Here is a 576,716-nt window from a genome sequence, read left to right on the forward strand (position 1 = left end):
CTACCCAACACTTTCCCTACTGTTGCACTCTCTGGAGTGCGAAGAGTACATTTTCCCTCTACACTATCCAACACTTTTCCTACTTTTGGACTCACTGGAGTGGGAATAGTAATTTTTACCCCTTCGCTTTCCAACACTTTCCCTACTGTTGCACTTATTGGAGTGGGAATAGTATTTTATAACCCTACGCTATCAAACACTTTCCCTACTTTGCACTCGCTGGATTGGGAATAGTAATTTGTACACCTACGCTATCCAACACTTTCCCTACTGTTGCACTCTCTGGAGTAGGAATAGTAAATTTTACCCCTATGCTATCCAACACTTTCCCTACTGTTGCACTCTCTGGAGTGCGAAGAGTACATTTTACCCCTACGCTATCCAACACTTTCCCTACTATTGGACTCACTGGAGTGGGAATAGTAATTGTCACTCCTACGCTATACAACACTTTAACTACTGTTGCACTCTCTAGTTTGGGAATAGTGCATTTTACCCCTTCGCTATCCAACACTTTCCCTACTGTTGCACTCTCTAGTTTGGGAATAGTGCATTTTACCCCCTACGCTATCCAACACTTTCCCTACTGTTTCACTCACAGGAGTGGGAATAGTAATTCTCTCCCGCATTCTATCCATCACTTTCCCCACTGTTGCACTCTCTGGCGAGGGGATAGTAATGTTTACCCCTATACTATCTATCACTTTCCCTACTGTTGCAGTCTATGGAGTGGGAATAGTAATTTTTACCCCTAGGCTATCAAACACGTTCCCTACTGTTGCACTCTCTAGTTTGGGAATAATGCATTTTACCACTAAACTATCCAACACTTTCCCTACTGTTGGACTCACTGGAGTGGGAATAGTATATTTTACCCCTACGCTATCCAACACTTTCTCTACTGTTGCACTCACAGGAGTGGGAATAGTAATTTTCTCCCGCACTCTATCCATCACTTTTCCCACTGTTGCACTCTCTGGAGTGGGGATAGTAAATTTTACCCCTAAGCTATCCAACAATTTCCCTACTGTTGTATTCACTGGCGTGGGAATAGTAAGTTTTACCCCTTCGCTTTCCAACACTTTTCCTACTGTTGCACTCACTGGAGGGGTAATAGTAATTTTTATCCCTACGCTATCCAACACATTCCCGACTGTTGCACTCTCTGGAGTGGGAATAGTAAATTTTACCCCTATGCTACCCAACACTTTCCCTACTGTTGCACTCTCTGGAGTGCGAAGAGTACATTTTCCCTCTACACTATCCAACACTTTCCCTACTTTTGGACTCACTGGAGTGGGAATAGTAATTTTTACCGCTTCGCTTTCCAACACTTTCCCTACTGTTGCACTTATTGGAGTGGGAATAGTATTTTATAACCCTACGCTATCAAACACTTTCCCTACTTTGCACTCGCTGGAGTGGGAATAGTAATTTGTACACCTACGCTATCCAACACTTTCCCTACTGTTGCACTCTCTGGAGTAGGAATAGTAAATTTTACCCCTATGCCATCCAACACTTTCCCTACTGTTGCACTCTCTGGAGTGCGAAGAGTACATTTTACCCCTACGCTATCCAACACTTTCCCTACTATTGGACTCACTGGAGTGGGAATAGTAATTTTCACTCCTATGCTATACAACACTTTAACTACTGTTGCACTCTCTAGTTTGGGAATAGTGCATTTTACCCCTTCGCTATCCAACACTTTCCCTACTGTTGCACTCTCTAGTTTGGGAATAGTGCATTTTACCCCCTACGCTATCCAACACTTTCCCTACTGTTTCACTCACAGGAGTGGGAATAGTAATTCTCTCCCGCATTCTATCCATCACTTTCCCCACTGTTGCACTCTCTGGCGAGGGGATAGTAATGTTTACCCCTATACTATCTATCACTTTCCCTACTGTTGCAGTCTATGGAGTGGGAATAGTAATTTTTACCCCTAGGCTATCAAACACGTTCCCTACTGTTCCAGTCTCTGGAGTGAGAATAGTAATTTTTACCCCTTCACTTTCCAATATTTTCCCTACTGTTGCACTCACTGGAGTGGGAATAGTAATTTATACGCCTACGCAGTCCAACACTTTCCCTACTGTTGCACTCTCTGGAGTAGGAATAGTACATTTTACCCCTATGCCATCCAACACTTTCCCTACTGTTGCACTCCATGGAGTGCGAATAGTACATTTTACCCCTACACTATCCAACACTTTCCCTACTTTTGGACTCTCTGGAGTGGGAATAGTAATTTTCTCCCGCACTCTATCCATCACTTTTCCCACTGTTGCACTCTCTGGAGTGGGGATAGTAAATTTTACCCCTAAGCTATCCAACAATTTCCCTACTGGTTTATTCACTGGCGTGGGAATAGTAAGTTTTACCCCTTCGCTTTCCAACACTTTTCCTACTGTTGCACTCACTGGAGGGGTAATAGTAATTTTTATCCCTACGCTATCCAACACATTCCCGACTGTTGCACTCTCTGGAGTGGGAATAGTAAATTTTACCCCTATGCTACCCAACACTTTCCCTACTAGTGCACTCTCTGGAGTGCGAAGAGTACATTTTCCCTCTACACTATCCAACACTTTCCCTACTTTTGGACTCACTGGAGTGGGAATAGTAATTTTTACCGCTTCGCTTTCCAACACTTTCCCTACTGTTGCACTTATTGGAGTGGGAATAGTATTTTATAACCCTACGCTATCAAACACTTTCCCTACTTTGCACTCGCTGGAGTGGGAATAGTAATTTGTACACCTACGCTATCCAACACTTTCCCTACTGTTGCACTCTCTGGAGTAGGAATAGTAAATTTTACCCCTATGCCATCCAACACTTTCCCTACTGTTGCACTCTCTGGAGTGCGAAGAGTACATTTTACCCCTACGCTATGCAACACTTTCCCTACTATTGGACTCACTGGAGTGGGAATAGTAATTTTCACTCCTATGCTATACAACACTTTAACTACTGTTGCACTCTCTAGTTTGGGAATAGTGCATTTTACCCCTTCGCTATCCAACACTTTCCCTACTGTTGCACTCTCTAGTTTGGGAATAGTGCATTTTACCCCCTACGCTATCCAACACTTTCCCTACTGTTTCACTCACAGGAGTGGGAATAGTAATTCTCTCCCGCATTCTATCCATCACTTTCCCCACTGTTGCACTCTCTGGCGAGGGGATAGTAATGTTTACCCCTATACTATCTATCACTTTCCCTACTGTTGCAGTCTATGGAGTGGGAATAGTAATTTTTACCCCTAGGCTATCAAACACGTTCCCTACTGTTCCAGTCTCTGGAGTGAGAATAGTAATTTTTACCCCTTCACTTTCCAATATTTTCCCTACTGTTGCACTCACTGGAGTGGGAATAGTAATTTATACGCCTACGCAGTCCAACACTTTCCCTACTGTTGCACTCTCTGGAGTAGGAATAGTACATTTTACCCCTATGCCATCCAACACTTTCCCTACTGTTGCACTCCATGGAGTGCGAATAGTACATTTTACCCCTACACTATCCAACACTTTCCCTACTTTTAGACTCTCTGGAGTGGGAATCGTAATTTTTACCCATTCGCTTTCCAACACTTTCCCTACTTTTGCACTTATTGGAGTGAGAATAGTATTTTTTAACCCTACGCTATCAAACACTTTCCCTACTTTGCACTCGCTGGAGTGGGAATAGTAATTTGTACACCTACGATATCCAACACTTTCCCTACTGTTACACTCTCTGGAGTGGGAATAGTAAATTTTACACCTATGCTACCCCATACTTTCCCTACTGTTGCGCTCTCTGGAGTGCGAAGAGTACATTTAACGTCTACGCTATCCAACACTTTCCCTACTTTTGGACTCACTGGAGTGGGAATAGTAATTTTCACTCCTACGCTATCCAACACTTTCCCTACTGTTGCACTCTCTAGTTTGGGAATAATGCATTTTACCACTACACTTTCCAACACTTTCCCTACTGTTGGACTCACTGGAGTGGGAATAGTATATTTTACCCCTACGCTATCCAACACTTTCCCTACTGTTGCACTCACAGGAGTGGGAATAGTAATTTTCTCCCGCACTCTATCCATCACTTTTCCCACTGTTGCACTCTCTGGAGTGGGGATAGTAAATTTTACCCCTAAGCTATCCAACAATTTCCCTACTGTTGTATTCACTGGCGTGGGAATAGTAAGTTTTACCCCTTCGCTTTCCAACACTTTCCCTACTGTTGCACTCACTGGAGGGGTAATAGTAATTTTTATCCCTACGCTATCCAACACATTCCCTACTGTTGCACTCTCTGGAGTGGGAATAGTAAATTTTACCCCTATGCTACCCAACACTTTCCCTACTGTTGCACTCTCTGTTGTGCGAAGAGTACATTTTCCCTCTACACTATCCAACACTTTCCCTACTTTTGGACTCACTGGAGTGGGAATAGTAATTTTCACTCCTACGCTATCCAACACTTTCCCTACTGTTGCACACTCTAGTTTGGGAATAGTGCATTTTACCCCTACACTATCCAACACTTTCCCTACTGTTGGATTCACTGGAGTGGGAATAGTATATTTTACCCCTACGCTATCTAACACTTTCCCTACTGTTGCACTCACAGGAGTGGGAATAGTAATTTTCTCCCACACTCTATCCATCACTTTCCCCACTGTTGCATTCTCTGGAGTGGGGATAGTAAATTTTACCCCTAAGCTATCCAACAATTTCCCTACTGTTGTATTCACTGGCGTGGGAATAGTAAGTTTTACCCATTCGCTTTCCAACACATTCCCTACTGTTGCACTCTCTTGAATGGGAATTGTAATTTTTACCCCTACGCTTTCCAACACTTTGCCTACTGTTGTGCTCACTGGTTTAGGAATAGTCATTTTTGTTGCTATGCTACCCAACACTTTCCCTTCTGTTGCATTCACTGGAGTGGGAATAGTAATTGTTACCCCAACACCATCCACCACTTTCCCTACTGTTGCACTCACTGGAGTGGGAATAGTAATTTGTATGCCTACGCTATCCAACACTTTCCCTACTGTTGCACTCTCTAAAGCGGGAATAGTACATTTTGCCCCTATGCTAACCAACACTTTCCCTACTGTTGCACTCTCTGGTTTGGGAATAGTACATTTTACCCCTACGCTATCCAACACTTTCCCTACTGTTACACTCACAGGAGTGGGAATAGTAATTTTCTCCTGCACTCTATCCATCACTTTCCCTACTGTTGCACTCTCTGGAGTGGGGTTAGTAATTTTTACCCCTTCGCTTTCCAACACTTTCCCTACTGTTGCACTCACTGGAGTGGGAATAGTAATTTGTACGCCTACGCTATCCAACAATTTCCCTACTGTTGAACTCTCTGGAGTAGGAATAGTACATTTTACCCCTATGCTATCCAACACTTTTCCTACTGTTGCACTCACTGGAGGGGTAATAGTAATTTATATCCCTACGCTATCCAACACTTTCCCTACTGTTGCACTCTCTTGAGTGGGAATAGTAATTCTTACCCCTATGCTTTCCAACACTTTGCCTACTGTTGCACTCACTGGAGTAGGAATATTATTGTTTGCTGCTTTCCCTCCATTGTGGTCGCTCACCCTGCACTCGGCTTGCACTTCGGAGGCTTCTCTCCCAGCTGCCTGCCTGTCCTGGGACCTGCTGCCTGCCTGCCCTGACACAGCGCACTGTGCAATCCATAGCGCTTGGTATCGTTATAATCAATTTCATAGCGCTGTCTATATTACTTTGCATGCGCGCGCTATCGTTCTCCTTAGCATATAATTTACTTGCATTCCTGGCATTGTAGTGCGGCTAAGAAGCGTGTCTATTTACTTTATTAGGGAACCTCACTCGAACTCGATATCCAGCTCTGCCCCAGTTTCGATTTGGATAGCGAGCGGCCATCTTACTGTATATCTTTTTTTTGCCCGTGGCTCCTCCCCGCTCCCCGCCTCCCAGCTGACCCTCCCATGCTCCGCCCCCTCCACTATCCATTTATAGCAGATGTTCCAACGCCAGCGTCCACGCGCTACGGCCGCGCCGAAGGTGCGCCAAAGGTAAGCCCGTCTTCGCCCGTCCGCGCCTGGACCGCGCCCAGCGCCATAGCCCCTGGTTCCCGGACTGCCCAGCCCACTCGCATCACCTACGATGCCACCACCCTCCTAGCCCTTAACGCCGCCCGCTCCCCCAACTGCATCCAAGCCGCTCCTGGACACACCCATGGACCCTTCACATGCAACTCCTGCAAGTTCGACGGCACCAAAAGCAACTCCTCATCCACCAACCCCAATCAAAGACCTGACACCAACCACTTACAATGCATCCTGCTCAACACCCGCTCGGTCCACAGACACGCCATCGACCTCTGGAATCTACTAGACACCATCTCACCGGATGTCGCCTTCCTAACAGAAACATGGATGAATGCTACTTCAGCCCCAGACATCACCATTGCCATCCCGGAAGGATACAAGATCATCCGCAAGGACCGCATCAAGCATACAGGAGGAGGCATCGCTATCGTCCATAAGAACTCCAACCGCATCTCAACCAGCTCAGACGTCAACCTTGCCAGTGCCGAACACCTTCACTTCCAGATCCACACCGACCCCAAGACCACACTCAGAGGCACCCTCCTCTACCGGCCTCCAGGACCCCGTGCACAAATTTAGTGATGACATCACTGACTTTATCACCCCACACGCCCTCCCCTCCGAGGAATACATTCTATTGGGAGACCTCAATTTTCACCTGGAAAAGAGCAACGACAGTAGCGCCATCACCCTTCTGGACAATCTTGGCAACCTCGGACTCAAACAACTTGTCACTACCCCACCCACATTGCAGGTCACACACTCGACCCCATCTTCACCTCGAGCAAACATGTCTCATTCAGCCACACCACAGCTCTCCATTGGACGGACCACAGCTGCGTTCACTTTACTTACAATAAGACCACAATCCACAACCATCCTCAATCCACCCTGCGAAGAAACTGGAACAAAATCACCATCGACCAGATCTCCTCATCGCTTCTTCTCAACCCCCCCGCCCACTCCTCTAACCCCGACCAAGCAGCCATTAACCTCACCCAATGGTTATCCAACAGCGCCGACATCCTGGCACCGTTTAAAAAACGACAAAGCAAACTTGGCAGCAAAAACGCCTCCTGGTTCAACGATGATCTCAAGAAATCGAAGAAACTCTGTCGCTCCCTCGAGAAGGCCTGGAAAAAAAGCCCAAACACCACCACCAGGGACGCCTTCAAAAACGCCACCCGCATACACCACCAACTAATCCGGTCTGCCAAGAAAGCCGCATTCAAAGACCGACTAGATAACAACGCCCACAACAGCAAGGAACTATTCAACATCGTCAAAGAATTTACCAACCCATCAGCCAACTCCAACGACATCACCCCCTCCCAAGCCCTCTGCGACTCCCTAGCTTCCTTCTTCTACAACAAAATCGCAGACATCCACAACAGCTTCGACAACCGACCCGGAGACCAACCCACCCAACCTTCTGCAGGACATTCACCCCCCTTGAACATCCTTAACGACTGGAACCCAATCTCCACTGAGGACACCATCCGCCTGATGAACTCCATCCACTCAGGATCCCCAACGGACCCATGCCCTCACCACATCTTCAACAAAGCAGTCTCCATCATAGCACCACACCTCCGAGACGTCATCAACTGCTCCCTCAACACCGCCACCTTTACTGAAAGCTGGAAACACGCAGAACTCAGTGCCCTTCTGAAAAAACCCACTGCTGACCCCACCGAACTCAAAAACTACCGCCCCATCTCGCTTCTTCCATTTCCGGCCAAAGTCATCGAGAAAGCCGTCAACAACCAGCTCGCCGCCTTCCTCGAAACCAACAAATCCCTCGACTCCTCACAGTCCGGCTTCCGAGCCAAACACAGCACGGAGACCGCCCTCATCGCCGCAACAGACGACATTCGAACTCTTCTGGACAATGGAGACACAGTCGCCCTCATCCTCCTCGACCTCTCCGCAGCCTTCGACACAGTCTGCCACAACACCCTTCTACAGCGCCTCAGAAACATCGGTGTCCAAGGAAAAGCACTGGAATGGATCACCTCGTTCCTCACCTGAAGAACCCAGAGAGTCCGCCTCCCACCATTCAAGTCAGAGGCCACTGAAGTCATCTGCGGCGTGCCACAAGGATCGTCACTCAGCCCCACCCTCTTCAACGTATACATGAGCCCCCTTGCGACCATCGCTCGCCAACACAATCTGAACATCATCTCCTACGCTGACGACACGCAACTGATCCTCTCACTCACCAAAGACCCTAACACCGCCAAAACCAACCTACACGAAGGAATGAAAGAAGTAGCCGAGTGGATGAAGCACAGCCGCCTGAAACTGAACTCAGACAAAACAGAAGTCCTCATCTTAGGCACCTCCCCTTCCGCCTGGGATGACTCTTGGTGGCCAGAGGCCCTTGGAAAAGCACCCATCCCGACGGACCACGCACGGAACCTGGGGGTCATCCTGGACTCCTCACTCTCGATGACCAGACAAGTCAACGCCGTTTCATCATCTTGCTTCAACATTCTACGCATGCTCAAAAAAACATTTCGCTGGATCCCCACCGATACTAGAAAAACGGTTACCCACGCACTGGTCACGAGCCGCCTGGACTACAGAAACACCCTATACGCCGGTACCACCGCAAAACTCCAGAAAAAACTCCAACGCATCCAGAACGCCTCAGCCAGGCTTATACTAGACATCCCGCGTAAAGAACACATCTCTGGTCACCTGAAAAACCTCCACTGGCTCCCCGTAAATAAGAGGATTACTTTCCGCCTCCTAACCCACGCACACAAAGCACTTTACGAACTTGGACCCGAATGCCTCAACTCACGACTGTCCTTCTACACCCCCTCCCGTCAGCTACGATCCTCCAACCAAGCCCTTGCCACTGTACCTCGCATCAATAAAACCACCATGGGAGGTAGATCCTTTTCCTACCTTGCAGCCAAAACCTGGAACTCACTTCCCACTAACCTTCGCCTTACTCAGTACCACGTAGCATTCAGAAAACAACTTAAAACTTGGATATTCGACAGGTAATTCTCCACCCTCCATCAAGCGCCTTGAGACCCTATGGGTATGTAGCGCGCTATACAAATCTCTTGACTTGACTTGACTTGGTATCCAACACTTTCCCTACTGTTGCACTCACTGGAGTGGGAATAGTAATTTTTACCCCACGCTATCCAACACTTTCCCGACTGTTTCACTCACTGGAGTGGGAATAGTAATTTTATGCCTACGCTATACAACACTTTCCTTACAGTTGCACTCTCTGGAGTGGGAATAGTACATTTTACCCCTATGCCATCCAACACTTTCCTTACTGTTGCACTCTCTGGAGTGGGAATAGTACATTTTACCCATATGCTATCCAACACTATTCCTACTGTGGCACTCACTGGAGTGGGAATAGTCATTTTCACCCCTACGCTATCTATCACTTTCCCTACTGTTGCACTCACTGTAGTAGGAATAGAAATTTTTGTTGCAACGCTATCCAACACTTTCCCTACTGTTGCACTCACTGGAGTGGGAATAGTTATTTTTACCCCTACCCTATCCAACACTTTCCCTACTGTTGCACTCACGGGAGTGGGAATAGTAATGTTTACCCGTATACTATCTATCACTTTCCCTACTGTTGCAGTCTATGGAGTGGGAATAGTAATTTTTACCCCTAGGTTATCAAACACGTTTCCTACTGTTTCAGTCTCTGGAGAGGGAATAGTAATTTTTACCCCTTCACTTTCCAATAATTTCCCTACTGTTGCACTCACTGGAGGGGTAATAGTAATTTTTATCCCTACGCTATCAAACACTTTCCCTACTGTTGCACTCACTGGAGTGGGCATAGTAATTTTTAACCCTACGCTATCCAACACTTTCCATACTGTTGCAGTCTCTGGAGTGGGAATAGTAATTTTTACCACTACGCTATCCACCACATTACCTACTGTTGCACTCACTGGAGTGGGAATAGTAATTTTTACCCCCCCCTATCTATCACTTTGCCTCCTGTTGCACTTACTGTAGTAGGAATAGAAATTTGTGTTGCAACGCTATCCAACACTTTCCCTACTGTTGCACTCTCTAGTTTGGGAATAGTGCATTTTACCCCTACGCTATCCAACACTTTCCCTACTGTTGCACTCTCTAGTTTGGGAATAGTGCATTTTACCCCTACGCTATCCAACACTTTCCCTACTGTTTCACTCACAGGAGTGGGAATAGTAATTTTCTCCCGCACTCTATCCATCACTTTCCCCACTGTTGCACTCTCTGGAGTGGGGATAGTAAATTTTACCCCTAAGCTATCCAACAATTTCCCTACTGTTGAACTCACTGGCGTGGGAATAGTAATTTTTACCCCTTCGCTTTCCAACACTTTCCCTACTGTTGCACTCACTGGAGGGGTAATAGTAATTTTTATCCCTATGCTATCCAACACATTCCCTACTGTTGCACTCTCTTGAATGGGAATTGTAATGTTTACCCCTACGCTTTCCAACACTTTCCCTACTGTTGCATTCACTGGAGTGGGAATAGTAATTGTTACCCCAACACTATCCACCACTTTCCCTACTGTTGCACTCACTGGAGTGGGAATAGTAATTTGTACGCCTACGCTATCCAACACTTTCCCTACTCTTGCACTCTCTAAAGTGGGAATAGTACATTTTGCCCCTATGCTAACCAACACTTTCCCTACTGTTGCCTTCTCTAGTTTGGGAATAGTACATTTTACCCCTACGCTATCCATCACTTTCCCTAGTGTTGCATTCACAGGAGTGGGAATACTAATTTTCTCCCGCACTCTATCCATCACTTTCCCTACTGTTGCACTCTCTGGAGTGGGGATAGTAATTTTTACACATTCGCTTTCCAACACTTTCCCTACTGTTGCACTCACTGGAGTGGGAATAGTAATTTGTACGCCTACGCTACCCAACACTTTCCCTATTGTTGCACTTTCTGGAGTTGGAATAGTAATTTTTACCCCTTTGCTTTCCAACACTTTCCCTACAGTTGCACTCGTTGGAGGGGTAATAGTAATTTTTATCCCTCTACGCTATCCAACACTTTCCCTACTGTTGCACTCTCTTGAGTGGGAATAGTAATTTTTACCCTTATGCTTTCCAAAACTTTGCCTACTGTTGCACTCACTGGAGGCGGAATAGTAATTTTTGTTGCTACGCTATCCAACACTTTCCCTACTGCTGCACTCACTGGAGTGGGAATAGTCATTTTTACCCCACGCTATCCAACACTTTCCCTACTGTTGCACTCACTGGAGTGGGAATAGTAATTTTATGCTTACGCTATCCAACACTTTCCTTACTGTTGCACTCTCTGGAGTGGGAATAGTACATTTTACCCCTATGCTATCCAACACTTTCCTTACTGTTGCACTCTCTGGAGTAGGAATAGTACATTTACCCATATGCTATCCAACACTTTCCCTACTGTGGCACTCACTGGAGTAGGAATAGTATTTTTTACCCCTACTCTATCTATCACTTTCCCTACTGTTGCACTCACTGGAGTGGGAATAGTAATTTTTACCCCTAAGCTATCCAACACTTTCCCTACTGTTGCACTCACTGGAGTTGGAATAGTGATTTTTACCCCTATGCTATCTATCACTTTCCCTACTGTTGCACTCACTGGAGTTGGAATAGTGATTTTTACCCCTATGCTATCTATCACTTTCCCTACTGTTGCACTCACTGGAGTGGGAATAGTATTCTTTTTCCCTACGCTATCAAACGTTTTTCCTGCTGTTGCACTCACTGGAGTGGGAATAGTAATTTTTACCCCTACACTATCCAACACTTTCCCTACTGTTGCAGTCTCTGGAGTGGGAATAGTAATTTTTACCCCTTCGCTTTCCAACAATTTCCCTACTGTTGCACTCACAGGAGGGGTAATAGTAATTTTTATCCCTACGCTATCCAACACTTTCCCTACTGTTGCAGTCTCTGGAGTGGGAATAGTAATTTTTACCACTACGCTATCCACCACTTTCCCTACTGTTGCACTCACTGGAGTGGGAATAGTAATTCTTACCCTCACACTATCTATCACTTTGCCTACTGTTGCACTCACTGTAGTAGGAATAGAAATTTGTGTTGCAACGCTATCCAACACTTTCCCTACTGTTTTACTCACTGGAGTGGGAATAGTCATTTTACCCCTACCCTATCCAACACTTTCCCTACTGTTGCACTCACTGGAGTGGGAATAGTAATGTTTACCCCTACACTATCTATCACTTTCCCTACTGTTGCAGTCTCTGGAGTGGGAATAGTCATTTTTACCACTACGCTATCCAACACTTTCCCTACTGTTGCACTCACTGGAGTGGGAATAGTAATTTTTACCCCCACACTATCTATCACTTTGCCTACTGTTGCACTCACTGTAGTAGGAATAGAAATTGTTGTTACAACGCTATCCAACAATTTCCCTACTGTTGCACTCACTGGAGTGGGAATAGTAATTTTTACCCCTACCTTATCCAACACTTTCCCTACTGTTGCACTCTCTGGAGTGGGGATAGTAAATTTTACCCCTAAGCTATCCAACAATTTCCCTACTGTTGAACTCACTGGCGTGGGAATAGTAATTTTTACCCCTTCGCTTTCCAACACTTTCCCTACTGTTGCACTCACTGGAGGGGTAATAGTAATTTTTATCCCTATGCTATCCAACACATTCCCTACTGTTGCACTCTCTTGAATGGGAATTGTAATGTTTACCCCTACGCTTTCCAACACTTTCCCTACTGTTGCATTCACTGGAGTGGGAATAGTAATTGTTACCCCAACACTATCCACCACTTTCCCTACTGTTGCACTCACTGGAGTGGGAATAGTTTTTTGTACGCCTACGCTATCCAACACTTTCCCTACTCTTGCACTCTCTAAAGTGGGAATAGTACATTTTGCCCCTATGCTAACCAACACTTTCCCTACTGTTGCACTCTCTAGTTTGGGAATAGTAAATTTTACCCCTACGCTATCCATCACTTTCCCTAGTGTTGCATTCACAGGAGTGGGAATACTAATTTTCTCCCGCACTCTATCCATCACTTTCCCTACTGTTGCACTCTCTGGAGTGGGGATAGTAATTTTTACACATTCGCTTTCCAACACTTTCCCTACTGTTGCACTCACTGGAGTGGGAATAGTAATTTGTACGCCTACGCTACCCAACACTTTCCCTATTGTTGCACTTTCTGGAGTTGGAATAGTAATTTTTACCCCTTTGCTTTCCAACACTTTCCCTACAGTTGCACTCGTTGGAGGGGTAATAGTAATTTTTATCCCTGTACGCTATCCAACACTTTCCCTGCTGTTGCACTCTCTTGAGTGGGAATAGTAATTTTTACCCTTATGCTTTCCAAAACTTTGCCTACTGTTGCACTCACTGGAGGCGGAATAGTAATTTTTGTTGCTACGCTATCCAACACTTTCCCTACTGCTGCACTCACTGGAGTGGGAATAGTCATTTTTACCCCACGCTATCCAACACTTTCCCTACTGTTGCACTCACTGGAGTGGGAATAGTAATTTTATGCTTACGCTATCCAACACTTTCCTTACTGTTGCACTCTCTGGATTGGGAATAGTACATTTCACCCCTATGCTATCCAACACTTTCCTTACTGTTGCACTCTCTGGAGTAGGAATAGTACATTTACCCATATGCTATCCAACACTATCCCTACTGTGGCACTCACTGGAGTAGGAATAGTATTTTTTACCCCTACTCTATCTATCACTTTCCCTACTGTTGCACTCACTGGAGTGGGAATAGTAATTTTTACCCCTAAGCTATCCAACACTTTCCCTACTGTTGCACTCACTGGAGTTGGAATAGTGATTTTTACCCCTATGCTATCTATCACTTTCCCTACTGTTGCACTCACTGGAGTTGGAATAGTGATTTTTACCCCTATGCTATCTATCACTTTCCCTACTGTTGCACTCACTGGAGTGGGAATAGTATTCTTTTTCCCTACGCTATCAAACGTTTTTCCTACTGTTGCACTCACTGGAGTGGGAATAGTAATTTTTACCCCTACACTATCCAACACTTTCCCTACTGTTGCAGTCTCTGGAGTGGGAATAGTAATTTTTACCCCTTCGCTTTCCAACAATTTCCCTACTGTTGCACTCACTGGAGGGGTAATAGTAATTTTTATCCCTACGCTATCCAACACTTTCCCTACTGTTTCAGTCTCTGGAGTGGGAATAGTAATTTTTACCACTACGCTATCCACCACTTTCCCTACTGTTGCACTCACTGGAGTGGGAATAGTAATTTTTACCCTCACACTATCTATCACTTTGCCTACTGTTGCACTCACTGTAGTAGGAATAGAAATTTGTGTTGCAACGCTATCCAACACTTTCCCTACTGTTTTACTCACTGGAGTGGGAATAGTCATTTTACCCCTACCCTATCCAACACTTTCCCTACTGTTGCACTCACTGGAGTGGGAATAGTAATGTTTACCCCTACACTATCTATCACTTTCCCTACTGTTGCAGTCTCTGGAGTGGGAATAGTCATTTTTACCACTATGCTATCCAACACTTTCCCTACTGTTGCACTCACTGGAGTGGGAATAGTAATTTTTACCCCCACACTATCTATCACTTTGCCTACTGTTGCACTCACTATAGTAGGAATAGAAATTGTTGTTGCAACGCTATCCAACAATTTCCCTACTGTTGCACTCACTGGAGTGGGAATAGTAATTTTTACCCCTACCTTATCCAACACTTTCCCTACTGTTGCACTCACTGGAGTGGGAATAGTAATGTTTACCCTTACACTATCTACCACTTTCCCTACTGTTGCAGTCTATGAAGTGGGAATAGAAATTTTTAACCAATCGCTATCAAACTCTTTCCCTACAGTTGCACTCACTGGAGTGTGAATAGCAATTTTTACCCCTACGCTATCCAACACGTTCCCTACTGTTGCAGTCTCTGGAGTGGGAATAGTAATTTTTACCCCTTCACTTTCCAATACTTTCCCTACTGTTGCACTCACTGGAGGGGTAATAGTAATTTTTATCCCTACGTTATCAAACACTTTTCCTACAGTTGCACTCTCTGGAGTGCGAAGAGTACATTTTACCCCTACGCTATCCAACACTTTCCCTACTTTTGGACTCACTGGAGTGGGAATAGTAATTTTCACTCCTACACTATCCAACACTTTCCCTACTGTTGCACTCTCTAGTTTGGGTATTGTGCATTTTACCCCTACGCTATCCAACACTTTCCCTACTGTTGGACTCACTGGAGTGGGAATAGTACATTTTATCCCTACGCTATCCAACGCGTTCCCTACTGTTGCACTCACAGGAGTGGGAATAGTAATTTTCTCCTGTACTCTATCCATCACTTTCCCCACTGTTGCACTCTCTGTAGTGGGGATAGTAAATTTTACCCCTAAGCCATCCAACAATTTCCCTACTGTTGCACTCACTGTCATGGGAATAGTAATCTTTACCCCTTCGCTTTCCAACACTTTCCCTACTGTTGCACTCACTGTAGGGGTAATAGTAATTTGTATCCCTACGCTATCCAACACGTTCCCTAATGTTGCAGTCTCTGGAGTGGGAATAGTAATTTTTACCCCTTCACTTTCCAATACTTTCCCTACTGTTGCACTCACTGGAAGGGTAATAGTAATTTTTATCCCTACGTTATCAAACACTTTCCCTACTGTTGCACTCAATGGAGTGGGAATAGTAATTTGTACGCCTACGCTATCCAACACTTTCCCTACTGTTGCACTCTCTGGAGTAGGAATAGCACATTTTACCCCTATGCTATCCAACACTTTCCCTACTGTTGTACTCACTGGATCGGGAATAGTAATTTTTACCCCTTTGCTTTCCAACACTTTCCCTACTGTTGCACTCACTGGAGGGGTAATAGTAATTTTTATCCCTACGCTATCCAACACTTTCCCTACTGTTGCACTCTCTTGAGTGCGAATAGTAATTTTTACCCCTACGCTTTCCAACACTTTGACTACTGTTGCATTCACTGGAGTAGGAATAGTAATTTTTGTTGGTACGCTATCCAACACTTTCCCTACTGTTGTACTCACTGGCGTGGGAATAGTCATTTTTACCCCACGCTATCCAACACTTTCCCTACTGTTGCACTCACTGGAGGGGTAATAGTAATTTTTATCCCTACGCTATCCAACACTTTCCCTACTGTTGCACTCACTGAGTGGGAATAGTAATTTTTACCCCACGCTATCCAACACTTTCCCGACTGTTGCACTCTCTGGAATGGGAATAGTACATTTTACCCATATGCTATCCAACACTATCCCTACTGTGGCACTCACTGGAGTGGGAATAGTAATGTTTACCCCTACACTATCTATCACTTTCCCTACTGTTGCAGTCTATGGAGTGAGAATGGAAATTTTTAACCCTTCATTATCAAACACTTTCCCTACTGTTGCACTCACTGGAGTGGGAATAGTAATGTTTACCCCTACACTATCTATCACTTTCCCTACTGTTGCAGTCTATGGAGTGAGAATTGAAATTTTTAAACCTTTGCTATCAAACACTTTCCCTACTGTTGCACTCACTGGAGTGTGAATAGTAATTTTTACCCCTATGCTATCCAACACGTTCCCTACTGTTGCAGTCTCTGGAGTGGGAATAGTAATTTTTACCCCTTCACTTTCCAACACTTTCCCTACTGTTGCACTTATTGAGGTGGGAATAGTATTTTTTAACCCTACGCTATCAAACACTTTCCCTACTGTTGCACTCGCTGTAGTGGGAATAGTAATTTGTACGCCTACGCTATCCAACACTTTCCCTACTGTTGCACTCTCTGGAGTAGGAATAGTAAATTTTACCCCTATGCTATCCAACACTTTCTCTACTGTTGCACTCTCTGGAGTGTGAAGAGTACATTTTACCCCTACGCTATCCAACACTTTCCCTACTTTTGGACTCACTGGAGTGGGAATAGTAATTTTCACTCCTACGCTATCGAACACTTTCCCTGCTGTTGCACTCTCTAGTTTGGGAATAGTGCATTTTACCCCTACGCTATCCAACACTTTCCCTACTGTTGGACTCACTGGAGTGGGAATAGTACATTTTATCCCTACGCTATCCAACACTTTCCCTACTGTTCCACTCACAGGAGTGGGAATAGTAATTTTCTCCCTACTCTATCCAACACTTTCCCTACTGTTGCAGTCTCTGGAGTGGGAATAGTAATTTTTACCACTACGCTATCCACCACTTTCCCTACTGTTGCACTCACTGGAGTGGGAATAGTAATTTTTACCCCCACACTATCTATCACTTTGCCTACTGTTGCACTCACTGTAGTGGGAATAGAAATTTGTGTTGCAACGCTATCCAACACTTTCCCTACTGTTTCACTCACTGGAGTGGGAATAGTAATTTTACCCCTACCCTATCCAACACTTTCCCTACTGTTGCACTAACTGGAGTGGGAATAGTAATGTTTACCCCTACACTATCTATCACTTTCCCTACTGTTGCAGTCTCTGGAGTGGGAATAGTCATTTTTACCACTACGCTATCCAACACTTTCCCTACTGTTGCACTCACTGGAGTGGGAATAGTAATTTTACCCCCACACTATCTATCACTTTGCCTACTGTTGCACTCACTGTAGTAGGAATAGAAATTGTTGTTGCAACGCTATCCAACACTTTCCCTACTGTTGCACTCACTGGATTGGGAATAGTAATTTTTACCCCTACCTTATCCAACACTTTCCCTACTGTTGCACTCACTGGAGTGGGAATAGTAATGTTTACCCTTACACTATCTATCACTTTCCCTACTGTTGCAGTCTATGAAGTGGGAATAGAAATTTTTAACCAATCGCTATCAAACTCTTTGCCTACAGTTGCACTCACTGGAGTGTGAATAGTAATTTTTACCCCTAAGCTATCCAACACGTTCCCTACTGTTGCAGTCTCTGGAGTGGGAATAGTAATTTTTACCCCTTCACTTTCCAATACTTTCCCTACTGTTGCACTCACTGGAGGGGTAATAGTAATTTTTATCCCTATGTTATCAAACACTTTTCCTACTGTTGCACTCACTGGAGTGGGAATAGTAATTTGCACGCTTACGCTATCCAACACTTTCCCTACTGTTGCACTCTCTGGAGTAGGAATAGTAAATTTTACCCCTATGCTATCCAACACTTTCCCTACTGTTGCACTCTCTGGAGTGCGAATAGTATATTTTTCCCCTACACTATCCAACACTTTCCCAACTTTTGGACTCTCTGGAGTGGGAATAGTAATTTTTACCCCTTCGCTTTCCAACACTTTCCCTACTGCTGCACTTATTGAGGTGGGAATAGTATTTTTTAACCCTATGCTATCAAACACTTTCCCTACTGTTGCACTCGCTGGAGTGGGAATAGTAATTTGTACACCTACGCTATCCAACACTTTCCCTACTGTTGCACTCTCTGGAGTAGGAATAGTAAATTTTACCCCTATGCTATCCAACACTTTCCGTACTGTTGCACTCTCTGGAGTGCGAAGAGTACATTTTACCCCTACGCAATCCAACACTTTCCCTACTTTTGGACTCACTGGAGTGGGAATAGTAATTTTTACTCCTACACTATCCAACACTTTCCCTACTGTTGCACTCTCTAGTTTGGGAATTGTGCATTTTACCCCTACGCTATACAACACTTTCCCTACTGTTGGACTCACTGGAGTGGGAATAGTACATTTTATCCCTACGCTATCCAACGCTTTCCCTACTGTTGCACTCACAGGAGTGGGAATAGTAATTTTCTCCCGTACTCTATCCATCACTTTCCCCACTGTTGCACTCTCTGTAGTGGGGATAGTAAATTTTACCCCTCAGCTATCCAACAATTTCCCTACTGTTGCACTCACTGTCATGGGAATAGTAATTTTTACCCCTTCGCTTTCCAACACTTTCCCTACTGTTGCACTCACTGTAAGGGTAATAGTAATTTTTATCCCTACGCTATCCAACACGTTCCCTACTGTTGCAGTCTCTGGAGTGGGAATAGTAATTTTTACCCCTTCACTTTCCAATACTTTCCCTACTGTTGCACTCACTGGAGGGGTTAAATTAATTTTTATCCCTACGTTATCAAACACTTTTCCTACTGTTGCACTCACTGGAGTGGGAATAGTAATTTGCACGCTTACGCTATCCAACACTTTCCCTACTGTTGCACTCTCTGGAGTAGGAATAGTAAATTTTACCCCTATGCTATCCAACACTTTCCCTACTGTTGCACTCTCTGGAGTGCGAATAGTATATTTTACCCTACACTATCCAACACTTTCCCAACGTTTGGACTCTCAGGAGTGGGAATAGTAATTTTTACCCCTTCGCTTTCCAACACTTTCCCTACTGCTGCACTTATTGAGTTGGGAAAAGTATTTTTTTACCCTACGCTATCAAACACTTTCCCTACTGTTGCACTCGCTGGAGTGGGAATAGTAATTTGTACACCTACGCTATCCAACACTTTCCCTACTGTTGCACTCTCTGGAGTAGGAATAGTAAATTTCACCCCTATGCTATCCAACACTTTCCCTACTGTTGCACTCTCTGGAGTGCGAAGAGTACATTTTACCCCTACGCTATCCAACACTTTCCCTACTTTTGGACTCACTGGAGTGGGAATAGTAATTTTCACTCCTACACTATCCAACACTTTCCCTACTGTTGCACTCTCTAGTTTGGGAATAGTGCATTTTACCCCTACGCTATCCAACACTTTCCCTACTGTTGGACTCACTGGAGTGGGAATAGTACATTTTATCCCTACGCTATCCAACGCTTTCCCTACTGTTGCACTCACAGGAGTGGGAATAGTAATTTTCTGCCGCACTCTATCCATCACTTTCCCCACTGTTGCACTCTCTGTAGTGGGGATAGTAAATTTTACCCCTACGCTATCCAACAATTTCCCTACTGTTGCACTCACTGTCATGGGAATAGTAATTTTTACCCCTTCGCTTTCCAACACTTTCCCTACTGTTGCATTCACTGGAGTGGGAATAGTAATTGTTACCCCAACACTATCCACCACTTTCCCTACTGTTGCACTCACTGGAGTGGGAATAGTAATTTGTACGCCTATGCTATCAACACTTTCCCTACTGTTGCACTCTCTAAAGTAGGAATAGTACATTTTGCCCTTATGCTATCCAACACTTTCCCTACTGTTGCACTCGCTAGTTTGGGAATAGTACATTTTACCCCTACGCTATCCAACACTTTCCCTACTGTTGCACTCACAGGAGTGGGAATAGTAATTTTCTCCCGCACTCTATCCATCACTTTCCCTACTGTTGCACTCTCTGGAGTGGGGATAGTAATTTTTACCCGTTCGCTTTCCAACACTTTCCCTACTGTTGCACTCACTGGAGTGGGAATAGTAATTTGTACGCCTACGCTTTCCCTACTGTTGCACTCTCTGGAGTAGGAATTGTACATTTTACCCCTATGCTATCCAACACTTTCCCTACTGTTGTACTCACTGGAGTGGGAATAGGAATTTTTACCCCTTTGCTTTACAACACTTTCCCTACTGTTGCACTCACTGGATCGGTAATCGTAATTTTTGTAACTGCGCTATCCAACACTTTCTCTACTGTTGCACTCTCTTGAGTGGGAATAGTAATTTTTACCCCTATGCTTTCCAACACTTTGCCTACTGTTGCACTCACAGGAGTAGGAATAGTAATTTTTGTTGGTACGCTATCCAACACTTTCCCTACTGTTGCACTCTCTGGAGTAGGAATAGTACATTTTACCCCTATGCTTTCCAACACTTTCCCTACTGGTGTACCCACTGATGTGGGAATAGTAATTTTTACCCCTTTGCTTTACAGCACTTTCCCTACTGTTGCACTCACTGGAGGGGTAATAGTAATTTTTATCCCTACGCTATCCAACACTTTCCCTACTGTTGCACTCTCTTGAGTGGGAATAGTAATTTTTACCCCTACGCTTTCCAACACTTTGCCTACTGTTGCACTCACTGGAGTAGGAATAGTAATTTTTGTTGCTACGCTATCCAACACTTTCCCTACTGTTGCACGCTCTGGAGTAGGAATAGTAAATGTTATCCTATGCTATCCAACACTTTCCCTACTGTTGTACCCACTTGAGTGGAAATAGTAATTTTTACCCCTTTGCTTTCCAACACTTTCCCTACTGTTGCACTCACTGGAGGGGTAATAGTAATTTTTATCCCTACGCTATCCAACACTTTCCCTACTGTTGCACTCTCTTGGGTGGGAATAGTAATTTTTACCCCTATGCTTTCCAACACTTTTCCTCCTGTTGCACTCACTGGAGTAGGAATAGTAATTTTTGTTGCTACGCTATCCAACACTTTCCCTACTGTTGCACTCACAGAGTGGGAATAGTAATTTTTACCCCAGGCTATCCAACACTTTCCCGACTGTTGCACTGACTGGAGTGGGAATAGTAATTTTATGCCTATGCTATCCAACCCTTTCCTTACTGTTGCACTCTCTGGAGTGGGAATAGTACATTTTACCCATATGCTATCCAACACTATCCCTACTGTGGCACTCACTGGAGTGGGAATAGTAATGTTTACCCCTACACTATCTATCACTTTCCCTACTGTTGCAGTCTATGGAGTAAGATTGGAAATTTTTAACCCTTCGTTATCAAACACTTTCCCTACTGTTGCACTCACTGGAGTGGGAATAGTAATGTTTACCCCTACACTATCTATCACTTTCCCTACTGTTGCAGTCTATGGAGTGAGAATTGAAATTTTTAAACATTCGCTATCAAACACTTTCCCTACTGTTGCACTCACTGGAGTGTGAATAGTAATTTTTACCCCTACGCTATCCAACACGTTCCCTACTGTTGCAGTCTCTGGAGTGGGAATAGTAATTTTTACCCCTTCACTTTCCAACACTTTCCCTACTGTTGCACTTATTGAGGTGGGAATAGTAATTTTCTCCCGTACTCTATCCATCACTTTCCCCACTGTTGCACTCTCTGTAGTGGGGATAGTAAATTTTACCCCTCAGCTATCCAACAATTTCCCTACTGTTGCACTCACTGTCATGGGAATAGTAATTTTTACAGCTTCGCTTTCCAATACTTTCCCTACTGTTGCACTCACTGGAGGGGTAATAGTAATTGTTATCCCTACGTTATCAAACACTTTTCCTACTGTTGCACTCTCTGGAGTAGGAATAGTAAATTTTAACACTATGATATCCAACACTTTCCCTACGGTTGCACTCTCTGGAGTAGGAATAGTAAATTTTACCCCTATGCTATCCAACACTTTCCCTACTGTTGCACTCTCTGGAGTGCGAATAGTATATTTTACCCCTACACTATCCAACACTTTCCCAACATTTGGACTCTCAGGAGTGGGAATAGTAATTTTTACCCCTTCGCTTTCCAACACTTTCCCTACTGCTGCACTTATTGAGGTGGGAAAAGTATTTTTTAACCCTACGCTATCAAACACTTTCCCTACTGTTGCACTCGCTGGAGTGGGAATAGTAATTTGTACACCTACGCTATCCAACACTTTCCCTACTGTTGCACTCTCTGGAGTAGGAATAGTAAATTTTACCCCTATGCTATCCAACACTGTCCCTACTGTTGCACTCTCTGGAGTGCGAAGAGTACATTTTACCCCTACGCTATCCAACACTTTCCCTACTTTTGGACTCACTGGAGTGGGAAGAGTAATTTTCACTCCTACACTATCCAACACTTTCCCTACTGTTGCACTCTCTAGTTTGGGAATAGTGCATTTTACCCCTACGCTATCCAACACTTTCCCTACTGTTGGACTCACTGGAGTGGGAATAGTACATGTTATCCCTACGCTATCCAACGCTTTCCCTACTGTTGCACTCACAGGAGTGGGAATAGTAATTTTCTCCCGCACTCTATCCATCACTTTCCCCACTGTTGCACTCTCTGTAGTAGGGATGGTAAATTTTACCCCTACGCTATCCAACAATTTCCCTACTGTTGCACTCACTGTCATGGGAATAGTAATTTTTACCCCTTCGCTTTCCAACACTTTCCCTACTGTAGGGGTAATAGTAATTTGTATCCCTACGCTATCCAACACATTCCCTACTGTTGCACTCTCTTGAATGGGAATTGTAATTTTTACCCCTACGCTTTCCAACACTTTGCCTACTGTTGTACTCACTGGAGTAGGAATATTAATTTTTGTTGCTACACTATCCAACACTTTCCCTACTGTTGCATTCACTGGAGTGGGAATAGTAATTGTTACCCCAACACTATCCACCACTTTCCCTACTGTTGCACTCACTGGAGTGGGAATAGTAATTTGTACGCCTACGCTATCAACACTTTCCCTACTGTTGCACTCTCTAAAGTAGGAATAGTACATTTTGCCCTTATGCTATCCAACACTTTCCCTACTGTTGCACTCGCTAGTTTGGGAATAGTACATTTTACCCCTACGCTATCCAACACTTTCCCTACTGTTGCACTCACAGGAGTGGGAATAGTAATTTTCTCCCGCACTCTATCCATCACTTTCCCTACTGTTGCACTCTCTGGAGTTGGGATAGTAATTTTTACCCCTTCGCTTTCCAACACTTTCCCTACTGTAGGGGTAATAGTAATTTTTATCCCTACGCTATCCAACACATTCCCTACTGTTGCACTCTCTTGAATGGAAATTGTAATTTTTACCCCTACGCTTTCCAACACTTTGCCTACTGTTGTACTCACTGGAGTAGGAATAGTAATTTTTGTTGCTACACTATCCAACACTTTCCCTACTGTTGCATTCACTGGAGTGGGAATAGTAATTGTTACCCCAACACTATCCACCACTTTCCCTACTGTTGCACTCACTGGAGTGGGAATAGTAATTTGTACGCCTATGCTATCAACACTTTCCCTACTGTTGCACTCTCTAAAGTAGGAATAGTACATTTTGCCCTTATGCTATCCAACACTTTCCCTACTGTTGCACTCGTTAGTTTGGGAATAGTACATTTTACCCCTACGCTATCCAACACTTTCCCTACTGTTGCACTCACAGGAGTGGGAATAGTATTTTCTCCCGCACTCTATCCATCACTTTCCCTACTGTTGCACTCTCTGGAGTGGGGATAGTAATTTTTACCCGTTCGCTTTCCAACACTTTCCCTACTGTTGCACTCACTGGAGTGGGAATAGTAATTTGTACGCCTACGCTTTCCCTACTGTTGCACTTTCTGGAGTAGGAATTGTACATTTTACCCCTATGCTATCCAACACTTTCCCTACTGTTGTACTCACTGGAGTGGGAATAGGAATTTTTACCCCTTTGCTTTACAACACTTTCCCTACTGTTGCACTCACTGGATCGGTAATCGTAATTTTTGTAACTGCGCTATCCAACACTTTCTCTACTGTTGCACTCTCTTGAGTGGGAATAGTAATTTTTACCCCTATGCTTTCCAACACTTTGCCTACTGTTGCACTCACAGGAGTAGGAATAGTAATTTTTGTTGGTACGCTATCCAACACTTTCCCTACTGTTGCACTCTCTGGAGTAGGAATAGTACATTTTACCCCTATGCTTTCCAACACTTTCCCTACTGGTGTACCCACTGATGTGGGAATAGTAATTTTTACCCCTTTGCTTTACAGCACTTTCCCTACTGTTGCACTCACTGGAGGGGTAATAGTAATTTTTATCCCTACGCTATCCAACACTTTCCCTACTGTTGCACTCTCTTGAGTGGGAATAGTAATTTTTACCCCTACGCTTTCCAACACTTTGCCTACTGTTGCACTCACTGGAGTAGGAATAGTAATTTTTGTTGCTATGCTATCCAACACTTTCCCTACTGTTGCACGCTCTGGAGTAGGAATAGTAAATGTTATCCTATGCTATCCAACACTTTCCCTACTGTTGTACCCACTTGAGTGGAAATAGTAATTTTTACCCCTTTGCTTTCCAACACTTTCCCTACTGTTGCACTCACTGGAGGGGTAATAGTAATTTTTATCCCTACGCTATCCAACACTTTCCCTACTGTTGCACTCTCTTGGGTGGGAATAGTAATTTTTACCCCTATGCTTTCCAGCACTTTTCCTCCTGTTGCACTCACTGGAGTAGGAATAGTAATTTTTGTTGCTACGCTATCCAACACTTTCCCTACTGTTGCACTCACAGAGTGGGAATAGTAATTTTTACCCCAGGCTATCCAACACTTTCCCGACTGTTGCACTGACTGGAGTGGGAATAGTAATTTTATGCCTATGCTATCCAACCCTTTCCTTACTGTTGCACTCTCTGGAGTGGGAATAGTACATTTTACCCATATGCTATCCAACACTATCCCTACTGTGGCACTCACTGGAGTGGGAATAGTAATGTTTACCCCTACACTATCTATCACTTTCCCTACTGTTGCAGTCTATGGAGTAAGAATGGAAATTTTTAACCCTTCGTTATCAAACACTTTCCCTACTGTTGCACTCACTGGAGTGGGAATAGTAATGTTTACCCCTACACTATCTATCACTTTCCCTACTGTTGCAGTCTATGGAGTGAGAATTGAAATTTTTAAACATTCGCTATCAAACACTTTCCCTACTGTTGCACTCACTGGAGTGTGAATAGTAATTTTTACCCCTACGCTATCCAACACGTTCCCTACTGTTGCAGTCTCTGGAGTGGGAATAGTAATTTTTACCCCTTCACTTTCCAACACTTTCCCTACTGTTGCACTTATTGAGGTGGGAATAGTAATTTTCTCCCGTACTCTATCCATCACTTTCCCCACGGTTGCACTCTCTGTAGTGGGGATAGTAAATTTTACCCCTCAGCTATCCAACAATTTCCCTACTGTTGCACTCACTGTCATGGGAATAGTAATTTTTACCCCTTCGCTTTCCAACACTTTCCCTACTGTTGCACTCACTGTAGGGGTAATAGTAAATTTTATCCCTACGCTATCCAACACGTTCCCTACTGTTGCAGTCTCTGGAGTGGGAATAGTAATTTTTACCCCTTCACTTTCCAATACTTTCCCTACTGTTGCACTCACTGGAGGGGTAATAGTAATTTTTATCCCTACGCTATCCAACACTTTCCCTACTGTTGCACTCTCTGGAGTAGGAATAGTAAATTTTAACACTATGATATCCAACACTTTCCCTACGGTTGCACTCTCTGGAGTAGGAATAGTAAATTTTACCCCTATGCTATCCAACACTTTCCCTACTGTTGCACTCTCTGGAGTGCAAATAGTATATTTTACCCCTACACTATCCAACACTTTCCCAATGTTTGGACTCTCAGGAGTGGGAATAGTAATTTTTACCCCTTCGCTTTCCAACACTTTCCCTACTGCTGCACTTATTGAGGTGGGAAAAGTATTTTTTAACCCTACGCTATCATACACTTTCCCTACTGTTGCACTCGCTGGAGTGGGAATATTAATTTGTACACCTACGCTATCCAACACTTTCCCTACTGTTGCACTCTCTGGAGTAGGAATAGTAAATTTTACCCCAATGCTATCCAACACTTTCCCTACTGTTGCACTCTCTGGAGTGCGAAGAGTACATTTTACCCCTACGCTATCCCACACTTTCCCTACTTTTGGACTCACTGGAGTGGGAATAGTAATTTTCACTCCTACACTATCCAACACTTTCCCTACTGTTGCACTCTCTAGTTTGGGAATAGTGCATTTTACCCCTACGCTATCCAACACTTTCCCTACTGTTGGACTCACTGGAGTGGGAATAGTACATGTTATCCCTACGCTATCCAACGCTTTCCCTACTGTTGCACTCACAGGAGTGGGAATAGTAATTTTCTCCCGCACTCTATCCATCACTTTCCCCACTGTTGCACTCTCTGTAGTGGGGATGGTAAATTTTACCCCTACGCTATCCAACAATTTCCCTACTGTTGCACTCACTGTCATGGGAATAGTAATTTTTACCCCTTCGCTTTCCAACACTTTCCCTACTGTAGGGGTAATAGTAATTTTTATCCCTACGCTATCCAACACATTCCCTACTGTTGCACTCTCTTGAATGGGAATTGTAATTTTTACCCCTACGCTTTCCAACACTTTGCCTACTGTTGTACTCACTGGAGTAGGAATATTAATTTTTGTTGCTACACTATCCAACACTTTCCCTACTGTTGCATTCACTGGAGTGGGAATAGTAATTGTTACCCCAACACTATCCACCACTTTCCCTACTGTTGCACTCACTGGAGTGGGAATAGTAATTTGTACGCCTACGCTATCAACACTTTCCCTACTGTTGCACTCTCTAAAGTAGGAATAGTACATTTTGCCCTTATGCTATCCAACACTTTCCCTACTGTTGCACTCGCTAGTTTGGGAATAGTACATTTTACCCCTACGCTATCCAACACTTTCCCCTGTTGCACTCACAGGAGTGGGAATAGTAATTTTCTCCCGCACTCTATCCATCACTTTCCCTACTGTTGCACTCTCTGGAGTGGGGATAGTAATTTTTACCCCTTCGCTTTCCAACACTTTCCCTACTGTAGGGGTAATAGTAATTTTTATCCCTACGCTATCCAACACATTCCCTACTGTTGCACTCTCTTGAATGGAAATTGTAATTTTTACCCCTACGCTTTCCAACACTTTGCCTACTGTTGTACTCACTGGAGTAGGAATAGTAATTTTTGTTGCTACACTATCCAACACTTTCCCTACTGTTGCATTCACTGGAGTGGGAATAGTAATTGTTACCCCAACACTATCCACCACTTTCCCTACTGTTGCACTCACTGGAGTGGGAATAGTAATTTGTACGCCTATGCTATCAACACTTTCCCTACTGTTGCACTCTCTAAAGTAGGAATAGTACATTTTGCCCTTATGCTATCCAACACTTTCCCTACTGTTGCACTCGCTAGTTTGGGAATAGTACATTTTACCCCTACGCTATCCAACACTTTCACTACTGTTGCACTCACAGGAGTGGGAATAGTAATTTTCTCCCGCACTCTATCCATCACTTTCCCTACTGTTGCACTCTCTGGAGTGGGGATAGTAATTTTTACCCGTTCGCTTTCCAACACTTTCCCTACTGTTGCACTCACTGGAGTGGGAATAGTAATTTGTACGCCTACGCTTTCCCTACTGTTGCACTCTCTGGAGTAGGAATTGTACATTTTACCCCTATGCTATCCAACACTTTCCCTACTGTTGTACTCACTGGAGTGGGAATAGGAATTTTTACCCCTTTGCTTTACAACACTTTCCCTACTGTTGCACTCACTGGATCGGTAATCGTAATTTTTGTAACTGCGCTATCCAACACTTTCCCTACTGTTGCACTCTCTGGAGTAGGAATAGTACATTTTACCCCTATGCTTTCCAACACTTTCCCTACTGGTGTACCCACTGATGTGGGAATAGTAATTTTTACCCCTTTGCTTTACAGCACTTTCCCTACTGTTGCACTCACTGGAGGGGTAATAGTAATTTTTATCCCTACGCTATCCAACACTTTCCCTACTGTTGCACTCTCTTGAGTGGGAATAGTAATTTTTACCCCTACGCTTTCCAACACTTTGCCTACTGTTGCACTCACTGGAGTAGGAATAGTAATTTTTGTTGCTACGCTATCCAACACTTTCCCTACTGTTGCACGCTCTGGAGTAGGAATAGTAAATTTTATCCTATGCTATCCAACACTTTCCCTACTGTTGTACCCACTTGAGTGGAAATAGTAATTTTTACCCCTTTGCTTTCCAACACTTTCCCTACTGTTGCACTCACTGGAGGGGTAATAGTAATTTTTATCCCTACGCTATCCAACACTTTCCCTACTGTTGCACTCTCTTGGGTGGGAATAGTAATTTTTTCCCCTATGCTTTCCAGCACTTTTCCTCCTGTTGCACTCACTGGAGTAGGAATAGTAATTTTTGTTGCTACGCTATCCAACACTTTCCCTACTGTTGCACTCACAGAGTGGGAATAGTAATTTTTACCCCAGGCTATCCAACACTTTCCCGACTGTTGCACTGACTGGAGTGGGAATAGTAATTTTATGCGTATGCTATCCAACCCTTTCCTTACTGTTGCACTCTCTGGAGTGGGAATAGTACATTTTACCCATATGCTATCCAACACTATCCCTACTGTGGCACTCACTGGAGTGGGAATAGTAATGTTTACCCCTACACTATCTATCACTTTCCCTACTGTTGCAGTCTATGGAGTAAGAATGGAAATTTTTAACCCTTCGTTATCAAACACTTTCCCTACTGTTGCACTCACTGGGGTGGGAATAGTAATGTTTACCCCTACACTATCTATCACTTTCCCTACTGTTGCAGTCTATGGAGTGAGAATTGAAATTTTTAAACATTCGCTATCAAACACTTTCCCTACTGTTGCACTCACTGGAGTGTGAATAGTAATTTTTACCCCTACGCTATCCAACACGTTCCCTACTGTTGCAGTCTCTGGAGTGGGAATAGTAATTTTTACCCCTTCACTTTCCAACACTTTCCCTACTGTTGCACTTATTGAGGTGGGAATAGTAATTTTCTCCCGTACTCTATCCATCACTTTCCCCACGGTTGCACTCTCTGTAGTGGGGATAGTAAATTTTACCCCTCAGCTATCCAACAATGTCCCTACTGTTGCACTCACTGTCATGGGAATAGTAATTTTTACCCCTTCGCTTTCCAACACTTTCCCTACTGTTGCACTCACTGTAGGGGTAATAGTAAATGTTATCCCTACGCTATCCAACACGTTCCCTACTGTTGCAGTCTCTGGAGTGGGAATAGTAATTTTTACCCCTTCACTTTCCAATACTTTCCCTACTGTTGCACTCACTGGAGGGGTAATAGTAATTTTTATCCCTACGTTATCAAACACTTTTCCTACTGTTGCACTCACTGGAGTGGGAATAGTAATTTGCACGCTTACGCTATCCAACACTTTCCCTACTGTTGCACTCTCTGGAGTAGGAATAGTAAATTTTAACACTATGATATCCAACACTTTCCCTACGGTTGCACTCTCTGGAGTAGGAATAGTAAATTTTACCCCTATGCTATCCAACACTTTCCCTACTGTTGCACTCTCTGGAGTGCAAATAGTATATTTTACCCCTACACTATCCAACACTTTCCCAACGTTTGGACTCTCAGGAGTGGGAATAGTAATTTTTACCCCTTCGCTTTCCAACACTTTCCCTACTGCTGCACTTATTGAGGTGGGAAAAGTATTTTTTAACCCTACGCTATCAAACACTTTCCCTACTGTTGCACTCGCTGGAGTGGGAATAGTAATTTGTACACCTACGCTATCCAACACTTTCCCTACTGTTGCACTCTCTGGAGTAGGAATAGTAAATTTTACCCCTATGCTATCCAACACTTTCCCTACTGTTGCACTCTCTGGAGTGCGAAGAGTACATTTTACCCCTACGCTATCCCACACTTTCCCTACTTTTGGACTCACTGGAGTGGGAATAGTAATTTTCACTCCTACACTATCCAACACTTTCCCTACTGTTGCACTCTCTAGTTTGGGAATAGTGCATTTTACCCCTACGCTATCCAACACTTTCCCTACTGTTAGACTCACTGGAGTGGGAATAGTACATGTTATCCCTACGCTATCCAACGCTTTCCCTACTGTTGCACTCACAGGAGTGGGAATAGTAATTTTCTCCCGCACTCTATCCATCACTTTCCCCACTGTTGCACTCTCTGTAGTGGGGATGGTACATTTTACCCCTACGCTATCCAACAATTTCCCTACTGTTGCACTCACTGTCATGGGAATAGTAATTTTTACCCCTTCGCTTTCCAACACTTTCCCTACTGTAGGGGTAATAGTAATTTTTATCCCTACGCTATCCAACACATTCCCTACTGTTGCACTCTCTTGAATGGGAATTGTAATTTTTACCCCTACGCTTTCCAACACTTTGCCTACTGTTGTACTCACTGGAGTAGGAATATTAATTTTTGTTGCTACACTATCCAACACTTTCCCTACTGTTGCATTCACTGGAGTGGGAATAGTAATTGTTACCCCAACACTATCCACCACTTTCCCTACTGTTGCACTCACTGGAGTGGGAATAGTAATTTGTACGCCTACGCTATCAACACTTTCCCTACTGTTGCACTCTCTAAAGTAGGAATAGTACATTTTGCCCTTATGCTATCCAACACTTTCCCTACTGTTGCACTCGCTAGTTTGGGAATAGTACATTTTACCCCTACGCTATCCAACACTTTCCCTACTGTTGCACTCACAGGAGTGGGAATAGTAATTTTCTCCCGCACTCTATCCATCACTTTCCCTACTGTTGCACTCTCTGGAGTGGTGATAGTAATTTTTACCCCTTCGCTTTCCAACACTTTCCCTACTGTTGCACTCACTGGAGTGGGAATAGTAATTTGTACGCCTACGCTTTCCCTACTGTTGCACTCACTGGAGGGGTAATAGTAATTTTTATCCCTACGTTATCAAACACTTTTCCTACTGTTGCACTCACTGGAGTGGGAATAGTAATTTGCACGCTTACGCTATCCAACACTTTCCCTACTGTTGCACTCTCTGGAGTAGGAATAGTAAATTTTAACACTATGATATCCAACACTTTCCCTACGGTTGCACTCTCTGGAGTAGGAATAGTAAATTTTACCCCTATGCTATCCAACACTTTCCCTACTGTTGCACTCTCTGGAGTGCAAATAGTATATTTTACCCCTACACTATCCAACACTTTCCCAACGTTTGGACTCTCAGGAGTGGGAATAGTAATTTTTACCCCTTCGCTTTCCAACACTTTCCCTACTGCTGCACTTATTGAGGTGGGAAAAGTATTTTTTAACCCTACGCTATCAAACACTTTCCCTACTGTTGCACTCGCTGGAGTGGGAATAGTAATTTGTACACCTACGCTATCCAACACTTTCCCTACTGTTGCACTCTCTGGAGTAGGAATAGTACATTTTACCCCTATGCTATCCAACACTTTCCCTACTGTTGCACTCTCTGGAGTGCGAAGAGTACATTTTACCCCTACGCTATCCCACACTTTCCCTACTTTTGGACTCACTGGAGTGGGAATAGTAATTTTCACTCCTACACTATCCAACACTTTACCTACTGTTGCACTCTCTAGTTTGGGAATAGTGCATTTTACCCCTACGCTATCCAACACTTTCCCTACTGTTAGACTCACTGGAGTGGGAATAGTACATGTTATCCCTACGCTATCCAACGCTTTCCCTACTGTTGCACTCACAGGAGTGGGAATAGTAATTTTCTCCCGCACTCTATCCATCACTTTCCCCACTGTTGCACTCTCTGTAGTGGGGATGGTACATTTTACCCCTACGCTATCCAACAATTTCCCTACTGTTGCACTCACTGTCATGGGAATAGTAATTTTTACCCCTTCGCTTTCCAACACTTTCCCTACTGTAGGGGTAATAGTAATTTTTATCCCTACGCTATCCAACACATTCCCTACTGTTGCACTCTCTTGAATGGGAATTGTAATTTTTACCCCTACGCTTTCCAACACTTTGCCTACTGTTGTACTCACTGGAGTAGGAATATTAATTTTTGTTGCTACACTATCCAACACTTTCCCTACTGTTGCATTCACTGGAGTGGGAATAGTAATTGTTACCCCAACACTATCCACCACTTTCCCTACTGTTGCACTCACTGGAGTGGGAATAGTAATTTGTACGCCTACGCTATCAACACTTTCCCTACTGTTGCACTCTCTAAAGTAGGAATAGTACATTTTGCCCTTATGCTATCCAACACTTTCCCTACTGTTGCACTCGCTAGTTTGGGAATAGTACATTTTACCCCTACGCTATCCAACACTTTCCCTACTGTTGCACTCACAGGAGTGGGAATAGTAATTTTCTCCCGCACTCTATCCATCACTTTCCCTACTGTTGCACTCTCTGGAGTGGGGATAGTAATTTTTACCCCTTCGCTTTCCAACACTTTCCCTACTGTTGCACTCACTGGAGTGGGAATAGTAATTTGTACGCCTACGCTTTCCCTACTGTTGCACTCTCTGGAGTAGGAATTGTACATTTTACCCCTATGCTATCCAACACTTTCCCTACTGTTGTACTCACTGGAGTGGGAATAGGAATTTTTACCCCTTTGCTTTACAACACTTTCCCTACTGTTGCACTCACTGGATCGGTAATCGTAATTTTTGTAACTGCGCTATCCAACACTTTCTCTACTGTTGCACTCTCTTGAGTGGGAATAGTAATTTTTACCCCTATGCTTTCCAACACTTTGCCTACTGTTGCACTCACAGGAGTAGGAATAGTAATTTTTGTTGGTACGCTATCCAACACTTTCCCTACTGTTGCACTCTCTGGAGTAGGAATAGTACATTTTACCCCTATGCTTTCCAACACTTTCCCTACTGGTGTACCCACTGATGTGGGAATAGTAATTTTTACCCCTTTGCTTTACAGCACTTTCCCTACTGTTGCACTCACTGGAGGGGTAATAGTAATTTTTATCCCTACGCTATCCAACACTTTCCCTACTGTTGCACTCACAGGAGTGGGAATAGTAATTTTCTCCCGCACTCTATCCATCACTTTCCCTACTGTTGCACTCTCTGGAGTGGGGATAGTAATTTTTACCCCTTCGCTTTCCAACACTTTTCCTACTGTTGCACTCACTGGAGTGGGAATAGTAATTTGTACGCCTACGCTTTCCCTACTGTTGCACTCTCTGGAGTAGGAATTGTACATTTTACCCCTATGCTATCCAACACTTTCCCTACTGTTGTACTCACTGGAGTGGGAATAGGAATTTTTACCCCTTTGCTTTACAACACTTTCCCTACTGTTGCACTCACTGGATCGGTAATCGTAATTTTTGTAACTGCGCTATCCAACACTTTCTCTACTGTTGCACTCTCTTGAGTGGGAATAGTAATTTTTACCCCTATGCTTTCCAACACTTTGCCTACTGTTGCACTCACAGGAGTAGGAATAGTAATTTTTGTTGGTACGCTATCCAACACTTTCCCTACTGTTGCACTCTCTGGAGTAGGAATAGTACATTTTACCCCTATGCTTTCCAACACTTTCCCTACTGGTGTACCCACTGATGTGGGAATAGTAATTTTTACCCCTTTGCTTTACAGCACTTTCCCTACTGTTGCACTCACTGGAGGGGTAATAGTAATTTTTATCCCTACGCTATCCAACACTTTCCCTACTGTTGCACTCTCTTGAGTGGGAATAGTAATTTTTACCCCTACGCTTTCCAACACTTTCCCTACTGTTGCACTTATTGAGGAGGGAATAGTATTTTTTAACCCTACGCTATCAAACACTTTCCCTACTGTTGCACTCGCTGGAGTGGGAATAGTAATTTGTACGCCTACGCTATCCAACACTTTCCCTACTGTTGTACTCTCTGGAGTAGGAATAGCACATTTTACCCCTATGCTATCCAACACTTTCTCTACTGTTGTACTCACTGGAGCGGGAATAGTAATTTTTACCCCTTTGCTTTCCAACACTTTCCCTACTGTTGCACTCACTGGAGGGGTAATAGTAATTTTTATCCCTACGCTATCCAACACTTTCCCTACTGTTGCACTCTCTTGAGTGCGAATAGTAATTTTTACCCCTACGCTTTCCAACACTTTGACTACTGTTGCATTCACTGGAATAGGAATAGTAATTTTTGTTGCTACGCTATCCAACACTTTCCCTACTGTTGCACTCACTGGCGTGGGAATAGTCATTTTTACCCCACGCTATCCAACACTTTCCCTACTGTTGCACTCACTGGAGTGGGAATAGTAATTTGTATGCCTACGCTATCCAACACTTTCCTTACTGTTGCAGTCTCTGGCGTGGGAATAGTACATTTTACCCCTATGCTATCAAACACTTTCTCTACTGTTGCACTCACTGGAGTTTGAATAGTAAATTTTTACCCCTACGCTATCCAACACTTTCCCTACTGTTGCAGTCTCTGGAGTGGGAATAGTAATTTTTACCCCTTCACTTTCCAATACTTTCCCTACTGTTGCACTCACTGGAGGGGTAATAGTAATTTTTATCCATACGTTATCAAACACTTTCCCTACTGTTGCACTCACTGGAGTGGGAATAGTAATTTGCACGCCTACGCTATCCACCACTTTCCCTACTGTTGCACTCTCTGGAGTAGGATAAGTACATTTTACCCCTATGCTATCCAACACTTTCCCTGCTGTTGTACTCTCTGGAGTGCGAATAGTACATTTTACCCCTACACTATCCAACAGTTTCCCTACTTTTGGACTCTCTGGAGTGGGAATAGTAATTTTTACCCCTTCGCTTTCCAACACTTTTCCTACTGTTGCACTTATTGAGGTGGGAATAGTATTTTTTAACCCTACGCTATCAAACACTTTCCCTACTGTTGCACTCGCTGGAGTGGGAATAGTAATTTGTACGCCTACGCTATCCAACACTTTCCCTACTGTTGCACTATCTCGAGTAGGAATAGTAAATTTTACCCCTATGCTATCCAACACTTTCTCTACTGTTGCACTCTCTGGAGTGCGAAGAGTACATTTTACCCCTACGCTATCCAACACTTTCCCTACTTTTGGACTCACTGGAGTGGGAATAGTAATTTTCCTCGTACGCTATCCAACACTTTCCCTACTGTTGCACTCTCTAGTTTGGGAATAGTGCATTTTACCCCTACGCTATCCAACACTTTCCCTACTGTTGGATTCACTGGAGTGGGAATAGTACATTTTATCCCTACGCTATCCAACACTTTTCCTACTGTTGTACTCACCGGAGTGGGAATAGTAATTTTCTCCCGCACTCTATCCATCACTTTCCCCACTGTTGCACTCTCTGGAGTGGGGATAGTAAATTTTACCCCTAAGCTATCCAACAATTTCCCTACTGTTATACTCACTGGCGTGGTAATAGTAATTTTTACCCCTTCGCTTTCCAACACTTTCCCTACTGTTGCACTCACTGGAGGGGTAATAGTAATTTTTATCCCTACGCTATCCAATACATTCCCTACTGTTGCACTCTCTTGAATGGGAATTGTAAGTTTTACCCCTACGCTTTCCAACACTTTGTCTACTGTTGTACTCACTGAAGTAGGAATAGTAATTTTTGTTGCTACGCTATCCAACACTTTCCCTACTGTTGCATTCACTGGAGTGGGAATAGTAATTGTTACCCCACCACTATCCACCACTTTCCCTACTGTTGCACTCACTAGAGTGAGAATAGTAATTTGTACGCCTATGCTATCCAACACTCTCCCTACTGTTGCACTCTTTAAAGTGGGAATAGTACATTTTGCCCCTATGCTATCCAACACTTTCCCTGCTGTTGCACTCTCTAGTTTGGGAATAGTACATTTTACCCCTACGCTATCCAACACTTTCCCTACTGTTACACTCACAGGAATGGGAATAGTAATTTTCTCCTGCACTCTATCCATCACTTTCCCTACTGTTGCACTCTCTGGAGTGGGGATTGTAATGTTTACCCCTTCGCTTTCCAACACTTTCCCTACTGTTGCACTCACTGGAGTGGGAATAGTAATTTGTACGCCTACGCTATCCAACACTTTCCCTACTGTTGCACTCTCTGGAGTAGGAATAGCACATTTTACCCCTATGCTATCCAACACTTTCCCTACTGTTGTACTCACTGGAGCGGGAATAGTAATTTTTACCCCTTTGCTTTCCAACACTTTCCCTACTGTTGCACTCACTGGAGGGGTAATAGTAATTTTTATCCCTACGCTATCCAACACTTTCCCTACTGTTGCACTCCCTTGAGTGCGAATAGTAATTTTTACCCCTAGGCTTTCCAACACTTTGCCTACTGTTGCATTCACTGGAGTAGTAATAGTAATTTTTGTTGCTACCCTATCCAACACTTTCTCTACTGTTGCACTCACTGGAGTGGGAATAGTCATTTTTACCCCACGCTATCCAACACTTTCCCTACTGTTGCACTTACTGGAGTGGTAATAGTAATTTGTATGCCTACGCTATCCAACACTTTCCTTACTGTTGCACTCTCTGGAGTGGGAATAGTACATTTTACCCCTATGCTATCCAACACTTTCCTTACTGTTGCACTCTCTGGAGTGGGAATAGTACATTTTACCCATATGCTATCCAACACTATCCCTACTGTGGCACTCACTGGAGTAGGAATAGTAATTTTTACCCCTATGCTATCTATCACTTTCCCTACTGTTGCACTCACTGGAGTTCAAGTTCGAAACTTGTATAGCGCACTACTCACCCAGAGGGTCTCAAGGCGCTTGGGGGAGGGGGGGGGGTACTTTATTAATTTGTTTGCCTATGCTATCAAACACTTGGCCTACTGTTGCACTCACCGGAGTGGGAATAATAATTTGTAATCTTCGCTATCCAACACTTTCCCGACTGTTGCACTCACTGGAGTGGGAATAGTAATTTTACGCCTACGCTATCCAACACTTTCCTTACTGTTGCACTCTCTGGAGTGGGAATAGTACATTTTACCCATATGCTATCCAACACTATCCCTACTGTGGCACTCACTGGAGTGGGAATAGTAATGTTTACCCCTACACAATCTATCACTTTCCCTACTGTTGCAGTCTATGCAGTGAGAATGGAAATTTTTAACCCTTCGTTATCAAACACTTTCCCTACTGTTGCACTCACTGGAGTGTGAATAGTAATTTTTACCCCTACGCTATCCAACACGTTCCCTACTGTTGCAGTCTCTGGAGTGGAAATAGTAATTTTTACCCCTTCACTTTCCAACACTTTCCCTACTGTTGCACTTATTGAGGTGGGAATAGTATTTTTTAACCCTACGTTATCAAACACTTTCCCTACTGTTGCACTCGCTGGAGTGGGAATAGTAATTTGTACTCCTACGCTATCCAACACTTTCCCTACTGTTGCACTCTCTGGAGTAGGAATTGTAAATTTTACCCCTATGCTATCCAACACTTTCTCTACTGTTGCACTCTCTGGAGTGCGAAGAGTACATTTTACCCGTACGCTATCCAACACTTTCCCTACTTTTGGACTCACTGGAGTGGGAATAGTAATTTTCACTCCTACGCTATTGAACACTTTCCCTGCTGTTGCACTCTCTAGTTTGGGAATAGTGCATTTTACCCCTACGCTATCCAACACTTTCCCTACTGTTGGACTCACTGGAGTGGGAATAGTACATTTTATCGCTACGCTATCCAACACTTTCCCTACTGTTGCACTCACAGGAGTGGGAATAGTAATTTTCTCCCGCACTCTATCCATCACTTTTCCCACTGTTGCACTCTCTGGAGTGGGGATAGTAAATCTCACCCCTAAGCTATCCAACAATTTCCCTACTGTTGTACTAACTGGCCTGGGAATAGTAATTTTTACCCCTTCGCTTTCCAACACTTTCCCTACTGTTGCACCCACTGGAGGGGTAATAGTAATTTTTATCCCTACTCTATCCAACACATTCCCTACAGTTGCACTCTCTTGAATGGGAATTGTAAGTTTTACCCCTACGCTTTCCAACACTTTGCCTACTGTTGTACTCACTGGAGTAGGAATAGTAATTTTTGTTGCTACGCTATCCAACACTCTCCCTACTGTTGCATTCACTGGAGTGGGAATAGTGATTGTTACCCCACCACTATCCACCACTTTCCCTACTGTTGCACTCACTGGAGTGAGAATAGTAATATGTACGCCTATGCTATCCAACACTTTCCCTACTGTTGCACTCTCTAAAGTGGGAATAGTACATTTTGCCCCTATGCTATCCAACACTTTCCCTGCTGTTGCACTCTCTAGTTTGGAAATAGTAAATTTTAGCCCTACGCTATCCAACACTTTCCCTACTGTTGCACTCACAGGATTGGGAATAGTAATTTTCTCCTGCACTCTATCCATCACTTTCCCTACTGTTGCACTCTCTGGAGTGGGGATTGTAATTTTTACCCCTTCGCTTTCCAACACTTTCCCTACTGTTGCACTCACTGGAGTGGGAATAGTAATTTGTACGCCTACGCTATCCAACACTTTCTCTACTGTTGCACTCTCTGAAGTAGGAATAGCACATTTTACCCCTATGCTATCCAACACTTTCCTTACTGTTGTACTCACTGGAGCGGGAATAGTAATTTTTACCCCTTTGCTTTCCAACACTTTCCCTACTGTTGCACTCACTGGAGGGGTAACAGTAATTTTTATCCCTACGCTATCCAACACTTTCCCTACTGTTGCACTCTCTTGAGTGCGAATAGTAATTTTTACCCCTACGCTTTCCAACACTTTGACTACTGTTGCATTCACTGGAGTAGGAATAGTAATTTTTGTTGCTACACTATCCAACACTTTCCCTACTGTTGCACTCACTGGAGTGGGAATAGTAATTTGTATGCCTACGCTACCCAACACTTTCCTTACTGTTGCACTCTCTGGAGTGGGAATAGTACATTTTACCGCTATGCTATCAAACACGTTCTCTACTGTTGCAGTCTCTGGAGTGGGAATAGTCATTTTTACCCCTTCACTTTCCAATACTTTCCCTACTGTTGCACTCACTGGAGGAGTAATAGTAATTTTTATCCCTACGTTATCAAACACTTTCCCTACTGTTGCACTCACTGGAGTGGGAATAGTAATTTGCATGCCTACGCTATCCACCACTTTCCCTACTGTTGCACTCTCTGGAGTAGGAATAGTAAATTTTACCCCAATGCTATCCAACACTTTCCCTGCTGTTGTACTCTTTGGAGTGCGTATAGTACATTTTAGCACTACACTATCCAACACTTTCCCTACTTTTGGACTCTCTGGAGTGGAAATAGTAATTTTTACCCCTTCGCTTTCCAACACTTTCCCTACTGTTGCACTTATTGAGGTGTGAATAGTATTTTTTAACCCTACGCTATCAAACACTTTCCCTACTGTTGCACTCGCTGGAGTGGGAATAGTAATTTGTACGCCTACGCTATCAACACTTTCCCTACTGTTGCACTCTCTAAAGTAGGAATAGTACATTTTGCCCTTATGCTATCCAACACTTTCCCTACTGTTGCACTCGCTAGTTTGGGAATAGTACATTTTACCCCTACGCTATCCAACACTTTCCCTACTGTTGCACTCACAGGAGTGGGAATAGTAATTTTCTCCCGCACTCTATCCATCACTTTCCCTACTGTTGCACTCTGTGGAGTGGGGATAGTAATTTTTACCCCTTCGCTTTCCAACACTTTCCCTACTGTTGCACTCACTGGAGTGGGAATAGTAATTTGTACGCCTACGCTTTCCCTACTGTTGCACTCTCTGGAGTAGGAATTGTACATTTTACTCCTATGCTATCCAACACTTTCCCTACTGTTGTACTCACTGGAGTGGGAATAGGAATTTTTACCCCTTTGCTTTACAACACTTTCCCTACTGTTGCACTCACTGGATCGGTAATTGTAATTTTTGTAACTGCGCTATCCAACACTTTCTCTACTGTTGCACTCTCTTGAGTGGGAATAGTAATTTTTACCCCTATGCTTTCCAACACTTTGTCTACTGTTGCACTCACAGGAGTAGGAATAGTAATTTTTGTTGGTACGCTATCCAACACTGTCCCTACTGTTGCACTCTCTGGAGTAGGAATAGTACATTTTACCCCTATGCTTTCCAACACTTTCCCTACTGGTGTACCCACTGATGTGGGAATAGTAATTTTTACCCCTTTGCTTTCCAGCACTTTCCCTACTGTTGCACTCACTGGAGGGGTAATAGTAATTTTTACCCCTACGCTATCCAACACTTTACCTACTGTTGCACGCTCTGGAGTAGGAATAGTAAATTTTATCCTATGCTATCCAACACTTTCCCTACTGTTGTACCCACTGGAGTGGAAATAGTAATTTTTACCCCTTTGCTTTCCAACACTTTCCCTACTGTTGCACTCACTGGAGGGGTAATAGTAATTTTTATCCCTACGCTATCCAACACTTTCCCTACTGTTGCACTCTCTTGGGTGGGAATAGTAATTTTTACCCCTATGCTTTCCAACACTTTTCCTCCTGTTGCACTCACTGGAGTAGGAATAGTAATTTTTGTTGCTACGCTATCCAACACTTTCCCTACTGTTGCACTCACAGAGTGGGAATAGTAATTTTTACCCCAGGCTATCCAACACTTTCCCGACTGTTGCACTCACTGGAGTGGGAATAGTAATTTTATGCCTACGCTATCCAACACTTTCCTTACTGTTGCACTCTCTGGAGTGGGAATAGTACATTTTACCCATATGCTATCCAACACTATCCCTACTGTGGCACTCACTGGAGTGGGAATAGTAATGTTTACCCCTACACTATCTATCACTTTCCCTACTGTTGCAGTCTATGGAGTGAGAATGGAAATTTTTAACCCTTCGTTATCAAACACTTTCCCTACTGTTGCACTCACTGGAGTGGGAATAGTAATGTTTACCCCTACACTATCTATCACTTTCCCTACTGTTGCAGTCTATGGAGTGAGAATTGAAATTTTTAAACCTTCGCTATCAAACACTTTCCCTACTGTTGCACTCACTGGAGTGTGAATAGTAATTTTTACCCCTACGCTATCCAACACGTTCCCTACTGTTGCAGTCTCTGGAGTGGGAATAGTAATTTTTACCCCTTCACTTTCCAACACTTTCCCTACTGTTGCACTTATTGAGGAGGGAATAGTATTTTTTAACCCTACGCTATCAAACACTTTCCCTACTGTTGCACTCGCTGGAGTGGGAATAGTAATTTGTACGCCTACGCTATCCAACACTTTCCCTACTGTTGCACTCTCTGGAGTAGGAATAGTACATTTTACCCCAATGCTATCCAACACTTTCCCTACTTTTGGACTCACTGGAGTGGGAATAGTAATTTTCACTCCTACGCTATCGAACACTTTCCCTGCTGTTGCACTCTCTAGTTTGGGAATAGTGCATTTTACCCCTACGCTATCCAACACTTTCCCTACTGTTGGACTCACTGGAGTGGGAATAGTAAATTTTATCCCTACGCTATCCAACACTTTCCCTACTGTTGCACTCACAGGAGTTGGAATAGTAATTTTCTCCCGCACTCTATCCATCACTTTCCCCACTGTTGCACTCTCTGGAGTGGGGATAGTAAATCTCACCCCTAAGCTATCCAACAATTTCCCTACTGTTGTACTAACTGGCGTGGGAATAGTTATTTTTACCCCTTCGCTTTCCAACACTTTCCCTACTGTTGCACCCACTGGAGGGGTAATAGTAATTTTTATCCCTACTCTATCCAACACATTCCCTACTGTTGCACTCTCTTGAATGGGAATTGTAAGTTTTACCCCTACGCTTTCCAACACTTTGCCTACTGTTGTACTCACTGGAGTAGGAATAGTAATTTTTGTTGCTACGCTATCCAACACTTTCCCTACTGTTGCATTCACTGGAGTGGGAATAGTAATTGTTACCCCACCACTATCCACCACTTTCCCTACTGTTGCACTCACTGGAGTGAGAATAGTAATATGTACGCCTATGCTATCCAACACTTTCCCTACTGTTGCACTCTCTAAAGTGGGAATAGTACATTTTGCCCCTATGCTATCCAACACTTTCCCTGCTGTTGCACTCTCTAGTTTGGGAATAGTACATTTTACCCCTACGCTATCCAACACTTTCCCTACTGTTGCACTCACAGGAGTGGGAATAGTAATTTTCTCCTGCACTCTATCCATCACTTTCCCTACTTTTGCACTCTCTGGAGTGGGGATTGTAATTTTTACCCCTTCGCTTTCCAACACTTTCCCTACTGTTGCACTCACTGGAGTGGGAATAGTAATTTGTACGCCTACGCTATCCAACACTTTCCCTACTGTTGTACTCTCTGGAGTAGGAATAGCACATTTTACCCCTATGCTATCCAACACTTTCCCTACTGTTGTACTCACTGGAGCGGGAATAGTAATTTTTACCCCTTTGCTTTCCAACACTTTCCCTACTGTTGCACTCACTGGAGGGGTAATAGTAATTTTTATCCCTACGCTATCCAACACTTTCCCTACTGTTGCACTCTCTTGAGTGCGAATAGTAATTTTTACCCCTACGCTTTCCAACACTTTGACTACTGTTGCATTCACTGGAATAGTAATAGTAATTTTTGTTGCTACGCTATCCAACACTTTCCCTACTGTTGCACTCACTGGCGTGGGAATAGTCATTTTTACCCCACGCTATCCAACACTTTCCCTACTGTTGCACTCACTGGAGTGGGAATAGTAATTTGTATGCCTACGCTATCCAACACTTTCCTTACTGTTGCACTCTCTGGAGTGGGAATAGTACATTTTACCCCTATGCTATCAAACACTTTCTCTACTGTTGCACTCACTGGAGTGTGAATAGTAAATTTTTACCCCTACGCTATCCAACACTTTCCCTACTGTTGCAGTCTCTGGAGTGGGAATAGTAATTTTTACCCCTTCACTTTCCAATACTTTCCCTACTGTTGCACTCACTGGAGGGGTAATAGTAATTTTTATCCATACGTTATCAAACACTTTCCCTACTGTTGCACTCACTGGAGTGGGAATAGTAATTTGCACGCCTACGCTATCCACCACTTTCCCTACTGTTGCACTCTCTGGAGTAGGATAAGTAAATTTTACCCCTATGCTATCCAACACTTTCCCTGCTGTTGTACTCTCTGGAGTGCGAATAGTACATTTTACCCCTACACTATCCAACACTTTCCCTACTTTTGGACTCTCTTGAGTGGGAATAGTAATTTTTACCCCTTCGCTTTCCAACACTTTTCCTACTGTTGCACTTATTGAGGTGGGAATAGTATTTTTTAACCCTACGCTATCAAACACTTTCCCTACTGTTGCACTCGCTGGAGTGGGAATAGTAATTTGTACGCCTACGCTATCCAACACTTTCCCTACTGTTGCACTATCTCGAGTAGGAATAGTAAATTTTACCCCTATGCTATCCAACACTTTCTCTACTGTTGCACTCTCTGGAGTGCGAAGAGTACATTTTACCCCTACGCTATCCAACACTTTCCCTACTTTTGGACTCACTGGAGTGGGAATAGTAATTTTCACTCCTACGCTATCCAACACTTTCCCTACTGTTGCACTCTCTAGTTTGGGAATAGTGCATTTTACCCCTACGCTATCCAACACTTTCCCTACTGTTGGATTCACTGGAGTGGGAATAGTACATTTTATCCCTACGCTATCCAACACTTTTCCTACTGTTGTACTCACCGGAGTGGGAATAGTAATTTTCTCCCGCACTCTATCCATCACTTTCCCCACTGTTGCACTCTCTGGAGTGGGGATAGTAAATTTTACCCCTAAGCTATCCAACAATTTCCCTACTGTTATACTCACTGGCGTGGTAATAGTAATTTTTACCCCTTCGCTTTCCAACACTTTCCCTACTGTTGCACTCACTGGAGGGGTAATAGTAATTTTTATCCCTACGCTATCCAATACATTCCCTACTGTTGCACTCTCTTGAATGGGAATTGTAAGTTTTACCCCTACGCTTTCCAACACTTTGTCTACTGTTGTACTCACTGAAGTAGGAATAGTAATTTTTGTTGCTACGCTATCCAACACTTTCCCTACTGTTGCATTCACTGGAGTGGGAATAGTAATTGTTACCCCACCACTATCCACCACTTTCCCTACTGTTGCACTCACTGGAGTGAGAATAGTAATTTGTAAGCCTATGCTATCCAACACTCTCCCTACTGTTGCACTCTTTAAAGTGGGAATAGTACATTTTGCCCCTATGCTATCCAACACTTTCCCTGATGTTGCACTCTCTAGTTTGGGAATAGTACATTTTACCCCTACGCTATCCAACACTTTCCCTACTGTTACACTCACAGGAATGGGAAAAGTAATTTTCTCCTGCACTCTATACATCACTTTCCCTACTGTTGCACTCTCTGGAGTGGGGATTGTAATGTTTATCCCTTCGCTTTCCAACACTTTCCCTACTGTTGCACTCACTGGAGTGGGAATAGTAATTTGTACGCCTACGCTATCCAACACTTTCCCTACTGTTGCACTCTCCGGAGTAGGAATAGCACATTTTACCCCTATGCTATCCAACACTTTCCCTACTGTTGTACTCACTGGAGCGGGAATAGTAATTTTTACCCCTTTGCTTTCCAACACTTTCCCTACTGTTGCACTTACTGGAGGGGTAATAGTAATTTTTATCCCTACGCTATCCAACACTTTCCCTACTGTTGCACTCCCTTGAGTGCGAATAGTAATTTTTACCCCTAGGCTTTCCAACACTTTGCCTACTGTTGCATTCACTGGAGTAGTAATAGTAATTTTTGTTGCTACCCTATCCAACACTTTCTCTACTGTTGCACTCACTGGAGTGGGAATAGTCATTTTTACCCCACGCTATCCAACACTTTCCCTACTGTTGCACTTACTGGAGTGGGAATAGTAATTTGTATGCCTACGCTATCCAACACTTTCCTTACTGTTGCACTCTCTGGAGTGGGAATAGTACATTTTACCCCTATGCTATCCATCACTTTCCTTACTGTTGCACTCTCTGGAGTGGGAATAGTACATTTTACCCATATGCTATCCAACACTATCCCTACTGTGGCACTCACTGGAGTAGGAATAGTAATTTTTACCCCTATGCTATCTATCACTTTCCCTACTGTTGCACTCACTGGAGTTCAAGTTCGAAATTTGTATAGCGCACTACTCACCCAGAGGGTCTCAAGGCGCTTGGAGGAGGGGGGGGTACTTTATTAATTTTTTTGCCTATGCTATCAAACACTTGGCCTACTGTTGCACTCACCGGAGTGGGAATAATAATTTTTAATCTTCGCTATCCATTACTTTCCTACTTTGGCGCTCACTGGAATGGGAATAGTAATCTTTACCCTTAAGCTATCCAACACTTTCCCTACTGTTGCACTCACTGGATTTGGAATAGTGATTTTTACCCCTATGCTATCTATCACTTTCCCTACTGTTGCACTCACTGGAGTTCAAGTTCGAAATTTGTATAGCGCACTACTCACCCAGAGGGTCTCAAGGCGCTTGGGGGAGGGGGGGGGTACTTTATTAATTTTTTTGCCTATGCTATCAAACACTTGGCCTACTGTTGCACTCACTGGAGTGGGAATAGTAATTTTTACCCCTACACTATCCAACACTTTCCCTACTTTTGCACTCACTGAGTGGGAATAGTAATTTTTACCCCACGCTATCCAACACTTTCCCGACTGTTGCACTCTCTGGAGTGGGGATTGTAATGTTTACCCCTTCGCTTTCCAACACTTTCCCTACTGTTGCACTCACTGGAGTGGGAATAGTAATTTGTACGCCTACGCTATCCAACACTTTCCCTACTGTTGCACTCTCTGGAGTAGGAATAGCACATTTTACCCCTATGCTATCCAACACTTTCCCTACTGTTGTACTCACTGGAGCGGGAATAGTAATTTTTACCCCTTTGCTTTCCAACACTTTCCCTACTGTTGCACTCACTGGAGGGGTAATAGTAATTTTTATCCCTACGCTATCCAACACTTTCCCTACTGTTGCACTCCCTTGAGTGCGAATAGTAATTTTTACCCCTAGGCTTTCCAACACTTTGCCTACTGTTGCATTCACTGGAGTAGTAATAGTAATTTTTGTTGCTACCCTATCCAACACTTTCTCTACTGTTGCACTCACTGGAGTGGGAATAGTCATTTTTACCCCACGCTATCCAACACTTTCCCTACTGTTGCACTTACTGGAGTGGGAATAGTAATTTGTATGCCTACGCTATCCAACACTTTCCTTACTGTTGCACTCTCTGGAGTGGGAATAGTACATTTTACCCCTATGCTATCCAACACTTTCCTTACTGTTGCACTCTCTGGAGTGGGAATAGTACATTTTACCCATATGCTCTGCAACACTATCCCTACTGTGGCACTCACTGGAGTAGGAATAGTAATTTTTACCCCTATGCTATCTATCACTTTCCCTACTGTTGCACTCACTGGAGTTCAAGTTCGAAATTTGTATAGCGCACTACTCACCCAGAGGGTCTCAAGGCGCTTGGGGGAGGGGGGGGGGTACTTTATTAATTGTTTTGCCTATGCTATCAAACACTTGGCCTACTGTTGCACTCATCGGAGTGGGAATAATAATTTTTATTCTTCGCTATCCATTACTTTCCTACTTTGGCGCTCACTGGAATGGGAATAGTAATCTTTACCCTTAAGCTATCCAACACTTTCCCTACTGTTGCACTCACTTGAGTGCGAATAGTAATTTTTACCCCTAGGCTTTCCAACACTTTGCCTACTGTTGCATTCACTGGAGTAGTAATAGTAATTTTTGTTGCTACCCTATCCAACACTTTCTCTACTGTTGCACTCACTGGAGTGGGAATAGTCATTTTTACCCCACGCTATCCAACACTTTCCCTACTGTTGCACTTACTGGAGTGGGAATAGTAATTTGTATGCCTACGCTATCCAACACTTTCCTTACTGTTGCACTCTCTGGAGTGGGAATAGTACATTTTACCCCTATGCTATCCAACACTTTCCTTACTGTTGCACTCTCTGGAGTGGGAATAGTACATTTTACCCATATGCTCTGCAACACTATCCCTACTGTGGCACTCACTGGAGTAGGAATAGTAATTTTTACCCCTATGCTATCTATCACTTTCCCTACTGTTGCACTCACTGGAGTTCAAGTTCGAAATTTGTATAGCGCACTACTCACCCAGAGGGTCTCAAGGCGCTTGGAGGAGGGGGGGGTACTTTATTAATTTTTTTGCCTATGCTATCAAACACTTGGCCTACTGTTGCACTCACCGGAGTGGGAATAATAATTTTTAATCTTCGCTATCCATTACTTTCCTACTTTGGCGCTCACTGGAATGGGAATAGTAATCTTTACCCTTAAGCTATCCAACACTTTCCCTACTGTTGCACTCACTGGATTTGGAATAGTGATTTTTACCCCTATGCTATCTATCACTTTCCCTACTGTTGCACTCACTGGAGTTCAAGTTCGAAATTTGTATAGTGCACTACTCACCCAGAGGGTCTCAAGGCGCTTGGGGGAGGGGGGGGGGTACTTTATTAATTTTTTTGCCTATGCTATCAAACACTTGGCCTACTGTTGCACTCACTGGAGTGGGAATAGTAATTTTTACCCCTACACTATCCAACACTTTCCCTACTTTTGCACTCACTGAGTGGGAATAGTAATTTTTACCCCACGCTATCCAACACTTTCCCGACTGTTGCACTCTCTGGAGTGGGGATTGTAATGTTTACCCCTTCGCTTTCCAACACTTTCCCTACTGTTGCACTCACTGGAGTGGGAATAGTAATTTGTACGCCTACGCTATCCAACACTTTCCCTACTGTTGCACTCTCTGGAGTAGGAATAGCACATTTTACCCCTATGCTATCCAACACTTTCCCTACTGTTGTACTCACTGGAGCGGGAATAGTAATTTTTACCCCTTTGCTTTCCAACACTTTCCCTACTGTTGCACTCACTGGAGGGGTAATAGTAATTTTTATCCCTACGCTATCCAACACTTTCCCTACTGTTGCACTCCCTTGAGTGCGAATAGTAATTTTTACCCCTAGGCTTTCCAACACTTTGCCTACTGTTGCATTCACTGGAGTAGTAATAGTAATTTTTGTTGCTACCCTATCCAACACTTTCTCTACTGTTGCACTCACTGGAGTGGGAATAGTCATTTTTACCCCACGCTATCCAACACTTTCCCTACTGTTGCACTTACTGGAGTGGGAATAGTAATTTGTATGCCTACGCTATCCAACACTTTCCTTACTGTTGCACTCTCTGGAGTGGGAATAGTACATTTTACCCCTATGCTATCCAACACTTTCCTTACTGTTGCACTCTCTGGAGTGGGAATAGTACATTTTACCCATATGCTCTGCAACACTATCCCTACTGTGGCACTCACTGGAGTAGGAATAGTAATTTTTACCCCTATGCTATCTATCACTTTCCCTACTGTTGCACTCACTGGAGTTCAAGTTCGAAATTTGTATAGCGCACTACTCACCCAGAGGGTCTCAAGGCGCTTGGGGGAGGGGGGGGGGGTACTTTATTAATTGTTTTGCCTATGCTATCAAACACTTGGCCTACTGTTGCACTCATCGGAGTGGGAATAATAATTTTTATTCTTCGCTATCCATTACTTTCCTACTTTGGCGCTCACTGGAATGGGAATAGTAATCTTTACCCTTAAGCTATCCAACACTTTCCCTACTGTTGCACTCACTGGATTTGGAATAGTGATTTTTACCCCTATGCTATCTATCACTTTCCCTACTGTTGCACTCACTGGAGTTCAAGTTCGAAATTTGTATAGCGCACTACTCACCCAGAGGGTCTCAAGGTGCTTGGGGGAGGGGGGGGGGTACTTTATTAATTTTTTTGCCTATGCTATCAAACACTTGGCCTACTGTTGCACTCACTGGAGTGGGAATAGTAATTTTTACCCCTACACTATCCAACACTTTCCCTACTGTTGCACTCACTGAGTGGGAATAGTAATTTTTACCCCACGCTATCCAACACTTTCCCGACTGTTGCACTCACTGGAGTGGGAATAGTAATTTTACGCCTACGCTATCCAACACTTTCCTTACTGTTGCACTCTCTGGAGTGGGAATAGTACATTTTACCCATATGCTATCCAACACTATCCCTACTGTGGCACTCACTGGAGTGGGAATAGTAATGTTTACCCCTACACAATCTATCACTTTCCCTACTGTTGCAGTCTATGGAGTGAGAATGGAAATTTTTAACCCTTCGTTATCAAACACTTTCCCTACTGTTGCACTCACTGGAGTGTGAATAGTAATTTTTACCCCTACGCTATCCAACACGTTCCCTACTGTTGCAGTCTCTGGAGTGGAAATAGTAATTTTTACCCCTTCACTTTCCAACACTTTCCCTACTGTTGCACTTATTGAGGTGGGAATAGTATTTTTTAACCCTACGCTATCAAACACTTTTCCTACTGTTGCACTCGCTGGAGTGGGAATAGTAATTTGTACTCCTACGCTATCCAACACTTTCCCTACTGTTGCACTCTCTGGAGTAGGAATTGTAAATTTTACCCCTATGCTATCCAACACTTTCTCTACTGTTGCACTCTCTGGAGTGCGTAGAGTACATTTTACCCCTACGCTATCCAACACTTTCCCTACTTTTGGACTCACTGGAGTGGGAATAGTAATTTTCACTCCTACGCTATTGAACACTTTCCCTGCTGTTGCACTCTCTAGTTTGGGAATAGTGCATTTTACCCCTACGCTATCCAACACTTTCCCTACTGTTGGACTCACTGGAGTGGGAATAGTACATTTTATCCCTACGCTATCCAACACTTTCCCTACTGTTGCACTCACAGGAGTGGGAATAGTAATTTTCTCCCGCACTCTATCCATCACTTTTCCCACTGTTGCACTCTCTGGAGTGGGGATAGTAAATCTCACCCCTAAGCTATCCAACAATTTCCCTACTGTTGTACTAACTGGCCTGGGAATAGTAATTTTTACCCCTTCGCTTTCCAACACTTTCCCTACTGTTGCACCCACTGGAGGGGTAATAGTAATTTTTATCCCTACTCTATCCAACACATTCCCTACAGTTGCACTCTCTTGAATGGGAATTGTAAGTTTTACCCCTACGCTTTCCAACACTTTGCCTACTGTTGTACTCACTGGAGTAGGAATAGTAATTTTTGTTGCTACGCTATCCAACACTCTCCCTACTGTTGCATTCACTGGAGTGGGAATAGTGATTGTTACCCCACCACTATCCACCACTTTCCCTACTGTTGCACTCACTGGAGTGAGAATAGTAATATGTACGCCTATGCTATCCAACACTTTCCCTACTGTTGCACTCTCTAAAGTGGGAATAGTACATTTTGCCCCTATGCTATCCAACACTTTCCCTGCTGTTGCACTCTCTAGTTTGGAAATAGTAAATTTTAGCCCTACGCTATCCAACACTTTCCCTACTGTTGCACTCACAGGATTGGGAATAGTAATTTTCTCCTGCACTCTATCCATCACTTTCCCTACTGTTGCACTCTCTGGAGTGGGGATTGTAATTTTTACCCCTTCGCTTTCCAACACTTTCCCTACTGTTGCACTCACTGGAGTGGGAATAGTAATTTGTACGCCTACGCTATCCAACACTTTCTCTACTGTTGCACTCTCTGAAGTAGGAATAGCACATTTTACCCCTATGCTATCCAACACTTTCCTTACTGTTGTACTCACTGGAGCGGGAATAGTAATTTTTACCCCTTTGCTTTCCAACACTTTCCCTACTGTTGCACTCACTGGAGGGGTAACAGTAATTTTTATCCCTACGCTATCCAACACTTTCCCTACTGTTGCACTCTCTTGAGTGCGAATAGTAATTTTTACCCCTACGCTTTCCAACACTTTGACTACTGTTGCATTCACTGGAGTAGGAATAGTAATTTTTGTTGCTACACTATCCAACACTTTCCCTACTGTTGCACTCACTGGAGTGGGAATAGTAATTTGTATGCCTACGCTACCCAACACTTTCCTTACTGTTGCACTCTCTGGAGTGGGAATAGTACATTTTACCGCTATGCTATCAAACACGTTCCCTACTGTTGCAGTCTCTGGAGTGGGAATAGTAATTTTTACCCCTTCACTTTCCAATACTTTCCCTACTGTTGCACTCACTGGAGGAGTAATAGTAATTTTTATCCCTACATTATCAAACACTTTCCCTACTGTTGCACTCACTGGAGTGGGAATAGTAATTTGCACGCCTACGCTATCCACCACTTTCCCTACTGTTGCACTCTCTGGAGTAGGAATAGTAAATTTTACCCCTATGCTATCCAACACTTTCCCTGCTGTTGTACTCTTTGGAGTGCGAATAGTTCATTTTACCCCTACACTATCCAACACTTTCCCTACTTTTGGACTCTCTGGAGTGGAAATAGTAATTTTTACCCCTTCGCTTTCCAACACTTTCCCTACTGTTGCACTTATTGAGGTGGGAATAGTATTTTTTAACCCTACGCTATCAAACACTTTCCCTACTGTTGCACTCGCTGGAGTGGGAATAGTAATTTGTACGCCTACACTATCCAACACTTTCCCTACTGTTGCACTATCTTGAGTAGGAATAGTAAATTTTACCCCTATGCTATCCAACACTTTCTCTACTGTTGCACTCTCTGGAGTGCGAAGAGTACATTTTACCCCTACGCTGTCCAACACTTTCCCTACTTTTGGACCCACTGGAGTGGCAATAGTAATTTTCACTCCTACGCTATCCAACCCTTTCCCTACTGTTGCACTCTCTAGTTTGGGAATAGTGCATTTTACCCCTACGCTATCCAACACTTTCCCTACTGTTGGACTCACTGGAGTGGGAATAGTACATTTTATCCCTACGCTATCCAACACTTTTCCTACTGTTGTACTCACCGGAGTGGGAATAGTCATTTTCTCCCGCACTCTATCCACCACTTTCCCCACTGTTGCACTCTCTGGAGTGGGGATAGTAAATTTTGCCCCTAAGCTATCCAACAATTTCCCTACTGTTATACTCACTGGAGTGGGAATAGTAATTTTTACCCCTTCGCTTTCCAACACTTTCCCTACTGTTGCACTCACTGGAGGGGTAATAGTAATTTTTATCCCTACGCTATCCAATACATTCCCTACTGTTGCACTCTCTTGAATGGGAATTGTTTTACCCCTACGCTTTCCAACACTTTGTCTACTGTTGTACTCACTGAAGTAGGAATAGTAATTTTTGTTGCTACGCTATCCAACACTTTCCCTACTGTTGCATTCACTGGAGTGGGAATAGTAATTGTTACCCCACCACTATCCACCACTTTCCCTACTGTTGCACTCACTGGAGTGAGGATAGTAATTTGTACGCCTATGCTATCCAACACTTTCCCTACTGTTGCACTCTTTAAAGTGGGAATAGTACATTTTGCCCCTATGCTATCCAACACGTTCCCTGCTGTTGCACTCTCTAGTTTGGGAATAGTACATTTTACCCCTACGCTATCCAACACTTTCCCTACTGTTACACTCACAGGAATGGGAATAGTAATTTTCTCCTGCACTCTATCCATCACTTTCCCTACTGTTGCACTCTCTGGAGTGGGGATTGTAATTTTTACCCCTTCGCTTTCCAACACTTTCCCTACTGTTGCACTCACTGGAGTGGGAATAGTAATTTGTACGCCTACGCTATCCAACACTTTCCCTACTGTTGCACTCTCTGGAGTAGGAATAGCACATTTTACCCCTATGCTATCCAAAACTTTCCCTACTGTTGTACTCACTGGAGCGGGAATAGTAATTTTTACCCCTTTGCTTTCCAACACTTTCCCTACTGTTGCACTCACTGGAGGGGTAATAGTAATGTTTATCCCTACGCTATCCAACACTTTCCCTACTGTTGCACTCTCTTGAGTGCGAATAGTAATTTCTACCCCTACGCTTTCCAACACTTTGCCTACTGTTGCATTCACTGGAGTAGTAATAGTAATTTTCGTTGCTACGCTATCCAACACTTTCCCTACTGTTGCACTCACTGGAGTGGGAATAGTCATTTTTACCCCACGCTATCCAACACTTTCCCTACTGTTGCACTTACTGGAGTGGGAATAGTAATTTGTATGCCTACGCTATCCAACACTTTCCTTACTGTTGCACTCTCTGGAGTGGGAATAGTACATTTTACCCCTATGCTATCCAACACTTTCCTTACTGTTGCACTCTCTGGAGTGGGAATAGTACATTTTACCCATATGCTATCCAACACTATCCCTACTGTGGAACTCACTGAAGTAGGAATAGTAATTTTTACCCCTACGCTATCTATCACTTTCCCAACTGTTTCACTCACCGGAGTGGGAATAATAATTTTTAATCTTCGCTATCCATTACTTTCCTACTTTGGCGCTCACTGGAATGGGAATAGTAATCTTTACCCCTAAGCTATCCAACACTTTCCCTACTGCTGCACTCACTGGATTTGGAATAGTGATTTTTACCCCTAAGCTATCCAACACTTTCCCTACTGCTGCACTCACTGGATTTGGAATAGTGATTTTTACCCCTATGCTATCTATCACTTTCCCTACTGTTGCACTCACTGGAGTTCAAGTTCAAGTTCGAAATTTGTATAGCGCACTACTCACCCAGAGGGTCTCAAGGCGCTTGGGGGAGGGGGGGGGTACTTTATTAATATTTTTTGCCTATGCTATCAAACACTTGCCCTACTGTTGCACTCACTGGAGTGGGAATAGTAATTTTTACCCCTACACTATCCAACACTTTCCCTACTGTTGCAGTCTCTGGAGTGGGAATTGTAATTTTTATCCCTACTCTATCCAACACTTTCCCTACTGTTGCAGTCTCTGGAGTGGGAATAGTCATTTTTACCCCTATGCTATCCAACACTTTCCCTACTGTTGCACTCTCTGGAGTGGGAATAGTAATTTTAAACCCTCCACTTTCCAACATTTTCTCTCCTATTTCAGTTAATGTAGTGTAAAATGTATTTTAAAAAGATTACAATTATTTTAGTATTTTAATTTATTATATAAATATTTTATTGTTTTATTATTAGTGTATATCTTTATGTATTGATAATTGTTAATATGTTTCTAACACTTTGGGGCCGATTCCGATTCGGGAAAATCCAGTTTGAATCGTAGTACTCAGCCTTTTTCCCGTAGGAATTGTACGGAGAACCGTACCCTTACGTACTATGTAGTACGATGTGTACACAATTCAGTTCTCCATACGATTCATACCAAAGCCTGTACAAACCATTAATCTGTATGAATCATATTTGGAACACGCAGTATGCGACCTCCGTACGGTTCTTAGCCTCATTTTCCGACCCAACGAGTACGATTCATGTCTATGACACTCCGTATGACTCTTTTGCTATGCGAGTTTTAAACGTCCGTAAAACCAGATTTTGAGTCGAATGTGTACAAAACGGACCCCAGTGTATAGTGCGTGCACCCCATCATTGCAGGGGTACGGTGCATACGCGTATGGCACATACACCCCTGGAATATAGGGGTACGGTGTATAGGGGTCGGTTTATACCCCCCTGACTGCAAGTGTATGGTGCGTAAGGGTACGGTTCATACCCCCCAAGGTCGTACGGTTACGGCGCGTACCCCCCTTGAATTTAGGGGTACGGTGCATCTGCTATTGTGTGACTCTCCATATGATTTGCCTATACGCGACGTTTACCGTACGAATAGCATGCAAGGTCCCCGGTCCGGATCGTACTTGGCGGGTCATACGACATGTTTACGATTCGTATGGTTTACCGTGCGGGTCTATGTCGTACCGATTTACACTTGACTTTCGTAAAGGTAAGCGACGATTCGTGTGTATTTCACTCCTACGCATAGTACTACGCGATTCGGACAGAGTTGTACGATTCGTACAGAAACGGCTACGAATACGAATCGTCATACGGTCACGTTTCCCGAATCAGATTCGACCCTTTTATAATTTATTAAAATAATTAATTAGCAATATTATTAAGTAAATATATATATATATTTTATATCTTATATATATATATATATATGTGTATGATTCATTTATTTTTACATTATGGGGCTGATTCCGATCTTGGTCGGAAAGCACTTTGACCGAGCCAGATCTGGGGTGATTTCCGACCGATGCGGACTCCTGCAGTCCGACTGAGCGAGTACGATGGAGCCGAATGCTGTCGGACTCGGTTCGGTCGGACTCCCATAGCAGTCAATGGGAGCCAGACGTACAACGCATACATGGGCTCCCATTGAAGGAATTGGTATGTCGCGGACAAGAGCTCCCCCTACAGTGTGTACGCATTGGTGCCATCCGCACCGTATATGCCTGTGTTGGGGAGACCAAGGGGTCTACCCCTGTGTCTGAGTCGTAAGGCTGCGGGTAACTGGGGGTCCGGTGTGGACCCCCAAAATCCACCTCTGGGAGATTTTTGAGCCGGACGCTCCGACTCGATTGGCTGTCCGAAATGAGCATCGTACTGGCTTGGTCGTGAAACGTCTCCATTGCACGCCACGATTACTTGCGGCCGAGACGTATAGAACGGTTCGGACTCGGAAATGATTCGGACGGAGATTCTGCGCTTCTTCGCATCGTACTTCGTGGTCCGGACCCGTGTACGAACCGGACGGAAATTCAGCCTCCGGATGGGATCCGCTGAATTTCAGCAATTGCGAACGCTATTTTGGCTGCGAGCAATGTAGGTGAGTTTAAACTTACTAGCAAAATAAGGACTCTCAAAATTGCGATTCCTTATTTTGCTCTTGCATTTAAGGAATCGGAAGTTCCGATTCCTTAAATGCAATGCAGCACAAAAGAAAGTGCACTTTAGCCTTAAGGAATCGCTAATTACCACCAACTTCAAGTTGGTGGTAATTAGCTATATCCTTTAAAAAAGCACTTTTTTGCTTTTTTTAAAGTCCCATGTGTCACACATTCATCCCCTTAGGGCATGTATGCGCGCCACATGTGCACACATGCACATTTCAGGGGTGCAACAGGGTGTCCTTTTGACACCCTGACACCCTTGAAATAGCTCTTGCTATTTGCGATTAACTTATAGCGAATCACAAATAGAGAATATCTTCCCATTCATTCCTATGGGCCTCCAAGCCCATAGGAATGAATGGGTAGGTATTCCTTATTAGCGAATCTCAATTAGCGCTTCGTTATTAAGGAATATTAAGGATGCGCTAATATTTTAGCGATTCCTACCTATATTCAGTTTTGCGAGTCCTTAATAGCGAATCGGTAAAATTCGCTATTAAGGATTCGCAAATTTGATTTTACCTACATCTGGCCCTATGTTTTTAAAAATAATATGTAATATTTCCTTTATATTACATTATTTTTTAAACATTTTTAAAAAACGATATTTTGAACAACGATATTTTTAACAAGAATATTTCTTTCTCTATATTTTTGTACTGACCATTATGTAGATAGGACTTCCATATTCTGGAAAATTATATTTTTGTTCCGATATTTTTGTTCTTCAATATTTTCGTTGTTGATATTCTGTCACTGATCCGCAAGATACAGCATCACGAATCAATGGAAATGCAAATTAATAACAAAAAGCATAAACCAACATTAAACAGGGTACAGAGAACTTTCTTCAATGGTATGGACAATCATGCCCATAGTGGGCTACATTGAATACAATTGCTTTTACAATTCATGCAGTGATTCAAGACATGTTCATCGTTTTGCGATCGCTAATATTGAGCAGCAATCCGCATCATATTTCAACCTCCCAGTGCTATATACCGTTTAAATATATTGTAGTGAATAAGGTCCTTACAGTATAATATGCAGAATACTACATATATCTATGTGAGGGTTCCAGTCCCCGTCTAGGAGATATTCCAGTAAGTAGCTCTTCAGTGGTTGCCAAATGTCACGCGGACGTGAAGTTGGTGGTAGTAATGTGAAGCATATAACACTCACAGTGTCACAGTGAATCAGGTCACAGAGCCAGAACCTTACTGGCGGCGTCTGTGCTCTGCCCCAGTTTAGACAGACCTGTTGCTTCACGATTTGCAGAGCGATTGCTGTAAATCATCTAATACTCTTCTTCAAGGGTTGAAAATACCAGCAATGTTGTCAATTGGTATGGGTTGTATGGTCTATTCAATCATGAGAGATAAATGTCAGAAGACCTCCCCACAGTATGCCTGAATCGGCCAACAATTCCATGCAAGGTGTGAGAAATCGGCGTTAGGAGCAGCTCATCTAGCGCACGCTTGTGGGGTGCTGGGATTCATCTTGGCTAACAATTGTGGAGTTATATAAGCTTGATGTATATATTTAAACTGTAATAGTTTGTGGTGATGATTATTCGAAATGTAATGCGTTTGTGCGCAGCAGTATTGCCATATTTTGTCAGTTATTGGTGTACCCAGATCCCGTTCCCAGGCTGCATGCGCCTTGACGCCAACCGTAAGTCAGAGAGATAAAGAGAGATGATATAGACGTGAAACCAAGTGGGTTCAATCCGGTGAAGCTATACCTAGCACGAGGGGGGAAAAGGCCACCGGCTCCATCGCAGCATCCGGAACTGCCTCAATCAGGGACCCTTGGACCCTATGAAGAAGGGATCTGTCCATGTAAGGAGCAACCCATGGGAAAGGAGGTCTTCCCTGGTGCACAGTCATGTATCATTGAACAGGTCCCCAACCTTCTGGAGTCCATGCCTAGTTAATGTACGTTTGGTAGTGGTTTCAGTTTTCTGCTAGCAGTATATGCGCTGAGTATAAAAATGTGGTTTGTGAATACCATTGCAGTTTTGTCCATGCCCAGCCCGTAGTAGGTATTGTCGGAATTTCAGAGGAACTTTGGGGCAGGCCCTGCGGTAATATAACAGATAGTGAATGAGGATATATCTGGGATTGCTTCGACTTAAGATACTGTAGTCGGGCATCAGGATGGTACCAGTAATATATAAAATTGACCTGAGCAACGAGATAATATAAATAAAAATCAGGGACTCCAAACCCCCCCGTTTATAAGGCATAGTTAGAGTGTTCCAGCCTATTACAGCTGTTTACCAGCCCAAACAAGGCGAAGGAGTAAGGTTCGGAGTGTACCAACATTTTTTGTGGTGCTAGCGATGGGAACATTCAGGAAGAGATATAAAACATGTTGGAGAACCACCATGGAAAGAGAAAGTCTGATCCACCGTTTGACCTGTGTTGTGAGTCTGTTCATTGCCAGACCATAGTTAAGCCACATCACCTCAGATGCACTGCAGTGCAGGAAAATGCAGAGATATTTTGGGTGTTGAGTACACAACTTCAGAGGGAATTCAAAATCTTCTTGGGTAGGGACCGGTGTCAAGGGGAAATTTTCTGATTTGGTCCAGTTAATGACCAGCCCTGAGTATACTCCAAATCAGACCACCTCACGCAATAATGGGTACAAGTTTGTTGCAGGTTTCCGCAGAAGAAGCATAACATTATCGGCATAAAATGAGGTGGCGAGGGGCCCCGTGTGGAATTGTAAGTCTTGATGGCGATGTCTCTCTTGTATGTGCCTTGCCAGGGGATTCATAGCTACAATAAATAATAGGGGTGAGAGAGGGCATCCTTGTCTGGTGCCACCTGTCAATGGGAATTGAGATGCTATTTTACCATTTAACTTCAGGCAGACAAGACAACTGGGCCAGAGTATAAAAGACGTACCTAATTTAGAAATCCGATTGGAATCCAGAGTTTCTGCATCACTGCGTACAGAAAAGGCCACTCCAGTGAATTGAAGGCCTTCTTGGCATCAAGGTGTACAGCCGCAGCTGGTAATGTAGATTCTATTTGGTTCATCACTGAAAAAATAGTGCGTAAATTAAGTGCAGTGGATCTACTGGGGACAAAGCCCGTTTCAAAGGGGCACAACACAGTATCAACTAGTAATGACAGACGGGTAGCCAATATCTTGGCAAGACTTTTATAGTCACGGTTAAGTAAGGGTAATGGATGTACAGTGGTGTGGTGATTTCCCTGGCTTGAGCAATAGCGTGACTATGGCAAGGTTAGGGAAAGAGATCCTTTCTGCAGAGCCTCGTCATACACTTATAACTGTTTTGGAGCAAGTTCATGTTGATAGACTTTATAAAACTCTCTTGATAGACCATCAGAACCCAGAGCACGGCTACGGGCCAGTTCTCTTACTGCCTGTTTGGTTTTGTCTTCGACTATTGGGGAGGCCAAAAAATCACGCTGTCCTTCTTCTATCCAGACCATAGCTGCAGCTGGACTGACCATTTTATCCTTGAGTTTAACACTCCCTATCCTGTAACCACCATCCTTGAACCTACCAACATTCCTAAAGTACGGCGGCAATGGCACAAAGTTAATGAGACCACCTTTGCAGGGAAATTTGTTCAACCCTTCTCTACGGTTCCTGAAGATATTGACAATGCAGTTGATATGTTTACTAAAGCTACCAAAACGGTCATAGATGAGATAGCCCCCTTAAAACAATTTAGACCTCGACCAGCCAAAAAACAAGAGATCTGGTTCTCTGAAGAGCTCAGGAATCTAAAGCAAATAGCCAGAAAATTAGAAAAGAAATGGAGGTCCACCCATCTTGTTACTGACAGGAGACATTACTGTGATGCATTAAGCATATATCATAAAGCAATCAGAACTGCGCGAAAAGCCCATATTACCACCCTTATCACGGCTGCAGACAATTCCCCTAGAGTTTTATACCAGGTCTTGCAGTCCTTTACCAATCCTGCAGCATGTGAGAGTCCTGACACTTCCTCACAATTACTTTGTGACAAAATATCTCTATTTTTTTCTAACAAAATAGATATCATTTATGCGAAAATAGTCAACTCTAACAATACGTTGACTACCAATGCAGCATCTATCTTTCAAGATTCAGAGTTTAATAGCGGCCCCCACACCTTAGACATCTTCCCCCCTATTACTCCTAAAGATGTGTCTCTACTTACTATGCAGATTAAAAGCGGAAGTCCTGATGACATCATCCCAGCAAGACTCATGCCCACCTTGTTGGAAATTCTATCCCCCACTTTTGAAAAACTTATCAACTTATCTCTGAGTACAGGCTCCGTTCCCAAACAGTGGAAACAGGCCTTAGTTAGGCCTATTAGGAAAAACACTGCAATTCCCTGGACTGATCTATCAAATCTCAGACCTATCTCCCTGTTACCATTCTTAGGAAAGCTTACTGAGAAATATGTCAATCGTCACTTATCCAGCTACATTGAGATAGCTGGCGGCCTAGACTACTCTCAATCTGGGTTTAGGCCGAAACACAGTACAGAGTCCACCCTCCTGTCTGTTACTGACGACCTGCATATGTTTCAGGACAAAGGCTACTCGGTAATTTTGGTGTTATTAGACCTGTCGGCAGCGTTTGACACCGTGTCACACAACATCCATATTGACCGGTTGTCGAACATAGGGATTAAGAACAAGGCCCTTGCCTGGCTAAGGAGTTTTCTTACCGATCGCACCCGGACTGTCACCATGGGTGAATACCGATGAACAGAGGTAGAGATTACGAAAGGGGTGCCACAGGGCTCCTGTTTGAGCCCAACACTTTTTAACATCTACGTGGCACCCCTGGCAAGAGTGATGCGCAAATTTGGTTTCATTCCCGTGTCATATGCGGATGACACACAGCTCCTCTTCCCCTTTCAAAAACTCACCACTGAAATAAGAAACTCCTTCTCCGCTGGCATGAAAGCCGTCGCACAGTGGATGTCCACCAACTACCTACAGTGCAATGTCAACAAGACGGAAGTAATGCTGTTTGGAGATGCCAAATTACTGTGGACCCCAGACTGGTGGCCGTCTGATCTTGGTACTGTCCCAGAGCCCAAACAGATCGTTAAAAATCTGGGGATTCGTCTTGACCACGACCTTTCACTCAAACAGCATAGTAACATGGTAGCTGGCTCATGCTTTCACACCATCAGCATGATGCGCAGAATCTTTCCCCTGTTACCAGATTCTTTCAGAAAAACCCTAGTGCAAGCCCTTATACTGAGTCGCATTGACTATTGCAACGGATTGCTCCTCTCCGCTAATGAAGGAGTCCTGGATAGACTCCAGGTGGTCCAGAATACGGCAGCTCGCCTTGTCCTAAATGCCCCTCCCAGAACAGCATCAAAACCTCTCCTTGACAAACTGCATTGGTTAAGTATTCGACAAAGGGCCAAATTTAAGATATGTTGCATTATCCACAAATGCTTAAACAGACAGGGCCCGACCAACCTGGTACAGAAATTCACCCCCTACACTCCCTCCAGATCACTGAGATCTAGCGAAAAAATTTTGTTGGCAGTACCTCGTGTTAAAAAAACCAGACACGGAGGGAAAGCACTATCTGTTGCAGGGCCCACACTGTGGAACAAACTTCCTTTGGCCCTTAAGCTATGCACAGATCATTTAAAATTCAGGAAACAACTAAAAACTCTGCTGTTTACCGATAAAATCTAGTCCCATGCCTCTTCCTCTGCCTATCTATTGAAATCTTATTTGGCATCAAAGCGCAGAGATACTCCAGTTGGAGTCGATTCTAGCGCTATATAAACTCATAAATAAATAAATAAATAAATAGCCACTTCTTGTAAATAGTCCGCCAGGGCTTGTCCTATAGGGGGATTGCGCATTCTATATAAGTGGGTATAGTAAGAAAGAAAAGCAGCAGTGATGTCTGTCCCCTTTGTCAATACTTTATCAGTGTCCGTGTCAAGATGTGTGATGAATGCCAACTGATATTGAGGCCGAAGCAGCCGAGCGAGTGTCCAGACGGGCCTCTCACCATCCCCGTATGCACGGGCCATTGCGTATTTGCTGAGATATTTAACTTCTTGGGTGGCTAATTCAGTGAATTTGGCCAATAATGTGGCTCTGCCATGCAGCGACTGGGGCAAAGCGGTAGTCTGTGCAGCTATGTCCATATCTTTTAGTTTTCCCTCTTCAACTTCCAAATCTCTCCATATAGAGAGCAACACATGAACGTGCTTAGTGATACAGACCCCCCGTATATACGCCTTAAAGGTGTCCCACAATATTGATTGTGAAGTCACTGTTCCCTCGTTTATCAGGAAGTATTCCCTAATGGCGTCACCCACCTCTGTGTAAAAAACTGGGTCGAGCAGGGCCGAGGCAGGAAACCTCCATAAAGGTTGCTGTTTTGGGATCATGGGGAATTAAATCGCGAGAAAAATCAGAGCATGATCGGACAATGTAGGGCAGATAATCAATTGTCTGGACTTCCAATAGAAGCCACGGTGTAAGGTACCCATGGTCAATCCGGGACCAGGATCTGTGAAGGGCCAAAAAGAATGAATAGTCCTGGACTGTTCTATTTTTTTTGTGCGCCAGGGATCTGCTAACAATGCGGACTTCAATAGTGTGGTATGACCATGTGTTGCATGAGGTTTCTTTATACACCCTAGACCAGTAATGTTTGCTATGGGGTCTAATGTGAGATTGAAGTCCCCACCCATGAGTATATTGCCAGCGTCAAGAGGTTCAATCTGTGCAGTAAGTTTGGGAAAAAATTCAGTAGTGTCTACGCTTGGCACATATACGTTAATTAAAAGAACTGATTAACCTCCCACCGAACCCAGCACTAAAATATACCTGCCCTCATAGTCTGCCACCACCTCTGAGACCTGAAAAGGGAGAGATCGATGTACCAATAGACATACTCCATGTGAATAGGAGCTATAGCTGGAAAAGAAAGGGTGGCTGCCCTATGACGATGCAAACCATGCACCGGGAACGGTGCATAGTATGTCTCTTGGAGAAAGGCCAATTGAGTAGCTTGCCTGGACAAATAAGCTAGGACATGGCATTCCTTCCTCAGGTTAGAAATCCCTCTCGCATTCCAGGATAGACATTTAAGGCGCAGACCAAAGCTGTGCTCATCAGGGGAAGTCATCTTAATTGTGCAAAACATTTCACTGCATCATGCAAGTAAGTAAGAGTCATACCATCAGCAATGTAAAAAACCATTGCTCTGCACCAAAAGCTAAGAGAACAATTAACAATAAAAACAATCCCATCCTAACACCCCAAGCCCCCCACCCTCATTGGATACACAAAAGAAGGCACCCAGTGAATCCCAATCAAGGTTTGACAGAGAGAATAGGGAGGAAAGAAAAAAGGAGAGGGAAGGAAAAGAAGAGAGCAGGAGAATATCCCGAGGGGGTTAGGCAACACTCCAAGGGAGTTGTCTGGGCAGGGAAGGCAGAAAGGGCTAGGTCAGTTCCTCACGATATATGTCTGTTCTGCAGCTAAGAATGTTCAGAGGAGGGCAGTTCTACATAGTATATTTATGACTTGCAGACCACGTACAATCTCTCTCTGTTGACTCAGATATAGTTCATAGATTTCCCAGTAGTTCCATGTCGAGCAGCAAGGATGTTCCAGACACACCACGGGTCATAAGGCAGCCATCAGCTGCTAAGAGTTGGGGTCTTGGTCTCCACCATGTCTATGTAACTTATTTGTGCTCTGGTGCTGTTTCCAGAACTTTGCAGCATCTGCAGGGATGTTGAAGATATGTGCTCTACCACCGATCTCGGTTTGGAGTCTGGCCCGATAAAGCATTGCATACTCAATATTTGCTTTTTGGAGGGTAGGCTTTATGTCCATGTATTTACGATGCACCTCTTGCCCAACTGGTGTAAACTGAGCGAGCTGCGCTCCTGTGATATCCGAAGCACAGTGTCTCGGTCTTGATAATTAAGAATCCTGGTAATGATCAATCTTGGAGTCATGCGGGCCCCTAATGTCTGGTGTGCTCGTTCCACAGCAAATGTGCTACAAAAGACCTCTCTTCCGAAGAAATCCAAGAGGACATTCTCCACGAATTTAGTCGCAGGGCCCGTATTTGTGGATTCAGCTATACCCCCATTGCGGATATTATTTCTGCGTAAGCGTGCTTCCATATCCTTTTCCCAGTCACTTCTGAACCGTGGGTTGAGCATCTTCCAAATCAGAGTTTCGGTGCTCGGCACTCCCAATTCGGGTATCCTGTGCTTCCTGGCAAACATGGATGTTGTTCAGTCTAGTGGTGAGGATGTCCAAGCGGGTGTCAAGGGCTTGAAAGCCGGCCCGCAATCCAGCCATGATTATGGTGGTGCTTTCCAGCTGATGCGGCTCCATTTCAGTGGCACCCTCAGTCTCATCGTACCTAGGGATCTTTCCAGCCTCGAAGTTTAACTGGCATTGTTTGGGGTCAGTGCATCCCATTTTGTTCATTCGAGGTAGGTACTATAGCACCCAGGATGGACCACAATGAATAAGGCACCCCGATGTACTGCCTCAATTCACCCCCAACACTCAGAAAGGCCATACAAAGTTCCACTGTTGCAAGACGGTATTATGGTGGTAGTGTTTCTCAAAAATGAGAAAACGTCAGCACATTTAAGTAATACAAATCTCTAAACACGTATACGTGTATTGTCACTCATAAACAGTTCTTAGTGTGAGGTGCACTGTTAACCTGTCAAACACCCACCACCAGGAGTGTTAAATTAGCAAAAAGGGATTTTTCGCTAATGTTAAGTATCAAGCAGAAAACAGGCATTAATCAAGCACCCTCACGAGTTGTGTAATGATACAAGTAATAATCATAAGTTTGTAGAATATAGTTCATTAATAAGAGATATATTTTCCAAAATATGGATCCAGAGTCAGGCGTTAGACTACAAATCTTTTATTTCATAATCATTTAAAATTATTTCCAGCTTGTCCTGCCGACACGTGTTTCGTCTCTTTTGAGACTTTTTCAAGGCCAAAAAGATGAGAAGAGTGCAGTGGTATTGAGCATCACGAGTTTTGTTCTCAAAGGTCGAGGAAGCCAAGTTCTACGGTCACACCAGAAATGTCAGTCCTATAGGAGATATTTCCTAGGGACACAATCTTTATAATCCGGTACACTGACAGCAGTGGAGGTGGTGCGGTGACGCTGCGACTGATGAGTGACTTATCATGGTCTTCTGTCAAAGTTAAGAATATTTGAACTCACCTGCACGAAGCATGATTTCTAATTAACTAAGTTTATCCTTCCTTACGCACTACTATTGCTCTGGTTGCCAGTCCATGTCCATTAAGAATATATTTATTTATTTATTATTTATTTATTACTGGCATTTATAGAGCGCAACCAAATACCCTTGGGTGTCTCGGCGCTAGACTGCAGTAATGTCTCTCCTTAGAAGTAGGTACAGTGGGCTGAATGATTATGTTACTGGTCGAATAACCACGTTTTCAGTTTTTTCCTAAACTGTAGGAGTGAGGGGCTGGATTTAACGTAGTGAGGTAGGGTGTTCCAGATCTTGGAAGCTGCGGCAAGGAAGCGACGGTCGCCCCATGTAACTGTTCTACTACGTGGTGTGATTAGTTGATTCAGTGCAGAGGAGCGGAGTGCTCTGACTGGTTTGTAAGGTTTTAATTGCTCTTTAAGGAAACGAGGCCCCTGATCCTGCATTACCTTGTAGACTATACACATGGCTTTAAACTTTATCCTATTTTGGATAGAAAGCCAGTGATAAGTTCTCAGAGTGTCTGAGATGGGGGCAAATTTGGGTATTTTGGATAGCAGGCGTGCGGCCGCGTTTTGTACCGTCTGAAGCTTTTTTGTGACTCTTTTTTGAGCGTTTAGAAAGAGTCCATTGCAATAGTCTAGGGAGGTAAGGGCCAGTGATGTGACCAGGGTCTTAGCGGCGGTGTCAGGTAGAAAAGGCAGGATTTTCCTAATCATCCTGAGTTTAAAATGGGCCGTGGAAGCTACCTTGTTGGCATGGGCCATAAAGTTGAGCTGGTCATCAAACATAACTCCCAGATTTCTGACCTTGGAGGTAGGACAAGGTGGGGTGCCAAAAGTTGATGGCCACCAGGATGTCGGCCAGGATGGTGAAAGATTGCCGAAGATGACTACCTCCGCTTTGTCGGAGTTTAGCTTCAGGCAGTTACCTGCCATCCACTCACCTATGGCTGTCATGCCTGATTGGAACCGTTCGGCCACCTCCTGACCGTCACCCTTAATGGCCAGCACCAGCTGCGTGTCGTCAGCGTAAGAGGTTAGGCTCATCCCATGTGCTTTGATGACACTAGCAAGGTCCGACACATAGATGTTGAAAAGTGTCGGACTTAGGGATGAGCCTTGAGGAACCCCGCAAGGTAACGACCGACTGGCAGATTGGAATGGGCCTAGTGTGACAGCCTGGGTTCTGTTAGCCAGGAAGGAGGCCAGCAGATTTCTCGCAGTGGACTGGATACCCATTTTTTCGACACGGTTGACTAAGGTCTTGTGGTCAACCGTGTCGAATGCTGCGGAGAGATCTAAGAGTACCAGCAGGGCTGTCCCTCCTTGGTCCCGGATGGCTCTTATATCATCCGCTGCTTTAATAAGAGCGGTTTCCGTCCCGTGATATTTACGGAACCCAAACTGGGTGTCATCGAGCAGGTTATATCTCTCTATGTGATCAGACAGCTGTTGGTTCATAGCTTTCTCCGTAATTTTCGCTAAAAATGGGAGACTTGCTATAGGTCGATAATTTTTCAGCTCTTGTCTGTCGAGGTTGGCTTTTTTTAATAAAGGTTTGATCAGAGTGTTTTTCAAGGAATCCGGGTTGGACCCAGAGCACAAGATGGTGTTGCAGACTAGGGTGAGAATAGGAATAATAGTGTCTGAGACCGTGGTCAACACCGACGTAGGGCATGGGTCCAAGGCTGATCCTGATTTAACCGAACTCAGTAAGATCTTAGTTTGATCAGTAGTTAAGGGATTAAAACTCGTCAGGGGATTGCTCAGGACAGACAGAGGAGGGGGGGTAGGGGTGGTAGTTGATTCTGAGGTGAAAGCTTGATATATGTTGTTTACCTTCGCAAAGAGAACTCAGATAAGGCATCGCATAATGATTGCCGGGGGGGGGGTTAAATCAGGTGTATTACCCAATAGTGTTTTAGCGATATTGTATAGCTGTTTGCTGGAGTTTTTGGCTTGTTCTATATGTTTAGAGAAAAAGAGCTTTTTTGCTGCCGTTATCATGGATTTGTAGGTGGCTAGAGCATCTTTATATTTGTCCTTACTTTCGCTGTCATAAGCTTGTCGCCAGTGCCTTTCCCTATTCCTTGTTAGTTGTTTTTGTGTTTTTAGCTCTTTTGTGTACCATTGGGCAGTCGGGGTACTCCTGTTTCTAGAATGAGACTTAGTGGGTACTAGTTGCGAAGTGGCACACTCAGCCATTCATGGAATTGGTGTGTAGCAACACTAGGATCGTTGGATAGATCCGGTCTGAGTTTCTTTAATAGTGTGTTTAAGCTATCATAATTTAAATCCTTCCAAGCTTTAAAAGGACCTGGCTTAAGGTGAGAGATCTTTTTGCTCAGTGGTTCTTTAATGGTCATGTTAATGAATATGGCCGAGTGGTCCGTCCAGGTCATAGGGAGAATGTCGGTGACATGTAGGTCTTCGATGTTAGTGAATATGCCATCTAGCGTATGTCCTGCTTGATGGGTTGGGGCGTTAACCAATTGCCTAAGGCCGATTAGTTCTAGGTCTGATGTAAGGGAGATAGTGTCCTTATCGTGGTTTTGTTCGAGATAGAAATTGAAATCGCCCATGACGGTGGTGGACTCATCTGTGGCTATGGATTCAGTTATAATCCCCAGATTGGTTAGGAACGCTGCTCTGGACCCAGGAGGTCGGTATAGGAGCACTCCCTTAAAACTGAAGGAAGGGGTGAATTTTATAATGAAATGTATGGCTTCACATGATATGGCTGGAATGGGGGAGGTGCGGATTTCAAATTGATCTTTAATTATGATGGCCAGTCCTCCACCTCTGTTTTTCACCCTGTGCTGCCTGTGGACAGTGTATCCATGTGGAACTGCCGTAACCAGGTCTGGGGCGGAAGCATCATCCGTCCATGTTTCTGTTACGTACAGTGCATCTAGATTATAGTCAATAATAAGGTCAGCGATCTCTTGGCAGTGTTTAGCTAAGGATCGTGCGTTGATAAGGGCCATATTTATATGCTTCTCCTTGATGTGCTTGGTGGAAGTAATGGCGGTGGTGCTGTCAGTAAAGGGAATGATGGCATTACAATGGGGACATTTTAAGTCAATACCTGTGGGCATATGTGCCAGGTCGATGAAAGAGCAGCGGGAGGTGGGCATTGGGCGAAGCCGCAGCAAAGTGCTCCGTTGATATGGTAAGGGCCGGGCAGGGGTCGTGGCCCTGGGCCCGGTCCCGGCGCGGACGGGCGCAGACGGGCTTGCCTCTGGCGCGCCTCCGGCACGCCGTCGGCGCGCCCGCTGCGCTCGTCCGCTGCGCGGACGGAAGGCCGTCTTCTTATATCCGGTGTGAGGAGGGTGGGAAGCATCCTGCATCTGCAGCGCCACCCCTCCCTCACCCAAGATGGCCGAACCCTTCTCTCCAGGCGCCCCGGATACAAATGCGCTCTGGGAGTCGGTTCGAGTGGCCAGGGACCTGAGATAGTTTTCAATCAACTACTCTGTCAATTCGATTATTTTAAAAAGTATCAACAACGTGTGCAGCAAGTATTTAAAATCACTTTACAACACAGTAAAAATACAGAATATGGAAAGTGCAAGGTGCAGGAGTAAAATTAGAGCACAGCGCCCCCGGCTTCCGCCTCAGGGGAAAGACATCGGTTGAGTACCGGATTATAAAGATCGTGCTTGAAAGTTCCACCGTTATTTGTGTTACTTAATTCGGGGGGAAACACGCCGCCAGAGCGGCCGCTAATCAATGCAGCAAATGGTGGTTTCCAGGCCCCAACAAGCCAATAGAAGAGGAGAGGCACTGGGCCTAAGCTATCAGTAGGTGCATGTTTCTATAGGTTGCAGATGAGCAAAATATTTCTGTTACTCCCCAATCCATCAGTATGATGAAGCTAGTCCTCAAGGAGACCCATTCAGGTATTTGGCTCTGATGTAGAAAATCAAGTTTTGACCACCGTGTGAGAGGTGGTGGACGAAAAGTCGGCCGATGGCTCTGGATCTTGGTCGCATCTTGGTCGCTAGTTCGGCCACGCCCTATCAAGTGAATGTTTAATAATGCCAGTGGGGCCATGTACCCTGGCCCAGATGTTATATTCTTTAAATCCCATATAAAGACTTGACTCACTTTGTTTCTCTGCTTGTCTTAATTTAGCAGATTGTCTGCTTTCCCTCTCTGCATTTCCTTTTTATCTGTCTAAGTCTTTCCTTCCTTTCTTTCTCTCTCTCCAATTCTTTATTCCTTGTTCTTTGTGTTCCTCACCTTAGGTTTCTCCGCTTCTTTTGTATCCTACTGTCGTAAATGTGTTCCTCTTTCACTTCTCTCTTCCACTGAAATCAATTTACACAATCTGCCTTTATTTCCCTTTCACATATCAATGTTCTTGAAGTACACATGGGCCGTGTAAATAGCGTGTATCTTGTGTACGTTGTGAGACATACATTTTTGTTTTTCTGCTGCCTCAGTCACTATGGGCATTGCCATATCTGGCCTGTAGACACACATAGGATATTTAGACCTGTAATTCGAACAAAACTGCAGGTACAAGCACGGTGCATCCCTAAAAACACCTGTTGATGCACACATGACAAACACTAATACACATACATCCTTTTAAATGCTATAGTTTATAAAGCACCTCAAAGCCTAAAGACAGCAGACCTCATACAGTTGGTTGAAGATAAAATTAAAAATAGTAGAAAAAAATTAAAAATACACCAACAAGTGAAATGCTAAATCCATAAATAATTGCCTTGATGCATGAACATTTACCCTTCCACCTCCATTCATATTCCCTTTTTATGACTGATTTGTGTTATCTTTAGTCATACATTCTCCTCTTGGCCACACTGTGTGATCCTGGGCAAGTCACTTTACCTCACTGGGTTTCGATTCCCATATCATGGAACGTACAAGTTCCGCAACATAAACTATCACATACATTAGGAGCTATATTTGACAGGAATATATATATATAAGTTTACTTTTCCCACAGAAGTGAGCTGAGTCTGACCCCAGTAGGAGGTTCTAGAACCTTCTCATAGTATACTGTGTGTCTGAACCCGAGTGACAATAGTCAGGATTGGGATCTCCTCCGGGTCAGATACATTAACAGAATAGTATATGTTCTTTCTGCTGTGGAAGATGACTTTGATGCAGGTCTGGACTGACGTCAGCAGCACTAGCACCAACTTAACAACAACCATTTTATTTTGGACATTGCACTAATATATCCATCTCTCTGTCTGTCTACCCCAAGCAAAAAAACCTGCAGAAAAAGTCTCAGTTCTTTTCAGCCACCACATTCTTCACTTAATTTTGAAAATCCTAAACTTTACTGTGAACAAGGCTTCTAGAAGGAAATACATAAGAATGCATGTTTGTGTTACATAGAAGCTTTTATAATGAGAAAAACCACCATTCCGAAGAAAAATCTGACATCTCACTACAGCATTCAGACATGAAAACATGTCACTTCGCATGTTTTTAGAAATTACTCATACTGCTTTTCCATTCTGAACGTTGAAACCTTTGCAGTTTAAATAAAAGGAAAGCTGTAGAGTTATTTAAAATTAATGCGGGACACTTTACCAGCTCGCTTAAATTAATGCCAGAATGTTGATGAAGAAGTACTTATCAGCCATCGGCTACATAAAAAGTGCATGCGATGTAAATCCATCACTGCGTGGCAACACGAATAAAGAAGAGCGTCCGCGCATGCGCGCACCTTAGAGGGAACTGTGGTTGGGACTCATCCGTACGGTACAGCTTGTTTCCAGTGGTATATCATTTATCCTCAGTCTGATTATCTTCTCCTCTACTTCTCTGTCTCTGTCTCACATACACACACAGACATACACACACAGTCCACGGTGCCACATGGCTCATGAGGCATATTATTTATCCTCAGTCTGGTTATCTTCTGCACTCCTTCTCTCTCTCTATCACACATACTCATTCACATACTGGCCATTGCGACACATAGCTTTTAATGCATACCATTTATCCTCAGTATGATCATCTTCCCCTTTCCTTCTCTCTGTCACACACACTCACTTACACACCCACACTCACACAGACATAGACACATACACACACTCACACACAGTCGACGGTGAAACATGGCTTATGAGGCATATAATTTATCCTCAGTATGATCATCTTCTCCTTTCCTTCTCTCAGTTACACACACTCACTAACACACCCACACGCACACAGACATAGACTCATACACCCTTTCACACACAGTCAACAGTGACACATGCCTTATGAGGCATATCATTTATCCTCAGTATGATCATCTTCTCTCTTTCTCTCTCTCTGTCACCCAAACACGCACACATACAGACACACACACACATTTGTCCTCACACATAGTTCATGGTGACACATGGCAAATGAGGCATATCATTTATCCACACTCTGATCATCTTCTCCTGCCTTTCTGTCTCTCTGACACACAGACACACACACATACACACACACTCATACTCACACACAGTCCACGGTAACACATGGCTTAGGAGGCACATAATTTATTATCAAACTGATCATCTGCTCCTCTCTTTCTCTCTCTCTGTCACACAAACACACACACATACAGACACACAGACATATTTGCACTCACACATAGTTTATGGTGACACATGGCAAATGAGGCATATTATTTATCCTCAGTATGATCATCTTCTCCTCTCTTTCTCTCTCTCTGTCACACACACACTCACGCACACCCATACATACACACATACACACACAGTACATGGTGATACATGGAATAGGAAGCATATAATTTATCCTCAGTCTGATCATCTTCTCCTCTCTTTCTTTCTCTCTGTCACACGCACACACACACACACACACACACACACACACACACACACACACACACACACACACACGCGCACACACACACACACACACACACACACACACACACACACACCACACACCACACACCACACACCACACACACACACACACACACACACACACGCACACGCCTACACACACACACACACAAACACACAGTCCACAGTGACACAAGGCAAATGAAAAGAGCTGGAGACAAGCAAGGGCTCCCCTGCAATGGTCTACCTCCAAACAGCTATAAAGTCCCTTGTACTAAAAGACCTCTGGGACTCGCTGTACTCACAAATGGTTTAAGCGCCTTGTCAACAAAACCGTGAAAATAATTTCCTTGGAAGAAGACACAGCAGCACTAACCAGGAGGTCCCACGGGTGGTTTGTGATCCAAGGCTATACCAGCGCCTTACCTCAGTCATACCTCAGTACCTGCTTCTCAAGGAAGGCGAAGGAAAACTTTCTGCGGTTGAGGTTGGGGGTAATTCCATCAAAACAACATCTCCCCCCATGGAAACGCCTGGAGTCCAACCCTAAGTGTAGGCTCTGTGACAACCCAAAGGAGGATGTCCTGCACTTGTTATGTAGCTGCAAAGCTTTAGATAGAGCCCAAAGGGGCCAACTAACACAGCTCTGGAATCAAAGTGGTGTGCGAACTCGCAGACAAGCTCTGCTGACTAGCTTTAAGGGAGAAGACATCCAACTAGCCTGTAGACTAGTGCGCTTCATGAAAACAGTTAACGTGACCCTAAACCCAGCGGCTAGTGATTGAGCTTGATTTAAAAAGATCTGCTGTCGCACTTTAAGATAATTCTCTTTTAATTACCAAAGACTCAGTAAATGTTAATAGTTTTTTTAAAAACAAATCCACTGTATTATACCTGTTTGTACGGTTCATTCTTTTTCATTTTTAACTTTTCTACTGCTTTTACCCGTCTTTGTATAACTCTTGATCATGCATCTCCTTCATTTTTTTAAAGAGAAAATTGCAAAGATTTTTATTAATCGTGTAATAAAGTTCATTATTATTATTATTACAAGGCAAATGAGGCATACCATTTATCCTCAATCTGACCATCTTGTCCTGTCTTTTTCTCTCTCTGTCACACAAACATACATACACACTCGCACTCACACGCAGTCCACAGTGACACTTGGATTATGTCAGGGGTGATGTCTGGAGTTTCATAAGTGAGATATGGAGGTTATTCTGAGCTGTTTTCTGCACACTCATCATTCCCCCCACACAGATTGTACAATGCCACCATCAGTTTTTTCTAGGTGCAGTTTCCTGTATCTGTGCCTGTTTTATAGATCCCTCCCAGAGGCTGCTCATCAGATTCTGCTCAGATCCGAATACCTCTCGCTGTTTACCCCACCGCTGAGTATCGTGCGCAGTAGTGGAGGCTCTGACAGCACTGAGGAGGGATCACAGAATGAATCAAACTTCATCTACAGGTAATTCTGATGCATTCTCAGGACAGAGGTGAGTACATCTGATATGAAGGCAATGGTTAGGGATAGGCAGTCTGGGCAGGGGAGCTGAAGACCAACTCTCTTATCTAGTTGTGTGTCAGGCGCTGTCTGGCCAGCATAAACAAAGTTTAATCTGTACAGGGTCATTGCAGGGTAGCTGATGGAAACACACCTAATAGCAGCACACGCAACGTAGCAGGCGGATTTGCTGCACTGTGTAACGCAGGGGGGACTTAAAGAGTTTGTAGGGCCATATCAGCTAAGATTGACCTGCTGTTGCTGCTGTCCTCACCTGTGCTGGTGCTCTAAATAGGATGCCTTGCGACACACAAAATATGGTACTATGGTGCAGAGCTGAGCTTGTGTTGTATAGTGTAGGATATGTACTGGAAGCAGACCTGTCCAGTACACATTCCTGCACCTACACAAACTCAAAAGGATGCCACGCATTTGGAGTTGTTCAGTATCCTACAACACACATTCAATCTGTAGATTTTATGTGCAAAAACAAATATCCTCCTTGTTAATGCCTGCTTCAAGGAGGTATTAGTTTATACACAAATAAAAAATTGTGTTGATCCACCCAAGAAAATCCCCAAGGACTCCCACTTGGTGCAAAGTGACACAAAGAGCTTCATGGCCTAGAGAAATGGCTTTGCATGGTTGGACTTAGCGTGGCTCTGTGTGGTTTAGTAAATACAAAATAGCACAAGGCAGCGCATTGTGCTGCCTGCTGTCACTTTGCTTTGTGTAGGAGTTATCTGGGGGAGAATGGTCGTTCCCATTCATCCATCCATGTATTTTGATACAAATCCAGGTTTACAAATATTTGTAAACCAGGGTTTACGCCAAAAGGGTACGCCCACTTGACAGAGGCAAAACTGCTACAAATAGCTTTATTTCTCCTTATTTCCTCTTTCTAAGTGTGCAACATCCTGCAGCACACATAGAAATAGGAATATGCCACTACAGATTGTTTTTTGTTCAGAAAGGTGTCCCCTCCTGCACAAAAACAACCCTACCAGTAATGCAGGCACCCTTGCACCATAGAGCAAAGGTGTCTGCATTGGTGGTGGGAAGCACGCAGTGCACCAGTGTACAAAGAGAGTAGAAATGTGCAATTTCTGTGTAAATATGGAGCATTTCTGTCCTCTCCCTTTCACACAATCAAAGTTGTATTGGGTGAACAAAAAGTAAATGTGCTCCATGGTTTTTAGTGGTGAACTGCACGAATATCGACTCTACAATATTGTCTAAAAAAATATTGACATGGTAAGCAGTTGTGGGGTTAGAGCAGAAATATATACCTCTTTATGTATGCCCACATTGATGATAAGGTGGTAGCTGATCAGTGATAACACTTGACATTCAACGATACAGCAGTCCATTCTTGGTGCACATTGAGAGGCAATAGCAAGTCTTGGCACTCACTGAGAGGCTATGGTCAGCACTGATACACACCGAGAGGCTATGGTCTGCACTGACACACACCGAGAGGCTATGGTCAGCACTGACACACACCGAGAGGCTATGGTCAGCACTGATACACACCGAGAGGCTATGGTCTGCACTGACACACACCGAGAGGCTATGGTCAGCACTGACACACACACTGAGAGGCTATGGTCAGCACTGACACACACCGAAAGGATATGGTCAGCACTGACATGCACCGATATGTTATGGTCAGCACTGACACAAACCAAAAGACTATGGTCAGCACTGACCCACACTGAGAGTCTATGGTCAGCACTGACACACATGGAGAGGCTATGGTCAGCACTGCCACACTCCAAGAGGCTATGGTATGCACTGACGTGCACCAATATATTATGGTCAGCACTGACACACACTGAGAGGCTATGGTCAGCACTGACACACACCAAGAGGCAATGGTCAGCACTGAGACACACCGAGAGGCAATGGTCTGCACTGACACACACCAAGAGGCAACATCAGCACTGACACACACTGAGAGGCAATAGTCAGCACTGCCACGCACCAATAGGCTATAGTCAGTACTGACACACACTGAGAGGCTGTAGTCAGCACTGACACACACCCAGAGGCTATGGTCAGCACTGACACACACTGAGAGGCTATACCCAGCACTGACACACACCAAGAGGCTATGGTCAGCATTGACACACACTGAGAGGCTATGGTCCGCACTGACACACATCAAGAGGCTATAGTCAGCACTGACATGCACCAAGAGGCTATAGTCAGCACCGACACACACTGAGAGGCTATAGTCTGCACTGACACACACCGAGAAGCTATGGTCAGCTAGTTTTGTCACACACTGAGACTCAGTGACCAGTTTTCGCACACACAGAGACTCAGTGACCAGTCTTCGCACACACCAAGACTCAGTGACCAATCTTGGCATACACTGAGACTCAGTGACCAGTCTTTGTTACACACTGAGACTCAGTGACCAGTCTTTGTTACACACTGAGACTCGGTGACCAGTCTTAGCATACATGTAAACTCAGTGGCTAGTTTTGTCACACACTGAGACTCAGTGACTAGTCTTGGAACACACCAAGACTCAATGACTAGTCCTGGTACACACCGAGACTCACTGACTAGTCTTGTTACACACAGAAACTCAGTGACCAGTCTTGGCACACACCGAGACTCAGTGACCAGTCTTGGCACACACTGAGTCTCAGTGACCAGTCTTGGCACACACCGAGACTCAGTGACCAGTCTTGGCACACACCGAGACTCAGTGACCAGTCTTGTAACACACAGAGACTCAGTGATCAGCCTTGGCACACACAGAGACTCAGTGACTAGTCTTGGTACACACTGAGACACAGTGACCTGTCTTGGCACACACAGAGACTCAGTGACCAATCTTGGTACACACTGAGACTCAGTGATCAGTTTTGGCACATATGGAGACTCAGTGACTAGTTTTGTCACACACTGAGACTCAGTGACTAGTCTTGGCACACACCGAGACTCAGTGACCAATCTTGGCACACACCGAGACTCAGTGACTAGACTTGGTACACACTGAGACTCATTGGCCAGCCTTGGCACACACTGAGACTCAGTGGCCAGCCTTGGCACACACTGAGACTCAGTGACCAGCTTTGGCACACACAGAGACTCAGTGACCAGCCTTCCACACACCAAGACTCACTGACCAATCTTGGTACACACTGAGACTCAGTGACCAGTCTTGGCACACATGGAGACTCAGTGACTAGTCTTGGAACACACTGAGACTCAGTGACCAGTCTTGGCACACATTGAGACTCAGTAACTAGTCTTGGTACACACTGCGACTCTGTGACCAGTCTTGGCACACACTGAGACTCAGTTACCATTCTTGGCACACACTGATTTTCATTGGAGTGACTTGTCACACATTAACTGAGGGTATTACAGGCTGTTCTGTGATATTGTACTCCAGCTACAGGCTGGTGATCCACTCCCACATGTGAAGTTAAACACTGGATTCTGTGATTTCCTCTCCAGGTGGCCAGGAGATCCCTCGTCTAAGGAGGCAGGCGATAACCCTGGGAGTGTTGGTTGCAGTCAACGTACTCATAAACATCGTACTCTACCGTCTGGGTAAGATGTGTGGAGTTGACTTTCAGACACCATAAGACCCCCCGTGGCAGGGCCCTCTCTGCCTCAGACATGATTAGAAAAACTTCAGATAAAAAGAAATAGAGGCTCCTGACTCTACATTGTAACCACAGAATTACAGTTAGGAGGAGACTGGCTGATGACAGCTGATTAGCCAGAAACAGGACCGAGGATTCCTACACTTTTCCTATCACGCAGTGCAGTACAGTGCATTCTCGCCCTTTCTCTGTCACGCAGCGCAGTACGGTGCATTCCTGTCTTTTCCCTGTCACGCAACGCAATACGGTGCATTCCTGCCCTTTCCCTGTCACGCAGCACAGTACGGGGCATTCTGCCCTTTCCCTGTCATGCAATGCGCTACAGTGCATTCCGTCCCTTTTCCTGTCACGCACCACAGAACGGTGCATTCCTGCCCTTTCCCTGTCACGCAGCACAGTACGGGGCATTCTGCCCTTTCCCTGTCATGCAGCGCAGTACAGTGCATTCCTGCCCTTTCCCTGTCACGCAGCGCAGTATGGTGCATTCCTGCCCTTTCCCTGTCACGCAGCAAAGTATGGTGCATTCTGCCTTTTCCCTGTCATGCAGCGCAGTACGGTGCATTCCATCCCTTTCCCTGTCACGCAGTGCAGTACGGTGCATTCCTGCCCTTTCCCCGTCACACAGCGCAGGACGGTGCATTCCCGCCCTTTCAGTGTCATGCAGTGCAGTACAGTGCATTCTGTCCCTTTCCCTGTAACGCAGCGCAGCGCAGTATGGTGCATTCCTACATGGTCCCTGTCACGCAGCGCAGTACGGTGCATTCCTGCCCTTTCTCTGTCATGCAGTGCAGTATGGTGCATTCCTACACTTTCCCTGTCACACAGCACAGTACAGTGCATTTCATCCCTTTCCCTGTCACGCAGTACAGTACGGTGCATTCCTGCTCTTTCCCTGTCACGCAGTGCAGTACGGTGCATTCCTGCCCTTTCCCTGTCACGCAGCGCAGTACTGTGCATTCCTGCCCTTTCCCCGTCATGCAGCAAAGTACGGTGCATTCTTGCCCTAGTCCGTCATGCAGCAAAGTACGGTGCATTCCTGCCCATTCCCTGTCAACCAGCTCAGCACGGTGCATTCCCGCCCTTTCCCTGTCATGCAGCGCAGTACGGTGCATTCTTGCCCTTTCCCTGTCACGCAGCTCAGTACGGTGCGTTCCCGCCCTTTCCCTGTCATGCAGCACAGTACGCTGCATTCTGTCCCTTTCACTGTCACGCAGTGCAGTACGGTGCATTCCTGCCCTTTCCCTGTCATGCAGCGCGGTATGGTGCATTCCTATCCTTTCCCTATCACGCAGCACAGTATGGTGCATTCCTACCCTTCCCCTGTCACGCAGCGCAGTACAGTGCATTCTGTCCCTTTCCCTGTCACTCAGCGCAGTATGGTGCATTCCTGCCATTTCCCTGCCACGCAGCGCAGTACGGTGCATTCCTGCCCTTTCCCTGTCACGCAGCGCAGTACTGTACATTCCTGCCCTTTCCCCGTCATGCAGCGAAGTACGGTGCATTCTTGCCCTTTCCCCGTCATGCAGCAAAGTACGGTGCATTCCTGCCCTTTCCCTGTCAACCATCTCAGTACAATGCATTGTCGCCCTTTCCCTGTCATGCAGTGCAGTACGGTGCATTCTTGCCCTTTCCCTGTCACGCAGTACTGTGCATTCCTGCCCTTTCCCTGTCACGCAGCCCAGTACGGTGCATTCCCGCCCTTTCTCTGTCACACAACGCACTATGGTGCATTCCCACCCTTTCCCTGTCACGCAGTGCAGCACGCTGCATTTCCGCCCTTTCCCTGTCATGCAGCGCAGTACGGTGCATTCATGCCTTTTCCCTGTCAAGCAGCGCAGTACAGTGCATTCCGTCCCTTTCCCTGTCAGGCAGCGCAGTACAGTGCATTCCTGCCCTTTCCCTTTCATGCAGCGCAGTACGGTGCATTCCTGCCCTTTCCCTGTCACGCAGCGCAGTACGGTGATTCCCGCCCTTTCGCTGTCACACAGCAATGTACGGTGCATTCCTGCCCTATTTCTGCCCTTTCCCTGTCACACAGCGCAGTACGGTGCATTCCTGCTCTTTCCCTGTCATGCAGCGCAGTATGGTGCATTCCTGCCCTATTCCTGCCCTTTCCCTGTCACGCAGCGCAGTACGGTGCATTCCTGCCCTTTCCCTGTCACGCAACGCAGTACGGGTGTGACAATTTTGGGTGTGACAATTTTAATAATAAACTGCATGATTACTTAAAATCTTTACAGTATAAGATAAAAAAAGAAAAAAAAACTTGATGAACCTCCCGTCTCCCCCCCTCACTTGTCTCATCCACTCATAAAAGTGAATTTCACTTTAAGTTAAAATACTAACATGTTAGTCCTGTTTAGCCCGCCAATACAGAGTTCTTTTAAAGGAGTGCTGTATAGGTTGCACCAGTGTTCCCAACTGAAAAGGGGAGGCACATGAATGTTCGGTAGAGTCAATTCATGCACCAAGGGCAGTTGACGATAGATGGATTCCTCATGGATCTTTAAACCAGCCCAGGTTGGATGACTGGGGCAGAAGGCTTCCGGTTGCTTTGCAGACAATGCCGTTAAGTGGGAGTCGAGTGCCATTTTTACCTGGTATATAAATTTCTCAACTCTGGCTATCAAACAGGTCGTGGAGACTGAGAGGCACCAGTCCGAGGCCTCTCTACACGTTCTATGGGCCGTGTTCCTTAAAATCGGAAGCAGCAGGCGATGGCGGTCATTGGCCAGCTTTGTGCAGCAGCACAACAAGTGTAGCCAGGATTCTCTACGGTAGTTGCATAGACGACAGGCTAAGGTGCCATCCGTACGGGCCCATTTAGGATTGAAGTCCATGATCCTGAGGGCCAAAAGGCGAAAGTACAAAATTTTCTTTCTCGCATGAGTAGATATTGGGTCTTGCAGGTAAGGTTGGGGTTTGCCTGGAATATATGATTTGTCCAGGGCCTGAGTTAGTGGATTTTGCTGAAGAGATTCAAGGTCAAGTCCAAAGGAAATGATCCGGACTTGGCACTTAACAGCTTGGGCCCAGGCTGAGAATGGAATTTCGTGCAGGGGCAAACTCTTTCTTTCGATTTTCAATGCTACAATAGCTTGTCCTACCTTTGAGTGCCAGGGAGAGCCAACCTCATCAAAGATTGATTTTAGGGAGTGCTTTAGGGAATGTTCTGTCGCTTTCAATACTCTAATATAGAGTTTTAAAAGGTACCCCAGTAATGCCAGCTCAGGTCGCTTAAGTCCTATTTCTAGCCTTAATCTGTTATTCCTTGCGTATCTAGGGGCCTGTAGCACCATCTTATAAGCTTTCGCCTGGGCCGCGTTGACCACTTTGTCAAATGCGCCTGGGTAGGCTATGTGCCCATATGCAATGGCAGGGATCAGTTTTGCCCTGAGCACTGTCAACATTGGTTCTGCTGAGGGACTGTCCAAGCGATGGCTTAGGCGTCTTAGCGACAGAATGGTTTTGTCAATTTTTGGTTTAAGCTCCTTCAGATGTTTAACGGCAGAGGCACTCTCAGAGACCCAGGTGCCCAGATAGTTGTAGGATGGGGCAATGATGATACGGTGCTCCCCCAGAGACCATGAAGCTTCTTTTCTGTGGGGGTATTTGCCAAAGATGACGATTTTGGTCTTGCCCACGTTGATCCGTAAGTCATTTGACTTATTGTATAAGGCCAAACTGCTTAAGGCTCTTTGGAGCCCCACCCTGGTGTGGTCCATGATCACCGTGTCGTCTGCATACTGGAGTATTCCCAAGACGAGCTTCCCCAGTTTTGGAGGTGCTAAGTTGGCATCTTTCAGAGCTGTCCCCATGTCTGCAGTATACAAGTTGAAAAGCATGGGGGCCAAGACGCACCCCTGCTTGAGGCCCGAGTTGGTGTCAATTCTTGCAGTTGTTATTGTAGGACTTAGCTTCACCTTGACCCAGGTGCCCTCATAAAGCGCTTTAATGGCTTTTAGCAGAGCCTGTGGTAGCCCCCAGGATTCAAGTTTTGCCCAGAGCCGGCCCCTGTTCACTCGGTCAAAGGCTGTGGAGTAGTCTATGAAACAGCAGAACAGGGGCGGCTTGTTCCTCGTATTGGCCTTCTTCGCAAGGTAGGAAAGGGCTAACATGTTGTCGAGAGTGGAGCTATGATCCCTAAAGCCGGTCTGTGTGGGTGGGAGAATGTCGTTCTTGTCCACCCAGTCCTCCAAATCCCTGAGAAGAAGGCGGGCATATAGCTTTGCTTTTATGTCGGGAGGGCTATGAGCCTGTAATTGGCCGGGTTCGCGTGGTCCCCTTTTTTATGGATAGGGAATAGAATAGAACCTTTCCAAGAGGATGGCAAAATTGCTGTGGCAAAAGAATGGTTATATAAAGGGGTGAGTCTAGATGCGAAAAAGGCTGGGTCCGTTTTCAGAACCTGGGGCGGAATACCATTTGGGCCTGGAGCGCCATCAGTTCTAATGGCCTTGATGCACTTTAGTACCTCCATCTCTGTGAACGATCCAGTGCAGGTCGAGTTTACGCCTTCAGACGTGGCGCTTTCGGGTTCGATAATTTCCGCCGCCACCTTGGACCACGCAAGGCTTCCGGGGTTGGGCTGATTTGACTCGCAGGTATACAGCCCCTTGGCATACTGTTCCCACACTTTCCCTGCAACACTGTTTTCCTTTTGTGCTCCTCTGGGGGTCAGACTGTTAATGAAACGCCAAAGCTTACTGTTGTCATTTCCTTTAATTAAGGAAAACACGGTCAACCAATTCTGTTCGGTCTGCAGTTTTTTGTGGGCCCAGACTTTCTTTTTATAGTCAGTTCGCAGAGCAGCAATGGAGTATCTCCCTGACAAATGAGTGCCTTTCTTTTGTGCCCTGATTGCCTTATTTAGAGCACACTTACTCTGTGACAGGCACCCTGATTTTGCACGGCGAGGATCAGAGTGGAATTGGTGACTTCTTGAATGGTGGTTATTGCCCAGACATTCCAATAAGTCGGAGGTCAGAGTTTCCCAGAGGTAGATGATGTTCTTAGTTTGAACTGGGTTAGGTTCTTCCTCCCTTCTAGCTACATAATCTAGAAGGCTATGACTGAGATTGGTTGACCATTTTATTCTTTTAAGCACTTTGTGATGTTCCTCCCCCGTGGTGGTTCCAATAACTACTTGTAATTCTGCTTGTACCCGTGCCAGATTGAATGTGGCGCGGAAGGGCCTATGATCGCTTTCCTCTCTGTCGTCCACTGTAAAGTTGCAAAGGTTGTGGGCAAGCCCTTCGTTGATAAAGATGTAGTCTATAGTAGAGACATTTCTAAAGGTCGGGTTGGTGTTCCATTCAGGTTGGGTCTTTTTTTGTATTCTGTGGGTGGAGTGCAGCTTAAAATTTGCGAGAAATTCAGTAAGTAGGGCTGACTTCTTGCTTGATGGTGCCTCCGAGACTAAACCCAAACCTCAATTGAAGTCGCCCGCGATTATTACGTCTTGGTCCTTCCAATTTATTAAAAGATCTTCCAAAATTGAAATAAGAGATTCCATGGCCTGGGCGGATTGATACTTAATTGGGTTGAAATAACAATTAATTAGTAGAAGGGGGAGAGATTTTTGACCCGATGACAGCCCACTGATTAGGATGGCTTGAAGATCAGGAGATCCCAGATTTAGTTCAGTTGTGTTAATTTTGCACGCATGACTTTCGTAGATGGAGAGACCCCCTGACGGGCGACCAAAGATTGTCCTTTTGGTTGCTGGTTTAAAATGTTCGTGAAAGCCTCCAATGGCGGTCGTTGCCCTTGCCCAGGTTTCCTGAATACACAATATGTCCCCCTGTGCGAGGAATTCAGGTGTAGTTATGTCCCTAAAGATGTTGCTCAACCTAGCAATATTCCATGAGATAATGGATAACTTGCAGACTAGGCCCCTGTGTGGATTTGAACGGGCGTTATTTTCATGGCTGTTTATTAGGTTAGGAACACTGTCTCCATGTGGCCTCCAGGTGATCTGATGTCTGGTAATGTCGCTGCACGCTCCGTTGCCCGTCGTTTTGCTGGATTTTGATTTTTAGCTGAGTTTTTGCCCTCCCTGATTTCGCCCCTATATCTGGGCGGGTGTGCCTTATGCCTTTAAGAATGGATGATGGTTCGTATGGGTCCTGTTGCGGCAACAGGACGTGTGGATATTTCAGTGTCCTAGGCGCAACGACTTCAATGCCCCATTCAGCGAACAGAGTTGCTTCCTTAAGGACAGCCTGTTGGACTTGCTGGCTCGCAAGTCCGATTATGGTGGAATCGTCGTGGGTGTCTGTCTCCAGTCTCTTGAATATCACCCACTCAATATTTTCAGAGGTGATTTGGGCCAGCGAAGCAATATGGCCAAAGAGGCGGACAATATTAGACCTGTTCAAGATGTCGAATGAACCTTTTACTGTGTACCTTGGGGTTAACTGCAGCTCATAGGTGGATTGTTTGTTTTTTTGAGTGATGAAGCACGAACTCACCCTTTCTCCCTGGAGCTTTGGCCTCTGGTTGCTGAAATTTAAAGGGTTTTTTGGAGTGGGTTCTGGCTGCTGCCCATTGGGCCCCATGCTTGATTGGCCTTCTGTAATCGGAAATCCCTGCCACTCCCCCTGGTCTGATGTCAAATTTAGGTAATTTTTGAGTGTGACTCCTGGTTGCTGATTCCCTTGCCCCTCAGTTGGTAGACCTACCACTCTAGTCTGACTGGCTGTGCGCCCTGTTGTAGTTTGGGATTGGTTACAGACTCATATTGCAAAACCCAACCGGAAGGGCTGGGGGCACTTAAAGGTGCGGAGACGGCCACCTGTGAAGGCCTTTGTTGGAGAGCCTCATTGGTTTGACCCTCCATAAGAGGGATTTGTTGACTTTGGGCCTCACCGTGAACAAGAGGTGCGTCGCATGACTTGCCCAATTTAGACACCTGCTTGGGTATGAAAATGGGGAAGGTTTGGGCATACGTTTAGATTCAGTGTCGCCCAGGGTTGGTACCACCAAGGGTGTGTTTCTGCTTCTAGCTTTGGACTTCTTAAGTTGTTCTTTAAGTCTTTTTTTGGCTCTCCTTGATAACGGAGATTTGGCACTTGCTAATGCTCCTTCGACCCTCTCCACTTGAGAGGTAGTAACAGACAGGTCGTCACTTACGATCTCGAGATCCGAGTCCTCGGGGTCACCATTCCCTTTATTAGCCAAAGTAAAGTTAATGCGGGCCCTACTAGGGAAACCTTTGTGGCACTATTGCCCGTTGTGCTAAGGGATGCTGTTTTGGCATGCTCTGTGGTGGTAGCTTTTGTGCGGCTTGTTCTTGCGTGGTTATCTCGCCCTGTCCCTTAGCTAATGCAAGCATCTCTTTTAAGACTTCAGGTAGACTTCAATTAAGGCGTCACAGGAATTGGTGCTGGCGGCGTGAGCTTGTTGGACGTTAAGTTGGACTTCCAGCTTTGCCAGCTTATCATCTTGGCACACCAAATGCTGGGCTATCGACTGCAAAAGATCGATTTGGAGTTCCATCTTTGCGGACTGCCATAGCAGTGCTCTAGCCATTGTGTCCTGGACTTCTCTTATTGCTGACAAGTTGAGGTCTTTAAAAGTGGGTTCATCAATTGGGTCGGTTAAGTCTTGGTGATGAGTTAAGCTCAGCGGACTCCAACCCTCCGTTTGTACAGTTCTCGGGGCCTTAGCTCTACCTAAATTATTAGGTGTAGTTTCAAGTGTACGTTCAATAGTCTGTTCCAATTTTAATAAGAACGAGGTTGTTGGAATCTCTGTACCCTAGGGGATTGGCCTCTCTGTTTCCCTAGGTGTCACAGTTGCATTCAGACCCTTGCCTGTGCTCTTTGGGGAGGAGGGTGCGGCAGCCTCGCTTGTCCTCCTAGTATCTAAGTCCACGTTCGCCCCCAAAGTTGGCCTATCATGAATGTAGGCAGTGATCCTAATCGGGCTCTTAGTCCTGGCCTCAGGCTGAAAGCAAGCTTCAAGGCTTCCAGGTGACTCGAAGTTAGCAGACTCACAAGAGTAGTGGTCCCCTAGGGCCAGGTGGATCTTTGGGATCCCCGGTATGGCACTGCTCGCGGGATCTTGTGACGTTTCTTCCAAAGGTGAAGGGCAGTTTGAGGCCTGAAAGAATTGAGTGATAAGGCCTTGGGGGAGGGAATTGCCAGTGCCAGTGACCAGGTCCTGGGATCCTTGGGTACTTATGCTTCTGGTTACCCTTCTTTGTGCTAGACTCTCAGGGTTCACTTCCACCTCATCCTCCGTGCAGGATTTAGTCTTCCTCAGCGTCATCTCTTTTTGCGCCGTTTGCTGGGGCTAGGCTTGTTTGTGCCTATTCGTGCTGGGGAGAGGGGATACCAGTACTAGTGCTGAAGTGGGCCCCTGTGTTGAGCTGTGTTTTTTGTTTTGAGGGCACGGAGGGGTGGGGGGGAGGGAGGGGTTAGCAAGCGGTGCACACGAGGGCGGCTGCAAGCTAGAGACCTAGTCTACCAGCCCCACAGACCGCACCCTCCGGCTCTTACTTAGCGGCGACCTCTAACGGCTGCCACGCTTGCCTCCACCTCTTACCTCTTGTCACCCACGTCGACAGATGCACTTGACACTGCACGCCAGGTGCTCAAGGTGCTCCGGATGCTATTCGAGGTGTCCGCGTCTTGCTGCAAAGGGTGACGTTCAAGTGACGTTCAGGTGATTTCGGCTCTGCTCGATGCTCCCTCCAGAATTCAAGTTTTTAAAGGACTCCCACACCGAGCTAAACAGTGAAAAGTCAAACGTGAAGCAAACCATAAAGGGCTGCACGTGCAGTGTGGAAATACTTGTGGTGCTCCTGTCGCACACCAAGGGAGAAGCAGTAAATCGGGCTCAGCTGCTGCTGCAGACTGTCTGTTGTGTGTTGTGTTTTGAGGGAGTGCCCACAGAGTTTGCTCCTGCAATGTCTATGGGGGTGGAGGGGAGGTGCTCCCGCCGCGCACCGAGGGAGATAGATGCACCGGGGGGTAGGAGCTCACCTCTGCCCACTGCTCCCACCGCTGCTCTCCTCTGCTCTCCTCTGCTCATTTCTGCTAGCTGCACACCGCGGCTGCGGCTGCACTCCTCCGGTCGCGGGACCCACCGCCACTCTCCTCGGCACACAGCTGCTCCTCCGGTCGCGGGACCTGCTGCCACTCTCCTCGGCTTGCAACTCCCACGAGCTCCTCCGGCCGCGGGACTCACCGCTCGTAGCTCCAGCAGCCGCTTTCCTCAGCTCCTCTACTCTGTTACTGCAACAGCTCGTCACTTCCGGAAAGGTTCTGCATGTCCACTGTGGTGATTGGGTGTGACTAGCGCAGCACGGTGCATTCCTGCACTATCCCTGTCATGCAGCGCAGTACGGTGCATTCCCACCCTTTCTCTGTCATGCATAGTATGGTGCATTCCTGCCCTTTCTCTGTCATTCAGCGCAGTACTGTGCATTCCCGCCCTTTCTCTGTCAGGCAGAGCAGTACGCTGCATTCCTGCCCTTTCCCTGTCGCGCAGCTCAGTACAGTGCATTCCTGCCATTTCCCAGTCACGCAGTGCAGTACGGTGCATTCCTGCCCTTTCCCTGTCACGCAGCGCAGTACGGTGCATTCCTGCCATTTCCCTGTCACGCAGCGCAGTACGGTGCATTCCTGCCCTTTCCCTGTCACACAGCGCAGTACTGTGTATTCCTGCCCTTTCCCTGTCACGCAGCGCAGTACCGTGCATTCCATCCCTTTCCCTGTCACACAGCGCAGTATGGTGCATTCCTGCCCTTTCCCTGTCATGCAGCACAGTACGGTGCTTTCCTGCCCTTTCCCTGCCATGCAGTGCAGTACAGTGCATTCCTGCCCTTTCCCTGTCATGCAGCGAAGTACAGTGCATTCCTGCCCTTTCCCTGTCATGCAGAGCAGTACGGTGCATTCCTGCCCTTTCCCCGTCATGCAGCGCAGTACGGTGCATTACTGCCCTTTCCCTGTCACGCAGCGCAGTACAGTGCATTCCATCCCTTTCCCTGTCACGTAGCGCAGTATGGTGCATTCCTGCCCTTTCCCTGTCATGCAGCACAGTACGGTGCATTCCTTCCCTTTCCCTGTCATTCAGTGCAGGACAGTGCATTCCTGCCCTTTCCCTGCCATGCAGCAAAGTACAGTGCATTCCTGCCCTTTCCCTGTCACGCAGCGCAGTATGGTGCATTCCTGCCCTTTCCCAGTCACGCAGCGCAGTCCGGTGCATTCCTGTCCTTTCCCTGTCATGCAACGCAGTACGGTGCATTCCTGCCCTTTCCCTGTCATGCAATGTAGTACGGTTCATTCCTGCCCTTTACCTGTCATGCAGCACAGTACGGTGCATTCTGCCCTTTCCCTTTCATGCAGCACGGTACAGTGCATTCCGTCCCTTTTCCTGTCACGCAGCGCAGTACGGTGCATTCCTGCCCTTTCCCTGTCATGCAGCGCAGTACGGTGCATGCCAGCCCTTTCCCTGTCACGCAGCGCAGCACGGTGCATTCCGTCCATTTCCCTGTCACGCAGCACAGTACGGTGCATTCCTGCCCTTTCCCTGTCACGCAGCACAGTACAGTGCATTTTGCCCTTTCCCTGTCATGTAGCGCAGTACGGTGCATTCCGTCCCTTTCCCTGTCACGCAGTGCAGTACGGTGCATTCCTGGCTTTACCCTGTCATGCAGCGCAGTATGGTGTATTCCTGTCCTTTCCCTATCATGCAGCGCAGTACGGTGCATTCCTACCCTTTCCCTGTCACGCAGCGCAGTACAGTGCATTCTGTCCCTTTCCCTGTCACGCTGCGCAGTACGGTGCATTCCTGCCCTTCCCCTGTTATGCAGCGCAGTATGGTGCATTCCTGCCCTTTCCCTGTCACGCTGCGCAGTACGGTGCATTCCTGCCCTTTCCCTGTCATGCAGCGCAGTACTGTACATTCCTGCCCTTTCCCCATCATGCAGCGAAGTTCAGTGCATTCTTGCCCTTTCCCCGTCATGCAGCGAAGTACGGTGCATTCCTGCCCTTTCCCTGTCAACTAGCTCAGTACGATGCATTGTCGTCCTTTCCCTGTCATGCAGTACGGTGCATTCTTGCCCTTTCCCTGTCACGCAATGTAGTACAGTTCATTCCTGCCCTTTACCTGTCACGCAGCGCAGTATGGTGCATTCTGCCCTTTCCAAGTCACGCAGCGCAGTCTGGTGCATTCCTGTCCTTTCCCTGTCATGCAACGCAGTACGGTGCATTCCTGCCCTTTCCCTGTCATGCAATGTAGTACGGTTCATTCCTGCCCTTTACCTGTCACACAGCACAGTACGGTGCATTCTGCCCTTTCCCTTTCATGCAGCGCGGTACAGTGCATTCCGTCCCTTTCCCTGTCACGCAGCGCAGTACGGTACATTCCTGCCCTTTCCCTGTCATGCAGCGCAGTACGGTGCATTCCTGCCCTTTCCCTGTCACGCAGCGCAGCACGGTGCATTCCGTCCCTTTCCCTGTCACGCAGCACAGTACGGTGCATTCCTGCCCTTTCCCTGTCACGCAGCACAGTACAGTGCATTTTGCCCTTTCCCTGTCATGTAGCGCAGTACGGTGCATTCCGTCCCTTTCCCTGTCACGCAGTGCAGTACGGTGCATTCCTGCCCTTTCCCTGTCATGCAGCGCAGTATGGTGCATTCCTGTCCTTTCCCTATCATGCAGCGCAGTACGGTGCATTCCTACCCTTTCCCTGTCACGCAGCGCAGTACAGTGCATTCTGTCCCTTTCCCTGTCACACACCGCAGTACGGTGCATTCCTGCCCTTCCCCTGTCATGCAGCGCAGTATGGTGCATTCCTGCCCTTTCCCTGTCACGCAGCGCAGTACAGTGCATTCTGTCCCTTTCCCTGTCACACACCGCAGTACGGTGCATTCCTGCCCTTCCCCTGTCATGCAGCGCAGTATGGTGCATTCCTGCCCTTTCCCTGTCACGCTGGGCAGTACGGTGCATTCCTGCCCTTTCCCTGTCACGCAGCGCAGTACTGTACATTCCTGCCCTTTCCCCGTCATGCAGCGAAGTTCGGTGCATTCTTGCCCTTTCCCCGTCATGCAGCGAAGTACGGTGCATTCCTGCCCTTTCCCTGTCAACCAGCTCAGTACGATGCATTGTTGCCCTTTCCCTATCATGCAGTGCAGTACGGTGCATTCTTGCCCTTTGCCTGTCACGCAGCTCAGTACGGTGCATTCCCGCCCTTTGCCTGTCATGCAGCGCAGTACGGTGCATTCCTTCCCTTTCCCTGTCGTGCAGTACTGTGCATTCCTGCCCTTTCCCTGTCATGCAGGGCATTAAAGTTGAATTCCTGCCCTTTCCCTGTCATGCAGCGCAGTACGGTGCATTCCTGCCCTTTTCCTGTCACGCAGCGCAGTACGGTGCATTCCTGTCCTTTCCCCGTCATGCAGTGCAGTACGGTGCGTTCCTGCCCTTTCCCTGTCATGCAGCGCAGTGCAGTGCATTCCTGCCCTTTCCATGTCACGCAGTGCAGTACTGTGCATTCCAGCCTTTTCCTTGTCACGCAGCGCAGTACGGTGCATTCCTGACCTCTCCCTGTCACGCAGTACAGTACGGTGCATTCCTGCTCTTTCCCCGTCATGCAGCAAAGTACGGTGCATTCCTGCTCTTTCCCTGTCACGCAGCGCAGTACAGTGCATTCCGTCCCTTTATTTATTTATTTATTTATTTATTCATTTTTGATATTTGTAAAGCGCGTGCAATGGCCCGTGGGCGTCTCGGCGCTAAGTATCTGAATATTTACCCTGAGGAAACTATGGATGATTTATTGATTAAAGAGCCAGGTCTTAAGTTGTTTACGAAAAGACCATAGAGATGGACTGGCTTTAATCATTGGTGGCAGAGTGTTCCACAGCTTGGGGGCTGATACCAGGAATCTTCTATCGCCCCATGAGACCGTTTTTGTGCGGGGTATAACAAGATCTCCTGAGCAAGATGAACGTAGTGTTCTGAGCGGACGATAAGGAGTCAGATTGCGGATGAGATGTGCTGGTCCTTGGTTGTGCAACGCTTTATACACAATGCACAGGGTCTTGAACTTTATCCTGTTTTTAATGGATAACCAATGCAGCTCTTTGATGGTTTTAGAGGCCGAGTGATGTTTAGGGATATTTCCCAAAAGCCTCGCAGCAGAGTTTTGTATTGTTTGCAATTTATTCAAGACTCCTTCCTGTGCATTGAGGAACAGGGCATTGCAATAGTCCAAGGTGGACAGCACAAGAGAGGTGACAAGAGTTTTACCAGCTTTATCAGGTAGAAAAGGGAGGATTTTTTTGATAAGCTTCAGTTTGTAAAAAGCTGAAGAGGTAATCTGGTTGGCATGTGGGTGGAACGTGAGGCGGTCATCAAAGATGACTCCCAGATTCCTCACTTTGCTGACAGGTTCAGGGGGAGAGCCTAAGGAGGAAGGCCACCAATTGGATGACCACTCAGGTGTTAGTTGTCCAAAGATGACTACCTCTGTTTTATCAGAGTTTAACTTTAAGCAATTGGAGGCCATCCAACTCCCTATAGCCATCATGCCAGCCCTGAGGTCATCTGCCACTTTATAGCCATTGTTCTTGATGGCTAGAACCAGCTGGGTGTCATCTGCGTAGGACGTAAGGCTCATCCCATAAGCCCGAATGACATTGGCTAAGCCCGACACGTAGATGTTAAAAAGTGTCGGGCTTAGGGATGAGCCTTGAGGTACTCCACATGGCAGTGACATGGTGGACGAATGAAATGGTCCCGTTGTAACTACCTGAGTTCTATCAGCCAAAAAGGAGGCCAGAAGTTTGCTGGCAGTCCCTTGTACACCCAGGCCCTCGACACGGTCAATCAGGGTGGTATGATCGACCGTGTCGAAGGCTGCAGATAGATCAAGTAGTATCAGAACTGCTGTACCCCCAGTGTCACGGATGAGTCTGATGTCATCAGCTGCTTTAATCAGGGCTGTCTCCGTCCCATGATACTGGCGGAACCCAAACTGAGTTTCATCAAGTAGCTGGTGTTGTTCCAAAAAAGCGGAAAGTTGTTTATTCATAGCTTTTTCGGCTATTTTGGCCAGAACCGGTAAGTTGGCTATAGGTCGGTAGCTTTTAGGATCGTCCTTATCCAAATGTGATTTCTTTAACAGAGGTTTTATAATGTTTTTTTTTAAACTTTCAGGGTAGATACCTGTTTTAAACATGGTATTGCATATGGAGGATATGGCCGGGGTAATCTCATCTAAGACTGGCAGTAGGACTTTGAAAGGACAAGGGTCAAGTGCTGAACCTGATCTGATGGTAGTAATTATGTCCATAGCCTGAGCTTCTGAAATTTCAGCAAATTGAGTGAGCGTGGGACCAATAAGTGTATTAAGTGTGCTCTCAGAAGAGTTTTTAATTTTGGTGGCAAATGCAGAATATATATCATTTACTTTGCTAAAGAAAAAATTGGCCAGTGTGTCACAGAGAAGTTGAGATGGGGGTGGGGTCAGATTGGGGGAGTGACCGGCTAGCTGTTTTGCAGTCTCATACAAAATTTTATGAGAATTTTTTGCAGTTTCTATTTTGTGACTAAAAAATGATTTCTTGGCTTCATCAATCATCTGTTTGTATTTGGCTACTGTTTCCTTATATTTGGTTTTAGCCTCTTCGGCATAATCTTTCCGCCAAAGCCTTTCTTTCTGCCTGCATTGTTGTTTCTGCTGTCTTAAGGCAGCTGAGTACCAAGGGGCTGAAGGAGTAGATCTATTACGGGATATTTGCTTAGTGGGAACCAGCGAGGATGCAGCTGCATCCACCCAGTCATAGAATTGAGAGGTGGCTGTGTTTGGGTCTTGTGAAAAGGAAGGCATGGAGGCTGCTAAAGAGGTTTTAAAGTTGGAGCTGTCTATATCGTTCCATGCCTTGAAAGTTTGATTTGTATTGATGGGTTTCGGGGGGACAGCTGATTGGTGAGGGTTGAGTGATGCCATGATGACATAATGGTCTGACCAAGTGACCGGAAAGGTTTGTGTTACATGGAGGTCATTGGAATTGGAAAAGATGCCATCCAGAGTGTGGCCCCTATCATGCGTAGGAGATTTGACCATAAGAGATAGACCAAAAGTAGACATATCCCCAAGGAACATAGCAGTGTCCTTATCTTCAGGTTTATCAAAATGGAAATTAAAATCTCCAAGGACAGTAAAAGAGCTGTCAAGAGCGCATGATTCCAAGATGGATCTTAGCTCAGTGATAAATCCTGTTCTTGATCCCGGGGGACGGTACAGAAGGATCCCTTTGAAATTATCAGAGGGGGTCAATTTGACAGAGAATTGCAAAGCTTCACACGATGGCAAGGGGATAGTATTGGTTCTAACCGTGAAGGAATCACGTACAACAAAAGCAATCCCCCCACCTCTCCCACGTGGTCTATCCAATCTGTGGATAGAAAATCCCTTAGGTACCGCAATGACAATATCTGGGTCGGATGAATTGTCCATCCACGTTTCTGTCATGAACAGCATGTCTAGGTTGTTATCTTCCATTAGGTCGGATATGTCCTGGCGATGTTTTCCCAGCGAGCGGACATTTATAAGTGCAAATTGAAAAGGTTTGGGGGGACAAGTCTTGGGTTTGTTTGGATAGGATTTGTGAGGGATAGGTATCTGCAGTTGGCAGCAAGGGCAGATTTCGGGAGAGGCCACTTCAAGGTGTATCGGGTCTAATAAAATACAAGACTGCTGTATTGGAGGCCGTAGACCCCTAAGCATATTCGGCGTATATGGACCTGGGCGATCTGGGTCATACGGGTCAAAAAGACCAGGGGGACTGGCCCTCGGCCCGGGCCAGGCGCGGACGGGCACAGACGGGCCCGCCTTTGGCGCGCCCGCTGCGCCCGCCCGCTGCGCGGACGGGAGAGCCTGTTGTTTATATCCGCCATTACAGTGGGAGGAGAGAGGGCGGAACCAGCGAGCAGCTAGACCGCCAGCCTTCCCCAGTCCAAGATGGCACCTGAAATGCGCCTGGAATCGGCGTCGCGATGTCCAGAAGGCGATAGTGAAGGAGCCTTGGGCGACGCTAATCTCAAACCAAGGTGGGGGCCAATGTTAGCTAATTTAAGTATTAAAATACTGATGTATTAAAAGTTCGTTATTATTGCCTTCAATAACGAAATGCTCTGCTAAATTATTTAAAAAGCGCGCAGGTAGCGCAGAGAACCCCCGGCTTCTGCCTCAAGGGTGAAAATTCGGTAAAGAGACAAATACCTCGAGGGTGGAGGCAAGCACCTTTCCCTGTCATGCAGAGCAGTACAGTGCATTCCCGCCCTTTCCCTGTCACGCAGTGCAATACGGTGGATTCCTGCCATATCCCTGTCACGCAGCGCAGCACAGTGCATTCCCGCCCTTTCCCAGTCACGCAATGCAGTACGGTGCATTCCCGCCCTTTACGTGTCATGCAGCACAGTACGGTGCATTCCCGCCCTTTCCGTGTCATGCAGCGCAGTTCGGTGCATTTCATCCCTTTCCCTGTCACGCAGCGCAGTACGGTGCATTCCCGCCCTTTCCCTGTCACGCAGCGCAGTACGGTGCATTCCTGCCCTTTCCGTGTCATGCAGCGCAGTACGGTGCATTCCCGCCCTTTCCGTGTCATGCAGCGCAGTACGGTGCATTTCATCCCTTTGCCTGTCACGCAGCGCAGTACGGTGCATTCCCGCCCTTTCCCTGTCACGCAGCGCAGTACGGTGCATTCCTGCCCTTTCCGTGTCATGCAGCGCAGTACGATGCATTCCCGCCCTTTCCCTGTCACGCAGTGCAGTACGGTTCATTCCTGCCCTTTCCCTGTCATGCAGCCCAGTACGGTGCATTCCCGCCCTTTCTCTGTCATGCAGCGCACTACCGTGCATTCCCGCCCTTTCCCTGTCACGCAGATCAGTACAGTGCATTTCCGCCCTTTCCCTGTCATGCAGTGCAGTACAGTGCATTCCCACCCTTTCCCTGTCAAGAGGTGCAGTACGGTGCATTTCCGCCCTTTCCCTGTCATGCAGTGCAGTACAGTGCATTCCCACCCTTTCCCTGTCAAGAGGTGCAGTACGGTGCATTCCTGCACTTTAATTGTAACTCATCTCTTTCTCTCTCTCTCTCCCCTCTCTCTCGCTCCCCCCTTTCTCTCCCCCTCTCTCCCTCTCTCTCTCTCTCTCTCCCTCTCTCTCTCTCTCTCCCCCTCTCTCTCTCCCCCTCTCTCCCTCTCTCTCCCCCTCTCTCTCTCCCCCTCTCTCTCTCCCCCTCTCTCTCTCTCTCTCTCTCTCTCTTCCTCTCTCTCTCCCTCCTCTCTATCTCTCTCTCCCTCTCTCTCTCTCTCCATCTCCCTCTCTCCCCCTCTCTCCTCTCTCCCTATCTATCTCCCCTCTCTCCTCCCTCTCTCTCTCTCCCTCTCTCTCCCTCTCTCTCTCCCCCCTCTCCCTCTCTCTCTATCTCTCTCTCTCACTCCCTCTCCCTCTCTCTCCACTCTCCTCCCTCTCTCCCCTCTCCCTTCCTCTCTATCTCTCTCTCCCTCTCGCTCTCTCCGTCTCCCTCTCTCTCCTCTCTCTCTCTCCCCCTCTCTCCTCTCTCTCCTCTCTCTCTCTCCCCTCTCTCCTCTCTCTCTCTCTATCTCCCCTCTCTCCTCCCTCTCTCTCTCCTCTGTCTCCCTCTACCTCTCTCTCTCCCCTCTCCCTCTCTCTCTCTCTCTCTCCTTCTCTCTCCCTCTCCCTCTGTCTCTCCCCTCTCCCTCTCTCTCTCCCTCTCTCTCTCCCCCTCGTCCTCCCCCTCTCTCTCTCTCTCTCCCCCTCTGTCTCTCCCCCTCTCTCCCTCTCTCTCCCCTCTCTCTCTCCCCCCTCTCTCTCTCTCTCTCTCTCTCTCCCTATCTCTCTCCTCTCTCTCTCTTTCCCTTCCTCTCTATATCTCTCTATCTCTCTCTCTCACTCCCTCTCCCTCTCTCTCCACTCTCCCTCCCTCTATCCCCTCTCCCTTCCTCTCTATCTCTCTCCCTCTCGCTCTCTCCGTCTCCTCTCTCTCCTCTCTCTCTCCCCCCTCTCTCCTCTCTCTCCTCTCTCTCTCACCCCTCTCTCCTCTCTCTCTCTCTCTATCTCCCCTCTCTCCTCCCTCTCTCTCTCCCTCTCTCTCCCTCTCCCTCTCTCTCTCCCCTCTCCCTCTCTCCCTCTCTCTCTCCTTCTCTCTCTCTCTCTCTCTCTCTCACCTCTCCCTCTCTCCCTCTCCCTCTCCCTCTCTCTCTCTCCGCCTCTCTCTCTCCCCTCCCCTCTCTCTCTCCCTCTCTCTCCCTATCTCTCTGTCTCTCTCTTCCTCTTATCTCTCTCTCCCTCTCTCTCGCCCTCTCTCTCTCTGTCTCCCTCTCCCTCCTCTCTCTCTCTCTCCCCCTCTCTCTCTATATCTCCCCTCTCCCCCTCTCTCTCTTTCCCTCTCTCTCTCTTTCCCTCTCTCTCTCTCCCTCCCTCTCTCTCTCTCTCTCTCTCTCTCTCTCTCTCTCTCCCCCCCCTCTCCCTCTCCCTCTCCTTTCTCTCTCTCTCTCCCCCTCTCCCCCTCTATCTCTCTCTCTCCCCTCCTCTCTCTCTCTCTCTCCCTCTCCCTCTCCCCCTCTCCTCTCTCTCTCTCTCTCCCTCTGACTCTCTCTCTCTCCCTCTCCCCTCTCCCTCTCTCTCTCTCTCCCTCTCCCTCTCTCTCTCTCTCGCCCCCTCATCTCTCTCTTCCTCTCTCTCTCTCCCCTCTCCCTCCCTCCCTCCCTCTCTCTCTCTCTCTCTCTCTCCCTCTCCCTCACTCTCTCTCTCACTCTCTCTCCCCCTTTCTCTCTCCCTCTCCTCTCTCTCTCTCTCTCTCTCTCTCTCCCTTCTCTCTCTCTCCCTCTCTCTCTCTCTCTCTCTCCCTCTCTTTCCTCTCTGTCTCCCTCTCTCTCTCTCTCTCTCCCTCCCTCTCTCTCCCTCTCTCTCTCTCTCTCTCTCTCTCACTCTCTCCTCTCTCTCTCCCTCTCTCTCCTCTCTCTCTCCCTCCCTCTCCTTCCTCTCTGCCTCTCTCCCCCTCTCTCTCTCTCTCTCTCTCTCTCTCTCCCTCTCTCTCTCCTTCCCCCCCCCTGCAGTGGAGAGAGCAGTCTTCTACAGCCCCAGGGTGCAGAGCTGTGCTGGTCTCCCAGACGAGGCTGGAGATGGTGCAGCGTCTTCCCAGAATCCTCCGCGCTCTCTTCTGAAAACCTCTCTGTGCCTCCGTCCAGGTAAGCACCCTTTTGTCTCTTGTTTCTGCATGTTGTGGTGCATGCCATGTTCATGTGTGTTAGGGTTCAGTCATGTTAGTGATGTCAGTCTCGGACAATAGATTCTGAAAGTGAGGGCGGGGGTTGATGACGCAGGAATGACGCAGTCTGGGGTAGTAGTGGTAAATGTAGGCTTCTTACTACTACTGAGTGCAGCTCGATGAACATATCTGCCTCACACCAGTGGTGCAGCAAGGATGCCAAGAGCTCTGAAGCAGCTACAATAGCAGTGCAGAGGGCCCCTCACAGCCCTGGGGCCCCTCACAGACCTGGGGCCCCTGACAGCCCTAGGGCCCCTCAGAGCCCTGGGCCCCTCACAGCCCTGGACCCCTCACAGCCCTGGGGCCCCTCAGACCCCTGGGATCCCTCACAGACCTGGGGCCCCTCACAGCCCTGGGACCCCTCACAGCCCTGGGGCCCCACACAGCCCTGGGGCCCCACACAACCCTGGGGCGCCTCATTGCACTGGGGCCTCTCACAGTCCTGGGGCTCAGTGCCACTGGACCTTCTGCATGCTTGGTGGGTACGACCCTGCCTCACACCCTTCCACCTCACACTCTGACATGTAAGTATGTTCCTAACATGTCGTGTTGTATGTACTCGACTGTTCAAGCTCACATCCCTCACAGTCTGTTGCATTCAGTAAAATAAAGATGATGGGTCCTAGTTGTAATGTTCAAGTAGTATATTTATTCTTGGGATTAGATCGTCAGGTACAGCATTTAAGTAGGAATGTAATATGGTAAGAAACCCCACCGGGAGCAGATAACTTCCTGCTCAGCCTCCAGGTAACTGATAAATCCCTTGAATAGCAACAGGTAGAATCATAGATGACATCACAGAGACATGACATAGACAAGCAGACACTAACACTAAGGAGGGACAAAGAGAGAGGAAGAGCAGGATATAAAACAGTCCTTCCTCCCTGGTCTGTGGTACCTCCACCACTGCTGATGCTCTTGTGTTACTGTGGACAGCACTTCTATCTACAGCTGTGCAAAGACACACAAACACACAGAGAGGGTTGTGTGTCAGTGCCATTGACTAAAATAATGACTGACTTTAAGATAGTGTCTAAAATATCATTTACAAAAAGTTAATCTCTTTGAGTGTAGATTTTCTGACTCTAATGTGTGATTCTTAAGGCACAATATCTTTGTCAGACAATATTTATTCCACAATATTCTGCTGCCAGACCCACAAAGAGGAGTCACTCTCAGATCACAACAAACATTTCAACACTTTGTTGCATGAACCACTTCATCGGGTTGATCTGGACTCTTCTCGGTATCTCTTTCTCTTCCTCTCTGACACTCATTCTCCCTCGTTTCCACTGTCTCTCTCCCAACTCTCTCCCTCTTCTTTTTTCCTTTATCTATTTCACTGTCTCTCTTTTTCTCTTACTGTTTCTCTCCCTTTCTTTTTTCTTTAACTGCTTTTCCCTCCCTTTATCTCACTGCACCTGTCTACCCCTCCCTCCCTTCCTCTATCTCTCTGAACCTGTCTCTCCCTCATCCCTCCTCCATCTCTCTGTACCTGTCTCTCCCTACTCCCTTCCTCTATCTCCCTGTGCCTGTCTGTCTCTCTCTTCCGCCCTTCCTCTATCTCTTTGTACCTGTCTCTCCCTCCCACACTCTGTCTCTCTGTAACTGTCTCTCCCTCTATCTCTCTGTACCTGCCACTCCCTCCCTCTATCTCTCTGTACCTGTACATCCCTCCTCCCTGGAACCTCTCTGACCTGCCTCTCTCTGACTCCCCCCTTCATCTCTCTGTACCTGTCACTCACTCCCTCTCTCTATCTTACTGTACCTGTCTCTCTCTATCTCCATCTCTCTGTACCTGTACCTCCCTCCTCCTCTCTCTGTACCTGTCTCACCCTCCCTCTCGCTGTCTCCCCCTCCTCTCTCTGTCTCTTTGTACCTGTCTCTTCCTCCATCTCTCTCTCTGTCTGTCTGTACCTGTCTCTCCCTCCCACCTCTCTCTGTCTCTCTCTCCCTGTCCCTCTCTCTCCGTCTCTCTGTTTCTCTGTACCTGTCTCTCCCTCCTCTGTACCAGTTTCCCAGTACAACCTTCATGACAGACAAGGACGTCTCTCTGGACAGAGCGGCTCCAGGGTGAGGAATGAGCCTGGAACAGAAGATTCCTCTCCATGGAGAGATTTACAGCCTCATCTGAGACAGACTCTGTGTCTCCACAAAGGTGAGAGAAATTTACCTTTTAACTTTCAACACACACATTTGTTTTTGAATAAATATACATGTTGTTCTTGATATTTACATGTTAAATACAAGACTGGCACAGAACACTATTTGTTTTGAATGCACTTTTTGCAGGTCACTGCCTTTCATACATTGAAACCACCTGTGCTCTTGGACAGCCCTGAGCAAATACTCTGCATATACTTCAGGTTTACCTTTGCTGGCCCTTTTTGTAAACACTTACATCCATTAGATGGACACAGGATAAAAAAAATTAGGTATAGAAGTATTATGGTAATTATCTGTCATTATGTAAACTATGCAACGCACTATCACACTATAGTTAGGGTTGTCTGGCAAGCGAGCTAGAAGGAGTGTGTTTGGAGGTGCGTTGCTTACAATATTTTGAAAAAAGTTTGATTATTTTTAATTTAACGGTATAACTATAACTTTGTAATTTCTAATTGTGCAATTTGATTAATTTTTATAGGAAAAATAAAGATTCCCTAACTATAACTAAGCTTTAATGTTTTTTTTAAATTTATTTTTACATTTCAATGATATTTTAACATTTTTAAAACAGTAGTATGAAATAACACTGTAAGAGCATTGTATGGTTTCTAAGCCATATAAAATAACAATCATAAATACATAGACTAAAAATACTCAACTGGTGCTTCTAAAATACGCCTACCTCAATGTACCTAACCAGTCTAGTACGAGGGAAGAAGTAAGTATTGTGTAGCATAGGTTTAGTTTTCTTTTGCCAAGAATCTATCCAAGAGTTCTCTAGGTTCTAATCAGCTCCATACCTTAGTTAGAATGAAGGAGGTCTGGTATCTCTGTCTCGGGACTCGATTTCCCAACACCCCGCAAGGGGAGCTTGGAAACACTGGAGCTGGATTCTTGGCAGGAGAAGAGCAGCCTCTGAAGAGTGCATTAGCTGGAGGGTCGGCTTCCTTCGGCACTTGCTGTAGCGAGTTGCATCAGGCAAGTGGCTAGTCGAATTGCTCCGCACCACTGTGTGTTTGCTAAGTCAATTGAAGGTATATTTATACCTTGAAAGTGTTTAGGAATGCCATAGTTTGACGTAAAGCCAGGCATAAGAACGTCACAATGAATCCCTTGGGAAAAGTTGTTCATTGTAAAGCATGCTGAGTTCTTGGAGAAATCAATCTTCAAGTAAGCGGAAGTCCCTGACTGCTTAAGCCGATTTCCAAGAAACCGTTGTGAAGTTTGATACTGGTGGAAGTAGCCATGCCTGTATTTGGATTGCATGGGCTATGCCTAAATAAGGGAATGATTTCTATGCCTATATTAGGGCAACGTGATTTGTACCTATATAAGGGCATGAATCAGGAAAATTCACTACGGAGCCTAAAACGCCACACAACAGAATATAGTACAATGTAGTATTGAAGAGTGGTGAGTAGCCAAAATATTAAAACAAATTATATCGACCTACTATAATATCGATGTATTAATATCGAAGGGACAGAATATCAATGTTAAGGTAACTAATATCTATGTTTTTAATATTGAAGTTAGTAATATCGATATCAAATATATCAATGTTATTAATATCACTGTAAGTAATATCAAAGTTAGTAATATTGATATCAAATATATTGATATTACTAATATAGATTTTAATTTTATTGTTATGTATTTTATTAATTATTCAATATGTATATGTTATATGTTTTTGTTAAGTGTTCTACTAGTTTTAAAACATATGTATACAATTTTTATATGTTAATAATGTTTTTTTTAAGTTAACTTTGTGTTTTAGTACAGTAGTTGTGGGTTTATAGGGGAATAGGGTGGGAAGTAATGTAATTATACTAAATTAATTATTAATTTTTAGGAATCATAAATGCATTTTAATAAATGTTTGTGTTTAAGTTCTGTAGCGGGTTGTGGGTTTATAGGGGAATAGGGTGGGAAGTAATTTAAATGTAATTAAGTAATAATGTATTTTCATTAATTGGTATCAATAATTATATTATTGTAAATTAATTATTATTTGGTAATTCATTTTTAATTGAAATGTAATTAAGTAATTATTAAATTAATTGTTGGTAATTAATTTATTGCACGTTAATTATTAATTGGTAATTGTGAGAAGTTGGCCTGGTATGTGATGCTCACTAATTCTAGTGATCACCCTGTACCATGCCAAGCAACCTTTATGATGATCGGTTGTAAGTCAACCTTATAGACCAGTTATCCTAGTGGTAACGTGGACAAAGCAGTCTTAGGCTAAACTCTGAAAGGCATGTGAAGCCAGCTGTAATACCATACACAACCCCCTTGAATACCACATGAAAGGACACCACACAGATATATATTGAAAATATATATATATATATTTATTAACTACAAATATCCCCTGAACTCTTTATGAGCACAGAAGCACAAGCGTTAAACAAAACACAGTTTAAAATACACAAAAGTTGCACAGTATGGATGAGCCCTAGGGGCCACCTAAACCATATACCAAGAAAGTGGTATAAGAGATACCAATCGAAAGGGAAATAGGCCTAGGGCCTTGGGAATCGCTGGAACTGTTTGGGACTAGCAGTGACTAAGGGGCCGATCAGGATAGCGGTTTTTCCGCATCCTCGGGGCCGGCGGAAGCCACCGCCGGCCCCGAGGATGCGGAAAAACCGCAGCGGACTGACCAAGGACCCACCGCCACATTAGGATGGCTGGTGGGTCCTGGTTTCCGTCCGCAGCTTTTCCGCCGCGGTTGGCTTACAACCGCGGCGGAAAAGCTCTAATATGGTGACGGTGTCTCTCAGACACCGTCCACCATATTAGGATGGGCAGTGAATTATGCTTTTCCGCGGCGCGTTTCCCGCCGTGGAAAAGCATACGGAACTTCACTGCGGGGGCCCGTTGCGGGCCCCCTAGGTGAAGGGGGGGTGGGGGGTGCACATGGGGGGTACCTATGGTACCCCCCTGCATTTGCATGCAGAAAGCGGCAGGCACCGCACGGTGCCTGCCTCTTTCTGCATGCAAAAGCAATGCGTGCATTTTTAACATTGCCGCGGGTGCAGCTTGAAGCTGCACCCGCCGCAATGTTAAAAATAGAGGATGTGACCGCCAGGGTGGCGGTCACATCCTAATTGCACAGGAGGGAACTCCGCATGCCCATGCGGAGGTTCCCTCCTGCTCTGGGGTCGCGGACGGACGCAAGTCCGTCCGCGATCCTGATCGGCCCCTATGTCTGGAAAGGCCTGCGGGACTCGGGTGCAGTGTTTAAAGTGCACGCACTCACCAATGCAAAGTCTATGGTGCGTAAAAGTTAGAAAGTTAGTTAGTTAGGAACCTTCCGAGTGACCTAGAAAGCTGAAACTTGAGACACAGGCCCTATAGGTGTGTACCAGTGTGGGAACACCGGCGTTGCTGAGTTACCTCACCCACAGGAAGCGGGTGCATATGGTCGAAGTAGTGTCGGTTTCGTCACACTGGTCGATGGTGCTTGGAGCTGAAGATGCTGCAGGCGGCTCGATGTGAAGAGTTCCGGTGGATCCAAGGGTGGATCTGAAGTTGAGAAGACCTGAAAGCAGAGGGGACAATGTTCAAAGTCACTAGCCAGTGACTACCGTGGAACCAGATTGGAACCAGGCAATGTCGGGTGCAAACAGGCATTGAGGTGTAGCTTCTCTCTGCAGCCACGTGGACACCGGGGGTCGAGGACGTCCAGGAGTCGGTCACGAGCTGTCGCACGCAGGCTTCTTGCTGTTGGCGGTGTCGGCAACTTGATTGGAGCAAACAGGCTTTGGCTAATGCAAGCCATGCAGGAGTCAAAAAAGGCTTATCACTCGGACCAGCAAGGTCAGAGCGGGTGCTCCTTTTTACAGGAGCGAGGGCATGTCTGGAGCAACCAGACCTGTAGTGTAGTTCTTCGGACTCGTTGCCAATATGGCCGCTGACCACGTGGCTAGTGGCCGGGATGGCACATCGAGTGGCACAATGCAAAAGGGCCCCACGCAGATCGTGGAGATGCTGGGGGGCTGATCTTCGGTGCAGAAGCTGCTCGGTGGTGAGGGTTCTCAGTCCCCAAAGCACAACATCGAGGATGCCTCTGATGCTGCGCAGTCAGCTCTTCGGGTGTCTTCCAAGATGTCCGGTCCCACGTCTCTCGGTGCCTCCACGGGTCCCTTCTTTGCAGGGACTGTGGATCGGGCTGTGAGAAGTCTGGGAGTCTGGATCTTGTCAGGCTCTGGGCTCCGGCTCCGGCGGGAGGCGGCGGCAAAGCAGACGTTGATTCGCTGGTTGGTGCCTGTGTTCACAGGGTGGCCACTCCTAGGCCACAAGGGAGATGCTCTTCAGTCTTCTGTGCAGCAGAATGTCGAAGTCCAGTCATCTTCTTAGTTTCAAGTTGATTCAGGATGATCTGAGGTGCTCTGGCACTGCTCCCACTCTTATTCCCAATCTGAGGGGTGGATCACCTGCTATGTCCCTCCTCTGGGTGGGACCAGGAAGGGGGGCAATTACACCCCCTTTCCTTTGTCCAGCTCCTCGCCAGGCCTGGGTCTGGAAAGTCCCAGGACCGGTTTGGACTGGCTTATGCACGGGGACACCCTGTGTGCCCCGGGCATGTCTCAATCTATCAACACAAAATCCTGTCTGGGGTGGTGCTCGCACCTCCCAAGGCAGGAAACCCTTTGTCCAAGCCTCCCTCGCTGGAAGGACTCCCAGCAGCAGGAGGTCAGACTTGTGTCTGTGGTGGCAGCATCCATTTTGTGATGCTGAGGCGCTGGTTAACTTTAACCGGGGTTAAGGCTACACACATGTCGTGTCCCTCTAGAAGGGTGGAATGCCATCCCCGTCGACAGAACTGTTGAGGGGATAGTATTCCAAATCGTATGACACCTTACTCGACATGTTTTGATAAAGCCAAACCAAAGTTAGCATATAACCGCGAGGATTATAATGCACTTAAGAGTATATGGTATGGCAATATCCCGGAACAGCTAAGGGAGTTGTTCCCGACAGCTGCAGACAGGCTCAGCTCATGCTAGAGCACCATCTCACATGTAACCACGCACTCTGCCCCCAGGATTGCAGGGGCCTTCCATAGGAATGGCTTACAGGTTAACATGTGTCCAGTTAAGGTTAGATATAGGGATACTATATCTAAGCAAGAGGTGATTACACCAACTTACCCCAGCTGAGTGATCAGCCAGTTGTGTCAAATATGGAGGCCAGGGGTGGCACAATACATGCTGCAGCCCCTGGTAGGCCTTGGAAACACCTATGCCCTGGGTACCTAGGGTACACTGTTATAGGGGCCAATAAGGTGAACCAGTTACAATTCGTAATGCACCTAGAGTGCATTGGAAGTAATTTAGAGAGAGAACATCAGGCTGTGGGTCTGATTAGCAGGCCCACAGCCACATTAAGTCATAAACCAGAGAAGCAAAAAGCAAACATTTGGGGTTACCAAAGGATAGCAGACCCTACTCTCCTACACAACCCCCCCCCCAAACGCAGGGACATTAGACTAACCTTGACCAGTTGTGTCTTCATGTTCTAAGTGGAAGTACCTGGAGAGACCATCTGCATTGCCATGGTCAGTCCCTGGGCGGTGCTCCACTGTAAAGTCCATCCCCTGTAGGGAAATGGACCAACTGAGTAGTTTGGGGTTTTCACCCTTCATCTGATTGAGCCATAAGAGGGGCTTATGGTCGGTCTGAATCTTGAAGTGAGTGCCAAACAAGTATGGTCTCAACTTCTTCAGGGCCCACACCACAGCAAAGGCCTCCCTCTCAATGGCTGACCAACATTTTTCTCTGGGGGTCAGCCTTCTGCTAATAAAAGCAATGGGCTGGTCCTCGCCATCTACATTAAGCTGTGAAAGCACTGCTCCCACTCCCAACTCAGAAGCATCTGTTTGGACAATGAACTATCTTGAGTAGTCAGGACTCTTCAGGCTAGGTGCAGAGCACATGGCCTTCTTCAGGTCATCAAATGCCTTTTGACAGTTTACTGTCCACTGAACCTTTTTGGGCATCTTCTTGGATGTCAGATCATTAAGAGGAGTCACAATGGACCAATATTTCTTAACAAACTTCCTGTAGTATCCAGTCAGGCCCACGAATGCTCTGACCTGAGTCTGGGTAGTTGGAGGGGACCAGTCCTTGATGGTCTGGATCTTACTCTCCAGTGGTTGAACTTGGCCTCCACCTACAAGGTGGCCCAGGTATACAACCTTACTCTGCCCTATCTGGCACTTTGTTGCCTTGATAGTGAAGCCTGCCTTTTGCAGAGCCTCAAGCACTTCCTTCAGGTGGACCAGGTGATTCTCCCAGGTGGAGCTAAAGACAGCAATATCATCCAGATATGCTGCGCAAAAGTCATCCAACCCAGTAAGGACTTGATTCACCAACCTTTGGAAGGTGGCAGGTGCATTTTTCAAACCAAAGGGCATCACCACAAATTGATAATGCCCACTAGGGGTAGAAAATGCTGTCTTGGCTTTAGACTCCTCAGCTAACCTGATTTGCCAGTAGCCAGCTGTCAAGTCAAATGTGCTCAAATATTTGGCAGAAGCCAACTTGTCAATGAGCTCATCTGCCCTTGGAATAGGGTGTGCATCTGTTCTGGTGACAGCATTGAGTCCTCTGTAATCCACACAGAACCTCATCTCTCTCTTGCAATCTTTGGTGTGAGGTTTGGGGACCAGAACCACTGGGCTAGCCCAGGGGCTCTCTGAAGGCTCAATGACACCTAATTCCTGCATCTTTTGCACCTCAGTCTTTATACAGTCCCTGACATGATCAGGTTGCCTGTAAATCTTGCTCTTTACAAGAAGACTGTCACCAGTGTTCACCACATGGGTACACCAGTTAGTCTGACTGGGTGTCAAGGAGAACATATGCCTGAATGCCTGCAAAACTTGTCTACATTCATTTTGCTGATGTTCAGTGAGGCTGCCATCTAAGGCAACCATCAACTGAGCCATCCTCAGGGTTCTGAGTGAGCAGGTCTGGGAGAGGGTCACTCCTCTGTAGCCATGAGCAAGCCCATGTCTTCCCTGTTGACATATGCCTTCAGTCTGTTGACATGGAGCACTCTGTGGGGGCTCCTGGGAGTTCCTAGGTCCACCAAGTAGGTAACCTCTCCCTTCTTCTCCAGAATTGTATGGGGTCCAGACCATTTGTCTTGGAGTGCTGCTGGGGCCACTGGATCCAACACCCATACCTTCTGTCCTGGCTGAAACTTAACCAAGACAGCCTTTTGGTCATGCCAAGCTTTCTGTATTTCTTGGCTAGCCTCCAGGTTTTTGGATGCCTTTTCCATGTACTCAGTCATCCTGGAGCGGAGACCAAGTACATAGTCCACTATGACCTGTTTAGGCTTTTTGAGAGGTAACTCCCATCCTTCCTTCACTAGACATAGAGGTCCTCTTACAGGGTGCCCAAACAACAATTCAAAGGGGCTGAAGCCAACCCCCTTTTGAGGGACCTCTCTGTAAGCAAACAAAAGGCAGGGTAGAAGCATGTCCCATCTGCGCCTGAGCTTTTCAGGTAAACCTTTGATCATACCCTTTAGGGTCTCATTAAACCTTTCAACAAGCCCATTACACTGTGGATGGTAAGGAGTGGTGAACTTGTAGTTGACACCACATTCCTTCCACATAGCTGTCAAATATCCTGACATGAAGTTTTATTTATTTATTTATTTTCTGAATTTGTAAAGCGCATGGTTACACTTACAGTGTGTCCCCGCGCTGTCAGAAGAGCCATCTGCTCCGTCAGACAACGAGACGGGCTAATCTTTGGGAAAGAGGAGTGTTTTGAGCTTGCTACGGAAGATGAGCTCTGATGTTTCCACTCTTAAGCTCAGGGGGAGAGAGTTCCATTTCTGTGCTGCCAAAGTGCGAAAGGATCTTCCTCCCATTCTGGCTTTCTTGTGTCTGGGGACAGCGAGGAGGCCTGCTCCTAACGAGCGGAGATGTCGAGTGGGCGTATAGGGGCAGAGAAGGTTCCGGAGGAAGGCCGGGCCCTTGCCATGTACGATCCTGTGACCGATACAAAGGACTTTGAAATCAATTCTTTCATTGATCGGAAGCCAGTGAAGAGTTTGTAGGGATTTTTTTGAGGGGGCTCTTCTGGGCAGCCGGAGGACCAGGCGGGCGGCAGCATTCTGAATTGTCTGCAGTCGCCGGCGGCTAGAGGCATTGGCCCCCAGATAAAGGGCGTTGCCGTAGTCCAGTCTTGATGTGACAAGGGCGTGGACCAGGGTCTTCCTAGATGATTCTGGGAGCAGGTCGATGGTTTTGCGGAGTTTCCGCAAAATCGAAAAGCACGTACCGGCTACCCGTCTAGTATGGTAGTTGTAGTCCAGTTTTGAGTCCACCCATACTCCCAGATTCTTGACCTGATCACTAGGGGTAGGAAGGGGCCCCAGGGTCTGTGGCCACCAGGCAGATGACCAGACTGAGGGGGGTTTTCCAACAATCAGCACCTCAGTCTTGTCACCGTTAAGACGGAGGCAGTTCTTCGCCATCCATCCCGCCATATCCTGGAGGCATGCTGAGAAATTAGCGGCAGCTTGTTCAGCAGGTTGGGTCAGAGCGACCACCAACTGTGTGTCGTCTGCGTATGTCACTACTTCTACCCCATATCGTTCCGCAGTAGAAGCCACGGGGGTGACATATAAATTAAAAAGGGTTGGACTGAGACTTGAGCCCTGCGGCACTCCTTGACCGAGGTCAAAGGTGTCGGAACGTGCTCCTCCTTGCTCTACCGAGAAGCTACGGTTGGTGAGAAAGGATTCCAGCCATAACCAGGCCCTGCCTGTCACCCCTCCTTTCTTCAGACACTGCAGCAACGTATGGTGTGCTACAGTGTCGAAGGCTGCACTGAGGTCCAGAAGCACTAGTGCTGCCACATGTCCCGCATCTACGTGCCTCCTCAGTGCCTCAGTCGAAAAAAGGAGGGCTGATTCTGTGGAGTGGCGTGCTCGGAAGCCCGATTGGTTGGTGTGCAGGAGGCCTCTGGACTCTATGTGCGCGGATAGTTGTTGGTTAACCAGCTTTTCCGCCAGTTTAGAGAAGAAGGGTAAGAGCGAAATGGGGCCGAGGTTACTGAGCTGGGATGCACTGATGTTGGGTTTTTTCTTCAGAGGCAGTACGACTGCCTGTTTCCACCGGTGAGGGACCTTTCCAGTGTTAAAAGAGGTTGGTATCTCTGTCAGATATTACCTCCTTAGGAAACCCCACTCTGGAGAAAACTCCAAGTAAGGCCCTGGCCACAACAGGAGCTGTTGTGGTCCTAAGTGGAATTGCCTCTGGGTACCTGGTGGCATGGTCCACCACCACCAGTATGAATCTGTGCCCAGATGCTGTAGGGGGATCCATTGGACCTACAATATCAATCCCCACTCTTTCAAAGGGAACCCCCACCACAGGTAGTGGTATCAGGGGGGGCCTTTGAGGTGCCACCTGCTTTACCACTGGCTTGGCAGGTTACACCGGAGCGACAAAACTCCTTGGTGTCTTCAGACATGTGAGGCCAGTGAAAGTGAGGGACAAGCCTGTCCCAAGTCTTATTCTGGCCTAAGTGTCCTGCTAAAGGAATATCATGGGCCAAGGTGAGAAGGAAACCCCTAAATTGAGAGTTATAACCAACCTCCTGGTTCTACCAGGCTTGGGGTCTCTACCCTCTGTATAAAGGAGTCCATCATCCCATTAAACTTTATGGGCACCTTGTGCATTCCCAGCAGCCTCAGCAGCAGCCTGCTGTCTGAGGGGTTCAAGAGAAGGACAGGTTAACTGAGCCTGCCCCAAGTCTGCCCTAGAAGGTCCCCCTGTCCCCAGAAACTCAACCTGGTCAGGTTCAAGTTCTTCAGAGACAGTTCCTTCAGGGGTCTCAAGACCAGCATCCTGTGAAGCCTGATCCTCACTTGTAGGCAGTTGGGAAGGCACAGCCTTTACCCTCCTGTTCTTCTTCTTGGAAGGTGCTTGGTCCATTGCTCCAGGATCCAAGACCTGAGGTTCAGAGAGGCACTTTTTGGCCTGTGACCTGGTCACAGCAAGGACATGTGATGATATCCCTAACATCTCTGCATGAGTCCTGTACTCAACTTCTGACCATGGAGAGCTCTCCAGGTCATTGCCCAACAGAAATTCAACTGGGAGATCAGCACTAACCACAACTCTTTTTAAGCCAGTTACCCCTCCCCAGGAAAAGTTAACAATTGCCACACTATGGGTAGTGGTGACATTGCTGGCATTGGTCACCAGGTAATTATCACCTGGCATGTATTGTCCAGGGTCCACAAAGTTAGGTGTCACCATAGTGACACTGGCACATGTGTCCCTGTATGCTTGAGCCACTTTGTCATTAATCAGAAGTGTCTGTCTGAATTTGCCCAGATTACTGGGATTTATGGTAGGGGCCAAATCTATGTCCCCCTCACAAATCAGAACAGCCTGTGTAAGGGTTCTGACTAGGTCAGAATCCCCTTCAGTTCCCAAGGTGATACCCACTACCCCCTTGGTTTGTGGACCAGCACTGCTAGCTGTACTAGTGGGTGCTGGTTCCTTAGGGGCTGCAGTGCTGGGGGCTCCACCCTTTTTATACTCACTTGTCCAGTGAGAGGTATTTTTACAAGTACTACACCAGGGCTTTCGTTGACCTTTTTTCTTCTTCTTTTTAGAAGTTTGGGACCCTCCCTCTGCATTAGTTTGGGGCCCTGTTGAAGACTTCTGGTCTTTAGCTTTCTGCTCCCCACCCTTCTGGTCTGTTTTCTTCTGGTCACCACCCTGTTTCTGGTTCTGGTTCTTTTGCTTAACTCTGGTTCTAACCCATTTATCTGCCCTCTTTCCCAATTCTTGGGGAGAGGTCAAATCTGAGTCAACCAAATGTTGATGCAACTCCTGGTTCTGACAATTATTTAAAATTTGTTCTCTCATCAGCAAATTATACAATCCTTCATAGTCTGTAACCTTGCTTCCCAGCAACCATCCCTCCAGAGCTTTAGTAGCACACTCAACAAATTCAGACCAGTCCTGAGTCTGTGTCTTCTGGGTGTCTCTGAACATTAACCTGTACTGTTCAGTGGTTAAGCCTAACCCATCAATCAGAGCACTCTTCAGGACCAGGTAGTTTCTAGAATCCCCATCACTAACTGTGAGGAGTCTGTCTCGGCCTCTACCTTCAAAGGAGAGCCACAAGATTGCTGCCCACTGCTCCTGAGGGATCTGCTGTACCTTGCGGGCTCGACCAAGTGCAGTCATCCATTTGTGGATATCATCCCCAGCTTTGTAGGGGGGCACAATCTTACTCAGGTTTCTGTTATCAAAAGAGCTGTCTTTATCCTTGTGGATATTGCTGCCACCAGTGGGTTCTATTACCCCACTCTCTCTAGGCTGTCTTGCTCTAGCAAGTTTCTCTTGGGCCAGGACAACTTCTAATTCTTGTCTCTGGATCCATAGTTCAGCCTCTCTCATTTTGGCCTCATGCTCCCTTATCTGAGGGCTAGTCATCTCCCTTCTGGAGTGACCATGAGAGCCTCTAGAAGCCTGGGAGGTATTGGAGTCACCTGAGTGGTTCCTCCTCCTCCTACGCTCCTGCTTGAGTCCACTTGGGTGTCTGGGCAAGGTCAGCCTTGCTTCAGTCCCAAATACACTTAAGTTAGCCTGGTTAAGCCTACTGACTAGCACCTGGCTATTTCTACCATCATCAGAATCACTGCTCCCCCCCTTCTGTCTCTTCTTCCTCTTCCTCCTCTGGATCTACCTGAGGGCTCCAGTGATGTGGACATACTCATCTACCAGGACTATAGGGACAGGGGCATCAGCATTGTTATCCTTAGAAGGAGAGCTCCTTCAGCAGTCCCTGTGGGGTCTGCTTTAGAGGTCTTTAGAGTCTCAGACTGGTCTAAGATCTCTCTAAGGTGGTCTGTAGTAGGGAAAGGCCCTGTCTTGAGACCCCTTAAGGCACAAAGCGGCCTTCATTCCTTAAAGGAAAAGATAGCAAATTTGGATGGTGCCCTTGGAGGGTCACTCTCAACAGGAGTAAGTCCATTGGACCCCTCTGCTCCAGACATTGCTCTAGTGTGGGTGGATATGTTGCAATCTACCTACACTGGTGTTTACCTACTAAACCTATCTAGTAGTTGTAGTCAGGGTGTGCTACTCCCTATCCTCTACAACAACTAAGTTCAGTAGAACTTATGTATACTAGTCTTGTTTTATATGTACCTAACAGGTACCTGTATGATCTTTCAAATGATAATCTCAAAGATTGTAATGGTAAAACAACAGCAAGCTCAGATCCCAATCCGCTGCTCACCAATGTGAGAAGTTGGCCTGGTATGTGATGCTCACTAATTCTAGTGATCACCCTGTACCATGCCAAGCAACCCTTATGGTGATTGGTTGTAAGTCAACCTTATAGACCAGTTATCCTAGTGGTAACGTGGACAAAGCAGTCTTAGGCTAAACTCTGAAAGGCATGTGAAGCCAGCTGTATTACCATACACAACCCCCTTAAATACCACATGAAAGGACACCACACAGATATATATTGAAAAAATATATATATATATTTATTAACTACAAATATCCCCTGAACTCTTTATGAGCACAGAAGCACAAGTGTTAAACAAAACACAGTTTAAAATACACAAACGTTGCACAATATGGATGAGCCCTAGGGGCCACCTAAACCATATACTAAGAAAGTGGTATAAGAGATACCAATCGAAAGGGAAACAGGCCTAGGGCCTTGGGAATCGCTGGAGCTGTTTGGGACTAGCAGTGACTAAGTCGGGAAAGGCCCGCGGAACTCGGGTGCAGTGTTTAAAGTGCACGCACTCACCAATGCAAAGTCTATGGTGCGTAAAAGTTAGAAAGTTAGTCAGTTAGGAACCTTCCGAGTGACCTAGAAAGCTGAAACTTGAGACACAGGCCCTAGAGGTGTGTACCAGTGTGGGAACACCGGCGTTGCTGAGTTACCTCACAGGAAGTGGGTGCATAGGGTCGAAGTAGTGTCGGTTTCGTCACGCTGGTCGATGGTGCTTGGAGCTGAAGATGCTGCAGGCGGCTCGATGTGAAGAGTTCCGGTGGATCCAAGGGTGGTTATGAAGTTGAGAAGACCTAAAAGCAGAGGGGACAATGTTCAAAGTCACTAGCCAGTGACTACCGTGGAACCAGGCGATGTCGGTGCAAACAGGCGTTGAGGTGTAGCTTCTCTCTGCAGCCACGTGGACACCGGGGGTCGAGGACGTCCAGGAGTCAGTCATGAGCTGTCCCACGCAGGCTTCTCGCTGTTGGCAGTGTAGGCAATTTGATTGGAGCAAACAGGCCTTGGCTAATGCAAGCCACGCAGGAGTCGAAAAAGGCTTATCACTCGGACCAGCAAGGTCAGAGCGGGTGCTCCTTTTTACAGGAGCGAGGGCAAGTCTCGAGCAACCAGACCCGCAGTGTAGTTCTTCGGATTCGTCGCCAAGATGGCCGCTGACCACGTGGCTAGTGGCCGGGATGGCGCGTCGAGTGGCACAATGCAAAAGGGCCCCACGCAGATCGTGGAGATGCTGGGGGGCTGATCTTCGGTGCAGGGGCTGCTCGGTGGTGGGGGTTCTCAGACCCTAAAGCACAATGTCGAGGGTGCCTCTGATGCTGCTCAGCCAGTTTTTTGGGTGTCTTCCAAGATGTCCAGTCCCACGTCTCTCGGTGCCTCCATGGGTCCCTTCTTTGCAGGGACTGTGGATCGGGCTGTGAGAAGTCTGGGAGTCTGGGTCTTGTCAGGCTCTGGGCTTGGGCTCCGGCGGCGGCAAAGCAGACGTCGATTCGCTGTTTGGTGCCTGTGTTCACAGGGTGGCCACTCCTAGGCCACAAGGGAGATGCTCTTCAGTCTTCTGTGTAGCAGAATGTCGAAGTCCAGTCGTCTTCTTCGGTTAAAGTTGATTCAGGATGATCTGAGGTGCTGTGGCACTGCTCCCACTCTTATTCCCAATCTGAAGGGTGGATCACCTGCTAGGTCCCTCCTCTGGAAGGGACCAGGAAGGGGGGCGGTTACACCCCCTTTCCTTTGTCCAGCTCCTCGCCAGGCCTGGGTCTGGAAAGTCCCAGGACCGGTTTGGACTGGCTTATGCACGGGGACATCTTGTGTGCCCCGGGCATGTCTAAATCTATTCAGCCCTGTCCTACCCAATACACAAAATCCTGTCTGGGGTGGTGCTCGCACCTTCAAGGTTGGAAACCCTTTGTCCAAGCCTCCCTAGCTGGAAGGACTCCCAGGAGCAGGAGGTCAGACTTGTGTCTGTGGTGGCAGCATCCATTTTGTGATGCTGAGGCTCTGGTTAACTTTAACCGGGGTTAAGGCTATGTACATGTCGTGTCCCTCTAGAAGGGTGGAATGCTATCCCCGTCGACAGAACTGTAGAGGGGATAGTATTCCAAATCGTATGACACCTTACTCGACATGTTTTGATAAAGTCAAACCAAAGTTAGCATATAACAGTGAGGATTATCATGCACTTAAGAGTATATGGTATGGCAATATCCCGGAACAGCTAAGGGAGTGGTTCCCGACAGCTGCAGACAGGCTCAGCTCATGCTAGAGCACCATCTCACATATTTCCAAGCACTCTGCCTCCAGGATTGATGAGGCCTTCCATAGGAGTGGCTGATAGGAACATATGTGTCCAGTTAAGGTTAGATATAGGGATACTATATCTAAGTAAGAGGTGATTACACCAACTTACCCCAGATGAGTGATCAGCCAGTTGTGTCAAATATGGAGGCCAGGCCAGGGGTGGCACAATACATGCTGCAGCCCCTGGTAGGCCTTGGAAACACCTATGACCTGGGTACCTAGGGTACACTGTTACAGGGGCCAATAAGGTGAACCAGTTTCAATTGTGTATGCACCTAAGGTACATGGAGTCCATTTTAAGGAGAGAGCAATCAGCCTGGGGCCCTGAATAGCAGGATCCCAGGCCAACTATGTCAAAAACACCAGGCAAAAGGTTTGGGGGTAACCATAGTCAGATGTCCACCTTCCTACAGTCAGCACCTGGGGTGGAGGGAGCATGAGCACCATAGATGGAGGGAGCATCAGCACCTGGGGTGGAGGGAGCATCAGCACCAGGGGTGGAGGGAGCATCTGCACCTTGGGAGTAGAGAGCATCAGCACCTGGAGTGGAGGGAGCATCAGCACCTGGCGAGGAGGGAGAATCAGCACCTGGGGAGGATCGAGCATCAGCACCTGGGGAAGAGAGATCACCAGCACCTGGGGTGGAGGGAACATCAGCACCTGGGGTGGAGGGAACATCAGCACCTGGGTTGGAGGGAGCATCAGCCCCTTAGATGGAGGAAGCATCAGCACCCGGGGTGGAGGTAGCATCTGCACCTGGGGTGGAGGGAGCATCAGCACCTCTGATGGAGTAACAGTCAGCACCTGGGGTGCAGGGAACATCAGCACCTGGTTAGTAGAGAGCATCAGCACCTGGGGTGGAGGGAGCATCAGCACCTGGGGAGGAGGGAGAATCAGCACCTGGGGTGGATCGAGCATCAGCACCTGGTTAGTAGAGAGCATCAGCACCTGGGGTGGAGGGAGCATCAGCACCTGGGGAGGAGGGAGAATCAGCACCTGGGGTAGAGGGAGCATCAGCACCTGGGGTGGAGGGAGCATCAGCACCTGGGGAGGAGGGAGCATCAGCGTCTGGGGAAGAGGGAGCATCTGCACCAAAGGTGGAGGGAGCATAAGCACCTTAGATGGAGGGAGCATCAGCATCCGGGGTGGAGTGAGCATCAGTACCTTAGGTGGAGGAAGCATCAGCACCGAGGATGGAGGGAGTATCAGCACCTGGGTTGGAGGGAACATCAGCACCCGGGGTGGAGGTAGCATCAGCACCCGGGGTGGAGGAAGCATCAGCACCCAGGGTGGAGGTAGCATCTGCACCTGGGGTGGAGGGAGCATCAGCACCTCTGATGGAGGGAACATCAGCACCCGGGGTGGAGGTAGCATCAGCAATCGGGGTGGAGGAAGCATCAGCACCCAGGGTGGAGGTAGCATCTGCACCTGGGGTGTAGGGAGCATCAGCACCTCTGATGGAGTGAGAGTCAGCACCTGGGGTGCAGGGAACATCAGCACCTGGTTAGTAGAGAGCATCAGCACCTGGGGTGGAGGGAGCATCAGCACCTAGGGAGGAGGGAGAATCAGCACCTGGGGTGGATCGAGCATTAGCACCTGGTTAGTAGAGAGCATCAGCACCTGGAGTGGAGGGAGCATCAGCACCTGGGGAGGAGGGAGAATCAGCACCTGGGGTGGATCGAGCATCAGCACCTGGAGGAGAGAGAGCATCAGCACCTGGGGTGGAGGGAGCATCAGCACCTGGGTTGTTAGGAGTATTAGCACCTGGGGTGGAGGAAGCATGAGCACCTTAAATGGAGGGAGCATCAGCACCTGGGGTGGAGGGAGCATCAGCAACTGGGGTGGAGGGAGCATCAGCACCTGGGGAGGAGGGAGCATCAGCACCTGGGGAAGAGGGAGCATCTGTACCGAAGGTGGAGGGAGCATAAGCACCTTAGATGGAAGGAGCATCAGCATCCGGGTGGAGTGAGCATCAGCACCTTAGGTGGAGGAATCATCAGCATCGAGGGTGCAGGGAGTATCAGCACCTGGGAAAGAGAGAGCACCAGCACCCGGGGTGGAGGGATCATCAGCACCTGGGGTGGAGGGAACATCAGCACCTGGGGTAAAGGGAGCATCAGCCCCTTAGATGGAGGGAGCATCAGCACCCGGGGTGGAGGGAACATCAGCACCCGGGGTGGAGGTAGCATCAGCAACCGGGGTGGAGGAAGCATCAGCACCCAGGGTGGAGTTAGCATCTGCACCTGGGGTGGAGGGAGCATCAGCACCTCTGATGGAGGGAGCATCAGCAACTGGGGTGGTGGGAGCATGAGCACCTTAGATGGAGGGAGCATCAGCACCTAGGGTGGAAGGAGCATCAGCACCCAGGGTGGAGGGAGCATCAGCACCTGGGGTGGAGGGAGCATCAGCACCCAGGGTGGTGTGAGCATCAGCACCTGGGGTGGAGGGAGCATCAGCACCTGGGGAGGAGGGAAAATCAGCACCTTGGGTGAATCGGGCATCAGCACCTGGGGAAGAGAGAGCATCACCACCCAGGGTGGAGGGAGCATCAGCACCTGGGTTTTGGGGAGTATCAGCACCTGGGGTGGAGGGAGCATGAGCACCTTAAATGGAGGAAGCATCAGCAACTGGGGTGGTGGGAACATGAGCACCTTAGATGGAGGGACCATCAGCACCTGGGGTGGAGGGGCATCAGCACCCGGGGTGGAGGGAGCATCAGCACCTGGAGTGGAGGGAGCATCAGCACCGAGGGTGGAGGGAGCATCAGCACCTGGGGTGGAGGGAGCATCAGCACCAGTGATGGAGAGAGCATCAGCACCTGGGGTGGATCGAGCAACAGCACCTGGAGAAGAGAGAGCATCAGCACCCGGGGTGGAGGGAGCATCAGCACCTGGGTTGGAAGGAGTATCAGCACCTGGGGTGGAGGGAGCATGAGCACCTTAAATGGAGGGAGCATCACCAACTGGGGTGGAGGGAGCATGAGCACCATAGATGGAGGGACCATCAGCACCTGGGGTGGAGGGAGCACCAGCACCCGGGGTGGAGGGAGCATCAGCACCTGGGGTTGAGGGAGCATCAGCATCCAGGGTGGAGGTAGCATCTGCACCTGGGGTGGAGGGAGCATCAGCACCTCTGATGAAGGGAACATCAGCACCCGGGGTGGAGGTAGCATCAGCAATCGGGGTGGAGGAAGCATCAGCACCCAGGGTGGAGGTAGCATCTGCACCTGGGGTGTAGGGAGCATCAGCATCTTTGATGGAGTGAGAGTCAGCACCTGGGGTGCAGGGAACATCAGCACCTGGTTAGTAGAGAGCATCAGCACCTGGGGTGGAGGGAGCATCAGCACTTAGGGAGGAGGGAGAATCAGCACCTGGGGTGGATCGAGCATCAGCACCTGGTTAGTAGAGCATCAGCACCTGGAGTGGAGGGAGCATCAGCACATGGGGAGGAGGGAGAATCAGCACCTGGGGTGGATCGAGCATCAGCACCTGGAGAAGAGAGAGCATCAGCACCTGGGGTGGAGGGAGCATCAGCACCTGGGTTGTTAGGAGTATTAGCACCTGGGGTGGAGGAAGCATGAGCACCTTAAATGGAGGGAGCACCAGCACCTGGGGTGGAGGGAGCATCAGCACCTGGGGTGGAGGGAGCATCAGCACCTGGGGAGGAGGGAGCATCAGCACCTGGGGAAGAGGGAGCATCTGCACCGAAGGTGGAGGGAACATAAGCACCTTAGATGAAAGGAGCATCAGCATCCGGGGTGGAGTGAGCATCAGCACCTTAGGTGGAGGAATCATCAGCATCGAGGGTGGAGGGTGTATCAGCACCTGGGAAAGAGAGAGCGCCAGCACCCGGGGTGGAGGGAACATCAGCATCTGGGGTGGAGGGAACATCAGCACCTGAGGTAGAGGGAGCATCAGCCCCTTAGATGGAGGGAGCATCAGCACCCGGGGGTGGAGGGAACATCAGCAACCGGGGTGGAGGTAGCATCAGCAATCGGGGTGGAGGAAGCATCAGCACCCAGGGTGGAGTTAGCATCTGCACCTGGGGTGGAGGGAGCATCAGCACCTGTGATGGAGGGAGCATCAGCAACTGGGGTGTAAGGAGCATGAGCACCTTAGATGGAGGGAGCATCAGCACCTGGGGTGGAAGGAGCATCAGCACCCAGGGTGGAGGGAGCATCAGCACCTGGGGTGGAGGGATCATCAGCACCCGGGGTGGGGTGAGCATCAGCACCTGGGGTGGTGGGAGCATCAGCACCTAGGGAGGAGGGAAAATCAGCACCTGGGGTGAATCGGGCATCAGCACCTGGGGAAGAGAGAGCATCACCTCCCAGGGTGGAGGGAGCATCAGCACCTGGGTTTTAGGGAGTATCAGCCCCTGGGGTGGAGGGAGCATGAGCACCTTAAATGGAGGAAGCATCAGCAACTGGGGTGGAGGGAGCATGAGCACCTTAGATGGAGGGACCATCAGCACCTGGGGTGGAGGGGCATCAGCACCCGGGGTGGAGGGAGCATCAGCACCTGGGGTAGATGGAGCATCAGCACCGAGGGTGGAGGGAGCGTCAGCACCTGGAGTGGAGAGAGCATCAGCACCTGGGGTGGATCGAGCAACAGCACCTGGAGAAGAGAGAGCATCAGCACCCGGGGTGGAGGGAGCATCAGCACCTGGGTTGGAAGGAGAATCAGCACCTGGGGTGGAGGGAGCATGAGCACCTTAAATGGGGGGCGCATCACCAACTGGGGTGGAGGGAGCATGAGCACCATAGATGGAGGGACCATCAGCACCTGGGGTGGAGGGAGCACCAGCACCCAGGGTGGAGGGAGCATCAGCACCTGGGGTTGAGGGAGCATCAGCACCCAGGGTGGAGGGAGCATGACCACCTGGGGTGAAGGGAGCATCAGCACCTGGGGTGGAGGGAGCATCAGCACCAGTGATGGAGAGAGCATCAGCACCCGGGGTGGAGGGAGCATCAGCAACTGGGGTGTAAGGAGCATGAGCACCTTAGATGGAGGGAGCATCAGCACCTGGGGTGGAAGGAGCATCAGCACCCAGGGTGGAGGGAGCATCAGCACCTGGGGTGGAGGGATCATCAGCACCCGGGGTGGGGTGAGCATCAGCACCTGGGGTGGTGGGAGCATCAGCACCTAGGGAGGAGGGAAAATCAGCACCTGGGGTGAATCGGGCATCAGCACCTGGGGAAGAGAGAGCATCACCACCCAGGGTGGAGGGAGCATCAGCACCTGGGTTTTAGGGAGTATCAGCCCCTGGGGTGGAGGGAGCATGAGCACCTTAAATGGAGGAAGCATCAGCAACTGGGGTGGAGGGAGCATGAGCACCTTAGATGGAGGGACCATCAGCACCTGGGGTGGAGGGGCATCAGCACCCGGGGTGGAGGGAGCATCAGCACCTGGGGTAGATGGAGCATCAGCACCGAGGGTGGAGGGAGCGTCAGCACCTGGAGTGGAGAGAGCATCAGCACCTGGGGTGGATCGAGCAACAGCACCTGGAGAAGAGAGAGCATCAGCACCCGGGGTGGAGGGAGCATCAGCACCTGGGTTGGAAGGAGAATCAGCACCTGGGGTGGAGGGAGCATGAGCACCTTAAATGGGGGGAGCATCACCAACTGGGGTGGAGGGAGCATGAGCACCATAGATGGAGGGACCATCAGCACCTGGGGTGGAGGGAGCACCAGCACCCAGGGTGGAGGGAGCATCAGCACCTGGGGTTGAGGGAGCATCAGCACCCAGGGTGGAGGGAGCATGACCACCTGGGGTGAAGGGAGCATCAGCACCTGGGGTGGAGGGAGCATCAGCACCAGTGATGGAGAGAGCATCAGCACCCGGGGTGGAGGGAGCATCAGCACCTGGGTTGGAGGGAGTATCAGCACCTGGGGTGGAGGGAGCATTAGCACCTTAGATGGAGGGACCATCAGCACCTGGGTTGGAATGAGCACCAGCACCCGGGGTGGAGGGAGCATCAGCACCTGGGGTGGAGGGAGCATCAGCACCCAGGGTGGAGGGAGCTTGATCACCTGGGGTGGAGGGAGCATCAGCACCTGTGGTGGAGGGAGCATCAGCACCAGTGATGGAGAGAGCATTGGTACCTGGGGTGGAGGGAGCATCAGCACCTGCGTTGGAGGGAGTATCAGCACCTGGGGTGGAGGGAGCATGAGCACCTTAAATGGAGGGAGCATCACCAACTGGGGTAGAGGGAGCATCAGCACACGGGGTGTAGGGAGCATCAGCACCTGGGGTGGAGGTAGCATCAGCACCTGGGGTGGAGGGAGCATCAGCACCTGGGGAGGAGGGAGCATCAGCACCTGGGGAGGAGGGAGCATCTGCACTGAAAGTGGAGGGAGCTTAAGCACCTTAGATGGAGGGAGCATCAGCATCCGGTGTGAAGTGAAAATAAGCACCTGAGGTGGCTGAAGCATCAGCACCGAGGGTGGAGGGAGTATCAGCACCTGGGGTGGATCGAGCATCAGCACCTGGTAAGTAGAGAGCATCAGCACCTGGGGTGAAGGGAGCATCAGCACCTGGGGAGGAGGGAGAATCAGCACCTGGGGTGGATCGAGCATCAGCACCTGGAGAAGAGAGAGCATCAGTACATGGGGTGGAGGGAGCATCAGCACCTGGGTTGGAAGGAGTATCAGCACCTGGGGTGGAGGGAGCATGAGCACCTTAAATGGAGGGAGCATCAGCAACTGGGGTGGAGGGAGCATGAGCACCATAGATGGAGGGACCATCAGCACCTGGGGTGGAGGGAGCACCAGCACCCGGGGTGGAGGAAGCATCAGCACCTGGGGTGAAGGGAGCATCAGCACCCAGGGTGGAGGGAGCATGACCACCTGGGGTGGAGGGAGCATCAGCACCTGGGGTGGAGGGAGCATCAGCACCAGTGATGGAGAGAGCATCAGTACCCGGGGTGCGGGGAGCATCAGCACCTGGGTTGGAGAGAGTATCAGCACCTGGGGCGCAGGGAGCATGAGCACCTTAGATGGAGGGACCATCAGCACCTGGGGTGGAGTGAGCACCAGCACCCGGGGTGGAGGGTGCATCAGCACCTGGGGTGGAGGGAGCATCAGCACCCAGGGTGGAGGGAGCATGAGCACCTTAAATTGAGGGAGCATCAGCAACTGGGCTGGAGGGAGCATCAGCACCTGGGGTGGATGTAGAATCAGCACCTGGGGTGGACGGAGCATGAGCACCTGGGGAGGAGGGAGCATGAGCACCTGGGGAAGAGGGAGCATCTGCACCGAAGGTGGAGGGAGCATCAGCACCTTAGGTGGAGGAAGCATCAGTACCGAGGGTGGAGGGAGTATTAGCACCTGGGGTGGAGGGAACATCAGCACCCGGGGCGGAGGTAGCATCAGCACCCGGGGTGGAGGAAGCATCAGCACCCAGGGTGGAGGTAGCATCTGCAACTGGGGTGGAGGGAGCATCAGCACCTCTGATGGAGGGAGCATCAGCAACTCGGGTGGAGGGAGCATGAGCACCTTAGATGGAGATAGCATCAGCACCTGGGGTGGAAGGAGCATCAGCACCCAGTGTGGAGGGAGCATCAGCACCTGGGGTGGAGGGAGCATCAGCACCCAGGCTGGAGTGAGCATCAGCACCTGGGGTGGAGGGAGCATCAGCACCTGTGGAGGAGGGAAAATCAGCACCTGGGGTGGATCGAGCATCAGCACCTGGGGAAAAGAGAGACTCACCACCCAGGACAGAGGGAACATCAGCACCTGGGTTTTAGGGAGTATCAGCACCTGGGGTGGAGGGAGCATGAGCACCTTAGATGGAGCGACCATCAGCACCTGGGGTGGAGGGGCATCAGCACCCGGGGTGGAGGGAGCATCAGCACCGAGGGTGGAGGGAGCATCAGCACCGAGGGTGGAGGGAGCATCAGCACCTGGGGTGGAGAGAGCATCAGCACCTGGGGTGGAGGGAGCATCAGCACCAGTGATGGAGAGAGCATCAGCACCTGGGGTGGATCAAGCATCAGCACCTGGAGAAGAGAGAGCATCAGCACCCGGGGTGGAGGGAGCATCAGCACCTGGGTTGGAAGGAGAATCAGCACCTGGGGTGGAGGGAGCTTAAGCACCTTAAATGGAGGGAGCATCACCAACTGGGGTGGAGGGAGCATGAGCCCCATGGATGGAGGGACCGTCAGCACCATGGATGGAGGGACCGTCAGCACCTGGGGTGGAGGGAGCACCAGCACCCGGAGTGGAGGGAGCATCAGCACCCAGGGTGGAGGGAGCATGACCACCTGGGGTGGAGGGAGCATCAGCACCTGGGGTGGAGGGAGCATCAGCACTAGTGATGGAGAGAGCATCAGCACCCGGGGTGGAGGGAGCATCAGCACCTGGGTTGGAGGGAGAATCAGCACCTGGGGTGGAGGGAGCATGAGCACCTCAGATGGAGGGACCATCAGCACCTGGGGTGGAGGGGCATCAGCACCCAGGGTGGAGGGAGCATCAGCACCTGGGGCGGAGGGAGCATCAGCACCGAGGGTGGAGGGAGCATCAGTGTTGGACAGGCCACATGAAGGGCCGCTCCCCCCTCGGCCCGACCAGGCCCGAGCCCGGTCACACAAGTGCCACACACCACCACTGCTCGTCTTCCGTCCCCTCCGGGACCCCGGCCCCTGAACATATCGACCTCGTGGGCCCGACCCACTACTGGCCCGCGCGCCCAGCCTGGGCGCCATCTTGGACACTCCACCACGAGGCCGCCTGGCCCCCGATCGACCTCAACCCTGGGCCTAGCCAGGCCTCAGACATCCCGGCACCACCATCCACCCAGGAGGTGAGCGGGCTATTTGGCAAGTCAATGGGAGAAAGAGGCGTCGATGGCTCTCCCCCGCCAGGTGCCGCTCGCCCATCGCCTCCCCGGACGCTGGCTCCACCCCCCTGCTGGGTGTCTGGACTCCCTCATCCCGGACCTCCCGACCTCCAAGTGCGAGGGTCCGGACATCAAAGGGCACCAGCCCTATAACTGGGGCAGCTCCAGAGCAGGAAGGCAGTTGTATCCTGGAGTCGAGAGACGCAGAGAAGAACTCATCCTTGACGGACTATTGGCGCTGCCGTAGCTCTGCCTTGCGCATCATCGTCCTGCCTGCTGGCGCTGCCGCAACCTTCGTAACCTTCGTAAACCTTCATCGTCGTCGGGACCTGCTGGCGTGGCCGCGGACCGTTTGTAATCACCACCTTCATCGGGACCTGCTGGCTCCGCCGCGGACCGTCGCTTCCTTCGTCCATCTCGGGACCTGCTGGCTCCGCCGCGGCCCGATCATCTAGAACGCCGAGCTCGAGGATTGAGAGCTATTCCTATCTTTTGGTAACAAGACTGTCCCGCTACCCCTTTTCCCAAAACAGAGACTAGAATCGAGGGGACCCCTGAGTCCAGACCTCCTTGTACCATCCATCGTACTTAAAGATTTGCCTATAAAGTATCGTTGAACTTTACCCTTGTGTGGTGTCCGTCTGTGGGGGGGAAGTTACTTGTCTGTACGATCGTCGGAGACGGCTCTCCCCGGAGACCTCTCCCCTTATCCTCGGCCGACCCTCCCGGTCCGTCTAACATTGGTGGCCAGCGGCGCGATCCGAATCACCGCATTATCGTACAGAGAGTAGCTCACCCCACGACGAAATCACGATGTCAAACAAAGAAAGCGGATCCACCGAGAAATTTCAGATGGAGAAATTGGACGAGTACAGCCATCGTGAATTAAAACAATTCTGCATCGAACTAGGTATCGCTACCACCGGTCTAAGTACCAAGGACGATTTCAAGCATGCCCTAGAGTCTTGGGCAGAAACCGGGGCTGCCGGAACCCCCGATCAAAACATCGCAGCAATAGAAAAACAAACCACAGCCCCTGAAGAGCGAAGAACGGGTCTCTCGCAGGACGAGATCCAGGAACGAGAAAAACCCCGACTACACGAGCTGGAAATGGCCCGGCTCAAAATGGATGTTGAACTTAAGTTGGCCGAACAAAAAATAAACTTAGAGCACCTGCGTCTCCGAGAAGAAAGAGAGGAAAAACAGAGACAAAGGGAGCTCGAGGAGAAGAAATTGGCATATGAACACGAGCGAAAATTAGCGGAGATCGACCTACGCAAGCAGAATAAAGAAGTAGGGGTGCCCGAGCAACCCTACACCCCAGGGGCAACAGAGAAAAAGGTACACATCCCCAAGGATGTCGTTCGAGAGTACTTCCGAGAGGACGACATCCAGCAATGGTTTAAGGCCTACGAAATCGCTATGACCGCCCACCGGATCGATAGAAGCGACTGGGGAGCCGGTCTATGGGGGAGATTCCTCAACGAGGGCCGCGACGCCCTGCTACAGCTCCCGGACCACCAGATGACCTCCTATGACCATATGAAAGCTGCACTCCTCACCCGCTATGGCCTCACACCCGAGATGTACCGTCAGAGGTTCCGAGACTGCACCCGCATCCCGGGTACAACTTGGGTGGACTATGTAAACTATTTTAGCCGAGCCTTCGAGGGCTGGATCAAAGGAAGCAAGGTCACAACTTACGAACAACTCTTCAACCTCATGGTATGGGAGCATCTATCGAACAATTGCTTCATTGAGCTCCGCCAGCACCTCCTCGATAGCAAATTGACCGATCCCCGGCAGCTCGCAGCCGAAGCTGACCGGTGGGAAATCACCAGAGTGGGCCGGAATGGGTCCTACGAACAGAGCCGGAACAACAACGGTCAGCACCGTCCCCGAGGAGGAGGAGGAGGCCAAGGACGTGGAAGAGACAACGCTCCGGTCGCCCCCGCTAGCAGCACCACCCCCCCGGCCAACCGGGGCAGCACCCCGGCGCGACCGGGATATCGAGCCAATGTTACGTGCCATCGATGCCAACGAGTCGGCCACTATGCGAACGACCCAAACTGCCCCCAGTATCAGAGCCCAAGACCCCGCCAAGTAGCCGCTGCTGCTCTGGGGGAGGAACAGATCTCAGAGGAACAAGAAGAATATGAGCAAGAGCATCAAGAATGGGAGCCAGCCGCCATGGCTCTAGCCTGCTTAGGGGGGAAAGACATGGTCCCGCGGGTCCCCCTACCCGCTAACACCCAGAAGTACAGCCAATGGGTGAGCATCAATGGACGCCGGGCCCAAGCCCTCCGTGACACCGGGGCCAGTGTGACAGCCGTCCGCTGTCACCTGGTGGCCCCAGAACAGTTCCTACCAAACATTCTCTGCCCTGTCCGTTCAGCCGATAACTCAGAGAGTCTGTGTCGGATGGCCTGCGTCCCTTTCGAATGGGGAGGGGTCTCCGGTATGTTGAAAGTAACGGTCCGAGACGATGCCCCCGTAGACTGCCTCCTGGGGAATGACCTTGAAAGCTCTCCGTGGGCAGCCGTAGAACGACGAGAACACCTGGGGATGTTAGGCATCCCGGACTGGGCATGCGTCACCACCCGGTCCATGGCCGCCCGTGCCAAACCCCGACCCGAGGAACCCGAATGGCCGGCACCTCCGCCTCCGGTCGCACCAGCCGAAACCACCGACCGTGACGTCCCCCCAGAACCAGCTCAACCTCCAGACCTCGCTAACCTCGACCAGTGGCCTCAAGAGGGGGGGCCCACGCAAGAACAGTTTCGCCAAGAACAGAAGACCTGTCCCTCCCTCGAGGGACTCCGCCAACAAGCCCTCGCCCAAAGCGCAGGGGATACCTCCGGAAAACATTGGATCTACTGGGACAATGATCTGCTATACAGTGAACAAAGAATCGCGGAGTTGGGGGCCAGCCGAGTGCTAGTGGTGCCCCTCCGTTTTAGAGGCTTTCTGCTAAACCTGGCCCACGATGTCCCCCTGGCTGGACACCTGGGTCAAGATAAAACCTACAGCTGCCTGGTGACCCACTTCTTCTGGCCCAAAATGAGGGACGATGTACACCAGCATTGCCGATCTTGCCCCACGTGCCAAGCCAGTGGAAAGAGCGGCCGCAAACTAAAAGCCCCCCTGCAACCTTTTCCCGTGGTCACCACCCCGTTCGAGAGGGTCGGAATAGACATTGTGGGGCCCCTGGACCCGCGTACAAAACAAGGCCATCGGTTCATCCTGGTGCTAGTGGACCACGCCACCCGCTACCCCGAGGCTGTTCCCCTGCGGACTGTGACAGCCCCGGTAGTCGGCCGGGCTCTGATGGGAATCTTCTCCCGTGTGGGCTTCCCCCGAGAAGTCGTCAGCGACAGAGGCACGAACTTTATTTCCAAATATATGAAGTCCCTCTGGCAACAATGTGGGGTTACCTACCGATTCACGACCCCCTATCACCCTCAAGGAAACGGACTCGTTGAGCGGTTCAACCGCACGCTCAAAGGGATGATTGGGGGGTTGGAAGAGCCCCTCCGTCGCCAGTGGGATGTGCTGCTGCCGTGCCTCCTCTTCGCCTATCGGGAGGTCCCCCAGAAGTCCCTCGGCTTCAGCCCGTTCGAACTGCTGTATGGACATCCAGTACGGGGGCCACTCAGCCTAGTCAAGGAAGGCTGGGAGATGCCCCCTCTAAAGAACCCCCCAGATGTTTTCCGCTACCTCCTAACCCTCCGCAACCAGACCCGGCGGTTCCGAGAGCTGGCAAAAGCCAACCTAGAGGCCAGTCAAGAGGACATGAAAAAGTGGTATGACCGGAATGCCTCCTCCATCGAATTTGAACCTGGGCAACAGGTATGGGTGATGTCCCCCACCGAACCCTGCGCCCTGCAAGACAAATGGACGGGGCCCTTCAAAGTAGTCGAGCGCAAGGGCCCTGCCACCTATCTCATCGACATGGAATCTGCCCGGAACCCCCTCCGGGTCCTCCACGCTAATAGACTGAAACCCCACTTTGTGCGTTCAGAACTCAGCCTCCTGATGGCCACAGACAATGGGGCCGAAGAAGACTCCGAGCCCCTCCCTGACCTCCTACGGACTCGGGAGAAAGACGGCTCCGTGGATGGGGTCCGACTCTCGGAGGCCCTCACCCGGGAGCAACGCCAGGAGTGTCGAGACCTTCTGTTGCAGTTCGCCAGCCTGTTTTCCCTCACCCCAGGTGTCACTTCCTGGTGTGTGCACGACGTGGACACGGGGGACAACCCCCCTATCCGCCACCGGGCCTACCGCGTGCCAGATCGGGTACGGGCCTGCATCCAGGAAGAAGTGACCAGAATGCTCACGCTCGGGGTCATCGAGCCCTCAGACAGCCCCTGGGCCAGCCCTGTAGTCCTGGTCCCCAAAGCAGCCGCTCCCGGCACCACACCAGAACTCCGGTTCTGCGTCGACTACCGGGGCTTGAATGCGGTCACCCGAACAGACGCACATCCCATCCCCCGGGCAGACGAACTAATCGACCGCATGGGAGCTGCCCGCTACCTCAGTATTTTCGACCTGACGGCGGGCTACTGGCAGATCGGCCTCACACCCCGGGCCCAAGAACGTTCTGCCTTTTCCACCCCTGATGGCCATTACCATTTCAAGGTCATGCCCTTTGGCATGAAGAATGCTCCAGCAACATTTCAGCGGCTCGTCAACCAGGTCCTGGCAGGGCTCGAAGGATTCAGCGCCGCCTACCTAGACGACATCGCTGTATACAGCCACCATTGGCCCGAGCACCTCCACCACCTCCAAGCGGTGCTACAGGCCCTCCAGCGGGCTGGCCTCATGATTAAGGCCAGTAAATGCCAAATTGGTCAGGGGTCCGTAACCTACCTCGGACACCAGGTGGGAAGCGGTCTGGTGGCCCCTCTGCAGCTCAAGATTGCCGCCATCCAGTCCTGGCAGCCCCCCATCACCCAGACCGAGGTACGCGCCTTCCTGGGCCTCACGGGCTATTACCGAAGGTTCGTGAAAGACTATGGTACCATAGTGGGGCCCCTCACAGAACTCACGTCCAAAAATCAACCCAAGAAAGTCAGCTGGACCCCGGATTGTCAAACAGCCTTCGAACAATTGAAGGCCGCCATGTGCTCCGCCCCTGTGCTCCAGGCCCCCGACTACAGCCGGGAGTTCGTCGTCCAGACGGATGCCTCCGACCATGGCATTGGGGCAGTCCTGTCTCAAGTGAACACCGAAGGCCTTGATCAGCCAGTGGCCTTCATCAGCAGGCGACTCCTACCCCGAGAACAACGCTGGAGCACCATAGAGAGGGAGGCCTTCGCTGTGGTATGGGCCCTCAAAAAGCTCCGGCCCTACCTCTTTGGCACGCACTTTCGGGTGCAGACCGACCATCGACCCCTGCAGTGGCTGATGCAGATGCGGGGGGAAAACCCGAAACTACTACGTTGGTCCATCTCCCTACAAGGGATGGACTTCACTGTGGAGCACCGGCCTGGGCCAGATCACGCCAACGCGGATGGCCTGTCCCGGTTTTTCCGCCTCGACGAGGAGAGTCCCCAAGAGGATGGGTGACTCTCCCCGCCTTCAGCTGGGGGGACGCATGTTGGACAGGCCACATGAAGGGCCGCTCCCCCCTCGGCCCGACCAGGCCCGAGCCCGGTCACACAAGTGCCACACACCACCACTGCTCGTCTTCCGTCCCCTCCGGGACCCCGGCCCCTGAACATATCGACCTCGTGGGCCCGACCCACTACTGGCCCGCGCGCCCAGCCTGGGCGCCATCTTGGACACTCCACCACGAGGCTGCCTGGCCCCCGATCGACCTCAACCCTGGGCCTAGCCAGGCCTCAGACATCCCGGCACCACCATCCACCCAGGAGGTGAGCGGGCTATTTGGCAAGTCAATGGGAGAAAGAGGCGTCGATGGCTCTCCCCCGCCAGGTGCCGCTCGCCCATCGCCTCCCCGGGCGCTGGCTCCACCCCCCTGCTGGGTGTCTGGACTCCCTCATCCCGGACCTCCCGACCTCCAAGTGCGAGGGTCCGGACATCAAAGGGCACCAGCCCTATAACTGGGGCAGCTCCAGAGCAGGAAGGCAGTTGTATCCTGGAGTCGAGAGACGCAGAGAAGAACTCATCCTTGACGGACTATTGGCGCTGCCGTAGCTCTGCCTTGCGCATCATCGTCCTGCCTGCTGGCGCTGCCGCAACCTTCGTAACCTTCGTAAACCTTCATTGTCGTCGGGACCTGCTGGCGTGGCCGCGGACCGTTTGTAATCACCACCTTCATCGGGACCTGCTGGCTCCGCCGCGGACCGTCGCTTCCTTCGTCCATCTCGGGACCTGCTGGCTCCGCCGCGGCCCGATCATCTAGAACGCCGAGCTCGAGGATTGAGAGCTATTCCTATCTTTTGGTAACAAGACTGTCCCGCTACCCCTTTTCCCAAAACAGAGACTAGAATCGAGGGGACCCCTGAGTACAGACCTCCTTGTACCATCCATCGTACTTAAAGATTTGCCTATAAAGTATCGTTGAACTTTACCCTTGTGTGGTGTCCGTCTGTGGGGGGGGGAAGTTACTTGTCTGTACGATCGTCGGAGACGGCTCTCCCCGGAGACCTCTCCCCTTATCCTCGGCCGACCCTCCCGGTCCGTCTAACAATCAGCACCTGGGGTGGAGGGAGCATCAGCACCTGGGGTGGAGGGAGCATCAGCACCAGTGATGGAGAGAGCATCAGCACCTGGGGTGGAAGGAGCATCAGCACCCAGGGTGGAGGGAGCATCAGCACCTGGGGTGGAGGGAGCATCAGCACCCAGGGTGGAGTGAGCATCAGCACCTGGGGTGGAGGGAGCATCAGCACCTGGGGAGGAGGGAAAATCAGCACCTGGGGTGAATCGGGCATCAGCACCTGGGGAAGAGAGAGCATCACCACCCAGGGTGGAGGGAGCATCAGCACCTGGGTGTTAGGGAGTATCAGCACCTGGGGTGGAGGGAGCATGAGCACCTTAAATGGAGGAAGCATCAGCAACTGGGGTGGAGGGAGCATGAGCACCTTAGATGGAGGGACCATCAGCACCTGGGGTGGAGGGACATCAGCACCCGGGGTGGAGGGAGCATCAGCACCTGGGGTGGAGGGAGCATCAGCACCGAGGGTGGAGGGAGCATCAGCACCTGGGGTGGAGGGAGCATCAGCTCCTGGGGTGGAGGGAGCATCAGCACCTGGGGAGGAGGGAGCATCAGCACCTGGGGAAGAGGGAGCATCTGCACCGAAGGTGGAGGGAACATAAGCACCTTAGATGGAAGGAGCATCAGCATCCGGGGTGGAGTGAGCATCAGCACCTTAGGTGGAGGAATCATCAGCATCGAGGGTGGAGGGAGTATCAGCACCTGGGAAAGAGAGAGCACCAGCACCCGGGGTGGGGGGAACATCAGCATCTGGGGTGGAGGGAACATCAGCACCTGAGGTAGAGGGAGCATCAGCCCCTTAGATGGAGGGAGCATCAGCACCCGGGGGTGGAGGGAACATCAGCACCCGGGGTGGAGGTAGCATCAGCAATCGGGGTGGAGGAAGCATCAGCACCCAGGGTGGAGTTAGCATCTGCACCTGGGGTGGAGGGAGCATCAGCACCTGTGATGAAGGGAGCATCAGCAACTGGGGTGTAAGGAGCATGAGCACCTTAGATGGAGGGAGCATCAGCACCTGGGGTGGAAGGAGCATCAGCACCCAGGGTGGAGGGAGCATCAGCACCTGGGGTGGAGGGAGCATCAGCACCCGGGGTGGAGTGAGCATCAGCACCTGGGGTGGTGGGAGCATCAGCACCTAGGGAGGAGGGAAAATCAGCACCTGGGGTGAATCGGGCATCAGCACCTGGGGAAGAGAGAGCATCACCACCCAGGGTGGAGGGAGCATCAGCACCTGGGTTTTAGGGAGTATCAGCACCTGGGGTGGAGGGAGCATGAGCACCTTAAATGGAGGAAGCATCAGCAACTGGGGTGGAGGGAGCATGAGCACCTTAGATGGAGTGACCATCAGCACCTGGGGTGGAGGGGCATCAGCACCCGGGGTGGAGGGAGCATCAGCACCTGGGGTAGATGGAGCATCAGCACCGAGGGTGGAGGGAGCGTCAGCACCTGGGGTGGAGAGAGCATCAGCACCTGGGGTGGATCGAGCAACAGCACCTGGAGAAGAGAGAGCATCAGCACCCGGGGTGGAGGGAGCATCAGCACCTGGGTTGGAAGGAGAATCAGCACCTGGGGTGGAGGGAGCATGAGCACCTTAAATGGAGGGAGCATCACCAACTGGGGTGGAGGGAGCATGAGCACCATAGATGGAGGGACCATCAGCACCTGGGGTGGAGGGAGCACCAGCACCCAGGGTGGAGGGAGCATCAGCACCTGGGGTTGAGGGAGCATCAGCACCCAGGGTGGAGGGAGCTTGATCACCTGGGATGGAGGGAGCATCAGCACCTGTGATGGAGAGAGCATCAGCACCCGGGGTGGAGGGAGCATCAGCACCTGGGTTGGAGGGAGTATCAGCACCTGGGGTGGAGGGAGCATTAGCACCTTAGATGGAGGGACCATCAGCACCTGGGTTGGAATGAGCACCAGCACCCGGGGTGGAGGGAGCATCAGCACCTGGGGTGGAGGGAGCATCAGCACCCAGGGTGGAGGGAGCTTGATCACCTGGGATGGAGGGAGCATCAGCACCTGTGGTGGAGGGAGCATCAGCACCAGTGATGGAGAGAGCATTGGTACCTGGGGTGGAGGGAGCATCAGCACCTGGGTTGGAGGGAGTATCAGCACCTGGGGTGGAGGGAGCATGAGCACCTTAAATGGAGGGAGCATCACCAACTGGGGTAGAGGGAGCATCAGCACACGGGGTGTAGGGAGCATCAGCACCTGGGGTGGAGGGAGCATCAGCACCTGGGGTGGAGGGAGCATCAGCACCTGGGGAGGAGGGAGCATCAGCACCTGGGGAGGAGGGAGCATCTGCACTGAAAGTGGAGGGAGCTTAAGCACCTTAGATGGAGGGAGCATCAGCATCCGGTGTGAAGTGAGAATAACCACCTGAGGTGGCTGAAGCATCAGCACCGAGGGTGGAGGGAATATCAGCACCTGAGGTGGATCGAGCATCAGCACCTGGTAAGTAGAGAGCATCAGCACCTGGGATGAAGGGAGCATCAGCACCTGGGGAGGAGGGAGAATCAGCACCTGGGGTGGATCGAGCATCAGCACCTGGAGAAGAGAGAGCATCAGTACATGGGGTGGAGGGAGCATCAGCACCTGGGTTGGAAGGAGTATCAGCACCTGGGGTGGAGGGAGCATGAGCACCTCAAATGGAGGGAGCATCAGCAACTGGGGTGGAGGGAGCATGAGCACCATAGATGGAGGGACCATCAGCACCTGGGGTGAAGGGAGCACCAGCACCCGGGGTGGAGGGAGCATGACCACCTGGGGTGGAGGGAGCATCAGCAACTGGGGTGGAGGGAGCATCGGCACCTGGGGTGGATGCAGAATCAGCACCTGGGGTGGACGGAGCATGAGCACCTGGGGAGGAGGGAGCATGAGCACCTGGGAAAGAGGGAGCATCTGCACCGAAGGTGGAGGGAGCATCAGCACCTGGGTTGGAGAGAGTATCAGCACCTGGGGTGGAGGGAGCATGAGCACCTTAGATGGAGGGACCATCAGCACCTGGGGTGGAGTGAGCACCAGCACCCGGGGTGGAGGGTCCATCAGCACCTGGGGTGGAGGGAGCATCAGCACCCAGGGTGGAGGGAGCATGAGCACCTTAAATTGAGGGAGCATCAGCAACTGGGGTGGAGGGAGCATCGGCACCTGGGGTGGATGCAGAATCAGCACCTGGGGTGGACGGAGCATGAGCACCTGGGGAGGAGGGAGCATGAGCACCTGGGAAAGAGGGAGCATCTGCACCGAAGGTGGAGGGAGCATCAGCACCTTAGGTGGAGGAAGCATCAGTACCGAGGGTGGAGGGAGTATCAGCACCTGGGGTGGAGGGAACATCAGCACCCGGGGCGGAGGTAGCATCAGCACCCGGGGTGGAGGAAGCATCAGCACCCAGGGTGGAGGTAGCATCTGCAACTGGGGTGGAGGGAGCATCAGCACCTCTGATGGAGGGAGCATCAGCAACTCGGGTGGAGGGAGCATGAGCACCTTAGATGGAGGGAGCATCAGCACCTGGGGTGGAAGGAGCATCAGCACCCAGTGTGGAGGGAGCATCAGCACCTGGGGTGGAGGGAGCATCAGCACCCAGGCTGGAGTGAGCATCAGCACCTGGGGTGGAGGAAGCATCAGCACCTGGGGAGGAGGGAAAATCAGCACCTGGGGTGGATCGAGCATCAGCACCTGGGGAAGAGAGAGACTCACCACCCAGGATAGAGGGAGCATCAGCACCTGGGTTTTAGGGAGTATCAGCACCTGGGGTGGAGGGAGCATGAGCACCTTAAATGGACGGAGCATCAGCAACTGGGGTGGAGGGAGCATGAGCACCTTAGATGGAGCGACCATCAGCACCTGGGGTGGAGGGGCATCAGCACCCGGGGTGGAGGGAGCATCAGCACCTCGGGTGGAGGGAGCATCAGCACCGAGGGTGGAGGGAGCATCAGCACCTGGAGAAGAGAGAGCATCAGCACCCGGGGTGGAGGGAGCATCAGCACCTGGGTTGGAAGGAGAATCAGCACCTGGGGTGGAGGGAGCTTACGCACCTTAGATGGAGGGAGCATCACCAATTGGGGTGGAGGGAGCATGAGCACCATGGATGGAGGGACCGTCAGCACCATGGATGGAGGGACCGTCAGCACCTGGGGTGGAGGGAGCACCAGCACCCGGGGTGGAGGGAGCATCGGCACCCAGGGTGGAGGGAGCATGACCACCTGGGGTGGAGGGAGCATCAGCACCTGGGGTGGAGGGAGCATCAGCACTAGTGATGGAGAGAGCATCAGCGCCCGGGGTGGAGGGAGCATCAGCACCTGGGTTGGAGGGAGAATCAGCACCTGGGGTGGAGGGAGCATGAGCACCTCAGATGGAAGGACCATCAGCACCTGGGGTGGAGGGGCATCAGCACCCAGGGTGGAGGGAGCATCAGCACCTGGGGTGGAGGGAGCATCAGCACCGAGGGTGGAGGGAGCATCAGCACCTGGGGTGGAGGGAGCATCAGCACCTGGGGTGGAGGGAGCATCAGCACCAGTGATGGAGAGAGCATCAGCACCTGGGGTGGAAGGAGCATCAGCACCCAGGGTAGAGGGAGCATCAGCACCTGGGGTGGAGGGAGCATCAGCACCCAGGGTGGAGTGAGCATCAGCACCTGGGGTGGAGGGAGCATCAGCACCTGGGGAGGAGGGAAAATCAGCACCTGGGGTGAATCGGGCATCAGCACCTGGGGAAGAGAGAGCATCACCACCCAGGGTGGAGGGAGCATCAGCACCTGGGTGTTAGGGAGTATCAGCACCTGGGGTGGAGGGAGCATGAGCACCTTAAATGGAGGAAGCATCAGCAACTGGGGTGGAGGGAGCATGAGCACCTTAGATGGAGGGACCATCAGCACCTGGGGTGGAGGGGCATCAGCACCCGGGGTGGAGGGAGCATCAGCACCTGGGGTGGAGGGAGCATCAGCACCGAGGGTGGAGGGAGCATCAGCACTTGGGGTGGAGGGAGCATCAGCACCTGGGGTGGAGGGAGCATCAGCACCAGTGATGGAGAGAGCATCAGCACTTGGGGTGGATCGAGCAACAGCACCTGGAGAAGAGAGAGCATCAGCACCCGGGGTGGAGGGAGCATCAGCACCTGGGTTGGAAGGAGTATCAGCACCTGGGGTGGAGGGAGCATGAGCACCTTAAATGGAGGGAGCATCACCAACTGGGGTGGAGGGAGCATGAGCACCATAGATGGAGGGACCATCAGCACCTGGGGTGGAGGGAGCACCAGCACCCGGGGTGGAGGGAGCATCAGCACCTGGGGTTGAGGGAGCATCAGCACCCAGGGTGGAGGTAGCATCTGCACCTGGGGTGGAGGGAGCATCAGCACCTCTGATGAAGGGAACATCAGCACCCGGGTTGGAGGTAGCATCAGCAATCGGGTTGGAGGAAGCATCAGCACCCAGGGTGGAGGTAGCATCTGCACCTGGGGTGTGGGGAGCATCAGCACCTCTGATGGAGTGAGAGTCAGCACCTGGGGTGCAGGGAACATCAGCACCTGGTTAGTAGAGAGCATCAGCACCTGGGGTGGAGGGAGCATCAGCACCTAGGGAGGAGGGAGAATCAGCACCTGGGGTGGATCGAGCATCAGCACCTGGTTAGTAGAGAGCATCAGCACCTGGAGTGGAGGGAGCATCAGCACCTGGGGAGGAGGGAGACTCAGCACCTGGGGTGGATCGAGCATCAGCACCTGGAGAAGAGAGAGCATCAGCACCCGGGGTGGAGGGAGCATCAGCACCTGGGTTGTTAGGAGTATTAGCACCTGGGGTGGAGGAAGCATGGGCACCTTAAATGGAGGGAGCATCAGCACCTGGGGTGGAGGGAGCATCAGCACCTGGGGTGGAGGGAGCATCAGCACCTGGGGAGGAGGGAGCATCAGCACCTGGGGAGGAGGGAGCATCAGCACCTGGGGAAGAGGGAGCACCTGCACCGAAGGTGGAGGGAGCATAAGCACCTTAGATGGAAGGAGCATCAGCATCCGGGGTGGAGTGAGCATCAGCACCTTAGGTGGAGGAATCATCAGCATCGAGGGTGGAGGGAGTATCAGCACCTGGGAAAGAGAGAGCACCAGCACCCGGGGTGGAGGGAACATCAGCACCTGGGGTGGAGGGAACATCAGCACCTGGGGTAGAGGGTGCATCAGCCCCTTAGATGGAGGGAGCATCAGCACCCGGGGGTGGAGGGAACATCAGCACCCGGGATGGAGGTAGTATCAGTATTCGGGGTGGAGGAAGCATCAGCACCCAGGGTGGAGTTAGCATCTGCACCTGGGGTGGAGGGAGCATCAGCATCTCTGATGGAGGGAGCATCAGCAACTGGGGTGGAGGGAGCATGAGCACCTTAGATGGAATGAGCATCAGCACCTGGGGTGGAAGGAGCATCAGCACCCAGGGTGGAGGGAGCATCAGCACCTGGGGTGGAGGGAGCATCAGCACCCAGGGTGGAGTGAGCATCAGCACCTGGGGTGGAGGGAGCATCAGCACCTGGGGAGGAGGGAAAATCAGCACCTGGGGTGAATCGGGCATCAGCGCCTGGGGAAGAGAGAGCATCACCACCCAGGGTGGAGGGAGCATCAGCAGCTGGGTTTTAGGGAGTATCAGCACCTGGGGTGGAGGGAGCATGATCACCTTAAATGGAGGAAGCATCAGCAACTGGGGTGGAGGGAGCATCAGCACCTGGGTTTTAGGGAGTATCAGCACCTGGGGTGGAGGGAGCATGAGCACCTTAAATGGAGGAAGCATCAGCAACTGGGGTGGAGGGAGCATGAGCAACTTAGATGGAGGGACCATCAGCACCTGGGGTGGAGGGGCATCAGCACCCGGGGTGGAGGGAGCATCAGCACCTGGGGTGGAGGGAGCATCAGCACCTGGGGTGGAGAGAGCATCAGCACCTGGGGTGGATCGAGCAACAGCACCTGGAGAAGAGAGAGCATCAGCACCCGGGGTGGAGGGAGCATCAGCACCTGGGTTGGAAGGAGTATCAGCACCTGGGGTGGAGGGAGCATGAGCACCTTAAATGGAGGGAGCATCACCAACTGGGGTGGAGGGAGCATGAGCACCATAGATGGAGGGACCATCAGCACCTGGGGTGGAGGGAGCACCAGCACCCGGGGTGGAGGGAGCATCAGCACCTGGGGTTGAGGGAGCATCAGCACCCAGGGTGGAGGGAGCATGACCACCTGGGGTGGAGGGAGCATCAGCACCTGGGGTGGAGGTAGCATCGGCACCAGTGATGGAGAGAGCATCAGCACCCGGGGTGGAGGGAGCATCAGCACCTGGGTTGGAGAGAGTATCAGCACCTGGGGTGGAGGGAGCATTAGCACCTTAGATGGAGGGACCATCAGCAACTGGGTTGGAATGAGCACCAGCACCCAGGGTGGAGGGAGCATCAGCACCTGGGGTGGAGGGAGCATCAGCACCCAGGGTGGAGGGAGCTTGATCACCTGGGGTGGAGGGAGCATCAGCACCTGTGGTGGAGGGGGCATCAGCACCAGTGAAGGAGAGAGCATTGGTACCTGGGGTGGAGGGAGCATCAGCAACTGGGTTGGAGGGAGTATCAGCACCTGGGGTGGAGGGAGCATGAGCACCTTAAATGGAGGGAGCATCACCAACTGGGGTAGAGGGAGCATCAGCACCCGGGGTGTAGGGAGCATCAGCACCTGGGGTGGAGGGAGCATCAGCACCTGGGGTGGAGGGAGCATCAGCACCTGGGGAGGAGGGAGCATCAGCACCTGGGGAGGAGGGAGCATCTGCACTGAAAGTGGAGGGAGCATAAGCACCTTAGATGGAGGGAGCATCAGCATCCGGGGTGGAGTGAGAATAAGCCCCTGAGGTGGCTGAAGCATCAGCACCGAGGGTGGAGGGAGTATCAGCACCTGGGGTGGATCGAGCATCAGCACCTGGTTAGTAGAGAGCATCAGCACCTGGGGTGGAGGGAGCATCAGCACCTGGGGAGGAGGGAGAATCAGCACCTGGGGTGGATCGAGCATCAGCACCTGGAGAAGAGAGAGCATCAGCACATGGGGTGGAGGGAGCATCAGCACCTGGGTTGGAAGGAGTATCAGCACCTGGGGTGGAGGGAGCATGAGCACCTCAAATGGAGGGAGCATCAGCAACTGGGGTGGAGGGAGCATGAGCACCATAGATGGAGGGACCATCAGCACCTGGGGTGGAGGGAGCACCAGCACCCGGGGTGGAGGGAGCATCAGCACCTGGGGTGGAGGGACCATCAGCACCAGGGATGGAGTGAGCACCAGCACCCGGGGTGGAGGGAGCATCAGCACCTGGGGTGGAGGGAGCATCAGCACCCAGGGTGTAGGGAGCATGATCACCTGGGGTGGAGGGAGCATCAACCTCCTGGGGTGGATGGAGCATCAGCACCAGTGATGGAGAGAGCATCAGCACCCGCGATGGAGGGAGCATCAGCACCTGGGTTGGAGGGTGTATCAGCACCTGCGGTGGAGGGAGCATGAGCACCTTAAATTGAGGGAGCATCAGCAACTGGGGTGGAGGGAGCATCAGCACCTGGGGTGGATGCAGCATCAGCACCTGGGGTGGACAGAGCATGAGCACCTGGGGAGGAGGGAGCATGAGCACCTGGGGAAGAGGGAGCATCTGCACCGAAGGTGGAGGGAGCATCAGCACCTTAGGTGGAGGAAGCATCACTACCGAGGCTGGAGGGAGTATCAGCACCTGTGGTGGAGGGAACATCAGCACCCGGGGGTGGAGGAAGCATCAGCACCCAGGGTGGAGGTAGCATCTGCCACTGGGGTGGAGGGAGCATCAGCACCTCTGATAGAGGGAGCATCAGCAACTCAGGTCGAGGGAGGATGAGCTCCTTAGATGGAGGGAGCATCAGCACCTGGGATGGAAGGAGCATCAGCACCCAGTGTGGAGGGAGCATCAGCACCTGGGGTGGAGGGAGCATCAGCACCTGGGGTGGAGGGAGCATCAGCACCTGGGGAGGAGGGAAAATCAGCACCTGGGGTGGATCGGCCATCAGCACCTGGGGAAGAGAGAGACTCACCACCCAGGATAGAGGGAGCATCAGCACCTGGGTTTTAGGGAGTATCAGCACCTGGGGTGGAGGGAGCATGAGCACCTTAAATGGACGGAGCATCAGCAACTGGGGTGGAGGGAGCATGAGCACCTTAGATGGATCGACTATCAGCACCTGGGTGGAGGGGCATCAGCACCTGGGGTGGAGGGAGCATCAGCACCTCGGGTGGAGGGAGCATCAGCACCGAGGGTGGAGGGAGCATCAGCAACTGGGGTGGAGAGAGCATCAGCACCTGGGGTGGAGGGAGCATCAGCACCAGGGATGGAGAGAGCATCAGCACCTGGGGTGGATCAAGCATCAGCACCTGGAGAAGAGAGAGCATCAGCACCCGGGGTGGAGGGAGCATCAGCACCTGGGTTGGAAGGAGAATCAGCACCTGGGGTGGAGGGAGCTTGAGCACCTTAAATGGAGGGAGCATCACCAACTGGGGTGGAGGGAGCATGAGCACCATGGATGGAGGGACCGTCAGCACCATGGATGGAGGGACCGTCAGCACCTGGGGTGGAGGGAGCACCAGCACCCGGGGTGGAGGGAGCATCAGCACCCAGGGTGGAGGGAGCATGACCACCTGGGGTGGAGGGAGCATCAGCACCTGGGGTGGAGGGAGCATCAGCACTAGTGATGGAGAGAGCATCAGCACCCGGGGTGGAGGGAGCATCAGCACCTAGGTTGGAGGGAGAATCAGCACTTGGGGTGAAGGGAGCATGAGCACCTCAGATGGAGGGACCATCAGTCCCTGCGGTGGAGGGAGCACCAGCACCCAGGGTGAAGGGAGCATCAGCACCTGGGGTGGAGGGAGCATCAGCACCCAGGGTGGAGGGAGCATGATCACCTGTGGTGGTGGTGGAGCATCAGCACCTGTGGTGGAGGGAGCATCAGCACTAGTGATGGAGAGAGCATCAGCACCTGGGTTGGAGGGAGTATCAGCACCTCGGGTGGAGGGAGCATGAGCACCTTAAATGGAGGGAGCATCAGCAACTGGGGAGGAGGGAGCATCTGCACTGAAAGTGGAGGGAGCATAAGCACCTTAGATGGAGGGAGCATCAGCATCCGGGGTGGAGTGAGAATAAGCCCCTGAGGTGGCTGAAGCATCAGCACCGAGGGTGGAGGGAGTATCAGCACCTGGGGTGGATCGAGCATCAGCACCTGGTTAGTAGAGAGCATCAGCACCTGGGGTGGAGGGAGCATCAGCACCTGGGGAGGAGGGAGAATCAGCACCTGGGGTGGATCGAGCATCAGCACCTGGAGAAGAGAGAGCATCAGCACATGGGGTGGAGGGAGCATCAGCACCTGGGTTGGAAGGAGTATCAGCACCTGGGGTGGAGGGAGCATGAGCACCTCAAATGGAGGGAGCATCAGCAACTGGGGTGGAGGGAGCATGAGCACCATAGATGGAGGGACCATCAGCACCTGGGGTGGAGGGAGCACCAGCACCCGGGGTGGAGGGAGCATCAGCACCTGGGGTGGAGGGACCATCAGCACCAGGGATGGAGTGAGCACCAGCACCCGGGGTGGAGGGAGCATCAGCACCTGGGGTGGAGGGAGCATCAGCACCCAGGGTGTAGGGAGCATGATCACCTGGGGTGGAGGGAGCATCAACCTCCTGGGGTGGATGGAGCATCAGCACCAGTGATGGAGAGAGCATCAGCACCCGCGATGGAGGGAGCATCAGCACCTGGGTTGGAGGGTGTATCAGCACCTGCGGTGGAGGGAGCATGAGCACCTTAAATTGAGGGAGCATCAGCAACTGGGGTGGAGGGAGCATCAGCACCTGGGGTGGATGCAGCATCAGCACCTGGGGTGGACAGAGCATGAGCACCTGGGGAGGAGGGAGCATGAGCACCTGGGGAAGAGGGAGCATCTGCACCGAAGGTGGAGGGAGCATCAGCACCTTAGGTGGAGGAAGCATCACTACCGAGGCTGGAGGGAGTATCAGCACCTGTGGTGGAGGGAACATCAGCACCCGGGGGTGGAGGAAGCATCAGCACCCAGGGTGGAGGTAGCATCTGCCACTGGGGTGGAGGGAGCATCAGCACCTCTGATAGAGGGAGCATCAGCAACTCAGGTCGAGGGAGGATGAGCTCCTTAGATGGAGGGAGCATCAGCACCTGGGATGGAAGGAGCATCAGCACCCAGTGTGGAGGGAGCATCAGCACCTGGGGTGGAGGGAGCATCAGCACCTGGGGTGGAGGGAGCATCAGCACCTGGGGAGGAGGGAAAATCAGCACCTGGGGTGGATCGGCCATCAGCACCTGGGGAAGAGAGAGACTCACCACCCAGGATAGAGGGAGCATCAGCACCTGGGTTTTAGGGAGTATCAGCACCTGGGGTGGAGGGAGCATGAGCACCTTAAATGGACGGAGCATCAGCAACTGGGGTGGAGGGAGCATGAGCACCTTAGATGGATCGACTATCAGCACCTGGGTGGAGGGGCATCAGCACCTGGGGTGGAGGGAGCATCAGCACCTCGGGTGGAGGGAGCATCAGCACCGAGGGTGGAGGGAGCATCAGCAACTGGGGTGGAGAGAGCATCAGCACCTGGGGTGGAGGGAGCATCAGCACCAGGGATGGAGAGAGCATCAGCACCTGGGGTGGATCAAGCATCAGCACCTGGAGAAGAGAGAGCATCAGCACCCGGGGTGGAGGGAGCATCAGCACCTGGGTTGGAAGGAGAATCAGCACCTGGGGTGGAGGGAGCTTGAGCACCTTAAATGGAGGGAGCATCACCAACTGGGGTGGAGGGAGCATGAGCACCATGGATGGAGGGACCGTCAGCACCATGGATGGAGGGACCGTCAGCACCTGGGGTGGAGGGAGCACCAGCACCCGGGGTGGAGGGAGCATCAGCACCCAGGGTGGAGGGAGCATGACCACCTGGGGTGGAGGGAGCATCAGCACCTGGGGTGGAGGGAGCATCAGCACTAGTGATGGAGAGAGCATCAGCACCCGGGGTGGAGGGAGCATCAGCACCTAGGTTGGAGGGAGAATCAGCACTTGGGGTGAAGGGAGCATGAGCACCTCAGATGGAGGGACCATCAGTCCCTGCGGTGGAGGGAGCACCAGCACCCAGGGTGAAGGGAGCATCAGCACCTGGGGTGGAGGGAGCATCAGCACCCAGGGTGGAGGGAGCATGATCACCTGTGGTGGTGGTGGAGCATCAGCACCTGTGGTGGAGGGAGCATCAGCACTAGTGATGGAGAGAGCATCAGCACCTGGGTTGGAGGGAGTATCAGCACCTCGGGTGGAGGGAGCATGAGCACCTTAAATGGAGGGAGCATCAGCAACTGGGGAGGAGGGAGCATCTGCACTGAAAGTGGAGGGAGCATAAGCACCTTAGATGGAGGGAGCATCAGCATCCGGGGTGGAGTGAGAATAAGCCCCTGAGGTGGCTGAAGCATCAGCACCGAGGGTGGAGGGAGTATCAGCACCTGGGGTGGATCGAGCATCAGCACCTGGTTAGTAGAGAGCATCAGCACCTGGGGTGGAGGGAGCATCAGCACCTGGGGAGGAGGGAGAATCAGCACCTGGGGTGGATCGAGCATCAGCACCTGGAGAAGAGAGAGCATCAGCACATGGGGTGGAGGGAGCATCAGCACCTGGGTTGGAAGGAGTATCAGCACCTGGGGTGGAGGGAGCATGAGCACCTCAAATGGAGGGAGCATCAGCAACTGGGGTGGAGGGAGCATGAGCACCATAGATGGAGGGACCATCAGCACCTGGGGTGGAGGGAGCACCAGCACCCGGGGTGGAGGGAGCATCAGCACCTGGGGTGGAGGGACCATCAGCACCAGGGATGGAGTGAGCACCAGCACCCGGGGTGGAGGGAGCATCAGCACCTGGGGTGGAGGGAGCATCAGCACCCAGGGTGTAGGGAGCATGATCACCTGGGGTGGAGGGAGCATCAACCTCCTGGGGTGGATGGAGCATCAGCACCAGTGATGGAGAGAGCATCAGCACCCGCGATGGAGGGAGCATCAGCACCTGGGTTGGAGGGTGTATCAGCACCTGCGGTGGAGGGAGCATGAGCACCTTAAATTGAGGGAGCATCAGCAACTGGGGTGGAGGGAGCATCAGCACCTGGGGTGGATGCAGCATCAGCACCTGGGGTGGACAGAGCATGAGCACCTGGGGAGGAGGGAGCATGAGCACCTGGGGAAGAGGGAGCATCTGCACCGAAGGTGGAGGGAGCATCAGCACCTTAGGTGGAGGAAGCATCACTACCGAGGCTGGAGGGAGTATCAGCACCTGTGGTGGAGGGAACATCAGCACCCGGGGGTGGAGGAAGCATCAGCACCCAGGGTGGAGGTAGCATCTGCCACTGGGGTGGAGGGAGCATCAGCACCTCTGATAGAGGGAGCATCAGCAACTCAGGTCGAGGGAGGATGAGCTCCTTAGATGGAGGGAGCATCAGCACCTGGGATGGAAGGAGCATCAGCACCCAGTGTGGAGGGAGCATCAGCACCTGGGGTGGAGGGAGCATCAGCACCTGGGGTGGAGGGAGCATCAGCACCTGGGGAGGAGGGAAAATCAGCACCTGGGGTGGATCGGCCATCAGCACCTGGGGAAGAGAGAGACTCACCACCCAGGATAGAGGGAGCATCAGCACCTGGGTTTTAGGGAGTATCAGCACCTGGGGTGGAGGGAGCATGAGCACCTTAAATGGACGGAGCATCAGCAACTGGGGTGGAGGGAGCATGAGCACCTTAGATGGATCGACTATCAGCACCTGGGTGGAGGGGCATCAGCACCTGGGGTGGAGGGAGCATCAGCACCTCGGGTGGAGGGAGCATCAGCACCGAGGGTGGAGGGAGCATCAGCAACTGGGGTGGAGAGAGCATCAGCACCTGGGGTGGAGGGAGCATCAGCACCAGGGATGGAGAGAGCATCAGCACCTGGGGTGGATCAAGCATCAGCACCTGGAGAAGAGAGAGCATCAGCACCCGGGGTGGAGGGAGCATCAGCACCTGGGTTGGAAGGAGAATCAGCACCTGGGGTGGAGGGAGCTTGAGCACCTTAAATGGAGGGAGCATCACCAACTGGGGTGGAGGGAGCATGAGCACCATGGATGGAGGGACCGTCAGCACCATGGATGGAGGGACCGTCAGCACCTGGGGTGGAGGGAGCACCAGCACCCGGGGTGGAGGGAGCATCAGCACCCAGGGTGGAGGGAGCATGACCACCTGGGGTGGAGGGAGCATCAGCACCTGGGGTGGAGGGAGCATCAGCACTAGTGATGGAGAGAGCATCAGCACCCGGGGTGGAGGGAGCATCAGCACCTAGGTTGGAGGGAGAATCAGCACTTGGGGTGAAGGGAGCATGAGCACCTCAGATGGAGGGACCATCAGTCCCTGCGGTGGAGGGAGCACCAGCACCCAGGGTGAAGGGAGCATCAGCACCTGGGGTGGAGGGAGCATCAGCACCCAGGGTGGAGGGAGCATGATCACCTGTGGTGGTGGTGGAGCATCAGCACCTGTGGTGGAGGGAGCATCAGCACTAGTGATGGAGAGAGCATCAGCACCTGGGTTGGAGGGAGTATCAGCACCTCGGGTGGAGGGAGCATGAGCACCTTAAATGGAGGGAGCATCAGCAACTGGGGTGGAGGGAGCATCAGCACCTTAGATGGAGGGACCATCAGCACCTGGGGTGGAGGGAGCATCAGCACCTGGGGTGGAGGGAGCATCAGCACCTGGGGTGGAGGGAGCATCAGCACCTGGGGAGGAGGGAGCATCAGCACCTGGGGTGGAGGGAGCATCAGCACCTGGGGAGGAGGGAGCATCAGCACCTGGGGAGGAGGGAGCATCTGCACCGAAGGTGGAGGGAGCATAAGCACCTTAGGTGGAGGAAGCATCAGCACCAAGGGTGGAGGGAGTATCAGCACCTGGGGTGGAGGGAACATCAACACCCGGGGCAGAGGTAGCATCAGCACCCGGGGTGGAGGAAGCTTCAGCACCAAGGGTGGAGGTAGCATCTGCACCTGGGGTGGAGGGAGCATCAGCACCTCTGATGGAGGGAGCATCAGCAACTGGGGTGGAGGGAGCATGAGCACCTTAGATGGAGGGAGCATCAGCACCTGGGGTGGAAGGAGCATCAGCACCCAGGGTGGAGGGAGCATCAGCACCTGGGGTGGAGGGAGCATCAGCAACTGGGGTGGAGGGAGCATGAGTGTAGGAGAGTAGGGTCTGCTATCCTATGGTCACCCCAAATTTTTGCTTTTTGCTTCACTGGTTTATGACTTAATGTGGCTGTGGGCCTGCTAATCAGACCCACAGCCTGCTGTTCTCTCTCTAAATTACTGTCAATGCACTCTAGGTGCATTACGAATTGGATACTGGTTCACCTTATAGGCCCCTGTAACAGTGTACCGTAGGTACCCAGGGCATAGGTGCATCCAAGGCCTACCAGGGGCTGCAGCATGTATTGTGCCACCCCTGGCCTGGCCTCCATATTTGACACAACTGGCTGATCACTCAGCTGGGGTAAGTCGGTGTAATCACCTCTTACTTAGGTATAGTATCCCTATGCCTGACCCTAAACTGGACACATATGTTCCTATCAGCCACTCCTATGGAAGGCCTCTTCAATCCTGGAGGCAGAGTGCTTGGAAATATGTGCGATGGTGCTCTAGCATGAGCTGAGCCTGTCTGCAGCTGTCGGGAACCACTCCCTAAGCTGTTCCGGGATATTGCCATACCATATACTCTTAAGTGCATTATAATCCTCGCGGTTATATGCTATCTTTGGTTTGGCTTTATCAAAACATGTCGAGTAAGGTGTCATACGAATTGGAATACTATCCCCTCGACAGTTCTGTCGACGGGGATAGCATTCCACCCTTCTAGAGGGACACGACATGTGTGTAGCCTTAACCCCGGTTAAAGTTAACCAGAGCCTCAGCATCACAAAATGGATGCTGCCACCACAGACACAAGTCTGACCTCCTGCTGCTGGGAGTCCTTCCAGCGAGGGAGGCTTGGACAAAGGGTTTCCTGCCTTGGGGAGGTGCGAGCACCACCCCAGACAGGGTTTTGTGTATTGGATAGGACAGGGCTGAATAGAATCAGACATGCCCGGAGCACACAAGGTGTCCCCGTGCATAAGCCAGTCCAAACCGGTCCTGGGACTTTCCAGACCCAGGCCTGGCGAGGAGCTGGACAAAGGAAAGGGGGTGTAACCGCCCCCCTTCCTGGTTCCTCCCAGAGGAGGGACCTAGTAGGTGATCCACCCCTCAGATTGGGAATAAGAGTGGGAGCAGTGCCATTGCACGGCAGATCATCCTGAATCAACTTAAAATAAAGAAGAAGACTGGACTTCGACATTCTGCTGCTCAGAAGACTGAAGAGAATCTCCCTTGTGGCCTAGGAGTGGCCACCCTGTGAACACAGGCACCAACCAGCAACTCGACGTCTGCTTTGCCGCCGCCTCCCGCCAAAGCCCGAGCCCAGAGCCTGACAAGACCCAGACTCCCAGACCTCTCACAGCCTGATCCACAGTCCCTGGAAAGAAGGGACCCGTGGAGGCACCGAGTGACGTGGGACCGGACCTCTTGGAAGACACTCGAAAAGCTGACTGCGAAGCAACCGAGGCATCCTCGCCATTGTGCTTTGGGGACTGAGAACCCCCACCACCGAGCAGCGCTTGCACTGAAGAAGAGCCCTCCAGCATCTCCACAATCTGCGTGGGGCCCTTTTGCATTGTGCCACTCGACGCGCCATCCCGGCCACTAGCCACGTGGTCAGCGGCCATCTTGGCAACGAAACCAACAAACTACACAGCGGGACTGGTTGCTCCAGACTTGCCCAAGCTCCTGTGAAAAGGAGCACTCGCTCTGACCTTGCTGGTCCGAGTGTTAAGCATCTTTCGATTCCTGCGTGGCATGCATTAGCCAAGGCCTGTTTGCTCCGATCAAGTTGCCAACACCGCCAACAGCGAGAAGCCTGCGTGGGACAGCTCGTGACCGACTTCTGGACGTCCTCAACCCCCGGTGTCCACGTGGCTGCAGAGAGAAGCTACACCTCAACGCCTGTTTGCACCCGACATCGCCTGGTTCCAATCTGGTTCCACGGTAGTCACTGGCTAGTGACTTTGAACATTGTGCCCTCTGCTTTCAGGTCTTCACATCTTCAGATCCACCCTTGGATCCACCAGAACTCTTCACATCGAGCCGCCTGCAGCATCTTCAGCTCCAAGCACTATCGACCAGCGTGACGAAACACGACACTACTTCGACCCTGTGCACCCGCTTCCTGTGGGTGAGGTAACTCAGCTCCGCCGGTGTTCCTACACTGGTACACATCTCAAGGGCATGTGTCTTAAGTTTCAGCGTTCTAGGTCACTCGGAAGGTTCCAAATTATCTAACTTTGTACTTTTTACGCACCATAGACTTTCTATTGGTGAGTGCGTGCACTTTAAACACTGCAACCGAGTCCCGTGGGCCTTTCCCGACTTAGTCACTGCTAGTCTCGAATAGCTCCAGCGATTCCCAAGGCCCTAGGCCTGTTTCCGTTCTGATTGGTATCTCTTATACCACTTTCTTAGTATATGGTTTAGGTGGCCCCTAGGGCTCATCCATATTGTGCAACTTTTGTGTATTTTAAACTGTCTTGTGATTTAACGCTTGTGCTTCTGTGCCCATAAAGAGTCCAGGGGATTTTATAGTTAATACATCAATATATATTTTCAATATATATCTGTGTGGTGTCCCTTTCATTTGGTATTCAAGGGGGTTGTGTATGGTAATACAGCTGGCTTCACATGCCTTTCAGAGTTTAGCCTAAGACTGCTTTGTCCACGTTACCAGTAGGATAACTGGTCTACAAGGTTGAATTACAACCAATCATCATAAGGGTTGCTTGGCATGGTACAAAGTGATCACTAGAATTAGTGAGCATTATATACCAGGCCAACTTCTCACAATGAGCACCTTAGATGGAGGGACCATCAGCACGTGGGGTAGAGGGAGCATCAGCACCCGGGGTGGAGGGAGCATCAGCTCCTGGGGTGGAGGGAGCATCAGCACCGAGGGTGAAGGGAGCATCAGCACCTGGGGTAGAGGGCACATCAGCACCTGGGGTGGAGAGAGCATCAGCACCTGGGGAGGAGAGAGCATCAGCACCTCAGGAGGAGTGAGCATCAGCACCTGTGGTGGAGGGAGCATCAGCACCTGGAGGGGAGGGAGCATCAGCACCTGGGGAGGAGTGAGCATCTGCACTGAGGGTGGAGGGAGCATAAGCACCTTAGGTGGAGGAAGCATCAGCACTGAGGATGGAGGGAGCATCATCACCTGGGGTGGAGGGAACATCACCACCCTGGGTGGAGGTAGCATCAGCACCCGGGGTTTAGGAAGCATCAGCACCCAGGGTGGAGGTAGCATCTGCACCTGGGGTGGAGGGAGCATCAGCACCTCTGATGGAGGGAGCATCAGCACCTGGGGTGGAGGGAGCATGAGCACCTTAGATGGAGGTAGCATCAGCACCTAGGGTGGAGGGAACATCAGCACCTAGGGTGGAGGGAGCATCAGCCCCTGGGGTAGAGGTAGCATCAGCACCTGGGGTGGAGGGAGCATCAGCACCCAGGGTGGAGGGAGCATCAGCACCTGGGGTGGAGGGAGTATCAACACCTGGGGAGGAGGGAGCATCAGCACCTGGGAAGGACGGAGCATCTGCACCGAGGGTGGAGGAAGCATCAGCACCAAGGGTGGAGGGAGTATCAGCACCTGGGGTGGAGGGAACATCAGCACCCGGGGCAGAGGTAGCATCATCACCCTTGGTGGAGGAAGCATCAGCACCCAGGGTGGAGGTAGCATCTGCACCTGGGGTGGAGGGAGCATCATCACCTCTGATGGAGGGAGCATCAGCAACTGGGGTGGAGGGAGCATGAGCACCTTATATGGAGGGAGCATCAGCACCTGGAGTGGAAGGAGCATCAGCACCCAGGGTGGAGGGAGCATCAGCACCTAGGGTGGAGGGAGCATCAGCACCCAGGGTGGAGGGAGCATCAGCACCTGGGGTGGAGGGAGCATCAGCACCTGGGGTAGAGGGAGCATCAGCACCAGTGATGGAGAGAGCATCAGCACCTGGGGAGGAGAGAGCATCAGCACCTCAGGAGGAGTGAGCATCAGCACCTGGGGTGGAGGGAGCATCAGCACCTGGGGAGGAGGGAGCATCAGCACCTGGGGAGGAGGGAGCATCTGCACCGAGGGTAGAGGTAGCATAAGCACCTTAGATGGAGGGAGCATCAGCACCTGGGGTGGAGTGAGCATCAGCACCTTAGGTGGAGGAAGCATCAGCACCCGGGGAAGAGAGCGCATCAGCACCAGTGGTAGATGGAGCATCAGCACACTGGGGTGGAGGGAGCATCAGCACCTTAGGTGGAGGGACCATCAGCACCTTAGGTGGAGGGAGCATCAGCACCTTAGGTTGAGGGAGCATCAGCACCAAAGATGGAGGGAGCATCAGCACCTGGGGTGGGGAGAGCATCAGCACCCAGGGTGGAGTTAGCATCAGCTCCTGGGGTAGAGGAAGCATCAGCACCTGGGGTGGAGGGAGTATCAGCACCTGAGGTGGAGGGAGCATGAGCACCTTAGATGGAGGGAGCATCAGCAACGGGGGTGGAGGGAGCATCAGCACATTAGATGGAGGGAGCATCAGCACCTGGGGTAGAGGTAGCATCAGCACCTGGGGTGGAGGGAGCATCAGCACCCAGGGTGGAGGGAGCATCAGCACCTGGGAAGGAGGGAGCATCTGCACCGAGGGTGGAGGAAGCATCAGCACCGAGGGTGGAGGGAGTATCAGCACATGGGGTGGAGGGAACATCAGCACCCGGGGCAGAGGTAGCATCATCACCCTTGGTGGAGGAAGCATCAGCACCCAGGGTGGAGGTAGCATCTGCACCTGGGGTGGAGGGAGCATCAGCACCTCTGATGGAGGGAGCATCAGCAACTGGGGTGGAGGGAGCATGAGCACCTTAGATGGAGGGAGCATCAGCACCTGGAGAGGAAGGAGCATCAGCACCCAGGGTGGAGGGAGCATCAGCACCTGGGGTGGAGGGAGCATCAGCACCCAGGGTGGAGGGAGCATCAGCACCTGGGGTGGAGGGAGCATCAGCACCTGGGGTAGAGGGAGCATCAGCACCAGTGATGGAGAGAGCATCAGCACCTGGGGAGGAGAGAGCATCAGCACCTCAGGAGGAGTGAGCATCAGCACCTGGGGTGGAGGGAGCATCAGCACCTGGGGAGGAGGGAGCATCAGCACCTGGGGAGGAGGGAGCATCTGCACCGAGGGTGGAGGTAGCATAAGCACCTTAGATGGAGGGAGCATCAGCACCTTGGGGTGGAGGGAGCATCAGCACCCGGGGTGGAGGTAGCATCTGCACCTGGGGTGGAGGTAGCATCAGCACCTGTAGAGAAGTGTGGCTCAATGGTTGGAGCGGCAGACCCTGATGCAGTAGTCTGGCCGGAACCAGGGTTCAATTCCCACCTCATCGGGTCTCGGGCTTAATTTCCTCGGACCTGATAATTCTCGCTTTGGTGCCTATTTTAATCATGAGTCCCACTCAGCACCTCTGAGCAATAGCTTGCTTGATCTCTACAACGGTCCCAACAACGCTGAGGATGCCTGACTTCACCTTTGGGGTGCCCAGGAGTGGGCTCCTCACAGGGAAAGGCCAGGAAGGGTTCCTCGGCAGTATTCTCACAAGTGCAGAGATGCTTACAGGTAGTCTTGCGCTATACAAGTGCGTATTCATTTCATCATTTCATTTCACCTCTGATGGAGGGAGCATCAGCACCTGGAGTGCATGGAACATCAGCACCTGGTTAGTAAAGAGCATCAGCACCTGGGGTGGAGGGAGCATCAGCACCTGGGGAGGAGGGAGCATCCGCACCCGGGGTGGAGGGAGCATCAGCACCTGGGTTGGAGGGAGTATCAGCACCTGGGGTCGAGGGAGCATGAGCACCTTAAATGGAGGGAGCATCAGCAACTGGGGTGGAGGGAGCATGAGCACCTTAGATGGAGGGAACATCAGCACCTGGGGTGGAGGGAGCGAATGTCTGACATAATATCGACAGACAGAATATCGAAATACAAAAATATCGGCACAAAAATATCGACATCAAAAATATCGGAGTCATATCTTCATAAAGGTAAGTACAAAAATATCGAAAAAATAATATCGTAGTACAAAAATATTGAAAATAAAAATATCGTTTTTTTAAATGTATTAATAATAATGTAAAAATAATTTTAAAATACATATAATTTTACAAATATTAAATAAAAATATTAAAACAAAATTAAAACTAATACATATACATTTAAAATAAATAAAACACTTAATAATTTAATGTAATTTTCTTTTTTTTAATTTCATTTAATTGATTTAATGTAATTTTTTTTAATTTTTACCCTGTACGCCTGTACCCCAAAAACCCCAAACTGACCCTGAACCCTAAAAATATCCCTGTACCCTAAAAACCCAAAACTGACCCTGAACCCTAAAAATATCCCTGTACCCCAAAAACCCAAAACTGACCCTGAACCCTAAAAATATCCCTGTACCCCAAAAACCCAAAACTGACCCTGAACCCTAAAAATACCCCTTTACCCAAAAACTGAAAAACTGACCCTGAACCCTAAAAATACCCCTTTACCCAAGAACTGAAAACTGACCCTGAACCTTAAAAATACCCCTTTACCCAAAAACTGAAAACTGACCCTGAACCCTAAAAATACCCCTTTACCCAAAAACTGAAAACTGACCCTGAACCCTAAAAATACCCCTTTACCCAAGAACTGAAAACTGACCCTGAACCCAAAAAATACCCCTTTACCCAAAAACTGAAACCTGACCCTGAACCCTAAAAATACCCCTTTACCCAAAAACTGAAAACTGACCCTGAACCCTAAAAATACCCCTTTACCCAAGAACTGAAAACTGACCCTGAACCCTAAAAATACCCCTTTACCCAAAAACTGAAAACTGACCATGAACCCTAAAAATACTCCTTTACCCAAAATTAATTAATATTATTTAACTACCAATTAATTATTAATTAACAATAACAATAAAGTAAATATATTAGCACATTAGCTGTAATTAATTTAATTTAATAAGTAATATTTTTTTCCCAATTAATTAATTAGGAATAACAAAAAATCATATATAAAAAAGATTACTCTAATTAATGTAATTAACTAATTAATATTAATTAATTACCAACTAATTAATAATTACAAATATGTACAAAATTATATTAATTAATTAACTAATTAATATAAATTAATTACCAGTTAATTATTAATTAAAATATGTACAAACATATATTAATTAATTAATTATTATTAAATTACTTCCCACCCTATTCCCCTATAAACCCATAACCCGCTACAGAACATATTTATCAATTAATCAATTAATTAAAAATTAATTCTCAATTAATTAATTAATAATTCCTACTAATTAATAATTAATTTAACATAATTAAATTACTTCCCACCCTATTCCCCTATAAACCCCCAACCCGCTACAGTAGTAAAAGACAATATTTAATTAAATTACATTAAAAATAAATAATAAAACATAATAAATACAATATAATATACACTAAATGTATTTAAAAATTGATATTAGTAACATCGAAGTTATTTATTTCGATATTATTGACATCGATATTTAAAACTTCGATATTACTGATATCATACTAATATCGATATTAAGACTGTCGATATTACTTACCTTCGATATTTTGTCCCATCGATATTTAAACTTCGATATAATTGTATATCGAAATGTAAAATTCGATATTTTGTCTGTGTACCGGAGGGAGCATCAGCACTCGGGGTGGAGGGAGCATCAGCATGTGGGGTGGAGGGAGCATCAGCACAGAGGGTGGAGGGAGCATCAGCACCTGGGGTGAAGGGAGCATCAGCACCTGGGGTGGAGGGAGCATCAGCACCAGTGATGGAGAGAGCATCAGCACCTTGGGAGGAGAGAGCATCAGCACCTCAGGAGGAGTGAGCATCAGCACCTGGGGTGGAGGGAGCATAAGCACCTTAGATGGAGTGAGCATCAGCACCTGGGGTGGAGGGAGCATCAGCACCTGGGGAGGAGGGAGCATCAGCACCTGGGGAGGAGGGAGCATCTGCACCGAGGGTGGAGGTAGCATAAGCACCTTAGATGGAGGGAGCATCAGCACCTGGGGTGGAGTGAGCATCAGCACCTTAGGTGGAGGAAGCATCAGCACCCGGGGAAGAGAGCGCATCAGCACCAGTGGTAGATGGAGCATCAGCACACTGGGGTGGAGGGAGCATCAGCACCTTAGGTGGAGGGACCATCAGCACCTTAGGTGGAGGGAGCATCATCACCTTAGGTTGAGGGAGCATCAGCACCAAAGATGGAGGGAGCATCAGCACCTGGGGTGGGGAGAGCATCAGCACCCAGGGTGGAGTTAGCATCAGCTCCTGGGGTAGAGGAAGCATCAGCACCTGGGGTGGAGGGAGTATCAGCACCTGGGGTGGAGGGAGCATGAGCACCTTAGATGGAGGGAGCATCAGCAACGGGGGTGGAGGGAGCATCAGCACCTTAGATGGAGGGAGCATCAGCACCTGGGGTAGAGGTAGCATCAGCACCTGGGGTGGAGGGAGCATGAGCACCCAAGGTGGAGGGAGCATCAGCACCTGGGAAGGAGGGAGCATCTGCACCGAGGGTGGAGGAAGCATCAGCACCGAGGGTGGAGGGAGTATCAGCACCTGGGGTGGAGGGAACATCAGCACCCGGGGCAGAGGTAGCATCATCACCCTTGGTGGAGGAAGCATCAGCACCCAGGGTGGAGGTAGCATCTGCACCTGGGGTGGAGGGAGCATCAGCACCTCTGATGGAGGGAGCATCAGCAACTGGGGTGGAGGGAGCATGAGCACCTTAGATGGAGGGAGCATCAGCACCTGGAGAGGAAGGAGCATCAGCACCCAGGGTGGAGGGAGCATCAGCACCTGGGGTGGAGGGAGCATCAGCACCCAGGGTGGAGGGAGCATCAGCACCTGGGGTGGAGGGAGCATCAGCACCTGGGGTAGAGGGAGCATCAGCACCAGTGATGGAGAGAGCATCAGCACCTGGGGAGGAGAGAGCATCAGCACCTCAGGAGGAGTGAGCATCAGCACCTGGGGTGGAGGGAGCATCAGCACCTGGGGAGGAGGGAGCATCAGCACCTGGGGAGGAGGGAGCATCTGCACCGAGGGTGGAGGTAGCATAAGCACCTTAGATGGAGGGAGCATCAGCACCTGGGGTGGAGGGAGCATCAGCACCCGGGGTGGAGGTAGCATCTGCACCTGGGGTGGAGGTAGCATCAGCACCTGTAGAGAAGTGTGGCTCAATGGTTGGAGCGGCAGACCCTGATGCAGTAGTCTGGCCGGAACCAGGGTTCAATTCCCACCTCAGCGGGTCTCGGGCTCAATTTCCTCGGACCTGATAATTCTCGCTTTGGTGCCTATTCTAATCATGAGTCCCACTCTGCACCTCTGAGCAATAGCTTGCTTGATCTCTACAACAGTCCCAACAACGCTGAGGATGCCTGACTTCACCTTTGGGGTGCCCAGGAGTGGGCTCCTCACAGGGAAAGGCCAGGAAGGGTTCCTCGGCAGTATTCTCACAAGTGCAGAGATGCCTACAGGTAGTCTTGCGCTATACAAGTGCGTATTCATTTCATCATTTCATTTCACCTCTGATGGAGGGAGCATCAGAACCTGGAGTGCATGGAACATCAGCACCTGGTTAGTAAAGAGCATCAGCACCTGGGGTGGAGGGAGCATCAGCACCTTGGGAGGAGGGAGCATCCGCACCCGGGGTGGAGGGAGCATCAGCACCTGGGTTGGAGGGAGTATCAGCACCTGGGGTCGAGGGAGCATGAGCACCTTAAATGGAGGGAGCATCAGCAACTGGGGTGGAGGGAGCATGAGCACCTTAGATGGAGGGAACATCAGCACCTGGGGTGGAGGGAGCGAATGTCTGACATAATATCGACAGACAGAATATCGAAATACAAAAATATCGGCACAAAAATATCGACATCAAAAATATCGGAGTCATATCTTCATAAAGGTAAGTACAAAAATATCGAAAAAATAATATCGTAGTACAAAAATATCGAAATTAAAAATATCGTTTTTTTAAATGTATTAATAATAATGTAAAAATAATTTTAAAATACATATCATTTTACAAATATTAAATAAAAATATTAAAAGAAAATTAAAACTAATACATATACATTTAAAATAAATAAAACACTTAATAATTTAATGTAATTTTCTTTTTTTTAATTTCATTTAATTGATTTAATGTAATTTTTTTTTTTTTTTACCCTGTACGCCTGTACCCCAAAAACCCAAAACTGACCCTGAACCCTAAAAATATCCCTGTACCCCAAAAACCCAAAACTGACCCTGAACCCTAAAAATATCCCTGTACCCCAAAAACCCAAAACTGACCCTGAACCCTAAAAATATCCCTGTACCCCAAAAACCCAAAACTGACCCTGAACCCTAAAAATACCCCTTTACCCAAAAACTGAAAAACTGACCCTGAACCCTAAAAATACCCCTTTACCCAAGAACTGAAAACTGACCCTGAACCTTAAAAATACCCCTTTACCCAAAAACTGAAAACTGACCCTGAACCCTAAAAATACCCCTTTACTCAAAAACTGAAAACTGACCCTGAACCCTAAAAATACCCCTTTACCCAAGAACTGAAAACTGACCCTGAACCCAAAAAATACCCCTTTACCCAAAAACTGAAACCTGACCCTGAACCCTAAAAATACCCCTTTACCCAAAAACTGAAAACTGACCCTGAACCCTAAAAATACCCCTTTACCCAAGAACTGAAAACTGACCCTGAACCCTAAAAATACCCCTTTACCCAAAAACTGAAAACTGACCATGAACCCTAAAAATACTCCTTTACCCAAAATTAATTAATATTATTTAACTACCAATTAATTATTAATTAACAATAACAATAAAGTAAATATATTAGCACATTAGCTGTAATTAATTTAATGTAATAATTAATATTATTTTCCCAATTAATTAATTAGGAATAACAAAAAATTATATATAAAAAATTACTCTAATTAATGTAATTAACTAATTAATATTAATTAATTACCAACTAATTAATAATTACAAATATGTACAAAATTATATTAATTAATTAACTAATTAATATAAATTAATTACCAGTTAATTATTAATTAAAATATGTACAAACATATATTAATTAATTAATTATTATTAAATTACTTCCCACCCTATTCCCCTATAAACCCATAACCCGCTACAGAACATATTTATCAATTAATCAATTAATTAAAAATTAATTCTCAATTAATTAATTAATAATTCCTACTAATTAATAATTAATTTAACATAATTAAATTACTTCCCACCCTATTCCCCTATAAACCCACAACCCGCTACAGTAGTAAAAGACAATATTTAATTAAATTACATTAAAAATAAATAATAAAACATAATAAATACAATATAATATACACTAAATGTATTTAAAAATTGATATTAGTAACATCGAAGTTATTTATTTCGATATTATTGACATCGATATTTAAAACTTCGATATTACTGATATCATACTAATATCGATATTAAGACTGTCGATATTACTTACCTTCGATATTTTGTCCCATCGATATTTAAACTTCGATATAATTGTATATCGAAATGTAAAATTCGATATTTTGTCTGTGTACCGGAGGGAGCATCAGCACTCGGGGTGGAGGGAGCATCAGCATGTGGGGTGGAGGGAGCATCAGCACAGAGGGTGGAGGGAGCATCAGCACCTGGGGTGAAGGGAGCATCAGCACCTGGGGTGGAGGGAGCATCAGCACCAGTGATGGAGAGAGCATCAGCACCTTGGGAGGAGAGAGCATCAGCACCTCAGGAGGAGTGAGCATCAGCACCTGGGGTGGAGGGAGCATCAGCACCTAAGGAGGAGGGAGCATCAGGACCTGGGGAGGAGGGAGCATCTGCACCGAGGGTGGAGGGAGCATAAGCACCTTAGATGGAGGGAGCATCAGCACCTGGGGTGGAGTGAGCATCAACACCTTAGGTGGAGGAAGCATCAGCACCGAGGATGGAGGGAGCATCATCACCTGGGGTGGAGGGAACATCAGCACCCAGGGTGGGGGTAGCATCAGCACACGGGGTGGAGGAAGCATCAGCACCCAGGGTGGAGGTAGCATCTGCACTAGGGGTGGAGGGAGCATCAGCACCTCTGATGGAGGGGGCATCAGCAACTGGGGTGGAGGGAGCATGAGCACCTTAGATGGAGGGAGCATCAGCACCTGGGGTGGAGGGAGCATCAGCACCTGGGATGGAGGGAGCATCAGCACCATTGATGGAGAGAACATCAGCACCTGGGGAGGAGAGAGCATCAGCACCTCAGGAGGAGTGAGCATCAGTACCTGCGGTGGAGGGAGTATCCGCAAATGGGGAGGAGGGAGCATCAGCACTGAGGGTGGAGGGAGCATTAGCAACTTAGATAGAGGGAGCATCAGCACCTGGGGTGGAGTGAGCAACAGCACCTTAGGTGGAGGGAGCATCAGCACCTGGGGTGGAAGGAGCATCAGCACCCGGGGTTGAGTTAGCATCAGCTCCCGGGGTAGAGGAAGCATCAGCACCTGGGGTGGAGGGAGTATCAGCACCTGGGGTGGAGGGAGCATCAGCAACTGGGGTGGAGGGAGCATGAGCACCTTATATGGAGGGAGCATCAGCACCTGGAGTGGAAGGAGCATCAGCACCCAGGGTGGAGGGAGCATCAGCACCTAGGGTGGAGGGAGCATCAGCACCCAGGGTGGAGGGAGCATCAGCACCTGGGGTGGAGGGAGCATCAGCACCTGGGGTAGAGGGAGCATCAGCACCAGTGATGGAGAGAGCATCAGCACCTGGGGAGGAGAGAGCATCAGCACCTCAGGAGGAGTGAGCATCAGCACCTGGGGTGGAGGGAGCATCAGCACCTTGGAGTTCTGGACTTTTTGGTTCCGTCCAGAGGTGTCAGGGAACAACACCCAAAGACCCCGGAGTTCCACCTGCCTTGGTGCACAAATGAACAGAAACACGGGCTTCTCGATGGTGGCGTCAAAGACCAAAGGTTTATTACTGCAGGGACACAGAAGTCACAGAAACTACGCATGGGCAGTAACTAGGAGCCTGTTCGAATTGTACAAAGAGGGTTGCTCCTTATATACTAAATTTTGGCCTTTAGGCGAATTCTTCACATGTTAGTACATTCCCAAACCTTTGTGTCATAAACAATAAATATTTGGTGTACACAGGAATCGTCGACAATATCTGATGTCAAAACATTACGAACGAGGGGTTCCCACTTTTCCATCATAATCTCATGTCAACTTTTCATTCAAGACCCGGACCGCCTCATCGTAAATTTCGTTACCTCCCCCTAATAAAGGCCCAGAAGGAAAGGAGCAGAGCCAGGTGCAGAAGATATAAAGCAGGATAAGGGATGTTTGTGGGTTGTAAATGGGCAAGGCTACCGGCTTCGGCCGCCTAATCGTGATCAGGACAATGGACATGAAGACCAGTTTAGCAGGACTGGCCTCGGGCAGAGGAGGCAGTCTTTGTCGAGTCATGCAGCTACAGCGTGATCTGGTTTAAGGTGCACGTGTCATGAAAGAGGTGAATCTCCGGCTAAGGCTACGTGTCCTTGATCGAAATGAAGTGATCAGAGGTTATTGCGTATGTGAGGGCAAGAAACACAAAATGGCGGCCATGATCTAAGATGGATGCCGTGGGTAGATCAGAAATGTGTTTATAAGAGGAGTGCTCTTGCTCGTAGCGTAGCGAAAACACCAGGATATGCTAAATGGATCATTTGCGGTTCGCTGATACCAATATTATGTATTTCCGACAATATTGAAAACACGGGTTCAAATCGTCACGGAACCTCAGACCCTCCTTTTGCCCTTACATAGGCAATTACTCAGTCTATGTCAGAGTCTAATTCTATGCTCATCAGGTCAGTGACATGCTGTTGTATCATCATCCTTTCTCGTGCCTTTTCTCCAAACGCAGGTGGTTTTCTAAGACAAGTTGCAGCACAAAGACTACACAGAGCAGGACCACACTGGATAATCAGGCAACATGAGAACAGGAATACTAAGATGACACCAATGACCATTAGAACCTTCCATCCCCATGCTGAGATCAGAGTCCAAAACCACTCCATGAAGGACCAGTTTCCCTTGTCTACGTGAATAGAGTCGGAAATCTTGTGTAGCTTAGAGATCGCCTCATAGACTGTTGGAGCATTATTAGGAATAAAGACACAGCAGCTCGATTGGATCATTCTGCATACCCCACCTCGATCTGCAAGGATAACGTCTAGAACCATACGGTTCTGCAACGTCATGAGTCTATCCGCCTGAAGCTCAGCTGTCAAATTGCTAAGGGCACCAGCAGTTTCGGTAATAGTAGATTCAACTACCCGTGTTAGCTGACGTATGTTTCTACTATTGGCCATAGGCCCCCAGAACGGAAGGAAGCCTTTGAAGAAGTCTCCAGCTTCCTGACCAGCAGTATCTTCCTTGCTGAAGACACCTCTCGCTACTCTGGTTCTGTGGTAATCAGATGAAGCAGTGTATGTTGGAGGCAACAATCAAGCAATATAGCATGATCCTGAAAAGTCGGCAGGCAACCATGTATAAGATCTATCTCGACAGATGAAGTAGGTACCCCTAGCAGTAAGAAAGGCAGGGGAAGAGTTAGCCGGAAACACATAAGTCTCTACGCACTCACTCCTCCCTAGCTGAGCTCTCGGATTTCTCCCATTCCCTTGCAAACAGACCTGACCTCGGTGAGGTACGACCCAGATTGGAGTTGAGCTTTTACGCTTGCTTTCTCCTAAACTAAGGCGATACTCTGAAGTATTCCAACTTAAATATACTCGCAATTCGTCTCTAGGGTATGATGGAGTAATATTGACGTCCTTGATCATGTCAATAATTCCCTGGACTAAAGCTTTGTTGGCAGAGTTATATTTAGTGGAACGTGGTGGACGTGGAGGATAGGTTTCAAGGGCATAAGCAAAGATGGTTTGAAGGGCCTGAAATGATCCATTGTAGCTGAAAGGCAAAACCAGATAAGGAATACCTTTATCCATAGTGTGGGGTATCAAGCCACACACCCAGCAGTCTGTAGTGTTAACTACCAGTTGGTGTTGGTGCAAGAGCTGTACGAAAGTGTTGTTAATGAACTCTGAGCGTCGGGCTTGCTCATGTTCGGGAAACAAATGAAAAGAGTGTATAGAAGAAACAGAAGAAGTAGCAGGATCAAGGGGAGGTACTATAGTAACTGGCACAAAAATCAAATTTATACTGAAAACGATTCCACCCACCAACAATATCAAAACAATCAAGAATGTAATGGCACATTGCATCAAAAAGCATTTGCTGTGAAGAATTCTATAAAGTCTGTTTCTGCGAACATAAATCACATTTTCTCGTTGCAGCGCAGGAAGCTCCATCTTCTACAATCCGCTCGCGACCACTGATGATGTGTACGTAGATGAAAATGCCTCTATCAGCCCTGGGAGTTCCCAGAACCAACAGAAAGATCGACCTTGTGTCAGACCCCTGCAAATTCAACTAGGCACACAGCCACGACCCTACGGCTACCCAGACGGCAAGGCAATTTTAAAAAACAAAAAAACAATAGCAAACTTCCTGGCTGAAGGCAAAAGTTCAAAATTTCAAAATATCACAATAGGCAGTTGCCTGCTTTATTTGTCCATTTTACGGTTTCGTAAATTATATCTTTGCTTCGCAGGTACTGTCTGATCGGCAAATAGCGTTTCACTGGTAGCTGTTGCAGTGTTCAAGTTCGCAGATGACAGAGTTCTTTCTGATGCAGGGGACAAATGTTCAGAGTTCAAAGGAGTCTTTTCTGAAGGAGAGTCAGAGCTTGGAGTGTCCGTGATCAATTCGGCATTGCTGAAAGGGATGAATTTTGGCGTGCTTTCAAATTCGGAGGAACCAATTCCCTTCTTCACCCAGTCGTCGTAAGGAAGTGGCAGAGGTACACGCTTTACATGGGATGCATGCACCCAATGCTTGCGGCCAGTCACACGAGCTGCTGTTCTCGTTGCAAGTAGGACTTGAAAGGGGCCGACAAATCTCGGCTGAAGGTTCTTCGTTCTCGCGAAATTTCTGATAACCACAAAATCTCCTGGTTTCAGCTGATGCCCTGGACTCTCCGGAGGCTTTGGCAAAGCATCGAAAACCTGTTGGTGAATAAGACTCAATTTAGCAGTCAAGTCGTAAAGGTAGTCTATCAACATAGGATATTCTAGAGAACAAAACTCTTTAGGCCTCGGCACACCCCAAATATTTGCCGGGCGGCCAAAAACGATTTCGTAGGGGCTAAGCCCCACTCTAGAATGTACAGTTGCTCTCGTTGATAACAAAGCCAAAGGAAGTGCGTCTGGCCAGGCCAAACCTGTGGATGCTTGTATTTTAGCTAGTTTCAGCTTAAGGGTGCCATTGTAACCCTCCACTAAACCAGCAGACTGGGGATGGTTCGCACTATGGAACTTTTGTTTTAGACCTAGGCCGGCACACACACTCTGCATAACTTTCCCTATAAACTCACTTCCGTTATCTGACCATACAATCCGTGGCATACCAAATCTAGGGAAATATTCTTTGAGAAGAATCTTGGCAGTTGATAGGGCAGTATTGTCCTTTAGTGGGTATGCTTCGATCCACCTGGAAAAAGCACAGACTACCACCAGGACATATTTCAAATTATTACAGCGATCCATGTGAATGAAGTCTAACTGAATCACTTCAAAGGGGCAGGAAGGAGGAGCGAAGTGACCAGCTGGAGTTGGAGTTCCCTTGCCAGGATTATGCATCAGGCATACCATACAATTTTTCACCACTCTCTCTGCACACTTACTGATCCCATCATTCTTCCAGACCGGAGCCAACATCTTACAGATTCCTTTAGAACTTATATGCGCTACTCCATGCGCCATTGTCACTACTGCAAGCACATACGCGTCAGGCAACATCCATCGCTGCTGTTCTGTCAAATCAATCCAACACCCATTCGAATCTAACTTGCCCGTACTTTCTCTCCATACACGTTTTTCCTCCTCAGTTGCTTCTTTCTGAATCTCTTTCACACTTTCCATAGTATCCTCACACATTCCAGAGTCAGCAATCCATCTTGCAGACGTAGCAACATACATTCTGCTCATCGTGTCTCTAGCTGTCTGTTTAGCAGTTTCATCAGCAAAAGCATTCCCGCGACCAACATCATCCGTGATTGCTTTATGAGCACTGCACTTTACAATCGCAACTTCAGTCAGGAAGGTTAGAGATTCCAACAAGTCGTTAACTAGCTGACCATGTTGAATCTTAGTCCCATGGGACGTAATGAAACCTCTTTCTCTCCACAGACGGCCAAAACTATGGGCCACGCCAAATGCGTACTGACTATCTGTAAAGACATTCACTCTCTTTCCCTTAGCTAAAACACACGCTCTTGTTAGAGCTATTAATTCTGCAGCTTGGGCAGAATTCTGACTCACTCTTGCAGTCTCCACAATCGTCTTCAAAGTCGTTACCGCGTAAGCAGCAGTCACATCACCATTCTCCAACTTAAAACATGACCCGTCCACATACAGCGTGCCATCTGGATCGGATAATGGAGTATCCTTTAAGTCAATGCGTCCTTTTGTCTCTTCCTCCGTTTTAAAACAACAATCATGTGGCTCGGAATCACTCGACTCTTGATCAGTCGGCAACAGCGTTGCTGGATTCAATACATTACATCTTTTGATCTGAATATGACTCGCTAGTAATGTCAGCTCGTAACCAGATAGTCTCGCACTGGTAAGGTGTTGTGTCTTCGTTCGATTCATGAGTGTATCCACCGCATGAGGAACCATGACCACTAGCATGTTGTTCATCACCAAACCAGCAGATTGTCGAATGGAAGCCGCAGCTGCCGCTGTAGCTCTCAAACAACTAGGCAACGCTCTAGCTACCGGATCTAATGTTGATGAAAAATACGCGCAAGGGCGTTGTTTGTCACCAAACTTCTGTGTCAGAACACTCAACGCGCAACCTTCTCTCTCATGAACATAGAGCGTGAATGGCTTACTGTAATCAGGTGTACCCAATACAGGAGCTGAACACAATGCTTTTCGTAATTCAGTAAAACTTTCTTGACATTCATCAGACCATGGCACCGGACTCGGAACATTTTTCCCAGTCAAAGCTACCAATGGTTTTGCTAAAAGAGAAAAATTTGGGATCCACTGCCTACAGTAAGAGGTAATGCCTAAAAAGGCACGCACTTCTCTCTGTGTGCGTGGAACACTCATCTGCGTAATTGCTTTTATTCTCTCTGGGGTCAACTTCCTTCCCTCCTTTGACAAGAGATGACCTAGGTAGGTCACTTCTTGGCAGCAGTATTGCATTTTCGAAGGTGACACCTTGTGATTCAAATTAGACAGATGATGCAATAACGAAATCGTAGCTGCTTTGCAAGTTTCCTTGTCATCGGCAGCCACTAGAAGATCGTCTACATACTGTACTAGAGCAGAACCTGGAGGAAGGACAAAGGAATCTAACTGGCTTTTTAATGCTTGACTGTAAATAGATGGGCTCTCACAATAGCCTTGTGGAGCGCGTTTAAATCTGAAACTTCGACCTCCTAGACAGAAGCCAAAAATATCTCTGCTTTCCTCGGCTATTGGAATGCTGAAAAAGGCATTTTTCAAGTCAATGACTGAGAACCAAGTGGCTGTAGCAGGAATCAGTGTTAACAAGGCAGTAATGTCTGGGACTACAGGAAACTGCGGGACTACAATCTTATTAACTTCTCTAAGGTCGATAACAAACCTATAAACTGGAGGCTTTGTAGGATCAGTTCGTTTTAAAATCGGTAGTACAGGACTGTTACAGACATTTCCTCTCGTTTCTTCAACCACACCTTTCTTAATCAAATCTTGCACAATCAATAAAAGTGCACGCTCACCTTCACTAGATATTTTGTATTGAGGAATTCTTGGAAAGTTTACATTTGCTTTCAAAGTTACTACATATGGTGGTATTTCCAAAAGGCCTACATCATTAGGACCAGTCGCCCAAAGAGAATCAGGGAGTGAACGTAGCTCTGGCGGGAGTGCATCCATTGACAAGTACATCGGAGAGGTAATATTTTTACCCAATGTAAGCTGTACTCCTTCCGGAGAACAGTACAATGTCGCATATAGTCGTTTTAACAAATCTAAACCAAGCAGATTTTCATTACAACCTGTCGTCAAAATCAGGGGTGCTTTCAAGTGACACGGTCCAACAGAAATAGACAAAGGACCAGATATCGGGTTGTAAACAGGGGCGCCTGAAAAACCTACAGAAACATTTGTTGAGCCGGACAAAGGTGCGCCAGGGAGTTTCGCATGAATGATAGAACTTTTTGCGGCACCAGTATCCAACAGAAACGGTTCGACTACACCTGATGTTGCTACTGCGACATAAGGCCCACTCTGATCCACTGGAACTGATACTACTCCCTCTCTCTGTCCATGGCTGTCCTAGTACCCATTTTGCTGAAATCCCTCATCCACTTCACAATAATCTTCAACAAGATATTGTTGAGATCTATTTTGCTGAGTAGACTGTCCATTTCGTTGATCAAAGTGATTGGAAGGACGATCATTCGTTTGTGGAGGCATAGTACCTCGTCCTCGACCTCTAGAATTTTGCACAAAACCACCACGACCTCTCTGAGCTGCTGCTGCATTATTTTGCGCTAAGATCGGACATTCATTTTTGTAGTGACCCTCTTTCTTACAGTACGCACATTGGTTCCACTGATATTGAGGTCTCGATGTACTATAATCTGTCCTTTGATATGAACCCTGTTGCATATTAGTCTGATTCGTGCGAGGCGGATACGCCTGTTGCAAAAGAACTTTAGTCTTTAAATCCTTCGTTTTCTTATCTGATTTCTCCTTCGCCTCTTTATCCCTGTTTTCGTAGTACTGTGCAGTCGCAAGTATTTGCGCAGTTGTGGATACAGCCCACGCACTCTCTGAATCCTTTAATTTATTGCATAATTCAGGTAACAAATTATGCACAAATTTATCGACAAACAGTCTTTGCCCTCCTTCTGTGCTCATGTCCTGACCACTATGATCTACAAAAGTCTCTTCGAACCTCGTGAAGAAGTCGGAGACACTTTCGTCTTTCTTCTGCCTGCATGCTGATAACTTGTCCCAATTAACACGCAATGCGGGCATCAGAGTCTTCATTAGATCAATTATTCTACCTGGAAGGTTAGCAATTAGGGGTTCGGGTTTTGCACCACCTACTTGCTGACCATCCGCTGCAGTGATAGCTGCCCAGTCACCACCTAAGGCAACTTGATGATCCTCTCTACGAATTTTAGCCCACACTGGTTGCGGAACTACGTTGCCAAATAACATATCGATGTCTGCTAAGTTCATTATACAAGCCTCAACTGTCTGTGTTAATTCCTTATAATATCCAGCAGGATTCTTACGTGGATCTGGCAAGGCCTGCTTCACTGCTAATACTTCAGCTCGCTTCCACGGAATGTGTATCCACACTCTTTGGAATTGGGCCGGAGCAGCTACGATACCATTATTTTGATCGGCTTGCACAGCTTCGCGCCAAATAGGAGGAACCTCCCTCATTGGATATTGGCGACTTAATTTCGTCTTGCTTTTCTCTAAATCTCTCGGTGAACGAAGTGATGGATCATTCCTATAACTTAAAATCAGTTCCATCGCTTCTTCTATATTATCACCCACTATCATTCCTGCAGCAAACTCTTTCTGAACCTTGATTAAATCTTCTAAATTTGATTCAACATCATCTTCTTCTATCTCCTCACGTAACAACGAGCACATCTCGTCAAAGACATACCGTTGCGTTGGTTCTTTCCACTGCATAAACGTGTCTAGCACATCTCTCATACTATATCTCCTACTCTTCGAAATCCATCTGAGAGACGTGGAATCTAAAATTCCCCGTTCCTCAGTACTCGGAAGCTGACTACGTCTTTGAACAGAGTCGGAAGTAGGAGTCTTGATTAAAGTTTTATAGAAAGGAGACAGCATGTTAGACACAGAATCAGTGATTCTCCGACGAACAGAAAGTGGAGTCAACACACTCGCAGACGCAGAGAACACAGTAGAGGTAGGAACAGATAACGGAACAGTAGAAGTATCGAGGAAGATAGTTTGTGGAACAGTAGGTGTAAGCGAGACAGATACAGGTATAGAAGTCGGCAATCCAGGAGGAGGAGGAGCCGTAGGAACATTTACATTGACCACAGGAGGTACAGGAATACGATTCTGAGGGACAGGAGCAGGAACATTAGGTTGTCCAGCAACCGGCAATTGTACATTCGGTAAAGGTGGAGCCGTAGCACCTTGTGCATACGGTGGAGGTGACCGTAACAAATAAGATAGCAGAGGATCATTTTCAGAATCCTCCAGTATCTTAGCTGTTTTCGATGGCAAGGCAGGATAGCACTTGTCAATCGCTAAATTGTGCTCTATAATGGCCACCTCTATGGCTTTCTCTGACTCGTTAACTTGCAGCTGCTTAGCCGCTTGCTCCAGAGTCAACTCTTCTTGCTCTTTTTGTTCTTTCTTTAACCTTTTCATTTCTCTCTGTTTGGATTCTTTTCGCCAGTAACGGAAAGAATCAAACATTGCCGGCCGGGCTTTCTTCCTAAACAATTTCGCTTCTAAATTGTCGAGAATTTCGGGTTCAAAACTACCATGCAGTGGCCAACTAAGGACACCATCTTTCTCAGTGTATCGGACCCACACCTCATTATAAGATATAGGACCCACACCATATCTACAATACAAGTCATATAGGGGAGTCCCAATCGGAGGAACCAGACATGAGTCCTCCAATCGTGAGTCACTGTTGCAACCGAAACAAGACAACATACAGTTTTTCCGACTTACCATTTTCAGTCCGGAACACAAAACAAACAAAACACGAAACAGATATGTGCACTCGAACCAAGAACTTAGGCCTACCAAAACGAACTGATGTATCGATACCCAAACTAAACCAAATAGATTATCGTAACCAGAACAACCAGTGATAATCTTACGAGACCAAACCAAACCAAGAACCAAAAAGGATTTTAACAACCCTCACAAAGTAACCAGCTAGCTATCACTAAATACTTAACTGAGGCACTGAAGACGTCACCAAGGAGAAACCCGTCACGTTTCGCTGTACTAAGGACTGCACCTCGGGTCCAAGACAGGTCGACGGTCAAGGCAACGGCCCACTGCAGCCGTCCTGAACGGGAACCCTCGTTGAAGAGAACGTCGGGCCACTTTTGCGATATGCCGGGATCGATGAAGTGGGGCGCCTCCCTCAGGAATCTTCACACGAAGCTTCTCGAACTCTTCAGGCTTTTGGACCGGTACCGAATGACGTCGCCCCACGTTGGGCGCCAATTGGAGTTCTGGACTTTTTGGTTCCGTCCAGAGGTGTCAGGGAACAACACCCAAAGACCCCGGAGTTCCACCTGCCTTGGTGCACAAATGAACAGAAACACGGGCTTCTCGATGGTGGCGTCAAAGACCAAAGGTTTATTACTGCAGGGACACAGAAGTCACAGAAACTACGCATGGGCAGTAACTAGGAGCCTGTTCGAATTGTACAAAGAGGGTTGCTCCTTATATACTAAATTTTGGCCTTTAGGCGAATTCTTCACATGTTAGTACATTCCCAAACCTTTGTGTCATAAACAATAAATATTTGGTGTACACAGGAATCGTCGACAATATCTGATGTCAAAACATTACGAACGAGGGGTTCCCACTTTTCCATCATAATCTCATGTCAACTTTTCATTCAAGACCCGGACCGCCTCATCGTAAATTTCGTTACCTCCCCCTAATAAAGGCCCAGAAGGAAAGGAGCAGAGCCAGGTGCAGAAGATATAAAGCAGGATAAGGGATGTTTGTGGGTTGTAAATGGGCAAGGCTACCGGCTTCGGCCGCCTAATCGTGATCAGGACAATGGACACGAAGACCAGTTTAGCAGGACTGGCCTCGGGCAGAGGAGGCAGTCTTTGTCGAGTCATGCAGCTACAGCGTGATCTGGTTTAAGGTGCACGTGTCATGAAAGAGGTGAATCTCCGGCTAAGGCTACGTGTCCTTGATCGAAATGAAGTGATCAGAGGTTATTGCGTATGTGAGGGCAAGAAACACAAAATGGCGGCCATGATCTAAGATGGATGCCGTGGGTAGATCAGAAATGTGTTTATAAGAGGAGTGCTCTTGCTCGTAGCGTAGCGAAAACACCAGGATATGCTAAATGGATCATTTGCGGTTCGCTGATACCAATATTATGTATTTCCGACAATATTGAAAACACGGGTTCAAATCGTCACGGAACCTCAACCTGGGGAGGAGGGAGCATCAGCACCTGGGGAGGAGGGAGCATCTGCACCGAGGGTGGAGGTAGCATAAGCACCTTAGATGGAGGGAGCATCAGCACCTGGGGTGGAGTGAGCATCAGCACCTTAGGTGGAGGAAGCATCAGCACCCGGGGAAGAGAGCGCATCAGCACCAGTGGTAGATGGAGCATCAGCACACTGGGGTGGAGGGAGCATCAGCACCTTAGGTGGAGGGACCATCAGCACCTTAGGTGGAGGGAGCATCATCACCTTAGGTTGAGGGAGCATCAGCACCAAAGATGGAGGGAGCATCAGCACCTGGGGTGGGGAGAGCATCAGCACCCAGGGTGGAGTTAGCATCAGCTCCTGGGGTAGAGGAAGCATCAGCACCTGGGGTGGAGGGAGTATCAGCACCTGGGGTGGAGGGAGCATGAGCACCTTAGATGGAGGGAGCATCAGCAACGGGGGTGGAGGGAGCATCAGCACCTTAGATGGAGGGAGCATTAGCACCTGGGGTAGAGGTAGCATCAGCACCTGGGGTGGAGGGAGCATCAGCACCCAGGGTGGAGGGAGCATCAGCACCTGGGAAGGAGGGAGCATCTGCACCGAGGGTGGAGGAAGCATCAGCACCGAGGGTGGAGGGAGTATCAGCACATGGGGTGGAGGGAACATCAGCACCCGGGGCAGAGGTAGCATCATCACCCTTGGTGGAGGAAGCATCAGCACCCGGGGTGGAGATAGCATCTGCGCCAGGGGTGGAGGGAGCATCAGCACCTGTAGAGAAGTGTGGCTCAATGGTTGGAGCGGCAGACCCTGATGCAGTAGTCTGGCCGGAACCAGGGTTCAATTCCCACCTCATCGGGTCTCGGGCTTAATTTCCTCGGACCTGATAATTCTCGCTTTGGTGCCTATTCTAATCATGAGTCCCACTCTGCACCTCTGAGCAATAGCTTGCTTGATCTCTACAACGGTCCCAACAACGCTGAGGATGCCTGACTTCACCTTTGGGGTGCCCAGGAGTGGGCTCCTCACAGGGAAAGGCCAGGAAGGGTTCCTCGGCAGTATTCTCACAAGTGCAGAGATGCCTACAGGTAGTCTTGCGCTATACAAGTGCGTATTCATTTCATCATTTCATTTCACCTCTGATGGAGGGAGCATCAGCACCTGGAGTGCATGGAACATCAGCACCTGGTTAGTAAAGAGCATCAGCACCTGGGGTGGAGGGAGCATCAGCACCTGGGGAGGAGGGAGCATCCGCACCCGGGGTGGAGGGAGCATCAGCACCTGGGTTGGAGGGAGTATCAGCACCTGGGGTCGAGGGAGCATGAGCACCTTAAATGGAGGGAGCATCAGCAACTGGGGTGGAGGGAGCATGAGCACCTTAGATGGAGGGAACATCAGCACCTGGGGTGGAGGGAGCGAATGTCTGACATAATATCGACAGACAGAATATCGAAATACAAAAATATCGGCACAAAAATATCGACATCAAAAATATCGGAGTCATATCTTCATAAAGGTAAGTACAAAAATATCAAAAAAATAATATCGTAGTACAAAAATATTGAAATTAAAAATATCGTTTTTTTAAATGTATTAATAATAATGTAAAAATAATTTTAAAATACATATAATTTTACAAATATTAAATAAAAATATTAAAACAAAATTAAAACTAATACATATACATTTAAAATAAATAAAACACTTAATAATTTAATGTAATTTTCTTTTTTTTAATTTCATTTAATTGATTTAATGTAATTTTTTTTAATTTTTACCCTGTACGCCTGTACCCCAAAAACCCCAAACTGACCCTGAACCCTAAAAATATCCCTGTACCCCAAAAACCCAAAACTGACCCTGAACCCTAAAAATATCCCTGTACCCCAAAAACCCAAAACTGACCCTGAACCCTAAAAATACCCCTTTACCCAAAAACTGAAAAACTGACCCTGAACCCTAAAAATACCCCTTTACCCAAGAACTGAATACTGACCCTGAACCTTAAAAATACCCCTTTACCCAAAAACTGAAAACTGACCCTGAACCCTAAAAATACCGCTTTACCCAAGAACTGAAAACTGACCCTGAACCCAAAAATACCCCTTTACCCAAAAACTGAAACCTGACCCTGAACCCTAAAAATACCCCTTTACCCAAAAACTGAAAACTGACCCTGAACCCTAAAAATACCCCTTTACCCAAGAACTGAAAACTAACCCTGAACCCTAAAAATACCCCTTTACCCAAAAACTGAAAACTGACCATGAACCCTAAAAATACTCCTTTACCCAAAATTAATTAATATTATTTAACTACCAATTAATTATTAATTAACAATAACAATAAAGTAAATATATTAGCACATTAGCTGTAATTAATTTAATTTAATAAGTAATAATTTTTTCCCAATTAATTAATTAGGAATAACAAAAAATCATATATAAAAAAATTACTCTAATTAATGTAATTAACTAATTAATATTAATTAATTACCAACTAATTAATAATTACAAATATGTACAAAATTATATTAATTAATTAACTAATTAATATAAATTAATTACCAGTTAATTATTAATTAAAATATGTACAAACATATATTAATTAATTAATTATTATTAAATTACTTCCCACCCTATTCCCCTATAAACCCATAACCCGCTACAGAACATATTTATCAATTAATCAATTAATTAAAATTAATAAAAAATTAATTCTCAATTAATTAATTAATAATTCCTACTAATTAATAATTAATTTAACATGATTAAATTACTTCCCACCCTATTCCCCTATAAACCCACAACCCGCTACAGTAGTAAAAGACAATATTTAATTAAATTACATTAAAAATAAATAATAAAACATAATAAATACAATATAATATACACTAAATGTATTTAAAATTGATATTAGTAACATCGAAGTTATTTATTTCGATATTATTGACATCGATATTTAAAACTTTGATATTACTGATATCATACTAATATCGATATTAAGACTGTCGATATTACTTACCTTCGATATTTTGTCCCATCGATATTTAAACTTCGATATAATTGTATATCGAAATGTAAAATTCGATATTTTGTCTGTGTACCGGAGGGAGCATCAGCACTCGGGGTGGAGGGAGCATCAGCATGTGGGGTGGAGGGAGCATCAGCACAGAGGGTGGAGGGAGCATCAGCACCTGGGGTGAAGGGAGCATCAGCACCTGGGGTGGAGGGAGCATCAGCACCAGTGATGGAGAGAGCATCAGCACCTTGGGAGGAGAGAGCATCAGCACCTCAGGAGGAGTGAGCATCAGCACCTGGGGTGGAGGGAGCATAAGCACCTTAGATGGAGGGAGCATCAGCACCTGGGGTGGAGTGAGCATCTGCACCTTAGGTGGAGGAAGCATCAGCACCGAGGATGGAGGGAGCATCATCACCTGGGGTGGAGGGAACATCAGCACCCAGGGTGGGGGTAGCATCAGCACACAGGGTGGAGGAAGCATCAGCACCCAGGGTGGAGGTAGCATCTGCACTAGGGGTGGAGGGAGCATCAGCACCTCTGATGGAGGGAGCATCAGCAACTGGGGTGGAGGGAGCATGAGCACCTTAGATGGAGGGAGCATCAGCACCTGGGGTGGAGGGAACATCAGCACCCAGGGTGGAGGGAGCATCAGCACCTGGGGTGGAAGGAGCATCAGCACCTGGGATGGAGGGAGCATCAGCACCATTGATGGAGAGAACATCAGCACCTGGGGAGGAGAGAGCATCAGCACCTCAGGAGGAGTGAGCATCAGTACCTGCGGTGGAGGGAGTATCAGCAAATGGGGAGGAGGGAGCATCAGCACCGAGGGTGGAGGGAGCATTAGCAACTTAGATAGAGGGAGCATCAGCACCTGGGGTGGAGTGAGCAACAGCACCTTAGGTGGAGGGAGCATCAGCACCTGGGGTGGAAGGAGCATCAGCACCCAGGGTTGAGTTAGCATCAGCTCCCGGGGTAGAGGAAGCATCCGCACCTGGGGTGGAGGGAGTATCAGCACCTGGGGTGGAGGGAGCATGAGCACCTTAGATGGAGGGAGCATAAGCAACTGGGGTGGAGGGAGCATCAGCACCTTAGATGGAGGGAGCATCAGCACCTGGGGTGGAGGGAGCATCAGCACACTAGGGTGGAAGGAGCATCATCACCTGGGGTTGAGTCAGCACCTTAGGTGGAGGGAGCATCAGCTCCCGGAGTAGAGGAAGCATTAGCACTTGGGGTGGAGTGAGTATCAGCACCTGGGTGGAGGGAGCATGAGCACCTTAGATGGAGGGAGCATAAGCAACTGGGGTGGAGGGAGCATCAGCACCTTAGATGGAGGGAGCATCAGCACCTGGGGTGGAGGTAGCATCAGCCCCAGGGGTGGAGGGAGCATCAGCACCTGGGGTGGAGGGAGAATCAGCACCTTAGTTGGAGGGAGCATCAGCATCTGGGGTGGAGGATGCATCAGCACCTGGTGTGGAGGGAGCATCGGCACCTTAGGTGGAGGGAGCATCAGCACCTGGCGTGGAGGGAGCACCAGCCCCTTAGATGGCGGGAGCATCAGCACCTTAGGTGGAGGGAACATCAGCACCCGGGGTGGAGGTAGCATCAGCACATGGGGTAGAGGAAGCATCAGCACCCAGGGTAGAGGTAGCATCTGCACCTGGGGTGGAGGGAGCATCAGCACCTATGATGGAGGGAGCATCAGCACCTGGGGTGCAGGGAACATCAGCACCTGGGGAGTAGAGAGCATCAGCACCTGGTGTGGAGGGAGCATCAGCACCTGGGTAGGAGGGAGTATCAGCACATGGGGTGGAGGGAGCATGAGCACCTTAAATGGAGGGAGCATCAGCAACTGTAATGGAGGGAGCATGAGCACCTTAGATGGAGGGAGCATCAGCACCTGGGGTGGAGGGAGCATCGTCACCCGGGGTGGAGGGAGCCTCAGCACCTGGGGTGGAGGGAGTATCAGCACCCAGGGTGAAGGGAGCATCAGCACCTGGGGTGGAGGGAGCATCAGCACTTGGGGTGGAGGGAGCATCAGCACCAGCTATGGAGAGAGCATCAGCACCTGGGGAGGAGAGAGCATCAGCACCTGGGGTGGAGGGAGCATCAGCACCTGGGGAGAAGGGAGCATCAGCACCTGGGCAGGAGGGAGCATCTGCACCGAGGGCGGAGGGAGCATAAGCACATTAGATGGAGGGAGCATCAGCACCTGGGGTGGAGGGAGCATCAGCACCTGGGGAAGAGATAGCATCAGCACAAGGGGTAGAGGGAGCATCAGCACGTAGGGTGAAGGGAGTATCAGCACCTTAGGTGGAGGGACCATTAGCACCTTAGGTGGAGGGAGCATCAGCACCTTAGGTTGAGGGGGCATCAGCACCTGGGGTGGAGGGAGCATCAGCACCCGGGGAAGGGAGGGAGCATCAGCACCAGGGTGGAGGGAGCATCAGCGCCCAGGGTGGAGTTAGCATCAGCTCCCGGGGTAGAGGAAGCATCAGCACCTGGGATGGAGGGAGTATCAGCACCTGGGGTGGAAGGAGCATGAGCACCTTAGATGTAGGGAGCATCAACACCTGGGGTGGAGGGAGCATCAGCACCTGGGGTGGAGATAGCATCTGCACCAGGGGTGTAGGGAGCATCGGCACCTGTAGAGAAGTATGGCTCAATGGTTGGAGCGGCAGACCCTGATGCAGTAGTCTGGCCGGGACCAGGGTTCAATTCCTGCCTCGGCGGGTCTCGGGCTCAATTTCCTCAGACCTGATAATTCTCGCTTCGGTGCCTATTCTAATCATGAGTTCCACTCTGCACCTCTGGGCAATAGCTTGCTTGATCTCTACAACAGCCCCAACAATGCTGAGGATGTCTGACTTTACCGTGGGGGTGCCCAGGAGTAGGCTCCTCACAGGGAAAGGCCAGGTAGGGTTCCTCGGCGGTATTCTTACAAGCGCCGAGATTCCTACGGGTAGTCGTGCGCTATACAAGTGCGTAATCATTTCATCATTTCATTTCACCTCTGATGGAGGGAGCATCAGCTCCTGGAGTGCAAGGAACATCAGCACCTGTTTAGTAAAGAGCATCAGCACCTGGGTTGGAGGGAGCATCAGCACCTGGGGAGGAGGGAGAATCAACACCTGGGGTGGATCGAGCATCAGCACCTGGGGAAGAGAGAGCATCAGCACCCGGGTGGAGGGAGCATCAGCACCTGGGTTGGAGGGAGTATCAGCACCTGGGGTGGAGAGAGCATGAGCACCTTAAATGGAGGGAGCATCAGCACCTGGGGTGGAGGGAGCATCAGCACCGAGGGTGGAGGGAGCATCAGCACCAGTGATGGAGAGAGCATCAGCACCTGGGGAGGAGAGAGCATCAGCACCTCAGGAGGAGTGAGTATCAGCAGCAGGGGTAGAGGGAGCATCAGCACCTGGGGAGGAGGGAGCATCAGCACCTGGGAAGGAGGGAGCATCTGTACCGAGGGTGGAGGGAGCATAAACCCCTTAGATGGAGGGAGCATCAGCACCTGGGGTGGAGTGAGCATCAGCACCTTAGGTGGAGGAAGCATCAGCACCAAGGATGGAGGGAGCATCATCACCTGGGGTGGAGGGAACATCAGCACCCAGGGTGGAAGTAGCATCAGCACCTGGGGTGGAGGAAGCATCAGCACCCAGGGTAGAGGTAGCATCTGCACTTGTTGTGGAGGGAGCATCAGCACCTCTGATGGAGGGAGCATTAGCAACTGGGGTGGAGGGAGCATGAGCACCTTAGATGGCGGGAGCATCAGCACCTGGGGTAGAGGGAACATCAGCACCCAGGGTGGAGGGAGCATCAGCACCTGGGGTGGAGGGAGCATCAGCACCCAGGGTGGAGGAAGCATCAGCACCTGGGGTGGAGAGAGCATCAGCACCTGGGGTGGAGGGAGCATCAGCACCTAGGTTGAAGGGAGCATCAGCACCTGGGGTGGAGGGAGCATCAGCACTTGGGGTGGAGGGAGCATCAGCACCAGTGATGGAGAGAGCATCAGCACCTAGGGAGGAGAGAGCATCAGCACCTGGGGTGGAGGGAGCATCAGCACCTGGGGAGAAGGGAGCATCAGCACCTGGGGAGGAGGGAGCATCTGCACCGAGGGTGGAGGGAGCATAAGCACATTAGATGGAGGGAGCATCAGCACCTGGGGTGGAGTGAGCATCAGCACCTTAGGTGGAGGGAGCATCAGCACCTGGGGAAGAGATAGCATCAGCACAAGGGGTAGATGGAGCATCAGCACATGGGGTGAAGGGAGTATCAGCACCTTACGTGAAGGGACCATCAGCACCTTAGGTGGAGGGAGCATCAGCACCTTAGTTTGAGGGGGCATCAGCACCTGGGGTGGAGGGAGCATCAGCACCCGGGGAAGGGAGGGAGCATCAGCACCTGGGTGGAGGGAGCATCAGCGCCCAGGGTGGTGTTAGCATCAGCTCCCGGGGTAGAGGAAGCATCAGCACCTGGGATGGAGGGAGTATCAGCACCTGGGGTGGAAGGAGCATGAGCACCTTAGATGTAGGGAGCATCAACACCTGGGGTGGAGGGAGCATCAGCACCCGGGGTGGAGATAGCATCTGCACCAGGGGTGGAGGGAGCATCAGCACCTGTAGAGAAGTATGGCTCAATGGTTGGAGCGGCAGACCCTGATGCAGTAGTCTGGCCGGGACCAGGGTTCAATTTCCGCCTCGGCGGGTCTCAGGCTCAATTTCCTCAGACCTGATAATTCTCGCTTCGGTGCCTATTCTAATCATGAGTCCCACTCTGCACCTCTGGGCAATAGCTTGCTTGATCTCTACAACAGCCCCAACAACGCTGAGGATGTCTGACTTTACCTTGGGGGTGCCCAGGAGTAGGCTCCTCACAGGGAAAGGCCAGGTAGGGTTCCTCGGCGGTATTCTTACAAGCGCCGAGATGCCTACGGGCAGTCGTGCGCTATACAAGTGCTTAATCATTTCATCATTTCATTTCACCTCTGATGGAGGGAGCACCAGCACCTGGAGTGCAAGGAACATCAGCACCTGTTTAGTAAAGAGCATCAGCACCTGGGTTGGAGGGAGCATCAGCACCTGGGGAGGAGGGAGAATCAACACCTGGGGTGGATCGAGCATCAGCACCTGGGGAAGAGAGAGCATCAGCACCGGGGTGGAGGGAGCATAAGCACCTGGGTTGGAGGGAGCATCAGCACCTGGGGTGGAGGGAGCATCAGCACCAGTGATGGAGAGAGCATCAGCACCTGGGGAGGAGAGAGCATCAGCACCTCAGGAGGAGTGAGTATCAGCACCAGGGGTAGAGGGAGCATCAGCACCTGGGGAGGAGGGAGCATCAGCACCTGGGGAGGAGGGAGCATCTGTACCGAGGGTGGAGGGAGCATAAACCCCTTAGATGGAGGGAGCATCAACACCTGGGGTGGAGGGAGCATCAGCACCTGGGGTGGAGATAGCATCTGCACCAGGGGTGTAGGGAGCATCGGCACCTGTAGAGAAGTGTGGCTCAATGGCTGGAGCGGCAGACCCTGATGCATTAGTCTGGCCGGGACCAGGGTTCAAATCCCACCTCGGCGGGTCTCGGGCTCAATTTCCTCGGACCTGATAATTCTCACTTCGGTGCCTATTCTAATCATGAGTCCCACTCTGCATCTCTGGGCAATACCTTGCTTGATCTCTACAACAGCCCCAACAACGCAGAGGATGCCTGACTTCACCTTGGGGGTGCCCAGGAGTTGGCTCCTCACAGGGAAAGGCCAGGAAGGGTTCCTCGGCGGTATTCTTACAAGCGCTGAGATGCCTACGGGTAGTCGTGCGCTATACAAGTACGTAATCATTTCATCATTTCATTTCACCTCTGAACAAGGGAGCATCAGCACCTGGAGTGCAGGGAACATCAGCACCTGGTTAGTAAAGAGCATCAGCACCTGGGGTGGAGGGAGCATCAGCACCTGGGGAGGAGGGAGCATCAGCACCAGGGGTGGAGGGAGCATCAGAACCTGGGTTGGAGGGAGTATCAGCACCTGGGGTGGAGGGAGCATGAGCACCTTAAATGGAGGGAGCATCAGCAACTGGGGTGGAGGGAGCATCAGCACCTGGGGAGGAGGGAGCATCTGCACGGCGGGTGGAGTGAGCATAAGCACCTTAAATGGAGGGAGCATCAGCACCTGGGGTGGAGTGAGCATCAGCACCCAGGGTGGAGGTAGCATCAGCACCCGGGGTGGAGGAAGCATCAGCACCCAGGGTGGAGGTAGCATCTGCACTAGGGGAGGAGGGAGCATCAGCCCCTCTGATGAAGGGAGCATCAGCAACTGGGGTGGAGGGATCATGAGCACATTATATGGAGGAAGCATCAGCACCTGGGGTGGAGGGAACATCAGCACCCAGGGTGGAGGGAGCATAAGCACCTGGGGTGGAAGGAGCATCAGCACCTGGGGTGGAGGGAGCATCAGCACCAGTGATGGAGAGAACATCAGCACCTGGGGAGGAGAGAGCATCAGCACCTCAGGAGGAGTGAGCATCAGCACCTGGGGTGGAGGGAGCATAAGCAACTTATATAGAGGGAGCATCAGCACCTGGGGTGGAGTGAGCAACAGCACCTTAGGTGGAGGAAGGATCAGCACCTTGGGAACAGAGAGCATCAGCACCAGTGGTAGAGGGAGTATCAGCACACTATGGTGGAAGGAGCATCAGCACCTTAGGTGGAGGGACCATCAGCACCTTAGGTGGAGGGAGCATCATCACCTTAGGTTGAGGGAGCATCAGCACCTTAGATGGAGGGAGCATCAGCACCTGGGGTGGAGGGAGCATCAGCACCTGGGGTTGAGTTACCATCAGCTCCTGGGGTAGAGGAAGCATCAGCACCTGGGGTGGAGAGAGTATCAGCACCTGGGGTGGAGGGAGCATGAGCACCTTAGATGGAGGGAGCATAAGCAACTGGGGTGGAGGGAGCATCAGCACCTTAGATGGAGGGAGCATCAGCACCTGGGGTGGAGGTAGCATCCGCACCCGGGGTGGAGGGAGCATCAGCACCTGGGGTGGAGGGAGCATCAGCACCTTAGGTGGAGGGAGCATCAGCATCTGGGGTGGAGGATGCATCAGCACCTGGTGTGGAGGGAGCATCAGCACCTTAGGTGGAGGGAGCATCAGCACCTGGGGTGGAGAGAGCATCAGCCCCTTAGATGGAGGGAGCATCAGCCCCTTAGATGGAGGGAGCATCGGCACCTTAGGTGGAGGGAGCATCAGCACCTGGGGTGGAGGGAGCATCAGCCCCTTAGATGGAGGGAGCATCAGCACCTGGGGTGGAGGGAACATCAGCACCCGGGGTGGAGGTAGCATCAGCACATGGGGTGGAGGAAGCATCAGCACCCAGGGTGGAGGTAGCATCTGCACCTAGGGTGGAGGGAGCATCATCACCTCTGATGGAGGGAGCATCAGCACCTGGGGTGCAGGGAACATCAGCACCTGGGGAGTAGAGAGCATCAGAACCTGGTGTGGAGGGAGCATCAGCACCTGGGTTGGAGGGAGTATCAGCACCTGGGGTGGAGGGAGCATTAGCACCTTAAATGGAGGGAGCATCAGCAACTGTGGTGGAGGGAGCATGAGCACCTTAGATGGAGGGAGCATCAGCATCTGGGGTGGAGGGAGCATCGTCACCCGGGGTGGAGGGAGCCTCAGCACCTGGGGTGAAGGGAGCATCAGCACCCAGGGTGGAGGGAGCATCAGCACCTGGGGTGGAGGGAGCATCAGCACTTGGGGTGGAGGGGGCATCAGCACCAGTGATGGAGAGAGCATCAGCACCTGGGGAGGAGAGAGCATCAGCACCTGGGGTGGAGGGAGTATCAGTACCTTAGGTGGAGGGACCAGCAGCACCTTAGGTGGAGGGAGCATCAGCACCTTAGGTTGAGGGGGAATCAGCACCTGGGGTGGAGGGAGCATCAGCACCCAGGGAAGGGAGGGAGCATCAGCCCCTGGGTGGAGGGAGCATCAGCGCCCAGGGTGGAGTTAGCATCAGCTCCGGGGGTAGAGGGAGCATCAGCACCTGGGATGGAGGGAGTATCAGCACCTGGGGTGGAAGGAGCATGAGCACCTTCGATGTCGGGAGCATCAACACCTGGGGTGGAGGGAGCATCAGCACCCTGGGTATAGGGAGCATCCTCACCTCTGATGGAGGGAGCATCAGCACCTGGGGTGCAGGGAACATCAGCACCTGGGGAGTAGAGAGCATCAGCACCTGGTGTGGAGGGAGCATCAGCACCTGGGTTGGAGGGAGTATCAGCACCTGGGGTGGAGGGAGCATTAGCACCTTAAATGGAGGGAGCATCAGCAACTGTGGTGGAGGGAGCATGAGCACCTTAGATGGAGGGAGCATCAGCACCTGGGGTGGAGGGAACATCGTCACCCGGGGTGGAGGGAGCCTCAGCACCTGGAGTGGAGGGAGCCTCAGCACCCAGGGTGGAGGGAGCATCAGCACCTGGGGTGGAGGGAGCATCAGCACTTGGGGTGGAGGGAGCATCAGCACCAGTGATGGAGAGAGCATCAGCACCTGGGGAGGAGAGAGCATCAGCACCTGGGGTGGAGGGAGCGTCAGCACCTGGGTAGGAGGGAGTATCAGCACATGGGGTGGAGGGAGCATGAGCACCTTAAATGGAGGGAGCATCAGCAACTGTAATGGAGGGAGCATGAGCACCTTAGATGGAGGGAGCATCAGCACCTGGGGTGGAGGGAGCATCGTCACCCGGGGTGGAGGGAGCCTCAGCACCTGGGGTGGAGGGAGTATCAGCACCCAGGGTGAAGGGAGCATCAGCACCTGGGGTGAAGGGAGCATCAGCACTTGGGGTAGAGGGAGCATCAGTACCAGCGATGGAGACAGCATCGGCACCTGGGGAGGAGAGAGCATCAGCACCTGGGGTGGAGGGAGCATCAGCACCTGGGGAGAAGGGAGCATCAGCACCTGGGGAGGAGGGAGCATCTGCACCGAGGGTGGAGGGAGCATAAGCACATTAGATGGAGGGAGCATCAGCACCTGGGGTGGAGTGAGCATCAGCACCTTAGGTGGAGGGAGCATCAACACCTGGGGAAGAGATAGCATCAGCACAAGGGGTAGAGGGAGCATCAGCACGTAGGGTGAAGGGAGTATCAGCACCTTAGGTGGAGGGACCAATAGCACCTTAGGTGGAGGGAGCATCAGCACCTTAGGTTGAGGGGGCATCAGCACCTGGGGTGGAGGGAGCATCAGCACCCGGGAAGGGAGGGAGCATCAGCACCAGGGTGGAGGGAGCATCAGCGCCCAGGGTGGAGTTAGCATCAGCTCCCGGGGTAGAGGAAGCATCAGCACCTGGGATGGAGGGAGTATCAGCACCTGGGGTGGAAGGAGCATGAGCACCTTAGATGTAGGGAGCATCAACACCTGGGGTGGAGGGAGCATCAGCACCTGGGGTGGAGATAGCATCTGCACCAGGGGTGGAGGGAGCATCAGCACCTGTAGAGAAGTATGGCTCAATGGTTGGAGCGGCAGACCCTGATGCAGTAGTCTGGCCGGGACCAGGGTTCAATTCCTGACTCGGCGGGTCTCGGGCTCAATTTCCTCAGACCTGATAATTCTCGCTTTGGTGCCTATTCTAATCATGAGTCCCACTCTGCACCTCTGGGCAATAGATTGCTTGATCTCTACAACAGCCCCAACAACGCTGAGGATGTCTGACTTTACCGTGGGGGTGCCCAGGAGTAGGCTCCTCACAGGGAAAGGCCAGGTAATGTTCCTCGGCGGTATTCTTACAAGCGCCGAGATTCCTACGGGTAGTCGTGCGCTATACAAGTGCGTAATCATTTCATCATTTCATTTCACCTCTGATGGAGGGAGCATCATCTCCTAGAGTGCAAGGAACATCAGCACCTGTTTAGTAAAGAGCATCAGCACCTGGGTTGGAGGGAGCATCAGCACCTGGGTTGGAGGGAGTATCAGCACCTGGGGTGGAGAGAGCATGAGCACCTTAAATGGAGGGAGCATCAGCACCTGGGGTGGAGGGAGCATCAGCATCGAGGGTGGAGGGAGCATCAGCACCTGGGGTGGAGGGAGCATCAGCACCAGTGATGGAGAGAGCATCAGCACCTGGGGAGGAGAGAGCATCAGCACCTCAGGAGTAGTGAGTATCAGTAGCAGGGGTAGAGGGAGCATCAGCACCTGGGGAGGAGGGAGCATCAGCACCTGGGGAGGAGGGAGCATCTGTACCGAGGGTGGAGGGAGCATAAACCCCTTAGATGGAGGGAGCATCAGCATCTGGGGTGGAGTGAGCATCAGCACCTTAGGTGGAGGAAGCATCAGCACCGAGGATGGAGGGAGCATCATCACCTGGGGTGGAGGGAACATCAGCACCCGGGGTGGAAGTAGCATCAGCACCCGGGGTGGAGGAAGCATCAGCACCCAGGGTAGAGGTAGCATCTGCACTTGTTGTGGAGGGAGCATCAGCACCTCTGATGGAGGGAGCATTAGCAACTGGGGTGGAGGGAGCATGAGCACCTTAGATGGCGGGAGCATCAGCACCTGGGGTGGAGGGAACATCAGCACCCAGGGTGGAGGGAGCATCAGCACCTGGGGTGGAGGGAGCATCAGCACCCAGGGTGGAGGAAGCATCAGCACCTGGGGTGGAGAGAGCATCAGCACCTGGGGTGGAGGGAGCATCAGCACCCAGGTTGAAGGGAGCATCAGCACCTGGGGTGGAGGGAGCATCAGCACTTGGGGTGGAGGGAGCATCAGCACCAGTGATGGAGAGAGCATCAGCACCTGGGGAGGAGAGAGCATCAGCACCTGGGGTGGAGGGAGCATCAGCACCTGGGGAGAAGGGAGCATCAGCACCTGGGGAGGAGGGAGCATCTGCACCGAGGGTGGAGGGAGCATAAGCACATTAGAAGGAGGGAGCATCAGCACCTGGGGTGGAGTGAGCATCAGCACCTTAGGTGGAGGGAGCATCAGCACCTGGGGAAGAGATAGCATCAGCACAAGGGGTAGAGGGAGCATCAGCACGTGGGGTGAAGGGAGTATCAGCACCTTACTTGGAGGGACCATCAGCACCTTAGGTGGAGGGAGCATCAGCACCTTAGTTTGAGTGGGCATCAGCACCTGGGGTGGAGGGAGCATCAGCACCCGGGGAAGGGAGGGAGCATCAGGACCTGGATGGAGGGAGCATCAGCGCCCAGGGTGGTGTTAGCATCAGCTCCCGGGGTAGAGGAAGCATCAGCACCTGGGATGGAGGGAGTATCAGCACCTGGGGTGGAAGGAGCATGAGCACCTTAGATGTAGGGAGCATCAACACCTGGGGTGGAGGGAGCATCAGCACCCGGGGTGGAGATAGCATCTGCACCAGGGGTGGAGGGAGCATCAGCACCTGTAGAGAAGTATGGCTCAATGGTTGGAGCGGCAGACCCTGATGCAGTAGTCTGGCCGGGGCCAGGGTTCAATTTCCGCCTCGGCGGGTCTCAGGCTCAATTTCCTCAGACCTGATAATTCTCGCTTCGGTGCCTATTCTAATCATGAGTCCCACTCTGCACCTCTGGGCAATAGCTTGCTTGATCTCTACAACAGCCCCAACAACGCTGAGGATGTCTGACTTTACCTTGGGGGTGCCCAGGAGTAGGCTCCTCACAGGGAAAGGCCAGGTAGGGTTCCTCGGCGGTATTCTTACAAGCGCCTAGATGCCTACGGGTAGTCGTGCGCTATACAAGTGCGTAATCATTTCATCATTTCATTTCACCTCTGATGGAGGGAGCATCAGCACCTGGAGTGCAAGGAACATCAGCACCTGTTTAGTAAAGAGCATCAGCACCTGGGTTGGAGGGAGCATCAGCACCTGGGGAGGAGGGAGAATCAACACCTGGGGTGGATCGAGCATCAGCACCTGGGGAAGAGAGAGCATCAGCACCCGGGTGGAGGGAGCATCAGCACCTGGGTTGGAGGGAGTATCAGCACCTGGGGTGGAGGGAGCATGAGCACCTTAAATGGAGGGAGCATCAGCACCTGGGTGGAGGGAGCATCAGCACCGAGGGTGGAGGGAGCATCAGCACCAGTGATGGAGAGAGCATCAGCACCTGGGGAGGAGAGAGCATCAGCACCTCAGGAGGAGTGAGTATCAGCACCAGGGGTAGAGGGAGCATCAGCATCTGGGGAGGAGGGAGCATCAGCACCTGGGGAGGAGGGAGCATCTGTACCGAGGGTGGAGGGAGCATAAACAACTTAGATGGAGGGAGCATCAGCACCTGGGGTGGAGTGAGCATCAGCACCTTAGGTGGAGGAAGCATCAGCACCGAGGATGGAGGGAGCATCATTAACTGGGGTGGAGGGAACATCAGCACCCGGGGTGGAGGTAGCATCAGCACCCGGGTGGAGGAAGCATCAGCACCCAGCGTAGAGGTAGCATCTGCACTTGTTGTGGAGGGAGCATCAGCACCTCTGATGGAGGGAGCATTAGCAACTGGGGTGGAGGGAGCATGAGCACCTTAGATGGCGGGAGCATCAGCACCTGGGGTGGAGGGAACATCAGCACCCAGGGTGGAGGGAGCATCAGCACCTGGGGTGGAGGGAGCATCAGCACCCAGGGTGGAGGAAGCATCAGCACCTGGGGTTGAGAGAGCATCAGCACCTGGGGAGGAGGGAGCATGAGCACCTTAGGTGGAGGGAGCATCATCACCTTAGGTTGAGGGAGCATCAGCACCAAAGATGGAGGGAGCATCAGCACCTGGGGTGGAGGGAGTATCAGCACCTGTGGTGGAGGGAGCATGAGCACCTTAGATGGAGGGAGCATCAGCATCTGGGGTGGAGGGAGCATCAGCACCTGGGGTTAAGGTAGCCTCAGCACCTGGGGTGAAGGGAGCATCAGCACCCAGGGTGGAGGGAGCATCAGCACCTGGGGTGGAGGGAGCATCAGCACTTGGGGTGGAGGGAGCATCAGCACCAGTGATGGAGAGAGCATCAGCACCTGGGGAGGAGAGAGCATCAGCACCTGGGGTGGAGGGAGCATCAGCACCTGGGGAGGAGAGAGCATCAGCACCTGGGGAGGAGGGAGCATCTGCACCGAGGGTGGAGGGAGCATAAGCACATTAGATGGAGGGAGCATCAGCACCTGGGGTGGAGTGAGCATCAGCACCTCTGATGGAGAGAGCATCAGCACCTGGGGAAGAGATAGCATCAGCACAAGGGGTAGAGGGAGCATCAGCACCTGGGGTGGAGGGAGTATCAGTACCTTAGGTGGAGGGACCAGCAGCACCTTAGGTGGAGGGAGCATCAGCACCTTAGGTTGAGGGGGCATCAGCACCTGGGGTGGAGGGAGCATCAGCACCCGGGGAAGGGAGGGAGCATCAGCACCTGGGTGGACGGAGCATCAGCGCCCAGGGTGGAGTTAGCATCAGCTCCCGGGGTAGAGGAAGCATCAGCACCTGGGATGGAGGGAGTATCAGCACCTGGGGTGGAAGGAGCATGAGCACCTTCGATGTCGGGAGCATCAACACCTGGGGTGGAGGGAGCATCAGCACCCGGGGTATAGGGAGCATCATCACCTCTGATGGAGGGAGCATCAGCACCTGGGGTGCAGGGAACATCAGCACCTGGGGAGTAGAGAGCATCAGCACCTGGTGTGGAGGGAGCATCAGCACCTGGGTTGGAGGGAGTATCAGCACCTGGGGTGGAGGGAGCATTAGCACCTTAAATGGAGGGAGCATCAGCAACTGTGGTGGAGGGAGCATGAGCACCTTAGATGGAGGGAGCATCAGCACCTGGGGTGGATGGAACATCGTCACCCGGGGTGGAGGGAGCCTCAGCACCTGGGGTGGAGGGAGCATCAGCACCCAGGGTGGAGGGAGCATCAGCACCTGGGGTGGAGGGAGCATCAGCACTTGGGGTGGAGGGAGCATCAGCACCAGTGATGGAGAGAGCATCAGCACCTGGGGAGGAGAGAGCATCAGCACCTGGGGTGGAGGGTGCATCAGCACCAGGGGAGTAGAGAGCATCAGCACCTGGGGAGGAGGGAGCATCTGCACCGAGGGTGGAGGGAGCATAAGCACATTATATGGAGGGAGCATCAGCACCTGGGGTTGAGTGAGCATCAGCACCTCTGATGGAGGGAGCAGCAGCACCTGGGGAAGAGATAGCATCAGCACAAGGGGTAGAGGGAGCATCAGCACCTGGGGTGGAGGGAGTATCAGCACCTTAGGTGGAGGGACCATCAGCACCTTAGGTGGAGGGAGCATCAGCCCCTTAGGTTGAGAGGGCATCAGCACCTGGGGTGGACCTGACCAGCGGAGCACGTTGAGGCTTATCATTCCTGTGGCAAAAGGATCGAGAGACAAGAGGACATTGGAGCCAGGAGTTCACCCTTGGCTTAGCGCCGTCAGCTCTTCACCGCCGCCAGTCGCGACGCCGCTCCGGGACTACAGTTCCCGTGAGCCTTTGCGGCGGCGCGTTCCCTGACGCGTTACACGCGACAGGAGGGGCTTGAAAGGAAGCGATCCCTCGGCGGAGCGGGGGGACCTGACCAGCGGAGCACGTTGAGGCTTATCATTCCTGTGGCAAAAGGATCGAGAGACAAGAGGACATTGGAGCCAGAAGTTCACCCTTGGCTTAGCGCCGTCAGCTCTTCACCGCCGCCAGTCGCGCCGCCGCTCCGGGACTACTGTTCCCGTGAGCCTTTGCGGCGGCGCGTTACCTGACGCGTTACACACGACAGGAGGGGCTTCAAAGGAAGCGAGCCCTCCGCGTCGCGGGACGCCCGGGGCTAAGCCCGGGCAAAGGGCGGGCCCTCTGTGACCCTCCGGGGACTGAGGAGCCAGGCCGGGGCCAAACCTCTTTTGTCCATCATTGCTCCTTGTTCGTTTGAGCAGATTAAAAACACGTGAGTGAGAACCTACCATTTATACACTTACTGCTTGTACTACTTGAGCCTGGAACTATCTCCCATTATGTCCTCCAAACTGGTAACAATGGACAATTTTCTAATCAAAAAGGCTGCGCTAATTAATAGCAACAGAAGGGCATCTCTGGGATTGGAACATTCGCCTACAATTACTATTACACCTGAGCCCCCAGTTACTGCCTCCGATGCATCTTTGGCAAAGGAATATCCGGTCCCCGCAGGCAAAGTAACTACTGTAATTGCTATGGTCCATGCAGGGCAGCATGATGAAGACTCTCATGTCCAAGCCCTCATAGGGTTGGGCATAGCTACTTCAGAAATAAATGAGCCTGTAACAAAAGAATCCCCTAGAAGATTTAAGAAAGCTCGAGTGAGACGAAGGGGGAAGCAAAGGAAAGCAAGCCATAAAATTACACAAGGAGGGGGGAGTGAGTCTGGAACTTTACCTTTATTCTCAGAATTGAGATCATCCAACTTAGGGGGAATAGGGGATGTAACTTCGCCCACTCGCCTTAAAGATTCTGTGATGCTTATTGATTTATCACAATCAGGGATCACAGATAACATTGATAGCCTTCCTGTTGATCCCATTAAAATGAGCAAACATCTTTTGTCTAGCACGCCAACTAGCTTATCATTATTGGATCCACCTATGGGGAATGATAGTGTTAGGTTATCAGGTTCCCCAAAACTTCCTATTGAGTCATCTTCTAGGTCCTCTACTTCTCCCCTTACTATGAGAAACAGTAAGAAAAGGGGGGGGGGGGTGAGCCACTGGGTAATCGAGCACAGAAGATAAGGAAAGGGGCAGTTCATTCCCCACAGTCACAAACTGGTCAATCTTTAGTAAGTGAGGAGGCCATGATGGCCAAGATTGTAGAACTTATCAGGGGTGTGATGCAACCACTTCTGGATAAGACCAACATGATGTGCACACATCTAGATAAAATAGAGAAAAAGGTCGAACAGAATTCACTCCTCTTACTTGACCTGGTAAAGGGCCCAGGAAAAGTTAAGATGACCTCTACAGTAAAAACGAACCCACCTGCAAAATCTAAAGTAATAGATTCCCCCCTAATATCAGCACTTATAACACCAGCACCTATAGCACCAGCATCTGTGCTAAAAAAGAAACCAGAGCAAGAGAGGGTAAGATCTGGTAGCCCTACAATCAAGTTATTAACTCCCACATCACAATTGCCTATAACCCAGCTCGCGGCTCCAGTAACTAAGGAGCAAACACCTAAACCAGGGGGACCTCAAAACCAAGGTGGTAGCAAGGACTTATTAACGACTAAGTCGAGAAATGGGAATCTTCCGGCTATTGTCCCTGAAAAGACGAGTCGTATTATGGACTTACCCCCAGACTCTGCCCCTTATGCTATTGTAATGGCAGGGGTCCCAGAACTCCCTGCAGGTAAATGGGAAGATCATGGAGCATTACGGAACAAGGTTACCTTCTGGCTCTGAGAAAACAGACCGTTACCTGCATCAGTTAATGGTGAAATTATAAGTGTAAGGCGTGCCAATTGGGTGGGAGTCAGACCGAAGGATAGAATGGGTGACGTTATAATCATCAATTTTAAGGATTATAGGGCCGTGAGGCGTATTGGAGATTGGTTCGATGCCAGTAGCAGCGATTCCATCTCCACACATCTTTTATCCTATTTCTTTCCCTATGCACTGCCAAAAGGCTTTAATAAACGGGACTGGGACAGGCAGCTATTTAAGAAGCCAATCCATCAACAAAGGGGGTTTGGAAATGTAAGACCATGGGATAGGGTTGGTCCAAGGGGGGGTACCACCAATGTTGGGTAGTTTTGCTTATGCAAATGCCCATGACCCCCCTATTTACATGCAGAGGCCGGAGGTCTTTTATCCCAGAAATCAGCTTCAAGACCATCAATACCCCCCTCCTAATAATCAATATCCAACATATCTGGAGCCTAACCTCACTCAAGGTAGACCATGGAATAATAGAGAATTGCTTCCACACATGTACAATCTACCAATCCAAAATCGCTTCCAGATCTTCTCTGGTCTGGAGGGGGTAGATTGACAGCAAGCTCAGATATCCCAAGAAAATATGGCTGGGAAAAATCCCTCTCCCCCAGTTTTTCAAGCTCTTACTAAGGATGGGGTTCTCTCTAATAGTATTGAGGCCTCCATTGAGCTATCTCAAGAATTCACCACAACAATTGTCCTGAGCTAGTACGAAAATTCACTTTTCAGCCAATAGACAAATCACAAATCACTGTTTGTTTTCTTCTCTTCTTTCTTTTATTTCATGCGTTGATCGTTCATAAAACCTCCTAGCCGACACGTGTTTCGTCTGATATGGCGTTAATCCACAGACTTCTTCAAGGCTTAAATTGAATAAATTCGGCCTCTAATCTCCTGTTCAACACCCCTGCCACACCGTCAATGGGGTTTAGTTGTCATCTTGGTCTATTTTCCGTTGTTTTAGCCCGTGGGTAGTGGGTAAAATCAATCTCTCTCCATACAATATTAGTCGGGTATTTTCCTCCTGTGACGATATCTCGTCTTCTCCAAAACCGGGTTCCTGGCGTTCAGCTGGGTTGGAGGGAGCATCAGCACCTGGGGAGGAGGGAGAATCAACACCTGGGGTGGATCGAGCATCAGCACCTGGGGAAGAGAGAGCATCAGCTCCCGGGGTAGAGGAAGCATCAGCACCTGGGGTGGAGGGAGTATCAGCACCTGGGGTGGACGGAGCATGAGCACCTTAGATGGAGGGAGCATAAGCAACTGGGGTGGAGGGAGCATCAGCACCTTAGATGGAGGGAGCATCAGCACCTGGGGTGGAGGTAGCATCAGCACCCGGGGTGGAGGGAGCATCAGCACCTGGGGTGGAGGGAGCATCAGCATCTTAGGTGGAGGGAGCATCAGCATCTGGGGTGGAGGATGCATCAGCACCTGGTGTGGAGGGAGCATCGGCACCTTAGGTGGGGGGAGCATCAGCACCTGGGGTGGAGGGAGCATCAGCCCCTTAGATGGAGGGAGTATCAGCACCTGGGGTGGAGGGAACAACAGCACCCGGGGTGGAGGTAGCATCAGCACATGGGGTGGAGGAAGCATCAGTACCCAGGGTAGAGGTAGCATCTGCACCTGGGGTGGAGGGAGCATCAGCACCTCTGATGGAGGGAGCATCAGCACCTGGGGTGCAGGGAACATCAGCACCTGGGGAGTAGAGAGCATCAGCACCTGGTGTGGAGCGAGCGTCAGCACCTGGGTTGGAGGGAGTATCAGCACATGGGGTGGAGGGAGCATGAGCACCTTAAATGGAGGGAGCATCAGCAACTGTGGTGGAGGGAACATGAGTGTAGGAAATGGGACCCCCGGCCGGCCAGGACTTGCACCCCAGCCAGTCAGAGACCGCCACTCCTATGTAAAGTCGACCCCCTGCTCACCCATCTAGGTAACGCGGCGCGAGCAGCCAGGCCTATCTCGGAGGACATGTGTGAAGCATTTGCGCACGCACCCACCAACAACAACCTCCCGGGCCTCCCACAAAAGGAACTCCACACCAAGTATATATATGAAAATAGTCTTTGTATTACGAAGGACACATAGGAACATACACTTTACAATGGGCTCGAGGCACGGCAGGGGTTACAAGGGAAAAGGTACAGGGCAGGGCCAAGGGGCCCCTGCCAGGGGTATGCACATGATGGATCTAGCATGGGAACACATATCCACTGGGAGCTTCCTCGGACGAGGACTAGAACACATAATCACCAGGAGCTTAGCATTAGAATACGTCACGCCCCGGGGTCTCATAGAACTAGCAATAGAACTCACTCTAATCAGTATAGACATACATGAGGCAAGGTTATACAGGTGGGAAGGAATGGCAAGGTACAGAACACAACAGAGGCCCTCATCAGCAGGGCAACACATAGGAATTCCTAGCACTACTTTGATAATAGTCAGTAGCGCCCCCTAGGCCAGATGGCCTTCCTGGGGCGAGGGCTCCTTAGAGTCTCGATGTCCAGAGTGGGCTGCAGGGGGCACGGGGCAAACCTAAATGTGGCAGCGGCCCACGAAGTGCTGGGCCGCTGGGGGACTTGGACATAGCCCTGCAGGCCTAGGGGGACAGGGGGGCAATGGTGGAGCCTCTCGCAGGGTCAGGGACACGTGGTGGGGCCACTCGGGGCCCAGGCAGGGCCAGGGACACGTGGTGGGGCCACTCGGGGACCAGGCAGGGCCAGGGACACGTGGTGGGGCCACTCGGGGCCCAGGCAGGGCCAGGGATACGTGGTGGGGCTACTCGGGGCCCAGGCATAAGGACACGTTTGTGGTAAATTTTAAATTACCTATACTTAATTTATGCGGTAAAGTTCAATAAGAATAACTCAGTCAAAAATAAGAGACAGAATCCGTGGTATTTGAGGTTTTAAAAGGGGTTTTATTCCTTAAAAAGGAATTGGTTTAAACCAGGCAATCATGTTCCATCACCACGAAGGTTCAGGAAGGGATAGACAATACTTTATTGACAGGTTATCATATATATAGTCAATGCATTACAGTAATGGCAGATGCAGAAGGCGTAACAGCTGAGAGAAACGAGATAAGACTACACGTGCGTAACAGGAGGCGTGCATGAAGGCGTACACGGAGGTGTGTGCTAGACAACGTCATAGAGAAGTGTCACAGGTGGGTGGAACCATGGAAGAATCCTGCAGTGTCAGCAGAAATATGTGGCAGAGATGCGCGCGCAGCAGCATGACGTGTAATTGACGTGGAACTGGAGGGTGAAGGGGACTTGACATTTAGCCTTACATGAGGAGACAGAAGTCTGGCGTGTCAGAACAACCTAAACCCAAATCATATCTATATCTTGTGTTTTAAGGAACTGTATTATCTAGAAGGAAAGGTCTCTCGGGCAGAGGCTATTCTATACTGACTGCTAGTGCGTGCATGTGCGACTACGTGTCTACATGAGATGTGAGGGGCCATGGGCCTACCATGGTAACGGGAGCTATGAATTACTTGCATGGAGACAGTGAGGCCGGGCCCTTTGCTCTGCAGCTGGGAAGGATGTTTTCGTAAACTACTAGACAGGAATGTATTTTCGAGGAGCGGAGCAGATAACTTGAAGGTTGAATACAGTCTTGGCAGGCAAGGCAGGCTGAGCCTGGCACCGCTAGCCGCGCAGGGAGTAAGTCAAGGGTCAGGAAGCAGCAAGCTGCGACTTTCAGATACAGAAGGCAGGAAAAGGCTTGATGGCAGAAGTCAGGGCCTAACTCGCCAGAGCGAGTAAAACATGAAAAGTGCACCATATAAAGACGTTGGCAAGGCACACTTAGGAACGGAATATCTGACCCATTCATGGTGGATCTGAAAGAGGACATGTTAACGTTGGACGCAAATGTATTTGCGTCTTCATAGCTGAAAATGGAGGGAACATACATGTACTTAAAGCACGTACATGGAGCCGGTGGGGTCTACGATAGGGGACACAACTGACCATAAAAATTTATATTACCTCATTCCCTCCTTGTCCCCTACGGACCCTTCATGATATATCGATCCTCATTAATCTATCAATCTGTTCATGTAACATCATTTGCTCTTCTTTCTTCTTACGGTGTTTTGAATGAGGACTTGAATGAGGAATACATGATGTGGCGCACAAGCCGCAAATCGCTGGCCCACATTGCAGACATAGGCAGCAACTGAATACTATGAGAAGGGCAATACCTAGGAAGGATAGGACTTTCCATCCCCAGGCTGACAACGTTGTCCAGAACCAACCGGACCAAGTCCAGGTGCCTGGATTCTGGTGTATCTGACTTGCAATCTTATGAAGACGAGTTAGGGCTCTGTATACTGATGGCGCGTTTTCTGGAATGAAAATACAGCAGCTCGACCCGATGACTCTACAAGCTCCGCCCCTATCAGCCAGGATGACGTCAAGGACGAGACGATTTTGAAGAACAACAATCCGCATAGCAGACTGCTCCTCTGTTAAGTTACCGAGGGCGGAAGTAGTTTCATTCACTACTGCTTCGAGAGTTCTAGTTAATTTTCGTATCAGTTTACTATTAAAGACAGTACCTAAGTAGGGAAAGAAACCTTTATTGAAGTCTGTATATTGTTCCCATGCCGTTTCAGTGTAGTCGACAATTGGGAGATCTCTCTGTGGTCTATTGTGTACCAGATGGGTGTCTCTATGGTAATCAGGAGGGGCTAGGAAAACAGGTGGCAGAAGGAATGCAATGTAACAGGTGCCATCCCAATCTAGAGGTAAACGTATATATGCGGTATGACCACAAACGAAATAGGAATGACGTGAAGCCTTGAAGGTAGACTTGCCCTTATCACTGAATTCAATCACAGTATTACATGTGCTATGACCTAAGTGTACTGAACCATTCTTTCTGACGCATAATTCACCTTTGACTGGTAATACGGACATAGCAGGCAGGACTGGTTCGGATTCGGATTCAACATTCAGAATCATGAGGTTAAGTGTAAAGTTACCTAATCCATATACTTCATTTTCTAGATCAGTTCCTGTTCTTTTTGGCAGACCCTCCTTGTCAGGGAAACATATCTTATGCAGAACGGTATTCAGATTTCCCCATACCCAGTTGCCCTGATAAACTACGGAATTGGAATCTAGTGAGTTCATTAAACTAAACCATGCACCACAGGAACCATTGTGTGTGAACGGGTACGGAAAGAGGGGCAGAACTCCCTTGTATTTCTGATAGGGAGGGAGTCGGCCACATATCCAACAATTGGTAGCATTGCTGGTCTGATGGGAATGGTGTAACATACTAATGAATGTGTTGTTGCGCAGCGCAAGTCGATAAGATAGTTCATGTGGGGGTAGTTCACTGAAAGAGTGCTCGGCAGTGACATTGGAAGAAGAATGTGCACGTGTGAAAATAGGGTAGTACATATGTAAAAGTACACTTGCAGCAATAATCATAAGACTGAGAAAAAACATAATCAATAGTGTCACAATGCAATGGCTGCGAAGAGATTTACAATATTCACGTTTCTTGAGCTGTTTCTGTCTATCTCTCTCTCTGTTGGGGTCTAGGGGATACATGTCAGAAACTCGTCTAACCGATTCACCTAGGGGAGGACTTAAACAATTAAACTGTCTGACTTGCTAGACCTCAGTTTTAATTTATATATCTGAGAAGAAGTTTTCTCGACCAAAGGGAGTTTTGAGTCAGTCTGTGGAGGAGGGCCGGGCTGAGCGTTCAAATCTGGAGGCAGTCCATGAAATTTCTTGATGTGGCTCGAGTGAAGCCATCCCTTGCGGCCCTCGACCTTGATCGCTGTCCTTGTTGTAAGAAGTACTAGTCTTGGGGCTTGCCAGCGGGGCTCCAGCGGACTTCTCCTGTCGAAGTTCCTAATGAAGACTAGGTCCCCCGGAACCACTTCATGGGGCTTCACCTCGGTGTTGTCGGGAAAGGCTGCAGCAACCTGTGAACGACATGATTGGAGTGTAGACATCAAGGAGGCAAGGTAATCTGTCAGCATATTACAATCGACATCGGTTATTTTACGAGGCAGAGGCATCCCCCACATATTCGGTGGCCTACCAAAGACCACCTCATACGGGGATAGCCCTGTTCTGGAGTGTGCGACCATTCTTAGGTAAAAGAGTGCAACTGGCAAAGCTACTATCCAGTCGACTCCTTTCTCTCTACAGATTTTGGCAAGACGAATTTTCAGAGTCTGATTATGGCGTTCCACGAGGCCTGCTGCCTCGGGATGTCGGACACAATGGAACTTCCACTGGTAGCCGAGCAGGAGAGATACCTGCTTCATTAGCTCGGACGAGAATGGCTGACCATTATCAGAGTATACAATGCGGGGCAAACCATATCTGGGGAAGAATTCACGAACCAACTGCTTGGCAGTGGTCGGAGCAGTGTAATCTGGGACTGGATATGCTTCTGTCCAACGGGAGAGTGCACATACAACTACGAGGACATACTTGAATCCTCGACAACGTTCCATCTGGATATAATCCATCTGGAGGACTTCAAAAGGGTGATCGGGAGGATGAAATCCACCTTGCTCTACGGGAATACCTTTACCTGGGTTAAACTGACAACAGATCATGCAAGTACGCACTTTCTGTTTTGCTGCTACTCGTAAATGTTTATTGAACCAGATGTTTTGAATACTGTCTAACATGGCTTTTTCTCCTAAATGTGCAGGACTATGTACTGTATTAATGATTACTTGGACCATAGAGTCAGGGAGAAACCATGTAGATTTTCCCTTCGTCATCCATCCTTGATCTGTCTGGACCCCTCCTAGTTCAATCCATTTCTTGATTTCGTCTGGTGTAGCATGTGTCTGTATGTCAATTACATCTAGGGCGGGATCCTTAACTGTCATGCAATGTGTCGGTGTCTGGACTATTGTCTTTGTCAGATCAGTTGCGTGAGTCTGAGTCTGAGCTGTATGTTTAGCTGTTCGGTCTGCCAGGTCGTTACCCTGGGAAATGATATCTGTAACTTTCGTATGTGCCTTGCACTTCATAATGGATATCGCTGTAGGCAGATGTATTGCGTCTAACAGAGTTTGAATGAGGGGACCGTGCTGAATTTTGGCTCCGTGAGAGGTCAAAAAACCTCTCTCTCGCCATAGTACACCGAAGTCGTGTACAACTCCAAATGTATAACGTGAATCTGTGTATATGTTAACTCTTTTGTTCTTGGCTTGAATACAGGCTTGAGTCAGAGCGATGAGCTCTGCTGCTTGGGCTGACAGGGTGTCAATACAATTCGTTTCTATAACTTCAGTTTCTGTCGTGACTGCGTAGGCGGCCACTAATTCTCCTGTGCTTGTTCTCATACATGAACCATCCACATAAAGTGTCAGGTCTGGATCTAGTAATGCGGTGTCTGTCAAGTTTTGTCTAGGTTTCGTCGTAATGGTAATGACTTCAATACAATCATGTGCCAATGGGTCTGTCTCACTTAATGGCAGAAGCGTAGCAGGGTTCAATGTGTTGCAACGTCTGATTTCTATGTGTGGTTGAAACAATGTCAATTCATAACCTGTCAGTCGTGCTATAGTCAAATGCTGGGTCTGTGTTCGATTTAAAAGAACTTCCACGGAGTGTGGAACTTGTACTGTCAATTGGTGTCCTAACACTATAGAATCACTTTGTCTGATCGCTAGAGCTGTTGCTGCTACTGATTTCAAGCATGCAGGCAGAGCCTGGGCTACTGGATCCAATGTACTAGAAAAATAAGCACACGGTTTGTGTGATCCTGCTTGTTCTTGGGTCAGTACTGACAATGCAGTACCTTCCCGTTCTGTGACAAAGAGTGTAAAAGGCTTACTGTAACATGGTGTCGCTAAAACTGGTGCTTGACATAAGGCTTTCTTTAAGTCGTCAAAAGCTTGTGTGTGTTCCTGAGTCCAAGGGAGGACAGTCAATGAGACTGCCTCCTGGGTTGTCAACTGTATGAGTGGTTTGGCTAGAAATGCATACTTGGGAATCCATTGTCTACAGTAAGAAGTGAGGCCTATAAAGGCTCATACCTCCTTTTGTGTCTTGGGCTGTGACATATGTACAATTAACTGAATGCGGTCAGGTGTTAGCTGTCTCCCCCATTTGGTCAGCAAGTGCCCAAGGTAAACCACTTGCTGAACACAGAATTGCAGCTTCGAAGGGGACACCTTGTGTCCCTTGTCAGCCAGGAAATGCAAAACCGTCAGTGACGCTTGCTCACATTCAGGTTCGCTGCGGGCGGTGATCAGCAGATCATCGACATACTGCAACAGGGCAGTGTTGTCAGGCATGTGTATACTGTCTAGTTGTCTTTTCAGTGCTTGACTATAGATGCTGGGGCTTTCTGTGAATCCTTGAGGTGCGCGTGCGAATTTGAAGCTTCGGCCATTTAAACAGAATCCGAAGAGATATTGGCTTTCCGGATCAATTGGGACACTAAAGAAGGCGTTCTTCAGATCAATTACAGTAAAGAACGTTGCCTCTGAATCAATGGCAGTCAATAGAGACGAGATGTCTGGGACCACGGGGTACTGTGGTACGATGCATTTATTTAGTTCGCGCAAATCGATAACTAAACGATAAACTGGAGGTGCATTTGGATCAGTACGTTTAAGAATCGGAATGATGGGGGAGTTACATAGATTCAAATCGGTTTCTACAACCACTCTTTGTGCAATGAGCTCGTCAATGATTTTCAGTAAAGCCGCTACAGCATCTGGAGGTAACTTGTATTGTCGGATTCGTGGTAAGACTACTCCTGGTCTGAGTGTAACTCGATATGGTGTAATGTGCATGCAACCGACATCAGTGGGGCCTTGTGCCCATAAATGTGCAGGAACATTCTGTAACCTGGGATCAATATCTCTCAACATTGGAGTTCTGGACTTTTTGGTTCCGTCCAGAGGTGTCAGGGTACAACACCCAAAGACCCCGGAGTTCCACCTGCCTTGGTGCACAAATGAACAGAAACACGGGCTTCTCGATGGTGGCGTCAAAGACCAAAGGTTTATTACTGCAGGGACACAGAAGTCACAGATACTACACACGGGCAGTAATCAGGAGCCTGTTCGATTTGTACAAAGTGGGTTGCTCCTTATATACTGTTTTTTATGCTAGGGGCAAATTCTTTACATGTAATACATTCCCAAAACCTTTGTGTCTAAAACAATAAATATTTGGTGTTACACAGGAACCGTCGATAATATCTGAGGCCAAACATTGCGAAGAGAGGGGTTCCCACTAGTCTGTCACAATTCCCTGTCAATATTGCATTCAGGACCCGGACCGCCTCATCGTAAAGTTCGTTACCTCCCCCTAATAAAGATTCAGAAAGAAAGAAACAGAGCCAGGTGTGGAAGATAGAAAAGCGGGATAAGGGATGTTTGTGGGTTGTAAATGGGCAAGGCTACCGGCTTCGGCCGCCTAATCATGATCAGGTACAATGGACACGAAGACCAGTTTGGCAGGACTGGCCTCGGGCAGAGGAGGTAGCCTTTGTCGAGTCATGCAGCTACAGCGTGATCTGGTTTAAGGTGCACGTGTCATGAAAGAGGTGAATCTCCGGCTAAGGTTACGTGTCCTTAATCGAAATGAAGTGATCAGAGGCTATTGCATATGTGAGGGCAAGAATCACAAAATGGCGGCCATGATCTAAGATGGATGCCATGGGTAGATCAGAAATGTGTTTATAAGAGGAGTGCTCTTGCTCGTAGCGTAGCGAAAACACCAGGATATACTAAATGGATCATTTGCGGTTCACTGATACCCATATTATGTATTTCCGACAAACTTGAAAACACGGGTTCAAGTCGTCACGGAACCGTCACGGAACCTCAGACCCTCCTTTTGCCCTTACATAGGCAATTACTCAGTCTATGTCAGAATCTAGTTCTATGCTCATCAGGTCAGTGACATGCTGTTGTATCATCATCCTTTCTCGTGTCTTTTCCCCAAACGCAGGTGGTTTTCTGAGACAAGTTGCAGCACAAAGACTACACAGAGCAGGACCACACTGGATAATCAGACAACATGAGAATAGGAATACTAAGATGACACCAATGACCATTAGAACCTTCCATCCCCACGCTGATATCAGAGTCCAAAACCACTCCATGAAGGACCAGTTTCCCTTGTCTACATGTATGGAGTCTGAAATCTTGTGCAACTTAGAGATCGCCTCATAGACTGTTGGAGCATTATTAGGAATAAAGACACAGCAGCTCGATTGGATCATTCTGCATACCCCACCTCGATCTGCAAGTATAACGTCTAGAACCATACGGTTCTGCAACGTCATGAGCCTATCCGCCTGAAGCTCAGCTGTCAGATTGCTAAGGGCACCAGCAGTTTCGGTAATAGTAGATTCAACTACCCGTGTTAGCTGACGTATGTTTCTACTATTGGCCATAGGTCCCCAGAACGGAAGGAAGCCTTTGAAGAAGTCTCCAGCTTCCTGACCAGCGGTATCTTCCTTGCTGAAGACACCTCTCGCTATTCTGGGTCTGTGGTAATCAGATGAAGCAGTGTATGTCGGAGGTAACAATCGAGCAATATAACATGATCCTGAAAAGTCGGCAGGCAACCATGTATAAGCTCTGTCTCGACAAATGAAGTAGGTACCCCTAGCAGTAAGAAAGGCAGGGGAAGAGTTAGCCGGGAACACATAAGTCTCTACGCACTCACTCCTCCCTAGCTGAGCTCTCGGATTTCTCCCATTACCTTGCAAACAGACCTGACCTCGGTGAGGTACGACCCAGATTGGAGTTGAGCTTTTACGCTTGCTTTCTCCTAAACTAAGGCGATACTCTGAAGTATTCCAACTTAAATATACTCGCAATTCGTCTCTAGGGTAGGATGGAGTATTATTGACATCCTTGACCATGTCAATAATTCCCTGGACTAAGGCTTTGTTAGCAGAGTTATATTTAGTGGAACGCGGTGGACGTGGAGGATAGGTTTCAAGGGCATAAGCAAAGATGGTTTGGAAGGCCTGAAATGATCCATTATAGCTGTAAGGCAAAACCAGATAGGGAATACCTTTATCCATAGTGTGGGGTATCAAGCCACACACCCAGCAGTCTGTAGTGTTAACTACCAGTTGGTGTTGGTGCAAGAGCTGTACAAAAGTGTTGTTGATGAACTCTGAGCGTCTGGCTTGCTCATGTTCCGGAAATGAGTGAAAGGAGTGTATAGAAGAAACAGTAGAAATAGCAGGATCAAGGGGAGGTACTGTAGAAACTGGCACAAAAATCAAATTTATGCTAAAGACGATTCCACCCACCAATGTTGCTAAAACAATCAAAAATGTAATGGCACATTGCATCAGAAAACATTTGCTATGAAGAATTCTATTAAGTCTGTTTCTGCGAACATAAATCACATTTTCTCGTTGCAGCGCAGGAAGCTCCATCTTCTACAATCCGCTCGCGACCACTGATGATGTGTACGTAGATGAAAATGCCTCTATCAGCCCTGGGAGTTCCCAGAACCAACAGAAAGATCGACCTTGTGTCAGACCCCTGCAAATTCAAACTAGGCACACAGCCACGACCCTACGGCTACCCAGACGGCAAGGCAATTTAAAAACAATAAACAATAGCAAACTTCCTGGCTGAAGGCAAAAGTTCAATATATATATATATATATGTCAAAATCACAATATGCAGTTGCCTGCTTTATTTGTCCGTTTTATGGCTTCTTAGGTTATATCTCTGCTTCGCTGGTACTGTCTGATCGGAAAATAGTGTATCACTAGCAGCTGTTGCAGAGTTTAAGTTCGCAGATAACAAATTTTCTTCTGATGCTGGAGACAAATGTTCAATGTTCAAAGGAGTCTTTTCAGGAGGAGAGTCAGGTTTCAAAGTGTCAGTAATCAATTCGGCATCGCTGAAAGAGATGAACTTCGGTGTGATTTCAGATTCGGAGGCACCAATTCCCTTTTTCACCCAGTCGTCGTAAGGGAGCGGCAACGGAACACGCTTTACGTGAGAAGCGTGAATCCAGTGTTTGCGGCCAGCTACACGGACCGCTGTCCTCGTCGCCAGTAAGATCTGAAAAGGTCCCACAAATCTTGGTTGAAGGTTCTTCGTCCTCGCAAAGTTCTTTATTACAATGAAATCACCCGGTTTCAGCTGGTGCCCTGGACTCTCCGGAGGTTTTGGCAAGGCATCGAAAACCTGTTGATGAATAAGACTCAATTTAGCAGTCAAGTCGTAAAGGTAGTCTATCAACATAGGATATTCAATGGAGCAAAATTGTTTAGGCCTTGGCACACCCCAGATATTTGCCGGGCGGCCAAACACAATCTCGTATGGACTAAGCCCTATTCTAGAATGTACTGTTGCTCTCGTTGATAACAAGGCCAAAGGAAGTGCGTCTGGCCAGGCTAAACCTGTGGATGCTTGTATTTTGGCTATTTTTAGCTTGAGGGTGCCATTATAACCCTCGACTAAACCAGCAGACTGGGGATGGTTTGCACTGTGAAATTTTTGTTTCAATCCTAGGCCGGCACACACACTCTGCATAACTTTCCCTATAAACTCACTTCCGTTATCTGACCATACAATCCGTGGCATTCCATACCTAGGGAAAAATTCCTTGAGAAGAATTTTGGCAGTAGATAGGGCAGTGTTGTCCTTTAGTGGGTATGCTTCTATCCACCTGGAAAAAGCACAAACTACCACCAGGACGTACTTTAGATTGTTGCAGCGTTCCATGTGAATGAAGTCTAACTGAATCACTTCAAAGGGGCAGGAAGGAGGAGCGAAATGACCAGCTGGAGTTGGAGTTCCCTTGCCAGGATTATGCATCAAGCACACCATACAATTTTTCACCACTCTCTCTGCACACTTACTGATTCCCTCATTCTTCCAGACCGGAGCCAACATCTTACATATCCCTTTAGAACTTATATGCGCTACTCCATGCGCCATCGTCACTACTGCAAGCACATACGCATCGGGCAACATCCAACGCTGCTGTTCTGTCAAATCAATCCAACATCCATTCGAGTCCAACTTGCCCGTACTTTCTCTCCATACACGTTTCTCTTCCTCAGTCGCTTCTTTCTGAATCTCTTTCACACTTTCCATAGTGTCCTCACACATTCCAGACTCAGCAATCCACCTTGCAGACGTAGCAACATACATTCTACTCATCGTGTCTCTAGCTGTCTGTTTAGCTATTTCGTCAGCAAAAGCATTCCCACGACCAACATCATCCGTGATTGCTTTATGAGCACTGCACTTCACAATCGCGACTTCAGTCGGCAAGGTTAGAGATTCCAACAAGTCGTTAACTAGCTGACCATGTTGGATCTTAGTCCCATGGGACGTAATGAAACCTCTTTCTCTCCACAACCGGCCAAAACTATGGGCCACGCCAAATGCGTACTGACTATCTGTAAACACATTCACTCTCTTTCCCTCAGCTAAAACACACGCTCTCGTTAGAGCTATTAATTCTGCAGCTTGGGCAGAATTCTGACTTACTCTTGCAGTCTCCACAATCGTCTTCAAAGTCGTTACTGCGTAGGCAGCAGTCACATCACCATTCTCCAATTTAAAACATGACCCGTCCACATACAGCGTACCATCCGGATCTGATAGGGGAGTATCCTTCAAATCGATGCGTCCTTTTGTCTCTTCCTCCGTTTTAAAATAGCAGTCATGTGGCTCAGAATCACTCGACTCTTGATCAGTCGGCAACAATGTTGCTGGATTCAATACATTGCATCTTTTGATCTGAATATGACTCGCTAGTAATGTCAGCTCGTAACCAGATAATCTCGCACTAGTCAGGTGTTGAGTCTTTGTTCGGTTCATGAGTGTATCCACTGCATGAGGAACCATGACCACTAGCATATTGTTCATCACCAAACCAGCAGATTGTCGAATGGAAGCTGCAGCTGCTGCTGTAGCTCTCAAACAACTAGGCAACGCTCTAGCTACCGGATCTAATGTTGATGAGAAATACGCACAAGGGCGTTGTTTATCACCAAATTTCTGTGTCAGAACACTCAACGCGCAACCTTCTCTTTCGTGAACGTAGAGCGTGAATGGCTTACTGTAATCAGGTGTACCCAATACAGGAGCTGAACACAATGCTTTTCGTAATTCAGTAAAACTCTCTTGACATTCATCAGACCATGGCACCGGACTCGGAACATTTTTCCCAGTCAAAGCTACCAATGGTTTCGCTAAAAGAGAAAAATTTGGAATCCACTGCCTACAGTAAGAGGTAATACCTAAGAAGGCACGTACTTCTCTCTGTGTGCGTGGAACACTCATCTGCGTAATGGCTTTTATTCTTTCTGGGGTCAACTTCCTTCCCTCCTTTGACAAGAGATGACCTAGGTAGGTTACTTCTTGGCAGCAGTATTGCATCTTGGAAGGAGACACCTTATGATTCAAATTAGACAAATGATGCAATAGGGAAATTGTAGCTGCTTTGCAAGTTTCCTTGTCATCGGCAGCCACTAGAAGATCGTCTACGTACTGTACAAGGGTAGAACCTGGAGGAAGGACAAAAGAATCTAACTGGCTTTTTAATGCTTGACTGTAAATGGATGGACTTTCACAATAGCCTTGTGGAGCGCGTTTAAATCTGAAACTGCGACCTCCTAGACAGAAGCCAAAAATATCCCTACTTTCTTCGGCTATCGGAATGCTGAAAAAGGCATTCTTTAGGTCAATGACTGAGAACCATGTAGCTGTGGCAGGAATCAATGTTAACAAGGCAGTAATGTCTGGCACTACAGGAAACTGTGGGACTACGATCTTATTAACTTCTCTAAGGTCTATGACAAACCTATAAACTGGAGGTTTTGTAGGATCAGTTCGCTTCAGAATCGGTAAGACAGGACTGTTACAGACATTTCCTCTAGTTTCCTCAACCACACCCTTCTTAATCAAGTCTTGCACAATCAATAAAAGTGCACGCTCACCTTCACTCGAGATTTTATATTGGGGAATTCTTGGAAATTTCACATTTGCTTTCAAAGTTACCACATACGGTGGAATTTCTAGGAGACCTACATCGTTAGGACCAGTCGCCCAAAGAGAATCAGGGAGTGAACGTAGCTCCGGCGGGAGTGCATCCATTGACAAGTACATCGGAGAGATGATATTTTTACCCAGCGTAAGCTGTACTCCTTCCGGAGAACAGTACAATGTCGCATATAGTCGTTTTAACAAATCTAAACCAAGCAGATTTTCATTACAACCTGTCGTCAAAATTAGGGGTGCTTTCAATTGGCACGGTCCAACAGAAATGGACAAAGGACCAGATATCGGGTTGTACACAGGGGCGCCTGAAAAACCTACGGAAACATTTGTTGAGCCAGACAAAGGTGCGCCAGGGAGTTTCGCATGAATGATAGAACTTTTTGCGGCACCAGTATCCAACAGAAACGGTTCGACTACACCTGATGTTGCTACTGCGACATAAGGCCCACTCTGATCCACTGGAACTGATACTACTCCCTCTCTCTGTCCATGGCTGTCCTAGTACCCATTTTGCTGAAAACCCTCATCTACTTCAATATAGTCCTCAACAAGATACTGTTGAGATCTATTTTGCTGAGCAGATTGTCCATTTCGCTGATCAAAGTGATTGGAGGGACGATCATTCGTTTGTGGAGGCATAGCGCCTCGTCCTCGTCCTCTAGAATTCTGCACAAAACCACCACGACCTCTCTGAGCTGCTGCTGCATTATTTTGCGCTAAGATCGGACATTCGTTTTTATAGTGACCCTCTTTCTTGCAGTACGCACACTGATTCCACTGATATTGAGGTCTTGATGAACCATAATCTGTCCTTTGGTATGAACCTTGCTGCGTATTAGTCTGATTCGCGCGAGGCGGATACGCCTGCTGCAAAAGAACTTTAGTTTTTAAATCTTTCGTTTTCTTCTCTGATTTCTCTTTTTCCTCTTTATCTCTATTTTCGTAGTACTGTGCAGTCGCAAGTATTTGCGCTGTCGTAGATACAGCCCACGCACTTTCTGAATCCTTTAATTTATTGCATAATTCAGGTAACAGATTATGCACAAATTTATCTACAAACAGTCTTTGCCCTCCTTCTGTACTCATGTCCTGACCACTATGATCCACAAAAGTCTCTTCGAACCTCGTGAAGAAGTCGGAGACACTTTCGTCTTTCTTCTGCCTGCATGCTGACAATTTGTCCCAATTAACACGCAATGCTGGCATCAGAGTCTTCATTAGATCAATTATTCTACCTGGCAGATTAGCAATCAGAGGTTCGGGTTTCGCACCACCTATTTGCTGACCATCTGCTGCAGTGATAGCTGCCCAATCACCACCTAAGGCAGCTTGATGATCCTCCCTACGAATTTTAGCCCACACTGGTTGCGGAACTACATTACCAAACAACATATCGATGTCGGCTAGGTTCATTATACAAGCCTCAACTGTCTGTGTTAATTCCTTGTAATATCCGGCCGGATTCTTACGTGGATCTGGCAAGGCCTGTTTCACCGCTAACACTTCAGCTCGCTTCCATGGAATGTGTATCCACACTCGTTGGAACTGCGCTGGAGCGGCCGCAATACCAGCAACCGCATCAGCTTGAATAGCTTCGCGCCAAATCGGAGGAACTTCCCTCATCGGATATTGGCGACTTAGCTTCATTTTACCTTTTTCTAAATCTCTCGGTGAACGAAGAGATGGATCATTCCTAAAACTTAAAATAAGTTCCATCGCTTCCTTTATATTCTCACCCACTATCATTCCAGCAGCGAACTCCTTTTGAACCCTAATTAAATCTTCCAAATCTGATTCGACATCGTCCTCTTCTATCTCTTCACGTAACAACGAGCACATCTCATCAAAGACGTACCGTTGCGTTGGTTCCCCCCACTGCATAAATGTGTCTAACACATCTCTCGCACTATATCTTCTACTCTTCGAAATCCATCTGAGAGCCGTGGAATCTAAAATTCCCCGTTCCTCAGTACTTGGAAGCTGACTACGTCTCTGAACAGAGTCAGTAGTAGGAGTCTTAATTAAAGTTTTATATATAGGAGACAGCATATTAGTAACAGAATCAGTGATTCTTCGACGAACAGAAAGTGGAGTTAGCACACTCGCAGACATAGAGAATGCAGTAGAGGTAGGAATAGATGACGAAACAGTAGGAGTATCGAGGAAAATAGTTTCTGGAGCAGTAGGTACAGGAGCTGGCAGTGTAGGAAGAGGAGGAGCTGTAGGAACATTCACATTCATCACAGGAGGTACAGGAACTTGATTCTGAGGGATAGGAGCAGGAACACCAGGTTGTCCAGCAACCGGCAATTGAACATTCGGGACAGGCGGAGCCGTAGCACCTTGTGCATACGGTGGAGGTGACCTTAACAGATAAGATAACAGAGGATCGTTTTCAGAATCTTCCAGTATCTTAGCCATTTTCGATGGCAAGGCAGGATAGCACTTGTCAATCGCTAAGTTATGCTCTCGAATAGCTACGTCTATGGCCTTTTCACACTCATTAGCTTGCAACTGTTTAGCCGCTTGCTCTAGAGTTAACTCTTCTTGTTCTTTCTGTTCTTTCTTCAACCTTTTCATTTCTCTCTGTTTGGATTCTTTTCGCCAGTAACGAAAAGAATCAAACATTGCCGGCCGGGCTTTCTTCCTGAACAATTTTGCTTCTAGGTTGTCGAGAATCTCTGGTTCAAAACTACCATGCAGTGGCCAACTAAGGACACCATCCTTCTTACAATAACGGACCCATACCTCATTATAAGATATAGGACCCACACCATACTTACAATATAAATCATATAGGGGAGTCCCAATCGGAGGAACCAGACAAGAGTCCTCCAATCGTGAGTCACTGTTGCAACTAAAACAAGACAACATTTTCCGACTTACCATTTTCAGTCAGGAACACAAAACAAACAAACACGGAACAAATATGTGCACTCGAACCAAGAACTTAGGCCTACCAAAACGAACTGATGTATCGATACCCAAACTAAACCAAATAGATTATCGTAACTAGAACAACCAGTGATAATCTGACAAAACCAAACCAAACCAAGAACCAATCAAGGATTTTTAACAATCCTCACAAAGTAACCAGCTAGCTATCACTAAATACTTAACTGAGTCACTGAAGACGTCACCAAGGAGAAACCCGTCACGTTTCGCCGTACTAAGGACTGCACCACTTCGGGTCCAAGACAGGGCGACGGTCAAGGCAACGGCCCACTGCAGCCGTCCTGAACGGGAAACCCTCGTGGAAGAGAACTTCGGGCCACTTTTGCGATATGCCGGGATCGATGAAGTGGGGCGCCTCCCTCAGGAATCTTCACACGAAGCTTCTCGAACTCTTCAGGCTTTTGGACCGGTACCGAATGACGTCGCCCCACGTTGGGCGCCAATTGGAGTTCTGGACTTTTTGGTTCCGTCCAGAGGTGTCAGGGTACAACACCCAAAGACCCCGGAGTTCCACCTGCCTTGGTGCACAAATGAACAGAAACACGGGCTTCTCGATGGTGGCGTCAAAGACCAAAGGTTTATTACTGCAGGGACACAGAAGTCACAGATACTACACACGGGCAGTAATCAGGAGCCTGTTCGATTTGTACAAAGTGGGTTGCTCCTTATATACTGTTTTTTATGCTAGGGGCAAATTCTTTACATGTAATACATTCCCAATACCTTTGTGTCTAAAACAATAAATATTTGGTGTTACACAGGAACCGTCGATAATATCTGAGGCCAAACATTGCGAAGAGAGGGGTTCCCACTAGTCTGTCACAATTCCCTGTCAATATTGCATTCAGGACCCGGACCGCCTCATCGTAAAGTTCGTTACCTCCCCCTAATAAAGATTCAGAAAGAAAGAAACAGAGCCAGGTGTGGAAGATAGAAAAGCGGGATAAGGGATGTTTGTGGGTTGTAAATGGGCAAGGCTACCGGCTTCGGCCGCCTAATCATGATCAGGTACAATGGACACGAAGACCAGTTTGGCAGGACTGGCCTCGGGCAGAGGAGGTAGCCTTTGTCGAGTCATGCAGCTACAGCGTGATCTGGTTTAAGGTGCACGTGTCATGAAAGAGGTGAATCTCCGGCTAAGGTTACGTGTCCTTAATCGAAATGAAGTGATCAGAGGCTATTGCATATGTGAGGGCAAGAATCACAAAATGGCGGCCATGATCTAAGATGGATGCCATGGGTAGATCAGAAATGTGTTTATAAGAGGAGTGCTCTTGCTCGTAGCGTAGCGAAAACACCAGGATATACTAAATGGATCATTTGCGGTTCACTGATACCCATATTATGTATTTCCGACAAACTTGAAAACACGGGTTCAAGTCGTCACGGAACCGTCACGGAACCTCAACACATAGTGACCTTTAAAGTCGCGTAGAAACAGTCTTACTCCTTCCGGAGAACAACAAATAACAGCTCCTAGAGCTTTCAGTGTCTTTATACCTAACAAGTTTTCTGGACACGGTTTCGTTAGTAATAAGTCTGTAGTACGTGTCAATGGACCAACTAAAAGAGGTACTGGTTTTGATACTTCATTAATAATAGGCTTGCCTGAGAGGGGTGCCCCTGGAACCTCGTCGTGACTGATGGTTGTTCTGCTTGCCCCTGTGTCTATCAAAAACTTTCTATCTTTTCCTAATACTTGACTATGTACATAAGGACCCTCTTGATCCACAGGAACCTCAATAAGAGGCAAGCCAACTTCCCTCTCTAGGCTGTTTCATGTGTATCGCTGATAATCGGGATAATCAGTTTGTGCATACTGATACATCTGCTGTGTTGCATGTTGTGTTGCGGCAATGGGCTGTGGCTGTGGTACCGCTACGGTCTGTACTGTCTGATGCGAAGCTTGCAGAGGCTGGATATTCTGTGGTACTTGTTGTTGGACCTGGTCCTGTCTAGGAGGACGCGGTCTTTCTTTAGTTTTACCTGTAGCTATATTGTGTTTCAAAACCGCACAATCGTTTATATAGTGACCTGGCTGTTTACAATAGTTACATGTTCCTTTAACAGGAGCTGTTGAATTATTTGACTGTGTCATACCCTTTTTCTGACCGTCAGCTGGAACTGACTGAGCAACTAACATTTTCATTTTCGTGTCTTTCATACGTCTTTGTTCGTGATCATGTTCTTCTCTAATTCTGTTCTGGTGGTACTGTAACATTTGTAACATTTGTGAAGGCGTATTTGCTTGCCATGTGCTCTCGACTTTCAGAACACGATTCTTAACTTGGGGCAAAGAATTCTCGACTAATTTGGATACAAAAAGATGTGGATATGACTCACTACTTGGTTTTAGGCCACTATTAATAACAAAACATTTCTCAAATCAGGAATAAAAATCACTAGTGTCTTCATCCGGTTTCTGTTTGCAGGCTGAGATTGCATCCCAGTCCTCCTTTTTGGTTTCTAACAAACGTGGCAATACTTGTACTAACAATCCTGGTAACGCTTTAGTTTTGTCCCCAAGCCCTAGGCCTGGGGTTCAAGTATTTTCTTCGTTCTCTAATGCAGCCCAATCAATTTTTGCCTCTCCCACCTCCCATTCTTTTTCTTTCAGTTTCTCGTAAATACCGGCAGGCAACAATACTTTTAATATTTTCATGATGTCGGGATAGGTGTAATCACCCATGAGTAACATATCTTTTATTTCGCGGTGAAAACCTGCTGGATCTTTGTCATGGCTGGGCACTAGTTTCTTCATTTCTAACAGTTCTATTTTAGTTATGGGTGTGTACACAAACACACGTCTAAAGGTATTATCATCATTCTTGACTGGATGTACTTCGCGCAAGGGATTCTTCGGTACATATTGTCTATACTACTCTGTTTATCGTGTTTTCCGTCTGCTATATTCTGACCCCATTTGTTAAGTGCTTTCATTTCTTCCTGGTCTACACCAGGCCTGTCTTGTTCTCTTATCAAGCAGTTTATGAAGAAACGTAATATAATTTTTTGAGTGTCAACTTTCTGGTATGCCATGGCCTCGCCAATACTTTCAGGACCTTCCCCCGTTTGGACAAAGTGATATATTCTGTCTAGATGATCAATCATTCCAGGTAATAACATTAGATAGTTTGCAACTCGTCGTAGACGTACTGATGATAGCATCATTCTGTTGTCTTTACCGGGTACGGGATCATATCTACAGTCTGTAAGAGGCTCATTAAGTACGTCGTAACTTGCTGTTTGAGGTGTACGTTGTTGTGCTAGATCCCTATAAGTCAATCGGTGTGCTTGGGGCGGTGTTTGAAAACCTCCAGTCGCACCTCCTGAGGTGCCAGGTCCAAAAGGATTTGTTGGGTGCACAGTAGGGAGAATAGGTGCGGGAAGGGGGGGAGGAATCGGCGGAGGATGTGGAATGGGAGGAGGAGTTTGATGTTGCGGAAGTGGCGGTACATTATCTCGAGGTGGAGTGCCGTCAGCAGGTGGTGTGCGTGGCGGCGGAACATTAACATATTCGGGAGCTACATCGTCTAAATAGGAAGAAAGGAATATGTCTTTTGTGGTCTTATGATGTACTTTAGTCGGGAGCAATGGAGGTGGAAGATTCTTCGGTATTTCCAGAGTGGCCTTAGATAAACCCTCGGCCAGGAGAGGATACATACCATTCATAAGAGTGTTTCGTTGTCTGTCTACTTGTTCTGTTTTGACTCGTATACCTTCCTCAACTAATACATGTTCTCGGGCTTTGTCTGAATCCTCTCTACTTTTCTCTGCTTTTCTGAGTGCTTTCTCTATACGTCTGTGTGATTCTTTACGCCATAATTCAATGGCATCCTTCTGTGACTGTCTGGCTTTCCTTTTCCATAATGCTTCTTCTACTCTCATGACGCAATCGGCATCCCATGTCCCTGCAGCGGGCCATCTCTGATTCTCTGCTAGATCTTTAGTGTAATCCACCCACAAATCAAGATATAATACAGCGTCTAGGCCATGTTTATGGTACATAAAGTACCCTGGAGTGTCCCTGGGTGGAATGGGAACAGCTTCCTCTAATATCCCATTTCTAGTTCCTATCTGTCTCAGTTTAGAGAATAGCGGCATGTTTCAGCCGTACTACTTGGTACTTGATACTTACTTGGATTTGAACACAATTAGTACAATAAACACAATAATGTAGATCGAACAATCACTCATACCACGACATTAAAACACATTTAAACATTTTTAAAACGAACAACAATAACCAGAATAAAACTAGCTACCTGCATACTCGATATACTGCTAAACAGTACAGATACACCGCTAAAAACAGTGCAGACCGGATATACTGCTAAACAGTACAGATACACCGCTAAAACAGTGCAGACCGGGTCTGTGTACCCAAACCCGTCTTGACCGTATACAAACTAATGCACCCGTCTAGATGCGTCCCCAGCAACGGTACTCACCGGGAAGCACGGAACGGAAGGCCTCGGAAACTCGACACTGGACTGGACCGGACTGGACTCGACTCGTGACGTAGGGACTTCGGAACTTTGGAACTGGTGGGCCTCTGAATACCTCGGACTCTGCTCTCTCAGCTAGGCTCTGGTCGGGATCCTCCGCACTCCTCACCGCCTCGTCTGGGTGTCGATCGCAGCCTCAGTCACCTCCGTTGGCCTGAGGGAGATACAGGAAATCCTGCGGGTACGCGTAGCTGTCCGTCCGGCTGTGGCAGGGGACCGGGCCTGCAACACACCTCCGGCGCGTGGGGTGGGGGAGGGGTCCCTATTCGGGCGCCAATTATGTGGTCAATTTTAAATTACCTATACTTAATTTATGCGGTAAAGTTCAATAAGAATAACTCAGTCAAAAATAAGAGACAGAATCTGTGGTATTTGAGGTTTTAAAAGGGGTTTTATTCCTTAAAAAGGAATTGGTTTAAACCAGGCAATCATGTTCCATCACCACGAAGGTTCAGGAAGGGATAGACAATACTTTATTGACAGGTTATCATATATATAGTCAATGCATTACAGTAATGGCAGATGCAGAAGGCGTAACAGCTGAGAGAAACGAGATAAGACTACACGTGCGTAACAGGAGGCGTGCATGAAGGCGTACACGGAGGTGTGTGCTAGACAACGTCATAGAGAAGTGTCACAGGTGGGTGGAACCATGGAAGAATCCTGCAGTGTCAGCAGAAATATGTGGCAGAGATGCGCGCGCAGCAGCATGACGTGTAATTGACGTGGAACTGGAGGGTGAAGGGGACTTGACATTTAGCCTTACATGAGGAGACAGAAGTCTGGCGTGTCAGAACAACCTAAACCCAAATCATATCTATATCTTGTGTTTTAAGGAACTGTATTATCTAGAAGGAAAGGTCTCTCGGGCAGAGGCTATTCTATACTGACTGCTAGTGCGTGCATGTGCGACTACGTGTCTACATGAGATGTGAGGGGCCATGGGCCTACCATGGTAACGGGAGCTATGAATTACTTGCATGGAGACAGTGAGGCCGGGCCCTTTGCTCTGCAGCTGGGAAGGATGTTTTCGTAAACTACTAGACAGGAATGTATTTTCGAGGAGCGGAGCAGATAACTTGAAGGTTGAATACAGTCTTGGCAGGCAAGGCAGGCTGAGCCTGGCACCGCTAGCCGCGCAGGGAGTAAGTCAAGGGTCAGGAAGCAGCAAGCTGCGACTTTCAGATACAGAAGGCAGGAAAAGGCTTGATGGCAGAAGTCAGGGCCTAACTCGCCAGAGCGAGTAAAACATGAAAAGTGCACCATATAAAGACGTTGGCAAGGCACACTTAGGAACGGAATATCTGACCCATTCATGGTGGATCTGAAAGAGGACATGTTAACGTTGGACGCAAATGTATTTGCGTCTTCATAGCTGAAAATGGAGGGAACATACATGTACTTAAAGCACGTACATGGAGCCGGTGGGGTCTACGATAGGGGACACAACTGACCATAAAAATTTATATTACCTCACGTTGGAGCCGCCTCGGGGCTCGGGGTCCAGGACACGTTGGAGCCTCCTTGGGGCTCAGGACAAGAACTGTGGGCAGGCAGGGCCCCCCTCGGGGGACCCGGCATCAATGGGCGCCCCCAGGGGCCGTGACGGAGCCTCGCGGGCTCGGAGGGCCAAAACTGTAGAGGGAGCCTCTCGGGGCTCAGGGGGGCAAAGTATGGCCAGGCGGGGTCCCCCTCGGGGGACCCGGCATCAATGGGGGGGCCCGCGGGTCTTCAGGCACATGTGTGCTCACGCTGGAGGGGAGGGGCGAGCACCGACAATGTGCTCCGACGCCCCGCCTCCCCTCCGGCGCATTCACCGCTCAACGGCCAGACGCACCGGTCTCTCTTCGCTCCCCGGGGCTCCCGCTCGCTCCTGGGGAGCCCCGGGGGGGGGGTCAGCGGCACTTCTGTTGGGGGGACGCAGGGTGCGGAGTCGGCTCCCACTGCCTCCTGCATTGCTCGAATCTCTTCTGGGTGTGTAGCTCCCCGGGCCGCCGGCCAATCAGAGCGCGGCCCGGGGGAAACGTCATTGGGCCAGCCGCCTATCAGAGCGCGGCCCGGGGGCGGGCTTCACATGGGGTCCCGGGCTGCGGCGGTGAATACAGGGGAAATTGACGAGGGCCTGGCTCCCTCGATAAGGCAGCCAGGGAGGGGATAACGCGAGGTAGGCACTCGCTGGGGTTGTAGAGCCTCGGTAGCACGAGGCAGACGCCGGGTGGGCACCGATCTTGTTGGATATAGCGCTCCCAGCGCGAGGGCACGAATGAAGCGCCCCAAGGCGCTAGGCCAGCAAGAGAGTGCTCCCGAGCGCTAGGAGCATAGATGAAGCGCCCCAGGGCGCTAGGACCGCAGGGACGGGCTCCCACGGGCTAGAGGCATGGAAGGCAGAAGCCATAGGAAGTCCAGGGAGTCTGTAGTTCAGGAGCAGAGCAGGGCCCAGGGGGGCACGCCCTTCCCTGAGCCCAAGCAGCAGCACGACCCAGGCAGGGTCCCAAGCAGGAAGAAGAAGAGAGAGAGAAGAGGGCCCACCCTCCTTTTATACAGGAGCTTCCTTTGTCTCCAAAAGGGGCAGGCAGGGAGAGAACCAGCCAGAACTGGTTATAAGGAATTTCAGGTTACTGGCCAGGCCAGGGACACTGGACGCACCCCAGAAGGGTGGAGCCAGCCTGGTGGGGGAAGGCCCGGCCGGCTTCAGCCAATCAGGCGCTAGCACACCTACTGTACACACACACCAAAGTCTAGAAGTGGCACTTCCCTTCTAGTCACACACATGCCGCATACATCATCTTGTAGCATTCAACCTCACGAGTGCATACATACCAAACATGACCCGGCACGCCCCACGCATCAGGAACTACCAGAGCCACATACATTCCCCATGCATTCCTATGGGAGGCAGGTCTCTCTCACCACACACACACTCAGAAGGGGAATCACCATCCCCTGGACACATATAATAAGCACAAAACTTCAGGGGTGGACCTGCCAGACGGGCCAAGTCCAACACATGCCCCTCCCAGCCCAAACACAGGGCAGACCAATCACTACCGTGATGGACTTCCCTGCGGCAGGGCGATAGAACGTGGACGCGGCCCGCACCGCCGGACCGATAGACATACACAGACTGAAAATAATGAAAGTTACAACAACAATTTTTTTTTTTTTAAATGAAGACATAGGCCCAACCAGGCTACCCACCTGGTACTCCTTAGTTGTCCATGACTAGGACCAGGCCCTAAGCCATCTAGATACCCCTGGTCCTTGCTAATCCGAAGTGGGGGGTGGTAACCCCTGGCCCACAATAGCCATTCTCCACTCCCTTTCTCAGTGTAGCCACGACTACCACTGTTCCTTCCACCTAGGGTCCGCACCCTCAGGTTTGCCAGAGGTCACGGGCAAGAATGCCCCACCCTACCTCTACTTCTGAGGTTCCGCGTTCTCCCAGGAGAAACACCCTCAGAACACACTTTCCTACCAGTCTTGGAACTTCCTCCCTCCACTGGTCTTCCCCCTGGGAACTAAGCGTTTAGCTCTCCCCTAAAGCAAGCCGCGGCCGAGCCAGCAGGTCTTCCTTGACCGGGATACCACCTAACCTAAATTCAGCCAGGGCGACACCTGACGCCTAAACACAACAAGATGAGCCGCGGCAGCGCCAGCAGGTCTCAGTGTTCAGCTCTCCCCAAGGCAAGCCGCGGCAGCGCCAGCAGGTCTTCCTTGTCCGGGATACAACTCAACATAAATTCTGCCAGGGCGACACCTGACGCCTAGAACACAACAAGATGAGCCGCGGCAGCGCCAGCAGGTCTCAGTGTTCAGCTCTCCCCAAGGCAAGCCGCGGCAGCGCCAGCAGGTCTTCCTTGTCCGGGATACAACTCAACATAAATTCAGCCAGGGTGACACCTGACGCCTAAACACAACAAGATGAGCCGCGGCAGCGCCAGCAGGTCTCAGTGTTCAGCTCTCCCCAAGGCAAGCCGCGGCAGCGCCAGCAGGTCTTCCTTGTCCGGGATACAACTCAACATAAATTCAGCCAGGGCGACACCTGAAGCCTAAAACACATTCAGCGGGGTAAGGAAGACAGGAGGCGTCAAACACATTTAGCGGGGAAAAGGGGACACATGATGCATCCAACACATTCAGCGGGGCAAGGAAGGACACTATTATCGTTGATTCAGCAAGCTCCCCATCCCAGAGAACTTACACTCCATTACTCAGCACACCTCAACATTCATCCACACCCCGTCCCCTAGACTGGTAAGACAGTTTTCCACCGCCCCTGATTCCTCAACCTGACCCTTGTGGCACAGGTACCATTACTCTAGGGAAGGGACAAGGACCACACACCTGAACACAATTACGCAACTACTACTGGATCCCACCCTTCTGGTGAATTCAGAAAACCATATTGTACTAGGGAGATTATTTACCCTCCCAAGCTAGGGACACCTAACTCACAGTGTATACGCACACATTTTTCCACGGAACGGACATTTAAGTAACCTTAAAAAACTTTCCACAGAATGGGTATTTCTATTAATCACTAAACATTTCCACAGAACAGACATTTTTAGCAACCTGACCTGACCCATGTGGCATAGGTATCATTACTCCAGGGAAGGGACAGGGACCATACACATTGAACACAATTACGCTGCCACCACTGGATCCCACCCTTCTGGTGAATCCAGAAAACACATTACACTAGGGAGATGATCTACCCTCCCGAGCTAGGGCCACCTAACTCATAGCGTACCAGAATACATTTTTCACTGAACGGACATTTAAGTAACCTCATACAAACAATAATCTCCTTTCTTTGCGACCATTTATCATGCAGAGTTTTGTAGGGAGGCCAGTTATCGTTGTGGTACTGCGCAAACACAAGTCCGGATCCCACCGCTAGCCACCAGTGTAGGAAATGGGACCCCCGGCTGGCCAGGACTTGCACCCCAGCCAGTCAGAGACCGCCACTCCTATGTAAAGTCGACCCCCTGCTCACCCATCTAGGTAACGCGGCGCGAGCAGCCAGGCCTATCTCGGAGGACATGTGTGAAGCATTTGCGCACGCACCCACCAACAACAACCTCCTGGGCCTCCCACAAAAGGAACTCCACACCAAGTATATATATGAAAATAGTCTTTGTATTACGAAGGACACATAGGAACATACACTTTACAATGGGCTCGAGGCACGGCAGGGGTAACAAGGGAAAAGGTACAGGGCAGGGCCAAGGGGCCCCTGCCAGGGGTATGCACATGATGGATCTAGCATGGGAACACATATCCACTGGGAGCTTCCTCGGACGAGGACTAGAACACATAATCACCAGGAGCTTAGTATTAGAATACGTCACGCCCCGGGGTCTCATAGAACTAGCAATAGAACTCACTCTAATCAGTATAGACATACATGAGGCAAGGTTATACAGGGGGGAAGGAATGGCAAGGTACAGAACACAACAGAGGCCCCCATCAGCAGGGCAAAACATAGGAATTCCTAGCACTACTTTGATAATAGTCAGTAGCGCCCCCTAGGCCAGATGGCCTTCCTGGGGCGAGGGCGCCTTAGAGTCTCGATGTCCAGAGTGGGCTGCAGGGGGCCCGGGGCAAACCTAAACGTGGCAGCGGCCCACGAAGTGCTGGGCCGCTGGGGGACTTGGACATAGCCCTGCAGGCCTGGGGGGACAGGGGGGCAATGGTGGAGCCTCTCGCAGGGTCAGGGACACGTGGTGGGGCCACTCGGGGCCCAGGCAGGGCCAGGGACACGTGGTGGGGCCACTCGGGGACCAGGCAGGGCCAGGGACACGTGGTGGGGCCACTCGGGGCCCAGGCAGGGCCAGGGACACGCGGTGGACCACTCGGGGCCCAGGCATAAGGACACGTTGGAGCCGCCTCGGGGCTCGGGGTCCAGGACACGTTGGAGCCTCCTCGGGGCTCAGGACAAGAACTGTGGGCAGGCGGGGCCCCCCTCGGGGGACCCGGCATCAATGGGCGCCCCCGGGGGCCGTGACGGAGCCTCGCGGGCTCGGAGGGCCAAAACTGTAGAGGGAGCCTCTCGGGGCTCAGGGGGGCAAAGTATGGCCAGGCGGGGTCCCCCTCGGGGGACCCGGCATCAATGGGGGGCCCGCGGGTCTCCAGGCACATGTGTGCTCGCGCTGGAGGGGAGGGGCGAGCACCGACAATGTGCTCCGACGCCCCGCCTCCCCTCCGGCGCACTCACCGCTCAACGGCCAGATGCGCCGGTCTCTCTTCGCTCCCCGGGGCTCCCGCTCGCTCCTGGGGGGACCCGGGGGGGGTCAGCGGCACTTCTGTTGGGGGGACGCAGGGCGCGGAGTCGGCTCCCACTGCCTCCTGCATTGCTCGAATCTCTTCTGGGTGTGTAGCTCCCCGGGCCGCCGGCCAATCAGAGCGCGGCCCGGGGGAAACGTCATCGGGCCAGCCGCCTATCAGAGCGCGGCCCGGAGGCGGGCTTCACGCGGGGTCCCGGGCTGCGGCGGTGAATACAGGGGAAATTGACGAGGGCCCGGCTCCCTCGATAAGGCAGCCAGGGAGGGGATAACGCGAGGTAGGCACTCGCTGGGGTTGTAGAGCCTCGGTAGCACGAGGCAGACGCCGGGTGGGCACCGATCTTGTTGGATATAGCGCTCCCAGCGCGAGGGCACGAATGAAGCGCCCCAAGGTGCTAGGCCAGCAAGAGAGTGCTCCCGAGCGCTAGGAGCATAGATGAAGCGCCCCAGGGCGCTAGGACCGCAGGGACGCGCTCCCACGGGCTAGAGGCATGGAAGGCAGAAGCCATAGGAAGTCCAGGGAGTCCGTAGTTCAGGAGCAGAGCAGGGCCCAGGGGGGCACGCCCTTCCCTGAGCCCAAGCAGCAGCACGACCCAGGCAGGGTCCCAAGCAGGAAGAAGAAGAGAGAGAGAAGAGGGCCCACCCTCCTTTTATACAGGAGCTTCCTTTGTCTCCAAAAGGGGCAGGCAGGGAGAGAACCAGCCAGAACTGGTTATAAGGAATTTCAGTTTACTGGCCAGGCCAGGGACACTGGACGCACCCCAGGGGGGTGGAGCCAGCCTGGTGGGGGAAGGCCCGGCCGGCTCCAGCCAATCAGGCGCTAGCAACCTACTGCACACACACACCAAAGTCTAGAAGTGGCACTTCCCTTCTAGTCACACACATGCCGCATACATCATCTTGTAGCATTCAACCTCACGAGTGCATACATACCAAACACGACCGGCACGCCCCACGCATCAGGAACTACCAGAGCCACATACATTCCCCATGCATTCCTATGGGAGGCAGGTCTCTCTCACCACACACACACTCAGAAGGGGAATCACCATCCCCCGGACAAATATAATAAGCACAAAACTTCAGGGGTGGACCTGCCAGACGGGCCAAGTCCAACAATGAGCACCTTAGATGGAGGGAGTGTTAGACGGACCGGGAGGGTCGGCCGAGGTTACGGGGAGAGGTCTCCAGGGAGAGCCGTCTCCCACGACTGTACAGATAAGTAACTTCCCCCCCCACAGACGGACACCACACAAGGTTGAAGGTTAACGAGACTTTATATGCAATTCTTAGGTTACGATGATGGATACAAGGAGGTCTGGACTCAGGGGTCCCCTCGGTTCTAGTCTCTGGTTTAGGAAAGGGGTAGCGGGACAGTCTTAGTTACCAATGAGTACAAAATAGCTCTCAATCCTCGAGCTCGGCGTTCTAGTTGATCGGGCCGTGGAGGAGCCAAGCAGGTCCCGAGATGGATGAAGGAAGGACGACGGTCCGCGGCGGAGCCTGCAGGTCCCGGTGGAAGATGACGGTTACAACGGTCCGCGGCCACGCCAGCAGATCCCGACGACGATGAAGGATGAAGGTTACGACGGCTGTGGCAGCGCCAACAGGCAGGACGATGGTGCACAGGACAGAGCTATGGCAGCGCCAGTAGTCCGTCCAGGATGAGTTCCTCTTTACGTCTCTCGACTCCAAGATACAACTGCCTTCCTGCTCTGGAGCTGCCCCAGTTATAGGGCTGGCGTGCTTTGATGTCCGGACCCTCGCACTTGGAGGTCGGGAGGTCCGGGATGGGGGAGTCCAGACACCCAGCAGGGGGGTGGAGCCAGCGCCCGGGGAGGCGATGGGCGAGCGGCACTTGGTGGGGGAGAGCCATCGGCACCTCTTTCTCCCATTGACGTGCCAAGTAGCCCGCTCACCTCCTGGGTGGAAGGTGGTGCCGGAATGTCTGAGGCCGGGCCAGGCCCAGGGTTGAGGTCGATCGGGGTCCAGGCGGCCTCGTGGTGGAGTGTCCAAGATGGCGCCCCAGGCTGGGCGCGTGGGCCGGCAGTGGATCGGACCCACGAGGTCGGCAGGCTCGAGGGCAGGGGTCCCTGAGGGGACGGAGGACGTGCAATGGTGGTGTGTGGTACTTGCGGGACTGGGCTCAGGCCTGGTTGGGCCGGGGGAGAGCGGCCCTTCATGTGGCCTGTCCAACATGCGTCCCCCCAGCTGAAGGCGGGGAGAGTTACCCATCCTCTTGGGGACTCTCCTCGTCGAGGCGGAAAAACCGGGACAGGCCATCCGCGTTGGCGTGATCTGGCCCAGGCCGGTGTTCGACTGTGAAGTCCATACCTTGCAAGGAGATGGACCAGCGTAGCAACTTTGGGTTCTCCCCCCGCATATGCATCAGCCATTGCAGGGGTCGGTGGTCGGTCTGCACCCGAAAGTGGGTGCCAAAAAGGTAGGGCCGGAGCTTCTTGAGGGCCCATACCACAGCGAAGGCTTCCCTCTCTATGGTGCTCCAGCGTTGCTCCCGTGGTAGGAGTCTCCGGCTGATGAAGGCCACCGGTTGATCAAGGCCTTCGGTGTTCACTTGAGACAGGACTGCCCCAATGCCCTGGTCGGAGGCGTCCGTCTGGACGACGAACTCTCGGCTGTAGTCTGGGGCCTGGAGCACAGGGGCGGAACACATGGCGGCCTTTAATTGTTCAAATGCAGTTTGACACTCTGGGGTCCAGGTGACTTTCTTGGGTTGGCTCTTTGACGTGAGTTCTGTGAGGGGCCCCACTATGGTACCATAGTCTTTTACGAACCTTCGGTAGTAGCCCGTGAGGCCCAGGAAGGCCCGTACCTCGGTTTGGGTGATGGGGGGCTGCCAGGCCTGGATGGCGGCAATTTTCAGCTGTAGCGGGGCCACTAGGCCACTTCCCACCTGGTGTCCGAGGTAGGTTACAGACCCTTGCCCAATTTGACACTTGCTGGCCTTGATCGTGAGGCCAGCTCGCTGAAGGGCTTGCAGCACTGCTCGGAGGTGGTGGAGGTGCTCGGTCCAATGGTGGCTGTATACAGCGATGTCGTCTAGGTAGGCGGCGCTGAATCCTTCGAGCCCCGCTAGGACCTGATTGACGAGCCGTTGGAATGTTGCTGGGGCATTCTTCATGCCGAAGGGCATGACCGTGAAATGGTAATGGCCATCGGGGGTGGAGAAGGCAGAACGTTCTTGCGCCCGGGGTGTGAGGCCGATCTGCCAATAGCCTGCTGTCAGGTCGAAGATGCTGAGGTAGCGGGCAGCTCCCATTCGGTCGACTAGTTCATCTGCCCGGGGGATGGGGTGCGCGTCTGTTCTGGTGACCGCATTCAAGCCCCGGTAGTCGACGCAGAACCGGAGTTCTGGTGTGGTGCCGGGGGCAGCTGCTTTGGGGACCAGTACGACAGGGCTGGCCCAGGGACTGTCTGAGGGCTCGATGACCCCGATCGTGAGCATCTTGGCTATTTCTTCCTGGATGCAGGCCCGTACCCGGTCTGGCACGCAGTAGGCCCGGTGGCGGATAGGGGGGCTGTCCCCGGTATCCACATCGTGCACACACCAGGAAGTGACACCCGGGGTGAGGGAGAACAGGCTGGCGAACTGTGATAGGAGGGCTTGACACTCCTGGCGTTGTTCTCTGGTAAGGGCCTCTGAGAGCCGGACCCCATCCACGGAGCCGTCTTGCTCTTGAGTCCGTAGGAGGTCAGGGAGAGGCTCGGAGTCTTCTTCAACCCCAGTGTCTGTGGCCATCAGGAGGCTGAGCTCTGTTCGCACAAAGTGGGGCTTTAGTCTGTTAGCGTGGAGGACCCGGAGAGGGTTCCGGGAGGATTCCATGTCGATGAGATAAGTGGCAGGACCCTTGCGCTCTATTACTTTGAAGGGCCCCGTCCATTTGTCTTGCAGGGCGCATGGTTCAGTGGGGGACATCACCCATACCTGTTGGCCAGGTTCGAATTCGATGGATGAGGCATTCTGGTCATACCATTTTTTCATGTCCTCTTGACTGGCCTCTAGGTTGGCCTTCGCTAGTTCTCTGAACCGCCGGGTCTGGTTGCGGAGGGTGAGGAGGTACCGGAAGACATCTGGAGGGTTCTTTAGCGGAGGCATCTCCCAGCCTTCTTTGACGAGACTGAGCGGCCCTCGCACTGGGTGTCCATATAGCAGTTCAAATGGGCTGAAGCCCAGGGATTTCTGGGGGACTTCTCGATATGCGAAGAGGAGGCACGGCAGCAGCACATCCCACTGGCGACGGAGGGGCTCTTCCAACCCCCCGATCATTCCCTTTAGCGTGCGGTTGAACCGCTCAACGAGTCCGTTCCCTTGAGGGTGATAGGGGGTTGTGAATCTGTAGGTGACCCCGCACTGTTGCCAGAGGGACTTCATGTATTTGGAAATAAAGTTCGTGCCTCTGTCGCTGACGACTTCTCGGGGGAAGCCCACACGGGAGAAGATCCCCATCAGGGCCCGGCCGACCACCGGGGCTGTCACAGTTCGCAGAGGAACAGCCTCAGGGTAGCGGGTGGCGTGGTCCACTAGCACCAGGATGAATCGATGGCCTTGTTTTGTGCGTGGGTCCAAGGGCCCCACAATGTCTATTCCGACTCTCTCAAACGGGGTAGTGACCACGGGAAAGGGTTGCAGGGGAGCCTTTAGTTTGCGGCCGCTCTTCCCACTGGCTTGGCACGTGGGGCAAGATCGGCAATGCTGGTGCACATCGTTTCTCATTTTGGGCCAGAAGAAGTGGGTCACTAGGCGACTGTAGGTTTTATCTTGTCCCAGATGTCCTGCCAGGGGGACATCGTGGGCCAGGTTTAACAGGAAGTCTCTGAAACGGAGGGGTACCACTAGTACTCGGTTGCTCCCCAGCTCGGCGATTCTTTGCTCGCTGTACAGCAGATCATTGTCCCAGTAGACCCAATGAGTTCCGGGGGTATCCCCTGCGCTTTGGGCGAGCGCTTGCTGGCGGAGTCCCTCGAGGGAGGGACAGGTCTTCTGTTCTTTGCGAAATTGTTCTTGCGTGGGCCCCCCTTCTTGAGGCCACTGGTCGAGGCTAGCGAGGTCGGTAGGTTGAGCTGGTTTGGCGGGAATGTTACGGTCGGTGTTTTCGGCCGGGGCGACCGGAGGCGGTGGCGCCGGCCATTCGGGTTCTTCTGGCTGGTGGTTGGCACGGGCGGCCATGGAACGGGTGGTGACGCACGCCCAGTCTGGGACGCCCAACATCCCCAGGTGCTCTTTTCGCTCCACGGCGGCCCACGGAGAGCTTTCCAGGTCATTGCCCAGGAGGCAGTCTACGGGGGCATCGTCTCGGACCGTCACTTTCAACATGCCGGAGACCCCCCCCCATTCGAAGGGGACGCAGGCCATCCGACACAGGCTCTCCGAGTTATCGGCTGATCGTACAGGACAGAGAATGTTCGGTAGATACTGTTCTGGGGCCACCAGGTGACAGCGGACGGCTGTTACACTGGCCCCGGTGTCACGAAGGGCTTCGGCCTGGTGTCCATTGATGCTCACCCATTGGCTGTACTTCTGGGTGTTAGCGGGTAGGGGGACCCGCGGGACCATGTCTTTCCCCCCTAAGCAGGCTAGAGTCATGGCGGCTGGCTCCCACTCTTGATGCTCTTGTTCGTACTCTTCCTGTTCCTCGGAGATCTGTTCTTCCCCTAGGGCTGCAGCGGCCACTTGGCGGGGTCTTGGGCTCTGGTACTGCAGGCAGTTGGGGTCGTTCGCATAGTGGCCGACTCGTTGACATCGGTGACACGTGACATTGGCTCTGTACCCCGGTCGCGCTGGGGTGCTGCCCCGGTTGGCCGGGGGGGTGGTGTTGGTAGCGGGGGTGACCGGGGCGTTGTCTCTTCCTCGCCCTTGGCCCCCTCCTCCTCCTCTGGGTCGGTGCTGACCATTGTTGTTCCGGTTCTGTTCGTAGGACCCATTCCGGCCCACTCTGGTGATCTCCCACCGGTCAGCTTCGGCTGCGAGCTGCCGGGGATCCGTTAACTTGCTGTCGAGGAGGTGTTGGCGGAGTTCAATGAAGCAATTGTTCGACAGATGCTCCCATACCATCAGGTTAAATAGTTGCTCGTAGGTCGTGACGTTGCTTCCTCGGATCCAGCCCTCGAAGGCTCGGCTAAAGTATGTTACATAGTCCACCCAAGTTGTACCCGGGATGCGGGTGCAGTCTCGGAACCTCTGACGGTACATCTCGGGTGTGAGACCATAGCGGGTGAGGAGGGCCGCTTTCATATGGTCGTAGGAGGTCATCTGGTGGTCCGGGAGCTGTAGTAGGGTGTCGCGGCCCTCATTGAGGAATCTTCCCCAGAGACCGGCTCCCCAGTCGCTTCTATCGATCCGGTGTGCAGTCATAGCGATTTCATAGGCTTTAAACCATTGCTGGATGTCGTCCTCTCTGAAGTATTCTCGGACAACATCCTTGGGGATGTGTACCTTTTTGTCTGTGGCCCCTAGGGTGGGGGGTCGCTCGGGCACCCCTGCTTCTTTATTCTGCTTGCGTAGGTTGATCTCGGCTAGGTTTCGTTCGTGTTCGTACGCTAGTTTTTTTTCCTCGAGCTCCCTTTGTCTCTGTTTCTCCTCTCTTTCTTCTCGGAGACGCAGGTGCTCTAAGTTGATTTTTTGTTCGGCCAACTTAAGTTCAACGTCCATTTTAAGTCGGGCCATTTCTAGTTCGTGTAGTCGGGTCCTTTCTCTTTCCTGGATCTCGCCTTGCGAGAGACCCGTTCTTTGCCCTTCCGGGGCCGTGGTCGTTTTCTCTACGGTGCTTTGATCAGGGGTTCCGGCAGCCCCGGTTTCTGCCCAAGATTCTAGGGCATGCTTAAAATCGTCCTTGGTACTCAGTCCGGTGGTAGCGATACCCAGTTCGATGCAGAATTGTTTAAGTTCACGATGGTTGTACTCCTCCAATTTCTCCATTTGGAATTTCTCGGTTGATCCGCTCTCTTTCGTGGTCATTGTGACTTCGTCGTGGGGTGAGCTACTCTCTGTACGTTTATGCGGTGATTCGGATCGCGCCGCTGGCCACCAATGTTAGACGGACCGGGAGGGTCGGCCGAGGTTACGGGGAGAGGTCTCCAGGGAGAGCCGTCTCCCACGACTGTACAGATAAGTAACTTCCCCCCCACAGACGGACACCACACAAGGTTGAAGGTTAACGAGACTTTATATGCAATTCTTAGGTTACGATGATGGATACAAGGAGGTCTGGACTCAGGGGTCCCCTCGGTTCTAGTCTCTGGTTTAGGAAAGGGGTAGCGGGACAGTCTTAGTTACCAATGAGTACAAAATAGCTCTCAATCCTCGAGCTCGGCGTTCTAGTTGATCGGGCCGTGGAGGAGCCAAGCAGGTCCCGAGATGGATGAAGGAAGGACGACGGTCCGCGGCGGAGCCTGCAGGTCCCGGTGGAAGATGACGGTTACAACGGTCCGCGGCCACGCCAGCAGATCCCGACGACGATGAAGGATGAAGGTTACGACGGCTGTGGCAGCGCCAACAGGCAGGACGATGGTGCACAGGACAGAGCTATGGCAGCGCCAGTAGTCCGTCCAGGATGAGTTCCTCTTTACGTCTCTCGACTCCAAGATACAACTGCCTTCCTGCTCTGGAGCTGCCCCAGTTATAGGGCTGGCGTGCTTTGATGTCCGGACCCTCGCACTTGGAGGTCGGGAGGTCCGGGATGGGGGAGTCCAGACACCCAGCAGGGGGGTGGAGCCAGCGCCCGGGGAGGCGATGGGCGAGCGGCACTTGGTGGGGGAGAGCCATCGGCACCTCTTTCTCCCATTGACGTGCCAAGTAGCCCGCTCACCTCCTGGGTGGAAGGTGGTGCCGGAATGTCTGAGGCCGGGCCAGGCCCAGGGTTGAGGTCGATCGGGGGCCAGGCGGCCTCGTGGTGGAGTGTCCAAGATGGCGCCCCAGGCTGGGCGCGTGGGCCGGCAGTGGATCGGACCCACGAGGTCGGCAGGCTCGAGGGCAGGGGTCCCTGAGGGGACGGAGGACGTGCAATGGTGGTGTGTGGTACTTGCGGGACTGGGCTCAGGCCTGGTTGGGCCGGGGGAGAGCGGCCCTTCATGTGGCCTGTCCAACAGGGAGCATCAGCACCTGGGGTGGAGGGAGCATCGTCACCCGGGGTGGAGGTAGCCTAAGCACCTGAGGTGAAGGGAGCATCAGCACCCAGGGTGGAAGGAGCATCAGCACCTGGGGTGGAGGGAGCATCAGCACTTGGGGTAGAGGGAGCATCAGCACCAGTGATGGAGAGAGCATCAGCACCTGGGGAGGAGAGAGCATCAGCACCTGGGGTGGAGGGAGCATCAGCACCTGGGGAGGAGGGAGCATCAGCACCTGGGGAGGAGGGAGCATCTGCACCGAGGGTGGAGGGAGCATAAGCACATTAGATGGAGGGAGCATCAGCACCTGGGGTGGAGTGAGCATCAGCACCTTAGGTGGAGGGAGCATCAGCACCTGGGGAAGAGATAGCATCAGCACAAGGGGTAGAGGGAGCATCAGCACATAGGGTGAAGGGAGTATCAGCACCTTAGGTGGAGGGACAATAAGCACCTTAGGTGGAGGGAGCATCAGGACCTAAGGTTGAGGGGGCATCAGCACCTGGGCTGGAGGGAGCATCAGCACCCGGGGAAGGGAGGGAGCATCAGCACCTGGGATGGAGGGAGTATCAGCACCTGGGGTGGAAGGAGCATGAGCACCTTAGATGTAGGGAGCATCAACACCTGGGGTGGAGGGAGCATCAGCACCCGGGGTGGAGATAGCATCTGCACCAGGGGTGGAGGGAGCATCAGCACCTGTAGAGAAGTATGGCTCAATGGTTGTAGCGGCAGACCCTGATGCAGTAGTCTGGCCGGGACCAGGGTTCAATTCCCGCCTCGGCGGGTCTCGGGCTCAATTTCCTCGGACCTGATAATTCTCGCTTCGGTGCCTATTCTAATCTTGAGTCCCACTCTGCACCTCTGGGCAATAGCTTGCTTGATCTCTACAACAGCCCCAACAACGCTGAGGATGTCTGACTTTACCTTGGGGGTGCCCAGGAGTAGGCTCCTCACAGGGAAAGGCCAGGTAGGGTTCCTCTGCGGTATTCTTACAAGCGCCGAGATGCCTACGGGTAGTCATAAACCCCTTAGATGGATGGAGCATCAGCACCTGGGGTGGAGTGAGCATCAGCACCTTAGGTGGAGGAAGCATCAGCACCGAGGATGGAGGGAACATCATCACCTGGGGTGGAGGGAACATCAGCACCCGGGGTGGAGGTAGCATCAGCACCCGGGGTGGAGGAAGCATCAGCACCCAGGGTGGAGGTAGCATCTGCACTTGTTGTGGAGGGAGCATCAGCACCTCTGATGGAGGGAGCATTAGCAACTGGGGTGGAGGGAGCATGAGCACCTTAGATGGAGGGAGAATCAGCACCTGGGGTGGAGGGAACATCAGCACCCAGGGTGGACGGAGCATCAGCACCTGGGGTGGAGGGAGCATCAGCACCCAGGGTGGAGGAAGCATCAGCACCTGGTTTGGAGAGAGCATCAGCACCTGGGGAGGAGGGAGGATCAGCACCTTAGGTGGAGGGAGCATCATCACCTTAGGTTGAGGGAGCATCAGCACCAAAGATGGAGGGAGCATCAGCACCTGGGGTGGAGGGAGTATCAGCACCTGGGGTGGAGGGAGCATGAGCTCCTTAGATGGAGGGAGCATCAGCACCCGGGGTGGAGGTAGCATCTGCACCTGGGGTGGAGGTAGCATCAGCACCTGTAGAGAAGTGTGGCTCAATGGTTGGAGCGTCAGACCCTGATGCAGTAGTCTGGCCGGGGCCAGGGTTCAATTCCCACCTCGGCGGGTCTCTGGCTCAATTTCCTCGGACCTGATAATTCTCGCTTCGGTGCCTATTCTAATCATGAGTCCCACTCTCCACCTCTGGGCAATATTTGCTTGATCTCTACAACGGCCCCAACAACGCTGAGGATGCCTGACTTCACCTTGGGGGTGCCCAGGAGTTGGCTCCTCACAGAGAAAGGCCAGGAAGGGTTCCTCGGCGGTATTCTTACAAGCGCCGAGATGCCTACGGGTAGTCGTGCGCTATACAAGTACGTAATCATTTCATAATTTCATTTCACCTCTGATGGAGGGAGCATCAGCACCTGGAGTGCAGGGAACATCAGCACCTGGTTAGTAAAGAGCATCAGCACCTGGGGTGGAGGGAGCATCAGCACCTGGGAAGGAGGGAGCATCAGCACCTGGGTTGGAGGGAGTGTCAGCTCCTGGGGTGGAGGGAGCATGAGCACCTTAAATGGAGGGAGCATCAGCAACAGGGGTGGAGGGAGCATGAGCACCTTAGATGGAGGGAACATCAGCACCTGGGGTAAAGGGAGCATCAGCACCAGGGCTGGAGGGAGCATCAGCACATGGGGTGGAGGGAGCATCAGCACCAAGGGTGGAGGGAGCATCAGCACCTGGGGTGGAGGGAGCATCAGCACCTGGGGTGGAGGGAGCATCAGCACCAGTGATGGAGAGAGCATCAGCACCTTGGGAGGAGAGAGCATCAGCACCTCAGGAGGAGTGAGCATCAGCACCTGGGGTGGAGGGAGCATCAGCACCTGGGGAGGAGGGAGCATCAGCACCTGGGGAGGAGGGAGCATCTGCACAGAGGGTGGAGGGAGCATAAGCACCTTGAATGGAGGGAGCATCAGCACCTAGGGTGGAGTGAGCATCAGCATCTTAGGTGGAGGAAGCATCAGCACCGAGGATGGAGGGAGCATCAACACCTGGGGTGGAGGGAACATCAGCACCCAGGGTGGAGGTAGCATCAGCACCCGGGGTGGAGGTAGCATCAGCACCCAGGGTGGAGGTAGCATCTGCACTAGGGGTGGAGGGAGCATCAGCACCTCTGATGGAGGGAGCATCCGCAACTGGGGTGGAGGGATCATGAGCACCTTATATGGAGGGAGCATCAGCACCTGGGTTGGAGGGAACATCAGCACCCAGGGTGGAGGGAGCATCAGCAGCTGCAGTGGAGGGAGCATCAGCACCCAGGGTGGAGGGAGCATCAGCACCTCGGGTGGAAGGAGCATCAGCACCTGGGGTGGAGGGAGCATCAGCCCAGTGATGGAGAGAACATCAGCACCTGGGGAGGAGACAGCATCAGCACCTCCGGAGGAGTGAGCATCAGCACCTGGGGTGGAGGGAGCATCAGCAAATGGGGAGGAGGGAGCATCAGCACCTGAGGAGGAGGGAGCATCAGCACCTGGGGTGGAGTGAGCAACAGCACCTTAGGTGGAGGAAGCATCAGCACCTTGGGAACAGAGAGCATCAGCACCAGTGGTAGAGGGAGCATCAGCACACTAGGGTGGAAGGAGCATCAGCACCTTAGGTTGAGGGACCATCAGCACCTTAGGTGGAGAGAGCATCATCACCTTAGGTTGAGGGAGCATCAGCACCTTAGATGGAGGGAGCATCAGCACGTGGGGAGGAGGGAGCATCAGCACCTGGGGTTGAGTTAGCATCAGCTCCCGGGGTAGAGGAAGCATCAGTACCTGAGGTGAAGGGAGCATCAGCACCCAGGGTGGAAGGAGCATCAGCACCTGGGGTGGAGGGAGCATCAGCACTTGGGGTGGAGGGAGCATCAGCACCAGTGATGGAGAGAGCATCAGCACCTGGGGAGGAGAGAGCATCAGCACCTGGGGTGGAGGGAGCATCAGCACCCGGGGTGGAGGTAGCATCAGCACATGGGGTGGAGGGAGCATCAGCACCCAGGGTGGAGGTAGCATCTGCACCTGGGGTGGAGGGAGCATCATCACCTCTGATGGAGGGAGCATCAGCACCTGGGGTGCAGGGAACATCAGCACCTGGGGAGTAAAGAGCATCAGCACCTGGTGTGGAGGGAGCATCAGCACCTGGGTTGGAGGGAGTATCAGCACCTGGGGTGGAGGGAGCATTAGCACCTTAAATGGAGGAAGCATCAGCAACTGTGGTGGCGGGAGCATGAGCACCTTAGATGGAGGGAGCATCAGCATCTGGGGTGGAGGGAGCATCGTCACCCGGGGTGGAGGGAGCCTCAGCACCTGGGGTGGAGGGAGCATCAGCACCCGGGGTGGAGGGAGCATCAGCACATGGGGTGGAGGGAGCATCAGCACCGAGGGTGGAGGGAGCATCAGCACCTGGGGTGGAGGGAGCATCAGCACCTGGGGTGGAGGGAGCATCAGCACCAGTGATGGAGAGAGCATCAGCACCTTGGGAGGAGAGAGCATCAGCACCTCAGGAGGAGTGAGCATCAGCACCTGGGGTGGAGGGAGCATCAGCACCTGGGGAGGAGGGAGCATCAGCACCTGGGGAGGAGGGAGCATCTGCACAGAGGGTGGAGGGAGCATAAGCACCTTGAATGGAGGGAGCATCAGCACCTGGGGTGGAGTGAGCATCAGCACCTTAGGTGGAGGAAGCATCAGCACCGAGGATGGAGGGAGCATCAACACCTGGGGTGGAGGGAACATCAGCAACCAAGGTGGAGGTAGCATCAGCACCCGGGGTGGAGGAAGCATCAGCACCCAGGGTGGAGGTAGCATCTGCACTAGGGGTGGAGGGAGCATCAGCACCTCTGATGGAGGGAGCATCAGCAACTGGGGTGGAGGGATCATGAGCACCTTATATGGAGGGAGCATCAGCACCTGGGTTGGAGGGAACATCAGCACCCAGGGTGGAGGGAGCATCAGCAGCGGGGGTGGAGGGAGCATCAGCACCCAGGGTGGAGGGAGCATCAGCACCTCGGGTGGAAGGAGCATCAGCACCTGGGGCGGAGGGAGCATCAGCCCAGTGATGGAGAGAACATCAGCACCTGGGGAGGAGACAGCATCAGCACCTCCGGAGGAGTGAGCATCAGCACCTGGGGTGGAGGGAGCATCAGCAAATGGGGAGGAGGGAGCATCAGCACCTGAGGAGGAGGGAGCATCAGCACCTGGGGTGGAGTGAGCAACAGCACCTTAGGTGGAGGAAGCATCAGCACCTTGGGAACAGAGAGCATCAGCACCAGTGGTAGAGGGAGCATCAGCACACTAGGGTGGAAGGAGCATCAGCACCTTAGGTTGAGGGACCATCAGCACCTTAGGTGGAGAGAGCATCATCACCTTAGGTTGAGGGAGCATCAGCACCTTAGATGGAGGGAGCATCAGCACGTGGGGAGGAGGGAGCATCAGCACCTGGGGTTGAGTTAGCATCAGCTCCCGGGGTAGAGGAAGCATCAGCACCTGAGGTGAAGGGAGCATCAGCACCCAGGGTGGAAGGAGCATCAGCACCTGGGGTGGAGGGAGCATCAGCACTTGGGGTGGAGGGAGCATCAGCACCAGTGATGGAGAGAGCATCAGCACCTGGGGAGGAGAGAGCATCAGCACCTGGGGTGGAGGGAGCATCAGCACCCGGGGTGGAGGTAGCATCAGCACATGGGGTGGAGGGAGCATCAGCACCCAGGGTGGAGGTAGCATCTGCACCTGGGGTGGAGGGAGCATCATCACCTCTGATGGAGTGAGCATCAGCACCTGGGGTGCAGGGAACATCAGCACCTGGGGAGTAGAGAGCATCAGCACCTGGTGTGGAGGGAGCATCAGCACCTGGGTTGGAGGGAGTATCAGCACCTGGGGTGGAGGGAGCATTAGCACCTTAAATGGAGGAAGCATCAGCAACTGTGGTGGCGGGAGCATGAGCACCTTAGATGGAGGGAGCATCAGCATCTGGGGTGGAGGGAGCATCATCACCCGGGGTGGAGGGAGCCTCAGCACCTGGGGTGGAGGGAGCATCAGCACCCGGGGTGGAGGGAGCATCAGCACATGGGGTGGAGGGAGCATCAGCACCGAGGGTGGAGGGAGCATCAGCACCTGGGGTGGAGGGAGCATCAGCACCTGGGGTGGAGGGAGCATCAGCACCAGTGATGAAGAGAGCATCAGCACCTTGGGAGGAGAGAGCATCAGCACCTCAGGAGGAGTGAGCATCAGCACCTGGGGTGGAGGGAGCATCAGCACCTGGGGAGGAGGGAGAATCAGCACCTGGGGAGGAGGGAGCATCTGCACAGAGGGTGGAGGGAGCATAAGCACCTTGAATGGAGGGAGCATCAGCACCTGGGGTGGAGTGAGCATCAGCACCTTAGGTGGAGGAAGCATCAGCACCGAGGATGGAGGGAGCATCAACACCTGGGGTGGAGGGAACATCAGCACCCAGGGTGGAGGTAGCATCAGCACCCGGGGTGGAGGAAGCATCAGCACCCAGGGTGGAGGTAGCATCTGCACTAGGGTGGAGGGAGCATCAGCACCTCTGATGGAGGGAGCATCAGCAACTGGGGTGGAGGGATCATGAGCACCTTATATGGAGGGAGCATCAGCACCTGGGTTGGAGGGAACATCAGCACCCAGGGTGGAGGGAGCATCAGCACCCAGGGTGGAGGGAGCATCAGCACCTCGGGTGGAAGGAGCATCAGCACCTGGGGTGGAGGGAGCATCAGCCCAGTGATGGAGAGAACATCAGCACCTGGGGAGGAGACAGCATCAGCACCTCTGGAGGAGTGAGCATCAGCACCTGGGGTGGAGGGAGCATCAGCAAATGGGGAGGAGGGAGCATCAGCACCTGAGGAGGAGGGAGCATCAGCACCTGGGGTGGAGTGAGCAACAGCACCTTAGGTGGAGGAAGCATCAGCACCTTGGGAACAGAGAGCATCAGCACTAGTGGTAGAGGGAGCATCAGCACACTAGGGTGGAAGGAGCATCAGCACCTTAGGTTGAGGGACCATCAGCACCTTAGGTGGAGAGAGCATCATCACCTTAGGTTGAGGGAGCATCAGCACCTTAGATGGAGGGAGCATCAGCACGTGGGGAGGAGGGAGCATCTGCACCTGGGGTTGAGTTAGCATCAGCTCCCGGGGTAGAGGAAGCATCAGCACCTGAGGTGAAGGGAGCATCAGCACCCAGGGTGGAAGGAGCATCAGCACCTGGGGTGGAGGGAGCATCAGCACTTGGGGTGGAGGGAGCATCAGCACCAGTGATGGAGAGAGCATCAGCACCTGGGGAGGAGAGAGCATCAGCACCTGGGGTGGAGGGAGCATCAACACCCGGGGTGGAGTTAGCATCAGCACATGGGGTGGAGGGAGCATCAGCACCCAGGGTGGAGGTAGCATCTGCACCTGGGGTGGAGGGAGCATCATCACCTCTGATGGAGGGAGCGTCAGCACCTGGGGTGCAGGGAACATCAGCACCTGGGGAGTAGAGAGCATCAGCACCTGGTGTGGAGGGAGCATCAGCACCTGGGATGGAGGGAGTATCAGCACCTGGGGTCGAGGGAGCATTAGCACCTTAAATGGAGGAAGCATCAGCAACTGTGGTGGCGGGAGCATGAGCACCTTAGATGGAGGGAGCATCAGCATCTGGGGTGGAGGGAGCATCGTCACCCGGGGTGGAGGGAGCCTCAGCACCTGGGGTGGAGGGAACATCAGCACCTGGGGAGTAGAGAGCATCAGCACCTGGTGTGGAGGGAGCATCAGCACCTGGGTTGGAGGGAGTATCAGCACCTGGGGTGGATGGAGCATTAGCACCTTAAATGGAGGGAGCATCAGCAACTGTGGTGGAGGGAGTATCAGCACCTGGGGTGGAAGGAGCATGAGCACCTTTGATGTCGGGAGCATCAACACCTGGGGTGAAGGGAGCATCAGCACCCGGGGTATAGGGAGCATCATCACCTCTGAAGGAGGGAGCATCAGCACCTGGGGTGCAGGGAACATCAGCACCTGGGGAGTAGAGAGCATCAGCACCTGGTGTGGAGGGAGCATCAGCACCTGGGTTGGAGGGAGTATCAGCACCTGGGGTGGAGGGAGCATTAGCACCTTAAATGGAGTGAGCATCAGCAACTGTGGTGGAGGGAGCATGAGCACCTTAGATGGAGGGAGCATCAGCACCTGGGGTGGAGGGAGCATCGTCACCGGGGGTGGAGGGAGCCTCAGCACCTGGGGTGGAGGGAGCATCAGCACCCAGGGTGGAGGGAGCATCAGCACCTGGGGTGGAGGGAGCATCAGCACTTGGGGTGGAGGGAGCATCAGCACCAGTGATGGAGAGAGCATCAGCACCTGGGGAGGAGAGAGCATCAGCAGCTGGGGTGGAGGGAGCATCAGCACCTGGGATGGAGGGAGTATCAGCACCTGGGGTCGAGGGAGCATTAGCACCTTAAATGGAGGAAGCATCAGCAACTGTGGTGGCGGGAGCATGAGCACCTTAGATGGAGGGAGCATCAGCATCTGGGGTGGAGGGAGCATCGTCACCCGGGGTGGAGGGAGCCTCAGCACCTGGGGTGGAGGGAACATCAGCACCTGGGGAGTAGAGAGCATCAGCACCTGGTGTGGAGGGAGCATCAGCACCTGGGTTGGAGGGAGTATCAGCACCTGGGGTGGATGGAGCATTAGCACCTTAAATGGAGGGAGCATCAGCAACTGTGGTGGAGGGAGCATGAGCACCTTAGATGGAGGGAGCATCAGCATCTGGGGTGGAGGGAGCATCCTCACCTGGGGTGGAGGGAGCCTCAGGACCTGGGGTGGAGGGAGCATCAGCACCCAGGGTGGAGGGAGCATCAGCACCTGGGGTGGAGGGAGCATCAGCACTTGGGGTGGAGGGAGCATCAGCACCAGTGATGGAGAGAGCATCAGCACCTGGGTAGGAGAGAGCATCAGCACCTGGGGTGGAGGGAGCATCAGCACCTGGGGAGGAGAGAGCATCAGCATCTGGGGAGGAGGGAGCATCTGCACCGAGGGTGGAGGGAGCATAAGCACATTAGATGGAGGGAGCATCAGCACCAGGGGTGGAGTGAGCATCAGCACCTCTGATGGAGTGAGCATCATCCAGCACCTTAGGTTGAGGGACCATCAGCACCTTAGGTGGAGGGAGCATCATCACCTTAAGTTGAGGGAGCATCAGCACCTTAGATGGAGGGAGCATCAGCACGTGGGGTGGAGGGAGCATCAGCACCCGGGGTTGAGTTAGCATCAGCTCCCGGGGTAGAGGAAGCATCAGCACCTGGGGTGGAGGGAGTATCAGCACCTGGGGTGGAGGGAGCATGAGCACCTTAGATGGAGGGAGCATAAGCAACTGGGGTGGAGGGAGCATCAGCACCTTAGTTGGAGGGAGCATCAGCACCTGGGGTGGAGGTAGCATCAGCACCCGGGGTGGAGGGAGCATCAGCACCTGGGGTGGAGGGAGCATCAGCACCTTAGGTGGAGGGAGCATCAGCATCTGGGGTGGAGGATGCATCAGCACCTGGTGTGGAGGGAGCATCGGCACCTTAGGTGGAGGGAGCATCAGCACCTGGGGTGGAGGGAACATCAGCCCCTTAGATGGAGGGAGCATCAGCCCCTTAGATGGAGGGAGCATCGGCACCTTAGGTGGAGGGAACATCAGCACCTGGGGTGGAGGGAGCATCAGCCCCTTAGGTGGAGGGAGCATCAGCACCTGGGGTGGAGGGAGCATCAGCCCCTTAGATGGAGGGAGCATCAGCACCTGGGTTGGAGGGAATATCAGCACCCGGGGTGGAGGTAGCATCAGCACATGGGATGGAGGGAGCATCAGCACCCAGGGTGGAGGTAGCATCTGCACCTGGGGTGGAGAGAGCATCATCACCTCTGATGGAGGGAGCATCAGCACCTTGGGTGCAGGGAACATCAGCACCTGGGGAGTAGAGAGCATCAGCACCTGGTGTGGAGGGAGCATCAGCACCTGGGTTGGAGGGAGTATCAGCACCTGGGGTGGAGGGAGCATTAGCACCTTAAATGGAGGGAGCATCAGCAACTGTGGTGGAGGGAGCATGAGCACCTTAGATGGAGGGAGCATCAGCATCTGGGGTGGAGGGAGCATCGTCACCCGGAGTGGAGGGAGCCTCAGCACCTGGGGTGGAGGGACCATCAGCACCTGGGGAGTAGAGAGCATCAGCACCTGGTGTGGAGGGAGCATCAGCACCTGGGTTGGAGGGAGTATCAGCACCTGGGGTGGAGGGGGCATTAGCACCTTAAATGGAGGGAGCATCAGCAACTGTGGTGGAGGGAGCATGAGCACCTTAGATGGAGGGAGCATCAGCATCTGGGGTGGAGGGAGCATCGTCACCCGGGGTGGAGGGAGCCTCAGCACCTGGGGTGGAGGGAGCATCAGCACCCAGGGTGGAGGGAGCATTAGCACCTGGGGAAGAGATAGCATCAGCAAAAGGGGTAGAGGGAGCATCAGCAACTGGGGTGGAGGGAATATCAGCACCTTAGGTGGAGGGACCAGCAGCACCTTAGGTGGAGGGAGCATCAGCACCTTAGGTTGAGGGGGCATCAGCACCTGGGGTGGAGGGAGCATCAGCACCCGGGGAAGGGAGGAAGCATCAGCACCTGGGTGGAGGGAGCATCAGCGCCCAGGGTGGAGTTAGCATCAGCTCCCGGGGTAGAGGAAGCATCAGCACCTGCGATGGAGGGAGTATCAGCACCTGGGGTGGAAGGAGCATGAGCACCTTTGATGTCGGGAGCATCAACACCTGGGGTGAAGGGAGCATCAGCACCCGGGGTATAGGGAGCATCATCACCTCTGAAGGAGGGAGCATCAGCACCTGGGGTGCAGGGAACATCAGCACCTGGGGAGTAGAGAGCATCAGCACCTGGTGTGGAGGGAGCATCAGCACCTGGGTTGGAGGGAGTATCAGCACCTGGGGTGGAGGGAGCATTAGCACCTTAAATGGAGTGAGCATCAGCAACTGTGGTGGAGGGAGCATGAGCACCTTAGATGGAGGGAGCATCAGCACCTGGGGTGGAGGGAGCATCGTCACCGGGGGTGGAGGGAGCCTTAGCACCTGGGGTGGAGGGAGCATCAGCACCCAGGGTGGAGGGAGCATCAGCACCTGGGGTGGAGGGAGCATCAGCACTTGGGGTGGAGGGAGCATCAGCACCAGTGATGGAGAGAGCATCAGCACCTGGGGAGGAGAGAGCATCAGCAGCTGGGGTGGAGGGAGCATCAGCACCAGGGGAGGAGAGAGCATCAGCACCTGGGGAGGAGGGAGCATCTGCACCGAGGGTGGGGGGAGCATAAGCACATTAGATGGAGGGAGCATCAGCACCTGGGGTTGAGTGAGCATCAGCACCTCTGATGGAGGGAGCAGCAGCACCTGGGGAAGAGATAGCATTAGCACAAGGGGTAGAGGGAGCATCAGCACCTGGGGTAGAGGGAGTATCAGCACCTTAGGTGGAGGGACCATCAGCACCTTAGGTGGAGGGAGCATCAGCACCTTAGGTTGAGAGGGCATCTGCACCTGGGGTGGAGGGAGCATCAGCACCCGGGGAAGGGAGGTAGCATCAGCACCTGGGTGGAGGGAGCATCAGCGCCCAGGGTGGAGTTAGCATCAGCTCCCGGTGTAGAGGAAGCATCAGCACCTGGGGTAGAGGGAGCATCAGCACCCGGGGTGGAGGTAGCATCTGCACCAGGGGTGGAGTGAGCATCAGCACCTGTAGAGAAGTATGGCTCAATGGTTGGAGCAGCAGACCCTGATGCAGTAGTCCCATCCTGCACCTCTGGGCAATAGCTTGCTTGATCTCTACAACAGCCCCAACAACGCTGAGGATGTCTGACTTTACCTTGGGGGTGCCCAGGAGTAGGCTCCTCACAGGTAAAGGCCAGGTAGGGTTCCTCGGCGGTATTCTTACAAGCGCCGAGATTCCTACGGGTAGTCGTGCGCTATACAAGTGCATAATCATTTCATCAATTCATTTCTCCTCTGATGGAGGGAGCATCAGCACCTGGAGTGCAGGGAACATCAGCACCTGTTTAGTAAAGAGCATCAGCACCTGGGTTGGAGGTAGCATCAGCACCTGGGGAGGAGGGAGAATCAACACCTGGGGTGGATCGAGCATCAGCACCTGGGGAAGAGAGAGCATCAGCACCCAGGTGGAGGGAGCATCAGCACCTTAGGTGGAGGGAGCATCATCACCTTAGGTTGAGGGAGCATCAGCACCTTAGATGGAGGGAGCATCAGCACCTGGGGTGGAGGGAGCATCAGCACCCGGGGCTGAGTTAGCATCAGCTCCCGGGGTAGAGGAAGCATCAGCACCTGGGGTGGAGGGAGTATCAGCACCAAGGGTGGAGGTAGCATCTGCACCAGGGTTGGAGTGAGCATCAGCACCTGTAGAGAAGTATGGCTCAATGGTTGGAGCGGCAGACCCTGATTCAGTAGTCCCACTCTGCACCTCTGGGCAATAGCTTGCTTGATCTCTACAACAGCCCCAACAACGCTGAGGATGTCTGACTTTACCTTGGGGGTACCCAGGAGTAGGCTCCTCACAGTTAAAGGCCGGGTAGGGTTCCTCGGCGGTATTCTTACAAGTGCCGAGATGCCTACGGGTAGTCATGCGCTATACAAGTGCGTAATCATTTCATCAATTCATTTCACCTCTGATGGAGGGAGCATCAGCACCTGGAGTGCAGGGAACATCAGCACCTGTTTAGTAAAGAGCATCAACATCTGGGTTGGAGGGAGCATCAGCACCTGGGAGGAGGGAGAATCAACACCTGGGGTGGATCGTGCATCAGCACCTGGGGAAGAGAGAACATCAGCACCCGGGTGGAGGGAGCATCAGCACCTTAGGTGTGGGGAGCATCATCACCTTAGGTTGAGGGAGCATCAGTGTAGGAGAGTAGGGTCTGCTATCCTATGGTCACCCCAAATTTTTGCTTTTTGCTTCACTGGTTTCTGACTTAATGTGGCTGTTGGCCTGCTAATCAGACCCACAGCCTGCTGTTCTCTCTCTAAATTACTGCCAATGCACTTTAGGTGCATTACGAATTGGAATTGGTTCACCTTATTGGCCCCTGTAATAGTGTACCCTAGGTACCCAGGGCATAGGTGTTTCCAAGGCCTACCAGGGGCTGCAGCATGTATTGTGCCACCCCTGGCCTGGCCTCCATATTTGACACAACTGGCTGATCACTCAGCTGGGGTAAGTTGGTGTAATCACCTCTTACTTAGGTACAGTATGCCTGTGCCTAACCCTAAACTGGACACATATGTTCCTATCAGCCACTCCTATGGAAGGCCTCATCAATCATGGAGGCAGAGTGCTTGGAAATGTGTGAGATGGTGCTCTAGCATGAGCTGAGCCTGTCTGCAGCTGTCGGGAACCACTCCCTAAGCTGTTCCGGGATATTGCCATACCATATACTCTTAAGTGCATTATAATCCTCGCGGTTAAATGCTATCTTTGGTTTGGCTTTATAAAAACATGTCGAGTAAGGTGTCATACGAATTGGAATACTATCCCCTCGACAGTTCTTTTGACGGGGATAGCATTCCACCCTTCTAGAGGGACACAACATGTGTGTAGCCTTAACCCCGGTTAAAGTTAACCAGAGCCTCAGCATCACAAAATGGATGCTGCCACCACAGACACAAGTCTGGTCTCCTGCTGCTGACCGAAACTCGGCAGATGGTGGCCTGGACAAAGGGTTTCCTGTCTGGGGAGGTGCGAGCACCACCCCAGACAGGGTTTTGTGTATTGGGTAGGACAGGGCTGAATAGAATCAGACATGCCCGGGGCACACACGGTGTCCCCGTGCATAGGCCAGTCCAAACCGGTCCTGGGACTTTCCAGACCCAGGCCTGGCGAGGAGCTGGACAAAGGAAAGGGGGTGTAACTGCCCCCCTTCCTGGTTCCTCCCAGAGGAGGGACCTAGTAGGTGATCCACCCCTCAGATTGGGAATAAGAGTGGGAGCAGTGACATTGCACAGCAGATCATCCTGAATCAACTTTAAACAAAGAAGAAGACTGGACTTCGACATTCTGCTGCTCAGAAGACTGAAGAGAATCTCCCTTGTGGCCTAGGAGTGGCCACCCTGTGAACACATGCACCAACCAGCAACTCGACGTCTGCTTTGCTGCCGACTCCTGCTGGAGCCTGAGCCTAGAGCCCGACAAGAACCAGACTCCCAGACCTCTCAGAGCCCGATCCACAATCCCTGCAAAGAAGGGACCCGTGGAGGCACCGAGTGACGTGGGACCGGACCTCTTGGAAGACACTCGAAAAGCTAACTGCGCAGCTGCTGAGGTATCCTCGATGTTGTGCTTTGGGAACTGAGAACCCCCACCATCGAGCAGCCCTTGCACCGAAGATCAGCCCCCCAGCATCTCCACGATCTGCGTGGGGCCCTTTTGCATTGTGCCACTCGACGAGCCATCCTGGCCACTAGCCACGTGGTCAGCGGCCATCTTGGCGACGAAACCAACTAACTACACAGCGGGTCTGGTTGCTCCAGACTTGCCCAAGCTCCTGTGAAAAGGAGCACTCGCTTTGACCTTGCTGGTCCGAGTGTTAAGCATCTTTTGATTCCTGCATGGCTTGCATTAGCCAAGGCCTGTTTGCTCCGATCAGGTCGCCGACACCGCCAACAGCGAGAAGCCTGTGTGGGACAGCTCGTGACCGACTCCTGGACATCCTCGACCCCCGGTGTCCACGTGGCTGCAGAAAGAAGCTACCTGACAATGCCTGTTTGCACCCGACATCGCCTGGTTCCAATCTGGTTCCACGGTAGTCACTGGCTAGTGACTTTGAACATTATCCCCTCTGCTTTCAGGTCTTCACAACTTCAGATCCACCCTGGGATCCACCGGAACTCTTCACATCGAGCCGCCTGCAGCATCTTCAGCTCCAAGCACCATCGACCAGCGTGACGAAACCCGACACTACTTCGACCCTGTGCACCCGCTTCCTGTGGGTGAGGTAACTCAGCTCCGCCAGTGTTCCTACACTGGTACACATCTCAAGGGCCTGTGTCTTACGTTTCAGCGTTCTAGGTCACTCGGAAGGTTCCTAACTATCTAACTTTGTACTTTTTACGCATCATAGACTTTACATTGGAAAGTGCGTGCACTTTGAACACTGCACCCCAGTCCCGCGGGCCTTTCCCGACTTAGTCACTGCTAGTCTCGAATAGCTCCAGCGATTCCCAAGGCCCTAGGCCTGTTCCCTTTCTGATTGGTATCTCTTATACCACTTTCTTAGTATATGGTTTAGGTGGCCCCTAGGGCTCATCCATATTGTGCAACTTTTGTGTATTTTAAACTGTCTTGTGATTTAACGCTTGTGCTTCTGTGCTCATAAAGAGTCCAGGGGATTTTATAGTTAATAAATCAATATATATTTTCAATATATATCTGTGTGGTGTCCCTTTCATTTGGTATTCAAGGGGGTTGTGTATGGTAATACAGCTGGCTTCACATGCCTTTCAGAGTTTAGCCTAAGACTGCTTTGTCTACGTTACCACTAGGATAACTGGTCTACAAGGTTGAATTACAACCAATCATCATAAGGGTTGCTTGGCATGGTACAAAGTGATCACTAGAATTAGTGAGCAATATATACCAGGCCAACTTCTCACATTGGTGAGCAGCGGATTGGGATCTGAGCTTGCTGTTGTTTTACCATTACAATCTTTGAGATTATCATTTGAAAGATCATACAGGTACCTGCTAGGTACATATAAAACAAGACTAGTATACTTAAGTTCTACTGAACTTAGTTGTTGTAGAGCAAAGGGAGTAGCACACCCTAGCTACAACTACTAAATAGGTTTAGTAGGTAAACACCAGTGTAGGTAGATTGCAACACATCCACCCACACTAGAGCAATGTCTGGAGCAGAGGGTTCCACTGGGATCATCCCTGTTGAGAGTGACCCTCCAAGGGCACCATCCAAATTTGCTATTTTTTCCTTTAAGGAATTAAGACAGCTTTGTGTCTTAAGGGGTCTGAAGGCAGGGCCTTCCCCTACTACAGACCACCTAAGAGAGCTCTTAGACCAGTCTGAGACTCTAAAGCCCTCTAAGGCAAACCCCACAGGGGATGCTGAAGGAGGCCATCCTTCAGAGGATGACACTGTAGACACCCCTGTACCTATCATCCTGGTAGATGAGGAAGCCCCCATCACTGGAGCTCCTCAGGTAGATGAGGAGGAAGAGGAAGAGGAAGAAGAGAAAGAGGGGGGAAGCAGTGAGTCAGATGATGACAGAAATAGTCAGGTGCTGGTCAGTAGACTGAACCAGGCTAACTTAAGCCTACTTGGGAATGAATCTGGTAACAACCCATTCAGACCCCCAGGTGGACTTAACCAGAAGCCTAGGAGGAGAAGAACTCACTCAGGTGACTCTGACAACTCCCATGCTTCTAGAGGCTCTCATGGTCACTCCAGAAGGGAGATGACTAGCCCTCAGAGAAGGGAACATGAGGCCAAAATGAGAGAGGCTGAGCTTAGGATCCAGAAGCGAGAATTAGAGGTTGCCCTGGTCCAAGAGAGACTTGCTAGAGCAAGACAGCCTAGAGAGAGTGGGGTAATAGAACCCACTGGTGGCAGCAATATCCACAAGGATAAAGACAGGTCTTTTGATAACAGAAACCTGAGTAAGATTGTGCCCCCCTACAAAGCTGGGGATGATATCCATAAATGGATCACTGCAATGGAGAGAGCCTGCAGAGTACAGCAGATCCCTCAGGAGCAGTGGGCAGCAATCTTGTGGCTCTCCTTTGAAGGTAGAGGCCGAGACAGACTCCTCACAGTTAGTGATGGGGATTCTAGAAACTACCTGGTCCTGAAGAGTGCTCTGATTGATGGGTTAGGCTTAACCACTGAACAGTACAGGTTAATGTTCAGAGATACCCAGAAGACACAGACTCAGGACTGGTCTGAATTTGTTGAGTGTGCCACTAAGGCTCTGAAGGGATGGTTGCTGGGAAGCAAGGTTACAGACTATGAAGGATTGTAGAATTTGCTGATGAGAGAACACATTTTAAATAATTGTTAGAACCAGCAGTTGCATCAACATTTGGTTGACTCGGATTTGACCTCTCCCCAAGAATTGGGAAAGAGGGCAGATAAATGGGTAAGAACCAGAGTTAAGCAAAAGAACCAGAACCAGAACCAGGGTGGTGACACGAAGAAAACAGACCAGAAGGGTGGGAAGCAGAAAGCTAAAGACCAGAAGTCTTCAGCAGGGCCCCAAAATGATACAGAGAGTGGGTCCCAAACTTCCAAGAAGAAAAAGAAAGAAGGTCAGAAGAAACCCTGGTGTAAAACTTGTAAAAACACCTCTCACTGGACAAGTGAGTGTAAAAAGGGTGGAGCCCCCAGCACTGCAGCCCCTAAGGCAACTGCACCCACTAGTACAGCTAGCAGTGCTGGTCCTCAAACCAAGGGGGTAGTGGGTATCACCTTGGGAACTGAAGGAGATTCTGACCTAGTCAGAACCCTTACACAGGCTGTTCTGATTTGTGAAGGGGACATAGATTTGACCCCTGACATAAGTCCCAGTAACCTGGGCAAATACAGACAGACGCCTTTGATTAATGACAAAGTGGCTCAAGCTTACAGGGACACTATGGTGACACCTAACTTTGTGGACCCTGGACAATACATGCCAGGTGATAATTACCTGGTGACCAATGCCAGCAATGTCACTACTACACATAGTGTGGCACTTGTTAACTTTTCCTGGGGAGGGGTAACTGGCCTAAAAAGAGTTGTGGTTAGTGCTGATCTCCCAGTAGAATGTTTGTTGGGCAATGACCTGGAGAACTCTCTATGGTCAGAAGTTGAGTACAGGACTCATGCAGAGATGTTAGGGATATCATCACATGTCCTTGCTGTGACCAGGTCACAGGCCAAAAAGTGCCTCTCTGAACCTCAGGTCTTGGATCCTGGAACAATGGACCAAGCACCTTCCAAGAAGAAGAACAGGAGGGTTAAGGCTGTGCCTTCCCAACTGCCTGCAAGTGAGGATCAAGCTTCACAGGAAGCTGGTCTTGAGACCCCTGAAGGAACTGTCTCTGAAGAACTTGAACCCGATCAGGTTGAGTTTCTGGGGACAGGGGGACCTTCTAGGGCAGACTTGGGGCAGGCTCAGTTAACCTGTCCTTCTCTTGAACCCCTCAGACCATAAAGTTTATTGGGATGAAGGACTCCTTTACACAGAGGGTAGAGACCCCAAGCCTGGTGAAACCAGGAGGTTGGTTATACCTCTGCAATTTAGGGGTTTCCTTCTCACCTTAGCCCATGATATTCCTTTAGCAGGACACTTAGGCCAGAATAAGACCTGGGACAGGCTCGTCCCTCACTTTCACTGGCCTCACATGTCTGAAGACACCAAGGAGTTTTGTCGCTCCTGTGAAACCTGCCAAGCCAGTGGTAAAGCAGGTGGAAAAACAAAGGCCCCCCTAATACCACTACCTGTGGTGGGGGTTCCCTTTGAAAGAATGGGGATTGATATTGTAGGTCTAATGGATCCCCCTACAGCATCTGGGCACAGGTTCATACTGGTGGTATTGGATCATGCCACCAGGTACCCAGAGGCAATTCCACTTAGGACCACAACAGCTCCTGTTGTGGCCAGGGCCTTACTTGGAGTTTTCTCCAGAGTGGGGTTTCCTAAGGAGGTAATATCTGATAGAGGTGCCAACTTCATGTCAGGATATTTGACAGCTATGTGGAAGGAATGTGGTGTCAACTACAAGTTCATCACTCCTTATCATCCACAATGTAATGGGCTTGTTGAGAGATTTAACAAGACCCTAAAGGGCATGATTAAAGGATTACCTGAAAAGCTCAGGCGAAGATGGGACATCCTACTGCCCTGCCTTTTGTTTGCTTACAGAGAGGTCCCTCAAAAGGGGGTTGGCTTCAGCCCCTTTGAATTGTTGTTTGGGCACCCTGTAAGAGGACCCCTTTGTCTGGTGAAGGAAGGATGGGAGTTACCTCTCAAAAAGCCTAAGCAAGACATAGTGGACTATGTACTTGGTCTCCGCTCCAGGATGGCAGAGTACATGGAAAAGGCATCCAAAAACCTTGAGGCTAGCCAAGAATTACAGAAAGCTTGGCATGACCAAAAGGCTGTCCTTGTTGAGTTTCAGCCTGGACAGAAGGTATGGGTGTTGGAGCCAGTGGCCCCAGCAGCACTCCAAGACAAATGGTCTGGACCCCATACAATTCTGGAGAAGAAGGGAGAGGTTACCTACTTTGTGGACCTAGGAACTCCCAGGAGCCCCCACAGGGTGCTCCATGTCAACAGATTGAAGGCATATGTCAACAGGGAAGACATGGGCTTGCTCATGGCTACAGATGAGGGACAGGAGGAAGAGAGTGACCCTCTCCCAGACCTGCTCACTCAGAACCCTGAGGATGGCTCAGTTGATGGTGTGGCCTTAGGTGGCAGCCTCACTGAACATCAGCAACATGACTGCAGACAAGTTCTACAGGCATACAGGCATATGTTCTCATTGACACCCAGTCAGACTAACTGGTGTACACATGTGGTGGACACTGGTGACAGTCTTCCTGTAAAGAGCAAGATTTACAGGCAACCTGACCACATCAGGGACTGTATAAAGACTGAGGTGCAAAAGATGCTGGAATTAGGTGTTATTGAGCCTTCAGAGAGCCCCTGGGCTAGCCCAGTGGTTCTGGTCCCCAAACCTCACACCAAAGATGGCAAGAGAGAGATGAGGTTCTGTGTGGATTACAGAGGACTCAATGCTGTCACCAGGACAGATGCACACCCTATTCCAAGGGCAGATGAGCTCATTGACAAGTTGGCTTCTGCCAAATATTTGAGCACATTTGACTTGACAGCTGGCTACTGGCAAATCAGGTTAGCTGAGGAGTCTAAAGCCAAGACAGCATTTTCTACCCCTAGTGGGTATTATCAATTTGTGGTAATGCCCTTTGGTTTGAAAAATGCACCTGCCACCTTCCAAAGGTTGGTGAATCAAGTCCTTACTGGGTTGGATGACTTTTGCGCAGCTTATCTGGATGATATTGCAGTCTTTAGCTCCACCTGGGAGGATCACCTGGTCCACCTGAAGGAAGTGCTTGAGGCTCTGCAAAAGGCAGGCCTCACTATCAAGGCAACAAAGTGCCAGATAGGGCAGAGTAAGGTTGTATACCTGGGCCAACTTGTAGGTGGAGGCCAAGTTCAACCACTGGAGAGTAAGAACCAGACCATCAAGGACTGGTCCCCTCCAACTACCCAGACTCAGGTCAGAGTTTTCTTGGGCCTGACTGGGTACTACAGGAAGTTTGTTAAGAACTATGGGTCCATTGTGACTCCTCTTATTGATCTGACATCTAAGAAGATGCCCAAAAAGGTTCAGTGGACAGAAAACTGTCAAAAGGCATTTGATGACCTGAAGAAGGCCTTGTGCTCTGCACCTATCCTGAAGAGTCCTGACTACTCAAGAGAGTTCATTGTCCAAACAGATGCTTCTGAGTTGGGAGTGGGAGCAGTGCTTTCACAGCTTAATGTAGATGGCCAGGAGCAGCCCATTGCTTTTATTAGCAGAAGGCTGACCCCCAGAGAGAAACGTTGGTCAGCTATTGAGAGGGAGGCCTTTGCTGTGGGGTGGGCCCTGAAGAAGTTGAGACCATACTTATTTGGCACTCACTTCAAGATTCAGACCGACCATAAGCCCCTCTTATGGCTCAATCAGATGAAGGGTGAAAACCCCAAACTACTCAGGTGGTCCATTTCCCTACAGGGAATGGACTTTACAGTGGAGCACCGCCCAGGGACTGACCATGGCAACGCAGATAGTCTCTCCAGGTACTTCCACTTAGAACATGAAGACACAACTGGTCAAGGTTAGTCTAATGTCCCTGCGTTTGGGGGGGGGGGTTATGTAGGAGAGTAGGGTCTGCTATCCTATGGTCACCCCAAATTTTTGCTTTTTGCTTCACTGGTTTCTGACTTAATGTGGCTGTGGGCCTGCTAATCAGACCCACAGCCTGCTGTTCTCGCTCTAAATTACTGCCAATGCACTTTAGGTGCATTACAAATTGGAATTGGTTCACCTTATTGGCCCCTGTAATAGTGTACCCTAGGTACCCAGGGCATAGGTGTTTCCAAGGCCTACCAGGGGCTGCAGCATGTATTGTGCCACCCCTGGCCTGGCCTCCATATTTGACACAACTGGCTGATCACTCAGCTGGGGTAAGTTGGTGTAATCACCTCTTACTTAGGTACAGTATGCCTGTGCCTAACCCTAAACTGGACACATATGTTCCTATCAGCCACTCCTATGGAAGGCCTCATCAATCATGGAGGCAGAGTGCTTGGAAATGCGTGAGATGGTGCTCTAGCATGAGCTGAGCCTGTCTGCAGCTGTCGGGAACCACTCCCTAAACTGTTCCGGGATATTGCCATACCATATACTCTGAAGTGCATTATAATCCTCGCGGTTAAATGCTATCTTTGGTTTGGCTTTATCAAAACATGTCGAGTAAGGTGTCATACGAATTGGAATACTATCCCCTCGACAGTTCTGTCGACGGGGATAGCATTCCACCCTTCTAGAGGGACACGACATGTGTGTAGCCTTAACCCCGGTTAAAGTTAACCAGAGCCTCAGCATCACAAAATGGATGCTGCCACCACAGACACGAGCCTGGCCTCCTGCTGCTGACCGAAACTCGGCAGATGGTGGCCTGGACAAAGGGTTTCCTGCCTGGGGAGGTGCGAGCACCACCCCAGACAGGGTTTTGTGTATTGGGTAGGACAGGGCTGAATAGAATCAGACAAGCCCGGGGCACACAAGGTGTCCCCGTGCATAAGCCAGTCCAAACCGGTCCTGGGACTTTCCAGACCGAGGCCTGGTGAGGAGCTGGACAAAGGAAAGGGGTGTAACCGCCCCCCTCAGATCATCCTGAATCAACTTTAAACAAAGAAGAAGACCGGACTTCGACATTCTGCTGCTCAGAAGACTGAAGAGAATCTCCCTTGTGGCCTAGGAGTGGCCACCCTGTGAACACAGGCACCAACCAGCAACTCGATGTCTGCTTTGCCGCCGTCTCCCGCCGGAGCCCGAGCCCAGAGCCCGACAAGAACCAGACTCCCAGACCTCTCAGAGCCCGATCCACAGTCCCTGCAAAGAAGGGACCCGTGGAGGCACCGAGTGACGTGGGACCGGACCTCTTGGAAGACACTCGAAAAGCTGACTGCGCAGCTGCTGAGGTATCCTCGACGTTGTGCTTTGGGGACTGAGAACCCCCACCATTGAGCAGCCCTGGCACCGAAGATCAGCCCCCCAGCATCTCCACGATCTGCGTGGGGCCCTTTTGCATTGTGCCACTCGACGAGCCATCCCGGCCACTAGCCACGTGGTCAGCGGCCATCTTGGCGACAAAACCAACTAACTACACAGCGGGTCTGGTTGCTCCAGACTTGCCCAAGCTCCTGTGAAAAGGAGCACTCGCTCTGACCTTGCTGGTCCGAGTGTTAAGCATCTTTCGATTCCTGCGTGGCTTGCATTAGCCAAGGCCTGTTCCCTCCGATCAGGTCGCCGACACCGCCAACAGCGAGAAGCCTGCGTGGGACAGCTCGTGACCGACTCCTGGACGTCCTCGACCCCCGGTGTCCACGTGGCTGCAGATAGAAGCTCCCCGACAACGCCTGTTTGCACCCGACATCGCCTGGTTCCAATCTGGTTCCACGGTAGTCACTGGCTAGTGACTTTGAACATTGTCCCCTCTGCTTTCAGGTCTTCACAACTTCAGATCCACCCTTGGATCCACCGGAAATCTTCACATCGAGCCGCCTGCAGCATCTTCAGCTCCAAGCACCATCGACCAGTGTGACGAAACCCGACACTACTTCGACCCTGTGCACCCGCTTCCTGTGGGTGAGGTAACTCAGCTCCGCCAGTGTTCCTACACTGGTACACATCTCAAGGGCCTGTGTCTTAAGTTTCAGCGTTCTAGGTCACTCGGAAGGTTCCTAACTATCTAACTTTGTACTTTTTACGCACCATAGACTTTACATTGAAAAGTGCGTGCACTTTGAACACTGCACCTGAGTCCCGCGGGCCTTTCCCGACTTAGTCACTGCTAGTCTCGAATAGCTCCAGCGATTCCCAAGGCCCTAGGCCTGTTCCCTTTCTGATTGGTATCTCTTATACCACTTTCTTAGTATATGGTTTAGGTGGCCCCTAAGGCTCATCCATATTGTGCAACTTTTGTGTATTTTAAACTGTCTTGTGATTTAACGCTTGTGCTTCTGTGCTCATAAAGAGTCCAGGGGATTTTATAGTTAATAAATCAATATATATTTTCAATATTTATCTGTGTGGTGTCCCTTTCATTTGGTATTCAAGGGGGTTGTGTATGGTAATACAGCTGGCTTCACATGCCTTTCAGAGTTTAGCCTAATACTGCTTTGTCCACGTTACCACTAGGATAACTGGTCTACAAGGTTGAATTACAACCAATCATCATAAGGGTTGCTTGCCATGGTACAAAGTGATCACTAGAATTAGTGAGCATTATATACCAGGCCAACTTCTCATAATCCCTTGCTCATTGCACCATCAGGATTCAAGCAAGCCGGGCCGAAGACGGCTGAAATGCCAGAAACCGGTCCCCGGTAGCTTGTTTCCTTCCCAGTGTAAGAATTGGCTTTTGTAGTTTGGTTTGCCCTGTTCCCATCATGCACTGGGACAGGAACACACTAATTTGCATACAGCCAGGTTCTGAAACTGGGATGGTGCAGTGAGCTAAAAAACGGTGTTGGATCTAGCCCTGATCTCTTGACTGGGTGAGAGTATTCTGTTTAATTCAGAGACTCTGTCCCTCACCACCCCTTGTTGTAAATATTTTTGTCCACCCTAAGCGTGGAAGGGTATACTCAGATGTGAGTCCCTTGCTCATTGCACCATCAGGATTCAAGCAAGCCGGGCCGAAGACGGCTGAAATGCCAGAAACTGGTCCCCGGTAGCTTGTTTCCTTCCCAGTGTAAGAATTGGCTTTTGTAGTTTGGTTTGCCCTGTTCCCATCATGCACTGGGACAGGAACAGACTAATTTGCATACAGCCAGGTTCTGAAACTGGGATGGTGCAGTGAGCTAAAAAACGGTGTTGGATCTAGCCCTGATCTCTTGACTGGGTGAGAGTATTCTGTTTAATTCAGAGACTCTGTCCCTCACCACCCCTTGTTGTAAATAAAACTTCTCATAATCAGCACCTTAGATGGAGGGAGCATCAGCACCTGGGGTGGAGGGAGTATCAGCACCTGGGGTGGAGGGAGCATGAGCACCTTAGATGGAGGGAGCATAAGCAACTGGGGTGGAGGGAGCATCAGCACCTTAGATGGAGGGAGCATCAGCACCTGGGGTGGAGGTAGCATCAGCACCCGGAGTGGAGGGAGCATCAGCACCTGGGGTGGAGGGAGCATCAGCACCTTAGGTGGAGGGAGCATCATTATCTGGGGTGGAGGATGCATCAGCACCTGGTGTGGAGGGAGCATCGGCACCTTAGGTGGGGGGAGCATCAGCACCTGGGGTGGAGGGAGCATCAGCCCCTTAGGTGGAGGGAGCATCAGCACCTGGGGTGGAGGGAACAACAGCACCTGGGGTGGAGGTAGCATCAGCACATGGGGTGGAGGAAGCATCAGCACCCAGGGTAGAGGTAGCATCTGCACCTGGGGTGGAGGGAGCATCAGTACCTCTGATGGAGGGAGCATCAGCACCTGGGGTGCAGGGAACATCAGCACCTGGCGAGTAGAGAGCATCAGCACCTGGTGTGGAGGGAGCGTCAGCACCTGGGTTGGAGGGAGTATCAGCACATGGGGTGGAGGGAGCATGAGCACCTTAAATGGAGGGAGCATCAGCAACTGTGGTGGAGGGAACATGAGCACCTTAGATGGAGGGAGCATCAGCACCTGGGGTGGAGGGTGCATCGTCACCTGGGGTGGTGGGAGCCTAAGCACCTGAGGTGAAGGGAGCATCAGCACCCAGGGTGGAAGGAGCATCAGCACCTGGGGTGGAGGGAGCATCAGTACTTGGGGTGGAGGGAGCATCAGCACCAGTGATGGAGAGAGCATCAGCACCTGGGGAGGAGAGAGCATCAGCACCTGGGGTGGAGGGAGCATCAGCACCTGGGGAGGAGGGAGCATCTGCACCGAGGGTGGAGGGAGCATAAGCACATTAGATGCAGGGAGCATCAGCACCTGGGGTGGAGTGAGCATCAGCACCTTAGGTGGAGGGAGCATCAGCACCTTGGGAAGAGATAGCATCAGCACAAGGGGTAGAGGGAGCACCAGTACGTAGGGTGAAGGGAGTATCAGCACCTTAGGTGGAGGGACCATAAGCACCTTAGGTGGAGGGAGCATCAGCACCTAAGGTTGAGGGGGCATCAGCACCTGGGGTGGAGGGAGCATCAGCACCCGGGGAAGGGAGGGAGCATCAGCACTTGGGTGAAGGGAGCATCAGCACCCAGGGTAGAGTTAGCATCAGCTCCCGGAGTAGAGGAAGCATCAGCACCAGGGATGGAGGGAGTATCAGCACCTGGGGTGGAAGGAGCATGAGCACATTAGATGTAGGGAGCATCAACACCTGGGGTGGAGGGAGCATCAACACCCGGGGTGGAGATAGCATCTGCACCAGGGGTGGAGGGTGTGTTGGACAGGCCACATGAAGGGCTCGCTCCCTCCCCGCACGACAGGGCCCGGGCACCGGCTCTCCAGGTGCTACCCACCGAAGCAACTCGCAAACCGTCCCCTACGGGACCCCTGCTCCCGGATATCTATGTATTACCGACCCGGGCCACCGTCAGCACCCTTGCCCGACCCGGCCGCCATCTTAGACGCTGCACCACGAGGCTGCGTGGCCTCAGCTCGACCCCAACCCTGGGCCTGGCCAGGCCCCGACAGCCCTGCACCACCACCCACCCGGGAGGTGAACGGACCACTTGGCAGGTCAATGGGATGAAGAAGTGTCGATGGCTCTCCCCCGCCAGGTGCCGATCGCCCCCAGCCTCCCCGGGCGCTGGCTCCACCTCCCTGCTGGGTGTCTGGACTCCCTCATCCCGGACCTCCCGACCTCCAAGTGCGAGGGTCCGGACATCAAAGGCCGCCAGACCTATAACTGGGACAGCTCCAGAGCAGGAAGGCAGTTGTATCCTGGAGTCGAGAGACACCGAGAAGAACTCATCCTTGACGGACTGCTGGCGCTGCCGCAGCCCTGCCTTGTGAACTGTCGTCCTGCCGCTGGTGCTGCCGCGGCCCTCTGCACTCTACCATCTTCGTTGGGACCTGCTGGCGCTGCCACGACCCGTTGTAACTACCATCTTCGTCGGGACCTGCTGGCGCTGCCGCGGACCGTTGCCACCTTCGACCACTCCGGGATCTGCTGGCGCTGCCGCAACCCGTCCTTCAAGAACGCCGAGCTCGAGGATTGTGAGCTACCCATCATCTCATCGTAACTACAAGATTGGTAATAAGATTGTCCCGCTACCCCTTTCCCAGCCAAGAGACTAGAATCGAGGGGACCCCTGAGTCCAGACCTCCTTGTACCATTCTACCGTACTTCAAGATTGCTTATAAAGAACGTTAAATCTTATCCTTGTGTGGTGCCTATTCTGTGGGGGGGAAGTTACTTGTCTGTACGATCGCTGGAGACGGCTCTCCCCGGAGACCTCTCCCCTTGTCCTCGGCCGACCCTCCAGGTCCCGTCTAACAGGGAGGATCAGCACCTGAAGAGAAGTATGGCTCAATGGTTGTAGCGGCAGACCCTGATGCAGTAGTCTGGCCGGGACCAGGGTTCAATTCCCGCCTCGGCGGGTCTCGGGCTCAATTTCCTCGGACCTGATAATTCTCGCTTCGGTGCCTATTCTAATCTTGAGTCCCACTCTGCACCTCTGGGCAATAGCTTGCTTGATCTCTACAACAGCCCCAACAACGCTGAGGATGTCTGACTTTACCTTGGGGGTGCCCAGGAGTAGGCTCCTCACAGGGAAAGTCCAGGTAGGGTTCCTAAGCGGTATTCTTACAAGCGCCGAGATGCCTACGGGTAGTTGTGCGCTATACAAGTCCGTAATCATTTCATCATTTCATTTCACCCCTGATGGAGGGAGCATCAGCACCTGGAGTGCAAGGAACATCAGCACCTGTTTAGTAAAGAGCATCAGCACCTGGGTTGGAGGGAGCATCAGCACCTGGGGAGGAGGGAGAATCAACACCTGGGGTGGATCGAGCATCAGCACCTGGGGAAGAGAGAGCATCAGCACCCGGGTGGAGGGAGCATCAGCACCTGGGTTGGAGGGAGTATCAGCACCCGGGGTGGAGGGAGCATGAGCACCTTAAATGGAGGGAGCATGAGCACCTGGGGTGGAGGGAGCATCAGCACCGAGGGTGGAGGGAGCATCAGCACCAGGGGTGGAGGGAGCATCAGCACCAGTGATGGAGAGAGCATCAGCACCTGGGGAGGAGAGAGCATCAGCACCTCAGGAGAAGTGAGCATCAGCACCAGGGGTAGAGGGAGCATAAGCACCAGGGGAGGAGGAAGCATCAGGACCTGGGGAGGAGGGAGCATCTGTACCGAGGGTAGAGGGAGCATAAACCCCTTAGATGGAGGGAGCATCAGCACCTGGGGTGGAGTGAGCATCAGCACCTTAGTTGGAGGAAGCATCAGCACCGTGGATGGAGGGAGCATCATCACCTGGGGTGGAGGGAACATCAGCACCCGGGGTGGAGGTAGCATCAGCACCCAGGGTGGAGGAAGCATCAGCACTCAGGGTGGAGGTAGCATCTGCACTTGTTGTGGAGGGAGCATCAGCACCTCTGATGGAGGGAGCATTAGCAACTGGGGTGAAGGGAGCATGAGCACCTTAGATGGAGGGAGAATCAGCACCTGGGGTAGAGGGAACATCAGCACCCAGGGTGGAGGGAGCATCAGCACCTGGGTGGAGGGAGCATCAGCACCCAGGGTGGAGGAAGCATCAGCACTTGGGTGGAGAGAGCATCAGCACCTGGGGAGGAGGGAGCATCAGCACCTTAGGTGGAGGGAGCATCATCACCTTAGGTGGAGGGAGCATCATCACCTTAGGTTGAGGGAGCATCAGCACCAAAGATGGAGGGAGCATCAGCACCTTGGGTGGAGGGAGTATCAGCACCTGGGGTGGAGGGAGCATGAGCACCTTAGATGGAGGGAGCATCAGCACCCGGGGTGGAGGTAGCATCTGCACCTGGGGTGGAGGTAGCATCAGCACCTGTAGAGAAGTGTGGCTCAATGGTTGGAGCGGCAGACCATGATGCAGTAGTCTGGCCGGGACCAGGGTTCAATTCCCACCTCGGCAGGTCTCTGGCTCAATTTCCTCGGACCTGATAATTCTCGCTTCGGTGCCTATTCTAATCATGAGTCCCACTCTGCACCTCTGGGCAATAGCTTGCTTGATCTCTACAACGGCCCCAACAACGCTGAGGATGCCTGACTTCACCTTGGGGGTGCCCAGGAGTTGGCTCCTCACAGAGAAAGGCCAGGAAGGGTTCCTCTGCGGTATTCTTACAAGCGCCGAGATGCCTACGGGTAGTCGTGCGCTATACAAGTACGTAATCATTTCATAATTTCATTTCACCTCTGATGGAGGGAGCATCAGCACCTGGAGTGCAGGGAACATCAGCACCTGGTTAGTAAAGAGCATCAGCACCTGGGGTGGAGGGAGCATCAGCACCTGGGGAGGAGGGAGCATCAGCACCTGGGTTGGAGGGAGTGTCAGCACCTGGGTTGGAGGGAGCATGAGCACCTTAAATGGAGGGAGCATCAGCAACTGGGGTGGAGGGAGCATGAGCACCTTCGATGGAGGGACCATCAGCACCTGGGGTGGAGGGAGCATCAGCACCCGGGGTGGAGGGAGCATCAGCACGTGGGGTGGAGGGAGCATCAGCACCGAGGGTGGAGGGAGCATCAGCACCTGGGGTGGAGGGAGCATCAGCACCTGGGGTGGAGGGAGCATCAGCACCAGTGATGGAGAGAGCATCAGCACCTTGGGAGGAGAGAGCATCATCACCTCAGGAGGAGTGAGCATCAGCACCTGGGGCGGAGGGAGCATCAGCACCTGGGGAGGAGGGAGCATCAGCACCTGGGGAGGAGGGAGCATCAGCACCTGGGGAGGAGGGAGCATCTGCACAGAGGGTGGAGGGAGCATAAGCACCTTAAATGGAGGGAGCATCAGACCCTGGGGTGGAGTGAGCATCAGCACCCAGGGTGGAGGGAGCATCAGCACCTCGGGCGGAAGGAGCATCAGCACCTGGGGTGGAGGGAGCATCAGCACCAGTGATTTATTTATTTATTTATTTATTTTTACCATTTATTAAGCGCACTGTTACCGGGCAGGTGTCCTGGCGCTGAAATGATATGCTTTCTCCATGCGATGATAGTCCTATAAATTGAAAAGCCATGTTTTAATGTTCTTCCTAAATGTCATTAGGTCAGTGCTTTGTTTTAGGGGGAGGGGCAATTTATTCCAGATGCCAGCTGCTCCGGAGATAAAACTGCGACCTCCCCATCGAACTTTCCTAATACGGTCAGTCTTGACAAGCCATTTATTGGATGATCTTAAATGTCGACCTGGCTTGTACAGCTGAAAATGTTGTTGAAGGAAAGACGGACCTAGTCCATTCACTGCCTTGAACACTATGCACAGTGCTTTGAACATCATACGTTTCCGTACTGGGAGCCAGTGCAATTTGCTCAGTTCCCCAGAGACGGAGGCAAACTTGGGTAGACCCGTAATTAAGCGAACAGCAGCATTTTGCAGCGTCTGTAGCTTGTTCAAGATCCCTTGCTGTGCTTGTAAATACAGACTATTGCAATAATCGAGGCGTGACAGCACTAATGCTGTCACGACAGTTTTCCTGCTGCTACTGGAGAGGAAGGGGAGAATTTTCCTTATAGTTTTTATTATCCAGTGGACCGAGGATGAGAGGGCATTGACTTGTGCCTTAAAAGTAAGTTGATTGTCAATGAGTATCCCTAGATTTTTTACTGTTGTGGCAGGTATGGGAGGATCACCCATTTCTTGAGGCCACCAGTTGGGGGTCCATAGGTTGGTTTCATTGCCAAAGAGAAGAACCTCTGTCTTCGAGGAGTTCAATTTAAGACAATTCCTAGCCATCCATGAGCTTACTGCGGTCATACAGTCCTGAAATCTTGCTGCTGTTCCCTCCTCTCGGCCCGGGAGCAGTGATGGAGAGAACATCAGCACCTGGGGAGGAGAGAGCATCAGCACCTCCGGAGGAGTGAGCATCAGCACCTGGGGTGGAGGGAGCATCAGCAAATGGGGAGGAGGGAGCATCAGCACCTGAGGAGGAGGGAGCATCAGCACCTGGGGTGGAGTGAGCAACAGCACCTTAGGTGGAGGAAGCATCAGCACCTTGGGAACAGAGAGCATCAGCACCAGTGGTAGAGGGAGCATCAGCACACTAGGGTGGAAGGAGCATCAGCACCTTAGGTTGAGGGACCATCAGCACCTTAGGTGGAGGGAGCATCATCACCTTAGGTTGAGGGAGCATCAGCACCTTAGATGGAGGGAGCATCAGCACGTGGGGTAGTGGGAGCATCAGCACCCGGGGTTGAGTTAGCATCAGCTCCCGGGGTAGAGGATGCATCAGCACCTGGGGTGGAGGGAGTATCAGCACCTGGGGTGGAGGGAGCATGAGCACCTTAGATGGAGGGAGCATAAGCAACTGGGGTGGAGGGAGCATCAGCACTTTAGATGGAGGGAGCATCAGCACCTGGGGTGGAGGTAGCATCAGCACCCAGGGTGGAGGGAGCATCAGCACCTGGGGTGGAGGGAGCATCAGCACCTTAGGTGGAGGGAGCATCAGCACCTGGGGTGGAGGGAGCATCAGCCCCTTAGATGGAGGGAGCATCAGCACCTGGGGTGGAGGGAACATCAGCACCCGGGGTGGAGGTAGCATCAGCACATGGGGTGGAGGGAGCATCAGCACCCAGGGTGGAGGTAGCATCTGCACCTGGGGTGGAGGGAGCATCATCACCTCTGATGGAGGGAGCATCAGCACCTGGGGTGCAGGGAACATCGGCACCTGGGGAGTAGAGAGCATCAGCACCTGGTGTGGAGGGAACATCAGCACCTGGGTTGGAGGGAGTATCAGCACCTGGGGTGGAGGGAGCATTAGCACCTTAAATGGAGGGAGCATCAGCAACTGTGGTGGAGGGAGCATGAGCACCTTAGATGGAGGGAGCATCAGCATCTGGGGTGGAGGGAGCATCGTCACCCAGGGTGGAGGGAGCCTCAGCACCTGGGTGGAGGGAGCATCAGCACCCAGGGTGGAGGGAGCATCAGCACCTGGGGTGGAGGGAGCATCAGCACTTGGGGTGGAGGGAGCATCAGCACCAGTGATGGAGAGAGCATCAGCACCTGGGGAGGAGAGAGCATCAGCACCTGGGGTGGAGAGAGCATCAGCACCTGGGGAGGAGGGAGCATCTGCACCGAGGGTGGAGAGAGCATAAGCACATTAGATGGAGGGAGCATCAGCACCTGGGGTGGAGTGAGCATCAGCACCTCTGATGGAGGGAGCATCAGCACCTGGGGAAGAGATAGCATCAGCACAAGGGGTAGAGGGAGCATCAGCACCTGGGGTGGAGGGAGTATCAGCACCTTAGGTGGAGGGACCAGCAGCACCTTAGGTGGAGGGAGCATCAGCACCTTAGGTTGAGGGGGCATCAGCACCTGGGGTGGAGGGAGCATCAGCACCCGGGGAAGGGAGGGAGCATCAGCACCTGGGTGGAGGGAGCATCAGCGCCCAGGGTGGAGTTAGCATCAGCTCCCGGGGTAGAGGAAGCATCAGCACCTGGGATGGAGGGAGTATCAGCACCTGGGGTGGAAGGAGCATGAGCACCTTTGATGTCGGGAGCATCAACACCTGGGGTGGAGGGAGCATCAGCACCCTGGGTGGAGGGAGCATCATCACCTCTGATGGAGGGAGCATCAGCACCTGGGGTGCAGGGAACATCAGCACCTGGGGATTAGAGAGCATCAGCACCTGGTGTGGAGGGAGCATCAGCACCTGGGTTGGAGGGAGTATCAGCACCTGGGGTGGAGGGAGCATTAGCACCTTAAATGGAGGGAGCATCAGCAACTGTGGTGGACGGAGCATGAGCACCTTAGATGGAGGGAGCATCAGCACCTGGGGGGAGGGAGCATCGTCACCCAGGGTGGAGGGAGCCTCAGCACCTGGGGTGGAGGGAGCATCAGCACCCAGGGTGGAGGGAGCATCAGCACCTGGGTTGGAGGGAGCATCAGCACTTGGGGTGGAGGGAGCATCAGCACCAGTGATGGAGAGAGCATCAGCACCTGGGGAGGAGAGAGCATCAGCACTTGGGGTGGAGGGAGCATCAGCACCTGAAGAGGAGAGAGCATCAGCACCTGGGGAGGAGGGAGCATCTGCACCGAGGGTGGAGGGAGCATAAGCACATTAGATGGAGGGAGCATCAGCACCTGGGGTTGAGTGAGCATCAGCACCTCTGATGGAGGGAGCATCAGCACCTGGGGAAGAGATAGCATCAGCACAAGGGGTAGAGGGAGCATCAGCACCTGGGGTGGAGGGAGTATCAGCACCTTAGGTGGAGGGACCATCAGCACCTTAGGTGGAGGGAGCATCAGCACCTTAGGTTGAGAGGGCATCAGCACCTGGGGTGGAGGGAGCATCAGCACCCGGGGAAGGGAGGGAGCATCAGCACCTGGGTGGAGGGAGCATCAGCGCCCAGGGTGGAGTTAGCATCAGCTCCCGGTGTAGAGGAAGCATCAGCACCTGGGGTGGAGGGAGCATCAGCACCCGGGGTGGAGGTAGCATCTGCACCAGGGGTGGAGTGAGCATCAGCACCTGTAGAGAAGTATGGCTCAATGGTTGGAGCAGCAGACCCTGATGCAGTAGTCCCACTCTGCACCTCTGGGCAATAGCTTGCTTGATCTCTACAACAGCCCCAACAACGCTGAGGATGTCTGACTTTACCTTGGGGGTGCCCAGGAGTAGGCTCCTCAGAGGTAAAGGCCAGGTAGGGTTCCTCGGCGGTATTCTTACAAGCGCCGAGATGCCTACGGGTAGTCGTGCGCTATACAAGTGCATAATCATTTCATCAATTCATTTCTCCTCTGATGGAGGGAGCATCAGCACCTGGAGTGCAGGGAACATCAGCACCTGTTTAGTAAAGAGCATCAGCACCTGGGTTGGAGGTAGCATCAGCACCTGGGGAGGAGGGAGAATCAACACCTGGTGTGGATCGAGCATCAGCACCTGGGGAAGAGAGAGCATCAGCACCCGGGTGGAGGGAGCATCAGCACCTTAGGTGGAGGGAGCATCATCACCTTAGGTTGAGGGAGCATCAGCACCTTAGATGGAGGGAACATCAGCACCTGGGGTGGAGGGAGCATCAGCACCCGGGGCTGAGTTAGCATCAGCTCCCGGGGTAGAGGAAGCATCAGCACCTGGGGTGGAGGGAGTATCACTGTTGGACTTGGCCCTTATGGCAGGTTCACCCCTAGACTTTTTGCTTGTAATGGTGACCTGGTGATGGTGATTTTTGGGTTCTGCGCACTTTCACTGTGTCCCAGTGGTGAGGTTCCGTGACGGTTCCGTGACGACTTGAACCCGTGTTTTCAAGTTTGTCGGAAATACATAATATTGGTATCAGTGAACCGCAAATGATCCATTTAGTATATCCTAGTGTATTCGCTACGATACGAGCAAGAGCACTCCTTCCATTGACATATTTCTGATATACCCACGGCATCCATCTTAGATCATGGCCGCCATTTTGTGTTTCCTTGCCCTCACATATGCAATAGCCTCTGATCACTTCATTCACTCCACTTTGATTAAGGACACGTAGCCTTAGCCGGAGATTCACCTCTTACATGACACGTGCACCTTAAACCAGATCACGCTGTAGCTGCATGACTCGACAAAGGCTACCTCCCCTGCCCGAGGCCAGTCCTGCCAAACTGGTCTTCGTGTCCATTGTACCTGATCATGATTAGGCGGCCGAAGCCGGTAGCCTTGCCCATTTACAACCCACAAACATCCCTTATCCCGCTTTTCTATCTTCCACACCTGGCTCTGTTTCTTTCTTTCTGAATCTTTATTAGGGGGAGGTAACGAACTTTACGATGAGGCGGTCCGGGTCCTGAATGCAATATTGACAGGGAATTGTGACAAACTAGTGGGAACCCCTCTTTTCGCAATGTTTGGCCTCAGATATTATCGACGGTTCCTGTGTAACGCCAAATATTTATTGTTTTAGACACAAAGGTTTTGGGAATGTATTACATGTAAAGAATTCGCCCCCAGCTTAAAATATCATATATAAGGAGCAACCCACTTTGTACAAATCGAACAGGCTCCTAGTCTCTGCCCATGTGTAGATTCTGTGACTTCTGTGTCCCTGCAGTAATAAACCTTTGGTCTCTGACGCCACCATCGAGAAGCCCGTGTTTCTGTTCATTTGTGCACCAAGGCAGGTGGAACTCCGGGGTCTTTGGGTGTTGTACCCTGACACCTCTGGACGGAACCAAAAAGTCCAGAACTCCAATTGGCGCCCAACGTGGGGCGACGTCATTCGGTACCGGTCCAAAAGCCTGAAGAGTTCGAGAAGCTTCGTGTGAAGATTCCTGAGGGAGGCGCCCCACTTCATCGATCCCGGCATATCGCAAAAGTGGCCCGAAGTTCTCTTCCACGAGGGTTTCCCGTTCAGGACGGCTGCAGTGGGCCGTTGCCTTGACCGTCGCCCTGTCTTGGACCCGAAGTGGTGCAGTCCTTAGTACGGCGAAACGTGACGGGTTTCTCCTTGGTGACGTCTTCAGTGACTCAGTTAAGTATTTAGTGATAGCTAGCTGGTTACTTTGTGAGGATTGTTAAAATCCTTGATCGGTTCTTGGTTTGGTTCGGTTTGGTCAGATTATCACTGGTTGTTCTAGTTACGATAATCTATTTGGTTTAGTTTGGGTATCGATACATCAGTTCGTTTTGGTAGGCCTAAGTTCTTGGTTCAAGTGCACATATTTGTTCCGTGTTTGTTTGTTTTGTGTTCCGGACTGAAAAATGGTAAGTCGGAAAATGTTGTCTTGTTTTAGTTGCAACAGTGACTCACGATTGGAGGACTCTTGTCTGGTTCCTCCGATTGGGACTCCCCTATATGATTTATATTGTAAGTATGGCGTGGGTCCTATATCTTATAATGAAATATGGATCCGTTATTGTAAGAAGGATGGTGTCCTTAGTTGGCCACTGCATGGTAGTTTTGAACCAGAGATTCTCGACAACTTAGAAGCGAAATTGTTCAAGAAGAAAGCCCGGCCGGCAATGTTTGATTCTTTCCGTTATTGGCGGAAAGAATCCAAACAAAGAGAAATGAAAAGATTGAAGAAAGAGCAGAAAGAACAAGAAGAGTTAACTCTAGAGCAAGCGACTAAACAGTTGCAGGCTAACGAGTGTGAGAAGGCCATAGATGTAGCCATTAGAGAGCATAACTTAGCGATTGACAAGTGCTATCCTGCCTTGCCATCGAAAATGGCTAAGATACTGGAGGACTCCGAAAACGATCCTCTGCTATCTTATCTGTTACGGTCACCTCCACCGTATGCACAAGGTGCTACGGCTCCGCTTGTCCCGAATGTTCAACTGCCGGTTGCTGGACAACCTGGTGCTCTTGCTCCTATCCCTCAGAATCAAGTTCCTGTACTTCCTGTGGTGAATGTAAATGTTCCTACAGCTCCTCCTCTTCCTACACTGCCAGCCCCTATACCTACTTCTGTACCTACTGTTCCTCAAACTATTTTCCTCGATACTCCTACTGTTTCGTCATCTATTCCTACCTCTACTGCATTCTCTATGTCTGCGAGTGTACTAACTCCACTTTCTGTTCGTCGAAGAATCACTGATTCTGTTACTAATATGCTGTCTCCTATATATAAAACTTTGATTAAGACTCCCACTACTGACTCTGTTCAGAGACGGAGTCAGCTTCCAAGTACTGAGGAACGGGGAGTTTTAGATTCCACGGCTCTCAGATGGATTTCGAAGGGTAGAAGATATAGTACGAGAGATGTGTTAGACACATTTATGCAGTGGGGGGAACCAACACAACGATACGTCTTTGATGAGATGTGCTCGTTGTTACGTGAGGAGATAGAAGAAGATGATGTCGAATCAGATTTGGAAGATTTAATTAGGGTTCAAAAGGAGTTTGCTGCTGGAATGATAGTGGGTGAGAATATAAAGGAAGCGATGGAACTCATTTTAAGTTTCAGGAATGATCCATCTCTTCGTTCACCGAGAGATTTAGAAAAAGGCAAAATGAAGCTAAATCGCCAATATCCGATGAGGGAAGTTCCTCCGATTTGGCGCGAAGCTATTCAAGCTGATGCGGTTGCTGGTATCGCGGCTGCTCCAGCGCAGTTCCAACGAGTGTGGATACACATTCCATGGAAGCGAGCTGAAGTATTAGCGGTGAAACAGGCCTTGCCAGATCCACGTAAGAATCCAGCCGGATATTACAAGGAATTAACACAGACAGTTGAGGCTTGTATAATGAACTTAGCCGACATTGATATGTTGTTTGGTAATGTAGTTCCGCAACCAGTGTGGGCTAAAATTCGTAGAGAGGATCATCAGGCTGCTTTAGGTGGTGATTGGGCAGCTATCACTGCAGCAGATGGTCAACAAATAGGTGGTGCAAAACCCGAACCTCTGATTGCTAATCTGCCAGGTAGAATAATAGATCTAATGAAGACTCTGATGCCCGCATTACGTGTTAATTGGGACAAGTTGTCAGCATGTAGGCAAAAGAAAGACGAAAGTGTCTCGGACTTCTTCACAAGGTTCGAAGAGACTTTTGTGGATCATAGTGGTCAAGACATGAGTACAGAAGGAGGGCAAAGACTGTTTGTAGATAAATTTGTGCATAATTTGTTACCTGAATTATGCAATAAATTGAAAGACTCAGAAAGTGCGTGGGCTGTATCTACGACAGCGCAAATTCTTGCGACTGCACAGTACTACGAAAATAGGGATAAAGAGGAAAAGGAGAAATCAGAGAAGAAAACGAAAGATTTAAAAACTAAAGTTCTTTTACAGCAGGCGTATCCGCCTCGTGCGAATCAAACTAATACGCAGCAAAACTCATACCAAAGGACAGATTATGGTACATCAAGGCCTCAATATCAGTGGAATCAGTGTGCGTACTGTAAGAAAGAGGGTCACTATAAAAATGAATGTCCGATCTTAGCGCAAAATAATGCAGCAGCCGCTCAGAGAGGTCGTGGTGGTTTTGTGCAGAATTCTAGAGGACGAGGACGAGGTGCTATGCCTCCACAAACGAATGATCGTCCCTCCAATCACTTTGATCAACGAAATGGACAATCTGCTCAGCAAAATAGATCTCAACAATATCTTGTTGAAGACTATTGTGAAGTAGATGAGGGTTTTCAGCAAAATGGGTACTAGGACAGCCATGGACAGAGAGAGGGAGTAGTATCAGTTCCAGTGGATCAGAGTGGGCCTTATGTCGCAGTAGCAACATCAGGTGTAGTCGAACCGTTTCTGTTGGATACTGGTGCCGCAAAAAGATCTATAATTCATGCGAAACTCCCTGGCGCACCTTTGTCTGGCTCAACAAATGTTTCAGTAGGTTTTTCAGGCGCCCCTGTGTACAACCCGATATCTGGTCCTTTGTCTATTTCTGTTGGACCGTGCCAATTGAAAGCACCCCTAATTTTGACGACAGGTTGTAATGAAAATCTGCTTGGTTTAGATTTGTTAAAACGACTATATGCGACATTGTACTGTTCTCCGGAAGGAGTACAGCTTACACTGGGTAAAAATATCACTTCCCCGATGTACTTGTCAATGGACGCACTCCCGCCAGAGCTACGTTCACTCCCTGATTCTCTTTGGGCGACTGGTCCCAACGATGTAGGTCTCCTAGAAATTCCACCATATGTAGTAACTTTGAAAACGAACGTAAAATTTCCAAGAATTCCTCAATATAAAATCTCGAGTGAAGGTGAGCGTGCACTTTTATTGATTGTGCACGACTTGATTAAGAAGGGTGTGGTTGAGGAAACTAGAGGAAATGTCTGTAACAGTCCTGTCTTACCAATTCTGAAGCGAACTGATCCTACAAAACCTCCAGTATATAGGTTTGTCATAGACCTTAGAGAAGTTAATAAGATTGTAGTCCCGCAGTTTCCTGTAGTACCAGACATTACTGCCTTGTTAACATTGATTCCTGCCACAGCTACATGGTTCTCAGTCATTGACCTAAAGAATGCCTTTTTCAGCATTCCGATAGCCGAAGAAAGTAGGGATATTTTCGGCTTCTGTTTAGGAGGTCGCAGTTTCAGATTTAAACGCGCTCCACAAGGCTATTGTGAAAGTCCATCCATTTACAGTCAAGCTTTAAAAAGTCAGTTAGATTCTTTTGTCCTTCCTCCAGGTTCTGCCCTTGTACAGTACGTAGACGATCTTTTAGTGGCTGCCGATGACAAGGAAACTTGCAAAGCAGCTACAATTTCCCTATTGCATCATTTGTCTAATTTGAATCATAAGGTGTCTCCTTCCAAAATGCAATACTGCTGCCAAGAAGTGACCTACCTAGGTCATCTCTTGTCAAAGGAGGGAAGGAAGTTGACCCCAGAGAGAATAAAAGCCATTACGCAGATGAGTGTTCCACGCACACAGAGAGAAGTACGTGCCTTCCTAGGTATTACCTCTTATTGTAGGCAGTGGATTCCAAATTTTTCTCTTTTAGCGAAACCATTGGTAGCTTTGACTGGGAAAAATGTTCCGAGTCCGGTGCCATGGTCTGATGAATGTCAAAAGAGTTTTACTGAATTACGAAAAGCATTGTGTTCAGCTCCTGTATTGGGTACACCCGATTACAGTAAACCATTCACGCTCTACGTTCACGAAAGAGAAGGTTGCGCGTTGAGTGTTCTGACACAGAAGTTTGGTGATAAACAACGCCCTTGTGCGTATTTCTCATCAACATTAGATCCGGTAGCCAGAGCGTTACCTAGTTGTTTGAGGGCTACAGCGGCAGCTGCAGCTTCCATTCGACAATCTGCTGGTTTGGTGATGAACAATATGCTAGTGGTCATGGTTCCTCATGCAGTGGATACACTCATGAACCGAACAAAGACTCAACACCTTACTAGTGCGAGATTATCTGGTTACGAGCTGACATTACTAGCGAGTCATATTCAGATCAAAAGATGTAATGTATTGAATCCAGCAACGCTGTTGCCGACTGATCAAGAGTCGAGTGATTCCGAGCCACATGACTGCTATTTCAAAACGGAGGAAGAGACAAAAGGTCGCATCGATTTGAAAGATACTCCCCTATCCGATCCGGATGGTACGCTGTATGTGGACGGGTCATGTTTTAAATTGGAGAATGGTGATGTGACTGCTGCCTACGCAGTAACGACTTTGAAGACGATTGTGGAGACTGCAAGAGTGAGTCAGAATTCTGCCCAAGCTGCAGAATTAATAGCTCTAACGAGAGCGTGTGTTTTAGCTGAGGGAAAGAGAGTGAATGTGTTTACAGATAGTCAGTACGCATTTGGCGTGGCCCATAGTTTTGGCCGGTTGTGGAGAGAAAGGGGTTTCATTACGTCCCATGGGACTAAGATCCAACATGGTCAGCTAGTTAACGACTTGTTGGAATCTCTAACCTTGCCGACTGAAGTTGCGATTGTGAAGTGCAGTGCTCATAAAGCAATCACGAATGATGTTGGTCGTGGGAATGCCTTTGCCGACGAAACTGCTAAACAGACAGCTAGAGACACGATGAGTAGAATGTATGTTGCTACGTCTGCAAGATGGATTGCTGAGTCTGGAATGTGTGAGGATACTATGGAAAGTGTGAAAGAGATTCAGAAAGAAGCGACTGAGGAAGAGAAACGTGTATGGAGAGAAAGTACGGGCAAGTTGGACTCGAATGGATGTTGGATTGATTTGACAGAACAGCAGCGTTGGATGTTGCCCGATGCGTATGTGCTTGCAGTAGTGACGGTGGCGCATGGAGTAGCGCATATAAGTTCTAAAGGGATATGTAAGATGTTGGCTCCGGTCTGGAAAAATGAGGGAATCAGTAAGTGTGCAGAGAGAGTGGTGAAAAACTGTATGGTGTGCTTGATGCATAATCCTGGCAAGGGAACTCCAACTCCAGCTGGTCATTTCGCTCCTCCTTCCTGCCCCTTTGAAGTGATTCAGTTAGACTTCATTCACATGGAACGCTGCAACAATTTAAAATACGTCCTGGTGGTAGTTTGTGCTTTTTCCAGGTGGATAGAAGCATACCCACTAAAGGACAACACTGCTCTATCTACTGCCAAAATTCTTCTCAAGGAATTTTTCCCTAGGTATGGAATGCCACGGATTGTATGGTCAGATAACGGAAGTGAGTTTATAGGGAAAGTTATGCAGAGTGTGTGTGCCGGCCTAGGGTTGAAACAGAAATTCCATAGCGCAAACCATCCCCAGTCTGCTGGTTTAGTCGAGGGTTACAATGGCACCCTCAAGCTTAAGATAGCCAAAATACAAGCATCCACAGGTTTAGCTTGGCCAGACGCACTTCCTTTGGCCTTGTTATCAACGAGAGCAACAGTGCATTCTAGAATAGGGCTTTCTCCATACGAGATTGTGTTTGGCCGCCCGGCAAATATCTGGGGTGTGCCGAGGCCTAAACAATTTTGCTCCATTGAATATCCTATGTTGATAGACTACCTTTACGACTTGACTGCTAAATTGAGTCTTATTCATCAACAGGTCTTCGATGCTTTGCCAAAACCTCCGGAGAGTCCAGGGCATCAACTGAAACCCGGCGACCACGTGGTGGTCAGAAACTTTGCGAGGACAAAGAATCTTCAGCCTCGCTACATCGGCCCCTTCCAGGTCTTGCTGGCAACGAGGACAGCCGTACGTGTCGCTGGCCGTAAACACTGGATCCACGCTTCTCACGTAAAGCGTGTTCCGTTGCCGCTCCCTTACGACGACTGGGTGAAGAAGGGAATTGGTGCCTCCGAATCTGAAATCACTCCGAAATTTATCCCTTTCAGCGATGCCGATTTGATTACTGACACTTTGAAACTTGACTCTCCTGAGAAAACTCCTTTGAACACTGAACATTTGTCTCCAGCATCAGAAGAAACTTTGTTATCTGCGAACTTAAACTCTGCAACAGCTGCTAGTGATACACTATTTTCCGATCAGACAGTACCAGCGAAGCAGAAATACAACCTTAGAAGCTATAAAAAGGACAAATAAAGCAGGCAACTGCATATTGTGATTTTTGATATATTGAACTTTTGCCTTCAGCCAGGAAGTTTGCTATTGTTTTATTGTTTTTTAAATTGCCTTGCCGTCTGGGTAGCCGTAGGGTCGTGGCTGTGTGCCTAGTTTGAATTTGCAGGGGTCTGACACAAGGTCGATCTTTCTGTTGGTTCTGGGAACTCCCAGGGCTGATAGAGGCATTTTCATCTACGTACACATCATCAGTGGTCGCGAGCGGATTGTAGAAGATGGAGCTTCCTGCGCTGCAACGAGAAAATGTGATTTACGTTCGCAGAAACAGACTTAATAGAATTCTTCACAGCAAATGTTTTCTGATGCAATGTGCCATTACATTTTTGATTGTTTTAGCAACATTGGTGGGTGGAATCGTCTTTAGCATAAATTTGATTTTTGTGCCAGTTTCTACAGTACCTCCCCTTGATCCTGCTACTTCTACTGTTTCTTCTATACACTCTTTTCACTCATTTCCGGAACATGAGCAAGCCAGACGCTCAGAGTTCATCAACAACACTTTTGTACAGCTCTTGCACCAACACCAACTGGTAGTTAACACTACAGACTGCTGGGTGTGTGGCTTGATACCTCACACTATGGATAAAGGTATTCCCTATCTGGTTTTGCCTTACAGCTATAATGGATCATTTCGAGCCTTCCAAACCATCTTTGCTTATGCCCTTGAAACCTATCCTCCACGTCCACCGCGTTCCACTAAATATAACTCTGCTAACAAAGCTTTAGTCCAGGGAATTATTGACATGGTCAAGGACGTCAATAATACTCCATCTTACCCTAGAGACGAATTGCGAGTATATTTAAGTTGGAATACTTCAGAGTATCGCCTTAGTTTAGGAGAAAGCAAGCGTAAAAGCTCAACTCCAATCTGGGTCGTACCTCACCGAGGTCAGGTCTGTTTGCAAGGTAATGGGAGAAATCCGAGAGCTCAGCTAGGGAGGAGTGAGTGCGTAGAGACTTATGTGTTTCCGGCTAACTCTTCCCCTGCCTTCCTCACTGCTAGGGGTACCTACTTCATTTGTCGAGACAGAGCTTATACATGGTTGCCTGCCGACTTCTCAGGATCATGTTATATTGCTCGATTGTTACCTCCGACATACACTGCTTCATCTGATTACCACAGAACAAGAGTAGCAAGAGGTGTCTTCAGCAAGGAAGATACCGCTGGTCAGGAAGCTGGAGACTTCTTCAAAGGCTTCCTTCCGTTCTGGGGTCCTATGGCCAATAGTAGAAACATACGTCAGCTAACACGGGTAGTTGAATCTACTATTACCGAAACTGCTGGTGCCCTTAGCAATCTGACAGCTGAGCTTCAGGCGGATAGGCTCATGACGTTGCAGAACCGTATGGTTCTAGACGTTATACTTGCAGATCGAGGTGGGGTATGCAGAATGATCCAATCGAGCTGCTGTGTTTTTATTCCTAATAATGCTCCAACAGTCTATGAGGCGATCTCTAAGTTGCACAAGATTTCAGACTCCATACATGTAGACAAAGGAAACTGGTCCTTCATGGAGTGGTTTTGGACTCTGATATCAGCGTGGGGATGGAAGGTTCTAATGGTCATTGGTGTCATCCTAGTATTCCTATTCTCATGTTGTCTGATTATCCAGTGTGGTCCTGCTCTGTGTAGTCTTTGTGCTGCGACTTGTCTCAGAAAACCACCTGCGTTTGGAGAAAAGACACGAGAAAGGATGATGATACAACAGCATGTCACTGACCTGATGAGCATAGAACTAGATTCTGACATAGACTGAGTAATTGCCTATGTAAGGGCAAAAGGAGGGTCTGAGGTTCCGTGACGGTTCCGTGACGACTTGAACCCGTGTTTTCAAGTTTGTCGGAAATACATAATATTGGTATCAGTGAACCGCAAATGATCCATTTAGTATATCCTAGTGTATTCGCTACGATACGAGCAAGAGCACTCCTTCCATTGACATATTTCTGATATACCCACGGCATCCATCTTAGATCATGGCCGCCATTTTGTGTTTCCTTGCCCTCACATATGCAATAGCCTCTGATCACTTCATTCACTCCACTTTGATTAAGGACACGTAGCCTTAGCCGGAGATTCACCTCTTACATGACACGTGCACCTTAAACCAGATCACGCTGTAGCTGCATGACTCGACAAAGGCTACCTCCCCTGCCCGAGGCCAGTCCTGCCAAACTGGTCTTCGTGTCCATTGTACCTGATCATGATTAGGCGGCCGAAGCCGGTAGCCTTGCCCATTTACAACACACAAACATCCCTTATCCCGCTTTTCTATCTTCCACACCTGGCTCTGTTTCTTTCTTTCTGAATCTTTATTAGGGGGAGGTAACGAACTTTACGATGAGGCGGTCCGGGTCCTGAATGCAATATTGACAGGGAATTGTGACAAACTAGTGGGAACCCCTCTTTTCGCAATGTTTGGCCTCAGATATTATCGACGGTTCCTGTGTAACGCCAAATATTTATTGTTTTAGACACAAAGGTTTTGGGAATGTATTACATGTAAAGAATTCGCCCCCAGCTTAAAATATCATATATAAGGAGCAACCCACTTTGTACAAATCGAACAGGCTCCTAGTCTCTGCCCATGTGTAGATTCTGTGACTTCTGTGTCCCTGCAGTAATAAACCTTTGGTCTCTGACGCCACCATCGAGAAGCCCGTGTTTCTGTTCATTTGTGCACCAAGGCAGGTGGAACTCCGGGGTCTTTGGGTGTTGTACCCTGACACCTCTGGACGGAACCAAAAAGTCCAGAACTCCAGTGGAAAGTGCCTGCGCACTCTGAGTGCATGTGATGAGATAGGCCTGCCCTCCCATAGGAATGCATGGGGAATGTATGTGTCCCTGGTAGTTCCTGATGCGTGGGGTGTACAGGTTCGAATCTGATATGTGCGAACTCGTGAGAGTGAATGCTTCGCAATGGTGTGTGTTGCATGTGTGTGTCATATGTAGAAGTGCAACTTCTAGGAGTTGGTATATTAGAGTAAAATATGTCTGTCGTGTGATTGGCTGGAGCAGGCTGGTGAGCCTGGCTCCAGGAAGGCTGGATGGGTCTGCCCGGTGGTGAGTGTGAGATTAGCATGAGTGATGTGTGGGAGGAGTGTACCTGTGTCCTGGATGGGCTGGGTTTTCCCCACACAATGCTGGCTCCGCCCCCCTGTGGTGTGACTGATGACCCTAGCCCTGCCAGTGAAAGAAAGGGGTGGTTGGGCCATCAAGGGTACTCAAGGACCAGCTGCGACTGGGTCTGCCCCCACCCTGTGCCAGAACAAAGGATTTGGTGTATAAAAATGGGGCTGTGTCCCCACTGAAACTGTTCTCTTCCAGGATCCTGAGGGGGCTGCTGCTGCTGTCGCTGGGCCAGAGGACCGCCACTTGGACTGTCTCCCTGCCTGGAGACCCAGTGAGCTGGCTCTGGGCCCAGCCTTGCCCCTCTGCCTACTTCCCTAAACTTTGCTGGACTTTGCTTCTGCTAAGCGCCTGGGAGCGCTTTACTTGGGGCCCTAGCGCTTGAGAGCGCTTTCTTTTTGTCCTAGCGCTTAGGGAGCGCTTTATTGGCCTCTAGCGCTGTGAGAACGCTTTATTTGGGATTGTAGCGCTTGGGATCGCTGTGATTGCCCCCTGGCGCCTGGAATTTGAATTTGAATTTTAAAATATTTATAAAGCGCTCTTATACCAGAATCGGTTTCATGGCGCTAGATAGCAGAAGACCAGTGGATGCGGGGAAGAGGGCTATACAGCTACAGATCTGGAAAACAAGAAGGTCTTAAGATGCTTGCGGAATTCCAGGTAGGAAGATGACGACCTAAGAGTAAATGGGAGTGAGTTCCAGAAGGAAGGAGCCAACACTGCAAATCTGGCCCCACCGGACTTCTGTTTTCTAAAACGAGGAACTGACAGAAGGGCCAAATGAGTGGAACGGAGTTCTCTGGAAGGTAGGTAGGGGGAGATGGCTTCGCACAAGAAAACGGGGGCGGTCCCTGATCTGGCCTGGTAGGTGATGCATCCAAGCTTGAAAAGGGCCCTCTCCCTCACTGGGAGCCAATGGAGAGACTGCAACAGGGGGGTCGTATGATTGAACCTGGGGAGTCCGTAAATCGGGGGAGCCGCCTGATTTTGGATCTGTTGGAGCCGACGGAGCAGGTAGGCCGGCGCACCGTTGTAAATGACGTTCCCATAGTCAAGGCGCGAAAGCACCATGGCCATGAGAATGAGCTTGAGTGCAGCAGTTGAGAAGAAGCGGGCGACCCTTCGGATGATCCGAAGGGAGAAAAAACAGGCAGACACAACTGCATTGGTCTGCGTATGAAGGGTAAGCATGGGATTGATGAAAATACCCAAGGTTTTAACCTTGGAAACAGGAAGAGGGGAAGGGCTAAGGGCAGAGGGCCAGAAGGAAGGGGACCAGGGACTGCAACCACCCCCCGTCAGGACCAATTCGGTCTTGTCCGGGTTCAATTTGAGGTGGTTGCAGTTCATCCACCCTTGGATAAAAAGCATAACCTTCTGGAAGTTAGAGGCTGAGGAAGGGGAAGAGGAAAGGTTGAAAACAAGTTGGGAGCGCCCCATTGGTTGAAGCCGGTGCCACCCGGCATTACCTTGGCTGTAAATTGCCGCCCTGGCGCTTGGGAGTGCCTTATTGACCTTTTAAAGCCGGTGCCCACCCGGCATTGCCCCGCTTGAGTGCCACCGCGTTCCAGTTAATTTAAAAGGAAAGCCGGTGCCCACCCGGCATTTGCAGCTGCTTATCGCCGGGCCGCCGCTCTACCTACAGCGACCCGGAAGCAGTTAGCAGGCTGGCCAATTGCTGCGCGGCCTGCCCGGAAGTCCCGCCCCCGCAGCCCGAAGAGAGGAGGTCATCCGAGGGTGCAGGCAGGGCTCCGGTGCTTTGAAGAGAGCACCGCTGCTGCCCCAAAGGAGACGGTGACCGGCCTGAAGGAGAGGGAGCCCCCGAGGAGCGGGAGCTCCCGTGCAGAGCCGCCGCCGCCCCAAGCCGAGGAGCAGCCCCAGAGAAGAGAGCTGCAGCGTCCTGAGTCCGGTGAGTGGGGCTCTGTGTCCAGTTGGGAAGAGGAGGGCGTCGGGGCACGTTGTCGGTGCCCGCCCCTCCCCTCCCTCGCCAGGGCAGTTGTTGTGAAGCCACGAGGGCTTCAGGCGGCATCTTTGTTTGTTGGAGCCACCAGAGGCTCAATCCGCACCATATCACAGAGCCTGAGAAGCTCCATCAGGGGGCAAAGTGGTGACGAGCCCTGGGAGGCCCGCGAGGGCATTTTTGTTTCCTGCCCACAAGAGGCTTTAGGCGCCCGATCTGTTGTCAGAGCCATGGAGGCTCTAAGGGGCACATTCTCTACAAGCCCTGAGAGGTTTCTGAGTGCCCCCATTGCTATGTTCTTGAGCCCGGAGAAAGGCTCAGCAGCGCCCCATGTGTTTGAAGAGCCCAGAGAGGCTCAGGGGGACAGTTTGTTTATTCAGAGCCTGCCAGGCTCCCACGTGGGCCCATCCTTACTTGCACCAGTTGCCCAGCACTTTGTGGGCAACTGCCTCGTTTAGGACCCTGACATTGGGACACAGGGACAGTCACAGGTGGTGACTTGTGAGTTTGGCGCAATTGTTATTGTTATGCACCTCTGAATGTATTGTTGATGCATCATGTGTTTTCCCTCCTTACACCTCTGAATGAATGTTATGCATTGCATCATGTGTTATGTTCTTACACCCCTACAGGTATAGCGATACTTAGGTGGTTTCCTTATTGCTAGTACAGGTGGTGCTAGCAGAGCCCAGGTTCCCTAGTGTAATCTCCTAAGATAGTGAGGGTTGCATAGGTGGTGCTCACCTGGTACCAGTAGTGACTGGTTGTATGTTATTTTTGTGCTACAGTGATAATTCTATGATCTAAAAAGTGCTATTTCTAAAACTGTTATTTCTAAAAGTGCTGATTCCTGACAGTGGTCCAGGTGGCCCTGTCTTGTAAATATCCCCTGTAAATTCTGCCCGTGCCTCTGGCACATTGTAAAGTGTGTGTTTTATCTAATGTGTTTTGGTGTAATACAAAGGCTATTTTTTATATAACCTTGTGTGGAGTTTCCTTTGTGGTGGGCCTTGGGTGTTGTTGCTGGGGTGCGTGCACAAATACTTAACTCATATCGCCTCCAAGTTTAGCCTTGCTGCTCGTGCCACGTTACCTAGAGGGTGAGTAGGGGTTATCTTGGCTCCCTTGCCCTGACTTAGGAGTGGTGGTCTCTGACTGACTTTGGCGAAAGCCCTGGCCAGCCAGGGATCCCATTTCTAACATTGGACGCAGCGGTGAGGATAAGGATTTGTGTTTGCGTTGTACCACAGTGGCAACAGGCCACACTACAAAACTCTGCATTTTAGATGACCACATTTTAGGGGATTATTGTTTTTGAAGTTCCATTATTGCTTCTCCTGAAGAGTGTCATTTTATAATTGTGTCCCGTACATTTGTCCCCCGCCCTGCTTCCAGAGTTTGGTACCTGTGTCACTTGTGGTCAGGTTGAGAAAATCAGGGGTGGTAGAAACTGCCTTACCGGTCCGAGGGGAGGGTGTGTGTGGATGAATGGTGTGTTTTCCTGGACACATGAGTATGAGTTCTCTTTGATAAGGAGATTGTTGAAGTCTTGGAATTGTGTACTCTTACTTCAGTTTATTAAGTCCCCTGTGTTGCACGTGTCTGTGAGCATCCTGCCAAGATGGAGTCTGCTTTTAATGTCTGGGGTCTGTTGATGCATGAGCTGAGAGAGTTTTGCAAAGAGCGAGACATTGCAGTGAATGAGTCAGACACCCAGTCCCAACTTAGGGGTAACCTGATCCAATGGCAGAAGGATGACTGGGAGCGTGAGCACAGTGAGGAGAGGGCCCGGGTCTCACACCATGAGGGTGGTGAGTCAGAGGGGAGCCCTGAAGAGTCTGAGGAGGAGGAAGAAAATGATAGCACAGGGACGCCAGCAGATAGTGAGGACCCCATAGATAGTGAGTCCCTTGCTGGGTCCAGCGTAGGAGGCAGCGCCTCATCCCTTTCCCTGTCCCCAGAGGAGTTGGAGGATAGGAGGAGAGAAAGGGAGCAGCAGCTGGCTTTAGAGAAGCTCAAGTTAGAGCATGCCCAGGCTATGGCACAGCTGGGCATTAGAAAGCAACAGCTGGAGGTTAAGAAGCAACAGCTAGAGACTGAGAGGGTCTTAGGGCAGGAAAGGATAGAGGAGGCTGAGAGGGCCTCCACCAGAGGCAAAGTGGCTCTGGAGGGTAGACTATCCCCTGCGCGCAGTGTTGATTGTCTGGATTCCCCGGGGAGGGTTGAGTCCAGTGGTGGCAGCTATATAGATTTCAGTGTAGGAAATCCCAGTCCCAGGTCCCCCAGTCTGGTACCTGTTTCCCCAGAGGAGGAGTTAAGGGTGAAGTTCAGGGACAGTAGGAAACTGTCTCACCAGTCTTGGGTGGAGTTTGAGGATGAATGTTGTGATACACTGTTTGATTGGGTAAAGGTTCACACGAAAGATGATTTTGATGTCTTGTTTGATCTGATTGTCAAAGAGCACCTGCTCAGCTGTTGTTCACCAGGGTTGCGCCAACACCTGTTGGGGTGTGGATTGTCTGACGCATGTGAGCTTGCAGATGAAGCAGACCACTGGGAGAGGGCCAGAGGTTCTTTAGAGTCCCTAGTGAGTGAGTCCAACAGTAGTGTTATAGGTATCTTCCAGCCCAGCGTGGTGGAAGAGGCTCAGTGTAGCCCAGCTAGGTCCCAGTATAGCGAGGAGGGTATAGGGGCTCACTGCCTGGCTCAGTGGAGCAGGAGTCAGTGGGAGGCTGAGAGTCCCCAGAGGCCCGAAGCCCTATCTCAGGACTTGGATGGTTTCTTGAGGGAACACCAGGTTAGGGACCTAGGCTGTCCGGTTAGTACACTTGAGGAGGATCTCCTAGTGTCTAGGGAACCTGGAGCGTCTGTAACTAGAGCTCCAGGGGTTCCAGTGTCCAGGAGGGAGTGCACAGAAGTCCGAAGTGAGGAGTGATTGGGGGATGAGTTTCCCAGTGGATGCACCAGTGGACCAGGGACTAGCCAGTTGGGCTAGATCTTCTTGGGGGGACCCGGGTGGCGCCACTTCTGTGCTGGGGGATCTTTGCGCACTGTCAGGTGGACAGGAGGCGGGAGATCTGCGCCAGGCAGACAGTCACACGACACATGGGGCTTGTGTCAGCCTCAGGGGGATTGCGTGTGAGTCCCCAGAAGTCCTGGAGTGCCAGGCAATTGTTCCACCAAAGGTTTTAGACTGGAGGTTGGGAGGCCAGGTTCAGGTTCAGCCTGACCTGAAGGGTAGGACGACTGTAACTAGTGTCCTGACCGGTTCTTCCAGAGGAACCTCTCCAGTTGGGAGAGGGCAGACCTCTGGAAGGGGGTGCAGAGGGTGGGAAAGCCCACCTCTGACCCCGGTACAACCTGAGTGGATAAGCCCTGGGTTGGAGTGGCGTTGTAAGGGTACCCCTCACAGGAGGAGGAGGAACCCTAGAAGAAGAGGTTGTAGTGTAGTTCCTAGTTTCCCACTAGGCCCTGTGCATTGGAATAACATAAACAGTAGTATCGACGTGGAACTGCGGATATTCCAGGCCTCCACTGACTATGCTAAACTTAATTGGGTTGTGTTACCAACTAGCTCAGAGGTCACTGGAAACTTTCTTCTCTGCATAGGAAGTGATCAGCTTCCTTGGCACAGACAAGAAGGGATTCAGCTTTCCAACAACCGTGCAACATGACAACTTTGCTCCTCAGATCAAGAGTCAATCTCTAGGGTCGTGTGAAACAATAGACATGTATTTCACTCAGTCAGTCTAGTGCAGTTTACTTTCACGAGATGTAGAGAATAGAGAGACGGGCGTTTGTCAATAAAGGGTTAACATTTATTGAACAGTCTTTCTTCTCGTACAAGAGAAATGTATTGCCACAATTGCAAGACTTGTTATTATAAAAAGTACGTACAGTAAGATAAGTATTGCGAAATAGAACTGTAAAAGCATTGATATGGTTTCTTAGCCATACAATGGTTTAAAAGTAATAAAACATATATACAGTCATATATACATTAGGCTAACATACTCAACTGGTGCTTCTAAGTAAGCCTACCCCAGTGTGCCTGACCTAAGCCTAACACGTGGAAGGGGAGTAAGTAAGTAGCTTTAAGTTAAGTTGGTTTTGCCAAGGTTTGTTTCAAGAATTCTCGTCTAAGGGTTTAGTCAACACCATACCTCTGAATAGAATGATGGAGGATTGGTATCTCCTTCAGGGGTCACTCTCGATATCCCAGTCACCCGCGAGGGTAGACCGGAAACGCTGGAGCTGGATTTCTCTGCACGAGAAAGGCAGCGGGTCTCTTCAGCGCGTCGAGGAAGGACGGGGGACAGCGTCCGTGGGCAGCTGGAATCTGCTGGATGTCTTCGCAGAGGACGGCTGTTCAGCTCCTAAGCATACTGCACCATAGTTCGCGCTTTAGCAGCGATAATGGTATCAGTAGCTTCACCACCACAGGGACAGCAGGCTGCAGCGACAGAGTGCTAGATTTACCAACACGGGGTCTTGCAGGCAGCTGGCATCAGCAACAGTAGCTCGCATTGCTTAAGGCAACGTTGGTAATATTTATACCTGACAGGTGCCGGGTTTGACGCAAGTTTGCTGGACATAAGACGTCAATTAAAGATGTCACTTGGAAGTGATAGTTATCAGTTGCTCATTAGAGTTCCATTACTAATCAAAACACAGCAAGCGGGGATTTCCAGGTTTGCTGAGTTTTTATCTTGTTGAAGAACTCGGAGTGTTATCTAGGAATATCAGATAGTGACTACTGCTCTGTCATTGCACTAATTGGTCGCAAAGGAATGAATGAATGAATGAAAAAAATATTTCTAGAGCGCACTGCGGCCAAGCGGCTTCCTGGCGCTAGGGGCAAATCAGTATAAACAGAGGATCCCAGAGAATTTAACCAGGGAAGGCCTGAAGGAAAAGAAAAGTTTTGAGGGCTTTACGAAAGTGGGAAAAAATAGGGATAGAACGTATAAAAAGAGGGAGATTGTTCCAGATCTGGGGGGCCCGCACGGAGAATCGGGTGCCCCCGGTGCGGGATTTACGAAAACGTGGGACGTGGAGAAGGGAAAGGGAGGAAGAGCGAAGAGAGCGGCTAGGAGCATGGGAAGAGATTAAAGCGGGGCAGTGCGAGAGTGCGCCCGAAAGGCCAAGCAGGCAAGTTTGAACTGGGACCTAAGGTGAACCGGAAGCCAGTGGAGGGTCTTAAGGGCCGGGGTGATGTGGGCAGATTTAGGAAGATGAAGGATAAGGCGGGCCGCCTGGTTTTGGATCGCTTGGAGACGGCGAGTCTCGTAGGCAGGGATGCCTACGTACAAGCCGTTTCCATAATCCAGGCGGGATGTGATCAAAGCCGTGATGATAGTTTTGAGGGCGTCAACAGAAAAAAACCGGGAGATCTTACGGATAAGGCGAAGGGAAGAAAAACAGGAGGACACAACGGAACTAATTTGGGCGTGCATGGATAGGTCATTACTGATCTTGATGCCCAAAGTCCGGACAGAGGGGACAGGGGAGGGAGGGGGGCCAAAAGAAAGGGGCCAGTGAACGGAGGACCAAGGATTAGACGAGCCACCAGTAAGGACGAGCTCTGTCTTATCGGGATTGAGCTTCAAATGATTGAAGCTCATCCACTGAGAAATGAAAACAAGAGTAGAGCAGAATTTAGGAAGAGAGTCAGCAGGGGATGAGAGATCAAAGACTAGCTGGAGGTCATCTGCGTAGTTATACACCGAGACCCCCAGCTCAAGAAGGGAGGAAACAAGAGGGCGGATGTAGAGGTTGAAGAGAAGGGGGGAAAGAGAGGAACCCTGTGGGACCCCAGAAGTGACCGGAAGGGGAGGAGCAGAAAAGTCAGAGAGGTGGACTGCCTGTGATCTGCCCTGGAGAAAGGACGCGATCCAGGAGAGGGCCGTGCCCTGGATGCCCGCTGCGCTGACACGGTCGAGAAGGATGGCATGATCGACCGTGTCAAACGCAGCGGACAAGTCCAAAAGGACCAGGGCCTGGGGGAGGTTGCTGTCGGCCTTCCCCTTGAGTTCGTCCAGGACCGCGAGGACCACACTCTCAGTGGAGTGGCCGGGTCGAAAACCCGCCTGGTGGGAAGCCAGGAGATGGTTGTCCTCAATGTAGGCGGAGAGGCAAGAAGTAACATAGCTCTCGAGGATCTTCCCTAGGTAGGGGAGAAGGGAGATAGGCCTGAAATTAGATGGAAGGGAGGGGTCCAGGCCAGCCTTCTTCAAGATAGGAAGAACAATGGCAGATTTGAATGAGGAAGGGACACAACCCAGAGCCAAGGAAGAATTGAGAAGGGTGAGGGGGGGGACGGGACAGCTGGTGTAGAGGGTTCTGAGGATCCGTGCAGGAGCACAGTCCGCAGGGGAGCCAGACTTAACCTTGACAAGCAGGTCAAGGAAGAGCTCAGATGAGATTGGGTCAAAGTGATCCAGGGCAGAGGAAAGCGGGTGAGAATGATCAGATGAGTCAGGCCGAGGCACAATAGGAATGTTGGCCTTGATGGTGATGATTTTATTGATAAAGTAGTCGTTCAAAGAGTGGCAAAGAGATTGAGAGGGGGCAGGTGAGAGAGAGGCGCGGTCTGAGGTGGCAAGACTGTGCACTAGAGAAAAGATCTCGCGAGATTTGTTGGCCGAAAGGGCCACTCGCTCAGTGAAGTATTTGGATTTGGCCGCTAAAATAGCTTTTTTGTAGTTATTGAGGAGGGCTTTGTATTTGAGGCGGAGGGTAGGGCAGTAGTTGCGTCGCCAGTGACGCTCCGAGCGCCTGAGTTCAAGTTTCAGGGATTTGAGGTCGTTGGAAAACCACATGTGAGCGTCGTGGCGGCGAGCATATTTAATCTTTTTAAGAGGAGCGGCCTGGTCGCAAGCGGAAGAAAGCCAAGCGGTGATGGCATCCGCCTGACTATCCAGAGGCAGGTCAGTCAGGGTAGGAGCAGATGACGACAGTAAGGAAGAGAGATCATTAAGATCGGTCTTGTTCCAGCTCCGAGCCAAGATGTTTTTAGGCAAGGGGGCTTTCTCGGCTTGGGCCAAGTGAATGGGGAAGGAGATCATGGAGTGATCCGACCAGACACAGGGAAGAATTGAGGTGGCCGAGAGATTACATCGTAAGGACCAGATTTGGTCCAGGATATGACCGTGGGTGTGAGTAGGGGCCAAGACGTGAGGTGAGAAATTAAGGGACCGTAGTGTGGCAGAGAAATCCTTGGAAGAGGAGTCCTCCCTCGGATCGCCCGGCCAGAAGTTGAAGTCTCCGAGCAGGAGCAGCGAGGAATTGTTTACAGCCAAAGTGGCCAGAAGGTCCTGCAGGGTAGATACAAATGATGGCATGCTTTGAGGGGGGCGGTACATGAGTACCACCGTAAGAGGAACCGGGAGGTTAAGAGAGCGAGCCACCAAGAAATCAACACTAGGTATGCGGGGGTGCGGGAGAAGCTGGAACTTCATAGAAGAGCGAACTATCATCGCCACACCACCGCCAGTTTTACCATCAGGGCGGTCAGCGCGAAGGGCATAGTAGGGGCTAGGGAGGATAGCGAGAAGATCAGGGAGTGAGTCGGAAGAGAACCAAGTTTCGGTGAGGAAAAGGAAATCCGGGGAGTCAGTGTCCAAGAGGTTGAAGAGGGCTAATTGATTTTTAACAGCAGAGCGAGTGTTTAGGAGGATAGCAGAAACGGCAGGAGAGCCGGAAGTGGAATCAGTAGCAGGAGACGTAGGAGAAATAGAGGAGGAAGGAGTGGGAGAGACGGGGCATGAACAAGAAGGGTTGGGAGCATAGATACCGTGCAAAGATAAGAGTTGAACCACAGAGGGAGAGAGAGGGACAGGGGCAGAGCAGGAAAGCAGTTGGGCAGAAGAGTACACCAAGGGAAGGACAGAATCTGTGGCCCCTGGTCCCGGCCCGTCGCGGACGGGCGCAGACGGGCTTAACTTCGGCGCGCCTTCGTCGCGCCCGCTGCGCCCGTCCGCTGCGCTGCCGGGACTGGCCAACCATAATATAGGGACACATGAGGGGGAGTGGCTAGGGGGGAGTGGCCCAAACGCTGCACCGCTGACCCAGAGCCGCCCAAGATGGAGATCTCGCCCGTCTCAGGAGGAGACGATCAGCGGGAGGCGCTCTGGGTGGCGTGCAGAAGGGAGAAGATGGAGGCAGGTAAAAAGTGCTGCCGTGCGCAGGAAGTCCAAAGCGCAGCTGAGGGGCACAGCGAGCGAGCGAAGACCAAGGTCAGGGGGGGTTAAAAGAAAGCGTTGCTCCCGGCGAAGCCTCGGGAGTTCTGTAGACTGAATAGTCAGCGCGATGTCCACAGTGCGCCTTAAGTACTAGTCTGGGGGGGAGTGGCCCAAACGCTGCACCGCTGACCCAGAGCCGCCCAAGATGGAGATCTCGCCCGTCTCAGGAGGAGACGATCAGCGGGAGGCGCTCTGGGTGGCGTGCAGAAGTGGCAGAGAGCTATGCTGGAATGTGACTCTGTTCGTGTGAGGCCAGAGATGACTTTTCTGAAAATCGCACTTGAACGGTTATGCCAATATAGGGAATAAATTGATTTATAGCCGAATAGGGGCATAAGGTCACAGTATCGATCAGGAACCTAGATAAACACGCAACACCCACTCCACGTTTTCATGTCCATCAAATTACTAAAACTAAAGCAATTAGATGCATGTGTAACATTGCCCACCCCAAAATACATAAATGCATTCGAAATAGGCGTACTTGAAATACATGAAATTTAGGTACTGTACGTTTTTTGAAGCATAGAAATCATTCAAAAAATTATTGCATATGAAATCATTGAACGATTATGCATAAAGAATTACACATGATGTATCTCTGACAGAAGAAAGGCGAGATAAATCATCACATAAAAATGCATTGTAATAACATGTGCTAGAGGCTGGTGTAATGTTGTTATGTCTCTAGATGTGATTAGAAATAGAAGTGTGAAGCTTCTGTTCTCTAAGAATAGTTTTTACGTTAAGCAAAGAATTGTTCGTGCCAAAAAAAGGTCAATATTAAAAATTGTCCAATTCAAAGAATTATTGCTTGAACGGGGAAAAATAGATTTCCAAAGCTCTTGGCAGTTTTTGTTGATCAAAACTGAAGGCCGAATTCAGAGTTCATGGGAACGCTGTGTGTCGGAAAGCTTCTAAAAGTTATTGTTTCTGTAAGGGTGAGAACATTGTATCAGACAGGCTCTCAAAGAATTGGTCTACAAATTCAGGTGATAGTTCAACCAAATTAGATAGCGCTGTAACTTGGCAGGTGTGAGAATGATTGCTGTCATCATAGTCGGGACCAGCAATGCTCACAGAACGTTGTACCTGGATGATGTTGCTTTTGTCGCTCGCTCCACTGTTACCACTTGGTTGTAGCACAGGAGTCTCCACGAATGCCGTCATCAGGATTGGTAGCCGCTGGGGACAACACAATGCGTGAGCCGTTAGTGGACTGAGCAAAGTATCGACGTCCATTGGTACTGCTGATGGAAGTGAAAGACAGATGTCCAACACGCATTCATCGCCGCAAAGCATACACCGTAGTACAGGTAAAATGCAATTTTGCCATATCGGTCTGAATGAAAGGAACCAGGTCATGTTTAGATCTCTCAGCCTGGCCAATCCAAGGACGTTAGTTATCCTGTCCCGGTAGCGCATTGCTAGGATTGTCTCTTCCATTCCCATGGGAGCTATGTCTGAGCCGAGGCTTGCCATAACGAAGCAGGAGGGTCAAAAATAGAATCCCTGCGACGAGTCCCAAAAATAATGGTATGCCGCCAAAAATGGAGTGCACAAAATTAGGAAAGATTCCCAAAATTGCCTGGAAGGGTGTTAGCAGTCCCGTAAAGACTGTCTTAAATATGCCTGGGATGCTTGTTGCACTAGACATGTTAAGGAGTTGGCTGAACATTTCTACGAAATGCACGGGGCAATTTGTTGATAAAAGGTCATGAACTTCAGTAGCTGTCTTTGCAACTAGAAGATCATACGTCTCTTTAGATGACGTTATAGGCACTGTTGTCTGTAAAAGTACAGATTTCATTTTGCTTAATGTATCAATTCGTATAGAATAGAGATTCAGACGAGGCCAGATGGGAGTCACTATGTCTGCAGGCCCACTCGGAAACAATGCTTGCATACAGCATTTGACCATGGATGTTACTTCTACTAGATAACTTTTCCCTGGCACGAGGCCACAACATCTGTGATCCGTTCTAAGAATGTAACTCCCGTTCGCGAGTTGCATAAAGAAAGGCTCTATCTGAGTTGCAGGTGTGACTAGCTGGTGGCATGAAAGGTTGTTTGAATTTCCATCACATGCTCCGTGTAAATTAATACCCTGACACAAAAGTATACCGCTTAGTGAATGTTTACAGTTCTCACCACTAAGAAATACATTTTTGTCACTGTCACTATAGCAAGAATGAGTGTATGGTAATTTCCATTCAGATTTTACATATCCTTTACCCAATTGTTCATATTGGCCAGCAGGTATGTACTCAAGGCACTTTTTAAATCGGAAAGTTGTTATCGGAATTGTGATAATTCCGTGTATTATCCATTCAATGACAGGACTCTCTGACATTGTCAATGGTAATCTCTCGAGTTTTTCGATGCTCAGGATTGTATAGTCTGCTCCTTTCTGTGCCAAACTGATCTGTTTATCAGTAAGGTTAAAACTGGAAAATAACGACGTTGTGTTGATTAAACGCCAAGGCACATAGCCTGAACGAAGATTTTGCAGCGTCCAGCCTAATTCTATAATAGAGCGTAATTGAGACTGGCCATGTTGTAACATTAGCAAATCTCTGTCTATCACATCAAAGGCAGAGGATACAATATTGTCCAACGAATATATTCTGGAAGACAGAGTCATTAACCCATTGTCTACCACAGAAAGTGATTTCTCCAAATTAATACGATCAATTTCTCGTATTTTTTCAGCAGTTTCAATTTGCTTTACTTTCCAAGCCTCGTTGTAAGCAGCATAGATACTGGTCGCTATGAAACGCTTTTGACGCTGTTTGCGTGGTCCAAGAATGAAATCGCGCAAATCAGCACCATCTTTTAGTAAAGACAAGTGTTGCTTAATTTCAGCCAGTGTGGATGATTTTAGCCATTCAAGGCAGAGTTTCCCTACACTGTATGTTGTTATAATCCCTGGATGTTGTCTCTGGGAATATCTCGAGTCTAATCTGGTCATTTTTAACCCCTGTGTTTTATTCAGGAATCTATCTTGACAACTATTTGTGTCTGTAGGCCAGATTAACCACTTTTTCCAATCAGGATGTGTTCTGTTGAAATGTAAAATTTGTGACACGTCTAACTCAATATTTGCAGTTATATTTTCTGGTATTGGCTTTGGTATAGACGGTGTTTTAAGGTCTTTGATCTTAGCTAGGCCAAGACAAGATGTTTGGTGTATTGTGTCATTTAAAAACAACATTTTTTCTGGTATCATGCAGGTTCTAAATAGTGCTTCTATGCCTTGCACCTGCCAATCTTTTGTACCCCAAATTGTTTTCGTTTCAATATTATTTTTCCAATAATCAAAACCAAATGTCATCATTTTGTCATAAAATGCTTCTGAATATATCAATTTAGAATTTGTCAGCATTGTTTTCATTCCTGTTTTATCTAACAGTTTGTAATAAAACGTTTCTGCATCACTGGTGTTAAACCCTGAGAAGTATTTGAATTTCTCAAAAAATGCTTTAGAACTGCTTTTAGGTGGTGTAGAACAATGTTCCCATTGATTATACATAAAAACATTTCTAGGCTGTGCAGATTTATGCAAGTAATGATCCCCATAGTGGGTGTAACAGAATAACTGCTCATAACTAGATGAACCTTGTAAATAATCATGATCTGTGAATCTAGCTGACATTACTAAATCAGACATCATGTCATTAATACTGTTAAAGTCCCAATCATCAGAGAATGTACTAGGTGTCACAAAGTCACTTAAGGAAACCTTCAGTTGATGAGGATACTTCAGGATTTCGACCGGACCATAGATCTCATAGTCTGTTTTCTCCCATACTACCCCACCAGGTATTGGAATTGCTGTGACATTTACTGTTGACAGTTCTCTTTTCTTCACGTGGGATGATCTGTGTGGTTTCAGGACTAGGTTGATGTTCTGACTTGCTGTGTCCATTCAATTGTAATAAACTTTCCTAAAATTAAAACTAAAATTAGGCATACTAGGAGTATGAATACCCCTGAGATAATCCAATGCTCAATCAACGGTGAATCCAGATATAGTTCTTTGATTTGTTGAAGGAGTCCTGTTGTATTTTCTTTAGAATACTTTTTTGTTTCTGGTATCACTTCGGGCCGTTTAAATCTTCAGAGAAGTTGTCGAAGTTGATGAAATAACCAGAGGCAGTTCTGTCAATTGATGGGATTGTTCTTTCAATCTGTCTCTCGGTAGCACTTTCTGATGCCACATTATTGTAGACTGGTGTTGTTTCTTGACGAACTGTTTCAATCTGTGTTTCAAGAGGCACGAGTTCCATGGTATTATTGCATAGTCCTTCATTGTGCACTGCAGGCTGATCGAATGTGATGAGTCTTTCAGTTTGAACCTCTTGGATTGTTGCAAGTTTGGGTATTCTGTTGTTTCTTGGGAGTCCACTGGGCCTACTGTTGATTATAGGCCACATGCTTGTGGTTTTACCAGATCGATAGACATGACTCTGTTCTCCTTTTTACCAGCAAGGAGCGGTAGCACAACTGATCTTGTTCCGGTGACTGCCAAGACAGGTACTGCTTTTCTGTAAGAAGGCCCAAATTCCTTCTTCACCGCGATCTTTTCTCTGACTAGATCCCCAATCTTTGGAATCCAGACAGGCCTTGCTGGGGCTGTTGCTGGTGGTGCCTCGTCAGTGGTACTTGGCTGTTGCTTTAACTTTACGTTGCTTAAGGATTTTCTTGTTTCATTCAGTTCCTGTAAAACAGCCAAACGATCTTTGATGTCAAAGTCTGTTGTTTCTTCTTGTACCACTGACATCTGACTATCGAGGTCCTGAACTCGCATTCTAATTCCGAACAATAGTTCGTATGGGCTGAAACCTTTTAGAGAATTTCTTGGCATGTTGTTAAGACTAGTCTGGACACTTATTAAATGTTTGACCCACCCAGCGCCTGAACATAATACCTTCGCTGTTATGGATTGCTTTATGTCACGTTTTTTTCTTTCTACCACACTGTTCCCTTCGGGGTGCGACGGACAAGAATACCGCAACCCAATTCCCATGCTAGCCATGGCCTCCTTATAGGCTCGAGATCTGAAAGCAGGACCCTGGTCAGAATGGAACGTGGTAATTGCGTATGTGCCGATAAAGACTCGCAAATCTTTTATAACCGTTCTAGCGTCAGCCGAGCGCTGGAGGCCTCATTTTTTTAAGTGCTTTTCGTCTTAATGGTGTACACTGGGACGCGCTTCTCTTCTTTGATTGCGCAGATAGACCGCCTTATGCTGTCTAGAAGGGATCCTGAAACTACACTGGCCTGTTAATTTCTGCGATCTCGGTTGCAGTTTTCACAATTTTGAGCAAAACATTGAATATCTATACTCATTCCTGGCCACCAGTACTCTGATTGTAATTCTTTCAGAGAGGCTTTGATTGTTTGGTGTCTCAGACCCAATCCCATGTGTGCTTCCAGTAAGAGGAAGCCCCTCCTGCTCCTGTTTGGAATTACTCTGTCCCCCACTCCAGGGATTCGAGCAAAAGGAACGGAGTTTGCATCGATTATGTATGCATAATTGAGTGGATAGTTCACGGGTAGTGCTGCACAGTCACCTTTTACGGTCGTTTTTACTGCCAGCATGGTTTCCCCGTCTATGTATTTATCTGTACGCTTTTTTGTGGCTACGGAAGCCGGTTTAGTTGCTTCCGCTATGGCTGTATTAGCCAATGAATTCCCTGCAACGTGAACGCCATCACGTTGAAGACTCTGTGCGTGAATCACGTGAGTCTTTTGTAGTTCTTTGTGTAAAAGAGCTACCTCGTTCCAGAGCAATTTATGCTTTATTGTGGCACCTGTGTCATCTTTGTAGTCGTTTTCGATCCAACTCTGCAGTTTGTTATTGTAAGAGTTGACGCAAAAATGAGAATCGCACACTATAAGTGTCGGGAATTCACATTCTGCATTTTCGAGCGCCATCTTTAAAGATCTGATTTCAGTTCTTTGAACCGAACAGTTTCTTACAGATTCAGTTTTTGTTACTTTCGGTCTGAATTTACCGCACAGCCAACGACCTTTAATGATCGCACATGCTGCATCGTAGGATTTTCTCTCTACGTTGAAATGCTGTACAAAGCTATCTGTATAGATTATACAGGCGTATTGTGGGAGAGGCAGAATTTCGATTGGCAGAGGATATTCTTCTTCATATTCTAAATCATTCAGTTCTTCAAATTGCGGGGTGAAATAGTATTTCACGTCTTCCGCTCCTAGAGAATCTATACACTGTATCCATTTCGGATCCAGTGACACTGTAGGCAGGTTTACTGGGCTGAATAGCGCCTCGAAGGCGGATTCCGCTGTAAGGATATTAATCCGTTTGCCGTGTGCTAGTTCTCGTTCATTTGCTAATGCGATTTGCACTGCATTCACAGTTCTTTCTGTGGGACTGAATGTTTTTTCTGCTTGTGTGTACAAGTGAGATTTAATTGAAATAGGTACCTTTTCTCCCTCATTAGAGGTTAGGTATGTGAATCCGCATCTTCCTGGGATGACTCGGATTACAAGATCGATCGTGTTGTCACGTGTATCTAATTTTGTTTTTGCTAACATGTCTGTTTGCAGTGATCTCAAAATTTCTGTGTGTTTTTGAGTCCAATTGATTTGTTTAAAATCAGGTTTAATTAGTTCGTAGAGAGGTTTAACCCTCTCTGCGTAATTTAGAATGTAAGTTCTTCCGAAATTCAGAAAACCTAGTATGGATTGTAAATTCTTCAGCGTTTTTGGAGCTTGGAGTACAGCGCACTTCTCTAAGAAGTTGTCCGCTAGGCTTTTCCCTTCACTTGATAATTCGTACCCTAAAAATAGTACTGTCAGATGGGCAATTCGAGACTTTTTAAAGTTGAATTTGTAACCCTCTGCTGCGAACCCAAGTATAATGGTGTTCACTCTTTTCAAATGAGTATCCAAGTCGTCGTCTGTGAGATAAATATCATCTACGTAAGACAATGCTTCATCATCATAGATTTGTAGTAACTCTGTTACCCTAGCTGAGAATAGTCCTGGGCTGTTCTTGAACCCCTGTGGGAGTCGACAGAATTTTTTCTGCGACCCAAATGCGGAGAAAGCGGTCAAATATCTGCTGTCCGGTGCACTGTTTTGACAAAAGAAACCATTAGAAATGTCTAATGTCTTTTTATATTTTTTCCTAACTATGTTATTCATTAGGGCTGCACTATGCGAGTTTTGTACTGCAAAGGTTTTGCAACATGTATTAAGGTGTCTGTAGTCCAAAACTAGACGATATGAATTGTCTGGCTTGGAGACAGGAAACAAAGGATTGTTCATTTGAGAGGTGCATGTTTCAATCACCCCCTGGTATTCAAGTTGATCTAAGATCTCCCTGACCTGTTTTTTAGCTTCTTGCTTTATGGGATACTGCCGTTGGGCAGTTGGTTCACTTTTTAATTGGATTTTGTTAGAAAGTGAATCCTCATCCCATCCTACATGATTTTTATATAATGCAGGTGCCTGGACCACTGCCCATTTCCTTGCATATGTATATTTTTTGTGAATCGGAATGTGATTCGAGAAGGCAGGCATAATCACTTCTTCACCACGAGGGCACTCCCTGACAAACTCCGGGGGCCAATCTTTTTCAGCTAACTGAATATCCTAGCCCTTTGAGAGCTTATCCCAAAATAGACCCTTAATTTTCCTAGTCTTATCACCCTCTATACGCAATGTTATTTCGTATATTTTATGGGGCTCGCTAAGTCTGGCGTCGGCAGTTTCAACCTGAATGAATTCATTCGTGTCCTCTGTCTCCAGATGACTCATCAAGATCTTGCGCGCTATACTGATTTCTGCTGCACTGTCCAACATTGTCAATGCCCACTCCCCGTTTTTCAACTGTGTCCTCAGTATTCTCGGCATGGTTGATTACCCTAATACTGGCTACCTTCTTTTTCTGAAATTGAGATTTTTTACTCTGAGCAGGTTCCTTGTCTTTGGACTTGGTGTGCTCTCCTGGGTCTGACCGTCCTCTTCTTTCCGAATTCTGTGGAAAAGATCGAGAGGGACGTGTATCAATACTTTGATATCTATCAGGTTTTTTCAGATTATCCCTATTTCTAAGGTTATATCTTTTCTCAGAGGGCTCCCTCTGGGGAGACTGGCGTTCTCGAGTCGGAGTTCTTTCCCTCCGTCGAGGAGACCTTCCTCTGGACCGGAAAACTTTTTCCTTGGGAGTGGATTGTTTATTTCCATCCCAGCTCTTTTTAGGAGTATTTAAATTATTTTTAATAAATAATTTTTCAGGATTTTCGAGCAGTTGGGGCTTAACTGGTTTTCCACCCAAGCTGTCTCTACCTAATTCTTCATAGCATTTTTCTATGATTTTTGCAAGCTCAACAGGATCTTTTATATCTGTTTCCTTCAACTTCTGGCGGATCGCCACAGATGCTGCTTCTCTTCTTATATTGGCTAATAATATAGCCGAGACCTGCTTGAAGTCTTTCAGTAATTTCATACCTAGATTTAAAGCGGGCTCTGGACCGAATTCATTTTGAATCTGTTTTAGCACCTCTGGTATTACCGCCATAGACGGAACACCGTGTGTTTTTGTGTAAATGGAAGCAAAGACTGTACCCCAAGTGTCGCAGTCCTCCACGTGTGGTGCGATTCCCATAGGAAGGCAGATGGTCAAGATTCTGTGTTTCTCAATAGGGGTAGTATCAGGAAATACTGCCTCTATTTGAGTGATTTTCTGTGCTAACCAGAAAGGAATTTGTTCCCGTTTTACGGGTGTTTTACCAAGACATGACTGTATGTTCTGTGGTGTAATTTTATTTGTGTTCCCCTGATGAGGGGTCAGCTGTGGTGTATTAACAGCTGGCTGGACTGTTGCAGTCCGCATTACATATTGGACTAATTGCCTATGTATTTTTATTAATGTGTTTAGCTGTACTAACAGCTCTTCTCTAGACATTTTTACAATGTCAGGATGTGGTGTGTAGCTGGCTAGAACCGGCCACTTGGCTCCTGATCTACCTAGTGGACCAAGCCTGGTTATGTGATCATTGTGTTTTAGGGCACCATTAAACCAGAGCAGGTGCTCTTGAAATTTAAGTGGAATTTCAATCTCCTCGAAAGGAGCGTACTCTTCCGGAGGTTTCTCTATTTTGTAATAGTGAAACTCTTTTGTTCTAGCGTTTACCGCTGGAAAGTTTATCCATGAATAGAATACCTCTGTCTGCCGATACTCGTGAGCCTCTATCACGAAAATTACTGTACCACCTTGTGGTGTCAGTCCGTTATCTATAAGTTTTAACGTTATAGATCTTCTTAAGTGGACCGGGATGATAATAGCATTCAGGTCTGTGTATTCGGGACCTTGCTGAGTCGCATCTGCTGCGGCCCCAGGGGTTCTGTTATTTTCTGGCATTTGTAAAAATGCAATGTTTGCAGAGTAGGTCTCCAAGGAGACAAAGATTAGATGCACAATATTTTGGAACACTGTATCCTTCAACGTTGAATAAACCAAAGCTTTACATAGGAATCTCTTCCTACTAAGGTCGGGCGGATTTTAACCTTTCACCCACTCCAGACGTCTATTGGAGTATTTACGGGAGAAAGGGGTCTGTGTGAAATATGCACGACTGAGTTACTCTAACGTCTTGCGTCAGTTTATCGCCTTACCAAACGTTGGGCGCCATGTAGTGTAGTTCCTAGTTTCCCACTAGGCCCTGCGCATTGGAATAACATAAACAGTAGTATCGACGTGGAACTGCGGATATTCCAGGCCTCCACTGACTATGCTAAACTTAATTGGGTTGTGTTACCAACTAGCTCAGAGGTCACTGGAAACTTTCTTCTCTGCATAGGAAGTGATCAGCTTCCTTGGCACAGACAAGAAGGGATTCAGCTTTCCAACAACCGTGCAACATGACAACTTTGCTCCTCAGATCAAGAGTCAATCTCTAGGGTCGTGTGAAACAATAGACATGTATTTCACTCAGTCAGTCTAGTGCAGTTTACTTTCACGAGATGTAGAGAATAGAGATACGGGCGTTTGTCAATAAAGGGTTAACATTTATTGAACAGTCTTTCTTCTCGTACAAGAGAAATGTATTGCCACAATTGCAAGACTTGTTATTATAAAAAGTACGTACAGTAAGATAAGTATTGCGAAATAGAACTGTAAAAGCATTGATATGGTTTCTTAGCCATACAATGGTTTAAAAGTAATAAAACATATATACAGTCATATATACATTAGGCTAACATACTCAACTGGTGCTTCTAACTAAGCCTACCCCAGTGTGCCTGACCTAAGCCTAACACGTGGAAGGGGAGTAAGTAAGTAGCTTTAAGTTAAGTTGGTTTTGCCAAGGTTTGTTTCAAGAATTCTCGTCTAAGGGTTTAGTCAACACCATACCTCTGAATAGAATGATGGAGGATTGGTATCTCCTTCAGGGGTCACTCTCGATATCCCAGTCACCCGCGAGGGTAGACCGGAAACGCCGGAGCTGGATTTCTCTGCACGAGAAAGGCAGCGGGTCTCTTCAGCGCGTCGAGGAAGGAGGGGGGACAGTGTCCGCGGGCAGCTGGAATCTGCTGGATGTCTTCGCAGAGGACGGCTGTTCAGCTCCTAAGCATACTGCACCATAGTTCGCGCTTTAGCAGCGATAATGGTATCAGTAGCTTCACCACCACAGGGACAGCAGGCTGCAGCGACAGAGTGCTAGATTTACCAACACGGGGTCTTGCAGGCAGCTGGCATCAGCAACAGTAGCTCGCATTGCTTAAGGCAACGTTGGTAATATTTATACCTGACAGGTGCCGGGTTTGACACAAGTTTGCTGGACATAAGACGTCAATTAAAGATGTCACTCGGAAGTGATAGTTATCAGTTGCTCATTAGAGTTCCATTACTAATCAAAACACAGCAAGCGGGGATTTCCAGGTTTGCTGAGTTTTTATCTTGTTGAAGAACTCGGAGTGTTATCTAGGAATATCAGATAGTGACTACTGCTCTGTCATTGCAATAGTTGGTCGCAAAGGAAGTGGCAGAGAGCTATGCTGGAATGTGACTCTGTTCGTGTGAGGCCAGAGATGACTTTTTTGAAAATCGCACTTGAACGGTTATGCCAATATGGGGAATAAATGGATTTATAGCCGAATAGGGGCATAAGGTCACAGTATCGATCAGGAACCTAGATAAACACGCAACAAGGTAGGGGGAGGAGAGCCTTCCCCGAGACTCCTGGTCCGCCTGAGGTTGTAGGCCCTAGGCTGGAGAACCAGTGGCAGTCTAGTCCTGTATTGCAGACAGGAAAAGTGGAGAATGGCTACTATGTGCCAGGGGTTTCTACCCCCCGCTCTGCAAATTGACAAGGACCGGTGGCACCTGGGTGGCCCAGCGCCTGGTCCTGGCCGCGGACAGCTTGGGAGTACCAGTGGGGTAGCCCAGTTGGTCCAGACAGTGGGTTGAGAAGGAATCCCATGGGTTCACCGTGGCGTAGAACAGGAGGGTGTCCCTGCAGTTGCGGGCCCACGTCCGGGTTCTATCGCCCCAAGCAGGGAAGTCCATCACGGTGGTGATTGTTCTCCCCTGCGTTTTGGCTGGAAAGGAGTTGTGTTGGACTTGGCCCTTATGGCAGGTTCACCCCTAGACTTTTTGCTTGTAATGGTGGCCTGGTGAAGGTGATTTTTGGGTTCTGCGAACTTTCACTGTGTCCCAGTGGAAAGTGCATGCGCACTCTGAGTGCATGTGATGAGATAGGCCTGCCCTCCCATAGGAATGCATGGGGAATGTATGTGTCCCTGGTAGTTCCTGATGCGTGGGGTGTACAGGTTCGAATCTGATATGTGCGAACTCGTGAGAGTGAATGCTTCGCAATGGTGTGTGTTGCATGCGTGTGTCATATGTAGAAGTGCAACTTCTAGGAGTTGGCATATTAGAGTAAAATATGTCTGTTGTGTGATTGGCTGGAGCAGGCTGGAAAACCTGGCTCCAGGAAGGCTGGATGGGTCTGCCCGGTGGTGAGTGTGAGATTAGCATGAGTGATGTGTGGGAGGAGTGTACCTGTGTCCTGGATGGGCTGGGTTTTCCCCACACAATGCTGGCTCCGCCCCCCTGTGGTGTGACTGATGACCCTAGCCCTGCCAGTGAAAGAAAGGGGTGGTTGGATCATAAAGGGTACTCAAGGACCAGCTGCGACTGGGTCTGCCCCCACCCTGTGCCAGAACAAAGGATTTGGTGTATAAAAATGGGGCTGTGTCCCCACTGAAACTGTTCTCTTCCAGGATCCTGAGGGGGCTGCTGCTGCTGTTGCTGGGCCAGAGGACCGCCACTTGGACTGTCTCCCTGCCTGGAGACCCAGTGAGCTGGCTCTGGGCCCAGCCTTGCCCCTCTGCCTACTTGCCTGAACTTTGCTGGACTTTGCTTCTGCTAAGCGCCTGGGAGCGCTTTACTTGGGGCCCTAGCGCTTGAGAGCGCTTTCTTTTTGTCCTAGCGCTTAGGGAGCGCTTTATTGGCCTCTAGCGCTGTGAGAGCGCTTTATTTGGGATTGTAGCGCTTGGGATCGCTGTGATTGCCCCCTGGCGCCTGGAGCGCCCCATTGGTTGAAGCCGGTGCCACCCGGCATTACCTTGGCTGTAAATTGCCACCCTGGCGCTTGGGAGTGCCTTATCGACCTTTTAAAGCCGGTGCCCACCCGGCATTGCCCCGCTTGAGTGCCACCGCATTCCAGTTAATTTAAAAGGAAAGCCGGTGCCCACCCGGCATTTGCAGCTGCTTATCGCCGGGCCGCCGCTCTGCCTACAGCGACCCGGAAGCAGTTAGCGGGCCGGCCAATTGCTGCGCGGCCTGCCCGGAAGTCCCGCCCCGCAGCCCGAAGAGAGGAGGTCGTCCGAGGGTGCAGGCAGGGTTCCGGTGCTTTGAAGAGAGCCCCGCTGCTGCCTCAAAGGAGACGGTGACCGGCCTGAAGGAGAGGGAGCCCCCGAGGAGCGGGAGCTCCCGTGCAGAGCCGCCGCCGCCCCAAGCCGAGGAGCAGCCCCAGAGAAGAGAGCTGCAGCGTCCTGAGTCCGGTGAGTGGGGCTCTGTGTCCAGTTGGGAAGAGGAGGGCATCGGGGCACGTTGTCGGTGCCCGCCCCTCCCCCCATCGCCAGGGCAGTTGTTGTGAAGCCATGAGGGCTTCAGGCGGCATCTTTGTTTGTTGGAGCCACGAAAGGCTCAAACCGCACCATATCACCGAGCCTGAGAAGCTCCATCAGGGGGCAAAGTGGTGACGAGCCCTGGGAGGCCCGCGAGGGTATTTTTGTTTCCTGCCCACAAGAGGCTCAAGGCGCCCGATCTGTTGTCAGAGCCACGGAGGCTCTAAGGGGCCCATTCTCTACAAGCCCTGAGAGGTTTCTGAGTGCCCCCATTGCTATGTTCTTGAGCCCGGAGAAAGGCTCAGCAGCGCCCCATGTGTTTGAAGAGCCCAGAGAGGCTCAGGGGGACAGTTTGTTTATTCAGAGCCTCCGAGGCTCCCACGTGGGCCCATCCTTGCTTGCACCAGTTGCCCAGCACTTTGTGGGCAACTGCCTCGTTTAGGACCCTGACATTGGGACACAGGGACAGTCACAGGTGGTGACTTGTGAGTTTGGCGCAATTGTTATTGTTATGCACCTCTGAATGTATTGTTGATGCATCATGTGTTTTCCCTCCTTACACCTCTGAATGAATGTTATGCATTGCATCATGTGTTATGTTCTTACACCCCTGCAGGTATAGCGATACTTAGGTGGTTTCCTTCTTGCTAGTACAGGTGGTGCTAGCAGAGCCCAGGTTCCCTAGTGTAATCTCCTAAGATAGTGAGGGTTGCATAGGTGGTGCTCACCTGGTACCAGTAGTGACTGGTTGTATGTTATTTTTGTGCTACAGTGATAATTCTATGATCTAAAAAGTGCTATTTCTAAAAGTGTTATTTCTAAAAGTGCTGATTCCTGACAGTGGTCCAGGTGGCCCTGTCTTGTAAATATCCCCTGTAAATTCTGCCCGTGCCTCTGGCACATTGTAAAGTGTGTGTTTTATTTAATGTGTTTTGGTGTAATACAAAGGCTATTTTTTATATAACCTTGTGTGGAGTTTCCTTTGTGGTGGGCCTTGGGTGTTGTTGCTGGGGTGCGTGCGCAAATACTTAACTCATATCGCCTCCAAGTTTAGCCTTGCTGCTCGCGCCACTGTTAGACGGACCGGGAGGGTCGGCCGAGGACAAGAGGAGAGGTCTCCGGGGAGAGCCGTCTCCAGCGATCGTACAGACGAGTAACTTCCCCCCCACAGATGTACACCACACAAAGATAAGGTTTAACGTTCTTTATAGGCAATCTTTAGGTACGATAGGATGGTACAAGGAGGTCTGGACTCAGGGGTCCCCTCGATTCTAGTCTCTAGGATGGGAAAGGGGTAGCGGGACAGTCTTGTTACCAATCTGGTAGATGCGATGATATGATGGATAGCTCACAATCCTCGAGCTCGAGATGATCGTAGGTAGCGACGGTCCGCGGCGGCGCCAGCAGGTCCCGGTGAAGATGGTAGTTACAACGGTCCGCGGCAGCGCCAGCAGGTCCCGACAAGGATGAAGGTTGCAGAAGGTTGCGGCAGCGCCAGCAGGCAGGACAATAGTTCACAAGGCAGGGCTACGGCAGCGCCAGTAGTCCGTCAAGGATGAGTTCGTCACGGTGTCTCTCGACTCCAGGATACAACTGCCTTCCTGCTCTGAATTTGCCCCAGTTATAGGTCTGGCGCCCTTTGATGTCCGGACCCTCGCACTTGGAGGTCGGGAGGTCCGGGATGAGGGAGTCCAGACACCCAGCAGGGGGGTGGAGCCAGCGCCCGGGGGAGCTGGGGGGGATCGGCACCTGGCGGGGGAGAGCCATCTACACTTCTTCCTCCCATTGACCTGCCAAGTGGTCCGTTCACCTCCCGGGTGGATGGTGGTGCCGGGATGGCGGGGCCTGGCCAGGCCCAGGGTTAGGGTCGAGCTGAGACCACGCGGCCTCGTGGTGCAGTGTCCAAGATGGCGGCCGGGCCGGGTGATGAAGCTGGTGGTGGCTCGGCCCCATGATACGGAGATGTCCGTGGTCAGGAGTCCCGTAGGGGACGGGGTGCGGGTCGCGTCTGTGGGTAACACCTGGAGGGCCGGGGCTCGGGCCCTGTCATGCGGGGAGGGAGCAAGCCCTTCACGTGGCCTGTCCAACATGCATCCCCCCCAGCTGAAGGCAGGGAGAGTTACCCATCCTCTTGGGGACTCTCCTCGTCGAGGCGGAAAAAGCGTGACAGGCCATCCGCGTTGGCGTGGTCCTGGCCAGGTCGGTGTTCCACAGTGAAGTCCATCCCCTGCAGGGAGATGGACCATCGCAACAGCTTGGGATTCTCCCCCCGCATCTGCATTAGCCACTGCAGGGGCTGATGATCTGTTTGCACCCGGAAGTGGGTACCGAAGAGATAGGGCCGGAGCTTCTTGAGGGCCCACACTACGGCGAAGGCCTCCCTCTCGATGGTGCTCCAACGCTGTTCTCGGGCTAACAGACGTCTGCTGATGAAGGCCACTGGTTGGTCGACTCCCTCGGGGTTCAGTTGGCCTCCGCCCCTGACATCGCCATCGCTATCCCTGATGACTATAAGATCACACGCAAGGATCGCACCGACCACACAGGAGGAGGAATCGCTATCGTCCATAAGAAAACTATCCGCATTTCAACCAGCTCTGATGCCAACCTCGCCAACTCCGAACACCTTCACTTCCAGATCCACATCGACCCCAAGACCACACTCAGAGGCACCCTCCTCTACAGACCACCAGGACCACGCGCTAAATTCAGTGAAGACATCACGGACTTCATCACCCCACACGCGCTCCCCTCCAAAGACTACATCCTTCTAGGAGACCTCAACTTCCACCTTGAAAAGATCAACGACCGCAATACCGCCACCCTCTTAGACAACCTCGCCAACCTCGGACTCAAACAACTGGTCACTTCCCCCACCCACATCGCAGGTCACACTCTCGACCCCATCTTCACCTCCAGCAACCATGTCTCCTTCAGCCACACTACAGATCTCCTCTGGACTGACCACAGCTGCGTTCACTTCACCTACAACAAGCCGAAACCCATCATCCACCTCCAACCAACTCTACAAAGAAACTGGAACAAAATCACTACAGAACAGATCTCCACATCACTCCTTCAATCCTCCCCAGCCCTCTCTTCTAACGCCAACGAAGCCGCCTCCAACCTCACCCTTTGGTTATCCAACACCGCCGACACCTTAGCACCATTGAAAAAACGTCAAAGCAAACCTGGCAGCAAGAAGGCCTCATGGTTCAACGACGACCTCAAGAAATCCAAGAAACTGTGCCGCTCCCTTGAAAAGGCCTGGAAAAAAGACCCATCCACCAGCAAAAAGGACGCCTTCAAAAACGCCATCCGTACTCACCACCAACTGATCCGAAAAGCCAAGAAAACAGCATTCAAAGATCGACTTGACAACAACGCCCACAACAGCAAGGAACTTTTCAACATCGTAAAGGAATTTTCCAACCCCTCGGCCAACTCCAACGACATCACCCCCTCTCAAACCCTCTGCGATTCCCTAGCCTCTTTTTTCCACAGCAAGATTGCCGACATCCACAACAGCTTTGACAACCAACCCGGAATCCAACCCACCCTACCATCAACTCACCATCTTCCCCCCGTTAACACCCTTAACGCCTGGAACCCAATCTCCACTGAGGACACCATCCGCCTGATGAATTCCATCCACTCAGGATCCCCCACAGACCCATGTCCTCACCACATCTTCAACAAAGCAGACTCCGTCATAGCTCCGCACCTCCGAGACGTCATCAACTGCTCCTTCAACTCCGCCACCTTCCCAGAAGACTGGAAACACGCGGAACTCACCGCCCTTCTGAAAAAACCAACAGCAGACCCCACCGAACTCAAAAACTACCGCCCCATCTCGCTTCTTCCATTCCCGGCCAAAGTCATCGAGAAAGCTGTCAACATCCAGCTCGCCGCCTTCCTCGAAGCCAACAAATCACTCGACTCCTCACAATCTGGCTTCCGAGCCAAACACAGCACTGAGACCGCCCTCATCGCAGCAACAGATGACATTCGAACTCTACTGGACAATGGAGACACAGTCGCCCTCATCCTCCTCGACCTCTCTGCAGCCTTCGACACAGTCTGCCACAGCACCCTTTTACAACGCCTCAGTAACATCGGAATCCAAGGAAAGGCACTGGAATGGATCACCTCGTTCCTCACCGGAAGAACCCAGAGAGTCCGCCTCCCACCATTCAAGTCCGAGGCCTCTGAAATCATCTGCGGCGTACCACAAGGATCCTCACTCAGTCCCACCCTCTTCAACGTATACATGAGCCCCCTCGCGACCATCGCCCGCCAACACAACCTCAACATCATCTCCTACGCGGATGACACTCAACTGATCCTATCTCTCACCAATGACCCCAGCACCGCTAAAACTAACCTACACGAAGGAATGAAAGAAGTCGCCGAATGGATGAAACAAAGCCGTCTGAAACTGAACTCAGACAAAACAGAAGTCCTCATCCTAGGTAAATCCCCCTCTGCATGGGACGACTCCTGGTGGCCGGAAGCCCTTGGAAACGCACCCATCCCGACAGACCACGCACGGAACCTTGGCGTCATCCTGGATTCTTCACTCTCAATGAACAGACAAGTCAGCGCCGTATCCTCTTCCTGCTTTAACATTCTTCGCATGCTCAGAAAAACATTTCGCTGGATCCCCTCCGAAACAAGGAAAACAGTCACCCACGCTCTAGTCACGAGCCGACTGGACTACGGAAACACCCTCTACGCAGGTACCACCGCTAAACTCCAGAAGAAACTACAACGAATCCAAAACGCCTCAGCCAGGCTCATATTAGACATCCCACGCAACGAACACATCTCTGGTCACCTTAAAGACCTCCACTGGCTCCCCGTCAATAAGAGGATCACTTTCCGACTGCTCACCCACGCACACAAATCACTCTACGACATCGGACCAGACTGCCTCAACTCTCGACTGTCCTTCTACACCCCCTCCCGCCAACTTCGCTCTACCAGCCTAGCCTTCGCCACTGTACCTCGCATCAACAAGACCACCATGGGAGGCAGATCCTTTTCATACCTGGCTGCCAAAACATGGAACTCACTCCCCGCTCACCTTCGCCTCACCCAGAATCACCTAGCGTTCAGAAAGCAGCTTAAAACGTGGATATTTGACAAATAACCCACCTCCCCTTCCTAAGCGCCTTGAAACCCTCTGGGTATGTAGTGCGCTATATAAATGTTTTGACTTGACTTGACTTGACAGGACTGGATGGCAGCGATCTTGAGTTGAAGGGGGGGCCACCAGACCGCTTCCCACTTGGTGTCCGAGATAGGTCACGGACCCCTGGCCAATTTGGCACTTGCTGGCCTTGATGGTGAGGCCGGCCCGTTGGAGGGCCTGCAGGACCTCTCGGAGGTGGTGGAGGTGGTCGGCCCAGTGGCGGCTGTACACAGCGATATCGTCCAGGTAGGCGGCGCTGAACTCCTCGAGTCCCGCCAACACCTGGTTCACCAGTCGCTGAAAAGTAGCTAGGGCGTTCTTCATGCCGAATGGCATGACCTTGAAGTGGTAGTGGCCATCGGGGGTGGAAAAGGCGGATCGTTCCTGAGCCCGGGGTGTGAGACCGATCTGCCAGTAGCCCGCTGTCAGGTCGAAGATGCTGAGGTAGCGGGCAGCCCCCATGCGGTCGATTAGTTCATCTGCTCGGGGGATGGGGTGAGCGTCGGTTCTGGTGACAGCGTTCAGGCCCCGATAGTCGACGCAGAATCGAAGCTCAGGAGTGGTGCCGGGGGCAGCAGCTTTGGGGACCAGCACGACCGGGCTGGCCCAGGGGCTGTCCGAGGGCTCGATGACCCCCAGCGCGAGCATCTTTGACACTTCTCCTTGGATGCAGGCACGTACCGGATCTGGTACGCGGTACGCCCGATGTCTGATAGGGGGACTGTCCCCTGTGTCCACGTCGTGCAAACACCAGGGGGTGACCCCTGGGGTGAGGGAAAACAGGGTCGCAAATTGCAGCAGGAGGTCCCGGCAGTCTTGGAGTTGTTCCGGGGTGAGGGCCTCTGAGAGTCGGACCCCGTCTACGGAACCATCTTTCTCACGGGTCTTTAGGAGATCAGGGAGAGGTTCGGAGTCTTCTTTCGCTCCACTGTCTGTAGCCATCAGGAGGCTGAGCTCCGAGCGCACAAAGTGGGGTTTAAGTCTGTTGGCATGGAGGACCCGGAGGGGGTTTCTGGGAGACTCCATATCGATGAGATAGGTGACGGGGCTCTTGCGCTCGACCACTTTGAAGGGCCCCGTCCATTTGTCCTGTAAAGCACATGGTTCGGTGGGGGACATCACCCATACCTGTTGGCCAGGTTCGAATTCGATGGAGGAGGCATTTTGATCGTACCATTTCTTCATGTCCTCCTGACTGGCCTCAAGATTCGCTTTTGCCATGTCTCTGAATCGTCGGGTCTGATTGCGTAGGGTCAGGAGGTACTTGAAGACGTCTGGAGGGGTCTTCAGGGGGGCCATCTCCCAACCTTCTTTGACTAGGCTGAGGGGCCCTCGGACAGGGTGTCCGTACAAGAGTTCGAAAGGGCTGAAGCCGAGGGACTTCTGGGGGACTTCTCGAAATTGCGAAGAGGAGGCACGGGAGTAGCACATCCCACTGGCAACGGAGGGGCTCTTCCAACCCCCGATCATTTCCTTGAGCGTGCGGTTGAACCGCTCGACTAGTCCGTTTCCTTGAGGGTGATAGGGGGTCGTGAATCGGTAGGTGACCCCGCACTGCTGCCAGAGGGATTTCATATATTTCGAAATAAAGTTTGTGCCTCTGTCGCTGACGACTTCTCGGGGGAAGCCCACCCGGGAGAAGATCCCCATTAAGGCCCGGCCGACCACCGGGGCGGTTACAGTTCGCAGGGGGACAGCCTCGGGGTAGCGGGTGGCGTGGTCCACCAGTACCAGGATGAACCGATGTCCTTGTGCTGTTCGGGGGTCCAGGGGTCCCACAATGTCTATTCCGACCCTCTCGAACGGGGTGGTGACCACTGGGAAGGGTTGCAGAGGTGCTTTGAGTTTGCGGCCGCTCTTCCCGCTGGCCTGGCACGTGGGGCAGGACCGGCAGTGGTTGAGGACATCGTTTCTCATCTTTGGCCAGAAAAAGTGGGTTACCAGGCGACTGTAGGTTTTGTCTTGTCCCAGGTGTCCGGCTAGGGGGACATCGTGGGCCAAATTTAACAAGAAGTCTCTAAAACGGAGGGGCACCACCAACACTCGACTGGCCCCTAACTCCGCAATTCTTTGTTCACTGTACAACAGGTCGTTGTCCCAATAGATCCAATGGGCTCCGGTGGTGTCCCCTGCGCTCTGGGCGAGGGCTTGCTGGCGGAGTCCCTCGAGGGAGGGACAGGTCTTCTGTTCTTGTCGGAACTGCTCCTGGGTGGGCCCCCCTTCCTGACGCCACTGAGCCAGATCGGGAAGGTCCTGGAGCTGAGTGGCCCCTTCAGGGGTGTGCTCTGGGGGGTCGGTATGGTCGGTGTCCTCCACTGGAGCGATCGGAGGAGGAGGTGCGGGCCATTCGGGTTCTTCAGGTTGGGGGATGGCCCGGGCGGCCATGGACCGGGTGGTTACGCACGCCCAGTCCGGGAGGCCCAGCATCCCCAGGTGTTCTCTCCTTTCCACGGCGGCCCACGGGGAACTCTCCAGATCATCCCCCAGGAGACAATCCACAGGGGCATCGTCTCGGACTGTCACCTTCAACATGCCGGAGACTCCTCCCCATTCGAAGGGGACGCAGGCCATCCGACACAGACTCTCGGAATTGTCGGCTGAACGGACGGGGCTGAGAATGTTCGGCAGGATCTGTTCTGGGGTCACCAGGTGACAGCGGACGGCCGTCACACTGGCCCCGTGTCACGTAGTGCTTCGGCCCTGCGCCCGTTAATGTTCACCCACTGACTATATTTTCTGGTGTTGACGGGTAGGGGAGCCCGCGGGATCATGTCTCTTCCCCCTAGGCATGCTAGAACCATGGCAGCCGGTTCCCACTCTTGTTGTTCTTGTTCGCACTCTTCCTGTTCTTCAGAGATTTGCTCTCCCCCCAGGGCGGCGGCAGCTACCTGGCGGGGCCTCGGAGTTTGGTTCTGTGGACAGTTCGGGTCATTGGCGTAGTGGCCGACTCGCTGTCATCGGTGACACATGACATTGGCTCGGAACCCCGGGCGCATCGGGGTGTTGCCCCGTCCGGGCCGGGGGCTGAGTGCTGGCTGCGGGAGCGGCCGGGACGGTGTCTCTTCCTCGTCCCTGGCCTCCTCCTCCTCCTCGGGGACGGTGCTGACCTTGGTTGTTTCTGTTCTGTTCGTGCGGCCCACTCCGGCCCACTCGGGTGCTCTCCCATCGGTCAGCCTCGGCGGCGAGCTGTCGTGGGTCAGTCAATTTACTGTCGAGGAGGTGCTGCCTGAGCTCGACGAAGCAGTTGTTGGAGAGGTGCTCCCACACCATGAGATTAAAAAGTTGTTCGTAGGTTGTTACGTGGCTCCCCTTGATCCAACCCTCGAAGGCTCGGCTGAAATAGTTCACATATTCCACCCAAGTTGTACCCGGGATACGGGTGCAGTCTCGGAACCTCTGGCGGTACATTTCGGGTGTGAGCCCATATCGGGTGAGGAGGGCAGCCTTCATGTGGTCATAGGATGTCATCAGGTGGTCGGGGAGTTGTAACAGGGCATCGCGACCTTCATTGACGAACCTCCCCCATAGACCGGCTCCCCAGTCACTTCGGTCGATCCTGTGGGAGGTCATGGCGATCTCGTAGGCCTTGAACCACTGTTGTATGTCGTCATCTCGGAAATACTCTCGGACGACATCCTTGGGGATGTGGACCTTTTTCTCTGTTGCTCCTGGGGTGCGCGGTTGCTCGGGCACCCCTAGTTCTTTGTTTTGCTTCCGTAGGTCTAATTCTGCCAGTTTGCGCTCGTGTTCGTACGCTAGTCTCTTTTCTTCGAGCTCTCTTTGCCTCTGTTTTTCTTCCCGTTCTTCTCGGAGTCGCAGATGTTCGAGGTTCAGTTTTTGTTCGGCTAATTTCAGTTCACCGTCCATTTTGAGCCGTGCCATTTCTAACTCATGTAGTCTGCTTCTTTCTCTCTCTTGGATCTCCTCCTGCGAGATACCTGTTCTTCGCTCCTCGGGAGCCGTGGTGTTCCTCTCTGATGCTGCAACGTTTTGGTCCGGGGGTCTGGCGGCCCCGGTTTCGGCCCAAGACTCAATGGCGTGCTTGAAATCGTCTTTAGTGCTCAGACCGGTGGTAGCAATGCCTAGTTCAATGCAGAATTGTTTCAACTCACGATGGTTGTACTCTTCCAATTTCTCCATCTGGAATTTCTCGGTGGATCCGCTTTCTTTGGTTGTCATTGTGGTTTAGTCTTGGGGTGAGTTACTCTCTGTACGATTACGCGTTGATTCGGATCGCGCCGCTGGCCACCAATGTTAGACGGACCGGGAGGGTCGGCCGAGGACAAGAGGAGAGGTCTCCGGGGAGAGCCGTCTCCAGCGATCGTACAGACGAGTAACTTCCCCCCCACAGATGTACACCACACAAAGATAAGGTTTAACGTTCTTTATAGGCAATCTTTAGGTACGATAGGATGGTACAAGGAGGTCTGGACTCAGGGGTCCCCTCGATTCTAGTCTCTTGGATGGGAAAGGGGTAGCGGGACAGTCTTGTTACCAATCTGGTAGATGCAATGATATGATGGATAGCTCACAATCCTCGAGCTCGGCGTTCTAGATGGACGGGCCGCGGCAGCGCCGGCAGGTCCCGAGATGATCGTAGGTAGCGACGGTCTGCGGCGGCGCCAGCAGGTCCCGGTGAAGATGGTAGTTACAACAGTCCGCGGCAGCGCCAGCAGGTCCCGACGAGGATGAAGGTTGCAGAAGGTTGCGGCAGCACCAGCAGGCAGGACAATAGTTCACAAGGCAGGGCTACGGCAGCGCCAGTAGTCCGTCAAGGATGAGTTCGTCACGGTGTCTCTTGACTCCAGGATACAACTGCCTTCCTGCTCTGAAGCTGCCCCAGTTATAGGTCTGGCGCCCTTTGATGTCCGGACCCTCGCACTTGGAGGTCAGGAGGTCCGGGATGAGGGAGTCCAGACACCCAGCAGGGGGGTGGAGCCAGCGCCCGGGGGAGCTGGGGGCGATCGGCACCTGGCGGGGGAGAGCCATCAACACTTCTTCCTCCCATTGACCTGCCAAGTGGTCCGTTCACCTCCCGGGTGGATGGTGGTGCCGGGACGGCGGGGCCTGGCCAGGCCCAGGGTTAGGGTCGAGCTGAGGCCACGCGGCCTCGTGGTGCAGTGTCCAAGATGGCGGCCGGGCCGGCCGATGAAGCTGGTGGTGGCTCGGCCCCATGATACGGAGATGTCCGTGGTCAGGAGTCCCGTAGGGGACGGGGTGCGGGTCGCGTCTGTGGGTAACACCTGGAGGGCCGGGGCTCGGGCCCTGTCATGCGGGGAGGGAGCAAGCCCTTCACGTGGCCTGTCCAACAGCCACGTTACCTAGAGGGTGAGTAGGGGTTATCTTGGCGTGTAACTCCCTTGCCCTGACTTAGGAGTGGTGGTCTCTGACTGACTTTGGCGAAAGCCCTGGCCAGCCAGGGATCCCATTTCTAAAAATCAGCACCTGGGGTGGAGGGAGTATCAGCACCTGTGGTGGAGGGAGAATCAGCACCTTAGATGGAGGGAGCATCAGCACCTGGGGTGGAGGTAGCATCAGCACCCGGGGTGGAGGGAGCATCAGCACCTGGGGTGGAGGGAGCATCAGCACCTTAGGTGGAGGGAGCATCAGCATCTGGGGTGGAGGATGCATCAGCACCTGGTGTGGAGGGAGCATCGGCACCTTAGGTGGAGGGAGCATCAGCACCTGGGGTGGAGGGAGCATCAGCCCCTTGGATGGAGGGAGCATCAGCACCTGGGGTGGAGGGAACATCAGCACCCGGGGTGGAGGTAGCATCAGCACATGGGGTGGAGGAAGCATCAGCACCCAGGGTAGAGGTAGCATCTGCACCTGGGGTGGAGGGAGCATCAGCACCTCTGATGGAGGGAGCATCAGCACCTGGGGTGCAGGGAACATCAGCACCTGGGGAGTAGAGAGCATCAGCACCTGGTGTGGAGGGAGCGTCAGCACCTGGGTTGGAGGGAGTATCAGCACATGGGGTGGAGGGATCATGAGCACCTTATATGGAGGGAGCATCTGCACCTCGGGTGGAGGGAACATCAGCACCAAGGGTGGAGGGAGCATCAGCAGCTGGGGTGGAGGGAGCATCAGCACCCAGGGTGGAGGGAGCATCAGCACCTGGGGTGGAAGGAGCATCAGCACCTGGGGTGGAGGGAGCAACAGCACCAGTGATGGAGAGAACATCAGCAGCTGGGGAGGAGAGAGCATCAGCACCTCAGGAGGAGTGAGCATCAGCACCTGGGGTGGAGGGAGCATCAGCAAATGGGGAGGAGGGAGCATCAGCACCTGAGGAGGAGGGAGCATCTGCACCGAGGGTGGAGGGAGCATAAGCAACTTAGATAGAGGGAGCATCAGCACCTGGGGTGGAGTGAGCAACAGCACCTTAGGTGGAGGAAGCATCAGCACCTTGGGAACAGATAGCATCAGCACCAGTGGTAGAGGGAGCATCAGCACACTAGGGTGGAAGGAGCATCAGCACCTTAGGTGGAGGGACCATCAGCACCTTAGGTGGAGGGAGCATCCTCACCTTAGGTTGAGGGAGCATCAGCACCTTAGATGGATGGAGCATCAGCACCTGGGGTGGAGGGAGCATCAGCACCCGGGGTTGAGTTAGCATCAGCTCCCGGGGTAGAGGAAGCATCAGCACCTGGGGTGGAGGGAGTATCAGCACCTTGGGTGGAGGGAGCATGAGCACCTTAGATGGAGGGAGCATAAGCAACTGGGGTGGAGGGAGCATCAGCACCTTAGATGGAGGGAGCATCAGCACCTGGGGTGGAGGTAGCATCAGCACCTGGGGTGGAGGGAGCATCAGCACCTTAGGTGGAGGGAGCATCAGCATCTGGGGTGGAGGATGCATCAGCACCTGGTGTGGAGGGAGCATCGGCACCTTAGGTGGAGGGAGCATCAGCACCTGGGGTGGAGGGTGCATCAGTCCCTTAGATGGAGGGAGCATCAGCACCTGGAGTGGAGGGAACATCAGCACCCGGGGTGGAGGTAGCATCAGCACATGGGGTGGAGGAAGCATCAGCACCCAGGGTGGAGGTAGCATCTGCACCTGGGGTGGAGGGAGCATCATCACCTCTGATGGAGGGAGCATCAGCCCCTGGGGTGCAGGGAACATCAGCACCTGGGGAGTAGAGAGCATCAGCACCTGGTGTGGAGGGAGCATCAGCACCTGGGTTGGAGGGACTATCAGCACCTGGGGTGGAGGGAACATTAGCACCTTAAATTGAGGGAGCATCAGCAACTGTGGTGGAGGGAGCATGAGCACCTTAGATGGAGGGACCATCAGCATCTGGGGTGTAGGGAGCATCGTCACCCAGGGTGGAGGGACCCTCAGCACCTGGGGTGGAGGGAGCATCAGCACCCAGGGTGGAGGGAGCATCAGCACCTGGGGTGGAGGGAGCATCAGCACTTGGGGTGGAGGGAGCATCAGCACCAGTGATGGAGAGAGCATCAGCACCTCGGGAGGAGAGAGCATTAGCACCTGGGGTGGAGGGAGCATCAGCACCTGCGGAGGAGAGAGCATCAGCACCTGGGGAGGAGGGAGCATCTGCACCGAGGGTGGAGGGAGCATAAGCACATTAGATGGAATGAGCATCAGCACCTGGGGTGGAGTGAGCATCAGCACCTCTGATCGAGGGACCATCAGAACCTGGGGAAGAGATAGCATCAGCACAAGGGGTAGAGGGAGCATCAGCACCTTGGGTGGAGGGAGTATCAGCACCTTAGGTGGAGGGACCATCAGCACCTGGGGTGGAGGGAGCATCAGCACCCGGGGAAGGGAGGGAGCATCAGCACCTGGGTGGAGGGAGCATCAGCGCCCAGGGTGGAGTTAGCATCAGCTCCCGGGGTAGAGGAAGCATCAGCACCTGGGATGGAGGGAGTATCAGTACCTGGGGTGGAAGGAGCATGAGCACCTTTGATGTAGGGAGCATCAACTCCTGGGGTGGAGGGAGCATCTGAACCCGGGGTGGAGGGAGCATCATCACCTCTCATGGAGGGAGCATCAGCACCTGGGGTGCAGGGAACATCAGCACCTAGGGAGTAGAGAGCATCAGCACCTGGTGTGGAGGGAGCATCAGCACCTGGGCTGGAGGAAGTATCAGCACCTGGGGTAGAGGGAGCATTAGCACCTTAAATAGAGGAAGCCTCAGCAACTGTGGTGGAGGGAGCATGAGCACCTTAGATGGAGGGAGCATCAGCACCTGGGGTGGAGGGAGCAGCGTCACCCGGGGTGGAGGGAGCCTCAGCACCTGGGGTGGGGGGAGCATCAGCACTTGGGGTGGAGGGAGCATCAGCACCAGTGATGGAGAGAGCATCAGCACCTGGGGAGGAGAGAGCATCAGCACCTGGGGAGGAGGGAGCATCTGCACCGAGGGTGGAGGGAGCATAAGCACATTAGATGGAGGGAGCATCAGCACCTGGGGTTGAGTGAGCATCAGCACCTCTAATGGAGGGAGCATCAGCACCTGGGGAAGAGATAGCATCAGCACAAGGGGTAGAGGGAGCATCAGCACCTGGGGTGGAGGGAGTATCAGCACCTTAGGTGGAGGGACCATCAGCCCCTTAGGTGGAGGGAGCATCAGCACCTTAGATTGAGAGGGCATCAGCACCTGGGGTGGAGGGAGCATCAGCATTCGGGGAAGGGAGGGAGCATCAGCACCTGGGTGGAGGGAGCATCAGCGCCCAGGGTGAAGTTAGCATCAGCTCCCGGTGTAGAGGAAGCATCAGCACCTGGGATGGAGGGAGTATCAGCACCTGGGGTGGAAGGAGCATGAGCACCTTTGATGTAGGGAGCATCAACACCTGGGGTGGAGGGAGCATCAGCACCCGGGGTGTAGGTAGCATCTGCACCAGGGGTGGAGTGAGCATCAGCACCTGTAGAGAAGTATGGCTCAATAGTTGGAGCGACAGACCCTGATGCAGTAGTCCCACTCTGCACCTCTGGGCAATAGCTTGCTTGATCTCTACAACAGCCCCAACAACGCTGAGGATGTCTGACTTTACCTTGGGGGTGCCCAGGAGTAGGCTCCTCACAAGAAAGGCCACGTAGGGTTCCTCGGCGGTATTCTTACAAGCACCGAGATGCCTACGGATAGTCGTGCGCTATACAAGTGCGTAATCATTTCATCATTTCATTTCACCTCTGATGGAGGGAGAATCAGCACCTGGAGTGCAGGGAACATCAGCACCTATTTAGTAAAGAGCATCAGCACCTGGGCTGGAGGGAGCATCAGCACCTGGGGAGGAGGGAGAATCAACACCTGGGGTGGATCGAGCATCAGCACCAGGGGAAGAGAGAGCATCAGCACCCGGGTGGAGGGAGCATCAGCACCTGGGTTGGAGGGAGTATCAGCACCTGGGGTGGAGGGGGCATGAGCACCTTGAATGGAGGGAGCATCAGCACCTGGGGTGGAGGTAGCATCAGCACCGAGGGTGAAGGGAGCATCAGCACCTGGGGTGGAGGGAGCATCAGCACCAGTGATGGAGAGAGCATCAGCACCTGGGGAGGAGAGAGCATCAGCACCTCAGGAGGAGTGAGCATCAGCACCTGGGGTAGAGGGAGCATCAGCACCAGGGGAGGAGGAGCATCAGCACCTGGGGAGGAGGGAGCATCTGTACCGAGGGTAGAGGGAGCATAAACCCCTTAGATGGAGGGAGCATCAGCACCTGGGGTGGAGTGAGCATCAGCACCTTAGATGGAGGAAGCATCAGCACCGAGGATGGAGGTAGGATCATCAACTTGGGTGGAGGGAACATCAGCACCCGGGGTGGAGGTAGCATCAGCACCCGGGGTGGAGGAAACATCAGCACCCAGGGTGGAGGTAGCATCTGCACTTGGGGTGGAGGGAGCATCAGCACCTCTGATGGAGGGAGCATTAGCAACTGGGGTGGAGGGAGCATGAGCACCTTAGGTGGAGGAAGCATCAGCACCGAGGATGGAGGGAGCATCATCACCTGGGGTGGAGGGAACATCAGCACCCGAGGTGGAGGTAGCATTAGCACCCGGTGTGGAGAAAGCATCAGCACCCAGGAAGAAGGTAGCATCTGCACCTGGATTGGAGGGAGCATCAGCACCTCTGATGGAGGGAGCATCAGTAACTAGGGTGGAGGGAGCATGAGCACCTTAAAAGGAGGGAGCATCAGCACCTGGGGTGGCGGGAACATCAGCACCCAGGGTGGAGGGAGTATCAGCAACTGGGGTGGAGGAAGCATGAGCACCCAGGATGGAGGAAGCATCAGCACCTGGGGTGGAGAGAGCATCAGCACCTGGGGAGGAGGGTGCATCAGCACCTGGGGAGGAGGGAGCATCTGCACCGAGTGTGGATGGAGCATAAACACCTTAGACGGAGGGAGCATCAGCACCCGGGGTGGAGTGAGCATCAGCACCTTAGGTGGAGGAAGCATCAGCACCGAGGGTGGAGGGAGTATCAGCACCTGGGGTCGAGGAAGCAACAGCACCCAGGGTGGAGGTAGCCTCTGCACCTGGGGTGGAGGGAGCATCAGCACCTCTGATGGAGGGAGCATCAGCAACTGGGGTGGAGGGAGCATGAACACCTTAGATGGAGGGAGCATCAGCACCTGGGGTGGAAGGAGCATCAGCACCCAGGGTGGAGGGAGCATCAGCACCTGGAATGGAGGGAGCATCAGCACCTGGGGTAGAGGGAGCATCAGCACCAGTGATGGAGAGTGCATCAGCACCTCTGATGGAGGGAGCATCAGCACCTGGGGTGCAGGGAACATAAGCACCTGGGGAGTAGAGAGCATCAGCGCCCGGGGTGGAGGGAGCATCAGCACCTGGGTTGGAGGGAGTATCAGCACCTGGGGTGGAGGGAGCATGAGCACCTGAAATGGAGGGAGCATCAGCAACTAGGGTGGAGGGAGCATGAGCAACTTAGATGGAGGGAGCATCAGCACCTGGGGTAGAGGGAGCATCATCACCCGGGGTGGAGGGAGCATCAGCACCTGGGGAGGAGGGAGCATCTGCACCGAGGGTGGAGGGAGCATAAGCACCTAAGATGGAGGGAGCATCAGCACCTGGGGTGGAGTGAGTATCAGCACCTTAGGTGGAGGAAGCATCAGCACCTGGGGAAGAGAGAGCATCAGCACCAGTGGTAGTTGGAGCATCAGCACACTGGGGTGGAGGGAGCATCAGCACCTTAGGTGGAGGGACCATCAGCACCTTAGTTGGAGGGAGCATCATCACCTTAGGTCGAGGGAGCATCAGCACCTTAGATGGAGGGAGCATCAGCACCTGGGGTGGAGGGAGCATCAGCACCCAGGGTGGAGTTAGCATCAGCTCCCAGGGTAGAGGAAGCATCAGCACCTGGGGTGGAGGGAGTATCAGCACCTGGGGTGGAGGGAGCATGAGCACCTTAGATGGAGGTAGCATCTGCCCCTGGGGTGGAGGGAGCATCAGCACCTATAGAGAAGTGTGGCTCAATGGTTGGAGCAGCAGACCCTGATGCAGTAGTCTGGCCAGGACCAGGGTTCAATTCCCACCTTGGCGGGTCTCGGGCTCAATTTCCTCGGACCTGATGATTCTCGCATCGGTGCCTATTCTAATCATGAGTCCCACCCTGCTCTTCTGGGCAATAGCTTGCTTGATCTCTACAACTGCCCCAACAACGCTGAGGAGGCCTGACTTCACCTTGGGGGTGCCCAGGAGTGGGCTCCTCACAGGGAAAAGCCAGGAAGGGTTCCTCGGCGGTATTCTTACGAGCGCCGAGATGCCTACGGGTAGTCGTGCGCTATATAAGTGCGTAATCATTTCATCATTTCATTTCATCTCTGATGGAGGGAGCATCAGCACCTGGAGTGCAGGGAACATGAGCACCTGGTTAGTAAAGAGCATCAGCACCTGGGGTAGAGGGAGCATCAGCACCTGGGGAGGAGGGAGAATCAGCACCTGGGATGGATCGAGCATCAGCACCTGGGGAAGAGAGAGCATCAGCATCCGGGGTGGAGGGAGGATCAGCATCTGGGTTGGAGGTAGTATCTGCACCTGGGGTGGAGGGAGCATGAGCAACTTAAATGGAGGGAGCATCAGCAACTGGGGTGGAGGGAGCATGAGCACCTTAGATGGAGGGACCATCAGCACCTGGGGTGAAGGGAGCATCAGTGTGAGAAGTTGGCCTGGTATGTGATGCTCACTAATTCTAGTGATCACCTTGTACCATGCCAAGCAACCCTTATGATGATTGGTTGTAAGTCAACCTTATAGACCAGCTATCCTAGTGGTAGCGTGGACAAAGCAGTCTTAGGCTAAACTCTGAAAGGCATGTGAAGCAAGCTGTTTTACCATATACAACCCCCTTGAATACCAAATGAAAGGACACCACACAGATATATATTGAAAATATATATATTTTTATTAACTACAAATATCCCCTGGACTCTTTATGAGCACAGAAGCACAAGCGTTAAAACAAAACACAGTTAAAATACACAAAAGTTGCTCAATATGGAAGGGCTCTAGGGGCCACCTAAACCATATACTAAGAAAGTGGTATAAGAGATACCAATCGAAAAGGAAACAGGTCTAGGGCCTTGGGAATCGCTGGAGCTGATCGGGACTAGCAGTGACTAAGTCGGGAAAGGCCCGGGGGACTCGGGTGCAGTGTTTAAAGTGCACACACTCACCAATGCAATGTCTATGGTGCGTAAAAGTTATAAAGTTAGTTAGTTAGGAACCTTCCGAGTGACCTAGAGGAGTGAAACTTAAGACACAGACACTAGAGGTGTGTACCAGTGTGGGAATACTGGCTTTGTTGAGTTACCTCACCCACAGGACGTGGGTGCATAGGGTCGAAGTAGTGTCGGGTTTCGTCACGCTGGTCGATGGTGCTTGGAGCTGAAGATGCTGCAGGTGGCTCGATGTGAAGGGTTCCGGTGGATCCAAGGGTGGATCTGAAGTTGTGAAGACCTGAAAGCAGAGGGGACAATGTTCAAAGTCACTAGCCAGTGACTACTGTGGAACCAGATTGGAACCAGGCGATGTTGGGTGCAAACAGGCTGTAGATTCTCTCTGCAGCCACGTGGACACGAAGAGGTCGAGGACGTCCAGGAGTCAATCACAAGCTGTTTCACGCAGGCTTCTCGCTGTTGGCGGTGTCGGGAATTTGATTGGAGCAAACAGGCCTTGGCTAATGCAAGCCACGCAGGAATCAAAAAAGGATTATCACTCAGACCAGCAAGGTCAGAGCGGGTGCTCCTTTTTACAGGAGCGGGGGCAAGTCTGGAGCAACCAGACCTGCAGTGTAGTTTGAAAGTTTCGTCTCCAAGATGGCTGCTGACCACGTGGCAAGTGGCCGGGATGGCGCGTCGAGTGGCACAATGCAAAAGTGCCCCACGCAGATCGTGGAGAAGCTGGGGGGCTGATCTTCGGTGCAACGGCTGCTCATTAGTGGGGATTCTCAGTCCCCAAAGCACAACATCGAGGGTGCCTCGGATGCTGCGCAGTAAGCTTCTCGGGGGTCGTTCAAGAGGTCCGGTCCCACGTCTCTCGGTGCCTCCACGGGTCCCTTCTTTGCAGGGACTGTGGATCAGGCTGTGAGAAGTCTGGAAGTCTGAGTCTTGTCAAGCTCTAAGCTCTGGCTCCGGCGGGAGGCGGCGGCAAAGCAGATGTCGAGTTGCTGGATGGTGCCTGTGTTCACAGGGTGGCCACTCCTAGGCCACAAGGGAGATATACCAACTAACAATAGCATGGGGTCAAAAAGAACAATAAACTACTTCAATGTCTATGTCAGGGGACCAAATGGTATGCCTACTGTCATGCCTAGGGTTTTCAAAGTAGTGTCAGAAAAATACCCATCAGTCAACGACCGAGACCGCCCTTCATCATTTGGGCTCCTTCTCACCTACAGGTGAAAAATCCACAGCAGAACAGGTGATGTTATAACCTACCCTGCCATGGGATTCCCAATGAATAGTTGGTAAACGGGAATATGTCTTGGGTTGACTGAGTAGCAGTGCAGTGTGAAGTGGTTGGGTGTAAAACCAAAGTGTATGTGCAAAGGTGAAAAAATGGTACAGTATAAAATTGAGGGAGATACTCTTCACTCTTCAGTCTTCTGTGCAGCAGAATGTCGAAGTCCAGTCGTCTTCTTAGTTTAAAGTTGATTTCAGGATGATCTGAGGTGCTATGGCACTGCTCCCACTCTTATTCCCAATCTGAGGGGTGGATCACCTGCTAGGTCCCTCCTCTGTGTGGGACCAGGAAGGGGGGCGGTTACACCCCCTTTCCTTTGTCCAGCTCCTCGCCAGGCCTGGGTCTGGAAAGTCCCAGGACTGGTTTGGACTGGTTTATGCACGGGGACACCTTGTGTGCCCCGGGCATGTCTGATTCTATTCAGCCCTGTCCCACCCCATACACAGAATCCTGTCTGGGGTGGTGCTCGCACCTCCCAAGGTAGGAAACCCTTTGTCCAAGCCTCCCACGCTGGAAGGACTCCCAGCAGCAGGAGGTCAGACTTGTGTCTGTGGTGGCAGCATCCATTTTGTGATGCTGAGGCTCTGGTTAACTTTAACCGGGGCTAAGGCTAGGTACATGTCGTGTCCCTCTAGAAGGGTGGAATGCTATCCCCGTCGACAGAACTGTCGAGGGGATAGTATTCCAAATCGTATGACACCTTACTCAACATGTTTTGATAAAGCCAAACCAAAGTTAGCATATAACCGTGAGGATTATAATGCACTTAAGGGTATATGGTATTGCAATATCCCGTAACAGCTAAGGGAGTTGTTCCCGACAGCTGCAGACAGGCTCAGCTCATGCTAGAGCACCATCTCACATGAAACCACGCACTCTGCCCCCAGGATTGCACGGGCCTTCCATAGGAATGGTGTAGGAAGGTGAATATCTGACTATGGTTACCCCAAACTTTTTGCCTGGTGTTTAGCTGGTTTTGACATAGTTGGTCTGGGATCCTGCTATTCAGGGCCCCAGGCTAAATGCTCTCTCCTTAAAATGGACTCCATGTACCTTAGGTGCATACACAATTGGAACTGGTTCACCTTATAGGCCCCTGTAACAGTGTACCATAGGTACCCAGGGCATAGGTGCATCCAAGGCCTACCAGGGGCTGCAGCATGTATTGTGCCACCCCTGGCCTGGCCTCCATATTTGACACAACTGGCTGATCACTCAGCTGGGGTACGTTGGTGTAACCACCTCTTGCTTAGATATAGTATCCCTATATCTGACCATAACTGGACACATGTTAACCTATAAGCCATTCCTATGGAAGGCCCCCTGCAATCCTGGGGGCAGAGTGCGTGGTTTCATGTGAGATGGTGCTCTAGCATGAGCTGAGCATGTCTGCAGCTGTCGGGAACAACTCCCTTAGCTGTTCCGGGATATTGCCATACCATACACTCTTAAGTGCATTATAATCCTCGCGGTTATATGCTAACTTTGGTTTGGCTTTATAAAAACATGTCGAGTAAGGTGTCATACGCTTTGGAATACTATCCCCTCGACAGTTCTGTCGACAGGGATAGCATTCCACCCTTCTAGAGGGACACGACATGTACATAGCCTTAACCCCGGTTAAAGTTAACCAGAGCCTCAGCATCACAAAATGGATGCTGCCACCACAGACACAAGTCTGACCTCCTGCTGCTGGGAGTCCTTCCAGCGAGGGAGGCTTGGACAAAGGGTTTCCTGCCTTGGGAGGTGCGAGCACCACCCCAGACAGGATTTTGTGTATTGGGTAGGACAGGGCTGAATAGATTGAGACATGCCCAGGGCATACAAGGTGTCCCCGTGCATAAGCCAGTCCAAACCGGTCCTGGGACTTTCCAGACCCAGGCCTGGCGAGGAGCTGGACAAAGGAAAGGGGGTGTAACCGCCCCCCTTCCTGGTGCCACCCAGAGGAGGGACCTAGCAGGTGATCCACCCCTCAGATTGGGAATAAGAGTGGGAGCGGTGCCATAGCACCTCAGATCATCCTGAATTCAACTTTACAGTAAGAAGACGACTGGACTTCGACATTCTGCTGCACAGAAGACTGAAGAGCATCTCCTTTGTGGCCTAGGAGTTGCCACCCTGTGAACACAGGCACCATCCAGCAACTCAACGTCTGCTTTGCTGCCACCTCCCGCCGGAGCCCGAGCCCAGAGCCTGACAAGGCCCAGACTCCGAGACTTCTCACAGCCCGATCCGCATTCCCTGCAAAGAAGGGACCCAAGGATGCATCGAGAGACGTGGGGACAGACCTCTTGAAAGACCCCCGAGAAGCTGACTGAGCAGCATCTGAGGCACCCTGACGTTGTGCTTTGGGGACTGAGAAGCCCCACCACTGAGCAGCACTTGTACCAAAGATCAGCCCCCGAGCATCTCCACGATCTGCGTGGGGCCCTTTTGCATTGTGCCACTCGACGCGCCATCCCGGCCACTTGCCACGTGGTCAGCGGCCATCTTGGCGACAAAACCTACAAACTACACTGCGGGTCTGGTTGCTTCAGACTTGCCCTCGCTCCTGTAAAAGGGAGCACCCGCTCTGACCTTGCTGGTCCGAGTGATAAGCCTTTTTTGATTTTTGCGTGGCTTGCATTAGCCAAGGCCTGTTTGCTCCAATCAAGTTGCGGACACCGCCAACAGCAATAAGCCTGCGTGGGACAGCTCGTGATCGACTCCTGGACATCCTCGACCTCTTCGTGTCCATGTGGCTGCAGAGAGAAGCTACACCTCAATGCCTGTTTGCACCCGACATCGCCTGGTTCCAATCTGGTTCCACGGTAGTCACTGGCTAGTGACTTTGAACATTGTCCCCTCTGCTTTCAGGTCTTCACAACTTCAGATCCACCCTTGGATCCACCGGAACTCTTCACATCGAGCCGTCTGCAGCATCTTCAGCTCCAAGCACCATCGACCAGCGTGACGAAACCCGACACTACTTCGACCCTATGCACCCGTGTCCTGTGGGTGAGGTAACTCAGCAACGCCGGTGTTCCTACACTGGTACACACCTCTAGTGTCTGTGTCTTAAGTTTCAGCTTTCAAGGTCACTCGGAAGGTTCCTAACTAACTAACTTTATAACTTTTACGCACCATAGACATTGCATTGGTGAGTGCGTGCACTTTAAACACTGCACCCGAGTCCCGCGGGCCTTTCCCGACTTAGTCACTGCTAGTCCCGATCAGCTCCAGCGACTCCCAAGGCCCTAGGCCTGTTTCCTTTTCGATTGGTATCTCTTATACCACTTTCTTAGTATATGGTTTAGGTGGCCCCTAGGGCTCATCCATATTGTGCAACTTTTGTGTATTTCAACTGTGTTTTGTTTTAACGCTTGTGCTTCTGTGCTCATAAAGAGTTCAGGGGATATTTGTAGTTAATAAATATATATATATATTTTCAATATATATCTGTGTGGTGTCCTTTCATTTGGTATTCAAGGGGATTGTGTATGGTAATACAGCTGGCTTCACATGCCTTTCAGAGTTTAGCCTAAGACTGCTTTGTCCATGTTACCACTAGGATAACTGGTCTATAAGGTTGACTTACAACCAATCATCATAAGGGTTGCTTGGCATGGTACAAGGTGATCACTAGAACTAGTGAGCATGATATACCAGGCCAACTTCTCACATTGGTGAGCAGCGGATTGGGATCTGAGCTTGCTGTTGTTTTACCATTACAATCTTTGAGAGTATCATTTGAAAGATCATACAGGTACCTGCTAGGTACATATAAAACAAGACTAGTATACTTAAGTTCTACTGAACTTAGTTGTTGTAGGGGATAGGGAGTAGCACACCCTGACTACAACTACTAGATAGGTTTAGTAGGTAAACACCAGTGTAGGTAGATTGCAACATATCCACCCACATTAGAGCAATGTCTGGAGCAGAGGGTTCCACTGGGAATGTCTCTGTTAAGAGTGACCCTCCAAAGGCACCATCCAAATTTGCTATATTCTCCTTTAAGGAACTAAGGCAGCTTTGTGCCTTAAGAGGTCTGAAGACAGGGCCATCCCCTACTACAGACCACCTTAGAGAGCTCTTAGACCAGTCTAAGGCTCTAAAGACCTCTAAAGCAGACCCCACAGGGAATGCTGAAGGAGGCTCTCCTTCTGAAGATGACAATGCTGATGCCCCTGTCCCCATAGTCCTGGTAGATGAGGATGACCAAGTCACCGGAGCTCCTCAGGTAGATGAGGAGGAGGAAGAAGAAGAGGAGACAGAAGGGGGGAGCAGTGATTCTGATGATGGCAGAAATAGTCAGGCCCTGGTCAGTAGACTGAACCAGGCTAACTTAAGTGTATTTGGGACTGAAGCAAGGATGACCTTGCCCAGACACCCAGGTGGACTTAACCAGGAGCGTAGCAGGAGGAGGAATCACTCAGGTGAATCCAAACCCACGTGATCTACACGTGACCACGCCCACCACTCCTACTTGAACGCGCGCATACAGCTTTCGCGCGTTCAAGGAACTCCACTCCTGAGGCGGAAGCCGGGAGTTAGCTTGCTCCATTTTAATTGGATTTGTGTCTTGTATTTTAAATCTATTTGCTAACTTCACCCACGCTGTAGCTTAGCGCACGGTAACGGAACCGGCCAGCCGATCCAGGGCTGACTCGGCATTCGGTTGCCAGGGCAACGCCGCGTCACTGTTGCGGACACGCCCACCCACGTGATCTACACGTGACCACGCCCACCACTCCTACTTGAACGCGCGCATACAGCTTTCGCGCGTTCAAGGAACTCCACTCCTGAGGCGGAAGCCGGGAGTTAGCTTGCTCCATTTTAATTGGATTTGTGTCTTGTATTTTAAATCTATTTGCTAACTTCACCCACGCTGTAGCTTAGCGCACGGTAACGGAACCGGCCAGCCGATCCAGGGCTGACTCGGCATTCGGTTGCCAGGGCAACGCCGCGTCACTGTTGCGGACACGCCCACCCACGTGATCTACACGTGACCACGCCCACCACTCCTACTTGAACGCGCGCATACAGCTTTCGCGCGTTCAAGGAACTCCACTCCTGAGGCGGAAGCCGGGAGTTAGCTTGCTCCATTTTAATTGGATTTGTGTCTTGTATTTTAAATCTATTTGCTAACTTCACCCACGCTGTAGCTTAGCGCACGGTAACGGAACCGGCCAGCCGATCCAGGGCTGACTCGGCATTCGGTTGCCAGGGCAACGCCGCGTCACTGTTGCGGACACGCCCACCCACGTGATCTACACGTGACCACGCCCACCACTCCTACTTGAACGCGCGCATACTGCTTTCGCGCGTTCAAGGAACTCCACTCCTGAGGCGGAAGCCGGGAGTTAGCTTGCTCCATTTTAATTGGATTTGTGTCTTGTATTTTAAATCTATTTGCTAACTTCACCCACGCTGTAGCTTAGCGCACGGTAACGGAACCGGCCAGCCGATCCAGGGCTGACTCGGCATTCGGTTGCCAGGGCAACGCCGCGTCACTGTTGCGGACACGCCCACCCACGTGATCTACACGTGACCACGCCCACCACTCCTACTTGAACGCGCGCATACAGCTTTCGCGCGTTCAAGGAACTCCACTCCTGAGGCGGAAGCCGGGAGTTAGCTTGCTCCATTTTAATTGGATTTGTGTCTTGTATTTTAAATCTATTTGCTAACTTCACCCACGCTGTAGCTTAGCGCACGGTAACGGAACCGGCCAGCCGATCCAGGGCTGACTCGGCATTCGGTTGCCAGGGCAACGCCGCGTCACTGTTGCGGACACGCCCACCCACGTGATCTACACGTGACCACGCCCTCTGCCTATGCCAGCCCTTAGACTTAAATATGTGCTGTAACAGGAAGCGCAGCGGACGAGCGCAGCGGGCGCGACGAATGCGCGCCGAAGGCGCGCATAAGGCAAGCTCGTCTGCGCTCGTCCGCGCCGAGGACGGGCCAACGGCCACCCCCCATGCCACTCCAGACCCACGGCCTCATCCACATACGGTGAGACTAACCTATTCCGCCGACGAACTACGCCAATTGAAACATCCAGCGGAGCAACCTCACTCACTTCCTACTCTAAGACACTCCAACCATATTGTAGGCCCTGTGTCATGTCCATCCTGCATCAAACGTTCCAGAATATCCTCAATAAATAACACACCTTCCATACAAGCGGCACTTATAAACGCCAGATCCCTTCCTAAACACAAAACGGAAATAGCCAACTTGATTGAGGAGTATAAACTCGACCTATTGTTCATTACTGAAACGTGGGGCGACGAGGCCTCGGGACCCGACTTTGCCGAAGCCACTCCTAACAACTTTAATGTTTGCAGACTCGACAGACCAATAAAAAGAGGAGGCGGCATTGCCATCATTTATAATAACCGTTTCAAACTCGCGACCAAACCACATATTTGTTCAGAATACGAGTCTCTTACTTTTACTCTAGGTTTATCAGCAAAAACATCCTTTAAGGGAATGCTGATGTACCGCCCTCCTGGCTCAAGAGCGAAGTTTCTATCTAACATAGGGAATCTACTGGAAGCAGTCGCTGGCACCCCCCAGTTCACGCTATTAGGTGACTTTAACTTTCACCTTGAGATCTCAAATAACCAAGATACCTTACAACTAATTTCAGATCTCGAAGCTGCGGGACTAATACAGCTCATTAACTCTCCGACTCACCAAGCCGGCCATACATTAGACGGCATATTCACAAACAACCCTCTGGTAAATATTACCCAGATAATTCCTCTGATCTGGTCAGACCATTCAGTCATTTGTTTTACTATACAAACTACTGTCACTAAATCGAACAATGATGTACCAGCTCGTCTTACATACAGAGACTGGAAAAATATTGATATATCCCAATTATCAGAAATAATACAGGATACCTATGTCTCTACTGAGCAAGACCCCATCAAAGCATCTTTAAACTACCAGTCCAATCTGGACTCGGCATGTAATAAACTAGCCCCTCCCAAAACTACACACCGAAATAGAACAACACCTTCAGCCCCATGGTTCACGGAGGCCCTACGCATGCAGAAACAACATTGCAGGAACCTAGAAAGACAATGGCGCCGCAACTACAGCCCGGTGGAGTTCTGGACTTTTTTGGTTCCGTCCAGAGGTGTCAGGGTACAACACCCAAAGACCCCGGAGTCCCACCTGCCTTGGTGCACAAATGAACAGAAACACGGGCTTCTCGATGGTGGCGTCAAAGACCAAAGGTTTATTACTGCAGGGACACAGAAGTCATAGATACTACACACGGGCAGTAACCAGGAGCCTGTTCGATTTGTACAAAGTGGGTTGCTCCTTATATACCAAAAATTGTGCTCTAGGCAAATATTTCACATGTCGGTACATTCCCAAACCTTTTGTGTCTCTAAACAATAAATATTTGGCGTTACACAGGAACTGTCGATAATATCTGATACCAAACATCACGAAGAGGGGTTCCCACCAGTCCATCACAATCCCTTGTCAATATTGTATTCAAGAGCCGGACCGCCTCATCGTAAAGTTCGTTACCTCCCCCTAATAAAGGCCCAGAAGGAAAGGAGCAGAGCCAGGTGCAGAAGATAGAAAAGCGGGATAAGAGATGTTTGTGGGTTGTAAATGGGCAAGGCTACCGGCTCCGGCCGCCTAATCATGATCAGGTACAATGGACACGAAGACCAGTTTGGCAGGACTGGCCTCGGGCAGAGGAGGCAGTCTTTGTCGAGTCATGCAGATACAGCGTGATTTGGTTTAAGGTGCACGTGTCATGTACGAGGTGAATCTCCGGCTAAAGCTACGTGTCCTTAATCAAAGTGGAGTAAATGAAGTGATCAGAGGCTATTGCATATGTGAGGGCAAGGAAACACAAAATGGCGGCCACGATCTAAGATGGATGCCGTGTGTATATCAGAAATGTGTCAGTGGAAGGAGTGCTCTTGCTCGTAGCGTAGCGGAACCACTAGGATATACTAAATGGATCATTTGCGGTTCACTGATACCATTTTTATGTATTTCCGACAAACTTGAAAACACGGGTTCAAGTCGTCACGGAACCGTCACGGAACCTCAGACCCTCCTTTTGCCCTTACATAGGCAATTACTCAATCTATGTCTGAATCTAGTTCTATGCTCATCAGGTCAGTGACATGCTGTTGTATCATCATCCTTTCTCGTGTCTTTTCTCCAAACGCAGGTGGTTTTCTGAGACAAGTTGCAGCACAAAGACTACACAGAGCAGGACCACACTGGATAATCAGACAACATGAGAATAGGAATACTAAGATGACACCAATGACCATTAGAATCTTCCATCCCCACACTGAGATCAGAGTCCAAACCCACTCCATGAAGGACCAGTTTCCCTTGTCTACATGTATTGAGTCCGAAATCTTGTGCAACTTAGAGATCGCCTCGTAAACTGTTGGAGCATTATTAGGAATAAAGACACAGCAGCTCGATTGGATCATTCTGCATACCCCACCTCGATCTGCAAGTATAACATCTAGAACCATACGGTTCTGCAATGTCATGAGTCTATCCGCCTGAAGCTCAGCTGTCAGATTGCTAAGGGCACCAGCAGTTTCGGTAATAGTAGATTCGACTACCCGTGTTAGCTGACGTATGTTTCTACTATTGGCCATAGGCCCCCAGAACGGAAGGAAGCCTTTGAAGAAGTCTCCAGCTTCCTGACCAGCGGTATCTTCCTTGCTGAAAACACCTCTAGCTACTCTTGTTCTGTGGTAATCCGGTGAAGCAGTGTATGTCGGAGGTAACAATCGAGCAATATAACATGATCCTGAGAAGTCGGCAGGCAACCATGTATAAGCTCTGTCTCGACAAATGAAGTAGGTACCCCTAGCAGTGAGGAAGGCAGGGGAAGAGTTAGCCGGAAACACATAAGTCTCTACGCACTCACTCCTCCCTAGCTGAGCTCTCGGATTTCTCCCATTACCTTGCAAACAGACCTGACCTCGGTGAGGTACGACCCAGATTGGAGTTGAGCTTTTACGCTTGCTTTCTCCTAAACTAAGGCGATACTCTGAAGTATTCCAACTTAAATATACTCGCAATTCGTCTCTAGGGTAAGATGGAGTATTATTGACGTCCTTGACCATGTCAATAATTCCCTGGACTAAGGCTTTGTTGGCAGAGTTATATTTAGTGGAACGTGGTGGACGTGGAGGATAGGTTTCAAGGGCATAAGCAAAGATGGTTTGGAAGGCCTGAAATGATCCATTATAGCTGTAAGGCAAAACCAAATAGGGAATACCTTTATCCATAGTGTGAGGTATCAAGCCACACACCCAGCAGTCTGTAGTGTTAACCACCAGTTGGTGTTGGTGCAAGAGCTGCACAAAAGTGTTATTAATGAATTCTGAGCGTCGAGCTTGCTCATGTTCTGGAAATGAGTGAAAAGAGTGTATAGAAGAAACAGTAGAAATAGCTGGATCAAGGGGAGGCACTGTAGAAACTGGCACAAAAATCAAATTTATGCTAAAGACAATTCCACCCACCAATGTTGCTAAAACAATCAAAAATGTAATGGCACATTGCATCAAGAAACATTCGCTGTGAAGAATTCTATTAAGTCTGTTTCTGCGAACGTAGATCACATTTTCTCGTTGCAGCGCAGGAAGTTCCATCTTCTACAATCCGCTCGCGACCACTGATGATGTGTACGTAGATGAAAATGCCTCTGTCAGCCCTGGGAGTTCCCAGAACTAACAGAAAGATCGACCTTGTGTCAGACCCCTGCAAATTCAAACTAGGCACACAGCCACGACCCTACGGCTACCCAGACGGCAAGGCAATTTTAAAAAAACAATAAACAATAGCAAACTTCCTGGCTGAAAAGCAAAAGTTCAATATATATATATATCAAAATCACAATATGCAGTTGCCTGCTTTATTTGTCCGTTTTATGGCTTCTAAGGTTGTATCTCTTCTTCGCTGGTACTGTCTGATCGGAAAATAGTGTATCACTAGCAGCTGTTGTAGAGTTTAAGTTCGCAGATAGCAAAGTTTCTTTTGATGCTGGAGACAAATGTTCAATGTTCAAAGCAGTCTTTTCAGGAGGGGAGTCAAGTTTCAAAGTGTCAGTAATCAAACCGGCATCGCTGAAAGGGACAAATTTCGGAGTTATTTCAGATTCGGAGGCACCAATTCCCTTCTTCACCCAGTCGTCGTAGGGCAGCGGCAGTGGAACACGCTTTACGTGAGAAGCGTGGATCCAGTGCTTGCGACCAGCAACACGTACAGCTGTCCTCGTCGCCAGCAGGACCTGGAAGGGGCCGATGTAGCGAGGCTGAAGATTCTTTGTCCTCGCAAAATTTCTGACCACCACGTGGTCGCCGGGTTTCAGCTGATGCCCTGGACTCTCCGGAGGTTTTGGCAAAGCATCAAAGACCTGTTGATGAATAAGACTTAATTTAGCAGTCAAGTCGTAAAGGTAGTCTATCAACATAGGATATTCAATGGAGCAAAACCTTTTAGGCCTTGGCACACCCCAGATATTTGCTGGGCGGCCAAACACAATCTCATATGGAGAAAGCCCTATTCTAGAATGCACTGTTGCTCTCGTTGATAACAAAGCCAAAGGAAGTGCGTCTGGCCAAGCCAAACCTGTGGATGCTTGTATTTTGGCTATTTTAAGCTTGAGGGTGCCATTGTAACCCTCGACTAAACCAGCAGACTGGGGATGGTTTGCACTATGGAATTTTTGTTTCAATCCTAGACCAGCACACACACTCTGCATAACTTTCCCTATAAACTCACTTCCGTTATCTGACCATACAATCCGTGGCATTCCGTACCTAGGGAAAAATTCTTTTAGAAGAATTTTGGCAGTAGATAGAGCAGTGTTGTCCTTTAGTGGGTATGCTTCTATCCACCTGGAAAAAGCACAAACTACCACCAGGACGTATTTTAAATTGTTGCAGCGTTCCATGTGAATGAAGTCTAACTGAATCACTTCAAAGGGACAGGAAGGAGGAGCAAAATGACCAGCTGGAGTTGGAGTTCCCTTGCCAGGATTATGCATCAAGCACACCATACAATTTTTCACCACTCTCTCTGCACACTTACTGATTCCCTCATTCTTCCAGACCGGAGCTAACATTTTACATATCCCTTTAGAACTTATGTGCGCCACTCCATGCGTCATCGTCACTACTGCAAGCACATACGCATCAGGCAACATCCAACGCTGCTGTTCTGTCAAATCGATCCAACATCCATTCGAGTCCAATTTGCCCGTACTTTCTCTCCATACACGTTTCTCTTCCTCAGTCGCTTCTTTCTGAATCTCTTTCACACTTTCCATAGTGTCCTCACACATTCCAGACTCAGCAATCCATCTTGCAGACGTAGCAACATACATTCTACTCATCATGTCTCTAGCTGTTTGTTTAGCGGTTTCATCAGCAAAGGCATTTCCCCGACCAACATCATCCGTGATCGCTTTATGAGCACTGCACTTCACAATCGCAACTTCAGTCGGTAAGGTTAGAGATTCCAACAAGTCGTTAACTAGCTGACCATGTTGAATCTTAGTCCCATGGGACGTAATGAAACCCCTTTCTCTCCACAACCGGCCAAAACTATGGGCCACGCCAAATGCGTACTGACTATCTGTAAACACATTCACTCTCTTTCCCTCAGCTAAAACACACGCTCTCGTAAGAGCTATTAATTCTGCTGCTTGGGCAGAATTCTGACTCACTCTTGCAGTCTCCACAATCGTCTTCAAAGTCGTTACCGCGTAGGCAGCAGTCACATCACCATTCTCCAATTTAAAACATGACCCGTCCACATACAGCGTACCATCCGGGTCGGATAGGGGAGTATCCCTCAAGTCGATGCGACCTTTTGTCTCTTCCTCCGTTTTGAAATAGCAGTCATGTGGCTCAGAATCACTCGACTCTTGATCAGTCGGCAACAATGTTGCTGGATTCAATACATTGCATCTTTTGATCTGAATATGACTCGCTAATAACGTCAGCTCGTAACCAGATAATCTCGCACTAGTAAGGTGTTGTGTCTTCGTTCGGTTCATGAGTGTATCCACTGCATGAGGAACCATGACCACTAGCATATTGTTCATCACCAAACCAGCAGATTGTCGAATGGAAGCTGCAGCTGCCGCTGTAGCCCTCAAACAACTAGGCAATGCTCTAGCTACCGGATCTAATGTTGATGAGAAATACGCACAAGGGCGTTGTTTATCACCAAACTTCTGTGTCAGAACACTCAACGCGCAACCTTCTCTTTCGTGAACGTAGAGCGTGAATGGCTTGCTATAATCAGGTGTACCCAATACAGGAGCTGAACACAGTGCTTTTCGTAACTCAATAAAACTCTCTTGACATTCATCAGACCATGGCACCGGACTCGGAACATTTTTCCCAGTCAAAGCTACCAATGGTTTCGCTAAAAGTGAAAAATTTGGAATCCACTGCCTACAGTAAGAGGTAATACCTAGAAAGGCACGTACTTCTCTCTGTGTGCGTGGAACACTCATCTGCGTAATTGCTTTTATTCTCTCTGGGGTCAACTTCCTTCCCTCCTTTGATAAGAGGTGACCTAGGTAGGTTACTTCTTGGCAACAATATTGCATTTTGGAAGGTGACACCTTGTGATTCAAATTAGACAAATGATGCAATAGTGAAATCGTAGCTGCTTTGCAAGTTTCCTTGTCATCGGCAGCCACTAAAAGATCGTCTACGTACTGTACTAGGGCAGAACCTGGAGGAAGGACAAAAGAATCTAGCTGACTTTTTAAAGCTTGACTGTAAATGGATGGACTTTCACAATAGCCTTGTGGAGCGCGTTTAAATCTGAAACTGCGACCTCCTAAACAGAAGCCGAAAATATCCCTACTTTCTTCAGCTATCGGAATGCTGAAAAAGGCATTCTTAAGGTCTATAACTGAGAACCACGTAGCTGTGGCAGGAATCAATGTTAACAAGGCAGTAATGTCTGGCACTACAGGAAACTGCGGAATTACAATCTTATTAACTTCTCTAAGGTCTATGATAAACCTATAAACTGGAGGCTTTGTAGGATCAGTTCGTTTCAAGATCGGCAATACAGGACTGTTACAGACATTTCCTCGCGTTTCTTCAACCACACCTTTCTTAATCAAATCTTGCACAATTAGTAAAAGTGCACGTTCTCCTTCACTTGAGATTTTATATTGAGGAATTCTTGGAAATTTTACATTCGCTTTCAAAGTTACTACATACGGTGGAATTTCTAGTAGACCTACATCGTTGGGACCAGTCGCCCAAAGAGAATCAGGGAGTGAACGTAGCTCCGGCGGGAGTGCGTCCATTGACAAGTACATCGGAGAGGTGAGTCTTTTACCCAAAGTAAGCTGTACTCCTTCCGGAGAACAGTACAATGTCGCATATAGTCGTTTTAACAAATCTAAACCAAGCAGATTTTCATTACAACCTGTCGTCAAAATCAGGGGTGCTTTCAAGTGACACGGTCCAACAGAAATAGACAAAGGACCAGATATCGGGTTGTACACAGGGGCGCCTGAAAAACCTACGGAAACATTTGTTGAGCCAGACAAAGGTGCGCCAGGGAGTTTCGCATGCATGATAGAACTTTTCGCGGCACCAGTATCCAACAGAAACGGTTCGACTACACCTGATGTTGCTACTGCGACATAAGGCCCACTCTGATCCACTGGAACTGATACTACTCCCTTTCTCTGTCCATGGCTGTCCTAGTACCCATTTTGTTGAGAATCCTCATCTACTTCACAATAGTCTTCAACAAGATATTGTTGAGATCTATTTTGCTGAGCAGATTGTCCATTTCGTTGATCAAAGTGATTGGAGGGACGATCATTCGTTTGTGGAGGCATAGCACCTCGTCCTCGTCCTCTAGAATTCTGCACAAAACCACCACGACCTCTCTGAGCTGCTGCTGCATTATTTTGCGCTAAGATCGGACATTCATTTTTATAGTGACCCTCTTTCTTACAGTACGCGCACTGATTCCACTGATATTGAGGCCTTGATGTACTATAATCTGTCCTTTGATATGAGTTTTGCTGTGTATTAGTCTGATTCGTACGAGGCGGATACGCCTGCTGCAAAAGAACTTTAGTTTTTAAATCTTTCGTTTTCTTCTCTGATTTCTCCTTTTCCTCTTTATCCCTATTTTCGTAGTACTGTGCAGTCGCAAGTATTTGCGCTGTCGTAGATACAGCCCACGCACTTTCTGAGTCTTTCAATTTATTGCATAATTCAGGTAACAAATTATGCACAAATTTATCGACAAAGAGTCTTTGTCCCCCTTCTGTGCTCATATCCTGACCACTATGATCTACAAAAGTCTCTTCGAACCTCGTGAAGAAGTCCGAGACGCTTTCGTCTTTCTTCTGTTTACACGCTGACAACTTGTCCCAATTAACACGCAATGCTGGCATCAGAGTCTTCATTAAATCAATTATTCTACCTGGCAGATTAGCAATCAAAGGTTCGGGTTTCGCACCACCTATTTGTTGAGCATCTGCTGCAGTGATAGCTGCCCAATCACCACCTAAAGTAGCCTGATGATCCTCTCTACGAATTTTAGCCCACACTGGTTGCGGAACTACATTACCAAACAACATATCAATGTCGGCTAAGTTCATTATACAAGCCTCAACTGTCTGCGTCAATTCCTTGTAATATCCAGCTGGATTCTTACGTGGATCTGGCAAGGCCTGTTTCACTGCTAACACTTCTGCTCGCTTCCATGGAATATGTATCCATACTCTTTGGAACTGTGCTGGAGCAGCTGCAATTCCTGCATTATCATCACGTTGTACTGCTTCGCGCCAAATTGGAGGAACCTCCCTCATAGGATATTGGCGACTTGGCTTCACTTTACCTTTCTCTAAATCTCTCGGTGAACGAAGAGATGGATCACTCCTAAAACTTAAAATGAGTTCCATCGCTTGCTTTATATTCTCACCCACTATCATTCCAGCAGCAAACTCCTTTTGAACTTTAATTAAATCTTCCAAATCTGATTCGACATCGTCTTCTTCTATCTCTTCACGTAACAACGAGCACATCTCATCAAAGACGTACCGTTGCGTTGGCTCTCCCCATTGCATAAATGTCTCTAACACATCTCTCGTACTATATCTTCTACCCTTCGAAATCCATCTGAGAGCCGTGGAGTCTAAAACTCCCCGTTCCTCAGTACTTGGAAGCTGACTCCGTCTCTGAACAGAGTCAGGAGTAGGAGTCTTAATCAAGGTTTTATATATAGGAGACAGCATATTAGTAACGGAATCAGTGATTCTTCGACGAACAGAAAGTGGAGTTAGTACACTCGCAGACATAGAGAATGCAGTAGAGGTAGGAATAGATGACGAAACAGTAGGAGTATTGAGGAAAATAGTTTGAGGACCAGTAGGTACAGTGGTAGGTATAGGAGCTGGCAGTGCGGGAAGAGGAGGAGCTGTAGGAACATTTACATTCACCACAGGAAGTATAGGAACTTGATTCTGAGGAACAGGAGCAGGAACACCAGGTTGTCCAGCAACCGGCAATTGAACATTCGGGATGAGTGGAGCCGTAGCACCTTGTGCATACGGTGGAGGTGACCGTAACAGATAAGATAGCAGAGGATCGTTTTCGGAATCCTCCAGTATCTTAGCCATTTTCGATGGCAAGGCAGGATAGCACTTGTCAATCGCTAAGTTATGCTCTCTAATGGCTACATCTATGGCCTTCTCACACTCGTTAGCCTGCAACTGTTTAGTCGCTTGCTCTAGAGTTAACTCTTCTTGTTCTTTTTGCTCTTTCTTCAACCTTTTCATTTCTCTCTGTTTGGATTCTTTCCGCCAATAACGAAAAGAGTCAAACATTGCCGGCCGGGCTTTCTTCCTAAACAATTTCGCTTCTAAGTTGTCGAGAATCTCTTGTTCAAAACTACCATGCAGTGGCCAACTAAGGACACCATCCTTCTTACAATAACGGACCCATATCTCATTATAAGTTATAGGACCCACACCATACTTACAGTATAAATCATATAGGGGAGTCCCAATCGGAGGAACCAGACAAGAGTCCTCTAATTGTGAGTCACTGTTGCAACTAAAACAAGACAACATTTTCCGACTTACCATTTTCAGTCCGGAACACAAAACAAACAAACACGAAACAAATTGTGCACTTGAACCAAAAACTTAGGCCCACCAAAAACGAACTGATGTATCGATACCCAAAACTAAACCAAATAGATTATCGTAATAAGATCAACCAATGATAATCTGGCAAAACCAAACCAAACCAAGAACCGATCAAGGATTTTTAACAATCCTCACAAAAGTAACCAGCTAGCTATTACTAAATACTTAACTGAGTCACTGAAGACGTCACCAAGGAGAAACCCGTCACGTTTCGCCGTACTAAGGACTGCACCACTTCGGGTCCAAGACAGGGCGACGGTCAAGGCAACGGCCCACTGCAGCCGTCCTGAACGGGAACCCTCGTGGAAGAGAACTTCAGGGCCACTTTTGCGATATGCCGGGATCGATGAAGTGGGGCGCCTCCCTCAGGAATCTTCACACGAAGCTTCTCGAACTCTTCAGGCTTTTGGACCGGTACCGAATGACGTCGCCCCACGTTGGGCGCCAATTGGAGTTCTGGACTTTTTTGGTTCCGTCCAGAGGTGTCAGGGTACAACACCCAAAGACCCCGGAGTCCCACCTGCCTTGGTGCACAAATGAACAGAAACACGGGCTTCTCGATGGTGGCGTCAAAGACCAAAGGTTTATTACTGCAGGGACACAGAAGTCATAGATACTACACACGGGCAGTAACCAGGAGCCTGTTCGATTTGTACAAAGTGGGTTGCTCCTTATATACCAAAAATTGTGCTCTAGGCAAATATTTCACATGTCGGTACATTCCCAAACCTTTTGTGTCTCTAAACAATAAATATTTGGCGTTACACAGGAACTGTCGATAATATCTGATACCAAACATCACGAAGAGGGGTTCCCACCAGTCCATCACAATCCCTTGTCAATATTGTATTCAAGAGCCGGACCGCCTCATCGTAAAGTTCGTTACCTCCCCCTAATAAAGGCCCAGAAGGAAAGGAGCAGAGCCAGGTGCAGAAGATAGAAAAGCGGGATAAGAGATGTTTGTGGGTTGTAAATGGGCAAGGCTACCGGCTCCGGCCGCCTAATCATGATCAGGTACAATGGACACGAAGACCAGTTTGGCAGGACTGGCCTCGGGCAGAGGAGGCAGTCTTTGTCGAGTCATGCAGATACAGCGTGATTTGGTTTAAGGTGCACGTGTCATGTACGAGGTGAATCTCCGGCTAAAGCTACGTGTCCTTAATCAAAGTGGAGTAAATGAAGTGATCAGAGGCTATTGCATATGTGAGGGCAAGGAAACACAAAATGGCGGCCACGATCTAAGATGGATGCCGTGTGTATATCAGAAATGTGTCAGTGGAAGGAGTGCTCTTGCTCGTAGCGTAGCGGAACCACTAGGATATACTAAATGGATCATTTGCGGTTCACTGATACCATTTTTATGTATTTCCGACAAACTTGAAAACACGGGTTCAAGTCGTCACGGAACCGTCACGGAACCTCACCGGCAGACAAATCTACCTACAAAAATGCCCTCGCTATCTATAAAAGAGCGATAATTACTGAGAAAAGCCACTACTATGTTACTCAAATCAACCAGGCAAAAAACTCATCCGGAGAATTATTTAGGGTAGTGACCACCTTATCCAACCCCCCGACGCCGCCCCTAGAGACCTCTCAAGCACTGACCGATGCCTTGGCTAGCTTCTTTGAGGAAAAAGTCAGTTCCATCTTCCAGACTTTTTCACGTTCTAACCCGCTACAACCTGTGACGTCTCCCTCTACCAGTAACTCACCAACCTTTGTATCCTTTCAACCGGTAGACAAAGATCATATTCAACGTCTAGTAGTCAGCACCAAATCTGGCTCCCCCCGGGACCCCTGCCCCCCTTCCATTCTTAACCGCATACCAGAAGCAATCTCCCCTTCATTAGTCACAATATGTAATGCCATGTTCTCTACGGGAACATATCCGTCTGTCTGGAAAGAAGCAATAATAAAACCATTGCTGAAAAAACCCACTCTAGACCCTCTTATACCAGCAAGCTACATACCAATTGCTTGTCTCCCTTTTCCAGCTAAGATTTTTGAAAAATCCATGAACCAGCAGCTGTCAAAATTCATAAACACCAACAACTTGTTAGACGATACTCAGTTCGGTTTCAGGCAGGGACATGGGACTGAGACGGCACTACTGAAAGCCGCTGATGAAATTAGAATAACTATGGACAAGGGAGGATCAGCTGTCTTGATACTCCTAGATCTCTCCGCTGCTTTTGACACGGTCGATCATATCACTCTGATCGACCGTGTCGCAGCCCTGGGAATAGGAGGAACGGCCAAAGACCTGATTGCCTCATTTCTCGTCAATCGGCCACAGATTGTCAAAATGGGTAACTACACCTCCCAGACCTTTTTTCTCCCATGTGGAGTCCCACAAGGTTCCTCGCTAAGTCCGACGCTTTTTAATATCTATGTATCGGACTTGGCGAGGGTGATAAAATCTTATGGCATTGCATTGACCACATATGCCGATGACACGCAACTAGTGCTATCGGTACATGACAACGGAACCAGTGTGGCAGCCAATTTCCGGGAAGGTATGAAGGCAATAAGCTCCTGGATGTCATCAAATTGCCTCAAGCTTAACTCTGATAAAACGGAGGTGATGACATTCGGGAGCTTGAAACCAGCATGGTCCCCACAATGGTGGCCACCGGAGTTGGGTTCCCCCCCCGAACCGGTGACTAAGGTTCGTAACTTAGGAGTTATCTTTGATAACAAACTGACCTTCCATCACCACGCTAATACTGTGACTTCATCTGCATTCTTTATACTTAAAAAAATCAAGAAACTTCTCCCATATCTTCCTCAATCCGCGGGCAAAACTCTCATTAGTACACTGGTGTTCTCTAAAACGGACTATTGCAATTCCTTGCTTCTCAATGCGCAGGAAGGAGTCCTTAATAAATTCCAAACCGTCCAGAATGCGGCTGCAAGAATTTTACTTTCAATCTCCAAATTCACCTCAGTATCCCACCGTCTCAAAGAACTCCACTGGCTTCCAATCAGAAAGCGAATAAAATTTAAGGCTCTTTGTATAGCTTACAAGACCCTAAACTATCCAGGGCCTAAGTTCCTAAAAATAGCTCTTCATCCTCTGGAGCACCGCAGAACACTTCGATCCTCAACTACTTGCATGCTGTCTGTCCCTCGGACAAAGAAAGCGACTTGGGGAGACAGGTGCTTCACTACAGCTACTGCCAAGTTATGGAATACCCTCCCACTGCACATCAAAACTGCCCCCACCCTCATTAAATTCCGAAAGAGCCTCAAGACATGGCTTTTCTCTTCTGTTTAACCATTCTCATAGAGTAAGAGTTCCTTGAGCAACAGCGCCGAGACACCCGTAGGGGTATTTGTGCGCTTTAAAAATAGCAATAAATAAATAAATAAATAAAATAAATAAAATACTTCCCAGGCTTCTAGAGGTTCTCATGGTCACTCCAGAAGGGAGATGATTAGCCCCCAGAGAAGGGAACATGAGGCCAAAATGAGAGAGGCTGAGCTTAGGATCCAGAGACAAGAATTAGAAGTTGCCCTGGCCCAAGAGAAACTTGCTAGAGCAAGACAGCCTAGAGAGAGTGGATTAGGATCCACTGGTGGCAGCATTATCCACAAGGATAAAGACAGGTCTTTTGATAACAGAAACCTGAGTAAGATTGTGCTCCCCTACAAAGCTGGGGATGATATCCACAAATGGATGACTGCACTTGAGAGAGCCTGCAAAGTACAGCATATCCCTCAGGAGCAGTGGGCAGCAATCTTGTGGCTCTCCTTTGAAGGTAGAGGCAGAGACAGACTCCTCACAGTTAGTGATGGGGATTCTAGAAACTAAATGGTCCTGAAGAGTGCTCTGATTGATGGGTTAGGCTTAACCACTGAACAGTACAGGTTAATGTTCAGAGACACCCAGAAGACACAGACTCAGGACTGGTCTGAATTTGTTGAATGTGCCACTAAGGCTCTGGAGGGCTGGTTGCTGGGAAGTAAGGTTTCTGACTATACAGGATTGTATAATTTAATTATGAGAGAGCAAATCTTAAGTAAGTGTCAAAATCAGCTTCTACATCAGCACCTATTTGACTCTGATCTGACCTCCCCACAAGAATTGGGTAGGAGGGCAGACAAATGGGTCAGAACTAGGATCAGGCCTAAGAACCAGGGTGGTGACCAAAAGAAAGAGACTACCAAGCCTCAAGAGAAAGGTGGGGATAAATCCAAAGAGAAGACTTCCCCAGGGCCCCAAAACCCCAATGGAAAGGGTGGGCCCCCCAACACTTCCTCTACAGAGAAAAAACCTTACTGCCAGGCCTTTAAACTGGTGGGACATTGGAAAACAGACAGCTGTTGTCCCAAGAATGGTAATAATGAAAATATACCTCCAAGTAAGGCTCCAACACCTCCTGTCACTGGCAGCAGTGCTCCCCCAGGTGGTGGGAGCACCCCCAAGAATTTGGGTGGGTTTACTTTTGGAGCTCAGGTGGATTCTGGCCTAACCAGGTACCCTACCACAGATACTCTTGTCAATGAGACTGGCATGGGGTTTGCCAATTTCACTGCTTGCCCAAACACTTTGAGAAAGTATAGACAGGAGCCCCTCATAAATGGCTTGAAAGTTGAGGCCTTCAGAGACACAGGGGCTAGCATCACCATGGTGGCTGAATGTCTAGTCCCCTCAAGGCAACTTTTACCTGATGCCAAATATCAGGTGACAAACATTGATGGCATAGAAACCAATCATCCCATGGCAGTAGTCAATCTTAGCTGGGGAGGTGTCACTGGCCCAAAGAGAGTGGCAGTGTCAGCAAACTTGCCTGTAGATTGCCTACTGGGTAATGATTTGGAAATCTCAGCCTGGGCTGAGGTTGAACAGCAAACCCATTCTAAAATGGTAAATCTCCATGGAAAGGTTAGTGTGGCTGTGATGGTTACAGCCCCAATCCAAGATGTCCTTCCTGAAAAATTTGGTAGGGCTGAGCAAATCTCAGCCCCATCTTTAGCTAACTTCCCTCCTGAAAAGAGTAGCAGGGCTGTGATGGTAACAGCCCATACCCAAACTGAGTCTCCTCCTGAAAAGGTTGGTGGGGCTGTGATGGCCACAGCCCAAACTCAAACTGACACATGGGTAGTGAAGCCTGAAATGATTGATCACTCCACCCAAACTGAGAGCATTGAGGAGGAAGAGAAATCTCCCTCCCACCAGACTTTAGGAAAGGATCATCCTCCTAGGGAACTGATCTTACCCCTGATGAAGGAACTGTCCCAGAGGTTGTTAGGCCTGGCCTGACAGAGCCTCTGATGGCAGTGGACCCTTCTCAGGTGGGACCCAGTCTGGAGCAGGTAACCTGCCCCTCTCTACCTTGCCTTAGTCAGCCCAGGGTTGCAGAGGACAAGAAGGACAGGGAGCCCCAAAGGGCCCCCTGTCAAATAAAGCACCCCCATCAATAGATTAGGGGCACCGAAACTAGTAGTCCTAGTGAGGTGAAAACTTTAAAAACTCCTAAGGGAGCCCCCTTAAAAGTAGTTAGGGACCTCCCACAGATGGATTCTGTTGGGCACATCTAAACCTGGGACCCCAAGGGCCCAAACCTGAACTGTCCCTCCAGTAAGCCAACAAGAGGGACCCAGCCTCCAGCTTTAGGTAGCCAGAGGTTGACCCTGAGAGCACAGTGAAACTCAGTCAAAGAAAGAAAGGCACACATGGTGGAGAGTGATTGGAGGAAGCTGAGCCCTACAGAGGAAACTCACTTCAGTACTCCATCTCAACACCAGCCTTTGACTTTGCCAAGACACACCACAGGTAGAGATTCCCTATGGTGGAGACCCTCAGATACCCTTAGGGTGAGGGATTGCTTAGTGGACCATGAGACAGGGGGTAACCAAGCCAGAGCTGGTTCGTCCTTATATGGTCACTTAGGCAATATAGGCTTACCTGGTCAAGGATAGCCTTATCTCCTTTCGTTTGCGGGGGAGGGGGGTTATGTAGGAAGGTGGATATCTGACTATGGTTACCCCCAAACATTTTGCCTGGTGTTTAGCTGGTTTTTGACATAGTTGGCCTGGGATCCTGCTATTCAGGGCCCCAGGCTAAATGCTCTCTCCTTAAAATGGACTCCATGTACCTTAGGTGCATACACAATTGGAACTGGTTCACCTTATAGGCCCCTGTAACAGCGTACTGTGAGAAGTTGGCCTGGTATATAATGCTCACTAATTCTAGTGATCACTTTGTACCATGCCAAGCAACCCTTATGATGATGGTTGTAATTCAACCTTGTAGACCAGTTATCCTAGTGGTAACGTGGACAAAGCAGTCTTAGGCTAAACTCTGAAAGGCATGTGAAGCCAGCTGTTATACCATACACAACCCCCTTGAATACCAAATGAAAGGGACACCACACAGATATATATTGAAAATATATATTGATTTATTAACTATTAAAATCCCCTGGACTCTTTATGAGCACAGAAGCACAAGCTTTAAATCACAAGACAGTTTAAAATACACAAAAGTTGCACAATATGGATGAGCCCTAGGGGCCACCTAAACCATATACTAAGAAAGTGGTATAAGAGATACCGGGAGGAAAGTGAAGAGGCCTAGGGCCTTGGGAATCGCTGGAGCTATTCGAGACTAGTTGTGACTAAGTCAGGAGAGGCCCACGGGACTCGGGTGCAGTGTTCAAAGTGCACGTACTTTCCAATACAAAGTCTATGGTGCGTAAAAAGTACAAAGTTAGAAAGTTAGGAACCTTCCGAGTGACCTACGGAGCTGAAACATAAAACACAGGCCCTTGGGATGTGTACCAGTGCAGGAGCACCGGCGGAGCTGAGTTACCTCACCCACAGGAAGCGGGTGCACAGGGTCGAAGTTGTGTCGGGTTTCGTCACGCTGGTCGATGGTGCTTGGAGCTGAAGATGCTGCAGGCGGCTCGATGAGAAGTGTTCCGGCGGATCCAAGGGTGGATCTGAAGATGTGAAGACCTGAAAGCAGAGGGGACAGTGTTCAAAGTCACTAGCCAGTGACTACCGTGGAACCAGATTGGAACCAGGCGATGTCGGGTGCAAACAGGCGTTGTTTGGTAGCTTCTTTCTGCAGCCACGTGGATACCCGGGGTCGAGGACGTCCAGGAGTCGGTCACGAGCTGTCCCACGTAGGCTTCTCGCTGTTGGCGGTGTCGGCGACCTGATCGGAGCAAACAGGCCTTGGCAAATGCAAGCCACGCGGAAGTCGAAAGATGCTGTACACTCGGACCAGCAAGGTCAGAGCGGGTGCTCCTTTTCACAGGAGCTTGGGTAGGTCTGGAGCAACCAGACCTGCTGTGTAAATCTTCGGTTTCGTCGCCAAGATGGCCGCTGACCACGTGGCTAGTGGCCGGGATGGTGCGTCGAGTGGCACAATGCAAAAGGGCCCCACGCAGATCGTGGAGATGCTGGAGGGCTGATCTTCGGTGCAAGGGCTGCTCGGTGGTGGGGGTTCTCAATCCCCAAAGCACAACGTCGAGGATGCCTCAGAAGCTGCGCAGTCAGCTTTTCGAGTGTCTTCCAAGAGGTCCGGTCCCACGTGTAGGAGAGTAGGGTCTGCTATCCTATGGTCACCCCAATTTTTGCTTTTTGCTTCACTGGTTTTCGACTTACTGAGGCTGTGGGCCTGCTAATCAGACCCCCAGCCTGCTGTTCTCTCTCTAAATTTATAATACATGTGCTATAGGTACATACCACAATTGGAAATGGACTCCTTGTCAGCCCCTGTACCATGCACTATAGGTGCCCAGGGCATAGGTGCCACCAAGGCCTACCAGGGGCTGAAGCATAGCTTTTGCCACCCCTGGCTGGTTCTTAAATTGACACAACTGGCTGATCACTCAGCTGGGGCAAGTGGGTGTAATCACCCCTTGCTTAGATATAGTATACCTATATCTAAACCTATATCTGGACACATATATAGCCTGTAAGCCACTCCTATGGAAGGCCTCATCAATCCTGGAGGCAGAGTGCGTGGTTTTATGTGAGATGGTGCTCTGGCATGATCTGAGCCTGTCTGCAGCTGTCGGGAACAACTCCCTAAGCTGATCCGGGATAATGCCATACCATATACTCTTAAGCGCCTTATAATCCTCGCGGTTATATAGCAACTTTGGTTTGGCTTTATCAAAACATGTCGTGTAAGGTGTCATACGAATTGGAATACTACCCCCTCGCCAGTTCTGGCGACGGGGGTAGCATTCCACCCTTCTAGAGGGAGAAGACATGTTACTTTACTGAAACGCGGTTGATTTAAAATGAGCCTCAGATCCACAAAATGGATGCCCCTGCCACAGACACGGGTCTGACCTCCTGCTGCTGACCGAAACCCGGCAGAGGAGGCCTGGACAAAGAGTTTCCTGTCACAGGGCGGTGTCAAACCACCCCAGACAGGAGATAGTGGATTGGAGTAGGGAGGTTTCAAAGAAACCAGACACTGCCTGGGGAGCACAAGGCTGCCCCTTGCAGGATCCGGCCAAACCGGTTCTGGGGCCTCCCAGCCCCTGTCCCAGCGCGGCCAGGATCAAAGGAGAGGGGTGTAACCACCCCCTTCCTGGGTCCCACCCATAGGAGGGGACCTAGCAGGATGTCCAACCCCCCAGATTCGAATAAGAGGGGGAGCAGTCCCAACGGACCTCAGATCATCCTGAAGAAACATAAGAAACGAAATCTGGACCCTTCGACTTTCTACACGACGTGAGAAGACTGAAGAATCTCCCTTGTGGTCAAGGAGTGACCACCCTGTGCAAACAGGCACCATCCAGCCCTCGACCCTTGCTTTGTTGCAGTTCCCGTCGGAACTCGAGCGACAGAGATCGACGAGATCAAGCTTGCCTGCCTTCTACCTGCCCGATCCACAGTCCCTGCAGAGCTGAGACCCGTGGAGGCGACCGGAAGCGTGGGGCACGCCATCTTGAAAAGGCCACGAGACGCTGACCGTGCAGCCCACGAGTGACCCTCGAAGCTGTACACCGGGGTTTGAGAAGCCCCAGCCCCGAGCTCCACTTGCACCAAAGCTCACCCCTCCACACTCGACGAGTGCTGCGTGGGGCCCTTCTGCTTGTGTGCGCTCGACGCGTTGGCCCGGTCACTTGCCAGCTGGCTTGTGGCCCCTGTGCCGACGAAACTTGAAATACGACTTGCTTTTCTGGTTGCTCCAGATCTGCACCAGCTCCTGTGAAAAGGAGCACCCACTCTGACCCTCCTGGTTCGAGTGATAAGCAATCTCCCGGTTCCGCGTGGATTGCTTTTGCCAAGTGCTGTTTGCTGCAATCTTGAAGCCGACGGTGCTGACGGCGAGAGCCTACGTGGGACAGATCGTGACCTGCTCCTGGACGTCGCAGATGCCCCAGAGCCCACGTGACAGCGGAGAGAAGCCTATCGACAACCGCCTGATTGCGCCCGACATTGCCTGGTTCCGTCCTGGTTCCACCCTGGTCACTGCTGAGTGACCCAGACTCTGTCCCCTCTGCTTTCAGGTACTTTTCTACTTCGATCCACCCTTGGATCGCACCGGACACTTCTGCTTCACAGCGCCTGCAGCTGCAACAGCTTCAAGCACCAAGACCCTGCGTGACAGAACCCGACGCCACTTCGACCCTGTGCACCCACGGCCTGTGGGTGAGGTAACTTTGCAACGCCGGTGTCTAAACACTGGTACACACCTCTAGGGTCTGTGTCTAAAGTTTTGTGTTCCTAGGTTCAGCGGAAGTATCTTTTAATTCACTTTAACTGACTTTTACGCACCATTGACAGTGCATTGGTGCGCGCCGCACTTTCCGTGCTGCACCCGTCTCCTGTGGGCTACTCCCGACTTCATCATTGCTAGTCCTGACTGCTCCCAGCGAATCTCTAGGCCCTAGGCCTAACCATTGTTCGATAAGTGTTACTTATACCACTTTTTAAATATATGGTCTGAGTGGCCACCCGCCCTCATCCATAAACGTGCAACTTTATATGTGTAACAGTGCTTTTGATTTAACGCTTGTGCCCCTTTCCTCATAAAGAGTACTGGGGAGTAATTTAGAAATAAATACATATATTTTTATAATATATACTTGTGTGGTGTCCTTTCATTTGATTACAGGATTGTATGTGGTAAAACAGCTCGCTTAACACAACCTCTTAAGTTAAGCCTTTAAGGCTGCTTAGTCCATGCTACCACTAGGATAGCTTGTCTACAAGGTTGACTTACAACCTGACACCTTTGGGGTTTGTTTGGACTGATACCCAGTGGTTCCAGAATTGGAAACACTATATATCAGGCCAACTTCTCACATTGGTGTGCAGCGGTGCGGATTTGAGCTTGCTGTTTGTTTTACCATTGCAATCTTTATCAAATTGAAAGATCACATCAAGTACCTCTAGGTACATATAAATCAAAAGCTTAGCAAATTAAGTTCTACTGAACTTAGTAGTTGTAGATTAAAGGGATTAGCACACCCTGACTACAACTCACTAGCAAGGTACAGTAGGAAACCACTTAGTGTAGGTAAGTGCACCACTTACACCTCACTAGCAGTCATGTCTGATACAGGTAGAGCTTCAGGCTCTGCTCCTGTAATAGTTGATCCTATAGGGACAACATCCAGATATGACAACCTTAGCCACAAAGACCTGAGTGCCTTGTGCACAGCCAGGGGGCTAAAAAAGGGCAAAGGCCCTACCATTCCTTCCCTAGTAGCTCTCCTAGAAAAGGATGATCTAGATAAGGTGAGTCAGGCTCCCTTAGATTCAGGTGAAGGGATAAACTCCCCTGAGAATGAGAATCTTCCAGAAGAAGAAGAGGAGGAGGAAGAGGAAGAGGAAGGCTCTGATGTAGAAGAGCCTGAAGAACAGGATCAGGAGGGAAACCAGGTACAGGTTGCCAGGCTTAACCAGACCAACTTGGACCTACATGGGAATGGAGAGGGCCAGCACCACTCCAGATCTCATAACCAAATTCTCCCAGGCAACAGGAGGGTGAGATCTCTATCAAGGGATTCTCACCTGCCACCTTCCAAAGGTTGGTGAATCAAGTCCTTGCTGGGCTGGATGACTTTTGTGCAGCATATCTAGATGATATTGCTGTCTTTAGCTCCACCTGGCAGGATCACCTGATCCACCTGAAGAAGGTTCTGGAGGCCCTGCAAAAGGCAGGCCTGACTATCAAGGCTACTAAGTGCCAGATAGGGCAGAGCAAGGTTGTGTACTTGGGCCACCTAGTAGGTGGGGGTCAAGTTCAACCACTGGAGAGCAAGATCCAGACCATACAGGACTGGGCTCCTCCAACTACCCAGACACAAGTCAGAGCCTTCTTGGGCCTGACTGGGTATTACAGAAAATTTGTAAAGAACTATGGGTCCATTGTGACACCATTGAATGACTTGACATCCAAGAAGATGCCCAAAAAGGTTCAGTGGACAGTTAGCTGTCAAAAGGCATTTGATGACCTGAAGAAGGCCATGTGCTCTGCACCTATCCTGAAGAGTCCTGACTACTCCAAACAGTTCATTGTACAGACAGATGCTTCTGAGTTGGGGGTGGGAGCTGTGCTTTCACAACTTAATCAAGATGGTCAAGACCAGCCCATTGCTTTTATTAGCAGAAGGCTGACCCCCAGGGAGAAACGTTGGTCAGCTATTGAGAGGGAGGCCTTTGCTGTGGTTTGGGCCCTGAAGAAGTTGAGGCCATACTTGTTTGGTACTCACTTCCTAATTCAGACAGACCATAAGCCCCTCTTGTGGCTAAATCAGATGAAGGGTGAAAATCCCAAACTGCTGAGGTGGTCCATTTCCCTACAGGGGATGGACTTTACAGTGGAGCACCGCCCAGGGACTGACCATGGTAATGCAGATGGTCTCTCCAGGTACTTCCACTTAGAACATGAAGACTTATCTGGTCAAGGTTAAGTTTAATGTCCCTGCGTTTGGAGGGGGGGTTATGTAGGAGAGTAGGGTCTGCTATCCTATGGTCACCCCAATTTTTGCTTTTTGCTTCACTGGTTTTCGACTTACTGAGGCTGTGGGCCTGCTAATCAGACCCCCAGCCTGCTGTTCTCTCTCTAAATTTATAATACATGTGCTATAGGTACATACCACAATTGGAAATGGACTCCTTGTCAGCCCCTGTACCATGCACTATAGGTGCCACCAAGGCCTACCAGGGGCTGAAGCATAGCTTTTGCCACCCCTGGCTGGTTCTTAAATTGACACAACTGGCTGATCACTCAGCTGGGGCAAGTGGGTGTAATCACCCCTTGCTTAGATATAGTATACCTATATCTAAACCTATATCTGGACACATATATAGCCTGTAAGCCACTCCTATGGAAGGCCTCATCAATCCTGGAGGCAGAGTGCGTGGTTTTATGTGAGATGGTGCTCTGGCATGAGCTGAGTCTGTCTGCAGCTGTCGGGAACAACTCCCTAAGCTGATCCGGGATAATGCCATACCATATACTCTTAAGCGCCTTATAATCCTCGCGGTTATATAGCAACTTTGGTTTGGCTTTATCAAAACATGTCGTGTAAGGTGTCATACGAATTGGAATACTACCCCCTCGCCAGTTCTGGCGACGGGGGTAGCATTCCACCCTTCTAGAGGGAGAAGACATGTTACTTTACTGAAACGCGGTTGATTTAAAATGAGCCTCAGATCCACAAAATGGATGCCCCTGCCACAGACACGGGTCTGACCTCCTGCTGCTGACCGAAACCCGGCAGAGGAGGCCTGGACAAAGAGTTTCCTGTCACAGGGCGGTGTCAAACCACCCCAGACAGGAGATAGTGGATTGGAGTAGGGAGGTTTCAAAGAAACCAGACACTGCCTGGGGAGCACAAGGCTGCCCCTTGCAGGATCCGGCCAAACCGGTTCTGGGGCCTCCCAGCCCCTGTCCCAGCGCGGCCAGGATCAAAGGAGAGGGGTGTAACCACCCCCTTCCTGGGTCCCACCCATAGGAGGGGACCTAGCAGGATGTCCAACCCCCCAGATTCGAATAAGAGGGGGAGCAGTCCCAACGGACCTCAGATCATCCTGAAGAAACATAAGAAACGAAATCTGGACCCTTCGACTTTCTACACGACGTGAGAAGACTGAAGAATCTCCCTTGTGGTCAAGGAGTGACCACCCTGTGCAAACAGGCACCATCCAGCCCTCGACCCTTGCTTTGTTGCAGTTCCCGCCGGAACTCGAGCGACAGAGATCGACGAGATCAAGCTTGCCTGCCTTCTACCTGCCCGATCCACAGTCCCTGCAGAGCTGAGACCCGTGGAGGCGACCGGAAGCGTGGGGCACGCCATCTTGAAAAGGCCACGAGACGCTGACCGTGCAGCCCACGAGTGACCCTCGAAGCTGTACACCGGGGTTTGAGAAGCCCCAGCCCCGAGCTCCACTTGCACCAAAGCTCACCCCTCCACACTCGACGAGTGCTGCGTGGGGCCCTTCTGCTTGTGTGCGCTCGACGCGTTGGCCCGGTCACTTGCCAGCTGGCTTGTGGCCCCTGTGCCGACGAAACTTGAAATACGACTTGCTTTTCTGGTTGCTCCAGATCTGCACCAGCTCCTGTGAAAAGGAGCACCCACTCTGACCCTCCTGGTTCGAGTGATAAGCAATCTCCCGGTTCCGCGTGGATTGCTTTTGCCAAGTGCTGTTTGCTGCAATCTTGAAGCCGACGGTGCTGACGGCGAGAGCCTACGTGGGACAGATCGTGACCTGCTCCTGGTCGTCGCAGATGCCCCAGAGCCCACGTGACAGCGGAGAGAAGCCTATCGACAACCGCCTGATTGCGCCCGACATTGCCTGGTTCCGTCCTGGTTCCACCCTGGTCACTGCTGAGTGACCCAGACTCTGTCCCCTCTGCTTTCAGGTACTTTTCTACTTCGATCCACCCTTGGATCGCACCGGACACTTCTGCTTCACAGCGCCTGCAGCTGCAACAGCTTCAAGCACCAAGACCCTGCGTGACAGAACCCGACGCCACTTCGACCCTGTGCACCCACGGCCTGTGGGTGAGGTAACTTTGCAACGCCGGTGTCTAAACACTGGTACACACCTCTAGGGTCTGTGTCTAAAGTTTTGTGTTCCTAGGTTCAGCGGAAGTATCTTTTAATTCACTTTAACTGACTTTTACGCACCATTGACAGTGCATTGGTGCGCGCCGCACTTTCCGTGCTGCACCCGTCTCCTGTGGGCTACTCCCGACTTCATCATTGCTAGTCCTGACTGCTCCCAGCGAATCTCTAGGCCCTAGGCCTAACCATTGTTCGATAAGTGTTACTTATACCACTTTTTTAATATATGGTCTGAGTGGCCACCCGCCCTCATCCATAAACGTGCAACTTTATATGTGTAACAGTGCTTTTGATTTAACGCTTGTGCCCCTTTCCTCATAAAGAGTACTGGGGAGTAATTTAGAAATAAATACATATATTTTTATAATATATACTTGTGTGGTGTCCTTTCATTTGATTACAGGATTGTATGTGGTAAAACAGCTCGCTTAACACGACCTCTTAAGTTAAGCCTTTAAGGCTGCTTAGTCCATGCTACCACTAGGATAGCTTGTCTAAAAGGTTGACTTACAACCTGACATCTTTGGGGTTTGTTTGGACTGATACCCAGTGGTTCCAGAATTGGAAACACTATATATCAGGCCAACTTCTCACACCACGTCACTCGGTGCCTCCACGGGTCCCTTCTTTGCAGGGACTGTGGATCGGGCTCTGAGAGGTCTGGGAGTCTGGTTCTTGTCGGGCTCTGGGCTCGTTCTCCGGCGGGAGGCGGCGGCAAAGCAGACGTCGAGTTGCTGGTTGGTACCTGTGTTCACAGGGTGGCCACTCCTAGCAACTCGACGTCTGCTTTGCCGCCGCCTCCCGCCGGAGACTGAGCCCAGAGCCCGACAAGAACCAGACTCCCAGACCTCTCAGAGCCCGATCCACAGTCCCTGCAAAGAAGGGACCCGTGGAGGCACCGAGTGACGTGGGACCGGACCTCTTGGAAGACACTCGAAAAGCTGACTGCGCAGCTTCTGAGGCATCCTCGACGTTGTGCTTTGGGGATTGAGAACCCCCACCACCGAGCAGCCCTTGCACCGAAGATCAGCCCTCCAGCATCTCCACGATCTGCGTGGGGCCCTTTTGCATTGTGCCACTCGACGCGCCATCCCGGCCACTAGCCACGTGGTCAGCGGCCATCTTTGCGACGAAACCGAAGATTTACACAGCAGGTCTGGTTGCTCCAGACCTACCCAAGCTCCTGTGAAAAGGAGCACCCGCTCTGACCTTGCTGGTCCGAGTGTACAGCATCTTTAGACTTCCGCGTGGCTTGCATTTGCCAAGGCCTGTTTGCTCCGATCAGGTCGCCGACACCGCCAACAGCGAGAAGCCTACGTGGGACAGCTCGTGACCGACTCCTGGACGTCCTCAACCCCGGGTATCCACGTGGCTGCAGAAAGAAGCTACCCGACAACGCCTGTTTGCACCCGACATCGCCTGGTTCCAATCTGGTTCCACGGTAGTCACTGGCTAGTGACTTTGAACACTGTCCCCTCTGCTTTCAGGTCTTCACATCTTCAGATCCACCCTTTAATCCCCCGGAACACTTCTCATCGAGCCGCCTGCAGCATCTTCAGCTCCAAGCACCATCGACCAGCGTGACGAAACCCGACACAACTTCGACCCTGTGCACCCGCTTCCTGTGGGTGAGGTAACTCAGCTCCGCCGGTGCTCCTGCACTGGTACACATCCCAAGGGCCTACACCCATACCTTCTGTCCAGGCTGAAACTCAACAAGGACAGCCTTTTGGTCATGCCAAGCTTTTTGTAATTCTTGGCTAGCCTCAAGGTTTTTTGATGCCTTTTCCATGTACTCTGCCATCCTGGAGCGGAGACCAAGTACATAGTCCACTATGTCCTGTTTAGGCTTTTTGAGAGGTAACTCCCATCCTTCCTTCACTAGACACAGGGGTCCTCTTACAGGGTGCCCAAACAACAATTCAAAGGGGCTGAAGCCAACCCCCTTTTGAGGGACCTCTCTGTAAGCGAACAAAAGGCAGGGCAGAAGGATGTCCCATCTTCGCCTGAGCTTTTCAGGTAATCCTTTAATCATGCCCTTTAGGGTCTTGTTAAATCTCTCAACAAGCCCATTGCATTGTGGGTGATAAGGAGTGGTGAACTTGTAGTTGACACCACATTCCTTCCACATAGCTGTCAAATATCCAGACATGAAGTTGGCACCTCTATCTGAGATTACCTCCTTAGGAAACCCCACTCTGGAGAAAACTCCAAGTAAGGCCCTGGCCACAACAGGAGCTGTTGTGGTCCTAAGGGGAATTGCCTCTGGGTACCTGGTGGCATGATCCACTACCACCAGTATGAATCTGTGCCCAGATGCTGTAGGGGGATCCATTGGACCAACAATATCAATCCCCACTCTCTCAAAGGGAACCCCCACCACAGGTAGTGGTATCAGGGGGGCCTTTGTTGTTCCACCTGCTTTACCACTGGCTTGGCAGGTTTCACAGGAGCGACAAAACTCCTTGGTGTCTTCAGACATGTGAGGCCAGTGAAAGTGAGGGACAAGCCTGTCCCAAGTCTTGTTCTGGCCTAGGTGTCCTGCTAAAGGAATATCATGGGCCAAGGTGAGTAGGAAGCCCCTAAATTGCAGAGGTATAACCAACCTCCTGGTAGCACCAGGCTTGGGGTCTCTAGCCTCTGAATAAAGGAGTCCATCGTCCCAATATACTTTATGGGCACCTTGAGCATTCCCAGCAGCCTCAGCAGCAGCCTGCTGTCTGAGGGGTTCAAGAGAAGGACAGGTTAACTGAGCCTGCCCCAAGTCTGCCCTAGAAGGTCCCCCTGTCCCCAGAAACTCAACCTGATCAGGTTCAAGTTCTTCAGGGACAGTTCCTTCAGGGGTCTCAAGATCAGTTTCCTGTGAAGCCTGATCCTCACTTGTAGGCAGTTGGGAAGGCGCAGCCTTAACCCTCCTGTTCTTCTTCTTGGGAGGTACTTGGTCCATTGTTCCAGGATCCAAGACCTGAGGTTCAGAGAGGCACTTTTTGGCCTGTGACCTGGTCACAGCAAGGACATGTGATGATATCCCTAACATCTCTGCATGAGTCCTGTACTCAACTTCTGACCATAGAGAGTTCTCCAGGTCATTGCCCAACAAACATTCTACTGGGAGATCAGCACTAACCACAACTTTCTTTAGGCCAGTTACCCCTCCCCAGGAAAAGTTAACAAGTGCCACACTATGTGTAGTAGTGACATTGCTGGCATTGGTCACCAGGTAATCATCGCCTGGCATGTATTGTCCAGGGTCCACAAAGTTAGGTGTCACCATAGTGACACTGGCACATGTGTCCCTGTAAGCTTGAGCCACTTTGTTGTTGATCAAAGGTGTCTGTCTGTATTTGCCCAAGTTACTGGGACTTATGTCAGGGGTCAAATCTATGTCCCCTTCACAAACCAGAACAGCCTGTGTAAGGGTTCTGACTAGGTCAGAATCTCCTTCAGTTCCCAAAGTGATTCCCACTAATCCCTTGGCTTGAGGACCAGCACTGCTAACTGTACTAGTGGGTGCAGTGCCTTAGGGGCTGCAGTGCTGGGGGCTCCACCCTTTTTACACTCACTTGTCCAGTGAGAGGTGTTCTTACAAGTTTTACACCAGGGTTTCTTCTGACCTTCTTTCTTCTTCTTATTGGAAGTTTGGGACCCACCCTCTGTCTCAGTTTGGGGCCCTGTTGAAGACTTCTGGTCTTTAGCTTTCTGCTCCCCACCCTTCTGGTCTGTTTTCTTCTGGTCACCACCCTGGTTCTGGTTCTGGTTCTTTTGCTTAACTCTGGTTCTTACCCACTTATCTGCCCTCTTTCCCAATTCTTGGGGAGAGGTCAAATCTGAGTCAACCAAATGTTGATGCAACTGCTGGTTCTGACAATTATTTAAAATTTGTTCTCTCATCAGGAAATTATACAATCCTTCATAGTCTGTAACCTTGCTTCCCAGCAACCATCCCTCCAGAGCCTTAGTGGCACACTCAACAAATTCAGACCAGTCCTGAGTCTGTGTCTTCTGGGTATCTCTGAACATTAACCTGTACTGTTCAGTGGTTAAGCCTAACCCATCAATCAGAGCACTCTTCAGGACCAGGTAGTTTCTAGAATCCCCATCACTAACTGTGAGGAGTCTGTCTCGGCCTCTACCTTCAAAGGAGAGCCACACGATTGCTGCCCACTGCTCCTGAGGGATCTGCTGCACTCTGCAGGCTCTCTCCATTGCAGTAATCCATTTATGGATATCATCCCCAGCTTTGTAGGGGGGCACAATCTTACTCAGGTTTCTATTATCAAAAGACCTGTCTTTATCCTTGTGGATATTGCTGCCACCAGTGGGTTCTATTACCCCACTCTCTCTAGGCTGTCTTGCTCTAGCAAGTTTCTCTTGGGCCAGGGCAATCTCTAACTCTTGTCTCTGGACTCTCAATTCAGCCTCTCTAATTTGAGATTCTCTCAATTTGGTCTCATGTTCCCTTCTCTGAGGGCTAGTCATCCTCCTTCTGGAGTGACCATGAGAACCTCTAGAAGCATAGGAGTTGTCAGAGTCACCTGAGTGAATCCTTCTCCTCCTAGGCTCCTGGTTAAGTCCACCTGGGGGTCTGAATGGGTTGTTACCTGATTCATTCCCAAGTTGACTTAAGTTAGCCTGGTTCAGTCTACTGACCAGCACCTGACTATCTCTGTCATCATCTGACTCACTGCTTTCCACCTCCTCCTCCTCTTCTTCTTCCTCTACATCTACCTGAGGGGCTCCAGTGGTGGAGGCTTCCTCATCTACCAGGATGATAGGGGCAGGGGTGTCTACAGTGTCATCCTCTGAAGGATGGCCTCCTTCAGCATCCCCTGTGGGGTTTGCTTTAGAGGTCTTTAGAGCCTCAGACTGATCCAAGAGCTCTCTTAGGTGGTCTGTAGTAGGGGAAGGCCCTGTCTTCAGACCCCTTAAGACACAAAGCTGTCTTAATTCCTTAAAGGGAAAAATAGCAAATTTGGATGGTGCCCTTGGAGGGTCACTCTCAACAGGAGTAAGTCCACTGGACCCCTCTGCTCCTGACATTGCTCTAGTGTGGGTGGATGTGTTGCAATCTACCTACACTGGTGTTTACCTACTAAACCTATCTAGTAGTTGTAGCTAGGGTGTGCTACTCCCTTTGCTCTACAACAACTAAGTTCAGTAGAACTTAAGTATACTAGTCTTGTTTTATATGTACCTAGCAGGTACCTGTATGATCTTTCAAATGATAATCTCAAAGATTGTAATGGTAAAACAACAGCAAGCTCAGATCCCACCGCTGCCACCAATGTGAGAAGTTGGCCTGGTATATAATGCTCACTAATTCTAGTGATCACTTTGTACCATGCCAAGCAACCCTTATGATGATGGTTGTAATTCAACCTTGTAGACCAGTTATCCTAGTGGTAACGTGGACAAAGCAGTCTTAGGCTAAACTCTGAAAGGCATGTGAAGCCAGCTGTTATACCATACACAACCCCCTTGAATACCAAATGAAAGGGACACCAGACAGATATATATTGAAAATATATATTGATTTATTAACTATTAAAATCCCCTGGACTCTTTATGAGCACAGAAGCACAAGCGTTAAATCACAAGACAGTTTAAAATACACAAAAGTTGCACAATATGGATGAGCCCTAGGGGCCACCTAAACCATATACTAAGAAAGTGGTATAAGAGATACCGGGAGGAAAGTGAAGAGGCCTAGGGCCTTGGGAATCGCTGGAGCTATTCGAGACTAGTTGTGACTAAGTTGGGAGAGGCCCACGGGACTCGGGTGCAGTGTTCAAAGTGCACGTACTTTCCAATACAAAGTCTATGGTGCGTAAAAAGTACAAAGTTAGAAAGTTAGGAACCTTCCGAGTGACCTACGGAGCTGAAACTTAAAACACAGGCCCTTGGGATGTGTACCAGTGCAGGAGCACCGGCGGAGCTGAGTTACCTCACCCACAGGAAGCGGGTGCACAGGGTCGAAGTTGTGTCGGGTTTCGTCACGCTGGTCGATGGTGCTTGGAGCTGAAGATGCTGCAGGCGGCTCGATGAGAAGTGTTCCGGCGGATCCAAGGGTGGATCTGAAGATGTGAAGACCTGAAAGCAGAGGGGACAGTGTTCAAAGTCACTAGCCAGTGACTACCGTGGAACCAGATTGGAACCAGGCGATGTCGGGTGCAAACAGGCGTTGTCGGGTAGCTTCTTTCTGCAGCCACGTGGATACCCGGGGTTGAGGACGTCCAGGAGTCGGTCACGAGCTGTCCCACGTAGGCTTCTCGCTGTTGGCGGTGTCGGCGACCTGATCGGAGCAAATAGGCCTTGGCAAATGCAAGCCACGCGGAAGTCGAAAGATGCTGTACACTCGGACCAGCAAGGTCAGAGCGGGTGCTCCTTTTCACAGGAGCTTGGGTAGGTCTGGAGCAACCAGACCTGCTGCGGCGGCGGCAAAGCAGACGTCGAGTTGCTGGTTGGTACCTGTGTTCACAGGGTGGCCACTCCTAGGCCACAAGGGAGATTCTCTTCAGTCTTCTGTGCAGCAGAGTGTCGAAGTCCAGTCTTCTTCTTCGTGTAAAGTTGATTCAGGATGATCTGCCGTGCGATGGCACTGCTCCCCCTCTTATTCCCAATCTGGGGGGGTGGATCACCTACTAGGTCCCTCCTCTGGGAGGAACCAGGAAGGGGGGCGGTTACACCCCCTTTCCTTTGTCCAGCTCCGCGCCAGGACTGGGGCTGGAAGGCCCCAGAACCGGTTTGGACTGGCCTATGCACGGGGACACCTTGTGTGCCCCGGGCATGTCTGATTCTATTCAGCCCTGTCCTACCCAATACACAAAATCCTGTCTGGGGTGGTGCTCGCACCTCCCAAGGCAGGAAACCCTTTGTCCAGGCCACCATCTGCCGAGTTTCGGTCAGCAGCAGGAGGCCAGACTCGTGTCTGTGGTGGCAGCATCCATTTTGTGATGCTGAGGCTCTGTTTAACTTTAACCGGGGTTAAGGCTACACACATGTCGTGTCCCTCTAGAAGGGTGGAATGCTATCCCCGTCGCCAGAATTGGCGAGGGGATAGTATTCCAATTCGTATGACACCTTACTCGACATGTTTTGATAAAGCCAAACCAAAGATAGCATTTAACCGCGAGGATTATAATGCACTTAAGAGTATATGGTATGGCAATATCCCGGAACAGCTTAGGGAGTGGTTCCCGACAGCTGCAGACAGGCTCAGCTCATGCTAGAGCACCATCTCACATATTTCCAAGCACTCTGCCTCCAGGATTGATGAGGCCTTCCATAGGAGTGGCTGATAGGAACATATGTGTCCAGTTTAGGGTTAGGCACAGACATACTGTACCTAAGTAAGAGGTGGTTACACCGACTTACCCCAGCTGAGTGATCAGCCAGTTGTGTCAAATATGGAGGCCAGGCCAGGGGTGGCATAATACATGCTGCAGCCCCTGGTAGGCCTTGGGCACCTAGGGTGCACTAATACAGGGGCTCATAAGGTGAACCAGTTCCAATTCGTAATGCACCTAAAGTGCATTGGCATCAATTTAGAGAGAGAACAGCAGGCTGTGGGTCTGATTAGCAGGCCCACAGCCACATTAAGTCAGAAACCAGTGAAGCAAAAAGCAAAAATTTGGGGTGACCATAGGATAGCAGACCCTACTCTCCTACACGTACCATAGGTACCCATGGCATAGGTGCATCCAAGGCCTACCAGGGGCAGCAGCATGTATTGTGCCACCCCTGGCCTGGCCTACATATTTGACACAACTGGCTGATCACTCAGCAGGGGTAAGTTGGTGTAACCACCTCTTGCTTAGATATAGTATCCCTATATCTGACCCTAACTGGACACATGTTAACCTATAAGGCATTCCTATGGAAGGCCCCCTGCAATCCTGGGGACAGAGTGCGTGGTTTTATGTGAGATGGTGCTCAAGCATGAGCTGAGCCTGTCTGCAGCTGTCGGGAACAACTCCCTTAGCTGTTCCGGGATATTGCCATACCATATACTCTTAAGTGCATTATAATCCTCGGGGTTATATGCTAACTTTGGTTTGGCTTTATCAAAACATGTCGAGTAAGGTGTCATACGATTTGGAATACTATCCCCTCTAAAGTTCTGTCGACAGGGATAGCATTCCACCCTTCTAGAGGGACACGACATGTACATAGCCTTAACCTCGGTTAAAGTTAACCAGAACCTCAGCATCACAAAATGGATGCTGCCACCACAGACACAAGTCTGACCTCCTGCTGCTGGGAGCCCTTCCATTGAGGGAGGCTTGTACAAAGGGTTTCCTGCCTCGGGAGGTGCGAGCACCACCCCAGACAGGATTTTGTGTATTGGGTAGGACAGGACTGAATAGATTGAGACATGCCCGGGGCACACAAGGTGTCCCCTGTGCATAAGCCAGTCCAAACCGGTCCTGGGACTTTCCAGACCCAGGCCTGGCGAGGAGCTGTACAAAGGAAAGGGGGTGTAACCGCCCCCCTTCCTGGTCCCACCCAGAGGAGGGACCTAGCAGGTGATCCACCCCTCAGATTGGGAATAAGAGTGGGAGCAGTGCCATAGCACCTCAGATCATCCTGAAATCAACTTTACACTAAGAAGACGACTGGACTTCTACATTCTGCTGCACAGAAGACTGAAGAGCATCTCCCTTGTGGCCTAGGAGTGGCCACCCTGTGAACACAGGCACCATCCAGCAACTCGAGGTCTGCTTTGCTGCCGCCTCCCGCCAGAGCCCGAGCCCAGAGCCTGACAAGACCCAGACTCCCAGACTTCTCACAGCCTGATCCACAGTTCCTGCAAAGAAGGGACCGGTGGAGGCATCGAGAGATTTGGGACCGGACCTCTTGAAAGACCCCCAAGAAGCTGACTGAGCAGCATGCGAGGCACCCTCGATGTTGTGCTTTGGGGACTGAGAAGCCACACTACTGAGCAGCCATTGCACCGAAGATCAACCCCCCAGCATCTCCACGATCTGCGTGGGGCCCTTTTGCATTGTGCCACTTGACGAACCATCCCGACCACTTGACACGTGGTCAGCGGCCATCTTGGCAAAGAAACCTACAAACTACACTGCGGATCTGGTCGCTCCAGATTTGCCCTCGCTCCTGTAAAAGGGAGCACCCGCTCTGACCTTGCTGGTCCGAGTGATAAGCCTTTTTTGATTTCTGCGTGGCTTGCATTAGCCAAGGCCTGTTTGCTCCAATCAAGTTGCCGACACCACCAACAGTGAGAAGCCTGCGTGAGACAGCTCATGATTGACTCCTGGACGTCCTCAACCTCTTCGTGTCCACGTGGCTGCAGAGAGAATCTACACCTCAACGCCTGTTTGCACCCAACATCGCCTGGTTCCAATCTGGTTCCGCGGTAGTCACTGGCTAGTGACTTTGAACATTGTACCCTCTGCTTTCAGGTCTTCACAACTTCAGATCCACCCTTGGATCCACCGGAACTCTTCACATCGAGTCGCCTGCATTATCTTCAGCTCCAAGCACCATCGACCAGCGTGACGAAACCCGACACTACTTCGACCCTATGCACCCGCGTCCTGTGGGTGAGGTAACTCAGCAACGCCGGTGTTCCTACACTGGTACACACCTCTAGTGTCTGTGTCTTAAGTTTCAGCTTTCTAGGTCACTCGGAAGGTTGCTAACTAACTAACTTTATAACTTTTACGCACCATAGACATTGCATTGGTGAGTGCGTGCACTTTAAACACTGCACCCGAGTCCCGCGGGCCTTTCCCGACTTAGTCACTGCTAGTCCCGATCAGCTCCAGCGACTTCCATGGCCCTAGGCCTGTTTCCTTTTTGATTTGTATCTCTTATACCACTTTCTTAGTATATGGTTTAGGTGGCCCCTAGGGCTCATCCATATTGTGCAACTTTTGTGTATTTCAACTGTGTTTTGTTTTAACGCTTGTGCTTCTGTGCTCATAAAGAGTTCAGGGGATTTTTGTAGTTAATAAATAAATATATATTTTCAATATATATCTGTGTGGTGTCCTTTCATTTGGTATTCAAGGGGGTTGTGTATGGTAATACAGCTGGCTTCACATGCCTTTCAGAGTTTAGCCTGAGACTGCTTTGTCCACGTTACCACTAGGATAACTGGTCTATAAGGTTGACTTACAACCAATCATCATAAGGGTTGCTTGGCATGGTACAAGGTGATCACTAGAACTAGTGAGCATCATATACCAGGCCAACTTCTCACAAATAGCTTATAGGTTAACATGTGTCCAGTTAAGGTTAGATATGTGGATACTATATCTAAGCAAGAGGTGATTACACCAACTTACCCCAGCTGAGTGATCAGCCAGTTGTGTCAAATATGGAGGCCAGGCCAGGGGTGGCACAATACATGCTGCAGCCCCTGGTAGGCCTTGGAAACACCTATGCCCTGGGTACCTAGGGTACACTGTTACAGGGGCCAATAAGGTGAACCAGTTCCAATTCGTAATGCACCTAAGGTACATGGAGTCCATTTTAAGGAGAGAGCAATTAGCCTGGGGCCCTGAATAGCAGGATCCCAGGCCAACTATGCCAAAAACCAGCTAAACACCAGGCAAAATGTTTGGGGGTAACCATAGTCAGATATCCACCTTCCTACAGAGGGAGCATCAGCACCCGGGGTGGAGTGATCTTCAGCACCTTAGGTGGAGAAAGCATCAGCACAGAGGGTGGAGGGAGTATCAGCACCTGGGGTGGAGGGAACATCAGCACCTGGGGCGGAGGTAGCATCAGCACCCGGGGAGGAGGTAGCATCAGCACCCAGGGTGGAGGTAGCATCTGCACCTGGGTTGGAGGGAGCATCAGCACCTCTGATGGAGGGAGCATCAGCAACTGGGGTGGAGGGAGCATGAGCACCTTAGATGGAGGGAGAATCAGCACCTGGGGTGGAAGGAGCATCAGCACCCAGGGTGGAGAGAGCATCAGCACCTGGGGTGAAGGGAGCATCAGCACCCAGGTTGGAGGGAGCATCAGCACCTGGGATGGAGGGAGCATCAGCACCTGGGGTAGAGGGAGCATCAGCACCACTGATGGAGAGAGCATCAGCACCTTTGATGGAGGGAGCATCAGCACCTGGGGTGCAGGGAATAATAGCACCTGGGGAGTAGAGAGCATCAGCACCTGGTGTGGAGGGAGCATCAGCACCTGGGGAGGAGGGAGAATCAGCACCTGGGGTGGATCGAGCATCAGCACCTGGGGAAGAGAGAGCATCAACGCCCGGGGTGGAGGGAGCATCAGCACCTGGGTTGGAGGGAGTATCAGCACATGGGGTGGAGGTAGCATGAGCACCTTAAATGGAGGGAGCATCAGCAACTGGGGTGGAGGGAGCATGATCACCTTAGATGGAGGAAGCATCAGCACCTGGGGTGGAGGGAGCATCAGCACCTGGGGAGGAGGGAGCATCTGCACCGAGGGTGGAGGGAGCATAAGCACCTTAAATGGAGGGATCATCAGCACCTGGGGAGGAGGGAGCATCTGCACCGAGAGTGGAGGGAGCATAAGCACCTTAGATGGAGGGAGCATCAGCACCTGGGGCTGAGTGAGCATCAGCACCGGGGGTAGAGGGAGCATCAGCACCTGGGGTGGAGGAGTATCAGTACCTCAGGTGGAGGGACCTTCAGCACCTTAGGTGGAGGGAGCATCAGCACCTTAGGTTGAGGGGGCATCAGCACCTGGGGTGGAGGGTGCATCAGCACCCAGGGAAGGGAGGGAGCATCAGCACCTGGGGTGGAGGGAGCATCAGCGCCCAGGGTGGAGTTAGCATCAGCTCCCGGGGTAGAGGAAGCATCAGCACCTGGAATGGAGGGAGTATCAGCACTTGGGGTGGAAGGAGCATGAGCACCTTAGATTGGGGGAGCATCAGCAACTGGGGTGGAGGGAGCATCAGCACCTTAGATGGAGGGAGCATCAGCACCTGGGGTGCAGGGAACATCAGCACCTAGGGAGTAGAGAGCATCAGCACCTGGGGTGGAGGGAGCATCAGCACCTGGGTTGGAGGGAGTATCAGCACCTGGGGTGGAGGGTGCATCAGCACCCAGGGAAGGGAGGGAGCATCAGCACCTGGGGTGGAGGGAGCATCAGCGCCCAGGGTGGAGTTAGCATCAGCTCCCGGGGTAGAGGAAGCATCAGCACCTGGAATGGAGGGAGTATCAGCACTTGGGGTGGAAGGAGCATGAGCACCTTAGATTGGGGGAGCATCAGCAACTGGGGTGGAGGGAGCATCAGCACCTTAGATGGAGGGAGCATCAGCACCTGGGGTGCAGGGAACATCAGCACCTAGGGAGTAGAGAGCATCAGCACCTGGGGTGGAGGGAGCATCAGCACCTGGGTTGGAGGGAGTATCAGCACCTGGGGTGGAGGGAGCATGAGCAGTGAGCAGCTTAAATGGAGGGAGCATCAACAACTGGGGTGGAGGGAGCATGAGCACCTTAGATGGAGGTTCCATCAGCACCGAGGGTGGAGGGAGCATCAGCACCTTTGATGGAGGGAGCATCAGCACCTGGGGTGCAGGGAATATCAGCACCTGGGGAGTAGAGAGCATCAGCACCTGGTGTGGAGGGAGCATCAGCACCTGGGGAGGAGGGAGAATCAGCACCTGGGGTGGATCGAGCATCAGCACCTGGGGAAGAGAGAGCATCAGCGCCCGGGGTGGAGGGAGCATCAGCACCTGGGTTGGAGAGAGTATCAGCACATGGGGTGGAGGGAGCATGAGCACCTTAAATGGAGGGAGCATCAGCAACTGGGGTGGAGGGAGCATGATCACCTTAGATGGAGGAAGCATCAGCACCTGGGGTGGAGGAAGCATCATTACCCGGGGTGGAGGGAGCATCAGCACCTGGGGTGGAGGGAGCATCAGCACCTGGGGAGGAGGGAGCATCTGCACCGAGGGTAGAGGGAGCATAAGCACCTTAAATGGAGGGAGCATCAGCACCTGGGGAGGAGGGAGCATCTGCACCGAGAGTGGAGGGAGCATAAGCACCTTAGATGGAGGGAGCATCAGCACCTGGGGCTGAGTGAGCATCAGCACTAGGGGTAGAGGGAGCATCAGCACCTGGGGTGGAGGAGTATCAGTACCTCAGGTGGAGGGACCTTCAGCACCTTAGGTGGAGGGAGCATCAGCACCTTAGGTTGAGGGGGCATCAGCACCTGGGGTGGAGGGTGCATCAGCACCCAGGGAAGGGAGGGAGCATCAGCACCTGGGGTGGAGGGAGCATCAGCGCCCAGGATGGAGTTAGCATCAGCTCCCGGGGTAGAGGAAGCATCAGCTCCTGGAATGGAGGGAGTATCAGCACTTGGGGTGGAAGGAGCATGAGCGCCTTAGATTGGGGGAGCATCAGCAACTGGGGTGGAGGGAGCATCAGCACCTTAGATGGAGGGAGCATCAGCACCTGGGGTGCAGGGAACATCAGCACCTAGGGAGTAGAGAGCATCAGCACCTGGGGTGGAGGGAGCATCAGCACCTGGGTTGGAGGGAGTATCAGCACCTGGGGTGGAGGGAGCATGAGCAGTGAGCACCTTAAATGGAGGGAGCATCAGCAACTGGGGTGGAGGGAGCATGAGCACCTTAGATGGAGGGACCATCAGCACCTGGGGTGGAGGGAGCATCAGCACCTGGGATGGAGGGAGCATCAGCACCGAGGGTGGAGGGAGCATCAGCACCTGGGGTGGAGGGAGCATCAACACCAGCGATGGAGAGAGCATCAGCACCTGGGGAGGAGAGCACATCAGCACCTCAGGAGAAGTGAGCATCAGCACCAGGGGTGGAGGGAGCATCAGCACCTGGGGAGGAGGGAGCTTCAGCACCTGGGGAGGAGGAAGCATCTGCACCGAGGGTGGAGGGAGCATAAGCACCTTAGATGGAGGGAGCATCAGCACCTGGGGTGGAGTGAGCATCAGCACCTTAAGTGGAGGGAGCATCAGCACCTGGGGAAGAGAGAGCATCAGCACCAGTGGTAGAGGGAGCATCAGCACACTGGGGTGGAGGGAGCATCAGCACCTTAGGTAGAGGGACCATCAGCACCTTAGGTGGAGGGAGCATCAGCACCTTAGATGGAGGGAGCATCAGCAACTGGGGTGGAGGGAGCATCAGCACCTTAGATGGAGGGAGCATAAACACCTGGGGTTGAGGGAGCATCAGCTCCCGGGGTAGAGGAAGCATCAGCACCTGGGGTGGAGAGAGTATCAGCACCTGGAGTGGAGGGAGCATGAGCACCTTAGATGGAGGGAGCATCAACAACTGGGGTGGAGGGAGCATCAGCACCTTAGATGGAGAGAGCATAAACACCTGGGTTCGAGGGAGCATCAGCACCCGGGGTGGAGGGAGCATCAGCACCTGGGGTGGAGGGAGCATCAGCACCTGGTGTGGAGGGAGCATCGGCACCTTAGGTGGAGGGAGCATCAGCACCTGGGGTGGAGGGAGTATCAGCACCTTGGGTGGAGGGAGCATGAGCACCTTAAATGGAAGGAGCATCAGCAAATGGGGTGGAGGGAGCATTAGCACCTTAGATGGAGGGAGCATCAGCACCTGGGGTGCAGGGAGCATCAGCCCCCGGCGTGGAGGGAGCATCAGCACCTGGGGAGGAGGGAGCATATGCACTGAGGGTGAAGGGAGCATAAGCACCTTAGATGGACAGAGCATCAGCACCTGGGGTGCAGTGAGCATCAGGACCTTAGGTGGAGGGAGCATCAGCACCTGGTGTGGAGGGAGCATGAGCACCTGGGTGGAGGGAGCATCAGCACCATAGGTGGAGGGAGCATCAGCACTTGGGGTGGACAGAGCATCAGCACCTGGGGTGGAGGGAGCAGCAGCACCTTAGGTGGAGGGAGCATCAGCACCTTAGGCTGAGAGAGCATCAGCACCTTAGATGGAGGTAGCATCAGCACCTAGGGTAGAGGAAGCATCAGCACTTGGGGTGGAGGGAGCATGAGCACCTTAGATGGAGGGAGCATCAGCAACTGGGGTGGAGAGAGCCTTAGCACTCGGGGTGGAGGGAGCATCAGCACCTCAGGTTGAGGGAGCCTCAGCAGCCTAGGTGGAGGGAGCATCAGTGTTAGAAATGGGATTTCTGGTTGGCTAAGGCTTGTGCCAAAGCCAGGCAGAAACCACCATTCTACGTCAGGGCAATGAAGTCACCCGCCAAGATAACCCCTGCTCACTCACTTAGTAGCTTGGCACGAGCAGTCAGGCTTATCTCAGAGGCGAGGTGTAAAGCACTTGCGCACGCACCCACCAGTAACAACATCCCAGGCCCCCCACAAAAGGAACTCCACACAAGGTATATGTAAAAGTAGCCTTTGTATTACAAAACACATTAGATAGTAAACACACACTTTACAATGTTCCAGCGGCACGGGCAGAATTCACAGGGGATGTGTACATGGGACAGGGCCACATGGACCACTGTCAGGAATAAGCACTTTTAGAACTAGCACTTGGTAGAAATGACACTTTGTAGTCATAGCAAATGTAGCGCACAACTAGTAACCACTGGTAAAAGGTAAGTACCACCTACGCAACCCTAACAACCTTAGGAAAATATCACACAGGAAAACAGGACCTCACTAGCAACACCTGTACTGGAAAGAACAACCTCCTAAGTATCACAATACATTTAGAGGTATAGGCATAAGAAAATTACACATGATGCATCACAACATTCAAAGGTGTAGGGGAAGAAAACACATAATGCATAAACATACATTCAGCGGTGTAGGGTAAAGCACATGACCCATAAAAACACATTCAGAGGTGCAGCAAAGAACAATTGCGCAGAAATTACATAAGCCACAACCTGTGACTGTCCCTAGGCCAATTGACCTCCCTGGGGCTGAAACGCCCTGTGTCCCAAATGTCAGGGCAGGCTGCGCAGGCAGCCAACAGAAGAAATGCGCAAAGTCTAAACGTAGCAGCAGCTCCCTAAGGGATCTCCTCTGGGCTCTGAGAGAATAATGGGGCTTAAAACCAACGTTTGAGCCTCGTGGGCTCAAGAACCAACTATACCCTCTTTGAGCCTTGCCGGCCCTTAACCAATGCTGGCCCACTGGGGGAGCGGCCCGCTGCCAACTGGGGCCGCTCTACCCTTGAAAATGGCCCCCGGAGCCTCTTCGGCTCTAAATAGACAAATGCCGCCTTTTGAGCCTCGAGGGCTCGTGAAAATGCTGCCTGGAGCCTCTCGTGCGCTCTGAAGAGATGTCCCCGTCATTGGAGCCTCGACAGGCTCGACAGAAATGCTGCCTAACTCCGTTGGAGTCCCCCGCTGGGGGACTCCAAACACCAAAATGCCCCCTGAGCCTCGCAGACTCTAAGCAACCAAATGCCCTCGAGCCTCGCAGGCTCTATACCAGCACCGGCAAAGGGCAGGGGCGAGTACCAGCAGGAAGGGAGGGGTGGGCACCGGCCATGTGCCCCGATGCCCCCCTCTTGCAGAACGACCCCAGTCACCGGCGATGCAGGACCCCTCCAGCAGGTCTCCTTGGACGGCCGGGGCTGCTCTGGGGAGCTTCTACTCTCCTGGGGAAGCTTCCTACCACGCTCCTCTTCCTGCTTCCGGGTCAGGTCCCGGGCCGGCAGCTAATCACAGTGCGGCTCGGGGAATGACGTCACGGGGGTGTCCCGGGCCGGCAACCAATCACAGCGCCGCCCAGGTAATGACGTCACAGGGGGTGTCCCGGGCCGGCTGGCGGTGATTTAGAGGGGAAAATACGGGGTAGGCTCTGGTTTAAGGAAATAATAAAAAAAGCTGCAATTTTCCTGGCAGGGTGGGCAGCTGCCAGGGGACTTAACTTGGCAATGAAGTGGGGTAGGCTCCCGCGTCGTCTATCAGCCCAAGGAGGGGATTCCCCAAGCTGGGGAATCCCTTGGGGCCGGGTTCACTGCCTCCTTGAGTCAGCCTAGCGCTGCAGGGACAAATAAAGCGCTTCCAAGAGGTAGATGAAGCCAGAAGTCCTGGATGTAAAAGAAAAGCACTCCCAGGCGCAGGGTGGCTGCATCAAATCTTGTAGGAGGTGGGGGGGGGGGGCAAAGGCTGGGCCCAGGCAGGACAGGTCACAGGGTCCTCCAAGCAGGGAGGTAGTCCCAGTGGCAGTTCCTCCTGGGGCCCAGCAGTAGCAGCAGCCCCCCCTCAAATTAGGAACAGCAAGAGAACAGCCCACCAGGCCTCCAGGATATCCAGGGGCTGGGCAGGGCCCAGGGAGGCAAGCCTTCCCCTGGGCCCCAGCAGCAGCACACCCCTGGTAGATTCCAGTAAGAAACAAGAACATTGAACATGAGGTCACAGCCTCATTTTATACAGAAAATCCCTTTGTCTCTAGGGTGTAGGGTGGGGGAAAAACCAGACACAGCTTGTTTGGGAGCACTCTGATGGGCTCAGCCCCTCTCACTATTCACTGGCCAGGCTAGGGTCATTAGACACACCACAGGGAGCGAAGCCAGCATTGTGTGGGGGAAGCCCAGCCCTATTCAGGTCCCAGGTGCAGCCCCACCCTGCCACCAACATGCAGATCTCCCTGGAAAACCAGTCGCAACTGGTTTTGGAGCACTCTGTTATGCTCAGCGCCTCTCACCATTCACTGGCCAGGCTAGGGTCATCAGTTGCCCCACATGGGGTGGAGCCAGCATTGTGTGGGGAAAGCCCAGCCCTATTCAGGTCTCAGGGGCACTCCTCCCTCACATCAATCATACAGATCTCTCCACTCACAACCGGGGCAGACCCATCGTGACTCCTGGAGCCAGACTTACAAGCCAGCTCTAGCCAATCACAAGCCAGACCACCAATTCACCTAAATTACACAAACATGCCAACTTCTAGAAGTGGCACTTCCACACTAGGTACAATACCGCCGCACACATCATCGCGCAGCATTTGATCACATGAGTCTGCACATACCAGACTCGATCCTGCACTCCCCACGTATAAGGAACTACCAGGGACACATACATTCCCCATGCATTCCTATGGGAGGGCAGGCCAACCTCACCACACGCACGCACTTTACCCTGGGACACAGTGGTAAAGTGTGCAAAAATCCAAAATCACAAGCACCAGGTCACAATTTAAAGCAAAAAGTTTAGGGGTGAACCTGCCAGAAGGGCCAAGTCCAACACAACCCCCTTCCAGCCAAAACACAGGGTAGACCAATCACCACTGTGATGGGCTTCCCTGCTTGGGCCGATAGAACACGGACGCGGGCCCGCAACTGCAGGGACACCCTCCTGTTCTACGCCACGGTGAACCCATGGGGCTCCTTCTAAAAACACTGTCTGGAACAACTAGTCTACCCCACTGGTACTCCCAAGCTGTCCACAGCCAGGACCAGGCCCTAGGCCACCCAGGTGCCACTGGTCCTTGCCTGTTCATAGAGCAGGGGGTAGTAACCCCTGGTACATAGTAGCCATTCTCCACTCTTCCTGTCTGTAGGACAGGGCTAGACTGCCACTGGTACTCTGGCCTAGGGTCTATACCCTCAGGCGGACTAGGAGTCACAGGGGAGGCTCTCCTCCCTCTACCTCTCCTTCTAGGGTTCCTCCTCCTCCTGCGAGGGGTACCCTTGGAACACCACTCTCCCAACCTAGGGTTTAACCACTCAGGTTGCACCGGGGGCAGAGGTGGACTCTCCCACCCTCTGCACCCCCTTCCAGAGTTCTGCACCCTCCCAACTGGAGTGGTACCCCTGGAAGATGAACCGGTCAGGACGCTGGTTACAGACGTCCTACCCTTCAGGTCAGGCGGCTCCTGAACCTGGCCTTCCAACCTCTGGTCTAAAACCTTTGGTGGAATAATTGCCTGGCACTCCAGGACTTCTGGGGACTTACGCGCCATACCCCGAGGCTAACAAATGACTCATATGTTGTGTGACTGTTTGTGTGGCGCAGATCTCCCGTCCCCTGTCCATCTGACAGTGCGTGAAGACCCCCCAGAACAGAAGTGGTGTCACCCGGGTCCGCCCAAGGGAATCTAGCTCAACTGGCTAGTCCCTGGTCCACTGGTTCTTTCACTGGGGAACTCATTCCTCAATCACTCCTCACTTCGGACTCCTGTGCCCTCCCAACTGGAGTAGCACTGCCGGACACTTAAACCACTGGAGCTCTATTTACAGACGCTCCAGGTCCTCTATACACTAGGAGATCCTTCTCAAATGGGCTAACAGGACAGCTTAGGTCCCCAACCTGTGTTCCCGAAAGTACCCATCTAGGCTCTGAGGCAGGGCTTCGGGCGTCGGGGGACTCGAGTCTTGGTAACCCGCTCACTCCTGCTCCACTGACACAGGTCGTAAGCCCCTATACCCCCCTAGCTATACTGGGACCTAGCGGGGCTACTCTGAACCTCTTCCACCACGCTGGGCTGGAAGATACCTGAACCACTACTTTTGGAATCACTCACCAATGACTCTTCAGAACCTCTGGCCCTTTCCCAGCGGTCTGTTTCAACTGCAAGCTCAAATGCCTCAGACAAACCACACCCCAACAGGTGTTGGCGCAACCCCAGCAAATAACAACTGAGCAGGTGTTCTTTGAGAACCAGATCACACAGTTTGTTAAAATCACATTCCGTGGGTACTCTTATCCAATCAAACAGTGCATCCTCACATTCATCCACAAACTCCGCCCAAGACTGGTGAGACAGTTTCCTACTGCCCCTGAATTTTAACCTATACTCCTCTTCTTGGGAAACAGGTACCATTCTCTGGGATCTGGGAATGGGACTCCCTGCACCAAAGTCTATATAGTTGCCACCACTGGACTCAACCCTCCCTGGGAAGTCCAAAAAACTACAACTGTGCGCAGGGATAGTCTACCCTCCAGAGCTAATTTCTCTCTGGTGAAGGCCCTTTCAGCCTCCTCTTTCCTCTCCTGCGCTAAGACCCTCTCAGTCTCTAGCTTTTGCTGTTCAAGGCCCAATGCCTTAAGACTCAACTCCTGAGACCATAACCTCTTTTTCTCCTCTAAGGCTAACGTCCTATTCTCCATATGCTCATAGCTCTCCTTCAGGACCTTCTCTAAAGCCAGCGGATGCTCCCTTTCTTCCCTCCTACCTACCCACTCCTCTGGGGACAGGAAAAGGGATGAGGCGCTGCTCCCTACACTGGACCCAGCAAGGGACTCCCTATCTGTGGGGTCTTCACTATCTACTGGCGTCCAGGCAGTATCATTTTCTTCCTCCTCACTGCGCTCAAGATCCCATTAATCCTTTTGCCATAGGATTAGGTTGTCCCTAAGTTTGGACTGGGTGTCTGACTCACCCACCTGTATGTCTCTCTCTTCACAGAAGGGTTGTGTCACCGGGGAGTGAACATGGTGATGCCACTTCTGTCCTGGGTAACAGGAAGACTTGTGACGTGACATATTAGTCATGTGTCACCCTCAAGGAAGTTCTGGTACGCCAGGCATCAGACCAAAGGGCATGTCCCTCGGTTGGGGAGCCAGTAGTCGGTGTTTCCGGATCTCGACGTAAGGGCAACTGTAAGCAGTGTCCTTAAGTTACAAGAAGAAACTTCTGCCTGAAGAGATGGGACCGGGGAAGCTGTATGGAGGAGTACTGTCCCTGACCTGGAGGATTGGCCTGCAGTGGTTGCCTTGCTGCTGAAGGAGAAGAGAAAGTCTTCGATTTTTGTTTTCAACTTGTCGAAGTCCTGGTGCGCCAGGCATCTAACCAAAGGGTAGCGTCCCTAGGTTGGGGAGCCAGGTTCAGGTGTTTGCCTGTCCTGGACGGCAGGGCGATTGTAGCCAGTGTCCTGGCTGGTTTGTCTTCTAAACGTGGATGGATTCAGAATGGCACATCTTTTGATTTTAATGTGTTTAGCAAACATTATCAATTCATAGCCAGTAAGATGTGCACTGGTGAGGTGCTGTGTCTTTGTCTTATTCAAAAGTGTATCCACAGCATGGGGTACCATAACTGTGAGGTCTGTATCAAGTATGAGTCCAGCGATTGTCTGATTGAAGTGGCCACAGCCGCGGCTGCTCTCAGACAACTCGGGAGGGCTCTTGGAGACAGGTTCAAGCACAGACGAAAAGAATGTGCAAAGCCTCTGTTTGTCCCCAAACTTTTGTGTTAAGACAGAAAGTGCGCAACCAGCCATTTCATGAAGATACAGCACAAACGGTTTGTTATAATTTCGTGTGCCAAGCACCAGAGCTGTACAGAGAGCAGCTTTTAATTGCTCAAAAGACTGCTGGCATTCAGGCATCTAAGGCAAAGGCTCATGCACTGCCTTCGTTGTTAATGCAAGTAAAGGTTTGATTAGTAACAAGTAGTTTGGGATCCACTGGCAACAGTAGGAGGTAACACCTATAAAAGCACGTACATCTTTCTGAGTTTGTGGAATGGGCATTTTAACAATAGTTCTGATACGCTCAGGGGCCAACCTCCTACCCTTCTTCGACAGTAGGTGACAGAAGTAGGTAACCTCATGTCGACAATACTGGAATTTGGAAAGACAGACATTAGTGAGGGACTTCTGAGCCTGCCAAAGGCCTGGTCGCCCCCACGCTCCTGTTCTGCTCCTACTGCTTGCTGCCTTTTGCTGCCTCCAGATCTCGATCCTGCTCTGGCGACCCAGCCGCCGCTGAGCCGCCCGCCCGCATCAGCTTCTTCCCACCGCTGCCTCCCTGTGGCCCGCCCCCGCCTGCCCATTCGCCACCCCGCTCCCGCCAACCAGCTGATCCGCCCACCCGGCTCCCTATTTAAAGGGGACCGTGCCCACCTGATCGGGAGCGACTTCTGAGCCTGCCAAAGGCCTGGTCGCCCCCACGCTCCTGTTCTGCTCCTACTGCTTGCTGCCTTTTGCTGCCTCCAGATCTCGATCCTGCTCGGGCAACCCAGCCGCCGCTGAGCCGCCCGCCCGCATCAGCTTCTTCCCGCCGCTGACTCCCTGCTGCCCCGCCCCCGCCTGCCCATTCGCCGCCCCACTCCCGCCAACCAGCTGATTCGCCCACCCGGCTCCCTATTTATGAAGCCCTTGCGCACGTGCAGCGTTGACGCGCAGCGGGCGTGCCGATTGTGCGCCGAAGGCACGCCAAAGGCAAGCCCGTCTGCGCCCTTCCGTGCCTGGACCGCGCCCAGCACCAGAACCCCTGGCCCCCGCCGATGCAAGAACACCCAACGGATCTACGCCGCCGCCACCCTCAACGCACTCAATGCCGGACGGAACCCTGCCTGCCACGAGCCACCCGAGATGCACCCACGGACCCTTCACCTGCCAAGCCTGCTGATTCACCTGCCTCCGGACCTGCACCACCCCCGCCAAATCGAGCACCAGCAGCAACCACCTAAAGTGCATCCTGCTGAACACCCGCTCCGTCCACAGGCACGCCGTGGAACTATGGGACCTGCTCGACGTGACAGCACCGGACGTCCCCTTCCTCACCGAAACCTGGATGAACGCCTCCTCTGCGCCCGACATTGCCATAGCCATCCCGGACGGATACAAGATCACCCGGAAGGACCGCGTCAACCAGACTGGAGGAGGCATCGCCATCGTACACAAGAACACCATCCGCATCTCGACTAACTCCGACAAAACCTTCACCGCCGCCGAACACCTGCACTTCCAGATACACACTGACCCCAAGACCACCCTATGAGGCACCCTCATCTACAGACCCCCGGGACCACGCACACAATTCAGCGAAGACATCGCAGACTTCGTCAGCCCGCACGCCCTGCCCTATGCCGACTACATCCTCCCAGGGGACCTCAACTTCCACCTGGAGAACAACAACGACAGAAATACCACAGCCCTGCTGGACAACCTCGCCAACCTCGGACTCAAGCAGCTGGTGAACACTCCCACCCACTACGCCGGCCACAAGCTTGACCCCGTCTTCTCATCCAGCAAGCACATCTCCTTCAGCCACGCCACCGGACTCCTCTTCAGCTTCAGAAAAACTGCGACCCACCACCACTCGCAACAAGTCCCCCGCCGAAGCTGGAGCAAGATCACCGCCGAGCAGCTCACCGCCTCCCTCAGCCAGAACTCTCCGACCAACACAACGGACCCCAACGAAGCAGCCAGCAACCTCACCAAGTGGCTGACCGCCTGCGCCAACAACATCGCACCACTAAAGAACCCTCCCAGTAGACCCGGCAGCAAGAAAAATCCCTGGTTCACTTACGAACTCAAGGAATCCAAGAAGAACTGCCGCACCCTCGAGAAAGCCTGGCGGCTCGACCAGACCACAGACAACAGGACCGCCCTCAAGCACGCCACCCGCAAACACCATCAGCTGATCCGCGCCACCAAGAAGTCAGCACTCAAAGAACGTTTGGACAACAACGCCCACGACAGCAAGGAGCTTTTCAGCATCGTCAAAGAGTTCTCCAACCCCAGCGCCGGAACCAACGACTTCACTCCCTCTCAAGACCTCTGCAACTCACTCGCCGCGTTCTTCCACCGCAAGATTGCCGACATACACAACAGCTTCGACGCTCAGACCACGCACCCTATCACCGAACCAATGCCCGCCACCACCACCCTCTGCAACTGGACCCCGATCAGCACTGAAGACACCACCCGCACGATGAACTCCATCCACTCCGGATCACCAACAGACCCCTGCCCACACCACGTCTTCAACAAAGCCGACGCCATCATCGCACCCCATCTCCAGGACATCATCAACTCCTCCTTCCACACCGCCACCTTCCCGGAGAGCTGGAAGCACGCCAAGTTGACTGCCCTCCTGAAGAAACCAACGGCGGACCCCACCGACCTCAAGAACTACCGTCCCATCTCGCTCCTTCCCTTTCCGGCCAAAGTCATCGAGAAGACCGTCAACAGACAGCTTGCCGCCTTCCTTGAGACAAATGGATCCCTCGACCCCTCGGAGTCCGGGTTTCGAGCCAACCACAGCACCGAGACCGCCCTAATTGCAGCCACCGACGACATCAGAACCCTGATAGACAACGGGGAAACAGCGGCCCTCATCCTCTTGGACCTCTCTGCGGCGTTCGACACCGTCTGCCACCGCACCCTAGTGAAGCACCTCAGCAACATCGGAATCCGAGAGAAAGCACTGGAGTGGATCATCTCGTTCCTCGCCGGAAGAACACAGAGAGTCCGCCTCTCCCCGTTCAGATCCGAGGCCACTGAAGTCATCTGCAGCGTACCCCAAGGATCTTATCTCAGTCCAACCCTCTTCAATGTCTACATGAGCCCCCTCGCAGCCATCGCACGCCAGCACGACCTCAACATCATCTTCTACGCCGACAACACCCAGCTGATCCTCTCCCTCACCAATGACCCCACCACCGCCAGAGCCAACCTACACGAAGGGATGAAAGACGTCGCCGACTGGATGAGGAACAGCCGCCTTAAACTGAACTCAGACAAGACGGAAGTCCTCATCCTGGGATCATCACCCTCTGCCTGGGACGACTCCTGGTGGCCCCTGGCCCTGGGCACTGCTCCCAAGCCAACGGACCATGCACGCAACCTGGGCTTCATCCTGGACTCCTCCCTGTCGATGACCAGACAAGTCAACGCCGTCTCATCTTCATGCTTCATCACCCTGCGCATGCTCCGCAAGATCTTCAGATGGATTCCCACTGAAAGCAGGAAGACCGTCACCCAGGCACTCGTCACCAGCTGACTGGACTACGGGAATACCCTCTACGCCGGAACCACAGTCAAACTTCAAAAAAGACTCCAGCGCATCCAGAACGCCTCCGCACGACTCATCCTGGACAACCCCCGACACAGCCACATCACCGGACACCTGAGAGACCTGCACTGGCTCCCCGTCAGCAAAAGAATCACATTCAGACTTCTCACCCACGCACACAAGGCTCTCCATGATCTGGGCCCCAAGTATCTCAACGACCGCATGACCTTCTACACGCCCACCTGCCAGCTACGATCGACCAGCCACGCCCTCTCCACTGTACCACGCATCTGCAGAGCCACCGCCGGAGGAAGATCCTTCTCCTACCTGGCAGCCAAGACCTGGAACACCCTCCCCACCCACTTCTGGCGAACCCAGGACCATCTCTTCTTCAGAAAGCAGCTCAAGACCTGGCTGTTCGAGCAGTAACATACCCCCTCCCCCAGCGCCTTGAGACCATCCTGGGTGAGTAGCGCGCTTTATAAATGCCGTGATTGATTGATTGATTGATATGCCCATGATGTGCCAAATGCAACAACAATTTCACTGTACTATCCTTGCAACCTTGTTCTGTATCAGAAGCAATCAACAGATCATCGACATATTGCACTAATACATTACCTGGAGGAAGTGATAATGTATCCAACTGACTTTTTAATGCCTGACTAAAGATACTAGGACTCTCTGTATAGCCTTGAGGAGCGCGAGAGAACCGAAATCTTCTGCCAGCCAGTGTAAACCCAAACAAATACCTGCTGTCTGGGTGTATTCGAATACCGAAAAATGCATTTTTTCAAATCAATAACAGAAAAGAATGTAGCAGTAGATGGAATCATTGTTAAAAGCATAGTAATATCAGGAACCACGGGAAATTGTGGAACTACTATTTTATTTACGTCACGCAAATCAATCACAAAGCTGTAAACATCATCAAGGGTCTCAGAGAAACCCGAGGGTGTCCTCTTAAGGACCATAAGAATAGGACTATTACAAATGTTGGTAGACATTTCTTTAACTACTCCCTTTCTTATCAAATCCTGCATAATCTGAAGAAGAGCACGTTCTCCTGCCTATGGTATTTTATACTGAGGAATGCTGGTCAGAAAAGCATTATCTTGAACTTGTATAGAAACTGGTGGTATATGTAACAGACCCACATCTGCATCAACTGTGGCCCATAGCATGGGTGGTACTTGAGCATATTAAGCTGGAAGGGGTGCATCCTGAGACAAACACTGTATAGTACTCACATCTGGACCATGGTAATATAAACACCAGCAGGGGAGTAATAAATAGTAGCATGCAATTTCTTCAACAGATCCAAACCCATCAGATTTTCACCACAATTAGATGTCAACAAAAACGGGAATTCTACAGTGAAAGGACCAACAGTGCAAGGGGTCGAGAAATGGGGCTTACAACCCACCTGAAAAACCTACCAAAACATTATTATGGTCAGAAAGAGCAGCCCCGGGGACCATATGTCGAGAAACAGAACTCTTTGTCGAACTTGTGTCCACCAAAAACTCCTTAGTCAAGCCTCGCAAATTCGCTGTCACATAAGGACCACGCTGATCTACAGGTATCTGAACGGGCCCCTCACCCTGTCCCTGGCTATCCTAGCTGTAAGACATACCTGTAACATCATCCATGTCATAATCATCATTATAATACTGTCCATCTCTAGGGTAATTAAAATAGTTATTATCAGAACGGCCCCCAGGAGCCATAGCATTCTGATTTCTGTCGGTCCCACAACCTCTACCACCAGAACCCCGTACTCGAGGGGAGGCAACCTTCTGTAATAGCACAGGGGACTGGCTATACTAATGTCCTTCCTCCTCATAATACGCACACTGATTCTGCCCCAAAGGTGTCGTTGAAGGCTGCCTGGTAGGTGGAAGTTGTCAAGAAGGACCTCCTCATCCCTTATTATTTCCCCTGAATGCTTGCTGCAATAACACCTTCATCTTCCAATCATTATGTTTTTTGTCAGTTTTATCTTTCTCCTCCTGATCTCGGTGTTCATAATATTGGGCCAAATTCAAAATAACAGAGGGAGAAGTCGTAGACCAAGTATTTTCAGATTCCTGCAAACAAGTCATTATTTCAAGAAGAAGAATAGTAACAAACAGATCAACAAACAAACAAACTCCTCCCTCAGTGGACATATCCTGTCTGCTATAATCCAAAAACTTGTCTTCAAACCGAGTAAAGAAATCGAGCACACTCTCATCCTTCTTCTGTTGACAAGTCATCAACCTGTCCCAGCTGACCTTCTTAGGTGGAATAAGTGTATGCATGCATGTAATAATAAGACCAGGCAAAGCAAGTATCTCAGCACGGGGTTTATCTCCTGGCTTTCTTTTCTGATTCCATCCTTTAATCACATCCCATGTGCCGCCCAATTCTGCAATATGATCTTGAGTATGTACCTGTCTCCAAATATCAACCGGAACAAGAAGACCAATAAACATTTCAACATCAGCCAGAGTCATTACAGTAGAAGAAGCAACCTCTGTTAATTCTTTATAATAGTCAGTGGGATTTTTCCTACGATCGGGCAAAGTAGTCTGAAGGGCTAAAACCTCACTTCTTCTCCATTGAGTATAAACCCATTGCTCCTGGAAGCGAGCAGCCATAGCTGGTCTAGTGCCCGCTCTGTTTCGATCCGTCAACTCAGGTATTTCTGGATGATAAATTTGGTGGACTTCACCATAGGCAACTGAGTGATTTTGGTGGGACTCATACAATCGACCTCTATAAGAGGCAATAGTGGCAATATTTGCAAGCACCTGTCATGGCGCTAAGTCGGCTACATACATGCGATCTCTAATATCAAATATCACTTGTGGGGCCTCTATTTTATTGTGCGTGTGCCAAAGGTCTATCAATGTAGGGGACATGTGTTGGAGAACGTGCTGCTGCAGAATAGGTTCAAACTAATGCACAGCTTGCCAAATGTCCACAATGCCATAAACCGCATTACTAGCCCACTTCATAGCCTGTCTTGCTAATTCCTCTTTCTCATCCTCATCTACTGCAGAGTGAACCAATGGACCGACTTATTTCCTGTATTTCACCCAATCCCTGTCCTCAAACCCTCGTACGGGCGTGTCAATATCCAGAAATATCGGAGGATGAATAACCATAGGAGAAGAAGCAACAGAGGTAGTAGGTACAACTGTGGGTAATGTTTGCACTGGAGGAGAAAGAACAGAGGACACAGAGGTCGAAACAGTAGATGTAACAGAGGTCACAGTCGTCAAAGATGGCGAGGACAGAGAAGGAGCAGGGGTGCCATAGCCAAAGCTGTTGAAATAACAGCTGTAGATACGGAGGCAACAAGAGCAGATGAAACTTGCTGCAGTGACTGTAAATGAACTGTGGGATATATCCTTTGCGGGGCATAAGGAGGTGGGGTTCGAGTATCTAACAAATCCTCTACAAAAGTATAATTTTCCTCTTTGGCCAAATAGGACTTGTCAATGTGTAACCAAAATCTCCTATCCTCACATTCAATTCCTGTCTCCTGTTTTTCTCTATCATATGCTACAGCTCTCTGAGGCAATGCCTGCATTTTCCCTTTTCTGTGCCTCTTTCTCCATTTTTAACCGCCTTTATTTCACCTTCTTCTGCCAAGTTCGAAGAGAATCAAACATTGACTGTCTACTTCGTCTCTTAAACGACTGTTCCTGTAAAAAAACAATCTTTTGTTCATCAAAGGTGCCTGTCAAAGGCCACTGCAACTCTGCATTGTCCCACTATTATTATTTGTGCCATAATGTACTAAACATAATAGGGCCAAGGCCATGTTTCACATACATATCATAATGAGGTCTGCCTTCAATAGGCTCCGGCTGAGCTTCTTCCAACCGGGCATCTGCAGAACAACAACGACAACAAAAAGTCCAAAATTTGCTAAAGCCAGGCATGGCCAAGAAAACAAAGTCATTATTTCACCTGGAAAAGTATTTGCAAAACCTTTTTTTTTTTGTCAAAAAAGTCCTTAGACTGTAACAAACTCAAGCCACAATGGTACCATATCCACACAGAACCAAAACAAACTTACCTGATATCAGTAGTTCAAACAAACCAGTTCTCCACTGCAGACTCTTCTGACTAATCAGTCAGATTCAAGGGTTTCGCCATTCAGGGCTCCAGTCCGGATACCCACTGGTTGAGGCACCGCCCGGCAGGACAAAAGTAGCAGCTGGGAGTAACATACACTCTTCTTGCAGGGCTCCCTGAGCCGTTGGTCTGACCTGACGATATCCTCAGCCTCCCTCCCGTCGGCAGAAAGGGGATGGATCAATCCCCCGAAGGTTTCCCTGTTTGGGCGACAACAGAAGGAAGTGACCCGCTTGGGGCCACCCAGGTCACTAATGACCACCTCTCGGACTTCAGTACCAAATGAAGAGTCGGTCGGACAGTAGAGAATACAAACCAATAACTCTTTTATTTATGTGCACTGAGAGTGGAGCCCAATCTGTACAGTCGCTAAGAGTGCTACAGAGAGGAATGAAATAAAAAAGCATAAAGATACATTAAGTGCACTTCATAACCGGGCAAAAACACGCCCACAGTGGAATTTTCCAGGCAGCTGCAGGTGAACAGTGAAATACTAAAAAAAGATTTCAACTCTCGTATCTTACACAAACTAACATAGTCCAAGGTTGTACCATCCTGGGCCGGCCACCAGACAAGTGGGAGAGGGCCTCTATCTAGTAAGAAAGGTATGGGCTAATAAAAACAGTGTACTCATTACTGCAAAAAAACATATTGTTACAGAAACAAAACTCAAGAGGGGTGCGTTTCTCGGAATTGGATGAGATCAGTTTCAGCCTAAAAGGTTGCCTTGAAAGAAAATGGTACAGCCAATGCTAACTTACATAGAGCACTGCGTGAGCATAACAGTTTCTATTCTAACAGTGTGAAGGGAGCATCAGTACATGGGATGGAGGGAGCATCAGCACCTGGGGTGGAGGGAGCATCAGTACCAGGGGTGGAGGAAGCATCAGTACCTTAGGTGAGAATCAGCACATGGGATGGAGGGGGCATCAGCACCTGTGGTGGAGGGAGCATCAGCACCATGGGTGGAGGGAGCATCAGCACCTGGGGTGGAAGGAGCATCAGTACCGGGTGTAATGGGAGCATCAGCACTAGGGGTGGAGGGAGCATCAGCACCTGGGGTGGAGGGAGCATCAGCATCTCAGGTGGAGGGAGCATCAGCAGCACCTGGGGTGGAGGGAGCATCAGCACCTGGGGTGAAGTGTGCACCAGCACCTGGGGTGGAGGGAGCATCAGCACCAGGGGTAGAGGGAGAATCAGCACCTGGGGTGGAGGGAGCACCAGCACCTGGGGTGAAGTGAGCATCAGCACTTCAGGTGGAGGGAGCATCAGCACCTGGGGTGGAGGGAGCATCAGCACATGGGGTGGAGTGAGCATCAGCACCCAGGGTGAAGGGAGCAACATCACCCAGGGTGGAGGGAGCATCAGAAGATTCAGAGAGGGGTCATCTTCACCTGGAGGCAAGGACTCATCCACTCCTTGGCTGGAGGGCACAGTAAAAGCTGTGGCGGAGAGCATATCAGCTTCTTCAGTGGTGGGTGTATCCACAACCGGGGTGATGAGTGATTGTGTGCCAGGGTGGGGGGGTCATCTTAGTGCCTAGAGTAGAGTGTGCAACAACATGTCTGATGCAGGGAGCATCAGCATAACATCAGCCCTGAGTGCGGAGGGCACATCCATGCCAAAGTCTGAGGGCTCATCAATGCCAAGGAACGAGGGCTCATCCATGCCAGGGTCTGAGGGCTCATCAGCACCTTTTACACATCATATCAATACGTGGGGTGGAGGAAACATTAGCACCTGGACTGGAGTGCACATCATTACCAGTGATGGGGGGTGAACCAGTGGAAGGGTTGGAGCACTGGGCATAGAGGGGACATCAGTGCATACGTGTGACTGTGGGTGGGACAATGACTTGTCTGAGGTCACACAGTGAGTCAGTAACTCTCTCTCCTCTCTCTGCAGTGCTGGGTCTCTGGGTGGGACAGCGACTTGTCTGAGGTCACACAGTGTGTTATTAACTCTCTCCCCTCTGCAGTGCTGGGGTCTCTGGGCAGGACAGTGACTTGTCTGAGGTCACACAGTGTGTTATTAACTCTCTCCCCTCTGCAGTGCTGGGGTCTCTGGACGGGACAGTGACTTATCTGAGGTCACACAGTGTGTCTTTAACTCCCTCCCCTCTCTCTCAGTGCTGGGGTTTCTGGGTGGGACAGTGACTTGTCCGAGGTCAAACAGTGTGTCATTAACTCTCTCTCCTCTCTCTGCAGGCTAGGGTCTCTGGGTGGGACAGTGACTTGTCTGAGGTGACACAGTGTGTTATTAACTCTCTCTCCTCTCTCTGCAGTGCTGGGGTCTCTGGGTGGGACAATGACTTGTCTGAGGTCAGACAGTGTGTCTTTAACTCTCTCTCCTCTCTCTGCAGTGCTGGGGTCTCTGGTGGGACAGTGACTTGTCTGAGGTCACACAGTGTGTCATTAACTCTCTCTCCTCTCTCTGCAGTGCTGGGGTCTCTGGGCGGGACAGTGACTTGTCTGAGGTCACACAGTGTGTCATTAACTCTCTCTTCTCTCTGAAGTCCCGGGGTCTCTGGGTGGGACGGTGACTTGTCTGAGGTCACACAGTGTGTCATTAACTCTCTCTCCTCTCTTTTCAGCGCTGGTGACTCTGGATCCAGACACGGCTCATCAAGGACTGATCCTGTCGGAGGACGGGAGACGTGTGACATGGACAGACAGACCACAGCCCCGGCCAGACAATCCCAAGAGAATCACTCCCTGTCCCTCTGTGCTGGGGCGGGTTGGGTTCACCTCAGGGAGACATTACTGGGAGGTGCAGGATGAGGGGAAGTGGGGTTATGTGGGGGTCACAGGGGATGGTAATCAGTACAGGACCCTCGCCTTCACTCCCAACAACCTGCCCCCCCGTCCACTCCCCCTGAAGCTGGGGGTGTACCTGGACTATGAAGGGGGGCAGCTGTCCTGGTACAATGCAGATACCTTGGAGCATCTCTGCACCTTTAATGGAACCTTCACTGGGGGGGTGCACCCCTTATTCTTGGTCTGTCCAGAATCAGACCTGCACATGGTGTAACAGAGCCCCCCCCCCCCGGCCTCCACCAGGTCAATAACAGGGCAGAGAGGGGCAGACAGTAGCGCCCCCTAGCCCCTTACATACCCTGCTATGATTTCCTGTATCTATTAACCCTTCCATCCCACAGGGGGCTCCACACCTCCTTTCATCCACTGATAGACCTCCTTTCATCCACTGATCCCTGTGAACTCCCGAGGGGGGAGGGTAAGGGAGTTGTCCCCAAGGTGGGGGGGTGTCCTCAAGGAAGGAGAGAGAAGCGGGGGATGCCCCACAGGGGGTGGGGGAGTGGGAGATGTCCCTGAGGGATGGGGGTGCGGGAGATCCCGACGTAGGGGACAGCTGGAGATGGAGGGAGGGGGATCTGGAGATGTCCCTGAGGGAGGGAGAAGAGGGATATGTCCCCAAGGGTTTTAGGAGCAGGAGATGTCCCAGAGGAGGAAGGGAGGGAGGTGTCCCCAGGGGCTTCAGTCTGTGAAGCTGAATTATTGCTGCCTTTCTACAGGTGGAAGCCTGCCTCACAGCAGGCGTAAAATTGACGCTGAACCTTTCCCATGGGGCTTTCCCCATGTGAAAGGAGGCATTGCTGGAGTTGCGTCACTTTTGGGACACACTCCAGCAATGCGTCACTTTTGCGCCTACAGATATGCCAGAAATACTGATATATCTGTAACTCCTTGCGCAATGATGCGTCATACTGTAAATATGACGCATCATTGGTGTCGCAAGGAGGGCGCAATGAAAAGTGACGCATCGCTGTTTTCATGCAGCGTTGCGTCACTTTTCATAAATGAGGCCCCTTGACTTTGCCTATGTCTTTAAGCTGTGCTGTAAAGAAGTCTGCAGCATGCTGACAAGTTATACTAAAGAAGTGTCAGAAGCATTTTTGTTACCTTATCTATCACGAAAAAAAGCATTATCTACAACTGAACGACCATAATAAAAAAGTATTAACAATAAATAATGTCTTGATTTTTTGTGTCCTTTCAGTGCTGGCAACTTCTATCTGCCTGTCCCAATGGTTGCTTGTTATGGTTGTGGTTTTTTTTTTATGGGGGGGCATTAATAAAAGGAGGGTGACGGTGGGGAAATAGCACCTGTATAATAACACTAGCAGCGCGCGGATGCTAAGGGAGAATCAACAGATGCCAGATTCCGAGGGCGCCCAAGTTTTAGTATCTTTTGACCCGTTTGAGCTTTAAACTCTTTGTAAAAGACCAGGATTGACAGTCGAGACCCTACAGAGCAGGGTTGGATTTAGATCAAAAATGGGCCCGGGCACAAAAAAAAAAGATCATAAACATAAACGGGTTCCTACCATCAGAAGAAGGGGCGAGAGGGTGGGCTGTGTGAATCGAAAGTGCCCTTGGGGGAAGGCATTAAGCATTTACAGTATTGCTAAATGCAAGCAGGTGCCGGCAGTGGTGGGACACACAGCACGCAGGCGGGAAGAGATGAAAAGAGGGAGGGTGGTTTATAGGCCCCGGAGCAGGAATATACGGACTAAAAGAGAGGGTGAGTTCAGGAAGAGAGGAGGAGCTTGACGTCAACTTCATTTCTGAAACTAACACTGTTCTACAGCGACTATGAATAATGTTAAAAAACTGTCACCAAATACAAAAAAGCATAACTTTCCGAGCGCCGGAACCACTGAAGAGCTCGTAGTTCTGCTGATAGGCGTTTTCTTTCCTGCAGGCTCCGCCTTTGACCATTACATCCACGGACCTCTGGCCAAAAGTTTAAAAAGTGCACCCAAGTACAAAATGCCCTGAAGCAAAATGACCCATGTAACAGGGCCAAACTCACCCAAAGGAGAGATAAATGGTACCAATTCACCACACAAACCAAACACAGTTGGAAAAGCACCGGAAGGAACCGATTAAAAGTGGTGGGTTTGGCCATAGCCCACAGACAGAATACAGCATGCCTCGCAGAGCAGCGCATGCGCGCTGATTCTAGGCTTGACCTAAAAATAAAAGAAATCAAACTGCTGGATACCCGCATAAACCAAGGAACATATATTTAACACAAGGTATGAAAAATGAAACATATTTTACCTGTTAAAAACATGTCATCAGCATTCAAAAAACCGTCTGTCCACAACTGCATTTCCAACTTATAGCGTTTTTCTAAAAGTCTTGGTTTGAAGTTTGCACAGAAATGTGTGACAGCATTTGCAAGTTAGTGATGTTTGCAGAAGAAACACCCCTGATTATGACGCAGTGTGCTTGAGCATCATACGGCGCCATGAACTTGGTTGCATTTTGACACAACACTGTCCAGATTGACACATATTTAGTTTTGTGTATTTTTTGGACTGCACACTTTCAATAAAAGAGCTCTCCTGGGCATTCTTGTCTCCTGGGTATTCTTTTTTCTTGGTTCTTTGTACATTCAGTGTGGTTTAGAATAAAGTGCACTGTGATATGGATAGCGTGAATGTCATAAAACACTTCTGATTATGGTTCTTGGAGATGTTTAGTCATTTTTCCAAATTGCAAAGACATTTTGAGTATCTGTTTTCAGTGCAATTTTTAGATTGTGCCTCAATGATCTGCTTATTGTAGAGCATTTAGCATCCGCTTTCTGTTATGTTACTTCATATTTGCCAAGTGTGACGTTTCTTCCTGCCTTTAAATTCAGATGTGATGTCAGCACTGTGATGTCATGGTTATCACCTTCCATGAAATGGTGCTTTTCTTTGGTTCCAGGCTCTACGTGAGTTGGGTATTCTGAGACTTCAGAGTCAGGCCAGTGAAAAGGAATCCAGCTCTGGATGTCCTGGGCTGAGGAGGTCTGTGAGGATCAAAGAGGAAGGACTGACATCTCCAACTTAGAAGAACTGTCCCCTCACTCTGAGGAGCCACATTTACTGTCCCTTGATGTTGGGTCCAGAAACAACCTCTCTGTTCTCTATTTTGCAGTTTTTCCTTCTGGCAAAGTTGCCTCACCTACCTCAACTTTCATGCTTAGAATGAGGGATTATAAGTGAAGACTAAGACATTACTCCTGATTTCAGTCAGTCAATCACAGCTTTACTCAGTCAAGACATATTTCCATCCATTTTCCCAATTCTCAAGATTTTGTTTCTTTTTACTGCTCTGATACAACCTGTGTTTGCGAGTTAGCTTAATGTATAGCCGCCTGTACACGACCTCAGCCGTCCTCCTACAGCACCCTCTGTATTCATTGTGTCCAGCTGTGCAATGCTGCTCCAAATGGACTTTCAATTCACTTTCTCTTTCAGTCATTATGCATCTGTGCATCATTATGCATCCATACTGGAGACACTTTTACTGCAATTATCGGTTACCGCCCACCGGGGACCTTCACCTCCCAACAACAACAATCCCTACTCACCACCTTCACGAACATGGCAACCTCCCATAATAAATTAATCATCTTAGGAGATTTCAACCTCTGGCCAAACGGTAGTCTAGACACTGGTCTACAAAATCTTTTGCTCTCTTGCGAAAGCGTGGGACTCTACCAACTGGTTAAGCAACCTACTCACTCAGCAGGTCATTGTCTTGACCTCATTTTCTCCACTCCTCAGCTAGTACATCTGAACGACATCCTGCCTATGGGCTGGACCGATCATGCTCTTCTCAAATTTTACATTTCCAGCATAGAAGCTAGAACGCCGAAACACAGCGCCTCACCAGAATTCATGTACAGAGACTGGAAAGCCCTGGAAAAACTGAGTTCTACTAGTGCCGTGTTTAACGTGGAAGATAGCTTCTCCCCTGCCAACTCGGTTGAGGACAACTACAAGGCCTTTTGCACGAGGATATCATCTACTACGGACTCCCTGGCTCCATTAAAAAGATGCAAACCTAAGGGCAGAGCATCAGCCCCATGGTTCAACGAATCCTTGAAAATCCTCAAATTAGCCTGTAAACAGGCTGAGAGGAAATGGAGGCAAGGCTATTGCGACACAAATAAAATACTCTGGAAAAACAAGCTCCTGGAATATAAACCTGCAATTGCTGAGAGCAAATCCACCTACTACTGCTTCACCATAGTCAATGCCGCCAATAGCTGCAAAAGCATCTTCCAGATTCTTAACAATCTTATTCATCCCGACTGTGCCAAAAAAACTATCCCTCCTACACAAATACTCTGCTATAATCTCGCACTGTTCTTTAAGGATAAACTTGAGACCATCATCCACAACCTTAATACCTCCCCCTCACTAGATAATCTCAATCCGATGAGCCCAGCACACCTACCCAGGGAATGTCTGCAGGTTTTTCCCCCTATCTTGGAAGCCGACTTCGAGAGAATGGCACACGGAATCACCTCTTTTTCCCCCCTCGACCCTCTGCCCCCTAAAACCTGGAAAGCGTGTGGAACAGAACTTTTCCGCACTCTCTGCAGGATCTGCAACCAATCCTTGTGTTGTGGTTTTGTCCCAACTCCCTGGAAGCAAGCACTCATCACCCCGCTGCTGAAGAAACCCTCACTGAACCCTGAGTGTTTATCAAACTTTCGGCCTATATCTCTCCTACCCTTCCCGGCGAAAGTTGTTGAACGCTGGGTTAGCTCCTGTCTATCGACACATCTGGAGCAGAATCACATTCTGAACAACTTCCAATTTGGTTTTCGCCCAGCCCATGGCACCGAAACAGCTGTGCTTACAGCCATGGAGGAACTTCGTATGCGCGCAGACAGGGGCCATGCAGTGGCCTTGATCTTATTGGACCTGTCTGCCGCATTCGATACGGTCAACCATGTGATTCTGCTAAAGAGACTCAGAGAAGCAGGGGTCGATGGCACTGCCCTGCTCTGGTTCCACTCATACCTGCGAGATAGGAAACAGGCTGTGTCCCTTCCCCCTTTTCAATCGGCCTTCTCCCCAGTACCTTACGGGGTGCCCCAGGGCTCGTCCATCAGCCCGATCCTCTTTAACGTTTATCTTAAACCGTTAGTCACTCTGATCAAATCCCACAGGCTAAAAACGATAAACTACGCGTATGACACCCAGCTTATCCTCTCTTGGGAGGGGGAAGACTCAATCCCCATGGAATCGTTCCACGACTCCCTGAGAGACACAGCTAGCTGGCTGCACAAAAATTCCCTGCAATTCAACTCCTCCAAAACCGAGGTTCTGTTCTGCGCTGGTAGCCGGATTCCTCGCCTATTTTCCGCGGAATTCTGGTCCCCGGAAGCCCCAGAAAAACTTCAGCCGGTCACCACTGTCCGCAACCTAGGTGTCATGATGGACAACAAGCTCAGCATGGAAACGCAGGTCGCAAAAACAGTTTCCACCTGCTCGGCCCTACTGCGTTCTCTACGCAAGGTCATGCCACTTCTCCCCGCACAGGCACGAGCACTAATAGTCAGGTGTACTATCCTTAGTCGCCTTGACTATTGCAATGCACTTCTGCTCGAGTCCCCAGCTGTTCTGCTGGACAGACTCCAAAGAGTCCAGACGGCCGCCGCCAAACTAGCCCTCGGTTGGACCAGGAGATCCTCGGCCACAGCAGCCTTAGCCGAGTTACATTGGCTCCCTTTGAAGCAACGCGTAGCTTTTAAAGCACTCTGCCTTGTTTTCAAAGCACTGCACGGAGCTGGACCCAGATCCCTGCAAAAAATGTTTACCTGGTACACCCCTACCAGAACTCTCCGATCCGCCTCAGCCTGCCTTGCCATGGTACCTAGATTCAACAAGGTCAGGACGGGGGGAAGATCCTTCAGAGTGGCAGCCGCTAAACTCTGGAACAGTTTGTATGTCGATATTCGCCAAACATCGCAACTCCTTCCATTCAGAAAGCGGATCAAAACCTGGCTTTTTCCTTAATTCCCTCTCCGACAACCCGCTCCCAGTCTCCCGATACTTACCATCTTAGGAGTAATCTCTCAGCGCCAGGATACCTGCTAGGTGACAGCTGCGCTATACAAATGTTTTAAATAATAAATAAATAAATGTGTACTTTCCACACTTACAGTTGCCAGTCTTTGCAAATCCTGGAAGCAGAGACCTTTGTTCGAATGTCAACATTCACAACTTCTATCTTTGCAGATTAATTCAACTCTATAATTGCTAATTATGTTGTGGAAAAGGTGCTTTCGTGTTGTGAAGTGTTGGCTTCTAAGCAGAGTATTCTTACAAGCGCCGGAATGCCTATGGGTAGTCGTGCGCTATACAAGTGCGTAATCATTTCATCATTTCATTTCACCTCTGATGGAGGGAGCATCAGCACCTGGGGTGGAGTGAGCATTAGCACCTTAGGTGGAGGAAGCATCAGCACCGAGGATGGAGGGAGCATCATCACCTGGGGTGGAGGGAACATCAGCTCCCGGGGTGGAGGTAGCATCAGCACCTAGGGTGGAGGAAGCATCAGCACCCAGGGTGGAGGTAGCATCTGCACCTGGATTGGAGGGAACATCAGCACCTCTGATGGAGGGAGCATCAACAACTGGGGTGGAGGGAGGATGAGCACCTTAGATGGAGGGAGCATCTGCACCTGCGGTGGAGGGAACATCAGCACCCAGGGTGAAGGGAGCATCAGCACATGGGGTGGAGGGAGCATCAGCACCCAGGGTGGAGGAAGCATCAGCACCTGGGGTGGAGAGAGCATCAGCACCTGGGGAGGAGGGAGCATCAGCACCTAGGGAGGAGGGAGCATCAGCACCTGGGGAGGAGGAAGCATCAGCACCCAGGGTGGAGGTAGCATCTGCACCTGTGGTGGAGGGAGCAACAGCACCTCTGATGGAGGGAGCATCAGCAACTGGGGTGGAGGGAGCATCAGCACCCAGGGTGCAGGGAGCATCAGCACCCAGGGTGGAGGGAGCATCAGCACCTGGGGTGGAGGGAGCATCAGCACCTGGGGTAGAGGGAGCATCAGCACCAGTGATGGAGAGAGCATCAACACCTAGGGAGGAGATAGCATCAGCACCTCAGGAGGAATGAGCATCATCACCTGGGGTGGAGGGAACATCAGCTCCCGGGGTGGAGGTAGCATCAGCACCTAGGGTGGAGGAAGCATCAGCACCCAGGGTGGAGGTAGCATCTGCACCTGGATTGGAGGGAACATCAGCACCTCTGATGGAGGGAGCATCAACAACTGGGGTGGAGGGAGGATGAGCACCTTAGATGGAGGGAGCATCTGCACCTGCGGTGGAGGGAACATCAGCACCCAGGGTGAAGGGAGCATCAGCACATGGGGTGGAGGGAGCATCAGCACCCAGGGTGGAGGAAGCATCAGCACCTGGGGTGGAGAGAGCATCAGCACCTGGGGAGGAGGGAGCATCAGCACCTAGGGAGGAGGGAGCATCAGCACCTGGGGAGGAGGAAGCATCAGCACCCAGGGTGGAGGTAGCATCTGCACCTGTGGTGGAGGGAGCAACAGCACCTCTGATGGAGGGAGCATCAGCAACTGGGGTGGAGGGAGCATCAGCACCCAGGGTGCAGGGAGCATCAGCACCCAGGGTGGAGGGAGCATCAGCACCTGGGGTGGAGGGAGCATCAGCACCTGGGGTAGAGGGAGCATCAGCACCAGTGATGGAGAGAGCATCAACACCTAGGGAGGAGATAGCATCAGCACCTCAGGAGGAATGAGCATCAGCACCTGGGGTGGAGGGAGCATCAGCACCTGGGGAGGAGGGAGCATCAGCACCTGGGGAGGAGGGATCATCTGCACAGAGGGTGGAGGGAGCATAAGCACCTTAGTTGGAGGGAGCATCAGCACCTGGGGTGGAGTGAGCATCAGCACCTTAGGTGAAGGAAGCATCAGCACCTGGGGAAGAGAGAGCATCAGCACCAGTGGTAAATGGAGCATCAGCACACTGGGGTGGAGGCAGCATCAGCACCTTAGGTGGAGGGACCATCAGCACCTTAGGTGGAGGGAGCAAAATCACCTTAGGTTGAGGGAGCATCAGCACCCAGGGTGGAGTTAGCATCAGCTCCAGGGGTAAAGGTGGCATCAGCACCTGGGGTGGAGGGAGTATCAGCACCTGGGGTGGAGGGAGCAAAATCACCTTAGGTTGAGGGAGCATCAGCACCCAGGGTGGAGTTAGCATCAGCTCCAGGGGTAAAGGTGGCATCAGCACCTGGGGTGGAGGGAGTATCAGCACCTGGGGTGGAGGGAGCATGAGCACCTTAGATGGAGGGAGCATCAGCAACTAGGGTGGAGGGAGCATCATCACCTGGGGTGGAGGGAACATCAGCACCCGGGGTGGAGGTAGCATCAGCACCTAGGGTGGAGGAAGCATCAGCACCCAGGGTGGAGATAGCATCTGCACCTGGATTGGAGGGAACATCAGCACCTCTGATGGAGGGAGCATCAACAACTGGGGTGGAGGGAGGATGACCACCTTAGATGGAGGGAGCATCTGCACCTGGGGTGGAGGGAACATCAGCACCCAGGGTGAAGGGAGCATCAGCACATGGGGTGGAGGGAGCATCAGCACCCAGGGTGGAGGAAGCATCAGCACCTGGGGTGGAGAGAGCATCAGCACCTGGGGAGGAGGGAGCATCAGCACCTAGGGAGGAGGGAGCATCAGCACCTGGGGAGGAGGGAGCATCTGCACCGAGGGTGGAGGGAGCATAAGCACCTTAGATTGAGGGAGCATCAGCACCCAGGGTGGAGTGAGCATCAGCACCTTAGGTGGAGGAAGCATCCGCACCAAGGGTGGAGGAAGCATCAGCACCCAGGGTGGAGGTAGCATCTGCACCTGTGGTGGAGGGAGCAACTGCACCTCTGATGGAGGGAGCATCAGCAACTGGGGTGGAGGGAGCATCAGCACCCGGGGCGGAGGCAGCATCAGCACCCAGGGTGGAGGAAGCATCAGCACCCAGGGTGGAGGTAGCATCTGCACCTGTGGTGGAGGGAGCAACTGCACCTCTGATGGAGGGAGCATCAGCAACTGGGGTGGAGGGAGCATCAGCACCCAGGGTGGAGGGAGCATCAGCACCCAGGGTGGAGGGAGCATCAGCACCTGGGGTGGAGGGAGCATCAGCACCTGGGGTAGAGGGAGCATCAGCACCAGTGATGGAGAGAGCATCAACACCTAGGGAGGAGATAGCATCAGCACCTCAGGAGGAGTGAGCATCAGCACCTGGGGTGGAGGGAGCATCAGCACCTGGGGAGGAGGGAGCATCAGCACCTGGGGAGGAGGGAGCATCTGCACAGAGGGTGGAGGGAGCATAAGCACCTTAGTTGGAGGGAGCATCAGCACCTGGGGTGGAGTGAGCATCAGCACCTTAGGTGAAGGAAGCATCAGCACCTGCGGAAGAGAGAGCATCAGCACCAGTGGTAAATGGAGCATCAGCACACTGGGGTGGAGGCAGCATCAGCACCTTAGGTGGAGGGACCATCAGCACCTTAGGTGGAGGGAGCAAAATCACCTTAGGTTGAGGGAGCATCAGCACCCAGGGTGGAGTTAGCATCAGCTCCAGGGGTAAAGGTGGCATCAGCACCTGGGGTGGAGGGAGTATCAGCACCTGGGGTGGAGGGAGCATGAGCACCTTAGATGGAGGGAGCATCAGCAACTAGGGTGGAGGGAGCATAAGCACCTTAGATGGAGGGAGCATCAGCACCTTGGGTGGAGGGAGCATCAGCACCCGGGATGGAGGTAGCATCTGCACTTGGTGTGGAGGGAGCATCAGCACATGTAGAGAAGTGTGGCTCAATGGTTGGAGCGGCAGACCCTGATGCAGTAGTCTGGCCGGGACCAGGGTTCAATTCCCGCCTCGGCGTGTCTCGGACTCAATTTCCTCAGACCTGATAATTCTCGCTTCGGTGCCTATTCTAATCATTAGTCCCACTCTGCACCTCTGGGCAATAGCTTGCTTGATCTCTACAACGCCCCCAACAATGCTGAGGATGCCTGACTTCACCTTAGGGGTGCCCAGGAGTGGGCTCCTCACAGAGAAAGGCCAGGAAGGGTTTCTCGGCGGTATTCTTATAAGCGTCGAGATGCCTACGGGTAGTCGTGCGCTATACAAGTGCTTAATCATTTCATCATTTCATTTCACCTCTGATGGAGGGAGCAGCAGCACCTGGAGTGCAGGGAACATCAGCACCTGGTTAATAAAGAGCATCAGCACCTGGGGTGGATCGAGCATCAGCACCTGGGGAAGAGAGAGCATCAGCACCCGGGGTGGAGGGAGCATCAGCACCTGGGTTGGAGGGAGTATCAGCACCTGGGGTGGAGGGAGCATGAGCAGTGAGCACCTTAAATGGAGGGAGCATCAGCAACTGGGGTGGAGGGAGCATGAGCACCTTCGATGGAGGGACCATCAGCACCTGGGGTAGAGGGAGCATCAGCACCTGGGGTGGAGGGAGCATCAGCACCTGGGATGGAGGGAGCATCAGCACCGAGGGTGGAGGGAGCATCAGCACCTGGGTTGGAGGGAGCATCAGCACCTGGGGTGGAGGGAGCATCAGCACCAGTGATGGAGAGAGCATCAGCACCTGGGGAGGAGAGCGCATCAGCACCTCAGGAGGAGTGAGCATCAGTACCAGGGGTGGAGGGAGCATCAGCACCTGGGGAGGAGGGAGCTTCAGCACCTGGGGAGGAGGGAGCATCTGCACCGAGGGTGAAGGGAGCATAAGCACCTTAGATGGAGGGAGCATCAGCACCTGGGGTGGAGTGAGCATCAGCACCTTAAGTGGAGGGAGCATCAGCACCTGGGGAAGAGAGAGCATCAGCACCAGTGGTAGAGGGAGCATCAGCACACTGGGGTGGAGGGAGCATCAGCACCTTAGGTTGAGGGACCGTCAGCACCTGGGGTGTAGTTAGCATCAGCTCCCGGGGTAGAGGAAGCATCAGCACCTGGGTTGGAGAGAGTATCAGCACCTGGGGAGGAGGGAGCATCAGCACCTGGGGAGGAGAGAGCATCTGTACCGAGGGTGGAGGGAGCATAAGCACCTTAGTTGGAGAGAGCATCAGCACCTGCGGTGGAGGGAGCATCAGCACCTCTGATGGAGGGAACATCAGCACCTGGGGTGGAGGTAGCATCAGCAATCGGGGTGGAGGAAGCATCAGCACCCAGGGTGGAGGTAGCATCTGCACCTGGGGTGGAGGGAGCATCAGCACCTCTGATGGAGTGAGAGTCAGCACCTGGGGTGCAGGGAACATCAGCACCTGGTTAGTAGAGAGCATCAGCACCTGGGGTGGAGGGAGCATCAGCACCTGGGGAGGAGGGAGAATCAGCACCTGGGGTGGATCGAGCATCAGCACCTGGTTAGTAGAGAGCATCAGCACCTGGAGTGGAGGGAGCATCAGCACCTGGGGAGGAGGGAGACTGAGCACCTGGGTGGATCGAGCATCACCACCTGGAGAACAGAGAGCATCAGCACCAGGGGTGGAGGGAGCATCAGCACCTGGGTTCTTAGGAGTATCAGCACCTGGGGTGGAGGAAGCATGAGCACCTTAAATGGAGGGAGCATCAGCAACAGATGTACAGAGACTGGAAAGCCCTGGAAAAACTGAGTTCTACTAGTGCCGTGTTTAACGTGGAAGATAGCTTCTCCCCTGCTAACTCGGTTGAGGACAACTACAAGGCCTTTTGCACGAGGATATCATCTACTACGGACTCCCTGGCTCCATTAAAAAGATGCAAACCTAAGGGCAGAGCATCAGCCCCATGGTTCAACGAATCCTTGAAAATCCTCAAATTAGCCTGTAAACAGGCTGAGAGGAAATGGAGGCAAGGCTATTGCGACACAAATAAAATACTCTGGAAAAACAAGCTCCTGGAATATAAATCTGCAATTGCTGAGTGCAAATCCACCTACTACTGCTCCACCATAGTCAATGCCGCCAATAGCTCCAAAAGCATCTTCCAGATTCTTAACAATCTTATTCATCCCGACTGTGCCAAAAAAACTATCCCTCCTACACAAATACTCTGCTATAATCTCGCACTGTTCTTTAAGGATAAACTTGAGACCATCATCCACAACCTTAATACCTCCCCCTCACTAGATAATCTCAATCCGATGAGCCCACCACACCTACCCAGGGAATGTCTGCAGGTTTTCCCCCTATCTTGGAAGCCGACTTCGAGAGAATGGCACACGGAATCACCTCTGTTTCCCCCCTCGACCCTCTGCCCCCTAAAACCTGGAAAGCGTGTGGAACAGAACTTTTCCGCACTCTCTGCAGGATCTGCAACCAATCCTTGTGTTGTGGTTTTGTCCCAACTCCCTGGAAGCAAGCACTCATCACCCCGCTGCTGAAGAAACCCTCACTGAACCCTGAGTGTTTATCAAACTTTCGGCCTATATCTCTCCTACCCTTCCCGGCGAAAGTTGTTGAACGCTGGGTTAGCTCCTGTCTATCGACACATCTGGAGCAGAATCACATTCTGAACAACTTCCAATTTGGTTTTCACCCAGCCCATGGCACCGAAACAGCTGTGCTTACAGCCATGGAGGAACTTCGTATGCGCGTAGACAGGGGCCATGCAGTGGCCTTGATCTTATTGGACCTGTCTGCCGCATTCGATACGGTCAACCATGTGATTCTGCTAAAGAGACTCAGAGAAGCAGGGGTCGATGGCACTGCCCTGCTCTGGTTCCACTCATACCTGCGAGATAGGAAACAGGCTGTGTCCCTTCCCCCTTTTCAATCCGCCTTCTCCCCAGTACCTTACGGGGTGCCCCAGGGCTCGTCCATCAGCCCGATCCTCTTTAACGTTTATCTTAAACCGTTAGTCACTCTGATCAAATCCCACAGGCTAAAAACGATAAACTACGCGGATGACACCCAGCTTATCCTCTCTTGGGAGGGGGAAGACTCAATCCCCATGGAGAGCATCAGCACCAGTGGTAGAGGGAGCATCAGCACACTGGGGTGGAGGGAGCATCAGCACCTTAGGTTGAGGGACCGTCAGCGCCTGGGTTGTAGTTAGCATCAGCTCCCGGGGTAGAGGAAGCATCAGCACCTGGGTTGGAGAGAGTATCAGCACCTGGGGAGGAGGGAGCATCAGCACCTGGGGAGGAGAGAGCATCTGCACTGAGGGTGGAGGGAGCATAAGCACCTTAGTTGGAGGGAGCATCAGCACCTGCGGTGGAGGGAGCATCAGCACCTCTGATGGAGGGAACATCAGCACCTGGGGTGGAGGTAGCATCAGCAATCGGGGTGGAGGAAGCATCAGCACCCAGGGTGGAGGTAGCATCTGCACCTGGGGTGGAGGGAGCATCAGCACCTCTGATGGAGTGAGAGTCAGCACCTAGGGTGCAGGGAACATCAGCACCTGGTTAGTAGAGAGCATCAGCACCTGGGGTGGAGGGAGCATCAGCACCTGGGGAGGAGGGAGAATCAGCACCTGGGGTGGATCGAGCATCAGCACCTGGTTAGTAGAGAGCATCAGCACCTGGAGTGGAGGGAGCATCAGCACCTGGGGAGGAGGGAGAATGAGCACCTGGGTGGATCGAGCATCACCACCTGGAGAAGAGAGAGCATCAGCACCCGGGGTGGAGGGAGCATCAGCACCTGGGTTCTTAGGAGTATCAGCACCTGGGGTGGAGGAAGCATGAGCACCTTAAATGGAGGGAGCATCAGCAACTGGGGTGGAGGGAGCATCAGCACCTTGGATGGAGGGAGCATAAACACCTGGGGTTGAGGGAGCATCAGCACCCGGGGTGGAGGGAGCATAAGCACCTGGGGTGGAGGGAGCATCAGCACCTTAGGTGGAGGGAGCATCAGCACCTGGGGTGGAGGGAGCATCAGCACCTGGTGTGGAGGGAGCATCGGCACCTTAGGTGGAGGGAGCATCCGCACCTGGGTTGGAAGGAGTATCAGCACCTGGGGTGGAGGGAGCATGAGCACCTTAAAAGGAAGGAGCATCAGCAAATGGGGTGGAGGGAGCATTAGCACCTTAGATGGAAGGAGCATCAGCATCTGGGGTGCAGGGAGCATCAGCACCCGGCGTGGAGGGAGCATCAGCACCTGGGGAGGAGGGAGCATCAGCACCTGGGGAGGAGGGAGCATATGCACTGAGGGTGAAGGGAGCATAAGCACCTTAGATGGATGGAGCATCAGCACCTGGGGTGCAGGGAGCATCAGCACCCGGCGTGGAGGGAGCATCAGCACCTGGGGAGGAGGGAGCATATGCACTGAGGGTGAAGGGAGCATAAGCACCTTAGATCGATGGAGCATCAGCACCTGGGGTGTAGTGAGCATCAGGACCTTAGGTGGAGGGAGCATCAGCACCTGGTGTGGAGGGAGCATGAGCACCTGGGTGGAGGGAGCATCAGCACTTGGGGAGGACAGAGCATCAGCACCTGGGGTGGAGGGAGCATCTGCACCTTAGGTGGAGGGAGTATCAGCACCTTAGACTGAGAGAGCATCAGCACCTTAGATGGAGGTAGCATCAGCACCTGGGGTAGAGGAAGTATCAGCACTTGGGGTGGAGGGAGCATGAGCACCTTAGATGGAGGGAGCATCAGCAACTGGGGTGGAGAGAGTCTTAGCACCTGGGGTGGAGGGAGCATCAGCACCTCAGGTGGAGGCAGCCTCAGCAGCTTAGGTGGAGGGAGCGTCAGTGTTAGAAATGGGATTTCTGGTTGACTAAGGCTTGCGCCAAAGCCAGGCAGAAACCACCATTCTACGTCAGGGCAATGAAGTCACCCGCCAAGTTAACCCCTGCTCACTTACTTGGTAGCTTGGCACGAGCAGTCAGGCTTATCTCAGAGGCGAGGTGTAAAGCATTTGCGCACGCACCCACCAGCAACAACATCCCAGGCCCCCCACAAAAGGAACTCCACACAAGGTATATGTAAAAATAGCCTTTGTATTATAAAACACATTAGATAGTAAACACACACTTTACAATGTGCCAGCGGCACGGGCAGAATTCACAGGGGATGTATACATGGGACAGGGCCACATGGACCACTGTCAGGAATAAGCACTTTTAGAACTAGCACTTGGTAGAAATAACACTTTGTAGTCATAGCAAATGTAGCGCACAACCAGTAACCAATGGAAAAAGGTAAGTACCACCTACACAACCCTAACAACCTTAGGAAAATATCACGCAGGAAACCAGGACCTCACTAGCAACACCTGTATTAGAAAGAACAACCTCCTAAGTATCACAATACATTTAGAGGTATAGGCATAAGAACATTACACATGATGCATCACAACATTCAAAGGTGTAGGGGAAGAAAACACATAATGCATAAACATACATTCAGCGGTGTAGGGTAAAGCACATGACCCATAAAAACACATTCAGAGGTGCAGCAAAGAACAATTGCGCAGAAATTACATAAGCCACAACCTGTGACTGTCCCTAGGCCAATTGACCTCCCTGGGGCTGAAACGCCCTGTGTCCCAAATGTCAGGGCAGGCTGCGCAGGCAGCCAACAGAAGAAATGCGCAAAGCCTAAACGTAGCAGCAGCTCCCTAAGTGCTGGGCAGCTGGGGATCTCCTCTGGGCTCTGAGAGAACAATGGGGCTTAAAACCAACGTTTGAGCCTCGTGGGCTCAAGAACCAACTCTACCCTCTTTGAGCCTTGCCGGCCCTAAACCAATGCTGGCCCACTGTGGGAGCGGCCCGCTGCCAACTGGGGCCGCTCTACCCTCGAAAATGGCCCCCGGAGCCTCTTCGGCTCTAAATAGACAAATGCCGCCTTTTGAGCCTCAAGGGCTCGTGAAAATGCTGCCTGGAGCCTCTCGTGGGCTCTGAAGAGATGTCCCCGTCATTGGAGCCTCGACAGGCTCGACAGAAATGCTGCCTAACTCCATTGGAGTCCCCCGCTTGGGGACTCCAAACACCAAAATGCCCCTTGAGCCTCGCAGACTCTAAACAACCAAATGCCCTTGAGACACTCACAGGCTCTATACCAGCACCGGCAAAGGGCAGGGGCGAGTACCAGCAGGAAGGGAGGGGCGGGCACCGGCCATGTGCCCCGATGCCCCCCTCTTGCAGAACGACCCCAGTCACCGGCGATGCAGGACCCCTCCAGCAGGTCTCCTTGAACGGCCGGGGCTCTCGCCTGGCTTGCGGGGGCCTCACTGGTGGCTGCCCTCTGGAGCTTCTACTCTCCTGGGGAAGCTTCCAACCACGCTCCTCTTCCTGCTTCCGGGTCAGGTCCCGGGCCGGCAGCTAATCACAATGCGGCCCGGGGTATGACGTCACGGGGGTGTCCCGGGCCGGCAACCAATCACAGCGCCGCCCGGGTAATGACGTCAAGGGGGTGAAATAATAAAAATAGCTGCAATTTTCCTGGCAGGGTGGGCACCTGCCAGGGGACTTAACTTGGCAATGAAGTGGGGTAGGCTCCCGCGCCGTCAATCAGCCCAAGGAGGGGAATCCCCAAGCTCGGGAATCCCTTGGGGCCGGGTTCACTGCCTCCTCGAGTCAGCCAAGTGCTGCAGGGACAAATAAAGCGCTTCCAAGCAGTAGATGAAGCCAGAAGTCCTGGATGTAAAAGAAAAGCACTCCCAGGCGCAGGGTGGCTGCATCAAATCTTGTAGGAGGTGGGGGGGGGGGCAAAGGCTGGGCCCAGGCAGGCCAGCTCACAGGGTCCTCCAAGCAGGTTGGTAGTCCCAGTGGCAGTTCCTCCTGGGGCCCAGTAGTAGCAGCAAACCCCCCTCAAATTAGGAACAGCAAGAGAACTGCCCACCAGGTCTCCAGGATATCCAGGGGCTGGGCAGGGCCCAGGGAGGCAAGCCTTCCCCGGGGGCCCCAGCAGCAGCACGCCCCTGGTAGATTCCAGTAAGAAACAAGAACATTGAACATGAGGTCACAGCCTCATCTTATACAGAAAATCCCTTTGTCTCTAGGGTGTAGGGTGGGGGAAAAACCAGACACAGCTGGTTTGGGAGCACTATGATGGGCTCAGCCCCTCTCACTATTCACTGGCCAGGCTAGGGTCATTAGGAGCGAAGCCAGCATTGTGTGGGGGAAGCCCAGCCCTATTCAGGTCCCAGGTGCAGCCCCACCCTGCCACCAACATGCAGATCTCCCCATTCACCACCGGGGCAGACCCACCCAGACTCCAGGAGCCTGGCACACCAGCCAGCTCCAGCCAATCACAAGCAAGCACATTCACTGCACATACAGGCCAACTTCTAGAAGTGGCACTTCCACACTAGACACAATAACGCCGCACACATCATCGCACAGCATTTAATCACACGAGTCCGCACATACCAAACTCAACCTTGCACTCCCCACGCATCAGGAACTACCAGGGACACACACATTCCCCAATGCAATCCTATGGGAGGGCAGGCCAATCTCACACACACACTCAGAGAGCGAACACACTTTACACTGCGCCACAGTGCTAAAGTGCGCAAAGACCATAAATCATTATAAATATGTAGCACTAAAAGGCAAAAAGTTCAGGGGCCGGATCATCGCCGGAGTCATGCCAGAGTCCAGCCCGTCTGCGCCCGTCAGCGTCCCGGAGGCGGCGGAGCAGCGGGAGAGCCTGGCTCTACAGGGCACCCTCTCTACGGGGAGGTCGGTCTATTATTCTTCGAGGGAACTCCGTGCTATGCAAAAATTCTCCTGTGCCTGCCGACCCGTCTTTCCTGGCCACTTTAGGGGAAAACGATTCTGCCCTGGATGTGGCTGGTCTCCTGTCTACGCCTCCGCAGCCTTATTGCGGAGAGGTGAGGATCGGGTGAAACATCTTTGTCTATTGCTCAATACGAGATCAGTAGGTAGGCATGCCCTGGATATCTTTGATCTCCTGGTTAGGGAAAAACCTTTATGTCTCCTGCTGACTGAAACTTGGCTGGGGGAGATGTCTAATCTGACATTCTGGTGGCCATTCCCTCGGACTATAACATCTTTCGTCAAGATAGAATTAAGGGAAGGGGAGGTGGGGTGGCAGTTGTAGTAAAGAAGATAGCCTCCTGCTCGATTCTCCCCTTGGATCCAATTGCTGGATCTGATTCCCTCGCATTTACCATTAGGTTGACCCCGCAACAAGTGGTGAAAGGCCTGCTGATCTATAGACCGCCAGGACCAGCAGGCTCTTTTTTTGAGGACCTCCAGGTCGCCATATCTGGACTGGCCTTGAGTGCGCAGCATTGTTTGCTGGCGGGAGATTTTAATTTCCATATGGATATGGAGGAGGATTCGGATTCAAACAAATTTTTTGATATTGCGGCTCCTCTCGGCCTTGTCCCTTTCCTTGTGGGTCCCACACATGACAAGGGACATACTTTGGATCAGATATTTTCCTCGGTTCCCTTAGTGGATATTGAGCTTCTCCCGGTACTCTGGACCGACCATAGGCTGGCCAGATTCTCCGTACTTGGGAGTCAGCAATTGCCCAGCAGTGCCTCTAGACAACATGGCTCTGCCACAAAGGCATTGCACAGAGTGACTCCGAGCTGCTAGCTCAGGCTTTTGTGGACCATCCATGCCCCTTCTCGGGCGATTTAGAGCAGGAGGTTGAGGCTATGCAGCTGTGGCTGCTGGAGAGGCTGAATGAGTTAGCCCCCGCAATGGCCCCTCAGGCCTCGGCTAAGCGGGTTTCCGCGCCGTGGTTTACCGAGGCATTGCGTGCCACCCGTAGCCAGTGTAAGGTGGCTGAGAGGGCGTGGCGTCTTCAGTATGAGGTGGAGGCCAAACTTGCTTACAGCACGGCAGTCAAAGCCTACCATCGCGATATTCTCCGGGAGAAAAAGGACTATCTGGCCAGGAGAATAGAGGCTGCCTCGAACTCCTGTAAAGAGATCTTTACGGTGGTGAGGGAGTTTACGGCCCCCAGATCCAATCTGCCTCAAACAGCATCACCTGAGTCATGGGTATTTGATCTTGCCAGGTTCTTTACTGACAAAATCAAACTGATCCAGGACTCCTTCATAGAGAGGTCCGCTGGGGTGTCTCCCGGCATGGTGGTTGGATCAGCTCCATTGTCCACTCGGGATGCGGTCCTGGCAGAGTTCCCCTCTGTCTCCATCAATGCTTCCCTTGCACTCCTGACCAATCTTAAATCGGGATCGCCATTAGACCCCTGCCCGGCCAAATTTTTGGCCAGGATGGCGGCTGTGGTAAACCCATTGGTCAACCCCCTTTTGAACTTGTCATTGAGTGAGGGGAGGGTCCCGCGGACCTGGAAAAGGGCAATGGTGATTCCCCTTCTTAAGAAGCCTGGATTAGATGCAGAGTTGCTGGCCAACTACAGGCCGATCTCCCTTCTCCCGGCGCTGGCGAAAATCACCGAGAAGCATGTGCATGGCGCCCTGTCTAGTTATCTAGAATCAAATGATCTTCTGCACCCTTCGCAATCCAGTTTCCGCCCTAATTTAAGTACGGAGACGGCACTCTTGGAGGTGTCAGAAGTTATAAGGGAGACATTGGATTCAGGGGGCAAGGTCATGCTTGTCATGCTTGATCTGTCAGCGGCCTTTGACACCGTCCCTCATGAGGTGCTCCTCGCAAGACTCTATGACATCGGTCTGAGGGGGACGGTGTTCAATTGGTTTACATCTTTTCTTGAGGGCCGCCGACAAACGGTCTGGGCCTCCTCGAGCTCTGCTGAGATGCCGCCTCTGGGAGTCGGAGTTCCGCAGGGTTCTGTGTTGAGCCCGACTCTTTTTAACATCTTTATGACACCTTTGGCGGCATTGGTGGAGGCTTCGGGGGCCCAGATCGTTTCCTACACTGATGACACTCAATTGATTTTCACGTGTAGGAAGGATCAGGCCTTTGAGGCGACAGCATTCGGGGCTGCTTGGGGATGGTCTTTAATTGGTTTCAGCGGAATAGCCTCAAAGCTAATTCCAGCAAGTCGGAGGTACTGTTTTTTGGCTGTGCCTCGGACCCTGACTGGCGGGCCTGGTGGCCATTGGATATGTGCCCTCCTACTCAGGCATCCCAGGTGGCAAAAAATCTGGGAGTCAAGATTGACAATAATTTGACCCTGAGATCACACATTCTTGGTTTGACGGGCCCGTGCTATGGCATTCTAAAGATGCTCCGGAAATTCCTACCTTTGCTCACAGAGGAGCATAGAAAGATTACTGTGCAAGCCTTAATCGGCTCGAGATTGGATTATGCCAACGTCCTTTACTTAGGTCTTCCGGACTATCTTGTTCAGCGGCTGCAGGTGGTGCAGAACTCTGCGGCCCGCGCCATGATCCATCTTTGGTCTCCATAAGAGAGCAAGAGTATCTGGGTTGGTACAGTCACCTGGGGTGGAGGGAGCATCAGCACCCAGGGTAGAGGTAGCATCAGCACCCGGGGTGGAGAAAGCATCAGCACCCAGGGTGCAGGTAGCATCTGCACCTGGGGTGGAGGGTGCATAAGGACCTCAGGTGGAGGGAGCATCATCACCTTGGGTGGAGGGAGAATCAGCACCTTACGTGGAGGGATCATCAGCACCTGGGGTGGATGGAGCATCAGCACCTGGTGTGGAGGGAGCATGAGCACCTGGGGTGGAGGGAGCATCAGCACCTTAGGTGGACTGAACATCAGCACTTGGGGTGGAGGGAGAATCAGCACCTGGGGAGGAGGGAGCATCAGCACCTGGGGTGGAGCGAGCATCATCACCTGTGGGTCAAGGGAGTATCAGCAACTAGGGAGGAGAAAGCAATAGCACCCGGAGTAGAGGGAGCATCAGCACCTGGGGTGGAGGCAGCATCAGCACCAGGGCTGGAGGGAGCATTAGCACCAATGATGGAGAGAACATCAGCACCTGGAGAGGAGAGAGTATCAGCACCTGTGATGGAGGGAGCATCCACACCTTAGGTGGAGAGAGATTCCGCACTTGTGAGGGAGGGAGCATCAGCACCAGGGGTGGAGGGAGCATCAGCACCTGGGGTGGAGGGATCATCAGCAATCAGGGTGAAGGGAGCGTGAGCACCTTAGATGGAGGGAGCATCAGTAGTTGGGGTGGAGTGAGCATCAGCACATTAGGTGGAGGGAACATTAGCATCTGGGGTGGAGCGAGCATCAGCACCTGTGGGTCAAAGGAGCATCAGCACCTGGGAAGGAGAGAGCAACAGCACCTGGGGTGGAGGGAGCATCAGCACCTGGGATGGAGGCAGCATTAGCACCTGGGATGGAGGGAGCATCAGCACCTGGGGTAGAGGGAGCATCAGCACCTGGGGTGGAGAGAGCATCAGCACCTGGGTTGGAGAGAGCATTAGCACATGGGGTGGAGGAAGCATGAGCACCTTAGGTGGAGGGAGCATCAGCACCTGGGGAGGTGGGTGTGTTAGAAATGGGATCTCTAGTTGCGCCAAAGCCAGGCAGAAACCACCACTCTACGTCAGGGCAAGGGAGTTACACGCAAAGATAACCCCTGCTCACCCCCTTGGTAATGTGACACGAGCAGTAAGGCTAAACTCAGAAGCTTTGTAAGGTAAGCGTTTGCGCGCCCACTCAGCAACAACAACCAACTCCACACAAGGTTATCTATATAAAAATAGCCTTTGTATTATACCAAACACATTAGATAAGAAACACACACTTTACAATGTGCCAGAGGCACAGGCAGAATTTACAGGGGATTATATACACTGGGCAGGGCCACATTGACCACTGTCAGGAATAAGCACTTTGTAGAAACTGTACTTTGTAAAATAATACTTAGATCATAGCACGTATAATAACTGGCACCAAATAGAAAATGAAGCACACAATCAGTAACCACTGGTAAAAGGCAAGTACCACCTACGCAACCCTAACCACCTTAGGAAAATATCACGCAGGGAACCATGAACTCACTAGCATAACTATACTAGGAAAAACAACTACGTAAGCATGAAAATACATTTAGGGGTATAGGCCAGAAGCTTTACCCATGATGCATGAAGACACATTCAGCGGTGTAGGTAATACACATGATGCATGAAGACACATTCAGCGCTCCCGCACCTGGAAGCGCTGTGACCACCTCATCGCTGCTGTGCTGAGCGGTCGCTACCCAGACTCCCTGCCTAGAACTGGTATCGTTGTGCTGCTTTTGGCTTTAAAACTGCCACGTGATTGCTGCTTCGCTTTCTGTGCGCTAAGCTTGCTACAGTGCCTTTTAAATTAATAGCGCGATAATCCCCGGCGCTCTGCTTTCCCCTCCGCTGCCATTTTGTATTTGTTATTGTTGTTTTCTGTAGAAGCCCGTCCTCTTGAGCCCGCCCCGCCCTCCCAGCTGAGCCTCCCTCGCCCCTCCCCCTCCACTATCCATATATGACAGATGCATTTGCGTGCAGCGTTAACGCGCAGCGGTCGCGCCCAATTTGCGCCGAAGGTGCGCCAAAGGTAAGCCTGTCTACGCCCGTCCGCGCCAAGCCCACGCCCAGCGCCAGACCCCCTGGCCCCCGTACCACCCTCCCCACCCGAGTTGCATACGACGCCTCCACCCTCCTAGCCCTTAACCCCGGCCGACTCCCCAACTGTGCCCAAGCCGCTCCTGGACACACCCATGGACCCTTCGCATGCAACTTCTGCAAGTACGACGGCACCAAGACCAACTCATCATCCACTAACACAAAACAGAGATCTGACACCAACCACCTAAAATGCATCCTGCTCAACACCCGCTCGGTCCACAGACACGCCATCGACCTTTGGAATCTACAAGACACCATCTCTCCGGACGTCGCCTTCCTAACAGAAACATGGATGAACGCCTCCTCAGCCCCCGACATCGCCACTGCCATCCCGGAAGGCTACAAGATCATCCGAAAAGACCGCACCAAACAAACAGGAGGAGGAATCGCCATTGTCCATAAGAACACCATCCGCTTCTCAACCAGCTCAGAGGACAACCTCGAGATCGCCGAACACCTCCACTTCCAGATCCACACCGACCCAAAGACCACACTCAGAGGCACCCTCCTCTACAGGCCACCAGGACCCCGTGCACAATTCAGTGAAGACATCACTGACTTTATCACCCCACACGCCCTCCCCTCCGAGGACTACATTCTTCTGGGAGACCTCAATTTTCACCTGGAAAAGAACAACAACAGAAACGCCACCACTCTTCTGGACAATCTCGCCAACCTCGGACTCAAACAACTTTTCAATACCCCCACTCACTCCGCAGGTCACACACTCGACCCTATCTTCACCTCCAGCAAACATATTTCCTTCAGTCACACCACAGCTCTCCATTGGACGGACCACAGCTGCGTGCACTTTATCTACAAAAAGAAGACAACGCACAACCATCCTCAACCTACTCTGCGAAGAAACTGGAACAAAATCACCATCGACCAGATCTCCTCATCGCTTCTTCAAAACTCCCCTGCCCACTCTTCGAACCCCAACCAAGCAGCCATTAATCTCACTCAATGGCTAACCAACAGCACCAACAACCTGGCACCTCTGAAAAAACATCAAATCAAACTAGGCAGCAAAAACGCCCCCTGGTTTAACGATGATCTCAAGAAATCCAAGAAACTCTGTCGCTCCCTTGAGAAGACCTGGAAAAAAGACCCTAACACCAGCACCAAGGACGCCTTCAGAAACGCCACCCGCATACACCACCAACTATTCCGGACTGCAAAGAAAGCCGCATTTAAAGACCGACTAGACAACAATGCCCACAACAGCAAGGAATTATTCAACATAATCAAAGAGTTTACCAACCCCACTGCCAACTCCAATGACATCACGCCCTCCCAAACCCTTTGCGACTCCCTTGCTTCATTCTTCCACGACAAAATCGCAGACATCCAAAACAGCTTCGACAACCAACCCGTAGACCAACCCACCCAACCTACCTCCGAACCCAAACCCCCCTTGAACATCCTTAATGACTGGAACCCAATCTCCACTGAGGACACCATCCGCCTAATGAACTCCATCCACTCAGGATCCCCCATTGACCCATGCCCTCACCACATCTTCAACAAAGCAGACTCCATCATAGCACCACACCTCCGAGACGTCATCAACTGCTCCCTCAACTCTGCCATCTTCCCGGATAGCTGGAAGCACGCCGAACTCAGCGCCCTTCTGAAAAAACCCACAGCTGACCCCACCGAACTCAAAAACTACCGCCCCATCTCGATCCTACCATTCCCGGCCAAAGTCATCGAGAAAGCTGTCAACAACCAGCTCGCCGCATTCCTAGAAATGAACAAATCCCTCGACTCCTCACAGTCTGGCTTCCGAGCCAAACACAGCACTGAGACCACACTCATCGCAGCAACAGACGACATTCGAACTCTACTGGACAATGGAGACACAGTCGCCCTCATCCTCCTCGACCTCTCCGCTGCCTTCAACACAGTGTGTCATAGCACCCTGTTACAGCGCCTCAGAAACATCGGAATCCAAGGAAAAGCCCTCGACTGGATCACCTCGTTCCTTGCCGGAAGAACTCAGAGAGTCCGCCTCCCACCGTTCAAGTCAGAGGCCACTGAAGTCATTTGCGGCGTGCCACAAGGATCCTCACTCAACCCCACCCTCTTCAACGTATATATCACCCCCCTCGCGACCATCGCTCGCCAACACAACCTCAACATCATCTCCTACGCCGATGACACTCAACTGATCGTCTCACTCACCAAAGACCCTCTCACCGCCAAAACCAACCTACATGAAGGAATGAAAGAAGTCGCCGAGTGGATGAAGCACAGCCATCTGAAACTGAACTCAGACAAAACAGAAGTCCTTATCTTAGGTACCTCTCCCTCCGCCTGGGATGACTCTTGGTGGCCAGAGGCCCTAGGAAAAGCACCCATTCCGACGGACCACGGACGGAACCTGGGCGTCATCCTGGACTCCTCACTCTCGATGACCAGACAAGTCAACGCCGTCTCATCATCCTGCTTTAACATTCTTCGCATGCTCAAAAAAACATTTCGCTGGATCCCCACCGAAACTAGAAAAACGGTCACCCATGCTCTGGTTACAAGCCGCCTGGACTACGGAAACACCCTATACCCCGGCACCAACGCCAAACTTCAGAAAAAACTCCAACGCATCCAGAACGCATCAGCCAGACTCATACTAGACATCCCGCGTAAAGCCCACATTTCTGGCCACCTGAAAAACCTCCACTGGCTTCACGTCAACAAGAGGATAACATTCCGCCTCCTAACCCACGCAGGAGCATTGTGGGCTCGAATTACACTGTGCCCCCTTTGAGCCTCGTGGCCTCGACGAAGATGCTGCCACCTGGGGGAGCGTCCCGCTGCCAACCAGGGCCGCTCTACCCTCAGTAAGGCCCCCAAACAATGTCAGAGCCACGGGGCTCGAGATACAAAATGCCACCTTTGGAGCCTCCCTGGCTCTAAAATAAAATATGCCCCCTGACGTTGGAGCCTCGGGGCTCGGAACGCATCAATCCGTGCAGGAGCCTTGGGGGAGCCTCCTGGGAGCGGCCCGCTGTCAGCCGGGGCCGCTCGGGGATTGATGCAAGGGGGCCCTGTAGCTCAAAGGAACCAACAACTCGGAGCCTTACTCAGCGGGACTCCTCTGGCCTCTTCTTGGGCGGCACCACTTCTCCCGGTTTTTGCAGTCTGTGCTCTCCTGCGCTGCCCGGTCCGTCACACATCGAGTAGGCTGCAGGCGGAGAGCGGGGCTCTTCTTACCACAGGAGAGCCCCCGCTTGGTGCTGGTCTCTTTCCCGGTCTGCTCCTGGGACCGGAACTGTGCACGGCTGCCTGCGCGACATGGAACAGCTTCCTCCCGCCCAGAGGAAGCGGAAATGGAGCCCGGGAGGCTCTTCTTTGTCCCAGCTGGCCCAGCCCACCATCAGGCGGGGGCGCCGGCTCATCTCTCTCTCTTCCTTCTTGCACTGCAAGGCGGGGTGGGCACCCGCAAAGGATGCCACTACGGGGTAGGCTCCTGTCCTTCTTACAAAAATGGCACGAAAGTCCCTGGCGGGGTGGGCACCCGCTAGAGAAATAACCAGCAGCAATGCAGGGCGGGCTCTTGCTAAAGGAGCACAGCCCAGGGGTATCAAGCATGGAGAGAATCCCTCGGGATGAAAGGCAGCTCAGTGCTGCAACGGCTCCACACGCTCCGGATATGGAACTCCCTTCCCCTCCACATCCGATGCATCGACAATATTCTAGCTTTCCGCAGAGCGACCAAAACCTATCTCTTTCCCTCCCTTTAGGTCCCTCCCTTCCCTTCGTTTCAGTTGGTTGTGTTATGGTTCCAGCGCCGGGACGCCCCGTTGCGGGGGCAGCTGTTTGCGCTTTGCAAAACTGATAACATAACATAACATAACTACTGGATAACAAAAGCGTTCCTCAAGGACTGGAATCCAGTGCTTCCAAGGCGCTGTAAGCAAAGGTTCGATTTAGAAAAGGGGGTGGTGATGAACAGAGTGTCTGAGTTAAACAGACCACTCTTACCCAGTCCAAAGATCAGGGCTTGATCCATCACCGTTATTTATCTCACTGCCCCATCCCAGCTCAGAACCTGGCTATATGCAAATCAGTCTGTCCCTGGCCCAGTGCATCATGGGAACAGGGCAGACTAAACTACCAAGCCAATTCCTCACCAGAAAGGAGACAAGCTACCGGGGACCGGTTTCTGGCATTTCAGCCTTCTTCGGCCCGGCTTGCTTGAATCCTGATGGAGCAGTGAGAAAGGGACTCATGTCTGAGTATACCCTGCCACACCTATAGTGGCCAAAAACGATTTAGAAAAGGGGGTGGTGATGAACAGAGTGTCTGAGTTAAACAGACCACTCTTACCCAGTCCAAAGATCAGGGCTTGATCCATCACCGTTATTTATCTCACTGCCCCATCCCAGCTCAGAACCTGGCTATATGCAAATCAGTAAGCAAAGGTTCAGCACAAAGTCTTTAGGAAGGAAAGGGGCGGCAAAGGCTGGGCCCAGGGGCCAGCTCACATGGCCCTACAGGCAGGGAGGCAGTCCCCAGTGGCGGTCCTCATGGCGCCCAGCAGCAGCAGCAGACCCCCAGCAAGTTAGGGTCAGGAAAAAGAAGGATACCTGTATGGGGTCACAGCCCCTTCTTATACCCAGAAATCCTTTGTCTGGGTCTGTAGGGTGGGGGGAAAACTCACATGAGTCTGCACATACCAGACTCGATCCTGCACTCCCCACGCATCAGGAACTACCAGGGACACATACATTCCCCATGCATTCCTATGGGAGGGCAGGCCAACCTCACCACACGCACGCACTTTACCCTGGGGCACAGTGGTAAAGTGCGCAAAAGCCGAAAATCACTAGCACCAGGTCACAATTTAAAGCAAAAAGTTTAGGGGTGAACCTGCCAGAAGGGCCAAGTCCAACACAACCCCCTTCCAGCCAAAACGCAGGGTAGACCAATCACCACCGTGATGGGCTTCCCTGCTTGGGCCGATAGAACACGGATGCGGGCCCGCAACTGCAGGGACACCCTCCTGTTCTACGCCACGGTTAACCCATGGGGCTCCTTCTAAAAACACTGTCTGGAACAACTGGGCTACCCCACTGGTACTCCCAAGCTGTCCACAGCCAGGACCAGGCCCTAGGCCACCCAGGTGCCACTGTTCCTTGCCTGTTCACAGAGCAGGGGGTAGTAACCCCTGGTACATAGTAGCCATTCTCCACTCTTCCTGTCTGTAGGACAGGGCTAGACTGCCACTGGTTCTCTGGCCTGGGGGCTACACCCTCAGGCGGACCAGGAGTCACAGGGGAGGCTCTCCTACCTCTACCTTTCCTTCTAGGGTTCCTCCTCCTCCTGCGAGGGGTACCCTTGGAACACCACTCTCCCAACCTAGGGTTTAACCCCTCAGGTTGCACCGGGGGCCGAGGTGGGCTCTCCCACCCTCTGCACCCCCTTCCAGAGTTCTGCACCCTCCCAACTGGAGTGGTACCCCTGGAAGATGAACCGGTCAGGACGCTGGTTACAGACGTCCTACCCTTCAGGTCAGGCGGCTCCTGAACCTGGCCTTCCAACCTCTGGTCTAAAACCTTTGGTGGAATAATTGCCTGGCACTCCAGGACTTCTGGGGACCTACACGCCATCCCCCCGAGGCTAACAAATGACTCATATGTTGTGTGACTGTCTATGTGGCGCAGATCTCCTGTCCCCTGTCCATCTGACAGTGCGTGAAGACCCCCCAGAACAGAAGTGGTGTCACCCGGGTCCCCCCAAGGGAATCTAGCCCAACTGGCTAGTCCCTGGTCCACTGTTCTTCCACTGGGGAACTCATTCCCCAATCACTCCTCACTTCGGACTCCTGTGCCCTCCCAACTGGAGTAGCACTGCCGGACACTAAAACCACTGGAGCTCTATTTACAGACGCTCCAGGTCCTCTATACAGTAGGAGATCCTTCTCAAATGGGCTAACAGGACAGCTAAGGTCCCCAACCTGGTGTTCCCGAAAGTAACCATCTAGGCTCTGAGGCAGGGCTTTGGGCGTCGGGGGACTCTTGGTTACCCACTCACTCCCGCTCCACTGTCACAGGTTGTAAGCCCCTATACCCCCCTAGCTATACTGGGACCTACCGGGCTACTCTGAACCTCTTCCACCACGCTGGGCTGGAAGATACCTGAACCACTACTTTTGGAATCACTCACCAATGACTCTTCAGAACCTCTGGCCCTTTCCCAGTGGTCTGCTTCAACTGCAAGCTCAAATGCTTTAGACAATCCACACCCCAACAGGTGTTGGCGCTGTGAGAAGTTGACCTGGTATATAATGCTCACTAATTCTAGTGATCACTTTGTACCATGCCAAGCAACCCTTATGATGATTGGTTGTAAGTCAACCTTGTAGACCAGTTATCCTAGTGGTAAAGCAGTCTTAGGCTTAACTCTGAAAGCCATGTGAAGCCAGCTGTAATACCATACACAACCCCCTTGAATACCAAATGAAAGGGACACCACACAGATATATATTGAAAATATATATTGATTTATTAACTATAAAATCCCCTGGACTCTTTATGAGCACAGAAGCACAAGCGTTAAATCACAAGACAGTTTAAAATACACAAAAGTTGCACAATATGGATGAGCCCTAGGGGCCACCTAAACCATATACTAAGAAAGTGGTACAAGAGATACCAATCGAACAGTGGTTAGGCCTAGGGCCTAGAGAATCGCTGGGAGCAGTCAGGACTAGCAATGCTGAAGTCGGGAGTAGCCCACGGAATTCGGGTGCAGCACGTAAAGTGCGGCTTGCACCAATGCAAAGTCAATGGTGCGTAAAAGTTACACAAAGTTAGTTTAAAGATACTTCCGCTGAACCTAGACGAACAAAACTTAAGACACAGACCCTAGAGGTGTGTACCAGTGTAAGAACACCGGCGTTGCAATGTTACCTCACCCACAGGAAGTGGGTGCACAGGGTCGAAGTGGCGTCGGGTTTTGACACGCAGGTTCTTGGCGCTTGGAGCTGAAGATGCTGCAGGCGATGGGAAGCAGAAGTGTCCGGTGGATCCAAGGGTGGATCTGATGTGGTGAAGACCTGAAAGCAGAGGGGACAATGTTCAAAGTCACTGACCAGTGACCACCGTGGAACCAGATTGGAACCAGGCAAAGTCGGGTGCAAACAGGTGATGAGGTGTTGCTTCTCTCTGCAGCCACGTGGACACGAAGAGGTCAAGGATGTCCAGGAGTCGATCACGAGCTGTTCCACAAAGGCTCTAGCTGATGGCGGTGTCGGCAACTCGATTGAAGCAAACAAGCCTTGGAAAATGCAAGCCACGGGGAAAAAGAGAAAGGCTTATTACTCGGATCAGCAAGGTCAGAGCAGGTACTCCTTTCTACAGGAGCGAGGGCAGGTCTGGAGCAACCAGACCCATAGTGTAAATTGTAGGTTTCGTTGCCAAGATGGCCGCTGACCATGTAACAAGTGGCCGGGATGGCGAGTCGAGTGGCACAAAACAAAAGGGCCCCACGCAGATCGTGGAGATGCTGAAGGGCTGATCTTTGGTGTAAATGCTGCTCGGTTGTGGGGCTTCTCAAACCCCAAAGCACAGAGTCGAGGGTGCCTTGGGTGCTGCGCAGTCAGCGTCTCGGGGGTCTTCCAAGATGTCCGCTCCCACGTCTCTCCGTGCCTCCATGGGTCCCTTCTTTGCAGGGACTGTGGATCGGGCTGTGAGAAGTCTGGGAAGCTGGGTCTTGTCAGGCTCTGCACTCGGGCTCCGGCGGGAGGCGGCGGCAAAGCAGATGTCGAGGTACTGGGTGGTGCCTGTGTTCACAGGGTGGCCCCTCCTAGGCCACAAGGGAGATGCTCTTCAGTCTTCTATTCATCAGAAAGTCGAAGTCCAGTCGTCTTCTTAGTTTAAAGTTGATTTCAGGATGATCTGAGGTGCTACTGCACTGCTCCCACTCTTATTCCCAATCTGAGGGGTGGATCACCTGCTAGGTCCCTCCTCTGGGAGGAACCAGGAAGGGGGGCAGTTACACCCCCTTTCCTTTGTCCAACTCCTCGCCAGGCCTGGGTCTGGAAAGTCCCAGGACCGGTTTGGACTGGCCTATGCACGGGGACACCTTGTGTGCCCCGGGCATGTCTGATTCTATTCAGCCCTGTCCTACCCACTACACAAAACCCTGTCTGGGGTGGTGCTCGCACCTCCCAAGGCAGGAAACCCTTTGTCCAGGCCACCATCTGCCGAGTTTCGGTCAGCAGCAGGAGGCCAGACTCGTGTCTGTGGTGGCAGCATCCATTTTGTGATGCTGAGGCTCTGGTTAACTTTAACCGGGGTTAAGGCTACACACATGTCGTGTCCCTCTAGAAGGGTGGAATGCTATCCCCGTCGACAGAACTGTCGAGGGGATAGTATTCCAATTCGTATGACACCTTACTCAACATGTTTTGATAAAGCCAAACCAAAGATAGCATATAACCGCGAGGATTATAATGCACTTAAGAGTATATGGAACAGCTTAGGGAGTGGTTCCGGACAGCTGCAGACAGGCTCAGCTCATGCTAGAGCACCACCTCACACATTTCCAAGCACTCTGCCTCCAGGATTGAAGAGGCCTTCCATAGGAGTGGCTGATAGGAACATATGTGTCCAGTTTAAGGTTAGATATAGGGATACTATATCTAAGTAAGAGGTGATTACACCAACTTACCCCAGCTGAGTGATCAGCCAGTTGTGTCAAATATGGAGGCCAGGCCAGGGGTGGCACAATACATGCTGCAGCCCCTGGTGGGCCTTGGATGCACCTATGCCCTGGGTACCTATGGTACACTGTTACAGGGGCCAATAAGGTGAACCAGTTCCAATTGTGTATGCACCTAAGGTACATGGAGTCCATTTTAAGGAGAGGGCAATTAGCCTGGGGCCCTGAATAGCAGGATCCCAGGCCAACTATGTCAAAAACCAGCTAAACACCAGGCAAAAAGTTTGGGGGTAACCATAGTCAGATATCCACCTTCCTACAGGCGCAACCCCAGCAAATACCAACTGAGCAGGTGTTCTTTGAGAACCAGATCACACAGTTTGTTAAAATCACATTCCGTGGGAACTCTTATCCAATCAAACAGTGCATCCTCACATTCATCCACAAACTCCTCCCAAGGCTGGTGAGACAGTTTCCTACTGCTCCTGAATTTCAACCTATACTCCTCTTCTTGGGAAACAGGTACCATTCTCTGGGATCTGGGAATGGGACTCCCTGCACCAACGTCTATATAGTTGCCACCACAGGACTCAACCCTCCCTGGGAAGTCCAAAAAACTACAGCTGTGCGCGGGGGATAGTCTACCCTCCAGAGCTAATTTCTCTCTGGTGAAGGCCCTCTCAGCCTCCTCTATCCTCTCCTGCGCTAAGACCCTATCAGTCTCTAGCTTTTGCTGTTCAAGGCCCAATGCCTTAAGACTCAACTCCTGAGACCATAACCTATTTTTCTCCTCTAAGGCTAACGTCCTATTCTCCATATGCTCATAGCTCTCCTTCAGGAGCTTCTCTAAAGCCAGCGGATGCTCCCTTTCTTCCCTCCTACCTACCCACTCCTCTGGGGACAGGAAAAGGGATGGGGCGCTGCTCCCTACACTGGACCCAACAAGGGCCTCCCTGTCTGTGGGGTCTTCACTATCTACTGGCGTCCAGGCAGTATCATTTTCTTCCTCCTCACTGCGCTCAAGATCCCATTGATCCTTTTGCCATAGGATTAGGTTGTCCCTAGGTTTGGACTAGGTGTCTGACTCACCCACCTGTATGTCTCTCTCTTCACAGAAGGGTTGTGTCACCGGGGAGTGAACATGGTGATGCCACTTCTGTCCTGGGTAACAGGAAGACTTGTGACGTGACATATTAGTTATGTGTCACCCTCAAGGAAGTTCTGGTACGTCAGGCATCAGACCAAAGGGCATGTCCCTCGGTTGGGGAGCCAGTAGTCTGTGTTTCCGGATCTGGACGTAAGGGCAACTGTAAGCAGTGTCCTTAAGTTACAAGAAGAAACTTCTGCCTGAAGAGATGGGACCGGGGAAGCTGTATGGAGGAGTACTGTCCCTGACCTGGGGGATTGGCCTGCAGTGGTTGCCTTGCTGCTGAAGGAGAAGAGAAAATCTTAGATTTTTGTTTTCAACTTGTCGAAGTCCTGGTGCGCCAGGCATCTAACCAAAGGGTAGTGTCCCTAGGTTGGGGAGCCAGGTTCAGGTGTTTGCCTGTCCTGGACGGCAGGGCGATTGTAGCCAGTGTCCTGGCCGGTTTGTCTTCTAAACGTGGATGGATTCAGAATGGCACATCTTTTGATTTTAATGTGTTTACCAAACATTATCAATTCATAGCCAGTAAGATGTGCACTGGTGAGGTGCTGTGTCTTTGTCTTATTCAAAAGTGTATCCACAGCATGGGGTACCATAACTGTGAGGTCTGTATCAAGTATGAGTCCAGCGATTGTCTGATTGAAGTGGCCACAGCCGCGCCTGCTCTGAGACAGCTCGGGAGGGCTCTTGGAGACAGGTTCAAGCACAGACGAAAAGAATGTGCAAGGCCTCTGTTTGTCCCCAAACTTTTGTGTTAAGACAGAAAGTGCGCAACCAGCCATTTCATGAAGATACAGCACAAACGGTTTGTTATAATTTGGTGTGCCAAGCACCGGAGCTGTACAGAGAGCAGTTTTTAATTGCTCAAAAGACTGCTGGCATTCAGGCATCTAAGGCAAAGGCTCATGCACTGCCTTCGTTGTTAATGCAAGTAAAGGTTTGATTAGTAACAAGTAGTTTGGGATCCACTCTCAACAGTAGGAGGTAACACCTATAAAAGCACGTACATCTTTCTGAGTTTGTGGAATGGGCATTTTAACAAAAGTTCTGATACGCTCAGGGGCCAACCTCCTACCCTCCTTCGACAGTAGGTGACAGAAGTAGGTAACCTCATGTCGACAATACTGGAATTTGGAAAGACAGACATTAGCGAGCGACTTCTGAGCCTGCCAAAGGCCTGTTCGCCCCCACGCTCCCGTTCTGCTCCTACTGCTTGCTGCCTTTTGCTGCCTCCAGATCTCGATCCTGCTCGGGCGACCCAGCCGCCGCTGAGCCGCCCGCCCGCCCGCATCAGCTTCTTCCCACCGCTGCCTCCCTGCGGCCCCGCACCCTGCCTGCCCATTCGCCGCCCCGCTCCCGCCAACCAGCTGATCCGCCCACCCGGCTCCCTATTTAAAGGGGACCGTGCCCACCTGATCGGGAGCGACTTCTGAGCCTGCCAAAGGCCTGGTCGCCCCCACGCTCCTGTTCTGCTCCTACTGCTTGCTGCCTTTTGCTGCCTCCAGATCTCGATCCTGCTCGGGTGACCCAGCCGCCGCTGAGCCGCCCGCCCGCATCAGCTTCTTCCCGCCGCTGCCTCCCTGCTGCCCTACCCCCGCCTGCCCATTCGCCGCCCCGCTCCAGCCAACCAGCTGATCCGTCCACCCGGCTCCCTATTTATGAAGCCCTCGCGCACGCGCAGCGTTGATGCGCAGCGGGCACGCCAATTGTGCACCGAAGGCGCGCCAAAGGCAAGCCCATCTGGGCTCTTCAGTGCCTGGACCGCGCCCAGCACCAGAACCCCTGGCCCCCGCCGATGCAAAAACACCCGACGTATCTACGACGCCGCCACCCTCAGCGCACTCATTGCCGGACAGAACCCTGCCTGCCACCGAGCCACCCCGAGACGCACCCACGGACCCTTCACCTGCCAAGCCTGCTGATTCACCTGCCTCCGGACCTGCACCACCCCTGCCAAATCGAGCACCAGCAGCAACCACCTGAAGTGCATCCTGCTGAACACCCGCTCCGTCCACAGGCACACCGTGAAACTATGGGACCTGCTCGACGCGACAGCACCGGACGTCGCCTTCCTCACCGAAACCTGGATGAACGCCTCCTCTGCACCCGGAAGGACCGCGTCAACCAGACTGGAGGAGGCATCGCCATCGTACACAAGAACACCGTCCGCATCTCGACTAACTCCGATGAAACCTTCACCGCCGCCGAACACCTGCACTTCCAGATACACACTGACCCCAAGACCACCCTATGAGGCACCCTCATCTACAGACCCCCGGGACCACGCACACAATTCAGCGAAGACACCGCAGACTTCGTCAGCCCGCACGCCCTGCCCTACGCCGACTACATCCTCCTAGGGGACCTCAACTTCCACCTGGAGAACAACAACAACAGAAATACCACAGCCCTGCTGGACAACCTCGCCAACCCCGGACTCAAGCAACTGGTGATCACTCCCACCCACTACGCCGGCCACACGCTTGACCCCGTCTTCTCATCCAGCAAGCACATCTCCTTCAGCCACGCCACCGGACTCCACTGGACCGACCACAGCTGCGTCCTCTTCAGCTTCAGAAAAACTGCGACCCACCACCACTCGCAACAAGTCCCCCGCCGAAGCTAGAGCAAGATCACCGCTGAGCAGCTCACCGCCTCCCTCAGCCAGAACTCTCCCACCAACACAATGGACCCCAACGAAGCAGCCAACAACCTCACCAAGTGGCTGACCGCCTGCGCCAACGACATTGCACCACTAAAGAACCCTCCCAGCAGACCCGGCAGCAAGAAAACCCCCTGGTTCACCGACGAACTCAAGGAATCCAAGAAGAACTGCCGCACCCTCGAGAAAGCCTGGCGGCTCGACCAGACCACAGACAACAGGACCGCCCTCAAGCATGCCACCCGCAAACACCATCAGCTGATCCGTGCCACCAAGAAGTCGGCATTTAAAGAACGTTTGGACAACAACGCCCATGACAGCAAGGAACTTTTCAGCATCGTCAAAGAGTTCTCCAACCCCAGCGCCGGAACCAATGACATCACTCCCTCGCAAGACCTCTGCAACTCACTCGCCGCGTTCTTCCACCGCAAGATTGCCGACATACACAACAGCTTCGACGCTCAGACCACGCACCCTATCACCGAACCAACGCCTGCCACCACCACCCACCAGACTACAGCGCATCCAGAACGCCTCCGCACGACTCATCCTGGACATCCCCCGACACAGCCACATCACCGGACACCTGAGAGACCTGCACTGGCTCCCCGTCAGCAAAAGAATCACATTCGGCTCAGGGGTGTCGGTGTGGAAGGAACCGCACTGTCCTGGCTCTCGTCCTTTCTGGGCAAACGCTCCTTTCAGATCTGGGAGAATGACACCCGCTCCTCCAAAACACCCCTCCAATGTGGCGTGCCTCAGGGCTCTTCCCTGAGCCCCACTGTTGGACCTGGGCCTCTTGGCAGGGTCATCCCTAAACTTTTTCCCTTCCTCCAATACTCTCTCTGACCTATTTTGTTTGGTTTAATGACTCTGGGCACTTTACCACTGCTGACCAGTGCTAAAGTGCATATGCTCTCCCTAGGTAAATTGTACATATGATTGGTATCCATGATTGGTTCATTGGATTTACTGTTAGTCCCTAGTAAAGTGCACTAGGAGTGCCGGGGCTTGTAGATGCCAATACTGCTGGTGGGCCTGCAGCGCTGGTTGCGCCACCCACCGAAGCAGCCGTAAATATGTGTCTGGGAACACATCCGCGTGCGGTCTCGTACCGTCACGCTAGCTGGGCAAGTGCACCCACTTGCCAGCACCGACCCTTCCCTTGACTACATATTAGTCACCCCTATGGTAGGCCTGCGGGCAGGGTGCGTTGTAGGTGTAAGATAGGACAAGCCCTGATGTGTGTGGCATGTCCTAGTAGTGACTTACAACCAAGACCGTATTTCACTATTGAAGGCTACCTGCTCCATTAGGCCAGACTGAGCTGCGAGAATTATTACACCCTATAATTCCCGCAGGCTCAAGGAGCATGGTAGCGAGTCATGTTTAGTATGCCTGAACTCAGGATGATAACATATTTCTTGTAGTCAAGTTTATTTTAGTATCCTGGGTTTGCAAATGCTACTTTTAGAAAGTTAGCATTTGCTTGCTTAACCATTTCAGCCCGCCTCTGCTGGTATGTGTATCTGACTGTCTGGGATGTGTGAGTGACAGGGCTGGAGGGATGACAGGTGGTGAATGCGCAGATTACACCTTAGTGGGAGGTAGGAGTGCCTCTTGACTCGAACTGTAGCTGTGCTCGGCCACCACAATGCTGGCTCCACCCTCCTGGGGAGCGGCGGATGACTCTGCCGACACCTGGCCCAGGAAGGGCGAAGCCCCATCAACAAGGTACTCTGGCGGCCCCTGTCCGCAAAATGCTGGCTCCACCTCCTGTGGGGCGTCTGATGCGCCTGCCCCTCACACTGAAAGCAGAAGCCGGAGTACACCCACCAGGGTACTCAAGGACTGAAAGTGGCTATGCAAAGGCCCCCCTGGCCTGCGAGAACAAAAGAAATGGCCTATAAAAGAAGGAGCCCTGCTCCTTGAAAATTAGATCCACAGAAGGACTCTGCCCTACGAGAAGGACCGTGAGAGACAAGGAAGGGTGCTGACTCTTGCCTGTGTCTGGTGCCTTGCTGCTGAAGGAGAGGAAGAAGAAAAGACTACGAGAAGACTTTTGCTTTACTTTGTGCCAAACTCTGCTAAAGAGATCTCCAAGGGCTTGCAACTGAACTTGCCCCCTGACCAGCGTCCCAGGACCAGTGGACGCTACCCCCTTGGAAGAAAGCGACTGCGGGTGCTGACCATCGCCGCAGCACCGACGGAGGAATCTCCTCCAAGGCAACGACATCCACCTGACCACCGTGACCGGGGCCCAAAGCAACAGCGAGAGCAAAGTAAGGACCAGCCGCCGCTGGCCCGAACACCGTGACCGCAACTGCACCGGGAGCCTGAGAGCAAAGCGAAGGAGGACCCGTCCGGTCCAAGCTCTCGAGGTGACTGCATAACGAGCAGCCACTCACCTGCAAAGACGGACAGTTGCCCTGTGAGAATCCGCCAGGTCGGTAGTCTGCCCAACAGCCCAGCTGTGAGTCCACAGCTGCACCGGCACTTGGCTGGGTACGTCCTGCACTTGGGGACCGTACTGCCACTTGCCACCGCCGCACAGCCGCCGCCTCCAGGGTCGGAGCGGACGACGAGGAGAGGACCCTGCCGCCACAGAACACCGCTGCCCCGGATGATCAGTGACCTGCTCGGCTGAAGAGCCGCAACGATCAGCGACCCCGGGAAGGCAACGCGACGTGGGACAGATCCCCTGGAAGCCGCCGGCTCCACAAGAACTTTGGTTAACACCGGCCTACGGGCCCTCAGAGAACTGCTATAAGAACTGTGGTAACCTGAACTGAGTAATTTGCAACCGTTATCGTAAAGTACGTTGACTGTATTCACAAGCCTGCTTAAAATCTATATAAAGATATATATTTTTACAGAATACAGTCTGGTCTCGTTGTGTGGTGGGTTGGTTGTAGAGGTGTACTATTGCAAGTGTTTAACCCTATGTGCCCCAAAGATTAGCCTACGACTGCTTAAGCCACACTACCTAGAGGGTAAGCAGAGGTTGTCTGGAAGATAACCCTCAGCCCTGACGAGGAAGAGAGAGTCCCTGCTTGTCGCTAGTGTTGCACTGCGCCAACTAGAGCCTCCCCCTTCCTACACCCACATTATTCAATTTCTACATGTCCCCATTGGAGGAGGTTGTCAACCCGTTTGGAGTGAGTATTGTCAGCTATGCTGATGATACACAATTAGTGGTGTCCTTATCTCACCCAAGTCAACAACCTGCGGACTTATACAACTGTCTGACGCAGATACAAGGATGGATGAACAGCTCATCTCTGAAACTTAACGGTTCAAAGACGGACATTCTCCTCCTTAACCAGAAGGGGCTCTCCCTCTCACAGAACATCTGGCCACCCTGTCTGGGCGCGCCTCCAGACTCGAAACCCGAGGTTAAAAGCCTGGGTGTGTGGCTCAAAACCGATCTGTCATTTACCACACAAGCAAAAAAAGTAGCCGGGACATGCTTTGGGCTCCTCAAGTCGATGAGAAAGATCTTGCCCCTACTTCCTCCCACCTCTCAAAAACTGTTAATCTAAGGCCTGATACTATCTAGGCTCGATTACAGTAATTCCATCTACCTAGGCGCTCCTGAGGCAACCTTGAACAAGCTACAAAGGATCCAAAACGCCGCCGCCCGGATCCTCACCAATACTCCTGCCAGAGCTTCGGCCAAACCCGCCTTGAAGCTTCTCCATTGGCTCCCAGTGAGAGAGCGAGTGAAATTCAAAGCCCTGTGCTTGGCCCACAGACTGCTTCAAAGCAAAGGCCCCCCTATCTTAGGGAAATTCATCAGACCATATAAAGCCCCAAGATCCCTCCGATCCGATCACGAATATCTCATTATTATCCCCAGAGTCAAGAAGGCACGCACGGGTGGAAGGCGCTTCTCGGTCCACACCGCACGCCTTTGGAACGCGCTACCCTGCGACCTGAGAACAGAACCAAACTACTTACGATTCAGGAAGCGGTTGAAAACCCATCTCTTCCCTTAATTTCTGACCTCCCCCTCCTCGCCCCCACTGACCCACAGGTGTAGGGATCTTAGCGCTGGGATACTCACGGGTGACTACGCGCTTTATAAAAATGTTTAATAATAATAATAATAATTTAATAATTCAGACTCCTCACCCACGCACACAAGGCTCTCCATGACCTGGGCCCCAAGTACCTCAACGACCGCATGACCTTCTACACGCCTACCCGCCTGCTACGATCGACCAGCCATGCCCTCGCCACTGTACCACGCATCCGCAGAGCCACCGCCGGAGGAAGATCCTTCTCCTACCTGGCAGCCAAGACCTGGAACACCCTCCCCACCCACCTCCGGCGAACCCAGGACCATCTCTTCTTCAGAAAGCAGCTCAAGACCTGGCTGTTCGAGCAGTAACATACCCCCTCCCCCAGTGCCTTGAGACCCTCCTGGGTGAGTAGCGCGCTTTATAAATGCCGTGATTGATTGTTTGATTGATATGCCCATGATGTGCCAAATGCAACAACAATTTCACTGTACTATCCTTGCAACCTTGTTCTGTATCAGAAGCAATCAACAAATCATCGACATATTGCACTAATACATTACCTGGAGGAAGTGATAGTGTATCCAACTGACTTTTTAATGCCTGACTAAAGATACTAGGACTCTCTGTATAGCCTTGAGGAGCGCGACAGAACCCAAATCTTCTGCCGGCCAGTGTAAACCCAAACAAATACCTGCTGTCTGGGTGTATGGGAATATCGAAAAATGCATTTTTTCAAATCAATAACAGAAAAGAATGTAGCAGTAGATGGAATCATTGTTAAATGCATAGTAATATCAGGAACCACGGGAAATTGTGGAACTACTATTTTATTTACGTCACGCAAATCAATCACAAAGCTGTAAACATCATCAAGGGTCTCAGAGAAACCCGAGGGTGTCCTCTTAAGGACCATGAGAATAGGACTATTACAAATGTTGGTAGACATTTCTTTAACTACTCCCTTTCTTATCAAATCCTGCATAATCTGAAAAGGAGCACGTTCTCCTGCCTATGGTATCTTATACTGAGGAATGCTGGTCAGAAAAGCATTATCTTGAACTTGTACAGAAACTGGTGGTATATGTAACAGACCCACATCTGCATCAATTGTGGCCCATAGCATGGGTGGTACTTGAGCATATTAAGCTGGAAGGGGTCCATCCTGAGACAAACACTGTATAGTACTCACATCTGGACCATGGTAATATAAACACCAGCAGGGGAGTAATAAATAGTAGCATGCAATTTCTTCAACAGATCCAAACCCATCAGATTTTCACCACAATTAGATGTCAACAAAAATGGGAATTCTACAGTGAAAGGACCAACAGTGCGAGGGGTCAAGAAATGGGGCTTACAACCCACCTGAAAAACCTACCAAAGCATTATTGTGGTCAGACAGAGCGGCCCCGGGGACCATATGTCGAGAAACAGAACTCTTTGTCGAACTTGTGTCCACCAAAAATTCCTTAGTCAAGCCTCGCAAATCCGCTGTCACATAAGGACCACGCTGATCTACAGGTATCTGAACGGGTCCCTCACCCTGTCCCTGGCTATCCTAGCTGTAAGACATACCTGTAACATCATCCATGTCATAATCATCATTATAATACTGTCCATCTCTAGGGTAATTAAAATAGTTATTATCAGAACGGCCTCCAGGAGCCATAGCATTCTGATTTCTGTCGGTCCCACAAACTCTACCACCAGAACCCTGTACTCTAGGGGAGGCAACCTTCTGTAAAAGCACAGGGGACTGGCTATACTAATGTCCTTCCTCCTCATAATACGCACACTGATTCTGCCCCAAAGGTGTCGTTGAAGGCTGCCTAGTAGGTGGAAGTTGTAAAGAAGGACGTCCTCATCCCTTATTATTTCCCCTGAATGCTTGCTGCAATTACACCTTCATCTTCCAATCATTATGTTTTTTGTCAGTTTAATCTTTCTCCTCCTGATCTCGGTGTTCATAATATTGGGCCAAATTCAAAATAACAGAGAAGACGTAGACCAAGTATTTTCAGATTCCTGCAAACGAGTCATTATTTCCAAGAAGAAGAATAGTAACAAACAGATCAACAAACAAACAAACTCCTCCCTCAGTGGACATATCCTGTCTGCAAAAACTTGTCTTCAAACCGAGTAAAGAAATCGAGCACACTCTCATCCTTCTTCTGTTGACAAGTCATCAACCTGTCCCAGCTGACCTTCTTAGGTGGAATAAGTGTATGCATGCATGTAATAATAAGACCAGGCAAAGCAAGTATCTCAGCACGGGGTTTATCTCCTGGCTTTCTTTTCTTATTCCATCCTTTAATCACATCCCATGTGCCACCCAATTCTGCAATATGATCTTGAGTATGTACCTGTCTCTAAATATCAACCGGAACAAGAAGACCAATAAACATTTCAACATCAGCCAGAGTCAGTACAGTAGAAGAAGCAACCTCTGTTAATTCTTTATAATAGTCAGTGGGATTTTTCCTACGATCGGGCAAAGTAGTCTTAAGGGCTAAAACCTCACTTCTTCTCCATTGAGTATAAACCCATTGCTCCTGGAAGCGAGCAGCCATAGCTGGTCTAGTGCCCGCTCTGTTTCGATCCGTCAACTCAGGTATTTCTGGATGATAAATTTGGTGGACTTCACCATAGGCAACTGAGTGATTTTGGTGGGACTCATACAATCGACCTCTATAAGAGACAATAGTGGCAATATTTGCAAGCAGCTGTCATGGCGCTAAGTCGGCTACATGCATGCGATCTCTAATATCAAATATCACTTGTGGGGCCTCTATTTTATTGTGCGTGTGCCAAAGGTCTATCAATGTAGGGGACATGTGTTGGAGAACGTGCTGCTGCAGAATAGGTTCAAACTAATGCACAGCTTGCCAAATGTCCACAATGCCATAAACCGCATTACTAGCCCACTTCATAGCCTGTCTTGCTAATTCCTCTTTCTCATCCTCATCTACTGCAGAGTGAACCAATGGACCGACTTATTTCCTGTATTTCACCCAATCCCTGTCCTCAAACCCTCGTACGGGCGTGTCAATATCCAGAAATATCGGAGGATGAATAACCATAGGAGAAGAAGCAACAGAGGTAGTAGGTACAACTGTGGGTAATGTTTGCACTGGAGGAGAAAGAACAGAGGACACAGAGGTTGAAACAGTAGATGTAACAGAGGTCACAGTCGTCAAAGATGGCGAGGACAGAGAAGGAGCAGGGGCGCCGTAGCCAAAGCTGTTGAAATAACAGCTGTAGATACGGAGGCAACAAGAGCAGATGAAACTTGCTGCAGTGACTGTAAATGAACTGTGGGATATATCCTTTGCGAGGCATAAGGAGGTGGGGTTCGAGTATCTAACAAATCCTCTACAAAAGTATAATTTTCCTCTTTGGCCAAATAGGACTTGTCAATGTGTAACCAAAATCTCCTATCCTCACATTCAATTCCTGTCTCCTGTTTTTCTCTATCATATGCTACAGCTCTCTGAGGCAATGCCTGCATTTTCCCTTTTCTGTGCCTCTTTCTCCATTTTTAACCGCCTTTATTTCACCTTCTTCTGCCAAGTTCGAAGAGAATCAAACATTGACTGTCTACTTCGTCTCTTAAACGACTGTTCCTGTAAAACAAAAAAAATCTTTTGTTCATCAAAGGTGCCTGTCAAAGGCCACTGCAACTCTGCATTGTCCAACTATTATTATTCGTGCCATAATGTACTAAACATAATAGGGCCAAGGCCATGTTTCACATACATATCATAATGAGGTCTGCCTTCAATAGGCTCCGGCTGAGCTTCTTCCAACCGGGCATCTGCATAACAACAACGACAACAAAAAGTCCAAAATTTGCTAAAGCCAGGCATGGCCAAGAAAACAAAGTCATTATTTCACCTGGAAAACTATTTGCAAAACCTTTTTTTTTTTGTCAAAACAGTCCTTAGACTGTAACAAACTCAAGCCACAATGGTACCATATCCACACAGAACCAAAACAAACTTACCTGATATCAGTAGTTCAAACAAACCAGTTCTCCACTGCCGACTCTTCTGACTAATCAGTCAGATTCAAGGGTTTCGCCATTCAGGGCTCCAGTCCGGATGCCCACTGGTTGAGGCACCGCCCAGCAGGACAAAAGTAGCAGCTGCGAGTAACATACACTCTTCTTGCAGGGCTCCCTGAGCCGTTGGTCTGACCTGACGATGTCCTCAGCCTCCCTCCCGTCGGCAGAAAGGGGATGGATCAATCCCCCGAAGGTTTCCCTGTTTGGGCGACAACAGAAGGAAGTGACCCGCTTGGGGCCACCCAGGTCACTAATGACCACCTCTCGGACTTCAGTACCAAATGAAGAGTCGGTCGGACAGTAGAGAATACAAACCAATAACTCTTTTATTTATGTGCACTGAGAGTGGAGCCCAATCTGTACAGTCGCTAAGAGTGCTACAGAGAGGAATGAAATAAAAAAGCATAAAGATACATTAAGTGCACTTCATAACCGGGCAAAAACACGCCCACAGTGGAATTTTCCAGGCAGCTGCAGGTGAACAGTGAAATACTAAAAAAAGATTTCAACTCTCGTATCTTACACAAACTAACATAGTCCAAGGTTGTACCATCCTGGGCCCGCCACCAGACAAGTGGGAGAGGGCCTCTATCTAGTAAGAAAGGTATGGGCTAATAAAAACAGTGTACTCATTACTGCAAAAAAACATATTGTTACAGAAACAAAACTCAAGAGGGGTGCGTTTCTCGGAATTGGATGAGATCAGTTTCAGCCTAAAAGGTTGCCTTGAAAGAAAATGGTACAGCCAATGCTAACTTACATAGAGCACTGCGTGAGCATAACAGTTTCTATTCTAACAGTGTGAAGGGAGCATCAGCACATGGGATGGAGGGAGCATCAGCACCTGGGGTGGAGGGAGCATCAGTACCAGGGGTGGAGGAAGCATCAGTACCTTAGGTAAGAATCAGCACATGGGATGGAGGGAGCATCAGCACCTGTGGTGGAGGGAGCACCAGCACCATGGGTGGAGGGAGCATCAGCACCTGGGGTGGAAGGAGCATAAGTACCGGGTGTAATGGGAGCATCAGCACTAGGGGTGGAGGGAGCATCAGCACCTGGGGTGGAGGGAGCATCAGCATCTCAGGTGGAGGGAGCATCAGCAGCACCTGGGGTGGAGGGAGCATCAGCACCTGGGGTGAAGTGTGCACCAGTACCTGGGGTGGAGGGAGCATCAGCACCAGGGGTAGAGGGAGAATCAGCACCTGGGGTGGAGGGAGCACCAGCACCTGGGGTGAAGTGAGCATCAGCACTTCAGGTAGAGGGAGCATCAGCACCTGGGGTGGAGGGAGCATCAGCACATGGGGTGGAGTGAGCATCAGCACCCAGGGTGAAGGGAGCAACATCACCCAGGGTGGAGGGAGCATCAGAAGATTCAGAGAGGGGTCATCTTCACCTGGAGGCAAGGACGCTTCCACTCCTTGGCTGGAGGGCACAGTAAAAGCTGTGGCGGAGAGCATATCAGCTTCTTCAGTGGTGGGTGTATCCACAACCGGGGTGAAGAGTGATGGTGTGCCAGGGTGGGGGGGGTCATCTTAGTGCCTAGAGTAGAGTGTGCAACAACATGTCTGATGCAGGGAGCATCAGCATAACATCAGCCCTGAGTGCGGAGGGCACATCCATGCCAAAGTCTGAGGGCTCATCAATGCCAAGGAACGAGGGCTCATCCATGCCAGGGTCTGAGGGCTCATCAGCACCTTTTACACATCATATCAATACGTGGGGTGGAGGAAACATTAGCACCTTGACTGGAGCGCACATCATTACCAGTGATGGGGGGTGAACCAGTGGAAGGGTTGGAGCACTGGGCATAGAGGGGACATCAGTGCATACGTGTGACTGTGGGTGGGACAATGACTTGTCTGAGGTCACACAGTGAGTCAGTAACTCTCTCTCCTCTCTCTGCAGTGCTGGGTCTCTGGGTGGGACAGCGACTTGTCTGAGGTCACACAGTGTGTTATTAACTCTCTCCCCTCTGCAGTGCTGGGGTCTCTGGGCAGGACAGTGACTTGTCTGAGGTCACACAGTGTGTTATTAACTCTCTCCCCTCTGCAGTGCTGGGGTCTCTGGACGGGACAGTGACTTATCTGAGGTCACACAGTGTGTCTTTAACTCTCTCCCCTCTCTCTCAGTGCTGGGGTTTCTGGGTGGGACAGTGACTTGTCCGAGGTCAAACAGTGTGTCATTAACTCTATCTCCTCTCTCTGCAGGCTAGGGTCTCTGGGTGGGACAGTGACTTGTCTGAGGTGACACAGTGTGTTATTAACTCTCTCTCCTCTCTCTGCAGTGCTGGGGTCTCTGGGTGGGACAGTGACTTGTCTGAGGTCAGACAGTGTGTCTTTAACTCTCTCTCCTCTCTCTGCAGTGCTGGGGTCTCTGGTGGGACAGTGACTTGTCTGAGGTCACACAGTGTGTCATTAACTCTCTCTCCTCTCTCTGCAGTGCTGGGGTCTCTGGGTGGGACAGTGACTTGTCTGAGGTCACACAGTGTGTCATTAACTCTCTCTTCTCTCTGAAGTCCCGGGGTCTCTGGGTGGGACGGTGACTTGTCTGAGGTCACACAGTGTGTCATTAACTCTCTCTCCTCTCTTTACAGCGCTGGTGACTCTGGATCCAGACACGGCTCATCAAGGACTGATCCTGTCGGAGGACGGGAGACGTGTGACATGGACAGACAGACCACAGCCCCGGCCAGACAATCCCAAAAGAATCACTCCCTGTCCCTCTGTGCTGGGGCGGGTTGGGTTCACCTCAGGGAGACATTACTGGGAGGTGCAGGATGAGGGGAAGTGGGGTTATGTGGGGGTCACAGGGGATGGTAATCAGTACAGGACCCTCGCCTTCACTCCCAACAACCTGCCCCCCCCGTCCACTCCCCCTGAAGCTGGGGGTGTACCTGGACTATGAAGGGGGGCAGCTGTCCTGGTACAATGCAGATACCTTGGAGCATCTCTGCACCTTTAATGGCACCTTCACTGGGGGGGTGCACCCCTTATTCTTGGTCTGTCCAGAATCAGACCTGCACCTGGTGTAACAGAACCCCCCCCCCCGGCCTCCACCAGGTCAATAACAGGGCAGAGAGGGGCAGACAGTAGCGCCCCCTAGCCCCTTACATATCCTGCTATGATTTCCTGTATCTATTAACCCCTCCATCCCACAGGGGGCTCCACACCTCCTTTCATCCACTGATAGACCTCCTTTCATCCACTGATCCCTGTGAACTCCCGAGAGGGGGGAGGGTAAGGGAGTTGTCCCCAAGGTGGGGGGGGGGGGTGTCCTCAAGGAAGGCGAGAGAAGCGGGGGATGCCCCACAGGGGTTGGGGGAGTGGGAGATGTCCCTGAGGGATAGGGGTGCGGGAGATCCCGAAGTAGGGGACAGCTGGAGATGGAGGGAGGGGGATCTGGAGATGTCCCTGAGGGAGGGAGAAGAGGGATATGTCCCCAAGGGTTTTAGGAGCAGGAGATGTCCCAGAGGAGGAAGGGAGGGAGGTGTCCCCAGGGGCTTCAGTCTGTGAAGCTGAATTATTGCTGCCTTTCTACAGGTGGAAGCCTTCCTCACAGCAGGCGTAAAATTGACGCTGAACCTTTCCCATGGGGCTTGCCCCATGTGAAAGGAGGCATTGCTGGAGTTGCGTCACTTTTGGGACACACTCCAGCAATGTGTCACTTTTGCGCCTACAGATATGCCAGAAATACTGATATATCTGTAATTCCTTGCGCAATGATGCGTCATACTGTAAATATGACGCATCATTGGTGTCGCAAGGAGGGCGCAATGAAAAGTGACGCATTGCTGTTTTCACGCAGCGTTGCGTCACTTTTCATAAATGAGGCCCCTTGACTTTGCCTATGTCTTTAAGCTGTGCTGTAAAGAAGTCTGCAGCATGCTGACAAGTTATAATAAAGAAGTGTCAGAAGCATTTTTGTTACCTTATCTATCACGAAAAAAAGCATTATCTACAACTGAACGACCATAATAAAAAAGTATTAACAATAAATAATGTCTTGATTTTTTGTGTCCTTTCAGTGCTGGCAACTTCTATCTGCCTGTCCCAATGGTTGCTTGTTATGGTTGTGTTTTTTTTTTTATGGGGGGGCATTAATAATAGGAGGGTGACGGTGGGGAAATAGCACCTGTATAATAACACTAGCAGCGCGCGGATGCTAAGGGAGAATCAACAGATGCCAGATTCCGAGGGCGCCCAAGTTTTAGTATCTTTTGACCCGTTTGAGCTTTAAAATATTTGTAAAAGACCAGGATTGACAGTCGAGACCCTACAGAGCAGGGTTGGATTTAGATCAAAAATGGGCCCGGGCACAAAAAAAAAGATCATAAACATAAACGGGTTCCTACCATCAGAAGAAGGGGCGAGAGGGTGGTCTGTGCGGATCGAAAGTGCCCTTGGGGGGAGGCATTAAGCATTTACAGTATTGCTAAATGCAAGCAGGTGCCGGCAGTGGTGGGACACACAGCACGCAGGCGGGAAGAGATGAAAAGAGGGAGGGTGGTTTATAGGCCCCGGAGCAGGAATATACGGACTAAAAGAGAGGGTGAGTTCAGGAAGAGAGGAGGAGCTTGACATCAATTTCATTTCTGAAACTAACACTGTCCTACAGCGACTATGAATAATGTTAAAAAACTGTCACCAAATACAAAAAAGCATAACTTTCCGAGCGCCGGAACCACTGAAGAGCTCGTAGTTCTGCTGATAGGCGTTTTCTTTCCTGCAGGCTCCGCCTTTGACCATTACATCCACGGACCTCTGGCCAAAAGTTTAAAAAGTGCACCCAAGTACAAAATGCCCTGAAGCAAAATGACCCATGTAACAGGGCCAAACTCACCCAAAGGAGAGATAAATGGTACCAATTCACCACAAAAACCAAACACAGTTGGAAAAGCACCGGAAGGAACCGATTAAAAGTGGTGGGTTTGGCCATAGCCCACAGACAGAATACAGCATGCCTCGCAGAGCAGCGCATGCGCGCTGATTCTAGGCTTGACCTAAAAATAAAAGAAATCAAACTGCTGGATACCCGCATAAACCAAGGAACATATATTTAACACAAGGTATGAAAAATGAAACATATTTTACCTGTTAAAAACATGTCATCAGCATTCAAAAAACCATCTGTCCACAACTGCATTTCCAACTTATCGCGTTTTTCTAAAAGTCTTGGTTTGAAGTTTGCACAGAAATGTGTGACAGCATTTGCAAGTTAGTGATGTTTGCAGAAGAAACACCCCTGATTATGACGCAGTGTGCTTGAGCATCATACGGCGCCATGAACTTGGTTGCATTTTGACACAACACTGTCCAGATTGACACATATTTAGTTTTTGTGTATTTTTTGGACTGCACACTTTCAATAAAAGAGCTCTCCTGGGCATTCTTGTCTCCTGGGTATTATTTTTTCTTGGTTCTTTGTACATTCAGTGTGGTTTAGAATAAAGTGCACTGTGATATAGATAGCGTGAATGTCCTAAAACCCTTCTGATTATGGTTCTTGGAGATGTTTAGTCATTTTTCCAAATTGCAAAGACATTTTGAGTATCTGTTTTCAGTGCAATTTTTAGATTGTGCCTCAATGATCTGCTTATTGTAGAGCATTCAGCATCCGCTTTCTGTTATGTTACTTCACATTTGCCACGTGTGACGTTTCTTCCTGCCTTTAAATTCAGATCTGATGTAAGCACTGTGATGTCATCGTTATCACCCGCCATGCAATGCTGCTTTTCTTTGGTTCCAGGCTCTATGTAAGTTGGGTATTCTGAGACTTCAGAGTCAGGCCAGTGAAAAGGAATCCAGCTTTGGGTGTCCTGGACTGAAGAGGTCTGTGGGGATCAAAGAGGAAGGACTGACATCTCCAACTTAAAAGAACTGTCCCCTCACTCTGAGGAGCCACATTTACTGTCCCTTGATGTTGGGCCTGAAAACAACCTCTCTGTTCTCTATTTTGCAGTTTTTCCTTCTGGCAAAGTTGCCTCACCTACCTCAACTTTCATGCTTAGAATGAGGGATTATAAGTGAAGACTAAGACATTACTCCTGATTTCAGTCAGTCAATCACAGCTTTACTCAGTCAAGACATATTTCCATCCATTTTCCCAATTCTCAAGATTTTGTTTCTTTTTACTGCTCTGATACAACCTGTGTTTGCGAGTTAGCTTAATGTATAGCCGCCTGTACACGACCTCAGCCGTCCTCCTACAGCACCCTCTGTATTCATTGTGTCCAGCTGTGCAATGCTGCTCCAAATGGACTTTCAATTCACTTTCTCTTTCAGTCATTATGCATCTGTGCATCATTATGCATCCATACTGGAGACACTTTTACAGCAATTATCTGTTACCGCCCACCAGGGACCTTCACCTCCCAACAACAACAATCGCTACTCACCACCTTCACGAACATGGCAACCTCCCATAATAAATTAATCATCTTAGGAGATTTCAACCTCTGGCCAAACGGTAGTCTAGACACTGGTCTACAAAATCTTTTGCTCTCTTGCGAAAGCGTGGGACTCTACCAACTGGTTAAGCAACCTACTCACTCAGCAGGTCATTGTCTTGACCTCATTTTTTCCACTCCTCAGCTAGTACATCTGAACGACATCCTGCCTATGGGCTGGACTGATCATGCTCTTCTCAAATTTTACATTTCCAGCATAGAAGCTAGAACGCCGAAACACAGCGCCTCACCAGAATTCATGTACAGAGACTGGAAAGCCCTGGAAAAACTGAGTTCTACTAGTGCCGTGTTTAACGTGGAAGATAGCTTCTCCCCTGCTAACTCGGTTGAGGACAACTACAAGGCCTTTTGCACGAGGATATCATCTACTACGGACTCCCTGGCTCCATTAAAAAGATGCAAACCTAAGGGCAGAGCATCAGCCCCATGGTTCAACGAATCCTTGAAAATCCTCAAATTAGCCTGTACACAGGCTGAGCGGAAATGGAGGCAAGGCTATTGCGACACAAATAAAATACTCTGGAAAAACAAGCTCCTGGAATATAAATCTGCAATTGCTGAGAGCAAATCCACCTACTACTGCTCCACCATAGTCAATGCCGCCAATAGCTCCAAAAGCATCTTCCAGATTCTTAACAATCTTATTCATCCCGACTGTGCCAAAAAAACTATCCCTCCTACACAAATACTCTGCGATAATCTCACACTGTTCTTTAAGGATAAACTTGAGACCATCATCCACAACCTTAATACCTCCCCCTCCCTAGATAATCTCAATCCGATGAGCCCAGCACACCTACCCAGGGAATGTCTGCGGGTTTTTCCCCCTATCTTGGAAGCCGACTTCGAGAGAATGGCACACGGAATCACATCTGGTTCCCCCCTCGACCCTCTGCCCCCTAAAACATGGAAAGGGTGTGGAACAGAACTTTTCCGCACTCTCTGCAGGATCTGCAACCAATCCTTGTGTTGTGGTTTTGTCCCAACTCCCTGGAAGCAAGCACTCATCACCCCGCTGCTGAAGAAACCCTCACTGAACCCTGAGTGTTTATCAAACTTTCGGCCTATATCTCTCCTACCCTTCCCGGCGAAAGTTGTTGAACGCTGGGTCAGCTCCTGTCTATCGACTCATCTGGAGCGGAATCACATTCTGAACGACTTCCAATTTGGTTTTCGCCCAGCCCATGGCACCGAAACAGCTGTGCTTACAGCCATGGAGGAACTTCGTATGCGCGCAGACAGGGGCCATGCAGTGGCCTTGATCTTATTGGACCTGTCTGCCGCATTCGATACGGTCAACCATGTGATTCTGCTAAAGAGACTCAGAGAAGCAGGGGTCGATGGCACTGCCCTGCTCTGATTCCACTCATACCTGCGAGATAGGAAACAGGCTGTGTCCCTTCCCCCTTTTCAATCCGCCTTCTCCCTAGTACCTTACAGGGTGCCCCAGGGCTCGTCCATCAGCCCGATCCTCTTTAACGTTTATCTTAAACCGTTAGTCACTCTGATCAAATCCCACAGGCTAAAAATGATAAACTACGCGGATGACACCCAGCTTATCCTCTCTTGGGAGGGGGAAGACTCAATCCCCATGGAATCGTTCCACGACTGCCTGAGAGACACAGCTAGCTGGCTGCACAAAAATTCCCTGCAATTCAACTCCTCCAAAACCGAGGTTCTGTTCTGCGCTGGTAGCCGGATTCCTCGCCTATTTCCCGTGGAATTCTGGCCCCCGGAAGCCCCAGAAAAACCTCAGCTGGTCACCACTGTCCGCAACCTAGGTGTCATGATGGACAACAAGCTCAGCATGGAAACGCAGGTCGCAAAAACAGTTTCCACCTGCTCGGCCCTACTGCGTTCTCTACGCAAGATCATGCCACTTCTCCCCGCACAGGCACGAGCACTAATAGTCAGGTGTACTATCCTTAGTCGCCTTGACTATTGCAATGCACTTCTGCTCGAGTCCCCAGCTGTTCTGCTGGACAGACTCCAAAGAGTCCAGACGGCCGCCGCCAAACTAGCCCTCGGTTGGACCAGGAGATCCTTGGCCACAGCAGCCTTAGCCGAGTTACATTGGCTCCCTTTGAAGCAACGCGTAGCTTTTAAAGCACTCTGCCTTGTTTTCAAAGCACTGCACGGAGCTGGACCCAGATCCCTGCAAAAAATGTTTACCTTGTACACCCCTACCAGAACTCTCCGATCCGCCTCAGCCTGCCTTGCCATGGTACCTAGATTCAACAAGGTCAGGACAGGGGGAAGATCCTTCAGAGTGGCAGCCGCTAAACTCTGGAACAGTTTGCCTGTCGATATTCGCCAAACATCGCAACTCCTTCCATTCAGAAAGCGGATCAAAACCTGACTTTTTCCTTGATTCCCTCTCCGACAACCCGCTCCCAGTCTCCCGATACTTACCATTTTAGGAGTAATCTCTCAGCGCCAGGATACCTGCTAGGTGACAGTTGCGCTATACAAATGTTTTAAATAATGAATAAATAAATGTGTACTTTCCACACTTACAGTTGCCAGTCTTTGCAAATCCTGGAAGCAGAGACCTTTGTTCGAATGTCAACATTCACAACTTCTATCTTTGCAGATTAATTCAACTCTATAATTACTAATTATGTTGTGGAAAAGGTGCTTTCGTGTTGTGAAGTGTTGGCTTCTAAGCAGAGTATTCTTACAAGCGCCGAGATGCCTATGGGTAGTCGTCCGCTATACAAGTGCGTAATCATTTCATCATTTCATTTCACCTCTGATGGAGGGAGCATCAGCACCTGGGGTGGAGTGAGCATTAGCACCTTAGGTGGAGGAAGCATCAGCACCGAGGATGGAGGAAGCATCATCACCTGGGGTGGAGGGAACATCAGCACCCGGGGTGGAGGTAGCATCAGCACCTAGGGTGGAGGAAGCATCAGCACCCAGGGTGGAGGTAGTATCTGCACCTGGATTGGAGGGAACATCAGCACCTCTGATGGAGGAAGCATCAACAACTGGGGTGGAGGGAGGATGAGCACCTTAGATGGAGGGAGCATCTGCACCTGGGGTGGAGGGAACATCAGCACCCAGGGTGAAGGGAGCATCAGCACATGGGGTGGAGGGAGCATCAGCACCCAGGGTGGAGGAAGCATCAGCACCTGGGGTGGAGAGAGCATCAGCACCTGGGGAGGAGGGAGCATCAGCACCTAGGGAGGAGGGAGCATCAGCACCTGGGGAGGAGGGAGCATCTGCACCGAGGGTGGAGGGAGCATAAGCACCTTAGATGGAGGGAGCATCAGCACCCGGGGTGGAGTGAGCATCAGCACCTTAGGTGGAGGAAGCATCAGCACCAAGGGTGGAGGGAGTATCAGCACCTGGGGTGGAGGGAACATCAGCGCCCGGGGCGGAGGCAGCATCAGCACCCAGGGTGGAGGAAGCATCAGCACCCAGGGTGGAGGTAGCATCTGCACCTGTGGTGGAGGGAGCAACAGCACCTCTGTTGGAGGGAGCCTCAGCAACTGGGGTAGAGGGAGCATCAGCACCAGTGATGAGAGAGCATCAGCACCTAGGGAGGAGATAGCATCAGCACCTCAGGAGGAGTGAGCATCAGCACCTGGGGTGGAGGGAGCATCAGCACCTGGGGAGGAGGGAGCATCAGCACCTGGGGAGGAGGGAGCATCTGCACCGAGGGTGGAGGGAGCATAAGCACCTTAGTTGGAGGGAGCATCAGCACCTGGGGTGGAGTGAGCATCAGCACCTTAGGTGGAGGAAGCATCAGCACTTGGGGAAGAGAGAGCATCAGCACCAGTGGTAAATGGAGCATCAGCACACTTGGGTGGAGGCAGCATCAGCACCTTAGGTGGAGGGACCATCAGCACCTTAGGTGGAGGGAGCAAAATCACCTTAGGTTGAGGGAGCATCAGCACCCAGGGTGGAGTTAGCATCAGCTCCAGGGGTAAAGGTGGCATCAGCACCTGGGGTGGAGGGAGTATCAGCACCTGGGGTGGAGGGAGCATGAGCACCTTGGATGGAGGGAGCATCAGCAACTAGGGTGGAGGGAGCATAAGCACCTTAGATGGAGGGAGCATCAGCACCTTGGGTGGAGGGAGCATCAGCACCCGGGATGGAGGTAGCATCTGCACTTGGTGTGGAGGGAGCATCAGCACATGTAGAGAAGTGTGGCTCAATGGTTGGAGCGGCAGACCCTGATTCAGTAGTCTGGCCGGGACCAGGGTTCAATTCCCGCCTCGGCGGGTCTCGGACTCAATTTCCTCGGACCTGATAATTCTCGCTTCGGTGCCTATTCTAATCATGAGTCCCACTCTGCACCTCTGGGCAATAGCTTGCTTGATCTCTACAACACCCCCAACAACGCTGAGGATGCCTGACTTCACCTTAGGGGTGCCCAGGAGTGGGCTCCTCACAGGGAAAGGCCAGGAAGGGTTTCTCTGCGGTATTCTTATAAGCGCCGAGATGCCTACGGGTAGTCGTGCGCTATACAAGTGCTTAATCATTTCATCATTTCATTTCACCTCTGATGGAGGGAGCATCAGCACCTGGAGTGCAGGGAACATCAGCACCTGGTTAATAAAGAGCATCAGCACCTGGGGTGGAGGGAGCATCAGCACCTGGGGAGGAGGGAGAATCAGCACCTGGGGTGGATCGAGCATCAGCACCTGGGGAAGAGAGAGCATCAGCACCCGGGGTGGAGGGAGCATCAGCACCTGGGTTGGAGGGAGTATCAGCACCTGGGGTGGAGGGAGCATGAGCAGTGAGCACCTTAAATGGAGGGAGCATCAGCAACTGGGGTGGAGGGAGCATGAGCATCTTAGATGGAGGGACCATCAGCACCTGGGGTGGAGGGAGCATCAGCATCCGGGGTGGAGGGAGCATCAGCACCTGGGATGGAGGGAGCATCAGTACCGAGGGTGGAGGGAGCATCATCACCTGGGTTGGAGGGAGCATCAGCACCTGGGGTGGAGGGAGCATCAGCACCAGTGATGGAGAGAGCATCAGCACCTGGGGAGGAGAGTGCATCAGCTCCTTAGGAGGAGTGAGCATCAGTACCAGGGGTGGAGGGAGCATCAGCACCTGGGGAGGAGGGAGCTTCAGCACCTGGGGAGGAGGGAGCATCTGCACCGAGGGTGAAGGGAGCATAAGCACCTTAGATGGAGGGAGCATCAGCACCTGGGGTGGAGTGAGCATCAGCACCTTAAGTGGAGGGAGCATCAGCACCTGGGGAAGAGAGAGCATCAGCACTAGTGGTAGAGGGAGCATCAGCACACTGGGGTGGAGGGAGCATCAGCACCTTAGGTTGAGGGACCATCAGCGCCTGGGGTGGAGTTAGCATCAGCTCCCGGGGTAGAGGAAGCATCAGCACCTGGGTTGAAGAGAGTATCAGCACCTGGGGTGGAGGGAGCATGAGCACCTTAGATGGAGGGAGCATCAGTAACTGGGGTGGAGGGAGCATCAGCACCTTAGATGGAGGGAGCATAAACACCTGGGGTTGAGGGAGTATCAGCACCCGGGGTGGAGGGAGCATCAGCACCTGGGGTGGAGGGAGCATCAGCACCTTAGGTGGAGGGAGCATCAGCACCTGGGGTGGAGGGAGCATAAGCACCTTAGATGGAGGGAGCATCAGCACCTTGGGTGGAGGGAGCATCAGCACCCGGGATGGAGGTAGCATCTGCACTTGGTGTGGAGGGAGCATCAGCACATGTAGAGAAGTGTGGCTCAATGGTTGGAGCGGCAGACCCTGATTCAGTAGTCTGGCCGGGACCAGGGTTCAATTCCCGCCTCGGCGGGTCTCGGACTCAATTTCCTCGGACCTGATAATTCTCGCTTCGGTGCCTATTCTAATCATGAGTCCCACTCTGCACCTCTGGGCAATAGCTTGCTTGATCTCTACAACACCCCCAACAACGCTGAGGATGCCTGACTTCACCTTAGGGGTGCCCAGGAGTGGGCTCCTCACAGGGAAAGGCCAGGAAGGGTTTCTCTGCGGTATTCTTATAAGCGCCGAGATGCCTACGGGTAGTCGTGCGCTATACAAGTGCTTAATCATTTCATCATTTCATTTCACCTCTGATGGAGGGAGCATCAGCACCTGGAGTGCAGGGAACATCAGCACCTGGTTAATAAAGAGCATCAGCACCTGGGGTGGAGGGAGCATCAGCACCTGGGGAGGAGGGAGAATCAGCACCTGGGGTGGATCGAGCATCAGCACCTGGGGAAGAGAGAGCATCAGCACCCGGGGTGGAGGGAGCATCAGCACCTGGGTTGGAGGGAGTATCAGCACCTGGGGTGGAGGGAGCATGAGCAGTGAGCACCTTAAATGGAGGGAGCATCAGCAACTGGGGTGGAGGGAGCATGAGCATCTTAGATGGAGGGACCATCAGCACCTGGGGTGGAGGGAGCATCAGCATCCGGGGTGGAGGGAGCATCAGCACCTGGGATGGAGGGAGCATCAGTACCGAGGGTGGAGGGAGCATCATCACCTGGGTTGGAGGGAGCATCAGCACCTGGGGTGGAGGGAGCATCAGCACCAGTGATGGAGAGAGCATCAGCACCTGGGGAGGAGAGTGCATCAGCTCCTTAGGAGGAGTGAGCATCAGTACCAGGGGTGGAGGGAGCATCAGCACCTGGGGAGGAGGGAGCTTCAGCACCTGGGGAGGAGGGAGCATCTGCACCGAGGGTGAAGGGAGCATAAGCACCTTAGATGGAGGGAGCATCAGCACCTGGGGTGGAGTGAGCATCAGCACCTTAAGTGGAGGGAGCATCAGCACCTGGGGAAGAGAGAGCATCAGCACTAGTGGTAGAGGGAGCATCAGCACACTGGGGTGGAGGGAGCATCAGCACCTTAGGTTGAGGGACCATCAGCGCCTGGGGTGGAGTTAGCATCAGCTCCCGGGGTAGAGGAAGCATCAGCACCTGGGTTGAAGAGAGTATCAGCACCTGGGGTGGAGGGAGCATGAGCACCTTAGATGGAGGGAGCATCAGCAACTGGGGTGGAGGGAGCATCAGCACCTTAGATGGAGGGAGCATAAACACCTGGGGTTGAGGGAGTATCAGCACCCGGGGTGGAGGGAGCATCAGCACCTGGGGTGGAGGGAGCATCAGCACCTTAGGTGGAGGGAGCATCAGCACCTGGGAAGGAGGGAGCATCAGCACCTGGTGTGGAGGGAGCATCAGCACCTTAGGTGGAGGGAGCATCAGCACCTGGGGTGGAAGGAGTATCAGCACCTGGGGTGGAGGGAGCATGAGCACCTTAAATGGAAGGAGCATCAGCAAATGGGGTGGAGGGAGCATTAGCACCTTAGATGGAGGGAGCATCAGCACCTTAGATGGAGGGAGCATAAACACCTAGGGGTTGAGGGAGCATCAGCACCCGGGGTGGAGGGAGCATCAGCACCTGGGGTGGAGGGAGCATCAGCACCTTAGGTGGAGGGAGCATCAGCACCTGGGGTGGAGGGAGCATCAGCACCTGGTGTGGAGGGAGCATCAGCACCTTAGGTGGAGGGAGCATCAGCACCTGGGGTGGAAGGAGTATCAGCACCTGGGGTGGAGGGAGCATGAGCACCTTAAATGGAAGGAGCATCAGCAAATGGGGTGGAGGGAGCATTAGCACCTTAGATGGAGGGAGCATCAGCACCTTATATGGAGGGAGCATAAACACCTGGGGTTGAGGGAGCATCAGCACCCGGGGTGGAGGGAGCATCAGCACCTGGGGTGGAGGGAGCATCAGCACCTTAGGTGGAGGGAGCATCAGCACCTGGGGTGGAGGGAGCATCAGCACCTGGGGTGGAGGGAGCATCAGCACCTTAGGTGGAGGGAGCATCAGCACCTGGGGTGGAAGGAGTATCAGCACCTGGGGTGGAGGGAGCATGAGCACCTTAAATTGAAGGAGCATCAGCTCCCGGGGTAGAGGAAGCATCAGCACCTGGGTTGAAGAGAGTATCAGCACCTGGGGTGGAGGGAGCATGAGCACCTTAGATTGAGGGAGCATCAGCAACTGGGGTGGAGGGAGCATCAGCACCTTAGATGGAGGGAGCATAAACACCTGGGGTTGAGGGAGCATCAGCACCCGGGTTGGAGGGAGCATCAGCACCTGGGGTGGAGGGAGCATCAGCACCTTAGGTGGAGGGAGCATCAGCACCTGGGGTGGAGGGAGCATCAGCACCTGGTGTGGAGGGAGCATCAGCACCTTAGGTGGAGGGAGCATCAGCACCTGGGGTGGAAGGAGTATCAGCACCTGGGGTGGAGGGAGCATGAGCACCTCAAATGGAAGGAGCATCAGCAAATGGGGTGGAGGGAGCATTAGCACCTTAGATGGAGGGAGCATCAGCACCTGGGGTGCAGGGAGCATCAGCACCCGGCGTGGAGGGAGCATCAGCACCTGGGGAGGAGGGAGCATCAGCACCTGGGGAGGAGGGAGCATATGCACTGAGGGTGAAGGGAGCATAAGCACCTTAGATGGACGGAGCATCAGCACCTGGGGTGCAGGGAGCATCAGCACCCAGCGTGGAGGGAGCATCATCACCTGGGGAGGAGGGAGCATATGCACTGAGGGTGAAGGGAGCATAAGCACCTTAGATTCATGGAGCATCAGCTCCTGGGGTGTAGTGAGCATCAGGACCTTAGGTGGAGGGAGCATCAGCACCTGGTGTGGAGGGAGCATGAGCACCTGGGTGGAGGGAGCATCAGCACCTTAGGTGGAGGGAGCATCAGCACTTGGGGAGGACAGAGCATCAGCACCTGGGGTGGAGGGAGCATAAGCACCTTAGGTGGAGGGAGCATCAGCACCTTAGGCTGAGAGAGCATCAGCACCTTAGATGGAGGTAGCATCAGCACCTAGGGTAGAGGAAGTATCAGCACTTGGGGTGGAGGGAGCATGAGCACCTTAGATGGAGGGAGCAGCAGCAACTGGGGTGGAGAGAGTCTTAGCACCTGGGGTGGAGGGAGCATCAGCACCTCAGGTGGAGGGAGCCTCAGCAGCTTAGGTGGAGGGAGCGTCAGTGTTAGAAATGGGATTTCTGGTTGACTAAGGCTTGGGCCAAAGCCAGGCAGAAACCACCATTCTACGTCAGGGCAATGAAGTCACCCGCCAAGATAACCCCTGCTCACTCACTTGGTAGCTTGGCACGAGCAGTCAGGCTTATCTCAGAGGCGAGGTGTAAAGCATTTGCGCACGCACCCACCAGCAACAAAATCCCAGGCCCCCCACAAAAGGAACTCCACACAATGTATATGTAAAAATAGCCTTTGTATTACAAAACACATTAGATAGTAAACTCACACTTTACAATGTGCCAGCGGCACGGGCAGAATTCACAGGGGATGTGTACATGGGACAGGGCCACATGGACCACTGTCAGGAATAAGCACTTTTAGAACTAGCACTTGGTAGAAATAACACTTTGTAGTCATAGCAAATGTAGCGCACAACCAGTAACCACTGGAAAAGGTAAGTACCACCTACGCAACCCTAGCAACCTTAGGAAAATATCACGCAGGAAACCAGGACCTCACTAGCAACACCTGTACTAGAAAGAACAACCTCCTAAGTATCACAATACATTTAGAGGTATAGGCATAAGAACATTACACATGATGCATCACAACATTCAAAGGTGTAGGGGAAGAAAACACATAATGCATAAACATACATTCAGCGGTGTAGGGTAAAGCACATGACCCATAAAAACACATTCAGAGGTGCAGCAAAGAACAATTGCGCAGAAATTACATAAGCCACAACCTGTGACTGTCCCTAGGCCAATTGACCTCCCTGGGGCTGAAACGCCCTGTGTCCCAAATGTCAGGGCAGGCTGCGCAGGCAGCCAACAGAAGAAATGCGCAAAGCCTAAACGTAGCAGCAGCTCCCTAAGTGCTGGGCAGCTGGGGATCTCCTCTGGGCTCTGAGAGAACAATGGGGCTTAAAACCAACGTTTGAGCCTCGTGGGCTCAAGAACCAACTATACCCTCTTTGAGCCTTGCCGGCCCTAAACCAATGCTGGCCCACTGGGGGAGCGGCCCGCTGCCAACTGGGGCCGCTCTACCCTCGAAAATGGCCCCTGGAGCCTCTTCGGCTCTAAATAGACAAATGCCGCCTTTTGAGCCTCAAGGGCTCGTGAAAATGCTGCCTGGAGCCTCACGTGGGCTCTGAAGAGATGTCCCCGTCATTGGAGCCTCGACAGGCTCGACAGAAATGCTGCCTAACTCCGTTGGAGTCCCCCGCTGGGGAACTCCAAACACCAAAATGCCCCCTGAGCCTCGCAGACTCTAAACAACCAAATGCCCTTGAGCCTTGCAGGCTCTATACCAGCACCGGCAAAGGGCAGGGGCGAGTACCAGCAGGAAGGGAGGGGCGGGCACCGGCCATGTGCCCCGATGCCCCCCTCTTGCAGAATGACCCCAGTCACTGGCGATGCAGGACCCCTCCAGCAGGTCTCCTTGGACGGCCGGGGCTCTCGCCTGGCTTGCGGGGGCCTCACTGTGGCTGCTCTCGGGAGCTTCTACTCTCCTCGGGAAGCTTCCTACCACGCTCCTCTTCCTGCTTCCGGGTCAGGTCCCGGGCCGGCAGCTAATCACAGTGCGGCCCGGGGAATGACGTCACGGGGGTGTCCCGGGCCGGCAACCAATCACAGCGCCGCCTGGGTAATGACGTCACGGGGGTGTCCCGGGCCGGCTGGCGGTGATTTAGAGGGAAAATACGGGGTAGGCTCTGGTTTAAGGAAATAATAAAAATAGCTGCAATTTTCCTGGCAGGGTGGGCACCTGCCAGGGGACTTAACTTGGCAATGAAGTGGGGTAGGCTCCCGCGCCGTCAATCAACCCAAGGAGGGGGATCCCCAAGCTGGGGAATCCCTTGGGGCCGGGTTAACTGCCTCCTCGAGTCAGCCAAGCGCTGCAGGGACAAATAAAGCGCTTCCAAGCAGTAGATGAAGCCAGAAGTCCTGGATGTAAAAGAAAAGCACTCCCAGGCGCAGGGTGGCTGCATCAAATCTTGTAGGAGGTGGGGGGGGGGCAAAGGCTGGGCCCGGGCAGGCCAGCTCACAGGGTCCTCCAAGCAGGGAGGTAGTCCCAGTGGCAGTTCCTCCTGGGGCCCAGCAGTAGCAGCAGCCCCCCCTCAAATTAGGAACAGCAAGAGAACAGCCCACCAGGCCTCCAGGATATCCAGGGGCTGGGCAGGGCCCAGGGAGGCAAGCCTTCCCCTGGGCCCCAGCAGCAGCACGCCCCTGGTAGATTCCAGTAAGAAACAAGAACATTGAACATGAGGTCACAGCCTCATCTTATACAGAAAATCCCTTTGTCTCTAGGGTGTAGGGTGGGGGAAAAACCAGACACAGCTGGTTTGGGAGCACTATGATGGGCTAAGCCCCTCTCACTATTCACTGGCCAGGCTAGGGTCATTAGGAGCGAAGCCAGCATTGTGTGGGGGAAGCCCAGCCCTTTTCAGGTCCCAGGTGCAGCCCCACCCTGCCACCAACATGCAGATCTCCCCATTCACCACCGGGGCAGACCCACCCAGACTCCAGGAGCCTGGCACACCAGCCAGCTCCAGCCAATCACAAGCAAGCACATTCACTGCACATACAGGCCAACGTCTAGATGTGGCACTTCCACACTAGACACAATAACGCCGCACACATCATCGCACAGCATTTAATCACACGAGTCCGCACATACCAAACTCAACCTTGCACTCCCCACGCATCAGGAACTACCAGGGACACACACATTCCCCAATGCAATCCTATGGGAGGGCAGGCCAATCTCACACACACACTCAGAGAGCGAACACACTTTACACTGCGCCACAGTGCTAAAGTGCGCAAAGACCATAAATCATTATAAATATGTAGCACTAAAAGGCAAAAAGTTCAGGGGCCGGATCATCGCCGGAGTCACGCCAGAGTCCAGCCCGTCTGCGCCCGTCAGCGTCCCGGAGGCGGCGGAGCAGCGGGAGAGCCTGGCTCTACAGGGCACCCTCTCTACGGGGAGGTCGGTCTATTATTCTTCGAGGGAACTCCGTGCTATGCAAAAATTCTCCTGTGCCTGCCGACCCGTCTTTCCTGGCCGCTTTAGGTGAAAACGATTCTGCCCTGGATGTGGCTGGTCTCCTGTCTACGCCTCCGCAGCCTTATTGCGGAGAGGTGAGGATCGGGTGAAACATCTTTGTCTATTGCTCAATACGAGATCAGTAGGTAGGCATGCCCTGGATATCTTTGATCTCCTGGTTAGGGAAAAACCTTTATGTCTCCTGCTGACTGAAACTTGGCTGGGGGAGATGTCTAATCCTGACATTTTGGCGGCCATTCCCTCGGACTATAACATCTTTCGTCAAGATAGAATTAAGGGAAGGGGAGGTGGGGTGGCAGTTGTAGTAAAGAAGATAGCCTCCTGCTTGATTCTCCCCTTGGATCCAATTGCTGGATCTGATTCCCTCGCATTTACCATTAGGTTGACCCCGCAACAAGTTGTGAAAGGCCTGCTGATCTATAGACCGCCCGGACCAGCGGGCTCTTTTTTTGAGGACCTCCAGGTCGCCATATCTGGACTGGCCTTGAGTGCGCAGCATTGTTTGCTGGCGGGAGATTTTAATTTCCATATGGATATGGAGGAGGATTCGGATTCAAACAAATTGTTTGATATTACGGCTCCTCTCGGCCTTGTCCCTTTCCTTGTGGGTCCCACACATGACAAGGGACATACTTTGGATCAGATATTTTCCTCGGTTCCCTTAGTGGATATTGAGCTTCTCCCGGTACTCTGGACCGACCATAGGCTGGCCAGATTCTCCGTACTTGGGAGTCAGCAATTGCCCAGCAGTGCCTCTAGACAACATGGCTCTGCCACAAGGGCATTGCACAGAGTGACTCCCGAGCTGCTAGCTCAGGCTTTTGTGGACCATCCATGCCCCTTCTCGGGCGATTTAGAGCAGGACGTTGAGGCTATGCAGCTGTGGCTGCTGGAGAGGCTGAATGAGTTAGCCCCCGCAATGGCCCCTCGGGCCTCGGCTAAGCAGGTTTCCGCGCCGTGGTTTACCGAGGCATTGCGTGCCACCCGTAGCCAGTGTAAGGTGGCTGAGAGGGCGTGGCGTCTTCAGTATGAGGTGGAGGCCAAACTTGCTTACAGGACGGCAGTCAAAGCCTACCATCGCGATATTCTCCGGGAGAAAAAGGACTATCTGGCCAGGAGAATAGAGGCTGCCTCAAACTCCTGTAAAGAGATCTTTACGGTGGTGAGGGAGTTTACGGCCCCCAGATCCAATCTGCCTCAAACAGCATCACCTGAGTCATGGGTCTGTGATCTTGCCAGGTTCTTTACTGACAAAATCAAACTGATCCAGGACTCCTTCATAGAGAGGTCCGCTGGGGTGTCTCCCGGCATGGTGGTTGGATCAGCTCCATTGTCCACTCGGGATGCGGTCCTGGCAGAGTTCCCCTCTGTCTCCATCGATGCTTCCCTTGCACTCCTGACCAATCTTAAATCGGGATCGCCATTAGACCCCTGCCCGGCCAAATTTTTGGCCAGGATGGCGGCTGTGGTAAACCCATTGGTCAACCCCCTTTTGAACTTGTCATTGAGTGAGGGGAGGGTCCCGCGGACCTGGAAAAGGGCAATGGTGATTCCCCTTCTTAAGAAGCCTGGATTAGATGCAGAGTTGCTGGCCAACTACAGGCCGATCTCCCTTCTCCCGGCGCTGGCGAAAATCACCGAGAAGCATGTGCATGGCGCCCTGTCTAGTTATCTAGAATCAAATGATCTTCTGCACCCTTCGCAATCCGGTTTCCACCCTAATTTAAGTACGGAGACGGCACTCTTGGAGGTGTCAGAAGTTATAAGGGAGACATTGGATTCAGGGGGCAAGGTCATGCTTGTCATGCTTGATCTGTCAGCGGCCTTTGACACCGTCCCTCATGAGGTGCTCCTCGCAAGACTCTATGACATCGGTCTGAGGGGGACGGTGTTCAATTGGTTTACATCTTTTCTTGAGGGCCGCCGACAAACGGTCTGGGCCTCCTCGAGCTCTGCTGAGATGCCGCCTCTGGGAGTTGGAGTTCCGCAGGGTTCTGTGTTGAGCCCGACTCTTTTTAACATCTTTATGACACCTTTGGCGGCATTCGTGGAGGCTTCGGGGGCCTAGATCCTTTCCTACGATGATGACACTCAATTGCTTTTCACGTGTAGAAAGGATCAGGCCTTTGATGGCGACAGCATTCGGGGCTGCTTGGGGATGGTCTTTAATTGGTTTCAGCGGAATAGCCTCAAAGCTAATTCCAGCAAGTCGGAGGTACTGTTTTTTGGCTGTGCCTCGGACCCTGACTGGCGGGCCTGGTGGCCATTGGATATGTGCCCTCCTACTCAGGCATCCCAGGTGGCAAAAAATCTGGGAGTCAAGATTGACAATAATTTGACCCTGAGATCACACATTCTTGGTTTGACGGGCACGTGCTATGGCATTCTAAAGATGCTCCGGAAATTCCTACCTTTGCTCACAGAGGAGCATAGAAAGATTACTGTGCAAGCCTTAATCGGCTCGAGATTGGACTATGCCAACGTCCTTTACTTAGGTCTTCCGGACTATCTTGTTCAGCGGCTGCAGGTGGTGCAGAACTCTGCGGCCCGCGCCATCTTTGGTCTCCATAAGAGAGCGAGAGTATCTGGGTTGGTACAGTCGCTTCACTGGCTGCCCATCCGGAAGCGGATTATGTTCAAAGCATTGACTCTGGCTCACAAAACGCTTTTTGGCTCGGAGCTAGGTACTTACAGCGCAGGCTGGTCTTTCATCGCCCGGTGCGATCGCTGCGGTCGGAATCTTTGTTCTTGGCCGTGGTTTCCCGAGTTAGGAAGGCCCGTTCCGGTGGCCGCTCTTTTGGCTTAAGGGCCTCTCAGTTGTGGAATACCTTGCCCCTGGCCTTGCGGCGCATCCCTAATTTGTTCCTGTTTAGGAAGAGCCTTAAAACATGGCTTTTTAACCTTTAGGATGTCTGTTTTTTTTTTTCTTTTCTTGTTTGTCTCTGTTTTTACTGGTGTTATGTTGTCACACTGAGGTGCCCAATTAAAGCGCCGGGACACTCTTCTTGAGTAGCCGAGCGCTATAGAAATAAATTATAACATAACATAACATAACCTGCCAGAAGGGCCAAGTCCAACAATCAGCACCTGGGGTGGAGGGAGCATCAGCACCCAGGGTGGAGGTAGCATCAGCACCCGGGGTGGAGAAAGCATCAGCACCGAGGGTGCAGGTAGCATCTGCACCTGGGGTGGAGGGTGCATAAGGACATCAGGTGGAGGGAGCATCATCACCTTGGGTGGAGGGAGAATCAGCACCTTACGTGGAGGTAGCATCAGCACCTGGGGTGGAGGGAGCATCAGCACCTGGTGTGGAGGGAGCATGAGCACCTGGGGTGGAGGGAGCATCAGCACCTTAGGTGGACTGAACATCAGCACCTGGGGAGGAGAGAGCATCAGCACCTGGGGTGGAGGGAGAATCAGCACCTGGGGAGGAGGGAGCATCAGCACCTGGGGTGGAGCGAGCATCATCACCTGTGGGTCAAGGGAGTATCAGCACCTGGGGAAGAGAAAGCAATAGCACCCGGAGTAGAGGGAGCATCAGCACCTGGGGTGGAGGCAGCATCAGCACCAGGGCTGGAGGGAGTATTAGCACCAATGATGGAGAGAACATCATCACCTGGGGAGGAGAGAGTATCAGCACCTGTGATGGAGGGAGCATCCACACCTTAGGTGGAGAGAGATCCCGCACTTGTGAGGGAGGGAGCATCAGCACCAGGGGTGGATGGAGCATCAGCACCTGGGGTGGAGGGATCATCAGCAACCAGGGTGGAGGGAGCATGAGCACCTTAGATGGAGGGAGCATCAGTAGTTGGGGTGGAGTGAGCATCAGCACATTAGGTGGAGGGAGCATCAGCACCTGGGGTGGAGGGAGCATCCGCACCTGATATGGAGGGAGCATGAGCAGCTGGGTGGAGGGACCATCAGCCCCTAAGTTGGAGGGAGCATCAGCACCTAGGGAGGAGAGAGCATCAGCACCTGGGGTAGAGGGAGCATCAGCACCTGGGGAGGAGGGAACATTAGCACCTGGGGTAGAGCGAGCATCAGCACCTGTGGGTCAAGGGAGCATCAGCACCTGGGAAGGAGAGAGCAACAGCACCTGGGGTGGAGGGAGCATCAGCACCTGGGATGGAGGCAGCATTAGCACCTGGGATGGAGGGAGCATCAGCACCTGGGGTAGAGGGAGCATCAGCACCTGGGGTGGAGCGAGCATCAGCACCTGTGGGTCAAGGGAGCATCAGCACCTGGGAAGGAGAGAGCAACAGCACCTGGGGTGGAGGGAGCATCAGCACCTGGGATGGAGGGAGCATCAGCACCTAGGGAGGAGAGAGCATCAGCACCTGGGGTAGAGGGAGCATCAGCACCTGGGGAGGAGGGAACATTAGCACCTGGGGTAGAGCGAGCATCAGCACCTGTGGGTCAAGGGAGCATCCGCACCTGATATGGAGGGAGCATGAGCAGCTGGGTGGAGGGACCATCAGCCCCTAAGTTGGAGGGAGCATCAGCACCTAGGGAGGAGAGAGCATCAGCACCTGGGGTAGAGGGAGCATCAGCACCTGGGGAGGAGGGAACATTAGCACCTGGGGTAGAGCGAGCATCAGCACCTGTGGGTCAAGGGAGCATCAGCACCTGGGAAGGAGAGAGCAACAGCACCTGGGGTGGAGGGAGCATCAGCACCTGGGATGGAGGCAGCATTAGCACCTGGGATGGAGGGAGCATCAGCACCTGGGGTAGAGGGAGCATCAGCACCTTAGGTGGAGGGAACATCAGCACCTGGGGAGGAGGGTGTGTTAGAAATGGGATCTAGTTGCGCCAAAGCCAGGCAGAAACCACCACTCTACGTCAGGGCAAGGGAGTTACACACCAAGATAACCCCTGCTCACCCCCTTGGTAATGTGACACGAGCAGTAAGGCTAAACTCGGAGGCTTTGTAAGGTAAGCGTTTGCGCGCCCACTCAGCAACAACAACCAACTCCACACAAGGTTATCTATATAAAAATAGCCTTTGTATTATACCAAACACATTAGATAAGAAACACACACTTTACAATGTGCCAGAGGCACGGGCAGAATTTACAGGGGATTATATACACTGGGCAGGGCCACATTGACCACTGTCAGGAATAAGCACTTTGTAGAAACCGTAATTTGTAAAATAATACTTAGATCATAGCACATATAATAACTGTGGCACCAAATAGAAAATGAAGCACACAATCAGTAACCACTGGTAAAAATCAAGTACCACCTACGCAAACCTAACCACCTTAGGAAAATATCACGCAGGGAACCATGAACTCACTAGCATAACTATACTAGGAAAAACAACTACGTAAGCATGAAAATACATTTAGGGGTATAGGCTAGAAGCTTTACCCATGATGCATGAAGACACATTCAGCGGTGTAGGTAATACACATGATGCATGAAGACACATTCAGCGCTCCCGCCCCTGGAAGCACTGTGACCACCTCATCGCTGCTGTGCTGAGCGGTCGCTCCCCAGGCTCCCTGCCTAGAACTGGTATCGCTGTGCTGCTTTTGGCTTTAAAACTGCCACGTGATTGCTGCTTCGCTTTCTGTGCGCTCAGCTTGCTACAGTGCCTTTTAAATTAATAGCCCGATAATCCCCGGCGCTCTGCTTTCCCCTCCGCTGCCATTTTGTATTTGTTATTGTTGTTTTCTGTAGAAGCCCATCCTCTTGAGCCCGCCCCGCCTCCCAGCTGAGCCTCCCTCGCCCCTCCCCCTCCACTATCCATATATGACAGATGCATTTGCGCACAGCGTTAACGCGCAGCGGTCGCGCTCAATTCGCGCCGAAGGTGCGCCAAAGGTAAGCCCGTCTACGCCCGTCCGCGCCAAGCCAGCGCCCAGCGCCAGACCCCCTGGCCCCCGTACCACCCTCCCCACCCGAGTTACATACGACGCCTCCACCCTCCTAGCCCTTAACCCCGGCCGACTCCCCAACTGCGCCCAAGCCGCTCCTGGACACACCCATGGACCCTTCGCATGCAACTTCTGCAAGTACGACGGCACCAAGACCAACTCATCATCCACTAACACAAAACAGAGATCTGACACCAACCACCTACAATGCATCCTGCTCAACACCCGCTCGGTCCACAGACACGCCATCGACCTTTGGAATCTACTAGACACCATCTCTCCGGACGTCGCCTTCCTAACAGAAACATGGATGAACGCCTCCTCAGCCCCCGACATCGCCACTGCCATCCCGGAAGGCTACAAGATCATCCGAAAAGACCGCACCAAACAAACAGGAGGAGGAATCGCCATCGTCCATAAGAACACCATCCGCGTCTCAACCAGCTCAGAGGACAACCTCGCGATCGCCGAACACCTCCACTTCCAGATCCACACCGACCCAAAGACCACACTCAGAGGCACCCTCCTCTACAGGCCACCAGGACCCCGTGCACAATTCAATGAAGACATCACTGACTTTATCACCCCACACGCCCTCCCCTCCGAGGACTACATTCTTCTGGGAGACCTCAATTTTCACCTGGAAAAGAACAACGACAGAAACGCCACCACTCTTCTGGACAATCTCGCCAACCTCGGACTCAAACAACTTGTCAATACCCCCACTCACTCCGCAGGTCACACACTCTACCCTATCTTCACCTCCAGCAAACATATTTCCTTCAGTCACACCACAGCTCTCCATTGGACGGACCACAGCTGCGTGCACTTTATCTACAAAAAGAAGACAACGCACAACCATCCTCAACCTACTCTGCGAAGAAACTGGAACAAAATCACCATCGACCAGATCTCCTCATCGTTTCTTCAAAACTTCCCTGCCCACTCTTCGAACCCCAACCAAGCAGCCATTAATCTCACTCAATGGCTAACCAACAGCGCCGACAACCTAGCACCTCTGAAAAAACATCAAATCAAACTAGGCAGCAAAAACGCCCCCTGGTTTAACGATGATCTCAAGAAATCCAAGAAACTCTGTCGCTCCCTTGAGAAGACCTGGAAAAAAGACCCTAACACCAGCACCAAGGACGCCTTCAAAAACGCCACCCGCATACACCACCAACTAATCCGGACTGCAAAGAAAGCCGCATTCAAAGACCGACTAGACAACAATGCCCACAACAGCAAGGAATTATTCAACATAATCAAAGAGTTTACCAACCCCACTGCCAACTCCAACGACATCACGCCCTCCCAAACCCTTTGCGACTCCCTTGCTTCGTTCTTCCACGACAAAATCGCAGACATCCACAACAGCTTCGACAACCAACCCGGAAACCAACCCACCCAACCTACTTCCGAACCCAAACCCCCCTTGAACATCCTTAATGACTGGAACCCAATCTCCACTGAGGACACCATCCGCCTAATGAACTCCATCCACTCAGGATCCCCCATTGACCCATCCCCTCACCACATCTTCAACAAAGCAGACTCCATCATAGCACCACACCTCCGAGACGTCATCAACTGCTCCCTCAACTCCGCCATCTTCCCGGATAGCTGGAAGCACGCCAAACTCAGCGCCCTTCTGAAAAAACCCACAGCTGAGCCCACCGAACTCAAAAACTACCGCCCCATCTCGCTCCTACCATTCCCGGCCAAAGTCATCAAGAAAGCTGTCAACAACCAGCTCGCCGCCTTCCTAGAAACGAACAAATCCCTCGACTCCTCACAGTCCGGCTTCCGAGCCAAACACAGCACTGAGACCACACTCATCGCAGCAACAGACTACATTCGAATTCTACTGGACAATGGAGACACAGTCGCCCTCATCCTCCTCGACCTCTCAGCTGCATTCGACACAGTCTGTCATAGCACCCTGTTACAGCGCCTCAGAAACATCGGAATCCAAGGAAAAGCCCTCGACTGGATCACCTCGTTCCTTGCCGGAAGAACTCAGAGAGTCCGCCTCCTACCGTTCAAGTCAGAGGCCACTGAAGTCATTTGCGGCGTGCCACAAGGATCCTCACTCAGCCCCACCCTCTTCAACGTATATATGAGCCCCCTCGCGACCATAGCTCGCCAACACAACCTCAACATCATCTCCTACGCCGATGACACTCAACTGATCCTCTCACTCACCAAAGACCCTCTCACCGCCAAAACCAACCTACATGAAGGAATGAAAGAAGTCGCCGAGTGGATGAAGCACAGCCGTCTGAAACTGAACTCAGATAAAACAGAAGTCCTTATCTTAGGTACCTCTCCCTCCCCCTGGGACGACTCTTGGTGGCCAGAGGCCCTAGGAAAAGCACCCATCCCGACGGACCACGCACGGAACCTGGGCGTCATCCTGGACTCCTCACTCTCGATGACCAGATAAGTCAAAGCCGTCTCATCATCCTGCTTTAACATTCTTCGCATGCTCAAAAAAACATTTCGCTGGATCCCCACCGAAACTAGAAAAACGGTCACCCATGCTCTGGTTACAAGCCGCCTGGACTACGGAAACACCCTATACGCTGGCACCACCGCCAAACTTCAGAAAAAACTCCAACGCATCCAGAACGCATCAGCCAGACTCATACTAGACATCCCGCGTAAAGACCACATTTCTGGCCACCTGAAAAACCTCCACTGGCTTCCCGTAAACACGAGGATAACATTCCGCCTCCTAACCCACGCACACAAAGCACTTTACGAACTTGGACCCGAATGCCTCAACACGCGACTTTCCTTCTACACCCCCCCCCCCGCCAGCTACGCTCTTCCAGCCTAGCCCTTGCCGCTGTCCCTCGCATCAACAAAACCACCATGGGAGGAAGATCCTTCTCCTACCTGGCGGCTAAAACCTGGAACTCACTTCCCATTCACCTTCGCCTCACTCAGAACCACCTAGCATTCAGAAAGCAACTTAAAACCTGGATATTCGACATGTAATTCCCCTCCCATCCTCAAGCGCCTTGAGACCCTCTGGGTATGTAGCGCGCTATACAAATTTATTGACTTGACTTGACTTGACTTGACTTGAGGTGTAGGTAAGACACATGATGTATGAAGACACATTCAGAGGTGTAGGTAAGAAGGCATTACACATGATGCAGAAATCACATTAGGCAAGTAACCACATTTTTGCAAAATATCACATAGGGCATGAACTTGTAACCCACGCAAGGGCCCAACACATGGGACTGTCCCCCAGGCCAACTTGGCCTCTCAGGGACTGGAACACCCTGTGTCCAGCAAAGTCAGGGCAGGCTGCGCAGGCAGCAAAAGAAGATTCACAAGGCCTAAACGACGCAGCTGCCCACTAAGTGCTGGGCAGCTGTAGGACCTGAGTCTGGCACCAGCGTGCCTCCTGGCTCTTCTTCTGGGCTCTCAATGAACAGTTGGGGCTAACACAACGTGGGAGCCACGTGGGCTCTAGATAACCAACAATGCCCCCAGGAGCATTGTGGGCTCGAATTACACTGTGCCCCCTTTGAGTCTCGTGGCCTCGACGAAGATGCTGCCACCTGGGGGAGCGTCCGCTGCCAACCAGGGCCGTTCTACCCTCAGTAAGGCCCCCAAACAATGTCAGAGCCACGGGGCTCGAGATACAAAATGCCACCTTTGGAGCCTCGCTGGTTCTAAAATAAAATATGCCCCCTGACGTGGAGCCTCGGGGCTCGGAACGCATCAATCCCCGCAGGAGCCTTGGGGGAGCCTCCTGGGAGCAGCCCGCTGTCAGCCGGGGCCGCTCGGTGATTGATGCAAGGGGGCCCTGTGCCTCAAAGGAACCAACAACTCGGAGCCTTACTCAGCGGGACTCCTCTGGTCTCTTCTTGGGCGGCACCACTTCTCCCGGTTTTTGCTGTCTGTGCTCTCCTGCGCTGCCCGGTCCGTCACACACCGAGTAGGCTGCAGGCGGAGAGCGGGGCTCTTCTTACCACAGGGGAGCCCCCGCTTGGTGCTGGTCTCTTTCCCGGTCTGCTCCTGGGACCGGAACTGTGCACGGCTGCCTGCACGACAGGGAACAGCTTCCTCCCACCCGGAGGAAGCGGAAATGGAGCCCAGGAGGCTCTTCTTTGTCCCAGCCGGCCCAGCCCACCGTCAGGCGGGGGCGTCGGCTCATCTCTCTCTCTTCCTTCTTGCACTGCAAGGCGGGGTGGGCACCCGCAAAGGATGCCACTACGGGGTAGGCTCCTGTCCTTCTTATAAAAATGGCACGAAAGTCCCTGGCGGGGTGGGCACCCGCTAGAGAAGTAACCAGCAGCAATGCGGGGCGGGCTCCTGCTAAAGGAGCACAGCCCAGGGGTATCAAGCATGGAGAAAATCCCTCGGGATGAAAGGCAGCTCAGTGCTGCAAGGGCTCCACACGCTCCGCTACTACTGGATAACAAAAGCGTTCCTCAAGGACTGGAATCCAGTGCTTCCCAGGCGCTGTAAGCAAAGGTTCAGCACAAAGTCTTTAGGAAGGAAAGGGGCGGCAAAGGCTGGGCCCAGGGGCCAGATCACATGGCCCTCCAGGCAGGGAGGCAGTCCCCAGTGGCGGTCCTCCTGGCGCCCAGCAGCAGCAGCAGGCCCCCCTCAAGTTAGGGTCAGGAAAAAGAAGGACACCTGTATGGGGTCACAGCCCCTTCTTATACCCAGAAATTCTTTGTCTGGGTCTGTAGGGTGGGGGGAAAATTCACATGAGTCTGCACATACCAGACTCGATCCTGTACTCCCCACGCATCAGGAACTACCAGGGACACATACATTCCCCATGCATTCCTATAGGAGGGCAGGCCAACCTCACCACACGCACGCACTTTACCCTGGGACACAGTGGTAAAGTGCGCAAAATCCCCAAATCACTAGCACCAGGTCACAATTTAAAGCAAAAAGTTTAGGAGTGAACCTGCCAGAAGGGCCAAGTCCAACACAACCCCCTTCCAGCCAAAACGCAGGGTAGACCAATCACCACCGTGATGGGCTTCCCTGCTTGGGCCGATAGAACACGGATGCGGGCCCGCAACTGCAGGGACACCCTCCTGTTCTACGCCACGGTAAACCCATGGGGCTCCTTCTAAAAACACTGTCTGGAACAACTGGGCTACCCCACTGGTACTTCCAAGCTGTCCACAGCCAGGACCAGGCCCTAGGCCACCCAGGTGCCACTGTTCCTTGCCTGTTCACAGAGCAGGGGGTAGTAACCCCTGGTACATAGTAGCCATTCTCCACTCTTCCTGTCTGTAGGACAGGGCTAGACTGCCACTGGTTCTCTGTCCTAGGGTCTACACCCTCAGGCTCTTCTTCTGGGCTCTCAATGAACAGTTGGGGCCAACACAATGTGGGAGCCACGTGGGCTCTAGATCACCGTCAATGCCCCCAGGAGCATTGTGGGCTCGAAATACACTGTGCCCCCTTTGAGCCTCGTGGCCCGACGAAAATGCTGCCACCTGGGGGAGCATCCCGCTGCTAGCCAGGGTCGCTCTACCCTCAGTAAGGCCCCCAAACAATGTCAGAGCCACGGGGCTCGAGATACAAAATGCCACCTTTGGAGCCTCGCTGGCTCTAAAATAAAATATGCCCCCTGACTTTGGAGCCTCGGGGCTCGGAACGCATCAATCCCCGCAGGAGCCTTGAGGGAGCCTCCTGGGAGCGGCCCGCTGTCAGCCGGGGCCGCTCGGTGATTGATGCAAGGGGGCCCTGTGCCTCAAAGGAACCAACAACTCGGAGCCTTACTCAGCGGGACTCCTCTAGTCTCTTCTTGGGCGGCACCACTTCTCCCGGTTTTTGCTGTCTGTGCTCTCCTGCGCTGCCAGGTCCGTCACACACTGAGTAGGCTGCAGGCGGAGAGCGGGGCTCTTCTTACCACAGGAGAGCCCCCGCTTGGTGCTGGTCTCTTTCCCGGTCAGCTCCTGGGACCGGGACTGTGCACGGCTGCCTGCGCGACAGGGAACAGCTTTCTCCCACCCGGAGGAAGCGGAAATGGAGCCCGGGAGGCTCTTCTTTGTCCCAGCCGGCCCAGCCCACCGTCAGGCGGGGGCGCCGGCTCATCTCTCTCTCTTCCTTCTTGCACTGCAAGGCGGGGTGGGCACCCTCAAAGGATGCCACTACGGGGTAGGCTCCTGTCCTTCTTACAAAAATGGCACGAAAGTCCCTAGCGGGGTGGGCACCCGCTAGAGAAATAACCAGCAGCAATGCAGGGCGGGCTCCTGCTAAAGGAGCACAGCCCAGGGGTATCAAGCATGGAGAGAATCCCTCAGGATGAAAGGCAGCTCATTGCTGCAACGGCTCCACACGCTCCGCTACTACTGGATAACAAAAGCGTTCCTCAAGGACTGGAATCCAGTGCTTCCCAGGCGCTGTAAGCAAAGGTTCAGCACAAAGACTTTAGGAAGGAAAGGGGTGGCAAAGGCTGGGCCCAGGGGCCAGCTCACATGGCCCTCCAGGCAGGGAGGCAGTCCCCAGTGGCGGTCCTCCTGGCGCCCAGCAGCAGCAGCAGGCCCCCCTCAAGTTAGGGTCAGGAAAAAGAAGGACACCTGTATGGGGTCACAGCCCCTTCTTATACCCAGAAATCCTTTGTCTGGGTCTGTAGGGTGGGGGGAAAACTCACATGAGTCTGCACATACCAGACTCGATCCTGCACTCCCCACGCATCAGGAACTACCAGGGACACATACATTCCCCATGTATTCCTATGGGATGGCAGGCCAACCTCACCACACGCACGCACTTTACCCTGGGACACAGTGGTAAAGTGCGCAAAATCCCCAAATCACTAGCACCAGGTCACAATTTAAAGCAAAAAGTTTAGGAGTGAACCTGCCAGAAGGGCCAAGTCCAACACAACCCCCTTCCAGCCAAAACGCAGGGTAGACCAATCACCACCGTTATGGGCTTCCCTGCTTGGGCCGATAGAACACGGATGCGGGCCCGCAACTGCAGAGACACCCTCCTGTTCTACGCCACGGTAAACCCATGGGGCTCCTTCTAAAAACACTGTCTGGAACAACTGGGCTACCCCACTGGTACTTCCAAGCTGTCCACAGCCAGGACCAGGCCCTAGGCCACCCAGGTGCCACTGTTCTTTGCCTGTTCACAGAGCAGGGGGTAGTAACCCCTGGTACATAGTAGCCATTCTCCACTCTTCCTGTCTGTAGGACAGGGCTAGACTGCCACTGGTTCTCTGGCCTAGGGTCTACACCCTCAGGCTCTTCTTCTGGGCTCTCAATGAACAGTTGGGGCCAACACAATGTGGGAGCCACGTGGGCTCTAGATCACCGACAATGCCCCCAGGAGCATTGTGGGCTCGAAATACACTGTGCCCCCTTTGAGCCTCGTGGCCTCGACGAAGATGCTGCCACCTGGGGGAGCATCCCGCTGCCAACCAGGGTCGCTCTACCCTCAGTAAGGCCCCCAAACAATGTCAGAGCCACGGGGCTCGAGATACAAAATGCCACCTTTGGAGCCTCGCTGGCTCTAAAATAAAATATGCCCCCTGACGTTGGAGCCTCGGGGCTCGGAACGCATCAATCCCCGCAGGAGCCTTGAGGGAGCCTCCTGGGAGTGGCCCGCTGTCAGCCGGGGCCGCTCGGTGATTGATGCAAGGGGGCCCTGTGCCTCAAAGGAACCAACAACTCGGAGCCTTACTCAGCGGGACTCCTCTAGTCTCTTCTTGGGCGGCACCACTTCTCCCGGTTTTTGCTGTCTGTGCTCTCCTGCGCTGCCCGGTCCGTCACACACTGAGTAGGCTGCAGGCGGAGAGCGGGGCTCTTCTTACCACAGGAGAGCCCCCGCTTGGTGCTGGTCTCTTTCCCGGTCAGCTCCTGGGACCGGGACTGTGCACGGCTGCCTGCGCGACAGGGAACAGCTTTCTCCCACCCGGAGGAAGCGGAAATGGAGCCCGGGAGGCTCTTCTTTGTCCCAGCCGGCCCAGCCCACCGTCAGGCGGGGGCGCCGGCTCATCTCTCTCTCTTCCTTCTTGCACTGCAAGGCGGGGTGGGCACCCTCAAAGGATGCCACTACGGGGTAGGCTCCTGTCCTTCTTACAAAAATGGCACGAAAGTCCCTAGCGGGGTGGGCACCCGCTAGAGAAATAACCAGCAGCAATGCAGGGCGGGCTCCTGCTAAAGGAGCACAGCCCAGGGGTATCAAGCATGGAGAGAATCCCTCAGGATGAAAGGCAGCTCATTGCTGCAACGGCTCCACACGCTCCGCTACTACTGGATAACAAAAGCGTTCCTCAAGGACTGGAATCCAGTGCTTCCCAGGCGCTGTAAGCAAAGGTTCAGCACAAAGTCTTTAGGAAGGAAAGGGGCGGCAAAGGCTGGGCCCAGGGGCCAGCTCACATTGCCCTCCAGGCAGGGAGGCAGTCCCCAGTGGCGGTCCTCCTGGCGCCCAGCAGCAGCAGGCCCCCCTCAAGTTAGGGTCAGGAAAAAGAAGGACACCTGTATGGGGTCACAGCCCCTTCTTATACCCAGAAATCCTTTGTCTGGGTCTGTAGGGTGGGGGGAAAACTCACATGAGTCTGCACATACCAGACTCGATCCTGCACTCCCCACGCATCAGGAACTACCAGGGACACATACATTCCCCATGTATTCCTATGGGATGGCAGGCCAACCTCACCACACGCACGCACTTTACCCTGGGACACAGTGGTAAAGTGCGCAAAATCCCCAAATCACTAGCACCAGGTCACAATTTAAAGCAAAAAGTTTAGGAGTGAACCTGCCAGAAGGGCCAAGTCCAACACAACCCCCTTCCAGCCAAAACGCAGGGTAGACCAATCACCACCGTGATGGGCTTCCCTGCTTGGGCCGATAGAACACGGATGCGGGCCCGCAACTGCAGAGACACCCTCCTGTTCTACGCCACGGTAAACCCATGGGGCTCCTTCTAAAAACACTGTCTGGAACAACTGGGCTACCCCACTGGTACTTCCAAGCTGTCCACAGCCAGGACCAGGCCCTAGGCCACCCAGGTGCCACTGTTCTTTGCCTGTTCACAGAGCAGGGGGTAGTAACCCCTGGTACATAGTAGCCATTCTCCACTCTTCCTGTCTGTAGGACAGGGCTAGACTGCCACTGGTTCTCTGGCCTAGGGTCTACACCCTCAGGCTCTTCTTCTGGGCTCTCAATGAACAGTTGGGGCCAACACAATGTGGGAGCCACGTGGGCTCTAGATCACCGACAATGCCCCCAGGAGCATTGTGGGCTCGAAATACACTGTGCCCCCTTTGAGCCTCGTGGCCTCGACGAAGATGCTGCCACCTGGGGGAGCATCCCGCTGCCAACCAGGGTCGCTCTACCCTCAGTAAGGCCCCCAAACAATGTCAGAGCCACGGGGCTCGAGATACAAAATGCCACCTTTGGAGCCTCGCTGGCTCTAAAATAAAATATGCCCCCTGACGTTGGAGCCTCGGGGCTCGGAACGCATCAATCCCCGCAGGAGCCTTGAGGGAGCCTCCTGGGAGCGGCCCGCTGTCAGCCGGGGCCGCTCGGTGATTGATGCAAGGGGGCCCTGTGCCTCAAAGGAACCAACAACTCGGAGCCTTACTCAGCGGGACTCCTCTAGTCTCTTCTTGGGCGGCACCACTTCTCCCGGTTTTTGCTGTCTGTGCTCTCCTGCGCTGCCCGGTCCGTCACACACTGAGTAGGCTGCAGGCGGAGAGCGGGGCTCTTCTTAACACAGGAGAGCCCCCGCTTGGTGCTGGTCTCTTTCCCGGTCAGCTCCTGGGACCGGGACTGTGCACGGCTGCCTGCGCGACAGGGAACAGCTTTCTCCCACTCGGAGGAAGCGGAAATGGAGCCCGGGAGGCTCTTCTTTGTCCCAGCCGGCCCAGCCCACCATCAGGCGGGGGCGCCGGCTCATCTCTCTCTCTTCCTTCTTGCACTGCAAGGCAGGGTGGGCACCCGCAAAGGATGCCACTACGGGGTAGGCTCCTGTCCTTCTTACAAAAATGGCATGAAAGTCCCTGGCGGGGTGGGCACCCGCTAGAGAAATAACCAGCAGCAATGCAGGGCGGGCTCCTGCTAAAGGAGCACAGCCCAGGGGTATCAAGCATGGAGAGAATCCCTCGGGATGAAAGGCAGCTCATTGCTGCAACGGCTCCACATGCTCCGCTACTACTGGATAACAAAAGCGTTCCTCAAGGACTGGAATCCAGTGCTTCCCAGGCGCTGTAAGCAAAGGTTCAGCACAAAGTCTTTAGGAAGGAAAGGGGCGGCAAAGGCTGGGCCCAGGGGCCAGCTCACATGGCCCTCCAGGCAGGGAGGCAGTCCCCAGTGGCGGTCCTCCTGGCGCCCAGCAGCAGCAGCAGGCCCCCCTCAAGTTAGGGTCAGGAAAAAGAAGGACACCTGTATGGGGTCACAGCCCCTTCTTATACCCAGAAATCCTTTGTCTGGGTCTGTAGGGTGGGGGGAAAACTCACATGAGTCTGCACATACCAGACTCGATCCTGCACTCCCCACGCATCAGGAACTACCAGGGACACATACATTCCCCATGCATTCCTATGGGAGGGCAGGCCTACCTCACCACACACACGCACTTTACCCTGGGACACAGTGGTAAAGTGCGCAAAAGCCCAAAATCACTAGCACCAGGTCACAATTTAAAGCAAAAAGTTTAGGGGTGAACCTGCCAGAAGGGCCAAGTCCAACACAACCCCCTTCCAGCCAAAACGCAGGGTAGACCAATCACCACCGTGATGGGCTTCCCTGCTTGGGCCGATAGAACACGAATGCGGGCCCGCAACTGCAGGGACACCCTCCTGTTCTACGCCACGGCAAACCCATGGGGCTCCTTCTAAAAACACTGTCTGGAACAACTGGGCTACCCCACTGGTACTCCCAAGCTGTCCACAGCCAGGACCAGGGCCTAGGCCACCCAGGTGCCACTGTTCCTTGCCTGTTCACAGAGCAGGGGGTAGTAACCCCTGGTAAATATAGCCATTCCCCACTCTTCCAGTCTGTAGGACAGGGCTAGACTGCCACTTGTTCTCTGGCCTAGGGTCTACACCCTCAGGCGGACCAGGAGTCACAGGGGAGGCTCACCTCCCCCTACCTCTCCTTCTAGGGTTCCTCCTCCTCCTGCGAGGGGTACCCTTAGAACACCACCCTCCCAACCTGGGGTATAACCCCTCTGGTTGCACCGGGGTCAGAGGCGGGCTCTCCCACCCTCTGCACCCCCTTCCAGAGTTCTGCACCCTCCCAACTGGAGTGGTACCCCTGGAAGATGAACCGTTCAGGACGCTGGTTACAGACGTCCTACCCTTCAGGTCAGGCGGCTCCTGAACCTGGCCTTCCAACCTCTGGTTTAAAACCTTTGGTTGAATAATTGCCTGGCACTCCAGGACTTCTGGGAACTAACACGCCATCCCCCCGAGGCTAACAAGTGACTCATATGTTGTGTGACTGTCTGTGTGGCGCAGATCTCCCGTCCCCTGTTCATCTGACAGTGCGTGAAGACGGGGAAAGGAATAGAAAGCGTGTGATTTATGTGAACACGGCAACTGCTATTGTGGTGTATTTAAAGATTTTTTGATGAACTTAGTTGCATGGTTATGAGGACAGGATGGAATATTGGGAGATTCATAGCATGTTTATTATTATGTAATTTTTATTTTTTGAACATCTGTTAAAATGGCCCTTTATCTAATTTTTTCCAGTACCCCTGAGGAAGAACTAAAAAGTTCGAAATGCATTGGGTTTTAACACTGGTTGTTCGACAGGATGTAGAAAGCACATGTCTGTGGTAAAGCTTCGGCAACATTAGACGTTTGGATATGCAAAATAAATACATCCAAGTTTCCTGGCTGCCTCTGCAATGATTTACTTTTGAAACACATGAAGCATGAAAATGACGTAAAGTTTATGGACAAAAATTGATTAATTGGATGAAATATGATAAATGGATTCTGCTAGCGAGGAATGTTTCCTCATTGCCGCTGTGCAACAGATAGGGACGCAAATCGCGAACCCCCCTCCAACCACTTTAAGATGACTGTGTTGGGACAAACACAGCTCTGTTCTGCACGCAAATACTGATTCCTAATAAGTTGAACATGAACAAAAAAGAAAGGGAAGGTGTGCGCACGCTATTCTCCATGAAGTGCGTGAAGACCCCCAGAACAGAAGTGGTGTCACCCGGGTCCCCCCAAGGGAATCTAGCCCAACTGGCTAGTCCCTTGTCCACTGGTTCTTCCACTGGGGAACTCATTCCCCAATCACTCCTCACTTCGGACTCCTGTGCCCTCCCAACTGGAGTAGCACTGCCGGACACTAAAACCACTGGAGCTCTATTTACAGACGCTCCAGGTCCTCTATACACTAGGAGATCCTTCTCAAATGGGCTAACAGGACAGCTTAGGTCCCCAACCTGGTGTTCCCGAAAGTAACCATCTAGGCTCTGAGGCAGGGCTTCGGGCGTCGGGGGACTCTTGGTTACCCACTCACTCCCGCTCCACTGTCACAGGTCGTAAGCCCCTATACCCCCCTAGCTATACTGGGACCTAGCGGGCTACTCTGAACCTCTTCCACCATGCTGGGCTGGAAGATACCTGAACCACTACTTTTGGAATCACTCACCAATGACTCTTCAGAACCTCTGGCCCTTTCCCAGCGGTCTGCTTCAACTGCAAGCTCAAATGCTTTAGACAATCCACACCCCAACAGGTGTTGGCGCAACCCCAGCAAATACCAACTGAGCAGGTGTTCTTTGAGAACCAGATCACACAGTTTGTTAAAATCACATTCCGTGGGAACTCTTATCCAATCAAACAGTGCATCCTCACATTCATCCACAAACTCCTCCCAAGACTGGTGAGACAGTTTCCTACTGCCCCTGAATTTCAACCTATACTCCTCTTCTTGGGAAACAGGTACCATTCTCTGGGATCTGGGAATGGGACTCCCTGCACCAAAGTCTATATAGTTGCCACCACTGGACTCAACCCTCCCTGGGAAGTCCAAAAAACTACAACTGTGTGCGGGAGATAGTCTACCCTCCAGAGCTAATTTCTCTCTGGTGAAGGCCCTCTCAGCCTCCTCTATCCTCTCCTGCGCTAAGACCCTCTCAGTCTCTAGCTTTTGCTGTTCAAGGCCCAATGCCTTAAGACTCAACTCCTGAGACCATAACCTATTTTTCTCCTCTAAGGCTAACGTCCTATTCTCCATATGCTCCTAGCTCTCCTTCAGGAGCTTCTCTAAAGCCAGCGGATGCTCCCTTTCTTCCCTCCTACCTACCCACTCCTCTGGGAACAGGAAAAGGGATGGGGCGCTGCTCCCTACACTGGACTCAGCAAGGGACTCCCTATCTGTGGGGTCTTCACTATCTACTGGCGTCCAGGCAGTATCATTTTCTTCCTCCTCACTGCGCTCAAGATCCCATTGATCCTTTTGCCATAGGATTAGGTTGTCCCTAAGTTTGGACTGGGTGTCTGACTCACCCACCTGTATGTCTCTCTCTTCACAGAAGGGTTGTGTCACCGGGGAGTGAACATGGTGATGCCACTTCTGTCCTGGGTAACAGGAAGACTTGTGACGTGACATATTAGTTATGTGTTACCCTCAAGGAAGTTCTGGTACGTCAGGCATCAGACCAAAGGGCATGTCCCTCGGTTGGGGAGCCAGTAGTCGGTGTTTCCGGATCTGGACGTAAGGGCAACTGTAAGCAGTGTCCTTAAGTTACAAGAAGAAACTTCTGCCTGAAGAGATGGGACCGGGGAAGCTGTATGGAGGAGTACTGTCGCTGACCTGGGGGATTGGCCTGCAGTGGTTGCCTTGCTGCTGAAGGAGAAGAGAAAATCTTAGATTTTTGTTTTCAACTTGTCGAAGTCCTGGTGCGCCAGGCATCTAACCAAAGGGTAGCGTCCCTAGTTTGGGGAGCCAGGTTCAGGTGTTTGCCTGTCCTGGACGGCAGGGCGATTGTAGCCAGTGTCCTGCCCGTTTTGTCTTCTAAACGTGGATGGATTCAGAATGGCGCATCTTTTGATTTTAATGTGTTTAGCAAACATTATCAATTCATAGCCAGTAAGATGTGCACTGGTGAGGTGCTGTGTCTTTGTATTATTCAAAAGTGTATCCACAGCATGGGGTACCATAACTGTGAGGTCTGTATCAAGTATGAGTCCAGCGATTGTCTGATTGAAGTGGCCACAGCTGCGACTGCTCTCAGACAGCTCGGGAGGGCTCTTGGAGACAGGTTCTGGCATTCAGGCATCTAAGGCAAAGGCTCATGCACTGCCTTCGTTGTTAATGCAAGTAAAGGTTTGATTAGTAACAAGTAGTTTGGGATCCACTGGCAACAGTAGGAGGTAACACCTATAAAAGCACGTACATCTTTCAGAGTTTGTGGAATGGGCATTTTAACAATAGTTCTGATACGCTCAGGGGCCAACCTCCTACCCTCCTTCGACAGTAGGTGACAGAAGTAGGTAACCTCATGTCGACAATACTGGAATTTGGAAAGACAGACATTAGCGAGCGACTTCTGAGCCTGCCAAAGGCCTGGTCGCCCCCACGCTCCTGTTCTGCTCCTACTGCTTGCTGCCTTTTGCTGCCTCCAGATCTCGATCCTGCTCGGGCGACCCAGCCGCCGCTGAGCCGCCCGCCCGCATCAGCTTCTTCCCACCGCTGCCTCTCTGCGGCCCGCCCCCCGCCTGCCCATTCGCCGCCCCGCTCCCGCCAACCAGCTGATCCGCCCACCCGGCTCCCTATTTATGAAGCCCTCACGCACGCGCAGCGTTGATGCGCAGCGGGCGCGCCAATTGTGCGCCAAAGGTGCGCCAAAGGCAAGCCCGTCTGCGCCCTTCCGTGCCTGGACCGCGCCCAGCACCAGAACCCCTGGCCCCCGCCAATGCAAGTACACCCGACGGATCTACGACACCGCCACCCTCTACGCACTCAATGCCGGACGGAACCCTGCCTGCCACCGAGCCACCCTGAGACGCACCCACGGACCCTTAACCTGCCAAACCTGCTGATTCACCTGCCTCCGGACCTGCACCACCCCCGCCAAATCGAGCACCAGCAGCAACCACCTGAAGTGCATCCTGCTGAACACCCGCTCCGTCCACAGGCACACCGTGTAACTATGGGACCTGCTCGACGCGACAGCACCGGACGTCGCCTTCCTCACCGAAACCTGGATGAACGCCTCCTCTGCACCCGGAAGGACCGCGTCAACCAGACTGGAGGAGGCATCGCCATCGTACACAAGAACACCATCCGCATCTCGACTTACTCCGTTGAAACCTTCACCGCCGCCGAACACCTGCACTTCCAGATACACACTGACCCCAAGACCACCCTATGAGGCACCCTCATCTACAGACCCCAGGGACCACGCACACAATTCAGCGAAGACATCGCAGACTTCATCAGCCCGCACGCCCTGCCCTACGCCGACTACATCCTCCTAGGGGACCTCAACTTCCACCTGGAGAACAACAACAACAGAAATACCACAGCCCTGCTGGACAACCTCGCCAACCTCGGACTCAAGCAACTGGTGAACACTCCCAACCACTACGCCGGCCACACGCTTGACCCCGTCTTCTCATCCAGCAAGCACATCTCCTTCAGCCACGCCACCGGACTCCACTGGAGCGACCACAGCTGCGTCCTCTTCAGCTTCAGAAAAACTGCGACCCACCACCACTCGCAACAAGTCCCCCGCCGAAGCTGGAGCAAGATCACCGCTGAGCAGCTCACCGCCTCCCTCAGCCAGAACTCTCCCACCAACACAACGGACCCCAACGAAGCAGCCAGCAACCTCACCAAGTGACTGACCGCCTGCGCCAACGAGATCGCACCACTAAAGAACCCTCCCAGCAGACCCGGCATCAAGAAAACCCCCTGGTTCACCGACGAACTCAAGAAATCCAAGATGAACTGCCGCACCCTCGAGAAAGCCTGGCGGCTCGACCAGACCACAGACAACAGGACCACCCTCAAGCATGCCACCCGCAAACACCATCAGCTGATCCGTGCCACCAAGAAGTCGGCACTCAAAGAACGTTTGGACAACAACGCCCACGACAGCAAGCAACTTTTCAGCATCGTCAGAGAGTTCTCCAAACCCAGCGCCGGAACCAACGACATCACTCCCTCGCAAGACCTCTGCAACTCACTCGCCGCGTTCTTCCACCGCAAGATTGCCGACATACACAACAGCTTCGACGCTCAGACCACGCACCCTATCACCGAACCAACGCCCGCCACCACCACCCACCAGACTACAGCGCATCCAGAACGCCTCCGCACGACTCATCCTGGACATCCCCCGACACAGCCACATCACCGGACACCTGAGAGACCTGCACTGGCTCCCCGTCAGCAAAAGAATCACATTCAGACTCCTCACCCACGCACACAAGGCTCTCCATGACCTGGGCCCCAACTACCTCAACGACCGCATGACCTTCTACACGCCTACCCGCCAGCTACGATCGACCAGCCACGCCCTCGCCACTGTACCACGCATCCGCAGAGCCTCCGCCGGAGGAAGATCCTTCTCCTACCTGGCAGCCAAGACCTGGAACACCCTCCCCACCCACCTCCGGCGAACCCAGGACCATCTCTTCTTCAGAAAGCAGCTCAAGACCTGGCTGTTCGAGCAGTAACACCCCCCCTCCCCCAGCTCCTTGAGACCCAACTGGGTGAGTAGCGCGCTTTATAAATGCCGTGATTGATTGATTGATTGATATGCCCATGATGTGCCAAATGCAACAACAATTTCACTGTACTATCCTTGCAACCTTATTCTGTATCAGAAGCAATCAACAGATCATCGACATATTGCACTAATACATTACCTGGAGGAAGTGATAGTGTATCCAACTGACTTTTTAATGCCTGACTAAAGATACTAGGACTCTCTGTATAGCCTTGAGGAGCGCGACAGAACCGAAATCTTCTGCCGACCAGTGTAAACCCAAACAAATGCCTGCTGTCTGGGTGTATGGGAATATCGAAAAATGCATTTTTTCAAATCAATAACAGAAAAGAATATAGCAGTAGATGGAATCATTGTTAAAAGCATAGTAATATCAGGAACCACGGGAAATTGTGGAACTACTATTTTATTTATGTCACGCAAATCAATCACAAAGCAGTAAACATCATCAAGGGTCTCAGAGAAACCCGAGGGTGTCCTCTTAAGGACCATAAGAATAGGACTATTACAAATGTTGGTAGACATTTCTTTAACTACTCCCTTTCTTATCAAATCCTGCATAATCTGAAAAGGAGCACGTTCTCCTGCCTTTGTATCTTATACTGAGGAATGCTGGTCAGAAAAGCATTATCTTGAACTTGTATAGAAACTGGTGGTATATGTAACAGACCCACATCTGCATCAATTGTGGCCCATAGCATGGGTGGTACTTGAGCATATTAAGCTGGAAGGGGTGCATCCTGAGACAAACACTGTATAGTACCCACTTCTGGACCATGGTAATATAAACACCAGCAGGGGAGTAATAAATAGTAGCATGCAATTTCTTCAACAGATCCAAACCCATCAGATTTTCACCACAATTAGATGTCAACAAAAACGGGAATTCTACAGTGAAAGGACCAACAGTGCAAGGGGTCGAGAAATGGGGCTTACAACCCACCTGAAAAACCTACCAAAACATTATTGTGGTCAGACAGAGCGGCCCCGGGGACCATATGTCGAGAAACAGAACTCTTTGTCGAACTTGTGTCCACCAAAAATTCCTTAGTCAAGCCTTGCAAATCCGCTGTCACATAAGGACCACGCTGATCTACAGGTATCTGAACGGGTCCCTCACCCTGTCCCTGGCTATCCTAGCTGTAAGACATACCTGTAACATCATCCATGTCATAATCATCATTATAATACTGTCCATCTCTAGGGTAATTAAAATAGTTATTATCAGAACGGCCCCCAGGAGCCATAGCATTCTGATTTCTGTCGGTCCCACAACCTCTACCACCAGAACCCTGTACTCTAGGGGAGGCAACCTTCTGTAAAAGCACAGGGGACTGGCTATACTAATGTCCTTCCTCCTCATAATACGCACACACATTCTGCCCCAAAGGTGTCGTTGAAGGCTGCCTAGTAGGTGGAAGTTGTAAAGAAGGACGTCCTCATCCCTTATTATTTCCCCTGAATGCTTGCTGCAATAACACCTTCATCTTCCAATCATTATGTTTTTTGTCAGTTTAATCTTTCTCCTCCTGATCTCGGTGTTCATAATATTGGGCCAAATTCAAAATAACAGAGAAGACGTAGACCAAGTATTTTCAGATTCCTGCAAACGAGTCATTATTTCAAGAAGAAGAATAGTAACAAACAGATCAACAAACAAACAAACTCCTCCCTCAGTGGACATATCCTGTCTGCTATAATCCAAAAACTTGTCTTCAAACCGAGTAAAGAAATCGAGCACACTCTCATCCTTCTTCTGTTGACAAGTCATCAACCTGTCCCAGCTGACCTTCTTAGGTGGAATAAGTGTATGCATGCATGTAATAATAAGACCAGGCAAAGCAAGTATCTCAGCACGGGGTTTATCTCCTGGCTTTCTTTTCTAATTCCATCCTTTAATCACATCCCATGTGCCACCCAATTCTGCAATATGATCTTGAGTATGTACCTGTCTCCAAATATCAACCGGAACAAGAAGACCAATAAACATTTCAACATCAGCCAGAGTCAGTACAGTAGAAGAAGCAACCTCTGTTAATTCCTTATAATAGTCAGTGGGATTTTTCCTACGATCGGGCAAAGTAGTCTTAAGGGCTAAAACCTCACTTCTTCTCCATTGAGTATAAACCCATTGCTCCTGGAAGCGAGCAGCCATAGCTGGTCTAGTGCCCGCTCTGTTTCGATCCGTCAACTCAGGTATTTCTGGATGATAAATTTGGTGGACTTCACCATAGGCAACTGAGTGATTTTGGTGGGACTCATACAATCGACCTCTATAAGAGGCAATAGTGGCAATATTTGCAAGCACCTGTCATGGCGCTAAGTCGGCTACATACATGCGATCTCTAATATCAAATATCACTTGTGGGGCCTCTATTTTATTGTGCGTGTGCCAAAGGTCTATCAATGTAGGGGACATGTGTTGGAGAACGTGCTGCTGCAGAATAGGTTCAAACTAATGCACAGCTTGCCAAATGTCCACAATGCCATAAACCGCATTACTAGCCCACTTCATAGCCTGTCTTGCTAATTCCTCTTTCTCATCCTCATCTACTGCAGAGTGAACCAATGGACCGACTTATTTCCTGTATTTCACCCAATCCCTGTCCTCAAACCCTCGTACGGGCGTGTCAATATCCAGAAATATCGGAGGATGAATAACCATAGGAGAAGAAGCAACAGAGGTAGTAGGTACAACTGTGGGTAATGTTTGCACTGGAGGAGAAAGAACAGAGGACACAGAGGTCGAAACAGTAGATGTAACAGAGGTCACAGTCGTCAAAGATGGCGAGGACAGAGAAGGAGCAGGGGTGCCGTAGCCAAAGCTGTTGAAATAACAGCTGTAGATACGGAGGCAACAAGAGCAGATGAAACTTGCTGCAGTGACTGTAAATGAACTGTGGGATATATCCTTTGCGGGGCATAAGGAGGTGGGGTTCGAGTATCTAACAAATCCTCTACAAAAGTATAATTTTCCTCTTTGGCCAAATAGGACTTGTCAATGTGTAACCAAAATCTCCTATCCTCACATTCAATTCCTGTCTCCTGTTTTTCTCTATCATATGGAGAAGGAGAAGTGGAGAAGTGTGGCTCACTGGTTAGAGCAGGCAGACCCTGAAGCAGAGGTCAGACCCGGGACCAGGGTTCAATTCCCGACGCGGCAGGGTCTTGAGCTCAAATGTCCATGGACTCGATAATTCTTGCTTCGGTGCCTGACCTAATCATGGGTTCACACTCTGCAACTCTGGGCATTAAGCTTGCTTAATCTCCACAACGGCCCCCCGCGGCGGGATGCCTGGCTTTCACCTTGGGGATGCCATGTAGGGGCTATCTAACAAGGAAAAGCCAGGACGGGTTCCCAAGGCAAGCGCGGAGATACCCCTTCGGTGGTCGATTCAGGCGCTATATAAGAAACATAATAATAATAATAATAATAATATGCTACAGCTATCTGCGGCAGTGTCTGCATTCTCCCTTTTCTGTGCCTCTTTCTCCATTTTTAACCGCCTTTATTTCACCTACTTCTGCCAAGTTCGAAGAGAATCAAACATTGACTGTCTACTTCGTCTCTTAAACGACTGTTCCTGTAAAAAAAAAATCTTTTGTTCATCAAAGGTGCCTGTCAAAGGCCACTGCAACTCTGCATTGTCCAACTATTATTATTTGTGCCATAATGTACTAAACATAATAGGGCCAAGGCCATGTTTCACATACATATCATAATGAGGTCTGCCTTCAATAGGCTCCGGCTGAGCTTCTTCCAACCGGGCATCTGCAAAACAACAACAACAACAAAAAGTCCAAAATTTGCTAAAGCCAGGCATGGCCAAGAAAACAAAGTCATTATTTCACCTGGAAAAGTATTTGCAAACCCTTTTTTTTTTAGTCAAAACAGTCCTTAGACTGTAACAAACTCAAGCCACAATGGTACCATATCCACACAGAACCAAAACAAACTTACCTGATATCAGTAGTTCAAACAAACCAGTTCTCCACTGCCGACTCTTCTGACTAATCAGTCAGATTCAAGGGTTTCGCCATTCAGGGCTCCAGTCCGGATGCCCACTGGTTGAGGCACCGCCCGGCAGGACAAAAGTAGCAGCTGCGAGTAACAGACACTCTTCTTGCAGGGCTCCCTGAGCCGTTGGTCTGACCCGACGATGTCCTCAGCCTCCCTCCCGTCGGCAGAAAGGGGATGGATCAATCCCCCGAAGGTTTCCCTGTTTGGGCGACAACAGAAGGAAGTGACCCGCTTGGGGCCACCCAGGTCACTAATGACCACCTCTCGGACTTCAGTACCAAATGAAGAGTCGGTCGGACAGTAGAGAATACAAACCAATAACTCTTTTATGTATGTGCACTGAGAGTGGAGCCCAATCTGTACAGTCGCTAAGAGTGCTACAGAGAGGAATGAAATAAAAAAGCATAAAGATACATTAAGTGCACTTCATAACCGGGCAAAAAACACGCCCACAGTGGAATTTTCCAGGCAGCTGCAGGTGAACAGTGAAATACTAAAAAAAGATTTCAACTCTCGTATCTTACACAAACTAACATAGTCCAAGGTTGTACCATCCTGGGCCCGCCACCAGACAAGTGGGAGAGGGCCTCTATCTAGTAAGAAAGGTATGGGCTAATAAAAACAGTGTACTCATTACTGCAAAAAAACATATTGTTACAGAAACAAAACTCAAGAGGGGTGCGTTTCTCGGAATTGGATGAGATCAGTTTCAGCCTAAAAGGTTGCCTTGAAAGAAAATGGTACAGCCAATGCTAACTTACATAGAGCACTGCGTGAGCATAACAGTTTCTATTCTAACAGTGTGAAGGGAGCATCAGCACATGGGATGGAGGGAGCATCAGCACCTGGGGTGGAGGGAGCATCAGTACCAGGGGTGGAGGAAGCATCAGTACCTTAGGTGAGAATCAGCACCAGGGTGGAGGGAGCATCAGCACCTGACGTGGAAGGAGCATCAGTACCGGGTGTAATGGGAGCATCAGCACTAGGGGTGGAGGGAGCATCAGCACCTGGGGTGGAGGGAGCATCAGCATCTCAGGTGGAGGGAGCATCAGCAGCACCTGGGGTGGAGGGAGCATCAGCACCTGGGGTGAAGTGTGCACCAGTACCTGGGGTGGAGGGAGCATCAGCACCAGGGGTAGAGGGAGAATCAGCACCTGGGGTGGAGGGAGCATCAGCACCTGGGGTGAAGTGAGCATCAGCACTTCAGGTGGAGGGAGCATCAGCACCTGGGGTGGAGGGAGCATCAGCACATGGGGTGGAGTGAGCATCAGCACCCAGGGTGAAGGGAGCAACATCACCCAGGGTGGAGGGAGCATCAGAAGATTCAGAGAGGGGTCATCTTCACCTGGAGGCAAGGACTCATCCACTCCTTGGCTGGAGGGCACAGTAAAAGCTGTGGCGGAGAGCATATCAGCTTCTTCAGTGGTGGGTGTATCCACAACCGGGGTGATGAGTGATTGTGTGCCAGGGTGGGGGGGGGGTCATCTTAGTGCCTAGAGTAGAGTGTGCAACAACATGTCTGATGCAGGGAGCATCAGCATAACATCAGCCCTGAGTGCGGAGGGCACATCCATGCCAAAGTCTGAGGGCTCATCAATGCCAAGGAACGAGGGCTCATCCATGCCAGGGTCTGAGGGCTCATCAGCACCTTTTACACATCATATCAATACGTGGGGTGGAGGAAACATTAGCACCTGGACTGGAGTGCACATCATTACCAGTGATGGGGGGTGAACCAGTGGAAGGGTTGGAGCACTGTGCATAGAGGGGACATCAGTGCATACGTGTGACTGTGGGTGGGACAATGACTTGTCTGAGGTCACACAGTGAGTCAGTAACTCTCTCTCCTCTCTCTGCAGTGCTGGGTCTCTGGGTGGGACAGCGACTTGTCTGAGGTCACACAGTGTGTTATTAACTCTCTCCCCTCTGCAGTGCTGGGGTCTCTGGGCAGGACAGTGACTTGTCTGAGGTCACACAGTGTGTTATTAACTCTCTCCCCTCTGCAGTGCTGGGGTCTCTGGACGGGACAGTGACTTATCTGAGGTCACACAGTGTGTCTATAACTCTCTCCCCTCTCTCTCAGTTCTGGGGTTTCTGGGTGGGACAGTGACTTGTCCGAGGTCAAACATTGTGTCATTAACTCTCTCTCCTCGCTCTGCAGGCTAGGGTCTCTGGGTGGGACAGTGACTTGTCTGAGGTGACACAGTGTGTTATTAACTCTCTCTCCTCTCTCTGCAGTGCTGGGGTCTCTGGGTGGGACAGTGACTTGTCTGAGGTCAGACAGTGTGTCTTTAACTCTCTCTCCTCTCTTTGCAGTGCTGGGGTCTCTGGTGGGACAGTGACTTGTCTGAGGTCACACAGTGTGTCATTAACTCTCTCTCCTCTCTCTGCAGTGCTGGGGTCTCTGGGCGGGACAGTGACTTGTCTGAGGGCACACAGTGTGTCATTAACTCTCTCTTCTCTCTGAAGTCCCGGGGTCTCTGGGTGGGACGGTGACTTGTCTGAGGTCACACAGTGTGTCATTAACTCTCTCTCCTCTCTTTTCAGCGCTGGTGACTCTGGATCCAGACACGGCTCATCAAGGACTGATCCTGTCGGAGGACGGGAGACGTGTGACATGGACAGACAGACCACAGCCCCGGCCAGACAATCCCAAGAGAATCACTCCCTGTCCCTCTGTGCTGGGGCGGGTTGGGTTCACCTCAGGGAGACATTACTGGGAGGTGCAGGATGAGGGGAAGTGGGGTTATGTGGGGGTCACAGGGGATGGTAATCAGTACAGGACCCTCGCCTTCACTCCCAACAACCTGCCCCCCCGTCCACTCCCCCTGAAGCTGGGGGTATTCCTGGACTATGAAGGGGGGCAGCTGTCCTGGTACAATGCAGATACCTTGGAGCATCTCTGCACCTTTAATGGCACCTTCACTGGGGGGGTGCACCCCTTATTCTTGGTCTGTCCAGAATCAGACCTGCACCTGGTGTAACAGAGGCCCCCCCCCCCGGCCTCCACCAGGTCAATAACAGGGCAGAGAGGGGCAGACAGTAGCGCCCCCTAGCCCCTTACATACCCTACTATGATTTCCTGTATCTATTAACCCTTCCATCCCACAGGGGGCTCCACACCTCCTTGCATCCACTGATAGACCTCCTTTCATCGCCTGATCCCTGTGAACTCCCGAGGGGGGAGGGTAAGGGAGTTGTCCCCAAGGTGGGGGGGGGTGTCCTCAAGGAAGGAGAGAGAAGCGGGGGATGTCCCACAGGGGGTGGGGGAGTGGAAGATGTCCCTGAGGGATGGGGGTGCGGGAGATCCCGACGTAGGGGACAGCTGGAGATGGAGGGAGGGGGATCTGGAGATGTCCCTGAGGGAGGGAGAAGAGGGATATGTCCCCAAGGGTTTTAGGAGCAGGAGATGTCCCAGAGGAGGAAGGGAGGGAGGTGTCCCTAGGGGCTTCAGTCTGTGAAGCTGAATTATTGCTGCCTTTCTACAGGTGGAAGCCTGCCTCACAGCAGGCGTAAAATTGACGCTGAACCTTTCCCATGGGGCTTGCCCCATGTGAAAGGAGGCATTGCTGGAGTTGCGTCACTTTTGGGACACACTCCAGCAATGCGTCACTTTTGCGCCTACAGATATGCCAGAAATACTGATATATCTGTAACTCCTTGCGCAATGATGCGTCATACTGTAAATATGACGCATCATTGGTGTCGCAAGGAGGGGGCAATGAAAAGTGACGCATTGCTGTTTTCACGCAGCGTTGCGTCACTTTTCATAAATGAGGCCCCTTGACTTTGCCTACGTCTTTAAGCTGTTCTGTAAAGAAGTCTCCAGGATGCTGACAAGTTATAATAAAGAAGTGTCAGAAGCATTTTTGTTACCTTATCTATCACGAAAAAAAGCATTATCTACAACTGAACGACCATAATAAAAAAGTATTAACAATAAATAATGTCTTGATTTTTTGTGTCCTTTCAGTGCTGGCAACTTCTATCTGCCTGTCCCAATGGTTGCTTGTTATGGTTGTGTTTTTTTTTTTATGGGGGGGCATTAATAATAGGAGGGTGACGGTGGGGAAATAGCACCTGTATAATAACACTAGCAGCGTGCGTATGCTAAGGGAGAATCAACAGATGCCAGATTCCGAGGGCGCCCAAGTTTTAGTATCTTTTGACCCGTTTGAGCTTTAAAATATTTGTAAAAGACCAGGATTGACAGTCGAGACCCTACAGAGCAGGGTTGGATTTAGATCAAAAATGGGCCCGGGCACCAAAAAAAAAGATCATAAACATAAACGGGTTCCTACCATCAGAAGAAGGGGCGAGAGGGTGGGCTGTGCGGATCGAAAGTGCCCTTGGGGGGAGGCATTAAGCATTTACAGTATTGCTAAATGCAAGCAGGTGCCGGCAGTGGTGGGACACACAGCACGTAGGCGGGAAGAGATGAAAAGGGGGAGGGTGGCTTATAGGCCCCGGAGCAGGAATATACGGACTAAAAGAGAGGGTGAGTTCAGGAAGAGAGGAGGAGCTTGACATCAACTTCATTTCTGAAACTAACACTGTCCTACAGCGACTATGAATAATGTTAAAAAACTGTCACCAAATACAAAAAAGCATAACTTTCCGAGCGCCGGAACCACTGAAGAGCTCGTAGTTCTGCTGATAGGCGTTTTCTTTCCTGCAGGCTCCGCCTTTGACCATTACATCCACGGACCTCTGGCCAAAAGTTTAAAAAGTGCACCCAAGTACAAAATGCCCTGAAGCAAAATGACCCATGTAACAGGGCCAAACTCACCCAAAGGAGAGATAAATGGTACCAATTCACCACACAAACCAAACACAGTTGGAAAAGCACCGGAAGGAACCGATTAAAAGTGGTGGGTTTGGCCATAGCCCACAGACAGAATACAGCATGCCTCGCAGAGCAGCGCATGCGCGCTGATTCTAGGCTTGACCTAAAAATAAAAGAAATCAAACTGCTGGATACCCGCATAAACCAAGGAACATATATTTAACACAAGGTATGAAAAATGAAACATTTTTTACCTGTTAAAAACATGTCATCAGCATTCAAAAAACCATCTGTCCACAACTGCATTTCCAACTTATCGCATTTTTCTAAAAGTCTTGGTTTGAAGTTTGCACAGAAATGTGTGACAGCATTTGCAAGTTAGTGATGTTTGCAGAAGAAACACCCCTGATTATGACGCAGTGTGCTTGAGCATCATACGGCGCCATGAACTTGGTTGCATTTTGACACAACACTGTCCAGATTGACACATATTTAGTTTTTGTGTATTTTTTGGACTGCACACTTTCAATAAAAGAGCTCTCCTGGGCATTCTTGTCTCCTGGGTATTCTTTTTTCTTGGTTCTTTGTACATTCAGTGTGGTTTAGAATAAAGTGCACTGTGATATGGATAGCGTGAATGTCATAAAACACTTCTGCTCATGGTTCTTGGAGATGTTTAGTCATTTTTCCAAATTGCAAAGACATTTTGAGTATCTGTTTTCAGTGCAATTTTTAGATTGTGCCTCAATGATCTGCTTATTGTAGAGCATTTAGCATCCGCTTTCTGTTATGTTACTTCATATTTGCCAAGTGTGACGTTTCTTCCTGCCTTTAAATTCAGATGTGATGTCAGCACTGTGATGTCATGGTTATCACCTTCCATGAAATGGTGCTTTTCTTTGGTTCCAGGCTCTACGTGAGTTGGGTATTCTGAGACTTCAGAGTCAGGCCAGTGAAAAGGAATCCAGCTCTGGATGTCCTGGGCTGAGGAGGTCTGTGAGGATCAAAGAGGAAGGACTGACATCTCCAACTTAGAAGAACTGTCCCCTCACTCTGAGGAGCCACATTTACTGTCCCTTGATGTTGGGTCCAGAAACAACCTCTCTGTTCTCTATTTTGCAGTTTTTCCTTCTGGCAAAGTTGCCTCACCTACCTCAACTTTCATGCTTAGAATGAGGGATTATAAGTGAAGACTAAGACATTACTCCTGATTTCAGTCAGTCAATCACAGCTTTACTCAGTCAAGACATATTTCCATCCATTTTCCCAATTCTCAAGATTTTGTTTCTTTTTACTGCTCTGATACAACCTGTGTTTGCGAGTTAGCTTAATGTATAGCCGCCTGTACACGACCTCAGCCGTCCTCCTACAGCACCCTCTGTATTCATTGTGTCCAGCTGTGCAATGCTGCTCCAAATGGACTTTCAATTCACTTTCTCTTTCAGTCATTATGCATCTGTGCATCATTATGCATCCATACTGGAGACACTTTTACTGCAATTATCGGTTACCGCCCACCGGGGACCTTCACCTCCCAACAACAACAATCCCTACTCACCACCTTCACGAACATGGCAACCTCCCATAATAAATTAATCATCTTAGGAGATTTCAACCTCTGGCCAAACGGTAGTCTAGACACTGGTCTACAAAATCTTTTGCTCTCTTGCGAAAGCGTGGGACTCTACCAACTGGTTAAGCAACCTACTCACTCAGCAGGTCATTGTCTTGACCTCATTTTCTCCACTCCTCAGCTAGTACATCTGAACGACATCCTGCCTATGGGCTAGACCGATCATGCTCTTCTCAAATTTTACATTTCCAGCATAGAAGCTAGAACGCCGAAACACAGCGCCTCACCAGAATTCATGTACAGAGACTGGAAAGCCCTGGAAAAACTGAGTTCTACTAGTGCCGTGTTTAACGTGGAAGATAGCTTCTCCCCTGCCAACTCGGTTGAGGACAACTACAAGGCCTTTTGCACGAGGATATCATCTACTACGGACTCCCTGGCTCCATTAAAAAGATGCAAACCTAAGGGCAGAGCATCAGCCCCATGGTTCAACGAATCCTTGAAAATCCTCAAATTAGCCTGTAAACAGGCTGAGAGGAAATGGAGGCAAGGCTATTGCGACACAAATAAAATACTCTGGAAAAACAAGCTCCTGGAATATAAACCTGCAATTGCTGAGAGCAAATCCACCTACTACTGCTTCACCATAGTCAATGCCGCCAATAGCTGCAAAAGCATCTTCCAGATTCTTAACAATCTTATTCATCCCGACTGTGCCAAAAAAACTATCCCTCCTACACAAATACTCTGCTATAATCTCGCACTGTTCTTTAAGGATAAACTTGAGACCATCATCCACAACCTTAATACCTCCCCCTCACTAGATAATCTCAATCCGATGAGCCCAGCACACCTACCCAGGGAATGTCTGCAGGTTTTTCCCCCTATCTTGGAAGCCGACTTCGAGAGAATGGCACAGGGAATCACCTCTTTTTCCCCCCTCGACCCTCTGCCCCCTAAAACCTGGAAAGCGTGTGGAACAGAACTTTTCCGCACTCTCTGCAGGATCTGCAACCAATCCTTGTGTTGTGGTTTTGTCCCAACTCCCTGGAAGCAAGCACTCATCACCCCGCTGCTGAAGAAACCCTCACTGAACCCTGAGTGTTTATCAAACTTTCGGCCTATATCTCTCCTACCCTTCCCGGCGAAAGTTGTTGAACGCTGGGTTAGCTCCTGTCTATCGACACATCTGGAGCAGAATCACATTCTGAACAACTTCCAATTTGGTTTTCGCCCAGCCCATGGCACCGAAACAGCTGTGCTTACAGCCATGGAGGAACTTCGTATGTGCGCAGACAGGGGCCATGCAGTGGCCTTGATCTTATTGGACCTGTCTGCCACATTCGATACGGTCAACCATGTGATTCTGCTAAAGAGACTCAGAGAAGCAGGGGTCGATGGCACTGCCCTGCTCTGGTTCTACTCATAACTGAGAGATAGGAAACAGGCTGTGTCCCTTCCCCCTTTTCAATCGGCCTTCTCCCCAGTACCTTACGGGGTGCCCCAGGGCTCGTCCATCAGCCCGATCCTCTTTAACGTTTATCTTAAACCGTTAGTCACTCTGATCAAATCCCACAGGCTAAAAACGATAAACTACGCGTATGACACCCAGCTTATCCTCTCTTGGGAGGGGGAAGACTCAATCCCCATGGAATCGTTCCACGACTGCCTGAGAGACACAGCTAGCTGGCTGCACAAAAATTCCCTGCAATTCAACTCCTCCAAAACCGAGGTTCTGTTCTGCGCTGGTAGCCGGATTCCTCGCCTATTTTCCGCGGAATTCTGGCCCCCGGAAGCCCCAGAAAAACCTCAGCCGGTCACCACTGTCCGCAACCTAGGTGTCATGATGGACAACAAGCTCAGCATGGAAACGCAGGTCGCAAAAACAGTTTCCACCTGCTCGGCCCTACTGCGTTCTCTACGCAAGGTCATGCCACTTCTCCCCGCACAGGCACGAGCACTAATAGTCAGGTGTACTATCCTTAGTCGCCTTGACTATTGCAATGCACTTCTGCTCGAGTCCCCAGCTGTTCTGCTGGACAGACTCCAAAGAGTCCAGACGGCCGCCGCCAAACTAGCCCTCGGTTGGACCAGGAGATCCTCGGCCACAGCAGCCTTAGCCGAGTTACATTGGCTCCCTTTGAAGCAACGCGTAGCTTTTAAAGCACTCCGCCTTGTTTTCAAAGCACTGCACGGAGCTGGACCCAGATCCCTGCAAAAAATGTTTACCTGGTACACCCCTACCAGAACTCTCCGATCCGCCTCAGCCTGCCTTGCCATAGTACCTAGATTCAACAAGGTCAAGACGGGGGGAAGATCCTTCAGAGTGGCAGCCGCTAAACTCTGGAACAGTTTGCATGTCGATATTCGCCAAACATCGCAACTCCTTCCATTCAGAAAGCGGATCAAAACCTGGCTTTTTCCTTAATTCCCTCTCCGACAACCCGCTCCCAGTCTCCCGATACTTACCATCTTAGGAGTAATCTCTCAGCGCCAGGATACCTGCTAGGTGACAGCTGCGCTATACAAATGTTTTAAATAATAAATAAATAAATGTGTACTTTCCACACTTACAGTTGCCAGTCTTTGCAAATCCTGGAAGCAGAGACCTTTGTTCGAATGTCAACATTCACAACTTCTATCTTTGCAGATTAATTCAACTCTATAATTGCTAATTATGTTGTGGAAAAGGTGCTTTCGTGTTGTGAAGTGTTGGCTTCTAAGCAGAGTATTCTTACAAGCGCCGGAATGCCTATGGGTAGTTGTGCGCTATACAAGTGCCTAATCATTTCATCATTTCATTTCACCTCTGATGGAGGGAGCATTAGCACCTTAGGTGGAGGAAGCATCAGCACCGAGGATGGAGGGAGCATCATCACCTGGGGTGGAGGGAACATCAGCACCCGGGGTGGAGGTAGCATCAGCGCCTAGGGTGGAGGAAGCATCAGCACCCAGGGTGGAGGTAGCATCTGCACCTGGATTGGAGGGAACATCAGCACCTCTGATGGAGGGAGCATCAACAACTGGGGTGGAGGGAGGATGAGCACCTTAGATGGAGGGAGCATCTGCACCTGCGGTGGAGGGAACATCAGCACCCAGGGTGAAGGGAGCATCAGCACATGGGGTGGAGGGAGCATCAGCACCCAGGGTGGAGGAAGCATCAGCACCTGGGGTGGAGAGAGCATCAGCACCTGGGGAGGAGGGAGCATCAGCACCTAGGGAGGAGGGAGCATCAGCACCTGGGGAGGAGGAAGCATCAGCACCCAGGGTGGAGGTAGCATCTGCACCTGTGGTGGAGGGAGCAACAGCACCTCTGATGGAGGGAGCATCAGCAACTGGGGTGGAGGGAGCATCAGCACCCAGGGTGCAGGGAGCATCATCACCCAGGGTGGAGGGAGCATCAGCACCTGGGGTGGAGGGAGCATCAGCACCTGGGGTAGAGGGAGCATCAGCACCAGTGATGGAGAGAGCATCAACACCTAGGGAGGAGATAGCATCAGCACCTCAGGAGGAGTGAGCATCAGCACCTGGGGTGGAGGGAGCATCAGCACCTGGGGAGGAGGGAGCATCAGCACCTGGGGAGGAGGGATCATCTGCACAGAGGGTGGAGGGAGCATAAGCACCTTAGTTGGAGGGAGCATCAGCACCTGGGGTGGAGTGAGCATCAGCACCTTAGGTGAAGGAAGCATCAGCACCTGGGGAAGAGAGAGCATCAGCACCAGTGGTAAATGGAGCATCAGCACACTGGGGTGGAGGCAGCATCAGCACCTTAGGTGGAGGGACCATCAGCACCTTAGGTGGAGGGAGCAAAATCACCTTAGGTTGAGGGAGCATCAGCACCCAGGGTGGAGTTAGCATCAGCTCCAGGGGTAAAGGTGGCATCAGCACCTGGGGTGGAGGGAGTATCAGCACCTGGGGTGGAGGGAGCAAAATCACCTTAGGTTGAGGGAGCATCAGCACCCAGGGTGGAGTTAGCATCAGCTCCAGGGGTAAAGGTGGCATCAGCACCTGGGGTGGAGGGAGTATCAGCACCTGGGGTGGAGGGAGCATGAGCACCTTAGATGGAGGGAGCATCAGCAACTAGGGTGGAGGGAGCATCATCACCTGGGGTGGAGGGAACATCAGCACCCGGGGTGGAGGTAGCATCAGCACCTAGGGTGGAGTAAGCATCAGCACCCAGGGTGGAGATAGCATCTGCACCTGGATTGGAGGGAACATCAGCACCTCTGATGGAGGGAGCATCAACAACTGGGGTGGAGGGAGGATGACCACCTTAGATGGAGGGAGCATCTGCACCTGGGGTGGAGGGAACATCAGCACCCAGGGTGAAGGGAGCATCAGCACATGGGGTGGAGGGAGCATCAGCACCCAGGGTGGAGGAAGCATCAGCACCTGGGGTGGAGAGAGCATCAGCACCTGGGGAGGAGGGAGCATCAGCACCTAGGGAGGAGGGAGCATCAGCACCTGGGGAGGAGGGAGCATCTGCACCGAGGGTGGAGGGAGCATAAGCACCTTAGATTGAGGGAGCATCAGCACCCAGGGTGGAGTGAGCATCAGCACCTTAGGTGGAGGAAGCATCCGCACCAAGGGTGGAGGGAGTATCAGCACCTGGGGTGGAGGGAACATCAGCACCCGGGGCGGAGGCAGCATCAGCACCCAGGGTGGAGGAAGCATCAGCACCCAGGGTGGAGGTAGCATCTGCACCTGTGGTGGAGGGAGCAACTGCACCTCTGATGGAGGGAGCATCAGCAACTGGGGTGGAGGGAGCATCAGCACCCAGGGTGGAGGGAGCATCAGCACCCAGGGTGGAGGGAGCATCAGCACCTGGGGTGGAGGGAGCATCAGCACCTGGGGTAGAGGGAGCATCAGCACCAGTGATGGAGAGAGCATCAACACCTAGGGAGGAGATAGCATCAGCACCTCAGGAGGAGTGAGCATCAGCACCTGGGGTGGAGGGAGCATCAGCACCTGGGGAGGAGGGAGCATCAGCACCTGGGGAGGAGGGAGCATCTGCACAGAGGGTGGAGGGAGCATAAGCACCTTAGTTGGAGGGAGCATCAGCACCTGGGGTGGAGTGAGCATCAGCACCTTAGGTGAAGGAAGCATCAGCACCTGCGGAAGAGAGAGCATCAGCACCAGTGGTAAATGGAGCATCAGCACACTGGGGTGGAGGCAGCATCAGCACCTTAGGTGGAGGGACCATCAGCACCTTAGGTGGAGGGAGCAAAATCACCTTAGGTTGAGGGAGCATCAGCACCCAGGGTGGAGTTAGCATCAGCTCCAGGGGTAAAGGTGGCATCAGCACCTGGGGTGGAGGGAGTATCAGCACCTGGGGTGGAGGGAGCATGAGCACCTTAGATGGAGGGAGCATCAGCAACTAGGGTGGAGGGAGCATAAGCACCTTAGATGGAGGGAGCATCAGCACCTTGGGTGGAGGGAGCATCAGCACCCGGGATGGAGGTAGCATCTGCACTTGGTGTGGAGGGAGCATCAGCACATGTAGAGAAGTGTGGCTCAATGGTTGGAGCGGCAGACCCTGATGCAGTAGTCTGGCCGGGACCAGGGTTCAATTCCCGCCTCGGCGTGTCTCGGACTCAATTTCCTCAGACCTGATAATTCTCGCTTCGGTGCCTATTCTAATCATGAGTCCCACTCTGCACCTCTGGGCAATAGCTTGCTTGATCTCTACAACGCCCCCAACAATGCTGAGGATGCCTGACTTCACCTTAGGGGTGCCCAGGAGTGGGCTCCTCACAGAGAAAGGCCAGGAAGGGTTTCTCGGCGGTATTCTTATAAGCGCCGAGATGCCTACGGGTAGTCGTGCGCTATACAAGTGCTTAATCATTTCATCATTTCATTTTACCTCTGATGGAGGGAGCAGCAGCACCTGGAGTGCAGGGAACATCAGCACCTGGTTAATAAAGAGCATCAGCACCTGGGGTGGATCGAGCATCAGCACCTGGGGAAGAGAGAGCATCAGCACCCGGGGTGGAGGGAGCATCAGCACCTTGGTTGGAGGGAGTATCAGCACCTGGGGTGGAGGGAGCATGAGCAGTGAGCACCTTAAATGGAGGGAGCATCAGCAACTGGGGTGGAGGGAGCATGAGCACCTTCGATGGAGGGACCATCAGCACCTGGAGTAGAGGGAGCATCAGCACCTGGGGTGGAGGGAGCATCAACACCTGGGATGGAGGGAGCATCAGCACCGAGGGTGGAGGGAGCATCAGCACCTGGGTTGGAGGGAGCATCAGCACCTGGGGTGGAGGGAGCATCAGCACCAGTGATGGAGAGAGCATCAGCACCTGGGGAGGAGAGCGCATCAGCACCTCAGGAGGAGTGAGCATCAGTACCAGGGGTGGAGGGAGCATCAGCACCTGGGGAGGAGGGAGCTTCGGCACCTGGGGAGGAGGGAGCATCTGCACCGAGGGTGAAGGGAGCATAAGCACCTTAGATGGAGGGCACATCAGCACCTGGGGTGGAGTGAGCATCAGCACCTTAAGTGGAGGGAGCATCAGCACCTGGGGAAGAGAGAGCATCAGCACCAGTGGTAGAGGGAGCATCAGCACACTGGGGTGGAGGGAGCATCAGCACCTTAGGTTGAGGGACCGTCAGCACCTGGGGTGTAGTTAGCATCAGCTCCTGGGGTAGAGGAAGCATCAGCACCTGGGTTGGAGAGAGTATCAGCACCTGGGGAGGAGGGAGCATCAGCACCTGGGGAGGAGAGAGCATCTGTACCGAGGGTGGAGGGAGCATAGGCACCTTAGTTGGAGAGAGCATCAGCACCTGCGGTGGAGGGAGCATCAGCACCTCTGATGGAGGGAACATCAGCACCTGGGGTGGAGGTAGCATCAGCAATCGGGGTGGAGGAAGCATCAGCACCCAGGGTGGAGGTAGCATCTGCACCTGGGGTGGAGGGAGCATCAGCACCTCTGATGCAGTGAGAGTCAGCACCTGGGGTGCAGGGAACATCAGCACCTGGTTAGTAGAGAGCATCAGGGAACATCAGCACCTGGTTAGTAGAGAGCATCAGCACCTGGGGTGGAGGGAGAATCAGCACCTGGGGTGGATCGAGCATCAGCACCTGGTTAGTAGAGAGCATCAGCACCTGGAGTGGAGGGAGCATCAGCACCTGGGGAGGAGGGAGACTGAGCACCTGGGTGGATCGAGCATCACCACCTGGAGAAGAGAGAGCATCAGCACCAGGGGTGGAGGGAGCATCAGCACCTGGGTTCTTAGGAGTATCAGCACCTGGGGTGGAGGAAGCATGAGCACCTTAAATGGAGGGAGCATCAGCAACAGATGTACAGAGACTGGAAAGCCCTGGAAAAACTGAGTTCTACTAGTGCCGTGTTTAACGTGGAAGATAGCTTCTCCCCTGCTAACTCGGTTGAGGACAACTACAAGGCCTTTTGCACGAGGATATCATCTACTACGGACTCCCTGGCTCCATTAAAAAGATGCAAACCTAAGGGCAGAGCATCAGCCCCATGGTTCAACGAATCCTTGAAAATCCTCAAATTAGCCTGTAAACAGGCTGAGAGGAAATGGAGGCAAGGCTATTGCGACACAAATAAAATACTCTGGAAAAACAAGCTCCTGGAATATAAATCTGCAATTGCTGAGTGCAAATCCACCTACTACTGCTCCACCATAGTCAATGCCGCCAATAGCTCCAAAAGCATCTTCCAGATTCTTAACAATCTTATTCATCCCGACTGTGCCAAAAAAACTATCCCTCCTACACAAATACTCTGCTATAATCTCGCACTGTTCTTTAAGGATAAACTTGAGACCATCATCCACAACCTTAATACCTCCCCCTCACTAGATAATCTCAATCCGATGAGCCCACCACACCTACCCAGGGAATGTGTGCAGGTTTTTCCCCCTATCTTGGAAGCCGACTTCGAGAGAATGGCACACGGAATCACCTCTGTTTCCCCCCTCGACCCTCTGCCCCCTAAAACCTGGAAAGCGTGTGGAACAGAACTTTTCCACACTCTCTGCAGGATCTGCAACCAATCCTTGTGTTGTGGTTTTGTCCCAACTCCCTGGAAGCAAGCACTCATCACCCCGCTGCTGAAGAAACCATCACTGAACCCTGAGTGTTTATCAAACTTTCGGCCTATATCTCTCCTACCCTTCCCGGCGAAAGTTGTTGAACGCTGGGTTAGCTCCTGCCTATCGACACATCTGGAGCAGAATCACATTCTGAACAACTTCCAATTTGGTTTTCACCCAGCCCATGGCACCGAAACAGCTGTGCTTACAGCCATGGAGGAACTTCGTATGCGCGTAGACAGGGGCCATGCAGTGGCCTTGATCTTATTGGACCTGTCTGCCGCATTCGATACGGTCAACCATGTGATTCTGCTAAAGAGACTCAGAGAAGCAGGGGTCGATGGCACTGCCCTGCTCTGGTTCCACTCATACCTGCGAGATAGGAAACAGGCTGTGTCCCTTCCCCCTTTTCAATCCGCCTTCTCCCCAGTACCTTACGGGGTGCCCCAGGGCTCGTCCATCAGCCCGATCCTCTTTAACGTTTATCTTAAACCGTTAGTCACTCTGATCAAATCCCACAGGCTAAAAACGATAAACTACGCGGATGACACCCAGCTTATCCTCTCTTGGGAGGGGGAAGACTCAATCCCCATGGAGAGCATCAGCACCAGTGGTAGAGGGAGCATCAGCACACTGGGGTGGAGGGAGCATCAGCACCTTAGGTTGAGGGACCGTCAGCGCCTGGGTTGTAGTTAGCATCAGCTCCCGGGGTAGAGGAAGCATCAGCACCTGGGTTGGAGAGAGTATCAGCACCTGGGGAGGAGGGAGCATCAGCACCTGGGGAGGAGAGAGCATCTGCACTGAGGGTGGAGGGAGCATAAGCACCTTAGTTGGAGGGAGCATCAGCACCTGCGGTGGAGGGAGCATCAGCACCTCTGATGGAGGGAACATCAGCAATCGGGGTGGAGGAAGCATCAGCACCCAGGGTGGAGGTAGCATCAGCACCCAGGGTGGAGGGAGCATCAGCACCTCTGATGGAGTGAGAGTCAGCACCTAGGGTGTAGGGAACATCAGCACCTGGTTAGTAGAGAGCATCAGCACCTGGGGTGGAGGGAGCATCAGCACCTGGGGAGGAGGGAGAATCAGCACCTGGGGTGGATCGAGCATCAGCACCTGGTTAGTAGAGAGCATCAGCACCTGGAGTGGAGGGAGCATCAGCACCTGGGGAGGAGGGAGAATGAGCACCTGGGTGGATCGAGCATCACCACCTGGAGAAGAGAGAGCATCAGCACCCGGGGTGGAGGGAGCATCAGCACCTGGGTTCTTAGGAGTATCAGCACCTGGGGTGGAGGAAGCATGAGCACCTTAAATGGAGGAAGCATCAGCAACTGGGGTGGAGGGAGCATCAGCACCTTGGATGGAGGTAGCATAAACACCTGGGGTTGAGGGAGCATCAGCACCCGGGGTGGAGGGAGCATCAGCACCTGGGGTGGAGGGAGCATCAGCACCTTAGGTGGAGGGAGCATCAGCACCTGGGGTGGAGGGAGCATCAGCACCTGGTGTGGAGGGAGCATCGGCACCTTAGGTGGAGGGAGCATCCGCACCTGGGGTGGAAGGAGTATCAGCACCTGGGGTGGAGGGAGCATGAGCACCTTAAATGGAAGGAGCATCAGCAAATGGGGTGGAGGGAGCATTAGCACCTTAGATGGAGGGAGCATCAGCATCTGGGGTGCAGGGAGCATCAGCACCCGGCGTGGAGGGAGCATCAGCACCTGGGGAGGAGGGAGCATCAGCACCTGGGGAGGAGGGAGCATATGCACTGAGGGTGAAGGGAGCATAAGCACCTTAGATGGATGGAGCATCAGCACCTGGGGTGCAGGGAGCATCAGCACCCGGCGTGGAGGGAGCATCAGCACCTGGGGAGGAGGGAGCATATGCACTGAGGGTGAAGGGAGCATAAGCACCTTAGATCGATGGAGCATCAGCACCTGGGGTGTAGTGAGCATCAGGACCTTAGGTGGAGGCAGCATCAGCACCTGGTGTGGAGGGAGCATGAGCACCTGGGTGGAGGGAGCATCAGCACTTGGGGAGGACAGAGCATCAGCACCTGGGGTGGAGGGAGCATCTGCACCTTAGGTGGAGGGAGTATCAGCACCTTAGACTGAGAGAGCATCAGCACCTTAGATGGAGGTAGCATCAGCACCTGGGGTAGAGGAAGTATCAGCACTTGGGGTGGAGGGAGCATGAGCACCTTAGATGGAGGGAGCATCAGCAACTGGGGTGGAGAGAGTCTTAGCACCTGGGGTGGAGGGAGCATCAGCACCTCAGGTGGAGGGAGCCTCAGCAGCTTAGGTGGAGGGAGCGTCAGTGTTAGAAATGGGATTTCTGGTTGACTAAGGCTTGCGCCAAAGCCAGGCAGAAACCACCATTCTACGTCAGGGCAATGAAGTCACCCGCCAAGATAACCCCTGCTCACTTACTTGGTAGCTTGGCACGAGCAGTCAGGCTTATCTCAGAGGCGAGGTGTAAAGCATTTGCGCACGCACCCACCAGCAACAACATCCCAGGCCCCCCACAAAAGGAACTCCACACAAGGTATATGTAAAAATAGCCTTTGTATTATAAAACACATTAGATAGTAAACACACACTTTACAATGTGCCAGCGGCACGGGCAGAATTCACAGGGGATGTGTACATGGGACAGGGCCACATGGACCACTGTCAGGAATAAGCACTTTTAGAACTAGCACTTGGTAGAAATAACACTTTGTAGTCATAGCAAATGTAGCGCACAACCAGTAACCACTGGAAAAAGGTAAGTACCACCTACACAACCCTAACAACCTTAGGAAAATATCACGCAGGAAACCAGGACCTCACTAGCAACACCTGTATTAGAAAGAACAACCTCCTAAGTATCACAATACATTTAGAGGTATAGGCATAAGAACATTACACATGATGCATCACAACATTCAAAGGTGTAGGGGAAGAAAACACATAATGCATAAACATACATTCAGCGGTGTAGGGTAAAGCACATGACCCATAAAAACACATTCAGAGGTGCAGCAAAGAACAATTGCGCAGAAATTACATAAGCCACAACCTGTGACTGTCCCTAGGCCAATTGACCTCCCTGGGGCTGAAACGCCCTGTGTCCCAAATGTCAGGGCAGGCTGCGCAGGCAGCCAACAGAAGAAATGCTCAAAGCCTAAACGTAGCAGCAGCTCCCTAAGTGCTGGGCAGCTGGGGATCTCCTCTGGGCTCTGAGAGAACAATGGGGCTTAAAACCAACGTTTGAGCCTCGTGGGCTCAAGAACCAACTCTACCCTCTTTGAGCCTTGCCGGCCCTAAACCAATGCTGGCCCACTGTGGGAGCGGCCCGCTGCCAACTGGGGCCGCTCTACCCTCGAAAATGGCCCCCGGAGCCTCTTCGGCTCTAAATAGACAAATGCCGCCTTTTGAGCCTCAAGGGCTCGTGAAAATGCTGCCTGGAGCCTCTCGTGGGCTCTGAAGAGATGTCCCCGTCATTGGAGCCTCGACAGGCTCGACAGAAATGCTGCCTAACTCCATTGGAGTCCCCCGCTTGGGGACTCCAAACACCAAAATGCCCCCTGAGCCTCGCAGACTCTAAACAACCAAATGCCCTTGAGACACTCACAGGCTCTATACCAGCACCGGCAAAGGGCAGGGGCGAGTACCAGCAGGAAGGGAGGGGCGGGACCGGCCATGTGCCCCGATGCCCCCCTCTTGCAGAACGACCCCAGTCACCGGCGATGCAGGACCCCTCCAGCAGGTCTCCTTGAACGGCCGGGGCTCTCGCCTGGCTTGCGGGGGCCTCACTGGTGGCTGCCCTCGGGAGCTTCTACTCTCCTGGGGAAGCTTCCAACCACGCTCCTCTACCTGCTTCCGGGTCAGGTCCTGGGCCGGCAGCTAATCACAATGCGGCCCGGGGAATGACGTCACGGGGGTGTCCCGGGCCGGCAACCAATCACAGCGCCGCCCGGGTAATGACGTCAAGGGGGTGAAATAATAAAAATAGCTGCAATTTTCCTGGCAGGGTGGGCACCTGCCAGGGGACTTAACTTGGCAATGAAGTGGGGTAGGCTCCCGCGCCGTCAATCAGCCCAAGGAGGGAAATCCCCAAGCTCGGGAATCCCTTGGGGCCGGGTTCACTGCCTCCTCGAATCAGCCAAGTGCTGCAGGGACAAATAAAGCGCTTCCAAGCAGTAGATGAAGCCAGAAGTCCTGGATGTAAAAGAAAAGCACTCCCAGGCGCAGGGTGGCTGCATCAAATCTTGTAGGAGGTGGGGGGGGGCAAAGGCTGGGCCCAGGCAGGCCAGCTCACAGGGTCCTCCAAGCAGGTTGGTAGTCCCAGTGGCAGTTCCTCCTGGGGCCCAGCAGTAGCAGCAACCCCCCCTCAAATTAGGAACAGCAAGAGAACTGCCCACCAGGTCTCCAGGATATCCAGGGGCTGGGCAGGGCCCAGGGAGGCAAGCCTTCCCCGGGGCCCCAGCAGCAGCACGCCCCTGGTAGATTCCAGTAAGAAACAAGAACATTGAACATGAGGTCACAGCCTCATCTTATACAGAAAATCCCTTTGTCTCTAGGGTGTAGGGTGGGGGAAAAACCAGACACAGCTGGTTTGGGAGCACTATGATGGGCTCAGCCCCTCTCACTATTCACTGGCCAGGCTAGGGTCATTAGGAGCGAAGCCAGCATTGTGTGGGGGAAGCCCAGCCCTATTCAGGTCCCAGGTGCAGCCCCACCCTGCCACCAACATGCAGATCTCCCCATTCACCACCGGGGCAGACCCACCCAGACTCCAGGAGCCTGGCACACCAGCCAGCTCCAGCCAATCACAAGCAAGCACATTCACTGCACATACAGGCCAACTTCTAGAAGTGGCACTTCCACACTAGACACAATAACGCCGCACACATCATCGCACAGCATTTAATCACACGAGTCCGCACATACCAAACTCAACCTTGCACTCCCCACGCATCAGGAACTACCAGGGACACACACATTCCCCAATGCAATCCTATGGGAGGGCAGGCCAATCTCACACACACACTCAGAGAGCGAACACACTTTACACTGCGCCACAGTGCTAAAGTGCGCAAAGACCATAAATCATTATAAATATGTAGCACTAAAAGGCAAAAAGTTCAGGGGCCGGTTCATCACCGGAGTCATGCCAGAGTCCAGCCCGTCTGCGCCCGTCAGCGTCCCGGAGGCGGCGGAGCAGCGGGAGAGCCTGGCTCTACAGGGCACCCTCTCTACGGGGAGGTCGGTCTAATATTCTTCGAGGGAACTCCGTGCTATGCAAAAATTCTCCTGTGCCTGCCGACCCGTCTTTCCTGGCCACTTTAGGGGAAAACGATTCTGCCCTGGATGTGGCTGGTCTCCTGTCTACGCCTCCGCAGCCTTTTTGCGGAGAGGTGAGGATCTGGTGAAACATCTTTGTCTATTGCTCAATACGAGATCAGTAGGTAGGCATGCCCTGGATATCTTTGATCTCCTGGTTAGGGAAAAACCTTTATGTCTCCTGCTGACTGAAACTTTGCTGGGGGAGATGTCTAATCCTGACATTCTGGTGGCCATTCCCTCGGACTATAACATCTTTCGTCAAGATAGAATTAAGGGAAGGGGAGGTGGGGTGGCAGTTGTAGTAAAGAAGATAGCCTCCTGCTCGATTCTCCCCTTGGATCCAATTGCTGGATCTGTTTCCCTCGCATTTACCATTAGGTTGACCCCGCAACAAGTTGTGAAAGGCCTGCTGATCTATAGACCGCCAGGACCAGCAGGCTCTTTTTTTGAGGACCTCCAGGTCGCCATATCTGGACTGGCCTTGAGTGCGCAGCATTGTTTGCTGGCGGGAGATTTTAATTTCCATATGGATATGGAGGAGGATTCGGATTCAAACAAATTTTTTGATATTGCGGCTCCTCTCGGCCTTGTCCCTTTCCTTGTGGGTCCCACACATGACAAGGGACATACTTTGGATCAGATATTTTCCTCGGTTCCCTTAGTGGATATTGAGCTTCTCCCGGTACTCTGGACCGACCATAGGCTGGCCAGATTCTCCGTACTTGGGAGTCAGCAATTGCCCAGCAGTGCCTCTAGACAACATGGCTCTGCCACAAAGGCATTGCACAGAGTGACTCCGAGCTGCTAGCTCAGGCTTTTGTGGACCATCCATGCCCCTTCTCGGGCGATTTAGAGCAGGACGTTGAGGCTATGCAGCTGTGGCTGCTGGAGAGGCTGAATGAGTTAGCCCCCGCAATGGCCCCTCGGGCCTCGGCTAACATGGTTTCCGCGCCGTGGTTTACCGAGGCATTGCGTGCCACCCGTAGCCAGTGTAAGGTGGCTGAGAGGGCGTGGCGTCTTCAGTATGAGGTGGAGGCCAAACTTGCTTACAGCACGGCAGTCAAAGCCTACCATCGCGATATTCTCCGGGAGAAAAAGGACTATCTGGCCAGGAGAATAGAGGCTGCCTCGAACTCCTGTAAATAGATCTTTACGGTGGTGAGGGAGTTTACGGCCCCCAGATCCAATCTGCCTCAAACAGCATCACCTGAGTCATGGGTATTTGATCTTGCCAGGTTCTTTACTGACAAAATCAAACTGATCAAGGACTCCTTCATAGAGAGGTCCGCTGGGGTGTCTCCCGGCATGGTGGTTGGATCAGCTCCATTGTCCACTCGGGATGCGGTCCTGGCAGAGTTCCCCTCTGTCTCCATCGATGCTTCCCTTGCACTCCTGACCAATCTTAAATCGGGATCGCCATTAGACCCCTGCCCGGCCAAATTTTTGGCCAGGATGGCGGCTGTGGTAAACCCATTGGTCAACCCCCTTTTGAACTTGTCATTGAGTGAGGGGAGGGTCCCGCGGACCTGGAAAAGGGCAATGGTGATTCCCCTTCTTAAGAAGCCTGGATTAGATGCAGAGTTGCTGGCCAACTACAGGCCGATCTCCCTTCTCCCGGCGCTGGCGAAAATCACCGAGAAGCATGTGCATGGTGCCCTGTCTAGTTATCTAGAATCAAATGATCTTCTGCCCCCTTCGCAATCCAGTTTCCGCCCTAATTTAAGTACGGAGACGGCACTCTTGGAGGTGTCAGAAGTTATAAGGGAGACATTGGATTCAGGGGGCAAGGTCATGCTTGTCATGCTTGATCTGTCGGCGGCCTTTGACACCGTCCCTCATGAGGTGCTCCTCGCAAGACTCTATGACATCGGTCTGAGGGGGACGGTGTTCAATTGGTTTACATCTTTTCTTGAGGGCCGCCGACAAACGGTCTGGGCCTCCTCGAGCTCTGCTGAGATGCCGCCTCTGGGAGTCGGAGTTCCGCAGGGTTCTGTGTTGAGCCCAACTCTTTTTAACATCTTTATGACACCTTTGGCGGCATTGGTGGAGGCTTCGGGGGCCCAGATCGTTTCCTACACTGATGACACTCAATTGATTTTCACGTGTAGGAAGGATCAGGCCTTTGAGGCGACAGCATTCGGGGCTGCTTGGGGATGGTCTTTAATTGGTTTCAGCGGAATAGCCTCAAAGCTAATTCCAGCAAGTCGGAGGTACTGTTTTTTGGCTGTGCCTCGGACCCTGACTGGCGGGCCTGGTGGCCATTGGATATGTGCCCTCCTACTCAGGCATCCCAGGTGGCAAAAAATCTGGGAGTCAAGATTGACAATAATTTGACCCTGAGATCACACATTCTTGGTTTGACGGGCCCGTGCTATGGCATTCTAAAGATGCTCCGGAAATTCCTACCTTTGCTCACAGAGGAGCATAGAAAGATTACTGTGCAAGCCTTAATCGGCTCGAGATTGGATTATGCCAACGTCCTTTACTTAGGTCTTCCGGACTATCTTGTTCAGCGGCTGCAGGTGGTGCAGAACTCTGCGGCCCGCGCCATCTTTGGTCTCCATAAGAGAGCAAGAGTATCTGGGTTGGTACAGTCACCTGGGGTGGAGGGAGCATCAGCACCCAGGGTGGAGGTAGCATCAGCACCCGGGGTGGAGAAAGCATCAGCACCCAGGGTGCAGGTAGCATCTGCACCTGGGGTGGAGGGTGCATAAGGACCTCAGGTGGAGGGAGCATCATCACCTTGGGTGGAGGGAGAATCAGCACCTTACGTGGAGGGAGCATCAGCACCTGGGGTGGATGGAGCATCAGCACCTGGTGTGGAGGGAGCATGAGCACCTGGGGTGGAGGGAGCATCAGCACCTTAGGTGGACTGAACATCAGCACTTGGGGAGGAGAGAGCATCAGCACCTGGGGTGGAGGGAGAATCAGCACCTGGGGAGGAGGGAGCATCAGCACCTGGGGTGGAGCGAGCATCATCACCTGTGGGTCAAGGGAGTATCAGCAACTAGGGAGGAGAAAGCAATAGCACCCGGAGTAGAGGGAGCATCAGCACCTAGGGTGGAGGCAGCATCAGCACCAGGGCTGGGTGGAACATTAGCACCAATGATGGAGAGAACATCAGCACCTGGAGAGGAGAGAGTATCAGCACCTGTGATGGAGGGAGCATCCACACCTTAGGTGGAGAGAGATTCCGCACTTGTGAGGGAGGGAGCATCAGCACCAGGGGTGGAGGGAGCATCAGCACCTGGGGTGGAGGGATCATCAGCAACCAGGGTGGAGGGAGCGTGAGCACCTTAGATGGAGGGAGCATCAGTAGTTGGGGTGGAGTGAGCATCAGCACATTAGGTGGAGGGAGCATCAGCACCTGGGGTGGAGGGAGCATCAGCACCTAATATGGAGGGAGCATGAGCAGCTGGGTGGAGGGACCATCAGCCCCTTAGTTGGAGGGAGCATCAGCACCTAGGGAGGAGAGAGCATCAGCACCTGGGGTAGAGGGAGCATCAGCACCTGGGGAGGAGGGAACATTAGCATCTGGGGTGGAGCGAGCATCAGCACCTGTGGGTCAAAGGAGCATCAGCACCTGGGAAGGAGAGAGCAACAGCACCTGGGGTGGAGGGAGCATCAGCACCTGGGATGGAGGCAGCATTAGCACCTGGGATGGAGGGAGCATCAGCACCTGGGGTAGAGGGAGCATCAGCACCTGGGGTGGAGAGAGCATCAGCACCTGGGTTGGAGAGAGCATTAGCACATGGGGTGGAGGAAGCATGAGCACCTTAGGTGGAGGGAGCATCAGCACCTGGGGAGGTGGGTGTGTTAGAAATGGGATCTCTAGTTGCGCCAAAGCCAGGCAGAAACCACCACTCTACGTCAGGGCAAGGGAGTTACACGCAAAGATAACCCCTGCTCACCCCCTTGGTAATGTGACACGAGCAGTAAGGCTAAACTCAGAGGCTTTGTAAGGTAAGCGTTTGCGCGCCCACTCAGCAACAACAACCAACTCCACACAAGGTTATCTATATAAAAATAGCCTTTGTATTATACCAAACACATTAGATAAGAAACACACACTTTACAATGTGCCAGAGGCACAGGCAGAATTTACAGGGGATTATATACACTGGGCAGGGCCACATTGACCACTGTCAGGAATAAGCACTTTGTAGAAACTGTACTTTGTAAAATAATACTTAGATCATAGCACGTATAATAACTGTGGCACCAAATAGAAAATGAAGCACACAATCAGTAACCACTGGTAAAAGGCAAGTACCACCTACGCAACCCTAACCACCTTAGGAAAATATCACGCAGGGAACCATGAACTCACTAGCATAACTATACTAGGAAAAACAACTACGTAAGCATGAAAATACATTTAGGGGTATAGGCCAGAAGCTTTACCCATGATGCATGAAGACACATTCAGCGGTGTAGGTAATACACATGATGCATGAAGACACATTCAGCGCTCCAGCACCTGGAAGCGCTGTGACCACCTCATCGCTGCTGTGCTGAGCGGTCGTTCCCCAGACTCCCTGCCTAGAACTGGTATCGTTGTGCTGCTTTTGGCTTTAAAACTGCCACGTGATTGCTGCTTCGCTTTCTGTGCGCTAAGCTTGCTACAGTGCCTTTTAAATTAATAGCGCGATAATCCCCGGCGCTCTGCTTTCCCCTCCGCTGCCATTTTGTATTTGTTATTGTTTTTTTCTGTAGAAGCCCGTCCTCTTGAGCCCGCCCCGCCCTCCCAGCTGAGCCTCCCTCGCCCCTCCCCCTCCACTATCCATATATGACAGATGCATTTGCGTGCAGCGTTAACGCGCAGCGGTCGCGCCCAATTTGCGCCGAAGGTGCGCCAAAGGTAAGCCTGTCTACGCCCGTCCGCGCCAAGCCCACGCCCAGCGCCAGACCCCCTGGCCCCCGTTCCACCCTCCCCACCAGAGTTACATACGACGCCTCCACCCTCCTAGCCCTTAACCCCGGCCGACTCCCCAACTGTGCCCAAGCCGCTCCTGGACACACCCATGGACCCTTCGCATGCAACTTCTGCAAGTACGACGGCACCAAGACCAACTCATCATCCACTAACACAAAACAGAGATCTGACACCAACCACCTAAAATGCATCCTGCTCAACACCCGCTCGGTCCACAGACACGCCATCGACCTTTGGAATCTACAAGACACCATCTCTCCGGACGTCGCCTTCCTAACAGAAACATGGATGAACGCCTCCTCAGCCCCCGACATCGCCACTGCCATCCCGGAAGGCTACAAGATCATCCGAAAAGACCGCACCAAACAAACAGGAGGAGGAATCGCCATTGTCCATAAGAACACCATCCGCTTCTCAACCAGCTCAGAGGACAACCTCGCGATCGCCGAACACCTCCACTTCCAGATCCACACCGACCCAAAGACCACACTCAGAGGCACCCTCCTCTACAGGCCACCAGGACCCCGTGCACAATTCAGTGAAGACATCACTGACTTTATCACCCCACACGCCCTCCCCTCCGAGGACTACATTCTTCTGGGAGACCTCAATTTTCACCTGGAAAAGAACAACAACAGAAACGCCACCACTCTTCTGGACAATCTCGCCAACCTCGGACTCAAACAACTTGTCAATACCCCCACTCACTCCGCAGGTCACACACTCGACCCTATCTTCACCTCCAGCAAACATATTTCCTTCAGTCACACCACAGCTCTCCATTGGACGGACCACAGCTGCGTGCACTTTATCTACAAAAAGAAGACAACGCACAACCATCCTCAACCTACTCTGCGAAGAAACTGGAACAAAATCACCATCGACCAGATCTCCTCATCGCTTCTTCAAAACTCCCCTGCCCACTCTTCGAACCCCAACCAAGCAGCCATTAATCTCACTCAATGGCTAACCAACAGCGCCGACAACCTAGCACCTCTGAAAAAACATCAAATCAAACTAGGCAGCAAAAACGCCCCCTGGTTTAACGATGATCTCAAGAAATCCAAGAAACTCTGTCGCTCCCTTGAGAAGACCTGGAAAAAAGACCCTAACACCAGCACCAAGGACGCCTTCAAAAACACCACCAACTAATCCGGACTGCAAAGAAAGCCGCATTTAAAGACCGACTAGACAACAATGCCCACAACAGCAAGGAATTATTCAACATAATCAAAGAGTTTACCAACCCCACTGCCAACTCCAACGACATCACGCCCTCCCAAACCCTTTGCGACTCCCTTGCTTCGTTCTTCCACGACAAAATCGCAGACATCCAAAACAGCTTCGACAACCAACCCGTAGACGAACCCACCCAACCTACCTCCGAACCCAAACCCCCCTTGAACATCCTTAATGACTGGAACCCAATCTCCACTGAGGACACCATCCGCCTAATGAACTCCATCCACTCAGGATCCCCCATTGACCCATGCCCTCACCACATCTTCAACAAAGCAGACTCCATCATAGCACCACACCTCCGAGACGTCATCAACTGCTCCCTCAACTCTGCCATCTTCCCGGATAGCTGGAAGCACGCCGAACTCAGCGCCCTTCTGAAAAAACCCACAGCTGACCCCACCGAACTAAAAAACTACCGCCCCATCTCGCTCCTACCATTCCCGGCCAAAGTCATCGAGAAAGCTGTCAACAACCAGCTCGCCGCATTCCTAGAAATGAACAAATCCCTCGACTCCTCACAGTCTGGCTTCCGAGCCAAACACAGCACTGAGACCACACTCATCGCAGCAACAGACGACATTCGAACTCTACTGGACAATGGAGACACAGTCGCCCTCATCCTCCTCGACCTCTCCGCTGCCTTCAACACAGTGTGTCATAGCACCCTGTTACAGCGCCTCAGAAACATCGGAATCCAAGGAAAAGCCCTCGACTGGATCACCTCGTTCCTTGCCGGAAGAACTCAGAGAGTCCGCCTCCCACCGTTCAAGTCAGAGGCCACTGAAGTCATTTGCGGCGTGCCACAAGGATCCTCACTCAACCCCACCCTCTTCAACGTATATATCACCCCCCTCACGACCATCGCTCGCCAACACAACCTCAACATCATCTCCTACGCCGATGACACTCAACTGATCCTCTCACTCACCAAAGACCCTCTCACCGCCAAAACCAACCTACATGAAGGAATGAAAGAAGTCGCCGAGTGGATGAAGCACAGCCGTCTGAAACTGAACTCAGACAAAACAGAAGTCCTTATCTTAGGTACCTCTCCCTCCGCCTGGGATGACTCTTGGTGGCCAGAGGCCCTAGGAAAAGCACCCATCCCGACGGACCACGGACGGAACCTGGGCGTCATCCTGGACTCCTCACTCTCGATGACCAGACAAGTCAACGCCGTCTCATCATCCTGCTTTAACATTCTTCGCATGCTCAAAAAAACATTTCGCTGGATCCCCACCAAAACTAGAAAAACGGTCACCCATGCTCTGGTTACAAGCCGCCTGGACTACGGACACACCCTATACCCCGGCACCAACGCCAAACTTCAGAAAAAACTCCAACGCATCCAGAACGCATCAGCCAGACTCATACTAGACATCCCGCGTAAAGCCCACATTTCTGGCCACCTGAAAAACCTCCACTGGCTTCACGTCAACAAGAGGATAACATTCCGCCTCCTAACCCACGCAGGAGCATTGTGGGCTCGAATTACACTGTACCCCCTTTGAGCCTCGTGGCCTCGACGAAGATGCTGCCACCTGGGGGAGCGTCCCGCTGCCAACCAGGGCCGCTCTACCCTCAGTAAGGCCCCCAAACAATGTCAGAGCCACGGGGCTCGAGATACAAAATGCCACCTTTGGAGCCTCCCTGGCTCTAAAATAAAATATGCCCCCTGACGTTGGAGCCTCGGGGCTCGGAACGCATCAATCCGTGCAGGAGCCTTGGGGGAGCCTCCTGGGAGCGGCCCGCTGTCAGCCGGGGCCGCTCGGGGATTGATGCAAGGGGGCCCTGTGCCTCAAAGGAACCAACAACTCGGAGCCTTACTCAGCGGGACTCCTCTGGCCTCTTCTTGGGCGGCACCACTTCTCCCGGTTTTTGCAGTCTGTGCTCTCCTGCGCTGCCCGGTCCGTCACACACCGAGTAGGCTGCAGGCGGAGAGCGGGGCTCTTCTTACCACAGGAGAGCCCCCGCTTGGTGCTGGTCTCTTTCCCGGTCTGCTCCTGGGACCGGAACTGTGCACGGCTGCCTGCGCGACATGGAACAGCTTCCTCCCGCCCGGAGGAAGCGGAAATGGAGCCCGGGAGGCTCTTCTTTGTCCCAGCTGGCCCAGCCCACCGTCAGGCGGGGGCGCCGGCTCATCTCTCTCTCTTCCTTCTTGCACTGCAAGGCGGGGTGGGCACCCGCAAAGGATGCCACTACGGGGTAGGCTCCTGTCCTTCTTACAAAAATGGCACGAAAGTCCCTGGCGGGGTGGGCACCCGCTAGAGAAATAACCAGCAGCAATGCAGGGCGGGCTCTTGCTAAAGGAGCACAGCCCAGGGGTATCAAGCATGGAGAGAATCCCTCGGGATGAAAGGCAGCTCAGTGCTGCAACGGCTCCACACGCTCCGGATATGGAACTCCCTTCCCCTCCACATCCGATGCATCGACAATATTCTAGCTTTCCGCAGAGCGACCAAAACCTATCTCTTTCCCTCTCTTTAGGTCCCTCCCTTCCCTTCGTTTCAGTTGGTTGTGTTATGGTTCCAGCGCCGGGACGCCCCGTTGCGGGGGCAGCTGTTTGCGCTTTGCAAAACTGATAACATAACATAACATAACTACTGGATAACAAAAGCGTTCCTCAAGGACTGGAATCCAGTGCTTCCACGGCGCTGTAAGCAAAGGTTCAGCACAAAGTCTTTAGGAAGGAAAGGGGCGGCAAAGGCTGGGCCCAGGGGCCAGCTCACATGGCCCTACAGGCAGGGAGGCAGTCCCCAGTGGCGGTCCTCATGGCGCCCAGCAGCAGCAGCAGACCCCCAGCAAGTTAGGGTCAGGAAAAAGAAGGATACCTGTATGGGGTCACAGCCCCTTCTTATACCCAGAAATCTTTTGTCTGGGTCTGTAGGGTGGGGGGAAAACTCACATGAGTCTGCACATACCAGACTCGATCCTGCACTCCCCACGCATCAGGAACTACCAGGGACACATACATTCCCCATGCATTCCTATGGGAGGGCAGGCCAACCTCACCACACGCACGCACTTTACCCTGGGGCACAGTGGTAAAGTGCGCAAAAGCCGAAAATCACTAGCACCAGGTCACAATTTAAAGCAAAAAGTTTAGGGGTGAACCTGCCAGAAGGGCCAAGTCCAACACAACCCCCTTCCAGCCAAAACGCAGGGTAGACCAATCACCACCGTGATGGGCTTCCCTGCTTGGGCCGATAGAACACGGATGCGGGCCCGCAACTGCAGGGACACCCTCCTGTTCTACGCCACGGTTAACCCATGGGGCTCCTTCTAAAAACACTGTCTGGAACAACTGGGCTACCCCACTGGTACTCCCAAGCTGTCCACAGCCAGGACCAGGCCCTAGGCCACCCAGGTGCCACTGTTCCTTGCCTGTTCACAGAGCAGGGGGTAGTAACCCCTGGTACATAGTAGCCATTCTCCACTCTTCCTGTCTGTAGGACAGGGCTAGACTGCCACTGGTTCTCTGGCCTGGGGGCTACACCCTCAGGCGGACCAGGAGTCACAGGGGAGGCTCTCCTACCTCTACCTTTCCTTCTAGGGTTCCTCCTCCTCCTGCGAGGGGTACCCTTGGAACACCACTCTCCCAACCTAGGGTTTAACCCCTCAGGTTGCACCGGGGGCCGAGGTGGGCTCTCCCACCCTCTGCACCCCCTTCCAGAGTTCTGCACCCTCCCAACTGGAGTGGTACCCCTGGAAGATGAACCGGTCAGGACGCTGGTTACAGACGTCCTACCCTTCAGGTCAGGCGGCTCCTGAACCTGGCCTTCCAACCTCTGGTCTAAAACCTTTGGTGGAATAATTGCCTGGCACTCCAGGACTTCTGGGGACCTACACGCCATCCCCCCGAGGCTAACAAATGACTCATATGTTGTGTGACTGTCTATGTGGCGCAGATCTCCTGTCCCCTGTCCATCTGACAGTGCGTGAAGACCCCCCAGAACAGAAGTGGTGTCACCCGGGTCCCCCCAAGGGAATCTAGCCCAACTGGCTAGTCCCTGGTCCACTGGTTCTTCCACTGGGGAACTCATTCCCCAATCACTCCTCACTTCGGACTCCTGTGCCCTCCCAACTGGAGTAGCACTGCCGGACACTAAAACCACTGGAGCTCTATTTACAGACGCTCCAGGTCCTCTATACACTAGGAGATCCTTCTCAAATGGGCTAACAGGACAGCTTAGGTCCCCAACCTGGTGTTCCCGAAAGTACCCATCTAGGCTCTGAGGCAGGGCTTCTGGCGTCGGGGGACTCTTGGTAACCCGCTCACTCCCGCTCCACTGACACAGGTCGTAAGCCCCTATACCCCCCTAGCTATACTGGGACCTAGCGGGGCTACTCTGAACCTCTTCCACCACGCTGGGCTGGAAGATACCTGAACCACTACTTTTGGAATCACTCACCAATGACTCTTCAGAACCTCTGGCCCTTTCCCAGCGGTCTGCTTCAACTGCAAGCTCAAATGCCTCAGACAAACCACACCCCAACAGGTGTTGGCGCAACCCCAGCAAATAACAACTGAGCAGGTGTTCTTTGAGAACCAGATCACACAGTTTGTTAAAATCACATTCCGTGGGAACTCTTATCCAATCAAACAGTGCATCCTCACATTCATCCACAAACTCCTCCCAAGACTGGTGAGACAGTTTCCTACTGCTCCTGAATTTCAACCTATACTCCTCTTCTTGGGAAACAGGTACCATTCTCTGGGATCTGGGAATGGGACTCCCTGCACCAACGTCTATATAGTTGCCACCACAGGACTCAACCCTCCCTGGGAAGTCCAAAAAACTACAGCTGTGCGCGGGGGATAGTCTACCCTCCAGAGCTAATTTCTCTCTGGTGAAGGCCCTCTCAGCCTCCTCTATCCTCTCCTGCGCTAAGACCCTATCAGTCTCTAGCTTTTGCTGTTCAAGGCCCAATGCCTTAAGACTCAACTCCTGAGACCATAACCTATTTTTCTCCTCTAAGGCTAACGTCCTATTCTCCATATGCTCATAGCTCTCCTTCAGGAGCTTCTCTAAAGCCAGCGGATGCTCCCTTTCTTCCCTCCTACCTACCCACTCCTCTGGGGACAGGAAAAGGGATGGGGCGCTGCTCCCTACACTGGACCCAGCAAGGGCCTCCCTGTCTGTGGGGTCTTCACTATCTACTGGCGTCCAGGCAGTATCATTTTCTTCCTCCTCACTGCGCTCAAGATCCCATTGATTCTTTTGCCATAGGATTAGGTTGTCCCTAGGTTTGGACTAGGTGTCTGACTCACCCACCTGTATGTCTCTCTCTTCACAGAAGGGTTGTGTCACCGGGGAGTGAACATGGTGATGCCACTTCTGTCCTGGGTAACAGGAAGACTTGTGACGTGACATATTAGTTATGTGTCACCCTCAAGGAAGTTCTGGTACGTCAGGCATCAGACCAAAGGGCATGTCCCTCGGTTGGGGAGCCAGTAGTCTGTGTTTCCGGATCTGGACGTAAGGGCAACTGTAAGCAGTGTCCTTAAGTTACAAGAAGAAACTTCTGCCTGAAGAGATGGGACCAGGGAAGCTGTATGGAGGAGTACTGTCCCTGACCTGGGGGATTGGCCTGCAGTGGTTGCCTTGCTGCTGAAGGAGAAGAGAAAATCTTAGATTTTTGTTTTCAACTTGTCGAAGTCCTGGTGCGCCAGGCATCTAACCAAAGGGTAGTGTCCCTAGGTTGGGGAGCCAGGTTCAGGTGTTTGCCTGTCCTGGACGGCAGGGCGATTGTAGCCAGTGTCCTGGCCGGTTTGTCTTCTAAACGTGGATGGATTCAGAATGGCACATCTTTTGATTTTAATGTGTTTAGCAAACATTATCAATTCATAGCCAGTAAGATGTGCACTGGTGAGGTGCTGTGTCTTTGTCTTATTCAAAAGTGTATCCACAGCATGGGGTACCATAACTGTGAGGTCTGTATCAAGAATGAGTCCAGCGATTGTCTGATTGAAGTGGCCACAGCCGCGCCTGCTCTCAGACAGCTCGGGAGGGCTCTTGGAGACAGGTTCAAGCACAGACGAAAAGAATGTGCAAGGCCTCTGTTTGTCCCCAAACTTTTGTGTTAAGACAGAAAGTGCGCAACCAGCCATTTCATGAAGATACAGCACAAACGGTTTGTTATAATTTGGTGTGCCAAGCACCGGAGCTGTACAGAGAGCAGTTTTTAATTGCTCAAAAGACTGCTGGCATTCAGGCATCTAAGGCAAAGGCTCATGCACTGCCTTCGTTGTTAATGCAAGTAAAGGTTTGATTAGTAACAAGTAGTTTGGGATCCACTCTCAACAGTAGGAGGTAACACCTATAAAAGCACGTACATCTTTCTGAGTTTGTGGAATGGGCATTTTAACAAAAGTTCTGATACGCTCAGGGGCCAACCTCCTACCCTCCATCGACAGTAGGTGACAGAAGTAGGTAACCTCATGTCGACAATACTGGAATTTGGAAAGACAGACATTAGCGAGCGACTTCTGAGCCTGCCAAAGGCCTGTTCGCCCCCACGCTCCCGTTCTGCTCCTACTGCTTGCTGCCTATTGCTGCCTCCAGATCTCGATCCTGCTCGGGCGACCCAGCCGCCGCTGAGCCGCCCGCCCGCATCAGCTTCTTCCCACCGCTGCCTCGCTGCGGCCCCGCCCCCTGCCTGCCCATTCGCCTCCCCGCTCCCGCCAACCAGCTGATCCGCCCACCCGGCTCCCTATTTAAAGGGGACCGTGCCCACCTGATCGGGAGCGACTTCTGAGCCTGCCAAAGGCCTGGTCGCCCCCACGCTCCTGTTCTGCTCCTACTGCTTGCTGCCTTTTGCTGCCTCCAGATCTCGATCCTGCTCGGGCGACCCAGCCGCCGCTGAGCCGCCCGCCCGCATCAGCTTCTTCCCGCCGCTGCCTCCCTGCTGCCCCACCCCCGCCTGCCCATTCGCCGCCCCGCTCCAGCCAACCAGCTGATCCGTCCACCCGGCTCCCTATTTATGAAGCCCTCGCGCACGCGCAGCGTTGATGCGCAGCGGGCATGCCGATTGTGCACCGAAGGCGCGCCAAAGGCAAGCCCATCTGCGCTCTTCAGTGCCTGGACCGCGCCCAGCACCAGAACCCCTGGCCCCCGCCGATGCAAAAACACACGACGTATCTACGACGCCGCCACCCTCAGCGCACTCAATGCCGGACAGAACCCTGCCTGCCACCGAGCCACCCCGAGACGCACCCACGGACCCTTCACCTGCCAAGCCTGCTGATTCACCTGCCTCCGGACCTGCACCACCCCTGCCAAATCGAGCACCAGCAGCAACCACCTGAAGTGCATCCTGCTGAACACCCGCTCCGTCCACAGGCACACCGTGAAACTATGGGACCTGCTCGACGCGACAGCACCGGACGTCGCCTTCCTCACCGAAACCTGGATGAACGCCTCCTCTGCACCCGGAAGGACCGCGTCAACCAGACTGGAGGAGGCATCGCCATCGTACACAAGAACACCGTCCGCATCTCGACTAACACCGATGAAACCTTCACCGCCGCCGAACACCTGCACTTCCAGATACACACTGACCCCAAGACCACCCTATGAGGCACCCTCATCTACAGACCCCCGGGACCACGCACACAATCCAGCGAAGACACCGCAGACTTCGTCAGCCCGCACGCCCTGCCCTACGCCGACTACATCCTCCTAGGGGACCTCAACTTCCACCTGGAGAACAACAACAACAGAAATACCACAGCCCTGCTGGACAACCTCGCCAACCTCGGACTCAAGCAACTGGTGATCACTCCCACCCACTACCCTGGCCACACGCTTGACCCCGTCTTCTCATCCAGCAAGCACATCTCCTTCAGCCACGCCACCGGACTCCACTGGACCGACCACAGCTGCGTCCTCTTCAGCTTCAGAAAAACTGCGACCCACCACCACTCGCAACAAGTCCCCCGCCGAAGCTGGAGCAAGATCACCGCCGAGCAGCTCACCGCCTCCCTCAGCCAGAACTCTCCCACCAACACAATGGACCCCAACGAAGCAGCCAACAACCTCACCAAGTGGCTGACCGCCTGCGCCAACGACATTGCACCACTAAAGAACCCTCCCAGCAGACCCGGCAGCAAGAAAACCCCCTGGTTCACCGACGAACTCAAGGAATCCAAGAAGAACTGCCGCACCCTCGAGAAAGCCTGGCGGCTCGACCAGACCACAGACAACAGGACCGCCCTCAAGCATGCCACCCGCAAACATCATCAGCTGATCCGTGCCACCAAGAAGTCGGCATTTAAAGAACGTTTGGACAACAACGCCCATGACAGCAAGGAACTTTTCAGCATCGTCAAAGAGTTCTCCAACCCCAGCGCCGGAACCAACGACATCACTCCCTCGCAAGACCTCTGCAACTCACTCGCCGCGTTCTTCCACCGCAAGATTGCCGACATACACAACAGCTTCGACGCTCAGACCACGCACCCTATCACCGAACCAACGCCTGCCACCACCACCCACCAGACTACAGCGCATCCAGAATGCCTCCGCACGACTCATCCTGGACATCCCCCGACACAGCCACATCACCGGACACCTGAGAGACCTGCACTGGCTCCCCGTCAGCAAAAGAATCACATTCGGCTCAGGGGTGTCGGTGTGGAAGGAACCGCACTGTCCTGGCTCTCGTCCTTTCTGGGCAAACGCTCCTTTCAGATCTGGGAGAATGACACCCGCTCCTCCAAAACACCCCTCCAATGTGGCGTGCCTCAGGGCTCTTCCCTGAGCCCCACTGTTGGACCTGGGCCTCTTGGCAGGGTCATCCCTAAACTTTTTCCCTTCCTCCAATACTCTCTCTGACCTATTTTGTTTGGTTTAATGACTCTGGGCACTTTACCACTGCTGACCAGTGCTAAAGTGCATATGCTCTCCCTAGGTAAATTGTACATATGATTGGTATCCATGATTGGTTCATTGGATTTACTGTTAGTCCCTAGTAAAGTGCACTAGGAGTGCCGGGGCTTGTAGATGCCAATACTGCTGGTGGGCCTGCAGCGCTGGTTGCGCCACCCACCGAAGCAGCCGTAAAGATGTGTCTGGGAACTGCGACCGCAGAACCCGCGTGCGGTCTCGTACCGTCACGCTAGCTGGGCAAGTGCACCCACTTGCCAGCACCGACCCTTCCCTTGACTACATATTAGTCACCCCTATGGTAGGCCTGCGGGCAGGGTGCGTTGTAGGTGTAAGATAGGACAAGCCCTGATGTGTGTGGCATGTCCTAGTAGTGACTTACAACCAAGACCGTATTTCACTATTGAAGGCTACCTGCTCCATTAGGCCAGACTGAGCTGCGAGAATTATTACACCCAATAATTCCCGCAGGCTCAAGGAGCATGGTAGCGAGTCATGTTTAGTATGCCTGAACTCAGGATGATAACATATTTCTTGTAGTCAAGTTTATTTTAGTATCCTGGGTTTGCAAATGCTACTTTTAGAAAGTTAGCATTTGCTTGCTTAACCATTTCAGCCCGCCTCTGCTGGTATGTGTATCTGACTGTCTGGGATGTGTGAGTGACAGGGCTGGAGGGATGACAGGTGGGTAATGCGCAGATTACACCTTAGTGGGAGGTAGGAGTGCCTCTTGACTCGAACTGTAGCTGTGCTCGGCCACCACAATGCTGGCTCCACCCTCCTGGGGAGCGGCGGATGACTCTGCCGGCACCTGGCCCAGGAAGGGCGAAGCCCCATCAACAAGGTACTCTGGCGGCCCCTGTCCGCACAATGCTGGCTCCACCTCCTGTGGGGCGTCTGATGCGCCTGCCCCTCACACTGAAAGCAGAAGCCGGAGTACACCCACCAGGGTACTCAAGGACTGAAAGTGGCTATGCAAAGGCCCCCCTGGCCTGCGAGAACAAAAGAAATGGCCTATAAAAGAAGGAGCCCTGCTCCTTGAAAATTAGATCCACAGAAGGACTCTGCCCTACGAGAAGGACCGTGAGAGACAAGGAAGGGTGCTGACTCTTGCCTGTGTCTGGTGCCTTGCTGCTGAAGGAGAGGAAGAAGAAAAGACTACGAGAAGACTTTTGCTTTACTTTGTGCCAAACTCTGCTAAAGAGATCTCCAAGGGCTTGCAACTGAACTTGCCCCCTGACCAGCGTCCCAGGACCAGTGGACGCTACCCCCTTGGAAGAAAGCGACTGCGGGTGCTGACCATCGCCGCAGCACCGACGGAGGAATCTCCTCCAAGGCAACGACATCCACCTGACCACCGTGACCGGGGCCCAAAGCAACAGCGAGAGCAAAGTAAGGACCAGCCGCCGCTGGCCCGAACACCGTGACCGCAACTGCACCGGGAGCCTGAGAGCAAAGCGAAGGAGGACCCGTCCGGTCCGAGCTCTCGAGGTGACTGCATAACGAGCAGCCACTCACCTGCAAAGACGGACAGTTGCCCTGTGAGAATCCGCCAGGTCGGTAGTCTGCCCGACAGCCCAGCTGTGAGTCCACAGCTGCACCGGCACTTGGCTGGGTACGTCCTGCACTTGGGGACCGTACTGCCACTTGCCACCGCCGCACAGCCGCCGCCTCCAGGGTCGGAGCGGACGACGAGGAGAGGACCCTGCCGCCACAGAACACCGCTGCCCCGGATGATCAGTGACCTGCTCGGCTGAAGAGCCGCAACGATCAGCGACCCCGGGAAGGCAACGCGACGTGGGACAGATCCCCTGGAAGCCGCCGGCTCCACAAGAACTTTGGTTAACACCGGCCTACGGGCCCTCAGAGAACTGCTATAAGAACTGTGGTAACCTGAACTGAGTAATTTGCAACCGTTATCGTAAAGTACGTTGACTGTATTCACAAGCCTGCTTAAAATCTATATAAAGATATATATTTTTACAGAATACAGTCTGGTCTCGTTGTGTGGTGGGTTGGTTGTAGAGGTGTACTATTGCAAGTGTTTAACCCTATGTGCCCCAAAGATTAGCCTACGACTGCTTAAGCCACACTACCTAGAGGGTAAGCAGAGGTTGTCTGGAAGGTAACCCTCAGCCCTGACGAGGAAGAGAGAGTCCCTGCTTGTCGCTAGTGTTGCACTGCGCCAACTAGAGCCTCCCCCTTCCTACACCCACATTATTCAATTTCTACATGTCCCCATTGGAAGAGGTTGTCAACCCGTTTGGAGTGAGTATTGTCAGCTATGCTGATGATACACAATTAGTGGTGTCCTTATCTCACCCAAGTCAACAACCTGCGGACTTATACAACTGTCTGACGCAGATACAAGGATGGATGAACAGCTCACCTCTGAAACTTAACGGTTCAAAGACGGACATTCTCCTCCTTAACCAGAAGGGGCTCTCCCTCTCACAGAACATCTGGCCACCCTGTCTGGGCGCGCCTCCAGACTCGAAACCCGAGGTTAAAAGCCTGGGTGTGTGGCTCAAAACCGATCTGTCATTTACCACACAAGCAAAAAAAGTAGCCGGGACATGCTTTGGGCTCCTCAAGTCGATGAGAAAGATCTTGCCCCTACTTCCTCCCACCTCTCAAAAACTGTTAATCTAAGGCCTGATACTATCTAGGCTCGATTACAGTAATTCCATCTACCTAGGCGCTCCTGAGGCAACCTTGAACAAGCTACAAAGGATCCAAAACGCCGCCGCCCGGATCCTCACCAATACTCCTGCCAGAGCTTCGGCCAAACCCGCCTTGAAGCTTCTCCATTGGCTCCCAGTGAGAGAGCGAGTGAAATTCAAAGCCCTGTGCTTGGCCCACAGACTGCTTCAAAGCAAAGGCCCCCCTATCTTAGGGAAATTCATCAGACCATATAAAGCCCCAAGATCCCTCCGATCCGATCACGAATATCTCATTATTATCCCCAGAGTCAAGAAGGCACGCACGGGTGGAAGGCGCTTCTCGGTCCACACCGCACGCCTTTGGAACGCGCTACCCTGCGACCTGAGAACAGAACCAAACTACTTACGATTCAGGAAGCGGTTGAAAACCCATCTCTTCCCTTAATTTCTGACCTCCCCCTCCTCGCCCCCACTGACCCACAGGTGTAGGGATCTTAGCGCTGGGATACTCACGGGTGACTACGCGCTTTATAAAAATGTTTAATAATAATAATAATAATTTAATAATTCAGACTCCTCACCCACGCACACAAGGCTCTCCATGACCTGGGCCCCAAGTACCTCAACGACCGCATGACCTTCTACACGCCTACCCGCCTGCTACGATCGACCAGCCACGCCCTCGCCACTGTACCACGCATCCGCAGAGCCACCGCCGGAGGAAGATCCTTCTCCTACCTGGCAGCCAAGACCTGGAACACCCTCCCCGCCCACCTCCGGCGAACCCAGGACCATCTCTTCTTCAGAAAGCAGCTCAAGACCTGGCTGTTCGAGCAGTAACATACCCCCTCCCCCAGTGCCTTGAGACCCTCCTGGGTGAGTAGCGCGCTTTATAAATGCCGTGATTGATTGTTTGATTGATATGCCCATGATGTGCCAAATGCAACAACAATTTCACTGTACTATCCTTGCAACCTTGTTCTGTATCAGAAGCAATCAACAAATCATCGACATATTGCACTAATACATTACCTGGAGGAAGTGATAGTGTATCCAACTGACTTTTTAATGCCTGACTAAAGATACTAGGACTCTCTGTATAGCCTTGAGGAGCGCGACAGAACCCAAATCTTCTGCCGGCCAGTGTAAACCCAAACAAATACCTGCTGTCTGGGTGTATGGGAATATCGAAAAATGCATTTTTTCAAATCAATAACAGAAAAGAATGTAGCAGTAGATGAATCATTGTTAAATGCATAGTAATATCAGGAACCACGGGAAATTGTGGAACTACTATTTTATTTACGTCACGCAAATCAATCACAAAGCTGTAAACATCATCAAGGGTCTCAGAGAAACCCGAGCGTGTCCTCTTAAGGACCATGAGAATAGGACCATTACAAATGTTGGTAGACATTTCTTTAACTACTCCCTTTCTTATCAAATCCTGCATAATCTGAAAAGGAGCACGTTCTCCTGCCTATGGTATCTTATACTGAGGAATGCTGGTCAGAAAAGCATTATCTTGAACTTGTACAGAAACTGGTGGTATATGTAACAGACCCACATCTGCATCAATTGTGGCCCATAGCATGGGTGGTACTTGAGCATATTAAGCTGGAAGGGGTCCATCCTGAGACAAACACTGTATAGTACTCACATCTGGACCATGGTAATATAAACACCAGCAGGGGAGTAATAAATAGTAGCATGCAATTTCTTCAACAGATCCAAACCCATCAGATTTTCACCACAATTAGATGTCAACAAAAACGGGAATTCTACAGTGAAAGGACCAACAGTGCAAGGGGTCAAGAAATGGGGCTTACAACCCACCTGAAAAACCTACCAAAGCATTATTGTGGTCAGACAGAGCGGCCCCGGGGACCATATGTCGAGAAACAGAACTCTTTGTCGAACTTGTGTCCACCAAAAATTCCTTAGTCAAGCCTCGCAAATCCGCTGTCACATAAGGACCACGCTGATCTACAGGTATCTGAACGGGTCCCTCACCCTGTCCCTGGCTATCCTAGCTGTAAGACATACCTGTAACATCATCCATGTCATAATCATCATTATAATACTGTCCATCTCTAGGGTAATTAAAATAGTTATTATCAGAATGGCCTCCAGGAGCCATAGCATTCTGATTTCTGTCGGTCCCACAAACTCTACCACCAGAACCCTGTACTCTAGAGGAGGCAACCTTCTGTAAAAGCACAGGGGACTGGCTATACTAATGTCCTTCCTCCTCATAATACGCACACTGATTCTGCCCCAAAGGTGTCGTTGAAGGCTGCCTAGTAGGTGGAAGTTGTAAAGAAGGACGTCCTCATCCCTTATTATTTCCCCTGAATGCTTGCTGCAATAACACCTTCATCTTCCAATCATTATGTTTTTTGTCAGTTTAATCTTTCTCCTCCTGATCTCGGTGTTCATAATATTGGGCCAAATTCAAAATAACAGAGAAGACGTAGACCAAGTATTTTCAGATTCCTGCAAATGAGTCATTATTTCCAAGAAGAAGAATAGTAACAAACAGATCAACAAACAAACAAACTCCTCCCTCAGTGGACATATCCTGTCTGCTATAATCCAAAAACTTGTCTTCAAACCGAGTAAAGAAATCGAGCACACTCTCATCCTTCTTCTGTTGACAAGTCATCAACCTGTCCCAGCTGACCTTCTTAGGTGGAATAAGTGTATGCATGCATGTAATAATAAGACCAGGCAAAGCAAGTATCTCAGCACGGGGTTTATCTCCTGGCTTTCTTTTCTGATTCCATCCTTTAATCACATCCCATGTGCCACCCAATTCTGCAATATGATCTTGAGTATGTACCTGTCTCCAAATATCAACCGGAACAAGAAGACCAATAAACATTTCAACATCAGCCAGAGTCAGTACAGTAGAAGAAGCAACCTCTGTTAATTCTTTATAATAGTCAGTGGGATTTTTCCTACGATCGGGCAAAGTAGTCTTAAGGGCTAAAACCTCACTTCTTTTCCATTGAGTATAAACCCATTGCTCCTGGAAGCGAGCAGCCATAGCTGGTCTAGTGCCCGCTCTGTTTCGATCCGTCAACTCAGGTATTTCTGGATGATAAATTTGGTGGACTTCACCATAGGCAACTGAGTGATTTTGGTGGGACTCATACAATCGACCTCTATAAGAGGCAATAGTGGCAATATTTGCAAGCACCTGTCATGGCGCTAAGTCGGCTACATACATGCGATCTCTAATATCAAATATCACTTGTGGGGCCTCTATTTTATTGTGCGTGTGCCAAAGGTCTATCAATAAAGGGGACATGTGTTGGAGAACGTGCTGCTGCAGAATAGGTTCAAACTAATGCACAGCTTGCCAAATGTCCACAATGCCATAAACCGCATTACTAGCCCACTTCATAGCCTGTCTTGCTAATTCCTCTTTCTCATCCTCATCTACTGCAGAGTGAACCAATGGACCGACTTATTTCCTGTATTTCACCCAATCCCTGTCCTCAAACCCTCGTACGGGCGTATCAATATCCAGAAATATCGGAGGATGAATAACCATAGGAGAAGAAGCAACAGAGGTAGTAGGTACAACTGTGGGTAATGTTTGCACTGGAGGAGAAAGAACAGAGGACACAGAGGTTGAAACAGTAGATGTAACAGAGGTCACAGTCGTCAAAGATGGCGAGGACAGAGAAGGAGCAGGGGTGCCGTAGCCAAAGCTATTGAAATAACAGCTGTAGATACGGAGGCAACAAGAGCAGATGAAACTTGCTGCAGTGACTGTAAATGAACTGTGGGATATATCCTTTGCGGGGCATAAGGAGGTGGGGTTCGAGTATCTAACAAATCCTCTACAAAAGTATAATTTTCCTCTTTGGCCAAATAGGACTTGTCAATGTGTAACCAAAATCTCCTATCCTCACATTCAATTCCTGTCTCCTGTTTTTCTCTATCATATGCTACAGCTCTCTGAGGCAATGCCTGCATTTTCCCTTTTCTGTGCCTCTTTCTCCATTTTTAACCGCCTTTATTTCACCTTCTTCTGCCAAGTTCGAAGAGAATCAAACATTGACTGTCTACTTCGTCTCTTAAACGACTGTAAAACAAAAAAAATCTTTTGTTCATCAAAGGTGCCTGTCAAAGGCCACTGCAACTCTGCATTGTCCCACTATTATTATTTGTGCCATAATGTACTAAACATAATAGGGCCAAGGCCATGTTTCACATACATATCATAATGAGGTCTGCCTTCAATAGGCTCCGGCTGAGCTTCTTCCAACCGGGCATCTGCAGAACAACAACGACAACAAAAAGTCCAAAATTTGCTAAAGCCAGGCATGGCCAAGAAAACAAAGTCATTATTTCACCTGGAAAAGTATTTGCAAAACCTTTTTTTTTTTGTCAAAACAGTCCTTAGACTGTAACAAACTCAAGCCACAATGGTACCATATCCACACAGAACCAAAACAAACTTACCTGATATCAGTAGTTCAAACAAACCAGTTCTCCACTGCCGACTCTTCTGAATAATCAGTAAGATTCAAGGGTTTCGCCATTCAGGGCTCCAGTCCGGATGCCCACTGGTTGAGGCACCGCCCGGCAGGACAAAAGTAGCAGCTGGGAGTAACATACACTCTTCTTGCAGGGCTCCCTGAGCCGTTGGTCTGACCTGACGATGTCCTCAGCCTCCCTCCCGTCGGCAGAAAGGGGATGGATCAATCCCCCGAAGGTTTCCCTGTTTGGGCGACAACAGAAGGAAGTGACCCGCTTGGGGCCACCCAGGTCACTAATGACCACCTCTCGGACTTCAGTACCAAATGAAGAGTCGGTCGGACAGTAGAGAATACAAACCAATAACTCTTTTATTTATGTGCACTGAGAGTGGAGCCCAATCTGTACAGTCGCTAAAAGTGCTACAGAGAGGAATGAAATAAAAAAGCATAAAGATACATTAAGTGCACTTCATAACCTGTAGTGTAGTTCCTAGTTTCCCACTAGGCCCTGCGCATTGGAATAACATAAACAGTAGTATCGACGTGGAACTGCGGATATTCCAGGCCTCCACTGACTATGCTAAACTTAATTGGGTTGTGTTACCAACTAGCTCAGAGGTCACTGGAAACTTTCTTCTCTGCATAGGAAGTGATCAGCTTCCTTGGCACAGACAAGAAGGGATTCAGTTTTCCAACAACCGTGCAATATGACAACTTTGCTCCTCAGATCAAGAGTCAATCTCTAGGGTCGTGTGAAACAATAGACATGTATTTCACTCAGTCAGTCTAGTGCAGTTTACTTTCACGAGATGTAGAGAATAGAGAGACGGGCGTTTGTCAATAAAGGGTTAACATTTATTGAACAGTCTTTCTTCTCGTACAAGAGAAATGTATTGCCACAATTGCAATAATTGTTATTATAAAAAGTACGTACAGTAAGATAAGTATTGCGAAATAGAACTGTAAAAGCATTGATATGGTTTCTTAGCCATACAATGGTTTAAAAGTAATAAAACATATATACAGTCATATATACATTAGGCTAACATACTCAACTGGTGCTTCTAACTAAGCCTACCCCAGTGTGCCTGACCTAAGCCTAACACGTGAAAGGGGAGTAAGTAAGTAGCTTTAAGTTAAGTTGGTTTTGCCAAGGTTTGTTTCAAGAATTCTCGTCTAAGGGTTTAGTCAACACCATACCTCTGAATAGAATGATGGAGGATTGGTATCTCCTTCAGGGGTCTCTCTCGATATCCCAGTCACCCGCGAGGGTAAACCGGAAGCGCCGGGACTGGATTTCTCTGCACGAGAAAGGCAGCGGCTTCTCTTCAGCGCGTCGAGGAAGGAGGGGGGACAGCGTCCGCGGGCAGCTGGAGTCTGCTGGATGTCTTCGCAGAGGACGGCTGTTCAGCTCCTTAAGCGTACTGCACCATAGTTCGCGCTTTAGCGGCGATAATGGTATCAGCAGCTTCACCACCACAGGATAGCAGGCTGCAGCGACAGAGTGCTAGATTTACCAACACGGGGTCGTGCAGGCAGCTGGCTTCAGTAGCTCGTACAACAGGCATTGCTTAAGGCAACGTTGGTAATATTTATACCTGACAGGTGCCGGGTTTGACGCAAGTTTGCTGGACATAAGACGTCAATTAAAGATGTCACTAGGAAGTGATAGTTATCAGTTGCTCATTAGAGTTCCATTACTAATCAAAACATAGCAAGCGGGGATTTCCAGGTTTGCTGAGTTTTTATCTTGTTGAAGAACTCGGAGTGTTATCTAGGAATATCAGATAGTGACTGCTGCTCTGTCATTGCACTAATTGGTCACAAAGGAAGTGGCAGAGGGAACTATGCTGGAATGTGGCTCTGTTCGTGTGAGGCCAGAGATGTCTTTTCAGAAAATCGCACTTGAACGGTTATGCCAATATAGGGAATAAATGGATTTATAGCCGAATAGGGGCATAAGGTCACAGTATCGATCAGGAACCTAGATAAACACGCAACACCCACTCCACGGGTTAATGTCCATCAAAATTACTAAAACTAAAGCAATTAGATGCATGTGTAACATTGCCCACCCCAAAATACATAAATGCATTCGAAATAGGCGTAATTGTAATACATGAATTTAGGTACTGTACGTTTTTTAAAGCATAGTAATCATTCAAAAAATTATTGCATATGAAATCAATGAACGATTATGCATAAAGAATTACACCTGAAGTATCTCTGACAGAAGAAAGGCGAGATAAATCATCACATAAAAATGCATTGTAATAACATGTGTGCTAGAGGCTGGTGTAATGTTGTTATGTCTCTAGATGTGTTTAGAAATAGAAGTGTGAAGCTTCTGTTCTCTAAGAATAGTTTTTACGTTAAGCAAAGAATTGTTCGTGCCAAAAAAGGTCAATATTAGAAAATGTGTCCAATTCAAAGAAAATAGATTTCCAAAGCTCTTGGCAGTTTTTGTTGATCAAAACTGAAGGCCGAATTCAGAGTTCATGGGAACACTGCGTGTCGGAAAGCTTCTAAAAGTTATTGTTTCTGTACGGGTGAGAACATCGTATCAGACAGGCTCTCAAAGAATTGGTCTACAAATTCAGGTGATAGTTCAACCAAATTAGATAGCGCTGTAACTTGGCAGGTGTGAGAATGATTGCTGTCATCGAAGGCAGGACCAGCAATGCTCACAGAACGTTGTACCTGGATGATGTTGCTTTTGTCACTCGCTCCACTGTTACCACTTGGCTGTAGTACAGGAGTCTCCACGAATGCCGTCATCAGGATTGGTAGCCGCTGGGGACAACACAATGCGTGAGCCGTTATTGGACTGAGCAAAGTATCGACGTCCATTGGTACTGCTGATGGAAGTGAAAGACAGATGTCCAACACGCATTCATCGCCGCAAAGCATACACCGTAGCACAGGTAAAATGCAATTTTGCCATATCGGTCTGAATGAAAGGAACCAGGTCATGTTTAGATCTCTCAGCCTGGCCAATCCAAGGACGTTAGTTATCCTGTCCCGGTAGCGCATTGCTAGGATTGTCTCTTCCATTCCCATGGGAGCTATGTCTGAGACGAGGTTTGCCATAACGTAGCAGGAGGGTCAAAAATAGAATCGCTGCGACGAGTCCCAAAAATAATGGTATGCCGCCAAAAATGGAGTGCACAAAATTAGGAAAGATTCCCAAAATTGCCTGGAAGGGTGTTAGCAGTCCCGTAAAGACTGTCTTAAATATGCCTGGGATGCTTGTTGCACTAGACATGTTAAGGAGTTGGCTGAACATTTGTACGAAATGCACGGGGCAATTTGTTGATAAAAGGTCATGAATTTCAGTAGCCGTCCTTGCAACTAGAAGATCATACGTCTCTTTAGATGACGTTATAGGCACTGTTGTCTGTAAAAGTACAGATTTCATTTTGCTTAATGTATCAATTCGTATAGAATAGAGATTCAGACGAGGCCAGATGGGAGTCACTATGTCTGGAGGCCCACTCGGAAACAATGCTTGCATACAGCATTTGACCATGGACGTTACTTCTATTAGATAACTTTTCCCTGGCGTGAGGCCACAACATCTGTGATCCGTTCTAAGAATGTAACTCCCGTTCGAAAGTTGCATAAAGAAGGGCTCTATCTGAGTTGCAGGTGTGACTAGCTGGTGGCATGAAAGGTTGTTTGAATTTCCATCACATGCTCCGTGTAAATTAATACCCTGACACAAAAGTATACCGCTTAGTGAGTGTTTACAGTTGTTACCACTAAGAAATACATTTTTGTCACTGTCACTATAGCAAGAATGAGTGTATGGTAATTTCCATTCGGATTTTACATATCCTTTACCCAATTGTTCATACTGGCCAGCAGGTATGTACTCAAGGCACTTTTTAAATCGGAAAGTTGTTATCGGAATTGTGATAATTCCGTGTATTATCCATTCATAGACAGGACTCTCTGACATTGTCAACGGTAATCTCTCGAGTTTTTCGATGCTCAGGATTGTATAGTCTGCTCCTTTCTGTGCCAAACTGATCTGTTTATCAGTAAGGTTAAAACTGGAAAATAATGACGTTGTGTTGATTAAACGCCAAGGCACATAGCCTGAACGAAGATTTTGCAGCGTCCAGCCTAATTCTATAATAGAGCGTAATTGAGATTGGCCATGTTGTAACATTAGCAAATCTCTGTCTATCACATCAAAGGCAGAGGATACAATATTGTCCAACGAATATATTCTGGAAGACAGAGTCATTAACCCATTGTCTACCACAGAAAGTGATTTCTCTAAATTAATACGATCAATTTCTCGTATTTTCTCAGCAGTTTCAATTTGCTTTACTTTCCAAGCCTCGTTGTAAGCAGCATAGATACTGGTCGCTATGAAACGCTTTTGACGCTGTTTGCGTGGTCCAAGAATGAAATCGCGCAAATCAGCACCATCTTTTAGTAAAGACAAGTGTTGCTTAATTTCAGCCAGTGTGGACGAGGTTAGCCATTCAAGGCAGAGTTTCCCTACACTGTATGTTGTTATAATCCCTGGATGTTGTCTCTGGGAGTATCTCGAGTCTAATCTGGTCATTTTTAACCCCTGTGTTTTATTCAGGAATCTATCTTGACAGCTATTTGTGTCTGTAGGCCAGATTAACCACTTTTTCCAATCAGGATTTGTTCTGTTGAAATGTAAAATGTGTGACACGTCTAACTCAATATCAGCTGTTGCATTTTCAGGTATTGGCTTTGGTATAGACAGTGTTTTAAGGTCTTTGATCTTAGCTAGGGCAAGACAAGATGTTTGGTGTATTGTGTCATTTAAAAATAACATTTGTTCTGGTATCATGCAGGTTCTAAATAGTGCTTCAATGCCTTGCACCTGCCAATCTTTTGTACCCCAAATTGTTTTCGTTTCAATATTATTTTTCCAATAATCAAAACCAAATGTCATCATTTTGTCATAAAATGCTTCTGAATATATCAATTTAGAATTTGTCAGCATTGTTTTCATTCCTGTTTTATCTAACAGTTTGTAATAAAACGTTTCTGCATCACTGGTGTTAAACCCTGAGAAGTATTTGAATTTCTCAAAAAATGCTTTAGAACTGCTTTTAGGTGGTGTAGCACAATGTTCCCATTGATTATACATAAAAACATTTCTAGGCTGTGCAGATTTATGCAAGTAGTGATCCCCATAGTGGGTATAACAGAATAACTGCTCATAACTAGATGAACCTTGTAAATAATCATGATCTGTGAATCTAGCTGACATTACTAAATCAGACATCATGTCATTAATACTGTTAAAGTCCCAATCATCAGAGAATGTACTTGGTGTCACAAAGTCACTTAAGGAAACCTTTAGTTGATGAGGATACTTCAGGATTTCGACCGGACCATAGATCTCATAGTCTGTTTTCTCCCATACTACCCCACCAGGTATTGGAATTGCTGTGACATTTACTGTTGACAGTTCTCTTTTCTTCACGTGGGATGATCTGTGTGGTTTCAGGACTAGGTTGATGTTCTGACTTGCTGTGTCCATTCAATTGTAATATATCTTCCTTCAATGAATTTTCCCAAACACAGTACCATGATGAGCCAAAGCAGGAGGAAAAATACACCTAGACCGAACCAGAACTCTAGCCAAGGGGAAATAAGGTAGATTTCCTTCAGTTGATGAAAGAGTTCAGTTGCTTTTTCTTTAAAAGACTTTTTTGTTTCTGGCATCACTTCGGGGTCATTCAAATCTTCAGAGAAGTTGTCGAAGTTGATGAAATAACCAGAGGCAGTTCTGTCAATTGATGGGATTGTTCTTTCAATCTGTCTTTCGGTAGCACTTTCTGATGCCACATCATTGTAGACTGGTGTTGTTTCTTGACAAACTGTTTCAATCTGTGTTTCAAGAGGCACGAGTTCCATGGCATTATTGCAGAGTCCTTCATTGTGCACTGCAGGCTGATCGAATGTGATTAGTCTTTCAGTTTGAACCTCTTGGATTGTTGCAAGTTTGGGTATTCTGTTGTTTCTTGGGAGTCCACTGGGCCTACTGTTGATTATAGGCCACATGCTTGTGGTTTTACCAGATCGATAGACACGACTCTGTTCTCCTTTTTACCAGCAAGGGGCGGTAGCACAACTGATCTTGTTCCGGTGACTGCTAAGACAGGTACTGCTTTTCTGTAAGAAGGCCCAAATTCCTTCGTAACCGCGATCTTTTCTCTGACTAGATCCCCAATCTTTGGAATCCAGACAGGCCTTGCTGGGGCTGTTGCGGGTGGTGCCTCGTCAGTGGTACTTGGCTGATGCTTTAACTTTATGTTGCTTAATGATTTTCTTGTTTCATTCAGTTCCTGTAAAACAGCCAAACGATCTTTTACATCAAAGTGCGTTGTTTCTTCTTGTACCACTGACATCTGACTATCGAGGTCCTGAACTCGCATTCTAATTCCGAACAATAGTTCGTATGGGCTGAAACCTTTTAGAGAATTTCTTGGCATGTTATTAAGACTAGTCTGGACACTTATTAAATGTTTGACCCACCCAGCGCCTGAACCTAATACCTTCGCTGTTATAGATTGCTTTATGTCACGGTTTTTTCTTTCTACCACACTATTCCCTTCGGGGTGCGACGGACAAGAATACCGCAACCCAATTCCCATGCTAGCCATGGCCTCCTTATAGGCTCGAGAGCTGAAAGCAGGACCCTGGTCAGAATGGAACGTGGTAATTGCGTATGTGCCGATATTGACTCGCAAATCTTTTATAACCGTTCTAGCGTCAGCCGAGCGCTGGAGGCCTAATTTTTTAAGTGCTTTTCGTCTTAACTGATAATAGGACGCAGGACGGGGTGTAGGCAGCGTTACGCTCTTTCTGACTGGTAGCCGGTAGCAAGGTTCGCTACTGCGATCCCTATTGCAGTTTTCACAGTTGTTTGCATATATTTGGTGTTCTACACTCATTCCCGGCCACCAGAATACTGATTGTAATTCAGTCAGTGATTCCTTGATCTCTCTGTGCCTTAGACCCAAACCCATGTGTGCGTTTGCTATTAAAAATATTCTCCTGTTCATGTTTGGAATTACTCTGTCCCCCACTCCAGGGATTCGAGCAAAAGGAACGGAGTTTGCATCGATTATGTATGCATAATTGAGTGGATAGTTTACGGGTAGTGCTGCACAGTCGCCTTTTACGGTCGTTTTTACTGCCAGCATGGTTTCCCCGTCTATGTATTTATCTGTACGCTTTTTTGTGGCTACGGAAGCCGGTTTAGTTGCTTCCGCTTTGGCTGTATTAGCCAATGAATTCCCTGCAACGTGAACGCCATCACGTTGAAGACTCTGTGCGTGAATCACGTGAGTCTTTTGTAGTTCTTTACTTAAAAGGGCTACCTCGTTCCAGAGCAATTTATGCTTTATTGTGGCACCTGTGTCATCTTTGTAGTCGTTTTCGATCCAACTCTGCATTTTATTGTTGTAAGAATTGACGCAAAAATTAGAATCGCACACTATAAGTGTCGGGAATTCACGTTCTGCATTTTCAAGCGCCATCTTTAAAGATCTGATTTCAGTTCTCTGAACCGAACAGTTTCTTACAGATTCAGTTTTTGTTACTTTCGGTCTGAATTTACCGCACAGCCAACGACCTTTAATAATCGCACATGCTGCCTCGTAGGATTTTCTCTCTACGTTGAAATGCTGTACAGAGCTATCTGTATAGATTATACAGGCGTATTGTGGGAGAGGCAGAATTTCGATTGGCAGAGGATATTCTTCTTCATATTCTAAATCATTCAGTTCTTCAAATTGCGGGGCAAAATAGTATTTCACATCTTCCGCTCCTAGAGAATCTATACACTGTATCCATTTCGGATCCAGTGACACTGAAGGCAGGTTTACTGGGCTGAATAGCGCCTCGAAGGCGGATTCCGCTGTAAGGATATTAATCCGTTTGCCGTGTGCTAGTTCTCTTTCATTTGCTAATGCGATTTGCACTGCGTTCACAGTTCTTTCTGTGTGACTGAATGTTTTTTCTGCTTGTGTGTACAAGTGAGATTTAATTGAAATAGGTACCTTTTCTCCCTCATTAGAGGTCAGGTACGTGAATCCGCATCTTCCTGGGATGACTCGGATTACAAGATCGATCGTGTTGTCACGTGTATCTAATTTTGTTTTTGCTAACATGTCTGTTTGCAGTGATCTCAAAATTTCTGTGTGTTTTTGAGTCCAATTGATTTGTTTAAAATCAGGTTTTATTAGTTCGTAGAGAGGTTTAACCCTCTCTGCGTAATTTAGTATGTAAGTTCTCCCGAAATTCAGAAAACCTAGTATGGATTGTAAATTCTTCAGCGTTTTTGGAGCTTGGAGTACAGCGCACTTCTCTAAGAAGTTGTCCGCTAGGCTTTTCCCTTCACTTGATAATTCGTACCCTAAAAATAGTACTGTCAGATGGGCAATTCGGGACTTTTTAAAGTTGAATTTGTAACCCTCTGCTGCGAACCCAAGTATAATGGTGTTCACTCTTTTCAAGTGAGTATCCAAGTCGTCGTCTGTGAGATAAATATCATCTACGTAAGATAATGCTTCATCATCATAGATTTGTAGTAACTCTGTTACCCTAGCTGAGAATAGTCCTGGGCTGTTCTTGAACCCCTGTGGGAGTCGACAGAATTTTTTCTGTGACCCAAATGCAGAGAAAGCGGTCAAATATCTGCTTTCTGGTGCAATGTTTTGACAAAAGAAACCATTAGAAATGTCTAATGTCGTTTTATATTTTTTCCTAACTATGTTATTCATTAGGGCTGCACTATGCGAGTTTTGTACTGCAAAAGTTTTGCAACATGTATTAAGATGTCTGTAGTCCAAAACTAGACGATATGAATTGTCTGGCTTGGAGACAGGAAACAAAGGATTGTTCATTTGAGAGGTGCATGTTTCAATCACCCCCTGGTATTCAAGTTGATCTAAGATCTCCCTGACCTGTTTTTTAGCTTCTTGCTTTATGGGATACTGCCGTTGGGCAGTTGGTTCACTTTTCAATTGGATTTTGTGAGGCGGTGAATCCTCATCCCATCCTACATGATTTTTATATAATGCAGGTGCCTGGGCTACTGCCCATTTCCTTGCATATGTATATTTTTTGTGAATCGGAATGTGATTCGAGAAGGCAGGCATAATCACTTCTTCGCCACGAGGGCACTCCCTGACAAACTCTGGGGGCCAATCTTTTTCAGCTAACAGAATATCATAGCCTTTTGAGAGCTTATCCCAAAATAGACCCTTAATTTTCCTAGTCTTATCACCCTCTATACGCAATGTTATTTCGTATATTTTATGGGGCTCGCTAAGTCTGGCGTCGGCAGTTTCAACCTGAATGTATTCATTCGTGTCCACTGTCTCCAGATGACTCATCAAGATCTTGCGCGCTATACTGATTTCTGCTGCACTGTCCAACATTGTCAATGCCCACTCCCCGTTTTTCAACTGTGTCCTCAGTATTCTCGGCATGGTTGATTACTCTAATACTGGCTACCTTCTTTTTCTGAAATTGAGATTTCTTATTTTGAGCAGGTTCCTTGTCTTTGGACTTGGTGTGCTCTCCTGGGTCTGACCGTCCTCTTCTTTCCGAATTCTGTGGAAAAGATCGAGAGGGACGTGTATCAATACTTTGATATCTGTCAGGTTTTTTCAGATTATCCCTATTTCTAAGGTTATATCTTTTCTCAGAGGGCTCCCTCTGGGGAGACTGGCGTTCTCGAGTCGGAGTTCTTTCCCTCCGTCGAGGAGACCTTCCTCTGGACTGGAAAACTTTTTCCTTGGGAGTGGATTGTTTATTTCCATCCCAGCTCTTTTTAGGAGTGTTTAAATTATTTTTAATAAATAATTTTTCAGGATTTTCGAGCAGTTGGGGCTTAGCTGGTTTTCCACCCAAGCTGTCTCTACCTAATTCTTCATAGCATTTTTCTATGATTTTTGCAAGCTCAACAGGATCTTTTATATCTGTTTCCTTCAACTTCTGGCGAATCGCCACAGATGCTGCTTCTCCTTTAATGTTGGCTAATAATATAGCCGTGACCTGCTTGAAGTCTTTCAGTAATTTCATACCTAGATTTAAAGCGGGCTCTGGACCGAATTCATTTTGAATCTGTTTTAGCACTTCTGGTATTACCGCCATAGACGGAACACCGTGTGTTTTTGTGTAAATGGAAGCAAAGACTGTACCCCAAGTGTCACAGTCCTCCACGTGTGGTGCGATTCCCATAGGAATTCAGATGGTCAAGATTCTGTGTTTCTCAATAGGGGTAGTATCAGGAAATACTGCCTCTATTTGAGTGATTTTCTGGGCTAACCAGAAAGGAATTTGTTCCCGTTTTACGGGTGTTTTACCAAGACATGACTGTATGTTCTGTGGTGTAATTTTATTTGTGTTCCCCTGATGAGGGGTCAGCTGTGGTGTATTAACAGCTGGCTGGACTGTTGCAGTCCGCATTACATATTGGACTAATTGCCTATGTATTTTTATTAATGTGTTTAGCTGTACTAACAGCTCTTCCTTAGACATTTTTACAATGTCAGGATGTGGTGTGTAGCTGGCTAGAACCGGCCACGTGGCTCCTGGTCTACCTAGTGGACCGAGCCTAGTTATGTGATCATTGTGTTTTAGGGCGCCATTAAACCAGAGCAGGTGCTCTTGAAATTTAAGTGGAATTTCAATCTCCTCGAAAGGAGCGTACTCTTCCGGAGGTTTCTCTATTTTGTAATAGTGAAACTCTTTTGTTCTAGCGTTTACCGCTGGAAAGTTTATCCATGAATAGAATACCTCTGTCTGCCGATACTCGTGAGCCTCTATCACGAAAATTACTGTACCACCTTGAGGTGTCAGTCCGTTCTCTATAAGTTTTAAAGTTATAGATCTTCTTAAGTGGACCGGGATGTCGATAGCATCCGGGTCTGTGTATTCGGGACCTTGCTGAGTCGCATCTGCTGCGGCCCCAGAGGTTCCGTTTTCTGGCATTGTAAAAATGCGAGGTTTGCAGAGTAGGTCTCCAAGGAGACAAAGATTAGATGCACAATATTTTGGAACACTGTATCCTTCAACGTTGAATAAACCAGAGCTTTACATAGGAATCTCTTCCTACTAAGGTCGGGCGGATTTTAACCTTTCACCCACTCCAGACGTCTATTGGAGTATTTACGGGAGAAAGGGGTGTGAAATATGCACGACTGAGTTACTCTAAAAGTCTTGCGTTAGTTTATCGCCTTACCAAACGTTGCGCGCCATGTAGTGTAGTTCCTAGTTTCCCACTAGGCCCTGCGCATTGGAATAACATAAACAGTAGTATCGACGTGGAACTGCGGATATTCCAGGCCTCCACTGACTATGCTAAACTTAATTGGGTTGTGTTACCAACTAGCTCAGAGGTCACTGGAAACTTTCTTCTCTGCATAGGAAGTGATCAGCTTCCTTGGCACAGACAAGAAGGGATTCAGTTTTCCAACAACCGTGCAACATGACAACTTTGCTCCTCAGATCAAGAGTCAATCTCTAGGGTCGTGTGAAACAATAGACATGTATTTCACTCAGTCAGTCTAGTGCAGTTTACTTTCACGAGATGTAGAGAATAGAGAGACGGGCGTTTGTCAATAAAGGGTTAACATTTATTGAACAGTCTTTCTTCTCGTACAAGAGAAATGTATTGCCACAATTGCAATAATTGTTATTATAAAAAGTACGTACAGTAAGATAAGTATTGCGAAATAGAACTGTAAAAGCATTGATATGGTTTCTTAGCCATACAATGGTTTAAAAGTAATAAAACATATATACAGTCATATATACATTAGGCTAACATACTCAACTGGTGCTTCTAACTAAGCCTACCCCAGTGTGCCTGACCTAAGCCTAACACGTGAAAGGGGAGTAAGTAAGTAGCTTTAAGTTAAGTTGGTTTTGCCAAGGTTTGTTTCAAGAATTCTCGTCTAAGGGTTTAGTCAACACCATACCTCTGAATAGAATGATGGAGGATTGGTATCTCCTTCAGGGGTCTCTCTCGATATCCCAGTCACCCGCGAGGGTAAACCGGAAGCGCCGGGACTGGATTTCTCTGCACGAGAAAGGCAGCGGCTTGTCTTCAGCGCGTCGAGGAAGGAGGGGGGACAGCGTCCGCGGGCAGCTGGATTCTGCTGGATGTCTTCGCAGAGGACGGCTGTTCAGCTCCTTAAGCGTACTGCACCATAGTTCGCGCTTTAGCGGCGATAATGGTATCAGCAGCTTCACCACCACAGGATAGCAGGCTGCAGCGACAGAGTGCTAGATTTACCAACACGGGGTCGTGCAGGCAGCTGGCTTCAGTAGCTCGTACAACAGGCATTGCTTAAGGCAACGTTGGTAATATTTATACCTGACAGGTGCCGGGTTTGACGCAAGTTTGCTGGACATAAGACGTCAATTAAAGATGTCACTAGGAAGTGATAGTTATCAGTTGCTCATTAGAGTTCCATTACTAATCAAAACATAGCAAGCGGGGATTTCCAGGTTTGCTGAGTTTTTATCTTGTTGAAGAACTCGGAGTGTTATCTAGGAATATCAGATAGTGACTGCTGCTCTGTCATTGCACTAATTGGTCGCAAAGGAAGTGGCAGAGGGAACTATGCTGGAATGTGGCTCTGTTCGTGTGAGGCCAGAGATGACTTTTCAGAAAATCGCACTTGAACGGTTATGCCAATATAGGGAATAAATGGATTTATAGCCGAATAGGGGCATAAGGTCACAGTATCGATCAGGAACCTAGATAAACACGCAACAAACCGGGCAAAAACACGCCCACAGTGGAATTTTCCAGGCAGCTGCAGGTGAACAGTGAAATACTAAAAAAAGATTTCAACTCTCGTATCTTACACAAACTAACATAGTCCAAGGTTGTACCATCCTGGGCCCGCCACCAGACAAGTGGGAGAGGGCCTCTATCTAGTAAGAAAGGTATGGGCTAATAAAAACAGTGTACTCATTAGTGCAAAAAAACATATTGTTACAGAAACAAAACTCAAGAGGGGTGCGTTTCTCGGAATTGGATGAGATCAGTTTCAGCCTAAAAGGTTGCCTTGAAAGAAAATGGTACAGCCAATGCTAACTTACATAGAGCACTGCGTGAGCATAACAGTTTCTATTCTAACAGTGTGAAGGGAGCATCAGTACATGGGATGGAGGGAGCATCAGCACCTGGGGTGGAGGGAGCATCAGTACCAGGGGTGGAGGAAGCATCAGTACCTTAGGTGAGAATCAGCACATGGGCTGGAGGGAGCATCAGCACCTGTGGTGGAGGGAGCATCAGCACCATGGGTGGAGGGAGCATCAGCACCTGGGGTGGAAGGAGCATCAGTACCGGGTGTAATGGGAGCATCAGCACTAGGGGTGGAGGGAGCATCAGCACCTGGGGTGGAGGGAGCATCAGCATCTCAGGTGGAGGGAGCATCAGCAGCACCTGGGGTGGAGGGAGCATCAGCACCTGGGGTGAAGTGTGCACCAGCACCTGGGGTGGAGGGAGCATCAGCACCAGGGGTAGAGGGAGAATCAGCACCTGGGGTGGAGGGAGCACCAGCACCTGGGGTGAAGTGAGCATCAGCACTTCAGGTGGAGGGAGCATCAGCACCTGGGGTGGAGGGAGCATCAGCACATGGGGTGGAGTGAGCATCAGCACCCAGGGTGAAGGGAGCAACATCACCCAGGGTGGAGGGAGCATCAGAAGATTCAGAGAGGGGTCATCTTCACCTGGAGGCAAGGACTCATCCACTCCTTGGCTGGAGGGCACAGTAAAAGCTGTGGCGGAGAGCATATCAGCTTCTTCAGTGGTGGGTGTATCCACAACCGGGGTGATAAGTGATTGTGTGCCAGGGTGGGGGGGTCATCTTAGTGCCTAGAGTAGAGTGTGCAACAACATGTCTGATGCAGGGAGCATCAGCATAACATCAGCCCTGAGTGCGGAGGGCACATCCATGCCAAAGTCTGAGGGCTCATCAATGCCAAGGAACGAGGGCTCATCCATGCCAGGGTCTGAGGGCTCATCAGCACCTTTTACACATCATATCAATACGTGGGGTGGAGGAAACATTAGCACCTGGACTGGAGTGCACATCATTACCAGTGATGGGGGGTGAACCAGTGGAAGGGTTGGAGCACTGGGCATAGAGGGGACATCAGTGCATACGTGTGACTGTGGGTGGGACAATGACTTGTCTGAGGTCACACAGTGAGTCAGTAACTCTCTCTCCTCTCTCTGCAGTGCTGGGTCTCTGGGTGGGACAGCGACTTGTCTGAGGTCACACAGTGTGTTATTAACTCTCTCCCCTCTGCAGTGCTGGGGTCTCTGGGCAGGACAGTGACTTGTCTGAGGTCACACAGTGTGTTATTAACTCTCTCCCCTCTGCAGTGCTGGGGTCTCTGGACGGGACAGTGACTTATCTGAGGTCACACAGTGTGTCTTTAACTCTCTCCCCTCTCTCTCAGTGCTGGGGTTTCTGGGTGGGACAGTGACTTGTCCGAGGTCAAACAGTGTGTCATTAACTCTCTCTCCTCTCTCTGCAGGCTAGGGTCTCTGGGTGGGACAGTGTTTTGTCTGAGGTGACACAGTGTGTTATTAACTCTCTCTCCTCTCTCTGCAGTGCTGGGGTCTCTGGGTGGGACAGTGACTTGTCTGAGGTCAGACAGTGTGTCTTTAACTCTCTCTCCTCTCTCTGCAGTGCCGGGGTCTCTGGTGGGACAGTGACTTGTCTGAGGTCACACAGTGTGTCATTAACTCTCTCTCCTCTCTCTGCAGTGCTGGGGTCTCTGGGCGGGACAGTGACTTGTCTGAGGTCACACAGTGTGTCATTAACTCTCTCTTCTCTCTGAAGTCCTGGGGTCTCTGGGTGGGACGGTGACTTGTCTGAGGTCACACAGTGTGTCATTAACTCTCTCTCCTCTCTTTTCAGCGCTGGTGACTCTGGATCCAGACACGGCTCATCAAGGACTGATCCTGTCGGAGGACGGGAGACGTGTGACATGGACAGACAGACCACAGCCCCGGCCAGACAATCCCAAGAGAATCACTCCCTGTCCCTCTGTGCTGGGGCGGGTTGGGTTCACCTCAGGGAGACATTACTGGGAGGTGCAGGATGAGGGGAAGTGGGGTTATGTGGGGGTCACAGGGGATGGTAATCAGTACAGGACCCTCGCCTTCACTCCCAACAACCTGCCCCCCCGTCCACTCCCCCTGAAGCTGGGGGTGTACCTGGACTATGAAGGGGGGCAGCTGTCCTGGTACAATGCAGATACCTTGGAGCATCTCTGCACCTTTAATGGAACCTTCACTGGGGGGGTGCACCCCTTATTCTTGGTCTGTCCAGAATCAGACCTGCACCTGGTGTAACAGAGGCCCCCCCGGCCTCCACCAGGTCAATAACAGGGCAGAGAGGGGCAGACAGTAGCGCCCCCTAGCCCCTTACATACCCTGCTATGATTTCCTGTATCTATTAACCCTTCCATCCCACAGGGGGCTCCACACCTCCTTTCATCCACTGATAGACCTCCTTTCATCCACTGATCCCTGTGAACTCCCGAGGGGGGAGGGTAAGGGAGTTGTCCCCAAGGTGGGGGGGGTGTCCTCAAGGAAGGAGAGAGAAGCGGGGGATGCCCCACAGGGGGTGGGGGAGTGGGAGATGTCCCTGAGGGATGGGGGTGCGGGAGATCCCGACGTAGGGGACAGCTGGAGATGGAGGGAGGGGGATCTGGAGATGTCCCTGAGGGAGGGAGAAGAGGGATATGTCCCCAAGGGTTTTAGGAGCAGGAGATGTCCCAGAGGAGGAAGGGAGGGAGGTGTCCCCAGGGACTTCAGTCTGTGAAGCTGAATTATTGCTGCCTTTCTACAGGTGGAAGCCTGCCTCACAGCAGGCGTAAAATTGACGCTGAACCTTTCCCATGGGGCTTGCCCCATGTGAAAGGAGGCATTGCTGGAGTTGCGTCACTTTTGGGACACACTCCAGCAATGCGTCACTTTTGCGCCTACAGATATGCCAGAAATACTGATGTATCTGTAACTCCTTGCGCAATGATGCGTCATACTGTAAATATGACGCATCATTGGTGTAGCAAGGAGGGCGCAATGAAAAGTGACGCATTGCTGTTTTCACGCAGCGTTGCGTCACTTTTCATAAATGAGGCCCCTTGACTTTGCCTATGTCTTTAAGCTGTGCTGTAAAGAAGTCTCCAGGATGCTGACAAGTTATAATAAAGAAGTGTCAGAAGCATTTTTGTTACCTTATCTATCACGAAAAAAAGCATTATCTACAACTGAACGACCATAATAAAAAAGTATTAACAATAAATAATGTCCTGATTTTTTGTGTCCTTTCAGTGCTGGCAACTTCTATCTGCCTGTCCCAATGGTTGCTTGTTATGGTTGTGTTTTTTTTTTTTATGGGGGGGCATTAATAATAGGAGGGTGACGGTGGGGAAATAGCACCTGTATAATAACACTAGCAGCGCGCGGATGCTAAGGGAGAATCAACAGATGCCAGATTCCGAGGGCGCCCAAGTTTTAGTATCTTTTGACCCGTTTGAGCTTTAAAATATTTGTAAAAGACCAGGATTGACAGTCGAGACCCTACAGAGCAGGGTTGGATTTAGATCAAAAATGGGCCCGGGCACAAAAAAAAAGATCATAAACATAAACGGGTTCCTACCATCAGAAGAAGGGGCGAGAGGGTGGTCTGTGCGGATCGAAAGTGCCCTTGGGGGGAGGCATTAAGCATTTACAGTATTGCTAAATGCAAGCAGGTGCCGGCAGTGGTGGGACACACAGCACGCAGGCGGGAAGAGATGAAAAGAGGGAGGGTGGTTTATAGGCCCCGGAGCAGGAATATACGGACTAAAAGAGAGGGTGAGTTCAGGAAGAGAGGAGGAGCTTGACGTCAACTTCATTTCTGAAACTAACACTGTTCTACAGCGACTATGAATAATGTTAAAAAACTGTCACCAAATACAAAAAAGCATAACTTTCCGAGCGCCGGAACCACTGAAGAGCTCGTAGTTCTGCTGATAGGCGTTTTCTTTCCTGCAGGCTCCGCCTTTGACCATTACATCCACGGACCTCTGGCCAAAAGTTTAAAAAGTGCAGCCAAGTACAAAATGCCCTGAAGCAAAACGACCCATGTAACAGGGCCAAACTCACCCAAAGGAGAGATAAATGGTACCAATTCACCACACAAACCAAACACAGTTGGAAAAGCACCGGAAGGAACCGATTAAAAGTGGTGGGTTTGGCCATAGCCCACAGACAGAATACAGCATGCCTCGCAGAGCAGCGCATGCGCGCTGATTCTAGGCTTGACCTAAAAATAAAAGAAATCAAACTGCTGGATACCCGCATAAACCAAGGAACATATATTTAACACGGTACACAGACAAAATATCGATTTTTTAATATCGATAAGCAAAAATATCGAAGTTTTAATATCGATATACAGAAATATCGAAGGTAAGTAATATCGACAGTCTAAATATCGATATTGGTATGATATCAGTAATATCGAAGTTGTAAATATCGATGTTAATAATATCGAAATTAATAACTTTGATGTTACTAATATCTATTTTTAAATAAATTTAGTGTATATTATATTGTATTAATTATGTTTTAATATTTTTTTTAATGTTATTTTATTAAATATTGTGTTTTACTACTGTAGCGGGTTGTGGGTTTATAGGGGAATAGGGTGGGAAGTAATTTAATTATGTTAAATTAATTATTAATTATTAGGAATTATTAATTAATTGAGAATTAATTTTAAATTATTTTAATTAATTTATTAATTGATAAATATGTTCTGTAGCGGGTTATGGGTTTATAGGGGAATAGGGTGGGAAGTAATTTAATAATAATTAATTAATTGATATATGTTTGTACATATTTTAAATAATTAATTGGTAATTAATTTCTATTAATTAGTTAATTAATTATTATAATTTTTTATCATATTTATAATTATTAATTAGTTGGTAATTAATTATTAATAATTATTTAATTAAATTAATTAAAGTAATTTTCATATATATTATTTATTGTTATTAATTAATTAATTGTGCAAAATAATATTAATTATTAAATTAAATTAATTACAGCAAATGTGCTAATATATTTATTTTATTGTTATTGTTAATTAATAATTAATTGGTAATTAAATAATATTAATTAATTGTGGGTACAGGGGTATTTTTAGGGTTCAGGGTCAGTTTTCAGGTCATGGGTACAGGGGATTTTTAGGGTTCAGGGTCAGTTTTCAGTTCATGGGTAAAGGGGTATTTTTAGGGTTCAGGGTCAGTTTTCAGTTCATGGGTAAAGGGGTATTTTTAGGGTTCAGGGTCAGTTTTCAGTTCATGGGTAAAGGGGTATTTTTAGGGTTCAGGGTCAGTTTTCAGTTCATGGGTAAAGGGGTATTTTTAGGGTTCAGGGTCAGTTTTCAGTTTTTGGGTAAAGGGTTATTTTTAGGGTTCAGGGTCAGTTTTCAGTTCATGGGTACAGGGGTATTTTTAGGGTTCAGGGTCAGTTTTCAGTTCATGGGTAAAGGAGTATTTTTAGGGTTCAGGGTCAGTTTTCAGTTCATGGGTAAAGGGGTATTTTTAGGGTTCTGGGTCAGTTTTCAGTTCATGGGTAAAGGGGTATTTTTAGGGTTCAGGGTCAGTTTTCAGTTTGTGGGTAAAGGGGTATTTTTAGGGTTCAGGGTCAGTTTTCAGTTTGTGGGTAAAGGGGTATTTTTAGGGTTCAGGGTCAGTTTTCAGTTCATGGGTAAAGGGGTATTTTTAGGGTTCAGTGTCAGTTTTCAGTATTTGGGTTAAGGGGTATTTTTAGGGTTCTGGGTCAGTTTTGGGTTTTTGGGGTACAGTCGTACAGGGTAAAAATTAAATAAATTTAAATTAAATCAATTAAATGAAATTATAAAATATAAAATTACAATAAATTATTACGTTTTTAATTTATTTTAAATGTATATGTATTAGTTTTAATTTTTTTATTATGTTTTAATATTTTTATTTAATATTTGTAAAATTATATGTATTTTATAATTATTTTAACATTATTATTAATACATTTAAAAAAACGATATTTTTAATTCCGATATTTTTGTACTACGATATTATTTTTTCGATATTTTTGTACTTACCTTGTTAGGGATAGGATTCCGATATTTTTGACTTCGATATTTTTGTCCCGATATTTTTAGTCAGACATTCATTTAACACAAGGTATGAAAAATGAAACATATTTTACCTGTTAAAAACATGTCATCAGCATTCAAAAAACCATCTGTCCACAACTGCATTTCCAACTTATCGCGTTTTTCTAAAAGTCATGGTTTGAAGTTTGCACAGAAATGTGTGACAGCATTTGCAAGTTAGTGATGTTTGCAGAAGAAACACCCCTGATTATGACGCAGTGTGCTTGAGCATCATACGGCGCCATGAACTTGGTTGCATTTTGACACAACACTGTCCAGATTTACACATATTTAGTTTTTGTGTATTTTTTGGACTGCACACTTTCAATAAAAGAGCTCTCCTGGGCATTCTTGTCTCCTGGGTATTATTTTTTCTTGGTTCTTTGTACATTTAGTGTGGTTTAGAATAAAGTGCACTGTGATATGGATAGCGTGAATGTCATAAAACACTTCTGATTATGGTTCTTGGAGATGTTTAGTCATTTTTCCAAATTGCAAAGACATTTTGAGTATCTGTTTTCAGTGCAATTTTTAGATTGTGCCTCAATGATCTGCTTATTGTAGAGCATTTAGGATCCGCTTTCTGTTATGTTACTTCACATTTGCCACGTGTGACGTTTCTTCCTGCCTTTAAATTCAGATGTGATGTAAGCACTGTGATGTCATGGTTACCACCTTCCATGAAATGGTGCTTTTCTTTGGTTCCAGGCGCTATGTGAGTTGGGTATTCTGAGACTTCAGAGTCAGGCCAGTGAAAAGGAATCCAGCTTTGGGTGTCCTGGGCTGAGGAGGTCTGTGGGGATCAAAGAGGAAGGACTGACATCTCCAACTTAGAAGAACTGTCCCCTCACTCTGAGGAGCCACATTTACTGTCCCTTGATGTTGGGCCTGAAAACAACCTCTCTGTTCTCTATTTTGCAGTTTTTCCTTCTGGCAAAGTTGCCTCACCTACCTCAACTTTCATGCTTAGAATGAGGGATTATAAGTGAAGACTAAGACGTCACACCTGATTTCAGTCAATCAATCACAACTTTACTCAGTCAAGACATATTTCCATCCATTTTCCCAATTCTCAAGATTTTGTTTCTTTTTACTGCTCTGATACAACCTGTGTTTGCGAGTTGGCTTAATGTATAGCCGCCTGTACACGACCTCAGCCGTCCTCCTACAGCACCCTCTGTATTCATTGTGTCCAGCTGTGCAATGCTGCTCCAAATGGACTTTCAATTCACTTTCTCTTTCAGTCATTATGCATCTGTGCATCATTATGCATCCATACTGGAGACACTTTTACAGCAATTATCTGTTACCGCCCACCGGGGACCTTCACCTCCCAACAACAACAATCGCTACTCACCACCTTCACGAACATGGCAACCTCCCATAATAAATTAATCATCTTAGGAGATTTCAACCTCTGGCCAAACGGTAGTCTAGACACTGGTCTACTAAATCTTTTGCTCTCTTGCGAAAGCGTGGGACTCTACCAACTGGTTAAGCAACCTACTCACTCAGCAGGTCATTGTCTTGACCTCATTTTCTCCACTCCTCGGCTAGTACATCTGAACGACATCCTGCCTATGGGCTGGACCGATCATGCTCTTCTCAAATTTTACATTTCCAGCATAGAAGCTAGAACGCCGAAACACAGCGCCTCACCAGAATTCATGTACAGAGACTGGAAAGCCCTGGAAAAACTGAGTTCTACTAGTGCCGTGTTTAACGTGGAAGATAGCTTCTCCCCTGCTAACTCGGTTGAGGACAACTACAAGGCCTTTTGCACGAGGATATCATCTACTACGGACTCCCTGGCTCCATTAAAAAGATGCAAACCTAAGGGCAGAGCATCAGCCCCATGGTTCAACGAATCCTTGAAAATCCTCAAATTAGCCTGTAAACAGGCTGAGAGGAAATGGGGGCAAGGCTATTGCGACACAAATAAAATACCCTGGAAAAACAAGCTCCTGGAATATAAATCTGCAATTGCTGAGAGCAAATCCACCTACTACTGCTCCACCAAGGTCAATGCCGCCAAAAGCATCTTCCAGATTCTTAACAATCTTATTCATCCCGACTGTGCCAAAAAAACTATCCCTCCTACACAAATACTCTGCGATAATCTCGCACTGTTCTTTAAGGATAAACTTGAGACCATCGTCCACAACCTTAATACCTCCCCCTCACTAGATAATCTCAATCCGATGAGCCCAGCACACCTACCCAGGAAATGTCTGCGGGTTTTTCCCCCTATCTTGGAAGCCGACTTCGAGAGAATGGCACACGGAATCACATCTGGTTCCCCCCTCGACCCTCTGCCCCCTAAAACATGGAAAGGGTGTGGAACAGAACTTTTCCGCACTCTCTGCAGGATCTGCAACCAATCCTTGTGTTGTGGTTTTGTCCCAACTCCCTGGAAGCAAGCACTCATCACCCCGCTGCTGAAGAAACCCTCACTGAACCCTGAGTGTTTATCAAACTTTCGGCCTATATCTCTCCTACCTTTCCCGGCGAAAGTTGTTGAACGCTGGGTTAGCTCCTGTCTATCGACACATCTGGAGCAGAATCACATTCTGAACGACTTCCAATTTGGTTTTCGCCCAGCCCATGGCACCGAAACAGCTGTGCTTACAGTCATGGAGGAACTTCGTATGCGCGCAGACAGGGGCCATGCAGTGGCCTTGATCTTATTGGACCTGTCTGCCGCATTCGATACGGTCAACCATGTGATTCTGCTAAAGAGACTCAGAGAAGCAAGGGTCGATGGCACTGCCCTGTTCTGGTTCCACTCATACCTGCGAGATAGGAAACAGGCTGTGTCCCTTCCCCCTTTTCAATCCGCCTTCTCCCCAGTACCTTACGGGATGCCCCAGGGCTCGTCCATCAGCCCGATCCTCTTTAACGTTTATCTTAAACCGTTAGTCACTCTGATCAAATCCCACAGGCTAAAAACGATAAACTACGCGGATGAAACCCAGCTTATCCTCTCTTGGGAGGGGGAAGACTCAATCCCCATGGAATCGTTCCACGACTGCCTGAGAGACACAGCTAGCTGGCTGCACAAAAATTCCCTGCAATTCAACTCCTCCAAAACCGAGGTTCTGTTCTGCGCTGGTAGCCGGATTCCTCGCCTATTTCCCGCGGAATTCTGGCCCCCGGAAGCCCCAGAAAAACCTCAGCCGGTCACCACTGTCCGCAACCTAGGTGTCATGATGGACAACAAGCTCAGCATGGAAACGCAGGTCGCAAAAACAGTTTCCACCTGCTCGGCCCTACTGCGTTCTCTACGCAAGATCATGCCACTTCTCCCCGCACAGGCACGAGCACTAATAGTCAGGTGTACTATCCTTAGTCGCCTTGACTATTGCAATGCACTTCTGCTCGAGTCCCCAACTGTTCTGCTGGACAGACTCCAAAGAGTCCAGACGGCCGCCGCCAAACTAGCCCTCGGTTGGACCAGGAGATCCTTGGCCACAGCAGCCTTAGCCGAGTTACATTGGCTCCCTTTGAAGCAACGCATAGCTTTTAAAGCACTCTGCCTTGTTTTCAAAGCACTGCACGGAGCTGGACCCAGATCCCTGCAAAAAATGTTTACCTGGTACACCCCTACCAGAACTCTCCGATCCGCCTCAGCCTGCCTTGCCATGGTACCTAGATTCAACAAGGTCAGGACAGGGGGAAGATCCTTCAGAGTGGCAGCCGCTAAACTCTGGAACAGTTTGCCTGTCGATATTCGCCAAACATCGCAACTCCTTCCATTCAGAAAGCGGATCAAAACCTGGCTTTTTCCTTGATTCCCTCTCCGACAACCCGCTCCCAGTCTCCCGATACTTACCATTTTAGGAGTAATCTCTCAGCGCCAGGATACCTGCTAGGTGACAGCTGCGCTATACAAATGTTTTAAATAATAAATAAATAAATGTGTACTTTCCACACTTACAGTTGCCAGTCTTTGCAAATCCTGGAAGCAGAGACCTTTGTTCAAATGTCAACATTCACAACTTCTATCTTTGCAGATTAATTCAACTCTATAATTGCTAATTATGTTGTGGAAAAGGTGCTTTCGTGTTGTGAAGTGTTGGCTTCTAAGCAGCGTATTCTTACAAGCGCTGAGATGCCTATGGGTAGTCGTGCGCTATACAAGTGCGTAATCATTTCATCATTTCATTTCACCTCTGATGGAGGGAGCATCAGCACCTGGGGTGGAGAGAGCATTAGCACCTTAGGTGGAGGAAGCATCAGCACCGAGGATGGAGGGAGCATCATCACCTGGGGTGGAGGGAACATCAGCACCCGGGGTGGAGGTAGCATCAGCACCTAGGGTGGAGGAAGCATCAGCACCCAGGGTGGAGGTAGCATCTGCACCTGGATTGGAGGGAACATCAGCACCTCTGATGGAGGGAGCATCAACAACTGGGGTGGAGGGGGGATGAGCACCTTAGATGGAGGGAGCATCTGCACCTGGGGTAGAGGGAACATCAGCACCCAGGGTGAAGGGAGCATCAGCACATGGGGTGGAGGGAGCATCAGCACCCAGGGTGGAGGAAGCATCCGCACCTGGGGTGGAGAGAGCATCAGCACCTGGGGAGGAGGGAGCATCGGCACCTAGGGAGGAGGGAGCATCAGCACCTGGGGAGGAGGGAGCATCTGCACTGAGGGTGGAGGGAGCATAAGCACCTTAGATGGAGGGAGCATAAGCACCCGGGGTGGAGTGAGCATCAGCACCTTAGGTGGAGGAAGCATCAGCACCAAGGGTGGAGGGAGTATCAGCACCTGGGGTGGAGGGAACATCAGCAACCGGGGCGGAGGCAGCATCAGCACCCAGGGTGGAGGAAGCATCAGCACCCAGGGTGGAGGTAGCATCTGCACCTTTGGTGGAGGGAGCAACAGCACCTCTGATGGAGGGAGCATCAGCAACTGGGGTGGAGGGAGCATCAGCACCCAGAGTGGAGGGAGCATCAGCATCCAGGGTGGAGGGAGCATTAGCACCTGGGGTGGAGGGAGCATCAGCACCTGGGGTAGAGGGAGCATCAGCACCAGTGATGGAGAGAGCATCAGCACCTAGGGAGGAGATAGCATCAGCACCTCAGGAGGAGTGAGCATCAGCACCTGGGGTGGAGGGAGCATCAGCACCTGGGGAGGAGGGAGCATCAGCACCTGGGGAGGAGGGAGCATCTGCACCGAGGGTGGAGGGAGCATAAGCACCTTAGTTGGAGGGAGCATCAGCACCTGGGGTGGAGTGAGCATCAGCACCTTAGGTGGAGGAAGCATCAGCACCTGGGGAAGAGAGAGCATCAGCACCAGTGGTAAATGGAGCATCAGCACACTGGGGTGGAGGCAGCATCAGCACCTTAGGTGGAGGGATCATCAGCACCTTAGGTGGAGGGAGCAAAATTACCTTAGGTTGAGGGAGCATCAGCACCCAGGGTGGAGTTAGCATCAGCTCCAGGGTTAAAGGTGGCATCAGCACCTGGGGTGGAGGGAGTATCAGCACCTGGGGTGGAGGGAGAATGAGCACCTTAGATGGAGGGAGCATCAGCAACTAGGGTGGAGGGAGCATAAGCACCTTAGATGGAGGGAGCATCAGCACCTTGGGTGGAGGGAGCATCAGCACTCGGGATGGAGGTAGCATCTGCACTTGGTGTGGAGGGAGCATCAGCACATGTAAAAAAGTGTGGCTCAAAGGTTGGAGCGGTAGACCCTGATGCAGCATTCTGGCCGGGACCAGGGTTCAATTCCCGCCTCGGCGGGTCTCGGACTCAATTTCCTCGGACCTGATAATTCTCGCTTCGGTGCCTATTCTAATCATGAGTCCCACTCTGCACCTCTGGGCAATAGCTTGCTTGATCTCTACAACGCCCCCAACAACGCTGAGGATGCCTGACTTCACCTTAGGGGTGCCCAAGAGTGGGCTCCTCACAGGGAAAGGCCAGGAAGGGTTTCTCGGCGGTATTCTTATAAGCGCCGAGATGCCTACGGGTAGTCGTGCGCTATACAAGTGCTTAATCATTTCATCATTTCATTTCACCTCTGATGGAGGGAGCATCAGCACCTGGAGTGCAGGGAACATCAGCACCTGGTTAATAAAGAGCATCAGCACCTGGGGTGGAGGGAGCATCAGCACCCGGGGAGGAGGGAGAATCAGCACCTGGGGTGGATCGAGCATCAGCACCTGGGGAAGAGAGAGCATCAGCACCCGGGTTGGAGGGAGCATCAGCACCTGGGTTGGAGGGAGTATCAGCACCTGGGGTGGAGGGAGCATGAGCAGTGAGCACCTTAAATGGAGGGAGCAGCAGCAACTGGGGTGGAGGGAGCATGAGCACCTTAGATGGAGGGACCATCAGCACCTGGGGTGGAGGGAGCATCAGCACCCGGGGTGAAGGGAGCATCAGCACCTGGGATGGAGGGAGCATCAGCACCGAGGGTGGAGGGAGCATCAGCACCTGGGTTGGAGGGAGCATCAGCACCTGGGGTGGAGGGAGCATCAGCACCAGTGATGGAGAGAGCATCAGCACCTGGGGAGGAGAGCGCATCAGCACCTCAGGAGGAGTGAGCATCAGTACCAGGGGTGGAGGGAACATCAGCAGCTGGGGAGGAGGGAGCTTCAGCACCTGGGATGGAGGGAGCATCAGCACCGAGGGTGGAGGGAGCATCAGCACCTGGGTTGGAGGGAGCATCAGCACCTGGGGTGGAGGGAGCATCAGCACCAGTGATGGAGAGAGCATCAGCACCAGGGGAGGAGAGCGCATCAGCACCTCAGGAGGAGTGAGCATCTGCACCGAGGGTGAAGGGAGCATAAGCACCTTAGATGGAGGGAGCATCAGCACCTGGGGTGGAGTGAGCATCAGCACCTTAAGTGGAGGGAGCATCAGCACCTGGGGAAGAGAGAGCATCAGCACCAGTGGTAGAGGGAGCATCAGCACACTGGGGTAGAGGGAGCATCAGCACCTTAGGTTGAGGGACCATCAGCGCCTGGGGTGGAGTTAGCATCAGCTCCCGGGGTAGAGGAAGCATCAGCACCTGGGTTGGAGAGAGTATCAGCACCTGGGGTGGAGGGAGCATGAGCACCTTAGATGGAGGGAGCATCAGCAACTGGGGTGGAGGGAGCATCAGCACCTTACATGGAGGGAGCATAAACACCTGGGGTTGAGGGAGCATCAGCACCCGGGGTGGAGGGAGCATCAGCACCTGGGGTGGTGGGAGCATCAGCACCTTAGGTGGAGGGAGCATCAGCACCTGGGGTGGAGGGAGCATCAGCACCTGGTGTGGAGGGAGCATCAGCAACTTAGGTGGAGGGAGCATCAGCACCTGGGGTGGAAGGAGTATCAGCACCTGGGGTGGAGGGAGCATGAGCACCTTAAATGGAAGGAGCATCAGCAAATGTGGTGGAGGGAGCATTAGCACCTTAGATGGAGGGAGCATCAGCACCTGGGGTGCAGGGAGCATCAGCACCCGGCATGGAGGGAGCATCAGCACCTGGGGAGGAGGGAGCACCCGGCATGGAGGGAGCATCAGCACCTGGGGAGGAGGGAGCATCAGCACCTGGGGAGGAGGGAGCATATGCACTGAGGGTGAAGGGAGCATAAGCACCTTAGATGGACGGAGCATCAGCACCTGGGGTGCAGGGAGCATCAGCACCCGGCGTGGAGGGAGCATAAGCACCTTAGATTCATGGAGCATCAGCACCTGGGGTGTAGTGAGCATCAGGACCTTAGGTGGAGGGAGCATCAGCACCTGGTGTGGAGGGAGCATGAGCACCTGGGTGGAGGGAGCATCAGCACCTTAGGTGGAGGGAGCATCAGCACTTGGGGAGGACAGAGCATCAGCACCTGGGGTGGAGGGAGCATCAGCACCTTAGGTGGAGGGAGCATCAGCACCTTAGGCTGAGAGAGCATCAGCACCTTAGATGGAGGTAGCATCAGCACCTAGGGTAGAGGAAGTATCAGCACTTGGGGTGGAGGGAGCATGAGCACCTTAGATGGAGGGACCATCAGCGCCTGGGGTGGAGTTAGCATCAGCTCCCGGGGTAGAGGAAGCATCAGCACCTGGGTTGGAGAGAGTATCAGCACCTGGGGTGGAGGGAGCATGAGCACCTTAGATGGAGGGAGCATCAGCAACTGGGGTGGAGGGAGCATCAGCACCTTACATGGAGGGAGCATAAACACCTGGGGTTGAGGGAGCATCAGCACCCGGGGTGGAGGGAGCATCAGCACCTGGGGTGGTGGGAGCATCAGCACCTTAGGTGGAGGGAGCATCAGCACCTGGGGTGGAGGGAGCATCAGCACCTGGTGTGGAGGGAGCATCAGCAACTTAGGTGGAGGGAGCATCAGCACCTGGGGTGGAAGGAGTATCAGCACCTGGGGTGGAGGGAGCATGAGCACCTTAAATGGAAGGAGCATCAGCAAATGTGGTGGAGGGAGCATTAGCACCTTAGATGGAGGGAGCATCAGCACCTGGGGTGCAGGGAGCATCAGCACCCGGCGTGGAGGGAGCATCAGCACCTGGGGAGGAGGGAGCACCCGGCATGGAGGGAGCATCAGCACCTGGGGAGGAGGGAGCATCAGCACCTGGGGAGGAGGGAGCATATGCACTGAGGGTGAAGGGAGCATAAGCACCTTAGATGGACGGAGCATCAGCACCTGGGGTGCAGGGAGCATCAGCACCCGGCGTGGAGGGAGCATAAGCACCTTAGATTCATGGAGCATCAGCACCTGGGGTGTAGTGAGCATCAGGACCTTAGGTGGAGGGAGCATCAGCACCTGGTGTGGAGGGAGCATGAGCACCTGGGTGGAGGGAGCATCAGCACCTTAGGTGGAGGGAGCATCAGCACTTGGGGAGGACAGAGCATCAGCACCTGGGGTGGAGGGAGCATCAGCACCTTAGGTGGAGGGAGCATCAGCACCTTAGGCTGAGAGAGCATCAGCACCTTAGATGGAGGTAGCATCAGCACCTAGGGTAGAGGAAGTATCAGCACTTGGTGTGGAGGGAGCATGAGCACCTTAGATGGAGGGAGCATCAGCAACTGGGGTGGAGAGAGCTTCAGCACCTGGGGAGGAGGGAGCATCTGCACCGAGGGTGAAGGGAGCATAAGCACCTTAGATGGAGGGAGCATCAGCACCTGGGGTGGAGTGAGCATCAGCACCTTAAGTGGAGGGAGCATCAGCACCTGGGGAAGAGAGAGCATCAGCACCAGTGGTAGAGGGAGCATCAGCACACTGGGGTGGAGGGAGCATCAGCACCTTAGGTTGAGGGACCCTCAGCGCCTGGGGTGGAGTTAGCATAAGCTCCCGGGGTAGAGGAAGCATCAGCACCTGGGTTGGAGAGAGCATCAGCACCTTACATGGAGGGAGCATAAACACCTGGGGTTGAGGGAGCATCAGCACCCGGGGTGGAGGGAGCATCAGCACCTGGGGTGGAGGGAGCATCAGCACCTTAGGTGGAGGGAGCATCAGCACCTGGGGTGGAGGGAGCATCAGCACCTGGTGTGGAGGGAGCATCAGCACCTTAGGTGGAGGGAGCATCAGCACCTGGGGTGGAAGGAGTATCAGCACCTGGGGTGGAGGGAGCATGAGCACCTTAAATGGAAGGAGCATCAGCAAATGGGGTGGAGGGAGCATTAGCACCTTAGATGGAGGGAGCATCAGCAACTGGGGTGGAGGGAGCATCAGCACCTTACATGGAGGGAGCATAAACACCTGGGGTTGAGGGAGCATCAGCACCCGGGGTGGAGGGAGCATCAGCACCTGGGGTGGAGGGAGCATCAGCACCTTAGGTGGAGGGAGCATCAGCACCTGGGGTGGAGGGAGCATGAGCACCTTAGATGGAGGGAGCATCAGCAACTGGGGTGGAGGGAGCATCAGCACCTTACATGGAGGGAGCATAAACACCTGGGGTTGAGGGAGCATCAGCACCCGGCGTGGAGGGAGTATCAGCACCTGGGGTGGAGGGAGCATGAGCACCTTACATGGAGGGAGCATAAACACCTGGGGTTGAGGGAGCATCAGCACCCGGGGTGGAGGGAGCATCAGCACCTGGGGTGGAGGGAGTATCAGCACCTTAGGTGGAGGGAGCATCAGCACCTGGGGTGGAGGGAGCATCAACACCTGGTGTGGAGGGAGCATCAGCACCTTAGGTGGAGGGAGCATCAGCACCTGGGGTGGAAGGAGTATCAGCACCTGGGGTGGAGGGAGCATGAGCACCTTAAATGGAAGGAGCATCAGCAAATGGGGTGGAGGGAGCATTAGCACCTTAGATGGAGGGAGCATCAGCACATGGGGTGCAGGGAGCATCAGCACCCGGCATGGAGGGAGCATCAGCACCTGGGGAGGAGGGAGCATCAGCACCTGGGGAGGAGGGAGCATATGCACTGAGGGTGAAGGGAGCATAAGCACCTTAGATGGACGGAGCATCAGCACCTGGGGTGCAGGGAGCATCAGCACCCGGCGTGGAGGGAGCATCAGCACCTGGGGAGGAGGGAGCATATGCACTGAGGGCGAAGGGAGCATAAGCACCTTAGATTCATGGAGCATCAGCACCTGGGGTGTAGTGAGCATCAGGACCTTAGGTGGAGGGAGCATCAGCACCTGGTGTGGAGGGAGCATGAGCACCTGGGTGGAGGGAGCATCAGCACCTTAGGTGGAGGGAGCATCAGCACTTGGGGAGGACAGAGCATCAGCACCTGGGGTGGAGGGAGCATCAGTACCTTAGGTGGAGGGAGCATCAGCACCCTAGGCTGAGAGAGCATCAGCACCTTAGATGTAGGTAGCATCAGCACCTAGGGTAGAGGAAGTATCAGCACTTGGGGTGGAGGGAGCATGAGCACCTTAGATGGAGGGAGCATCAGCAACTGGGGTGGAGAGAGCCATAGCACCTGGGGTGGAGGGAGCATCAGCACCTCAGGTGGAGGGAGCCTCAGCAGCTGAGGTGGAGGGAGAGTCAGTGTTAGAAATGGGATTTCTGGTTGACTAAGGCTTGCGCCAAAGCCAGGCAGAAACCACCATTCTACGTCAGGGCAATGAAGTCACCCGCCAAGATAACCCCTGCTCACTCACTTGGTAGCTTGGCACGAGCAGTCAGGCTTATCTCAGAGGCGAGGTGTAAAGCATTTGCGCATGCACCCACCAGCAACAACATCCCAGGCCCCCCACAAAAGGAACTCCACACAAGTTATATGTAAAAATAGCCTTTGTATTACAAAACACATTAGATAGTAAACACACACTTTACAATGTGCCATCGGCACGGGCAGAATTCACAGGGGATGTGTACATGGGACAGGGCCACATGGACCACTGTCAGGAATAAGCACTTTTAGAACTAGCACTTGGTAGAAATAACACTTTGTAGTCATAGCAAATGTAGCGCACAACCAGTAACCACTGGAAAAAGGTAAGTACCACCTACGCAACCCTAACAACCTTAGGAAAATATCACGCAGGAAACCAGGACCTCACTAGCAACACCTGTACTAGAAAGAACAACCTCCTAAGTATCACAATACATTTAGAGGTATAGGCATAAGAACATTACACATGATGCATCACAACATTCAAAGGTGTAGGGGAAGAAAACACATAATGCATAAACATACATTCAGCGGTGTAGGGTAAAGCACATGACCCATAAAAACACATTCAGAGGTGCAGCAAAGAACAATTGCGCAGAAATTACATAAGCCACAACCTGTGACTGTCCCTAGGCCAATTGACCTCCCTGGGGCTGAAACGCCCTGTGTCCCAAATGGATGGAGGGAGCATCAGCAACTGGGGTGGAGAGAGCTTCAGCACCTGGGGAGGAGGGAGCATCTGCACCGAGGGTGAAGGGAGCATAAGCACCTTAGATGGAGGGAGCATCAGCACCTGGGGTGCAGGGAGCATCAGCACCCGGCATGGAGGGAGCATCAGCACCTGGGGAGGAGGGAGCACCCGGCATGGAGGGAGCATCAGCACCTGGGGAGGAGGGAGCATCAGCACCTGGGGAGGAGGGAGCATATGCACTGAGGGTGAAGGGAGCATAAGCACCTTAGATGGACGGAGCATCAGCACCTGGGGTGCAGGGAGCATCAGCACCCGGCGTGGAGGGAGCATAAGCACCTTAGATTCATGGAGCATCAGCACCTGGGGTGTAGTGAGCATCAGGACCTTAGGTGGAGGGAGCATCAGCACCTGGTGTGGAGGGAGCATGAGCACCTGGGTGGAGGGAGCATCAGCACCTTAGGTGGAGGGAGCATCAGCACTTGGGGAGGACAGAGCATCAGCACCTGGGGTGGAGGGAGCATCAGCACCTTAGGTGGAGGGAGCATCAGCACCTTAGGCTGAGAGAGCATCAGCACCTTAGATGGAGGTAGCATCAGCACCTAGGGTAGAGGAAGTATCAGCACTTGGGGTGGAGGGAGCATGAGCACCTTAGATGGAGGGACCATCAGCGCCTGGGGTGGAGTTAGCATCAGCTCCCGGGGTAGAGGAAGCATCAGCACCTGGGTTGGAGAGAGTATCAGCACCTGGGGTGGAGGGAGCATGAGCACCTTAGATGGAGGGAGCATCAGCAACTGGGGTGGAGGGAGCATCAGCACCTTACATGGAGGGAGCATAAACACCTGGGGTTGAGGGAGCATCAGCACCCGGGGTGGAGGGAGCATCAGCACCTGGGGTGGTGGGAGCATCAGCACCTTAGGTGGAGGGAGCATCAGCACCTGGGGTGGAGGGAGCATCAGCACCTGGTGTGGAGGGAGCATCAGCAACTTAGGTGGAGGGAGCATCAGCACCTGGGGTGGAAGGAGTATCAGCACCTGGGGTGGAGGGAGCATGAGCACCTTAAATGGAAGGAGCATCAGCAAATGTGGTGGAGGGAGCATTAGCACCTTAGATGGAGGGAGCATCAGCACCTGGGGTGCAGGGAGCATCAGCACCCGGCGTGGAGGGAGCATCAGCACCTGGGGAGGAGGGAGCACCCGGCATGGAGGGAGCATCAGCACCTGGGGAGGAGGGAGCATCAGCACCTGGGGAGGAGGGAGCATATGCACTGAGGGTGAAGGGAGCATAAGCACCTTAGATGGACGGAGCATCAGCACCTGGGGTGCAGGGAGCATCAGCACCCGGCGTGGAGGGAGCATAAGCACCTTAGATTCATGGAGCATCAGCACCTGGGGTGTAGTGAGCATCAGGACCTTAGGTGGAGGGAGCATCAGCACCTGGTGTGGAGGGAGCATGAGCACCTGGGTGGAGGGAGCATCAGCACCTTAGGTGGAGGGAGCATCAGCACTTGGGGAGGACAGAGCATCAGCACCTGGGGTGGAGGGAGCATCAGCACCTTAGGTGGAGGGAGCATCAGCACCTTAGGCTGAGAGAGCATCAGCACCTTAGATGGAGGTAGCATCAGCACCTAGGGTAGAGGAAGTATCAGCACTTGGTGTGGAGGGAGCATGAGCACCTTAGATGGAGGGAGCATCAGCAACTGGGGTGGAGAGAGCTTCAGCACCTGGGGAGGAGGGAGCATCTGCACCGAGGGTGAAGGGAGCATAAGCACCTTAGATGGAGGGAGCATCAGCACCTGGGGTGGAGTGAGCATCAGCACCTTAAGTGGAGGGAGCATCAGCACCTGGGGAAGAGAGAGCATCAGCACCAGTGGTAGAGGGAGCATCAGCACACTGGGGTGGAGGGAGCATCAGCACCTTAGGTTGAGGGACCATCAGCGCCTGGGGTGGAGTTAGCATAAGCTCCCGGGGTAGAGGAAGCATCAGCACCTGGGTTGGAGAGAGCATCAGCACCTTACATGGAGGGAGCATAAACACCTGGGGTTGAGGGAGCATCAGCACCCGGGGTGGAGGGAGCATCAGCACCTGGGGTGGAGGGAGCATCAGCACCTTAGGTGGAGGGAGCATCAGCACCTGGGGTGGAGGGAGCATCAGCACCTGGTGTGGAGGGAGCATCAGCACCTTAGGTGGAGGGAGCATCAGCACCTGGGGTGGAAGGAGTATCAGCACCTGGGGTGGAGGGAGCATGAGCACCTTAAATGGAAGGAGCATCAGCAAATGGGGTGGAGGGAGCATTAGCACCTTAGATGGAGGGAGCATCAGCAACTGGGGTGGAGGGAGCATCAGCACCTTACATGGAGGGAGCATAAACACCTGGGGTTGAGGGAGCATCAGCACCCGGGGTGGAGGGAGCATCAGCACCTGGGGTGGAGGGAGCATCAGCACCTTAGGTGGAGGGAGCATCAGCACCTGGGGTGGAGGGAGCATGAGCACCTTAGATGGAGGGAGCATCAGCAACTGGGGTGGAGGGAGCATCAGCACCTTACATGGAGGGAGCATAAACACCTGGGGTTGAGGGAGCATCAGCACCCGGCGTGGAGGGAGTATCAGCACCTGGGGTGGAGGGAGCATGAGCACCTTACATGGAGGGAGCATAAACACCTGGGGTTGAGGGAGCATCAGCACCCGGGGTGGAGGGAGCATCAGCACCTGGGGTGGAGGGAGTATCAGCACCTTAGGTGGAGGGAGCATCAGCACCTGGGGTGGAGGGAGCATCAACACCTGGTGTGGAGGGAGCATCAGCACCTTAGGTGGAGGGAGCATCAGCACCTGGGGTGGAAGGAGTATCAGCACCTGGGGTGGAGGGAGCATGAGCACCTTAAATGGAAGGAGCATCAGCAAATGGGGTGGAGGGAGCATTAGCACCTTAGATGGAGGGAGCATCAGCACATGGGGTGCAGGGAGCATCAGCACCCGGCATGGAGGGAGCATCAGCACCTGGGGAGGAGGGAGCATCAGCACCTGGGGAGGAGGGAGCATATGCACTGAGGGTGAAGGGAGCATAAGCACCTTAGATGGACGGAGCATCAGCACCTGGGGTGCAGGGAGCATCAGCACCCGGCGTGGAGGGAGCATCAGCACCTGGGGAGGAGGGAGCATATGCACTGAGGGTGAAGGGAGCATAAGCACCTTAGATTCATGGAGCATCAGCACCTGGGGTGTAGTGAGCATCAGGACCTTAGGTGGAGGGAGCATCAGCACCTGGTGTGGAGGGAGCATGAGCACCTGGGTGGAGGGAGCATCAGCACCTTAGGTGGAGGGAGCATCAGCACTTGGGGAGGACAGAGCATCAGCACCTGGGGTGGAGGGAGCATCAGTACCTTAGGTGGAGGGAGCATCAGCACCCTAGGCTGAGAGAGCATCAGCACCTTAGATGTAGGTAGCATCAGCACCTAGGGTAGAGGAAGTATCAGCACTTGGGGTGGAGGGAGCATGAGCACCTTAGATGGAGGGAGCATCAGCAACTGGGGTGGAGAGAGCCATAGCACCTGGGGTGGAGGGAGCATCAGCACCTCAGGTGGAGGGAGCCTCAGCAGCTGAGGTGGAGGGAGAGTCAGTGTTAGAAATGGGATTTCTGGTTGACTAAGACTTGCGCCAAAGCCAGGCAGAAACCACCATTCTACGTCAGGGCAATGAAGTCACCCGCCAAGATAACCCCTGCTCACTCACTTGGTAGCTTGGCACAAGCAGTCGGGCTTATCTCAGAGGCGAGGTGTAAAGCATTTGCGCATGCACCCACCAGCAACAACATCCCAGGCCCCCCACAAAAGGAACTCCACACAAGTTATATGTAAAAATAGCCTTTGTATTACAAAACACATTAGATAGTAAACACACACTTTACAATGTGCCATCGGCACGGGCAGAATTCACAGGGGATGTGTACATGGGACAGGGCCACATGGACCACTGTCAGGAATAAGCACTTTTAGAACTAGCACTTGGTAGAAATAACACTTTGTAGTCATAGCAAATGTAGCGCACAACCAGTAACCACTGGAAAAAGGTAAGTACCACCTACGCAACCCTAACAACCTTAGGAAAATATCACGCAGGAAACCAGGACCTCACTAGCAACACCTGTACTAGAAAGAACAACCTCCTAAGTATCACAATACATTTAGAGGTATAGGCATAAGAACATTACACATGATGCATCACAACATTCAAAGGTGTAGGGGAAGAAAACACATAATGCATAAACATACATTCAGCGGTGTAGGGTAAAGCACATGACCCATAAAAACACATTCAGAGGTGCAGCAAAGAACAATTGCGCAGAAATTACATAAGCCACAACCTGTGACTGTCCCTAGGCCAATTGACCTCCCTGGGGCTGAAACGCCCTGTGTCCCAAATGTCAGGGCAGGCTGCGCAGGCAGCCAACAGAAGAAATGCGCAAAGTCTAAACGTAGCAGCAGCTCCCTAAGTGCTGGGCAGCTGGGGATCTCCTCTGGGCTCTGAGAGAATAATGGGGCTTAAAACCAACGTTTGAGCCTCGTGGGCTCAAGAACCAACTATACCCTCTTTGAGCCTTGCCGGCCCTAAACCAATGCTGGCCCACTGGGGGAGCGGCCCGCTGCCAACTGGGGCCGCTCTACCCTCGAAAATGGCCCCCGGAGCCTCTTCGGCTCTAAATAGACAAATGCCGCCTTTTGAGCCTCGAGGGCTCGTGAAAATGCTGCCTGGAGCCTCTCGTGGGCTCTGAAGAGATGTCCCCGTCATTGGAGCCTCGACAGGCTCTACAGAAATGCTGCCTAACTCCGTTGGAGTCCCCCGCTGGGGGACTCCAAACACCAAAATGCCCCCTGAGCCTCGCAGACTCTAAACAACCAAATGCCCTTGAGCCTCGCAGGCTCTATACCAGCACCGGCAAAGGGCAGGGGCGAGTACCAGCAGGAAGGGAGGGGCGAGTACCAGCAGGAAGGGAGGGGCGGGCACCGGCCATGTGCCCCGCTGCCCCCCTCTTGCAGAACGACCCCAGTCACCGGCGATGCAGGACCCCTCCAGCAGGTCTCCTTGGACGGCCAGGGCTCTCGCCTGGCTTGCGGGGGCCTCACTGGTGGCTGCTCTCGGGAGCTTCAACTCTCCTGGGGAAGCTTCCTACCACGCTCCTCTTCCTGCTTCCGGGTCAGGTCCCGGGCCGGCAGCTAATCACAGTGCGGCCCGGGGAATGACGTCACGGGGGTGTCCCGGGCCGGCAACCAATCACAGCGCCGCCCGGGTAATGACGTCACGGGGGTGTCCCATGCCGGCTGGTGGTGATTTAGAGGGGAAAATACCGGGTAGGCTCTGGTTTAAGGAAATAATAAAAATAGCTGCAATTTTCCTGGCAGGGTGGGCACCTGCCAGGGGACTTAACTTGGCAATGAAGTGGGGTAGGCTCCCGCGCCGTCAATCAACCCAAGGAGGGGGATCCCCAAGCTGGGGAATCCCTTGGGGCCGGGTTCACTGCCTCCTCGAGTCAGCCAAGCGCTGCAGGGACAAATAAAGCGCTTCCAAGCAGTAGATGAAGCCAGAAGTCCTGGATGTAAAAGAAAAGTAACCCTGGGCGTAGTGGGCATAGTGGGGCTTCGCGGAGCTACGTGAAGTGGGCGAGAAACTACGCCCACCTCCGCACTCCGCGTAGCCCCACTACGCACCGCAGGCCTCCCTCCCGCCCTCCCTAAATACGTTAAATTAAAAGTGTAAAATAATTAAAAGGCACTTACCTTGCCCGCCGCTGCCCGCCGCGTCCCCGTGGCTCGCTATCTTCATTGCTGCCGTCTTGTTTACTAATGCGCATGCGCGGGCGGCCGCGCATGCACATTTTTTCGTGAGAAATGCGCATGCGCGGCCGCCCGCGCATGCGCATTAGTACACAAGACGGCAGAATGAAGATAGCGAGCCCCGGGGACGCGGCGGGCAGCGGCGGGCAAGGTAAGTGCCTTTTAATTATTTTACACTTTTAATTTAAAGTATTTAGGGAGGGCGGGAGGGAGGCGGGTGGCGGCCAGCTACGCTCCGTCTGCGGAGCGTGCGTAGTGCCGCCTGGCTACGCCCGCTACGCAAAATGCGGAGTAGACGGCACTAAGCACACTCCGTGCACGGAGCGTAGCTGGCCGCCCACCACTCCCAGGCGCAGGGTGGCTGCATCAAATCTTGTAGGAGGTGGGGGGGGCAAAGGCTGGGCCCGGGCAGGCTAGCTCACAGGGTCCTCCAAGCAGGGAGGTAGTCCCAGTGGCAGTTCCTCCTGGGGCCCAGCAGTAGCAGCAGCCCCCCTCAAATTAGGAACAGCAAGAGAACAGCCCACCAGGCCTCCTGGAAATCCAGGGGCTGGGCAGGGCCCAGGGAGGCAAGCCTTCCCCTGGGCCCCAGCAGCAGCACGCCCCTGGTAGATTCCAGTAAGAAACAAGAACATTGAACATGAGGTCACAGCCTCATCTTATACAGAAAATCCCTTTGTCTCTAGGGTGTAGGGTGGGGGAAAACCAGACACAGCTGGTTTGGGAGCACTATGATGGGCTCAGCCCCTCTCACTATTCACTGGCCAGGCTAGAGTCATTAGGAGCGAAGCCAGCATTGTGTGGGGGAAGCCCAGCCCTATTCAGGTCCCAGGTGCAGCCCCACCCTGCCACCAACATGCAGATCTCCCCATTCACCACCGGGGCAGACCCACCCAGACTCCAGGAGCCTGGCACACCAGCCAGCTCCAGCCAATCACAAGCAAGCACATTCACTGCACATACAGCCAACGTCTAGAAGTGGCACTTCCACACTAGACACAATAACGCCGCACACATCATCGCACAGCATTTAATCACACGAGTCCGCACATACCAAACTCAACCTTGCACTCCCCACGCATCAGGAACTACCAGGGACACACACATTCCCCAATGCAATCCTATGGGAGGGCAGGCCAATCTCACACACACACTCAGAGAGCGAACACACTTTACACTGCGCCACAGTGCTAAAGTGCGCAAAGACCATAAATCATTATAAATATGTAGCACTAAAAGGCAAAAAGTTCAGGGACCGGATCATCGCCGGAGTCTCGCCAGAGTCCAGCCCGTCTGCGCCCGTCAGTGTCCCGGAGGCGGCGGAGCAGCGGGAGAGCCTGGCTCTACAGGGCACCCTCTCTACGGGGAGGTCGGTCTATTATTCTTCGAGGGAACTCCGTGCTATGCAAAAATTCTCCTATGCCTGCCGACCCGTCTTTCCTGGCCGCTTTAGGGGAAAACGATTCTGCCCTGGATGTGGCTGGACTCCTGTCTACGCCTCCGTAGCCTTATTGCGGAGAGGTGAGGATCGGGTGAAACATCTTTGTCTATTGCTCAATACGAGATCAGTAGGTAGGCATGCCCTGGATATCTTTGATCTCCTGGTTAGGGAAAAACCTTTATGTCTCCTGCTGACTGAAACTTGGCTGGGGGAGATGTCTAATCCTGACATTCTGGCGGCCATTCCCTCGGACTATACCATCTTTCGTCAAGATAGAATTAAGGGAAGGGGAGGTGGGGTGGCAGTTGTAGTAAAGAAGATAGCCTCCTGCTCGATTCTCCCCTTGGATCCAATTGCTGGATCTGATTCCCTCGCATTTACCATTAAGTTGACCCCGCAACAAGTTGTGAAAGGCCTGCTGATCTATAGGCCGCCAGGACCAGCGGGCTTGTTGGACAGGCCTCGTGGAAGGCCCGCTCCCTCCCCGCATGATAGGGCCCGGACACCGGCTCTCCCTGTATCCCCAGAAAGAACCACACCGGCAACCCACCGAGGCAACCTGCAACCCGTCCCCAAAGGGACTCCAGCTCCCGAACACCCCAGTATCGGATGGCCCGGGCCCCCATCAGCACCATTGCCCCGGCCCAGCCGCCATCTTTGGACACTGCATAACGAGGCCGCGTGGCCTCGGCTCGACCCCAACCCTGGGCCTGGCCAGGCCCCGACATCGAGGCACCACCATCCACCCAGGAGGTGAAGAGACCACTTGGCAGGTCAATGGGAGAAGGAGTGTCGATGGCTCTCCCCGCCAGATGTCGATCGCCCCCGGCCTCCCCGGGTGCTGGCTCCACCCCCCTGCTGGGTGTCTGGACTCCCCCATCCTGGACCTCCCGACCTCCAAGCGCGAGGGTCCGGACATCAAAGGAGCCCAGACCTATAACTGGGGCAGCTCCAGAGCAGGAAGGCAGTTATATCCTGGAGTCGAGAGCCCTGCCTTGTGAGCCCATCTCTGAAGCCTGCTGGCGCTGCCGCGGCCCTCTGCAACGTGCACCTTCGTCTTGGTCTGCTGGCGCTGCCGCGGCCCATCCTTGTGAACCATCGCCTTGGCCTGCTGGCGCTGCCGCGGCCCCTCTGCAACGTGAACCCTCATCCTAGCCTGCTGGCGCTGCCGCGGCCCTCCTCGTTGTAAAGCAGTCATCCTGGCCTGCTGGCGCTGCCGCGGCCCTCCTTGCCGAGAACTATCATCCTAGCCTGCTGGCGCTGCCTCGGCCCTCCTTGCCGAGAACTATCTTCCTAGCCTGCTGGCGCTGCCGCGGCCCGACCTTGCAGACCCCTAAGCTCGAGGATTGTGAGCTCCTTCTTGCCGCCCCTGTACCAGACCGGTACCAAGACTGTCCCGCTACCCCTTTCCCTGCAGAGACTAGAATTGGGAGGATCCTCGTGTCCTGACCCCACTGTATCGTTGATAACCTTGCCTCAAGAACCTTATATAAAGTGTGTAGATCTCATCCTTGTGTGGTGTCCATTTGTGGGGGGGAAGTTACTTGTCTGTACGATCGCCGGAGACGCCCTCACCGGAGGCCTCTCCCCCTGTACTCGGCCGACCCTCCGGGTCCCCGTCTAATATTGGTGGCCAGCGGCGCGATCCGAACCAACGCATATTCGTACAGAGAGTAACTCACCCCACGACACAACCACAATATCAACAAAAGAGAGCGGAACCGCGGAAAAATTGCAGATGGAAAAACTAGAAGAATACAACCACAGAGAACTAAAACAATTCTGCATAGAACTAGGCATTGCTACCACAGGACTGAGCACGAAAGAGGACTTCAAAAACGCCCTGGAATCTTGGGCGGAGACGGGTACGGCCGTACCCCAAAACCAAAGCCTCGAGGCACCCGAAACAAGCACCACACCGACGGAAGAAAGAAGATCGGGTCCCTCCCCAGAGGAGGTCTGAGAACGGGAAAAAAGCAAGCTCCATGAATTGGAACTGGCTCGACTTCCTTTAGATAGAGAACTCAAATTGGCGGAACAAAAAATAACGTTGGAACACATGCGGCTCCGAGAGGAGCGAGAAGAGAAACAAAGACAGAGAGAGTTAGAAGAGAAAAAGCTAGCCTACGAACATGAGCGCAACCTAAAAGAACTAGAGATTCGGAAACAGAACAAAGATCTCGGGGTTCCCGAGCGCCCGAACACTCCTGCCACTACAGACCCCAAGGTCCACATCCCCAAGGATGTTGTCAGAGAGTATTACCGGAACGATGATATCCAGCAATGGTTCAAAGCCTACGAGGTAGCCATGACCTCCCACCGGATTCCCCGGAGCGACTGGGGAGCCAAATTATGCGGGAGGTTTGTCAACGAAGGGCGAGACGCCCTGCTGCAACTCCCGGACCATCAGATGACCTCCTACGACCACATGAAAGCCGCCCTCCTCACTCGATACGGACTCACGCCCAAGATGTACCGCCAGCGGTTCCGCGACTGCAAGCGGATCCCGGGTACAACCTGGGTGGAGTACGTGAACTTCTTTAGCCGAGCCTTCGAGGGGTGGATCAAGGGCAGCAAAGTGACCACTTATGAGCAACTCTTCGACCTTATTGTGTGGGAGCACCTTTCTAACAACTGCTTCGTCGAGCTCAGGCAGCCCCTCCTCGACAGTAAACTGACTGAACCTCGGCAACTCGCCGCCGAAGCTGACCGATGGGAAAGCACCCGAGTTGCCCGAAACGGGCCCAGCGAACAGAACAGAGCCGCCCAAGGACCCCATCGCCCCCGAGGGGGAGGAGGAGGCCAGGGTCGGGGCAGAGACGCCGTCCCGGTGGCTCCCACCAGCAACACCCCGCCCCCGATGGCAGGGGAAACCTCCCGATGCGTCCAGGTTTCCGGGCCAGCGTTACTTGCCACCGATGCCAGCGACCCGGCCACTAAGCCAATGATCCCAACTGCCCGAAGAACCAGAACCCTATGCCCCGCCAGGTCGTTGCCGCCGCCCTGGGGGAAGAGCAAACCCCAGAAGACCCTGAGGAGTACAAGCCCGACCAGCCCGAGTGGGAACCAGCCGCCATGTCCCTGGTCTGCCTAGGGGAAAGAGACATGATCCCGCGGGCCCCCCTGCCCACCAACACGCAGAAATACAGCCAGTGGGTCAACATTAATGGGCGCCGGGCTGAAGCCCTCCGCGACACCGGGGCCAGTGTGACCGCAGTCCGCTGTCATCTGGTGACCCCGGACCAGATCTTGCCGAACATCCTTTGCCCCGTACGGTCGGCCGACAACTCAGAAAGCCTGTGTCGGATGGCCTGCGTCCCCTTCGAGTGGGGAGGAGTGTCCGGAATGCTGAAAGTAACTGTTCGCGATGATGCACCCGTAGACTGCCTCCTGGGGAACGACCTCGAAAGTTCCCCCTGGGCAGCCTTCGAAAGAAGAGAGCACCTGGGGATGTTGGGCCTCCCTGGATGGGCCTGCGTAACGACCCGGTCCATGGCCGCCCGCGCCATCCCCAGTCCCGAAGAACCCGAATGGCCAGAGCCTCCCCCCCCCGATCGTCCCAGAGGGAGCCACCCTAGAAGCCAGTCCTCCAGAACAAAACAAAGAAGGGCTCGATCGGCTCCGGGACCTTCCCGAACTGGCCCAGTGGCGTCAAAAGGGTGGCCCCACCCAGGAACAATTCCGACAAGAGCAGAGGACATGTCCCTCCCTCGAGGGACTCCGGCAGCAAGCTCTCGCCCAGAGCGCTGGAGACCCCTCGGGGGCCCACTGGATTCATTGGGACAATGACCTGCTCTACAGTGAGCAAAGGATTGCTGAGCTGGGGGCCAGTCAGGTGCTGGTGGTACCCCTCCGCTTCAGAGACTTCCTCTTGAACTTGGCACACGATGTGCCTCTCGCCGGACACCTGGGGCAAGACAAAACGTACAGCCGCCTGGTGACCCACTTCTACTTGCCCAAAATGCGAAATGATGTCTCCAACCACTGCCCCACCTGCCCCACCTGCCAGGCCAGCGGGAAGAGCGGCCGAAAGACCAAAGCACCCTTGCAACCCTTTCCCGTCGTCACCACCCCGTTCGAACGGGCGGGAATAGACATTGTGGGGCCCCTGGACCCTCGAACGGCACAAGGGCACCGGTTCATCCTGGTCCTGGTGGACCACGCCACCCGCTATCCCGAGGCCATCCCTCTTCCGACCGTGACAGCACCTGTGGTAGGCCGAGCCCTGATGGGGATCTTCTCTCGGGTGGGCTTCCCCCGGGAAGTCGTCAGCGACAGGGGCACGAACTTTATCTCGAAGTACATGAGGTCTCTCTGGCAACAGTGCGGGGTCACCTACAAATTCACGACCCCCCATCACCCGCAAGGAAATGGACTGGTCGAGCAGTTTAACCGCACTCTCAAGGGAATGATCATGGGCCTAGAAGAACCCCTACGTCGCCAATGGGACGTGCTGCTCCCGTGCCTCCTGTTCGCCTACTACTACTACTACTACAACTACTACAGATCACAGCGGTGGCAGGCTATTTGCACGCTCCTACGCTACTCTGATCTTATCTCGTTTTAAATTGCTCAGCCCAGCTGACCGATAGCTGTGTTGTGCACTCGGTATACTTTTAAAGCCTTCAGTCCTGATTAAAGCTCTGCACGCTGAGGTTCCGTGACAATTGTAAGTGATGTTTTCGACTCGCACGAATATGGTCGAGTCTGGTATCTATGAACCGCAAATGACGAGTTTGGTAAGTGTGCGCAGTTTCGCTGTGCTAACTTAAACCGTTCGTTTGTTATGTGGGTTTTTCATCTGTACCCACGGATTCCATCTTAGATACGGCATCCATTTTGTCTCTTGCCCTCAAGTAGCCAGCGAACGGACGCTGTCCGCTTCGCGACCCTGGGACTCCCAAGATATTTGCGGAAGACACATGTTCTTTGTAAGTGTCTTTATGACGAGGGGGATGATACTGTAAGGCAGATGGCCCCGCTCGAGGCTCATCTCGCCGTGCCGGTTTATTGTCTCAGCCGTGCATCTCATTAGGCACGTCCCTTTGATGCCTGTATCTCGTGTTTCCCGATACCTCCCCTTTTACACCCTTTCCGATCTCCCCACTGTCTCCGTCTTCCTCTGCACCTGTCTTTGTTCCTATTTCGATCTGTTTTACTGCCGATTGGAATGCGCTAATGTTGGGAAGATGGGTTTTTACAGTTGGGAACCGCCAAATGTTTCCGCACTTATGTTCCGGACCTTATGTGTATCAAAGTGACCAAAGCGACCCCTCTGCGGGATAATTATGGGAACCGGGTTGTAAACCTTTGTGTACCATGTTGTCATATGGGTAAGATCTGTATAAAAGGAGCGATCCACAGAACCAATTTGAAGCAGTCTCCCCAAGTTGCACGTGTTGTACTTGTCGTGACTTCTGTGTTCCCTGCAGTAAATAAACCTTGAATCTTTGACGCCGAAGGAAGTGTCCCGTGTCTCTGTCATTCGTACGCCGGAGCAGGTTACCCACGAAGGTTTCAGGTGTTGTGCCCTGGCACCGCTGGGTCTTAAAGAACCCAGTCCTTCAACGCTTGCGTGTGCAATTATGTCAGTAATTTTTTAATCGTCTTTATGCTGATTGAGAGCATTGTGCCTGTACTAACATTTTGTATTTTGGGAACCTACCTCCATCTTTCCCGCTCTTGACCCCGGTCGGCCCCGGCTGTGTGCCGTTTGAGCGGAGGGTCAGCCCACGAGCGACACTTCCTGCCTGGTCCTGCTCCACTTCCGCCCTGCCTCTCCACCGTGCAAGTCAGCGGTCTAGTGGCTCACGGCAACCAGATATTTATGGCAACCTGGAGCAAGCGCAGCGGACGAGCGCAGCGGGAGCGCCGACTTCGCGCCGAAGTCGCGCACAAGTTGAGGTTCCGTGACGATTTGAACCCGTGTTTTCAATATTGTCGGAAATACATAATATTGGTATCAGCGAACCGCAAATGATCCATTTAGCATATCCTGGTGTTTTCGCTACGCTACGAGCAAGAGTACTCCTGTAACCAACACATTTCTGATCTACCCATGGCATCCATCTTAGATCATGGCAGCCATTTTGTGTTTCTTGCCCTCACATACGCAATAACCTCTGATCATTTCATTTCGATTAAGGACATGTAGCCTTAGCCGGAGATTCACCTCTCTAGTGACACGTGCACCTTAGACCAGATCACGCTGTAGCTGCATGACTCGACAAAGGCTGCCTCCTCTGCCCGAGGCCAGCCCTGCTGAACTGGTTCTCGTGTCCGTTGGCCTGATCATGATTAGGCGGCCGAAGCTGGTAGCCTTGCCCATTTACGGCCCACAAACATCTCTTATCCTGCTTTTCTATCTTCTGCACCTGGCTCTGCTCCTTTCCTTCTGGGCCTTTATTAGGGGGAGGTAACGAAATTTACGATGAGGCGGTCCGGCTCTTGAATGAAATGTTGACATGGGATTGTGATGGAATAGTGGGAACCCCTCTTCGTAATGTTTGACATCAAATATTATCAACGATTCCTGTGCAACGCCAAATATTTATTGTTTAGGACACAAAGGTTTGGGAATGTACTAGCGTTGTGAAGAATTCGCCTGAAGGCTAATATTTTGTATATAAGGAGCAACCCTTCTTGTACAAATCGAACAGGCTCCTAGATACTGCCCATGCGTAGTTTCTGTGACTTCTGTGTCCCTGCAGTAATAAACCTTTGGTCTTTGACGCCACCATCGAGAAGCCCGTGTTTCTGTTTATTTGTGCACCAAGACAGGTGGAACTCCGGGGTCTTCGGGTGTTGTTCCCTGACACCTCTGGACAGAACCAAAAAGTCCAGAACTCCAATTGGCGCCCACGTGGGGCGACGTCATTTGGTACCGGTCCAAAAGCCTGAAGAGTTCGAGAAGCTTCGTGTGAAGATTCCTGAGGGAGGCGCCCCACTTCATCGATCCCGGCATATCGCAAAAGTGGCCCGAAGTTCTCTTCCACGAGGGTTCCCGTTCAGGACGGCTGCAGTGGGCCGTTGCCTTGACCGTCGCCCTGTCTTGGACCCGAGGTGCAGTCCTTAGTACGGCGAAACGTGACGGGTTTCTCCTTGGTGACGTCTTCAGTGCCTCAGTTAAGTATTTAGTGGTTGCTAGTTGGTTACTTCGTGAGGGTTGTTAAAATCCTTTTTGGTTCTTGGTTTGGTTTGGTTTTGTAAGATTATCACTGGTTGTTCTGGTTGCGATAATCTATTTGGTTTAGTTTGGGTATCGATACATCAGTTCGTTTTTGGTAGGCCTAAGTTCTTGGTTCAGGTGCACATATCTGTTTCTTGTTTTGTTTGTTCTGTGTTCCGGATTGCAAAATGGTAAGTCGGAGAAATTGTATGTTGTCTTGTTTTGGTTGCAACAATGATTCACGATTGGAGGACTCATGTCTGGTTCCTCCGATTGGGACTCCCTTATATGATCTGTACTGTAAGCATGGTGTGGGTCCTATATCTTATAATGAGGTATGGGTCCGCTATACGGAGAAGGATGGTGTCCTTAGTTGGCCACTACATGGTAGTTTTGAACCCGAGATCCTTGATAATTTAGAAGCGAAATTGTTTAGGAAGAAAGCCCGGCCGGCAATGTTTGATTCTTTCCGTTACTGGCGAAAAGAATCTAAACAGAGAGAAATTAAAAGGTTGAAGAAAGAACAGAAAGAGCAAGAAGAGTTGACTTTAGAACAAGCGGCTAAACAGCTGCAAGTTAACGAGTCTGAGAAGGCCATGGAGGTGGCCATTAGAGAGCATAGTTTAGCGATTGACAAGTGCTATCCTGCCTTGCCATCGAAAACAGCTAAGATACTGGAGGACCCCGAAAACGATCCTCTGTTGTCTTATCTGTTACGGTCACCTCCACCGTATGCACAAGGTGCTACGGCTCCACCTGTACCGAATGTTCAATTGCCGGTTGCTGGACAACCTGGTATTCCTGCTCCTGCCCCTCAGAATCAAGCTCCTGTACCTCCTGTGGTCAATGTGAATGTTCCTACGGCACCTCCTCTTCCTGGGTTGCCGACTTCTATACCTGTACCTGTATCGCTTACACCTACTGTTCCACAAGCTATCTTCCTCGATAGTCCTACTGTTCCGCTATCTATTCCAACTGCTACTGTGTTCTCTGCATCTGCCAGTATGTTGACTCCGCTCTCTGTTTGTCGAAGAATCACTGATTCTGTCTCTAGCATTCTGTCTCCTCTCTATAAAACTTTAATTAAGACTCCTACTTCTGACTCTGTACAAAGACGTAGTCAGCTTCCGAGTACTGAGGAACGGGGAATATTAGATTCCACGGCTCTCAGATGGATTTCGAAGAGTAGGAGATATAGCACGAGAGATGTACTAGATACATTTATGCAGTGGAATGAACCAACGCAACGATATGTTTTTGACGAGATGTGCTCCCTTTTACGTGAAGAATTAGAAGAAGATGACTCTGAATCTAATTTAGAAGACTTAATTAAGGTTCAGAAAGAGTTTGCTGCAGGAATGATAGTAGGTCAAAATATAAAAGAAGCGATGGAACTGATTTTAAGTTATAGAAATGATCCATCACTTCGTTCACCGAGAGACTTAGAGAAAGGTAGTACGAAGCAGACTCGCCAATATCCAATGAGGGAGGTTCCTCCAATTTGGCGCGAAGCTGTGCAAGCTGATGCCATTAATGGTATTGCGGCATACGAATTTAAAGGATACAATACTTGACAGCTTAAATAAGCAATATTCACTTGTAGCAGAGAAGGGTTTGGCAGAAAAAGAAAACACACATATGCAAAATTTATAAGAAAAAATTCTTATATTTCAAATCATGAACAGTGTCCATATTTACAACAGCAACACATATACAAAAAATTGTATGTACAGTGAAAAGTGCAGTGCGTCCCAAGTGATTGTGTGAACACAAAACCAGAACAAACACAAAAATTAAAGGGTCTATACAGTTTTTGTGTTATGGGTATTTACACAGGGAAAGGACCAAGCAATATAATACAATAGTTGCTGACAGTGACTACATAGAATCACAAATCACTGTGCTGAATGGGTTCCTTCCCTATAGCGTCGACGGCGTTTCGACCTGAAGAATGGAGGTCTCGTCAGGACTATACAATGGGGGACATCTAGGGAAAAGGTGAGAGTGGGTATTAATATGTGTAGTTGCTGTATTATACAGTGTTGTGTGGACTTAGAATTTGGGGGTTGTAATACCTCATAGTGTCTTGACGTGACGCAACCCATGCGTGATAGATTAATTTAAATCAGACTTACAGTGTACCCAGCCGGGCACTGTTGAGGAAAAAGGTAAAACATTGATTAAGATTCACGAGCGCTGTGGCACAAGGTTGCCATTAGGTTAGTCATGGAATAATAGGGCCACTTACCACTGTGGTTGATTGTGGTATTATCAGTATATTGGCACTAAGGTTGCGTTTGAAGAGACAGGATAATGCCTAGGGAGAGAGGGCCATATGGTGAGAATGTTATAAAATCGCGGGAGATGATGGTATTGGAAAGCGTGTCTCAGAGCTTACCTGCTCGAAGGACGCGGACTCGCTCGATCGCACTTTCCCGGTCGGCTGTTTGGTAAACAGTGGAGTTCCGGGTTCAGTGCGTCAGCGCGTCTATAACGTAGAATGTGCGCGCGCATCTGGGAGGGCGGGAGTGATCATGGCGCGTCATTGATGTCAGATAGTGTTGGTGCATAGGGGGCGGGTCCGCGGGATGGTGCTGTGTGTACAGATAACAAGGCAACTCTACACGCATTAGAATTAACATGTGACTGTGTGTCGAATTAAAGCAATTACATATATCTCGCCAAGTATTAGAAATAAAGTGTGGCTGTGTGACGATTTAAAGCTGTTTTGCTGCAATTACATATATCGAACTGGAAAACATGGATTACCACTTCGTTTATCTTACACAGTTACAACAATCATTATCACTTGTTGGTAAAATAAGGCTGCATAAAAACAGTTATAACAGTAATATACGCTACCACTTTTACGAGATGTTTTCAGCATGATTAAATCAACATAATGTATAGAGTCATACCACTCATAATGATGTATTAGTCACAGAACAATAATTCTTCTATGCATATAGAAAACCGCCCTACATTATATAGTTATACCTCAAGATGGCACATGGAAGTCTTGCTGAAGGATTATCCACAATTAATTTGTCAAATTGGAGACAAATCCTCTCCATTCGTCAGCAGAATTGAGCCCATGATTAATGGAATTGACTCTGTCAATCCAGTGACATTCACGACGTTGCAGTATTTGTGAAATGTCACCACCTCTCTCAGGTACTGTGGCAATATCTATGACTTGCCATTTCAACTGGTCTGCAGAGTGATTTTTTTCTTGAAAGTGGCATACCAATGGGGCTGTCAGAACTGCCTTTCGTATGCGACTTCGGTGCTGTCCTATTCTCGCCTTAACCGGTTGTTGCGTCTGTCCAATATAGGGCAGACCACAGGGGCACCAAATGCAGTATACAACATTGCGTGTATGTTGTATACTGCATTTGGTGCCCCTGTGGTCTGCCCTATATTGGACAGACGCAACAACCGGTTAAGGCGAGAATAGGACAGCACCGAAGTCGCATACGAAAGGCAGTTCTGACAGCCCCATTGGTATGCCACTTTCAAGAAAAAAATCACTCTGCAGACCAGTTGAAATGGCAAGTCATAGATATTGCCACAGTACCTGAGAGAGGTGGTGACATTTCACAAATACTGCAACGTCGTGAATGTCACTGGATTGACAGAGTCAATTCCATTAATCATGGGCTCAATTCTGCTGACGAATGGAGAGGATTTGTCTCCAATTTGACAAATTAATTGTGGATAATCCTTCAGCAAGACTTCCATGTGCCATCTTGAGGTATAACTATATAATGTAGGGCGGTTTTCTATATGCATAGAAGAATTATTGTTCTGTGACTAATACATCATTATGAGTGGTATGACTCTATACATTATGTTGATTTAATCATGCTGAAAACATCTCGTAAAAGTGGTAGCGTATATTACTGTTATAACTGTTTTTATGCAGCCTTATTTTACCAACAAGTGATAATGATTGTTGTAACTGTGTAAGATAAACGAAGTGGTAATCCATGTTTTCCAGTTCGATATATGTAATTGCAGCAAAACAGCTTTAAATCGTCACACAGCCACACTTTATTTCTAATACTTGGCGAGATATATGTAATTGCTTTAATTCGACACACAGTCACATGTTAATTCTAATGCGTGTAGAGTTGCCTTGTTATCTGTACACACAGCACCATCCCGCGGACCCGCCCCCTATGCACCAACACTATCTGACATCAATGACGCGCCATGATCACTCCCGCCCTCCCAGATGCGCGCGCACATTCTACGTTATAGACGCGCTGACGCACTGAACCCGGAACTCCACTGTTTACCAAACAGCCGACCGGGAAAGTGCGATCGAGCGAGTCCGCGTCCTTCGAGCAGGTAAGCTCTGAGACACGCTTTCCAATACCATCATCTCCCGCGATTTTATAACATTCTCACCATATGGCCCTCTCTCCCTAGGCATTATCCTGTCTCTTCAAACGCAACCTTAGTGCCAATATACTGATAATACCACAATCAACCACAGTGGTAAGTGGCCCTATTATTCCATGACTAACCTAATGGCAACCTTGTGCCACAGCGCTCGTGAATCTTAATCAATGTTTTACCTTTTTCCTCAACAGTGCCCGGCTGGGTACACTGTAAGTCTGATTTAAATTAATCTATCACGCATGGGTTGCGTCACGTCAAGACACTATGAGGTATTACAACCCCCAAATTCTAAGTCCACACAACACTGTATAATACAGCAACTACACATATTAATACCCACTCTCACCTTTTCCCTAGATGTCCCCCATTGTATAGTCCTGACGAGACCTCCATTCTTCAGGTCGAAACGCCGTCGACGCTATAGGGAAGGAACCCATTCAGCACAGTGATTTGTGATTCTATGTAGTCACTGTCAGCAACTATTGTATTATATTGCTTGGTCCTTTCCCTGTGTAAATACCCATAACACAAAAACTGTATAGACCCTTTAATTTTTGTGTTTGTTCTGGTTTTGTGTTCACACAATCACTTGGGACGCACTGCACTTTTCACTGTACATACAATTTTTTGTATATGTGTTGCTGTTGTAAATATGGACACTGTTCATGATTTGAAATATAAGAATTTTTTCTTATAAATTTTGCATATGTGTGTTTTCTTTTTCTGCCAAACCCTTCTCTGCTACAAGTGAATATTGCTTATTTAAGCTGTCAAGTATTGTATCCTTTAAATTCGTATGCCACAGGAACCATTGTTCTTTGGATATACAGTTTGCCCTGGTTCCGCTGTGAGTAGGGTCCCCTTGTTTCTCCTTTTCGCATTAATGGTATTGCAGCCGCTCCGGCCCAATTCCAAAGAGTGTGGATACACATTCCGTGGAAGCGAGCCGAAGTGTTAGCAGTGAAGCAGGCCTTGCCAGATCCGCGTAAGAATCCTGCTGGGTACTATAAGGAACTAGCACAAACAGTTGAGGCTTGTGTAATAAACTTAGCGGACATCGACATGTTATTTGGGAATGTAGTTCCGCAACCAATTTGGGCCAAGATTCGTAAAGAGAATCATCCAGTTGCCCTAGGTGGTAATTGGGCAGATATCGTTGCAGCGGATGGTCAGCAAATAGGTGGTTCCAAACCAGAACCTCTAATTGCTAATCTTCCAGGTAGGATAATCGACTTAATGAAGACTCTGATGCCCGCATTGCGCGTTAATTGGGACAAGTTGTCCGCATGCAGGCAGAAGAAAGACGAAATTGTCTCAGACTTTTTCACGAGGTTCGAAGAGACTTTTGTAGATCATAGTGGTCAGGATATGAGCACAGAAGGAGGACAGAGACTGTTTGTCGATAAATTCGTACATAATTTGTTACCTGAGTTATGCAATAAATTAAAAGATTCCGAGAGTGCGTGGGCTGTCTCTACAACTGCGCAAATACTTGCAACTGCACAGTATTATGAAAATAGGGATAAAGAGGAGAAAGAGAAATCAGATAAGAAAACGAAAGACTTAAAGACTAAAGTTCTCTTGCAACAGGCGTATCCGCCTCGCATGAATCAGACTAATACGCAGCAAGGGTCATATCAAAGGACAGATTATAGTTCACCGAGACCTCAATATCAGTGGAACCAGTGTGCGTACTGTAAGAAAGAGGGTCACTACAAGAATGAGTGTCCAGTCTTAGCGCAAAATAACGCAGCAGCAGCTCAGAGAGGTCGTGGTGGTTTTGTGCAGAATTCTAGAGGTCGAGGACGAGGTGCTATGCCTCCACAGACGAATGATCGCCCTTCCAATCACTTTGATCAACGTAATGGACAGTCTGCCCAGCAAAATAGATCTCAACAGTATCTTGTTGAAGACTATTGTGAAGTGGATGAGGGATTTCAGCAAAATGGGTACTAGGACAGCCATGGACAGAGAGAGGGAGTAGTATCAGTTCCAGTGGATCAGAGTGGGCCTTATGTCGCAGTAGCAACATCAGGTGTAGTCGAACCGTTTCTGTTGGATACTGGTGCAGCAAAAAGTTCTATCATTCATGCGAAACTCCCTGGCGCACCTTTGTCCGGCTCAACAAATGTTTGTCTATCTCTGTTGGACCGTGTCAATTGAAAGCACCCCTGATTTTGACGACAGGTTGTAATGAAAATCTGCTTGGTTTAGACTTGTTAAAACGCCTATATGCGACATTGTACTGTTCTCCGGAAGGAGTACAGCTTACATTGGGCAAAAGAATCACCTCTGCGATGTACCTGTCAATGGATGCACTCCCGCCAGAGCTGCGTTCGCTCCCTGATACTCTTTGGGCGACTGGTCCTAACGATGTAGGCCTTTTAGAAATACCACCATATGTAGTCACTTTGAAAGCAAATGTAAAATTTCCACGAATTCCTCAATACAAAATATCTAGTGAAGGTGAACGAGCACTTTTATTGATTGTACAAGATTTGATTAAGAAAGGTGTGGTTGAAGAAACTAGAGGAAATGTCTGTAACAGTCCTGTATTACCGATTTTGAAACGAACTGATCCTACAAAGCCTCCAGTGTATAGGTTTGTCATTGACCTCAGAGAAGTTAATAAGATCGTGGTCCTGCAGTTTCCTGTAGTTCCAGACATTACTGCCTTGTTAACATTGATTCCTGCTACAGCCACATGGTTTTCAGTCATCGACTTGAAGAATGCCTTTTTCAGCATTCCGATAGCCGAAGAAAGCAGAGATATTTTCGGCTTCTGTCTAGGAGGTCGAAGCTTCAGGTTTAAACGCGCTCCACAAGGCTATTGTGAGAGCCCATCCATTTACAGTCAGGCATTAAAAAGTCAGTTAGATTCTTTTGTACTTCCTCAAGGTTCGGCTCTAGTGCAGTATGTAGACGATCTTCTAGTGGCTGCCGATGACAAGGAAACTTGCAAAGCAGCTACGATTTCGTTATTGCATCATTTGTCCAATTTGAATCATAAGGTATCACCTTCGAAAATGCAATACTGCTGCCAAGAAGTGACCTACCTAGGTCATCTCTTGTCAAAGGAGGGAAGGAAGTTGACCCCAGAGAGAATAAAAGCAATTACGCAGATGAGTGTTCCTCGCACGCAGAGAGAAGTGCGTGCCTTTTTAGGTATTACCTCTTACTGTAGGCAGTGGATCCCAAATTTTTCTCTTTTAGCAAAACCGTTGGTAGCTTTGACTGGGAAAAATGTTCCGAGTCCGGTGCCATGGTCTGATGAATGTCAAGAGAGTTTTTCTGAGTTACGAAAAGCATTGTGTTCAGCTCCTGTATTGGGCACACCTGATTACAGCAAGCCATTCACGCTCTATGTTCACGAGAGAGAAGGTTGCGCGTTGAGTGTTCTGACACAGAAATTTGGTGATAAACAACGCCCTTGTGCGTATTTTTCATCAACATTAGATCCGGTAGCCAGAGCGTTACCTAGTTGTTTGAGAGCTACAGCGGCAGCTGCGGCTTCCATTCGACAATCTGCTGGTTTGGTGATGAACAACATGCTAGTGGTCATGGTTCCTCATGCAGTGGATACACTCATGAACCGAACCAAGATGCAACACCTTACCAGTGCGAGATTATCTGGCTACGAGCTGACACTGCTAGCAAGTCATATTCAGATTAAAAGATGCAATGTATTGAATCCAGCAACATTGTTGCCGACTAATCAAGAGTCGAGTGATTCCGAGCCCCATGATTGCTGTTTTAGAACCGAGGAAGAGACAAAAGGACAAATTGATTTAAAAGACACTCCGTTGTCAGATCCAGATGGCACGTTGTATGTTGATGGGTCATGCTTTAAATTGGAGAATGGTGATGTGACTGCTGCCTATGCGGTAACGACTTTAAGAACGATTGTGGAGACTGCAAGAGTCAGTCAGAATTCTGCCCAAGCTGCAGAATTAATAGCTCTAACAAGAGCGTGTGTTTTAGCTAAGGGAAAGAGAGTGAATGTGTTTACAGATAGTCAGTACGCGTTTGGTGTGGCCCATAGTTTTGGCCGTTTGTGGAAAGAAAGAGGTTTCATTACGTCCCATGGGACTAAGATTCAACATGGTCAGCTAGTTAACGACCTGTTGGAATCTCTAACCTTGCCGACTGAAGTTGCGATCGTGAAGTGCAGTGCTCATAAAGCAATCACGGATGATGTTGGTCGTGGGAATGCTTTTGCTGATGAGATCGCTAAACAAACAGCTAGAGATATGATGAGTAGAATGTATGTTGCTACGTCTGCAAGATGGATTTCCGAGTCTGGAATGTGTGAGGATACAGTGGAAAGTGTGAAAGAGATTCAGAAAGAGGCAACTGAGGACGAAAAACGTGCATGGAAAGAAAGTTCGGGCAAGTTGGATTCGAGTGGGTGTTGGATTGATTTGTCAGAACAACAGCGTTGGATGTTGCCTGATGCGTATGTGCTTGCAGTGGTGACAATGGCGCATGGAGTAGCCCATATAAGTTCTAAAGGAATCTGTAAGATGTTGGCTCCGGTCTGGAAGAATGATGGGATCAGTAAGTGTGCAGAGAGAGTGGTGAAGAATTGTATGGTATGCCTGATGCATAATCCTGGCAAGGGAACCCCAACTCCTGCTGGTCACTTCGCTCCTCCTTCCTGCCCCTTTGAAGTGATTCAGCTAGATTTCATACACATGGATCGCTGTAATAATTTAAAATACGTCCTGGTGGTAGTCTGTGCATTTTCCAGATGGATCGAAGCATATCCACTAAAGGACAATACTGCCCTATCAACTGCCAAAATTCTTCTCAAAGAATATTTCCCTAGGTATGGAATGCCACGGATTGTATGGTCAGATAACGGAAGTGAGTTTATAGGGAAAGTTATGCAGAGTGTGTGTGCCGGTTTGGGCATTAAACAGAAATTTCATAGTGCAAACCATCCCCAGTCTGCTGGTTTAGTTGAGGGTTACAATGGCACCCTCAAACTAAAACTAGCTAAAATACAGGCATCCACGGGTTTATCCTGGCCAGACGCACTACCCTTGGCTTTGTTATCAACGAGAGCAACTGTACATTCTAGAGTAGGGCTTAGTCCTTACGAAATTGTTTTTGGCCGTCCGGCAAATGTGTGGGGAGTGCCTAGGCCAAAGGAGTTTTGTTCTCTAGAATATCCTATGTTGATCGATTACCTTTACGACTTGACTGCTAAATTGAGTCTTATTCACCAACAGGTTTTCGATGCATTGCCAAAGCCTCCGGAGAGTCCAGGGCACCAGCTGAAACCCGGCGACCACGTTGTGGTCCGAAATTTCGCGAGAACAAAGAACCTTCAGCCCAAGTTTGTCGGACCTTTCCAGGTGCTACTTGCAACGAGAACTGCCGTTCGTGTGGCTGGACGTAAGCACTGGATACACGCAACTCATGTCAAACGTGTACCTTTGCCACTTCCTTACGATGACTGGGTGAAGAAGGGAATTGGTGCCTCTGAATGCGAGCAAACGCCCAAGTTTATCCCTTTCAGCGATGCCGAATTGGTAACTGACACTCTGAACTCTGACTCTCCTCCTGAAAAGACTCCTCTGAACTCTGAACATTTGTCCTCTGCATCAGAAAAAACTCTGTCATCTGCGAACCTGAACACTGCAACAGCTACTAGTGATACGTTATTTGCCGATCAAACAGTTCCTGCAAAACAAAGATACAACTTACGACCTCGTAATATGGACAAATAAAGCAGGCAACTGCCTATTGTGATATTTTGAAATTTTGAACTTTTGCCTTCAGCCAGGAAGTTTGCTATTGTTTTATTGTTTTTGAAATTGCCTTGCCGTCTGGGTAGCCGTAGGGTCGTGGCTGTGTGCCTAGTTGAATCTGCGGGGGTCTGACACAAGGTCGATCTTTCTGTTGGTTCTGGGAACTCTCAGGGCTGATAGAGGCATTTTCATCTACGTACACATCATCAGTGGTCGCGAGCGGATTGTAGAAGATGGAGCTTCCTGCGCTGCAACGAGAAAATGTGATTTATGTTCGCAGAAACAGACTTTACAGAATTCTTCACAGCAAATGCTTTTTGATACAATGTGCCATTACATTTTTGATTGTTTTGATAACGTTGGTGGGTGGAATCGTCTTTGGTATGGGTTTGATTTTTGTACCAGTAACTACAGTACCTCCCCTTGATCCTGCTACTTCTACTGTTTCTTCCATACACTCTTTTCACTCGTTTCCTGAACATGAGCAAGCTCGACGCTCTGAATTCATCAATAACACTTTTGTACAGCTCTTGCACCAACACCAACTGGTAGTTAACACTACAGACTGCTGGGTGTGTGGCTTGATACCCCACACTATGGATAAAGGCATTCCTTATCTGGTTTTGCCTTTCAGCTATAATGGATCATTTCAGGCCCTTCAAACCATCTTTGCTTATGCCCTTGAAACCTATCCTCCACGTCCACCACGTTCCACTAAATATAACTCTGCCAACAAAGCTTTAGTCAAGGGAATTATTGACATGATCAAGGACGTCAATAATACTCCATCTTACCCTAGAGACGAATTGCGAGTATATTTGAGTTGGAATTCTTCAGAGTATCGCCTTAGTTTGGGAGAAAGCAAGCGTAAAAGCTCAACTCCAATCTGGGTCGTACCTCACCGAGGTCAGGTCTGTTTGCAAGGAAATGGGAGAAATCCGAGAGCTCAGCTAGGGAGGAGTGAGTGCGTAGAGACTTACGTGTTTCCGTCTAACTCTTCCCCTGCTTTTCTTACTGCTAGGGGTACTTACTTCATCTGTCGAGACAGAGCGTATACATGGTTGCCTGCCGACTTTTCAGGATCATGCTATATCGCTCGATTATTGCCTCCAACATACACTGCATCATCTGACTACCACAAGACCAGAGTAGCAAGAGGTGTCTTCAGCAAGGAAGATACCGCTGGTCAGGAAGCTGGAGACTTCTTCAAAGGTTTCCTTCCGTTCTGGGGGCCTATGGCCAATAGTAGAAACATACGTCAGCTAACACGGGTAGTTGAATCTACTATTACCAAAACTGCTGGTGCCCTTAGCAATTTGACAGCTGAGCTTCAGGCGGATAGACTCATGACGTTGCAGAACCGTATGGTTCTAGACGTAATACTTGCAGATCGAGGTGGGGTATGCAGAATGATCCAATCGAGCTGCTGTGTCTTTATTCCCAATAATGCTCCAACAGTCTATGAGGCGATCTCTAAGCTACACAAGATTTCCGACTCTATACACGTAGACAAGGGAAACTGGTCCTTCATGGAGTGGTTTTGGACTCTGATCTCAGCGTGGGGATGGAAGGTTCTGATGGTCATTGGTGTCATCTTAGTATTCCTATTCTCATGCTGCCTGATTATCCAGTGTGGTCCTGCTTTGTGTAGTCTCTGTGTTGCAACCTGTTTTAGAAAACCACCTGCGTTTGGAGAAAAGGCGCGAGAAAGGATGATGATACAACAACATGTCACTGACCTGATGCGCATAGAATTAGACTCTGACATAGACTGAGTAATTGCCTATGTAAGGGCAAAAGGAGGGTCTGAGGTTCCGTGACAATTTGAACCCGTGTTTTCAATATTGTCGGAAATACATAATATTGGTATCAGCGAACCGCAAATGATCCATTTAGCATATCCTGGTGTTTTCGCTACGCTACGAGCAAGAGTACTCCTGTAACCAACACATTTCTGATCTACCCATGGCATCCATCTTAGATCATGGCAGCCATTTTGTGTTTCTTGCCCTCACATACGCAATAACCTCTGATCATTTCATTTCGATTAAGGACACATAGCCTTAGCCGGAGATTCACCTCTCTAGTGACACGTGCACCTTAGACCAGATCACGCTGTAGCTGCATGACTCGACAAAGGCTGCCTCCTCTGCCCGAGGCCAGCCCTGCTGAACTGGTTCTCGTGTCCGTTGGCCTGATCATGATTAGGCGGCCGAAGCTGGTAGCCTTGCCCATTTACGACCCACAAACATCTCTTATCCTGCTTTTCTATCTTCTGCACCTGGCTCTGCTCCTTTCCTTCTGGGCCTTTATTAGGGGGCGGTAACGAAATTTACGATGAGGCGGTCCGGCTCTTGAATGAAATGCTGACATGGGATTGTGATGGAATAGTGGGAACCCCTCTTCGTAATGTTTGACATCAAATATTATCAACGATTCCTGTGCAACGCCAAATATTTATTGTTTAGGACACAAAGGTTTGGGAATGTACTAGCGTTGTGAAGAATTCGCCTGAAGGCTAATATTTTGTATATAAGGAGCAACCCTTCTTGTACAAATCGAACAGGCTCCTAGATACTGCCCATGAGTAGTCACCATCGAGAAGCCCGTGTTTCTGTTTATTTGTGCACCAAGACAGGTGGAACTCCGGGGTCTTCGGGTGTTGTTCCCTGACACCTCTGGACGGAACCAAAAAGTCCAGAACTCCAAAGTCAAGCCCGCCTGCGCCCGTCCGCGGCCGGCCGGGGCTAGGGGCACGTCACTCTGCCCATTTGCTCACCTACTCCCCGGCAGATCTTCTCAGCCTCCAGGGCCCTGGGTCTTTAACTGCTGCCATCCGTTCCCGTATTTCTTCATTTGGCTTGTCCCCCTCTCACGTTCCCCCCCTCCCTCATCACGTTCCCACCAATCCTCCGAGGGGTACTCACAACCCTGCACCCTTCAAAACTCTCACAGCTTGTTATCTTAATACCCGGTCCGCCGTAGCTCACTCGCATGAGCTATCGGTGTTGTTGGACCTTCATGCCCCAGACTTGCTGTTTCTCACAGAAACTTGGTTTCGTGATGATTCCCTCCCCGCCCTTCTGGCTACCTTACCAGCTTCATACTACGCCCTACGCTCGGACCGCCTTAACGGCAGGGCTGGGGGAGGTGTAGCGCTCATTGCCCGAGCAGACTTGCCTTTTCAAATTTCCCTCTGCCCGATATTGCTACGACCGAGTACCTGGCCATTCGTACCACCTCCACTTCCCCTCCTCTCACCTGCTTACTCATCTATCATCCCCCCCAATTGCCCTTACTGTTTCTCCCTACCTTCCTGGAAGTATTAGCCACAATTGCGATTAATAACACTTCCATTCTGCTCTTGGGTGATTTCAATTTTTGGCCGTCCGACCCTGCAGAGTGCTCTTCCTTCTTTTCAGAAACCCTTCGATCTTTTATTTTTATACCCCACATCCACTCCCCCACCCACGCTAAAGAACATGTTTTAGACCAGATTTGGTCCTTGAACTGCCCTGTAAAATCTGTTTCTATTTCACCCTGCACGTGGTCGGACCATCATTTGATCTCTTTTGCCCTTCCCATATACCCCCCGGTCAAACCCTCACTTCCTAAAAACGTTTGGGTCCGGGCCTGGGGACGAGTAGACCCAGGCAATCTCTCTGACTTACTTACTGCCTCCTACCCTTCATTACAGGGGTTATCTACTCTCTCCCAAGTCGCTTCCATCAACCAGTGGCTTACCTCTGGCTGCGACTCTATCGCCCCACTCAAGCGGGTTACGTCTAAGCGGGAGAAGGATGCCAACCTGTGGTTTAATGAGGACCTCAAGACTACTAAATTAGCTGTACGCAGAGCTGAGCGTGCCTGGAGGAGAAATTACTGCCCCCTATTAAGACTGGAGTTTATTAACATCTTGTCCCAGTATAAGCAGGCCATCTTAGGGGCAAAAACAGCTTATTTCTCCTCCAAAATCCTCGCCGCTGAGAACCAATCGAAAGTAATCTTTTCGATTGTGCACAACCTGGCATTCTCTGACAGAACCTCACTGAAACCCACTCCTTCACCAGAACTCTGTCACTCCCTCAATAATTTCTTCATTCAAAAAATTTCTACCATCAAGGCCAACATTCCTCCCCCTTCTCCTACGTTTGTGGACCCTCAGTGACCCCCCCCTAAGGGACAACTTGATGCTTTTCCTCCGCTGACTAAGGAATGCCTCACCTCGATAATTCCCTTAGTCAAATCTGGTTCCCCTCTTGACCCCTGTCCCTCCCACATTCTCCGTCACATTTTTTCTTCATGCTCCGATCCCCCTCTCCACCTCCTTAACAGTTCACTCTCTCAGGGTGTGGTACCCACCCCATTGAAAACAGCAATCATTGTCCCCATCCTTAAGAACTTGGCGCGGACCCCTCGGTCCCGGCCAACTACCGTCCCATCTCCCTCTTGCCATTCTTAGCAAAGGTGCTCGAGCGCCACGTCACCCGCACCTTGAGCACTTTTGTGGAGATGCATGGGGTCTTAGCCCCCCGCCAGGCCGGTTTCCGCCCCGCACACTCTACGGAGTCTGTGGTACTTTCGGTCCTTGATAACCTCAGGGAGGGAATGGATACCAACAAGACCCAGGCCTTGGTCCTGCTTGATCTCTCAGCCGTCTTTGACACAGTCGATCATACCATCTTACTCTCCCGTGTCAGGGCGGCGGGGATCGGAGGTACTGCATTGGTCTGGTTATCCTCCTTCCTGAGGGAACGCTCCCAGGCTGTTCGCCTGGGTGACTTTACTGCGGATTTCCGGAAAGTTCAGTGCGGAGTCCCCCAGGGTTCTTCTCTTTCTCCCCTTCTGTTCAATCTTTACATTGCCCCACTTATTTTTTCTTTACAGCAGATGGAGGTCGCAGTATATAACTATGCTGACGACCTCCAACTTGTTTTTGATCTGTCCTCTTCCCCGTCTTCTATCTCTAACTTCCAATCCACCATGACCCACATCCGAGACTGGATGAACCACAACCATTTAAAACTCAACCCAGATAAGACCGAGCTGGTGTTGACGGGTGTTTCATCCAGCCCCTGGTCTTCTCTGTTCTGGCCCCCTTCCCTTGGTTCCCCACCTGTCCCCTCTTCCTCAGTAAAAACTTTAGGTATCAAGCTCAATTCTCAACTTCACTCCCAGGTCAGCTCTGTGGTGTCCTCTTCCTTTCTCTCACTGCGTACTATACGCAAGGTGTCCCGCTTTTTTTCTTTTCACGCCTTGAAACTGATCACCTTGGCGATGGTCATCTCCCGCCTGGATTACGGCAACGCCCTATATGCCAGTATACCTGCATATAGTCTTAGGCGGTTGCAACAGATCCAGAACCAGGCGGCGCGCCTGGTGTTCAAATTACCATAATTCCACCATGTTACCCCCCTTCTCAAATCTTTACATTGGCTCCCCGTTCGTGAACGTGTCCAGTTCAAGCTGGCCTCTATCACCTTCCAAGCGAGACTGGGCACGGCACGGCCTTTATCTCTTCCGAGATCACTCCCTATGTCCCCACTAGAGATCTCCGCTCATCCACCCAGGCCCTTCTTACTGTCCCGCGATTTCGGAGGAAGAAATGGGGCGGTTCGAAATTTGCGACCCTTGCTCCACTCCTCTGGAATTCCCTGCCTCCTGAGCTCAGAACCTTGACTCTTTACTCCCAGTTCAGAAAACAACTTAAGACTCTCTTGTTTTCTAAAGCCTTTAACTAACTGTCCTCCCACAGCCTGAATTGCTCTACCTTACATTGGCCAGTCTACCTTGTTTTCTGTAAGTTGTAGCGCCATGAAGCTGCTGGCGAACGAGCGCTTAATAAATAATTTTAAATTCAATTCAAATTCGCCTATCGAGAAGTCCCCCAGAAATCCCTAGGCTTCAGCCCATTTGAGCTCCTGTATGGAAACCCCGTCCGGGGTCCCCTCAGCCTGGTCAAGGAAGGATGGGAGATGGCCCCCCAGAAGTCTCCTCCAGATATATATAAGTATCTCCTGACCCTTCGCAACCAGACCCGGCGATTCAGGGAGCTCGCCAAAGCCAACCTTGAAGCCAGCCAGGAGGACATGAAGAAATGGTATGATCAGCATGCCTCCTCCATCCATTCAGTGCTTTGCTGAATGGTAATTCCTCCTGGATCTTATGGAGGGAGATGGGGAGTTTGTTCCACTGGGAGGAGGCACACACTTGAAAGGTTCTACCACCAGAGCGAGCTTTTTTAAATCTGGGAGTGGTCAACAGAAGTTTCGCATTTGATCGAAGGTATCTGGCATTACTAGGGCCGGAGACAGGATGAAAGATAGGCAGATCCATGTCCTTTTTTTTTTTTTTTAAATTTTTAAAACCTTTATTTAAAACAGTGCACACAGCTATTCAGCCTTACTGTAATAAATTAGGAGAAATCCAAAGAAATGTAGATAAGTCCAGGTTTTATTCAGCTGCAGCACAGTACTTCCAACCTTCAAAACTCACAGATCCAGTATATCATTTCAGATCATAACAATTCTAAATGGAACCACCTGAATGGTGTGCATGTGCAACATAGGACAAAGGTTCTATTAAAAGGGAAATATGTACAGGGAAGGATTAAAAGGGAAATACCAAGAATTGAGAATATAACACATTTCCCCCCTTAAAGAAAAGAAAGGTACATTCAAACATCAGGATGCGTAAGTAAAAATCAACTATGGTACACATTTCGAAACTCTTCTAACATTCCATCTTTTCCCATCCTGAGTAACAACACTATTATGATAGACACGCATAACTTTCATTGGCTTACCAAATTTGTTCTCTCCTTTAGCAATGAACCCTGGTTTGCGAATCCTGACAACATCACCAACCATGAATACTGGTTGTCTAACCTTCATCCTAGAATCATAATTACATTTGTACTTGTCTTGTTTGAGCTCCACTTTTTCAGCCACATCCTTAATATTCACATCAGTCACTTGTTGACTACAACTTTTCTTAAACCACCAAGGACATAATCCCGAAACAGGGTCTCTACCTTTTAGTAAACGGAAAGGAGAGACTTCAGTAGTGGCATGAGGTGTAATACGGTATAACCATAATTTCTCTCTCAACTTATCTTTCCACAGATCTCCTGATTTGCGAGCCCAAACCAAATCTTCCTTGAGGACTCGATTATATCTCTCCACTAGACCATTACCTTGTGGTTCATAGAGAGCTGTAGTACAATGCTTGATGCCATATGTGCTCAAAAACTCCGACATAAGTGAAGACTTGAACTGTACCCCATTATCGGATACAATACACTCCGGAGAACCTTCTCTGGAAAAAATCTCTTTTAAAAATAGAATAACACTTTCAGTATTTGGATGAGGCACTAGTTTGACCTCAGGCCACTTTGAGTGATAGTCCACAGCAACAATGGCAAATCTACATTCTTGTGGTAAGAAATTGAAAGGACCAGCTATATCAATTCCTAACTTTTGCCACGGATGATCTGGCCACTTTACAGGAACTAAAGGTGCAGGATCACACTTACACGATTTATCACTCTCAATGCACTCGGGACATTCCCTGACAAACTTATCCACTACTCTATCAACCCCTGGCCACCAGAAATTGGACCTAATAAGTCTTTTCATAGAAGACATTCCCATATGACATTCATGACTCATTTGTAAGATCACACTTCTTATAGCCAACGGTGGAATACATTTCCCAGCTCTGAACAAAAGATCTCCCTCAATGGCCAACTCATCAGCAACGTTGTAGAATGGTGTGATCTCAGCAGGAACACGTTCTTTGGAAGGCCATCCCAACCTCACATAGTCTCTGACCTTACACAGCAAATCATCCTCATCCATACCTCTCTTCCACATATCCTCCGATATAACTTTGTATTTTTCTGAAAACATTTCAGAAATACTGGTTACCACCTCTGTATCCTCTTCAACCCCAGAACTTGTACACGGCAACCTAGACAAACAGTCTGCAGTAACATTTAGCTTCCCAGGCACATATTCAATGTCAAAACTATATTCTTGCAGACGTGACATCAATCTTGCAATGCGAGCTGTGGCATTTAACCCTCCACCAGGTGATAGAATGCTCACCAATGGTTTGTGATCAGTGCGTATGAGGAACCTTGCACCCCAGATGTAATTTCGGAAATGCTCAACACCCCATACACATCCCAACAATTCTTTTTCTATGACAGCATACCGTCTTTCAGTTTGATTCAACGATCTGGACGCAAACGCAACATTCCAATCTTCCTTTCCAGAGCGTTGTGAAAGTACACAACCTAAACCATAAAGGCTGGCATCTACCGTCAAAATGCAAAGTTTATCCAAACAAAATGGCCTTAAAGTAGGTGCTGACACCATATCGAGTTTGACACTTTCGAAAGCATCCTGCTGTTTAGATCCCCACAAAAATTCTACCTCCTTCCTTGTCAACTCCCTTAACGGTTCCATCTTTGTAGCAAAGTTTGCAATAAACTTACTGTAATATTCGCACAGTCCTAGGAACGACAACAACTTGTCCTTACAATCTGGTGCAGGAGCCTTTAAGATTGCATCCACCAAGGATCTTTTTGGAGCAACACCCTTACCAGAAATTGTGTGTCCCAAATATTCTATAGTTTTTTGAAATAACTTACACTTCTTACTCTTAATGGTAAGTCCAAACTTATCTAACATCTTGCACACATTCCTCAAATGCTCCATGTGTGTTTCATCATCTTTGGAGAAAACCAAGATATCGTCTTGGAAACACTTCACGTACTCACTCATGTCCTTAAATATATGGTACATAGATCTCTGAAAGATAGAGGCTGCTGACGCCAAACCGAACGGCATCCGTTTGAACTGGAACAAACCCTGAGGTGTGATAAAAGCAGTGAGATGCCGTGACTCCTCAGCTAACACCACCTGATGATACGCCGATCTCAAATCCAACGTGGAAAATATCATACCACCTCCCAGCATACTCACGACCTCGTTGATATTGGGCAGGGGATGACAGTCTACTATTATGTTAGCATTTAGTGCTCTCAAATCTATGCACAACCTCAAAGATTTGTCAGGTTTGCGTGCCAAAACCATTGGCGAAACCCATTCGGATGACTCTATTTCTTCTATGACATCATTTTTTAACATGTCATTCAGTGCATCACTTAATTCTTCTCTAACATTAAGTGGTACAGGCCTAAGTTTTTGTACAACTGGTATAGCTCGTTGTTTAAGCTTAATAACATGAGTGAACCCACTTAATTTACCTAATTTGTCTGAAAACACACTAGGAAACTCATCAGAAAGAGTCTTCCAAACATTACTCTCTTCAACTGATCTGATTTTATCCTCTGACATATCACAATCATATGACACCATGACAGGATCTTTGTTGCGTGGATTCAACGTAATGTGAAGTCTGAACTGATCCCGCCACCCCAACACATTCACTCCCTTCACAACCACATACAGTTTGATAAATGCAGATTGGTCTTTAAAATACATCATGGAGGCAATGTACCCTATAAAATCAATACTAGAACCATTAAAACCTTTTGCCATGACATCGGGGGGACACAATTCACTCTTAGAAATAATGTTCTTGTACATTTCATCAAAATATCTTTCAGTTATGATGGTCCAAGGAGACCCCGAGTCAGCCATCAATTCTAACTCTACTCCTTTAAACCTAACTACACATTTTGGAGACTCCAAATAATCTTCTTCAAGAAGACTTATACTTATAATAGACACAATCATCCCACTTACTCTGTTGGGTTCATCAGACACAACACGTTCATATCTAACTAAACTTGAATCATAGTCTGTCTCATCTCTCACACAAGAAACTTCTTTTTTCTTGAAATAACTGCCTTTATCCCCAGTTTTCTTTCTGTCTTCTCTACATGAGTTGGAAAAATGACCCACTTTTCCACACTTGTTGCACTCCTTACCCAAGGCAGGACAAAATTTAAACGTAGCAACATGATTGTAACTCCCACATCTAAAACACACGATGCGGCTACGTGGTCCAAACTTATGACTTGGGGAACCTCTAGCAACATTGTTCATTGCACACACTTCTTCAGTTAACTTATCACTCTTACTACTCTATTTGCTTGTCTCCTCTATCGTCTTCATCCACTTGTTAGACTGTTCAAAAGCTTTAGCAGTAGAGATACACTCCAACAAAGTTGGGTTGCCTACAATCCACAATTGTTCTTGTGTTTTCTTGCACTTGACATTCACAATAATATTATCTCTAAGCATCTCATCTGTCATATTACCAAAATTACATGGCATCACTAGAGCTCTCAAACCTGTTAGAAAATCATCAAAAGATTAATTTTCTTTTTGCGTTCTGGTATAAAACTTGTACCGGTTTAAAGCTAGACTAGTGGTGGGTTTAAAGCGTGTTTCTACACGAAGCATAGCTTCATCAAAAACCCCATTATCACCAGGAATGGCTGGTAAATTTCTGAAAATAGCTTGCCCCTCGGATCCCAAACAATGTAAAAAGATGTTTTTCTTTCTTTCATTTCCCATCCTTTCCCCATCAATAGCCTTTAAATATGTCATAAACTCCTCCTTCCATCTATTCCACGGAATGGGAGGATCACCTTTGTTTTGCAAAAATTTTGAAGGAGGGTCGAACTGCATGTTAATCAGTAAAAGCAAAAAATAATTGCAAAATAAACAGTATCAATAATAGTAATACAATAAGAGCAAATTGCTATAACTTAATGACAGATACGTTAATGAGTACACAAGCTGTGTACATCAGCGAAATTGAAAAGAAGTCAGCGTAGGATTCAAACTTGCAACATGTGGTAATTCTTCTTGTGGAGTGATTTCGTTGTTTAAATCACTTCTTACGCGCGTTGCAAACAGTCTCAGGCAGGCGCGCTTTAAAAGTACCTTCAGCAACGGTGTAAATAGATGTCCGCTCTTCGGTAGCGTTCAGCAGATGCGTTAAATATTGTTTTAAAAGTATCTTTACCTTCCGTTGTGAAGCAAAGCTCGCTACTGCGCTCGGCAGTAACGTTGAAATTAAAGTAAACAAATATGGCGGCTACCGACGCGTTGCGCATTACGTCATGCGTTGCGTGTAGCTTCCTTCGTTACTATAGATACAGCGCATGCGTGTGGCTTTACTTGTTACCTTGGATACAGCTTCCTCGCCGGCGCATGCAAGCTGTAACCGAAGACTCCGCTTTTGAAGGAAAACACTCGTAAAAGTAAGATTTTAGTTTAAAATCTGCAGAATTACACAGGAAATGCTCAAAGTCAACGCAATTTTTGTAAAATGAAATAAATCAGGAAACTTGAAATGAATTGTAATTCCTTGCAGTAAATCCACAATGAAGAAGTTGAAAAACGAATCCTTTCTTGAATCTTTCCCAGTAGATTTACAAGTCACACTCCAGGTTACACATCCAACGATAGTTTCTGGAGGCAAATCCAAGTACTTTTGGAGAATAAATCCTCAATTCAAAAGCTTCTGGAAATGGGTAAATATTGCAAACAGCTCAAAAATTTCCCAAAATTCCAGTTTTGTACCACACCTGTGCTGCTGATGTAGAAGTAGTAGGTACTGGTCACCCTCGTCGCCAATTTTGTAATAAATTAGGAGAAATCCAAAGAAATGTAGATAAGTCCAGGTTTTATTCAGCTGCAGCACAGTACTTCCAACCTTCAAAACTCACAGATCCAGTATATCATTTCAGATCATAACAATTCTAAATGGAACCACCTGAATGGTGTGCATGTGCAACATAGGACAAAGGTTCTATTAAAAGGGAAATATGTACAGGGAAGGATTAAAAGGGAAATACCAAGAATTGAGAATATAACACATACATCCCGGAGGCGAGGCAGAAAAGAGAGAGGAAAGGAAAAGAAAGCGCCACAACTGGCGCAAAGAGAGAGGCAATGGAATGTAGAGTATTGTGAGGCGTAGTGAGGGGGCCGGGAGGGCACAGTAAACACAGATATGTCCAGTGGAATAGAATACTAGGAAAGGGGAGGGAGGGAAACACAGGATGGCAGCATAAAAATTCCACAGTTGGAGTCGCAGGCTACGGTGAGAAGTGTTCCTCCTGCGGAGCGGGGTCTGGGGGTACGCATATGTCCCCTCGGTATTCATTCCAAGCCCCCCAAATTTTCTGCCACTTTCTGGGTTTACCCCTGGCAACATACACAGTCTTTTCCCGGAACATACACCAATCCATGTTGGCCTTCCACTGTATAACCTTCGGAGCCGCCATAGCTCCCCACTTCTGTGCAATGTCCCGCTTCGCAACCATATTGCCGAGGGTCACCCATTGGGTCTGGGCCACGGTATGATCTGTCGGACCCCAGATGTTCAAAAGGCATCTTCTGGCTTCCGCACGCACACCCACCCCAGTCACCTCACTCATAATCGAGTGCACATGCCGCCAGTAGGAAGCTATCGCAGGACATTCCCATAGAATGTGCATGAAAGTGGCAAGGGCGCCACAGCCGCGCCTACAAAGGCCATCGACCGAGTAGCCCATGTGCACAAGTCTGGGACCAGTGACATAAACTCTGTGTAAGATTTTAAGCTGCACCAGCTGAAGACGGGAGGAGATAGCAACCTCCTTAGGGGAGGACACCGCACTCTGCCAATCTTCGGCATCAATCTCTATACCATCTCGCACCCACTGGTCTCTCACACCCAGGAGGAGGTCTGTACGGACGTTGATGAGTTTCTTGTACGTCAATGAAATGGCACTGTCTGGCATATGGCCATCCAGCACCCTATCTTCCAGAGGAGAACTGTCAGGAATTACCTCCCCCTCCGGCTTGGCGGACAGCAATGCATGTCTCAGCTGAGCATACCGGAAGAATTCCGTTTCACCCAGCTGAAACTCTAGATCCATGTCCTTTTATTGCCCGATGAGCCAGAGTCAATGCTTTAAAATCTGCCCTTTTATGGACTGGCAGCCAGTGCAGATTCCGCCGATGAGGCGATATGTGTTCTCGGAGGGAGATGCCACAGACAAGCCGGACCGCGGTATTTTGAACTATTTGTAGTCTGTTACACAGACCAGAAGCGAGTCCGAGATAGAGACCATTGGCATAGTCCAGGTGAGATTTAATTAATGCCTGGACAATGATTTTTCTGGTATTGCTGGGTAGGTAATTAATGAATTTTTTAATCATCCTGATTTTTGAGAAGCATGCAGCAGAGACAGCATGAATTTGGCTGTGGAAAGAGAGACTTGTGTCCCATCTAACCCCAAGGTTTCTTACTGATTCCTTGGGTGAGGGGGCCGTACTCAAATGCACTGGCCACCAGAGGTCCGAATCCAGGTGGGAAAGCTGATGGAAGAAAAGGACCTCAGTTTTTCCTGCGTTCAATTTCAGGAAGTTGTTATCCATCCAGCAGGCTATATCACGGAGGCAATCTTTCAAAGGGTCAAAAGTGGTCGGGGTGGGATCCTCATATGAGAACAAGAGCTGTATGTCATCAGCATAGGAAGTCACCTTAATTCCTGTCTGGGAAATTAACTCAGCCAGCGGGGAAAAATAAACATTAAAAAGAAGAGGACTCAATGAAGAGCCTTGGGGTACTCCCCATTTGAGCGGGCGACTGATGGAGGTGTAGGTGGTGTAAACACTGCTTGCGTACGATTGGACACAAAATAAGACAGCCAGTTGAGAGCTCTGCCCCGGATGCCTATTGACCGAAGACGGTCCAGCAGGACAGGGTGAGAGACGGTGTTGAATGCTGCGGAAAGATCCAGCAGCACCAACACCGCCCTTGAACCCCTGTCCAGCGTCCAACGTACGGTGTCGGCCATCTCTATCAGGGCTGAATCGCTGCTATAACCGGATCTAAATCCATGTTGGGAATCATGGAATAATCCATGAGTTTCTATAAAACCGGCCAGTTGCTGATGCGCCAGCTTTTCAAGAATGTTAGCCGGGGCAGGAAGTAATGAAATAGGCCTGTAATTGGCCGGGCTGTCAGGGTCGGCGCTGGCCTTTTTGAGGATGGGTCCAGACGGGCGTGTTTCCAGGATTCCGTATATACACTTGTACTGAGGGAGTCGTTCCAAATACAATTAAGAATAGGATTAAGGAGAGAAGCAAGAGCTTTATATTGCTTGGCCGGCCAGGGGTCACTAGATGATCCTGACTTACACTTAAGAAGCTCTGAGAGAGAACGATCTTCAGAAATCTCCTCAAATTCTGAGAAGACCGGAGCTAGGGCGTGATGGACAAATAATTAAACCCAGATCTGTGACTGGGGGTGAATGTTCTGCCATTGTGAAACATTCTGTCCATCATCTTGTGTGTTTTGCTGTTCACCCTATGTGGGAAGGATATGCCCAGACGTGGGTTCATTCATGACGTTTATATGCCCGACTTTACGTCAAACTAGGGCATTCCTAAGCACCTTAAAGGTATAAATATACCTTCACTTGCTATAGCAAGATACGGTGGTTCAGAGCAGTTCGAAACCTACTTGCCCGACGCAGCTTGCTACAGCAAGTGCCGAAGGAAGCCGACTCACCAGCTGACGCACTGATCAGGAATCTGCCTTTCTCATGCAGAGAATCGAGCTCCAGTGTTTTCGGCTCCCCTTGCAGAGTGTTGGGAAATCGAGTCCCAAGACAGAAATACCACACCTCCTTCATTCTAAAAAGGCATGGAGCTGATCAGAACCTAGAGAAACCTTTGATAGATTCTTTGCAAAACTAAACCTATGCTAAACAACACTTACTTCTTCCCCCGTACTAGACTTAGGTTAGGTACATCTTAGAACCTATCCGTCTGCTGCTTATTGATATTTATGTGAAAAGTGATCAGATATATTCATTCTTCCATCTTGAACCCTCTTGGTACGTTTTTTGATACAAACTTTGAGTGCTGTGTCTATCCTTAGCTTTGACTATTCATTAACCGATACTAGGCCTCCTCTATTTTTTTTTCATTCTTGCTTTTCCTTATTTATTTCGAATTGTGTGTTTTTTCCCAGATATACTTCAGAAGTCTTTGTTCATCCAGATGTTATAAATACACTGCTGAGGCCATGGCATTCCTCTGAATATCTGTTGTGCCTTAATCTCTGAAAACGGTATAGCTGAGGTTTTTGTATAAACATCTTTAGGCATGCTGGTGTTTACCACGTCTGAGTGTGGAATGACTACACTTCCATTTCTGTGATCTTACTTTTCTGCTGGATGCACATGGACCACTTTTTTTCTAAAACTAATTTTTTTTTAAAACTAATTAATTTAAACATTCCTATTATGTATCTTATGTTTTTTCGCTTTTCTGTTGCAGCTTCATCATGCAACTCACTCTTTTCGACCATGATGATTACATTCTGTTTGTCTTAAATATGAATCATGCGGTCTGTCTTAATTAAAGTTTCTACGATGTTATATTAACCCCCCTGAACCCAAATTTTGTGTGGACATGTAAAATTGGTGTATCTGCTTAAAGTATGCATATTTCCTTCACAAACATTCGGTCCCACATTGCCTCAGTATACTCCCGCCCTGATGAAGGTGTTACCCAGGCTGGGGTGATACACTGAAACGCGCGTTGGCGTTTTCTACATCTGGGGACCATATGAGCGATCTGGGGCTCCTCCCTAGTGGATTGTGTTCCATCTATTATTCTCAGATCAATCACTGGTTGCAATATATCTGTGGAGTTATGTGTGTGTAGATCTGTATGTATGTTGGTTTGAAAGTGTTGGTTGGCATGTGGGATTGGTGTGATGATTTGATTGAGTTATTCTTACATGAAATGACTAATATATTTTTATAAGATGCAATAACTTATGCAATAATCATGTACTGAGAAAACTTGTTGTTTCATAAAATAAAATCGTTTTTTATATTTTTGTAATCATGTTGTGAGGTCTGCCTGTGGGGTTTGGGGGTGAACACTAATATATAAGGACCTAGTTTTAGGCCTATATTAAATTCTTACGGGCAGGTTATTTCTGTTCTTCCTTGGTTGTTGCATTTCCCCGCCTACCTGCCTTGAAGTGACGAGGGGTCCCCCTTCTATTAGGTACATTGGGGTAGACATATTTTAGAAGCACCAGTTGAGTATTCTAGTCTATGTTATATATATATGTATTTCTATATGGCTTGGAAACCAACAAAATGCTCTTACAGTATTATTTCATATTACTGTTTTCACTGTACGCATTATACTTTGCATTCTGCATATCGATTGTAGCAGTTCACCTCTCTTGCATGAGAAAGAAGACTATTCAATAAACCATTTTTATTGAAAACGCCCGTCTCTCTATTTCTCTGCAACTCTGTTGAAACGAAGCATGCACGATTGACTGAGTGAAATACTTATCTATTGTTTCCACGACTCTGAGAGACATATTCTTATTCTTGGGAAACAAAGTTGTCATGTTTATGCAGTTGTCAGAAATGAATCACTTCTTGTGTATTTGCGAAAGTTTCTAGTGACCTCTGAGTTAGCTGGCACACACACAATTAAGTTTAGTATATTCAATAGAGACCTAGTTGAGCTAAGTCCTACATCAAATCTATAGGATATAATATTCCAATGCGCAGAGCCTTTTGGGAATATAGGAACTACACTACAGCGTGGTCTGTGCGGACCACACTGGGAGCAAGTGTCTTGCGTACTGGAGTGCGTCATCTGCAATCGCCACTGCATCTGAATTGTGAGCCCTGCTGTCCGCAGTGTAGATTGCAGGCAGTCGTCAGTACAGACATAAGTCTGCGGTGCTGTGCCGCTGGGTTCGCAGGGGGCTTATGTGGAGGAGGCCCGCGTTCATAGCGGCAGCCATGTGCCAGGGTGAGGGCTGCCGCTCTTGCAGACTAGTTGGTCTTCCCACAAGTCCCGGGCCTGGCCTATTTATTCATACTCCTACGCTGGAGTGGCGTACGTTGAACCATCCCAGTACGCTTCCGCTTCCAGGGGGGGAACAACAGAGCTACATAACCGAGATCTTCCCTACTGCCTGAGATAACATGGTTGCATTCACTGTGCACCACACTACAAATATCAATAGTATATCTCCACATGGAGAGGTTTGTGCTTTGCATAGTGAGGTCTATCCATCACATTAGCATTACACTTGGCATTGTGTGCATTAATATTGATGGGTGATTTGCCTCCTTCACACATACTTTTTGGGAAGGTCTGTTGTCCTGTTTTGCGCTGCCTCAGTGGTAGTAGAGGGTGGTCTAGGGGGAGGTTCTGGTGGTGGTGGCGCTGGGTGTTGAGGCCTTGTTGGATGTCGGAGCTGCATAATCAGTAGCTGTATCACGTGTTGGTCTTTAGATGTGGCTGTGAGTTGGGTCCAATTCACCCTGTAAATGGTCGACCTCCTTACACCAGTTAAAGGTTGATGTTAATTTGTTACTGCAAACTCGGCTTATCACCTGCTTTTTGGATCGCATTGCAGATTTAGGTGGTCATTGAAAATATGTGGAAGTGGTGTTTTTGTGTTTTTTGTGCACGGGAACACCTACTTTGCATATCATTAGCATTAGTTGTGGCTCTCATTTGTGGTGATTTTATTGGTGGAAGTTATCGAAGGAAAAGTGGAAAGATTTGCAGTTTTCACCAGGTTGAGAATGAAACACAGAAAAAAACCATAGGTTTAATGAACATTATAATTAGAAATTAGCATTTAAAAAACCTTTGAAATTCACTGAAAATACCATAGGTGTCAGGCACGTTATAGTTAGAAATTAGCATTAAAAAATCCTTAGAAATTCACTGAAAAAAACATAGGTTTCTGTGACGTTATAGTTAGTTGGACATTTTGCTCAAAGAAAACCATAGAAATTCCCTTGTTATAGTTAGTTGAGCTAACTATAACTTGCGCCCCCGCAATGCAGTGCTGATGACGTCACATATTGCATCATTTATGACATGGTCAGTGACATCACTGATGACATCACTGATAACATCTCAAATGACATCACTGATGACATCATCTATGTGGAAATCTGATGCACCTCCTCAGACCCTAATATAACACTTGATATACCCACTCTAAAATACAGACTACCATTT

General features: G+C 50.7%; 1 protein-coding gene across 1 annotated transcript; it reads left to right on the forward strand.

Annotated features, from left to right (window-relative positions):
* Window positions 1-68,557: 68,557 nt before the first annotated feature.
* On the forward strand, window positions 68,558-373,138 carry LOC147700526 (E3 ubiquitin-protein ligase TRIM69-like). Its single transcript, XM_086929116.1, has 5 exons — window positions 68,558-68,639; window positions 77,795-77,890; window positions 97,043-97,174; window positions 99,269-99,412; window positions 372,702-373,138. Exons 1-5 carry the CDS (start codon window positions 68,558-68,560, stop codon window positions 373,136-373,138), a joined length of 891 nt encoding a protein of 296 aa, XP_086785242.1.
* Window positions 373,139-576,716: the final 203,578 nt, after the last annotated feature.

The sequence above is a fragment of the Lissotriton vulgaris genome, chromosome 7 (assembly GCF_964263255.1).
Source record: "Lissotriton vulgaris chromosome 7, aLisVul1.2, whole genome shotgun sequence".
In the NCBI taxonomy this organism is placed as follows: domain Eukaryota; kingdom Metazoa; phylum Chordata; class Amphibia; order Caudata; family Salamandridae; genus Lissotriton; species Lissotriton vulgaris.

What these genes read in the sequence shown, in the direction of transcription:
- LOC147700526 (XM_086929116.1), top strand. Translation starts at nt 68,558, where the DNA reads ATGACGGTGGTGGACTCATCTGTGGCTATGGATTCAGTTATAATCCCC. An exon ending in CGCTGCTCTGGACCCAGGAG is followed by an intron (nt 68,640 to 77,794) that starts GTCGGTATAGGA and finishes TTTCCTCTCCAG; the next exon opens with GTGGCCAGGAGATCCCTCGT. An exon ending in CATCGTACTCTACCGTCTGG is followed by an intron (nt 77,891 to 97,042) that starts GTAAGATGTGTG and finishes CCCCCCCTGCAG; the next exon opens with TGGAGAGAGCAGTCTTCTAC.